General features: G+C 39.7%; 5 protein-coding genes, 1 long non-coding RNA gene and 1 pseudogene across 21 annotated transcripts; 3 read left to right on the top strand and 4 right to left on the bottom strand.

Annotated features, from left to right (window-relative positions):
- Window positions 1–36,604: 36,604 nt before the first annotated feature.
- Window positions 36,605–37,133, bottom strand: LOC137223051 (60S ribosome subunit biogenesis protein NIP7 homolog pseudogene; annotated as a pseudogene).
- Window positions 37,134–68,419: 31,286 nt separating this feature from the next.
- Window positions 68,420–69,063, bottom strand: LOC137223269 (tubulin alpha chain-like). The gene is given in 2 exon segments (XM_067734752.1): window positions 68,420–68,775; window positions 68,778–69,063. Coding segments are annotated over 2 exon segments (417 nt in total). The 3' UTR covers window positions 68,420–68,644.
- A 42,016-nt stretch (window positions 69,064–111,079) lies between these two features.
- On the top strand, window positions 111,080–243,272 carry NFKB1 (nuclear factor kappa B subunit 1). 4 transcript variants are annotated; one of them, XM_067736852.1, is made up of 24 exons: window positions 111,080–111,184; window positions 144,440–144,485; window positions 148,951–149,026; window positions 153,208–153,245; window positions 157,475–157,573; window positions 186,200–186,348; window positions 197,132–197,295; window positions 199,106–199,264; window positions 200,581–200,685; window positions 208,975–209,066; window positions 211,359–211,497; window positions 217,426–217,569; window positions 218,851–218,940; window positions 220,663–220,815; window positions 221,992–222,133; window positions 225,742–225,856; window positions 232,691–232,892; window positions 233,337–233,506; window positions 233,844–233,946; window positions 236,601–236,725; window positions 238,070–238,136; window positions 238,431–238,603; window positions 239,356–239,536; window positions 242,299–243,272. In XM_067736852.1, the coding sequence occupies exons 2-24, from the start codon at window positions 144,447–144,449 to the stop codon at window positions 242,454–242,456; spliced, it is 2,883 nt and encodes a 960-aa protein (XP_067592953.1). In that variant the 5' UTR covers window positions 111,080–111,184; window positions 144,440–144,446; the 3' UTR covers window positions 242,457–243,272. The 4 variants fall into 4 exon arrangements, with proteins under 4 accessions (XP_067592953.1, XP_067592951.1, XP_067592952.1 ...); XM_067736850.1 differs by having other exon boundaries at window positions 153,205–153,245; XM_067736851.1 differs by lacking the exon at window positions 111,080–111,184 and adding an exon at window positions 121,406–121,537.
- Window positions 238,599–388,334, bottom strand: MANBA (mannosidase beta). 3 transcript variants are annotated; one of them, XR_010943172.1, is made up of 23 exons: window positions 388,060–388,334; window positions 380,552–380,646; window positions 378,456–378,561; window positions 377,485–377,655; window positions 375,281–375,404; window positions 365,340–365,515; window positions 364,352–364,462; window positions 343,465–343,616; window positions 334,025–334,142; window positions 332,337–332,423; window positions 329,043–329,210; window positions 314,695–314,913; window positions 307,927–308,091; window positions 291,156–291,300; window positions 280,259–280,401; window positions 279,159–279,416; window positions 275,650–276,199; window positions 248,730–248,851; window positions 248,358–248,504; window positions 248,085–248,264; window positions 247,314–247,374; window positions 241,239–241,306; window positions 238,599–239,359 (listed from the first exon to the last, which is right to left on the bottom strand). XR_010943172.1 is itself a non-coding variant. In XM_067736853.1 (17 exons), exons 1-17 carry the CDS (start codon window positions 388,234–388,236, stop codon window positions 275,975–275,977), a joined length of 2,640 nt encoding a protein of 879 aa, XP_067592954.1. In that variant the 5' UTR covers window positions 388,237–388,334; the 3' UTR covers window positions 274,900–275,974. The 3 variants fall into 3 exon arrangements, 1 of the variants encoding a protein (XP_067592954.1); XR_010943171.1 differs by lacking the exons at window positions 238,599–239,359; window positions 241,239–241,306; window positions 247,314–247,374; ... (1 more) ...; window positions 248,358–248,504; window positions 248,730–248,851 and adding exons at window positions 253,250–254,308; window positions 258,897–258,997; XM_067736853.1 differs by lacking the exons at window positions 238,599–239,359; window positions 241,239–241,306; window positions 247,314–247,374; ... (1 more) ...; window positions 248,358–248,504; window positions 248,730–248,851 and having other exon boundaries at window positions 274,900–276,199.
- Window positions 388,335–404,094: 15,760 nt separating this feature from the next.
- On the bottom strand, window positions 404,095–474,580 carry UBE2D3 (ubiquitin conjugating enzyme E2 D3). Of its 11 annotated transcripts, none has more exons than XM_067736841.1 (9): window positions 474,406–474,579; window positions 431,337–431,491; window positions 417,727–417,790; window positions 417,607–417,638; window positions 412,398–412,475; window positions 411,112–411,217; window positions 408,667–408,760; window positions 408,177–408,226; window positions 404,095–406,665 (listed from the first exon to the last, which is right to left on the bottom strand). In XM_067736841.1, the coding sequence occupies exons 2-8, from the start codon at window positions 431,358–431,360 to the stop codon at window positions 408,178–408,180; spliced, it is 447 nt and encodes a 148-aa protein (XP_067592942.1). In that variant the 5' UTR covers window positions 431,361–431,491; window positions 474,406–474,579; the 3' UTR covers window positions 404,095–406,665; window position 408,177. The 11 variants fall into 11 exon arrangements, with proteins under 11 accessions (XP_067592942.1, XP_067592938.1, XP_067592939.1 ...); XM_067736837.1 differs by lacking the exon at window positions 474,406–474,579 and adding an exon at window positions 432,788–432,908; XM_067736838.1 differs by lacking the exon at window positions 474,406–474,579 and adding an exon at window positions 432,578–432,723.
- On the top strand, window positions 433,008–436,916 carry LOC137223991 (uncharacterized). Its single transcript, XR_010943169.1, has 3 exons — window positions 433,008–433,654; window positions 434,203–434,256; window positions 434,802–436,916. It is a non-coding gene; the product is annotated as an uncharacterized lncRNA (long non-coding RNA).
- Window positions 474,581–474,692: 112 nt separating the features above from the next.
- Window positions 474,693–485,832, top strand: CISD2 (CDGSH iron sulfur domain 2). The gene is made up of 3 exons (XM_067736848.1): window positions 474,693–474,893; window positions 483,483–483,697; window positions 485,341–485,832. Exons 1-3 carry the CDS (start codon window positions 474,791–474,793, stop codon window positions 485,428–485,430), a joined length of 408 nt encoding a protein of 135 aa, XP_067592949.1. The 5' UTR covers window positions 474,693–474,790; the 3' UTR covers window positions 485,431–485,832.
- Window positions 485,833–517,461: the final 31,629 nt, after the last annotated feature.

Below are 517,461 nucleotides of genomic sequence, written 5' to 3'. Positions count from 1 at the left end.
CTCATCTATGAAAAAAAAATTGGGATAGAAGCACAAATATTCATTCCAGCCTTTTCATTTCTAAATGTCTAATCTAGAAGTCATCTATCAGAACAAAACATGAAACACCTAGAAGATAAATAAAAGTTCAATTCTCCACTTGAAAGGGCATTTAACATCAAATGTTATTTTTCTAATCTCTTTCAAATTTTTCTAAGTCCAAATCTTTTTGTACTATTGCAAATAAGGAGCAAATTGGCCACTTTTAAACTTTTCCATGCATTCATTTTCCTCTGGAAGGACTAAACAGTAAACCTAGGAAATGGTATGTCTTTTCCTTTCTTCCCCTTTTCTCTTTCTCTCTCTCCCAGTCCTAAAGCCATCAGGGGGAAGCATAGCATACTAAATAGTGTCTGTGTGGTGGGCAGTCACAGTGGCCCAAAGAAGGGTGTTGGAACCTGAACAAGGGAAGAAGGTATCCAAGTGGGAGGGAAATTTAGCGTGAGCTGTTAGAGCCCAAGCAGGGTGACGAAGGTGTCAAGATTGAGGGAGGAAACTTTGGAAATCAGAGGATGCATCCCTAATGAGGTAAGAGTATATTCATGCACCCTAGCACAGAATGTCAGCACCCAAGTATGATGAGTGAAGCTTCCTTCCTAGTACAGTTTGTCAGAGCCCAAGCTGGAAAGGAGGGCATCTACACAAAGCAGTGCCCTGATGTGGGGTGTCAAGAGTCAGAGCAAAGATTGGAGGGCATCCTTGGGTCAGAGGAGAGAAAGAGAAGCAGCCGATTGTGAAGTCAGAGGCTGGGTGCGTGAGGAGGGCCTTGGTGCTTGACTGTGGCCCTGCACAGAATGTCTGAGATGGACAGGGTGCGGGGGCAGACCCTGCCAAGCAGCAACACGAGGTACCAGGGTCTGTGCAGTGAGGAGGGCAGCCTGACCTGGGGTGTGTGCTAGTATGATTTATAATGAGAAAAAGATATTTGGTCTTCATCTCTGTTTCTGGCACAGAGCTCCTAAAACCCTTGGAATTTCCTAAGTGATGCAAGTGTTAAAGGTGACTTTTGGACCCCCACCTAAGGATGGGGCTGGTTGCCAAGGAAACCAACCATGTGATAAGAAGTTTAGAACTTTCAATCCCACCCTCTTGACCCTCTGGGGAGAGGAGAGCAGCTGGAGGTTGAATCAATCGCTAATAGTCAATGGTTTAATCAATCATGCCTATGTAATGAAGCCTTCATAAAAACCCAAAAGGACTGGGTTGGGAGAGAGTACAGGTTGGTGAACACGTGGAGATTCATGGAGAGTGGTGTGTTCAGAGAGGAAAGAAGCTCCACCCCCTTTCCCCAAACCTTACCCCTTGTATCTCTTCCATCTGGCTATTCCTGAGTTATTTTTTTATAATAAACTGGGGATGGAGGAAGTAAAACATTTCTCTTGAGTTCTCTGCATCATTGGAATCTCAGATCTATAGACAGTTTATTAGAAGCACGAGTGGCAACCTGGACTTTGTGACTGACATGGGTGGGGGGACCGTCTTGCAGGAATGAGCCCTTAAACTGTGAGCTCTGACTCTATCTCCAGGCAGATAGTGTTAGCACTGAGTTGAATTGTAGGACACCCAGCTGGTATCTGAGAATGGCTTGGGTGTGTGTGGAAACCCATCCCCCAAATTGAAATTTGGAATTTCAGGATTATAGAAGGAGGACCCAAGGAGGAGAAGGAGGGAGTCAGGAGGGAAGGAGATGGCATCAGAAATAGAAGATTAGTCATGTATAAAGGGATCCATTAAATAAGTAAATATATTAAAGATAATAGTAGCCAGTTTTTTCACTGTCAGAAAAGGGAGTTGCAAACATCAAGAGGGAGAAAACTAGAATGAGCCCATGACTAGGTGTTGGAGATACCAGTGTTAGTTCATGGTTTTCAGTATATAAACAAATGAAAATAGATATTGCTGTAAATAACCCCTAGCTCTGTCCACCAGGAAGGGCAGGAAATGGTGATGCCCTAATAGCAATAAGCATATACAGGGCCCTGAGCTTGGCTTCTAAGAACTATTCTCCACTAGTAGGGAATCAGAGCTCCTTAGAAAAAGGGTTGGTTCCAGGACTGAGCAGGCCAAGACCAAGATGAACCTGGAATCTGCTGCTGTGCCTAAAAACAAGGAAGTGGTCAAAAAATGTAGGAAATACATGTAAAGTATTCCAAGATAATGGAGCATCAGAGCAGCAACTTACACTCAAATGGTTTGCAGGGGAAAGGTCTTTGTACTGTGCTTGTAACTTTTCTGTAAGCTTGTAATTGCATCAAATCTTTAAAAATAAAATATTGAGTATGAATAAGGAAAGGAGAATGTTCCTGCAACAAATTACACAGAAATTAATACTAAAATTTTGCTAAAATCCCAACTTGATAATATTCCGTAAAATTAATTGACTCATTCAAGACATATTTTTGGCACCTGTGTCATAGTCCGTAATGTTCGGGAAAACAAAAATGAAAACATGCATTTTGTTTTACCTTTAAGAAGCCTGTAGTTCAAGTTAGACAGAAGGGAGATAATTGCTATTACAGAGATTTTAAAGGTTGCGGTGGAGAGAGATTAGAGAACTTATGTCTGCAGAAGATGCTGAGCAAATAATTCACAGAGCAATAACCCTTGAGCTTGAAAGACAAGTAGAAGTTTGACAGAAAGACAGGAGTAAGCACATTCCAGGACAAAGAAGTGCAAAGTAAAAAGCCTGAGAGACCTGAAAAGCAAGGAGAGCTACAAAGGATTTTTGGAACTGCAGAGTCTGGAGCAGGAACACAAGGTTCCAATGGGTCAAAGAGGTCCTCCCCTAGTGATGCTCCAAAACTTTCCTGCTGATCATCTGTGGTTAAAATTCTCCTCAGCGAATTTAAACCTCCTTTTTCCCCGTATGACGAGTATCAAATAATATTCATTCATTATTATTACAAACATGCCACACATAAAATTCCCAAATGGCAGCAAGATAATGACTCTATCCAGATTGTATGACTCTTCAGCCACCAATGCTACAAACAATGTAGGTAGGAATCAGATTTCTGCAAGTCTCTGAATTTAACTCTTAGTCTATAAACTGTGGATGAAAGTCATATCTGCTCAATCTATGTCACTGAATAACTGTGAAAACCTGATATGGTAAGGTGTGTGAAAACTCTTTATAAACTGTAAAACAGAATGTCGGTATTATTATAAGCTTTTTAAAATGGTAAGGTAATGTGACCTGTGTAATCAGCCTAGTGAACTGCTTTTGGAAAATGGACAAAAACAACCCAGAACCTTGGAACAAAGACTACTTTATATCTAACTAAATTCTTGAGGTTTTTTCCAGGAAATTAAAGTGCTAATCAGAAATGGAAAGAACCATAGATATCATTGATGCTAATCTGGTCATTTTTGAGTGAGGAAAGGAAAACTCAGGAGCGTTGAGTGACATGGGTAAGTAACACTGGGCCTAAATCTGCCTCTTTCCATTTTACCACCAAAAGTAAACACCTGTCAATGTTTGGAGAGCATTACGCATGTGACTTTAATTTAATTGAGTAAATGAAACTGAAAATTATAGCAGCCTACATTCTTCCTAGCTCTTCTTCCTCATAATGGACCAATATCCCTGCTATTGGTCTTTTGTTCCCATTCAGCTCGGCTCACTCACCATGACCTCACCATGTTTTCTGTGCTTTATAATACCTATAATACCATACAATTTTTTAAAGATATTCTTAGAATTTTTGGAAAATGTTATGCACGCTCACGGGAAGATGTTGAATAAATTAATGAAAAAAAGTAGAAGCAGAATATGTTGTAAAACAATATAAACAACATATGTGTGTGTGTGTGTTTGTACTTACAATATCAAATGTCTGGGGGTTTATGCACCAAGCTGTTTACAACGTCTTCCTCCTAAAGAGTAGGTTTGGGGAGCAGGGATTCCGACGGAAGAATAATACCTTTCTGTGGAGGGAAGAATGAGAAAAATGTATCTTCTTTTTCTTTTTTTTTTTTTTTTTTAGTGTATCTTCTTTATACACTTCTATGGAGTTTGGATTTCTCAAAAGGTATGTCTTACTTTAAAAGAATAAAAAAATGTCGAGGGCTTCCCTGGTGGCGCAGTGGTTGAGAGTCCGCCTGCCGATGCAGGGGACACAGGTTCGTGTCCCGGTCCGGGAAGATCCCACATGCCGCGGTGCGGCTGGGCCCGTGAGCTATGGCCGCTGAGCCTGCGCCTCCGGAGCCTGTGCTCCGCAACGGGAGAGGCCCCAACAGTGAGAGGCCCGCGTACCGCAAAAAAAAAAAAAAAGTCGAAATGTAGATGGTGTTAGAACTCTAGGCAGCCTCTAAAGTGGACACTCGTTAGAATCAAGGTGCTTCCATGAGCCCAGGGAGGAGAGCCCTGAGCGGCACGGAGATGCCCTGCTGTGGGGTTGACGTGCTTTTTCATCACAGAAAGCTAACAAAAATAGCATGGGTTTATAAAAATAGCCCTGAAAGGCATCCAACTCCTTTCACTCTGTGAATCCGGAACAGCCCCAAGTCTTTGATGGCGGATGGGGTCAGCTGAACCATAGGCATGAATAATTCTCCTTGGAATGAGGGCTTCGCATATCTCAACTCTCCCAACACTTGAGGGTCAGAGGCCCAAAGCTGGAGTGAAATGGAGCTGCTAGGAAATTGCATCATGTGAGAACAGTTAAGAATTTTGTTTTCAAGATAAGATCTTAGTACAAAGCCTAGCCTCCGGCAAATTTATGAAATGAAACTGTGGTAAGGAACTGTTTTCTCCTCTGACTTCTCAACCTCTTAACACCTGGACCCACGTCCTCTTCCCTTGCCTTCCCTTCCTGCAAATCTTTTATTTTCCACTCACATTAAATATCTCCATTCACATTAAAATACAAAAGATTAAGAATTAAAAAGTGATAACGGACCCAGGCACTATTTGCAATATTTTTATGCCAATGTTATCACTGGCATAAAGCAGTGATAGTTCACAAAGCATTTTTAACTTAAGAGTTTAAATGAGACTATTGGAAGTAAAAAAGCAAACAGAGCGAGTGTTCTCTCTACGGTGCATGTGTGCCGTATGAGGAGCTTAAATCTACCTAAGAATCCTTTTGACCGGCTTCACTTCTAGTCTTTTCCCTGAGGCTCATTCATCCCACATTCTTGCTGCAGAAGAACTCTCACAATATGAAGCATTCATCTATGACTCTTGTTTGAAAGATGTGTGTGATCTCTAAGCGTGGCACCATAGACTAACCAACCCAAGGTCCGGCAGCGCAGTAGTGGGGAAAGAACAATGGAATAAGAATCAGAAGACTTGAGTTCTCATTTTAACGGAAACGGCGTGCACAGTTTTGTAGTCTGTGTAGTTTGAGTCCCTTAGCTCTTTGTATACCTCACAGGGTTGTTTTGATAGTTCATTGAGATAAACAAATTAAAGTATTTTATAATCTACAAAGCCAAGGAAGACTAAAATTTCAAACTAGCCAAACCAGATTGAGATATCCTCTTGAGCACGGTTGACAGCACTGTGACAACTTGTCTGTCTGACACATGTAACAACATCAAACAGGCCAGGCAGCTCATCCTCTCTAGACTGGAAAATTACTGGTCTGTAGGGCCACAGCATGGTCCAGAGAGCTCATTTTCAAAAACACTGCTTTTTTTTTTTTTAACTTGGATGGAATTTGTCATTTAATCATAAAACTTTAATGTTTTCTAGTTTGATTTCTTATTCTGATGCCTTTGTTTGGTACATTTCAGAAGGACGAAAATTATTCTTGGCATACGCAAATGAAAAATCAAGCTTTGGTACCTGCAGCTTTACACTTAAATATGAGCCATTCTTATGGGAAAGTCTTAACATGGATAAATGTACTTGGAATAAAAATGTACACAAATGTAAAGTAAAAGCAGGATAGATGTTACAGGGAAAGATATTAATTCGAAAACACAGGAAACAATGTTCAAAAAAAATATCTTAATATCCTAGAAACTGCAGGGAAATGTTCCGCTTGTATTTGTGAAAGAAGAAATATTCCTCAGACATAAAATCTGATGCTGCTGAGAAAATGATGGATTTACTAATGTCCAGGATTTTTATGTTCCAGGCACAATCTCTAGAAATGCTTCATTTGGTACATGTGTATTTCTTAAAGTCTATGGACAACTAATAGATCTTGGGTGTCTTCTAGAAACCCAGCCTAATTCTTAATTCAAGTTACCCAAAACATGTTTGTTCTCACAAGTGAAAAATCTATTTTCCACTGCAGTTTGGAAACTAAATTAGATATGAAAAAAATTCGTGTTAAAAGAAGCCTAAATATTTGCTCAAACAAAAACACTGTGAGTCTTTTTAAGGTTGATACAGGAATAAGTAATAAGGAGGAATAAGTAGTTGCTTTATTCCAAACTCCCAGGACTATCGCCTAGATTTCTCTCATCTAAAAAAAAGAAAAGAATTGGTATAATGGAGTTAATTCCGGGAAAATACAGAGTTCAGATGGATTTTTTTTCATTTCTTTATTATCTATCATTTATGAATTTGAGGGAAGGAAAAAGAAAGAAGGAGGGTAGAAGGAAATGTTCTATAATGGTATGAATTTGATAATATGTTTCATATACTGAATTAAGTTCATATTTCCTTTGACATTTCCCAGTTAGTTTTATTATTAAAAATGAAATTATGTCTCCAAACTGTAATTTCCAAACTAGCTTGAGGGTTTATTATATATTTGAGCTCTCACTCTCCCACTGTAGTTGTTCTTTAAATACAGTTTTCATTGTTTTAAATGTCATGAAGAAACGTTGCTGATAAAGTCATAATATTTTTAAGTGATGTTGAATTCATTTTTGTAAGAAATAAAATAAAGATGCATAAAGAAAAGAATTTAATGAACAAAATCATCAACATGATCATCTCCGGATGGTTGTAATATGAAATTTTTATAATTTTTTATATTTTCTAAATCTTCTGAAAAATGATTTCACAATTAAGTTTTACTATTAATTTTAAACTAGCAACAACAATAAAATTAAAAGTTAGAGAGTTAAGTAGAATGAGGATATAAACAGCTTTTCATTAAAAAAGCCATTAAAAATTTCCACTGAATATCACGCCTGTGGGATTTCCTTTAATTTGAGGAAAGAACCCTGCTTTCTCCTTGTCTATGTGGTTAATTACAGACTCACGGCAAGAACAAGAATTGAGTCAGCAAACTCAATATGTAGTAGGGAAAAAAGTCCCCCAACGCCAGAATTTTTATACTCCATGAAACTTTCCAACTGCAATTATACCCTCCTACATAAAAGGTAGACTAAAACTTTAAAATCCAAAGGATTAAGATACAATAAATGGTCCAATGCATTCTGGGTAGCTACCACTTTGCAAGTTTTCATCTAAAACATTGCATAGGACTAATATTTTAGAGATTTTTACTCTAAAATATTACTAAATAAATACTAAAACAACTAAATAAAACTAAAAATTTAATCTAAAGTAACTAAAATAGGAACAAGTAACTTCTCAAGTTGTTTCTTACTTAATCCACTGAAAGTTAATACAAAGCAAGTTTTTGCCAATGTTACATTTAAATTTTCAATCTTTGTAATGCAAAATTATTTCTATTAGGCCCTTGCCTATTTTATTCTTCACCATTTTGTGATTCTAGGATATGAATTTTTAAAGAAGGCATAGAATGATCTTGGAAGAAACTTGGAGCCAAAATAAATTTGTCTTTCAGAAAGTTCAGACAGAAAGTTGAAGCTCAAAGTTGTACCCTAGTGTCCTTTCTGCTCTCTTATCTTGAGAGAGGTAATGCTCTGTTTTGGCCATCTCTGGAGAGTGAGATAAGCAAAGTGACTGGGATTAGAAAAGAAGGAGGTGTGCACAGCATTACCATCAGCATACTCTGCGCCTGGCTGCGCCATAGGTTTAAGAACTAAAGAATGGGGCTGGGAGTCACCACAGATCAGATCATATCAAAACACTTTCTAGAGTAGATTCAAAGATGCCTGGGATTTAAGATAATTAGAGAACATTTATATCACTGTCATTTTTTTTACTCATCTATGACTCCGCTGACACTATAGAATTCAATATTTATAACTGTAGCTCCAGTGCCATCAACAAAACTAATATCTGTGATTACTCTCTCCAATCCACAGTGAGTATGAAGACATGATCTCTCCGGGACAATGTGGTCTATGCAGTAGGTCTGGGGAAAGTCTACAGTGAAGATAACAGCATTCTTACTCTATCATCCAGATTAATGTGTAGTTGTTTAAATGCCATCATTTTCTTACAGATGTTATTTTCCTTATATAACCTTGGCTTGAATTTTAATTCTAGTGTGTGAACATTTGGAACATTAATTCATTGCCTTAATCAGACAAGAACGCTTCACATATAGTTTATATTCTTAAATATTAGGAGTGACTATAAATCAAAGGTAGGTTAAATACAGAAAAGTAAACTGGTTTTTAAGTATTGACTCAAATGAAACAAGAGCTAACACTAAAAATCATAAACAGTATACATTTTAAATTTGTAATCTTCTTTTGATATAAATACTGATAAGGATGGTAAAGACCACTAACTACTAACAATGGATCTATGTTTGAGAACCTAAAACAGAAAGAGAATGCCTCCTGGACTGGGCTTCTGGCCAAGAAGCCAGGTTAAAGTACAAAGAGGCTTCGGTGTTTGATCAGCCCATGAAATCGGTTATGAGGCCCCTAAGTGTGCTTGTTCACACTGCATTTCTACTTGCAACTCTTTTACAGCTGTTAACATGGGTTTGGTTTATTTCGTTTCATTTGTTTTTTGTGTTGGGGGATTCTTCTAATGGCTGGATTCTTCTAATGGTTTTCTCAGCCTGGATTCTTCTAACGGCTAATTATTATCCAAAATACATGACAAACAAGCAATATAGAGTTCCCTAAAAGTTTTAAATGACAAAAGACGTGGTTTGGTTTGCTTTTAGGTCTCTTGGTCCTGTTACTGCTAACACAAAACTGATTATTGATTAACAGTGATATTAATAAAATGATTTAGTTTTGGGTAAATATTCACTAATTGATTTTTTTTTTTTTTTTTTTTTTTTTTTTGCTGTACGCGGGCCTCTCACTGTTGTGGCCTCTCCCGTTGTGGAGCACAGGCTCCGAACGCGCAGGCTCAGCGGCCGTGGCTCACAGGCCCAGCCGCTCCGCGGCACGTGGGATCTTCCCGGACCGGGGCACGAACCCGTGTTCCCTGCATCGGCAGGCGGACTCTCAACCACTGCGCCACCAGGGAAGCCCTCACTAATTATCTTTAATCTATATCCCATATTTTATTCTATTAAAAATCTATATTTTAATCTATTGAATTTTTTAAACTATTCTTCTGAACTTTGTACTGATTACATTTCAAACTTCAAAGGACCTACTGACAATGTGCTCTTAGATAACCTCTGAACTACTATGGAAACATATTTAATACTTTAAACCTTTATGGTATATAGAAAAAGTTCTTTTGCCAGAAAATTCCTTTGTCAAATGTTGTGAGGATTAAAGTAAATAATATATGTAAAGTATCTAGCAGAAAGACATAAGAATGTGTGGGTCTGTGTGCGTTTGTCTCAAGCACTGCACTGTACTTTCACATGGCCCACAGTTCCCTAAAACAATACTAACTGTGATTATTATATTGATCCGAAGTTCAAGTCAGAAACATTTGTTTCTTTTTCACTGCAAAAATACAAACACTCAGAAAAGAAATTTCTTTTCCCACCAACAGATCTACAGTCCACCCTTACCTGAATCCCTAAGCTCTGCCTTCTCTTCTGTTAGAGCCAATGAACTTCCCATCCATTTTTCCAAGACCAGTCCTCCACTGGTACAATGGTTCCCATCCTCTCTTGCTTACTCAAGGTCTTTGTTCCCACAATTATACCTTCTCTCTCCTACAATATCATCAGTTTTTCCCTTGGTACTACATCATTCCCAAGAAAAAAAACATTATCTCTTATGTCTGAAAAGTTCCTTTCCCACTATGTACCTCTTGAGCTATCACTCTATTTGATGTAGGTTGAATTGTGTTCCTCAAAAGAAGATACGTTAAAGTCCTAATCCTCAGTAACTCAGAACATGACCTTGTTTGGAAATAAGATCACTGCAGATGAAATTAGCTGGAGTTGGGTGGGCCCTGATGCAATATTATTGGCATCCTTATAAGAAGATAGACACTTGAAGACACAGAGAAGAGCACCTTGGGATGATGAAGGCTGATATTGGAGCTATGCAACAGGAAGCCAAGGAATGTCAGAGATTACCCACAAACCACCAGAAGCTAGGAATACGCAAGAAAAGTTTCCCCTAAGGGTTTCAGAGGGAGTATAGCCCTGCCAACAACTTGTTTTCAGACTTCTAGCTTCCAGAACTGCACATGAGACAATAAATTTCTGTTGTTCTAAGCCATCGAATTTGTGGTACTTTGTTACAGCAGCCCTAGAAACTAATACATCATTTCCACTTCATACTAAATTATTCCCAATGAGCAGAAAACATTATCTTATCACTTAAAAATTCCCTTGACCCTAAAACTCCCTTAAACTAGCATCCTATTCCTTTGCTTCCTTTTTATAGCAAATATTTTTAAGAGTTACTTTTAATTGCTGTCCTCACTTGCACCCCCCCCCACATTTTCTAACCCACTTATTCTGGTCAGGATCCCCACCTCTTCCACCACTCCTCAAAACCGCTTTTGTCAAAGTAACTTATTGTACTTTGTTTTTCTTCAAAACAAATAATATTGTATGTTTATTTCTTAATTTCGCTATTGTCTATCTGCCTCACTGGACTCTAAGTTCCAAAAGGACAGGGAATTGATGTATTTTTTCACTACTATGCTCCAGGCCCTGGCACTCAGTAGGTTCTTAGTGAAATTTTGTGGAACAGTGCAATGCATTTGCTTTTAGATTATTAATTACATGTGATACATAAAATTTCCTCTTGGATTTAAAGCACTCTTTATTTATGGATGCAATAAATTTTGCAAGTATTTTGTAATAACTTTTCAAGAATTTGAAGGTTACTAATAAAAAGGGTTTTTATGTTTTGCAAGCATATGTTACCACTAATATTTTGCCCTAAGGTAAACTGTTATGTCTTTATTTTATATTATAACTTCCAAAGCTATTAGCAGATATTAATCTTCATATTCATCCTATGTATTAAGGAAAGGAGTTTTTTTAACTTTTATCTTACAGATTTGGAAATTAAATGACTTAAGAACCAAAAGGCTGTCCTGTGACATCTAAGTGGGCAAACGATAAAATGCAAACTTGGATAAAAGCTTTTCACTATCAAATCAGTTTAATTTCCACTAAAATCCCTCATTACTAACCCCACCTTATAATTTCATTGTCATTTAAGATTATTATCTTAAATATATTATAATTATATTAAATTATTATCTTAATTATATTAAATGAGAAAAATAACTTCCTCCTGGATATTAAGGCAATTTATAGAGAGGAATATGAAATCAGAGATATTATGCAAACAAATGCGATTAATAAAGATTCCTTGCTCAGTTCAATGCTCTGAAGAGAAGCAGAAGTTTTGCACAATGAACTGAGTTAGAACCGAAAATTAAGGAGCGCTGTTAAACGTATTCATAAAATGCATTATCTAAAGTGTGAACAGGACTATCATCACATTAGTCCATGATGTGATAGTTCACAGTAATCAACCATCTATATCCACATAAACTTATCTTTCCATTTCTCCACTACCCTCCTTATCAGTAGTAAAGAGTAGCTCTACAGCAAGATAAGGCAGCACATTAAACATACTGAAACTTTGCTAACTGCAGACATCAGGGCTACATTGTTTCACTTCCTATCAAGGCCTCCCTAGAAGAAGAGCACTATGTATTTTATTCAAGCTATTTTTTGGACTAGAGTAATATAACAATACCATTTAATCATCCATGTATACACACAATAACAAAAATTCTATGACACTGTGTATCATATTTGTGTTAAAGTCATCTCTGACAAAATACATCTACTTTCTGATTTCATGAAGAAAATGGACTCCAGAAATTTCAAGACTGAAAGTGATACTAGATTGAACAACATAAAAATATTTATAAAAATACATTTGCATGCTATTTTATGAAATCTTACTTCAACTCTTTGTTTAACTCAAACTATCTTCTCTCCCCCAAAACTCAGCCTTCATAACCACTCCTTACTTTCCAGTCATTTTTCCCATCACTTACTCCTTCCACCCTGGACAAAGAGGAGAGGTGTCCCTACACTTATCTAAGGCCAGTCCTGTAACTGAGCTATGAATCCTTTTCTCTTCCTCCACCTCAGGCATGACTTACCTCTCTCTCTTCCACCCACAGCCCTTTCCTCCCTGGTCGTTCTTCCCAGTAGTAGTACTCAAACCCAGCCCCCTACTCCACGCTCCACTGGAGCCACCGCACTATTTCACTCTTCTCTCAGCCAAAGTTTTGCAACTTCTTTTCAATGATCAACCCACGGGCTCAGCAACCTCCTGGTTTCCCTCCTCTATGTCTCTCAGCAGCCTTTGGCATTGGCTGCCTACTCTCTTCTTGAAACAATCCGGCCCTGTCCTTCATGAAGCCACAATCTCCTGGTTTCCTCCTACTTTTCTAAACTCCTTTCCAATCTGTTCTGTTAGTGTTAAAGGTTAGTCCTGTTAGTGTTAATCCTGTTACCTGATGGTTTCCCTCCAAACCCTGTTCAAGGCCCTTTTTTTCTCATTCATATTTCTTGAAGAAGCTTATCTATTCCCCTCGTGTGGATTACTACCTGTTATGGGCTGAACTGTGTCCCATCAAAATCCATATGTTGAAGCCCTAACCCCCAGTACCTCAGAATGAGACTTCATTTGGAGCTAGGGTCTTTAAAGAGGTAATTAAATTAAAATGAAATCACTGAGGTGGGCCTAATCCAATATATAACTGCTGTTGTTATAAGAAGAGGAGATTCGGGCCCAGATAGACACAGAGGAAAGACCAGGTGATGACACAGGGAGAAGACGGCCAAAGAGAGAAGCCTCACAAGAAATCACCTCTCTCAACATTGTGGTCTTGGACTTCTAGCTTCCAGAACTCTGAGAAAATAATTCCTGTTGTTTCAGCCCCTCAGTCTGGGGAACTTTGCTTTGGCAGCCCTAGCAAACTAATACACGACCTGTGATTAGGCTATGGCTCCGCAACTCACCACTGTGGTGTCAGGTCTAATCACTAAATCACATCCCACTGCCTACTGGGTCTCACCACACGGACGTCTCAAAAACATTTCAAGAATTTTACATATGCCAGTGCATCTAGTTGCCTGAATCAAAAACATGGTCACTGTAGTAGACCCTACTTGAGCCCCATGTCAAATCCCCGCAGCCCATCTCTAACTCCAGTTTCACCTCAAGTAGTTCTCTCAGATTTTCTGCCTCAGGGTTTTCTCCAGAGTTCTAAGAACTTGCTCAGCAGCTAGGAGTTAACGTCCCTGGAGGCAACAAACCAAAGAGACAGGAGGGAATAAAGAACCCGTATGCAGTCTTCCAGAGAGACCCTTCTGAGAGATTTCACTATGGTTCCTCAGAAGATCCCCTAGAAGACTGTGCTCCAGTTTCTGCAGCAATAAAGAGTTCAGTAGGGCACACTTGATTGGCTTTCCTCCTTCACAGAACTGGCTTTTCTCCTTTCCTGACTCACTCTCTCCATTTTCTCAGTCTTACTTCCTGGGATTGCCTCTAAAATAAACTTCCTGAACCCCAGTCCTTGTCTCAGACTTGCATGTAAGGGGATCCCGCACTAAGACTGTCAATGTCATTCCCTTAGCTTTCTCCTTTATCCATTTTATCTGGCCATCAGTTATTAAGTTCTGGTGATTCTACCATGGCTTTCAAATTAATCTACTCTCTCCAAGCCCACTGCCTTTACCCTGGGTTCAAGCCACCATCAACTATGACCTGGATAATACTACCATCTCTAACTAATCTCTTTGCCTTGCGAATTGCCCCTCACCAAATTGTTCTCCACAGGGAAGTCAGTGTGTGCTTTCTAAATGGACTATTTGATCCTACTTACTCATAAAAACCTTCAAATAGTTCCCATTGTCTCTAGCATCATGTCCTTAACATGATTTGCAAGGTCTTTTAGACCTAGTTTTCCTCCCCAATCTCGTCTCTCACTTTTCACTTAGACTAGTCCGATTAAGCTGTTTTAAGGTCTCTGACCAGCCATGCGATCTCTCACCTCAGGGCCTTTGCACACGCGGCTCCTGCCTCTTGAAATGTCCTTCTCCACTCCTCGTCACCACTACCACTCATCTTTACCCTTCCTAGTTTAGCTGGCACTTACCCTCAAAAACCTCTGATGTTAATTGTTTGATTAGGGGCCTCTCCTATGTGTTCCTAAAACATATTATGCTATATTTTAATTGCCTGTTTATTTGTTCAGGTCATACAATCAATATACTTTTTATTTATTTATTTATTTATTTATTTATTTTGCGGTACGCGGGCCTCTCACTGTTGTGGCCTCTCCCGTTGCGGAGCGCAGGCTCAGCAGCCATGGCTCACGGGCCCAGCCGCTCCGCGGCATGTGGGATCTCCCCGGACCGGGGCTCGAACCTGTATCCCCTGCATCGGCAGGCAGACTCTCAACCACTGCGCCACCAGGGAAGCCCTACTTTTTGAGAGTTTTTATTCCCCACCGTGTCTAAAGAACTTCACATATTTTAGGTATTCAATAAATATTGGTAAAATAAATGAATTAATGAATACAAGTAAAATTGTTAAATAGTGTTACTAAAGATTTTTAATAACAAAAAGACTGGCAAACAAGTTTTCAAATCATATAGAAAGTGTTGAAGCAAACCAGAAGGAAGATTAATAAATAGACTCTATAAAAATCTAGGACAAAAATGCCATCTTCAGAAATCTTTGATACCATTACTGCTGTAACCATGGATACATGCCTACTCAGACTCTTTTAATCTATTACTTAGAAAGCAATTTTAAATGTTTGTAATACAAAGCAGCCATTTTCAAATGGAAAATTAAGTCAATCCCATAAATTAGTAAATTTTTAAATGACTTTTAATTACACAGCTTTAATGTAAGACCTCACCCAATGAAACAATGAGGTGCTAAACAGAATTAGCCTCTCAGTAAGGCTGAGAAGTAAAATCTGTTCCAGGCCTTTGACTCCATGATTTCTCCTCTTGCTGCTTCCACCTCAAGTCCTTGCTCTGAAATCAGAAGCCGCCTATGTCTGTTCACTGCCCTGCCCCTTGCTAAATCTAAGAATATTGCCAGGATATCCTGGTGAACTGCCCTTTCCAGCTATCAACTATCTAAACAACGTGTAATCACTGCCAATCCACGCCTCTTGGTCTTGTTGGACAAGTAAATGCCAACACTTGAGAACATCAGTAAGAATCTCCAATCAGCTAAAATGGAGAGGTTGGTTTCCTGGACAATCTACAGGAATATGTGTAACCTCACCAATCACTCTGGGTAAGTGGTTCCCATCCAGGAAGTATCAAGAAGCACTTCCTAGCTGAGACTCTATCATCAGGGCATCACTGCAACCAAGAGTTGCTTCCAGCATAATCCAGGTAGAGTTGCTCTGCTCAAGACAAAGCTTTATTCCTTACCAGTCTCTTAACAATAATGTTTAACTGTTCTCAAGAGAAGAGATAGGGCATCACTGAAAAACACTCATTTGTAGATATATTGTCATCACTAACTATATGAAAAAGCCACTATAGTAAACCATTCCTTAAAAACACTATATTTGAGACTGCACAATTATTTTGATCCTCAATTTAGGAGGCAATAACTTTCACCAAAACCAAGTGCTGGGTTGATTCTAAGGAGTAGTTAACGAAATCATACAAATTTCAAAAACACAATTCTTTCATTTATTCAACGAAAGTTTTTTTTTAGAGTGCCTTTTATGTGCCTGCCAGACACTCTTCTATGTACTGAAGGATTGCCTGTAAACAAAACAGACTAAAACCCTTATCTTCTTAGAGTTCATATTTTACTAGGAGAAGAATGAACATATAGTTCATTTTTAAAAACACTTATCATATAATGAGTCACTGTGTAGTTATTAAATATCATATTCCTCAAAAATAAAATTTAAAGATTTGAAAATATGTACACATAATGTTACGTGGGAAAAAACTAAGATACAAAACCATATATGCTATATATAGTAACATACATAATGTATATGTATGATACCAAAGTTTTTAAAGAATTAATAGAAGCATATGTAGACATAGATATAGGTTCTAGATATAGCTAGATATAGATTTAGGTTAAAAAAAGAGTATGGATATACACTAACAGTTACTAGTGTTATCTTTGGCATGAGATTACCAATAATACTTTTCTTTTTTATATTTCTTGTACTTTCTAAAATCTCATATTGAATACTCTTTTAATAGTAGCAAATGAATATAACATTATGTATTTTTAAATGCAAAAATTAGGCTAAGATGAAACTTTATTCATAATTGTCAAAAGTTGGAGGCAGCCAAGATGTCCTTCAGAATGGATAAACAAACTGTGGTCCATCCAGACAATGGAATATTATCCAATAATAAAGAGAAATGAGCTATCAAGCCATAAAAGTCATGGAAAAATATTAAAGCATACTGATAAGTGAAAGAGGCCCCAATCTGAAAAGTCTACATGTTATATGATTCCAACTACACAATATTCTGGAAAGTGGAAAATAGTCTGGAGACAGTGAAAAAAGATCAGTGGTTGCCAGTGGCTCAGGTAGAGGGAAGGATGAATAGGCAGAGCACAGAGGATTTTTAGGGCAGTGAAACTGTACTGTATGATACTATAATGGTGGATACATGTCACTATATATTGTCAAAACCCATAGAATTTGCAACACAAGTAGTGAACCCTAATGTAAACTATGGACTTTAGCTAATAATAATGTATCAATATTGACTCATCTATTATAAGAAATGCACCCCACTAATGTAAGATGTTAATGATAGAGGAAACTGGGGGAATGGGAGGGGATTTATAGAAACTCTCTGTATTTTCCATTCATTCTTCTGTAAAACTAAAACTACTTTAAAATAAATCTATTAATTTTTTTAAGCAATGGGCTATAATGAACTCCATCTTTGACCTTCCAGTGTACAAAACACTGTACAAAATTGTGGCTCCCAGACCTTGGAACTTCAGAGACCAGTACAATTTCCCCGAGAGTCAGAAAGAAAGAGTTTTCCACTTTCTTTTGCCAAGTAAGCATATTAAATCTATATGTGTGTGTGCACATATGTGTGTGCACATACACACACATTCACTCTTTCCACAATAGCCCTTAAAAAGGAGGGACATTTTATCACCCAGAATGTAAAAGCATAATCTTAAAGTAAGAAAAATTCCATTAAATGCAATAAACTTGGTCTTATGAAAAACCCACTCCATTTTGCGACTTTTCTCATTTCACCATGCCCTTGTGAACGCCTGCCCCACATGGGTTGGGAATCCCTGGTCTATGGCCCAATGTTTTACCCAACTGCAATCCAGGAATGGGGAGGGATGTGCTATAATAATCAAGACTCTTCTGCCTGGACTTCCTGAGGATGGAGCGTCCATCTCCTGAAGTCAGCCATTCTCGAGCCATTGGCTGGTCCCATGTTCCACGCTGCTCTTTGTTATTTATCGTGATTGTGAAATCATGTGAAATGTTCAAATGCTAATGTCTTGAAGACAGTGAATTAGTCTTCCAAGGTGGTCATTTGACTTGTTCATGCCCTTAAAGTTCTCACATCTCTTCCTGTGAAACAGAACTAAGAGTGTATGTTCACAGAACAAATCTCCCGATAAAACCTTTAGAATACGGTTCACTGCAGAATCAATGAAGTGATGATAGCATAGTGCCAGAGGAGGCAGGTGTCATGACTCCCCAATGATCTCAAGTAGGTACTCACTGCTCCTCGACAAGAAGAGGCTCAGAGCTTCTAGATCCATCCCATGGTCCACTGCTGCCTCTGCAGGCTCTCATCTCTGCCCCAGGCCAGTAGCGTCACAAGGTGTGGCTTAGCTAGAATTTCCCTCTATCTCTGGGAGTAGAGAGTGAGGAGCATCTGCATTGAGGGGTAGGGGTCACATCCATGTGTTAGTTCTGAGTTATTTTACACTATTACCAGAAATGGCAAAGTTTTCCTCAGGGCATGACATCCAGGGAGATTCCTGATCCCACCATCCAGCCAAATTCTCTTGCTTCTAGTGTAGGGCAAGTGGGAACTCCTGGAATAATGCAAGGCTTTAATATCAAAGTCACACACAACCTTCCCCTCCTCTTCAGTCTCAAGGAGGTGAGGACAGATCCACTTGCTTCCTCTCACGCAACAGAGATTGCGCTAGGCTTCTCCTCAGCACCTGAGTGATTGTTATTGTGGGAAGAATGCAGTGTGGCCATACCTGTTCATCTGACTCCTTCTCTATAAGCTGACAAAGAGAAAATGGATGATCTCATCTGGTTATTCCAGTTCCACAGACTTGACTCCGAATTAAGGAGAACGTTTCAGTTACAAATTTTTGAGGATTGAGTTGCAAATAATACTTCATGCCTCTATTAAATAAGAGAAAATCGATCTTTCTTTTAAGGGTATTGGTCCGTTCAGAGAAAAGTAGTCTCATGCAACTGGTAAAAGAGATCAGATGGGCTACGATACAATTTAATGCAGCCATTGTGCCCTATTTAGATTATTTGACTTCACTCACTGACTACTGTTTGTGCTTCATTAACACCTCAGGTTTGAGCGTGAAATTGCCATATTCTACATACTGACAAAGTGACCTGGTACAAAATAACCCTGCAGTGTTAATAAATAACCCCTCAGCCCAGACAAAATCATGGAGGTGCAGAACATACCAACACATTGAAATTCCAGCTGTCAACCTGGGACTCTCACAACAAACTAGAAAGAGTCCTTCTCCGCACCCACTAATTTAGGCATGTGCCCTAAGCCACTCTTCTGATATGATCTTTTTTTTTCAATCTTTAGAATCACCAGGAAAACACCAGCTGCCTGAACTCTTCTGTCCTCCTAACAATACCACTGATGAGCTTTGAGCCAGTTTTCTTAATTCCCTCTGCATTGACTTGTTTGGACAGATAATTCTAGTGGGACTGAGTTTTGGCAACAAAAGATAGAAGACCCAGACTAGGCACCTTGCCTAAACCTGAGGACCTGAGTCACTTTTATTATGGGCCATTGTCACACCTTGCTTAAAGAAAGGTAAACCCCACACTCTCCTGCCTTTCCTCTTCTGGTCCAAACCACTCCCTTTCCAGTCTTCCACCTTCCAGAAATACTGGTTAATATCTTATCTACAGAGTTAAGAAATGATGCATTACTGTCCTTTTTGCCAGTCCTGGCTTAACCTCCTTTCCAGATTCTTTTTTCTTCATTCAGAGAATGAACTACTAAGGTCTTATCTTAGCAATAAATATCAATTTTATTTTGTACTTATTGTGGTACCCTCTAGGTAAAATGGTAAAGGTAAGATTTCTTTCTCAGAAATCTCTCTCACCTTTGGTCCCTTTCAGGCACACATTTCAGGCTTCTATGTTTCCTCTATTCTTTCCTCTAATATAACTGACTTTCCAGAAAAATTAATAAATCATTCACTCTAAGATATAAGGCTGGCAATATTTAGCTCCTTTCCAAAGATGTTTGCTTTAACAGAGAACCAAAAATCTCAACTTCCAATTCTAGAAATGCAACATCCATAAGAGGGTTTAGGAAAAGATACCTTTAAATCATACCCCTTAGGACATAGTGTTCAAATTGGTCATAACAGCCCATTTTGTGGGTTAATACCAATTTATTTTTTTATACAATAAAAGAGAAGTAAATAGAAATATCAAGGCAAGAATCATTTAGACTAAAGGTAAATATTTCTTAGGAGTTTCATTTCTGTTTTACATATGTATGTGTAACATATGTATGTGTACTTACATATGAAACATATAAAGGCATTTTTTATGATGTTCATTATCAAAAAGTTTGAACTAACATGTCTGACTTACACCTTTAACTGGTGCTTCTGAAACTATCAGTGGCATAGAACCAATATTTTTAAATTTCCAGTCTGTCTCAGACCAATACTTTTAAAAAATACAATAAAAATAAATAACTAGCAGAATGATATCAACACACAAAATTAATCTGTTAAATTTCTGTCATATTTCTTAAACGTTTTCTCTCAATTGCTGTACTTATTTCATAATTGACTAGGTAAGAAACAGTTTGCGGGCTGGGGCTGGTCTATGGCCCACACTTTGGGTAACAATGCTTTAGGATATATGTTCCTCAAGGATGGGGGCATGTTTTGTTCACCTTTATACCTCCTCAGGTAGCACAGAGTGGCCACAGCTAGCACAGATTGATTGCTGATTAAGTTGGGTCAATCAACCTACTCACAGATGGCAGCTTCAGCAATACGTAGTTCAAACAACCAGGATTCAGAACTCAGGCATAGAAACTGGCTAAAATCAGCTTATCCTAATCAGTAATCTACGGCGTCGGGGTGGGGGGTGGGGGGGGGCCTTGGTTCATAATGGTACTCTTAATTATTCCTCTACATTAAATAGTAACTATGCTGTTTTCCATTTCACCAGTTTATACCTTAACCCCATTAAGAGAATGACATCACTTACAAAATAAATAACATAATCAAAACAAAGCCAGAGTTAGAGACAGAACCATTTTAGCTCTGAAATGAGCAACAACTTCAGTGTTAAACTTTGATACACAATTCATAGATTATTTACAGAAAGTACTTCCTAGTGTTGCTTAAGCATAGTCCTATTTTTAAGGGGGAGGGGAATTTGAAAAATATTTTTTAAAGTTCCCTTCCCTGAAATACAAGCAATTATGCAAGTTTCTACTAGAAGTCCTTATAAGGTAGAGAATGAGAGATATCTGAGAAATGAAGTCTAAAACTGGGCTAGGGCGCCACTGGAGATTTCATAATACCTTTTAATTATTGCACAGGACATATAGAATAATGATTTTAAATCTCAACAGACCCATCGGCTAGCCTAAAGAGAGGACATCGGCTGAAAAAGCCCCGGGGACAGGATTTTCCAGACTTAGGTGTGTTCCCAATTCTATCTGAGGCTTGAAAAAAAATATGCAGATTTACTTAATTGCCTTTTCACCTCTGGAGAGTAAACAAAGATACCTTATGGTTGTCCCTCTTTAAAGACATGGAGCAGTGGTGTGCTGAGTGCAGAGGAGTCACCCAACCTGAACGGGAGCCACAGACACTGTGCCCAGATTAGGGCTACGATCCCATGTCCCAAAATGTCTGACCTCCAAAGGACAACCTTTTCATGGAAGTGTGGCCCTTCTCTTTTATTTTTTGGAGGCGAAGTTATTCTACTTCCTGCATGAAAGAAATAAAGTGAGATTATATAAGTCAGATCAACTTTAGATCTTCCCATATTAACTCTTAACCAGGTACTTCTATGATTCCTAACTTTCCTTCGTCCTGCAATAGAATACTTTTGTGAGTAAGAATGTGTGAAGTAAGTAAAATGGCTACTTAAAATTTTTTATATAAATATAAGAACAGAAACTTCCATACAGGTGGTGATTGAATGCAGTGTGTTATGTCATAGTACAAACAAACAGTGGTAATTTGTCTTGCTTTACAGAAAACTTTCTGTGTAGCAAATGAGGAGTGCTAGTTGTATTAGCCAAAATACAATTATTCATCAACATTTTTATTGTGCCAGTTGTTTCTCCTGTCACACACACACATGCACACACACACAATTACATTCACACAATATAAAACTTGACAAAACAGTCATTCCTTTCGAATGCTAGCACAATTGCTAGCATTCCAGGTAAGAGAATTTTTCAAAATCTTTTTCCAACTCCCTCACCCTATACATCTATAAAACTAATCACTCACGTTCAGAGGATGCTATGAAACCAATTCCAATTTTTTACATAAAAACAGGTGAGTAAAGAACACTAATCACAAATGTATCCTGCCTTTCCTATATAAATCGTACTACTAGGTAGCCCAACAGTAGGTGAAAGAGTCATCTCTAATAAAAGTATTTCAGCTAATAATTGAAAACCAAATGATAGAATTAGAGCATTACCCTTTTAGTGACCCCCAATGAATGATTTGAGGCAATGAGTGTCAATGTCTGCTAACATCAGAAAAACACTCAGACATATGGGTCCATGGAATTAATCTGAGTCTGACCAAGCTCCTGGATCCAGCTGCTAATGTTCAGGAAATATGTAGGATAAAACAGCGTGTTGAACTTCACCATGAGGATGTGATCGACAAAGTCCAGACTGCGAAACACTTTAGTGAAATGGTCGAGGTTCTTCCACAAACTGTAAGGCAGAGACTAGAATGGAGGATAAGCCCATAGATCAAAAGAGACATACAAGATATCGAGTTTTTAATAGGCAAAATCAACTGTAGTATCAAATGATGCATACTTAAGTGATAAAATCACAAAGAAGAAAGTGATTACCTTTGGAAAGAGGGGCAGGTCTGTGGGACAGGTCACCTGGAGGGGCTTCTGGAATGACTGGCAAAACTCTATATTTTGGCCTGAGTGGTAGTTAAGTGTTCAGTTTATAAAAATTCAGAGCTATATAATTCCTTTGTGTGGTTTTTCTGGATCTGCTTTTATTTTGTAATAAAAAAGAAAAAGTATATAAGCCTTCTGATGGGAAGAAAAAAAAAACTAATACAGCTTTATTTGACACCTCCTCATTCACTTGGAAAATGGCACAGAGGCTCACAGGAATATCTTCCCTGCGTGATTTACGAGGATTACCATCTCTAAAATGAAGGACTCTTTGCCGTAAGTAGGACTTGAGTTTTAAATTCCTTACATATTTCCAAAGTACACAGCTGAGACTGGCCCTGTGGTTAGTTATCACATTCTGAGTCTGATATCAGCTTTACTAACAATTAAAAATCATACAAATATTTTACAGAAATTCTGTGTGAAACCTGCACCTAGGTTCTGGCTATCAGCTGTGAATATTCTGGCTTCCCAGCTTCTATTCCTGAATTCTTACAATCCTCTCCACATTACAACCAATATGGTCATTTTTTAAAACTAAATGAGAATGGTATGAGCACTTAAGGAAGAGGTCTGCTAGTGTCTTGTAAAGCAAAACACACGTGGTCTGAGACACATCAATTCCATTTCCAGGGATTTGCACAAGAGAAATGAAAGTACAGTCAGCCCTCCATACCCATGGCGGTGGGACCTGCAGGTGCAGAGGACTGACTGTTCTACACCATTGTACATAAGGGTCTTGAGAATTTGCGGATTTTGGAATCCACAGGGGTCCTAGATCCAATCTCCTGGGATATGAAGGGACAGCTGTATATGATTATAAAAACATTTGTACATGAATTCTCTTCACAACTTTATTCATAATTGTTAAACACTGCAGACAGTCCAAATGTCCATCATAAACGGTGCTATGTTTATATAATAGAATATGACTCCAAAATAAAAAGGAATAAGTTACTGATACATGTAATCACATGGGTGAATTTTATAGAGTGTCTTGAATGAAAAGACACTTCACACAAAAGAGCACATACTGCACGAATATATTTATGGGAACTTCTACAACAGGCTACTTTAATCTATGGTGGGAAAAAATGCATATAATAGTTTTCTCTGGAACAGTGGGTATGAATATTAATTGGAAAAGAGCACAAGGTTTCTGGTGTGATGGTAAAGGTTTATATTTCAATAGGGATTTGAGTTGCACAGGCAGAAGTATTTGTCGAAGTCAGCAATTTATGCATTTCGTTTTATGTAAAATTTTCATTAAAATAAAAAGAACTAAAAACTCTGTCATCTGGGTAGATTTCCTTTGTCTTCTATTGCTAACTGATTTAATTGTGCCTAATGTTCTTTTGCAGTAAAAAGGCTGAGAAGTTCTTCAACATTGTGTTCAATACTGCATGTAATCCTACCTTTTTGCAAGATTTGGCATTTCACTTTGCAATTGACTTTCCTTTTATCCTGGCATCCAAAAATCAGTCAGGGGCTGATAGAGAAGGCACTCTGTAAGCTTCATAATGTCTAGTGGTGTTAAAGGGAAGGGATGCGTAAGTGGAGATTAATTTTGTAAGTAGAAGTTCATTAGTAAACGTTTTCGTGTTATGAGGACTTTTGCTTCTCTACGCACATAACTGTACTTTGGGGACTCCTTTAATGGAAACTTGGAGAGCAAGTAAGGACTCCCTACATGCTTATCTCAAGCTCCTTCAGTGAGTGTTATTAAGACTAATTGATCCACTTGGCAGAATGTTGAACTGTGACTCTACTTGAGTAACAAAAGTGTTAACCTCCTTTAATACACGTGTCTTTTATTATCAAATAATTGAAACTCTTTACTCAAAGTCTACTGATTTACATGTTAATCTCATGTAAAAAACACCTTTACAGAAACTTCTAGAAAAATGTTTGACCAAATATCTGGGTATAGTGCCTTAGCCAAGTTGACACATAAAATTAACCATCATCACTAGCACATGAAATTTAGTAAAATTTAGTACTGTTTGGAGGATCAAAGGAACTTAACTTGATAGGTAAACTTCTGTAGAAATCCACCTCCTATAATTGTGTGATCTTGGACACCAGGTTACTGATTTCTTTTTTTTTTTTTAATGTGGACCATTTTTAGTCTTTATTGAATTTGTTACAATATTGCTTCTGTTTTATGTTTTGGTTTTTTGGCCACAAGGCATGTGGGATCTTAGCTCCCCGACCAGGGATCGAACCCGCACCCCCTGCATTGGAAGGCGAAGTCTCAACCACTGGACCGCCAGGGAAGTCCCAGGTTACTGATTTCTTAACCTCCAAAAATAGGAATAAAATTTGCTCAGCTTAGTGGGATTATTGTGAGCATTAAATGAGTTAATTAATAATGTCTAACATATCATAGGTGCTGAATAAATATTATCATTAATTTACTTAAAATATATTAAGCTTTCTTTATATTTTATAATTGAGATATTAAACAATAGTTGTCTAAATGGGAAGGAAATTGGAAAAAGAAGGTATATATGTATACATATGGCTTGCTGTACAGCAGAAACTGACACAGCAGTGTAAAGTAACTATACTCCAATAACTATACTCCGTGCCCCGGTCTGGGAAGATCCTACGTGCTGCGGAGCGGCTGGGCCCGTGAGCCATGGCCACTGAGCCTGCGCGTCCGGAGCCTGTGTTCCGCAATGGGAGCGGTCACAACAGTGAGAGGCCCGCGTACCGCAAAAAAAAAAAATGATAAATTCTGTTGAAAAATGACGTGGTTTACACTGGTGATCTATGTGGTTAAGTAATAATCTTTACCACTTAGGAACTTCAAATAGGTGAAATTGGGGTTATTTAACTAAGCAAAGAGACTGGTTTTCTTCCTGATAGACCAGGCACTCAACAAATACTTCTCATTCCTTTCTCCTATATCAAAGTATTAAGGAATAAACTTCCTGACATCAATTGAACAGAAAATAAATCTAGCTATGCTTTTTACTGCTTCACAGATTTAGAAATTAAGATTTTAAGGAGAACATATTACTCTTTTGGTTTCAAGTAAGAGAAGCCCAATTCAAATTGCCTTAGACAAACAAAAGAATTTACTAGACCACACAACAGTGAAGTTCAGGGATGCAATATGGTTTCACGCACAAATTGATCCAGGGTTTAAGGACGTCCTCAGGAAACTCTTCATGTCTGGGCTACATTAATAGTCAGACTTTTCCTAAACTGTAATCAAGCCCATCTTTGGGCTGTATTTGCCCACAGCAATGTCAGGTTTACCTCCTACCAGTCTAACAGTCCCAGCAGAGACTAAGACTCCTTCTTGATGGCTCCACAGATGCCCCAGGGACTCATATTAGCCAGTCGTGAGTCCATGACCAACCCTGGAGCCAGAGAGTAGAGTTGGTCCCACACTTGGTGATGGCTGAGGGTGAACTAAGAGTGACAATGGGATGTCTCCCAAAAGGAAGAAATGGTATATTGAGGAGGGAAAAGTAACAAATCTCCACTGTAATATGGGAATTCAATTTGATACTTTAAAAAATAAACCATTTTCTAATGCACCAGAAAGACCCAGTGAAGACAGAACCTTCCAGGGACTCAGATATCTTGACTTCTTGTTCAGACTGTGGCTTCTGATTAATTATGTGACCTTTCCAAGCAACTTATCCTCTCTGGATATCTATTGCATATATGTGAAATGAGAGAATGTGATCACCCAGGTCTTTGGCTTCTAAATATCACTCTATGTTAAATGGAACCAAGGCACTTGGAATTAGTGCCTAATTCCAGGACTTGAATAGGGAGAGAACAAGATGAACCTAGAACATGTCCAAAAAATGATAGTGACATGTCAAACAAACTCAGTAACCGATTTGAAAGAGCTCTTACTTGCCGAATCTGGAGCAATTTGAGTATCAAAATAAGTAATAATAGTAAAAAGTTATAACCCATTTGATAAAATAAGGATCCAAGGGACCATGACTATAAATAAATATATGAATAAATAAATGGGCGAAAAGAAAGTTCTTCCTTAGCATAGAATGCCATCTAATAAGTGTAGAATGAACGATGAAATTAGAAAAATCACAAGTTGTCAATCATCATGGTAATAATAAATTTACACAAATATTATCAATAGATGCTAAAATTGATGGGTGAAGGTGGGATAAGAAACAAGGTTTTACCTGATCTCAAGGTGTCTCCCCACAAGTATTTATTAATTAAAATGAAAAAGCAACATTACAATAGAAAACCCAGGCAGACACATCTTGATAAAGTGATCTATGTTAGCTCCATCAGTAAAGGGACAATTAGCCATGGTGTGTCACCTGATAGGATACAATGAGAATTACTTGCAACAGAATTACTGTTTTGGGGACTTCCCTGGTGGTCCAGTGGTAAAGAATCTGCTTTACAATGCAGGGGACACGGGTTTGATCCCTGGTCAGGGAACTAAGATCCCACATGCCGCAGGGCAACTAAGCCCACGCGCCACAACTACTGAGCTTGTGTGCCTCAACTAGAAAGCCTGCGAGCCACAAACTACAGAGCCCAAGCGCTCTGGAGCCTGCGTGCCACAACTAGAGAAGAGAAAACCCACACACCACAGCTAGAGAGAAGCCTACACGCTGAAATGAAGATCCCGTGTGCTGCAACTAAGACTCGACACAGACAAAAATAAATAATAAATAAATCTTCAAAAGAAAAAAAGAATTACTGTTTTGCCTTGTTTACATACACAATGTTTCTATACACGAGTAGTATCAATTACAAATTTGTCCAAGTTATCATTGAGCATTTTAGAGGTAAAAAGATAAATTAATGAGTAACATTTTCATATGAATTTTTCTTATTTTAAAATTAATATGTGGTTATTACAGAAAATTAAGAAAATACAGATAAGCATAAAGGAGAAAATAAGGATCACCAAATCTGTCTCTACCCCCATTCCCATACCCCAGAACCTTAAATTGGAAGTTGCAACTAGAAGACCCAAGGTATCAAATATATCAGATATAAAATTGAGTTATGAGACAGACCACCAAGATGCAAATTTCAAAGGAAATATTCAAGAATTACATATACAACACTTGGCCTCTTTCCTGGATCAGAAAGAGTAGAAGTTGAGAGAAATGTGTGAGGAAGCTTCCTTTGGGGAGAGCTTCTCAGGCAAGAGGCCATAGTGAGTCCAGGAGCCAAGGTCCAGAGCCCTGGACCTGCATCAGTCACTATATCTTCAGGCACATTGAAAGCCCACAAGTAATTATGATCCATAATTAGTTCCCAACACCAAATCCCTGGATTTAGTACCTTCTTCAGTTGAACAGCATGTCTGGGCCAGACTACAAAATGGTAACAACCTCACAGTGACAGCTAATCAGACACTCACTATTTCATGAGTTCAGCTTCTGTAATGTTTAGTCCCCATGGAGGTAAATCATGTATTGTCTGGTATGGGATTTTGCTTTTGTTTGTTGTGCTTTATTTGGTTTGGTTTTTGTTTTTGTAGTGTGTGATGTGGGGAAAAGAGAAACATGTTAAGCCAAACTTCTTTCCCGGATTCAGCAGGACTGACAGACCTCTGACAAAACTCTGAGCTGGGGTCCACACTGGTGTGCTGGCCTGCAGCAGGGAAATGTGTGTGATACTTTGTGCTTCACATAACTCAAGTGTCACTCTGACTATCTTTGTCTGCTCATGCACTATTTTTTCCATCCTGTAAAAAGGGGAATTGAAATAGTCTCCTGCAAGAACCAAAGAAAGCAGCAAGAGTCTTTACTGAAATCTTTTCCGGGAAGGTTCAGCTTCCAGTTCACTCCGCAGTGTAAATTCCTGGCATATATTTGCAGTACATTTAACTACTCAACACCTAAACCAGGGTTTATTACCTGCCTTGCTTTTCTTTAACTATTGATTACTTTTTCTTTCTAGTTTGAAACTATAGTTCAAAGTTCTCTTCAAAGAGAATATCAGTCAGCACACCACCTCAGAATTATCAGAGCTAGACTATTAGGTAGGTATGGTCAAAGACCTTTCAGAGATTAGATGCCCATCAACATTATTGGGTTGCTAAGTCACCCCACTGACCCTGAGGAATCTTGCTTTATTACCATTTCCCTACAAAGTATGCCCTTTCTTCAAATCAAAAATCTTGCCACATCAATAAGACTATGGCCTCCTAGTCCAAGGACTATGGTCCTTATGATGAAACTTTCATCTCACAGCAGCCTATTGAGGCCTTGTCCTGCAACACTCAGCTTATTTTGAACTCCCCAATAAAGAGGCTTTTCACATCAGCCACTTTCTGCCTCTCTTTGAATCCAACAAAAGAAGCCCTTGGCTTGCCCCTTTATATACTGGACATGGTGCCACAGTTTCCATTCTACATATGTTTCTTCCCCTAACCCCCCAATTTTTAGGCCTCCCGTTATATCTATGCCCAAAGTACAATAAAAAATAGAAACTTATTGCCCCTTAAATAAATGAAAACAAAATGATCCAGAGCTGAGCATCGTTTTCAAGATTGATTAATCGTTGGGGGTACTGCACCAACACGTGTATTTTATTAAGAACACCCCCATCTCATATATGCGTACACACACACACACACACACACATCTTGAAGATGGAAGTAATTTTGATAAGGGCAGGGTTTTGGCACTTGAAGTTAAGGGAAAGGGAACTAACATTTGAAAAATACCTACAGTGTGCCAACTTTACAAATGGCATGCTACTCTTGAATCCTCATTCCAGCACTAGGAGACAGCGCAGCATTATCAAGCCCAGGACAGTGGAACAAGAACAGGCTGTCAAGTCCTATAAGTCTGCTTTGAATCTTTACACCCTTTCCAACAGTTTGTAACCCAGTCACGACTACAGTACTTTGCCCTTAGCTACCTGTCAATTCATTTCTCTGGAGTCTCTCAAACCACTTCTACATTACCTATATTTTAAATTTATCACTGGATATGGATACGGATAAACATTGTCCATTGAACAAAATATCACTCTAATAAAAAGAATGAATCTGTATTCCACAGCTGGGTAGGGCAGGGAGAGAAAACCTCTAAGTCACTACTGGGCATTACAGATCATCCGTGAATAAAATAGCATTTACTGAAAGCGTTAGGATAAAAAAACTTTTCTGTCCTTTCATAAATTAGTTCGTTCTTCTCATTAGATGTTTCCTTTTTTTTTTCCTTCAACCATTTCAGTTTTGAGAAATGTAAAAGATGTTTAGTAAAAATGCCTGGACCATTTTCAGAACTTGCGCAAGTCTCAAAATATTTAGTTTATTCGGTGTGTGGAGCTTCCACTATTGCTTAATTGCCAGACCCTTTTCAAATTCCTCAGAGATCTGCAAATCTGAAACCAATCAGAGATGGTTAATTTATTTTGTTCAGTCCCAAGTGCCCCCCCCCAAATTTTTTTTCCTTCTTGGAACATTCAAGCTCTCCTGTAATCTAGACCAGGTCGACACAATAATCAACACCCAACACACACATGCTTGACGGTCATCCATGGCCTGCCCACCTGCTTTACCAGATGGGCCTTCTGCTTCCTCCTCTAGTTCCCAGAAATCTGTGCATTAACTGTGACATCTGTCTCCTCAAAATACAAAAAGCACCACTTGTAAAAGATAATAGAAGCCTGACTTAACTTAGTGGGAAATTAACGTAAAAGATTTATCAATTTTAGAGCTAGATCCCAATTTGGGAACAGCTGTGGCAATTAAAACACAAAGATTGGCACAAATGCCGCTTGTCCTCACTGTTCTCAATACTCCTACCTCTCCCTCTCCCTCTCCACCACTCCTCTCTTCCCTCCCTTGTACCCACAGACCCTGCACTTCATGCCCATGCAGAGGAAGCAACCAAATCTGAAGTATCAGATCGACTCGTAGAGCACTGAGGCTCATGGATGTAAAATGCTCAAGGTCAAATATGTAGGTAGTTACAGAATCAAGATTTAAACCCTGATCAGTCTACCTTCAAATCTTATGCTCTTTCCATACCACATTGATAAGAAGTGGGCCGAGAAGGAAGGAAGGGACAGGAAGTCTGCTCTGTGTCTGGACACACTTAGGACCGTATCGTCCCAAGTTAGTGCTGGTTACTTACAAGACTCCAGAAAATTACCTATGCTCTTTTTATATTCTACCTGTATTAGATTTGGACCCTGGGGTGTTAAAAACTTCACCCATCCACCAGTCAACAATTATGATAAAGAAAAATAATGGCTCACACTGGAGGTGATAATTTAGTCTGGGTCTTAAGAATGAGTCAACATTTATCAGGCAGTTGCGGAAAGGACATTTCAGACATAGCACCTTCAGTTGGTAAAGCACTTTCTGAATATTATTGCATTTAATACCGCGAAGAGGAAAAGGAAAAAATCCCATTCTGAGATAGGTGGGACTGTTATTCTTATCTCCATTTTAAAGATTAGGAAACTGAGGACCAGGTAGGCTGAATTGTCACATTTCACATTCTCACAACACACTCAGGCAGTAGTGTACGTGGAAGACATCGGAGAGAAAAACTCTTTTTTGTAGTGTTAAAAATGACTGAAGAAAATTTAGGTGATACAAACAAACTTTAACATTTCATGAAGCAGGCAGTCTCCATTCCCAAGGGTCCAGAGAACTGCAAAATGGAGCAGAAGGCAAGAAAGTTTTATAGGATAAAGAAGAAGGAACAAGGCAGAGAAAAATAGAAAATGAATAAGAAATGAGGAAATAAGTGTAGAGCCCAGAGTTGGCTTGGCGTTTGGGGATTGGCTGGCTGGATATACCGTGTTTCCGGTCAAACAGAGGGTTTACAGGGACATGAAAGTTTTCTAGGTTTCAATGTGCTGACTTGGCACCCCAGGCAGGAGCAGTTCCATCTTGAGCCTAAAAATTTATTTCGACAATGAGGTCCTATGGGTGGACGTCTTAACTTGGTTAACTTATACGTACTGGTGTCCTTATAAGAAGAGAGAGAGACACCAGGGTTGCAAAGCACAGAGAAAAGGCCATATAAAGACTCAGCAAGAATGCAGCCATCTACAAGCCAGGAAGAGAGGTCTCACCAGAAACCAACCCTGACAGCATCTTGATCTTGGACTCCCAGCCTCTATAAATGTGAGCAAATAAATTTCTGTTGTTTAAGCCACCCAGTCTACAGTATTTAGTTGCGGCAGCCCTAGAAGACTAAAACCCTGTCTAACAGTAACCAAAGCTAGCCTAGGATATGGAGCATCAGATCAATTACAGATACGTGATCCAAGGAGAAACCAGAGAAACTTCCCAATGGAAAGTAAATGTTTCCATAAACTATGGAAACAAATAACATTTGGGCAAAAGTCTTCTCTTGTAGTCAGCTTGTATATTTATGTTTGAGGAGGAAAGAGAAAATTCTTAACACTTCCTTGGGGAGGATGTTTTTAGAAAATTTGAAATATTTCCCAGCATAAAATTGCATAACATGCCAACTCAAAAACATCTCCAGGGACTTCCCTGGCGGCGCAGTGGTTAAGAATCTGCCTGCCAATGCAGGGAACACGGGTTCAAGCCCTGGTCCGGGAAGATCCCACATGCCGCAGAGCAACTAAGCCCGTGTGCCACAACTACCGAGCCTACACTCTAGAGCCCGCAAACTACTGAGCCCATGCACCTAGAGCCCATGCTCTGCAACAAAGAGAAGCCACTGCAATGAGAAGCCCACACATCATAACGAAGAGTAGCCCCTGCTCGCCGCAACTAGAGAAAGCCCGCACGTAGCAACAAAGATCCAACACAGACAAAAAAAAAAAAAAAAAAAAATCTCTAGTACAATAAAAAACAAAAGTGATATTCAACCAAATGCATCGTGCAGATGAGATTCAGGCACAGAAATGGAGAAGTTGGTTTAGAGTTAAAGCTAAACTGCTATTATCTCCCAAGAGGCAGATTATATCTCCCATGTTTTTCAACTTTTGGAAAGTAGTGTACCAGGTTTCTAGGATCCTCTTCTTCTCAGGAGTGAGACCAGCCTGGGAAGTGTTCTAACTCTATTCTGACTCCTGACTGGCAAGAACCAAGAGGGAGGGCCCAAAACCATATAGGATATCACCTTTGGTACAACCATCAGTGGCAACGTCCTAAGCAGCAGAGCCAACAACTGTTCCTTATTACACCTTCATCATCATATGTGCCAACACTTGCACCAGGCACCCAAAGAACTTTGGTCAAGCAACACCAATCATCTATCTGACTTTTCCTCCCTTCCAGTAGGCTAATCTTTGCTGCTTCTCCTCCTTATTCACTGATTCCACAATCTTTGTTGACTGTTTTTCTCCTTTCTCAAATATTTGTTTAACTTCTGTTCATTTGCCTCTCTTACAGCCTCCAAAAAATTGGGTCTCCAGCCCATCTTCTCTCCCTCTTCAGATTCAGATCAAAGTCTCCAGCTGCCTCCCGAACATCTTCACTTGAATAGCCAAGTATCCAAAACAAAACCTGGTGTTCCCTTACATACCAAATCTGCTCCTCTTCCCTCTTTTTCCGTCTTAGACTCATGATCTTACCATCCATCAAGTGTTCTAATGAGTTGCCAGGTGGTCTTGATTCCACCTTAAAGCCCGATTGCAGAATTAACCTCTGTCCCCTCTTTTGATCTCTTCGCTCAGGCGCTCACACGTTCTCATCTAGGCTAATACAGTAATCTCCTAACTGGTCTTCCTGCTACTTGTCTTTTTTCCACTCTTGCAACCATCCTGCTGGGCTTATCGTCTTAAAGAACAACAAATATAATTTTGTCATGATCCTGCTTCTAAATATTTGCTGACTCTCCCTTTCCTACAGGATTAAATCAAAATTTAACCAGAAGGGCCATTCAAGACCTTTCCCAATATGACCCCAACCTACTTCTCTAGCTTCAATCTCTGATATGCCTCACTACACCCTCAAATGAATTTCTCTTTAACTCCCAAATTGACCATGCCCTTCCTGTTTTTTATGTGTTATGCCCTCTGCATGAAATGTCTGGCCTTCCCCTACTCTATCTCTACCCCAACCTGGAAAACTTCTATTTTTTTCATTAGAAAATAATAATAATAATAGATCAAATCGCACCTGGTTAGAAAGGTTTCCTTGAGTTTCTCCGGGTCTAACCCACCCCACATTTGACTAGCCCAGACTCCTAATTCCAAGAGTCTAGGAGGCATCCTACTAGAAGTAAGCTCCTTGCAACAGACAGGAACTCTAACTGGCTGGCCACTGTATCCCCAGCATCTAACATTTTGCCCAGCATGGAATACTGTTCAACTTATATATTTTAGTGAATGAATCTCTTACCTTCAGCCTTTAGAGCACAGAGACCATAAAAACAGGGCTGAGACAAAGTATTGCAGGGAGGAGGAATATTAGGACAAAAGACAAATATCCAAGTCAGTCATAAAAGCAAAAATTCTAGGCAGAGGGAAAAACCAGGTTTGAAGTCTATCAAAGTGACATCCTAGTAGGCCAGATAGGAGAGAAGGTTCAAAGGCTCAGGTGTGGACAGAGATGGAGCGGTTATAGGTGCTAATCCACTGTGAACACCCAGGCAGGTAGATCTTCTCCCTCTGAGATCACATGGTTCATTTACAAGTAATGTCTTATGTTGCAATTTATCTGTTCATGTGCCTGAAACACCCACCAGACTGTGTGTTCTTTGAAGGCAGCCACCCTACCTTATTTTTTTTTTTTTGTGGTATGCGGGCCTCTCACTGTTGTGGCCTCTCCCGTTGCGGAGCACAGGCTCCAGACACACAGGCTCAGCGGCCATGGCTCACGGGCCCAGCTGCTCCGCGGCACATGGGATCTTCCCGGACCGGGGCACGAACCCATGTCCCTTGCATTGGCAGGCAGACTCTCAACCACTGCGCCACCAGGGAAGCCCCACCCTACCTTAATCATTGTTATATCTGGGCACCTAGTACCACGGCCACCACTTAGTCATGGTTTTACTATAAATTTTTGCTGCACTATAAAACCTTAGGTATAATAAATGACTGTGCAGGGCCTGAGTTTCACTGTTGGAACCACTAATGAAGGCAAACTTGGAGACGGAAAATCCAATAGTATTATTGTGTTGGGTGAGATCATGAAGTCACACATGACACCTGAGAAGCTTGCTTTTCTCAGCTCTATTTTTAGGGCCATGACCCTAAACTTTGTGACCCAGGCCTATTTCTACCTCACTCTCAGGAAAGTTTGCACCTTTAGAAGAGCTGATTAACAGCTTAAGCTAAATAAAGTATCTAATAAAGAATTCTTGCCATGATTTAGTCAAGGTCTTCTCCGACAGGCTGACCTTGACACTTATAATCTCTATTGCAGTCTATTGGTCTTGCCTGGTTAGACTCAGAATACAGTCAGGCCTATTTTTAAAACAGCAACTTTTAAAGGAGCAAAACAAATGATCAGCCTATTAGCTTTTCCATATTCTACTTTGATATAATGCGAATATGAGCTTCTTAGATAAATATTTCACAGGAAAACTCTTTGGGAGTGGCCACAAATTCTGTACCCATCATCCCATCAAGAGGTAAGCACATGTGCCCATCCCCTGGATCTCACTGGGCTTGTGACTCTGTCCACCAATAGAGTACAGAAGAGGCAATACCATATGATTTCTTTCTCTTTTTTTTTTGGTAATTGAAAAATGCTTTATTTTCAGAGATGTCATCTTTGGAATTTAAAATAAGCAGTACATTCACTAAAGAAATTGTTTTACAATACAGGTAGTTTAAAAACTTTTTGTCTGTGATATGTTTTTTATTAAAAAATATTTTAATAATTCTAAAAAATAATTTTGGAAAGTATGGGGAAAAGATGGAAGAGCTGAATTATTTCAGGATCTCTGATTAGTGCTTTTTGTCCAGCCCAGTCAGATAAGTAAAGATTTATAAGAATATGAAAAATATATATATATATAATATATAAAACTGAATCACTTTGCTCTACACCTGAAACTTACACAGTATTGTAAATCAACTGCACTTCAATTTAAATTCTTTTAATTAAAAAAACAAAAGATTTGTAAGAGAAATTATGTTTTAGGAAATCAAGGTGATAAAAATAACATTCAGCCCGGGATTATACCATTCAAGAAAAAGAAAGATTGAGAAAACCGCTTGTAAAAGTCAAGATGATCTAATCAAATTCTGTTCATATGATCCTACTCTTAGTTGCAGAAATACTTAGTATAAGCATTATAAAAATAATTCTTACCACTTATTCAACACTTATCATTTGCCAGGCACAGTGCTAGGTGCTTTAAAGTCATGATTTCTAATTCTAAAAACTTTTTTTAGGAAGATGGTTAAGTTGTTTTTTTAAACAGAAGAAGGAAATGAAAATTATTAAAGTTTAATGACTCACCTAAGGCCATACAGCTGGTAGATGTGAGAACTGGTGTTTGAATCCAAGTTTTTCTTCCACACCCACAGCACCTACCATATAGAAAATCAGCAGAATAAACTTATCTTACTATTTTATCCAAATTTCATTTGTAAAATCCCAGACATGGCCTACTACTCTGCTATGGCAATATCTATCTTTCATTGTATTAATAAATATTTAAGAAAATCCATCATGTTCTTATCATGTGTTTGGAAAACAGTGTGATCACAGATAACAATAATAAGATATTCTTTTTCTCCATTCCAACAATTTAGACTGTTACTCAAAACAAGAAGCCCTCTGATTCAAACAGAAAACACAGTATTCTATTTAGCCACAATCACAACGATCTGAAACTCCATTATTGAGCCATTTCTGCATTATAAGAATGTAGCCTACATTTCTCCATGATAGAGAGAATATTAAACTAAGAAGTCCCTGAAGAGGTCACAGTTGACAAAATTCAACATGACGGTGGAGCCTAAACAGACAAAGGAACCAAAGCTAGGCCCTTCCACACAGCCCTAAGTCCTCGTGATGACTTTGTTTTAAATCAATGTCTCTTCGTGCCACACATATTCCCCAGTGCTTGCCTGATGAAATACCGCAATCGCCACGGGGTCTACTTTCCTGAAGTCTTGTGTAGACTTTGCTGCCACCCCAAAGCCCAAAGGGATGTCTGTCATGGAGTACACCATGTCTCCCTGGTACTGAGAAGTATTTTCAATGATTCGACCTAGTCCAGATTTCAGCACATGGTTAGCATACAAGAAGGGCTGCTCTGCTCCAGGCTTTATCCACACTTTATACTTGGCATAGGGTTTTAGGTAATCCAGAGCTGTGATGTACAACCAAAACTTGTGGGTCTGAGTGAATTTTCCGAAGCACGTTCCCAAAGATACCTGCTTGTCACCGATGATATTGGCAGTCAACTTCAAGATCTTCTCACTCACGTAATACAGCCAGTCGTTGTGCAGCCTGAAACAGCAGGTGTCATCGGGCTTGTCGACCAGCAGCTGAAGATTTTGCTATCATCTCAAACATTACACGGGTCTCCTCTTCAGTCAGAGGCCGCATTTCCCAGCTCGGTTGGAACACGGGGTCCTCATGCCTCAGTCACCGGAAACAGAAGGTCAGCCCCCAGCCGCTTCTTGGCAGCTTCAAACCCCGCCTCTCTAGCCGTTTTCCAGTCGTTCCCCACGCTAACACTCTGTAGCCTGGAGGACCATCGGGGAAAGAAAGCCGGCCTAGCGAGAACCATAGAGACCGGAAGTGCACCCAGGATGCTTCCCATCCGAGATTCGGAACTGGTTCCCTGGGTGAGGAGGAGGGGAAGAGATGCTATTGCTGAGAAGATGGCGGCGAGGGCCACAGTCGCGTCTCAGCTACGGCCTCAGCCACAGTGACGGCCACCACCGCTGCTCTTGGGGAGGTAGAGGATGAAGGGCACCTGGCGTCGCTGTTCCGAGACCGCTTCCCAGAGGCCCAGTGGCGGGAGCAGCCTGACGTGGGCCGCTACCTCAGGGAGTTGAGCTGCTTGGGGCTGCAACGCGAGCCGGAGCACCTGGCCAAGGAGCGAGCGCAGCTTGCCATGTGATTTCTAAGTTGAGGTCATAAAGAGCCGTGGAGCTTCTGCTCTGCTCATCCTTGATACCACCTGAGCCACCACAGAAGTCTGACTACCCTGAGACCACCGTGCCGTAGCGGCACACACAGACACAACACCAACAATCTCAACTGAGCCGGTTCTTCAGCCACCTCCACCTAGGAGAGATGTGTGCAGAAGCTGTCCTAGAATTACATCTCCAGCCCCAGTCAGTAAAGTCATCCGCAGCCATCTGAGTCATACTAGCTGAGCTCCCAGAGCCATCTGTGTTGCGCTCTTTGATGTTTCTTAACACACCTCATTTCATAACCCAAGATGTTACAGCAACCGCTTGGTATCCAGAAGGAAACACAGAGTCCAAGGCCAGATCCGTGGAGAGAATGGAGCAGCTGAATTCAAGACCCATGGAATTTAATATGTACCAGTCAGTTTGTGAATGAACGAGCATGTAGAAATGTGCGAAAGGATATACACCAGGTTGGTGGCAGGGAAAGGAGGTGAGAAAACATATTAAAAATCATTCATTTTTTTCTTTGTTTATCTTTATTCTATTTCACTCTCACTAAACTCATATTATTTTTGCAATTTTTAAAGAGAAGTTAAAGGGAAAATGTTATTTTTTTAAAGCCTTAGAACATGCCAACTTTCTTTTTCCTTCCTCCATACCCCCAGCCTCCCACGGTGATGTCTGTTGATCTACTCCTAGAATTCTCTATGCTATATAGCACATGAGTTAAATTAGAAATGTTAATAAAGGAGGTGTGAGGTCATTGGTAGAGAAAAGGAGCCATTTTGTGTGACCGAGTATGATATATATACAAGTTCAGTCACTGAGAGCACCTCTAAAACGTAAAGTTTTGGTGCATGGTAGTAAGTGGAAATTCAGAAGGCCTCTGAGTACTTATTTTAATTATCCACCTTTCTTGGCAGTTGTGTGGAAAATTGTGACATTTACAGTTTGTTAACTCGTCGACAAATACCCAGTTAACAGCAGTTTTATTAAGAGTGTTAGAAATTGAAAGAAACCAAGCTCAATATTATAACCCGAGTATAATTCCCCTTGGGGGTGGGGGGACTAAAAAGAGAAATATTCTGTGGTAGTACTGGGCTCAATACACAATATTCCTAACATGTAATAGAATGAGTTCATTTAAGGTCAATTATCTGTAAACTCAAATTCATATTTCTGGCAGATGTCCTCCAAGGTTTAACTGGTTTATGTCCAACAATTCTAAACAGCATTTCAATCATTTTTATTAGTATGGGGTACATTTCACAAGTCATTTTCCCCAGAAGGATGACTAGAAAGCTGTCAAACTTAGACATTTCACAAATGGATTTCTGAAATTTTTCTATGGGTAATTCTGCTTTGAAAATTTTCCAGGCTAAAATTGTCCAAGCCATGGTCTAGAGCATAGAACTTTGGAACTTTGTTTATTGATTTGCCCTTATCCTGGAGCAGACTCAGAATTGTTTTCTGAGAAAAATCTTCATACTGTCTACAGTCATCCCAGACCTCCTCTATTCAGAGGTAGACCAGTTCCAACTCAAGACAAAGTCTAAGTTAGGCATCTTAATTTTCATCAGGTGACATTCACTTGTATGTCTTTGCTCAGTTGATTTTTAAAATATATACTTTTTGAAGTATATGAGTTTTAAAAATACATGTATTTCAATTAGTAAAACCAAATAATTATTCCAAAACATTCGTCAAATAATCAGTTGTCCATCACTGGCCAACTTTTATCAAAAGTCAAAGTGCAAGATAAGTGAAGTAAGTCAGAAAGAGAAAGACAAATACCATGTGATATCACTTATATGTGAATCTAAAATATGACACAAATGAACCTATTTACAAAGCAGAAACAGACTCACAGACAAAGAGAACAGACTTCTGGTTGCCAAGGGGGAGGGCGGTGGGGAGGGATAGACTGGGGGTTTGGGGTTAGTAGATGCAAATTATTACATATAGAATGGATGGACAAGAGGGTCCTACTGTATAGCACAGGAAACTGTATTCAACATCATGGGATAAACCATAATGGAAAAGAATATAAATATACACACACACACACACACACACACACACACACACACACATATGAATAACTGAGTCTCTTTGCTCTGCACCAGAAATTAACACAACATTGTAAATCAACTATACTTCAATTTTTGAAAAAGTCAAAGTGCAAGAAATAATATTCATGAAGGACTAATTAAAGGGCATAAAGTTCACCCAGCCTAATAAATAGTTTTGATATTTACGCCTGGACCAATCTAGACATTAAGAAAGCTTATTTCATAGTTCTGGTTTTTTGTACTACCTACTTACAGAGAATTGCATTTACTGCATTGTGCTTTGGCCTTAGGCTCTCAATTTACATTGAAGGATACTATAGGCAACAGCTATACAAAACTAGTTGTTTTGATCTTAAGAATATTGTTGATAATATTTCCACTCTATGACTCTATGTCCTATTCTTAAGGATGCCATGTCCTACTCTTAAGCATCCAAAATACTAAATTTGAGGAGAAAATTTTCTCAAATTTCATAACCAGAAAAATGTTAGCTTATTTAGTTTTAGCTACATTTATTAATATTTTTGTTACTATTACTATGCTACTATTATTATTACTGATATTGTTAAGACAGTATTTCTTTTTATGTGATAATATTGTCCTTTTAGCTTTGGCTTATCAGAAGTTTAGAACTAAGTATAAATATGTAGTTGTCTTTGAAGAGTTGTGTGGGACCTTGTGGCATATATTTATGTGTATTAACTTTTTTCTTTAGTTGTATCTCAACATTCTAAATTTCTTTCCCCTGTAAATAAGTGTCTTTAATTTTCATGTTATGATATGTGTGCAATCCAGTAAAATATCTCAAATCTTTTTTGAAAGGAAGTAGGTTATAATTTAATAAATAATCATAATCCTGTGATAAGAAATCTTTCTAAGTATATGTGTGGTAGGTAGGATTTGCTAAGAAGCAGAATAGAGACAGCTGGTAAAGAACTGCTGGGTTGTTCATAATAGAAATCCCTGAAGGTATCACATATTTTTAAATAAATGAAAAATTACTACAAGCCATGATCTGATTTATATAAAAACAATAATATAAGATCTTAAAAGGAAGCCATCTTGCTCAGAATTGTTAAGCTTCATTAGCAGAAATGTGACAAAGAAACATTAATCCTAAATGAGTTTCTAAGCTATAAAAAGTAGAAATGGAGATGTATAGTCAAATTGCAAATTTCATTCACACTGTAGTGTATCTCAGTTATTTTGCCTCAATTTAAAATGGTCATGTTTCCCAGTGCCACTGAAGATGATACAACCAGATGGAAAGATATTCTGTGCTCATAAATTGGAAAAATGAATATTGTTAAAATGACCATACTACCCAAGGCAATGTACAGATTCAGTGCAAGCCCTATCAAAACACCAATGGCATTTTTTACAGAACTAGGACATATAATCCTAAAAATTGTATGATAACACAGAAGACCCCAAAGATTAAAAACAATCTTGAGAAAGAAGAACAAAGCTGAAGGTATCATGCTCCTTGATTCTAAACTATACTGCAGAGTTACAGTTATCAAAAACAGCATGGTACTGGCACAAAAACAGACATAGATCAATGAAATGGAATAGAGGGTCCAGAAATGAACACATTTACATGGTCAATTAGTCTACAACAAAGGAGGCAAGACTATACAATGGGGAAAAGACTACCTCTTCAGTAAATCGTGTTGGGAAAACTGGACAACTACATGCAAAAAAATCAAACTGGGCTACTTTCTCATACCATATATAAAAATTAATTCAAAATGTTTTAAAGACCTAAATGTAGGGACTTCGCTCGTGGCACAGTGGTTAAGAAGCTGCCTGCCAGTGGAGGGGACACGGGTTCAATCCCTGGTCCAGGAAGATCCCACATGCCACAGAGTAACGAAGCCCATGTGCCACAACTACTGAGCCTGGGCTCTAGAGCCCATGCGCCACAACTACTGAAGCCCGTGTGCCTAGAGCCCGTGCTCCGCAACAAGAAAAGCCACTGCAATGAGAAGCCTGCACACCGCAACAAAGAGTAGCCCCCACTCTCCGCAACTAGAGAAAGCCTGTGCACAGCAACGAAGACCCAATGCAACCAAAAATAAATAAATGAAATTGATTCTTAAAAAAAAAAAAAAGACCTAAATGTAAGACCTGGAATCATGAAACTCCTAGAAGAAAACAGAGGCAGAACACTCTTTGACATAAATTGTACCAGTATATTTTTTTAATGTCTCCTCAGGCAAGAGAAACAAAAGCAAAAATAAACAAATGCTACCTCATCAAACTTAAAAGCTTTTGCACAGCAAAGAAGACCATAAACAAAATGAAAAGGCAGCCAACTGAATGAGAGAAAATATTTGCAAATCATATTTTTGATAAGGGGTTAGTATCCAAAACATACAAAGAACTCACACAACAACAACAAAAAGTAAACCAGATTTTAAAATGCGCAGAGGACCTGAACAGGCATTTTTCCAAAGAAGACATACAGATAGCCAACAGACACACAAAAAGATGCTCATCACTAATCATCAGAGAAATGCAAATCAAAACTACTGAGAGATGTCACTTCACGCCTGTCAGAATCAAAGGGACAAGAAATAAGTGTTGGTGAGGATGTGGAGAAAAGGAAACCCTTGTGCATTACTGGTGGGAATGTAGATTGGTACAGCCGCTATGGAAAACATTATGGAGGTTCATCAAAAAACTGAAAATAGAACTACCATATGATCCAGCAATTCCACTCCTGGGCATTTTCCCAAAGAAAACAAAAACAGTAGCTCAGAAAGATATATGCACCCTTATGTTCATTGCAGCATTATTTACAATAACCAAGGTATGGAGGCAACCAAAGTGTCCATCTATAGATGAATGGATTAAAAAGATGTGAATGTTGCTCAGTCATGAAAAGAATGAAATTTTGCCATTTGCAACAACATGGATGGACCAGGAGGATATTATGCTTAGTAAGTCAAAGGAAGAAAAATACTATATGATTTCACTTATATGTGGAATCTAAAAAATGAAACAAATGAACAAACATAACAAAAGAGACTCAAAGAGAACAGAGCACAAACAGGTGGCTGCCAGAGGGGAGGGGGGTGGTGGGATGAGTGAAATAAGTGAGGGAAATTAAGAGGTACAAACTTCGAGTTACAAAATAAATGAGTCACAAGGGTGAAACGTACAGCAAGGGTAATGTAGTCAATAATAAACGTAATAACTTTGTATGGTGCCAGATGGTAACTAGACTTATGATGATCATTTGGAGTGTATAAAAATATTGAATCACTACCTTGTACACCTGAAACTAATATAATAAGTCAATTAAACTTCAATTTAAAATATTAATAAAATCCAGGAAATGGGGGGGAAAAGGTTTTTTCTACCTTGGAGACTCTATCATAAAAATAAAACCACCAAAAACCACCAAAATCTGTACATGATTTCAATTGTCTAAAAGTGATGCTCAAGCAATCTTCTGAAATTTTAGAAGAAAACAATGGAAAGGAAAATAAGAGACAACAAATGCTTCTTATATTTTAAGAATAATACACTATCAACTTTTAACAATACTAAATTAATACTGAGATGGCAAATATTATGAGTTTTTTTTAACCACGTTGATTTTAAAAGCCATTTAACTTTCTGTTAATAACAAAATGACATAGAATGATACAAGGTATGAACTGGAACTTCAGAAAACCATAATCATGTAGAAGTGGAAGTACTTATGACTAGGTTGCTGAAAACAATTTTAAGAGTGAAATCCTCCTCAGAAAATAAATGACACTTAGAAAAACTAGTAAAGCTTTAAGAAATGTATCATGTCACATCTCCTTAAACTAGATGTAATGGATTTTTAATGCTTTGAGTATCAGTTGGTTCTCATATCTTATTCAGTGAAAGAAATATTTTTAAATTTCCATTAACAAGACACTCCATATTACAATATTCTATAATCTTCTGATCCCAAAGTTTAATAAGAATTTAAAATTAGAGGGAAAAACAATTAAGTGCCTGGGAAGGAGCCCATTATATGATATCATACTGGCCAAGATCATTAAGCTTAGGCAGCTATTTATGCCTTATCCTGGATTAACCTCTGGAGTGGTGTGCTAGCACATCACAGCTGCATTCTATCTAAGCCTTTCAATCACTTAAACACAGATTATCTTATTTGATCCTCATAATAACCCTGTTAGATAATTAAGGTAAAGATTAGTATCCCCATTTTTCAGATGGGAAAACTGATATATGTGGTAGTTAAATCTCCGGAATCCAAATTAAAGGAGTGATTTAAGCAATCGAGTTAAAGCAGAAGAATACATATAACAATATTTATTGAGCAGCCTTCATGGTTACAGTTTTTCTGCTTTTCTGTTGGAGCTAAAAGGCAGCCTAAAATCTTAGCCAAAAGGTGAAAAGTAATTTGCTGCCTGTAAAGTTTAGCTCCCTATCTAGTAAGAGATAATAGAAAAACCTGCTTTTCTTCACCTATAAAATAATGTTGAACTACTTGATCAGAGGTTATGACCTGTCAGGATAATGAACAGATTTAGGACAAATTTCATCTGACCTGCAGAATCTTGGCTCACAGAAAATCTTACATTAAAAAAGTCAAAGATTTCCAGCTTCTCTTGAAATCAGAAAACTTGGCTGCCTTTGACCCACATTGTGCATGGTAGCAATCAAATGGAGTTAAGTCCAGGTTTTCCCCTTTCGCCAAAGCATGTACTTTTCAATTTCCCATGACCGGTACCACTCCCTATTACTTACACTGAAGATGCTTCTTTTACCTGCATTGTTGCTTGAGTCCTGTAGATATTTGACTTGGTGACCTCTGTTTAAAATCACCCATTTTAGCTCATCCATCAATTCATTCGTTTTATTCAAAAAGCATTTACTAAGCAAAGCTTATACATGCAATATTATACAAGGTACTTAGAAGGAAAAGGTAACTAAAACAGCCCAGGAGCACCATGATCTCATTTGGTGGGGACACATACCATAAACAGATTATTACTACACAGATGCCTTGGGACTCAGTCTTTGGGTCTATTCTCCTCTGTCTTTGTTCATTCCCCTGGTACTCTCACTCAGTCTCATGACGTTTTAAGTACCATCTCTACGCTGATGTACATCTCAGTCTGGCCCTGAATTCCAGTCTCATCTAGCTGAATGTCTAATCAATAACTTCACTCAGAAATCTAACTGTCATTCAAACTCCAAATGTCCAAAACCAGATCATGATGTTAGCCCATAAAGCCTCAGTCTTTCCTGTCTCAAAGAATGACAATCCCATTTTTCTAGTTGCTGTGGCCAAAACCTTGAAGTCATCTTCATTTCTTTTCCTTCTCATCCTTTCTGTCAGCAAATCATGTTAGCCCAGGGAAGGAGGCCTTCAAGTCTCATGAAGTGACACCTGAGGATGAATAGGACTTAGCTGGTTGAAAAAGAAAGTGAAGTACATTCCAGAAAGAGGAGACAACATGAGCACAGGCATACAAGTGAGAAATAAAAGGACATCTAGGAGGAACACCAAGTAATTCAGTGTAACTGAAGGGTAACTTATGGGAAGGGAGAGGCTGGAGATGGTTGTAGAGAGGTAGGTAGGGTTTGGATCATGGGAGGCCTCATATCCCATTTATCCTGTCACCACACAATGCTGTGTCATCAAAGCATTTTAGGCAGGTAGGACACTGATACATAAAGCCAGATGATCGGGACCTGAACTGAAGTAGCAATAATTTCCACTTAAATTCGGTAGGATTGAAGATTGGTCCAATGTAGGAGAGCAAAGGAAACAATGAAGATGACTCCCTAACATGGCCCCTGAATGTAGAATACAGGAGAAATGGATCAGGGAAAGAAGATAATAATTCAGTGTCAGAAATGTTGAGCTTGACAGCCCATGGAGCATCCACAGAAATGACTTAATGAGTTATCTGAAGCTTCGGAGATCTAGGCTGGAAATGTGAGCTTGAAAATCATCAGCAAATAAATAGGAGTTAAAACCATGACAACTACCTACTAACTGTGTCTCCTTAGTCTGTAAAATGGGGATTATCGCACCTACTTTATACAACTGTTTTGAAAGTAACGAGAATTATTATACTTGCATATGGTTAGGACTTCGTGTATATTAGTTGTTTAAAAACTAAATTAATTGCTAAGATTACCTTGGAAAACCATGTAGAATGGTGGTTACTAACCTTTTGGAGAGACATGAATGCCTTTGAGAAAGCTTTCTCACTAAAAAGTTACACATAACCAAACACCCCAAATTCTGCACACCATTTCAGGAGGTCTGTGGACCCCTAAAGAACCCTAGGCTTAAAAATTCTTGATGCAGAGTTAGAAGAGAGAAAATTTGAGAATCAAACAAAGGAAAATCAACATTTCAGGAATGATCAGGTTAAGAAAAGACCAAGAAGGGATTACAAAAAAGCTACAAAGAGAACATAGGATGGTTTCAAGAAGAAGGCTGTGATAAATTCTCTCAGATTTGGCAAATAGGTCCAATTAGAGTTAAAATGATCACTGGCAACTTTAACAAATCACAAGGCTAGTGGTGGGAGAAGAAACAAGAATTTAGTAAGTTGAGTGAAATGAGGGCGAAAAGTGGAGAAAACTTCTGGACAAAGAAGGGAGGGACAGGAGACCTTTAAGATGGCGGAGGAGTAAGACGTGGAGATCACCTTCCTCCCCAAATACATCAGAAACACATCTACACGTGGAACAACTCCTACAGAACACCTACTGAATGCTGGCAGAAGACCTCATGGGTAGGGCAAAAGAAAAAAGAAAAAACAGAGACAAAAGAATAGGGACGGGACCTGCACCAGTGGGAGGGAGCTGTGAGGGAGGAAAGGTCTCCACACACTAGGAAGCCCCTTCGCGGGCGGAGACTGCGGGTGGCGAAGGGGGAAAGCTTCGGAGCCACGGAGGAGAGCACAGCAACAGGGGTGTGGCGGGCGAAGCGGAGAGATTCCCCGCACGGAGGGTCGGTGCCGACCAGCACTCACCAGTCCGAGAGGCTTGTCTGCTCCCCCGCCGGGGCGGGCGGAGTCTGGGAGCTGAGGCTCGGGCTTCGGAGGCCGGATCCCAGGGAGAGGACTGGGGTTGGCGGCGTGAACACAGCCTGAAGGGGCTAGTGCGCCACGGCTAGCCGGGAGGGACTCCGGGAAAAAGTCTGGACCTGCCGAAGAGGCAAGAGACTTTTTCTTGCCTCTGTTTCCTGGTGCGGGAGGAGAGGGGATTAAGAGCGCCGCTTAAAGGAGCTCCAGAGACTGGCGCGAACCGCAGCTATCAGCGCGGACCCCAGAGACGGGCATGAGACGCTAAGGCTGCTGCTGCCGCCACCAAGAAGCCTGTGTGCGAGCACAGGTCACTCTCCACACCTCCCCTCCCGGGAGCCTGTGCAGCCGCCACTGCCAGGGTCCCGTGATCCAGGGACACCTTCCGCCGGAGAACGCACGGCGCGCCTCAGGCTGGTGCAACGTCACGCCAACCTCTGCCGCCGCTGGCTCGCACCACACTCCGTGCCCCTCCCTCCCCCCCCAGCCTGAGTGAGCCAGAGCCCCCGAAGCAGCTGCTCCTTTAACCCGTCCTGTCTGAGCGAAGAACAGACGCCCTCCAGCGACCTACGCGCAGAGGCGGGGCCAATCCAAAGCTGAGCCACGGGGAGCTGTGAGAACAAAGAAGAGAAAGGGAAATTTATGCCAGCAGCGTAAGGAGCAGCTGATTAAATCTCCACAATCAACTTGATGTACCCTGCATCTGTGGAATACATGAATAGACAACGAATCATCCCAAACTGAGGAGGTGGACTTTAGGAGCAACTATATATATATATATATATATATATATATATATATATACTTTTTTCCCCCCCTTTTTCTCTTTTTGTGAGTGTGTATGTATACGCTTCTGTGTGTGATTTTGTCTGTGTAGCTTTCTTTTTCCCATTTGTCCTAGGGATATGTCTGGCCGTTTTTTTATTTTTTGGGCTTTTTTTATTACTTAAAAAATTTTTTTCTTCATATTTTTTATTTTAATAACTTTATTTTATTTTGTTTATCTTCTGCTTTCTTTCTTTTTTTCCTCCATTTCTTTCTGAGCCGTGTGGAGAGCAGGCTTTCGGTGCTCCATCCAGACATCAAGGCTGTGCCACTGAGGTGGGAGAGCCAAGTTCAGGACACTGGTCCACAAGAGACCTCCCAGCTCCACGTAATATCAAATGGTGAAAATCTCCCAGAGATCTCCAGCTCAACGCCAAGACCCAGCTCCACTCAACAACCAGCAAGCTACGGTGCTGGACACCCTATGCCAAACAACTAGCAAGACAGGAACACAACCCCATCCATTAGCACAGAGGCTGCCTAAAATCATAATAAGGCCACAGACACCCCAAAACACACCACCAGATGTGGACCTGCTCACCAGAAAGACAAGATCCAGCCTCATCCACTAGAACACAGGCACTAGTCCCCTCCACCAGGAGGCCTACACAACCCACTGAACCAACCTTAGCCACTGGGGACAGACACCAAAACAACAGGAACTACGAACCTTCGGCCTGCAAAAAGGAGACCCTAAACACAGTAAGTTAAGCAAAATGAGAAGACAGAGAAACACACAGCAGATGAAGGAGCAAGGTAAAAACCCACCAGACCTAAAAAATGAAGAGGAAATAGGCACTCTACCTGAAAAAGAATTCAGAACAATGATAGTAAAGGTGATCCAAAATCTTGGAAATAGAATGGAAAAAATACAAGAAACGTTTAACAAGGACCTAGAAGAACTAAGAGGCAAACAAACAGTGATGAACAACACAATACATGAAATTAAAAATTCTCTAGAAGGAATCAATATCAGAATAACTGAGGCAGAAGAACGGATAAGTGACCTGGAAGATAAAATAGTGGAAATAACTACTGCAGAGCAGAATAAAGAAAAAAGAATTGAGGACAGTCTCAGAGACCTCTGGAACAACATTAAATGCACCAACATTCAAATTATAGGGGTCCCAGAAGAAAAAGAGAAAAAGAAACGGACTGAGAAAATATTTGAAGAGATTACAGTTGAAAAAATTCCCTAATATGGTGAAGGAAATAGTTAAGTCCAGGAAGCACAGAGAGTCCCATACAGGATAAATCCAAGGAGAAACACACCAAGACACATATTAATCAAACTATCAAAAATAAAATACATAAAAAAATAAATAATAAATAAATAAAATACATAGAACAAATGTTAAAAGCAGCAAGGGAAAAACAACAAATAACACATAAGGGAATCCCCATAAGGTTAACAGCTGATCTTTCAACAGAAACTCTGCAAGCCAGAAGGGAGTGGCAGGACATATTTAAAGTGATGAAGGAGAAAAACCTACAACCAAGATTACCCAGCAAGGCTCTCATTCAGATTTTATGGAGAAATTAAAAGCTTTACAGACAAGCAAAAGCTAAGAGAATTCAGCACCACAAAACCGGCTTTACAACAAATGCTAAAGGAACTTCTCTAGGCAGGAAACACAAGAGAAGGAAAAGGCCTATAGTAACAAACCCAAAACAATTAAGAAAATGGTCATAGGAACATACATATCGATAATTACCTTAAATGTGAATGGATTAAACGCTCCAACCAAAACACATAGACTAGCTGAATGGGTACAAAAACAAGACCCGTATATATGCTGTCTACAAGAGACCCACTTCAGACACAGACCTACTAGAGAATGGACTTGAGGATATGGGGAGGAGGAAGGATAAGCTGGGACGAAATGAGAGAGTGGCATGGACATATATACACTACCAAATATAAAATAGATAGCTAGTGGGAAGCAGCCGCATAGCACAGTGAAATCAGCTCGGTGCTTTGTGACCACCTAGAGGGGTGGGATAGGGAGGGTCGGAGGGAGACGCAAGAGGGAGGCGATATGGGGATATATGTATATGTATAGCTGATTCACTTTGACGTAAAGCAGAACTAACACACACAGAAAAAAAGAAAGGGAGGGAAAAGACGGAATGCAAGGTAAAGGGGAATTTCAGGTCACAAAAGGGTAGTTTTCTATTGTTGTTGTTTGTAGTGTCTGTTTTGTTTTTTGTTTCTGAGAATTTTTTATTATTATTTTGGTGGGTTTTTTTTGTTTTTCTTTCTGAAGGAAGAGAAAGACTTTAGGTTTGTGATGGGCCCAGGATCAGAGCCAATAGAAAGATTAAGGTGGAAGATGGGGAACAGTGTGGGAATGATTAAAGAAGCAATGTTCACCCAATGGAGATGGGGAAGGAAAAAGAGACTGAGGGCTCCAGGAGAGGGTTTAGTATTGGGCAGGAAGAGTACGTTGTCCTCAGTGTATGAAGAAAGGAAGAAGGGAGACGCTTTACATACTAGTAAGTGTGGGGTAGGGCTGACAATTGACAGATGATCACAACTTTCTCAGTTAAGTAACAGACAAGGCTTGGAGAACACTGTGAATTAAATGTTGAGGAGAATGATGGTGATTTAGAATAGAGACCAAAAGGGATGAAAAAGAAATCTAATCAAACAAGTAAAAAGCTCTTGCTCTGTGATAAGCTATGAGAACTCATTTCTTGTAAGCCTTTAAAATCTTAATAATCATTATTACCAGAACATACCGAAAATGTATGTTGGCAGTTAGTCTTCCTGTTTCACTAGCAACAGTATTTAGATGAGGTCATTGTAATTATATCTTTACCTGTAATATATTAGACTTACAGAATTGCAAAAGCAATAGTAGACCTTATGGATGTATGTTATATCTATATGATGGATAGATACATGAATACATATATGTTACATGATACTAAGTACCAAAATTTTATTTGATGATTTCATGTGCTTGAGATACAATGTTTATTTTAACCAGGTGTTACGTTTTCAAACATTGATTTGTTTTATCCTTCTCTTCCTTGTGTAACCATGAAGAAATCTTATTAGACTAATTTCTTCAAGAATCTGCCTATTATAGGAAATGGAATTAATTTCATTTCCCATTGCTACAACTACCAAATTTGATGGCATAAAAATAATAATAATAATATGGGAAGTACGCTCACATAATAAATTACAAAAATTTTCGTGGTAGAATTCTTGATTTTTCTGCATCCAAGCTGTGTGTCACTTTATAATGAATCATCATCTCAGGCAGATGTTCTTGTTAAGAGGTAAATTTTTCCCACTAGATTTAATGCTTAAAACAAGTTATCCCCACACCCGGCAACACACTTTCTAAATACAAAGAGCCCTTGTTATCAAATAGTTTCATTTAAGTTGTTTTTCTTTCTTCTTTTGGATTATCTGGGAAATTTCTTTCATATTTTCATTTAATATTTGCACAAATGTTTTAAACCTCTCTTCCTGTGTTGAAATTGGTTTGTACTACATTTGTACGGCTAAAAGGGGAGAACAGAGAGGAAAAGAAAATCTAGTCTGAACTATTTAAAGCCTTAAATCTTCGAAAATCAAAAATCAAATCTGGAGACTTCCCTGGCGGTCCAGTGGTTAAGACTTCACCTTCCAGTGCAGAGGGTGCAGGTTCGATCCCTGGTTGGGGAGCTAAGATCCCACATTCCTCGTGGCCAAAAAACCAAAAAACGTAAAACAGAAGCAATGTTGTAACAAAAATTCAATGAAGACTTAAAAAATGGTCCACATCAAAAAAAACCTTTAAAAAAGTTATATCTGAAGATATTCAGGTTTCTCATCACTTATAAGGGTTTAGTTCCAAAGATATGCCAGATTTTCTTAGAAAATATAACACTGATAATCTGAAAAAGAAGGCAATGTATTTGTCACATTTAACCAACTCTTATGAACAGAGATAGAACAACTAGTCCATAAATTGGAAGTTGTACCTTTAATGTACTTGTCCATAGTGCCACCAAGTGGTTCTATCAATTTTAAAAAATACTTCTAAGCAGAGTAATTCAGTTATTCTAGGAGTTAGACACTAGATGGCAGTAGATTTCCCTTTAAAGAGGCTTTGAGAACATTGATGAAGAGTTAGAAATGGTTTACTCTCATTCGAGGGCAATTATTCATCCATTAAAAAAAAAATTAGAATAGCTATAACCTACTCCAAAAGAAAGGAAAATATACTGCAGGGTTGGGTTTTTTTTTTTACAATATTCTGTGCAACCTAGGTTGATCACATTAAAAAATGACCACTTTCTTTTTTTAAATTACAATTTTATTGAGATAAATTCACAGAGCATAAAAGTCTTCCTTTAAAGTGTATAATTCAGTGTTTTTAGTATATTCACATAGATGCGCCACCGTCACATGACCTAATTCCAGAGTCTATGGACCACTACACAAAGAAACCTCATATCCATTTGCAGTCAATTCTTATCCCCTCCTCTCCCTAATTCCTGGCAACCATGAATCTACTTTCCATATGTATTTCCCTATTCTGGAAATTTCAAATAAATGTAATTGTACAATCGTGTTCTTTGGTAACTGGCTTCTTTAACTTAACATAATGTTTTCAAAGTTCATCCATGATGTAGCATTTATTAGTACTTCATTTTCATTGTCAAATAATATTCCATTGTATGGCTATGCCACTTCATTTATCCATTCATCAGCTGAGGGACATTTGGGTTGTACAGTATCTTCTTTTGTACCATTATGAATAGTGCTGTCATGAATATCCTTGTAAAAGTTGATTTGCAAGTGTATGCTCTAATTTCTCTTGGGTTTATACCTAGGAGTAGAATTGCTGGGTCATGTAGTAAAGCTATGCTTAACATTTTGAGGAACTGCCAAACTTTCCCAAGGTGGCTGCATCATTTTACATCTAATTAACAATTTTGAAGGTTCTGATTTCTCTGCTTCCTCCATAATGCTTCATCCTTTTCTCCTTCTGTTCCTCAGACTGGCTATCACAATGACTTATCTCCAAGTTTGCCAATTCTTTATTTTGGACAGCTCAAATCATTTCAGTTATGGTAGTTTTCAACTCCAGACATTTTTTTGCTTTTTTTTTTAAAAAAAAAATTAATTAATTTATTTATTTTTGTCTGCATTGGGTCTTCATTGCTGTGCACAGGCTTTCTCTAGTTGTGGCGAGCAGGGGCTACTCTTTGTTGCAGTGCACAGGCTTTTCATTGCGGTGGCTTCTCTTGTTGCAGAGCACGGGCTCTAGGCGCGCGGACTTCAGTAGTTGTGGCTCATGGGCTCTAGAGCGCAGGCTCAGTAGTTGTGGCACGCGGGCTTAGTTGCTCCACGACATGTGGGATCTTCCCGGACCAGGGCTCAATACCTGTGTCCCCTGCATTGGCAGGCGTATTCTTAACCACTGCACCACAAGGGAAGGCCCTGCTTGTTTTTTTAAAATAACTTTTATCTCTTTACTGATATTCTTTATTTGTGAGACGTTCTCATACTTTCCGTTTATTCTTTTAGGTGTAGTTTTTTTAGTTCTTTAGACATATTTATAATATCTGCTTTAAAGTATTTAGTTAATTTCTATATACTTTCTTGTATTTTAATCATTTCATTCTCAAAAAGAGGCAAAATATTAAAATAACTGTTTGTTTCCTATATTAATATGCCCAGCCTAGTCAACAGAATCTCACTAATTTTTTCTCTGCTTCTACTTATGATTGGCACACACACACAAATCTTTATATATAGTCACTAATTAACAAAACTTTACTAAGTCAAGATTTAGAGGCAGAAAACCAATGAGAAATTTGTGCAGCTCACTTATGTTCATTTATATACTGCCTTGACAAGTAAAAAAAGAAATGGGGGCTGGAAAGGGGCATGGAACCCTGTGATTATCACTCCATTTCCCTTCCATCCTGCTTCTGAGGCTAAGAATTCTTCCTAATTTCTCCTGCCAATCAGAAAGAAACACTATGCCACCTTGGAACACAGCCCCAAGATGCATGGTTTAGGAGGTTTCCCTAGTTGAAAACAGTAAGTGCCACATAATGCATAGGAATCCAACACAGCTGTAGCTTTTTGTATAGAAATTTTTCTTCTCATTAATATACATAAAATACAGATCTTCCTAAACTGTCAAAGGATTGTCACACAAAGAAAGGATAGCAGGCACCTGAAGCCCCATCTCTAGTTGACAGATTAATTTCTCCTTAGGGATCTTACTTCTGACAACAACTAGGTTGGTTTAAGATGAGGAAAAATGGAGTGACCTTTCACATTTAACCTCCTGGCCTATTTTTGGACACAGAGCCTTTCTTTAATGCCAACAAGTAAAACTACAAAAGGGCTAACATATTAAACAAGACTTGACTAAATAAAAAGAAATAACTAAAGGGAGCTTGATGGAAACAAAATTATACTAGCTCCATCAGGGTAAATAGGTGAAAATATTTAACTAATCCCTTGGTTTTTGAATAGTCAACAGGAGGAAATTAAACGAAACCATCATTATCCCTTCCCCGCCCTTATTTTAATTCTCCAGTAGAAAAGACTAGAGCTTGGTAATCTTGGGGCCTGAAGAAATCCTAATGGATTCCCTTGGAGATAGCATTGGGGGGTGGAGTGTAGCAAGGAACTGACCTTTTTGTGTTTTGGAACTAAAAAGAAATAGAACTGATCCTCACTAATAACCCTCCCCTAACCCACCCACCCCCCAAAAAAGTCAGGCCTTTATTTGGAAGGTGTATCAGGTAATTAGGCTAAATTGCTCAAAAAGAATGCTGCCACTCTGGGTAGAAAGAAAAATTGGCTGAGCCCTGGTAGGTGAGTCCCCCGAGAGCAAGAGGGAGGGCCAGGCTGCATGTTCCCACAGAACCCCCGCACAGTTGGAGACCAAGACCCCACCCAGACGTAGCCCCCCAGATGTGGCAGAGCCTCACATATAGCACATGCTGCGGGAGCCTGGGCCCTGTTATTGGGCCTTGGAGGTCTCAGCAGGGTATCTGTCACTGAGTTAAGCACAAGAGAGGAAATCACAGGTAGAGCCTCCCCACTTTGAATGTACCGTAGGACCAGGCAATGAAAAGGGATTGCGACAACAGTGCAGATTGAAACTGCAGCCTTCCCTGAATTTCCAGACTGAATAAAGCCCAGGATTCCTATGCAATGCAAAGCATGTCCTGACAAGTTATTAATATCGATTTTCTTGTCCACACTCAGAAATGGAGGGATGAACCAGATAGAAAGTGGGAAAATACAGCATTTTTAAATACCAAGTGGGGGACTTCCCTGGCGGTCCAGTGGTTAAGAATATATGCATGTCCAGTGCAGCGGGCGTGGGTTCGATCCCTGGTCAGGGAACTAAGATCCCACATGCCACAGGGCAATAAATAAATAAATAACCAAGTGGAAGCAGAGCAAAGTCAATCCTCTACATAGATTATAAAGCTTGCAAACTATGATGTGCACTTCTGAAGCCTGGCTTGACCTAGATTCCAGGGTCTGAGTGCCTGTGCACTGTCTCAAAACCCGCCACCTACAAGCACAGACCAGTGTCTCCTAATTTATTTAGACTAAGAGATGAAGACCTAGAAGAGGAGGAGAATCCTTTCCTCCAACCAATATCAGTCCAGTTCCAGTCTGAAAACCTCCTCTACCCAGAGGGACTGACCTCAGTGATTACCACCTCTTTGACAGGAGATCAAGTTCACCCACAGCGTGTGGCCTGCCAGCCTCCACAAAACCTCACAATAAAACAGACTAACCACCTGTGTTCACCTTTATTCACACAGAAGACATATAAAACCAATATGCAAATGTGTGCTTTGTTACATTAGAAAATCACATTGGTACTGTGTAACACGGCATGTTGATGACAAAATGTCTTTCTTTTCAGATGAACACTTCTGTTCCTAATCTTTAGTTCATCTGACAGTGATGTTGAGGAACAGTGATGGAAAGAGGAAATAAAGTTTCTGTCCCCCTCTCCAGCACTATTAAAAACTGTGTTTACGGGTTTCTTAATTTCTCAACACAGTTTCACAAAGTGCTCTTTTTTCAGATCTTGGAATCAATACTTCTTGAATTTAACACAGAAACACAGGCAAGTATCCTGGAAATACAACAGCTCCAGATGACTGACTAAGCCTTGGAAGCTTATGACAAAGCACTTTGATCTCCCCATGCGTGCCAGGGCCTTCCCAGAGAGTGGCCTTCCCACAAATTGAGTTTGGTTACTATTTCCTTTGGGTAATTTGAACACTGCACTATAAAAGATGCCCTGTTCTCATAAGAGGCAGGTCCTAAAGCCTTTTGTATACGTGGGAAGTGATTTATTACTTCTGTGAGTTCTGGCTTAATTTTAACAATTATTTTGTTCACCTATATAAAATGTCAAATGTCACCTATCTGCTTAATCAGCATTTCAGGAAGTAAAAAGCCATTGCCTGTGTCAGAAAGACTGACCTGATGAAATATCTTGGAGAAATTCCTCAGTACTAATTAAAATAATACACATTGTTACACGGTGCGATTATTTTCCAGAAAACAGCTGACATATACGCACTATGCTTGGCAAAAATCCTGGCGAATTTCGCAAGAATGTTTATTCCAGAATGAGATCATCTTTAAAAAAAAGAAAAAGAAACAGACCGACAGACGGACAGACAGAGGGAGTGGGGAGGAAAGGATGGAAGGAAGGAAGAGAGGAAGGAGGAAGATTTCTTAATAATCAAGAGAGGATTTTAGATTTTAAAGTTGCCTTTTCACATTCTGACTAGATACCTACCTAATTCTATAATAAAACCTTATTACAGAAAGGGCATTTTAGCACAAGTAAACTTTATTAACAGCTTGAAAAATCTGTAAAGTAGTTCAAAGAGTTTTCAATATATCATTTATTTTACTTTATTTTATTTATTTTTAATTGAAGTATAGTTGATTTACAATATTATATTAGTTTCAGGAGTACAACATAATGATTCAATATTTTTACAGATTATACTCCATTTAAAGGTATTATAAAATACTGACAATATTCCCTGTGCTATACATTACATTCTTGTATCTTATTTATTTTATACATAGTATAAAATAGTAGTTTTTACCACTTAATCCCATACCTTGCCCCTTCCCCATCTCTCTCCCCACTGTTAACTACTAGTTTGTTCTCTGTGTCTATGAAATTGTTTCTGTTTTGTTGTTAATTCATTTGCTTTCTAATATGTCATTTATTTTAAACTCAAAATACAATTGTTTGCTATTTATATTTAAACGAATATTTTTAAAGCTTTAACAATCTCAGGAAGCATAACATGAAATCATGAAAATAATTACCTATAGAACAAATGGTCTGGGAGGTGAAATATTTCATTTTTACCAGAGAGATTCATTAATTTAAAATATTCTAAGCTCAAATTCACCTTGAAGAATCATAGCATTGTATTTTTTTCAGATTTTAATAATTTCTACGGTTAACATAAGTGACTTTAAGGAAAATTAATCAAGATGAAGCTATATTCAAAAGGTTCATGGAAGGGAAAACATAGAGTGAACATTTGCAAATAAAGACAAGCATTATGGAAATGCAGAGTCATGATTTACTCATTCCAATTTTGCAGATGGCTAGAATACATCTGTGAATCATTTGCTTAGCCTTCAGACTGACCACATACACCAACACGGCCACTCACACACTCAGAAAGAACTGGGCATTGTCAAGTTTGGAGGAAGCCAGTGCTGACATGTTGATCCCTTATCTGGAAAGAAGGAATTATAAAGTTATCTTTCTATCAGACTTAATTTACTCTTGATTTCTGAATCTTACTAAAAGGCAAGGAGGATGAATTTTTTTTCCTTCCCTTTTGATTCAGTCTAGAATTTTGACTGAAAAAGAAATTTTTTTAAATTCTTGCCATTAGTCTAGGAGGGAAGGTTTATTTCGGGATTAAAATTTATTAGCAGCTAATGGTTTGGCTTAATGAAAATATTGGGACTTGGGGTTCTAAAGGGAAAGAATTTGTAGCTTGCTTCAAAATTTACTGTGGTCCCTCATAATATCATTATTAACATATATCCTTTTTGTTTATCTGCATTGTTTTTCTGAATGTTGGCTTGTAGAGAACTATGTTTGAATAGCACTTGATACTTCATGAGTTTCTTGCCAACAGTACAGTTATATAGTGAAAATCCCATATAATGGCTTCACAGTTTGATTTGGAAGATCATATATAATTTTAAGATTTCATGTAAAGATTGCTTTAAATTCTCATTCAACAGGCCATGTGCAAGAAATTCAGAGAGAATGATGAATAGCTAGATAAAATCGTGGGCTTCCTGAATTTCCCACTTTATAGATTCTCTTTCAGAAAGCTTTTAAATTGACAGGAAAGAGTTAATACTGTCCCTATAAGGGAACTTAGTAGGTTATGAAATAAACTTTTCTTTTGTGAGTTTCTACTCAATAGGATCATAATTGCTCATGGGAACTCTCTTTTAGGACTAAGTAAAATAAAATATTATCAACATCATGGCATTTTCTCTTTGCCATATTTTCATTTTACATAGAAATTTTGCCGTTACCAAAAAACAAGCAGAAAAAAATCTTTCCATTACATTACAGTTTAAATCAATCAATTGTAACTAGACCTTTATTAATCTTTTAGCTCTATTATAGTTAAAAATAAAAAAATGGTCTGTGAAAATGTACTTTTCATGGAATAGTTTTAAATAATGTGAATTCTTCCTTCTGTGAGGAGGAGCACGCCACAGGAATAGAACGAAGGATAGAACTGTTTCCTCCAATATTACTCCCTTGTAGGGAGAAAAGGAGAGGGGTCTGCTCCACAATAAGAAGGTGAGCAGTGGTGCAGAAGCCATGGTTTCTGCCATGAGGTCTAAGGAGCAGAGGAAGCCACTGAAGAGAAGAATGGAGCAAAGAATGGAGAAGCTGCACCCTTAGGCTCCTGCTGACTCAGTTTCTTTTGGAAGTCTGGCGGATAAAGCACCTATACAAAGCAGATAACAGTGCCTTGTTAATGTTGGCCACTATTTATTTATTAATGCCAGCATGCTATTTCAAAGATTATGTTTTAAAATTTATTTAAAACAACCCCCTACTAATAAATATTTAGCCTGTTTTCAATTCTCTACTCTAGCAAAGATGGATAGACAGAGTTAAAGAAAAATTATCTGACACTTGTTAAAGCAAGGAAAAATTTATCCAAGAATGTTGCAGTAGGGAAGACATACTGTGCTCAACTCTGAAAACAATAAGGTCAAGTGGGGATTTATGGCCAAGAAGCAGGGTGAGGGGTCAATGGATGGAAAAATTGCTAAGAGGAGACTTCAAGGGTAGGGGGATTCTTGCTAAACTCATCTCACGGATTTTTCCCTAAAGGCAGATCAAGGACTTATACATCAAAGGTGAGGAATACGGAACTTGATCAGATATCAAGAATGATTAGATATCAAGGGTGAGGGGATTCTTGCTAAACTAGGCTATGCAGGCCCAGCGAGGACAGGACAGACATGGAAGGCCAAGGTCAAAGCCTAGTTGAAAAGAGGGCTCAGAGGAGCCTGACTAAAGTTTGATCAAAAAGAGTATTTGGCAGGGGAATTTTTTTTTTTTTTTTTTTTTTTTGTGCGGTACGCGGGCCTCTCACTGTTGTGGCCTCTCCCGTTGCGGAGCACAGGCTCCGGACGCGCAGGCTCAGCGGCCATGGCTCACGGACCCAGCCGCTCCGCGGCATGTGGGATCTTCCCTGACCGGGGCACGAACCCGTGTCCCCTGCATCGGCAGGTGGACTCTCAACCACTGCGCCACCAGGGAAGCCCCAGGGGAATTTTTTGATTAAAACAAATTCCCAATAATGGACTTCAGTCAAAATGCATGAATTTTTTTATGGTTCTTGTTACACAGTATCAATGGCTCTTTGAAAAAATTGAACCCACTTACAACACAACTACATGAGTGTTCAAGTTTCTCAAATTTTTTAACAGCGTTTTCTTTTGACCAATTCTTAATATGTGTAATTATCTAAAATCCTTCAGTCATCCTGAAAAACAAATACCTATGCACAATCATCTAATTTTGTGTTTTATTACCAAAATTGAATGTTTTCCTTGTTAAACCTGCCTTTTTGGGATTGTGGCTGGCATCTCTACAACAGAGGTCATACTTGTACTTTCAAGTGTGTACTTTCTTTCTGAAGTACACACTGGAATTTATTGCAGATGAGATGGTTTCTACTTTCTAATCACTTGTTGCATTAAAAACTAGACCACTGCTACACGAAAAAAGAATTAGCCTCCTAGTATCAGTATCTGTATGACTTTTTTTCTCTCTGAGTCAAGGAACAAGTTAACTTCTCAGCCACAGTCCACTGTTCATGGGAGTTTTCTGCCCACTTATTGAACCGTTCACTAGGTATTTACCTGGTCATTTTCTTCACTGAGCTCCCTTCCCACATGCCTTATATATAATCAACTTGAAGCAGCACAGAAGATTCAGGTTTAATAAGAGAGTTCTTAGTATCTTTGTGAGACATAATGTCTTTGAATCTTCTCTGTTAGAAAATACAAACAGATGGGAAGAGTAATGACAATGCACTCTACCCTACCCAGACGAATCCAGCATACCACTAGAGGGTTCCACAGCGAAGTTCTGCAGTGTGGGAAAATAATATATCCTGTTCTTTTACTGAAATACCTCTGCATTATCTCCTTACAACTGAGAACTACTGACTGGTACAAAGAGCAGGTAGTTCATCATAAAAGTTAATGACATTAGCTAACATTTATTGAACCTTGTCACTATACCAGTCTCTGTTTTATTTTTTTTTTAACTTTTTTTTTTACATCTTTATTGGAGTATAATTGCTTTAAAATGTTGTGTTAGTTTCTGCTGTATAACAAAGTGAATCAGCTATATGTATACATATATCCCCATATCCCCTCCCTCTTTAGCCTCCCTCCCACCCTCCCTATCCTACCCCTCTAGGTGGTCACAGAGCATTGAGCTGATCTCCCAGTCTCTCTTTTAAGTCCTTTTCATGTGTTTAAATTCAATGAGTTTACTGCAATTCAAAATTAAATCAATTAATGATCTCTAAATCTATGAAGTGAGGATCATTAGTGTCCCACTGTACAAATATGGAAAATGAGGAACCAAGAGGTTTAAAATATTGCCCAAGGTCACATAACAAGTAAGAGGCAGAATTGAGATTCAAGCCCCGGCCTGTGTGATTCCAGACGCCAATCTCTTGGATGTCTAACTCAAGGATAATAGATAAGAAAGCCAAATTTTCCTCAATGCCATGTTAGGAATATATGTCCACTGACTTATTTAAACATTTAAAAGCACATTCATATATTCATCCAAATTGGTTTAGGTACTTCCTTTAGTTTAGAATCCAATGTCTAAAACTTTTTATTTAGACTAAACGCTAAAAATCTTAATTCCTTAAGCTTCAATGGTATCTTAGGATTTGTTTTAAAATTCAGTCAGGGACTTCCCTGGTGGCACAGTGGTTAAGAATCCGCCTGCCAATGCAGGGGACACGGGTTCGAGCCCTGGTCCAGGAAGATCCCGTATGCCGTGGAGCAACTAAGCTCGTGTGCCACAACTACTGAGCCTGCGATCTAGAGCCTGCATGCCACAACTACTGAAGCCCATGCACCTAGAGCCCGTGCTCGGCAACAAGAGAAGCCACCGCGATGAGAAGCCCTCGCACTGCAATGAAGAGTAGCCCCTGCTCACCACAACTAGAGAAAGCCCATGAGCAGCAACGAAGACCCAACGCAGCCAAAAATAAAAATAAATAAGTAAATAAAAATTAATTAATTTAAAAAAATTCAGTCATATGTTTTATAATTCTTAGATGTCAGGCAAATCCATTGTCAGTTTTGTTTTCCTAGATTGAAGCACCCTCGTCTCCTAATATGCACTCACACAGCAGTTCTGCCATCCCTTTTCTATGTAATCCTTGGACTTTCCCCAACATCTTTACATATTTTTCTTAAAGTATATTGACTAGAGCCACAAAGAATATTACAGGTTTATACCTAAAAGGGCTTTGTTGAAATGCAGGGGAGTTTTGTTTTTACTGTGCCTCTTATGATGAACCTTTTTGGCAATGGGAATACCTATTAGGTCTTTTTGGAAATCCCTGTCTCCAGGGTCATAATGAAATATCTAGAATTGTGGTGTAGTGGAAAGAACCCTAGCCTATAGGTAGGCAACTCACATCCAACTCCCTGCTTTGGTAATTTACAGAAGTGCAATTAAGGGGTAAGTAGGTACAGTTGACCCTCAATGCAGGGAGTTAGGGGTGCTGACCCACCACGCCATCAGAAATTGATGAATAATTTATAGCCTGCCCTGCCCTCCCTATCCTCTGTTCAACCATCTCCGTGGTTCCACATCAGCAGATTCAATCAACGTCAGATTGTGTAGTGCTGTGTATTTATTGTTGAAAAAAATATGTGTCTAAGTGGACCCACGCTGTTAAAACCCATGTTGTCCAAGGGTGAGCTGTATTATAATCTCAACTTCCTCACTCACAAAATGGGACAATTGATGAGCAACTTTATTTTGGTGGTTAAGAGCACAGATATTGGAGCCAAACCACCTGGTTCAAAACCTAGATTGGTTCTCTATGAGCGTGACCTTGGGCAACTTACTTCACCCTTCTGTTGTCTGAGTTTTCTCATAAGGAAATGAAAAGTATAACAGTAATACCTACTTTCAAGTATCAAATGGTTATCACAAACATCAGATGAGAGAATAAATGTAAAGAACTTTGATCCTAGAACATTGTCTAGGCTAATATATGCTAGTTACTGTTGCATCCGAAGGATATCGTAAGGATTAATTGAGAAAATATGAATGGGTAGTGCCTGAACTGTTAGCAAGCACCTAGACACTACTTCATTCTTGCCCTCACTTGTATTGAGCACTTACTAGGTGCAAGGCATCATATGAGGCCGAGGCACACAGACCAGCAAAAAAATCAAGTCACTGTCCTTACTAATCATGTTCCATGAGAAAATGAAACAATAAACTAGTAAATAAATATATCACAAAATGAAAACAAACATTTATTGGACACCTGCTGTGTGCTGGCCCTCTTCTAAGCCAGGGAAGTATACGCTTTAAAGACCAATTGCTGCCCTCAAGGAGCTCTCAATCTAGGATAGCAAAGAGCAGGTTCTTTCCATTAAACTAGAGCTCAAACCTAGCACTTAACTTTTTTTTTAACATATTTATTGGAGTATAATTGCTTTACAATGGTGTGTTAGTTTCTGCTTTACAACAAAATGAATCAGTTATACATATACATATGTTCCCATATCTCTTCCCTCTTGCGTCTCCCTCCCTCCCACCCTCCCTATCCCACCCCTCCAGGCGGCCACAAAGCACCGAGCTGATCTCCCTGTGCTATGTGGCTGCTTCCCACTAGCTATCTACCTTACGTTTGGTAGTGTATATATGTCCATGCCTCTCTCTTGCTTTGTCACAGCTCACCCTTCCCCCTCCCAATATCCTCAAGTCCATTCTCCAGTAGGTCTGTGTCTCTATTCCTGTCTTACCCCTAGGTTCTTCATGACATTTTTTTTTCTTAAATTCCATATATATGTGTTAGCATACGGTATTTGTCTCTCTCTTTCTGACTTACTTCACTCTCTATGACAGACTCTAGGTCTATCCACCTCATTACAAATAGCTCAATTTCGTTTCTTTTTATGGCTGAGTAATATTCCATTGTATATATGTGCCACATCTTCTTTATCCATTCATCCGATGATGGACACTTAGGTTGTTTCCATCTCTGGGCTATTGTAAAGAGAGCTGCAATGAACATTTTGGTACATGACTCTTTTTGAATTATAGTTTTCTCAGGGTATATGCCCAGTAGTGGGATTGCTGGGTCGTATGGTAGTTCTATTTGTAGTTTTTTAAGGAACCTCCATACTGTTCTCCATAGTGGCTGTATCAATTTACATTCCCACCAACAGTGTAGGAGGGTTCCCTTTTCTCCACACCCTCTCCAGCATTTATTGTTTGTAGATTTTTTGATGATGGCCATTCTGACTGGTGTGCGATGATATCTCATTGTAGTTTTGATTTGCATTTCTCTAATGATTAATGATGTTGAGCATTCTTTCATGTGTTTGTTGGCAATCTGTATATCTTCTTTGGAGAAATGTCTATTTAGGTCTTCTGCCCATTTTTGCATTGGGTTGTTTGTTTTTTTGTCATTAAGCTGCATGAGCTGCTTATAAATTTTGGAGATTAATCCTTCGTCAGTTGCTTCATTTGCAAATATTTTCTCCCATTCTGAGGGTTGTCTCTTGGTCTTGTTTATGGTTTCCTTTGCTGTGCAAAAGCTTTTAAGTTTCATTAGGTCCCATTTGTTTATTTTTGTTTCCATTACTCTAGGAGGTGGATCAAAAAGGATCTTGCTGTGATTTATGTCATAGAGTGTTCTGCCTATGTTTTCCTCTAAGAGTTTGATAGTTTCTGGCCTTACATTTAGGTCTTTAATCCAGTTTGAGTTTATTTTTGTGTATGGTGTTAGGGAGTGATCTAATCTCATACTTTTACATGTACCTGTCCAGTTTTCCCAGCACCACTTATTGAAGAGGCTGTCCTTTCTCCACTGTACATTCCTGCCTCCTTTATCAAAGATAAAGTGACCATATGTAGCACTTAACTTTAAAAAAAAAAGTGATCCAGAGGTTTGAGGAGACCCATGATGTCACAGGACTTGAGTCTGTCTGACTTCACAAAGTCCCAGGCCCAGGCTCTTTCTAGGATCCTATACAAACTGCTAATAAACAGATCTTTTTTCTTTTTTTTTTTTTGGCTGCCCAGTGCGGCTTGTGGCATCTTAGTTCCCAGACCAAACCCAGGCCCATGGCAATGAAAGCACAGAGTCTTAACCACTGGACCACCAGGGAATTCCCCAAACAGATCATTTCTACAAAGAGTGATTCCCACCACGATGAGACCTGCACATGGACCTCTTCTCAAACAAAGGATGGCCTCACCCCAAAGCATACCTGCAGCTGGCACTGGCCCAGGCTGCTTTGTATGCTGAAATTGACTCTGAAACTACACACTTAAGCATCTCATTAAATTGAAAAGTAAAACAACCACTATTGTAACTACTTTTCTATACTGAAAATCTTAATAACTTTAAGCAAGCTAAAAACGGCCAAAGTTGTCTTCTAATAAAAACTAAGCTGTTGAGTTAATTAAGTGAAAAGCAAATAACAAATTAACAAGTAAGTTATCCAACCCCGTCTATAAATTCATACATGGGCAATCTTAGAAAAACAACAACAACAACAACTTTAAATTAAAGACCTGACTTGTAATAGTTAGTTTCTCCTTCAGGAGCTGTTACAAATATTTTGTGGCAGGAAGTCTTCCCTTAAATCCCTGCCGGTCTGCAGCACACTGAACCAACATTCTTTTAAAAGAAGAAAACTGTGTAAGTAGCTCTATCTAAATAGCCAACCATCAGTTCATTAAGTTAAAATTTTCAATCAGATGGCCCTAGAAGGGAGTTTCCCTTATAGAAAGCCCCCCCCGATTCACAGTTCAGGAGAAGGACTTCACACAGTTTCTAAGCTTGAGCAAAGCTTAGAAAAGAAAGAGGGAAACAAAGATGTGAAAACTTATTTTGCATAAGACTCAATTAGAAAGCAGTGCAAAGTCTAGTCATAGAATAATTTTATTTAGGAAAGCAGAAATCTATGGAAGAAAATGGATTCTATCGCTACATGGAAATAATAATGGCAACTAAAATGCTTTGAAACAGTGCTTCTCAGACTCTAATGTACATCTCAGTCACCTGGGAATCTTGTTTAAATGCAGATTCTGATTCCTCCGGTCTGGGGTGGAGTCTGATATTCAGCATTTCTCACAAGCTCCTTGGTGATTCCCTCCGTGCTAATCTCTGAAGCACACTTCAACCAGCAGCATGTACAGAGTATGAATCTGCTTATTGTAAAGGCCATATCCGCTGTTAAGTTTAAACAGAATCTCATAAATTAATCTGAAGAATTCAGGCACTTGTACAAATAAAAAGGCTAGGCATTAATCATTTATTCAATCAGCATTGTTGAGCTTTTTATGTCCTAGGCCTTTTGGTAGGTCCTAGGCATTCAACAGTAACTAAATCAAGTGCCTTTCAAACAATATATTTTCAGCAGATGGACCGCAGAAGCAGATATAAGCATCCAGCCATCCGCACTAAGCAAGACATTAAAGAAACAGCAAAACTGGAAAATAATGCCACTTTTCTCACTAAATGTTTCGTTTGGGAAAAAATGTGTTTGGAATATATAGTTATTTTACATAAATATGTTATTTATGTTATCGTGTAATGGGTTCATTTTTTAAATAAATAAATATATTTTTAAAATTGTAAGCGTCTTTGATAAATCTGCTTTTGACTGTTCCCCCGAAATAACAATAGGAACATGGATTAAAATGACCTTTCATAATTCACAAATCAAAACGAATCCATCATGGTCCTTGTGTTAACTTTTCCTTGACATAATATTTTTAGGAATCCTGCCAATCAGGTTATTTAGATATCAGATGTTGAAAATAATTGGCAGTTTAATCCCATGAACTAGCATTGTTCTGTTTTGTATGAACTAGTCATAAAAATTTAAAGGTTTTTGTATGCATGGCACAGTTTACTAGCAATAACATTATTACAAGCATTAGTGGATCATATCCATCAAAATTAAAGCAAATATGTATTGTTATGTGGCAAGAAAGTTTTCACCTAATTTTGGGTTAATATGCTCAAATGCTCCAGGGTAAAGTCCTGGCCTCTACCTCAAACTTCTATGTATAGTATAAACAGTAGGAAGGCTTGTACTCATCAAAGATTTTACCGTTTTTTCATGAGCATCAAGTATTGTCCCTGCTGCATGTTAAATGGCAAAATAGAATCACCAAGTAGGTTTTCAAATTCTATCAGGTTGAACGTAGTAGAAGAGATGACCTACCCAAGCTCTTTCTGTTCTCTCACAAGCAGCCAAAACTGGATGGCTCTAAGCACTAAGAGAATGAATGTGTAAAGAGCCATGTCTGAGGAGGGGAGTGGCAAATAGCATGGGAACCAAGGGCAAGCCTTTGCTTACCAGGTTTCACCTCTTCAAAAGCTGCCAGGAGGTGGCAGCATTGGTTACAGCTGGTTGGATTGCATGAATTAAAGCATAATATCTCAGAGGGAACCTATTCCACTGCATTAGATTGGAAGGGGCAGGGTGGTGACAAGGATAAGGTGGCAGCGGTCTGTTTAGATTGAACAGGCATTGGGACAGGACGATAACGTAATTTTGTACTTGAAAGTGAAACAAACCCGGTGTCATGGGGTGTTTTTTTTTTTAAATGCAGTATAGTTGGTTTACAATGTTGAAGGTGTACAGCAAAGTGATTCGGTTATACATCTACATCTACATATATATATATATATATATATATATATATATATATATATATATATATACTTTTTTAGATTCTTTACCATTATAGGTTATTACAATTATTGAATATGGTTCCCTGTGCTATACAATAGGTCCTTGTTGTTTATCTAGTTTATATATACTAGTGTGTATCTGTTAATCCCAAATTCCTAATTTATCCCTCCCCCCTACACTTTCCCTTTGGTAACCATAAGTTTGTTTTCTATGACTGTGAGTCTATTTCCGTTTTGTAAGTAAGTTCATTTGTATCATTTTTTAGATTCCACATATAAGTGATGTCATATGATATTTGTCTTTCACAGGGTGTTCTTTAGCAAAAATCTTGGCTGGTGGGAATAAACAGGAGTTAGTGCAATTTTCAAAGGACAGGAAGAGGGACCCAGGGAGAGAATAGATTTCAACTGAAAGACATATGACTAAAGTGTAGTCCCAGTACTGTCTCCATGAACAATTTGCTTCACACATTATATCTGTGGAGGATTTGTCATGGTGCCAAAGTACAGACTACAAAAACTCAGCAAATATTCATTTCCTTTTCCTAATCTATTCTCACTACTGCAGGAGATTTGTCCCAGGATACTGTTCCTTCACCAACCCTTAGGAGCTCTATTTTTGTTTCTCATACTTTTCCCATAGGAAAATCATTACAAATATAATAGCCATGAATGTCTGGCAAATAGTAGCAGACAAATCTGGCAGACAGATAGTCAGAAATGAAGTGCTTCTTTCTGAGCAAGGTTTCAGGCCAACAATAATTCTACAGAATAATCACAATTATAACCATCATAAATGTGATTATTCTAGTTGCCACAGCTCCACATCGATGCTCAGTTTTAAAGGCTTCCCTTCTTATCGTTAATTGGCCTCTTAAACTATGCTTTATGCAGAAAAGTATTCACCATATGTATCATTGCTTTCATCTATAAACAGAGTAACGTAGAAAAAAGAAATTCTTTCTTAGCTTAAAAAAGTGACCTGTGTTTATCTTGTTGAGATACACTCTTAAGACTTGAGAATATGTTAGATTAAAGGCCTTACTATTTTTCTTTCCCTACAAAATTCTACCTTATCATCAATGTGTAATATTTTTATTCTAATAAAACAGACATCAAAACTTTAAAGACTAAAATTTATTCTGGGGTAATGTCTCCCTTTTTTTGCAACTTGTGAATCCTTCATCTAGAGTGAACTAAAGATGAACAAACAAGTGAATCATGCATGGTTTGGAATGACTCAAAATTCTAAAGAATAGACAGGTTAATTCTTTTTTTTTTTTTTTTTCATTTAAGACAGGGAATACTTTACTCAAACCTATCAGAGAAATGGATAGCTTGGGTCTATAACAAAGTGTCGTGTTTTAAAGCATAGGTCAATGATTGTACACGAGAGTATACACTGCTACATACAAATTAACTGATCAGACCACAGCTTTTCAATGTTTAAAACAGAATAAGCTTCCCTGTAAAAGCAGCACCTTTGTGACATTTTAACTTTAGTATTCCTCTCCTTCTTCCTCTCCCTCTCCTTCAACAGAATCCACACCAACCTCCTCATCATCCTTCTCAAGGGCAGCCACGTCCTCACGGGCCTCAGAAAACTCTCCTTCCTCCATGCCCTCACCACGTACCAGTGAAGAAAAGCACGCTTGGCATACATCGGGTCAAACGTGTGGTCCAGGCAAGCCCAGGCCTCAGCGATGGCTGTGATGTTGCTCAGCATGCACACAGCTCACTGTACTTTGGCCAGGTCTCCACCAGGTACCACAGTGGAAAGCTGGTAATTAATGCCAACTTTGAAGCCAGTGGGGCACCAGTCCACAAACTGGATGGTATGCTTGGTCTTGATGGTGGCAATGGCAGCACTGACATCTTTGGGAACCACATTACCACGGTACAACAGACAGCAAGCCATGTATTTACAGGTGAATTCCTATATATTATTATATATATAATGTTAGACAGGTTAATTCTTATATATTATTTCCCAGAACAAATATGTTCAAGTTTGTGACCCAAGCTGTTTTTATTTATTTATTTGTTTATTTATTTATTTATTTTTGTCTTGGTTGGGTCTTTGTTGCTGCACACAGGCTTTCTCCAGTTGCAGCGAGCGGGGGCTACTCTTCGTTGCAGTGCATGGGCTTCTCACTGCAGTGGCTTCTCTTGTTGCAAAGCATAGGCTCTAGGTGCTTGGGCTTCAGTAGTTGTGGCTCGCGAGCTCTAGAGCGCAGTCTCAGTAGTTGTGGCACACGGGCTTAGTTGCTCCGTGGCATGTGGGATCTTCCCGGACCAGGGATCGAACCCGTGTCCCCTGTATTGGCAGGCGGATTCTTAACCACTGTGCCACCACGGAAGTCCCCCCAAACTGTTCTATAAAAATCCACCAAATTCTACTTAACACTAAGGTTTCAAAAGGGAACTTTTGAGCTAGAGGGGATATGTAGAGATAATGTAATCCAACATTTTTACACACAGATGAGACGTTTAAAAAACTGTAATCAAGAATATTTATATTTTTAAATTTTAAGAATGTTATTTTGAAATAGTCATGACTATGTATATATGAAATTAAAGTATTCGGTTTTGAAGCCTTCCTTCTTTTTAGAAAAAAACACTTTACTGCTAATCATGTAAACTATGAATTGCAAGCAGCCATATGTTTCATTACACGAAACGGCTGTTTCATGAGATTCTATCTAGCTCAGCCTGGCATATACTTAACAATAACAAGCTTAAAAAGAGATAATACTAACATCTATGTACCTGTGTAGTTTGAAAAGAGGATAAAATGCTTAGAGTGACACAAATATTTGGAAAAGCAAGAAGAAAAGAAATGAAGATAGAATAATACATTTTTTGTGGCAACATGAAATGCAAACAAAACCCTCCTTTGTCACTTATTAGAAATTAGAATACCAATTCTAGATATTAGAATATTCAATATTAGAAATGCCAATGGCATTTTTCGCAGAACTGGAACAAATAATTCTAAAATTTGTATGGAAACACAAAAGACCCCAAATAGCCAAAACAATCTTGAGAAAGAACAACAAAGCTAGAGGTATCATTCTCCCTGATTTCAAACTATACTACATCAATGTGGTACTGGCACAAAACCAGACACATGGATCAATGGAACAGAATAGAGAGCCCAGAAATGAACCCACATTTATATGGACAACTAACCCATGACAAAGGAGGCAAGAATGTACAGTGGGGAAAAGACAGCCTCTTCAGTAAATGGTATTGGGAAAACTGGGCAGCTACACACAAGAAAATCAAACTGGACTACTTTCTCACACTATATACAAAAATAAACCAAAGTGGATTAAAAACTTAAATGTAAGACTTGAAACCATAAAACTCCTATAGGAAAACATAAGAAGTATGCTCTTTGACATCAGTCTTCGCAATGTTTTTTTGGCTCTGTATCCCCAGGCAATGGAAAAAAAACAAAAATAAACAAATGAGACCACATCAAACTAAAAAGCTTTTTCGCAGTGAAGGAAACCATCACCAAAATGAAAAGGCAGCCTGCTGAATGGAAGAAGATATTTGCAAATGACACATCTGATAAGAAGTTAATATCCAAAATATAGGAAGACCTCATACAACTCAATATGAAAAAAACAAACAGTCTGATTAAAATATGGGCACAGACCTGAACAGAACTTTCTCCAAAGAAGACATACAGATGGCCAACCGACACATGAAAAGATGCTCAACATCAATAATCATCAGAGAAATGCAAATCAAAACTACACTGGGGGCTTCCCTGGTGGCGCAGTGGTTGAAAGTCTGCCTGCCTATGCAGGGGACACAGGTTCGTGCCCCAGTCCAGGAAGATACCAAATGCCGCAGAGCGAACGGGCCTGTGATCCATGGCCACTGAACCTGCGCGTCCAGAGCCTGTGCTTCGCAATGGGAGAGGCCACAACAGTGAGAGGCCCGTGTACCGCAAAAAAAAAAAAAAAACTACACTGAGTCCCTCCACCGGTGCCCTGCTCCCTCCTGGAAGGCCTAGGGGGAGAGCTGTCCCATCCCCTGCACCCAGAATGGAGCCTGCGTTTCCACAGAGCTGGAACTCCTGGCTCAGGGTCTCTTCCCTCCACCGTCACTGAACTGCCCCGGAGGCTGAGGGAAGGATGGCCTCACTGAGGCTGCTGGCTATGGAGGGGCCCCACCAGCTGAAGCCGTGACAGTCCTGGGGACCGTGGGCAGGCCGTGTGGATGAAAGGCTCTTGGTGCTCCAGCCAGGTGTCAGGGCTGTGCCTCTGAGGTGGGAGAGCCAAGTTCAGGACACTGGTCCACAAGAGACCTCGCAGCTCCACGAAATATAAAATGGCGAAAAACTCCCAGAGATCTCCAGCTCAACGCCAAACCCAGCTCCACTCAATGACAGCAAGCTACAGTGCTGGAGACCCTATGCCAAACAATTAGCAAGACAGGAGCACAACCCCATCTATTGGCACAGAGGCTGCCTAAAATCATGATAAGGCCACAGACACCCCAAAACACACCACCAGATGTGGACCTGCCCACCAGAAAGACAAGATCCAACCTCATCCACCAAAACACAGGCGCTAGTACCCTCCACCAGGAAGCCTACACAACCACTGAACCCACCTTAGCCACTGGGGACAGACACCCAAAAACAATGGGAACTATGAACCTGCAGCCTGCAAAAAGGAGACCCCGAACAGTAAGTTAAGCAAAATGAGAAGACAGAAAAACACACAGCAGATGAAGAAGCAAAGCAAAAACCCACCACACCTAACAAATGAAGAGGAAATAGGCAGTCTACCTGAAAAAGAATTCAGAATAATGATAGTAAAGATGATCCAAAATATTGGAAATAGAATAGAGAAAATACAAGAAACGATTAACAAGAAACTAGAGAGCTAAAGAGCAAACAAACAATGATGATAACACAAAAAATGAAATTAAAAATTCTCTACAAGGGATCAATAGCAGAATAACTGAGGCAGAAGAACAGATAAGTGACCTGGAAGATAAAATAGTGGAAATAACTACTGCAGAGCAGAATAAACAAAAAAGAATGAAAAGAATTGAGGACAGTCTCAGAGACCTCTGGGACAACATTAAACGCACCAACATTCGAATTATAGGGGTCCCAGAAGAAGACGAGAAAAAGAAAGGGACTGAGAAAATATTTGAAGAGATTATATTTGAAATTTTCCCTAATATGGGAAAGGGAATAGTTAGTCAAGTCCAGGAAGCACAGAGAGTCCCATACAGGATAAATCCAAGGAGAAACACACCAAGACACATACTAATCAAACTATCAAAAATTAAATACAGGGCTTCCCTGGGGGCACAGTGCTTGAGAGTCCGCCTGCCAATGCAGGGGACATGGGTTCTTGCCCTGGTCTGGGAGGATCCCACATGCCGCGGACAGGCTGGGCCCGTGAGCCATGGCCGCTGAGCCTGCGCGTCCGGAGCCTGTGCTCCACAACGGGAGAGGCCACAACAGTGAGAGGCCCGCATACCACACACACACAAAAAAATTACATACAATGGAAAAATATTAAAAGCAGCAAGGGAAAAACAACAAATAACATACAAGGGAATCCCCATAAGGTTAACAGCTGATCTTTCAGCGGAAACTCTGCAAGCCAGAAGGCAGTGGCAGGACATATTTAAAGTGATGAAGGAGAAAAACCTACAACCAAGATTACCCAGCAAGGATCTCATTCAGTTTTGATGGAGAAAATAAAACCTTTACAGACAAGCAAAAGCTAAGAGAATTCAGCACCACAAAACCAGCTTTACAACAAATGCTAAAGGAACTTCTCTAGGCAGGAAACACAAGAGAAGGAAAAGGCCTACAATAACAAACCCAGAACAGTTAAGAAAATGGTCATAGGAACATACATATCGATAATTACCTTAAATGTGAATGGATTAAATGCTCCAACCAAAACACATACACCAGCTGAATGGATACAAAAACAAGACCCATATATATGCTGTCTACAAGAGACCCACTTCAGCCCTAGGGACACATACAGACTGAAAGTGAGGGGAAGGAAAAAGATATTCCATGCAAATGGAAAGCAAAAGAAAGCTGGAGTAGCAATTCTCATATCAGACAAAATAGACTTTAAAATAAAGACTATTACAAGAGACAAAGAAGGACACTACATAATGATCAAGGGATCGATCCAAGAAGAAGATATAACAATTGTAAATATTTATGCACCCAACATAGGAGCACCTCAATACATAAGGCAAATGCTAACAGCCATAAAAGGGGAAATCAACAGTAACACAATAATAGTAGGGGACTTTAACACCCCACTTTCACCAATGGACAGATCATCCAAAATGAAAGTAAATAAGGAAACACAAGCTTTAAATAATACACTAAACAAGATGGACTTAATTGATATTTATAGGACATTCCATCCAAAAACAACAGAATACACATTCTTCTCAAGTGCTCATGGAACATTCTCCAGGATACATCATATCTTGGGTCACAAATCAAGCCTTGCTAAATTTAAGAAAATTGAAATCATATCAAGTATCTTTTCCAACCATAACGCTATGAGACTAGATATAAATTACAGGAAAAAATCTGTAAAAAATACAAATACATGGAGGCTAAACAATACACTACTTAATAACCAAGAGATCACTGAAGAAATCAAAGAGGAAATCAAAAAATACCCAGAAACAAATGACAATGAAAACACGATGACCCAAAACCTATGGGATGCAGCAAAAGCAGTTCTAAGAGGGAAGTTTATAGCAATACAATCCTACCTTAAGAAACAAGAAACATCTCAAATAAACAACCTAACCTTACACCTAGAGCAATTAGAGAAAGAAGAACAAAAACACCCAAAATTAGCAGAAGGAAAGAAATCAGAAAGAGCAGATCAGAAATAAATGAAAAAGAAATGAAAGAAACAATAACAAAGATTAATAAAACTAAAAGTTGGTTTTTTGAGAAGATAAACAAAATTGATAAACCATTAGCCAGACTTATCAAGAAAAAAAGCGAGAAGACTCAAATCAACAGAATTAGAGATGAAAAAGGAGAAGTAACAACTGACACTGCAGAAATACAAAGGATCATGAGAGGTTATTACAAGCAATTCTATGCCAATAAAATGGACACCCTGGAAGAAATGGACAAATTCTTACAAATGCACAACCTTCTAAGACTGAACCAGGAAGAAATAGAAAGTATGAAGAGTCCCATTACAAGCACTGAAATTGAAACTGTGATCAAAAATCTTCCAACAGGGCTTCCCTGGTGGCGCAGTGGTTGAGAGTCCACCCGCCGATGCAGGGGACACGGGTTCATGCCCTGGTCCGGGAAGATCCCACATGCTGTGGAGCGGCTGGGCCCGTGAGCCATGGCCGCTGAGCCTGCGCATCCAGAGCCTGTGCTCCGCAACGGGAGAGGCCACAACAGTGAGAGGCCCACGTACTGCAAAAAAAAAAAAAAAAAAAAAAAATCTTCCAACAAACAAAAGCCCAGAACCAAAGGGATTCACAGGCGAATTCTATCAAACATTTAGAGAAGTGCTAACACCTATCCTTCTCAAACTCTTCCAAAATATATCAGAGGGAGAAACACTCCCAAACTCATTCTACGAGGACAGCATCACCCTGATACCAAAACGAGACAGAGATATCACAAAGAAAGAAAACTACAGGCCAATATCACTGAGGAACATAGAGGCAAAAATCCTCAACAAAATACTAGCAAACAGAATCCAACAGCACATTAAACGGATCATACACCATGATCAAGTGGGGTTTATTCCAGGAATGCAAGGATTCTTCAATATACGCAAATCAATCAACGTGATACACCATATTAACAAATTGAAGGAGAAAAACCATATGATCATCTAAATAGATGCAGAGAAAGCTTTTGACAAATTCAACACCCATTTATGATAAAACCCCCCAGAAAGTAGGCATGGAGGGAACTTTCCTTAACAAAATAAAGGCCATATATGACAAACCCACAGCCAACATCGTCCTCAATGGTGAAAAACTGAAATCATTTCCAATAAGATCAGGAACAAGATAAGGTTGCCCACTCTCACCACTATTATTCAACAAAGTTTTGGAAGTCCTAGCCACAGCAATCAGAGAAAAAAAGAAATAAAAGGAATCCAAATCAGAAAAGAAGAAGTAAAGGTGTCACTGTTTGCAGATGACATGACATTATACATAGAGAATCGTTAAGATGCCACCAGAAAACTACTAGAACTAATCAATGAGTTTCGTAAAGTAGCAGGGTACAAAATTAATGCACAGAAATCTCTAACATTCCTATACACTATTGATGAAAAATCTGAAAGTAAAACTAAGGAAACACTCCCATTTACCATTGCAAAAAAAAGAATAAAATATCTAGGAATAAACCTACCTAAGGAGACAAAAGACCTGTATGCAGAAGATCATAAGACACTGATGAAAGAAATTAAAGATGGTACAAATAGATGGAGAGATATACCATGTTCTTGGATTGGAAGAATCAACATTGTGAAAATGACTGTACTACCCAAAGCAATCTACAGATTCAATGCAATCGCTATCAAACTACCACTGGTATTTTTCACAGAGCTAGAACAAAAAATTTCACAATTTGTATGGAAACACAAAACACCCCGAATAGCCAAAGCAATCTTGAGGAAGAAAAATGGAGCTGGAAGAATCAGGCTCCTGCCCTTCAGACTAGACTACAAAGCTACAGTAATCAAGACAGTATGGTGCTGGCACAAAAACAGAAATATACATTAATGAAACAGGATAGAAAGCCCAGACATAAACCCACGCTCATATGGTCACCTTATCTTTGATAAAGGAGGCAAGAATGTACAGTGGAGAAAAGACAGCCTCTTCAATAAGTGGTGCTGGGAAAACTGGACAGCTACATATAAAAGTATGAAATTAGAACACTCCCTAACACCATACACAAAAATAAACTCTAAATGGATTAAAGACCTAAATGTAAGGCCAGACACTATCAAAATCTTAGAGGAAAACATAGGCAGAACACTCTATGACATAAATCACAGCATGATCCTTTTTGACCCACCCCCTAGAGAAATGGAAATAAAAACAAAAATAAACAAATGGGACCTAATGAAACTTAAAAGCTTTTGCACAGCAAAGGAAACCATAAACAAGACCAAAAGACAACCCTCAGAATGGGAGAAAATATTTGCAAATGAAGCAACTGACAAAGGATTAATTTCCAAAATTTATAAGCAGCTCATGCAGCTCAATAACAAAAAACAAACAACCCAATCCAAAAATGGGCAGAAGACCTAAATAGATATTTTTCCAAAGAAGATATACAGATTGCCAACAAACACATGAAAGAATGCTCAACATCATTAATCATTAGAGAAATGCAAATCAAAACTACAATGAGATATCATCGCACACCAGTCAGAATGGCCATCATCAAAAAATCTACAAACAATAAATGCTGGAGAGGGTGTGGAGAAGAGGGAACCCTCCTACACTGTTGGTGGGAATGTAAATTGATACAGCCACTATGGAAAACAGTATGGAGGGTCCTTAAAAAATTAAAAATAGAACTACCGGGCTTCCCTGGTGGCGCAGTGGTTGAGCGTCCGCCTGCCGATGCAGGGGACGTGGGTTCGTGCCCCGGTCTGGGAGGATCCCACGTGCCGCGGAGCGGCTGGGCCCGTGAGCCATGGCCGCTGGGCCTGTGCGTCCGGAGCCTGTGCTCCGCGGCGGGAGAGGTCGCGACGGTGAGAGGTCCGCGTACCGCAAAAAAAAAAAAAAAAAAAAAAAATAGAACTACCATATGATCCAGCAATTACAATCCTGGGTATTTATCCAAAGGAAACAAAAACACTAATTAGAAAAGATATATGCACTCCTATGTTTATTGCAGCATTACTTACAATAGCCAATATATGGGAACAGACTAAGTGCCCATCGATAGATGAATGGATAACGGAGATACGGTATGTATTTATATACAATGAAATATTACTCAGCCGTAAAAGAGAATGAAATCTTGCCACTGCGACAACATGGATGGACCTAGAGGGTATTATGCAAAGTGAAATAAGTCAGACAAATAAAGACAAATGCCATATGATTTCACTTACATGTGGAATCTAAAAATCAAAACAAATGAATAAACATAACGAGAACAAACAAAAACAGTCATAGATACAGAGAACAAGCATGTGGTCTCCAGGGGTGGGGGAAGAAGAGTGATATAAGTGAGGGAGATTAAGAGATGCAAACTTCCAGTTACAAAATAAATGAGTCACGGGTATAAAATGTACAATGTGGGGAATATATTCAATAATAATGTAATATCTTTTTATGGTGACCCATGATAACTAGACTTACAGTGGTGATCATTTTGTGATATATAGAAATAGCAAATCACTGTGTTGTGTACCAGGAGGTAACATAGTGTTGTAGTTCAATTATACTTCAAAAACCAACCAACCAACCAACTCATAGAAAAAGAGATCAGATTTGTGATGACCAGAGGAGGGCGTGGGGCGATGGGGGATGGGGTGAAGGCAGTCAAAGGTATTGATACAAACTCCCAGTTATAAGGTAAATAAGCACTAGGGATATAAGGGACAACATGACAAGTATAATGAACACTGCTCTATGTTACATATGAAAGTTGTTAAGAGAGTTAAGTCCTAAGAGTTCTCATCACAAGAAAATTTTTTTCTTTTATTTTGTATCTATATGAGAGGATGGATGTTTACTAAACTTATCATGGTCATCATTTCATGATGTATGTAAATCAAATCATTATACTGTACAGCTGAATCTTATCCAGTGCTGTATGTCAATTATATCTCAATAAAACTAGAGGGAAAAAAGAAATGAGAGGGAGAAAAGTACTTCTGTATTTTGTGGGTCACCAGAAGGAAATTAAAGACAGAATTTTTCAGGACTTTAGGAGTTTCAATTTGCCTAATATGCTTCTTCCCAACTTTCCATTAACATACCCATGAATATAGTTGATTTTGTTTATAAACTCAAAATAGTTCTGTAAATGCAGAAGATCTTATGCCAAATTTGGGGTGGAATTTTTTTTCACTAAAGATAGTGTCAAGGGAGATGGTTGCACTAGATATCAAACTCTCCCACCCTCTGAACTAAAACCAAACAGTCCTGAAGCAGATGGAGATGGGTACCTCAACTCACCTTCTGTTTCATACTTCAGCTGACTTCACCTCTTTTCAAAACGTAGTAGCAGAACACATGCACATTCCCCAAATCCATAAACACAGAGTTGTCTGACACCTTCCACCACACTCTAGACCACAAGTGAGGGAGTGGACCCCAAAGTGAGATACAAAAATACATATATTTAAGACAAAATGTATTTTTACGTTTCAAGATATAATTTCTGTAAAAGGGCAATTAGCATTTTCAAATTATCAGTTTTCTTTTCTCTTTCTCTTTTGAGATACAGAAAAGCCTTTCACCTTAGCCTTTCCTAAGGAACTGTTTTCCTGGGTTACAAAAAAAAATGCAAAAAGAAAGACTGTAGTAATATCAAGTTTCATACCAACATAGAATTTTGTGGTAAGACAATAAATATCTTTGTAAGTCAGTTAGATCATAAGATTTTACATCAAAAAAAGCAAAAGTTCTGAGCCTGGGGAAAAAGGAGGAGAAAGAAAGCCAAAAAGAGCAAGATTATATTAGAAATATTATTTTAATAAATTGTAATATTTTTGTAATATGTAATATATTATTGTTGTAACTAAATTGAATGCAAAAGCAAGAAGAACCCTGGGGAAAAAAAGAATGAAAAAGCAAAAAGAACCCTGGAAATCAAAACTGTTATATTTCTAAAGATAAAAATAAATATTAAACTAGCTCTATGAGCCCCAGTTACATGAAAAGACTGAATTTGTGGTTGGGGGACTGGAGTTGTAGAAGTGAAGTTCTGCTTCCCAAGCTTCTTTGACCACATCCCACAAGTGTTAATACGAAGTGTAGTGAGTTTAAATTTTAGTCACAAACTCAAATATATCAGAAATCCAACCTACTTTATATTTCCACAAATCAAACCCCATTCCACCAGGAGCCAGGTTGTTTATTGTAGCACCAAGGTGAGAGACAGGGCATCTGCTCTTCATTGTCAACCATCCACATGGGTACCAGCTGAGACATCCATCATCCAATCTGGTCCTCAGGGCTTGACTGTCATCAGTCCAAACAAGATGACACTGAGATGTGACACCACCCTAAGGTGAGGGTGCTGTGCTCACTTTCTATGATCCCTGTCGTTCTGGACTCACGAGTCAGTCTTTCCTTCTCTAGGCAGATGCCATTTCCCAGAGCTCTGCTTATGAGGCAAGATCCAAGGGCCCTGTACAGAGCTCCAATGGTGATGGCTCCTCCACTTGTGCTTACTGTCTTTCCAACTTTAGAAATATTTTTCTGTCCTCTGAGTGTAGTAGGAGAAAATATCTTACCATCAGTGCTCAAACATTTTCTCTATACCTTAATATTTCCCTAAAGTTTTTCAAAGACAAATTACAGAACCATAAGAAAAAATTATTTCTTTCTACCCTGAGTCAAGGAATGCAGAGTGGCCTAGATGTTTGAATATTGAACCAATGAAGGAGAATGAAAGGAAGTACGGGTCAGAAGGAGGAACTGTGTCTAAAATCATATCCCCTTAGTACTAACATTTTTATTTTTTGTTAACTTTAGATTCTTCTTTTATCCCATAGTTATTGGGGAAAGATTTCTAATTTCCATAAGGACCACTGTATTTCCTTAATCTTTTAAAATTAATTTCTAGGATGGCTACTTTTTAGAGATTGTGTTCTTTAGAAGTTATGTTCTGAGGAATAAAGTGAGGTTGTTTTTCAACTAGAAATTCTTTATTTTTAAAGATGTACAGTCCAACTCATTTCCAGAGATTATGCACTATTAATCCATTATTAATTATATTATTCAAATTCTCTGAAACCTTATTATTGTTTCCTGCTTGAACTATGTTGTTGAGGACATTTTCATTGCAAATAACAGAAACCCAAGTCAAACTAGCATAATTCATTAAAAGAACTTGTGAGCTAATATAACTGGGATTTCTAAAATACAAACTTCTTCAGCAAAGGCTGGGTCTAGGGGTTGAAATGATGGAATTGGTACTGTCTTTCTTCATCCCTTAGCTTTGCTTGCCTGTTTTCATTTCTCAGGCAGGCCCTATCCACATGGCAACAAGATAGTGCCTGGGAATCCAGGCTGATTGGTCTTTGCATGCTGTAATCACAGGAATAGACTGCTCTTTCTCCCAGCGTCATGTCAAGTCAAAATAAAGGACTCTGATCCAGCTTAGGTAAGTTACCCACTTAGGCCCAATCCTTGGGTCACACAGATAAGCCACTCTGATCCGTCAGTTTAGGTCACACGCCATCTCAGCTGGAATTTCACAGAGGCAGATCTGAGTCAAGAACTGCTTTGAGAGCAATTTATTAAGGACATGCTTCAGGAGAAAAGAGTAAGAGAGTGGGGAAAGCTGTATGGGAAGGGGAAGAAGCCTCCAATTCCCAAAGCCTAGTAAGGGAGCTCAAGATAAATTACACCTCCAAGCTTGGAGGTGTAATTATCCAATAAAGGAGCCAGGGTCTGGAGAGATTGGAGGCCATGAAATGTCCAGACACTTTCAGCTCTCCATGTGGACAAGGCAGCACCAGTGCCCACAGGCCCATCTCTGAAGGGCTAAGGTGTAAAGCCTTAACAACTAAAGTCACAAAAGCTGGGGAAGGACTCACAGAACTGGTAAAAAGGGAGCCAAAGGAATCTGAGTGGGGCATCAAGCATCTGCTAAATATTCCCAGTCCTGTGATAGCCAAGAAACAGCATCTTGACTGACCCCGCCAAAAGGGTCTGACCAGTGTGGGGAGGCCAGTTCCCAAAGGAAATGACATGGGGCAGACAAAGTAAGTGACCAGTCTCCCTTACAAAGCCTGAGATAATGTTAAATTTTCCTGCAACTATAGTATTTTTGTACATTGCTTTTTCTCCTAATAAATTTTGACTATGTATGTTGATGCTGTTTTAGTCAGCACATAAAGGGTTATGATTGTTATAAATTGGTTGTGCAGTATAGTGTACATGATAAAAACGACCTTCTTTTTAACCTTTTAATATTTTGACCCTTGATAGCTACATTGTCTAAAATTATTAATTCCATCTCGTTTTTCAACTCGCCTTATAAATCTTTGTCCATCCTCTTATTAAAATCTGTGCTTTGTTTTAGAAATACCCTTTGAGAATAGCATAGAGATACTGTTTTCATATTCCTTATTTAGCAAACTTTATAACGCATTTAAGTTTATTATCAGAATTGATATATTTCATATAACATTTCACACTATCTTGGGTTGTGCTTTTTCTTTTCAGGCTTTTATGCCACTTCCTCTTTTTTCTGTCATTTGCTGATTGGGTTGATTTTATCTTCTACAATTAGAAGATTTCAATCCTGTTGTAAGTTCTATTTATTCACTATCTAAAAGTCCTTGTTTTCCATTCTTTACTCACTTTCACATAAATTTTTTTTTATTAGCTATTTTTTTAACTTTCTCTGAGTTCACATTCTTCTAACTGACAGTTTTTATTCATATTATCTGGACATTTAGACTCACATTGTGATTTATTTTTATATGTAAGTTTTACATTATTCTTTTTTAAGAACAATTTCTGACATTTGCATTCATTTTTTAATCACCAAACATACAACAATTATATAAACTTAGCGTGATGGTTTATTATATGTGTCAACTTGACTGGATAACAGGGTGCCCACATATTTAGTTAAACATTATTCTGGGTGGATTTGTGAGGGTGTTTCTGGATAAAATTAACATTTGAATCAGTAGACTGAGTAAAGCAGGGTATCCTCACCAATGCAGATAAGCCTCATCCAATCCACTGAAGGCCCGAACAGAGCAAAAAGATTAAGGGAAAATTCACTCTATCTGACTGTCTTCAAACGGGGATCAGTCTTCTCCTGCCTTAGGACTCAGCCATGAACTGTGATTTACACCATCAGCCCTCCTGTTTCTCAGGCCTTCAGCCTCAGACTGGAACTATACCATGGCTTTCCAGGGACTCCAGCTCTGACTGCAGGTCTTGGGACTTCTCAGCCTTCAAAACTGCGTGAGCCAATTCCTCATTATACATCTATATGTATATATATGTATATATACTACTGGCTTTTCCCCCCCTTTGGAGAATTCTAATACACCTAGTTGTATGTTTGAATTATTTCAATGCACACTCTAAGTCTTTTTATAGCATAACAACACGTTTTAAGATTTTGATTAAATTCATAGTCATCTGAAATATGTCAAGTATTTTTTTTAAATAAAAAGCATGTGGATGGTGTGTTTTCTTAGCCATTATATATTTTTAAGTGTCCTCATATTGGCTCTGCAGATAAAAACTTAAGTGGATGAGAATTCTTGAGGCACGGTTTTATCCCTTTAAATTTCTGTAGAAAATATTACATTGTAAACTGATATTTACTACTATGAAAGAAAATTCTCAAGTCTGCCAACTTTTGTTTTATTGGTAACATGTTTTATTTCAAAATGATTATAGTAAAGATTTAAAGATTATTTTTCTTTATCCTTAACTTTGAAATTTTTACCATGCTTCTCTCTCTGCTAATGTTCTTTGCAACATGGTAAGTATTTTAAACCAACGTAGCACAGCGTTAGGGTTTCTTTTTTCTGTTCAGAAAAGTGTTGGTTGGTTGGTTTTTTTCTCATTTTTAGCCTTTGATTTTCGCTTCTGATTTCTTACTCTGAAAACCTATAATTTAAAATGTGGATCATTGTTCTCTATCCTTTATACCTACCATCTTCTCCTCTATATTTTCTATTCTTCTCTTACATTCTGGAAAAATTTTTTCAAGTAATTCTGCCAAATCACTGATTAAATTTTCTGTTAAATCAAGTCTGCCTTTTCTAACTGCACTGTTGCTTTTAATTCCATTGGATTTTTCATTTCCTTGACAATTTCCTATCATAGGCAGCTGATTTTATCTCCAGCATGTTTCTCTAGCACATTTCATGCTGCTATCTCTTCAGGCTAATTTGTATTCTCTTCTTCAGTTTTATGTTGCTGTTTCATAAAAACTATCTTTCCTGGCATTTTAATGACTCTATCAAAAATTTTTCCAGAACATTCTCTGGGTTCTAGTAGTAAATCATTTTGAAAATATGCAATATTTCTGAATCTTCGGGGGAAAAAATGGCTTCTTATTGTCTTTATTTTCTTCTTAAAAGCACATCTTAATTCTTTTTTCTTTTCCCTCTCTAATTCCATTGAACAAGGAAATTTTCTACCCTGGTAATTAAAAATGCCAACTGTCAGAGTCCTACTTGTTCATAGTCCTACCTCAGTCTCTTCTTTGGGGTTAAGAGAATTCCCCTCTTGTGCTATTTCTGGGAAACTACTTGATATGCAAATGTACTATTTTTATTTTCTTATTTTATGAGTTTGAGTGGGACTACCTTCAGACTACCAATTTCATTGACCCTCTAATCCCATGGAATATACATAATCCACAGCCCACTGCTCTTCCAATATCTACCCTAACTACAGTCATTTCCTTTCAGGATTACATTTCTCTGTATACAACGAACCACTATTTTTCTCACTACTCCTCGGCCTATAACAATCACCAGAACTCCATATATCCTGTCTTGTTGTTTCTAAATGGATATGTAAATGTTGCAGTTTCAAATTGGTTATATAAAGACAGGTACCAATGGAACAGGAAGGAGGCTGGGAGCAGGGTAGGAACAAGGCTCTGAATGCTTCAAAGACAATGCCTGGGTCATGGAGAAACACTCCTGCCCACCTTTTATCTATTGATACATAACATAAGTGGAGCAAATGGTAGGTTTCTCCAACTACTTTCAAGACAGTAAGTTTATTCCAGTTCAAGGGAAAAAGAATAAAAAACAAACAAAACAAAACCACCCACTTGGCCATGAATTCTGAGCATGACTAAGTTGTGACTGTTCTTTGAATAACCTAAAAAAAGCTGTCAGTTTTAGTTTTCATTGTTATGAGTTTTCATCCTTTTTCTGGGCCTTCTTAAATATTTTTGTCAGGAATTGAGAGAATTACTGAAACAGTACCTGCTAGCAAGATGTCATTTAAATTTAAAACCCTAGTTCAAAATTTAAAGCACTTCTGAAAAATTAATTTACTGTATTTCTTTTTCTTCTTCTTATCATTATTATTGTTGTTTTTGTTGAGGAACAATTTTAATAGCTACCACTTATTGAATGTTATTATCAGGCAGACACCATGGTGGGCACTTTATATAAGCACTTCCTAGGTCTCATGACACCATAAGATAATTACTACTAATCTCACTTTTGGTAAAGAAATTGAAATTCATTGAGTTTAAGTAACTTGCCCCAATCATACTGTTAACAACTTGTAGCAAAAAGTTTCATAATCAGATGGCTTTGACTCCAAGCTCGATCCTCTTTCTTTCATCATGATGCCTTATCTAGCAAAGGATCCTATGGTTATATGAACACGGCCACCACGACAATTGGACTTTTCCTGCACGTAAATTTTACTATAACAAGCATTTTTACAGTTGGCCCACACAAATTGCCAACGAATCTCACTAGTAATATGTATGGGAGAAAAAGAGAAAGCAATTGATAGTAAACCAATTCAGGTAAATCAACACAAAGTTTTTGATCTGGCATTAGTGGCTGCATAGAGAAATGCTTGATCAAAGTCTGTGATGCTGGTTCTGATGGTAGAGATAGTATTTTTCAATGCATCACGTCATTAAATGAGTTATTTCCTGTATTCAGCTTCCTTCCTTCGGCAGGATTTAAGCTTGTTCAGAAAAAGATGCTAATTGTTTGAGGGAGTGCAGCTTACTATTCGCGTCCTTTCGGTTAAAGCCTGGATTTAGAGTTACTGGAAATAAATTATTGAGTCATCTCAATAAAACTGTAAAATAGATTATTCTGTAAAATAACTGTTTTTAAAAGAAGCCTTTCCCTTGTTGCGCAGTGGTTAAGAATCCGCCTGCCAATGCAGGGGACACGGGTTCGAGCCCTGGTCCAGGAAGATCCCACATGCCGTGGAGCAACTAAGCCCGTGCGCCACAACTACTGAGGCTGTGTTCTAGAGCCCATGTGCTACAACTACTGAAGCCTGTGCACCTAGAGCCCGTGCTCGGCAACAAGAGAAGCCACCGCGATGAGAAGCCCACACACCACGATGAAGAGCAGCCCCCGCTCGCCGCAGCTAGAGAACACCCGCACGCAGCAACGAAGACCCAATGCAGCCAAAAATAAAATAAATAAAAAATAAATATATATATTTTTAAATCCCCCTTCATTATCCATTAAAAAAAAGAAGAAGCCTTTAAACTCTTTAGCGCTTCTTTGTTATTAAAATCTAAACTCTAAAGGACCTCTAAAGTTTTGTTGTAAAACTTTGAATTCCAACTTCATATACATCATTTGTGCTCTGTAAGAGTTAGGCTAGAAATAAATATTCCACTTAAAATGAGTATAAGCATATGTTGTTCTGAGTCACAGTTGCTTACAATATGGTAGGTCTTTAGAGATAAAGGGATCTGAACTTGTTAAAGCCTCTCATTTTACCCATGGCAAAACTGTAATCCAAAGGAGTCAAATAGATACATCAGGAATAAAATAGAGATATCATTACAGACCCTGAAGACATAGAAAGGTAATAAGGAAACAACTCTACATACATAAATTTGACAACTTAGATTAACTCCTCAAAAAATGCAAATTACCACAATTCACCTACTATGAAATAGTTTGAATAGCCATATCATTATTAACGACATTGAATTCATAATTTTAAAACTTCAAAAGAGAAATCACCAAGCCCAGAGAATTTCTCTGGAGAACTCTACCAAAGGTGAAAGAACAATTAATATCAATTCTACACATTTTTTTTCCAGAAAATAGAAGAGAAAGGAATACTTTTTCTTTTTACACTCATGTAATTCAACTTTTTTAAAAAAAATTTTTATTGTGGTAAAAGTCACATAATATAAAACATATGATTTTAACTATATTTAACTGTACAGTTCAGAGGCACTAAGTACATTCACATTTTTGTGCAACTCTCACCATCAACCATTTCTTGAATTTTTCACCTTCTAAACTGAAACTCTGTCCCCTTTATATACTAACTCCCCATTCCCCCCCTTCCCCCCTCCCCACCCCCCAGCCCCCGGCAACTACCAATGTACTTTCTGACTCTGTGAATTTGACTGTTCTAGGTACCTCATATAAGTGGAATCAAACAGTATTTGTCTGCACCTACTGTATACTGGAATGCATTTTTAAGGTTAACTTAATATATGTCCTGCAAACACATTGTACCTCTTTTTTTTCCCCCTGTGCTCTACAGAAGGCACTCACTAGCCATCTACTTCATACATAGTAGTGTACATACATCAATCCCAATCTCCCGATCCATCCCACCCCCCTCCACCCTTGGTGTCCATACATTTGTTCTCTACGTCTGTGTCTCTACTTCTGCTTTGTAAATAGGTTCATCTGTAGCATTTTTTCTAAATTCCACATATATGCATTAATATACGATAATTGTTTTTCTCTTCCTGACTTACTTCACTCTGTATGACAGTCTCTAGGTCCATCCAAGTCTCTGTGAATGGCACAATTTCATTCCTTTTTATGGCTGAGTAATATTCCACTGCATATATGTACCACATCTTCTTTATCCATTTGTCTGTCAATGGGCATTTAGGTTGCTTCCATGACCTAATTGTTGTAAATATTGCTGCAGTGAACATTGAGATGTATGTGTCTTTTTGAATTATGGTTTTATCTGAGTATATGCACAGTAATGGGATTGATGGGTCATATGGTAATTCTATTATTAGTATTTTAAGGAACCTCCATACTGTTCTCTGAAGTGACTGTATCAATTTACATTCCCACCAACAGTGCAAGAGGGTTCCCTTCTCTCCACGCCCTCTCCAGCAATTGTTGTTTGTAGATTTTCTGATAATGCTTATTCTACCAGGTGTGAGGTGATACCTCATTGTAGTTTTGATTTGCATTTCTCTACTAATTAGTGATGTTGAGCAGCTTTGCCTGTGCCTCTTGGCCATCTATATGTCTTCTTTGGAGAAATGTCTCTTTAGGTCTTCTACCCATTTTTTGATTGGGTTATTTGCTTTTTTAATATTGAGCTGCATGAGCTGTTTATATATTTAGATTAATCCTTTGTCCATTGATTAGTTTGCAAAAATTTTCTCCCATGCTGAGGGTTGACTTTTCATCTTGTTTATAGTTTCCTTTGCTGTGCAAAAGCTTTTAAGTTTCATTAGGTCTCATTTCTTTATTTTTGTTTTTATTTCTATTACTCTAAGAGGTGAGTCAAAAAAGATCTTGCTGTGATTTATATCAAAGAGTGTTCTTCCTATGTTTTCCTCTAAGAGTTTTATACTGTCAGGTCTTACATTTAGGTCTTTGATCCATTTTGAGTTTATTTTTGTGTTTGGTGTTAGAGAGCATTCTAATTTCATTCTTTTACATGTAGCTGTCTAGTTTTCCCAACACCACTTATTGAAGAGACTGTCTTTTCTCCAATGTGTATTCTTGCCTCCTTTGTCCTAGATTAGGTGACCATAGGTGCATGGGTTTATCTCAGGGCTTTCTATCCTGTTCCATTGATCTGTATTTCTGTTTTTGTACCAGTACCCTACTGTCTTGATTACTGTAGCTTGTAGTATAGTCTGAAGTCAGGGAGCCTGATTCCTCCAGCTCCATTTTTCTTTCTCAATATTGCTTTGGCTATTTGGATCTTTTGTGTTTTCATACAAATTGTAAAATTTTTTGTTCTAGTTCTGTGAAAAATGCCATTTGTTGTTTGATAGGGATTGCACTGAATCTGTAGATTGCTTTGGGTAGTATAGTCATTTTCACAATATTGATTCTTCCAATCCAAGAACATGGTATATCTCTTGATCTGTTTGTGCCATCCTTGATTTCTTTCATCAGTGTCTTATAGTTTTCTGAGTACAGGTCTTTTTGCCTCCTTCGGTAGGTTTACTCCTAGGTATTTTATTCTTTTTGTTGCAGTGGTGAATGGGATTGTTTCCTTAATTTCTCTTTCTGATCTTTCATTGTTAGTGTATACTAATGCAAGAGATTTCTGTGCATTAGTTTTGTATCCTGCAACTTTACCAATTTCATTGATTAGCTCTAGGAGTTTTCTGGTGGCATCTTTAGGATTCTCTATGTATAGTATCATGTCATCTGCAAACAGTGACAGTTTTACTTCTTCTTTTCCAATTTAGATTTCTTTTATTTCTTTTTCTTCTCTGATTGCCATGGCTAGGACTTCCAAAACTATGTTGAATAAGAGTGGTGAGGGTAGACATCCTTGTCTTGTTCCTGATCTTAGAGGAAATGCTTTCAGTTTTTCACCATTGAGAATGATGTTTGCTGTGGGTTTGTCATATATGGCCTTTACTATGTTGAGGTAAGTTCCCTCTATGACTACTTTCTGTAGAGTTTTTATCATAAATGGGTGTTGAAATTTGTCAAAAGCTTTTTCTGCATCTATTGAGATGATCATATGGTTTTTATTCTTTAATTTGTTAATATTGTGTATCACACTGATTTATCTGTGGATATTGAAGAATCCATGCATCCCTGGGATAAATCCCCCTTGATCATAGTGTATGAACCTTTTAATGTGTTGTTGGATTCTGTTTGCTAGTATTTTGTTGAGGATTTTTGCATCTGTGTTTATTAGTGATATTGGCCTGTAATTTTCTGTTTTTTGTGATATCTTTGTCTGATTCTGGTATCAGGGTGATGGTGGACTCATAGAAAGAGTTTGGGAGTGTTTCTTCCTCTGCAATTTTTTGGAAGAGTTTGAGAACGACGGGTGTTAGCTCTTCTCTGAATGTTTGATAGTATTCCCCTGTTCCAGGGAGGAATCTGGACTTCCACACAGAGACTTTCCTCTCAGAGTTCACATCCAGCTCAGAAAAGGCCAGGAACGGCTCTCCAACATGTAGAAGAAGGGAAGAATGAGCTGTATTTTAAATACCTTGACAACTCCTCTATGCTGAAAATAGAGATCCATGCAGCTTCACTCTCCCCACTCTTCTCCTCCCCGACACAGGTGTGTCAGGCACCATTTATGTGGCACTATTTCGCCCAAAACTGCTCTAAGCGGCAACCACTTCCCCTACCCAGATTCCTTATCCCTGTCTCTCTTTATTCCTGTTTTTTTTTTTGCATTCTTTCAAACAAAGAACTATATTTTTTTAAAGAAGTTTGCTATTTGCCATTTAATTCTTGTATGCATGTATAATGTATTTGTTGGATTGTATGAGAGTCTATAAATTGTGAGTGGTCAAATCTATCAGTTGGTCATATTTCTCCTACCTCTCAGTGCTTTTTAAACATAGAAAATTCTTCTGTATCCTTAGTAATAATAAACAGTCATGTATATAAAAAAAAAAAAAGAATTTGCCTGTGAAGCCATCTGGTCCTGGACTTTTGTTTGTTGGAAGATTTTTTTGTTTTTGTTTTTTTTGGCTGCGTTGGGTCTTTGTTGCTGCACATGGGCTTTCTCTAGTTGCAGCCAGCGGGAGCTACTCTTCATTGCGGTGTGTGGGCTTCTTATAGCAGTGGTTTCTCTTGTTACAGAGCATGGGGCTCTAGGTGCACGGGCTTCTGTAGTTGTGGCTTGCGGGCTCTAGAGCCCAGGCTCAGTAGTTGTGTCTCACGGGCTTAGTTGCTCTGTGGCATGTGGGATCTTCCCGGACCAGGGATCGAATCCATGTCCCCTACATTGGCAGGTGGATTCCCAGCCACTGCACCACAAGGGAAGTCCATATTGGAAGATTTTAAATCACAGTTTTAACTTAATTGTTTGTGATTGGTCTGTTCATATTTTCTATTTCTTCCCAGTTCAGTCTTGGAAGGTTGTATCTTTCTAAGAATTTGTCCATTTCTTCCAGGTTGTTCATTTTATTGGCATAGAGTTGCTTATAGTCTCTTATGATCCTTTGTATTTCTGCAGTGTCAGTTGTAATTCCTCTTTTTTCTTTTTGAATTTTATTGAATTGAGTCTTCTCCCTTTTTTTCTTGTTGAGTCTGGCTAAAGGTTTATCAGTTTTGTTTATCTTCTCAGAGAACCAGCTTTTAGTTTCATTGATCTTTTCTACTGTTTTCTTTGTTCCTATTTCATTTATTTCTGCTCTGATCTTTATGATTTCTTTCCTTCTACTAACTTTGGGTTTTGCTTGTTCTTCTTTCTCTAGTTGCTTTAGGTGTAAGGTTAGGCTGTTTATTTGAGATTTTTCTTGTTTCCCAGGTGAGATTGTATTGCTATAAACTTTCCTCTCAGAACTGCCTTCTCTGCATCCCATAGGTTTTGGGTTGTAGTGTTTTTGTTATCATTTGTTTCTATTTGATTTCCTCTTTGATTTCTTCAGTGATCTCTTGGTTATTTAGTAGCATATTGTTTAGCCTCCATGTCTTTGAGTATTTTTACAGTTTTTTTTCCTGTAATTTATTTCTAATCTCATAGTGTTGTGGTTGGGAAAGATGTTTGATACGATTTCAATTTTCTTAACTTTACCAAGGCTTGATTTGTGTCCCAAGATGTGATCTATCCCAGAGAATGTTCCATGTGCACTTGAGAAGAAAGTGTATTCTGCTGCTTTCAGATGGAATGTCCTATAAATATCAGTTAAGTCTGACTGGTCTAATGTGTCATTTAAAGCCTGGGTTTCCATATTAATTTTCTGTCTGGATGATCTGTCCATTGGTGTAAGTGGGGTGTTAAAGTCCTCCACTATTATTGTGCTACTGTCAGTTTTCCCCATTTTTTTTTTTTTTTTTTTATGTGGTACGTGGGCCTCTCACTGTTGTGGCCTCTCCCATCGCAGAGCACAGGCTCTGGACGCACGCAGGCTCAGCGGCCATGGCTCACGGGCCCAGCCACTCTGCGGCATGTGGGATCTTCCCAGACCGGGTCATGAACCCGTGTCCCCTGCATCGGCAGGCAGACTCTCAACCACTGCACCACCAGGGAAGCCCAGTTTCTCCTTTTATGGCTGTTAGCATTTCCCTTATATGTTGAGGTGTTCCTACATTGGGTGCATAAATGTTTATAAATGTTATATCTTCTTCTTGGATTGCTCCCTTTATCATTATGTAGTGTCCTTCCTTGTCTCTTGCAACATTCTTTATTTTAAAGTCTATTTTATCTGACATGAGTATTGCTACTCCAGCTTTCTTTTGATTTCTATTCACATGGAATATCTTTTTCCACCCTTCACTTTCAGTCTGTATGTATCCCTAGGTGTGAAGTGGGTCTATTGTAGACAGCATATATAAAGGTCTTGTTTTTGTATCCATTTAGCCAGTCTGTGTCTTTTGGTTGGAGCACTTAATCCATTTACATTTAAGGTAGTTACTGATACAGTATGTTCCTATTACCATTTTCTTTATTGTTTTGGGTTTGTTTTTGTAGGTCTTTTTCTTCTCTTGTGTTTCCTGCCTAGAGAAGTTCCTTTAGCATTTGTTGTAGTGCTGGTTTGGTGGTGCTGAATTGTCTTAGCTTTTGCTTGCCTGTTAAGCTTTTGATTTCTCCATCAAATCTGAATGAGATCCTTGCTGGGTAGAGTAATCCTGGTTGTAGGTTTTTCCCTTTCATCACTTTAAGTGTATTCTGCCACTCCCTTGTGGCCTGAAGAGTTTCTGCTGAAAAATCAGCTGATAACATTATGGAGATTCCCTTGTATGTTATTTGTTGCTTTTCTCTTGCTGTTTTTAATATTTTTTCTTTGAATTTAATTTTTGTTAGTTTGATTAATATGTGTCTTGGTGTGTTTCTCTTTGGGCTTTTCATGTATGGGACTCTCTGAGCTTCCTGCAAGTGGGTGGCTATTTCTTTTCCCTTGTTAGGGAAGTTTTCAACTGTAATCTCTTCAAATATTTTTTCAGACCCTTTCTCTTTCTCTTCTTCTTCTGGGAATGTTGGTGCATTTACTGTTGTTCCAGAGGTCTCTGAGACTGTCCTCATTTCTTTTCGTTCTTTTTTCTTTATTCTTCTCCTCAGCAGTTATTTCCACGATTCTATTTTCCAACACACTTATTCGTTCTTCTGCCTCAGTTATTCTGCTATTGACTCCTTCTAGTGTATTTTTCATTTCACTTATTGTGTTGTTCATCACTGTTTGTTTGTTCTTTAGTTATTCTAGGTCCTTGTTAAACAGTTCTTGTATTTTTTCGATCCATGTCTCCATTCTATTTCCGAGATTTTGGATCATCCTTACTCTCATTACTCTGAGTTCTTTTTCAGGTAGATTGCATATTTCCTCTTCATTTATTTGCTCTCTTAGGTTGTTACCTTGCTCCTTCATCTGTAACATATTTCTCTGTCATCTCATTTTTGTTGGTGGGTGGGCCTGTGTTCCTGTCTTCCTGGTTGTTTGGCCTGAGGCATCCAGCACTGGAGTTTGCAGGCAGTTGGGTGGAGCTGGGTCTTGGTGGCAAGATGAGGACCTCCAGGAGACCTCACACCAATTAATATTCCCTGAGACCTGAAGTTCTCTGTTAGTGCAGCAGCTTGGACTCAGCACTCCCACCACTGGAGCTCAGACCCAACCGCTGGCCTGTGAGGAGATGAGAACTCCACATCCTCTTACTCCGCCACTTTGACTCTACCCCCCCGCTCCCTGAGAAAGGAATACTTTGTAATCCATTTTATGAAGCTAGTATTACCCTGGTACTAAAACCAGACAAAGACAGTACAAAAAGGGAAAACTATTTTTTATGAATATAGACGTGAAAATTTTACCAAAAAATTCAGCAATATCTAAAAAGAGTTATATATCATCACCAAGTGGTTTTTATTCCTAGGATCCAAATCTGCTTCAATATTTAAAAATCAATCAATGTAATCCACCATATAAAAGGCTAAATAAGAAAAATCACATGAATATCAATTGATACAGTGAAAGCATTTGGCAAAATTCAACACCCATTAATGGTTTTTTAAAAACTCTCAGGAAAATAGGAGTAGAGAGAACTTCTTCACCTTGATCAAGAGCATCAATAAGAAACCTACAACTACTATTATACCTGAGGAAAGATTGACTGCTTTCCTCCTAATATTGGGAGCAAGGCAAAGATCCCACTCTCAGCACTATTATTCAACATAGTGCTTCAAGTTCTAGGTGCTGCAGTAAAGTTAGAAAACAAATAAAAGGCAGGACAAAAAGGAAGAAATAAAACTGTCCCTATTTGCAGGTGGCAGGATTGTTTACATAGAGAATTCAAATGAATCTTCAGAGAACTCCAAGCACTAATAAATGGGTTTAGCAAAGTCACAGGATACAAGATATACTTTAAAAAATCATTATATATGTATGTATATATACACACACACACACACACACACACACACACACACACACACACTAGCAACGAACACATGGGCACTGAATTTAAAAATATAATACCTTTTACAATCACTCAAAAAACTGAAATACTTAGGTGTAAATCTAATAAAACACATAAAGGGCATATATGCCTAATATTACAAAATGCTGATGAAGGAAATCAAAGAAAAGCTAATAAATGGAGAGATACGTCATGCTCATGGATTGGAAGACATAGTAAATATGTCAATTCTCCCAAAATTAATATACAAGCTTAATGCAATTCCTATCAAAATGTCAGCAAAACTTTTAGTTGGTAAAAACAAAATTATCCTAAAATATAATGGAAAGACAAGGAACTAAAATAGCAAAAATAAAAGAACAAAAATAATCTAAAAATATATATGGAAAGGCAAAGGAATTAGAATAGTTAAAGCAATTTTGAAAAAGAACAACAAAGTAGGGGAACCAGTCTACACAATTTCAAGACATTTTATAGCTAAAGCAATTTAGATTGTGAGTTGTTGGCAGCAGGATAAACATACTAATCCATGGAACAGAGTAGAGAACCCAGAAATAAACTCACAGAAATATGTCCAGCTGATTTTTGACAAAGGTGCACAAGCAATTCAATAGAGGAAAGATAGCCTTTTCAATAAATGGTGTTGGAACAATTAGACATCCATAAGCAAAAAAAACGAACCTAGTCTTAAGTTTAAAATTAACTCAAAATGGATCATGGACTTAAATGTAAAATGTAAACTAGAAACTTTCTTTAAACATAGGAGAAAATCTTTTGCAATCTAAGACTAGGCAAAGAGGTCTTAGACTTGACACCAAAAGCATAGTCTATGAAAGGAAAATATAATATATTGGACTTCATTAGAATTTAAAACTTTCACTCTGTAAAAGACTCAGTTAAGAGGATGAAAATATCAAGCTACTGTCTGGAAGAATATATTTTCAAACCACACAGGCAACAAAGGACGAGTGTCTAGAATATATAAAGAACTCTCAAAACTCTAAGTAAACAAATAAACAAATTAGAAAATGGACAAAAACATGAGCAGAAACTCAACTGAAGAGGGTAAACAGATGGCAAGTAAGTATATGTTGAAAATATGTTCAAATTCATTAGCCCTTAAAAAATGTATAAACTAAAACCACAATGAAATAACACAATACACCTATAAAAATAGCTAAAATTAAAAATAGTGACAACACCAAATGTTGGTGAGGGTGTGAAGAAATTGGATCACTCAGGTATTACTGGTTGGAATGTAAAATGTACAGCCACTCTGGAAAGCAGTTGAGCAGTTTCTTAAAAAATTAAACATGCAACTACCAGATGACCTAGTAATTACATTTATGAGCATTTATCCCAGAGAAATAAAAATTTATATTTACACAAATACTCAAACAAGAATGTTTATAGAAGCTTTATTTGCAATAACCAAAAAGTAAAAACAGTGTCTTTCAATGGGTAAACAAACTGGAACATCCATGCTATGGAATACTACTCAGCAATATAAAGGAATGAACTACTGATACATACACACAACCACCTGATACTCAGGAAATATGCTGAGTAGAAAAAAAATAATTCCAAAAGGTTACATACTGTGTGATTTCATTTATATAACATCCTTCATATAACAAGTTATAGAAATGGAGAACAGATTAGTAGTTGCCAGGGGTTAAGAAGAGATGGAGGAAGGAGAGAAGTGAATATGGCTTTTAAAGAGTGATATGAGGAATTCTGTGGTGATGGAAATGTTCTATATCTTGACTGTATCAATGTCAATATCCTAGCTACAGTATATTACCATTGGGAGAAACCAGTTTAAAAAGTACACAAGAGGACTTCCCTGGTGGCGCAATGGTTAAGAATCCGAGTGCCAATGCAGACGACATGGGTTTGAGCCCTGGACAGGGAAGATCACACATGCCGCAGAGCAACAAATCTCATGCACCACAACTACTGAGCCCCTGTGCCACAGCCACTGAGTCCACATGCCTAGAGCTGGTGCTCCACAGCATGAGAAGCCTGCACACTGCAAAAACGTATCTCTCTAGTTGCTCGCACTCGCCGCAACTAGAGAGAGCCCGCACACAGCAACAAAGACCCAACACAGCCAAAAATATATTAATTAATTAATTAATTAATTTTTAAAAAGACCTATGTGCAAACACATAGCTAAAAAAAAAAGTACACAAGATCGCCATGTATTCTTTTTCACAACTCTATGTGAATCTAGTTTTCTCAAAATAGAAAGTATAATTTTTAAAAGAAAGATAATGATTATAAATTCGACAACTTAGGTTAAATGGCAAAATCTTTGCAAGACACCAACTACCGAAGAGTAATAAATAACCTGAAGAATTCTCTATCAATTAAAGAAATTGAATATGTAGTTTAAAACCTTTTTTTTCTTTTTTGAATTTTATTTTATTTATTTTTTTATACAGCTGGTTCTTATTAGTTATCTATTTTATGCATATTAGTGTATATATGTCAATCCCAATCTCCCACTTCATCGCATCACTACCCCCACTTGCCACTATCCCCCCTTAGTATCCATACATTTGTTCTCTACATCTGTGTCTCTATTTCTGCCTTGCAAACCAGTTCATCTGTACCATTTTTCTAGATTCCACATATATGCATTAATATATGAATTTGTTTTTCTCTTTCTGGCTTACTTCACTCTGTATGACAGTCTACAGATCCATCCACGTCTCTACAAATGACCCAGTTTCGTTCCTTTTTATGGCTGAGTAATATTCCATTGTATATATGTACCACACCTTCTTTATCCATTCACCTGTCGATGGGCATTTAGGTTACTTCCATGAACTGGCTATTGTAAATAGTGCTGCAATGAACATTAGGGTGCATGTGTCTTTTTGAATTATGGTTTTCTCTGGGTACATGCCCCATAGGGGGATTTCTGGTTCATATGGTAGTTCCATTTTTAGTTTTTTAAGGAACCTCCATACTGTTCTCCATAGTGGCTGTATCAATTGGCATTCCGACCAACAGTGCAAGAGGGTTCCCTTTTCTTCACACCCTCTCCAGCATTTGTTGTTTGTACATTTTCTGATGATGACGATGCCCATTCTAACCAGTGTGAGATGATAACTCGTTCTAGTTTTGATTTGTATTTCTCTAATAATTAGGGATGTGGAGCAGCTTTTCATGTTCCTCTTAGCCATCTGTATGTCTTCTTTGGAGAAATGTCTATTTAGGTCTTCTGCCCATTTTTTGATTGGGTTGTTTGTTTTTTTAATACTGAGCTACATGAGCTGTTTATATATTTAGGAGATTAATCCTTTGTCCATTGATTTGTTTGCAAATATTTTCTCCCATGCTGAGGGTTGTCTTTTCGTCTTGTTTATAGTTTCCTTTGCTGTGCAAAAGCTTTTAAATTTCATTAGGTCCCATTTCTTTATTTTTGTTTTTATTTCCATTACTCTAGAAGGTGGATCAAAAAAGATCTTGCTGTGATTTATGTCAGAGTGTTCTTCTATGTTTTCCTCTAAGAGTTTTATAGTGTCCAGTCTTACATTTAGGTCTTTCATCCATTTTGAGTTTACTTTTGTGTGTGGTGTTAGAGAGTGTTCTAACTTCATTCTTTTACATGTAACTGTCCAGTTTTCCCAGCACCACTTATTGAAGAGACTGTCTTTTCTCCATTGTATATCCTTTGTCATAGATTAGTTGACTATAGGTGTGTGGGTTTATCTCTGGGCTTTCTATCTTGTTCCATTGATCTATGTTTCTGTTTTTGTGCCAGTACCATATTGTCTTGATTACTGTAGCTTTGTAGTATAGTCTGAAGTCAGGGAGTCTGATTCTTCCAGCTCCGTTTTTTTCCCTCAAGACTGCTTTGGCTATTTGGGGTCTTTTGTGTCTCCATACAAATTTTAAGATTTTCTGTTCTAGTTCCGTAAAAAAATGCCATTGATAATTTGATAAGGATTGCATTGAATCTGTAGATTGCTTTGGGTAGTATAGTCATTTTCACAACATTGATTCTTCCAATCCAAGAACATGGTATATCTCTCCATCTGTTGGTATCATCTTTAATTTCTTTCATCAGTGTCTTATAGTTTTCTGCATACAGGTCTTTAGTCTCCCTAGGTAGGTTTATTCCTAGCTATTTAGTGTATAGGAATTGTACAGGAATGCAAGAGATTTCTGTGCATTAATTTTGTATCCTGCTACCTTACCAGATTCATTCATTAGCTCTAGTAGTTTTCTGGTGGCATTTTTAGGATTCTCTATGTATAGTATCATGTCATCTGCAAACTGTGACAGTTTTACTTCTTCTTTTCCAATTTGTATTCCTTTTATTACTTTTTCTTCTCTGATTGCCGTGGTAAGACTTCCAAAATTATGTTGAATAATATTGGTCAGAGTGGACATCCTTGTCTTGTTCCTGATCTTAGAGGAAATGCTTTCAGTTTTTCACCATTGAGAATGATGTTTGCTGTGGGTTTGTCATATATGCCCTTTATTATGTTGAGGTAGCTTCCCTCTGTGCCCACTTTATGGAGAGTTTTTCTCATAAATGGGTGTTGAATTTTTTCAAAAGCTTTTTCTGCATCTATTGAGATGATCATATGGTTTTTATTCTTCAATTTGTTAATATGGTGTATCACGTTGATTGATTTGCACATATTGAAGATTCCTTGCATGCCTGGGATAAATCGCCCTTGATCATGGTGTATGATCCTTTTAATGTGTTGTTGGATTCTGTCTGCTAGTATTTTGTTGAGGATTTTTGCTTCTATATCCATCAGTGATATTTGTCTGTTGTTTTCTTTTTTTGTAGTATCTTTGTCAGGTTTTGGTATCAGAGTGATAGTAGCCTCGTAGAATGAGTTTGGGTGTGTTCCTTCCTCTGCAATTTTCTGGAAGAGTTTGAGCAACATGGGTGTTAGCTCTTCTCTAAATGTTTGATAGAATTCCCCTGTGAAGCCATCTGGTCCTGGACTTTTGTTTGCTGGACGATTTTTAATCACAGTTTCAATTTCATTACTTGTGATTTGTCTGTTCATATTTTCTATTTCTTCCTGGTTCAGTCTTGGAAGTTTATACCTTTCTAAGAATTTGTCCATTTCTTCCAGGGTGTCCATTTTATTGGCATAGAGTTGCTTGTAGTAGTCTCTTAGGATGCTCTGTATTTCTGCAGTGTCTGTTATAACTTCTCCTTTTTTGTTTCTAATTTTATTGATTTGAGTCCGCTCCCTCTTTTTCTTCATGAGTCTGGCTAAAGGTTTATCAATTTTGTTTATCTTCTCAAAGAACTAGCTTTTAGTAGTATTGATCTTTTTTATTGTTTTCTTTGTTTCTATTTCATTTATTTCTGCTCTGATCTTTATGATTTCTTTCCTTCTAGTAACTTTGGGTTTTGTTTGTTCTTCTTTCTCTAGTTCCTTTAGGTGTAAGGTTAAATTGTTCATTTGAGATTTTTCTTGTTTCTTGAGGTAGGATTGTATTGCTATAAACTTCCCTCTTAGAACTGCTTTTGCTGCCTCCCATAGGTTTTGGATCATCGTGTTTTCATTGTCATTTGTCTCTAGGTATTTTTTGATTTCCTCTTTGATGTCTTCAGTGATCCCTTGCTTATTTAGTAATGTATTGTTTAGCCTCAATGTGTTGTGGGGTTTTTTTGTTTTTTTTCCTGTAATTGATTTCTAATCTCATAGTGTTGTGGTCGGAAAAGATGCTTGATATGATTTCAATTTTCTTAAATTTACTGAGGCTTGATTTGTGACCCAAGATATGATCTATCCTGGAGAATGTTCCATGAACAGGTGAGAAGAAAGTGTAATCTGCTGTTTTCAGATGGAATGTCCTATAAATATCAATTAAATCTATCTGGTCTATTGTGTCATTTAAAGCTTGTGTTTCCTTATTAATTTTCTGCCTGGATGATCTGTCCATTGGTGTAAGTGAGGTGCTAAAGTCCCCCACTATTATTGTGTTACTGTCGATTTCCTCTTTTATAGCTGTTAACATTTGCTTTATGTATTGAGGTGCTCCTATTTTGGGTGCATAGATATTCATAATTGTTATATCTTCTTCTTGGATTGATCCTTGATCATTATGTAGTGTCCTTCCTTGTCTCTTGTAACATTCTTTATTTTAAAGTGTATTTTATCTGATATGGGTACTGCTACTCCAGCTTTCTTTTGATTTCCATTTGCATGGAATATCATTTTCCATCCCTTCACTTTCAGTCTGTATGTGTCCCTAGGGCTGAAGTGGGTCTCTTGTAGACAGCATATATATGGGTCTTGTTTTTGTATCCATTTAGCGAGCCTGTGTCTTTTGGTTGGAGCATTTAATCCATTCACATTTAAAGTAATTATTGATATGTATGTTCCTATGACCATCTTCTTAATTGTTCTGGGTTTGTTTTTGTAGGTCCTTTTCTTCTCTTTTGTTTCCCACTTAGAGAAGTTCCTTTAGCATTTGTTGTAGAGCTGGTTTGGTGGTGCTGAATTCTCTTAGCTTTTGCTTGTCTGTAAAGCTTTTGATTTCTCCATTGAATCTGAATGAGATCCTTGCTGGGTAGAGTAATCTTGGTTGTAGATTCTTCCCTTTCATCACTGTAAATATATCGTGCCACTCCCTTCTGGCTTGTAGAGTTTCTGCTGAGAAATCAGCTGTTAACCTTATGGGAGTTCCCTTGTATGTTATTTGTTTTTTTTCTCTTGTTGCTTTTAATAATTTTTCTTTGCCTTTAATTTTTGTCAATTTGATTACCATGTGTCTTGGCTTGTTTCTTCTTGGGTTTATCCTGCCTGAGACTCTCTACACTTCCTAGACTTGGGTGGCTATTTCCTTTCCCACGTTAGGGAAGTTTTTGACTATAATCTCTTCAAATATTTTCTTGGGTCCTTTCCCTCTCTCTTCTCCTTCTGGGACCCCTATAACGTGAATCTTGGTGCATTTAATATTGTCTTAGAGTTCTCTTAGGCTGTCTTTATTTCTTTTCATTCTTTTCTCTTTATTCTTTTCCATGGCAGTGAATTCCACCATTCTGCCTTCCAGGTCACTTATCTGTTCTTCTGCCTCAGTTATTGTGCTATTGATTCCTTCTAGTGTATTTTTCATTTCAGTTATTGTATTGTTCATCTCTGTTTGTTTGTTCTTTAATTCTTCTAGGTGTTTGTTAAATATTTCTTGCATCTTCTTGATCTTTGCCTCCTTTTCTTTTTCTAAGCTCCTGGATCATCTTCACTATCATTTGGAATTCTTTTTCTGGAATGTTGGCTATCTCCACTTCATTTAGTTGTTTTTCTGGGGTTTTATCTTGTTCTGTAGCTAGTACATAGTCCTCTGCCTTTTCATTTTGTCTGTCTTTCTGTGGATGTGGTTTTCGTTCCACAGACTGCAGGATTATAGTTCTTCCTGCTTCTGCTGTGTGCCTTCTGCTGGATGAGGCTATCTAAGAGGCTTGTGCAAGCTTCCTGATGGGAGGGACTGGTGGTGGGTAGAATTGGGTGTTACTCTTTTGAACAGAGCTCAGTAAAACTTTAATCCGCTTGTCTGCTAATGGGTGGGGTTGAGTTTCCTCCCTGTTTGGCCTGAGGCAACCCAGCATTGGAGTCTAGAGGCTCTTTGGTGGGGCTAATTGTGGACTCCAGGATGGCTCATGCCAAGGAGTACTTCCCAGAACTTCTGCTGCCAGTGTCATTGTCCCTGCAGTGAGCCCCAGGTGCCCCCCACCTCTGCAGGAGACCCTCCAACACTAGCAGGTAGATCTCGTTCATTCTTCTATAGGGTCACTGCTCCTTCCCCCTGGGTCCTGATGCACACACTACTTTGTGTGTGCCCTCCAAGAGTGGAGTCTCTGTTTCCCGCAGTCCTGTCGAAGTCCTGCAATCAAATCCTGCTACCCTTCGAAGTCTGATTCTCTTGGAATTCCTCCTCCCATTGCCAGGCCCCCAGGTTGGGAAGCCTGATGTGGGGCTCAGACCCTTCACTCCAGTGGGTGGAATCCTGTGGTATAATTTTTCTCCAGCTTGTAAGTCACCCACCCAACAGTTATGGGATTTGATTTTATTGTGAATGCGCCCCTCCTACCATCTCATTGCAGCTTCTCCTTTGTCTTTGGATGTGGGGTATCTTTTTTGTTGAGTTCCAGTGCCTTACTGTCGATGATTGTTCAGCAGTTAGTTGTGATTCCAGTGCTCTTGCAAGAGGGAGTGAGCACACATCCTTCTACTCTGCCATCTTGAACCAATCTCTAAAATCTTCTTAAAAGAGAACTCCAGATCCAGAAGGCTTGACTGATAAAGTCAATTAAGCATTTTTTTTAAAGCACCAATTCTACACAAACTCGCAAAAAAGAGGAGGGGTTGTTTACCAACTCACTCTAAACTGATATCATTACCCTGAGGCCAAAACCAGACAAGAAGACACTATAAGATAAGAAGACTACAGACCAATATCTCTAATGAGCATAGATGCAAACATTCTATACAAAATTTTAGCAAATTGAATTCAACAATATATAAAAAAGATGATATATAATAAGTGAAATTTATCCCAGGAATGCAGGGCTCATTTAACATTCAAAAATCAATCTATGTATTTCAATATATTAATAAGCTAAAATACAAAAACCATATGACCATCTCAATTGATGCAGAAAAAGCATTTGATAAAATCAGATACTTATTCATGATATAAAAACAAAATCTCTGCAAAGTTGGAATAGAAGAGAACTTTCTTAAGGTGTATTAGAGGACATCTACAAAACACACAGCAAACATCATAGTTAATAGTGAAAGACCAGATGTTTTTCCCTTAAAATCAGGAAAAAACAATGATGTCTGCCCTCACCACTTCTGTTCAACCCTCTACTGGTGATTCTAGCCCGTGCAATCAGGCAAGAACAGTAAATAAAAGGCATGCAGGTTTAAAGAAAAAAGTAAAACTATTTTTATTCACGGAGGACATGACAACCTACATAGAAAAACAATGAATCGATTAAAAAAAACTACTAGAGCTAAAAAGTAAGTTTAACAAGTAGCAGAATAGAAGATCAATAAATAAAAACTCAATTGTATTTCTATATACTAATAATGAAAAATTGAAATTAAACATTAAAATTTATTAAATCCTGTCCCATTTAACTAGCATTAAAAATATAAATACTTAGGGATAACTCTGACCAAAAATGTTAAAGTCCTGAACACTGAAAACTATAAAACACTGGTGAGAGATATTAAGGACTGTCTAAATAAATGAAGATGTATACCTTATTTATGGGACAGAAAACTCGTTATTATTAAGATGCCAATTCTCTCCAAATTGACCTGTAGATTTAATGTAATCCAGAATCCTAGAGTACTTATTCTAGAAATTGACAAGCTGCTTCTAAAATTCATACCAAAATGCAAAGAACCTAGAATAGCCAAAAGAACTTTGAAAAAGTAGAAGAAAATCAGAAGGCTAACCCTACCTCAGTTCACGATTTATTATAAAGCTATAGTAATTCAAAAATTTTAAGTGTGCTATTATCATAGAGTTAGAAAAAAGATCGATGGGGAAAAAAAATAGAGTCCAGAAGTAGACTCACACACATAGAGACAATTGATTTTTGAGAAGCTGTAAAGGCAGTTCAGTGGAGAAAGTAGTCTTTTCAATAAATAATCCTGGAAAAATTGGATATACATATTTTTTCAAATCAAGATGTATCATAGATATAAATTTAAAGCCTCAAACTATGAAAGCTCTAGAAGAAAACATAGGAAAAAATCTTTGTAAGTCTAAATTAAGCAGAGATTTCTTGAATACAACACTGAAACCGCAATACAGTAAATAAATAAATAAATAAGACTTCACCAAAATTATAAGCTTCTGTTCTTCAAAAGAGGATGAAAGTTAAGCTTCACAAACTAGAAGGAAATTACAACAAATTCAAAATTCAATAATAAAAAGCAACACACTGAAAATGGACAAAATATTTGAACATACATTACATCAAATGAAAAATAGCATATGATAAGATTAACATTATCATTAGACATTAGGATAATGCGAAGTAAATCACGAGATAACCACCACACATATCATTTAGAATGATTAAAATTAAAAAGACTGTTTATACCAAGTGTTGCAAGACTATGATTAAGGGACTTCCCTGGTGGCACAGTGGTTACGAATCAGCTTCCCAGGGACTTCCCTGGTGGCGCAGTGGTTAGCAATCCACCTGCCAACGCAGGGGACACAGGTTCAATCCCTGGTCCGGGAAGATCCCACATGCCACGGAGCAACTAAGCCCGTGCACCACAACTACTGAGCCTGCACCCTAGAGCCTGCAAGCCACAACTACTGAAGCCTGCATGCCACAACTACTGAAGCCCACACGCTCAGAACCCATGATTCACAACAAGAGAAGCCACTGCAATGAGAAGCCTGCGCACCGCAAGGAAGAGTAGCCCCTGATCGCCACAACAAGAGAAAGCCCACACGCAGCAACGAAGACCAACACAGCTAAAATTTTTTAAATTAATTAATTCATTCATTCATTTTAAAAAAGAATATGATTGAACTAGAAGTCTCATAAGCTGATGGGAAGATAAAATAATGTAACCTGTTTGGGAGAACAGATGGCAGTTTCTTAAAATGTTATACATATGCCAAACATATGCTCCAGCCATTTCACTCCTGGTATTTACCCATGAGTAAAGAAAGTATATATCTGGGCTTCCCTGGTGGCGCAGTGGTTGAGAGTCCTCCTGCTGATGCAGGGGTCGCGGGTTCATGCCCCGGTTTGGGAAGATCCCACATGCCCGCGGAGCGGCTGGGCCCGTAGGCCATGGCCACTGAGCCAGCGCGTCCGGTGCCTGTGCTCCGCAGCGGGAGAGGCCACGACAATGAGAGGCCCGCGTACCGCAAAAAAAAAAAAAAAAAAGTGGAAAAAGAAAGTATATATCTATACACACAGTTATACACAAATATTTTAGCAACTTTATTTGTATAGCACCAAACTGGAAACAACCCAAATGTCCATGAGCAGAGGAATGAATAAGTAAGTCATGGTATATCCATACAACAAAATCCTACTCAACTATAAAAAGAAATGAACTTTTGATACACACTACAACATGGATAAATCTCAAGAAAATCATGCTGAATGAAAGAAACCAGATTTTAAAATGTGTACATGCTGAATTATCCCATGTACATAAAACTCTAGGAAATGCAAACAAATCTATAGTGGTAGAAAGTAGTGATTGCTTAGAGATGGCGGGAGTTGGGAATGAAGGACTACAGAAGGTCATTGAAGAAACGTTTGGGAGTGATGCATACGGTCCCTATCTTGGTAGTGGTGATGACTGCATAGTGTATACATATGTCAAAATTTATCAAGTTGTATACTTTAAATATATGTGGTTTATCATACATCAATTATAAATCAATAAAGCTATTAAAAAAAGAAATGTTTGTGTTACCCAATTCTGGCCAATGAAAATTAAAGAAAAATTTGCTGAACGCTTCTGAGAAAATTCTTTGATCTTAAAGAGCCATAAGAAGATCTTTCTCTTTCTCTCTCCCCCTCCCCATCCCCACCTCAATGTCTCAATGTGAAAAAGAAAGTATGTTGTCCATGTTATAGGTGGAAGCCATCTTTTGACCAAGAAGAAAGTCAGCATGAGGAAATTGCTAACACAGAGACAGAAAAGCGGAAACAAATGCCTCTGAGAGGAATAGAGCCAAAATCGTGATTGTGTTAAATCTGAAGTCCTCCTTATCTAAGGATTTTCAACTACATGACCTAATAATATTCCATAGTAGGTAAATCATTTTTCATTAGGATTCTATAATTGCAGTGAAAAACATCCTAACTAAGACAAGCATATTCTTATTTGAGAACCATATTAACAATTTACAATATGTGACCAGATGGAATTCTATTCTTGGTATTTAATTAAATTACATATTTTTTAATAATCCTCAATCTATATATATCTACTGCGTGTAAGGCTTATAGGTCCTACAATATAGGAGATATCAGATGTTTATACCCTCCCATCATATGTGTTTCCTCCTTTTGATAACAGCACTCTAATTTTCCCTTAGCAAACCACCTCTCTGGCACTCTTAGTTCAAGTCTTTCAGATGAGACAGATCCTCCTTGTCGCTAACAGTAGACATGTGATTCAAAAGGCATTGTGAGAAAGATGGGCAACTGAGCCCAAGTCCCCAAACTTCCCCTCTCAACCCCCTCTCTCAACTACTTCTCCAAACAAGAAAAAAGTTGGAGCAGGTAAGTGGAAGCACCTGCATAGGGTCCTTGAGGTTTCAGGCTCCAGGGTCTCTGACAGGAAAGGCACTCTCGTTCTCCTGTTTTGAGCATGCATAAAGCAAAGTTCCCAGTTTCAGGGTTCCCAGTGAAAGACTGTACTGGGAAACCTATGAATCCCTTTAGGAAAGAGCTACATGTACTTGTTTACGTGTGTGTTTGTTTGCTTGCTTTTGCAAGGGTTGAATTAATCCAGCTAGTGACAAATAATGTGGAGGAGACTTTCACCCATGAGATGAGTTGCTCCTAGCCCCTGAGGCTAGGAAAGAGTCCTGGCTTTTACCCAGGGAGATCTGGGAGAAGAGAGGCTTACTTCCAAGCTTCAGCTAGATGTTGACAGATTGCCAGTTGGTTCAGCACCAGCCCACAAGAGTGGAAACTTTCCGGCTTGTAGATTTGCCACTGTACAAGAGACCCTAATCACTTGACCTGTAATTATAGGTTAGTGCATGCAGAGCCTGAGGTCTGAGCAGGAAATGGAAAATAAGATCTTGCCTTAGTGATACCAGCAAGCCAGAGGAAAAAAACCAAGATAACACTTCAAACAGGTGTTTCATTGAAATACAACTGTTGGAAGAGTCAGATGAAAACTTTTTTAAGTAATAAATTATTCAACAAGATATAATTAAAAGTTCAAAGATTAACAGTTAAATATATGATAGATGCCATAACGAGAGGGGAAAAAATCATTTAAAAATATGTAATAACTGCATGTGTTTCTCATATTGTTCTGTTCCAGACTGAAGTAACTAAAGTGAAATAAGTGATGGAAATAACATTGATATGCTGGCTAACATATTTTCAAAATTAACACATTGCTGATGTTGCATGAAAGTCAGGAATTCCCAAACCTGAAGGCAGGAGGGAACAGCCGAGGAACTGCCTGTCTAGTCCTTGTCACCGTGTAAAAAGAGACTAAATTGTCTCCTGAGAATTCATAACCACTCTCACTGTATGTGGTGGGTGGTCAAGAACACTTGAGTAGGAAATTTAATTTAAAGTATTACCAAGTTAATAATGCACCCAGAGTACAGGCAAAAAGAAACAAATATTCTTTGGAGTACTCAGCTTCAACTCAAACTTCAAAGAATTTCTAAAAATAAAGCTTCAAGAAATACAATTTATTATTGAAAACTCAGGTGATGTATTTAACAGCATATGAGATGTAATTGAACAGAGAATTTGTGAACTCAAAGAAAAAATTAAAGAAATTAACCAGAATTCAATCTGAAGAGATAAAGAGATATTAAGAGCTATAGAAGTTAGAGTAATAAGATCTTACACATGCCTAATTAAAATTCCAGAAGAAGAGACTAGAGAAAATGGGGGAGAGACAATGTTGCAAAAAATAATGGACTCAGAATTTTCCAGAATTACTGAAAGATATTAAATCCTGAGGTCCAGGAAGCCCTATTTAAAAAACAAAAAGAAACAACAAAATCCAAGTGGGGCATATAAAAGTAAACCACATCTACATTCACCACAAGGAAATTGGAAAAGAAAGAAAGAAAGAAATCAGAAAAGATCCAGCCTGACTTCTTAAAAAGCAACACTGAACATTAAAGACAGTGGAATAAAATCTTCAATGTGCAAAGAGAAAGTAACTCCTAATCTAAGTTACATATTCAATGAAACAGCATCTTAAGACACTGACAAAATACAGATACTTACAATCAAATGATACTAAAGGAAATTCTGAACTATAAGATTTGCTACTTGAATATAGCCAGATGGCACAATGAGAAAAAGAGTGACTCGAATTGACAGTGGTACTTAGATATAATTGTACCTCTATTCCAGAGATTGAAGGACTAGTGTTGCTATTTTATAAGGTGACATTTTAGCAGAGACTTGAAAGAAGTGAGGGAGTGAACCATGTGGATATTCCAAGGGTGTTCCAAGCATGGAAAACGGTATGTGCATAACCTCTGGGGCAGCGGGTGAGTCTGCTTGAGGTGTAAATGGAGCAGGAAGGCAACCTTTCCTGGAACAGCGAGAGTAACCAGCAGAGTGGCAGGAGATGAAATCAGAGTCAGCAGACAGCCAAACTAGGAAGGGCCTTTTTTTTTTTAATATCTTTATTGGAGTATAACTGATTTACAATGGTGTGTTTGTTTCTGCTTTATAACAACGTGAATCAGTTATACATATACATATGTTCCCATATCTCTTCCCTCTTGCGTCTCCCTCCCTCCCACCCTCCCTATCCCACCCCTCTAGGTGGTCACAAAGCACTGAGCTGATATCCCTGTGCTATGTGGCTGCTTCCCACTAGCTATCTACCATACATTTGGTAGTGTATATATGCCCATGCCACTCTCTCACTTTGTCACAGCTTACGCTTCCCCCTCCCCATATCCTCAAGTCCATGCTCTAGTAGGTCTGTGTCTTTATTCCCATCTTACCCCTAGGTTCTTTTTTCTTTCTTTCTTTTTTTTTTTTTCTTTGTGGTACGCCAGCCTCTCACTGTTGTGGCCTGTCCCGTTGCGGAGCACAGGCTCCGGACGCGCAGGCTCAGCGGCCATGGCTCACGGGCCCAGCCACTCTGCAGCATGTGGGATCTTCCCAGACCGGGGCACGAACCCATGTCCCCTGCATCGGCAGGCGGACTCTCAACCACTGTGCCACCAGGGAAGCCTACCCCTAGGTTCTTCATGACCTTTTTTTTTTCTTTCTTAGATTCCATATATATGTGTTAGTATACGGTATTTGTTTTTCTCTTTCTGACTTACTTCACTCTGTATGACAGACTCTAGGTCCATCCACCTCACTACAAATAACTCAATTTTGTTTCTTTTTATGGCTGAGTAATATTCCATTGTATATATGTGCCACATCTTCTTTATCCATTCATCTGTTGATGGACACTTAGGTTGCTTCCATGTCCTGGCTATTATAAATAGAGCTGCAATGAACTTTTTGGTACATGACTCTTTTTGAATTATGGTTTTCTCAGGGTATATGCCCAGTAGTGGGATTGCTGGGTCGTATGGTAGTTCTATTTGTAGTTTTTTAAGGAACCTCCATACTGTTCTCCATAGTGGCTGTATCAATTTACATTCCCACCAACAGTGCAAGAGTGTTCCCTCTTCTCCACACCCTCTCCAGCATTTATCATTTCTAGATTTTTTGATGATGGCCATTTTGACCAGTGTGAGATGATATCTCATTGTAGTTTTGATTTGCATTTCTCTAATGATTAATGATGTTGAGCATTCTTTCATGTGTTTGTTGGCAATCTGTATATCTTCTTTGGAAAAATGTCTATTTAGATCTTCTGCCCATTTTTGGATTGGGTTGTTTTTTTGTTATTGAGCTGCATGAGCTGCTTGTAAATTTTGGAGATTAATTCTTTGTCAGTTGCTTCATTTGCAAATATTTTCTCCCATTCTGAGGGTTGTCTTTTGGTCTTGTTTATGGTTTCCTTTGCTGTGCAAAAGCTTTTAAGTTTCATTAGGTCCCATTTGTTTATTTTTGTTTTTATTTCCATTGTTCTAGAAGGTGGGTCAAAAAGGATCTTGCTGTGATTTATGTCATAGAGTGTTCTGCCTATGTTTTCCTCTAAGAGTTTGATAGTGGAAGGGCCTTTTTTGATCACTGTAAGGACTTTGGTATTTGTGCTGAGTGATCAGAAAGACACTGGAAGATTTTCAACTGAGTTGTGACTTGATCTAAGCAGGTAAATAAAATGCTTTAGAAATAATTTAGGTTCAAATCAACAAAAATTGTTCTTCCATGGACAAATGTTATCTGGTACTTAGAAGGCTTTCTGCTGATCCAGTTTGATATAAGAATAGAATTTATATATTTATTTTTGAAGTCTGAATAATTTATTTGATTCCTTCTCAAGACCCTGACAGCACCTGGGTCCTGGGTTCTGAGGGATCACAAAGGGGCCCTTGAGAAGGGCAGGAAAATGGCAAAGGCATGAAGAAGGCATATTTCAACAACTTAAACAAATTTTTTTATAAGTTTGTTTTCTGTGTCTGTGAGTCTTTCTGTTAGGATGAGCATTTTTTAATTTTTATTTTATTTATTTTTGGCTGTGTTGGGTCTTCGTTGCTGTGCACAAGCTTCCTCTAGTTGCAGCGGGTGGGGGCTACTCTTCCTGGTGGTGTGACAACTTCTCATTTCGGTGTCCACATTGCAGTGTCTTCTCTTGTTGCCTAGCACCGGCTCTAGGCCCGTGGGCTCCAGTAGTTGCAGCACGTGGGCTCAGTATTTGTGGCCCACGGGCTTAGTTGCTAAGCCGCATGTGGGATCTTCCCAGACCAGGGATCCAACCTGTGTCCCCTGCACTGGCAGGCATTTTCTTAACCACTGTGTCACCAGGGAAGTCCGAACTTTAAACTTCTGCCAAACCTCCAGAACTTGATTCAAAAATATATTCTCTTTCCCAGGGACAGGAGGCATTTAAAGGCTACTTGTGTAATGCTCAGTATGTAACCTAATTAAGAACACTAGAGAGTACCTCCAAACTGGAGGGCAATGTCTACAGAGCAGACTCCCACATCACTTTGAACATCGACGGCCCTGGCTTACTCAGGCCCGTCTTGTTGCCAGCCTTTGAAATCAGAGGCCTGTGACAGGAGGCAAGTAAAGAAGAGAAGAAAACACACTGGATGGTCCTGGGGCCGATTCTCCATTATGACCCTCACCAGGATGTAGCACCTGGACTTAATGCCGGCTTCTAACACTTCCAGGGGTAGATGTTCTGGGTACTCTCTCCCGTGGCTCTACTGACTGACTCTCATTCTCTTTGTCGTCGAGACTGAAGGGTAGACTCACACAGTTCGTGGGCAGCCTTTAAATCAGGCCAAAAATTGTCCAGGTAATTGAGCTGGAAATACCTTGAAGGAAATCACAAACACTCCTTCTGTTTCACTTCCATACTGCTGAATCGCCTCTTCATCTTCTGTCACCATAACGACTGGCATCCTGTCCTGGCAGTGGTGACAGTACCAAGCGGCTGCACTGTAGATGCTCCTGTTCTGCCGCTTCTCCATGGACTCCCCGCTTTCCTGAGAGAGAGAGCAGGACTGCTGGAATTCATTAGCGAAGAGAGCGCAATCATGACGCGCATCCTTCAGGAGATTTCGCAATTTGTTACACTGTCTCCGGCCTCTTTGATGCTGCACAGCTTGACAAGCCGTTTGCTTGACAATAATTCCCTTCAATTCAGGAGACTCAAGGATCTCGAGGTAATCCTGAACGACTTTCCAATCTGGGATCATGGAATGAGTCACGTCGCGAGACAAGAGTTTCCCATCGTTGAGGCAGACGGCGGGCTGCGGGCGGAGCGGGCCGCTGCAGGGCACGCGGGGCCGCAGGTAATGCTCCCGCACGGTCCGCAGAGTCCGGCCCTGGAAGGGTCTCAGGAGCAGCACCGTCTCCCGCTTCTGCAGCATGCTGGCGGCGCTCCCCGGGCAGAGCTCCGGGCCCCGCGAGGCCGCCGGCAGCGGGCGGCCGGGAAGCTGCGGGCGCGGCGCGGCGCGGCGCGGCGCAGCGCGGGCGGAGGCGAGGCCGAGGCCGAGGCTTCGGGCCCGCCCCCTCGGCCTGGTCTCCGCGGTACTCGCGGCCGGCCGGCCCTCCTGGCTGCGGCCTGAGCGATCCCCGCTCCACCAAGAATAGAATTTGAAATGGAGTAAATAGCACCCACGTCCTATTCGGTAGACTCTCTTCCCTGTTTACGACTTGCTTCTAACAGGCTTTTAAAAGGACCTGGATGGCTGAGTGTTTAAGGCCACACTCTGTGGCAAGGATAGCCGTGTGTTCTCTGTAGCACTTCCATCCTATGAAGATGTTTCCAGGCATTATACCATGCTTAGGCCCTACAGCCTCTGTCCCTGTCAGGGTGGATTAGCTACGCAATGAGCCTGCATGTACCACTAGAAACTGACCAGTTAAGTTCTTTTAAAATAGTGGTTATTTCGTATTTGCATTTTGTTCTGGATACTCTGTACTTGCTCCTGCAGATCCACTCTGCATCTCTCTCCATCCTGCTTTGTGCCTCTGGCTTCCAATGGGGTCCTCTTAATGGGGAACACTGCAGACGTGCATGCTGGAGGGAGAGATTAGGTAATGTATTCTACTGGCTCCCTGCTTGCCATGTGGTGACTTGTCCATGGCTCGTTTCTCTAGTGAAGTACCCCGCTCTTTTCTAAAACTTCACCTATAGCTACAAGCTCTTCCTTGGTTCCAGGCACCACTCCCCTTCCTTGCCCTTTCAGGCCTAGGAGTGGTAAAGCTTCCCTGTTCTTGTTATCTCTAGGATGCTTTGCCATCCCTCATTGGTTTCCCTTAACTCTGCTCCCACCCCTGAAAATAATTCCTTCATCAAAGTCTTGTTAATGACTTGTTGATGGTGCCATCTGTTTTCTGTCCACACAGATCGCTCTACAGAGTAAGTTCAACTAGTTATATTTATCAACTTTGCTTTTCTTTTTATGTACTTTACTTTTTTATTTATTTTGAAATTTTCACATATTTTTTAATTTAAAATTAATCAAACACTGACTCAACAACCATTTACTCGTATCATACAATTCAATACAACAAGCTAAATCAATTGCAGTGGCCCAGGAACTAGAGAAGCAAATAAGAGGAGGATCTTAGGCAACTTTGGCGTTCAGAAAAGACTCCACTGAGAAGGTGAATAGGACTTGGCGCCTCACCGTAGGGCAGCCCCTTTCTCCTCAAGAACTGTGGGTCTCACTGCACTACAGCCTCAGGACCACCAGGGTTAGTTGCTCACACAGTCTCACTGCAAACTTTCTTCAGGGCTCCCCTACTTCAGCAGATCTAATGACATCTGCCTGCAGCCATGTGGGGTGTGGGCACGTACACACGCACACTCAGAAAAGGTTATCTGTTAAAACTATGTAAGTGCTGTTGAAACAATTTCTTTACATGAAATGAGTGTAATTCTAAAGCATCCTGAATCTGAAGTTTTTAAAAAATTGTTGAAACAGTGAAATCGTCAACAGAGAAGTAGCATTGTTTGAATTTGCAATTCAGTAAGTCCTGACACTTTATTTTTTAGTCTTGCTACCAATATGATGAATGGAGATCTATTATAATGGGTATTATTATGATGATGTCTTTCAGGTTTCTGTAAAAGCTTGTCAGGATATATGTATGCAAAGGCACACTTATCCTATTAAAGATATATATATATATCTTTATATATATAAAGATATATGTATATATCAATATATAAGTATCAGACCATCACTTATGAATAGCTTTGACAGCCAGATATAGAACCTTTCAGAAGACAGAAACCCCCCCCATAAAAACAAGTAATTGGCAGCTGTCTCAAATCAACCAGTCTGATTTCACTCAAACCAATTTTGTTGGCTTCAAGTAGCCTGACCAATCATCCTGGTTAACTGGGGACTGAGGGTTTCCTGGACGAAGAGCTTTCTGTGCTAAAACCAAGACGGTACTGGGAAAACTGGGGTGAGTTGTTCCTCTAGCTCCATGTCTCGTGCAGATCAGTAGAAGATATTTCTGTTGTGGCCTGAATTGTGTCCCCTGACCCGCCCCACCCACAATTTATATGTTTAAGTCTTAACCTCCAGTTGCTCAGAATGTGACTGTGTTTGGAGATAGCCTTTCAAGAGCTAAGTTAAAATGAGGTCGTTGGAGTGGACCCTGATCCAATATGACTGGTGTCCTTACAAAAAGGAGAGATTAGAACACAGACATTCTGAGGGACCCATGTGAAGACACAGGGAAAAGACAGTTACCCATAAAACAAGGAGGGAGGACTCAGAAAGAAACAATGCAGCTGACACCTTATTCTTGGATTTGTAGCCTCCAGAATCATGAGAAGAATTCATTTCTATTGTTTAAGGAACCCAGCCTGTGGTATTGTTGGTATGGCAGTGCTAACAACAACAACAAAATACATTCTCTCTTTTTTTTTTTTTATTTTTCAGCCCCCAGTACGCGGGGCTCTCACTGTTGTGGCCTCTCCCGTTGCGGAGCACAGGCTCCGGACGCGCAGGCTCAGCGGCCATGGCTCACGGGCCCAGCCGCTCCGTGGCATGTGGGATCTTCCTGGACCGGGGCATGAACCCGCGTCCCCTGCCTCGGCAGGCAGACTCTCAACCACTGCGCCACCAGGGAAGCCCTCTAATAGTTATTTTTGATTGTGTGCATTTCAGCTGATGAGCCTAATCTCTTTCTGCGAGCTTCTCTTTCCGCGTCCTCCTCGCTGCTCACACAGAAAGACCTGTCCCCTGCAATTCCTTCACCTAGACTGTGACCTCCACACATCCCACTTCCCTTCTGGCACCTTGCTCCTTCATGAATTTTCTTTCTTTTATTAAGTCTATAACTCATTAAACTATTTCCCAACCCTTCCAAACTTCCTTTAAGCCTGGAACTCCATAAATGTTAGATAAATGAAGAATGACACTAATTTCTCTCTCCTTCCTGCTTCTCACTCCAAACTCTTTTACATTTATTGCCTTCCTGTCTCCATTTCCCACTCACTTGCCAGCCCCTTGTCATGTGGTTCCTGGCTCCCATCATTATATTGAAACTGCTCTATGAAGTAACATAGGACTGGAGCTACTGGTATCAGTGGCATTTTGAGAATTTATAGTAAAGTCGCCTTTTCTTCTGAACAGAGTGAGCAGGGTGAACAGAGTGCAAAGTGGTTTCTTTCCTTAGCTGCACACCCATCCCCTGAAGCCATGCTTGGGCTTTCATAATTCCCCAATTCAACTGTTTCTTCTCTTTCTGACCTTTTAGGAACTGTCTGCAGTATTTGACACTGTTGAGCACTCTCTGACCCTTGAAACTTTCTCTTCTCTGGTTTTCCAACGTTTCTTCCTACCTTTCAATCGCACCTGAGCAGTCTTTAAGCATCTCTCTCTTTCTCTCCCCTCCCCTGCTACACACACACACACCAATTCCAGAAATAGTTACTCATCAAATTTCTGTTCTTGGTTCTCTTCTCTTCCAACTCTTTGGTCACTAATGTTTTAGAAACACTCTCATGACAACCACCGCATCTTTGCAGTTACCTCTTGATCTAGATCACCAATCCTATGTCTCTCAGAGCATCAGGCTTGAATTTCCAACTGAACATTAATCACTTCCACGTGATCTCCTTGAGCCTATCATGATTAACATGATGAAAACTGAATTCATCATATTTCCACAGATTCTTTCTCAGTTATGATGTTACCATTCTAAGTACCCAGACTAGAAAACTCAGAGCCCTCTCTCACTCTTCCTCTCTCTCGAACTGCATGTATTATTGGTAAGCAGGTCCTATTGACCCTATCTTCTAAAATCTCTTACATCCTTCTCCTTTTCATTACACTGGATAAATAGTTTAGTGTAGTGATTAAGAGCATGGACAGCGGAGGCAAATCAAGTGGGTTCAGATCCTGATTCCCCTGCTACTTGCTAGTTATGAAATCTTAGGAAAATTATTTGACTTTTCGTCTATAAAAATGGAGATAATGACAACCTATTTGATATGATTGTCTGAGAGTTGAATAAGTTAATACATGTGTAACAGTTATTAATTTTGTGCTCACCCAACCTATTTCTTCTTCCGAAACACCCAGCAAAGCTGTGTTTCCTGGGTCCCTTGCATCTGAGCGGGGCCATGGAATGTGAGCAGAAGTGTTGTGTCACTTTCAGTCAAAGGGAGTTGAAGGAAGACATACATCTTCTATGCTCTCTCTCTTCCTTTGCTGAGGCAACACTGGAAGCAACACATAATGATGGTGAAGTTGTATTCTGGAGGGATTCTGAATGGCTGAGTTACTACCTGGAGGAGAGCTGCCCCTGTGTGCCACCACCCAGGAGCTTCTGCAGTGAATTTTGGGTGAGAGAGAAGGAAACTTTTAAACTTTTATTGTGTTGGATCACTGAAATTTAAGTTTTTAGAAAAGAGCAGCTAGTCTTATTTATCCCAAACATCATGTAAATACACTGGAAACTGTGCCACAAGTAATAAGTATTTGATAAATGACAGAGATTATTATTCTACTGCTACTATATTGAGTCCAAATCATCCTTCACTTAGATTATGAGAAGATAACATAAAATGTCAACTCTTTCTAGCCTGAGTAGTTCATTTATTTAAGATACATTGTGCCATAAAAGTTTTGTTTTGCCCAGTTATATTGTTGGTAAATATCAAATGATTATTGTATAGAAGCAGCAAAAGACTACTATTTTGTGATTCCCATAAAGAGGAAAACAGATACTCTATTCCTTTCTTTACTGCCTCAAAAAAAGGATAAATGATGCCAGGACTTCTACACCCTCACCTAACACAAACTTTAACTTTCCTTCCACCACCTGCATCTTAGCCTCCTGAAAGTTGACTTGGGTCCAAATCCTGGCTCTCCCACACCTTCTTCTTCCTGAGTCTCTTCGTGTATAGGATATATTTTTATGGCCCATTCTTTGGTGAAACAATGTGTATAACATTTTAAGTGAAAGAATAATCTTTTAAAACATTTCTTTATTATGTATTGAACATATTTTAAGTGCAGTGAATGTGCTTTAGAGAGGTGATATTAGACCCAAAAAAATGTTGACAAGTGGGTGTCTGGGAAAAACTCTAATTTTTTTAACGTTAATTATTACAACATACAATTCCACTTCCGAAGTCTTTTTGTTACAAACTGTGTTTTAAACCCAGACCTTATGTCTTTAAGTCTCACTTTCCCTCATTCGTTTTCTTTCTCCTGGTCAATTCACCATCATATCTTATCCACCATGCGTGGCATCCATTAAGGGCCATCTTCATCAAGTTGTTCCTCTGAGAAACAGCAGTACTACTAATAATAACCGACATAAATATGAGTTTTCTGAACATCTGGCAACTTGGTCAGTGCTTCACACACCTTATCTCATTTGGCCCTTACAATACCACTATGAGGTGGGGCGTAATTATCATCCTATCTTACAGGTGAGAAAAAGGAGGCTTGAAACAATTATATCTAGGGTCACACAGCTACTCAGGGAAGAACAAGAGTGAATTATTTTCTGCAAAGGGCACAATCGGATACTGGCTTCAAATTTGAAGGTAGCACCTGATTCCATAGCTCGAGAGCTTAACCACCAGGCAATACTGCAAGCACCATTATATCTCTCCCTACCTATGCCTAAGTATTTGACTATACCTCCATGAAAGCATTTACTGTACTCTGCCTAGCACTATAATTACAAGCACTTCTTTGAGTTTTGCGAACTCTTTGATGGCAGTGATGGTAGTGCATAAATATCATTTGAGCTGATAGAAAAGATGCTAGTATCTCTAAGACCAGTGACATTCTTCTTTGAAATTTCTTGTCTCCATTTCAGTGTGTCTCCATTGTCAAGGGAATACAATTCTGGATTCTCTATACAGTCTTAAGAGGAAGATGATTTCTTTGCACTCTCCTGTTGGTTTTACTCTTGGTGATATAATCCACTATACAAATCACTTTTGTCCTGGCTATTACATAAGAGGTCATTCTTCCCAGCTTTATCTCCTTTTTCTTTTGTACCCACTTTTATAGGCTAATGGAGTGCTTTTCCAATAAGACCTGCTAACTGCGCAAGCACAAGATAGAACATGACAAGTACTTTAATAGAGGTGTAATGCAACACTTTGCTATCAGTAGGGAGAGATGCCACAAGGATGAGTGTCTGCCCCAGTGGTCAACAGTGTGAGCATTTTATGTCACTTAAGCCTATGAGGAAATTAATTTCAAGTCCTTTTTCTTAGAATAACTATTTACATTTGCATAGGCCTTTTACATTCTTTATCTCCCCTTTGTCTCTAGAGCTTCGTGAGGTAGAGTTGTCATAATGTAAAATACATGTTATTATTGTATATATACATGTAACAACACATATGTTGTTACATGTATATTATATAGCCATGTCTTAGTTTGTTAATTTGGGCTGCTATAACAAAATACCACAGACTGGGTGGCTGATAAACAACAGAAATTTATTTCTCACAGTTCTGGAGGTTGAAAGTCTGAGATCAGAGTGCCAGCATGGTCTGGTGAGGGCCCTCTTCCCAGATGCAGACTTTTTGCTGTGCCCTCACGTGGCAGAAGGGAGGAGCTAGCTCTCTGGAGTCTCTTTTATAAAGACACTTATCCAAATTATGAGGGCTCTGCCCTCATGACCTATTCAGCTCCTAAAGGACCACCCTCGTAACACCATCACTTCAGGGATTAGGATTTAAAAATATGACTTTGAGGGGGACGCAAACATTCAGACCGTAGCAACACAACATATATAATGTAAAGCATTATATAAAGCTAGTATACAGCTTATTATATAATATACACTATAATGTTATGCTTATTGTATAGGTGACAAAACTGAAGTTCATATAAACTTGGCAAAAGTTACACAGATAATTCAAGGCAAAGCCAGGACTCTAAGTCAAGTATGATTTCAAGTCTAGTGAAGTCTTTCCATTTCATCTTGGCTCCCACAGCCAAGAGCTGTGACCTGGGTGTTTCTAAGCATGTTGAGCAAGTTGTGCCCTTTACAGAAATACAGTTCACTCCTGTTCTATCCCCAATATAGGTCTTAGAGTTTGTAAGGCTCAGATATATGAGTCTGTATTTTTGAATACTCTTTACACACTATATAACTTCTCATTGTTGACGTGTACACTATATAGATCTCAACCTCAGAATTCTCTTGACGCCAACATTTCCAATACGCAGCTTTATGAGAAGAGAAATTCATGTGATTTCAAAGATTTAGTGACAAATACAACACATCTTGCCCTTTCCACAATCTTGATGACTGAAATTCCACAGGCATTTTTTCTGTTGTGTTCTGATAGTGGCAAATGCCCTCTGACACCTGAGGGTAGGTGAATTTGTAAGAAACATTCCTGAAAGCAGGTATGTATACGTATAGGGTGTAGAAAAAGTATTGGGAAACAAAGCGGGAGTACAGGAAGGATAACTGGTGAGCCAAAAAGAGTAGATGGAGGGCTTTTATAGTTTTGTCTACTGTAGTGCATTGAATTGTGTCCCCCAAAATGATATGTTCAAGTCCTTACCCCAGATACCTATGAACATGACCTTATTTGGAAATAGGTTCTTTACAGATGTAGTCAAGCTAAGATGAGATCATACTGGATTATGGTGGGCTCTAAATCCAAAGACTCCTGTCCTTAAAATGGAGAAAGGAGAGGGGGATTTGGATACAGAGACACAGAGGAGACACAGGAAGGAAGGCCGCGTGAAGACACAGGCAGAAATTGGAGCGATGCAGCTAAAGCCAAGGAACATCAAGGATTGCCAGGAGTCACCAGAAGCTAGGAGGAGGCAAGGAAGGAGTCTTCCCTAGAACCCTCAGAGGGAGCCTGGCCCTGCCAACAACTTGATCTCTGACTTCTGGCGTCCAGAACTGTTAAGAGAATAAATTCCGGTTGTTTTAAGCCACCCAGTTTGTGGTAATTTCTAGCAGCAGCCCTAGAAAACTAAAACAGCTGCGTAATAGACCACCCCCTCTGCCCACCTCAATTTTAAGTTCAATGTACGGGATAATTTTGAATTTGAAATTTAATCCTTTTAAGTAATTAACACTCTTCAATTTTTGTTCCCATAATATGTCACACTGACTCTTCTCTTCTAACAATACTGTCTATTGATTCTTTCAGCAATGGGCTACCAGCCCATGCAGAATGAACTGTGTGAATGTTCACACTTACCCCATAAGGAAAAAGAAGACTATTCCCCTAACACTTTGTTATTTCAAGACAGAGGCAGAAATCACTTCTTATAAACTATATATTAATCTACTAAAAACACAATATTGGCACAATTTCTAATAATGTCCCATAAATAATAACACAGGGTTTCTAAAAAGTCATTGTCTTCAGTCTTTGTAAATCCCCTGAATTCCAGCTGTTTAACCAGCCCCTGGGAGCTAAATGAAATGGCTTGAAGGAAGATTGTTGGTTGCTCCCAAGGTCACTGCAGAGATTCACCCCAGACCGAAACAAATGGATCTCGACTCCTCTGCTGAAAACTCCACCAAGAGGATTCTTATAACCCGAGGAGGGAGGGGGCATGGCAAGGAGTGGGCACGAAGGGAATATTGCTACGGGCAATCTAATGCCATAGCAACCCTGCCTGGTGAATCGGTGATTCCTGATGTTTTAAAGTTCAATTTAAACAGTTATCACTGAATTCAGTAGTGAGATAATTAGCACTAAAATATCTATTTCAGCTCTGGTTTCTTGTTTGGGGAACTAATCTACCCCAAGGTATTCCCTGCCCCGCCTAGCACAGTGCCTGGCATGTAAAGAAGCTCAAATGCTAGTGACTGGTGATCTGCGGGTTCTAGCAGCGGTCTCTCCAGAAGAAAACAAATTCCCACCTGCTGGGTCAGTATTTCTTTCCGAGCTGTGAACCAAAACCATTGCTACCAGCATTCTCATAAAGGCCTGACAATGCCCTGTAAATGAAAGTTCTGAAGAACTGTCAAAACCAGATTTGAGACCTCACCCCAAACCGGTAGACGTTCAGACTTCCCTGGACAGAAGTCAGTTATGCTACAGACATTCCAATTTAATCTGTAAAGAGATTTGAGAGTAACTGAGAGCACTTAAATGCAATATACAGATGAGACTTATTTTTACACACAGCATGCCTGGCTCCATGCCGACCCATCATCCCCTCTGGATGCTTGGGCCTGTCCTTCGGGGCTCTGGACCCGCTGACTCTCACAGCCTCACGGCCGACGCCTCCGCGCCGCCGGTTTCCCATCAAGAGTCGGCTCCGCGGGCGCTTCCAGGGGGCGTCTCCGTCCGCCGCTGCCCTCGGGGCTCCCGGAGCGGCGGCGGCGGACCGGGCGCCCCGCGGGGGACGCCGGCGTCCAGGGCGCCGAACGTGCCCCCTTCGCCTGCGCCCCGCAGCGGCTCCGAGGGGTGGGTGCGGAGCTGGCCGGCGAGGCCGGGCCGGGGGCGCAAGGCACCCCCCCACCAGGCGTGCGGGCTTCCCCCACCCCCGGCGGCGACCCCACCTCCCGCCCCCGCGGCGTGCGCGCGTGTGTCCGTCTGTCTGTCTTCTCTCTCGACGTCAGTGGGAATTTCCAGCCAGGAAGTGAGAGAGTGAGCGAGAGAGAAAGAGAGAGAAGTGCACCAGCGAGCCGGGGCAGGAAGAGGAGGTTTCGCCACCGGAGCGGCCCGGCGACGCGCCGACAGCTTCCCCTGCTCTTCCCGTCGGTCGGGCCTCTCGCCGCCGCCCTCCGCCAGCGTCCCGTTGCCAGCCTCACTCGAGAGCCCGGGGCAGCCCAGGCCGGAGTCGCCGCGGCCGGGAAGGCGGCGACGCCGTGGTCCCGCAGCCGCGCGCCCGGCGTTACCTCCGCCCGCGCTGCGGCCATGGCGCGGCGCTGACTGGCCCGGCGAGACCGCGCGCCCGCCCGGACCCGATCCGACCCGCTCCGGCTCCGGCCGGCCGCCGCCTCTTCCTTCCTCGGCCCCCAGGCCCGCGCCGCCCCGGAGCGGGAGCCACAGGCGCAAGGAGGCCGAGCGCGGACCCGCCAGCAGGGTAAGCCAGACTCGGGCAAGCGGGGGCCCCGCCGGCGAAGTGCGGCCCGACTCCCGCCACCCACCCGCCCCGCACCCCGTCCGGCCCCGCTCGGACTTCCTCATTCCTGCGCTAACCGCTCGGCTAGACCGGAGGACGAGGTTGACAGTAGCGGAGAGGCGCATGGGCTCTGCGCGAGGGGGGAAAGGCACCTCCGGACTAAGCACGGGCCGGTCGGCCGGAGGGCCGCGGCTGCCCTCCCGGGCCGTTCTTTCTCCCCCTTCCCTCCGCCGGGCGGGAACGCGGCGCGGAGGGGAACTCGCGCAAACTTATTTTATCCCCATCTCCCCTTCCTCTGCCGGGGGGTCGGGGCTTGAGGGATGAGGGGCGCTTGGGCGCGGAGGAGTGAGGGGAAGGTGGTTGGTGCAGTGCAGAAGCAGATTTCACCTAAGGGCGTTCCACGAAATGAAAGCAGAAGTGCATGTCAGTCCTCTGGGCTGGGAAAGCCCTCCCCAGCTCCCCAAGATTGAACTGGACAGCCTTATTCCTGGTCTCCTACCTCCAGAAGAAACCCCCCACTTCACACACACACACACACGCACACACACACACACACCCCAACCAGGACAGGATATGCTCACCTACTATAGGACCTGTACCTTAGTTTTCAAAAGATAAGGAGGGCCTGGTACTGATCCTACAGGGCCTGCCTGGCGTTTGAGAGCGAAATTACCCACTTAGAACACTTTTTAGACACCCTGATTATGTAAAACAGTTGGACAGCTGTACCATGTGTTGTGCATGACCTCTTAAACAAAAATGATATAAACAAAGCCTATCGTGACATTTTAAAATAATAAATTTAAAAAATATATGAGCTTCCATATGCATTTTTGATAAAGTAGTCAAAATATCATCTTCTGCTTCTTCAGAACTTGTTGGTAGACGTGCTGTTCTGAGCAGAGAGATGACTGCTGTAGAAAGTGTATCTGGAAATGCAGGGTAGTTTAACCAATAGAGTAAATATTCATCTTATGCTCTTCTGGTGTGTAGGTTGAACAGGAATCACATTATCAGGAGTGGTGTGTAAGAGTCAATGGCTACATAAAATTTCTCATTAATTTACTGTAGTAAATTAGGAAATTTGTACAAAGATTGGTTGATTGCTTGGCTTTGATTATCAAGATTTAAGCGGTTTTCATGGACTTTGCTAAGTCGGGTTTTTCAGTATTGCAGGTAACTAAATAACTATATTTAACTTAAAGATTTTGTTATAAAGCCCATAATCTGAGAGAATGACTGTATTACTAAACCATTTAATGGCTCTGGCATAGAAATGTTCTTCTACAGACTGGTGATCTTTGGTAAACACTAAAGCTTAGGATCAAGATGTTCAGTGCTTATTTTTCTAGCAAAATACCTCAATTGAATACACCTGAGTAGTTTAAATTGCATTCCTGTTGCTAAAACTTTAAATGGGAATCTGATTAAAATAAAGCCCTCAGCTGAAGCATGCTGTTTTCCTGATTTTAATGTTGTGCTTTCTAGAGATGAATCCTTTTACTGTTTGAGGCACTAAAGAAGTTATGTAAATAACTTAAAGCAGAGTATTTTTTTGAGCTTCTGCACTTGAGAAGACAGGAAATAAAAAGATTAATTTATCATGTAATTAAATTGCTAAAGTGAGAAGAGCACGTATGATCAATGGAAACATGAGCTCTCCTGAACTTACTCATCCACATTGATACCTGCAACTCCTCAAAGCCCTCTGGAGTTTATTTAGATAAAATGTCTTCCTGGGCCACAGCCTACTGGACTGAAATACTGCTTGCCGTGAATAGAAAACCACTTCTAACCTTGTTTGAAAGACTTTTTAAAGAAAGTTCTATATAATCCAATTAGGGATTGGTGGTGATTTGAAAATCTGTTTGTTTTGAACTGTCAATTTTATCTTGTGTTCTGCAGTTGGCATTCACATGGGCTGAGTAAACGCCCGGTTTTCAAACCCCGTTAGTAAATACTGGAGTATATGTACAAAAATAGTTGTTCCCCTTTGTAAGCGCTCCTTTGATCTTTGCACTTCCTTCTTCTACCTTTTAAACAGTATCATCTGTAATGACTGACTTGCACTTGGTAAAAGTTCAATTAGTCTGAAATAGACAGAATTTTAGATTTAGAGATCACAGCCCTCACATTTCTCTTGTCACTTTCCTTGGAACAAATTGACACTAGTTGAGAAACTAATATTTACGCAGGCTGTTTTTACCACTGCTTTCAGACTTCCAGATAATTGATGAAGTAAGTGACTACCTGGACTTTCAGGGATTGCTCACTGTGGTAGATGGAAGGTCTTTATAAGGAATTGGCAGCCACAGGAATCTTGGACTATCATTCAATCAGCAAGCCCTTATTTTTTACCTAATTTATGAGAGGTATTCCCCTGTTCAGAAGAGGTGAAAGTTCTGGCTTCTGGGGGAAGTGGTTACTTCATAACCTTCAATTAGTTTGAACTTGGGAGAAATAAGAACAGTAGTTGACATTTTAAAACAATAAATTAAAAAAATGATATCTGCGTTTCTATATAGATTTTTAATAAAGTAGTCAAAATATCTTTTTCTTTTTTAGAACCTATTAGTAGAAGTGCTGTTCTGAGCATAGAAATGACTGCAGCAGAAAATGTATCTGGAAATGCAGAGTAGTTTAACCAATAAGAATAGATATTCAGGTTCTGCTCTTCTAGTCTACAGATTGAACAGCAATCACATTAACAGGAGTGGATATATAGGAATCAATGGCTATGCAAAATTTCTCATTAATTTCCCTTACTTTTAGTAGGAAGGTTGTTTCGTTTGGCTGATTGGTTTTCTGTTTATAATATGAATCATACAAGGTGGCATGATTGTTTTATGTTTTAAGAAGAGAAGGAGGAGGAGAAGGAACAGAATTTTCGTGCTGGGGGCCACTTTTAGATGTGCTGCTCCTACATCTACATTTATGTCTGATCAGAGTTAATTGACAGCTGCTTCTTGGTGACCAGCAAACCATACTGAAGCAATTGACCCTGCTTTCTGAGAATGACTTCTCATTTGCTCTCTTGTATCTCCCATAAATACTGAATTCCCCTACAGTGTTCTTGGAGGTGAGCAGGTAAATCATGAGAAGCGTACATACCCCTTTGAGTTGACCCTGTCACTGCTTAGGAGACCTTAAGGGTTTTAAAGATAGAGGCATTCATTCATCTTCAGAGAGGAAAGTTGGGACTTGTGACATAGTTTAGCAAATCAGTTTGGCTCCTTGAGCATTTTTCTTTAATCAAAAAAGATTAATATTTGCAACCAGATAATCTGGTAGAGTTAATAATTAGGGTAATATTACCAAGACACTTATCTTTGCAATATTTCATTAATGAGTATCCAGTGCTTCACTGTTAGATGAAGAAGTAGCATTCTTTTCTCAATGATGACTTTGTTTCATACCTTTGGTCTCTGTTGTTTTAGAGAGGGTTCCTGGGTGCAAATTAATACGCTTTCATATTTTCAGGTGAGGCTGGTAGACCTACCCTTGAATATCAGCTAATAGTTTAGAAACTAAGTTGTGAAATGAAATCTCACTGCTTCACTATAAAAAATTTAAACCCTAACAGTTTTACACAAAAGTGATATAAAGTGTGATTTGTTAAAGAGTATAGACTCTTCAAGAGTGCAGATTATGGATGAAAATATTTGTTAAACTTACAATATTAATCATGAAAATATTGTATTTAAACATTTTATCATCGCATTTTAAAATTTAAAAAGAAATCAATTCATTGTTATTCTTTTATATTTTTTGCAGTAATAGATTTAATTATCAGTAGTACAAGTTTCATCTGCTTTGATTTGTTGCCTGTTTTTGAAATTAGAATAATGAAACGGATGGCTTAATTCCCTATTACAAATTGGCTTATTACTGTTCATTTACATTTCACCATTAGGCCAAAAATCTTATAACCAGCTTTTATTCTGACCCATACTTTTGACAGATATTAATGAATTTAATCTATAGGTGATTTCTTTAAGCTGTGAAAAAAATTCTGGCTGATGGAGCCTGACTGATGCTGCAAGCACTGCTTTGTAATCCAAAGATTGTTAAAGCCTATCTCAATGAATCAATCAAAAAGTAAAACCAAAATATTTTATGACATCCGGAATAAAATACTTATGACCTATAAAAAATTGGGGGGAAAAGGTTATAGCTGGAAAACCTCAGGAACCAGCAGGCAACATTTACTATACTTTCTGCCTTCATACTGTAATGATTTTGCAACACTGTAAAACCTGGGGCCTCATCACAGGAGGGTTTTGTTCATTATTTCTCATTTGTAGCATTTTCAGAAAATTTTCCTTGGAACTCTGAATCTAACCATTTATTCTCTGTGGACACAATTTATGAAATGAAATATACCATCTACACTAGAAAAAGGTACAATGCCAACACTCCCAGGCCTGGTATTATACCTTCAGGGAGAGTCAGAACCATTTTACTGAAAACTCCTAACTTCAGTCCACTCAGCTTTGGACTTAATTAATTCTGGTTCTGACCCTGACCTCTCTTCAAATCACTTAACAAACACACATTCAAGTTTTAAAAATTAATTTTAAAAGTTGTTTACAAATACATATATGTATAATCATTTTTGTTGTTGCCAACAAACTGAGGAAGAAAATAAATGTTTACTTATATAACAAGTACATTGTAAAGCTGTCATTGTTGAAAAGTAACCTGAAAAGTGAATAGCAGCAGTGTTTGTTAGTTAGAATAATAAAATAATCCAAGTACTCTGCATATAGCTTCCCTGTGAGAAGATTTGGAGAGAACAGATAAATTTTGCTGTGTTCCATTACATAATCAGCTCAGTCTATAGCTTCTGGGCATAAACGAAAACACAGAGCTCTAATGTTGTCCCAGTCTTCACTGTGTGAATCAAAAAATGTATGGACCATTCAAACATTTCATACTGGAAAATAAAGCTTTGGATTTTTCTTAGATTTAAGCCTTTTGATATATGAGGCTCACTAGCATTTGTACATGAGATTTTCTTTTTTTGCTAACTTGAATTAAAAAACTACAAAACCTACATAAAGTTAAGCACACCTCTATAGGGAGAGCTTAATTAACATTAAATAAATAACTTGATTGCTATAATGAATTTTGTTTGTCAAAATAGTTATTTTACAAAATTATCATTTTTATTATTTATTGTGTGGTTTTACTAAACATATCACAGTATATTTCAGTGTCAGGGCATACGTATCCTTCATTTTTATCTCCAGAAATCAATTCTACTAATATTAAGCTTGGAAAAAGAAAAATTAAAAGTGATGACAAATTCCTTAATCAATCTACCTCTTCATCGGTTCTGGGTTCAAGCCTGCAATTCATTTAAATAGTGAAAATAAATTGCTTAATTGTCCTAGAAAATATGCCTTCCAAGACAAGAATTTTAGGAATGGAGAGAATGACTATTTTTTTTTTTTTTTTAGTGTTTTAACATGAATCCCTGACTTATGTTTTATTGATGTTTGAAGAACTTTATCTACCAGTTCTTAACTTAGGTATAGGTTTATTTTCTAAGATATAACCATTTATTGGTGTTTGATCATTAAGACTTGATTTATAAAGTGTATTTTTCTTTTAAATGGGGGCTAGGTGTGGTTGTGAGGTCAGAGGAAAAGAATCCCTAAAAAGTTACAGCATCTAGTATAATGCTCTCTGAATAATATAAGCACCTGTATGATTTATAAAATTACAGACAATGTGGAAGGATGGAAGGAGTATGAATGGCTGTTCATATAGAGGACATTTAAAGTAGAAAGGAAGAAACATGAAGGTAAAGAATAAAAGTTAAAGTTAATGTTGAAAACTGTGGCCAAAACAAAGGATAATGAAAGTATAGATAAAGTTTTAGTGGAGAGTTCTCTATAAAATCAGATCTTGAACTTTATTTTTGACTTAAATGTGGAAAAGAAAAATAATCTAGAAAGTAAATCAGAATTCCAGAGAAAAGGATAAATTCTGTATATCATGGATGAGAAGAGGAGGGTCATAATGAAAAGAGTGAGAGGTTGTCCTTGAATAGAACTGTTTTGTAGACATTTCACTGTGGCTTATCCTACTTTTTCTTTTTTTTAACTTTTTATCTTTTTAAAAAAATTAATTAATTTATTTATTTTGGCTGTGTTGGGTCTTCATTTCTGTGCGAGGGCTTTCTCTGGTTGCAGCGAGCGGGGGCTACTCTTCATCGCGGTGCGCGGGCCTCTCACTGTCGCGGGCTCTCCTGTTGCGGAGCACAAGTTCCAGACGCGCAGGCTTAGTAGCTGTGGCCCACGGGCCCAGCTGCTCAGCAGCATGTGGGATCTTCCCAGACCAGGGCTCGAACCCGTGTCCCCTGCATTGGCAGGCAGATTCTCAACCACTGCGCCACCAGGGAAGCCCTATCCTACTTTTGATTAATTGAAATCAATAGTCATTTCCCCCACATTCTTAAGTCAGTTGTGTTAAGCAGACCTCAGTACACTTGGGAAATTATAAAATCAAAAGCGTGGTATCTGATAACAGTTAAATACACTTCCTTGCTCTCTTGCTATATCATAGCATTTATTTGATATAATGTCTTTATGGTTTCTCCATGTGTTTACCCAGTTTCCCGTTTTAGACATTTAACTAAATTTAACAAGCACACCTTGGAAGATTTTAATACTTCCTATTTTAAAACATTGCCTTAACAGTCATTTACTTTGAAGTGCTTTTTTATGATGGGCAGGGAAAGTATCCTATTTCTCTTGAAAAGTCTACCATAATAGCCAAATAGGAATTAATCCAAGTTGAAATAGATGGATGACTGGAGAGGGGGGGCAGTTTTGCTGTACGTACTAAATATGTGTTAAACTGAAAACAATAATTTTATTGCTGAGGCACTTAAGTATCATTACATGGATGTCCCCGTCAGTATGCCAATATCAAATTTATCATCATTCCCACCCACCAAATTGCTCCTCCCAGCACATTTAGGGGATACAGTTGTTAGCCCACTGTGGTCCATTCAGTAGGTTTCCCATGCCAGAAATCTAGAAACCCATTCTTCATGCATACTCACTTATCTCCTCCAGTCCATCACCAAATTCTATCAATTCAGCCTCCTCTCATCTCCAGCATTCATCCCCCTCTCATCTCCAGCATTCATCCCTTCCTCACTGAATTTCCAGCTTTCATGTTTTTCATTTGCTCCTGATGCATAATCTCCTGCTTCTATTCCATCCTTCATTCCAGCATAAAAGTCAGCTTTCTGAAGTGAAGATCTGCTCATATCACGATCTTTATATTTCTGAAATGTCTCCATTGTCGTTACAAGCTGATTCCTGCACACCTCACCCCCACCCTTGCTCCTCACCCATCCCCTATTTCTCAAGTCATCCATATCAATTTTCAGTTCCTATCTGCCCTATTTTCTCACTTTGAATGCCTCTGCATATGCATTCCCTGTGTGAGGAGTGTGCTCTCCTTCCTAGCCATTGTGCTGACTACTCAGCCTTCAGGCATGGTGTCCACATCACCATTTCTCCGTCCCTCCTCTATCCATTCTCCCTGACCTCCCCGTAAAGATTTATGTGCTCCCAGTCCATGGGCTCTTGACTTCTTATGCTTTCTAGACAGAAAATATCTTGAGGGGAGGAATTTTATCTTATTTTTATCAGCACAGCACCCAGTAAGTTTGCCAAATGAATAAGTAAATAACTAGACAAAATATTGATAGACTGCTATTGATTAAGCTGTGTGACTCTGGGCAAGTTAATTAACTTCTCTGGGTCTCATTTTCTCTCTTAAAAAAAATGAGACAGACTAAATGAGCATCTCCCTCTAAAATTATTTGTTTCTTTGATATAATAGTGTTATTTGGAAGACTCCAGATTTTCTTGCCATGTTGAGATAGGTCAACTTAAGGAAAATTCATGTAAGAAAGTACAAAGACAGTTCTTGATTATCAATATGATAAGATGAGGAACTGTCCATTTTTGGATTATGAGTTATCATTTATGGTCCCAGTCTAGCTTCTTTCTGACGTCAGGTGTTTCTGGGGTTGCATCTTTTCTTAATTAATTATTCTCTACTATGAACTCATGTTCATACCTCCGAAGCAGTTTAAGGCACACATGATACAGAAATTGAATATAAAATTCAGTATTTTGATTGTAAATTGCTTCAAGGTCTCACTGATTATAACTATATTTGGAGGAAGAAGATAGGGAAGTGGTAGTCTTATGAGCTGAATCCTCATCTGTCATAGCAAGAACACAATGTCTAAATTGATCAATTAAGAAAAAAGATATAAACATAGTATTTAAGGATATGAAAAGAACCCCCAGGAAAACCAAAAAGAGAAAGTTAAGAGTGTTAAAAAGTTGATCACTCGGAAAAGCAGGATTGGAGTTGGGAGGTGGTGTGGGGAACCTTTGCTTTTTATATAAGCTGTTCTACTTTTGCATAGTAGGATTTTTTTTTAACCGTTAATCTATTTGAATACATGTTGAGTCCTTCCTATGTGCCAGGTTCTAGACACTGGGAATACAGTGCTGAACAAGACAGAAATCCACAATTTCATGGAGCTTATTAGATCATTTAATGTTTTCAGTTTAAAATATTTTTTTCTTATATTAGCCTTTTTAAAATTGAAGAATCACATAACCAAAAAAGGACACAAATCGTGAGATTATGGCTTTAATGAATTATCTCAAAGTGAACACACTTAACATTAAATAGAACGTAACCAGCACACCAAAAGCCCCCTTTCTGCCCCTTCTTAGTCAAGATTCCTACCCTTCAGTCTCATTTAAAAGGTTTCACTAATGACTCTTGGATTACGTAAATGTTGGTTCCGTGACTCATATTTGTCCGCGTAACAATCAAGAGTTGACTGAATGAATTCATTACTTCAAGGTGCTAATAATGAGCTTTACACAAGTAGGCACTAACTCTCCTCTTGTTAAAAGCCCTAAGGGCAGCTTATCTCAGATTTTCCTCACCGAACAAAATATGTAAGTGAAAATATTTAAAAATTAAATTTTGACATTAATTTGTCATTTATGAGTTTGAGTAGATATTTTGCTTATTGCCGAGCAGTTAAGATCAGTGACAAAGAGACACGGGAGAAAGAAGTATTCAGACCTTACCAGACATAGAGGAGAGGGTGGTTCACCCTTTTTCCTTCTCACTTTATATTGGGTTGGCCAAAAGTTTCATTCGTTTTTTTCTGTAAGATGGCTCTAGTAGCACTTAGTTATCTTTATTTTCATTTGAAACCATTTTGTTAGATTGTATGTGACAGCTGTCATATCAGCGTGCATGTAAAAAAAGACATCAAAATTGGTGACTTTTTTTTTTAATTTATTTATTTTTGGCTGCATTGCGTCTTCGTTGCTGCGCGCGGGCTTCTCATTGTGGTGGCTTCTCTTGTTGTGGAGCACAGGCTCTAGAACACAGGCTCAGCAGTTGTGGCACACGGGCTTAGTTGCTCCACTGCATGTGGGATCTTCCCAGACCAGGGCTCGAACCCGTGTACCCTGTATTGGCAGGCGGATTCTTAACCACTGCGCCTCCAAGGAAGCCCCAAATTGGTGAATTTTTGTGTAGCCATTTTAATATTGAAGATGGAAAGAAAAAAGCAACATTTTCGGCCTGTTATGCTTTATTATTTCAAGAAAGGTAAAAATGCAATTGAAACAAAAAAAAGATTCGTGAAGTATATGGAGAAGGTGCTGTGACTGATCGAACATGTCAAAAGTGGTTTGCGAAGTTTCGTGCTGGACAATGCTCTGTGGTCGGGTAGACCAGTTGAAGTTGATAGCGATCAAATCGAGACATTAATCGAGAACAATCAACGTTATACCACGCGGAAGATAGCTGACCTACTCAAAATATCCAAATCAAGTGTTGAAAATCATTTGCACCAGCTTGGTTATGTTAATCGCTTTGATGTTTGGGTTCCACGTAAGGTAAGTGGAAAAAAACCTCTTGACCATATTTCCGCATGCGATTCTCTTCTTAAACGTAATGAAAACGTTCCATTTTTAAAACAAATTGTGATGGGCGATGACAAGTCTATACTGTACAATAATGTGGAATGGAAGAGGTCGTGGGGCAAATGAAATGAACACCACCAACCACACCAAAGGCAGGTCTTCATCCAGAGAAGGTGAAGTTGTGTATATGGTGGGATTGGAAGGGAGTCCTCTATTATGAGCCCCTTCTGGAAAACCAAACGATTAATTCCAACAAGTACTGCTCCCAGTTAGACCAACTGAAAGCAGCACTTGACAAAAAAGCATCTGGAATTAGTCAACAGAAAACACACAATCTTCCATCAGGATAACGCAAGACTGCATGTTTCTTTGATGACCAGGCAAAAACTGTTACAGCGTGGCCGGGAAGTTCTGATTCATCGCCGTATTCACCAGACATTACACCTTCGGATTTCCATTTATTTCGGTCTTTACAAAATTCTCTTAATGGAAAAAATTTCAATTCCCTGGAAGACTGTAAAAGGCACAGGATCAGTTCTTTGCTCAGAAAGAGAAAAAGTTTTGGGAAGATGGAATTATGAAGCTGCCTGAAAAATGACAGAAGATAATGGAACAAAAGGGTGAATACATTGCTTGGTAAAGTTCTTGGTGCAAATGAAAAATGTGTCTTATTTTACTTAAAAACCGAAGGCACTTTTTGGCCAACCCAATACATTGACATCTGCATATATTGAAGGGTTTATCTATAGGCATGGTCATTGTGAAAAGGCCTTCATATCTAGATTAAGGACTGAACGGTCCTCTGTATAAGGCCTAATTTTGATGCTTGCAAATTATTATTTATGTGTGTGTGTAATCGGAAGCTTGTTGTGATTCTTTCTTAAAGGAAACCATTTTCTCCCTCCAGGCCAGTTGTCACCACATACGTAGAACCAAGTATTGCTGGTCCACATGATGAATCCTTTTCTCTTAAAACATAAAGGATATATTTTTATTGATATTGTAGAATTAGTAAAAATGAAAATCCGTACTAAAGTCATCATATTCAGATTTAAGAGAATGTGATCAGTTTCTCTATGTTTGATCAAAAGAATATTAATCTCTTGGGAAATCCCTGCTGTCCAGTAGTTAGGGCTCCGCGCTTCCATTGCAAGGGGCACGGGTTTGATCCCTGGTGGGGGAACTAAGATCCTGCATGCCATGCAGCACGGCCCAAAAAAAAAAAAAAAAAGGAATATTAATCTCTAATTCATAATCCACGAGGTCTCCTCCTCCTCAATCTGAAAATACAAATACTCCAAATTGGTCCTCAAGACAAAGGTCAGACATGAAATTAAAATTTGGTCATACTCTTTTTTTATTACGACTTTATTTTTTTAGAGCAGTTTAAGGTTCACAGCAAAATTGAGGGGAAAGTACAGAGATTTACCGTATACTCCCTCCCCGACACATGCATAGTCTCCCCCGTTATCAGTGTTCCCCGACCGCAACAGTGTGTTTGCTGCAATGGATGAACTGACATTGACACATCATAATCACCCAAAATCCAGAGTTTACACTGCAGTTCATTCTTGGTGGTGTGCATTCTGTGGGTTTAGACAAATGTATAATTACATGTATCCATCGTTATGGTTATCATACAAGAGTATATTTAACTGCCCTAAAAGGCCTCTGTGCTGTGCGTATTCATACATCCTCCCCCACCATCGTACTCTAGTTTTAGGGAGGAAGAAATCTGTAGAAGTAGAAATGTGGAAGCAAAAAGTTCAGAACAAGGTCCAGTAAGTCAAATCCCTTTTGAATGCCACCTTAGTGAAAGACCTCAAACTTTGAGTAGGTGTATTGAATTGGTTTTTATATGGAAATGGAAGGCAGCAATCTCCCCACGAGTGACATCAGTTCTAACATGTAAAGCTTTAGCCAATTTACTATAAATCTTTAGAGAACTTTTATAGATATGCAAATTTATATTCACCAGATTTTATCCTACTGTAGTGTAAACAAAAAGAAATGTTACTTAGAATGGAATCTGCCATTTGATATACATGACAATTATAATATGGTTAGAAAATGTCCAAAATATTTTTTGATCCTATAAATTTCAATCATCTGTGATTAAGAAAACACCACAGGCAAAGATTTGTTTCTTATAGAAAGCATTAGAATGCATCCTAATCACTTCTCTTAAAAAATCCTTGCCCCCCATGGTTACAATGGACAAGGTACAGCAAGAATTTAGATGCTTCTTTCATACAGGGTAATGAAGTTATATTTACTATGTTTGTTGATTCTAAAGGCACACACCCAGTTTAACACATGACTTAATCATATATGTTTGAGGATTTTCTAGGTGTCTTTCTAGTCTTGGTTTTTAATTTCATTGTGTTTGGGTAATATATTTTATATGTTTTCACTTCTTTGAAATTTATTGAGACTTGTTTTGTGGTCCAACATATAGTCTATCTTGGTGAGTGTTCCATGTGCACTTGAAAAGAATGTGTAGTCTGCAATCACTGGTGGAATGTTCTGTATATGCACTTAGGTTAATTTGGCTGATGGTGTTGTTCCTTAATTTTCTGTGAAAATTACTGATGTTCTCTTGATTTGCTTTTATCAGTTATGGAGAGAAGAGTGTTAAAAGTCTTAACTATAGTTGTGGCTATTTCTGCTTCCTTTAGTTCTGCCACTTTTTACTTCATGCATCTTGAAGCTCTGTTAACATATACATACACATTACGATCATTATTTCTCCATGATGATTTGACCCTTCATTCTTATGAAATGTTCCCGTTTGCCCCTGGTAATCGTTCTTCTCTTGAAGTGTACTGTATATGATATTTTAGTATAGCCTGCTTTCTTATATTTAGTATTTCCATGGTGTAACTGGTATAACTTCCCATCTTTATACTTTGAGACTATCTCAGTCTTTAATATTAAAGTGTAATTCTCATGAAAAGCATATACCTGAGTCTTGCTTTTGTGTCCAGTCTGACCATCTCTACTTTTTTATAGGTGACTTTAGTCTATTTCTATTTCATGTAATTACTGATATGGTTGGGTTTAAGCCTACTATCTTGGTAATTGTTATCCATTTGTGCCCTCTGTTCTTTATTCATTTTTTCCTCCTTTCCTGCCATCTGTTGAATAAACCAAGTTTACTTTTTAAATTCCATTTTATGTCCTTCGTCAGCTACTTTTTTAAGTGGTTGCTCTAGGGATTATAATATGCATCCTTGAGTCTACCATGAATTAATACCGTAACATGTCATATATAGTGTGAGAATTCGATAGTGTTTTACTTCCATTTGTCCTCTTCCCTTCCTCTGTGTTGTTATTGTTACACAGTTTACTTCTGCATAGGTTATAAACCCCAAAATTTATTGTAATGTTTCTCTTGAATAACAAACAAGAAAAAAGTCTTATACTTACCCACATATTCATCACCTCTGGTGTTTATTATTCTTACATGTAGGTCCAAGTTTCTATCTAGTATCATTTCCCTTCAGCGTGGAGAACTTTCTTTAACATATCTTTTAGCAGACCTGCTGACTACACATTCTCTCAGCTCTTGTCTATTTGAAAAATGTCCATTTCACTTTTTATTTTTAAAGGATATTTTTGCTGAATATAGAATTGTTCACTGATTCAGTTTTTTCCATTCAGCACTTGCATCATTGTTTCTGATGAGAAGTCAGCTATCATACTTATCATTGTTTCCCCTTGTCCCTGGGTGCTTTTAGGATTTTTTTCTTTTTCTTATTAGTTTTTCACAGTATGGCTGTAATATGGCTAACTGTGGTTTTGTTTGTGTTTATCCAGCATGGGGTTCTTTGAGATTCTTGGGTCATGGGTTGATTTTTTTTTTTAATCAAGTTTGGAAAATTCTCCACCATTATTTCTTCAAATATTTTTTCTCTCTTCTCCCTCTTTCTGGGATTCTAAATTATACATGTGTTAAGACCACTTCATGTTGTCTCATAAGTCACTGAAGGTGTCTTAATTTCTTTATGCCTTTTTCTCTGTGCTTCACTTGAATAGTTTTTATTGGCCATTATTCAAGTTTATTGATCCTTTCTTCCCCATTGCTCAATATGTTAATAAGTACACCTAGTGAAATTTCATTTCAGTCTAGAATTTTCCATTGGTTATTTTTCTTTTTTAATAGTTTTCTTTTCTCTGCTGAGATCTCCTATCTGTTTATCCCTTATATCCATATTTCCTTTTACATTCGTGAACATGTTACTATTGGCAGTTTTAAAGGTACTGGCTGCTCATTTCATCATTTGTGTCATATTTCTTCTTCTGAGTCACATTTTTCTACTTCTTTGCATGTTTTGTCATTTTGTGTTGCACATTGTGAATACCCCATTGTAGAGAGTATGGATCTTTGTTTTCTGTTAAAGACTGTTGAATTTTGTGGTAACGGGCAATAAATTTATTGGTGGATCACCTGGTTTTATTAAGATGAGTTTAGAGTAGCCCTTATTCTAGGGTATATCCTTTACTCCCATTGCATGGTCTTCTGAGGTCACAACTGAATGTTAAGATTGTTAAGTGACGTCTCTTCACCCTAGATGATTAGAACTTCAGTGTCTCTCAGAAGTTCTGGGAACTTCTGGAATCTCAGTTCAGCTTATCATTGTTCCCCCTTGTCCCTGGATCTGGATCCCCAGCAGCTATTTTCTAGTAGGCTCTGCAGAATCTTGTCCTGCACTAGCACAGTTTTATATTTGGCCAGTGCCCGGAAGTGACCCCTCTGGAGATTTATGAGCCTCTTTCTCTGTGTATCTCTCCTTTCTGATACTCTCCCCTGTGAGATTGCTGCTCTCTATTTGGGCTCTACGTCCTTGTGTCATAGTTTGGAACGTGCCCTCAGTCAAAAAGTGAGTTTGGAACACACCTCAAGTATTTCCATTCTCTTATGGTATACAGCCTTATACTGTCTCTTGTCCAGTGTCTTAAATTATTGCTTCAAGTATTTTGTATAGCTTTACATTTGAGTATGGCAATGGGGCAAGTTCAATAATTGTTAGTGTCATGACTGAAACCAAAAGTCCACATTTGAACAAATCTGGAATTGCACTGTTTCTTAACATTAATGCAAAGGTAATTTTTTTAAAGTACTTATTTACGAATTTCGTGATTCAAAGAAGTAAAACTCTATTATATTTAGGCATCTATATCCAGTTAAAAAGATGATAAATATATAAAGTTAAATTGCAGTAGAACAGTATGTTGTTCAGTGTGCAGTCATCGATACACAGAAGTATTATAGCCCTTATGTGGACTATAAAGCTGCAGGTTACAGAGGAAATATAGGGTTTCTTGGCAAATGTTGGATTTCAGTAGAGGCTTGAGGACTGGGTAATATTTAAGTAGGAAAGGTGGCATTTTAGGATGCAGGGCATACTGTGAACAAATACACAAGATGCAAATGAGCAAGGCATTTTTGAATGATCAGTCTGCCTGTTGTAGAAGGTTTTGGTTAGGATGTAGTATTAGGTCATAGTGGAAAGCCCTCAGCCACTCAGCATATTATATGATAAGCATCACCTATTAAGCATTAAGAGCCTATTAAGGTGATGCTTATAGTACAATATGGTGAACGGTTGAGGGCTTTCGACTTGGTCTTGTAAGTAATGTGGCAATAATGTGAAAGAGGCTTAAGGAAGAAGAAATACCACAGTAAAGGAGAACAGTATGGAGGCTATCATTGTTATTCAGAGGTAAGGCAATGAATGTTTAACTAGGGTGTAACAGTGAAAGGAAAGTGCAAAGGAGGGGCAGATACAAGAAATAATACAAAGAAAAAAATCAACAGAAATTGATTATTGACTGGATGGGTGTGAAATAAGCAGAGGGAAAAGGAGAAAATGTTGAAGTTTTGGCTCTGAGTACAGGAGAGAATGATATATTGGCAAAACCTGGAAAGTCAGGAATGGGGCCCATTGCCATAGGAGTGATGAATTTGGTGTTAGATAGTAGGGAGTTGAAAGGATTAAAAACATTATTGTTTTATAATGGTATCACTGCTTAAAGCTAGCAGCAATTCATTAATATTTATATTTTGAAGGTTTTAACAGTGCTAATTTTATTTCTGTTTATACCATGGTGGTTTTGCCTCTTGTCCTTCTTTCTTTTGTTCCGCTGGAAACTGAATAGGCCAATAAAGTAAAAATGAGTACAAAGAGTGTTCTAAATAGGACCCTAACAAAGAAAGTGTAATTATTGAATCACCAAGATGTCTAACACATTCCCCACATACCTGCCATTTCCCATGACACTTACCGTGTTGCATTGTTTTTGCCTGTCTTCCTACTTACTAAACTGTTGCATTAGTTAGCTTTTGGCTACATAAAAAAATCACCACAAAGCTAACTAAGAAACAAACATTTGTTATTTCTCCCAGTTGGGGAGGCTGTCTAGGTCATCTGGTCTCGCCTGGCTCTGGGGATCTCTGAAGTCTTTCGGCTGCTTAGCTGGTGCTGTGTGGTCCAGGGGACCCTCTGCTAGGACTTCCCCTCACTGCACCATGTGGCCTCTCATCCTCCAGTGGGCTGGCCCAGGCTTATTCACATGGCAGCTGTGTTCCAAGAGAACAGAATGGTTGGTCATTGCAAGGCCTCTTGAAGTCTGCATTTAAAACTCACCCTTCTACCTCACTGTGTTAGTCAGAGTAAGTTACAGCCCTGCCGAGATTCAAGGGATGGAGAAATAGATTTTTCCTCTTGTCAGGTGGAGTTGCAAAGAATTTTTGGCCATTGCTTTCAGTCTGCCACAACTGTTAGCTCTGTGAGTACAGGTACTGCTTCACTCTTGTGTACTTTGGTATCTTTGGTAACTGACACATAGTAGTTTCAATATTTTTTTTAATGAATGACTAAATTAATGAAAGCATTCAAGGAGCATTTCAATATACCTTAATTTTAAATATGTACTACGTACTTTTATCATACCATTAGTGAGTGTGGTGTTTTCTGTGGGCAGCTTTCAGAGAGAATCTCTTTATTCTCTTTCTATCCTTTGAACTTGATCAATGGAGACATCTAAAACAAAACAAAACGAAAAGCAACTACCACTTGCATTAACATTGTTTCGTATTTTTAACTTCACATTTGGTTGTCTCAGGAAGGACTCCCTTAAGTTTTGTGTACTGTCACAGTGCTGTTCTGCTTTTCAGGGTGTGCTATGGGTAGACTACCTCCAGCCTGAACATTCAGGAGACCTAGAGCAAAGATGCTGTATTAAAATAAAGTTGTGAGTCCAGAAGGAAAATCAATTCTGCCTCTTAGACAAGTGATATTCGAATCATAGTCCGTGGAGTCAGAGCAGCCAGCATTACTCTTATCAACCTGAGCGAATGGCTGCTTCTCTCTAAACCTCAGTGTTCTCAGGAATATTGTGAGAATTAACTGAAATATATGAAGCACTATCTCTAATTCCTTACTCATGGGAGGTAGTCAGTAAAGTTTAGTTCTTTCTCCATGTGAACCAGCATACTATCATGACACTGTGGCATGCAACTGGGTTTCTCATCCTTGGCACTAATGACATTTGGGGTCGGATATTTCTTTACTGTGAGGGGCCATCCTGTGCATTATAGGATGTTTAGCAGCATTTCTGTTCTCTACGCACTAGATGCCAGTAGGACCACCTGCGGGTTGTGACAGATGAAAATGTCTCCAGACATTGCCAAATGTCCCTGGAGGCAAAATGCAAACATTTTATTCAGCAGTGATAAGGGTTAGGATAGGGAGGGAATGTGGCAGTGTATCAGTAAATGTGTAGGACGGGGAAGAAAAATACTTGATTCTTCTCAGAGTGCCTATACTCTTACTGCCTATTATTCCCGTAATTTATTATAAACATAATGTTTGGAAGAAAAATACTTGATTCTTCTCAGAGTGCCTATACTCTTACTGCCTATTATTCCCGTAATTTATTATAAACATAATGTTTGGAAGAAAAATACTTGATTCTTCTCAGAGTGCCTATACTCTTACTGCCTATTATTCCCGTAATTTATTATAAACATAATGTTTACGGTGCTACCTAATAAAATGGCTAACACTTGCTATGTATCCCTAACTGTGCTAGTAAGCTTTGCATGCCGTAATAGTTGAATGTTGTTAGATTGGTATTCCATTGTAAACAGGGACCTTATCTTATACCAGCTCCAAGCACAATGCATTTGTACTTATTAGGTAGCTATTCTATGTGTTAATTGGTCATATTGTACCCAACTCAAAAAATAGGGAGCTGAGGGCTCCCCTGGTGGCGCAGTGGTTGGGAGTCCACCTGCCGATGCAGGGGACACGGGTTCGTGCCCCGGTCCGGGAGGATCCCACATGCCGCGGAGCGGCTGGGCCCGTGAGCCGTGGCCGCTGAGCCTGAGCGTCCGGACCCTGTGCTTCGCAACGGGAGAGGCCACAGCACTGAGAGGCCCGCGTACCAAAAAAAAAAAAATAGGGAGCTGAAAATGGATGGAGGAGTGGAAAAACATAGAAAATGAGTTTATACAAATCTAAACATGGTAGGACACAAATATTCATTCTTTTTCAAAAACTTTAAAAAATCAGCTCTTCTGAGAAAAGTAACTAAATCACCATTAACTTTACTTTTCTTTCATCACTAAGTCAGTATATCATCAGAAAGATGTAAATAAATAGCCACTTTAACGTTAATTTTTTTTTCTATTTATTACGAAGAGGATTCCAGTAGTGCTTAGAAGTTTTTGATTCATTCATACTTTATGTTTTCTTCACTGTATATCATTAACCGTTAAAGATGTCAGAGTTAAACTTTAAATTCAGGACAGTGTTTGATTTTCTCTTTTTTTTCTATTAAAAAATATATTTCCAATTACATAATTAAGTTAGAAAATTAAAACAGAAATTTATAACTTAGGGAGTAAAAGTCCCTGGATGTGAATTATTATTTTTAGCAGTTACATAACATATAACTATGAATGTAGCATAATTATAATTAAATAATCTCCTATCAAAGGACTTTTAGACTCTTTCCAGTTTTTTGCTGCAGTGAATATTCTTGTACTTATTTTTTTGCACACTTGCTCATGTAATTCTTTAGTACAAATTCCTGGAAGTGGAATTGCAGAGTCAATAGACACTCTTTATTTGAATGTTTTATATTATATGTAGTACACATACAATGTTTCACATATGTAGTGCATAAACCTTACAGCATGTTTCCTCCAAAAAATTCCTCTGTGGAAAGAAACTCCAGTATATTCTTTCTTTTTATTTATTATCCAACAGAGAGATGGTAATAAGTCACTCTTTTTCTTGTAATTTCATCCAAGATGAGGTACTAAAATTACACCTAAGTGATGTCCATTGTGGCTGAAAATAAACTTGAAAATGGAGACACTTGATCTCTCTGATTCCCAACTCTATTCTCTAGATGGTACCTAAAATTCTGTTTTTCAAACTGCAGGTCGTGACCCATTAGTGGCTCATGAAATCATTTTAATGGATTTTAATGGTAGTTGTTTTTTTTAATGAAATCTAATAGAATATATTTTCTTACAGTGGGCCCTGATCAAAAAGTGTGAATATATCTGATCCTAGAAAATTTCCCCAGTTACAAGGAGGGGAGCGCCACCAATTCTACCCTTAATCGTCCAACCCTGTGGCCTTGGTTTTGCTGCCCTCACTAAGAACCACTTATGCTGGCCTTTGATGTCAGTGGTGGAATTGTCACAGACGTGTGGAAAATAATCCATTAGGCGTTTCATGCAGAACTCATCATATATTCAGAACTTAGCCAGTTACAACATTATGTCTTTCATGTGAGAAATACAAACAATTCGCTCAGGGAGATATTTTAGTTATTGCTAGCTAGCTGTATGAATTTTCATGGTGTGAACATTTTTCTGGAAGCCTCACTGTTGGGGGAGAGAGATGGCAGAGCTTAGGCCCATCTTCTCACCAGTCAACCCAGTGTCTCCCGTTCTGTTTCAAGGTCCTTCCTCAAAAGCACAGAACTGTGTGCAAAGGGAAAGTGAGGGGAAGGGCTGGGGGAGCAAGGGGGCAGTAGAGGCTTTCCCTGGTCTTTCCTAATCCTTCAGTTCCAAAGGCTTAGTTGGTATTTCAAAATTTTGAAATAAAACCTGCTCTTACAATTAATGCAAATATTATGGTGATTCATCCTTTCCAAATAATTCTTGGTTTCGTTTGACATTTTATTTTTAAATCATGAATTAACATTGACATCACTCTCAGCCTGCTGTTACCTCAGCTCTTCACAGTGAACTCTGTCTGACAGAAGCTGTAAAAGTTCAGATTTTAACCGTCACCCAGTGTCTCTTGGGCTGCTGTTAGGCTTTTAAAACCATGATCTTTGGGCACTCAGTCGTGCATAAATCACGGGGAGGATATTGGAGGGAGGACTGTATTTAATTTGATGTTTTGTCCTGTGCTTACGATTTAGAGATCTTCATTGAGGTGTGCTGTACAGTGGTGATCATGATAATAACCCTGCATCAGTTCTAATAAAGTAGATTTAGTTGAGTCTTTAAAATTAGGGTCAGGGCCACCTTACATTCAATCAAAGTTCAGGAAACCATCCACAGGTTTAAATATATACATAAAATCAGTGTAATAGAGGTTCTGAACAGGTTCTGTCAGTTTAACAAGTCAGCAGTCTCCCTTTGCCTTTAAAGACTGTGGGCTAAGATTGAGAGGATTCAAATGATCAACCCACATTAAAGGCAAAAACAAAATGGTCTTAATATTTTTCTTGGAAGCTTTTTGGGCTTCTGTGTTCTAAGAATAAGAATTTTTCACATGGAATGTTGTAACTAGTGTTAACACTGTATTTCAGTGTAACACTATTTACTGGTATCCTTCATATAAGTGAAAATTATGCTAATGATTCTTTAATATGGATATATACTTAAGTCCGTATAAAACTCCAAGTTTACAGAAAGAGTTATGATTTAGATGATTTGTTCTGTGAATAAGTATTTATTAGCTAACTAACATATTCCGAGCACAACAAAATTCTATTCCTTTCAAAGGTCCATCCCTTATCAAAGTCTTTCATTTGCAGATGAGGAAACAGAGGCCACAGTGGGTTAGTTATATATCCAAAGTCACACACTCAGCAGTGGAAGAACTCTTGAATTTCTAATGATTTAATTCTTCTTCACTAAAAGGTCTGTTTTCCTTTTTTTTTTTTAGCTGTTTGTCTTAACTACAGCTGTTTGTAAATCTTCAATCAATAGTTTCTTGTTTTAGACGAATATTTTCTTGCAAATCTGCATGGCATTCTTGTTCTGTAGAACTCAGAGCCGCTCTTTTCCCTTTTGTTGAAATTCAGCACTACTCTGCATTCCACTAGGAGCCCTCCGATGCTCTTTCCCTCCTCCCCAGTCACAGAGGGCACTAGCAGGAGAGGATTTCATTGGAAACCGGAATCCTCTTTGGAGGACTTTGGAATGTTAAATGATATATTCATTAGAGTGAGGGCTAAACTGTTCTAACAAAGAGACCCAACAGTACACCCGGTTAAAGAACACAGTCTTTGATTTCTTTCTCACATCACCATCAGTCTTAGCTGCCATTCATCATCATGTAAGTGCCAGGTCTTCATGCCTAGGTTTTAATCCAGTGGGACAGAGAAGAAACAAAAACACGGAGGAAGGATGTCAAGGGCCTTAAGTCCAGACCTGGAAATGGCACACAATAAATAGTTCTGACATTCCACTGGCAAGCGTTTCTTCTAATGACCATCCCTAACCCCACAGGAGTGTGGGTGGGGTATACTCTGGCTGAGTGTGTTTCCAGTTACAACTCTATTACTGTGGAAAAGGAGAGAACAGATTTTGGTGGACAGCTAACACTTTGGGACAGGCCCAGACTCAAGTGCCGTTGAATGCTTTATAGACTTCATGAGAAAAAAAGAAAGAGAAAAATTGGCTTCAAATCTTTCAGCTCTGTTTTTTTTTTATCTTCTAGGTTTTCAGGCAATATGTCTAAACTTTGATCTAAGTAAATTTAACTAGAGTTGTCCTATACATATTTAAAATAATGATAAGGATATTTCGTAAGCAAATCCAAAATGATATGTGATTTTAGATACTGTTTTTATCTGGTCATGTGGCTCTTAATTTTTGTCAAGGCCTCTGGGTAACAGAAGATTGCTAGGGCCTGTGATGTTTTAGTATCTGGCTGGGGTTGAGTAAATCTGAGACTGTAGCCTTGATAATAAGGGCTCTTATTTTTGTGCCTTTTGCTTGCATGTTTAATGTTACAGTGTTTCTGGACCACTCTGACAGAGGAAGTGGCCTGCAGCAGCGGAGTGCTCTAGGGGACAGAGCACGGCACACTGTAGCCGTCCTACCCTGTGCTATGCAAAGCACTGATCAGGCCCTCTCACAGCAAAATGACCCCCTCTGAGCTTCTCAACTCAAGTGGCACGTAGAAAGTGGGGAGATAGTTCTAGGACTATCACAGAATTCATGAAGGGTTGGAAAATAACCTATACAAAGAGCTAAGTGAATCTTTGAAGTCTAGATGGTGACAAAAAGAAATGGCCTCTAAGAAATCTAATGGCATGATTTTTATACAGAGGATGAAGACTAGTTGTACCAAACTCCAGGACAGTACTGTGAGGTTGACATCAGTGTTGTGGGTTAGATGTGAGTGGTAATTCCTTGATTACGCAATATTTCTACTGTTAGATTTAGATTCCAAAGAGGAACTACACCATATCCCCCTCCTAAGGTCTTTAAAAAAGGGTTATACTTGGTCTTACTGGAATAAAGCAGTTTACTCCTGCATTGTGGAATTTTTAAGGTTCCTTCCAGTTTTACAGTTCAGTTTTGTATTCTTTTGATGTACAGCTCCAGAATGGCAGAAGACGACCCATATTTGGGAGGGCATGAACAAGTAAGTATTTTAATAATCTCACTAATAATTTTTTGTAAATGTATTCATATTTTAAAATATACAGAGGCAACAATAGTAACTATCAGGGAAACTCTAAAAGTGGTAAAAAATGTCTTTTAAATTGTTTTTCCTTTCCCTCTATGTAAGGTCTGAGAGGACATGTCATGTAAAATGAGTAACTTAAACCCTGCTGTCACATATTGTTGCATAAAAGTTATATATGCTTCAGATCAAATGATAACTACTTGTATTAGTTTCTTAGGGCTGCTGTAACAAATTACAACAAACTGGGTAGCTTAAAACAACAGAGATATATTCTCTCTCAGTTCTGGAGCCTAGAAGTCCAAAATCAAGATGATGACAGGGTTAGTTACTTCTGGAAGATCTGAAGGAGAACCTCTTCTGTGGTTCTCCCCTGGCTTCTGGTGGTTACTGGCAGTCCTTGGCATTCCTTGGCTTGTAGCTTCGTCACTCCAGCACATTGGCCTTCTTCCCTTTGTCTCCTCTGTGTCTCTGTATCCAAACCTCCTCTATTCTCTTGTAAAAGTACCAGGCATTGGATCGAGGGCCCATTCTTTAGTATGACCTCATCTTAACTTGATTACATCTGCAAAGACCCTATTTTTAAGTAAAGTCACATTCAGAGGTATTAGGAGTTAGGACTTGAACATACCATTTTGGGGGAGAAGACAAAGTATTTATTGAAAACTCACCTAATGAGGCAGATTGGTGTAGTAAAAAGGACTTAGAATTCAAAGATCTTAACCAAGTGCTGGCTGCTCTTAAAACTTGAGGAATTACTTAGCACCCCCCTCCCCTCTTCACTCACAGGGATCTTTAAAAGACTTAATGGGCAATGAATGTGCTTTGGGAATGTAAAACTGTTCATTATAATTATATTTGCAATTATAAAGGGATACCAGTGTCCTTTTTTTTTCCTCCTAACTTTGTACTTGAAAATTTTCAATTTCAAGCCTGTAGAAATATTGGATAGTCCAACAAATCTTCGTTGGTTGGTAATATTTTGCCCTATACATATATATGTATATTTATATATATAGAAAGAAAGAGATTTATTTATATAATGTATATATATTTAATGAACCATTTGCAAGCAATTTTCAGACTCTAGGGTAATTAAATATTAAGTGTATTTAAAATACTGATATTTATTCATTCATGAGCTGTTCATTGAGGCATTACTATGTACCAGAACATTGGCTAAGGAGGGGTACAAAAATGTGACACATTTCAGGCAGCTGCCATTCTAATAGGAGGGACAGAGACATGAATAGTTTCCACATGGTGATAAATGCTGTAGTTGTAGTCTGCACGGTATGGGACAGAAATGTCCAGGAGGATCACTCCGTGCTGCCTGGGAAGAAGAGGAGGGTTAGGCAGACTTTCCAAAAGAAGTCTATGTAAGCTGAGATTTGAAAGATGTAATTTGCTAGGTTAGACAAAGAGAGGGAACACTAGGTGCCAGGACACCCTGGTCCGCATTTTGTAATCATTTCACACTTAAACTTTAGCCACCTAAAACATGTATTTCCCAAATTTATGCATGCAAAGAATCAGAAACCAAAAGCGAAATATTGGGTTGGCCAAAAAGTTCGTTCGGGTTTTTTGTAACATCTTATGGAAAACCCAAACCAACTTTTTGGCCAACCCAATACTTTTTTTTTTTTTTTTTTTTTTGCGGTACGCGGGCCTCTCACTGTTGTGGCCTCTCCCGTTGCGGAGCACAGGCTCCGGACGCGCAGGCTCAGCGACCATGACCCAGGGGCCCAGCCGCTCCACGGCATGTGGGATCCTCCCGGACCGGGACACGAACCCGTGTCCCCTGCATCGGCAGGCGGACTCTCAACCACTGCGCCACCAGGGAAGCCCCAACCCAATACTTTCAAAGGGATTTAGTATTACTTCTTTAAATAAAATAGACTTATATAGCATTCGTTACTCTTGATAATGTTCTGATTGGTTTAGAAAGAATGAGTATGCATTGCTTTTCACATTAAGATACTTCTTTTGAATTTTATTGTACAAATGATGATATAGGATAAATCTAAGACCATTTGCTTTGATTGAAGCATGTAAAACATTTGGCTACTCATATTATAAAAAACCTGTGTTTTACCTTTCGCTTTTAATATGCTATCTCTAACAATTAAAGGCAAACTCTAACCAGCATTAGGGTTGGTCAGCTTAGTTTTAAACCATGCTTTCCTGTCTATATGCAGGAAATCCTAACAGCAAGAGATGGTCCTTTATGCCACACAAGAGTAAAACCTGCTGAAAACATTCATTTCGAAAGCTTTTCTTAAGTGGGCGTTTTTGTGATCATCAGCAACAGAAGTTGGGCATGTTCTGATGTTTCCATTTTTGAAGGGAGAGGTCCTTGAAGTTTATTTGTTTGTTTCCTTGTCTCAAGATTAATGGTATATATTTCCTGAAATGTGCATGTCCTCAGTGTTTTAATGTATTCTGGAATTCACTCCCCACCGCTGACCTAATGCACAGTGCAAGCTGCAGCACACAACACAGCTTCCCTCTTCTTGTCTGAAGTGGGGCATGTGTCTCTCCTAAGATCAGAGTTTTGGCCCTCTAACCACTCGTTTTAGCCACCTGCAGGACCATAGGAAATATTTTTTTCTGCTAGGTCATCTTTTCTGCTCTGGGACTGATGAATTCTCTCTGTAAGGTGGGGCCCATTTTTATAATAACATGTTTTTTCATTCCTTTATTTCCTTTTTAGCAAATGGTGAATTGTGTAGATGAACTTCACTCTGAAGCACTGAAGTGGAGTACATTTATTGTTCCTCAATTGAAAATTTGCATACCTCACAACTGGATCTGAAGCCTTCTTTATTTAAACACTGCATTTCTTAGTCTTGATTTAACTAGGCATACAGATTCTTAGGTACCCAAGAATGTCCAATAATATGCTAGTAAAGAAAAGAAGTAAAATATTTGTGTTTTTTAAAAAAATGTCAGCTCCAGCATATTTACTAACTAGCGTATCATAAAACAATGAAACATGTTTGGTTTCTGTGCTGTCCACAGATGACTTACTTAGGTTGAAATAAATGCCAAACTCAGAAATATGAATTTTAAATCCTGAGTGAACTAAGTGGGAAGAAAGTGTTTCTCTTGGGATAAGTAATTATTAGTAACTTATTGTTAGATTATAATTCAATCAAAATATATTGTTTGCCCACTGTATTAGTTTTCTGGTGCTACTGTAACAAATTACCACAAGTTCAGTAGCTTAAAAAATACAAATTTAGGGCTTCCCTGGTGGCGCAGTGGTTGAGAGTCCTCCTGCCAATGCAGGGGACGTGGGTTCGTGCCCCGGTCCGGGAAGATCCCACATGCCGCGGAGCGGCTGGGCCCGTGAGCCATGGCCGCTGGGCCTGCGCGTCCGGAGCCTGTGCTCCGCAACGGGAGAGGCCACAGCAGTGAGAGGCCCGCGTACCGCAAAAAAAAAAAAAAATTATTCTCTTACAGTCTGGAGGTCAGAAGTCTATAATCAAGGTGTTGGCAGGGCTGCATTCCTTCCGAAAGCTTTCCTTACCTTTTTGAACTTCTGGAGGCTGTTTGCATTTCTTGGCTTGCGACCCCTTCCATCATTCCACCTTCCTGCTTCCATTGTTGCATCTCCTACAGTTCACTTTGATCTCCTGCATCCCTCCTATAGGGCCTACCTGGATAATTCAGGATAATCTCCCCATCTGTATATTCTTACCCTAATAACATGTACGAAATCCCTTTTGCTATATGAGATAGCATTCACAGGTTCTGGGGATTGGGATGTGGATGTCCATGGAGGAGCCATTATTCAGCCTGCCACACCCACTAAATTCCAGGTATTTTGTGTTGTGCTAGGTAAATAAAGGTGGAAAAAAAAAAGTGAGGGAGCTCAGTGCTCAGTTATTTGCTCTTTGGACTAAGTTGTATTTTCAGTTTTTCTGTAAGTTGTTCTAGGGCTGCTACCTAATTCTTTCAGGCCTTGAATTTGGATGGCTAGAGGAGGAGTTTATTTATCATCATAAAAGAAATACGGATTTCTAGGATTATCTTCTCATGCTTATATTTCTAAGAGAGTATAAGCTTTAAATCATAAATTCAACAAATATTTAAGCATCCACTCTGATAAATGTACACTGAGTCCTGCAGATATACCAGTAAGCAAGCTACACCATGTCCTTACCTCTGTGGACTTTACAGCTAGGTCATTCTCCTGAAATCCCTTTGTCACATAGCCCCCTGTAAAGTTCCGTACATATGAGAACTTAGCTAGGTCTCCTGAGTGTATTTTTTAGATTCTGATTTGAAGTGTTTTCGGGTTTTTGGTTTTGGCTTTAGTTTTTGTTCCTGTAGTTAAGTTTTAGGTGTTTCAAGTTCGAATTTTTAATACAATGTTGGAAAAATAATGACTGAAATATCTAAATTTTCCTTTTTATAGATGTTTCATTTGGATCCTTTGAATCATACAATATTTAATCCAGAATTATTTCCACCAGAGATGCCACTGCCAACAGGTAAGAAAATTCCTCATCTCTGTTGCCCTGTCATTTTGCTTTTGCTTTCTTTAAATTCAGGATTTTCTGTACATTCTTTTAGAAAGTCAGTGAGGTACTTGGAAAGGAAATGGTGATTTATGTTTTAAAAACCAATCTTTTGGGACTTCCCTGGTGGCGCAGTGGTTAAGAATCTGCCTGCCAGTGCAGGGGACACGGGTTTGAGCCCTGGTCCAGGAAGATCCCACATGCCGCGGAGCAACTAGGCCTGTGCGCCACAACTACTGAGCCTGTGTTCTGGAGCCCGTGAGCCACAACTACTGAGCCAGTGAGCCACAGCTACTGAAGCCCACGCGCCTAGAGCCCGTGCTCCACAACAAGAGAAGCCACCGAAATGAGAAGCCCTTGCACCGCAACAAAGAGCAGCCCTCACTCGCTGCAACTAGAGAAGGCCCGCATGTAGCAACGAAGACCCAATGCAGCCAAAAATAAAAATAATATAAAAAAAAAATAAATTTATAAAAAAAAAAATCTTTCAGTATACTTTTTTGGACTGTGTTTGCACAAACATGTTTGACCCCAGTTACCCATTGTATAACTGACAGTTGTTGCTGATATCTGCTAGCACAGCTCAAAAGGAATTTCTTTACTCCATGTAGGATTTTTCCTTTCACCCAATCTTGTTATCTCTGGTGTCTTTATAACTCCTGTTTCCTTTGTCCCAGGCAAACATGAGGCAGTCTCAACTCCTCAGATCTATTCCAAAAACACTTTTGAGTACCTATTGTGTGCCAGCCAGTATACCAGACACTGGGAACATAAATTGTACAAAAATAATAAAAGTCATCTCAGTAGAAAAATCATCTTTTTAAAAAGCTTTTTGCTTTATGTTCTGACCAGTTGGATAAACTCATGAGGATCATCCTTCCTCCTAACATGACTCTATTAATTATCCCCATCAACAAATTGTTTAATCTCATATGGCCGATTAAAAAAAGTCAACTCAGTCTCTGTTTTTATTTATTGATTCTTACGTAAGCTTGTTGTGATAGCTCTTTTTATGTGCTCCTCACTTCACCGGGGGACTCGCCAGATGTTCACAAGCTATGTGAGTCAATTTTGGAAGTTGTATGTAACAGAGAGTTGTGCGATCACTGAAGTGGGCATCAGCTATTCTATTTACCATGGATTTGCTTGTCCTCAATGGGAGACTTTATCCAATTTGTATCATCGTCATTTAAAATTAGTGGTGTTACTCTGGCACTTTTCATTTTTTAGATCAGATGTTTTTCTGCATTTTTATATCTATTATTTCTAGAAGTTCATGGGAAGGGAAAAAAGTAAATCTGCTGTACCTTCACCTTCATTAGCTTCACGAAGTGTGCTGCTGAGCCCTTTCTCTCTTTACCCCACAAAACATATTTTGTAGGCTACTGTACCTGAGATCTCCTCAAGTGCTGTCCAGTATAAGCTCTAGGTCAGCTTCCTGTGAACAAGTAAATGTCTTGGTAGCTTCTGTGTTTCCTGTGAACTTCTTATTCTGAGGATCAAAGTCTTTTTCTTGGTACTGATACTTTATTGAAAACATGAAAGGTTCTGACCTCAGGAAGCATATTCCATTTAATGCCTTGTAGATGCCAAACGATATCCTGATGCAGACGCTTTCTTAGTGTTTTTATTTCATCAAGTTTATGGCGATAGAAATAAGATGATCAAAAGAACTATCTCAGTAAATATTCTGTAGTCAGAGCTTCATGTTGTAGGAATTATTTAGCCCATAACATTAGAAAAACTTTTATAATTATACCTCAAAATCATATTTTCCAGTTATTACCTCATCATTTTTATTGTCACATACTTTCCCTCTGCATTGCAGTGGCATAGTTCAGTTTTTATAAACCAAGATGTATGGATGTTTTATTCACATTTTAGAGGGATAGAGAGGTAATATAAACCAGTACTAATTTGTAATTTTCATGTAGACTGTTTTATATTTCTTGAAATCTAAAACTGTTAGTAGTTTTGCTACTTGTGGAAAACTATCGGATATGGCACGACTGCTAGGTCTATAACATTATGCTGTAGGATGTCAGTTCATGGCATAGAAATGCGGCCAAGGAAAATTGGCATTAAAACAAATATATGCACATCAAATCTAATTTTCTAGTTGATTTAATGTTTGAGTGTGTTCCCTGAAAGAGAAAAAATGGCCCCATTTCACTAATAAAATTCCCAAACCTTAAAATTTCACATATTTAAAGGAAATTAAATCATACAGCAAAAATAATAGCAAAACTTCAAGTATTTTTAGAAGAGTTAATAAGAAATGAGAGACTTGAAGTTTGGTGTAAATGTGTTCCAGCTCCTCTATATCTTCCATGGCATCCAAATGTTGCCTTCTTTTTTTTAACTGAAGTATTGTTGATTTACAGTGTTGTGTTAATTTCTGCTGTACAGCAAAGTGATTCAGTTACGCATATGTATACTTTTTTATATTCTTTTCCATTATGGTTTATCACAGGATATTGAATATAGTTCCCTGTGCTATTCATATACAGTAGGACCTTGCTGTCAAATGTTGCTTTCTTAAAGACTTCTCTTCTTCATAAGTTCATTTAGCTTTCTAGAGGGAATGTTAATGAATAGATTTATTATATTGTTGTACAGGCTTTATATTAGCAGTGTGAAAATATTTCCTTTTCTAATCAGTTTTATCTCCTTATCAGAAATTAAATTCTAGCCATTTTTTGGAATTTTAAAATTCTAACAGTTTCTTTTCTAAAAGTAGTTAAATACATCTAGGAATTAATTTCATACAGACAAGAGAAGATAAGTTACCTAAATTATACTACATTGGTCAGTCCCTACCCTTTTTTCTTGTGTATGTTTCAGTTCAAATTCAGTCATTTTTCAACTGACTTCCTTGTAAATTTCTTGAATAATAACAGGAAATAATTATACCTTAGTTTCCTACAGTTTTCTAGCCTTATCCTGACTGATCATAATACTGAAAAGGTAAAAATAAATCCTCTCTCAAGTTAAAGTTTATTTTTAATTTCAACCTGAAAGTTTAGCTTTCTTAATAAATATACTTATCTAAAATAAGTCTTGAACTTCTGTCCTAGAGACAGTGAAGGTTGAAATGGACACCAAAGCATTCTAGAATTTTTTTAGTACCATTTTAATTTACATTCAAACAAGTGAGAAACACCATGAGCCTTTATGTATTGCAGAGCTATGGATTATTTTACTGTTGACATAAAAACCAGCTGGGAAGCTTAGGGACTTTCTCATATTGAACAAATTTGAATTTATACTGTCAGAGCTTCTGATTTTCCTTTGAGTTTCCAAACTCAGGTATAGCAGGCTATGGATTAAGCTTCTAGTATTCTTTGTTTTTATAACAATTAATTGGTATGCACCTATCTAAATTATTTTCAGAATTTTATAAAATGCTTGTTTTAGAACAGAGTTTATATGAGAGCACAGTATTCAAAAGTTGTATACAAACATCAAAAGCTGTGAGTTAATAAGAATCTACCATGTCTGAGAGACCAAATTAAATTTGGGAGGGAGGAGGAACAAGCTAGCCAGTTAAGGAATGAGGGCAGTACTTATGGATTCTGAGTATTGGAAAGGAACCAAAAACTTAGTGTAAGGAAAAGCGGATAGCCTGAGATTGTTATCTGTGTGTTTCACGTGTAGGCACTAGCTCAGTCTCTTGTAATTTCACATTAAGCACATTCTCTTTGAAGAATGGAAATCAGTGTCTAATGATATGACGGCAAAAGAAAATTTCATAGTGCCCAGGAAGTGGTTGCTGCTTTTAACTGGTATTTGTGTCATTTAAAAAATGCTTTGTTAGTGGACATGATTGTGAAGGCTGTTGACGCCTTAATCCTTGCCAGACATCATGCCTTTTGTCGGGTTGTGCAATGCGCCATCACCATTCAACAAGACGTTTATATAGTGTGGTTCTCTCTGACGGTGTAAAACTGTTGTTTAAATAAGGATAAATTTAATATTCAAACAAGGAAGATATATCCTTGTGGAATTTTAGCTAAAACATTTATTTGAAGCCTATATTTAAAAACATAATTTCAGTTTTTTACTTCTTTTATATGTATATATTTTTCTTTTTACCAAATTTGAGAAGCCTCACAGTTTCTTTTGGTTTCTGTTTGTTGTTTTGTTTTTAGCAGATGGCCCATACCTTCAAATATTAGAGCAACCTAAACAGGTAAGAAGATGAAAGGGGTGGGACTTTCTCTTTAATTGTTAGATCCGTAAGTCTAATATTAATATCTCAAGCACCAAATAAAATAATAAATGAATTTTACAAAGGAAGTACCTTATCTAGAAGATCAACAACCTGACAAATTATATGACAACTTTATTCATCCACTTTACATTTCTCTTAGTCATTCTTCACACTCTCCTGAGCCTCAGTATGTAGTTCTGTAAAACTTAATTAGAGATCCTTGATATCCCACGATCTCTACTAACTTTGCTTACCAGCCACTCCTAGGAGAGGCATAGGTTATCTCCACTCATTTTCATTTATAAGGGAATACACATGCATGCAGTTCATGTACGCTGAGTTATGTCCATCAACATGTCCCTGCACATGCAGTACTTCTTAGCCTTCCTCCTTCCTTTGGAGCTCCAGCCTTCTCTGTTCTGTCTTTGAAACATGTAACCTAAGATACTAAAGGTACCAGTAGGGTGTAGAGAAAGTATTAGAATGGACGGTTGAGTTCTCTCTGGTGTTAGCTTTGGACTCAGTCTCTTTGTAGTCAGGAGAGGAGCATTTTATTTTATCAGGCTCTTCTTCTTACTACTAGATTCTATAGAGGATACCTGGCTTGAAGTGGCCTCCTCACCATGCCCCCATGGGTGAATAGTTATTAGAAATTGTATGGGACCAGTGCTATCAAAGAGGAGGGAAGAGGATCTCTAATATTTGCCTATAGGAGATTTCAGTCATTGAGGGATGGAAATAATGGTATAGTCTTCTGCAAAATGAGGACAAAGTCGGTAAATCTCCAAATGGATGTGCTTATTAGCACATCTTTGTGAGACTGAGGATGAGTGTACCTGCTCTCTTGAGTTATATCATCCAATACCTTTCCTAAATGTTTTTAGTAGCTCAGGCAAGTAAGTGTAACACTTAACAAATGCTAACTGGGTCGAGAACTTAAATAAAGCATGGTTGTGGTTACTCTAATCGTGGCCTTATATATGTATTTGGATTTTGGTCAAGATGTAAAGGATGTAAATATCTTAACTATGACCGAATAGACTATCCTTACGAGGTTGAACTTGGGTTAACGTTTTTGGTGTGGGGACAGGAATGCCACGTGAGACTTGAGGCCGTTGTTTTAGTCGCTTGCAGGTGGCACACCCTGACCCCACAGGCTGCTGACATGACTTTGTTTTACCTCCGTGTCCAATTCCATAGTGGTGAATTCCCACAGGAGGCCACTGACTCTCTCAAAGACCCTCCCAGTGGAAGGTTATCCCTTAACATTCTAGGCAGTAGTCTGGCCTCCCTGGAAAATTTTCTGAGTCTGTGAAACTGAGAAATCAACTAAACTTTATTTGCATACTAGGTAAAATGTGTTTTTCAAATATCCATTTTCATAAGCATAGCGCTACAATAAGAATTTTTAAATGCAGTTTCTTACTATGGGTCCAGTAGTCACAAGGAAAAATTGATACTTATGATTTATTTGAAGGGTGGGTTACATAAGTCCAAAATTCAAAATTTAATTCGCTATTTGTGGATGTGTAAAAGCTTATCTGAGTAAATCAGTGTGTTTGCTTACCAAACTGATAATATTTTGATGTCTGACTCCAGTGAAAGTAAGAAGATTGTATTTAAGTCAGACTTTCTGACCGGATGGTTATAGCCTTGCCTTTGAGGTTGATGACTCATTTTAAGCAAATGGAGTTACTGAGATGAATGGCTGTGGATTGGCAAACCTTTAATCTCAAAAATTTAGAATCTGAAATGCATCCAGACTATGCATTTGAAGACATCCTAGCTTCCTTAAAAAAAAAAAAAAAAACAGTAATAAATTTCTATCCTCAAGTTAGAAATTCCTTTGCATGGAAGTTTAATACTCTTATCCAACCATGAATAATGTCTATTGTTTTTTAAATGATAAGCAAGCTATTAAGACATGTCTCTTTACTCATATTCTATTTGAAACCACTTCCAGTAAGATATAAAAGTATATGTATAAGTACTTATTTTTCCAATTGTCCTGAAGGAATTTTGTGATTAAAGATAATGAATTAATTTATTAAGTTTAAAAAATAAAATCTAGAAAAATGTTCTTTTGTCTTTGGGGTCTCTGCCACAGTTTTCCCCAGCTCTGACAGAGATGAGTCACAGCATAGACTACTAATTTTTAGCGTATCCAGTTCTGTTGCATATTATTAAGTGCTAATTATCTAATATTATTTAAAAACTGAACTTGTATTTAAATTGATTAACAGTCAGGTAAATCCCTATTTTATGGCTAGTCAATTCTGGAGGCTGTTACACACGCTGTTGCTTTTTCATGCTTTTAGAAATTTCACTTAATTATTAAAAATAAGTCAACTTGGGCTTCCCTGGTGGCGCAGTGGTTGAGAGTCCGCCTGCCGATGCAGGGGACACGGGTTCGTGCCCCGGTCTGGGAAGATCCCACATGCCGCGGAACGGCCCGTGAGCCATGGCCGCTGAGCCTGCGCGTCTGGAGCCTGTGCTCCGCAACGGGAGAGGCCACAACAGTAAGAGGCCCGCGTACCGGAAAAAAAATAAAAGAAGTCAACAGGCTTTGTCTATAAAAGGTATAGGTCTGAATTTGTAACTTTTTTTTTAGTTTGAATTTTGTGAGAAGCAAAACAGAGGATAATTGCCTCCAAATGACTAACCTCAAAAAGCTTCCCAGGTGTTTAGGTTTGGGATCTCCCGAGGAGCCATTTGCAAGAGTTGTTTTAGGTGCCACTTTGATGAGTTGATCATACACACCAGACCCATGTGTGACTTGAAGCAGTTTCCCCGACTAAGGAATTTACTTCAGGCCTTATTTGTCCCATTAAATATGCTTTAGACTGATCCTCTTTGGAAATTAGAAAATTCTCACAGAATTTAGAAACAATTTCAGGTGCTTTCATTAGTTCAGGGTACCAGGACCTCTCAGACTGCTTTTCAAGACCCTGTGAGGCATAGTGAAATGCAGTGCAATCTAAGGAGGGCAGAAATTTTACATTGGTCTGTGAGCTCGAAGCTGTCAAAACCTTCGTGTTTGCTGGGCTCCACTGTCCAGTGTGCAAGGGAGAAAGCCCTCACCACCAAGTAGTGGGTGTTCGAAGCTTCTGATGCCTAGGGATCCAGTAGTGTTTATATGAAGTCAACCCCACAATAACATAAATGAAAGGTGAGGATGTTCCTTAAAGTGCATTAACATATTCTTTTCACTGAAGGGTGAATTTGAAAATAGGAAAACCATCTGGTCAAGTGACTGTATAATTAAAACTACTAACACTACCACAAATTGTTTGACATCGTTATAAAGTTGAGTCTTTCAGGGAAAATGTTGAAAGCTCCCTTAATATGATGATGAGAGCCATTCTCATAAGTGCTCTTGTTTTATTCTTCATATACAAATATGCACAGTTATAATTTTTAGCTTTGCAAGTCATAAAATGTTAGAACTGGAATAGATCTTGAGTATGGTCTAGTCTAACCTTATTTGTATAGATAAAAAAACATAGAACTTAGGTGTTTATCAGCCCACATAGTAAAGGCTTCTAGCTAATTCTTAATCGATTTACTATGTCTATAAAGTTCTTGAGTTAATATATAAAGGGACTATCTAGTTTTGGATTTATTCATGTCAGTTAACATGTCCAGCTGGAGCTGATAATAGCGATAATCTTAAAACTCTTCTCTTCTGAGCTGTTGAGAGTTGCTGACCAGATGTGAGGTCTAGCGTAGGGTGTGTTCTACAACGCTGATGCGATATATTTAACAAGACATTTCTGTATGCCCTCCTGGACCAGCTGTCATCGGAGTCGATAAAGGAATTCCTTCAAGAGTCAGAGAAGCTTAACTTTGAGTCATATGGCCCATTTCAGAGCTTGGCAGCAGCAATTCGAGATGAGGAAGCTGATGCAAACAAGCTGTAGCATGTCGAGTCTAAGGCTTAAACTCTGCAGCAGGTTACTGTCCACATAGCACAGCAGGAGAGGTTCCGCAGGGCCAGGGACCTGGCTTTTAAGCCACAGCTCAGTGCACAAGTATCAATTACCATCAATGTTTGTAATAAGGTTATGGGAAAAGTGGTTCTCATCTACATCTTTCACAGTTTATGTTTTTCCTTTAATACACCAAGCATTTGAAATTTGTATAACTTTGTCCCAATAATTTTTCGTAAGTATTTCTCAAACTTGTTCACCTTGTGTTTACCTTTGCAGAGAGGATTTCGTTTCCGTTATGTGTGTGAAGGCCCCTCCCATGGCGGACTCCCTGGTGCATCTAGTGAAAAGAACAAGAAGTCCTATCCTCAGGTCAAAGTAAGTTCGTGGTATCTTTCCATGTGAATTCTGGAAGATTTGATGTCCTAGGAGCAAAAGAAAGGAACCATTTAAATATAACTACCATTTGCCTCTGTGCCTAAGCTGAAGTGTTCACGTGATTATTATAATATTTAAATAGAAATGTCTCTTAGCAATAGAGGTGACAGATTTTAAAACTGTTAATATTTCCATTTAGTCTCAACAAATTGTCTCAACATTAACTAACAGAACTTTTATTATTTCTTGATAATCTTAAAGGGTTTTTTAGTTGTATACTTCCTAAAACTGTAATAAGTCTTTGAGAGAGTGCTTGATTTCAGCTCTTTGGAGTTTTAGTGAAAAACAAACCTCAGTTGAAAAACAAAACTTCAGTGCCTGAATTCAGATCCAGGCTCTGTGCCTTTGCCTGGGTTATCCAACACTACTAAACCTCAGTACCTGAATGTGCAAAATGCAGACATGTTAATGGTCTCTACTTCATAAAGTCTCTAGAGATTGAACGAGAAAATGTATCTAAGTGGTCCACAGAGAGCCTGGCAATACCATAGGGCCTCTGCTTGAGCAACTGCGCGTCCACATGTGGTGGTGCTTGGAATGTAGTACTTCATGACATGCTGTGGTGGGCTTGGCCGAGCCTTTTCTATACCTTCAGGTTCTTTTTCTCTCTTTTTATTTAATTGGGAATATCTTCCGCTGAGGTAATTTGAGTTTTTTATTTTCATAATGTGATGTCTTGTTTCATAGACTGATTGCTATCAGTTTTGCACATAAACCAGTCCATAATTGCAATTTCATAATTTATAAACATTTTCATTTGTTCAGTGATTCAAGGCTTTGGCAAAGGTTATCAACTCAGTTTCCACTAAGGTGTGAGTGCCTCTTAGGATATAACATTCTTTTGGCCTCAGTCTTCTTATTGGCTTGGTGTTGTGAGTAGGTGAAGGGCAGCAAGACAGACCTCCAGTAAAATCGTGATGTCAAGGAAATTTGTCTTTGGTTTTCAGCCTTGCATTTTATACCCTCCCTCTCCTCATATCCCACTTCTAGGTCCAGCCCTTTCTATTTTCTTATCCCGGATCTAAAACAAAATCCTGTGATTCTTTACCTCTTGAGAATATTATGTAGTATTGGTCCTACCAATTGTATTAGCATTTTAAGTCTCCTGTCCGAGCTCTCCTGTGGAATGAAAGATGTTTTTCCTGTTAAGGGTCATTAGGCAGGGTAAATATGATGTGTTTAGCCACAGTCTTATGGTCTCAAGTCCTTTAGAATCTGAATGAGGAAAGAGGCTCAGCAGTAAAACAAGGGAATTAGTATTTATTAAGCACCAAAGATTTGCGAAGTGCTTTACGTACATTATGTCCTCTATCCTCAAACAACCCTGTTAGGTAGAAAGTGTAAAGCCTGTGAGGAAACTGAGGTTCTTAGAGAGGAGCCTTGCTGTCCTCAAAGGACCCATGGCTCATCATCCTACAGCAGGCTCTTGCTTATTGAACTCTTATATGGAACGTGTGCATTTGGGGTGCTGGGGGCCGGGACCCAGGGGACAGGACACAGGAGGACAATGGTGAGATAAGGCGCAGAGAATTACAACTCTGGACAACATGGGAGAGGAGCTCAGATACTAGGGAGTCAGATCCAGCACTTATCTTTTTAACACCTGTGTCTGTGTGTCCTGTATATAAATATTGTATGTGTCTATACATGTGTACTTGTAATAAGGATAGTTGAAAGATACATGTTATCTGCATTGACACTGATTATAATTACTGAAGAATTAGCATTAAGAGAAAAACTGGGAGTTTTTTTCTAGACTGTCTCTGTACAAAAAAATATAAATTACAGTATTTTCAAGAACTGCTTACTCCTATTGCTCCAGTCTTCTGTGGCTAAGTGACAGTTCTTGATACTAAAAACTACATGACATTAGCTTTGTTATAAATTTGTTACCGAATAAAAAAACTATATATCCATTTATGCTCAGTCTTCATACATCCTTCTCATGTAGTGGTTGTTGCCTCACATTTACAAAATAGAAATAAAACAACCTAATGGACATTAGATGTTCTTCTCAACTCATAGTTTCTGTATCAAGGCGTTTAATACTTAGTGGGAAATCTAGATACATAAACAACTAATAATAAAGGAAGTCAAAATGTAAATGTGTAAGATTAGTTGTTATTGAACTTCAGCTACAGCTTCACTGTTTCACCGAATTATATTTTTATTCACTAATTCAACATATATTTATTAAGCATTTAATCCAGTTGTAAGAAAATGAAGAATAGTTTAGAGAGTCTATTACAAACTGTCATTGTTCTCTTAGCCTGTCATCATTCACTCAGAGTTTAAATGACTCTGCTCTTTGTAATGGTTAAAGGAAGTAATTTTATTTATCTTTGAAGCTCTTAATCAAAAGGATGGGGAGGAGGGAAAGAGTCAATCATGAGGCAATTTTCCCAGAGCTCTTCCAATATCACTTTTTTTTTTTTTTTTTTGCGGTACGCGGGCCTCTCACTGTTGTGCCCTCTCCCGTTGTGGAGCACAGGCACCGGACGCGCAGGCTCAGCGGCCATGGCCCATGGGCCCAGCCGCTCCACGGCATGTGGGATCTTCCCGGACCAGGGCACGAACCCGTGTCCCCTGCATCGGCAGGCGGACTCTCAACCACTGCGCCACCAGGGAAGCCCCCAATATCACTTTTAATATATAGTGTTTTTCACAGAGGATAGTTGAGGGTGACCTTTTGGTTTACAAATGGATTTTTAAATCTCTCTTGCCTGTAAAATTTAGGCAGAGGAAGGAATTGCTCTCAGTGTGTATCTTTACCAGGAGGATCTTCACAACTGTACATGTATCTGGCAGTAGTTCAGTAAGCACGCACTACTTGTGAGGCTGCAAGACAAGCGGTGGGATAGATACAACTAGCCAGGGATTTGGGTGAGAAAACTTTATACTTTGGAGGGTTTTCCTGTTCATTGTAGGATACTTAGCAGCATCCCTAACTTATACCCACTAGATGCAGTAGCATCCTTACAGTTGTGACAACCAAAATGTGTCTCCAGACATTCCCATGTGTCCTGGCGGGGCAAAAGTGCCTGCTCGAGAACCACTGCTCTAGGTGCAGTGTCTAATCAACCTTAACCTTTCTCCTTTGCATACTTTTCTGCTATATAAAGCTATAGTGCATAGGTTATATAGAATTGCCTGAGTATATTATTTTGCAAACGTGTGTACTTTTCCTGATTATTAGATACTTATTTTCGAGTTGATGATCATGGCGACTCTATAATTTCTTATAGAATCTCTGAGTTAGTGTGCCTGGATATTAAGGAGAAAGATAGAAAAGAGAAGAAAAAACATATCCTAAACATTCCATATTCTATGATAACTGCATACCTAAAAGTTAACATAGGAGTTCTGTTGGTTCTCCGTTATAAACTGTTACAGAAGAGAAAGTGAAAGTGGAGATGGATTCAGTCAAGGCTGTAAACCTGCATAGCCACTGGGTATGAGCAACAGAGGCATCTATGGAGTGGTCCTCGTTCCCCCTTACAGTAGAGGGAGGTGTAATAGCCAGTGCCCCACGCTCTCACCGAATTCCATTTCCACAGGAACTTCAGAGGGAGAGCATTTACATTTACTGGAAGGAAATGATATTTCTGAAATTTACGTATGCTCCATATTTATTAAAGGACATTTGTTCAGACTTAAGAGTAAAATGTTCCAGGCTCTGTCTTTTCCTCACCTACAGCCTCTTACCCTCCTCTCCCTCCTCTGGCCTCACTCATTCTCTTCTCATCCTGCCTCTGGGAGAGCGCACCATGCGCCCCGGAGCGGCCCCTGGAAGGCTAGTGGTTCAGCATGCGCTTGGTCACACACAGGCAGCAGCAAAGTGTTGAGAGCCAGCCCCAAAGCTGTAGGGGCTGGCTGTGGTTTGGGGGCTGCAGACCTCTAGCTGGGCTTTATAGAGCTTGTAAACATATAACCCTGCTTGGGTTTCTCTCGTGCTGATTGTCCAAATGTGATACCTCAAGTTTAAATCGTTTTAAAACCAACTCTAAGAGCCTACCCCAGTTCTCCTTTTGCTACTGGAGTTTTGTCCTATGCTTAATACCCTATTTCTGATAAGCTGGATGTATGCTAGGTTTAGACACACTCTTACAATATTGAGATTATTTCTAGAATTAGGACTGTTGAACCATCTGGTGTTCTGCATGTTTCTTTCATGTCAAAGAATCCATTAGCTTTCACGGGTCTTGCCGTGGAAGTCTTCACATTCTTTTTAAAAAATTGTTTTAATTATAAAATATTTCATGTGTACGGGACATTTAAAAATTGATGTAAAGAACACCATATACCACCACCTGATTTAACAGGTACAGTCATCCCTCAGTATCCTGGGGGATTGTTTCTGAGATCCCCGCAGATACCAGAATTCATGGATGCTCAAGTCCCTTGTATAAAATGGGGCAGTCTTTGCATATAACCTTTGCACAACCCTTCTGTATACTTTAACTCATCTCCAGATTACTTTTAACACCTAGTACAATGTAAGTGCCATATAAATAGTTGCCGGTGCGCAGCAAATTTAAGTTTTACTTTTTGGAACTTTCTGGAATTGAAAAAATATATTTTCCATCTGTGGCTGGTTGAATCACTGATGTGGAACCTGAGGATACAGAGGGCCAACTGTATCAGCATTTTACCATATTTGCTTCTGATCTCTTTCTAAAATAAAAGATACAACTAAAGCCCCACCCATTGTTCACTTTTTTCTTCTTCTTCATAGGTAAACCACTGCTCTGAATTTTCAATCTGTGATATATTTAATATTTTTACTATACAAGTATGATTCCATGAATACCGGCATTTTCAAGAACATTAATTTTTACTGGTTTCAACTCCAATTTTCTATTATACATGATGGCTTTTTTTCAGGGCAAATAAGAGTTAAAATTGGGCTAAAACACTTGAAGATTAGTGTTCACTTTGATTCTATTGATTCCTTTTTATCATCTAGATAAAATTTCTTCATTCCTAATGTAGAGTTTATTCTGACTCCTACAGGAAAAAGTAATAATATTCAAAAATCTAGGGAAGGTAAATATGTAGCCTAATTCTTACATCTTGCCCTTTTTAAAGAAAAGCTTTCCTGTTGTCCAGCATTTAATAATCTATTATACTGTCCTACAAAGTTTCCCTTTAAAGTTTCCTCAGTTCTAATTTCATCGTGGATCTCCTAATGGGAGAGGCTGGCAGAAAAGCACAAGTACCTTCCTCGAGGCGAAGCTTGTCCCTGCCTGTTTTTGACTCAGTAAGGAGTGCCAGGGAAGGCTCATTTCCCTCTTTCCCGAAAGTTAATCATGAGATTTTTGTATTAGTCAAACTACCTTCCTCTTCACAGAGGTGGAAGGGTGCCCAAGAGGAACAGCCCCATGCGGCTTCAGAAACCCTCACCGATTCTCTTCCAGAGTGGCCAGAAAGCACGCATCCTCAGCTGCTGTGACATCCTCCCGCGTGGCCCACTCCGTGCCAACCAGAAAGCTGTCAGTGACCTTGACTCTAAAATACAAATAGCTGACCAGTTGGTATTCTTATTTTCTCTTTAGTTATAAATACCAAATGCAATGGACTACAACTTGAAACACAGCTGATGTAGTGTAACTATTTTTAATTAGATGTTTTCTGAAAGCTGATTCTCACATATGTTTTCTTTCCTTAGTGTTTTATATTGAACAGAAGGTGTGTGTTGAAATGTTTGGGTCAACAACAGCTTTTTTATTGTCCCCACCCCCCACAATTGGGTTGCTTTTTTCCTTTCTTAAGTCTCCACTCTTGGTGCCTTCTCACTTAAAAATCCTAAATGTTAAGTTTCTGTCAAGGTCAAATAAAGACTGGCTGATCTGCTGTGGCATTTAGGGATATCACATATCCTTGTGTAATCTCCCTTTCCTTTGTATGGACTTGTCTGGTTTGGGAGGTTTGCCATTTTAAGGATCTAGTTATAATACTAGTTTTGGGTAATTTAATCTGATTCAGTTAACTAAAAGCAGGGAAGAAGATCACCAATAATCAATTAGGCGTGCACATGAAACCTACTTCATAGCATTTTAAAAATTTTTTATCAATACCCCTAAGCTGTTCACAATTTGCATATGTTAAAAAGGGAAAATAACCACATCCCCTAAATCCAGAGCTCTGCGCTATGTTGAAGAGAAGGGCTTTGTAACCTGGATCCCTTTTACCGGTTTCAGAGGGATTTTGGACTTCTAAATCTATATGCAGAATTTTATGTGTATACATATTTCTGGGGGGATAAGTATAACTTTTTATCGGATTTTCAAAGGGAAGGACTCAAACATGGTTAAGAACCAGTGCTGCAGGGTACCTGTCACTTCAGCTTTCTAACAGCAGCTGATTTTAAAAACTGCTAATAAAAAGCAGCTAATAAAAAAAGATATAAAAAGCAGCTAATAAAAAAGATATATAAAATGCCTTAAAAATTTTTGTAATTTTTAATTTTATATTTCCATTTTTTTAAAATCCATTTTCAGTGAGTTGAAATAATTAAGGTTGCTCAACACAAGGCCCAGGAAAACCTCCCTTCACTTTGGGTTTAGGGTGGAAAGGTGGGGAGACTTAGTATCAAAAAGGCAAGTAGGCTTCACTGCATTTTCTTCCTTGCTCTTCCATAGGCATGCTGATTAAATATGAAGTTAACCATTAGTAGTTGAAGCCAAAAGAGAGAAAATTTATTTAACATATATTCATTGGGTACTATGTGTCAGGTCCTGCTCTTGGCAAGCAGACAAAACTCCTTTCCTTGTGTAACTGCAATCTAGACTTCTAGATATTTTTCTTTCACGTAGTTCAGAAGTTTTTCATTTGGCCCCTAGAACCAAATATTACCTTACAGAATGTTTTTAAAAACAGCCCTCTAAATTTACTGTATGTATTCATAGTCTGCATTATGAACTAGAGAAAGCTACTCATGAGAGGAGACTTCTAGCATGGATCATAGCTGTGAAATGTAACCCTCAGAAATTATTAGGAGAACCATAGGCTTCTTGAATTTACAGATTGTCTGAATTTTAAGCTTCATTTTTGTCCATCCTGGCTTGGCGACCTTCCTCTCTTGGCTATTCCCATTTTTCTTCCATCTGTTTTTCCTTAAATACATGATTGTTCCTGGGACTATTATTTAATCAGAAGCAAATCTCTGATGGCTTCTTTTAACCCCAGTAGTCTCAGTTTGAAGATGATATAGCCTTTCCTCATTCCATTCAGGAATTCGGGTCTCATAAAGTCACATACTGGTTATTCTTCTTGATAAGGTAATAATATACAGGAGAACTGATTTCAGATGCATGCAGCAGCGAGCGGTAGCTGGAAGCAAGATCTTAGTTCCCGGACCAGAAGTCCTAACCACTAGACCACAGGGGTCAGTGGCTAGGGCCTGGATCCCTACTTCTTGCCTGCCTTGTCAGGAAGGAATTCAGGCGAGGAGGCAGAAGGTAAAGAGAAAAGTAAAAAGTTTGTTGGGAGAACAAAGTACGTGCAGAAAGACGCACGGGCGAACTCAGAGAGAGAGTCACGCCTTTGGGAAGTTTAAATTCTTTATAAAGGGGCAGTTTTCTGGGTCTTTGTCTTCCTTCTGGCCAATCATCTTGTTTTGTCCCCCCCTGGCTAATTTGTCTCAGGACCCTCCCCTTAGGGGTGCAGGCACCTCTAAGCCAAGATGGATCCCGACGTGAAGGTATCTGGGAGAAGCAAGAGTCACCGTGGCCTGGAGTTGTCCCCTGACTTTTGACCCCCAAGGAGCCTTTCTGCACATGTGTAGTGTCTCCCTTGCTCCAGGGAGGGGGGAAGCAGAGATCCCCTGATCCTTTACTCAAACAAGGTTTTGCCCCTCTCTGTTCCTGCCATGACTGTTATCTTAAGGTGTCCACAGAAGACAAAGCCTGGCTATTTACCCCATCTCTGTCATTGCTTCCATTTCGGAGAGCAAACCAGGAGGCTGACTGTAAATGCCTAACCTGGAGCCCACCTACCTCTTGTCTCAGGAAATGCAAACAGGAGGCTAGATTTAAGTGTCTGGCTTGAAGCCCACTTTTTTCCTGCCTCAGTAGTACGGCCTCCAAAGGTGCAACACCTCCTCCACAGGCAAGCTGTTTTTCCACTTGTCAGCAGATCTAGAGCTGAGGCTGTAAACTACTCTGCGGTCTCAGTCTCCTCTCCCCACCCTCCAGGTAGATTCCAGACCAGAATCCTCTAGTCTCCATTCACCTCTCTGAACTCTCATGAAGGTGGACTGGAAGGTACAAGCAGACTTTCCCACACAATGCCTCTCACCTTTAGGTCGCCATCCACCCAACAGAACAGTTACAAGGATGGCTTGCTGTGCTTATTTATATCATCTCATTTAGCCATCGCAGCCCACTGAAATAGGTTCTATGATCCTGATTTGATAAATGAGGAAACCGAAGTCCAGAGAAGTTAAGAAGCTTACCCTGGGTCTCCCAGTCTTTCAGGGATGGAGCCCAAGATTTCAGTTCAGGCAGTGTCATTTAAGAGTGCACACTCTTAACCACCATGGGATACTGTTAAATTATTGTAACATAAAGGGTCTGTCTCTACTTTGGGGGTTCTTTAAATCGATGGTTCTCAACCACGGATGTGCATCAGAATCACCCAAGAATATTTTAACTGCAGAGGTGCCAGGGGCCCACTCCACACATGCTAAGTCACAGTGGGTCTTTCAGTGTGATAATTCTTTGATAATTTCTAAGGACTCATGTCATACAATGGCAAGATATAACAGGAGAATGAATAGGTAAATCATGGTGTAACCATGGAATAGAATATTATGCTACTGTTTAATTCTGAAGACTGTACAGCATGGAAAATGCTTATGACCTAATGTTAAGAAAAAAAGCAGGATTTCAAATTTAAAATATAATCACTGAAGTGATTTAACTCAGTGAATGAGTTAAAATCAAGATTAGAGATGGAAGAATTACCAAATTTAAAAATAGATCTGAAGTAATTTCCTGGAATGTAGCACAGAGAGAAGGAAAACTTGAACGAAAGGGTGAGATACAGGTTACAAGAGAAAGAGTAACAGGGGTCTATGTTGAAGTCCTGGAAGGAGATAATAAAGCTACAGATTTCTGGTTCTGCGCTTAGAGGTTCTAGTCTAGGGTGAGGTCCAGGTGGCTTGTGGACCACACTTTTAGATTTTAAAACATTGGCTCTGAAGGCAGTTAGTTCATGGCTGAAATGATGTTGATTCCTAGCTTTGCCACTTACTGGCAGTGTTACTTAACTTGGCCAAGGCTCAGTTTCTTCATTTGTAAAGTTAAGATAGATAATACCTGCTTCATAGGATATAAGTTGAGTTGTTCGGTGCATGGCACACAGTAAGCACTTAAAAATGGTAGTTGCTTCTATTTTTGTATTCCAAAATACACTAATTTGAGTATTGAATGGCAGTTTTATTGATTGGTTTATGGAATCATGGAGCTACACAAAAGCGTCACCAGTCTACTAATTTATTTTCGGCACAACTTCGCTAATTAGTACTGCTTCCACTCTATTTACACCATGTCCTTCCTTCTATCTGGGGTTATTAAGGTAGGAGATGGAAAACATGCCATGTCAAAAGCTTACTGTTAGGGCTTCCCTGGTGGCTCAGTGGTTGAGGGTCCGCCTGCCGATGCAGGGGACACGGGTTCGTGCCCCGGTCCGGGAGGATCCCGCATGCCGCAGAGTGGCTGGGCCGTGAGCCATGGCCGCTGAGCCTGCGCGTCCAGAGCCTGTGCTCCGCAAAAGCACAGGGAGAGGCTGCAACAGTGAGAGGCCCGCGTACCGCCAAAAAAAAAAAAAAAAAAAAGCTTACTGTTAGATGTAACACATGATTTCTTATAAAATCTTATAGGTAGCAAGAGGCCAGAAAGGAATCTATTAAATTCTTTTTAAACTCCTTAACTGTGTTCCCTTAGGCATTATGCATATGATAATTTGCACAAGTATTGTATTACTTTCCTAGGGCTGCCATAACAAATTACCATGAATTAGGTTGTTTAAAGCAACAGAAATTTATTCTCTCACAGTCCTGGAAGCAGAAGTCCAAAATCAAGTTGTCGGCAGGGCCATGCTCCCTCTGAAGGCTCTAGGGAAGAATCCTTCCTTGCCTCTTTCTAGCTTCTGGTGGTTGCTGGCAGTCCTTGACATTCTTTGGCTTGTAGCTGTGCCACTCCAATTTCTGCCTCTGTCTCCAAAGACTGTCTTCCCTCTGCCTTTCTGTGTCTAAATGTCCCTTTCTCTTATAAAGACACCAGTCATTGGGTTTAGGGCCCACCATAATCCAGTCTGACTTCATCTTAATTAATTACATCTGCAAAGACCCCATTTCCAAGTAAGACCACATTCTGAGGTTCTGGGTAGACATGAATTTTGGGGGGGACAATATTCAACCCATTATAATTGTATTATGGTATTAAGCTTATAAACCAGTGGTTCTGAAAGTCTGTGACAATGACCATTTTAGCCCCATTACGCACTGGGAAGGATATTGACACGTATCCATGGCATCTCTTATATATCATTATTATATACTTAGGGAATAGTAGAAAATCTTTCAGGTTGGAAAGTTTGCCAGTATTTTGAATAATTTATTTCATAAAGTAATTCCTGTGACATTTCTCCATTGAGTAGATGGTGGGCCTTAAATACAGTGGTGTGCCACTGTAAATTGCACAATCTCGAGTAAAATCCAGCTTTTACTTTCAAGTATGGTATTTTGCTCACTAAACCACAGCCCTATTTAACTTCTATAGGACAGATGTCTCCACTTTAGCAACTTAGTGGGTTTACTCAGATCCCGCTAAGTTCCTTACATGAAGCAATTTATTGGTATTAGATGTTCAGCACCTGGAATAATATGTGGTATTGGGTTGGCCAGAAAGTTCATGGTGTAGTAGGTAACCAGTAATTATTTGTACAGTGGTCAACGTGCAGGAGATGCTAGAATTATCTTCCCCAAATGAGCACTAGTACTATCATGATGTAGCTAAAGAAGAGACAGATAACATGACATAATAGTAATAGGTTTTTATTGGAAACAGAGAGTCTCTAGCACGCCGTCACAGCTCTCCTCCCCCTGCTGCTCCGTCTTGTTCCTCGCGTCTCAGCAGCCTTCTTTTCCTTTTCCTCCCCTGCTCACCTGACTACGAATCAGGTGACCCAAGTCCTAGTCAATGAGTTGGGACACTATTATTTAGACCCTAGGTATGTCACCAAACTTTTCCAGGTTGAAATAGGCTTTTTCTGCCTCAGTTTCTTCTATCTGTTGGAATCTTTCCACGTCAAGTGAGAGAAAAACCAACTAAAACTAAGCAAAAAATGGGAACTTATTTGATTAGAAAGCTGAAAAGTCCAAAGGAAAAGCTAGCTAGCTTCAAACTCCACTGCATTCGGAGCTGACACTATCATTTGGCTTCTCTCTGCCTCTCAGCTCTGACTTCTCTTATGTAGGCTCCCGTCTTCAGCTCCGGAAGGTGGCCCCTGCAGCAGCCTCAGGCTCATCTGTTAGGGCACCAAGTCCTGTAGCAACAAGTCTGCTTTCCTGGAAGCTGAAATCGGTTAAAGGGGTCGCAGATTGAGGGTTCTGGGCCCTCAGTGGTCTGCGCTGTTTCACAGCCCATTCCTGGAGGTGTAACACTGGGGACAGGGAGTGGAAGACAAAGTGATTACGTTAACAGCCATTCCCAGGCTCCACTCCTGGAGCTGGAAGTGGGGTTAGCTGCACCTCAAACATGCAGACCGAATGGGGGAGGTGGATCTCCAAGAGAAAAATATGAGTACTGGTAAAATTCAAAGAGGGAGCAGAAATAACAAATATCCATTAATTTCTCCACCCATGAGCAAATTAAGACTTCTCAACCCCCTTCATTACTGAAATTGTGTGATCTTGTGTACTCCCTCGTTAATTAGCCTGTGTGCCATTCCCATTGTTTTATTTTTTAAGTAAGAACTAGTTTTTTATTTATTTAAAAGTGTGACAAAGAAATTCATAGAAATGCAAATAATACAAAGACATATATAGTGAAAAGTAAATTTCCCTTCTATCTAAGATCCCGCTCCTCCCCAGAGAGAAGCACTGTTATGAATGTGTATAAGCACATGTGTATCCAGATACATATAAACTGTAGAGCATATTCATTTATACACACACACATATTCTGTTAATCTATAAAACACTCTGCCCCTTGCCTTTTTCACTTAATGAACTTAATGAACATTCCTCAGCAGCTTATAGACCTCTAGGGAAGTGATATAGCAAAATAATTAGTAGCAGACTCTAGAGCACATTACCCTGGGTTCAAATCCATCTCTGCTCCTTATTAGTTGTTTAACCTTGAAGCAGTTGGTTCACCTCTCTGCGTCTGTAAAAGGGGAAGGAAAACAGTCCCTACCTCCCAGAGTTGTTGGGAAGATTCAAATGAGTTAGTATATGTCAAGAGCAGTGCCCAGCACATGGTAAGTGCTCTGAGAATGCCAGCTTTGGGTGTCTACCGTATTCTTTGTAAGGCATTTCATTGATCATATGTAGCTTCTCACTGCCGCTTTTGTACACATACCATCTTTCATAGCATCTGAATCCAGCTACTTTGTTTTGTCAAAGACAAGCTCAAAAAGCCCACCCTGATAATCCTACTTGATCCTTAATGACAAAATGTATTTTGTCATTAAGTTGCCTTTTAATAGCCATGAAGGTTTTTTCTATAAATGTTCTTTATGAATTGTGGGGATGTTTTATCCTGAATTTATTTTTAGCTCTTTGGAATGTCATTTCAGCTCCTTGTCACAGAATTTATTTCCTATGTAGTTTTCTGACATATTTATCAGTGTAATAACTCCTTCAGAAAGTCTGCTCTGAATTGCCCTCATTTCCCCAACCGAGTAAGTTGACCTCTGAGTGTCCCTCCTTAATAGGCCCATGCTATCTTTGCCTGCGCTTATCACTGTTCCTCATGTTATTTCAGTTACCCACTTACGTGCCTGTCTCCCCGTCTCTAGACTTTGTTTCTTGAGGACAGGCACCATGTCTTACTCTTCATGATATTCTTCTGCTGGGAGATGTCCAAAAAATATCTGCTGAATTAAACTGAATTCTTTTTCATTCTTTGGGCACTCGATTGTTGCTCACCAATTAGAAGCTTAACTAGAAATGGAAACTTAAATAGAAAGTTAGCTTGTTTAGTCAATAAGGGTTTAGTTAAAACTTGACCCAGAAGAGTTTCTCTTTCTCCATTGCCTCCCTCTTAGAGCTTTATGTAACATAGATATCCTGATGGCTCCAAATTCTTTTCTGTAGCCTAGACTTCTACTCTGAAATCTAGGCTCCAGGCTTAGCCACTTGATTGACATCATTTGGTTGTCTGGTAGACTTAACAAACTGAATTCCGAACCTTCCCTACCAATCTGCTCCTCCTAATATCTTCCCTTTCTCAGGAAATGGCAGCTTCATCCTTCCAGCTCAGGCCAGAAACCTTGGAGTTATCCTGAACTCCTCTCTTTCTCTCATACCCCACATCTAAACCATTGGGTCATCCTGTTGGCTGTGCCTTCAAAACTTATCCAGAATCTAGTCACTTGTCACCACTGCTGCCACCCTGGTACATGCCACCATCCTTAACATCTTTTTCCAATGGTTTTAGCTTCCATGGATGATTCTGTCCTGAATCAATTATGATCAGTAGTTGATGATTATAAATTTGTGATTTTCTGTTTCTGTTACTCCTTTTATTTTTGTTAGTTGATATTCTCTGTTTAAAAAAAAACACTCTCGGGCTTCCCTGGTGGCGCAGTGGTTGAGAGTCCTCCTGCCAATGCAGGGGACATGGGTTCGTGCCCCGGTCCAGGAAGACCCCACGTGCCGTGGAGCGGCTGGACCCGTGAGCCATGGCCGCTGAGCCTGTGTGTCCGGAGCCTGTGCTCCGCAACGGGAGAGGCCACAGCAGTGAGAGGCCCGCAAAAAAAAAAAAAAAAATATATATATATATATATTTTAATCAGTGTCTTCAATGGAGGCTGTATCACATTTGCAATGACATAAAGTGATAGATAATAAATAATTTAAGTTCAAGTTAATTTTGAAAAGCTGGGGCAAAGGGCTAAATTCTTTTTTTAATGTAAAATTTGTGTATTACTTTTGGGTTTTAAAATTCAGAAATATACTTCAACATCCATATCTTCATCAGAACCAAGGGCTAAATTCTTAAGCGATGATATTTAAAAGAGTTGAATGCATCCAGAAAACAAAATACTACAAGTACAGGGTAGGAGGGATATGCATGCAAAGAGTTCTAGAAGTTTTAGTTAATAATGGACTTAACATGAGCTAACAGTGTGATGTGACAACCAAACAGGTAATTCCACATTGGGCTCCCTTAATAGAAGTAGTGTATAAGAGCAGACGGTGGTCTCACTCTCACACCAGGAAAACTGTGTACAGTGCTGGGCACCCTGTTCGTAGAGAAATAGAAACTTGAGTGTGTGTTCAAACCAGAATAGTGACAGAACTCGAACCTTCCTCAAAGGGTCATTGAGCATGAGAATATTTATAGCCTGGAGAATTTGGTTGTCTTCAAATATTTGGATGGCTGTCATAGGAAAGAAGGGTGAGGTGTGTCCTGCCGTCAAAAGAAGATGAAATAAAAAGCACTGAGTGGAAGCCCCAGGAGGCAGAGGTTTCAGTTGTCACTGAGAGTCAGAGCTGCCTGAGGATGGAATGTATAGCCTCAGGATGAAGTTCATCGTCACTGGACTGGTTCAAAAAATAAACTGGAAGACTGCAGGGCAGGGAAGGTAACTTGTGTTAAGATCCTTTGCGATAAGTAAATTCTTTTTTTTTTTATGCCTTTAAAAAGATTTTTTACTTAGTAAGTTGTACCTTCGTAATAAGGGAAAATCAAGATTTGGTTATAGGGCAGTTATAATTTTTCTGGCGAATTCCTAAAACTAATAGAAATTAATAGCTTGCAGAACATTTTATCCAAGCATCAAAGTGTATGATTTATTTCTAATACTTTGTTTTAGTCTGTATAGGCTGAACAGTATAAAGTTATCACATTGTAGGGTTTTTTGCAGGTTTAAAGCACTGCTGTTTTTCCAGATTACTGGCTGATGTTATCCTAGACCATGTTAGAAATTTTGGTGTTTCTCCCTTCCTCCTTTTGCTTACATAATAGTATGTAGATGGTACAATATGTTGGTTAACCTCAGTCTGACACTTAGATCATGTTTTCTCTTTTGCCCTATCAGTGTCTGGGATGTAAATTAACCAGTAAAGTGGCAACAAGAAATCAGACAAAGAAAATTTCCCATTTCTTTCTACTCACTTGTAATTCTCCTAATTTTGTAGGGGTTTTCCACAGGAAATCACAGAAGAATAGTTGAAATGCTTTACCTTATGTACTTTCCTTCTGAAGAAAGGAACAGTTAATTGTCTTCTTCCCAGAGTGGTCCAAATTCTTGTACAGGCAGCTGTGTTTACTATAGTACAAATTAAATTCTACGTTAAGTGATATCTGTAAGTACTTTCAGTCATTAAAAGCCAAAGTATTTAATTACTTCTCTAACCAGTGGATTTCAGTGAAGGTGATAGGATGGGTTTTCTAAGCCAGAAAAATATATCATGAGGACGATTGTATGCCTTTAAACAGAAAGAAATCAATGACATTTAATCCCAAGTAAATTTGAATATCACAGAGTCAGAAGATACTCTTAATTATATCAAATTAGGTTTTCATCAAACACAATGTGTTGAGAGACTTTAAAACTATTTTAAAAGGATGTTTAAAACTTATATTAATAATTTCTATTTTCAAAGAATAAATAAATCCAAAACCTAAAGTTTTTATTTTGCACATACTTCAGTCATACCTTACATGGGATCTAATCCTCCTAGTTACTTTTATGTAGTTTGTAAAGATTTAAAAAAAAAAGCTTCGTAGATTAAAAGTTTTCATTCTGTCTTTGGTTTGCTTGTATGTTTCTCTCCCACCCCCCTACTTGTATAATGGAAGCATTTTTGACATATCCCCAGAAAAGTTGGTTCTTTATTATCAGGATTTAACTTACCCAGGGCAGGACCCTTCTTGGATTTACTGAAAATAAACACTTTGGTTATTCAATTTCAGTTTTAATGAGAAAAGTTGAAATCTTTGCCTAACATAAAGGTTTTTCTTTGTCTCTAAATTTTGATTTTCCATGCTATCAGAAGCCCCATTACAACAGGTAATTTGAGTGTTGATTGTATGTTTTCTCAGTTTGTAATTGTGTTAAATGTATTTAAAATGTTCACAATTTTAAAAATAAGTTTACTGTTAGGATCCTTCCAACTCAGAAATTCTGTGATTTTAAACTGTTTTTTTTTTTAGTTTGAAAATGTGATCTTTGGGGTGTTGTCCTGTGTGTCATATATATATATATATATATATATATATGACTAGGAATCATAGAATTTCAGAGCTGGAAGACATATAGTTGTTATCTAGTGATTCTACACATGAAGAATTCGGAAGCCCAAAGAGATTAGGGGCCTAACACAAGATCGTAGCGGTAACTGGCACCTGGAACTCTGGCCGCTTACTGGAGCACTGAAAATCTGCTCTAAAAATTAACCCACATTATCTGAAAATGTGCAGACTTCAGGAGAGTGTTCCTCTACAAATTTAAGAATGTTGAGGCATTTATATTAAGCACAATTTATTTAAATCCTATAAACTGTGCTCTCATCCCTGTTGTTTTCTCCAAACTTGGAATCACACTTGAAAATAAATTACAACTTGGGGTAGGTTAAAGTGTCTTGATTTCACACTCCTGGGGTATTTTTCAGTAATTTAGAAGTGTAAACTGACTCTGTGAAGTTAGGCCTGTTTTCAAGTGGGAGGGTGCCCGCGCATCTCTGGGGTGCTTGTGGGGAAAGCCCTCCTTGTGTAGCTGCCCTGGCAGAGTCTAGCTGGGATGATGAATGTGAGATCACCTCTCCAGATTACATGGGGCTTGGCGGCCAAGGCAGCGCTTCTAGTCCTCCCAGTCTCACTTCTATTTTATCTGGAACCAGCCCTTGATGACTGTCTTCCGCCCATCCGTCCACCTTGGCCAAACTCCAGCACCATGGGGAGATTGTATGTCAGGGTTAAGTTCTCCCTGAGAATTTGAATTTATAAAAATTAAAGATGTTTTAGCACCTCTACAGCCAGTCTGTCTGTAAGCGGAAGTTATTTTCTCAGCGGAAAAGCCTAAGGGAGTACAAGTGCTTCAAAAACTCCTCTTAGAAATAAAAATGGTGCCAGGGTTAGGTCTTCCTAAATGAGATTTCAAGCCAAGGAGTCAGTAGAATTTCACAAGTTAATTGGCTTCATGCACTCACCTTCTGCTAGGACTTTTCAGAAACTTCTCAGGGTAATCCCTCATAGTTATAGTAGAGAGAGAGAGATGAACCGCGTCACGTGACTGTAACCCTTCGACAGATCTTAAGGCAAGATGGCCTGATGGGCCCTGCTGTCAGCATTCTTTCCTAATAGTGCCTGGGAGCTGTTAACTACTTGGCTGCTCGCTCCTTCCTCAGCGTAGCCTGGAGCCAATGATTTATTCAGTCATTAGTTCTTTGAACAGCTCTTAATTAAATACTACTGGTTCCATCCTGAGGGTTGGGGAAATAGAAAGAATTAAATAATGCCTTGGTATCTGAAATATGATATTGTTTGTTTTATTCACCACTGTAGAACCAGCACCTATAGCTGCCAGGTAGGAATTGCAGAATAAAGTAGTACTTTTCAGATGAAAGAGTGAATGACCTAATGGCCCTAAGGTAAAAGATCCTGCTAGCTGGGGTGGGCAGAGACGACTTCGAGGCAGAGAGCATTTGGGGCTGGATCTTGAGAGGTAGCAATTTGAAAGCATGGATCTAACTAGAGAAAATAGCACAAGCAGAAAAGTCAGCAGCAACGGCTCAAAAATAGAAATCTCTGAGGTTGGATAGGAAAAGTGAATAATTCTGCTGGAATGAAGAGTACATGAAAGAGAAAGGTGGGAATGAGGCTAGAGAGGTATGATAGGGCCAAATCGTGCAAGCCTCAGGAATTTAGACCACATTTTGTAGAAAGTGGGTGGATTATATAAGTTTTAATATAGGAATGATACGCTATAATGAGCATTGTGCTTTAGGAATATAAATCTGGTAGCAATCTGCTGAGGGATTAGAAGGGAAAAGCACAGGGACACCAAGTGGGAAGAATTGCAGTGATTCCTCATGAGTTAAACTCTGGTTCAGGCTGAGGTAGATAAACTAGGGGAGTGAGAATAGAGGGAAGGGACAGGTGCCAGAGATTTTGGGGAGTGCCACCTGGCTGAATCAGTTAATTCAGCAATTGATTACATGTAGAGGACAACAGAGGAATCCCAGATGATAGGAGAATTTTGGTGCAGTTGCTTAGAAGGTGGTGGTTTCACTTACTAGGAGGTGGAGTATGTTTCAGAGGAAGGCCATTCATGGGCCTTCAGTCGTGGGCAAATTTAGTTATAAGTTATGGACAGGAAGATGCCCTGCAAGCAGCTGGAAACGTTACAGATTCTTAAAAGGAAGGTAAGCACATGAGACTTAATTGAGGAGTCGTCCTGCATGGACTAGATAATTAAATCCAGGAGACTGCATAAAAGTGTCAAGAGAGTGATTATGGTAATGGTTAGAGATAGACCAAGGACTGATCTCTGGCAGGACTTCTTTTGAGGAGGAAGAGTGCTTTAGCAGAACTGTCTAGTGAAGTGGGAGGGGACCATTTTGAGGAGGGAACGTAACATATCCTAGGCTACAGAGAGGTTAAGTGGGATGAAGAATAAGAAATGGCTGGTCAGTTTGGAAATATGGAGTAAGTCATGACCTTGAAGCACTTATTTCTTTGGGACATAGAGGGATTAGTTAATTTGCAAAGGTACTACAGATTAAGTTGGAGTTTCACCATTGGTGATTAGAGCTTTTCTTGCATACTTGATAAGGAAAAAAAGAGAATGGCACTCAAGCAGGTATAAGTGCCTTTTAAGAATGTTTCTTACTGAATTATAGAGAAAATCAAATGAAAGAATGGTTCTGTATTTCTTACTGTAGTGCCCGGCTCATAGGTTTCAATAAATGCTAACCTGTACAGTTGTTATCATCATTATCAGAGAAAGAGTTTTTCCAGATAAGCGAGAAGAGTGTACGTGATTTGTGGATAAAGGGGAAGCGTCCTTTGGAGAGGGAGGGAGGAGAGTAATTTGAGGAGATCTGGAATAAGTCTGACAGTAAGTGCAAAAACAGAGTGGTTGGACCTAGAAAAGGGAACAGAGCTACATTTCTCTGAATTGGCAGCGGATTGTAAAGTAATAGGGATGTTTTGAGCCTGGGTGACAGTTAGGAGAAGAGAGGTTGAAGAGCCTGGCATGCAATGCATTTTCACCTTCTCATTACAGTCAGAGGAAATCTCAACTGCAGATATCTGCTTAAAACATGAAGAGACAAAACAGAATCACTGTCATCTCTTCTGCCCCTGCTATGAATCAAGCACTGTATTAGACAGTTTAAATTGCCTCCTGTAATCCTTGTGAAAATTCAGACATTATGTATTTGCATTCACATTTTACAGATGAGAAAACACATCAGAAAGGCTGAGTAACTTGCCCAGGATGGCACAGCTAGTAATGGGAGGAGCCAGGATTCAGAGCCGGGTCCATCTGACTCCAGAGCCTGTGCTCTTTATTGAAAGGGAGCCCAGTAGTTTGAGATCTTGGAGGTGTAGGCCTGCACTGCTTTATGGTAAGGTCCTGTGGAGTGGTTATTCATGTCAGTCACCAGAGTGAATATCAAAGAAGGGCCCTCTCATTTGGGGAGTACATGACTGTGAAACTGGGGTGAACCAGAAATGTGAATTCTTGATCCCTGAGGGCAATAGTAAGGCAAGGAATAGAGAAAATGTTTTGAGTCAAGTCCCTAGCCTCTTCAGTACAGCAGGAGAATGCCTTATGGGTAACAGCCATTGGGGTGGAAAGGGGGAAGTCCAAGGGGGTGTCTTGGACTTCGGGAGCACTGTTACCTTGATTTTCCAACAAGATGATTCAAGAGTCACCTTCCCTTCACTTTCCCACAGCTGCCTGAGTTCCTGACCCTCAGCAGTTAGATTCCTCTAACCATACTGCAGGTCCAGATAGAACCCACACCAAGATGCCCTTCAATCAACTTACGCTAATGTTCTGCTCTGGTGTAAATAATCACATTCTAATTTAAATAGCCTATTGAGAGGCTGCACTAGGATCTAGCCTTTTTTTTTTTTGAAAAGACAAAATAACAAAAGAATATAATTTCTTAATTTCCATCCCTACCTAACACAGCTCTTTATATTTTAATAAATCGCCTTCCTAGCTGACATTTTAGTCACCTTATTTAATCATGCATTTGCTACAGGATTAATTATTGAATGCCCACAGTATAACAAACATTATTGCAGGCATTTGGGATATGACAGGGAAGAAACCATTGTCCCCACTCTTACAGAGCCTTTGTTCTAATGGGGAAGTTAGGCAATAATCAAAATAAGTAAGATATGTAGTATATTAAATGGTAACTAACGCAGGGAGAAAAAGCAGGGGAAAGCAGCAAGGAATTCAGGGATGGGAGTGTTAAAATTTTAGATAGGGTGTAGGGTAACCCATGAAAGCTCCCCTGAGAAAATGGCATTTCTGCAAATCCTGAAGGGAGGTAAAAGAACATGCAGGTATCCAGGGAAAGAGTGTTCTAGGCAGGAGCTCTCAGGTAGGAGCTGAGCTGGCAAGGAGGCTGATGTGGCTCCAGAAGGAGTAAGAAACAAGATCAAAGAGGAAGTGGGGTCAGAGGGCCCAGGGCCTGTGTGCTGTTGTAAAGACTTTGGCTTTTAAGATGGAAAGCCATTAGAGGGTCTGAGGGTTTTTTTTAACTTCTTACCATGGAAAACTGTAATCATATATACCCAGAACACTACAGTGAGTCCCCTTGACGACTCATTCATCTACAACAGCTTTCACTTTTGGAGGACTTTGAGTAGAGGAGTGTCCACACTTGGCATGACATGACTTGAACGGGATCACCTAGGAGAACAGGCCATGGGGAAGTGGGGGAGGCATAGGAAACTAATCATGGCAGCTTGAAACCAGGGAGTAGCAGTAGAGACGGTAAGAAGTGGTTAGTTTGGGGATATCTTTTAAAGGTCTGACTAAATACTATATATTTTATGCTTTGTTCAAAAAAAAGAATTTGAGAATGCACGTAGTGCAGCAATGAGGGTAAAGAGATGTAGAAAAGAAATTCAGTAGAAAAGAATACTACTGTTTTATTTTCTATTTAAGAATAAACCAGGTTTAGGGGCTTCCCTGGTGGCGCAGTGGTTAAGAATCCACCTGCCAATGCAGGGGACACGGGTTCGAGCCCTGGTCCAGGAAGATCCCACGTGCCACGGAGCAACTAAGCCCGTGCACCACAACTAGTGAGCCCTCGCGCCACAACTGCTGAAGCCCGCGTGCCTAGAACCCGTGCTCCGCAACAAGAGAAGCCACTGCAATAAAAAAGAGCCCGTGCACCGCAACGAAGAGTAGCCCCCGCTCACCGCAACTAGAGAAAGCACGCGCATAGCAATGAAGACCCAATGCAACCAAAAATAAATAAATAAATTTATTTTAAAAAATAAATTTATTTTTAAAAATAAATAAATAAATTTATTTTTTTAATAAATTTATTTTTAAAAAAATAAATAAAAGAATAAACCAGGTTTATAAGCCAGGTTCCAAAAAAACTGGCCTATAAATGAACATTTGCAACACAGTTCATCCATAAGTTACATATTATTTTGTAACCATGAACAATTGGGCCATGCAAAGGGTAAACATTTATTTTTAATATATTAATGAGATAATGACACCTATTGAGGTGCAAGTCCGCAGAGTTAGCAATAGTGTGTTACTTGATTTTCTGAAAAAAGTATGATTTATAAGTGGCTATATTTGATGTAATGAAACTGAAAATTCAAATAAAACAAAAACCAGGGGTCAAAGTATGACAAAAAACTCAAAACTTGCAAAGTGGAGTTTTACATAGATAGTGATTTTATTCCACTTCTCTACATAGTTGATGAAGCCCTCTTTGTCTATTTTGTTGTGTTTAATGGGCCAGTTTGCCCTTCCAATCCCAGACAAACATCTGAGCCACGTGTGCTGTTGGTCAAATAAGTAGAGCAATAAAAAAGATGAAAGAATGTGAATGAATCAACGCAAATCCAGGAGCACTACTGGAAAAACAACCATGTTATCAACAGTGAGTGGGCCAAAGAGGATATTTTCATGTCATCCCATCTTACAAGAACACTGCACCTACATTCAGAAGACTCAGGATGAATTCCAGCATCCTCCAGATCTTGACTGTCTCACCTTGGGTTATGTCATTTGTTAATCTGTCTGAACTGTTTTCTTATCTGCAAAATGGGGATGATAGTGCCAAGTCTGTCTGCTTCACAGGGTCTTTGGGAAATCGAGGTGGGAAACAGCCCCTTTTTATAAAAGAGAAGGAAAGAAACTGGTGCTTCCATAGTACGTGCCATGTGCCAGACACTGTGTGGTTCTCACAACAGCCCTCTGAGGTCCCATTATTGTCCCATTTTGTAGGTATAGAGCGTGCAGCTCAGAGAGGTTATTTATCTTGTGTAAGCCCACAGAGCTGGAAGAAGAAAGAGCTGGGATTTGGTCCCAGATTGGATTAGCTTGAAGTCTGCTGCCTTAAAAAGAAGGAACTAACTTTACCAAGCATCTTCCTACCCTATGCCAGAAACTATTAGATATGGTTCTGTACTATCTTGCTTGATGAAGGTTATTCAGTACTTCCTGTGTACTCAACAAATAATAAAGAATAAAGAACAGTAAAGTCTCTTTTGCGTCACTGAGAGGAGGTATGTTATGAAAATCATGTTCTTTTCTTTCCTTCTCCAGCTCCTCCTCTCCCTCCCCCCTTCCCTTGTCCTCCTCCTCCTCCTTGTTCTTCATTTTGTAGTATGACTTGCACCGCAACAGAGGAGAATCAATGCACAGTTTAATAATGTCTGTGGCATGATTTTGTTTGTAAAGAAGCCTTACAGGGGGACAAGTGCACTTCTGCCACCTCACACCTTTCATGAGACCTTCTTCCCCACAACACCCACCAACAAAACCAAACAAACAGGTTTTTCAGGGATAACTGTCACGAACACTGTGCTAGGCAAAGGAGAGCTATGAAACACTGTGCACACTGGACATATACAGAAGAAAAAGTGATTAAGCCAAGTGGTAGCCAGTGTACTGGAGAATGTGAACGGGCTTTGGAGGTGGACAGATCCAAGTTCAAAGGGCTGCCCAATCACTCCAGTTACAGGAATGATGGCAGTTTAATTCATCGTAATGTGCCTCACTTCCCTTGGCTGTGGGATTGGGTGGCACTACTGATCCCACAGGGCTGATGTGAAGATGGGCCAAGTTAACAAGTCCCCTTCCCTTCCATAAAAACAGAAAGTGAGGGCTTCCCTGGTGGCACAGTGGTCGAGAGTCCGCCTGCCGATGCAGGGGACACGGGTTCGTGCCCCAGTCCGGGAGGATCCCACATGCTGTGGAGCGGCTGGGCCCGTGAGCCATGGCCGCTGAGCTTGCGCGTCCGGAGCCTGTGCTCCGCGGCGGGAAAGGCCACAACAGTGAGAGGCCCGTGTACTGCAAAAAAAAAAAAAAAAAAAACCAGAAAGTGAGGAAGTATAGCTAGATGTGCTCTGGGAGTTGAACAAGCAAGAGAGGTAAGACAGTAACCCTTCAGTTGCCAGTTGGTTTTACCATCTTCTTGCTGCAATGAACTCTGCATAATTTTCCTGCCCTCTTCCTATCACATTCCCCAAAAAAGGGACAGTGGTGGAGTTTTGTGGGCTACAGTGGTGAAGGGAGTGTCATGGAAGATTCAGATTTAGGTTGTACCCTTGAAGAATGGATGGTTCTACACAGGGAAGAGAAGGAAGGGACACCCTCAGGTGGTAGGAACCACGGGAAGGAAATCCTGAAAGGTGGTAGTAAGTACGACTGAGGAGATGATGAGTCGGACTCTCACCACAGAGCTTTCAGTTTGTGCTGCTCTCCCTGCCAGCAATACTCTTCTCAACCCCTACCCACCCCGTTGTCCCTTGTTACATTCTTACTCTTCTTTGAGAGCTCAGTCCTCATTACTCCCTCAAGGAGCTTTCTCTGACTTCCTGACCAGGTCAAATCCCTATTCTGCATGTCCTGTGTAAGTGCTTCATAGTTATGCACTTACGTTTATTTGTGATATTTTTGAGTAGTATTGGTCCTACTCTTTAATTCCCGTAAGAACAGGAGTTATGTCTGTTTTCTACTCAGCTGTGTATCCCTCCATTCCCTGACCTACTGCAGTGCATGGGACATAGAAGGGACTTAATAAGTACTCACTGAATAAATGGATACATTTTGGTTGTCGGTGAGGTAATAGCCTGGATAGGAGAGAGGGTTTATATTTGAGATTGCTAATCCTGTCAGGTGCCAAGCACTTAACTCATTTAATCCTTAAAAACAATCCTATGAAAGCAAATGTATTATTACTTTCATTTTAAAGGTGGAGAAGCTGATGTCCAGTGATGTTAACCATCCTTCCCTGCTGGCCCAGCTATTAAGTGACAACAGAGGGGCTTGAACGCAGCAGCCTGGCATCAGAGCTCTTGAATTTAACCACATTCCTCTGCTGCTTTAGCAGTAGAGGTCAAAGTTAGATACACAAGTAAAGTTAGGGTAGATTTCTGTTTGAAAAGTGTGGATTTTCCCCTCCTCTTCTTCAGGTATCATCATCATCACTTCATGAGGAAAAACTCAGCAGAAAAGAACGACTTCATGTGTCACGTCTCATATTCATGTTGACTCTACATTCTGCCAAAGTGATCTGTCCAAATTATTAACTCAGCAAGTAAAGTGGACCTTTCAAAATCTGATTCTTAGAAAATTCTAGGTTACTTCTCTTAATCAGCTTTAAAGAACCAGTATGCACTTTTCCAGAGCATGACAGAGTTAGTTGCTTTAAATAAAAGGAGGTGATTTGACTAAGTTTGGTATTATCTGAGATACCTGGCTTCTGTTTCTTACTCAAAAGGCAGATCTAGCCTGTGGTCATCAGTAGGTATTGAGTCATAAAGGTCCTGGAAGAAAGGCTTCATTTCATCAAGGAAGCCAAGGAAACCTGAGCACCTCCAAGAATGATAGGTATTACTACAATAACATAATTATTACTAAAATAAATAAATAAATAACAAAGCCCAGTAAAATAAATGTGTCACTCTGGAAAAAAATCTTACCCTAGGAATAGAAGTGGCCTGAATTGGTCATTTATTCCAGCCACCTGCCTTTAAACGGGATTTATAAACATTCACCTCAGGGCAGTTGTATTATTTAAAGGTCTCTAGGTAGAGGAATGTATTACAGTAATAAGATCGTGGTTAACACTGTGTATTGCTGTTATTTACTGGGCAGTGGTCTTCAAGACTTTCCATGCGTTAATGTCTTTAATCCTCATCACAAACCTGTGAGGTCCTGTTATCATCCCCATCTTACAGATGAGCTGAACACTGCCCAAGGTCACAGAAGTAGTAAACGGTGGAACTGTCTTCAAACCTAGCTAGTCTGTCTGTCAAGTCCATGCTCTCCCTGTGTCCCTTGGTAGCTAATTGTCACCTTTGTCTCCTTGGCTCTAAGTGATAGCTTAACTTGTATTTAAGCCAATAGTGTTTATTAAAAGCTTGCTATGCTCAGACTCTTTAAAAAATAACCCACCCTTTCTGGCAGACACAGTTGCTTTCTATAAACTTAATTTTCAAGGGAAGCACTATGCAAAGAAGTAAAAGGGAGGCTGAATAAAAATAATCTGATTCTCCGTAGAACAAATGAATTTCTGAGTCAGTTGCAAATAGCTCTCCGTCATTGTGGCATTTTATGAAGTATTCCCTCCCCTAAGGTAGAATTCCACTGTCTTCATTAGCCATAGAGCCTGAAAATAGAAAATAGTATTTTTTTGTGTGTCCCCATGCCTCAGCTTTCTTCCTTCAGTCAGTATTTTGGAAAGTCCACAAAACCCAGGGGCCTCCCTGTCGTTGCCCTGTGGCCTATGTGAAAAACCAGATGATGCCATGCTGACTTGAGCTCTTTCAAATGGATCAAACAGCACATTAGTCATTGGCACATTTTTCAGGCCCTTTACCTCAGAGACTACCCAGTTCCTCATTCTTGCCACCCTTCGATCATGAAGTAATAGCAAGAAAAAGATGTGAGTACTTTTTGAGGAGACCTCCCACCTCTTTCCTTCAGTGCCTGTGACTGATTCCGTCATAGTGGTAACGTTGAAGGGTCCAGATATCCAAAGGGATTGGGCTTTAATGGATGGATTCCTTCTGGTGTCCTGCTTAAGTGGAAAGCCTACCTGATTTCACCCAAGTGAAGCATTTCGTCATGCCTTACACTGTTGCATTCCTATGCTCAGTGCACTTAAAAGTGAAATGACATGGTCTGTTTCATGCTCTTTCACTGTTTATTTACTGTCAAAGAAGTCCCTGTGAAATATGTCATCATAACGAAGGCTGATTTCAGATGTTGACACCAAGACACAGAACTGACATCAGCAATCCAGGGAGTATGTAGGGACAACAGCCAACTTTGGAGCAAACCCAGAACTTTTCATTCCCTGTCCTACCCTGAAGGGCAAAGGCTTTCTACCTGTTATAAAAGGGAAAGCACTAAGTTCATAATTGGTTTTATGCCCAGGGGGCTTTTTAAGTGTTTAATCTATTTAAGAAATTATTTATTTGTGCTCTGAGGTGGTCAGAAGCTAATTTAATCCTAAGCATTCTTTGCGATTAGCTTGCTCTGCAAGGACTGGAGGACATTCCCGCAGGTGGCCCTGCTCCTTGGGAAGGGGTGTTAGTGGGTTGGGAAGCAAACTTTTGCAGCGGTTCTGAGCCTGGGTTCAGGCAGAGAGGCCCTAAGGTTTCCAGTGGAGCTACACTGTGGACAGAGGGGAGTCTGTCCTTTGTTCAGGAGAGGAAACTTCTCTCCCCCGAAAGCCTCTGGGGAATAATCCCAGTTCTGATCAACTTTTCCTCAACTCTTAGAGTGGGAGATTGGATTGGGGAAAAAAATCCATACTGAAAAAATGCTAACAAAATCATGCCTCAATGGAATATAAATTCATTTGATGGTATTTATAGTAGAAGTAGATTGATGGAAAGGAATTCTGTTTCCAAGCAATTTTACTGGCAAGCGTAGGTTCTTCCTCAAGTATATCTCAGAAAGACATCCATCAAGGATCCATCGCTACATGAGATCTCTATCTACTTTCTCTTTCTTCTGAGCTAAGGGTTGCTTGTGCAGATTGAAATATTTCTAACGATTGTATAGTTGGGAGGTCCTGGATTTAGGTCATATACTTCCTTAAAAAGAGACAATATGAGCTAAGGAGTTAGGGTGACGTGGAGTTAGGTTAGCCCTGAAAGTGCTGCACCCCAGGAAACCCCCTCAGTCCCGGGCAAACGAGGATAGCCGGCCACCCTTTGAGGAGAGACAGTGCATTTCCAACAGTTTGGCTGAATTTATCACAGCTTTCTGACTTATAATATTCAGGAAGTTTAAAAATAAAGCCATTGGTCTTTTCTGTGAGTATGGTTTTAGTGTTGGGGCTTTCTCAAGGAAGGAATCTGTGGTCTCCTATAGAGGGCTGGAGAACCAACTAGAGGAGAAAGGGTGTCCAAGCTCTCTTTACTTAAAATGTCATTATCTCCTTGCAGTTTTCTTTTTATTGCTATTGTCATCATTTTAAAGGTATAACAATAAAAACTATAAGTTACTTTAAATGGAAAAATCTTCTAAAACAAGAGCTAAACAGGTGTCAGATCTAAGGGTTTGCACTTAGGTAGTACACTTATTTGAATTAAAGAAACAGATCACTGCAGGCCAATTCCATGGGCTTGGGCATCCATGGCCAAGCTTCATAGCCAGGTCCCTGGGCAAGACTCTCTCTCCTGCCTAATCTCATGGCAGAGAGTTAGGACGGACTCTTTCTGGTCACCTCTTTCCTTCTCTTGGTTTCCATCAATCAATCAACCCCAATACCCTTCTCACTGATCTTTTACCCAGCTTTTATGACCAAAAATGCAATGAAGGTGCAGCTGAAACTGTGTTCTTGGTTAGTAGCAAGGGGATACAGCATCCTCCAAGATGTGCTCTTCCTTCCAATGTTAACAATACGTGCTGTATTTTAAATGGTCTGCTTCCTGCAGAATATGTTTCACACCCAAAACAACCGCCATTAGCATTTTAATTTATTTCCATCTCATCATTTGTTCACATATTTTTCAAAACCGAGCTGTGGTCGTATATGTACAGATATGCTTAATTTTATATCACACTTTTTATACTTAACTGGCGTGTCTTAAGCATTTTCCCATGTTGTAATATAGTCAGATGTGCTAACTTTGAAATGTGCTTCTTATATAGGTCTGCAACTATGTGGGACCTGCAAAGGTTATTGTTCAGTTGGTCACAAATGGAAAAAACATCCACCTGCATGCACACAGCCTGGTGGGAAAACACTGTGAGGATGGCATCTGCACTGTAACTGCTGGACCCAAGGACATGGTGGTCGGGTAAGTGAGGGTGTATGATGTGGTGGAAGGGAGGTGCACATCAAACATGGCAGCCAGGGAACAGGCCCTTTTTATTAAGGGTCTTTCCAAGACCCTCAGAGAGCCCCAGAAAATGAAAATTTGAGCTCTCACTTGGACTCCGAGGACTCCAAAGAGTAAGGTGCCCACTTGTCTGGATTTCCCTGATACAACCCACTTTGTACCTGTTGTCCTGGCCTAATTATTTATAGCACTCCCTTTCACTCTCAAAAGTGGCCCAGTTTGGATGATAAATTATGCAGTCACTTGACCTATGAGACATGTGTGCCACTTTTAGCAATGTTTTCCTTCTGGAAATAAGGATAAGGACAAATTAGAAGAAAACTGGCTATAGCAGAAATCAACACTTTATGGATGATATCATACCTTTGGTGATTCCCTTAATGAACTACTGATTCTCGATTTACAGTGTGAACATGTTGAGCATGAAGTGGATAGGTAAATATTATTTCAGTTCTGTGTTGCTTAGAAAGTGTGCACAGAAATGATAAGGGCTTAATTTCCCAAACATACAGACAGCTCATTCAACTCAACATCAAAATAACAAACAACCAGATTAAAAAATGGGCAGAGGACCTGAATAGACACTTCTCCAAAGAGGACTTGCAGGTGGCCAACAGGCATATGAAAAGATTCTTGATCTCGCTGAGTGTCAGGGATGCAGATCAATACCACAGTGAGATGCCACCTCACACCTGTCAGAATGGCTGTCATCAAAGAGAACACAAAGAACAAATGTTGGTGAGGGTGTGGAGAAAAGGGAACTCTCAAACACTGTTTGTGGGGATGTAAATTGGTGCAGCCACTGTGGAAAACAGTATGGAGGTTTCTCAAAAAACTAAAACTAGAACTACCATATGACAGAGCAATTCCACTCTTGGGTATATATCCAAAAAACCCAAAACACTAATTCAAAAAGGTACATGCACCCCAGTGTTCATAGCAGCATTATTTATAATTGCCAAAATATGGAAGCACCCTAAGTGTCTATCAACAGATGAATGAATAAAGAAGATGTGGTATATGTATATATATATGATGAAGATGTGTGTATATACATATACACAATAGAATACTACTCAGCCATAAAAAAGGATGAAATATTGCAGCAACATGGATGGACCTGGAAGGTATTATGCTAAGTGAAGTAAGTCAGACAAAGACAAATACTGTATGATATCACTCATGTATGGAATCTAAAAAATAAACTAGTAAGTATAACAAAAAGGAAACAGATCCACAGATAATAGAGAACAAATGAGTGGGGAGAGGGGGAAGGGGGGAGGGGCAATATAGGAGTAGGGGATTAAGACGTACAAACTACTAGGTATAAAATAAGCTACAAGGATATATTGTACAAATGGGGAATACAGCCAATATTTTATAATAACTAAAGAGTATAACCTTTAAAATTTTTGAATCACTATATTGTACACCTGTAACATATAATATTGTACAGCAACCATACTTCAATTTTTTTTTAAAGTGTGTACAACCAAGGATTATAAATTTGTCTTGGCATTCATTAGACTTGAAATGTAAATACAAAGAGACATATTCATTTAAGGGTTGGTCAGAGAGATAAAACAAGCCATTTTTAATGAATGAAGTATTATAGAAATAAATTCAATTCAAAAGAAATTTTTAATTAAATTTGTCTAATTTTCAGGAATATCTTTCAGGGCTTCCTAATACTGGTTTAAATAGTTTACAGTAAAATCCCAGTTAATCTAGACTGTTCACTCAAAAGAAAGGAATTGTTTAAATCAACTATAATTAAGCTGATGGTAACATTTCAGACTTTGAATTCTGATCAGGTTTCAAGTTGGCTGTTATTGGGGAGGTTGAACTTTCATGTTCCTTGGTATTTCTTTGTTTGACTGTTAAAATTTTCAAGTGTGAAAAACCTAGAGAGCTTTCTTTTAAGTCACTAAAATCTGATTCTTTTGATGTCAGAGAAAAAAAAAAACTCTAGATTGGAGGAAGAAGCCTAAATTGATTTGAAAAATTCAACTATGCTTTAAATGACCTTATTTCAACATCCTCTTGAAAGGCTGGCCTGTTTCCTCTTGTGTGTCACAGTTGGTCATCGTTTGTTTTGGAATACCCTTACAGTTCCTGACTGACCTATGAGAGCTTTGAAATGCAGGGTAATTGTCAAAGAGTTTCGGCCTAATTGATCACGTAGTGTCTCTGCAGATTTACTCGAGTAGGCTACTGTCAGTACGAAGTGTATATTCTCTTTGGTCCTGTTTAATGTGTGTGATAATCATATCCTTCAGAGGAAATTATACATGAAGTTTCCCTACTAACAATATTTGTTATTATAAACATTCCAGTATGGTATCTGTAATTTGGTGTTTCTGTGGTTTGCCTTAGTAGTCTTTGAGGATTTGGGGAGGAACTAATGGTTATTTAATTTGGGACCTACAGCAGGAGTAAAAGTAAATTCCTTGTCTCCAAGGAAAGTGAGGAAATCTGTTACTCTCTTTTAGTGCTGGCATGAGGGGTTCGGTAGTTGGAATTCATTCATTCATTCATTCGTTCAACAGTTTGAGCATCTAAACTTGTACATGTGATCATCAAGATGTCTGGTCATAGCTCTGTGGGGTTTTCTAATACTATGCAGTTTCACCAAGAAATGTAAGCAAGAGGATGCCACCTAAGAGTTACAGTAGACTCAGTAGCCTCTCCCATTCAGAGTGCTCTGTGAAACCTTGGTACTCCTTTTATAATTCGATTTTTAACTGAGAAACTTTTGCGTACAGTGTTTCCCCAAATGCAGTATTTCCTTCACGATTTCATTTGTCTCTCTTATTTTTTTTTAAGTTTCTAATGCCAGAACCTGTTGCATTTTAGTAGAAAGAGTCTCATGCTGGGGGTCTGGAAACCAGAATTCTGTTTCCAGTTCTGTCACTCACAACAGTAGGACTGGGGGCAATTTGCATGACTTCTTGGGGACTTTAATTTCTTCCCTTATAAAATCTGAATGTTAGGCTACAGAATCTACCTCCAGGCCCTTTACGTCCAAATTCTACACTGAACTAACATTAGCTAATACTATGAAATAACATGAGCCAACTTGCCTCATGTGTATTTACAGGATATCAACGATTATTCTTATTTAGTTCTAACTTGTAGGTAAGAATAGCATATAGAGAAATTTAGGAAGATAGCCAGAGTTATTCCTTAGACTTGTCAATACTAGAAACAGAACCATGATAAGCAGTTTTCAGTACAGTTTAGGTTAAGAGTATAAATTCATAAGCTGGGCATCAATCCAACACATCAAAAAAGATAAATGGAGGGACTTCCCTGGTGGTCCAGTGGTTAAGACTCTGCGCTCCCAATGCAGGGGCCACGCATTCGATCCCTGGTTGGGGAGCTAAGATGGTGCATGCCGGACTTGGTGTGGCCAAAAAGAAAAAAAAAAAAGGTATATGGAAAATGACATTGAGAAGATAAATAACTTCTAAATGATCAAAACCAAAAGAATGACCTTTCTTTGGAGTGTTTCTCTTCACTTTACTCTCAGCATGAGTTCTCAGTAAAATTTAATTTATATTTTCGAAGATATTTTCTTATCTATATTAAACTATTCATGTTTTAGATAACTAAGTCATGATTGTAAGTTTGATTGGTTTAATTTGAGGGGCTTGTCCTTTTAACTTCTTTTAGTTAGCTTTAATTTTGACTTTTTATTTCCTACTCACTTATTTAGTTAGTCCTTCGTGCCTGTCCTCATAAAAATAATCTTTGGTGTTTTATTTTCTATCCTGAATATCAGCAGTTTGTTTCAACAGCATTTTAGTTCTCTGAAATTTGCATTCAATGGAAACTGTTACTTGACTTTGCTTTAAGCCACCTTCCTCACCAATAATCACCACACCCTCTGCTTGCTTCCTGGCAGCCCTGATTTAGAGAGATGTGAAGTTTTTCTTTTTTTTAAACTAGTATTTCCCGCATATACCAATGGTAAGCACTCGAAGTAGATATAGAAATATAAAAATGCAAAACAGAAGCAAGTCTTCCCTCAATGAACTAATGCAGATCATATTAAACTGCTATTTTTGTAGATGCAAGAACAGTTAGCTACTGGCAGTTTCATATGGTTCAACCTTAATGCACAGAAAAGGAGCTGTTTGGAGAAAATGGACAAGGTCTGGACTGAGATTGGAAGTATCCAACTTCCAAACCTAGGGTGTGTATTGTGAGTCAAGGGCTGCTTTTAAATCTCAGGCTAGCCGTGAAGTCAATATTTGAGTCTGGAGGTGAAGAAAGGCCAGATGGAGGAGGCACTTTAGAATCCCAGCCCAAGGACCTGGGGATTTGAACCTAGCCAAAGGGCAGAGGCAGTTCCCAGACGATCATAATGATGGCAGCATCTGGCACAGTGTAGAGGTTTTCAAACCTGGCTGCTAATTAAAGTCACCTTTGGTCACTTTGTAAAAATACTGATGCCAGGCCCTACTTCCAGAGATCCTGATCTCATTGCCCTGTCTCATCGTGTAGAGCAGTGGTTCACAGACTTCAGGGGCCATCAGAATCACCTGGAGGGCTGGTTAAAACATGGATGGCTGAGCGCCACCCTCAGCGTTTCTGATTCAGTAGGGTTGGGATAAGGCCCACGAATTTGCATTTTAATAAATTCTTGGGTGATACTGATGCTGCTCGTCTGGAGAGTATACTTTGAAAACCACTGATGTGTAAGAATATGGCATTTTGAGTAAGAAACAGGACTGTAGTCCCAGTCCCGTTACTAACCCATTATTAACTGTGATAACCTGTCTTTCTAAAAATTTTTGAAATTAATTTAAATACTGTAACAGTCACCCTTTAAAGTATACAGTTCTGTGAGTTTTGATAAATACTCATATAATCACCACAATTAAGGCGTAGAATAGTTTTATTCCCTCCCTCCATCCCCCATCCTGAAAATCCCTGTGTGACCCTTTGGAGTCAGGTTCCCCCCCAACTCCAGGCACTGGCAACCTCTGATCTGTTCTACCCCCATAGTTTTGCCTTTTCCAGAATGATATGCAGATGCAATCCTACAATATGTAGCCTTTTTGGGTCTGACTTGTTTCACTTAGCATAATGTATTTCAGATTCCTCCAGATTGCTGAGTCTGTCAGTAGTTTATTCCTTTTAGTTAATAAGTACTGTTGCATTGTTGCATTGTGTTGATATATCACAGTTTATCCACCTGTTGAAGCACATCTGGTTTGTTTCCAGTTTTTCAGAACAAAGCCACCTTTTGTGTGAACATAAGTTTTCATTTTTCTTGGCTTGGGTAAATACTGAGGAGTGGAATTGTAGGGATGTGTGCTAAGAGTATGTTTATCTTGATAAGAAACTGCCAAATCGTTGGACTTCCCTGGTGGTCCGGTGGTTAAGACTACTCCAGGCTTCCACTGCAGTGGGAACGGATTCGATCCCTGGTCAGGGAAGTTCCACGTGCCGCATGGTGTGGCAAAAAAAAAAAAAAAGAAAAAGAAACTGCCAAGTTGTTTTCCAAAGTGGCTGCACCATTTTGCATTCTCACATGTTAACATTTATGATCCTTGTTTTTTTCTGTTTTTTATCCTAATAATGTCTGCTCTCATTTTTCTTTTGCACTTTATTATAGAAATTTCCAAACATATACAAAAGTAGAAAGAATAGCATAGTGAGCCTTCGTTGTATCCATCACCCACCTTCAACAATTAATTATTATGTGGCCAGTCTTGATTTAAATGTACTCCTGCCTAGGTAACTTTGTTACTGATATCTGATTTAGTTCCATTGTGGTAAGAGAATATTTGGTATCATTTGATTCCTTTTAAATATATTGAGGCTTGTTTTATGGAGGGAATATGGTCTGTCTTTTTTTTAAGTCAGTCCTTTTTTTAAAAAAATTATTTATTTATTTATTTTTGACTGTGTTGGGTCTTCGTTTCAGTGCGAGGGCTTTCTCTAGTTGCGGCAAGCGGGGGACACTCTTCATCGCGGTGCACGGGCCTCTCACTATCACGGCCTCTCTTTTTGCAGAGCACAGGCTCCAGACGCACAGGCTCAGTAGTTGTGGCTCATGGGCCTAGTTGCTCCGCGGCATGTGGGATCTTCCCAGACCAGGGCTCGAACCCGTGTCCCCTGCACTGGCAGGCAGATTCTCAACCACTGTGCCACCAGGGAAGCCCTGGTCTGTCTTGGTAAATGTTCCTGGTGCACTTCAAAAAGAATGTTTAGTCTGATCAGATTGAACGCATGTTCTGTAAATGTCAGTTGGGTAAGGTTGTTTGTTCAAAGCTTTTCTCTCCTTACTAATTTTCTCTCTACTTGTTCTATTAATTATTGAGAGAAGATTATTGAAATCTGACAGTATTCATAAATACATCTATTTCTCTTTTCAGTTCTATAAGATTTTGCTTCTTGTATTGTGAAGCTCTTTTATTAGATGCATAAAAATTTAGGATTCTTATGTCCTCTTAATTGATCCCTTTATCATTATGAAATGACCTTCTTTTTTATTCCTGGTAATATTCTTTGCTCTGGAATTTACCTTGACTGAAACTAATATAGTTACTTCAGCTTTCTTTTGAATAATGTTAGCTTGGAACATTTTTTCCCCCATCCTCTTAGTTTTAACCTTTTTGTGTGTTTATATTCAAAGTAAATATGCACTGCATATAGTTGGGTCTTACTTTGTATTCCGTCTCACATACTCTGTCTTTTAGTGGGGTGTTTAGGTGACTTTTATTTAATATGATTACTGATATGGCTGTGTTTAAATCTGCCCTCTTGCTGTTTGTTTTCTGCTTGTCATATCTATTCTTCATTCCCCCTTCCCCTGCCTTCTTTTAGATTAATTGATTATTTGTCATTTCATTTATCTCCTTTTAGATTTATACCTCTTTGTATTTTTTAGCCATTGTTTTAGGTTTATACTATACATCTTTAACTTATCATAGTCTACATTCAAGTAGCATTATACCTCTCTATGTATAGCATGTTAACAGTATATTTTCATTTCCCCTCTCTTGACCTTTGTGCTATTATGTCATATATTTTACATCTGCATATGTTGTAAATCCCACCGTATATTGTTTTTTATTTTTGCTTTAAATCATCAGTTATCTTTTAAAGAAACTTTTAAATAAGGGAAAGAAAGTATTTTATACTTACCCATGTGTTGACGTCCTTTAATTTTTCTTATACCACTGGTGTGCTGCTGATAAATTCTTTCAGTTGTACATCTTAAAGTCTTTATTTTGTTTTTGTTTTTCAAAGATATTTTTGAGGAGTATAGAAATACAGGTTGACACAGTTTTTCTTTCATGTCCTTAAAATATGCTGCTTCACTGTCTTCTGGCTTGCCTTGTTTCCAAAAAGAAGTCTCCTGTCATTCTTACCTTTATTCCTCTGTACATAGTGTGTCAGTTTTTTTCTCTGTCAGCTTTTCAGATTTTCTCTTCATCGCTAGTTTTCAGCAGTTTGATTATGATAAGCTTTAGTGTTGTATTCTTCATGTTTCTTGTGCTTTGTGGTTCACTGAGATTCTTGGATCTCTGGGTTTATAGTTTTTATTAAATTTTAAAACTTTTCGGCCATTATTTTTTAAAATATTTTTTCCATCCACTCCTCTCTTTTCTCTTCTGAAACATCAACCTCATGTGTATTTGGCCATTTGAAATTATGCCACAGCTCATTAATGATCTCTTCTTTTTAAAATTTTTTTCATCTTTTCAGTTTCATTTCAGATAGTTTTTTTACTGTGTCCTCAAGTTCACTAATTTTTGTCTGTACTGTCTAATATGTTCTTAATCCCATCTGGTGTGTTTTTCTTCTCAGACGTTGTAGTTTTCATCTCTATGGGTTTTGAGGCGGGGGTCTTTTTTATATCTTCCATGCCTCTCCTTCGCATACTAATGCTTTCTTCTCGACTATATGGAGTATATCTCTCATAGCTTTTCCATGTACTTACCTACAAATTCTGTTTTCTGTCTCATTTCTTTTCTGGATCTGTTTCTATTGAATGATTTTTTTCCTCGTTATATTTTCCTGTTTCTTTGTATGCCTGGTAATTTTTGATTGGATGGTAGACATTTTGAATTTTGGATTGTGGGTAGTTGGATTTTTTATTTTCTATGCATCTAAATATTTTTGAGCATTGGGATGAAGTTAAGTTTGGGAATAGCTTGATCCTTTCTAGACTTACTATTAAGCCTTTTTAGGGAGACCAGAGCAGCCTTCAGTCTAGGGTTAACTTGATGCCATTACAAAGGCAATACCTTTCTGACTGTACACCCTAACACTTCGTGTATCACAAGCTTTCTTGAACTATTCTAGCCCTGTGTGTGCTCCAGGGGCTGTTCTGCCTGTGCTTCTGATTGTTCTTTTCCCAGCCTTGGGTCATTTCCTCACACACATGCTCTGAGTGTCTCTCGGTATGTGGTTCTTTCTTCTCAGGTATCGGCCTGTGAATTCTACCCTTGTTGACCTCCTTTGTCTCCTAAACTCAGGGAGGTCAGCAGGCCCTGTTTGGGCTCCCCCTTCCTTACTGCAGCCTGGAAGCTCGCTCTAGATATTAAGGCAGCATAATTTTAGAATTCACCTTATTTGTTTTCCTTTTCTTAAGGCTCACTGTCCTATGCCACCTATTGTTCAGTGTCTGAAAACTATTTTTTCATATGTTTTTTGTTGTTTAAAATGCGAGGTTCAATCGGTCTGTGTTGCTCTATCATTACCTAAGGTAGAAGACTGACTTCTGTATTGTTTCATTTATTTCCAGAGTAAATCCATTATTCACATAATGAAAAATACAGATGATAACTTTTCACAGAGATTAAATTAGATAATATACATGAAAAGCACTTTCTAGGTGGTAAAGTGCTGCACACGTGTTTATCATTGCTGTTACCTAGAAGATCAGCCTCGTTTTCCTGTAGTTATAGGTGGTGTCTGTATAGGAGTAAAGCCTAAAAGGCCAAAATACGGAGGTGTTGTTTCTGAAAATCCCCCTGTGCCTCCATGCATACCAATGTGTCATACTGCGTGTTTTTCTGTGCTGGATTAATTCATGCATTTATTTATCCAGTAGACATTTATTAAGCACCCAGGTCTCTAGTCACTGGATATCTCTGCTCTCAAGGGGCTTATATTCTGTATTTTCTTTTCGGTGTCTGCCTCCGCTGTCCTACTTTTTTTCATCACTGTCTGTACACCTGTATCATTTCATCTCTGGGCCTCTGTATGAGTGCTCATCTCATTCAGCCTTCACCTCCTATGTTTTCTTTCCCTAGTTTATCTAGTTTTCCAACATTATCTTCTTCTTTATTTCATTTGATCCAATTATCATAATATTTCTATCTTTCCTCTAATATTCCTGCTAATATTTTTTTTTCTTTCTGAGTAAAAGCCAGAGGAAAAGAAGAGTCCTTACAAAAGCTTACAAGGCTTTAAAAGAACGGTGCCCCACTTATCTCTTTGAACTCCTTACTTACTTCTGACCCCTTGTTCATCTCACTCCAGCCACACTGGCCTGTTTGCCATTGTTGTCTTGGGGACACCAGGCATGATCCTACCTCAGGGTCTTTGTACTTGCTGTTCCTTCCACCTCAAATGTTCTTTTCCCATATATCCATGTCTCACCCCCTACTTCCTTCAAGTCTTTGTTCAGTTGACATCTTTTCAGTGAGGCCCTGTCTGGCCTCTTCCTATTTTTAAGTGCCGTGCCTTCTACTACTGCCTTTCCTCTTCCCCATTCCTACTTTATTTTTCTTGGTAACACTTTTTACCTTTTAAATTATAAAATTTACTTGTTTGTTTCCTCTCTGTTGTTGCACTAGCATATAAACTCCATGAAGGTAGGGATTCCTTTACTGTTGACAGAAGCACCCAGGACGCTGCCTGGTACTAAGGAGCAAAATAAATATTTGTTGACCGAATGAGTCTCCTTGGTAAAGTGCTGTTTTGTTTGTTTGTTGTATTACATTTATTGAATACACTTCTTTGTTTCATGTACTTTATTTTAAAACATGAATGGCTGGAGCAGTTTATATATTTAAAGATCCCTTTAATTGCTTTAATTAGCATATTAACATATTTTGTTTTATGGATATGTAGGCTTCACAATATAAAAAGTTATCCATCCTTGATTGAAGGTATACCTCAAGACTGAGTACATGTAGAGTTGGACATTCTAGTGGTCATAAATAATTCCAACCTTAGAGACAGCCCAGGAGGAGATGGGACTCCTGGTAGACATTAAATCCCGTCTAGAAACCCAGGGATGAGCCAAAAGAAAAAAAATCTTCTAAATATAGTATTTTGCATATTCTTTTTTAAAAAGTTAGAAAAGTTAGTATATTTGGAACTAAAATTTCTTTTCATACAACTCTCCTAGAAAAATACTTTAAAATGAGTCTAGGTAAAACTTTCTTATTAAGATATGTATACCCCACTCCCTTATTCATAATTTGCAAGTCTAGTAAGCTTTGAAAACGAAAAGATTTTTCTAATTTTACCACAGACTGATTTGGTGGCAAAACCCAGCCTGACATGATGTGCAGCTGGTTATAGTCTTTATTATTCCATTTGGTGAGTCTGCTTTGTATGTTTCACTGCAGAAATAGTAATGTGTTTGAGGGCCAGTGATTGAGGGCCTGTGCATTTTTTCTCAATCCATAGCTAAGGTAAAACAGGACTCTCTAGTCATTGACTGCCTAATTCTGGTTTGTCGTTGCTGTTACTGTTTTTTCTCCAGCTTTGCAAACCTGGGTATACTTCACGTGACAAAGAAAAAAGTATTTGAAACACTGGAAGCACGAATGACAGATGCATGTATAAGGGGCTATAACCCCGGACTTTTGGTGCATCCTGATCTTGCCTATTTACAAGCAGAAGGGGGAGGAGACCGGCAGCTCACAGGTGAGTATCACTCTCCCAGCCTTGCTCCTTTGAGAGCTCTGGCTCTCCTTGTCCTGTGTGTAGACCATGTGCTCATCTTATGCCCCAGGTTTCTCCTTCTCCTGGTCCATACCCCAAGCTGCTGTCACCCTTTCCCTGCTCAGAAACCTTTGATGGCATCCTGCTACTTCTAGAATAAAATCTGTACCCCCATAGCCTGGCATACAAAGCCGGGCCTCAGCCCCCTTTCCAGCTTTATCGGAGGTCCCACCTGTACCCACCTCTCCCCATCACCGCCCCCTGAACACTGATGCATACTCATACCTTTGTATGTGTCTTCCTCTACCTAAAACACCCCCCCCTTCCCTTTTCAACCTGTCAGGACCAATTCAGAATTCAAGACATGGTTCAAAGAACACCTGCTCTGTTATACCTCCCCCAGCTCACCTTATTATAAGGAATCTTTCTTTCTTTGGGCTCTTCAGGCTTATTGTAAGCTATCCTCTTTATCATAAAAATGCTATGATTGTATGTTTTCCTGCCTTCACTTATATTTTTTTCTTTCAACCCTAATCCTTGTTCCACCACATAGGCCATTTCTGCTTTTATGTGTTGTCCTTTCGTCTGGCCATCCTGTCACCAGCTCATACTCAGGCAGTCCAGAGACAATCATTTTCCCATTAGCCATGTTCTGTCTTCTGCTATTCATCCTCAAAACCTTCACATCATCTTTGAGTCCTCCTTTTCACCTCTGCTGCATCTCCAGTTCGTGGTCCAGCTGTTCTGTGCTCTCTGGGGTTCCCCTCCTCACTCCATTTTTTGATGCTCTGTCTCTGTCCCTCCCCACTTCTAATCTAGTTTACACCCTGTGGCCAGATGGATCTTACTGAAGCCTGCAGGTCACCACTACTCAGTGTCTCCCTGTTGCGTCCGGAATCCAAATTCCCTACCCTGGCATTTTAGGCCTCCCAAGAGCTAGCCCCAATCTGCATTTTCGACTTTGTTTCCCACTACATCCCTTCTTGTCAAACTGAACTACACCATAGAAGCACAATTTCTCACTTTCTCTCTTTGGCACATTCTTTCCATTCCTGCTCTTTCCTCTTCCTGGGATGCCTTTTTTCATTCTCCTCCTAAGTTCAAGTTCTACCATCCTTTCAAGATTTAGAGCAATGCCTCTTCTGCTTCAAAGCCTCTGGATTCTCCCCTCCTTTGAAGTTTCATATCACTTCAACTGTAGCTCTTTTATAGTACTTATCACTTGAATTATCACCTCTTATGATATTGTAAGTTAAGTACGATTATGTCCATCAGTATGAAAGCTCCATCAGGAGGGAAGGCGCCCAGTGCAGTGGAGTCATTTGGCTCCTTAGAAACACTTGCTGAGCTGTACTTGCTTAGTGCCAGGTACTGTGCCGGGCACTGTGGGATGAATACAGTCCCTGTGCCCAGAGAGCTTTTGGAATACTTAATTTTCACATTCCTCCAGACGAGTGAGGCATGGTCAGGCTACTGCATTCCATTCCATCACATCCTTTGTGTCTTGGGACAGGGCAGGGGAAGATAGGAGAGAGGCAGTTTGACACACGCAGGACAGTTTTTACTGTGATCCAGAGAAAATGCAGGCCCTTTTTTGATGCCTTTACGTTTGGATGACAGAAATAGATAATTCTTAAAATTGTATTAGCAATATGAAGAATTTCAAAGAAAAAAAATAGACTTTTATTTTAAGTTGATGTTCTTTATTTGAGCTTTATAAAAGCATCCTATCTAAAACGTTCACGCTTTACTCTTTCCCTGGGCATGAATGCCCCATGTTGTCTGGTCCTAGATCGGGAAAAGGAGATCATCCGCCAGGCAGCTCTTCAGCAGACAAAGGAGATGGACCTCAGCGTGGTGCGGCTTATGTTTACAGCCTTCCTTCCAGACAGCACCGGCAGCTTCACGAGGCGCCTGGAACCCGTGGTATCGGACGCCATCTATGATAGCAGTGAGTACCTGACTTCTGACAGGAGGCAGCTTGCTGTAAAGTCAAGAACAGACTTCCAGCCCGGCCCCGGCAGTTACTGACTAGCTCTGATTCCTGGGGCAAGTAACTTAATCACTTGGAGCCTCATATTTCTCATCTTACAAAATGAGAATACTGAAATTCAGCTTAAAACTTGATGTTGAGATTAAAAGTGAAATACTGTGAGGTGCTCGATAAATCTTCCTCAGATCACCGTTGTAGTCTTCTACGTGCAATGCCAAATCTCTTATTATTTATGAATTCCTTACTACGAGGATATATTGTTGGTGCTCTTAGATGAGAAGAGTATCTCAGTTGGGGCTCTGAAGAGAAGTTAGTAAAAGACACCTCTTATCCATTTTCATTCTTGCATGTTATAGCTTTATCAAGTTGGGAACATCAGGTTAACTAAGTGAGCAGTACAGATATTTCGTAGCTTCAAAATTCTATTTCAGTCTGTAGTTCCTGGAGTTTTTGAAAGAGTTTTACAGTGGTCTTCAGCATTTACCATGCAAATTTCTAATTTGGTATGCATGGGATTTATTAAACAGATATTTCCAAAAAGTCTACAAGGGCAGTATTTAGGCTCCTTGAAAGGTTATAGAGTTTGGTCTAAGTAGAGAACGCCATGCCCCAAGTACAACAACTAACTGATTTCTCTAATTTAAACATGTTTGAAGGGAAGTGAAAGCTTTATAAACTGATGTAGACTCGCATACCAAAGATCACTTTAAAATGCAGCTGTTGGAGCCAAAAAAAAAAAGGGAAGCCTTATACTATTACCACACAAAACTTTTACCCCTTAACCACACAGAATTCTAATTTCGTTTGGGGAAAAGAAATATAACATCTTCATTTTTCTTTTCTGTAGAATAAAAATTAATAAATAGTTTTAGAAAACTGCTTCTCCTAAATTTCTAGGACTCTTGTAAATGGTATCATGGACATAAGTTTGGGGTTAAAGTCTTGACCTTATTGAAATTCCACACATCCATTAGCTTGGAACTTCCTGAAACATCAGAAAATTTCTTTCTCTTTCTCTATTAATCTCTCTTACTGTGTTAGTGGGAGAAACAAATACTGCTCCTTTGTGTCTCATCTGTTTTGGTGATAATGAATGAGCCATGCCCAAGAAGAGCTCTGAGGGTTTCAGAAGGCATTTTTGTTTTATTTATATCCTTGTTAAAGCAGTATGAGTGAAAGCATCTATTTAAACTTTCTTTAAGGTCCCTCATAGGAGGTTAGCATGTGAAGCTGAGGATAACTAATGAAGTTTGTTGTTTTTCTCCTGTGGACAGAAGCCCCCAATGCCTCCAACTTGAAAATAGTAAGGATGGACAGGACAGCTGGATGCGTAACTGGAGGGGAAGAGATTTATCTTCTCTGTGACAAGGTTCAGAAAGGTAAATATATGCTCTGATCTCCAGATGTGAAGTATAATTCTGAGTGTGTTTCTGAGTCACTTTTTGTCAGTGGGCCCAGTAATATCCCTCCTTGCCATAGAACTCCTTTTAAAAATTTATACATTTCCCCTCTTCCAAATTTAAGTTGTCCATGTTATTTTGTTAACCCAACTAATTCATTTTAAAATTTTCAACAGAAGTAAAGATAAATAAGAAAACAGTGACCATCGGAATCAGTGATGTTTCAGGGTTTTTATACTTTGAATTTTGGTATCTGAACTTTAAATAAATGAGTAATAGCCCATGCTTCACACACACACACACACACACACAGAATAAATGTTTTACATAGTGTAAAATTGTTTTTTGTTTATCTTACCATGCTTCATTGCAACACAGAGAGCTTCTCTGGATATCTTCACATGACACTATGATGTCATTTAAGAAAAAGAAAGAGAATAAGGACTATAGGGAAATTCTCAGAGCATATTCCTCTCATAATTTTCACTTTCAGAAAGGTTCTTGGCATTTATCTCTCACTAAATATAGCGCAAGATTGATAAGTCAGCAAAAGCTGAAGGAGATTGTGTTATTTTCTCAAGTTTCACTCATTTTTTAAATAAAATGATAGAAGGTATAGTATAATAAAGATACACTCACTTCCACGACGGCAGCAGCAGGACACGTGGCAAGAATCACGGCTTGCACGTGGCCCCAGGCAGTCTCGTCTTTCTGCAGCTTGTAGATCCTCAGGTGTAGGAGCTGTTTCAAGCGCACAGCCTTGAGAGAGTAAGGTGTTCTTGAGACCACCTGTACCAAACCTGTGACCGAACCCAGCGAAGACCTCTATATAAATGTTCAAGATTCCGGCAGTGCATGCGAAGACCTACTCTTTCAGCCACAGGCTGCTGGAGACAGCCTCGTAGACAAAGTGCTCCCGAGTCAGCCTGTTCTAGCTGAGCAGCTACTGAAGACCCTCGTGATCAGACTTCATAATGGAGACCGCCACATTCACTGCTGCGCGGCTCACAGCGTCTTGGTGCTCCGGCCGAGTGTCAAGCCTGAGCCTCTGAGGTGGGAGAGCTGACTCCAGCACATTGGACCACCAGAGACCTCCCGGCCCCATGTAATATCAATCGGCGAGGGCTCTCCCAGAGACCTCTGTCTCACCGCTAAGACCCAGCTCCACTCAACGACCAGCAAGCTCCACTCAACGACCAGCAAGCTCCAGTGCTGGATGCCCAATGCCAATCAACCAGCAAGAAAGGAACACAACCCCATCCATTATCAGAGAGGCTGCCTGAAATCATACTAAGTTCACAGACACCCCCAAACACACCACTGGACGTGGTCCTGCCCACCAGAAAGACAAGATCCAGCCTCATCCACTAGAACACAGGCACCAGTCGCCTCCACCAGGAAGCCTATGCAAGCCACTGAACCAACCTCACTCACTGGGGGAAGACACCAAAAACAATGGAAACTACGAACCTGCAGCCTGTGAAAAGGAGACCCCAAACACAGTAAGTTAAACAAAATGAGAAGACAGAGGAATAGGGAGCAGATGAAGGAGCAAGGTAAAAACCCACCAGACCAAACAAATGAAGAGGACGTAGGCAGTCTACCTGAAAAAGAATTCAGAGTAATGATAGTAAAAATGATCTAAAATCTTGGAAATAGAATAGAGAAAATGCAAGAAACATTTAACAAGGACCTAGAAGAACTAAAGAGCAAACAAACGATGAACAACACAATACATGAAATTAAAAATTCTCTAGAAGGAATCAATATCAGAATAACTGAGGCAGAAGAACGGATAAGTGACCTGGAAGATAAAATAGTGGAAATAACTACTGTAGAGCAGAATAAAGAAAAAAGAATGAAAAGAATTGAGGACAGCCTCAGAGACCTGGGACAACGTTAAATGCACCAACATTCAAATTATAGGAGTTCCAGAAGAAAAAGAGAAAAAGAAAGGGACTGAGAAAATATTTGAAGAGATTATAGTTGAAAACTTCCCTAACATGGGAAAGGAAATAGCCACGCAAGTCCAGGAAGTGCAGAGAGTCACATACAGGATAAATCCAAGGAGAAACATGCCAAGACACATTAAACAAACTGTCAAAAATACAAAGAAAAAATATTAAAAGCAGCAAGGGAAAAGAAAGAAATAACATACAAGGGAATCCCCATAAGGTTAACAGCTGATCTTTCAGCAGAAACTCTGCAAGCCAGAAGGGGTGGCAGGACATATTGAAAGTGATGAAAGGGAAAAACTTACAACCAAGATTGCTCTACCCAGCAAGGATCTCATTCAGATTCAGTGAAGACATTAAAACCTTTACAGATAAGCAAAAGTTAAGAGAATTCAGCACCACCAAACCAGCTTTACAACAAATGCTAAAGGAACTTCTCTAGGCAGGAAACACAAGAAAGGAAAACAGCTATAAAAATAAACCCAAAACAATTTAGAAAATGGTAATAGGAACATACATATTGATAATTACTTTAAATGTGAATGGATTAAATGCTCCAACCAAAAGACAGGCTTGGGCTTCCCCTGGTGGCGCAGTGGTTGAGAGTCCGCCTGCCAGTGCAGGGGACACGGGTTCATGCCCTGGTCTGGGAAGATCCCACATGCTGCGGAGTGGCTGGGCCCGTGGGCCATGGCCGCTGAGCCTGCGCGTCTGGAGCCTGTGCTCCACAACGGGAGAGGCCACAACAGTGAGAGGCCCGCATACCGCCAAAAAAAAAAAAAAAGACACAGGTTTGCTAAATGGATACAAAAACAAGACCCATATATATGCTGTCTACAAGAGACCCACTTCAGAACTAGGGACACATACAAGCTGAAAGTGAGGGGATGGAAAAAGATATTCCATGCAAATGGAAATCAAAACAAAGCTGGAGTAGCAGTTCTCATATCAGACAAAATAGACTTTAAAACAAGAGACAAAGAAGGGAACTACATAATGATCAAGGGATCCATCCAAAAAGAAGATATAACAGTTGTAAATATTTATGCACCCAACATAGGAGCACCTCAATAACATAAGGCAAATGCTAATATCCATAAAAGGGGAAATCAGCAGTAACACAATAATGGTTGGGGACTTTAACACCCCACTTTCAGCAATGGACAGATCATCCAAAATGAAAATAAACAAGGAAACACAAGCTTTAAAGGACACGTTAAACAAGATGGACTTAATTGATATTTATAGGACATTCCATCCAAAAACAACAGAATACACTTTCTTCTCAAGTGCTCATGGAACATTCTCCAGGAGAGATCATATCTTGGGTCACAAATCAAGCATTGGTAAACTTAAGAAAAATGAAATTGTATCAAGTATCATTTCCAACCACAACGCTGTGAGACTAGATATCAATTACAGGAAAAAATCTCTAAAAATCTCTAAAACACATAGAGGCTAAACAATACTCTACTAAATAACCAAGAGATTACTGAAGAAATCAAAGAGAAATCAGAAAATACCTAGAAACAAATGGCAATGAAAACACGATGACCCAAAACCTATGGGATGCAGCAAAAGCAGTTCTAAGAGGGAAGTTTATAGCAATACAATCCTACCTCAAGAAACAAGAAACATCTCAAATAAACAACCTAACCTTACACCTAAAGCAATTAGAGAAAGAAGAACCGAAAAAACACGAAGTTAGCAGAGGGAAAGAAATCATAAAGATCAGATCAGAAATAAATGAAGAAGAAATGAAGGAAACAGTAGCAAAGATCTATAAAACTAAAAGCTGGTTCTTTGGGACAGTAAACAAAATTGATAAACCATTAGCCAGACTCATCAAGAAAAAAAGGGAGAAGACTCAGATCAACAGAATTAGAAGTGAAAAAGGAGAAGTAACAACAGACACTGCAGAAATACAAAGGATCATGAGAGATTACTCCAAGCAACTATATGACAATAAAATGGACAGTCTGGAAGAAATGGACAAATTCTTAGAAAAGCACAACCTTCCAAGACTGAACCAGGAAGAAATAGAAAATATAAACAGACCAATCACAAGCACTGAAATTGAAACTGTGATTTAAAATCTTCCAACAGACAAAAGTCCAGGACCAGATGGCTTCACAGGTGAATTCTATCAAACATTTAGAGAAGAGCTAACACCCATCCTTCTCAAACTCTTTCAGAAAATTGCAGAGGAAGGAACACTCCCAAACTCATTTTACGAGGCCACCATCACCCTGATACCAAAACCGGACAAAGATGTCGCAATTAAAGAAAACTACAGGCCAATATCACTGATGAACATAGATGTAAAAATCCTCAACAAAATACTACCAAACAGAATCCAACAGCACATTAAAAGGATCATACACCACGATCAAGTGGGGTTTGTCCCAGGAATGCAAGGATTCTTCAATATACAGAAATCAATCAATGTGATACACCATATTAACAAATTGAAAGATAAAAACCATATGATTATCTCAATAGATTCAGAAAAAGCTTTTGACAAAATTCAACACCTATTTATGATAAAAACCCTCCAGAAAGTAGGCATAGAGGGAACTTACCTCAACATAATGAAGGCCATATATGACAAATCCACAGCCAACATCATTTTCCACGGTGAAAAACTGAAACCATTTCCACTAAGATCAGGAGCAAGGCAAGGTTGCCCACTCTCACTGCTGTTATTCAACACAGTTTTGGAAGTTTTAGCCACAGCAGTCAGAGAAGAAAAAGAAATGAATTCAAATTGGAAAAGAAGAAGTAGAACCATCACTGTTTGCAGAGGACATAATACTATACATAGAGGATCCTGAAGATGCTACCAGAAAACTACTAGAGCTAATGAATGAATTTGGTAAAGTAGCTGGTTACAAAATTAATGCACAGAAATCTCTTGCATTCCTATACACTAATGATGAAAATCTGAAAGAGAAATCAAGGAAACATTCCCATTTACCACTGCAACAAAAAGAATAAAATACCTAGGAATAAACCTACCTAAGAAGACAAAAGACCTGTATGCAGAAAACTATAAGACACTAATGAAAGAAATTAAAGATGACAAACAGATGGAGAGATATACCATGTTCTTGGATTGGAAGAATGAACATTGTGAAAATAACTATACTACCCAAAGCAATCTACAGATTCAGTGCAATCCGTATCAAACTACCAATGGTATTTTTCACAGAACTAGAACAAAAAAATTCACAATTTGTATGGAAACACAGAAGATCCCAAATAGCCAAAGCAATCTTGAGAAAGAAAAACGGAGCTGGAGGAATCAGGCTCCCTGACTTCAGACTATACTACAAAGCTACAGTAATCAAGACAGTATGGTAGTGTCACAAAAATAGAAATATAGATCAGTGGAACAGGATAGCAAGCCCAGAGATAAACCCACACACATATAGTCACCTTATCTTTGATAAAGGAAGCAAGAATATACAATGGAGAAAAGACAGCCTCTTCAATAAGTGGTGCTGGGGAAACTGGACAGCTACATGTAAAAGAATGAAATTAGAATACTCCCTAACACCGTATACAACAACAAACTCAAAACGGATTAAGACCTAAATGTAAGGCCAGACATTATAAAGCGGGAAACATAGGCAGAACACTCTTTGACATAAATCACAACAAGATCCTTTTTGACCCACCTCCTAGAGAAATGGAAATAAAAACAAAAATAAACAAATGGGACGTAATGAAACTTACAAGCTTTTTCACAGCAAAGGAAACCATAAACAAGATGAAAAGACAACCCTCAGAATGGGAGAAAATATTTGCAAACGGAGCAACTGGGAAAGGATTAATCTCCAAAATCTACAAGCAGCTCATGCAGCTCAATATCAAAAAAATAAACAGCCCAATCCAAAAATGGGCAGAAGACCTAAAAAGACATTTCTGCAAAGAAGATATACAGATTGCCAAGAAACACATGAAAGGATGCTCAACATCACTTACCATCAGAGAAATGCAGATCAAAACTACAATGAGGTATCACCTCACACTGGTCAGAATGGCCGTCATCAAAAAATCTACAAATAATAAATGCTGGAGAGAGTGTGGAGAAAAGGGAACCCTCTTACACTGTTGGTGGGAATGTAAATTGATACAGCCACTATGGAGAACAATATGGAGGTTCCTTAAAAACTACAAATAGAACTACCATATGACCCAGCAGTCCCACTACTGGGCAAATACCTTGAGGAAACCATAATTCGAAAAGAGTCATGTACCACAATGTTCATTGCAGCACTATTTACAGTAGCCAGGACATGGAAGCAACCTAAGTGTCCATCAACAGATGAATGGATAAAGGAGATGTGGCACATATATACAATACAATATTACTCAGCCATAAAAAGAAATGAAATTGAACTATTTGTAGTGAGGTGGTTGGACCTAGAATCTGTCATTCAGAGTGAAGTAAGTCAGAAAGAGAAAAACAAACACCATATGCTAACACATATATATGGAATCTAAAAAAAAGAAAAAAATACTGGTTCTCATGGACCTAGGGGCAGGACAAGAATAAAGACACAGATGTAGACAATGGACTTGAGGACACGGGGAGGGGGAAGGGTAAGCTGGGACGAAGTGAGAGTGTGTCATGGACATATATACACTACCATATGTAAAATAGATAGCTAGTGGGAAGCAGCTGCATAGCACAGGGAGATCACCTTGGTGCTTTGTGACCACCTAGAGGGGTGGGGTAGGAAGAGTGGGAGGGAGATGCAAGAGGGAGGGGATTTGGGGATATATGTATACGTATAGCTGATTCACTTTGTTATACAGCAGAAACTAACACACCATTGTAAAGCAATTATACTCCAATAAAGATGTTAAAAAATAATAATGCAAAAAATATAATATTTCACTTTCACATTTTTCAATAAAAATAATGTAGTTTCTTCACTAAAAAGAAAAGAAAGAAAGATATACTCACTACAAGAATGAGCATTTTCAAAGTAAGCAACTGCATAGCTGGAAATGTAGCCCCTATTAAAAGAACTATGGCTTAAAACAAAGAAAATTCTCCTTTGAGGCTAAATGCTCTGAGATTAAAAAGTCAGAAAAAATGAGATAAGATTTTAAGGTAAAGGTATGAATATATATCTGTATCCCAAAAATGTTTACACTTTCTCTGCAGGTTTTGGTGTCAGTATTCTTTCAACCCATTGTATCCAAGTAATATGCATTTCTAGATTTCTGGTTGTGCATACTGTGAGTAAACACAATCTGAGTACCTTTATTTGTAAATGTGACTCTTAATCATTATCATTACATTGGAATGGCTTATTAAGAGAAGTCTTGAACCTAGCTTAAAGAATCTGAATAACTAGGTCCAGGGTAGTCCTACCTGAAGGCAGAGGTATTAACCAGTATATAGTATGTCTTATCCAACCCTAATATTCCTAAAATTCTATGTAAATAGAAATATAAATTTAGTTTTTGTAAGTCAACAGTGTACACCTTCCTATGAAATAGGAAGTGAAGCCAGGGAGATGCCAACCTGAGTTATATTGTCATATTTCTGCAGGAGTAGAACCCATGACTGAAGTGTGAAATTTAGATGTTCTAACTTAACCCGAAGGGACTAGACCAACATGATATATTTAGCAGTTTCTTAATATGGACTAATAAAATATTATAGGGAGGTAGCATAGTAGAATGTGTAAGAGCCTGAAACTTCACTGGGTTCAAATCCTGGCCTCTTCATTTACTAGCTTTTCAACCTTAGATAAGTTACTTAACCTCTCTGACCTCCAGTTTCTCTTCTGCAGAACGAGGATATTAATAGTAGACCTGCATCACAAAGTTGTTGTGAGGATTAAATCAGCTAATATATACATATAAAATCACTCAGAACAGTGTCTGCCATATAGTAAACTTTATATTAGTTAAATATTATTATGTGAATCTGTATCAAGTGAACCACCTTTTGGGATTCTGATATTCCTCACTATCCTTCGTGTTTCTCAGGAGTGAATTGGTTTAGGGATGAAGAAGTGGAAAAGACTGAGTAAGAGAAAACTCAGATTGAATAGGTAAATCTAGTACTCTGTCATTGTAAATGAATCTTGGGGCCCATTACTATGGTAACTAATAGAAAATTTTCACTAAAAATTTTAAATAATTCAAAAGTGTATTTTATATTAATTACTTTTGAAAAAGGTTAAGTACGTAGTATTTATAGGTAGAATCTTGAACAAGCTTTATTTTTCATGTTTTTGAATATTATTATACTATGTGAAATTATACATCTGGACGTGACTGTTTGCAGATGATATCCAGATTCGATTTTACGAGGAGGAGGAAAATGGTGGAATCTGGGAAGGATTCGGAGATTTTTCCCCCACAGATGTTCATAGACAAGTAAGTGGATGATGATGGCGATGAAGATGATTCTACATTTTCTGCCTTATTGAAATTCACTAGTTTCCATATATAAAACAAGGAAAAATCATAAATATTTATTTAACTTTCATAAAAGAGCACTGTGTCTTGCAGGTGTTCCAGAAAAGTTACCTACCATAGAGTTATGGGCAAGGCTGTATTAGACCTTGCAAGGCATTTCATTTGGGTGTCTGATCAGCTAGCCACAAGGCAGTGGCCCTTAGGTCCTTTAGTAGAAATGTTTTAAGTGTTGTATTCATCTGTTCAGGCTTCCATAACAAAATATCATAGACTGGGTGGATGAAACAACAGAAATTTGTAGCTCATGGTTCTGGAGACCAGAAGTCCCAGGTCAAGGTCTGACAGTGTCAGTTCCTTGTGAGGGCTCTCTTCCTGGCTTGCAGACAGGCACCTTCTTGTTGTGTCCTAACAGGGCAGAGAGAGAGTAAGCTCTCTGCTCTTCTTTAAAAAACAGTAATCCTGTCCAATCAGGGCCTTGCCCTTATGACCTCATTTAACCTTAATTCTTCCTGTAAAAGCTCTATCTCCAAATACAGCCACACTGTTAGGGCTTCAACATACGAATTTTGGGGGAACACAATTAGTCCATAACAATGTTCTACCAGTGTAATATGCGGAGACCTGTTAAAAGGGTATTCTAATGAAAAGTGTTGAAAGGAGGAGTCTTCTAGTTGAGGCTGATGTCATCATGATAAATCAAGATCTCCTGGTGACAATTGAGTATACGACTAAGAGATGAAAATGCTGAATCCTCATCTTAATGATTACACTGAACGATTGAGGAATACAGTTTTCACAAAAAGTTGGAAACAATCCAAATGTCTATCAGTAAGTGGCCAGTTAAATAAATTATGGTGTATCTATGTGATGGAATATTGTGCAGTTATTAAAAAGAATGAGTACTCTATGGACTAATATGGAAGAGTCTCAAAGATACAACATTAAAATTTTTTAAAAGGTAAATATAAAGCAAAGTGTATATAAAAAAGATTCTATGTTTATGTTTACATACGCATAAAGAAACTCTGGAAGAATACAACAGAACAGGGAGGGACAGGAATGGCAAGGAGAATTTTCAGTGTACACCATTGTATACCTTTTTATATTTACGAAGCTTGATCCATGTGAATACATTACATAGTCAAAAAATCCAGCTAAAACATCTTTGAGGCGGGGTGTTAAATGCTGACACTGCGTGGCTGCTCAAAGCAGCGGGCCCCTCAGCACCGGTGATTCGGCCCCAAGCGTAGTTCAATGAAAAAAATACGTTTTGTTACAAACGCATTAAAGCTATAAGGTGAGATCACATTTTGATAGCATAATACTTTTATTATTGCTCGGTTCTTATTTTATCATTTCTATCATGATTTTCTTTTAAATTTTTTGTCTAGGAGTCCATTTTTAAGTTTCCAAACATTTAAAAGATGTTTGGTTGATGATTTCAACATTATATTGTGGTCATAGAAGGTGGTCTTAGATATAAGTTCTTTGAAATTTTTTTGTCTTTCTCTGTGACTCTATGATCAGTTTTTTAAAAATGTTCCATGTGTACTTGAAAATAATTATATCCTTTCTTTTTTGTTTGGTGGAAGGTTCTGTATATAACTGTTAGCTTGAACTTATTAATTTTGTGGATCAAGTAAAAAAAAAATCCAGCTAAAAACTGTGAAAATGCCTGACTATTCTGGCACTGCCAGATATCAGTGAGGAGGCTGTCTTATGGGTGTTACCGAATGCCCTGTGTATGCCTAGAGCCTTGGCCATCCTCACCTCACAATACACTGACCCTGTCATGATGTCTCTCTTACAGGGTTTAGTTTTTTGTCTTCATTGGCTGGCAGGCAGGCTGGTAGTAGTACCACCTTCCTCACTCTCTCTTTCCACGACTAGCCTTTCTGATATTGCTGTAAATAATCTTGGAGGATTTTAAGGCTAATTTGGAAAAGGAGAAGATGTATGCAACGTATTTTATTCACGTGATTATTTATACTGAAAGACATTGGAAATTTTAGACGAGTGAACTAATGAAGTTTTGCAATACATTGGCATAATCTTATATTTCAGTTTCACATTGGCAATTTAGTAAAAATGTATGGGTATAGAATTCTAAGGTTGTAAATTTCTCTAAGGTGTTATATACTTTTTAGTACCTTGTGTCTAAACGTTGGGCATAAAGAATGTGTTTAATAGTAGCGTTGCTGGAAAAGAAGTGTAGTCCTACTCCAACATTTGGATCTTTGTATCCTGCAGTTTGCCATCGTCTTCAAAACTCCAAAGTATAAAGATGTCAACATTACAAAACCAGCCTCTGTGTTCGTCCAGCTTCGGAGGAAATCTGATTTGGAAACCAGTGAACCGAAACCTTTTCTCTACTATCCTGAAATTAAAGGTAACTTGGTTGTTTAAACACTTGTGCTTGTTGCAACAAGAGGATGGTCTGATTAGAAAAGATCAGGTAGTCTCCTCCTTTGAACAGCTTCCTAGTAACTGGTTTCTGGGTCCATGGTGCTTCTTTTTAGAGAAGAAAGAAGTAATATATGATTTGGGGGTCATAGAATTAAGTCTAGCCTTTTAAAATAATGTTATTTCATTGAGTTTTATATGAGATTTAGACATTTGAAAATTCTCTTTGAATTTGAGAATCTATCATTTATTGACTACCTCAGGGTTCAGGTAGTTGAGATGAAAAGATAAGGCTTGTTGTGTAGGAGAATCAGCCACTCTGTCAACTGGCCTCAGGCACCATGCACTGCAGAGCTATAAAAATGAATAAGGCAGCATTCTCTTCCTCACAAAGGACACACCGAGAAGGGGAGATCATAAGTCTCCTTCAGCTGTTACAGTGAGGTGTCCACAAAAACGTAGAAGAATGCAAGGAGAACGAACCTTAGATTCTGAAGAAGCCACCAAGAAGAAGGCTTCTTCAAGGTCCTGAAAATTGGCGATGTATTTCAGTAGTTGAGTGTGCAACAGAGAAGGAAAGGGTTTCCTAGACTTAGGAAACGTGAGGAGCTAAAACAGCTAGTGTTTATTCAGGGAGAAGTGAGCATTATGAGCACTGAGATGCACTCCTGGAGGCCACAGCAGGTGAGGAAGGCCGGGGCCAGGCTCTGTGGGGCTGTGATTGGCACCTAAAGAGTTTTGCATTGACTCTGGAAAGGGGAATGACCAGGCCAGTTTGGATTTGGAATGATGCCTCTGATTCTCTCTGTAGACACTGAAGAGACTATCTGGGCAGCAGACAGTGAGTCAGAGGAGGAATGCAAGAATCCAAGTGAGCAATGGTGAAGTTAGTGAAGGTCTTAATGCAGTGGAGTGAAAGGAGAAGGTGGATTCAGGAGGCAGTGCAGGGATGGTGTCAAGAGGACCCAGGTGCTGGTTGGGGTAGGGGGTGAAAAGAGAAAATCAGGAGTCCTGGACGGTTCTAGGAATCCCAGCCTGGGAAGGCTGTGATGTGGTTGAACTGATGAAGAGTCAAAGGAGCAAAAGTAGATCTGGGTGGGCAAAGACAGAGTTCAGTTTAAAGCATGCTGCATTTTAGGTCCCTGTGGCAGATTCCTAACAGGCCATTCAAAAGGCAGGACTGGAACTCCAGAGAGGGCAGGGTGGGAAATTCACACTGAGACTCCTCTCGGAATGAGGGTAACAGGCCTCAAAGGTTATTTGTTAACCTGGAGTCTACTCACCCCTATGGGGCTCCATGGCTAGAAGTGTACTTTAAAACAATTAGTTTTTTTTGTAATCCTATTTTGAATTTTACATACTAAAAACTGTGATTCTAAGAAGAGATCCGTAGACTTCACTAGACTGCAAAAGAGGCCGTGGCACAAACATAATTAGAAACCCCTGGACTAGAGGGAAGTGAGACTGGGGAGGGACAGGGCGCCCAGGTCCTGGCTGAGGCTGGAACCCACAAAGGTGCCGCAGCAACGATCCACATGGCTGCTAATCCTGTGATAGCAACATGGGATGGGGGATCTTTGAGGAGGGCTTTCTTTTCCTAGAAATCATGTGGCAGCAGCATTTAGAAAACGGGTCTGTGATTTCTTGCTTCTTCTCTGAGCTTGTGGCCCCTCCACTGATGGGTCAGATGTACAGTGCATTCCGTTACTGGTGCTTTGAAAACACTGTCAGCAGAGGATCCTTTTTTTTCTCTCCACGTGACATTTCGTGCGAAATCCCAGTATATAAACCGGAGAGGCTTGAAGTGGAGGTGGCAAGTCCGCCCACTTGGCTCGTCCAGGAAGGAGGCTTACCTCTCCGCACTTCCCTCCCTGCCCAGGAACCGCCTGAGGGCTTCCGAACGGGCCTTCGGCGTGAAGTTTGAAAATCCCTGCTTTGGATTAAGCACCCTTCTTTAAAAGTAGACCCAGAAGAGAAACAGAGCAAAATTGTTTTGCAGTTTCTGAGGGGAAAAAAAAAAAAAAAAAGATTTCTTCTCCTAAAATGCGTGTTCAAAATAATGTCAATTTTTCTAACACAGAGAATCAGATAAAAAAAAGGAAACCCAGATTACCTACACATGTGTAAGCCTAGAAATACTCAAAGCTGAGCTTGGTTTCTAGGCTGCCTGTGTCCCTTTCCCAGTGGTATTGGTGCCTGAAAAGAGTCTGATACAGCAGGGACACGTTCAGACTATTACTTTCTTTGCTACCCTCTTATGGTAGGAGCTATCCAGGGCTGGAATTAGAGAATGGGGTCTCCTGAAAGTTCAAAATCTCACCTTTATGCATCAGGCACTTACCTTCCAGGTTGTCATTGACTAAAAGCTCCATCTATAAGAACAGTATAGAAAACCATCTGGAAAAATAAGAGTTTGTAGTTGAGCTCCACAGAAGGAATGGCCAACATGTATTGTGGTTGAGTTGTTGTGAGACTAGAACAATTTTATTGAAGATAACAAATTACCTTAGTCTAGAGAACCTTCTGGATTATAAAATCCCAAGTTGAAATAATCACGAGGACAAATGATTGCACCAGGCCTGTGTGACTGGCCAGAAAAGTAGCAGGCCATTTAGCATCCGAGTCGCTATGTGAAGATCAATCTAAACTATACAACCCAAGGAATCATTGTGCTCCTTTCTCAGAAGTCCTTGAATATACCTTCCACTGCCCCCAGCCCCTGCAGTCACTCCTGAACTCATTGCTTCATTTTATATTCTTCACTTATTTTTATCAATATGTAAAATTATCTTACCTATTAATTTATGTGTATATTGTCTTCTTCCTACCTGTGTTCTTTAGGTCACAGATTTGGTCTTTCATATTTATTGCTACATCTCGGACAACGTAGGTCACATAGTAGATGCTTGTTAAATATCTGAGAGCTAAGTTATTGTTTGACCAACCAAGTTGCCATCCTCACCCGAAAGACTAGTAACTTGTTGGGTGCCACCAGTTAAGACATTAGACAAAGAAATAGATCATATTCCTCTTGTTGTACAGAATCATGCAGCCCCGAACTCTGCATCCTTTATGGTCATTGACGTTGTGTCTCATAAAAACGTCATGGAGATGGTGGGTCCAGGAAGACAATCAAAATAATCAGGAGAGGGATGGTTGGCAAGGGAAGAAGAGGGTTGAGGAACTGTTATACAAAAGCAAAGAAAGACCATAATGACTTTTCAGTCTGAAAAGATGGAGATTAGGGAGAAACAGAATCATAATCTGTAGATTATGAAAGGTATGGTCAGGATAAATGCCGGCGTGTTTACTGGCAAACTACAACCCAGAAAGTGGGAATGAGATACTTTTAAGGCACATGCACAGCATAAGGTGGTAGAGGCTAAAAGTTTTATCGACATTTGTGAACTAAGCTGTTATCTTAAATCATCAGTTATTAAAGGAAGCAAAGATATGTTGGAGTGTTTCCCCCGAAATGGTGACCTAATATAATGGAATGCTTATTAGACCTTGTATCTGTTCGTCACTGAGCCCTGACCTCATACAAGTCCCTCAACATCCTAGCTTCGGTTTCCTCTTCTGTAAAAGTAGAACTTGTAGTGAGTGACCACTTAGGTCCCTTTTAGAATAGGTTGATGTTTCATAGTACATCCCATGGTCCACTGTCAAAAGCAGACCACAAGGGTAAGTAAACCCAGGGTGAAAATCCCCATGTTCAATTCCATGGCAAGCAAAACAAATGAAACCTCTATTTAAAAAAAAAAAGCTTGTCACATGGAATTTTCTATATCAGTTTCTTGTTATTAACATCTTAATGGCTGTAGGATAGTTAATATTTTTAAATTGAGTCTTAAAAATTCCCATTTTACAATGAAATATAACCAGTGAATGTCCCTGTTTTATAAGTCAAAAGGAGTACCTAGCAAATACCAAATGATCTCTTTGCTAGAAGGCGTGTCAGTAGATAACATTTATTTCTAAAGGTGAATATGTTGTCTGCCTTGCTCTTGTATTTCATATTTCTGATGAACTAATATCCCATGTGAGATCAACAGTTTATAGGATGAGTAATAATTGTGACTTAGTTATGATACAACTGATGGAGAAACTTTATCTGTCCAAAACCTTTGATAAGGAAATTGCTCAAGTTTCTCCACTTCGAGGTCACCCTTTCTGGTGGAAGCATGTTTTCTTCAGAGTTGACCCATGCTGGCTTTTTTCTTCCTAGCGAGTCTGGACAGGATCCGTTTTTAAAAGATTATTTTTTAAGGGTACTTTGCTACCCTACTTTCCCCTGCTTATCTTTCAACTGCACTTAGATGATCACGAGATAATCAGTACACAACAGCATTCTTTCTAGCCCTGAGATGACTGAAATGACGACAGAATTAGAAATAAGTGAAGATCTTTCTGAACATAAACAGTGACCAGAACTGATGTGAAGAATCAGAAATAGGACAGTTGTCAAGTATTGGGCTGCTGATTGAAAAAAAGAATACCATATTGACTGTTGATTTAATTTAAACAAAAACCAAAAACTTCTTTCAGTGCTTTATTTCAGAAGAGAGAAGGGAGAAAAAATATATAGGGTGGGAAAATCAGAGAAGGGAAAGAAAGGGAAACAGAAAGAAGAAACAAGAAAGGAACAATAGACCACAAAGGCAGTGGCAGAACTCACAGGGGCAGTGGAGCTGGTGAGAAGCAAAAGAAAAACAGAGCAACCACATGAGGAATGAGGGGGGAAAGTCTCAATAGTATCTAGACTTGGCCAATCAAAAATCTCAGAGGGCATCACTGTATTTTAGTCAAGTAGTGGTCTTAGACTTGCATGAGTCTTAGACTCTCGAGTTACCAATGACTACAGATCCATCTTTTATTGTCTTTCTGGGATGCACGCGTTTTTATTATTGTGGTGACCACCAAGGAACAGCCTCCAACACCTTATGTCTGCACTGTCTCTGCCTCTCACTTTGACTCTTTATTTTATCCTATGCACCAGCGACAGATGAATCTTTCTAAAATACCACCATATGCATGGCATTCCCCAGTTCAAAAACGTTCCATGGCTCTCCTGCCTGTAAATTAAATCCCTTAGGTTCATAATCCAGGTGCTTGGCAATGTGGTCCCAATCAGCCCCATTTCTCAAGAATTCCTCATACTAAACTTTCACTTCAGCTAAGCTGATCCACTGCTGTTCTCATAAGCACGCAGTGCACATTGGTTCCTTCGTTACTTTCCCTCTACATCCCCTTCCCAGAACATCCTCCCTTTGCCCTCTCCTGATATAGAGTTGATTCTGGGAAGCCTTTTCCTGAATTTTCCAGCCCACAGAGACTCCCTAGAAGTCCTTCCTTGAACTCCTGGAACCCTAGTTGGCACCATGAATTTAACATATAGCATTTTAGTGCTTCGTCTCTAAGTCTTTCCCCTACAACCTTAAAATTATATTGGAGGGTTCTTGACAGCAAAGACATGATGTCATACTTCTCTTTATCCTCAGCACTTAGGTCATTGTAGACGCATAATAAATGTTAGCTGATTAGTAACAGTTGTTTTGTATGACCAAGTGAAAATGCTCAGTAATGCTGTTCTCATTCAGTATTTGCAGTCTCTTCATCTTTGATGGGCAGTCTAGTCTCTCACTAACTTGAATGACAGGGGGGACTTAAGAAACAGTGGCAGAGAGAATTTGGGTGTGTACTGTTCTGTGGTCCCTCTGAGGCTGGCTCTTGGTCTTTGTGCTTATTGGAATAAATATAATGCTTCTTGACATTTGGCGTCTCTTCCTCCTTGGGTGCTTTCTATTTCCCTTTAAGATGTTTAAAAATACCATCAGAATCAGTATTCTCTCTGTGGCTAGTAGTGGAGCTGAATCAATCTTTTCTCCTCTGGTTTCTCTTCCTTTAAATACAGATAAAGAGGAAGTGCAGAGGAAACGGCAGAAGCTCATGCCCAATTTCTCAGATAGTTTCGGTGGCGGCAGTGGGGCGGGAGCTGGAGGTGGAGGCATGTTCGGCAGCAGCGGTGGAGGCGGTGGTGCTGGAAGTACCGGCCCAGGTACGAACCAAGCCTGTTCTTTCACATCTGAAAGGGCAGATTTTCTTCTCCTAGATTTCCTTGTCTATGGGTTGAGTGTTGTGACATTACTGAACATGATATATTACATGACTTAAAATTTCCCAGCAAACTTTTTTCCAAAGAAATGCATGTTCATCTTATAATATGTAGATAGATTAATACCAAAAACTGTAAGAAGGAAAAAAGTCACGAAGGCCAGTTACCCAAAGGATACCTCTTAACATTTTGGTATATTCCCCCCTCCTTTTTTTTTTGTTTTTTGGTACAGTTGTCTTGGTATTCTTTGGAAACATTGGAAAGGTTTCATATTATATTTGCACTATGTTGTAGATACATAAAATCCTGCCATCAAAGATTAACTATTGTTTTTTGGCAGGTACATACATTATAATACATATTTATACATTTCTCCAAGCACAGCTGTGATCCTTATTTTGCATAGAGTTTTAATCCATTTACTCGTATGACCTATTTATTATCACGATTGTGTATAGAGTCATGTATGCTGCTTTTTCCTAACGGTTTAACATAAGCATTTCCCGATGGTAATAGAAATTTTACATAAGCATCATTTTTAAGCATCATTTTAATGACTTGTAATAATTCATCAAATGAACAAACCGTAGTATAACTTACTTGAAGATTATTTCCTGTTTCTTATCTAAAACGTTTGCACTGAACTCCTCTATCCACATTGCTTTTCTTTTATTCCAGATAATTTTTGTAAATTAGATTCTCTGAAGTGAAATTACTACGTCAGAGAGTACGACAACTAACACTCACTGCTTCCCAGAGTTTTACCAGCTTGTGCTTCCAGCAGAAACGCATGAGAGTAACCAGTGGGGGCATGTTTCTCTTGAGGAGCCAGTATATGTTTCTGTATTTTGTTTTGTTCAGTTTTTCCCTCCAGGGGTTACTTGACTGTCTTCTGTGTCAGCAAGTCTGAGTCTGGGTGGCAGCCACTCACCGTTAGCCTCTCCCCTCCATGCAGGAGTGGGAGACTTTCTCCAGCATGAGCTCCTCCACGCTGCCCAGAGCCTGGGGTCTGCCTGGGTTGCCAAAAATGTAACCTGGCCAGAGTCGAATTCTGATCGTCCCAGCGCCCCCAGTGATGTGCCTTATCACTAAGTCTCAACAGAAGGACCGTGTCGGGCACACCAAAGCCTGTTCTCACCAGAGGGAGGGACAGTAATGTTTGCTGAGTTTCTTTTTATTTAAAAAATCATCATGAGGTTTCATTTGTTTTGCTTGCCATTTCAGGGTATGGCTTCCCACACTATGGATTTCCTACATATGGTGGAATTACCTTCCACCCTGGAACCACTAAATCTAATGCTGGGATGAAGCATGGTAAGTAACACTTTTCTTTTTTTTTTAGTACTGAGAAAAGAACGAAAAAAATTATTTAAAAATTAATTAAAGCCAAAACGTTTTTTTTAAATCATTACTCACCACAACATTATCTTGAAAAAAAATTGATGAATGCCAGTAAATTAAGAAGATACTTCTTTTCCAAAAAATTATTATTTCCTATGGAGAGTATAGATTCTATTCCTGATACTATATTTAAATTTATACATTTACTTTGTACGTGGCATGAACAGGGGAAAGAAAAGAACATTAAATAGGGATATGGAGAGACTTGACTATTCAAACATAAAAAAGTCACCAAACTTAGCTGTTTTCTCTCTTTTTTCTTAAATACTACACTTTTGAAGACACTTAGAGGTTTATAGGGATGGTCTTTTCTCATCAAATGTATCCCCCTGGGGGCTTCCCTGGTGGCACAGTGGTTAAGAATCACCTGCCAATGCAGGGGACACGGGTTCAAGCCCTGGTCCGGGAAGATCCCACAGGCTGCAGAGCAGCTAAGCCCGTGCGCCACAACTACTGAGCCTGCGCTCTAGAGCACGTGAGCCACAACTGCTGAGCCCACGTGCCACTACTGCTGAAGCCCACGTGCCTAGAGCCCATGCTCCGCAACAAGAGAAGCCACCACAATGAGAAGCCCACGCACCACAATGAGTAGCCCCTGCTTGCCACAACTAGAGAAAGCCCGCGCACAACAACGAAGACCCAGTGCAGCCAAAAATAAATTAATAAATAAATTTACAACAACAAAAAAATGTATCCCCTAATTAGCAGTTGTCACATCATGTGTTCATACTTCTGTTACATGTCCATTTTAGTGTACTCATTGAAGAAATAATACAACAAGGTCTTCTCATGTATTTCAACACCTGTTTTACGTCAGGTGCTTTTACATGTTTTAACTGTAATCTTTATGATTCCTCTGTAAGGAAAATATTAGTGTCTTCATTTTACAGACAGAGCACACCAAGGTTCAGAAATGATCATTCACTCACTGAAGGTACCTATCTGTTCGTGGCAGAACCAGGATTTGAACCAGGTCTGCCTGTAAAATCTCCGTGTTCTCATAGTAGCTGTCAGGTAGCATAGTAGGACCTGAAAGATTGTGATCAGAAACAGTGCACTGGATAGCTCCCACACCAAAGAATATGAATTGAGATCACATCTTCACAACCTGCTTGAGCATTAGGGAAAAAAATAGCTGCTCTGTTTTCAAGAACTTCAAAAATTCCACTTCCTTGCAATTCCTAGAAGAGCTTTATTTCATTTTTCTCCTTTACAGATAAACAGAATGAGGTGTACATTTTTAGAAATGTAAAAAAAAATTTTTTTAAGGTCTTAAATAAGTTTTCAGCACAAGAAAAAAGAATTTGTAACTATATATGCTGATGGACGTTAACTGGACTTACTGTGGTGATCATTGTGCAGTGTGTACAAGGACTGAGTCATTATATTGCACACCTGAAATTATTACAGTGTTATACCTCAATTTAAAAAAAGTTTTTTGCAAGTGACTTTAAAATAGCTCCAAAACGTGTTACTTATGACCATTTTAAAAGGAATTTTAAATTGTTGTTTTTCTTTTCCCTTTGCAGTAACCCTGCCTCCTACCTTTATCTGACCTTTGCTGAAACAGTGAATTATAACTTAATTAATAGATTTTACTGAGGAAAAAAAGCTGAATTTTTGCTTTTATCTTAGGAACCATAGACACCTCATCTAAAAATGACCCTGAAGGTTATGACAGGCAGGCAGCAGAGACCACCAAGCAAGATAAAGAGTCCTGCAAGCGGGGCACTGAGGCTGATCTGGCGTACTCAGTAGGAGTAAAGGAGGAGAAGCACAGCTCCCAGGGTGAGTGAGCACACAGAGGACTGCACTGTACTGCTTGGTGAGGGCGTGGGTCAGTTCTAGGTGGACAACCTATTTCCAGAAGACAGGTTTATTTTCTGTTGACCTCAAGGCGACACATCAACATCTAGTTCAGCGTGCTCTTCAGAGCCCTGTGTGCCTTTTGAAAAGCATGTGCCAGGTTATTTTATTCACACTGGGATTTCCACTTTCCCAGTGTTATATATGAATATAAAGTACATAAATTTACATGTGCTTCTCCAGTCGTGGTCATGCAGTTTTAGGGTATCACGAGAGATAACCTAAATCATTTCCACCACAGATAAGAGAGAGCAGTTTGCATAACTTTGACAGTCTCCCTTCTCTCGACTGTCATACTGAAGTGGAATTTCGCCTGAAAATAAGGACTTTTCCCTTTATCCTGATGCCTTCTTTGAAGAATTAGGATTAGGAGGGACAGTGCATATTTGGAACCAGAACCCATTAGAGTATGTGTCATGGGTCTAGGTCATCCTAGATTATGCCTGGAAGACTTTTTCTGTAAGAGAAAGATAGTAAATATGTACAGTTGTGGGCTACATATGGTTTCTATTGCATATTCTTTTTTTAACACCCCTTCAAAAATGTACCAACCATGCTTAGCTAGGGGGCCGTATAAAAGCAGGCCACACACTGGATTTGACCTGCAAGCCACAGTTTTCCTCCTGTTGACCTTCAGGAAGCAAAGTTTACAAAAACACCAATGGCTCTTGGAGAGTCTGTATCTCTGCGGCAGAGACTGATTTTTGACACTTTTTGCCTAACAAGAGAGTCGTTCAAGACTCCCATGAAGGATTATTTCACCAAGAGATTATTTACAATTGTGGCAAAACCCAGTTAACATTATTTGGAGATTGATTGTTCCCCTTAAGATAACAGAAACTTCTGAATTTCTTTTCCCCGAACAGACTGTAGACAGATTTTTTTGAGGTCAGCCTCTATATTTGTCAGTGAGCCAATGTCCAGCTGTGCTTTTTCTAGTGAGCACAACCCAGAAGCCCCAAAAGGAGCATTTTCCACTAAGTCGATGTGTCTCAGGGTATCAGAGCACTGATGCCGACAGTCGTGGCCTCAAGCATGGCATTCCTGTAGAGCAAGTCGAGTGAAACTCAACTGTGATCGTGATCCACTGCCTTGCAGATAACCTCTTTCTGGAGAAGGCTGTGCAGCTTGCCAAGCAGCATGCCAATGCCCTTTTTGACTATGCAGTGACAGGAGATGTGAAGATGCTGCTGGCTGTCCAGCGCCATCTCACTGCAGTGCAGGACGAGAATGGGGACAGGTAAGTCAGAACTTTTGCAAACAAGGGTTGTTTTAAAGGGGCGAAGAGAGAAAAGTATTGTATGCATGCTGGCTAGAAATGAGAAGACTTGATCAAAGTTATTGGGTCCTGCAACTGAAACACCCTCTCAAGGAAAATAATGTGTCAGTAAGGTTGAGTGGCACAGTGGCACAATCTCCTTCTCCTGTCCTGTGGCTGTCACCTCTTGGGCTCTAAAATAGCAAGGATACTCATCTAAGAGTACAGCACTCTGGGCGAGAAAACTAAGATGGGTGTGGGGAATGGTACTTTTTTTTTTTTTTTAACATCTTGACTGAAGTATAATTGCTTTACAATGGTGTGTTAGTTTCTGCTGTATAACAAAGTGAAACAACTATACATATACATATATCCCCATATCCCCTCCCTCTTGCATGTCCCTTCCCTCCCACCCTCCCTATCCCACCCCTCTAGGTGGTCACAAAGCACTGAGCTGACCTCCCTGTGCTATGCAGCTGCTTCCCACTAGCTATCTGTTTTACGTTTGGTAGTGTATATAGGGAATGGTACTTTTTGAAAAGCCCTGCTTGATTTGTTGGAATACGATTTAGAATCATATTTAATAAACAAGCACTTATTTATTGGAATAGGAATATTTGCTTTATTTATTCGAATAATATAATAAAATTTGGTCTTACCAAATCCCTAAAGCGCTTGTTATCCCCGCTGCATATTTGTCATGATAATATTTTCAAGGAAAAGCCCAGTAGAGACAGCACAACAGCAGCAACAAAACCATTAGGAGGCCGTTGTCATGCTCTCCCAGTTACTGGTTCCTCTTCTGCTGCCTCTGTTGACGGTCACCAGGCTGTGACGGAATCCGACTCCTGTGACTGCTCTAACCCGCATTGTGTGGGAGTCTAACATTCCAAGCACCGTGCTTCCCATTCCTGCTGTTACTGAGCTTGTATTTGCAAAGACACCTGGCTTCTTTCTAAAACGGTTCTCCTAGTCCTTTCATTGAGACTTCTAAAATGATCTCAAAAGCCTATAAAAATAACGAGTGACAGCAGCCCTCAAATCCAAGTCAAGTGCTTTATCTAAAACCTTCCCAAAATAGTGTCAGCAATGAGAAATCCTTCTCTGTGGAAGAGCTCTTGGGCGCTGTGTTTTAAACCTCAGTTTAAACACTGAACCAAATGCTTTAGGAAAGTGCCAGCCTCAGGGTTTCAGACAGAGACCTTTGTTCTCATTCCTTGCAGCTTAACCAAGGATGTGGTGTAACCACTGGCCTCGTTAATACAGTACGAGAGGAACCAGTACAGCCTTCTTTGTGTAAAGTCATGAACAGCAGAATGTTTTTTACAGGGTTAAATAATCCATTTAGCATTCAATAGCATATAATCACAAGAGAAAGCAGTTAACCAAGACAGGACAGTAGCATTTCAGGTGACTTTTTTAGGGACCTGCTGATGAGCCTAAGAAAGACGAGCATAGGTAAGTTAGAAAGGGACTGCTGGTGTTCGAAGGGAGGATTGTGGAAAGGGACACAGGCACATGCATTCAGGTGAGGGCACTGAGGGGAAGGTATAGACGTGTGTAAGGACCTGGATGCATGTGGAGAGGCTGGGGAGGTGGCTTTCCCTGCCCAAGCAGGAGATGAACCCTTAGAGTCCCCGCCCTGGACCCCAAACATACTCACGCAAGCAGGCCTGCGAGGCTTGTCGCAGCTGGAGGCCAGAGGGGTGAGACCTGGGGAGACCAAGGAGTCCTCGTAAGAATATAGACAAGGGATAGCTTTTGGCCTCACAGCTCAGCCCCTTGTTTTCACTGAGTTTATCGTATTCAGCTAATAATCTGAATCCTGTGGCCGTTAGTCATCACAGAAAATACAATGAAGAAAAAAAATAAAAAAGCTTCTGGTACTGGGGAAATTCCCACGAGGGTGTGAAAATCTATGGGGGAGGGGGAATGTGCTTCTGCTACAAAGTGCTGAGCTGCACATGGAAATTTTTAGGCAGTTTTTGAAGTACGACCTTTTTCTTGGTACATGTGCATCATGTCTGCGTCAGACTTTGGGCCCTTTTCAGCAGTCTTCTTCCAGCCCTACGGTTCAAAAGACAGGACTGAAACCCTGAAATCATTCATTTAAAAAATCTCTCAAATAACGAAGTCGCACTTTAGTTTTTCAGGCTCTCCTGAGTCAATGTTAATCCCAAGTAATATACACTTGCTATTTCCAAGAAGGTGGCCTGAATAAAATGACACCTAATATCTTTAGAGAAAAGCCAGCCTGTGCCTCAAATCCCGTATGTACTGCCTCCCTGGGATCCTCAGAGTGCTCTGCATCATAACCTGTCCATACTTCGGAGGGTTCATCCTCCTGCATGTGCATCTGCAACTCTACAGAGCAGTGCCCATGTGCCCCTGAAGCAGGAGAGCTTAAGGGATTAAGAGATGGCTTTGGGGCAAGACAGTCCTGGACTTAATATACGACCTGGATTGAGTTCTATTATACCCGTAAGTCTCACTTTCATCACCTGAAAAATAAGGATAATATCACCTACCTCATAAGATTGTTGTTGTGATTAGTCAGATACTGTATGTCAAGTGCTTGGTGTGGTCTGGTATTAGAAGCTCTAAACAAATAGTAGCCACTTTTTATTGTTGAGTCGTTTCCAATTAATTTTAAGTTTTCTTAACAATTAAAAAAATTTGTTCCTAGGAGTGATGATTGGCACCTGCCAATATTTTCAGCCTCATTAGTGTTCGCCCTAAGTTTGTTCAGTCGTCCTTATTTTAGTGCCTAAACTGTGTGCCAGGGCTATAAGGCTGACCCAGAGGGAACCAGCCTCTGAGAGGATCACAGGCCAGAGAGGAGGATGTATAGCAAACTGCAGTCGCTCAACCAAGCAGTAAACTTGAGGGGAGGCAGCTTGCTCTGCCTAGGAAGTTGAGGAAGTCTTCTCCAAGGATGTAAGGTTTGCACTGGCATATGCAGGATAAAGAGGTGCCGCTGAGGCAGAGAAGAGGAGCAAAACCACTGCAGGCAGAGGGACTGACTCGGTGGAGAGATACAGTTACATTGTTCCTTCAGAAGTTTGCGTCTAGAGTCTTCTCCCCATAGTTAAGAGCCTGACTCCATTCTCCCCTCTTGGGATCTAGGAAGATCTTAAAAAGCCACCACACTGTATTCGGGAGGAGGTGGCAGAGCTACGGGAGATACCTACACTCTTCTGAACAGATCCTAGTGCAGCCATTTTACACACGTCACCTGTGTGTCGGGGTAAGTCAGGGAAAAGTCAGAGGAGCAAGTGCAAGGCACAGAGGCAGAGCTGGGATTTGAACATAGGTTTCTGTGTCTCGAAGCCCGGGTTCCTTTACACCTCAAGGGTCCAAACTGAATGTCCCCAGAGACCAGAGAGCAGGCAGGTACTGGAAATGAGTAGGCAGTAAAGCCTCCCCACCTTGGATACAAGATGTTTCATAGATTCGAGACACCTGGGGGCCAAAGAAAACTAGGTATGAGAGCCAGATACAGTCTGGGAGTCTAATCCTACCTTGGGAATCTTTTTTTTTTTTTTCCATGAACAGTCTAGTTGATGATTGCCACTATATTTTTGTTCCAGTGTCTTACACTTAGCAATCATCCACCTTCATGCTCAGCTTGTGAGAGATCTGCTAGAAGTCACATCTGGCTTGATTTCTGAAGAAATTATCAACATGAGAAATGATCTCTACCAGGTAAGCAGAAATATCGAGGAGACAACTGTATAAAAATCCATCGTTTGTACATGTGTGCGTGCGCGCGTGTTTCTTAACAGTAGCATATAACGTTAACAGTTAATAAAACAAAATGTCTCTGAAGGTAATATCTTAAAAGCCCATTACATGGGAATGTTCTTTTATGAATTAGGATCCTTTGATCTGTGGGTGCAATAGCAGTCACCCCACAATGAAATTCAGCATCCTGCTGGGGGACTGCAAACTTTAAACTTCAGAAATCTGCCAAAGCAGTCGATCCAGCATAGAATAAATATGTCACATCTGTCAAGAAAAAATGCAATTGAAGAAAAGTTAAGTTTGAAAAGCTAGTGATTTACAAGAATTTTGAAGTCTGCTAAACATGTTGACAGCATCTAGATTAAATGCATATCAAATGAAGGGTGCTGAATCACAATACAGAAAGGTAAAAAGGTTGCTTGAGAAGGAAGAAGGGTCTTGCAGAAACAGAAAGCTCAAGGTGAAGAAAACAGGGGACACCAAAGGGATTTGCCCAAATCAGGTTTACACAGAAATTAGGTGGGTTCAAAAGCAGCTTCGGGACCTCTGTTACAGAGGTCTTCAAATATTTCAGATAGGGGAGTTGACTGGAGACTCAGTGAGGCTGCCTGTTGGGCACATGCAGATTTCAGGTGAGGAAAGGAGATTAAAACTGTTGGACAGAACCAAAGCCTGGATGCTGGGTGTAGGGAGCCGGCAGACCTGGACCAACCTGTCTGGCTAAGGGACCAAACAAGCAGGACGTGAGCAGGGTTCCGCTCTCCAGAGCTGCTCCCTCCTCCCTCCCGGGGCACTCTCTCTTCCTGCTGCCTTTCCCCGGCCCCCTCAGTCTTCTCTACAGACTCCTGGTCTTGCCGCCTTCTCGGCTTTCCTGTTTTCTCCTTCTCTTCACACGAACCAGAGTGACTTCCCAAACTTCCTTGGCCTCTGTGGTATGCTCGGATGCCTGAGTCGAGCACATCCCTTACTCTAAAAATACAGACAGCCATCATGCGTAATTATTTACACAGTAAAGGTGTCTGTTCCAGTTCTCAACTTTTTAAAGCAGGTGATGTGAATCATTTTTATTTCCTCAAAGCAGAAGTCCTGAAATGTTTACATGTATCTCTCGATAGATTTTTATCTGTGGACAGGTGTTTCCCGATAAGGGAAAGTAATGGATGTAAGGCGTTAGGCTTCTTCTTTGGCTGTCATGCTTAAGATCAAAGGAAAAATGAAGTTGGGGATTCTTCACTGACTCATAAAATAACTAGGATAAGGTCTAATTTTAGACATATATTTAAAGGATAGCTTCTTCAGATTTTCATACCATTTTGGGTGTTGCTGGTATTTGGAAAGTCATTTGGCCCTTAGAGCTTGACTCTCGCAGGCTTTTGGACTGATTGTCCCTTTTCACCATCCCAAGTGTACAAATAAAACTAGAAATGGGATGTTGTCACCTCTCAGTCCTCCTTTCGAAGGCAGCTTAACTTCACTGCCTGGAGGTCAGATTGAAGGAATTGCTTGTTTTTCTGTTTATAAATAGGACCTGCAAAGGACACCGCACAACAGGATATTAGTAGTTGTGATGTATTATGTGCCAAACTCCTTACTGTATCATTTGGGTACATATATTGAGACTCTCCAGTGTGCTGGAGACAAAAACTCTCAAACCACCACCTTTGACACTTGTGTGCCTTCTGATTTGGGGAGTCTCAGGAGAATGCAGGTCCGTTTTCCCCACCTTACGTTGTTCTCATTGATGGGCAAGGATTCGGGATCCCCCTGGTTTGCCTTTTAGGTCTTACACACACACGCAATGGCAACTTTTATTTGAGAACTAGAAACCCACTAAGATTTAGACTTTCATTTATCTGTTGTAAACGTTTCCTCTTAGCTATTCGTGATGGGAAATTAGTTCCCTAAGTAATGTGGATTATTTGGCAATTGTCTTAAACATTCTCCCAGAATACCTTTCACTAATCTTAGTACATTTCTGTGGCCATCTGTCACGATCAAATCTCTCTGCCACCCACCCTCTAGAGAAAGACACACTCAAAATAATCCAAGTGCATAGGGTTAAGATTTTTCTGAAAATACTTCTGAAACCTGTTCCCTTTAAACCCTCTTTTCCTCTCCCATTTCCCTCCCCACAACATAAACAACAACTCCAGTGTGTGTGATATCAACTGTTTTATTTGCATATGTTCCTGTAAAACATTAGTGGGGTTTTTGCGCATGTATTGTTTAATGTTTCTAATTATTATAAATATAATATGTATTCATAGTTTTTAAAATAGTACATAAGGATATACATTAGAGAATCAAGGTTACCCTCCCTGGCAGCATATACGTCTCCCAGCCCCACTCCCAAATATAACTATTGTGTTTATAAGTATTTTCCCAGGTATTGGTTACATAAAAATATATATAACTTTAAATAGACAGATATTTTAGTATATCCTTACACACAGTCCACATTATATTATACATACTGCTCCTGATTTGCATAAACCTTTTTCTTAAATTTTAAATACAATTACAGATTTATAGGTGGTTACCAAAAAAAAAAAAGTGTACCAGGAGTCCCACGTACCCTTCACCCAGTTTCCCCAGTGGTAACTTCTTGCATAACTCTTGTCCAGTATCAAAGCCAGGAAATTGACCTTGATAGAATCCACAGATCTCATCTGGGTTTCATCAGTTTTACACACACTCATTTGTGTGTGTCCATATAGTTCTTCATGCACGTATTTTTTTTTTTTTTTTGCATTCTGCGGGCCTCTCACTGTTGTGGCCTCTCCCATTGTGGAGCACAGGCTCCGGACGCGCAGGCTCAGCGGCCATGGCTCACGGGCCCAGCCGCTCCGCGGCATGTGGGATCCTCCCGGACTGGGGCACGAACCCGCGTCCCCTGCATCAGCAGGCGGACTCTCAACCACTGCGCCACCACGGAAGCCCCATGCACGTATTTTTTAATTGCATAAGTGGCTTTGTGCTACATGTCACTATATTTCTGCCTTCACTGCTTATGCGATTTATCCACGCACCTGTGTGTACAGCTAGTTCCTTGTTTCTACTCCTGAAGAGGATCCCATAGTTTACATCTTCCACCTGTTATGTACCTGTTCCCCGACAGTGGACACTGAACCAGCTTCTCTCTTCCTACCTGCACAGACAGTACTTCAGTGAAGAGTCTCACCCATGTGCCCTTGTGGATTTGTGTCAGATACACAGACAGGAGTGGGATTGCTGAGGCATTTGTGTACTTGGCTCTGCAGAGTGTCTGCATAAGCCCATATGCCAGCAGGCATGGCATGAAAAGTTCCTGGATTCCTACATTGTGTAACTGCTTAAGATATAATCCTGGGGTTTAAGATCTAAAGCCTAAAATGTCATAGAAAACCTTCATGGGATCATAGGAAAAAAAACTTAAAAAAATTTTTTTTACTCATGGTAAGAGATTTTGTATGATATGAAACTTATATTGAAACTACAGATAATTTTAAATCTCTGAATGGTATCATGTGATTTCAGATCTTTTTTCCAGTATCGTTCTCTTTCCTTTTCCCATCTCCCCAAATAACATATCTGATTATAAACACAGCTTTTATTTACTTATTTATTTTTTGAGAGGAAGGCTCTTGGCTATAATGTCTAAAGTTCTGAGGACATGATTCATTTCAAGCCAGGATATAGTTCTAAGGGATGAAAAAAATAAGGGTGAGAGTGGAAATTTAGAAAAAAAATCCGTTTCTGTTATATTAAATAATCACTGTAGCAGCTTCCCTGGTGGTGCAGTGGTTAAGAATCCGCCTGCCAATGCAGGGGACACAGGTTCGATCCCTGGTCTGGGAAGATCCCACACGCCGCGGAGCAACTAAGCCCGTGCGCCACAACTACAAGCCTAAGCTCTAGAGCCCGCGAGCCACAACTACCAAGCCCGTGTGCCACAACTACTGGAGCCCGCGCACCTAGAGCCCATGCTCCGCAACAAGAGAAGCCACTGCAATGAGAAGCCCGCGCACCACAACGAAGAGTAGACCCCACTCGCCGCAACTAAAGAAAGCCCGCACGCAGCAACAAAGCCCAACACAGCCAAAAATTAATTAATTATAAAAAAAATAATCACTGTAATGAGACTTAGGCAGCACAAGCATCTTTCATCCTGTTTACATGTGCCATGCCCCGGCCAGGATGTCGGTGGCCCACCTGTTGTCACTGCTACAGCCACTAACTGCTTACTGAGAAGGAAAGTTTAGGCAAATTGTCACTAGACAGGCTGGATTTCACAGGCTTCTGTGAAATAGACTGACTTGTATAAAAATACACTGCTGTTCTGTGTCAGTGGCCTCAGTTCTTTGAAAGATACTTCCATGATTGTGTCTGTCTTAACTGATTTTGAAAACACACAGTTTTCAAAACATCTCATTTGCATTCACTGAGGTACTGCTTCGTGGGCAGCGTAATCAAATGGACTGTTTACACACTTATTAGGTGTCAGCAACTCAGCTTGTTTGTCCATCCGAGCCCTCTTAGTGAGAGGTAGTTCTCTGGTCCTAGTATGACTTTGAGAATCCTCTAAAATGGGAGTGGCAGAGTTCTATCCATTGGTCTCATGGAGCCAGTCCACGGAACAGTAGTTTTTAATTTAGCACATTTTTTTTCCATGTCAGTATAGAATGACAGCACCTTTGTTAATTGGTTTCTATCGGGCAGTTTATTTAAACTTCTTCAGTAAAACCATAGCCTTGATTTGATTTGTTAACATGATTTTTCAGCTGAAGGTAGACTCCTAGAAATTCAAGAAAACTAAATTTACTAACAGATGAGTTAACATATCAACAATCACTTGGCTGTAGTGAGAAACAAGAAAGCTATTAAGAATTGTAAATATAAAAAATAATCTTGATAATTGAACGACTAAATGTTAGTCCAGTATATATATTGGATTGACCAAAAGGTTCCTTCGGTTTTTTCCATAAGACGGCTCTCACAGCACTTGGTTGTCTTTAGCTTCATTCAAAACAATTTTGTTAGATTGTATGTGACAGCTGTCATATCAGCGTGCATTTAAAAAAAGACTTACCAAAATTGGTGATTTTTTTGTGTAGCCATTTTAATATTGAAGATGGAAGGAAAACATTTTCGGCCTGTTATGCTTTATTATTTCAAGAAAGGTAAAAATGCAACTGAAACACGAAAAGATTTGTGCAGTGTATGGAGAAGGTGCTGTGACTGATTGAACGTGTCAGAAGTGGTTTGCGAAGTTTCGTGCTGGAGATTTCTCGCTGGACGATGCTCTGCGGTCTGGTAGACCAGTTGAAGTTGATAGCAATCAAATCGAGACATTAATTGAGAACGATCACCATTATACCACTAGGGAGATAGCCGACATACTCAGAATATCCAAATCAAGCTTTGAAAATCATGTGCACCAGCTGGGTTACGTCAGTCACTTTGATGTTTCAGTTCCATGTTAAGCGGGGAAAAAACCTTCTTGACCCTATTTCTGCATGCGATTCTCTACTTAAACGTAACAAAAACGTTCCATTTTTAAAACAAATTGTGACAGGTGATGAAAATTGGATGAAAATTGGAATGTGGAAAATCCATTCCACATTCCAATAATGTGGAATGGAAGAGATCGTGGGGCAAGTGAAATGAACACCACCAACCACACCAAAGGCCAGTCTTCATCCAGAGAAGGTGATGTGTATATGGTGAAATTGGAAGGGAGTCCTCTGTTATGAGCTCCTTCTGGAAAACCAAACGATTAATTCCAACAAGTACTGCTCCCAATTAGACTAACTGAAAGCAGCACTCGACTAAAAGCGTCCAGAATTAGTCAACAGAAAACGCATAATCTTCCATCAGGATAACACAAGACCGCATGTTTCTTTGATAACAGGCAAAAACTGTTACAGCGTGGCCGGGAAGTTCTGATTCATCCGCCGTATTCACCAGACATTACACCTTCAGATTTCATTTCGGTCTTTACAAAATTCTCTTAATGGAAAAAATTTCAGTTACCTGGAAGACTGTAAAAGGATAACGCAAGACTGCATGTTTCTTTGATGACCAGGCAAAAACTGTTACAGCGTGGCCGGGAAGTTCTGATTCATCCGCCGTATTCACCAGACATTACACCTTCAGATTTCATTTCGGTCTTTACAAAATTCTCTTAATGGAAAAAATTTCAGTTACCTGGAAGACTGTAAAAGGCACCTGGAACAGTTCTTTGTGCAAAAAGATAAAAAAGTTTTGGGAAGATAGGGTTTCCCTGGTGGCGCAGCGGTTGAGAGCACGTCTGCCAATGCAGGGGACGTGGGTTTGCGCCCCGGTCCGGGAAGATCCCACATGCCGCGGAGCAGCTGGGCCTGTGAGCCATGGCCACTGAGCCTGCGCATCCAGAGCCTGTGCTCCGCAACGGGAGAGGCCACAACAGTGAGAGGCCCGCGTACTGCAAAAAAAAAAAAAAAAGTTTTGGGAAGATGGAATTATGAAGTTGCCTGAAAAATGGCAGAAGGTAGTGGAACAAAAGGGTGAATACGTTGTTCAATAAAGTTCTTGGCGAAAATGAAAAATGTGTCTTTGGTTTTTACTTTAAAAACCAAAGGCACTTTTTTGGCCATCCCAATACTTCATTAGCATATGATGTGGAACAGAGAGTAACTCATTTGCAAAGGTGAGAAGTTAATCTGGGAATGAGAAATGGCCCCTCAGTATGACTCCACCTATTGCAGTCACAGCTCATAAGCCTGTGGGTTACAAGTATGCCGCTGACCAGTGTCATCTCCTGCCTATTCTCGCCAGACACCCTTGCACTTGGCAGTGATCACCAGGCAGGAGGCTGTGGTGGAGGACTTGCTGAGGGCCGGGGCCGACCTCACCCTTCTGGACCGCTCGGGTAACTCTGCTTTGCACCTGGCTGCCAAAGGAGGACACGATGAAATTCTCAGCATTTTACTCAAGCACAAGAAGGCAGCACAACTTATCAACCACCCCAACGGGGAAGGTAAGAGACAGTCACACATCGTGGTGTAACCCTCTCTGTCTGCTTTCTACACAAAAAGTAGCTCTCTGGTAAATGTGTGTTATTTGATTGGCACCCCAAAGTGCTTTCCTTAATCACTTAGAATTCATCATCTCTTATGGAAATTTCCATTGCTGGCTGTAGCTAATTCCTTTAAAGATGATTTGGAATAGGCAGTCAGTAGGAGGAAAAAGCAAAGGCCTGAGCAAACACCAGTCTTGGTATGTAGAAAGCATCCGTTATTCGGAGAATGTTTATATGCTCTCAGTGTCTCCTGAGAACGTGAAAGGAGTCTGGGTTTACATGCAGAATAACTGACTTACAGCACCTGTAAAGACTGTCTGAAGGAGAGATTCTGTTGGCACTCAACATGCTGACCCCCGACAGCCTTCCCTCCCCGTGACCGTGCCTGTGCTTGGGCTGCAGGTCTGAACGCCATTCACGAGGCCATGATGAGCAACAGCTTGCCGTGTCTGCTGCTGCTCGTGGGCGCCGGGGCTGACGTCAACGCTCAGGAGCGGAAGTCGGGGCGCACGGCGCTGCATCTGGCCGTGGAGCACGACAACATCTCCTTGGCTGGCTGCCTGCTCCTGGAGGTGAAGGATGCGCTTACCTGCCTTTGCATTCAATTCCCAAAGGGGATTGGGGGAAATCTTTTCGAAGAATGATGTCGCGAACAGGTTATCTCCCTACATTCTGCTCCACCTTTGTAACATCTACTCTATCTACTCGACGCTTCAGAATAGCAGCTCAGGCTCTCCCGGCATCCCTTGCCTGGTTATTTCTAACTGGGGATTTCTTCAATGGCAGAGCCTGCCCAAAATAGCAACAGGGCTGGTAATATGACCCGGGGAGCCATGCAGACAGGGGGAGGCGGGGACAAAAGGGCGAGAGAACCTTGGACTAACCGTTTTCTGTGTGGGGGGATTTTAGGGTGATGCCCATGTAGACAGCACCACCTATGACGGAACTACACCCCTGCACATAGCAGCTGGGAGAGGGTCCACGAGGCTGGCAGCTCTTCTCAAGGCAGCAGGTAAGGGAGCCTGGCGGTCGGTGATGGAAAATGTCATCAGGAATGCAAACCCAGCCTCAGTAGAGCAGCCACGCCACCTTCTTAAGCCACAGACCCGCTGCAGAAAGGCACAAGTAAATAAAAGTTCTCTGGCAAATCACATTCAACTGCCGTAGAGGCACTGTTTGGACTAGTAGTCCCGGGCTTCGTGCTGACAGTCACGTTAGTTTTTACTCTCCAGTTCACCTGTTTGTTTTGGATGTGGGTTGTCTTCATTGACTCCCATGACAAGAGCTCTTAACGTTGAATCGAATTCCTTGTAGAACTCGGAGCAGTATCCACCTCAGGTCATGTCACAAGTCCTCAGAAGGAAAAGTTTATTGGTATAAGAAATGATTTAAAGACTTCCTTTTGCAAGAAAGGTCCCTGAGAAGCCAGAGTAATAGGAAGAAACAAGTGGGCGGTGTGTTGAGTACTGTCATGTACCAGGCACTAAACATCGCTAGCTGCTGTTGGGCTGTTGGGCTATAGGCACTCCACACGCACTGTCTCATTTAGTCTTACTTAATCCACAATAACCCTTTGAGACAAAGCCCATTATTAGCCCCATTTTATAGCCAAGGAAACAGACTAGAGAGACTTCTGCATCCCGGTCCCAGGGCCCCAGTAAGGGGCAGAGCTGTGAGTCACACCTCGTCACCCTGAACTTCCAGACTCCATTCTCTCTGCTGTGTTTCTGTCCCCTGTTTTGCTCAAGGATTTGAAGGTGTTATTCCAATTCAATCCTCTCTTCCTGTGAAATACAGAAAAATTTATTCCTGCTCATCCTTGAATCTCTACTGCCTTGTGTATTGTATTTAGAACCTCAAAAAATGTTTAATGGAATTGGTATCTCAAGCCTGTCCTGGCCTATGTGATTTACCTCAGAGGTTATTAAATTTTTTTTAGAAAATAAATGCTTCACAAATTCAAGAAAAGAGAAGATTAAATACCTTCTAAAAAAAACTGAGGCCAGAAAAATATGAGAACCTTTTCTTTGGCAGCACTACATTTTTCTGACATCACATCCCGAATAAGCAGCAGCCTTTTCTTTCCTCCTTTGTCAAGTTGACGTTCCCATGAACAAGAGACGATGATTGCAGTGTGGATGAATAGTGTGGGGAGTCACTGGTTATAATTAAGAAATGCCTTCAGACGAGAAGCTCTGACCCTTCCAAGAATGCTTTCTCTCTAATTCTCAGTATCCCATGAAAGGAGTAGCAAGTAGCAGTTTCTCCAGTATATAAATGAAGAAACTCAGAAGAAAAACCTAGTCCTGGGCTTCCCTGATGGCGCAGTGGTTGAGACTCCGCCTGCCAATGCAGGGGACACGGGTTCGAGCCCTGGTCCAGGAAGATCCCACGTGCTGGGGAGCAACTAAGCCCACGCCACAACTACTGAGCCTGTGCTCTAGAGCCCGCTAAGCCACAACTACTGAAGCCTGTGCACCTAGAGCCTAGGCTCCGCAATAAGAGAAGCCACCGCAATGAGAAGCCCGCGCACCACAACGAAGAGGGGCCCCTGCTCACTGCAACTAGAGAAAGCCCACGCGCAGCAGCGAAGACCCAACGCAGACAAAAATAAACAAAATTTAAAAACAAAATTTAAAAACAAAAACAAAATCCTAGTCCTGAGCTCAGAGTCATGAAGAAGATCACTTAAGGAACAGACCTAGTTAAGCTTCTCCATCTTGGGTCCTGCAAATTGTTCATCCTAGTTTCTCTACTGTTTCCGTGGTTGGGTGACACTTACTGCCCCAGAGATCAGGCTGCAGCTGGGAGAACAGAGTAAGAAGTGGCATGCAGATCCTCTCATTATTATTATTATTATCTCTATTATTATTTATTATCCCCTATTATTGAAGTTGTCAAGAGTCAAACGTCCCCCCAGCAAGACTAAAACAAGGTCCTCTTTCCAAAAGGGGAGCGTGCTGAACTTCCTACTGTTCATCAGGCAGCAATAAAATAGTCTCTCTAAGCCTTTGAGAAGTTAACTCTAGCCTTAATTTTTGAGTTACTTCAGGTGTTTCTCGCTGCTGGCTAAGGAACAGACCAGATTTTCCAAGACTGGCCCTAACTTTTTCAACAACTCCACATCCTACCAGAAGGTTTTCTTGGCATTTTGCGTTTAAGGATCAGTGCCGTACCCAGGAGTAAAGCGGAACAGGTTGGCACTAGACAGCAGCAGCTTTGCTCTTTTGAGCCAGCAGGTGAAGAGGTTGAGAAACGTGCGGCGCTGGGCATCAATTTGAACATTTAGGACCTTAATCCCGAGCGTGCACCCTGGTCCCTGTAAACTGCTGCCGTCGGTCCTCAGGTTAAAGATGCATCGTTCACTTGAAAACTGTCCTATAGCGTCAAATGTGTGAGTCAGCGTGTTCCAGGTCTTTTGTTTTTGAAAGTGTCCTTGGCCATATGGGGTATCTGCAGTCACCTTTACAGTCAAGATGCATTAGAACTTATTTAAATTTAAATTTTTAAGTTTAAAAGCAGGTTTCTGGATATTTCAGTAGAAAATGTGTTTTATATGCTTATAAATAAACATGTTTTATCTGTTTATAGACTCTGACCCCTGCAGGCAGTTAGAAGTTGACAAGATGTGGGTTTACCTAACGCTGTGTTAACTTGACTTCGCAGGAGCAGATCCCCTGGTGGAGAACTTTGAGCCTCTGTACGACCTGGATGACTCTTGGGACGAGGATGGAGAGGATGAAGGAGTCCTGCCAGGAACCACTCCTCTGGATATGGCCACCAGCTGGCAGGTGAGTGCGGCTCTGCCCGTGTGCTCGCTGCTCCTGAGGGAGCTCCAGGTCCAGGGACGTCAGAGCAGGTGGCCTTCCTCGGTCTTTACTCCCCAAAGCACATGCCTGTTATTTTTTAAGAAAGTCTGCTTGTCAAGAGCTGTATTTATCTTGAAAAGCCTATCTGTGAAAGATCTAGGTCAGCAGAGTTCTGAGTGTAAAAGTATATGGCTAATCAGATCAGAGTTAGATGAGAGAAACACAAAATTCACGTTACAGGTTACCCACTCTGAACTTACACCACAGTCGTTCCCATCTCAGTTTCTGAAGCCAGGATAACTGTTACGGTTGGCTTGAACTTCGGTAAGTGATTTCTGAACATAAAAAGAAATGGGGATTCTTCTGAGGATCTGCACAAATGTAAACAAAGTAAACAGCCTTAAAGCTTTCCTCGGAACTCTGCTGACCTGAGATCTGAAGGCGAAAGCAGTTACTGGGTCTTTTGGGCGTCGGGAGGGGAGCCAGAGGGAGGAGGTGGGCGGCCCAGCTGAATATTAACCCTTCGCAGGGCCAGGTGCCGCTCCCTGTCCAAAACTGCCCGCTTGCCCCTCGCGGGCCGCGTGGGTTGAGCTGAGTGACCCTGGCGGAGAGACCACACGGCTCTCTTTACGTTGAACGCCTGGTTTTCCCAGAAGCCTCACCACAGAACACAAAGATAACCCACTTCAGTGACCCCATGTGGTCCTCGCCCAGGTCAGCCAGCCACCGAGTGACTGCAGAGAGCGCAGAACAGCCCCCAGAGCTATGCAGTTTTGGTTTTTTCCTCCCTTTTAACCTAAGACTTTTCTGGCCCCGCAGTTAAAACGTGGATGGTGCCAGGAGGCTGACCCCAAGCCCTGTGAGCGTTTGTACACCTCAGTTTGGGCACGTTCGTAAAACTCGCTCTCAGAAGCCTTTTCACTAGGGAGGAGGGGCAGCCGCAGAGCCCAGCTTCACAGCTCAGCGTGAGCTCAGCCCCCTCCCTAGCTCTCAGGGAACATCGCTGACCCACACGTGGCTGACTGGGTGGCCTAGACTGCCTCTGCCCCTCAGCAGGGCCGTGGCCTTGGCTCTGTGTGAGGCTGGGTTGGGTCTTGCTCCCCACCTCAGGCGGCTCCCGTGGAGCACAGCCTCCCAGGCCCAGAGCCCCCCAGAGGGCACGCGTATTCCCGGGCGATGGTACTGACCCCTCTTCCCATTCCTCCGTCTTTGGGGTCCTGGCCCCTCCCGAGGAGGACACGCCGAGTCCTTTATATTACAGAGAAGCAGATTTCCCTCATGGTCCCTGTAACGTGCAACATCTCCCCGTGCTTTTCCTCCCAACAGGTATTTGACATATTAAATGGGAAACCCTATGAGCCAGAGTTTACATCTGACGATTTACTGGCACAAGGTGAGTTGTGGGAGAAGCGAGTTCTTTGAGCCAGTGTCATCTCCAGCTTGTCACTGAAGGGGGGGGGGAGTCAGGGTGTGCTTTGAAAGGCACAGGGGCTTCTCTCAGAATCAGGAGACCCTGGAGGGGCGCCACGGAGAAGGTCCGGCTGTAAATTACGACAGCGTGGGCTGCTGCCGACTTCCACGTGAAGGAACGTGACTGCTTCCCCGGGGCGGGAGGGTGAGCGGTGTGGCAGTGATCCATCCCTCCGGAGCGTCTCTGGTCGGTTAGGACGGTCTTTATTCTCTTCAGGAGACATGAAACAGCTGACTGAAGATGCGAAGTTGCAGCTCTACAAGTTGCTAGAAATTCCTGATCCAGACAAAAACTGGGCTACTCTGGCACAGAAATTAGGTTTGGGGATACTAAATAATGCCTTCCGGCTGAGTCCTGCTCCTTCCAGAACTCTCATGGACAACTACGAGGTAACACGTCGTCTTACATCTTTGGCTACGTTTATTTGACTTTGCTCTGTCAACACCATTGGCCGGAGCATAATCCCTTTCCTTCTCCCTTAACTCTGAGGTAGAAAATCAGTCATTACCCGTGTCCTGGGAGGGTTGACCCAGGAGAGCAGGAAACCCACCTTGGCTGTTTTCAGACACCTTGAGACTTGCTGCAGAAATGCTACTTAGAGTGTCAGGATGGTCACAGAACTTTGATCTCGCTGAACAAAGACGAAAGACTGTAATCAACCTTCATGCCTTGCCCTCCCCAAGAACATGCCTTGATCGCATGTCAGCACATGGAACCAGTGACGTGACTCCTTTCGGAGCCATTACCTGGTGATGCTTTCCTTTCTAAAACGAAAAGGTAGAAAAACACGGGGTGAAATTACTTTCTGTGGCAAAGTTCATCATCAGCTCGTTTCTCAGTGGTTTCCAGAGCTTCAGGGATATGGGGTAGACTTCACTCTGGGTAGAGTTTTACTGCCTCAGCACCTTCTCTGCTTACTATAAAGTGCTTCTCCGTGATTTCCTGAGTGGTCTTTGAGCTGAAACAGGAAACTTGATTCAAAGACCGCGTATCTTTGAGTTGCTCTCTGCCCTGAGAGCAACCTCCCAGGCTGCCGGCTATCTCGGGGGAAGGGGCGTGCTGTCGTGTTCACAGCCTGCCTGCTTGTCCCTGCACAGCTTTGAATGCAGAGACATCCTCTTTCTTCATTTCTGTCTCGCAGGTCTCTGGGGGGACAATAAAAGAGCTGGTGGAGGCCCTGAGGCAGATGGGCTACACCGAAGCCATTGAAGTGATCCAAGCAGCCTACTGCACGTCGGGCAGTGCGGCCACCAGCCCGGTGGAGGCTGCCCCCCAGGCCCACTCGCTGCCCTTCTCGCCTGCTTCCACAGGGCAGCAAATAGGTAAAGAAAAAGGATTGAAAAAGCGGTCGAGACATTTCCCCGCCCTGCCAGGCTGGCGCCTTCAGCCTCTGGGGCTGTGGTCTGTCCTCCCCACCACCACCTCCCGGACACGCCGTCCGCTACATCCGTCTCCCTCGGGGACCATAGGTTGTACTGTCTTCCCCTCCGGACGCTACCATTCAGGGGAGGGGCTGTCCCCACAACAGCCACATGGGCACCCGAGTCGCTCAGGTTCACGGTAAATACCAAAACAGCAGGCTGCAGGCGGTGAAGGCCAGCATTACTTCTCTCACTGCTTAAATTTACGAAAGAGAGAGAAACGTCCAGACCCGGGTCGGTGGAGGCAGGACTAGCGCCCCAGGCTGTGGACTGACGCTGCGATGTTTCCCACCGCTGCCCAGGCTCCCCTCCTGTGGTCCTGTCTCTCCTCCCTTCAGCCTCCCCCCGCGTCCACAACGCTGCCCCGTCACCCCACCTAGAACGCGTGCCCTAATGGACTCCCAGCGCCACAGTCCTCCATTTCCCTTCAAATGTATTCTCCCGCCCTAACAACCATTTCTCTCATGCTCTCTCCTCCTACGCTGCCCACACCCCTTCCCACTCCTCACTCATCCCGTGTCCTCGCCTCACTCCACCGAGAACAGAGAAACCACTAGACTTCTCTCATCTTTGCACCATCAGACCTCCAGCCCGCCTGGGCCCGCCTCTTGCCCAGCCAGGTCCTGCTCCTCTAACCCTCGCTTTGCTCTCATGCCTTAGCATTTTCTCCCTCCCGACTAGATCCCCTCGCAAGCGTGCTGTAGTTTCTCTCATCTTTCTTTTCAAAAGAAGACGGAAACAAACATCCCCTTGATTCCCCCATCCCCTTTAGCCGCAGCCCGATTTCTCTGTTCTCCTACCCAGCCAGGCTTCCCGGAAGAACTCTGTAGCGTTCTTCTCTCCACCTCCTCTCCTCTCTCCTCGACACCCTGTGCCTGCACCAGGCCCCTCTCACCACGAGGACCGGCGTCTGCTCACATCTGGTCGCCATCCGCTCGCAGCGCGCATCCCGGGGGACCGCTCTTCAGACAGCCTCCCCTCCGGGCTCTCCCCTGGCACGCTCACCTCCACACTCACCTTTTAAAGTTGCAGCCTCCAGAGCCCCATCCTAGGTGCTCCTTACTTGTCCTCACCTGCCCAGGACTCTTGATACCCACTCACAGCCAGGCTCGGCGCTGGCCACGGAGGTCACAAGCACTGCTATCCTCCAAGAGGTTGCGACTGCGTGTGAACGCTCGCTGGCCCCGACCGCCCCCACCCAGCCCACCTCCATCTCTTGCCTTGATGCCTGCCGCAGCTCCTAGTCAGTCTCCCTGTTTCCAATCTCTCCGCCCGCCTTCAGGCCATTCCCTACACAGCAGGTAGTGTGATTCTTTTTAAAAATGACGTTCCTCCCTCCCCTTCATTCAGCCATTCAACAGATCTCTACTGAGCACATCTGGCATGCCCACTCAGCAGTGTTGCAGGCGTTGAAGATGGGTCAGTGAGCAGCAAAGACAGTGTCCCTGCTTTATCTGCTCTCTCTTTCAAACATCGCTTTCGCCTGTGCTTCCTCCTGCCCCCCTGCCCTGCCGCGTGTTCCTTCTGCCACCCCAGATCACTAGTCCGATCCAGGCTCAGGGTCTTTGAGCTTTCTCGTCCCCTTCCCCGCAAAGGTCCTTACCTGGCGGGCTCCTTCTTGCCGTTCAGTTTCAGCACTGGTGTCACCTTGCTGGGGTGGGAGGGCCCTTCCTAGGGGAGTGAGGACAGGTGTTGTGCACGCTTTAGAAAGGAATAGCGTATCCACCAGAAAACCACCCACATCTCCTGTCATATGACCTGACGCTCCGTCTGCACAAACAAAGAAGTAGGTAAATACTTATATTTTAAAAAGCCTTAAGCCCTCAATTTGTAGTTATTTTTAAAATACCTCACAGTTCCTAGCACATAACAGAAACCCATAAAGATTGATGGGTTGAATAAATCAATGACAATAGCCATGCCCCTGCCATTAAGGTCTTAACGTTTTAACACTGGAATTTAATATACAAGAAGATAGCTTTTTGATTCGCGTACGGTAGACTTCTGTTTCCTTGGTCACTCTCTCCCTATAGGAAATAATTCACATTGCTCAGATCCCTCAAGACACTTCTCAAAGGAGAATCTGACCTAATTGCCCAGTAGAGGCTCATTTTCATCAAAATCACTCACTTTTTTGGCTACCAAAACATTTTTGAGGCAATGTATAGTGTCTAATAGCATACGAGGCCCAGAGGGAGATCTCATTTTTATTTCCTACTTCTGTCACCAATTTATTTTGCCTACGTTCAGCAATTTCCCCAGCTATAAAATAGGTAATACAGTGGGTGGAAAAAATACACCTAATTTCTAAGAAAAAAAAAAAAAAGGTACACTTTGAGTCTAGAGAATTCAGAAAGGATTCTGATAAACATGAGGCTAGATTATAAGAAAGAGGTGAAAACACCTGGCTAACTTTGACATTTTCACACTTTTTATAAAGCTCAGTGTTTTCTGTCCCCACCCCCCCACCCCCCCAATTCCCCCCCCGCCCCGCGCCGTGAACAGTAGCAACACCTGGGGCGGCGTAGGTGGGCCCGTGGTGACTGGTGGAGGGGAACAGGCAGAATTCTGCAGCCCACGAGCCTTCCAGATACACACGGGAGCCCAGCGGGGATGGCCGTGTTCCCCGTGCACCCCCGTGAGTCCGTGCTTTCTCCCCCCAGACGAGTTCCGGGACGACAGCGTCTGTGACAGCGGCGTAGAGACATCCTTCTGCAAACTCAGCTTCACAGAGTCTCTGACCAGCGGCAGCTCCTTGCTAACTATTAACAAAGTGCCCCACGATTACGGGCAGGAAGGACCTCTAGAAGGCAAAATTTAGCCTGCTGGCAGCTTCCAACACCGAGTAAACCAAAGCTCTGAAATTCCACCGCGTTGTCCAGAGGAAGGAAGTGCATCCGAAGTGCTCCGAGGAATACCGGCCTGCTTGGATCGCGCTGGGTGTAATTCAAGGCCTTAAATGTGGATTTCTTCTTTGGTTCTGAAATGAATTTTAGTTCAATTGACTTAGCGATAGCGTCTACGATCACAGCCCGCGGCTGGGCTGACGCCTCTTCGGGAGTGCGGTAGCTTGTTGAGCTTTACCAGCTGCTTTCTGTTCTCATTGCTGCTGTCCCTCTGCTGCTTCCCCACTGTCATTAAAAGTTGTCACAGTCCCTACTGGGTGTTCCTTCTGGCCGTCCATAGCACAGTTGTGCATTCAGATTAAGGATTATGAATTTTAAAGTGAGAGTTATTTGGTGTGTGATTTTAAAAAAAAAAAAAAAAAAAAGGCTCATTAGGACTTCCCTGGCTGTCCTGTGGTTAGGACTCGGTGCTTCCACTGCAGGAGGCCCGGGTTCGATCCCTGGTTGGGGAACTAAGATCCCGCAAGCTTGAGTGGCTGGAAAAAAAAAAAAAAAAAAAAAAGCTCACTGCTTTTCCTAATGTGGTTCTCTCTGTGATTTGAAAAAAGAATATGTACATGTCAGTATTTAAACATGGTTACAATCAGTCCTGAAAATGGTATTTCCCCCCTTTGGCTGCATTTTGCTATTGTAAATATGTTTTTTAGATCAAATACTTTAAAGGAAAAAATGTTGGATTTATAAATGCTATTTTTTATTTTACTTTTATAATAAAAGGAAAAGTAAATTGATGAGCTCATCTTGTTTGATCTCTACAAATATTTTTCTAAGATTATTCCTTATAATCACGGGATCATTCCATAGCCTAGTTCTCACATTCACAGTTCCCTCGAGAATCAATTTTTTGATCCAGAAATGAGCAAAAAAAAAAATATTTCAACCTGAGATGAAAGCTTTGGGTTTGTCAAATCCTTGCCAGGCTCATTTCATTTAGGCTCTGTCACTTCATCTTCCTCCATCATCTCATGCAAAACTGTTTCCTCTTCAACCCTCAATGTGTTCCCAATGCCTCTGCGATGCATAAAGTATTGAAAAGCCTTCCAGCACGAAGCTTTACTGAACTCTTCACTCAAGAGGTTGAAAATAAGGGAGAGGAGAAATGAAAAGTGTTTGAATGAGGTGCTGTGGAACCCAGATCCTTCTTCCACAAAGGACTTGTCAGCCCAGCTGCTGGGGGCACACTAAACCAGTCCTTCATTGTCATTTCAACAGTCTTCACCAGCTATAGATTCCATCTCAAGAAACCACTTTCTTTGCTCATCCATAAGTAACTCTTCATCCCTTTAAGATTTATTATGCGGTTGCAGCACTTGAGTCACATCTTCAGGCTCCACCTCTAATTCTACTTACTGTTTCCACCACATCTGCAGTTCATTCCTCCACTGAAATCTTGGCCCCCTCCAAGTCGTCCAGGAGGACTGGAATCAACTTCTTCCAGACTCCTGTAGGAATGTGGATACTTTGACCTCTTCCCATGAATCATGAATATTCTTCATGGCATCTAGAATGGTGAATCCTTTCCAAAAGGTTTTCAATTGAATTTGCCCAGATCCAGCAGAGGAATTTCTACCTATAGCCTTACAAAGTGTATTTCTTAAATGATAAGACTTGAAAGTGGAAATTACTCCTTGATCCACGGCTGCAGAATGGATGTTGTGTTAGGAGGCATGAAAACGTCATTAATCTTGTTGTGCATCTCCATCAGAGCTCTCAGGTAACCAGGTGCGTTGTCAATGAGCAGTCCTATTTTGAAAGAAATCTCTTTTTCTGAGCAGTAGGTCTCAACAGTGGGCTTAAAATAGTCAGCAAACCATGTTGTAAACAGATGTGCTGTCATCCAGGCTTTGTTCTTCCATTTATGGAGCACAGGCAGAGTAGATTTAGTGTACTTCTTAAGGGCTCTAGGGTTTTTGGAATTGTTAAGTGAGCACTGGTTTCAACTTAAAGCCACCCGGTACATTAGCCCCTAACAACAGAATCAGCCTGTCCTCTGAAGCCAGGCATTGACTTCTGCTCTCTAGCTATGAAAGTCCTGGATGGCATCTTCTTCCAATAGGAGGCTGTTTCATCAGCATTGAAAGTTTGGTGTGTGGTGTGGCCACCTCGTTCAGTTATCTTCGATCTTCTGGATAACCTGCTGCGGCTTCTACATCAGCACCTGCTGCTTCACCTTGCTCTCTGATGTTATGGAGACGCCTGCCTTTCTTCAACCTCTTGAGCCAACCTCTGCCAGCTTCAGACATTTCTTCTGCAGCTTCCTCACCTTCCTCAATCTTTACAGAACTGAACAAACGGAGGGCCTTGCTCTGGAACAGGCTTTGGCTTAAGGGAATGTTGTAGCTGGTTTGATCTTCTATCAGCAATAAGGCTCTTTTGCTTTCTTACCTTTGGTGTGTTCACTGGAGGAGCACGTTTCATTCCCTTCAAGAACGGAAGGGAATTGGCTTGGCTAACTGCTGCGAGAGGCCTCGTTTTCAGCCTTTCTTGCCTTTCGACATACCTTCCTGAGCTTGTTCGTTTCTAGCTTTTGATTTAAAGGGAGAGACGTGCAACTTTTTCCTTTCACTTGAACACTTAGAGGACTTTGTAGGGTTATTAACTGGCCTGCTTTCAATATTGTCGTGTCTCAGGGAATAGAGAGGCCCGAGGAGAAGGAGAGAGACAGGGAACGGCCATTCGGTGGAGCGGTCAGAACACACACATCATTTATCGGTTAGGCTCACCGTCTTCTATGGGCATGGTTTGTGACACCTCAAGACAATTACAATAGTAACATCAGAGATCACAGATCACCATAACAAATACAATAATAATGAAAAATTCGAAATATTTCAAGAATTACCAAATTGTGACACAGAGACACGAAGTGAGCAAATACTGTTGTAAAAAATGGCGCTGGTTAACACAGGGTTACCACAAACCTTCAATTGATAAAAAAATCAAAACAAAAACCCCCTGCAATATCTGCAAAGCGCAATAAAGAAAAACGCAATCAAACGAGGAATGCCTGTATTCCAGTTTTCGAAAGTTCTACGTTTAAAGTAAAAACAGTAGCTTGAGTCTCCATGATTCTCCAACAGCAAACCCACGCCTCCATTCCTCCGCCAGTTTCATTCCTCTGTGAGAAACAGCTATTTTCCAGGCGGCCACGACGAGGCCTCCAGTCTTACGGTATCGTGCGGACACTCCTCCTCCTGAGGGGAGGGGCCTACGTTCCTTCCCTGTACATCTAGCCGGGTGTGTGACAAGGGGAGAAGTGATGCTAAGGGATTTCCAAGGTTAGGTAAGAAAATGCAATACAACTTCAGTCCCCCTGGGTCGAGTCTCTCCCTCCTGGAACCCAGTCACCAGGCATGCTCTGAGGGAGCCAGTGGCCACGTGGAGAAGCCACGTGTAGGTGTTCAACCAACAGCCTTCACCAAGGTCACAGCCAACGCCGGCGTCAACCGGCAGATGTGTGAGGGAGTGAAGCTTTGAGAGGATTCCAGCCAGAGTCACACCTGACTAGCCTTCACGCTGCCTCAGCTGACACGCGGAGGCCTGCCGCAGTGGCAGATTCAGGAGTAAATGAAACAATGGCTGATGTTTTCAGTCTTAGGTGTGGGCTGGCTTGTTACCATCTCCAGGTCTCTAGCCCAACAATTCCCACACCAGGAGGTCACTTTAAAGAGACGCTGATGGCAGCAGGAACAACGAAGCAACTCATGCCCAGACTAAAAATAACATTCCCCTACTTTAATAAGAAGCCCTGCTTCTGTTCCAGAAACTTCCTCTCTCTCCTCCCAGATTGCAGCGCTGGCCTGAGCCTCTGCATGGTGCTCAGACAAAAAGGCTACCAACGCTGTCTGTGCCTCTGAGGAAGGAGTGTTTTTCATTTTGGACCAGCAGATGGGGAAAAATACCAGAAGGAATGCAGGAGGCAGGTGGAAAGCTACAATGGGCCTGAAATAAACCTTCCCAGGAAGCTGTCTCTCGGCAGGAAGCCATTTAAAAATAGCTTCCTGGACTTCCCAGGTGGTGCAGTGGTTAAGAATCCACCCGCCAATGCAGGGGACACGGGTTCAAGCCCTGGCCCGGGAAGATCCCACATGCCGCGGAGCAACTAAGCACGTGCGCCACAACTACTGAGCCTGTGCTCTAGAGCCCGTAAGCCACAACTACTGAGCCCGCGTGTCACAACTACTGAGCCCACATGCCACAACTACTGAAGCCTGCGCACCTAGAGCCCGTGCTCTGCAACAAGAGAAGGCACTGCAATGAGAAGCCTGCGCACCTCAATGAAGAGTAGCCCCCACTCGCCACAACCAGAGAAAGCCCACGCGCAGCAACAAAGACCCAATGCAGCCAAAAATAAAAATAAATAAATAAATAAAATAAAAATAGCTCCCTTAGAACCTTCGTCATCTTTTGAGCTTTCTCTACCCTGCAAGCATAACCTAGACTTCTTCAGGATCAGCAGTCTTTCTTTTTTGGCTGTAGGAAGCCAGCCTGCTACTCATTTAACCACCGGAGTCCCCTGCAGTAGTTGGATGTGGCGAGGATATTCCCAGCACCATCTCGGAGGGCAGCCCCACAAACCCACAAACCGGACCCTCTGCATCTTAGCAGGAGAAAAGAGGGGAAGGAGTCAGGCAGATTTGAGCATTTGTTATTTGCCAGCCCCTTTGCTTTAATGAATTCTAGTGATAATTCTCATGACATCCCCATGGGGTACATATTTAACCCCAATTTTACAATGAGGAAACAGATAATCTGAATATTAACTAACTCACCCCAGATTCAAATCCAGGTGTGTCTGATTCCACAGGTTATTCTTTAGCCATACCTGAAGTCCTGTATGTAAGAGAGAAAGAAAAAAATCCATACAAATCTGTATAAGGATGATGGAGTCATAATGTACCCCAGGCAAAATGCAAAGTGAACCCAGAGTATCACTAAAAAGATATGTTGCTTAAATGTTCACATGACTTGATTTTCCCTGTAATAACAGGCTAAGATGCTTAACTATAAATTATTCATAGACTGGAGGTCTCTAGTTGCATCTCTTTCTCCTCCTTATTTTGTGTTTTGGGGGGAATTTTCTTTCTGATTGTGCTTCCGCAGGTAATGGACTTCTGCACAGAAGTCCAGAGAAGATGGAACTAAAATTCTTTTATTTTCTTAAGGATCACAGAACTTAGGGCTAGACAGTATCTTAAAGATCATCTAAATAAATCATCCAAATTGCCATCTTTTTTTAAACACCTACGACGTGAAAACATCTCCTCCCTATAATCCTCAGTATAGCTGCTGCTTTGTTTCACCACCAATCCCACAGACTGCAAGTTCCTGTCCATGGGTTTTCTAGGTTCGTCGCTTGGGTTTGGGGTTGAGGGAAGTGCTGAGGAGGGGCGTGAAATTAAATGGATAGCATTCTCCGTTATTATAGATTCCCCTGTGTCTGTAATAGCCTGCTTCCATTACCCTGGACAAGTGACTAGGTCCACAAATTGTTAGTTTCTTAGAATAAGAGGGAGGAAGGGGCTGAGACAGCATTTTCTCACCTCCAGCAATTAGCTTTTCCATGTTGATACCTCTCTCCAAAATGATTATTTCATTAAGATATCACAACAACCCTCAAGGAACGAAGATGTGTATTCGGTCTAGATTTCTCGAGCATCTGTCACCTGCCAGGCTCTACAGTGAGTGGTGACTCATTATCCCATATAACTTGTGCAAAAACTCTGTGAAGTAAGAACTTTGTTGCAATTTTACAGATGAGGAGACTGAGGCACACATAAAGCATTTAAACCACAGGATCTCCTGTCTCCACTCACGTGTTTCAATAAACCACACTTGCAGTAGGGGACAGGGGTGAGTAGGGCGTCTCTCTTCCACATAGTCATGAAGGGATCCAGGCTGACAGTGATTCTCCCGCCAACCCTTGGCTCCTAAGGCCTTGCTGGGGGTGATGGTCCGGTCAGCTGGAAGGGAGAGCACGGAGAAGTACGTGTGGGGGTTTAGAATGGGCTCCTTCCTCCCTCACACTGCACTGGAAAAAAACTTTAGTCCCATGGCCACACCAAGAGCTGGGAGGCTACCTACGTGGGTGATGTGATTTTGTTCCCAGTATCAGGTTCCCAGTATCAGGAGGGGGGTTGCTTTTGGCAAACAGGTCCCAGTTTCTGGCACAAATCAAAATTCCTTACCTAAAGGATGGAGATTGAACCTGAAGTTCCTTCGAGTTCCAACTTGTGTGCAAACATCCACTCCCTCTGAAAGTCACCTGCAATCATGGTAAATGGCCGTGACCAAGGGCAAAGTCATTTCCCTGGATTAAGAAGGAAAGAAGCATTGGAAGGACTGTCACAGGTTCTCTTACGGAAATCCTCAGAGATGACCAAGGGTATTAGATCAGGTAGGATGAGGGGAGGGACAGCTACCGCAGCAACGTCTTGTTATCCCTGCTCTGACTCAGGAGGACTCCCGCTCTCCAGCCTCCATGGTCTGTAGTCCCTTAAGTGCCGTGCAAGAGCCCTTGGGCATGTGGATGCTAAAGCTGAAGGTCTTCAAGGGGCCGTGGTGCTTGGGATCCCACCCAAAGGAGAGGGACAAGCAAGTTCATCTTTCTTGCAGTCTGCAGAGAACTGGCAGAAGACTAGCAGATGAAACTGAATTCTAGCAATCCCATCTCCCAGGCTTCCTTCTTGGGACTCAGGAAGCAGAGTTGGTGCTGAAGATGGTGAGATGAAACCTTGAATACGATGGCATCAGCTCAGGGAGGGTGACGAGTTGATGCCGGATACCAGATAACCATGTTGCTAGGTCTATTCTCTGGCCAGAGAGAGATTTTTTTCTCTCCAAACCTGTTTTACAGTTTTCCTTCCCTTTCCTAAGGCAAGAATGCACAACTGAAGTTATTTTTGCTTCAAAAATTTTAAATGAAGGGCTTCCCTGGTGGCGTAGTGGTTGAGCCTGCCAATGCAGGGGACACGGGTTCGTGCCCCGGTCCGGGAGGATCCCACATGCCGCGGAGCGGCTGGGCCCATGAGCCATGGCCGCTGAGCCTGCTCGTCCAGAGCCTGTGCTCCGCAACGGGAGAGGCCACAGCAGTGAGAGGCCCACGTACCGCAAAAAAAAAAAAAAAAAAAATTTTAAATGAGAAACTTCATGCCATGATTTTTTTTCTTTTGCAGGACAACCAGTTTGTCACTTTGTTCAAACGTAAATGTTCTCTTTTGCTTTTGAAATAAACTTCCTTTCGTAATTTTGAAAAAATATAAAAACAAAACTTGTAAACACGAATTCTGTCTTTTACAAGATATTTTCAAATATTTATTCTCATAACAATCTGAGAGGTAAAAAGCAGGCAGGGGGAGTAATTCCTGCCATTTTCCACAGAAACAAAAAGATGCTGAGGTGCCTGGAGGTCCCCAGTCTAGTGTAAGGGGCTGGACTCAGCCATCAGTGCTCACACTGTGCTCCTGGGCCTCTCTCCACAGGCAATCACGGACCGCACGGCTGCTCTGAAAGGCAAGGTGGCGTAGACGTGCCCAAGAGGGGTAGGCGAAGCTGCCCAGGTGCCGGCACTGAAGGCTGGTACACCAGTGGGAAACGGGCATCCCATCAACAAAGGACTCGGCGGCTTCAGTACGTGAGGCACTCACGCTAGTCTCTGCAAATGAACCCCAGAGGGGCCGCGAGAGCCATGCTGGTTTTCTCTCCCTACCCAGCCTCCTTCAGCCTCACTCTCCTTCTTTGGCTCTGGAGCCCTCAGAAGCTTCATCTCAACACCCTGCCTGGTTCTGCCCATTTCCTTGTGTCCCTTCCATCCCACCAAAATTCAAGCCAGGGCATCCGAAATGCTCCCCAAGGGGCACCGTGTTCATGCGGAATCCTGTCTCATAGCCTGGCCCAGAGAGCCCAAAGGATCAGCAGTCACATCCCTGTGAAGACCCCCCGCAGCTCCACAGGCGGGTACCACCACCGGAGCAGGGCCGCCCCAAAGAAACATTCCCGTCTCCTTCCTAAGTACCACCCCCTGCACCCCTTCCATCGCCGCCTGGGCCCCAGCACCAGGGGTGACTTTACCTCTCCCACAGACGGGGCCATACATGCTCAGGAAGTATTTATGTGCTCATGGACGACTGGGCAAGTCAGCCTGATGCCAAAGCAGCCCTTAGCCGTCGTCTCCTTCCCAGTGTTGATCTGGGAAGGTCAGAGTCACCATCTGGCCCCGACTGCTTTCCTCCCTCACCAAAAGCACGTCTTGAATGATGATCAACATATGCACACAGCAAATGCACCAGAGACCGTTCGTTTTCGTTCTGGAAGGCAAAGAGACTCCAGGTTTAAAGCTTCAAGAAAGAATGTGTGGCCAGCGAGTCACCCACAGGGCCACCGCCTTATACAGAAGAGGCCATGCTGGACCAGGAAAGACCCTCCATCGCTCCCTCCATCACCAGAAGTTTGGGCCTTTCTGCAAACCATGCCGTAACTCACGGTTTCAGTAACTCACGGTTTCAGTCCTTCTCGCTCGTCACCGTGGCTTTTAAGAGATCATCTGACTTCTCCCCCATCAATCAGCTATGCTGGAGGCTTTGTGCCAAGTTTTCATAGCTCCGTAGCAGTTAAATTGGGATTAAAAATCATTTAGATGCCCTTTTGCCCAGGTAGCAACAATGAAGGGAAACGAAATAAACTGGAAGGCAGACAGCAGAAAGAGTCTCTCTGCAGGTCTGACCCTTGGGATCATCAGGCTCACGGGTGCCCTGCCTCTGAGCCCTGGAGCTTAAACAAAGCTGCTGCCTTCCTTCCTCCCTCTCTCCCTCCTCCCCGCTTTCTCCCTCTATCCATCCCTCTTTCTTTCTCTCCTTCTCTCTCCCCGTCTCTTTCTTTCAAGAAAGACTCCAGAATTCCAGGACACTGGCATCCAGCTCTCTGAAGCCCGGACAGGGGACGGGGGTGGAGGGTGGGGGGCGGTCCCCACAAGCTCTTCCTTAGACTCCCCTCCCTGCTTTACTCTGGGGGAGCTTCTGGGAAACCAGTGCCCTGGCCCAGGGTCCCCTCCAGCCACCACCAGCCTCACTTCCTGTGCACAAGAGGCCTCTGCTGGAAGAAGCAGAACTCTGCACCATCACCGAACAGCTGGCATGCCTCTTGTTACTCAAATTTTTGCGTCAGTAAAATTGGAAGGAGGCTCACCAAAAGCAAGAAATTTAGAAATTCTTCGGCTTACCGCCTGAAAATTTCTCCTCCAACTCAGGTCACAGAAGACTGACGATTCTTTTCCTTTGGTAGAGAAAACTGAAATCATTCTGTTTCTTTTGGCAAGGAAAATGTAAGACCCCTAGGCCTGATCGTCCCAGCCACAGCCAACTGCATTCTGTGAGGAATTACCATCATAAGCCAGCATTTACAACTCACTTACCCGTCCTGGGCATTGTACAGCCTTTATTTTACGTAATCCTCACAATTCTATGAGACGGTAATTCCTATTAACCTCATCTTAAAGATGAGGAAACTGAGGCTTAGAAGTTAAGTGATGTGTCCAAGTTCAGTACGTGTTAGAGCCAGACTTGCATACTGGAGGTTTAATATCAGAGCAAGAGCCTGTACTGCCCTCTCCAAGGTCTGGCTATGTCTCACCTGCAAGCCCTGCCTTTATCCACAAGAATACTTCTGATTACAAAATCAGAACACCTGACTATGAGTGTATTAAACAAATAGAGGCTTTCTTTTAAAAATATCATTGTGGAGGCTTCCCTGGTGGCACAGTGGTTGAGTCCGCCTGCCGATGCAGGGGACACGGGTTCGTGCCCCGGTCCGGGAGGATCCCACATGCTGCAGAGCGGCTGGGCCCGTGAGCCATGGCTGCTGAGCCTGCGCATCCAGAGCCTGTGCTCCACAACGGGAGAGGCCACGGCAGTGAGAGGCCCGCGTACCGCAAAAAAAAAAAAAAAAAAAATCATTGTAAGAAGATCGGAGATAGATCTAGATTTTACATGGAATCTTGCCTTTTAAAAACGTTAATAAGTAATACAACTTTTAAAAACACTGCGTGGGCCTACAAAATCATCTGCTGGCCAAATATGACTTGTGTATGACCTGAACCACACTTTCTGCAATCGTACTTTCAAAATGACCAGGCAGGGGACTTCCCTGGTGGCGCAGTGGTTAAGAATCCGCCTGCCAGTGCAGGGGACGCACGTTCAATCCCTGGTCCGGGAAGATCCCACATGCCGCAGAGCAACTAAGCCCGTGCACCACAACTACTGAGCCTGTGCTCTAGAGTCTGCAAGCCACAACTACTGAGCCCGCGTGCCACAACTACTGAAGCCCACATGCCTAGAGCCCATGCTCCACAACATGAGAAGCCACCACAATGAGAAGCATGTGCTCAGTATTGAAGAGTAGCCCCTGCTCGCCACAACTAGAGAAAGCCCGCATGCAGCAATGAAGACCCAATGCAGCCAAAAATAAAATAAATTAGATACATTAAAAAAAAAATGACCAGGCAGAGTGATGAGCTGACAGCTCTGAGACAGAATCAAGGTCCTTACCTCTCCCCTTCCAGGAGCCACTGCTGCCCCCTCACTCCTATGGGCTCCCCTGGATGATGCTGTTTCCCACCCTCATCCAATGCCCTGAGCAAGTGCCGTTCTGCCCACCTCCCTAGGCTTTCCTTGATGACTTAACACAGAGGTAATGATTATGATCATAACATTTACTGAATACGTATTGTATGCTAACATTTACTGAATACGTATTGTATGCTATCAATATCTATGCATCAACCCATTTAGTCCTCACAGTTAACATATGAGGTATGATTATTATTATCCCACGTGTACAGGAAGACCCAGTAACTTATATGCAATGTCAAACAGCCTACTAATGGTAGATCTGGAACTCAAACCTATGTATGTGTGATTTCAAAGCCCATACCTTTAACTGTTGTAGGATGCTTTTGGTTATAAACTCAGAATACCTGACTACAACTGGATTAAACAAATAGGCCTTATTTTTTATAAGACCAGAGTGAGATGATTACAAGGCTAGTTCAGTAGTTCAACATCTCTGACATCCTCCTATTCAACACTGTTTCCTCAAGGTCACAAAAAGGCTGCAGCAGCTTCAAGTATCAGGCCTCACACAACAGCCTCTTAACTTTGGCAACAGCATAGGGTTCCTCCTCAAGTCTCTCTCTTATTAGGCAGGAAAACCTTCCCTCAGAACCCCACATTAAGTATCACCTCATGTTTCATTTGTCAGAATTCAGTCACATGCCTAACCCTAGACCAATCACTGGCAAAGGAGAATAGGATTAGTATAACCAACTATGATTCAGTCCCTGGGGCTGGACGCATAGCCACTTCTATTAGCAGAGAACAGGAGGAAATAGCTGTAGGATGGCCTGCCAATGATGTCTGTTCCAACTACAGGGAACATGTGAATTGTCTCCCAGGATCCAGTAAATTTTACAAAAGCTGTAATAAGTAACATTACAGAATAAGAACAAAGGGTTGTTCCCACATACATTATGAGACAGGAATGAGTACCAGTTCTCAACCAGAAATTTCCATGATCCCAACACCCCATTTCCCCAGATTTCTAGGCCATTCTGGTGTTGCTGTCATCCTTTGTACTCACTCACTGCATACACAGCACAACACGGCACAAGCTGGTGCTCAATAAATCCCGTGCAAAGGCTGAGACCTGACCTAAGGAGTTCAGCTGCATCACTGTTGCATACTTTCTTTTCATGGCAGGATTCAGTAACCTCTGTCTAAAGAAAATGAGAGACAGTTATAAAACATGACACAGTGATGTGATGCCCGTATTTCTGCAAAGCCTGTTCACTGTTTGGCCCCTATTTGAGGGCAGAGATGTCATGGCAGGTTAGTCCCCTTCAGCTTACTGATCACAAGCTCAGAGCCCAGCCTAGCTGACCAGCTGGTCTTGTGCTTTTCCTTCCTCGTGTATTAATTACAGTGACAGCCTTTTAAGACTCCTTTCTCAACTGACATTTCTTTCATTTATTTTTTTATCATAAACTTTCAAAAAAACTTTCCTGAAGTGTTGAACAAGATGGCCTTATCCTACGTTGCTCCCCCAGAGAATATTCTTCTGTCTCAACTCTGTGTCACTTTAGGAATGCTTGGGAAATATATCTCTCTCTCCTGTACTCCAGTTCACTTTCATTCCAATAGCGAACAAAATCTTCCTGTTTATTTTCCGAAGTCAAGTAAGAGGAAAAATGAGAAGAGTTTTAGTGAATGTGATTGAGAATATTACCATTTTTGCTGTTTTCTTGATTCTAAACTGGGAAGATGTAATCCTGCGAGCTGACCTCCTTCCATCTCACTCTGGAATGTGCTTTGCAGCCACACAGCAGAAGGACCGGATACTGGTCTTCCCATTCTATTAATGTTTGCATAACCACTAACAGAAAAGTCTTCTCAGAAATCCAAAGCCAAGAGTGACTACATCCAATTCTATGCCAGCAAACGCGGCAAAATAAATCCACTAAAATGGCAGAAATTATTAACCTCAGTGCCACATACAAACTGTGAAAGAACGTTTTGGATGTAACTATGCTCTTACAGAAATAATGTATATACAACACATTTCTCTCCTTTTATAAATTGTTGTCAGCATATATTTATGTCCATTCATTAATTTATTCTTCCTTTATAAATTCAGAAGTTTCTGACATCTCCCCTCTACATACACACTTTAAAAAAAATTCTTAGGGCTTCCCTGGTGGCGTAGTGGTTGAGAGTCCGCCTGCCGATGCAGGGGATACGGGTTCATGCCCCGGTCCGGGAAGATCCCACATGCCGCGGAGCAGCTGGGCCCGTGAGCCATGGCCGCTGAGCCTGCGCGTCTGGAGCCTGTGCTCCGCAGCGGGAGAGACCACAACAGTGAGAGGCCCGCGTACCGCAAAAAAAAAAAAAAAATTCTTAAAAGACATTTGCCTTGAGGAGGGGAATTAAGATGGAGGACATAGAGCTTCCCCACCCCCCAATCCCCGCACAGACAGAGCAAAAATACACCCACTTGTGGAACAATTCTCACAGAACACTAACTGGGAACTGGCAGAAGAAATCCTATACACCCAAAGCTGCTAGAAAGATCTCCATGTAACTGGGTCGGGCGGGAAAAAAGCATCAGGCCGGGACCTGTACTCCTGGGAGAGATCTGTAAGGAAACAAGGTTCGCATGGGTGGACCCTCGCCCAGAGGAGTGAACCGGTTGACTCACAATCTGGGCATCCCAGTCCTGGGGTCCTGCAAGGAGGAGACAAGACCCCTTGCCTATCAGGAAATCTGCTGGGACAGACAGAAGGGCTGGAGAAGCCTAGACTTTACTCGCGAGGAGTGTGAACGCCTGCAGGCATGCTAACAGGGCAGAAAAAGCCTTGACCTGGCAGCTGCCGCCTCAGCACACTTCCCAATGAAGGGTCCTGCCCACTCCTGTCCACTCTCAGGCCTGCTGTGAGATCTGGGCAAAGATTCAGTCTAGCTACACAGAGACAGACTGGGGCGCCTGGGGAGTGACCTAGGTAGAGCCACCGAGACCACTGTCAGCACTTGCTCTGGGCTGGCGGTTCAGCCGTGGCAGACATCGTCAGCACGCGCACCGGGCGGCACCACAAGAACGCGCAGCATCTGAGCTCTGAATCTTGGGCAGACAGGCCCAGGAAACGTGCAGGCGCAGGCAGCGGCTGTTTCCCAGAGAGAGCGCCCTGGCTCCCCCCGCTTCACACCATGGCTTAGCACCAGACCTGGGGCACACAGATCCAGGGATAAGCCACCTCAGGTCCTGCAGGCACAACGCCCCGACCCCAAGTCCCAGCCCACTCCACACCACAGCCTAGCACTAGATCTGGGACAAACACAACAGAGAAAGAGACGTGGCCCTGGGTTGCTTCTAAGCGGAACCGTGGATGCCTACACAGGTGGCACAAGCTTCACCTTTGGGGCAGGGCACACACTCAAGGGCAAGGGAACCTGATCAAACCCAACCCTCAGGGCTTCTACGCCAACAACTGGGCAGCAGACCCTGCCACTGACAGGGTGGTGACAGCCACAGGGGAAAGAGGAAGCCCCACCTCACATCCAGCACAGGCTCTAGACATTACAACACCAACCACTCCCCCTTAGTCTAGGGGAAAACAGCCAGCACACTCTTAGGAAAGGAGTGGCTGGCATCCACACCAAAACCAGTCCTTGCACCAAAAACACTGAACACAGAGAATACACAGGACACTCCCACATAAAAACACCCCTTTAGAGACTTCCTCTGGTGGCCCAATAGTTAAGAATCCGCCTGCCAACGCAGGGGACACAGGTTCAAGCCCTGGTCCGGGAAGATCCCACATGCCACGGAGCAACTAAGCCCGTGCGCCACAGCTACTGAGCCTGTGCTCTAGAGCCCACAAGCCACAACTACCGAGCCCATGTGCCACAACTACAGAAGCCCGCACACCTAGAGCCCGTGCTCCACAACAAGAGAAGCCACTGCAATGAGAAGCCTGCGCACCGCAACGGAGAGTAACCCCCGCTCGCCGCAACTAGAGAAAGCCTGTACACAGCAATGAAGACCCAACGCAGCCAAAAGCTAATAAATAAGTAAAATTAAAAGAAAAAAACACCCCTTTAAGGCCACAGTAGATAACTTTCTCTGTCTCTGTGAATTTAGGAGAAACAGTTAAGTAAAATGAAAAGGCAGAGGAGCTACTCCCAATTAAAAGAACAAGAGAAATCCCCTGAAAGAACAAATAATGAAACAGACTTCACCAGTCCACTAGATCCTGAGTTCAAAAAGGAGCTTTAAAAAAATGCTAAAGGGATTCAGGAAGATTACCGATAGAAATGCAGATCACTGTAACGAAGAATTAGAAACTATAAAGATGAACCAGTCAAAAATAGATGATTCGGGAAGAGATATGGGAACATACGTATAACTGATTCACTTTGTTATAAAGCAGAAACTAACATACCATTGTAAAGCAATTATACTCCAATAAAGATGTTAAAAAGAAAAAAATTAAAGAAAAAATAGATGATTCAACTGCTGAGATATAAACCAATCTACAAGCAATGAATAGCAGACTAAATGACACAGAAGAACAAATAAGTCATCTGGAAGATGGAATAATGGAAATCACACAATCGTAACAGCAGCAGCAGACAGACAATTTTTTAAAAAAATGAAAGTTACATACGAGATCTACGGGATAATATGAAGTGTGCCAACCTATGCACAATAGGGGTTGCAGAAGGAGGAGAGAGAGAAGGGCATCAAAAATGTATTTTGTTTGTTTGTTTTATGCTTTAGTTACTGAAGCCTTACAAGGTTATGTAGAGAGGTACCATCTTCAGTACCAAAAATAGACAAGAAAATGCTATCGATACTGGTGTACTGTAATGTGAATCTATATTGGTGAACAGAACTTTTTGTTCCCCTTATTAAAACCGCAGCGTCCTTTTCTCATTTGTAGCTTCCTGCATCACCCCAAACAATAATAATTATATATGTATATATGTATATGTACATATGTATATGTACACACACACATATATAAAGAATGACGTTGATAATGTGATCATGGAGACATTATCTTCACAAAAATGATGAAAATATAAAATTCTGTTTTCTTTTCTATGTCAACCCTAAGTATCCCAAATCCCCTTCATTTATAAGTGTTTGGTTTTTCTCTCCCCTCGAGGATACAGGTCATGTTTCCAGCCCCAGGTGGTATTCCACAGCTTCACCAACTTTATGAGAAGTCTTGTGCCTGCCCTCAAATATGACGGATGCACATGCTGGGTAAAATTATGTTTAAAAACGCCACTCCTGAGACTGTTGTTACAGAAAGTCGAGCTAGTTTAAATAAGATAGCACCCGTTTCACTATGAGGATTAGCAGTGCAGTGACTGACGGTTCAGATGGTCGGAGGACAGAGAAAGAGACTGATGGATAAAGTGTATCTCGAAGGAAATCACGTTCGATGTTAGATTGTCTGGCTTTTACATTTTAATTACTTCTTACAGAAGACTGCATTAAAAAACTTTGTACTTCTACGTAGCGATTTATCCATTCAGACCTTTTCTTTTCTTTTTTTTTTTTTTTTTTTGCGGTAAGCGGGCCTCTCACTTGTGGCCTCTCCCGTTGCGGAGCACAGGCTCCGGATGCGCAGGCTCAGCAGCCATGGCTCACGGGCCCAGCCGCTCCGCGGCATGTGGGATCTTCCCGAACCAGGGCACGAACCCGCATCCCTTGCATCGGCAGGCGGACTCTCAACCACTGCGCCACCAGGGAAGCCCAGACCTTTTCTTTTAGAACAAGAAGTTTACATAAAATCCTACCTTCTAAGGACTGAGAAAGTGCCGGCTGCAGTTATCATGAAGAAATCCTCTGGCTGACTTCACAGAGCTTGAGTGTGATCCTGTAGTCTTGTTTCCAGTTCCTGAGTCACCACAGTGATGTTCGTTATTAAGATTGTTTGCGGGAAACCGGGCTATTTTCCACAGTGGTTAAGCAATGTCTACACATCCCTTAAATATTCCTCTCTTCCTTGGGATAAATGTTAGCATTCAGAAGAAATCTTCTCATTTATGATTTGGAAAATTTCACGAGTGTAATCAACTGTACATTTAAGCAATAATTAACAAATATTTTTGGCATAAAAATTACGTTATAATGTTCTAACTTGTTTTATAAGTTTGAATAATGTTTTTGCCCCTTAATTGATTTTGCATTTGTGGATTTGATAATCAGACTGACAGTAGCAAATCTGATATCACTTAAATAGGTATACATTGCTCGTCTGTTTAATGAAGTAGTTAACATATTTAAAATATATAACACAAAAATTTTAGCATCCTCAACTTTTCCCAGAACTATGGCTTTAAGCACTTTTCGTATAAACGCGTATTGTTGATTAAAGGTGACGAATCCTAACCATCTTTTATTCGTTGAACTGGTGCTATGTTCCATCAAGAGCAATAAAATTTTCCCCAAATGTCAAAAAAAAAATGTATTTGAATAAATTATGGCTGAAAACTTCCCAAACCTAAAGAAGGAAACAGATATCCAGGTACAGGAAGCACAGAGGGTCCCAAACAAGATGAACCCAAATGGACAACACCAAGACATACCATGATGCAAATGGCAAAAGTTAAAGGTGAAGAGAGGATTCTAAAGGCAGCAAGAGAAAAACAGAGTCAGTTACAAGGGAAGCCCCATAAGGCTGTAGCCAATTTCCCTGCAGAAAATTTGCAGGCTAGAAGGGAGTGGCATGATATATTCAAAGTCCTGAAAGGGAAAAGCCTGCAACCTAGGATACTCTACCCAGCAAGATTATCATTTACAATAGGGGAGAGAAAGAATTTCTCAGAAATGCAAAAACTATAAGAATACAGCAATTTCCTCTTAGATTTCTTCAATGATCTCTTGGTTATTTAGTAGCGTATTGTTTAGCCTCCATGTGTTTGTGTTTTTTACAGTCTTTTCCCCTGTAATTAATTTCTAATCTCATAGAGTTGTGGTCGGAAAACATGCTTGATACAATTTCAATTTTCTTAAATTTACTGAGGCTTGATTTGTGACCCAAGATGTGATCTATCCTGGAGAATGTTCCATGTGCACTTGAGAAGAAAGTGTATTCTGCTGCTTTCGGGTGGAATGTTCTATAAATATCAATTAAGGCTATCCGGTCTATTGTGTCATTTAAAGCTTGTGTTTCCTTATTTATTTTCTGTCTGGATGATCTGTCCATTGGTGTAAGTGGGGTGTTAAAGTCCCCCACTATTATTGTGTTACTGTCAATTTCCCCTTTTATGGCTGTTAGCATTTGCCTTATATATTGAGGTGTTCCTATGTTGGGTGCATAAATATTTACAACTGTTATATCTTCTTTTTGGTTTGATCCCTTGATCGTTATGTAGTGTCCTTCTTTGCAGCTTGTAACAGACTTTATTTTAAAGTCTATTTTATCTGATATGAGTATTGCTACTCCAGTTTTCTTTTGATTTCCATTTGCATGGAACACCTTTTTCCATGCCCTCACTCTCAGTCTGTATATGCCTCTCGGTCTGAAGTGGGTCTCTTGTAGACAGTATATATATGGGTCTTGTTTTTGTATCCATCCAGCCAGTCTGTGTCTTTTGGTTGGAGCACTTAATCCATTTACACTTAAGGTGATTATCCATATGTATGTTCTTATTACCATTTTCTTTATTGTTTTGGGTTTGTTTTTGTAGGTCTTTTTCTTCTCTTGTGTTTCCCACCTAGAGAAGTTCCTTTAGCATTTGTTGCAGAACTGGTTTGGTGGTGCTGAATTCTCTTAGCTTTTGTTCGTCTATAAAGCTTTTGATTTCTCCGTCAAATCTGAATGAGATCCTTGCTGGGTAGAATAACCTTGGTTGTAGGTTTTTCCCTTTCATCACTTTAAATATGTCCTGCTAGTCCCTTGTGGCCTGCAGAGTTTCTGCTGAATAATCAGGTGATAACCTTATGGGGATTCCTGTGTATGTTATTTTTTGCTTTTCCCTTGTTGCTTTTAATATTTTTTCTTTCAATTTAATTTTTGTTACTTTGAATAATATGTGTCTTGGCATGTTTCTCCTTAGGTTTATCCTGTGTGGAACTCTCTGCGCCTCCTGGACTTGGGTGGCTATTTCCTTTCCCACGTTAGGGAAGTTTTCAACTATGATCTCTTCAAATATATTCTCAGACCCTTCCTCTTTCTCTTCTTCTTCTGGGACCCCTAAAATTTGAATGTTGGTGCATTTAATGTTGTCCCAAAGGTCTCTGAGACTGTCTTCACTTCTTTTCATTCTTTTTTCTTTATTCTGCTCCATGGCAGCTACTTCCACCATGCCATCTTCCAGCTCACTTAACCATTGTTCTGTCTCAGTTATTCTGTTATTGATTCCTTCTAGTGTATTTTTCATTTCAGTTATTGTGTTGTTCATCACTGTTGGTTTGTTCTTTAGTTATTCTAGGTCCTTGTTAAATGTTTCTTGTATTTTCTCAATCCATGCCTCCATTCTATTTCCAATATTTTGGATCACCTTTATTATCATTACTCTGAATTCTTTTTCAGGTAGGTTGCCCATTTCCTCTTCGTTTATTTGGTCTTACAGATTTTAACCTTGCTCCTTCATCTGTAGCACTCTTTTTGTCATCTCATTTTTTTTGATTAGTAGGGCTGTATTCCTGACTTGCTTGTTGTTTAGCATGAGGCGTCCAGCACTGGAGTTTGCAGGCAGCTGGGGGGAGCCAGGTCTTGGTGCCAAGATGAGGACCTCCGGGAGACCTCACACTGATTAATATTCCCTGGGACCTGAAGTTCTCTGTTAAGCCAGCAGCTTAGACTCAGTGCTCCTAACACAGCAGCTCAGGCCCGACCCCTGGACTGGGAACCAAGACCTGCAAGCCACACAGTGTGCAAAACAAAACAAAAACAAAAACACCAAAACACCATAAAAGCAACTAACAGAAAAGAGCATAACAATAACAAAGAATGAAAACTAAAATAAAATTAGAAAAATAAAAAATATATTAGAAAAAAATAACAATAAAAATGAAACAACAAAAACAGAACCATAACAGCAAAACAAAAATAAAATAAAGAAAATTAAAACATAAATAAAAATTTAAAATTCCCTGGTGCCTTCTCTATCAGTGTCCTTGCCCCCACAGGGAGCTACAGCCTACCCCCGCCTCCCCAGTAGGCCTCCAAGACCTCTAGGTAGGTCTCTGGACCCGCTGCATCAGCCCCACCTCTGCATGTGTTCCTCTCACCAGCTGTCCCATAACACACATGCCCGTGCAGGCCAGCTGGGGCGCAGGCCTCCACAGGCATAACCGCAGAGGTCAGCATAGCCAGAGGAGGCATTGGAGGAGGCTGGTGCTCAGCCTGCCTTGGACCCACACGGCCAGAAGAGACTTCTGCGGAGGTGGGCCTCAGGCCCAGGACCCATGTGGCCGGCATAGGTCTTGGGGTGGGGCTCAGGCCCAGGACCCCCACGGCCAGAAGAGGCCTTGGGGGGTGGGGGTCAAATGACAAGGAAAACACGATGACCCAAAACGTATGGGATGCAGCAAAGCAGTCCTAAGAAGAAAGTTTACAGCAATTTAATCCTACCTCAAGAAAGAAGAAAAATCTCAAATAAACAACCTACCCTAACACCTAAAGCAACTAAAGAAAGAACAACGAACAAAACCCAAAGTTAGTAGAAGGAAAGAAATCAGAAAAATCACTTATTAGTGAAATAGAAATGAAGAAAACAACAGTAAAAATCAATGAAACTAAAAGTTAGTTCTTTGAGAAGATAAACAAGACTCATCAAGAAAAAAATGGGAAAGGACTCAAATCAATAAAATTAGAAATAAAAAAGGAGAAATTACAACTGACACTGCAGAAATACAAAGGATTATAAGAGACTACTACAAGCAACCATATGGCAATAAAATGGACAACCTGGAAGAAAGGCACAAATTCCTAGAAGGGTACAACCTTCCAAGACTGAACTGGGAAGAAATAGAAAATATAAACAGACCAATCACAAGTAATGAAATTGAAACTGCAATTAAAAATCTTCCAACAGGGACTTTCGTGGTGGTGCAGTGGTTAAGAATCCGCCTGCCAATGCAGGGGACATGGGTTCGAGCCCTGGTCCGGGAATGCCGCAGAGCAGCTAAGCCCGCAAGCCACAACTACTGAGCCCGCATGCCACAACTACTGAAGCCCGCATGCCTAGAGCCCATACTCCAAAACAAGGGAAGCCACTGCAATGAGAAGACCGTGCACCACAACAAAGAGTAGCCCCCACTCACCGCAACTAGAGAAAGCCCATGCTCAGCAACAAAGACCCAACACAGACAAAAATAAATAAATAAATTTATTTAAAAAAAAATCTTCCAACAAACAACAGTCCAGGACCAGATGGCTTCAAAGGCAAATTCTTTCAAACATTTAGAGAAGACTTAACACATCCTTCTCAAACTCTTCCAAAAAACTGCAGAGGAAGGAACACTCCCAAGCTCATTCTATGAGGCCACCATCACCCTGATACTAAAACCAGACAAAGATGTCACAAAAAAAGAAAATTACAGACCAATAATACTGATGGATATGGATGCAAAAATCCTCAACAAAATACTAGCAAACAGAATCCAACAACACATTAAAAAGATCATACACCATGATCAAGTGGGGTTTATCCCAGGAATGCAAGGATTCTTCAATATATGAAAATCAATCAATGTGAAACACCATATTAATTAATTAAAGAATAAAAACCATATGATCACCTCAATAGATACAGAAAAAGCTTGTGACAAAATTCAACATGCATTTATGATAAAAACTCTCCAGAAAGTGGGAATAGAGGGAACATACCTCAACATAATAAAGGCCATATACGACAAACTCACAGCAAATATCATTCTCAATGGTGAAGAACTGAAAGCATTTCCTCTAAGATCAGGAACAAGACAAGGATGTCTACTCTCGCCACTTTCATTCAACATAGTTTTGGAAGTCCTAGCTATGGCAATCAGAGAAGAAAAAGAAATAAAAGGAATACAAACTGGAAAAGAAGTAAAACTGTCACTGTTTGCAGATGACATGAAACTATACATAGAGAATCCTAAAAATGCCACCAGAAAACTACTAGACTTAATCAATGAATGTGGTAAAGTTGCAGGATACAAAATTAATGCACAGAAATCTCTTGTATTCCTATACCCTAACAATGAAAGATCAGAAAGAGAAATTAAGGAAACAATACCATTCACCACTGCAACAAAAAGAATAAAATACCTAGGAATAAACCTACCTAAGGAGACAAAACACCTGTACTCAGAAAACTATAAGACACTGATGAAAGAAATCAAAGATGGCACAAACACATGGAGAGATATACCATGTTCTTGGATTGGAAGAATCAATATTGTGAAAATGACTATACTACCCAAAGCAATCTACAGATTCACTTCAATCCCTATCAAATTACCAATGGCATTTTTCAGAGAACTAGAACAAAAAATTTTACAATTTGTATGGAAACACAAAAGACCCCCAATAGCCAAAGCAATTTGGAAAAGAAAAATTCAACACCAGCTGGTTGAATCAGCTGGAGGAATCAGGCTCCCTGACTCCAGACTATACTACAAAGCTACAGTAATCAAGACAGTATGGTACTGACACGAAAACAGAACAGATAAGTGGAACAGGAGAGAAAGCCCAGAGGTAAACCCATGTACCTATGGTCAACTAATCTATAACAAAGGAGGCAAGAATATATAATGGAGAAAAGACAGTCTCTTCAAAAAGTGGTGCTGGGAAAACTGGACAGCTACATGTAAAAGAAAGAAATTAGAACATAACACCATACACAAAAATAAACTCAAAATGTATTAAAGACCTAACAGTAAGACCGGACACTATAAATCTCTTAGAGGGAAACATAGGCAGAACACTCTATGACATAAATCACAGCAAGATCTTTTTTGACTCACCTCCTACAGTAATGAAAATAAAAACAAAAATAAACAAATGGGACCTAATGAAATTTAAAAGCTTTTCCACAGCAAAGAAAACCATAAACAAGATGAAAAGACGATCCTCAGAATGGGAGAAAATAATTGCATACGAAGCAACTGACATGGGATAAATCTCCAAAATATAAAAACAACTCATGCAGCTCAATATCAAAAAAACAAACAACCCAATCAAACAAATGGGTGGAAGACCTAAACAGACATTTCTCCAAAGAAGACATACAGATAGCCAAGAAGCACATGAAAAGATGCTCAATATCACTAATTATTAGAAAAATGCAGATCAAAACTACAATGAGGTATCACCTCACACCGGTCTGAACGGCCATCATCAAAAAATCTGCAAACAATAAATGCTAGAGAGGGTGTGGAGAAAAGGGAACCCTCTTGCACTGTTGGTGGGAATGTAAATTGATACAGCCACTATGGAGAACAGCATGGAGTTTCCTTGAAAAACTAAAAATAGAACTACCATATGACCCAGCAATCCCACTACTGGGCATATACCCTGATAAGACCATAATTCAAAAAGACACATGCACCCCAATGTTCATTGCAGCACTATTTACAACAGCCAGGACAGGAAGCAACCTAAATGTCCATCAATAGAGGACTGGATAAAGACGATGTGGTACATATATACAACAGAACATTAGCCATTAAAATTAACGAAATTGGGTCATTTGTATAGACATGGATGGACCTAGAGTCTGTGATACAGAGTGAAGCAAGTCAGTAAGAAAAACAAATATCATGTATTAATGCATATATGTGGAATCTAGAAAAATGGTACAGATGAACCCATTTGAAGGGCAAGAATAGAGATGCAGATGTAGAGAACGGACATGTGGACACGGTGAGGGGGATAAATTGGGAGATTGGCATTGATATATGTACACTGCCATGTGTAAAATAGATAGTTCATGGGAACCTGATGTATAGCACAGGAGCTCAGTTTGGTGCTCTGTAGTGACCTAGATGGGTGGGATGGGGGTGGGGTGGGAGGGAAGTCCAAAAGGGAGAGGATATGTGTATACATATAGCTGATTCACTTCACTGTAGCAGAAACTAACACAACAGTGTAAAGCAACTATACTAAAATAAAGTAAAATAAAATAGCAATACTAAACCAACCCTGAAAGAAATATTGAAAGGTCTTCCCTAAATAGAAAAGAAGCAAAAATCTATAGGAAAGGGAAAATCACAATAGGAAAGGCAAATATATAAAAGGGTTGAAGATCATTTAAATAAGCCTGTACTTGGATTTAAAAAAATCAAAGAACTGTAAAGGTGATTATAATTACAATTAACAGTAAAAGTATAAGAATGAAGATGTAAATAGGACACCAAAATCACAAAATGTGAGGGAGGGGTGGATAAAAATATAGATCTTTTAGAATGCCTTTGAACTTGTATGACTATCATTTTAAAGCAAATAGATAGGGACTTCCTTGGTGGTTCAGTAGTAAAGAATCCACCTTACGATGCAGGGGATGTGGGTTCGATCCCTGGTCAGGGAACTAAGATCCCACATGTCACGGGGCAACTAATCCTGGGCGCCACAACTACTGAGCTCACGCGCCTCAATGATAGAGGCCGCATGCCACAAACTACAGAGCCCATGTGCTCTGGAACCCACACACAACTACAGAGCCCACATGCCCTAGAGCCTGTGCGCCACAACTAGAGAAGAGAAAACCCACACTCTACAACTAGACAGAAGACCGTGCGCCACAATGAAAGATCCCGCATGCCTCAACAAAGATCCTGTGCGCCACAACTAAGGCCCAACACAGCCAAAAATAAAAATAAAAATAAATTTTTTTAAAAAATAAATTAATTTAAAAAAATAAAGCAAATAGATATAGTTATGGGTCAACATACTTGAACATGGTAACCACAAGTCAAAAACGTACAATAGATTCACAAAAACCAAAAAGAAAGTTACTCAAGCATACTTTGAAAGAAAATCGTCAACTACAAAAGGAAAAACGAAAAAGAAGAAACAAAGAAAAAAATGGTTCTGAAGAACATAGGGGCAGGACAGGAATAAAGACGCAGGTGTAGAGAATGGACTTGAGGACATGGGGAGGGGGAAGGGTAAGCTGGTACAAAGTGAGAGAGTGGCATGGACTTATATATACTACCAAATGTAAAATAGATAGCTAGTGGGAAGCAGCCGCATAGCACAAGGAGATCAGCTTGGTGCTTTGTGACCACCTAGAGGGGTGGGATGGGGAGGGTGGGAGGGAGACAGAAGAGGGAGGGGATATGGGGATATATTTATACGTATAGCTGACTCACTTTGTTATAAAGCAGAAACTAACACACCACTGTAAAGCAATTATACGCCAATAAAGACGTTAAAAAAAAAAACAAAGAACTACAAAAACAACTGGAAAACAGGATTAAAATGTCAATAAGCACATACTTATCAATAATTATTTCAAATGTCAATAGATTAAATGCTCCAATCAAAAGACACACAGTGGCAGACTAGATAAAAAAAACAAAAACCTACAATATACTGCCTACAAGAAACTCACTTCAGGGTAAAAGACACACACGGATTGAAAGTGAAGGGATGGAAAAAGAGATTTCATGCAAATGGAAACAACAAGAAAGCAGGGTCACAATAGACTTTAAAACAATGGCCATAAAGAAAGACAAAGAAGGGCATTATATAATGATATAGGGATCAATACAAGAAGAGGATAGTACACGCATTAACATATATGCACCCAATATAGAAGCACCTAAATACAGAAAGCAAATACTAACAGACATAAAGGAAGAAATTGACAGTAATATAATAATACTAGAAGACTTTAACACCTCACCGACATCAATGGACAGATCATCCAGACAGAAAATCAATAAGGCAACAGAGGTCCTAAATGACACACCAGACCAATTGGGCTTAATTGATATCTACAGGATAGTACATCCAAAAAAAAAAAAAAACCCAGAACACATATTCTTTTCAAGCCCATATGGAACAGTCTCTAGGACAGACCACATACTAGGTCACAAAACAATCCACAAGTTTAGAGGACAGAAATTATTTCAAGCATCTTTTCGGCCCACAAGAGTATGAAACTAGAAATCAACCACAGAAAGAAAAATGGGAAAAGAATGAACACACAAAAACTAAACAACATGCTACTAAAAACCAATGGGTCAATGATGAACTGAAAGAAGAAATCAGAAACACCTAAAGACAAATAAAAATGAAAACACAGGGCTTCCCTGGTGGCACAGTGATTAAGAATCCGCCTGCCAAGACAGGGGACATGGGTTCGAGCCCTGGTCCAGGAAGATTCCACATGCCACAGAGCAACTAAGCCTGTGCACCACAACTACTGAGCCTGAGCTCTAGAGCCCACAAGTCACAACTACTGAGCCCACACGCCACAACTACGGAAGCCCATGCACCTAGAGCCCGTGCTCCACAACAAGAGAAGCCACTGCAATAAGTAACCCGCACACTGCAATGAAGAGTAGCCCCCACTCGCTGCAACTAGAGAAATCCTGCATGCAGCAACAAAGACCCAACACAGCCAAAAATGAAAATAAATTAAAATAAATAAATTTATTAAAAAAAATGAAAACACAACCATATAAAATCTATGAGATGCAGCAAAAGCAATGCTAAGAGGGAACAGCGATATAGGCCTTCCTCAAGAAACAAGAAAAATCTCAAATAAGCAGCCTAACCTACCAGCTAACAGAATTAGAAAAAGGACAAACAAAACCCAAAGTCAGCAGAAGGAAGAAAATAATAAAGATCAGAGAGGAAATAAATAAAATACAGATTAAAAACAATAGGAAAGATCAATAAAACCAAGAGCTGGTTTTTTGAAAAGATAAACTAAATCAGCAAACCTCTATCTAGGCTCACCAAGAAGAAAAGAGAGAGGACCCAAATAAAATAAGAAATGAAAGAGGAGAAATAACTGATACCACAGAAATACAAAAAATCATAAGAGAATATTATGAACAACAAATTATATGCCAACAAATTGAACAACCTAGAAGAAATGGACAAGGTTCCAGAAACATACAGCCTGCCAAAACTGAGTCAAAAAGAAACAGATAATTTGAACAGACCGATCACTAGAAGTGAAATAGACTCTGTAATTTAAAAAAACAAACAAACAAAAACCAAAAAATAAACAAACAAAAAAACTCCCTCCAAACAAAAGTCCAGGACCAGACAGCTTCACTGGGATATTCTACCAAACATATAAAGAAAAACTTATACCTATCCTGCTCAAACTGTTTCAGAGATTTGAAGAGGAGGGAACACTCCCAAATTCATTCTATGAAGCTACCATTGCCATGATACCAAAACCAAAGACATTACAAAAAAGAAAATTACAGCCAATATCTTTGATGAATATAGATGCAAAAATCCTCCACAAACTATTAGGAAACTGAATCCAACAATACATAAAAAGGATCATACACCACTATCAAGTTGGATTCATTCCAGGGTCACAGGGATGGTTCAACATATGCAAATCAATGTGATATACCACATTAACAAGCGACAAAAATCATATGATCATCTCAATAGACATAGAAAAAGCATTTGACAAAATTCAACATCCATTCATGATAAAAACTCTCATCAAAGTGGATATAGAGGGAACAAATCTCAACATAATAAAAGCCATTTACAATAACCTCAGAGCCAACATAATACTTAACAGTGAAAAGCTGAAAACCTTCCCATTAACTTCAGGAACAAGATAAGGATACCTACTCTCACCACTACTATTCAAAAAAATATTGGAAGTCCTAGCCGCAGCAATCAGACAAGAAATAAAAGGCTTCCAAATTGGAAGGGAAGAGGTAATAAAACTGTCACTATTTGTAGATGACATGACACTCTATATAGAGAACCTTAAAGTCGCCACACAAAAACTATTAGAACTAATAAATGAATTCATCAAGGTAGCAGGATACAAGATTAACATACAGAAATCTGTTGGATGTCTTTACACTAATAATGTAATATTAGAAACAGAAAGTAAAAAAGAAATCCCATTTAATATTGTGTCAAAAAAATACCTAGGAATAAACTTAATCAAGGAAGTGAAAGACCTATACACTGAAAACTAGAAAACACTGATAAAGAAAACTGATGGTGATTTAAAGAAATGGAAAGATAACCCATGCTCTTGGATTGGAAAAACGTAATACTGTTAAAATGGCATCATACTACCCAAAGCAATCTAAACTTTAATGCAATCACTATCAAAATACCCATGACATTTTTCACAGAACTAGAACAAATAATCCTAAAATTTATATGGAACCACAAGAGACCCTGAATTGCCAAAGCAATCCTGAAGAAAAAAATAAAGCTGGAGACATAACCCTTCTAGACTTCAGACTGTACCACAAAGCGACAGAAATCACAGTAATCAAAGCAGCATGTATTTGGCACAAAAACAGACAAACAGCTCAATGGGACAGAATAGAGAGCCCAGAAATAAACCCACGCACCTACGGCCAGCTAATCTACATCAAAGGGAGCAATGATAGTCAATGGAGAAAAGACAACCTCTTCAAAAAGTGGTATTGGAGAGCTGGACAGCTACATGTAAAGCCATTAAACTAGAACAGTCCCTCACACCATATACAAAAATAAACTCACAATGGTTTAAAGACCTAAATATAAGACAGGACACCATAAAAATCCTCGAAGAGAACATGGACAAAATCTTCTCTAACGTAATTCATAGTAATCTTTTCTTAGCTCAATCTCCCAAGGCAAAAGAAATAAAAGCAAAAATAAACAAATTCAACCTAGTCAAACTTAAAAGCTCTTGCACAGTAAAGGAAACCATCAACAAAATGAAAAAACAACCCACGTACTGGGAGAAAATAGTTGCAAACAATATGACCAATAACTAGTTAATTGAGGGTGGGATAGGGAGGGTGGGAGGGAGACACAAGAGGGAAGAGATATGGGAACATATGTATATGTATAACTGATTCACTTTGTTATAAAGCAGAAACTAACACACCATTGTAAAGCAATTATACTCCAATAAAGATGTTAAAAAAAAGAAGTTAATATACAAAGTATATAAACAGTCCATGCAACTTAATACCAAAAAACAAACAACCTAATCAAAAAGACATACAGATGGCCAAAGTCACATGAAAGGATGCTCCACATCACTAATTGTTAGAGAAATGCAAATCAAAACTACAGTGAGGTATCACCTCACACCAGTCAAAATGGCTATCACTAAAAAGTCTATAAATAACAAATGCTGGAGAGGGTGTGGAGAAAAGGGAACCCTCCTACACTGTTTGTGGGAATGTAAGTTGGTGCAGCCACTATGGAGGTTCCTTAAAAGACTAAAAATAGAGTTACCATATGATCCAACAATTCCACTCCTGGGCATATGTCTGGAGAAAACTCTAATTCGAAAAGATACACGCACCCCAATGTTCACAGCAGCACTATGTACAATAGTCGAGACATGGAAGCAACCTAATGTTCACTGACAGATGAATGGATAAAGAAGTTGTGGTATGTATATGTGTATGTGTATGCGTGTGTGTGTGTGTGTGTGTGTGTGTGTGTGTGTGTGTGTGTGGAATATTACTCGACCATAAAAAAGAATGAAATAACGCCATTTGCAGCAACATGGATGGGCCTAGAGATTATCATACTAAGTCAAGTAAGTCAGACAGAGAAAGACAAATGCCTTATGATATCACTTATATGTGGGATCCAAAATATGATACAAATGAACTTATTTACAAAACAGAAACAGACTCACAGATGTAGAAAACAAACTTATAGTTACCAAAGGGGAAAGAAGGTGGGAGAGGGATAAATTAGGAGCTTGGGACTAGCAGATACAAACTACTATATATAAAATAGATAAACAACAAGGTCCTAATGTATACCAGCTGGTATACTGAATCACATTGCTGTATACCACACACTAACACAACATTAAAAATCAACTATAATTCAATTAAAAATTTTTAATTAAAAAATAAAAAGTGAAAAAAAAATTGAAGTGGATCTCTTGTCTATAGTACTAAAAAAAAAGATGTGTTATATACATATATACAATGGAATATTACTCAGCCTTAAAAAATGAAATATTGGGACTTCCTTGGTGGTCCAGTGGTTAAGAATCTGTCTTGCAATGCAGGGGACGCTGGTTCAATCCCTGGTCGGGAAACTAAGATCCCACACGCCGCAGGGCAACTAAACCCACGTGCCGCAACTACCGAGCCCACATGCTCTGGAGCCCACACACCACAACTAGAGAGCCCGCATGCCGCAACTACTGAGCCCACGCACTCGAGTCCACGCACCACAACTAGAGAGAAGCCTGCACACCACAACGAAGAGCCCGTGTGCCTCAACGAAGGATCCCACATGCTGCAACTAAGACCCGATGCAGCCAAAAAATAAATAAATAAATAATTTTAAAAATGAAATATTGCCATTTACAGCGACATGGATGAACCTAGAGAATATCACACTTAGTGAAGCAAGTCAGAAAAAGACAAATATTATATGCTATTACCTACATGTGGAATCTAAAAAAATAATGCAAATGAATCTATATACAAAACAGGAAGGACTTCCCTGGTGGTCCAGTGGTTAAGACTTTGCCTTCCAATGCAGGGGGTGCGGGTTCGATCCTTGGTTGGGGAGCTAAGATCCCACATGCCTTGCGACCAAAAAAACCAAAACATAAAAAAACAGAATATTGTAACAAATTCAATAAAGACTTTAAAAATGGTCCACATCAAAAATTATTTAAAAAAACAAACAAACAAACAAAAAACAGGAACAGACTCACAGACAGAGAAAACAAACATGGTTACCAAAGAGGAGGAGAGAGGAGGGCAAAGTAGGAGTATGGGATTAACAAATACACACTACTATATGTAAAACAGATAAACAAGAAGGATTTACTGTATAGCACAAGGAATTATACTCAATATACTGTAATAACCTATAGTGGTAAATAATCTGAAAATACATATATATAAGTGAATCATCTTGCGGTACACCTGAAACTAATGCAATATTGTATTAGCTATACTTCAATTTTAAAAAAAGAAAGAAAAAAGGCATCTGCCTTTATTTGCTTCATTTTTACCCTTGCTTCATGTACTGAGTGATAATGATGTTATAAAAGTATGACTAGGGCTTCCCTGGTGGCACAGTGGTTGAGAGTCCGCCTGCCGATGCAGGGGACACGGGTTCGTGCCCCAGTCCAGGAAGGATCCCACGTGCCGCGGAGCGGCTGGGCCCGTGAGCCATGGCCGCTGAGCCTGCGTGTCCGGAGCCTGTGCTCCGCAAGGGGAGAGGCCACAACAGTGAGAGGCCGGCATACCACAAAAAATAAAAAAGTATGACTAGCATTTATTTTGTTCCAGACCCTATTTGTTTAATCTTTACCACTACCTTTGAAGGTTAGAGATTACTATCTCCATTTTACAGATGAGAAAACTAAAATCTAGAAGATCAAGTGGTTGCCCAAGGTCACACAGCCAATAAGCCTCAGAACTTGGATTCTGACTCAGGTCAGTGTGGGTGGGAGCCCTGCCCTCTCTAGACAAGAGGGTCACACCCCAGAATGGCGCCTCCATTTACAGAGCCTTCACTAAGTGTCAGTACTGGGCCGAGCCCTTGAACCACATTTTTAATTTATTCTTCAAAGCACACTTACAGGGACTTCCCTGGTGGTGCGGTGGTTAAGAATCCGCCTGCCAGTGCAGGGGACACGGGTTCAATCCCTGGTCCAGGAAGATCCCACATGCTGCGGAGCAACAAAACCTGTGCGCTACTGAGCCTGTGCTCTAGAGCTTGCGAACCACAACTACTGAGCCCACGTGCCACAACTACTGAGGCCCACGTGCCTAGAGCCTGTGCTCCACAACAAGAGAGGCCACCACAACGAGAAGCTCGCACACCACAATGAAGAGTAGTCCCCGCTCGCCGCAACTAGAGAAAGCCCGCGTGCAGCAATGAAGAGCAAATGCAGCCAAAAATAAATTATTTTTAAAAACCCACACTTACAAGGTGAGCGTAATTATTCCCACTGTACCACAAGAAAACGGAACGTAGAAGTTAAATAACTACATTAAGGTTACAGAGCTAGTAAGGGCAGAATTGCAACGTATTGGGTCGTTACAGAATTAGGGAAAAACCCAAACAAACTTTTTGGGTTTGGCCAACCCAGTAAATTTGGCCCATCAACTTCAAAGCCCACATCACAGGGTACCTAGCACAGAAAAATGCTCTAGTGAATGGAGAGATGTGTCCTCCCTGTCCCCCAGCAACAGTGACAAGAAAGTGATATAATATTTATCAGGTAAGAATCTTCTGGGTTACATCCCTAAGTCACAGCCTTTCATAAGCCTGTTATATATATTTTGAAATAACACATAAAATGAGGGAACTCATAGATACTGAAGGAGAGGCCTGGGTTGGCTGCATTTATTTCTTTTTAGTCTCTGAACCATGGCCAAAAGCTTCTCAGGTTTAAAACCAAAACTATTATCTATTTAGTCTTGATTCTAAAGCCAAACTCTCACTGCCAGTCCACTCTATAACCAATTACCTGATTCTTCTTAGAGAAGACCCTTCAAATATCCTGGATTAGATTCTTCAAACTCTTCAAGTTTATCAAATAGACTAAAAACTTGACCAGAGCTAAATGGAAATTAATGCTCAGCAGGGTACTGGGCAAAACTGAGTGTTCATAGAATGAGGAAATAAGCCACAAATGAAACACCAAGTTGTCAATGCAATTTATACAACTTTAAAATTTTAACATAATTTCAAACTTACAGAAAAGTCGCAAAAGCAGAAAAAAATTCCTACACACCTTTACCCACATTGGCTACTTCTTAACACTTTGCCCTCTTTGCTTCATTAACAGTGTGATTTTATAAACATGATAGTGCAGAATAAAATGATTTCATAGCAATTATAATGAATCAATGTTTTTTAAGATGGTTCAAACTCAAGTGAAAGGGAACACCACTTTGCTGCCAGGATCACCAAGTACAAATCTAACCACAGCCTTGAATTGGAAAGCTCACTGGATTCAACCAAACCTGAAGCCCGTACATAACGATGGGTGACCTATGTCAGGACACCCGGAAGTTTCCAAAGTGACCATGGTGATGTCCATTTCAATACGAGCTTTTTTTCCAAAGAATCACTCCAATGGCCTTTCAAAAAATAAATTATTATTGTTAAAACAATATTTTTAAAAAAACGTTGCAAATGGGAAAAGGACTCCTACCCAAAAAGTAACCGAATGACAAAAATCAACCCCCCAAGTTTTCCGGCAATAGCAACCAATATGGCTACCGCTCAGAACTCTCTTTCTGTTGTGACATTTGAATCTCCATTTCCTCTGGAAATAACAACAAAGCAGTTTCATTCCGATTATTTGGTATTTCTCAAAGCTAACCACGAGAGCCTACATGACCTCACGACCTTCCACATTTGATTCCACAGATACCGCAATAATCACGTACCTGTGATTCCCTTAAAGGGCTGCACGTAGACAGACCTCCTTTCGGGGCTTGGAGAGGCAGTTGGGTTATAACTGGTTCATGTGGTGCAAAAGCTGTGGGGGAATGGGCTAAAACCACAGTCCTGGTGCGGACTGGACGGCACCTAGGCACAGCATTGTTGGAGGAGGACATCACCTGAGTACACAGCCTTCCCTGGGAGAATGCACTAGTACAAGCTCTTCACCAAGTGGTTATGCAGACACCTGACAGCAAGCAGACGCGTTTCCTGGCCTCTTCAACTTGTTTCTGGTTGCCTTCAGCTCCTGCCAATACAGCCTGGATTCCCTCAGTAAATATCCGCCAGTGAAATCACATGAAAAGATCGCTCCAATTCACTCTCATTGGTGGGTTTCCAAGGGTAGAAGAATACAGTCCGTGTCTCCTCAGTCATGAGAAAACCATTGTCACTGAATCTCCCTGGGATGCTTCCTACATCCAACCAAACAAAGGGAGCAACAGCTGAGGTTTTCAGATGAAAAACAAATGTGTCCCCTTGCTGAGAGATGGTGGCCTGAAAGAAAAAGATAAATGAAGTGAAGGACGAGGGCAGAGCTCTCTATTCTATATACAGCGCCTATCAGAACATCGATGTGGCTAACAAGGAGTGCATTTCCTACAACTTTGGTCCTGCAGCTGCTAAAGTCATACATTCCATGCACTGTGTCAGATGCTAAAAACTATGTGGAAATGTATTGAGGGCTGTGGAAAATTACCAAATTGTAATCTCAAACCAGGCGGGGAGGGGGGGAATATGTAGTCTCCAATTATTAAGGAGAATATTTCACACGAATCTCAAGGCTTTGTAGCTTTTACAGCTTTATACCTTTTTCTCAGGGTCTCATCAAGAGAGACACATTTCTGCACCAGGGCTGGGTGTTTTAAATGACTTTCTCAGAATCTGTGTGGAGCTGGCTGCAGAGCACAGCCATGGGGCTCACCTTCTAGTCTTCTGAGGAGATCCTGCAATCTAGGCAGCAGCCGGCCGGGCATCTCCAAAAGCTCTACCACTAGAGCTCTCCCTCTTTTATTGCATCGTCAGTAAAGTCACATTATTAGCACTTTTTTTTTATTCAGCTCAAATTAATTTGCTTTTCATATTACTCTGGACAGATTTACTAACGTTCATTCTTAGGTAGCTATCACATTGTACTTATTTAGAATTTTTCAAGTATTCGTTTTATTTAATCTGAACCATCTAAATGAAATTATTTATTTTCCTATTCATTTGGATATAAGTCCATCCAACTTTGAAATATTTGAAAAAATCTTCGTAATGTGAATTCTCAGCTTTGTAATCTGACCCTTAACTTTCTTACTTTAATTTTTTTTCCTTCTTTTTTTAAATTCATTTTTATTGGAGTATAGTTGCTTTACATTAGCACTTTTAACATCCCACACGATATCAGCAAAGGAGAGCACAGTTTAAGTCTTGTCATTCATTAGCCTCTTAGCACAGGCAGAGAGAGAGGCAGAGATGCTTCCTGGAGGCTGGGGGTTTGTGAACCTCTCTCACTGTGAGTACACAGTTGAGTGGGACCTGGTATTCAAGCCGTGCATCTGTCATGAAACATGACTCTTCCACATGCATACCTGCCACGCCGTAGGTTTGACATTATAGGTTATGTGTGACATAAAGAATTTCCAAGGGCGATTTTTACTATATATAACTTAGCCTGAGACAGCATGCAGGGTTCTGAGTTATTAACAAGAAACTCTACTTTGGTAGAAGCAAAAGAGAAACAAAATGTATTAGGTAGCTCTCAGAGGGTCAGAGATGCAGGCTTGAAGTTAGATGTCAAATTCCCAAATCATTCCACCCACCTATTCTGATGAAGACCCTAAAGCAGTTGCAGGCACACAGTTTACATGGCTGGCCCTGGCTGCCACCAAGCCTGCAGGGAAGCCTCAGCTACTCTGTCCCAAGGCCAAGGCCAGAAGGGACACTGGCACCTGCTCACTCTCGTTGTTGCCTTCTTCTGATCGGAAACCTCATCTCTGCATATCTGACTGCAGAGCCCAGAGCTCAAGCTTGTATTCTGGCTTCAGGGACACAGGGAGGAAAACTCAGTCCCCAGCATCCCCGAGGATAGTACATCCAAGCGCCTGGCCTACATTAAGCCTACAATAACGTTAGCTATCATTACTATTATTATTGCTATTATATCCCTTTAGGATAGGCAAAGTCTCATTGAAATCCAACTGAGGTAGGGCAAAGGAAGAAGTCCTACCTCTCCCCCAGCCCAGTTATCTCAAAGTAATGGAGGCCCAGATGAGGAAAGAAAGATTTTGAAATCCTGTCTAGAGACTGCAGATTTGTCTACTACATAGTTTTGTGCTTTTTTTCTGGAAAGAAGCTATGTAAATGTATGTCATTTCCTTCATAGTTGCCCTATATCAGTTGTGACAGATAGATTTCATTATGGGACTATTTCATTATTAATTGGGAAGGAAGCTATGCTTTCATTTCAAGGACTGAGTTTTGATATGATTTCCAAAGCAAATGTAAAAAATCCTCTCACTTAAGTCTTTTCAATGAAATCTAAAACAAACTTAAAATTGATTAAAAATAGAGAATGAAAATATTTTTCGAGAAAGTTTCAATCACTACATGGAGAGGGGGAAAGGGAAGGAAAGGTTTTCAATCAACTAGACAGATTCCAAATTTCCTAGCTACACAATTTTTTTTTTTTTTTTTGCGGTACGTGTGCCTCTCACTGTTGTGGCCTCTCCCGTTGCGGAGCACAGGCTCCGGATGCGCAGGCTCAGCGGCCATGGCTCACGGGCCCAGCTGCTCTGCGGCATGTGGGATCTTCCCGGACCGGGGCACGAACCCGTGTCCCCTGCATCGGCAGGCAGACTCTCAACCACTGCGCCACCAGGGAAGCCCTAGCTACACAATTTTTATAACAACACATCCTATCCTGATCATCTCTTTTTTTCCCTTGGCAGTGATAAAGAGATTTGGTGACTGAGCAACATGGAAGCAATAAATCAGAGAGTAGAGTGAAAATGTTTTAAATGAATAGACTCTCCTTAAAAATGCAAAATTAAGAGTGCTTCTACCGGCTCCATTGTTTGCTGGCCATGGACTTTATAAACACGTTACTCAGTCCCTCCAAACAGGTTTGCTCACTTGTATATGCAGATGATAATAGTTCACGGTTGATGCAGTAAAGCCCCCAGGACAGACAGAGCCTGGAACCTACAGGAGGAGCAGTCAGTGGTGATGACTCCTGCTGCCTCACCCTCCACTGCACCAGCCTGACTAGGGAGATGTGATGGGACAGCAGGAGTGGCAGGAACCTTAAGCTTTGACAAATACAAATAATAAAAATTATTTGCTCTTTGCTTCCAGTGGGAAGGGGCCAATCTTCCCCGGGTCCCAGGTAAGCTCAGTACCAAGGAGAAATTTTGCAAAAAAGCAGGACAGTTCCACAAAGCCACGGTGACCCCAGACCAGTGGTGCTTACAGTGATATTTGCCTTGTGGAGCCCCTTGGCCTCCTTTGGTGAGGACAGGAAGTGATAGTTGGTTGGGCTCAAGAGCTCCCTGGCAGTTGACAGGTAAAAGGAAACCACACAGCTTTGTCGTGTACAATTTGTACATCCTCTTAATAATTCAGCTACTGGCTTATCATAGAGAAGAGCAGACTCCCCTGCTTTCATCACAAAAGGCTTCGTCGTCTCAGAGCACACGGGCTCCAGGGAACTCCATGTGTGGACTCTCACCTGGGGAGAAACAAGACAGAAAAAAACCAAACATTCTTAGTTACTATTTTTTTTAGAGAATAATAGGAGTAATAATAGATGAAAGTCAGAATAGCAGAACTGGTTAAGAGACTGTGAAACTTGGGTTTAACCATAGCCCCACCAAGTACTTGTCATGTAACCAAGAAGTTAACTTCTCAAAGTATCCATTTCTTCAAACGTAAAATGAGAATAATAACAGCACTAACTCCACAGGCTGTTGTGAGAATTAAGCAATTTATGGAAGGCACAGGACCTGGCGCGTTATGGTTAATTCATAGACTTGACTTGTTCTCAATGTCCTCCTAACTGTAGCCATCCAAGACTTCTTTGAGTTTCTATCCTTTCTTTTACCTAAAATTGTTTTAAATACAAGTTCATTTTTCCACATATATATTCTGAATAATTTTACTGATTTCCACTTTAACATACTGTTTTAAATGAGTTCTTTTGGTAAAGTCTAGCCTATTTCCAGCTTCTCATGATTATAAATAACCTTAGATTTAACTGGCATCTTACAGTTTACAATGCAGTCATCTAATGACTGTATTCGCTATCCATAGAAATCCTTTAAGAAGGCAGGCTGGTGTCATTTTACAGATGAGGAAACTGAACCAAGACATTAAGGTCATAGAATAAATAGAATTTTTCCCTGAATATAGGTTTTCCAATTCCGAGAACAGCTCATTTTCTGCTGCAAGCACTAGAGACATTTTGATACAAATTAATTTCTTTTTTTTTCCAAAAAAGAATAGAACCAAATAACTAAAGAAATCTAAAATTCGCCCTCTACCACAGAGAGAAAAAAACTCCAAGCAACTTACAGTGAGCATCATCTTGTGGTCTGAATGAAGGTCTGACACACCGTAGATGAAAAACACATCTTCATTCTCAAATCCCACCGGCAACAGCGGAGCGAAGAAATGACGAGCAAAATAATGAAGCATTTTCCACTTTCCTCCATACTCTAAAAGTAATCAGTTGGGTTAGGAAACAAGGGTCAAGCAGTCGGAGTCATCATCCACAGGGTCCAGCTGTGTAACCTGTCATAACTCAGGGCACTGAGCATTGAAGGGAGAGCGGACAGTGGAGGGAACCCATGTTTGTTGAGGGCAAGTAGCATTTTTGGACACCACCTCATGTCAGCCTCAAATCTGAGCGAGGCAGCCATGAACATCGCACTTTTCAAATGAGGAAATGGAGCTCAAGCAGTTAAGTCAAACATGCCACGGGCAGTATTTTGAGCCCAGACCTGATTCCTAGCTAGCACTTTCTCATATGCAATTCTGCTTCCAGAAGCTCAGTGTACCGATGTTCCTTTTCCCTACATACACATGAAAAAGGGAGTCAGTAGCATTGGCAGTGAACATCTGTTACAAATATTCATTTCGCTAGTATTACTTAGCAAAAATACTATTACAGAGGCTGGCCAAGATGGTGGAGTAGGAAGACCCTGAGCTCACCTCCTCTCATGAGCACACCAAAATCACAACTATTTACAGAGCAATTATTTATGAGAAAGACCAAAATCTCACAGAAAAGATCATCTACCACTAAAGGTATAAAGAAGGAACCACAACAAGATGGGTAGGAGAGGCAGAGTTGCACATAGTCAAGACCCACACCCCAGGAGTGGGTGACCCACAAATGTAAGAATAATTACAACTGCAGAGGTACTCCTCAAGGAACGAGGGGTCTGAGCCCCATATTGGGCTCCCCAGCCCGGGGATCCTGCCCCAGGAAGACAAGCCCCCAGCCCCAACAATGTTTGGCTTTGAAGGCCTGCAGGGATTAAATTCAGGAGTCCCAGAGGGCTGGGGGAAATAGAGACTCCCCTCTTAAAGGGCTCACACGAAATCTCACACACTCCAGGAACCAGGGCAGAAGCAGTCATTTGAAAGGAGCCTGTCAGACTCATTTGCTGATCTTGGAGAGTCTGCCAAAGAGGCAGCAAGCAACTGGAGCTCACCCTGGAGACACAGACACTGGCAAGCGCCATTTTGGAATTCTCCCTCCAGCTGATTGGCACCAGGACCCAGCCTCACCCACCAGTCTGTTCACACCAGTACTGGAATGCCTCAGGCCAAGCAATTAGCTGGACAACCACCAGCAGACAGGCTGCCTTAAGACCTCCTGAGCCCGAGGCACCTCAGGACATGGTCCTGTCCACCAGAGGGCCCAGGACCCAGTGCCATACAACAGTGTGCAAGCTCTAGCCTCAGGACCCCCAGGGCCTGGCAGCTACAAACCCTGGGACCCAGCCCCAGCCACCAGCCAGCCAGCACTAGTCCCAGAACATCCTGGGCCTTGGCTTCACCCAACAACAATTCAAAATCAGCTCTGGGACACTGGGCCCTGCAGCCAGAGACCCTAGGAGTCAGCTCTGCCCACCAGTGGGCCAGCACTAGCCCCAGGACCCAGATTCACCTACTGGCTGCAGGATCCCCTGGACACCAACTCTACCCACCAATGGGAAGACACCAGCCCCAGGACCACTGCAGCCCTACAGCCTACCTTGTTGGACACAGCCAACACAGCAGATTGGCACCAGCCCCAGGACTCCCGGGCCTGGGCCCCACCCACCAGCAGACCAACACCAGCTCTGAGAAACCTTGGATGCCTCAGCCAGCTGCCCTGGGATCCAGCCCCACTCACCAATGGGCCAGCACCAGCTTCGGAATACCCCAGAACCTGCAGCCAGCCATATCAGGAACTGGCCCCACCCACCATCAGGCCAACACTAGATCCAGGAACCCCAGTCCTGTAAGCACCCACCCCAGAACCTGGCTCTGCCCACAAGTGAACCAGCAGTAGCCCTGGGACCCTCCAGGGTTCTGCAACCAGCAGCCTCATGACCCAGCCCCACCAACCAGTGGCTGGCAGGGTCCACACAAGGCAGGGCCTGGAAACCAATTGGGCCAAAGGCCAGCCATGCCTACTAGACCAACGACATCAGTAAGCCCACCACACAGAAGGACCCATGCACCCCACATAGGGGGCACCCCTAAAGCGTATAGCTCTGATGACCAGAGGGGAGTGAGCTGCTGGGACGCACAGTGTACCTCTTACAAAAGGCCACTTCTCCAAGATCAGGAAACATTACCAACCTACCAGATACATAGAAATAAAAAAAGAGCAAGTTAGGCAAACTGAGGCAACAGAGGAACATGTTCCAAACAAAGGAAGAAGATAAAACCCCAGATGAAGAACTAAGTGAAGTGGAGATAGGCAATCTACCTAAGAAAGAATTCAGGGTGATGATCATAAAGATGATCAAAGAATGCAGGAGAAGAATGGAGGAACACAGTGAGAAGTTTAACAAAGAGTTAGAAGATATAAAGAACTAGACAGAGATGAAAACTACAACAATTAAAATGAAAAGTACACTAAAAGAAATCAACAGTAGATGAAATGATACAGAGGAATGGATCAGGGAGATGGAAGACAGAGTAGTGGTAATCACTGAAGCTGAACAGAAAAAAGAATAAAAAGAAAAGAGAACAGTTTAAGAGACCTCTGGTACAAAATCAAGTGCACTAATATTCACATTATAGGGTCTCAGAAGGAGAAGAGAGAGAGAAAGGGGCAGAGAACATATTTGAGGACACAGTCGGCTGAAAACTTCCCTAATCTGGGAAAAGAAACAGACATGCAGGTCCTGGAACACAAACAAGATCAACCCAAAGAGGTCCACACCAAGATACACTGAATTAAAATGGCAAAAGTTAAAGAAAGAATATTGAAAAGGGAAAAGCAACAAGTTACATACCAAGGAACTCCCATAACGCCATCAGTGGACTTTTCAGCAGCTCTGCAGGCCAGATGGGAGTGGCAGAATAAATGTAAAGTGATGAAGGGAAAATCTACAAACAAGAATACTCTACTCAGCAAGACTTCCATTCAGATTTGATGGAGAAATCAAAAGTTTTACAGACAAGCAAAATCTAAGAGTTGGGCACCACCAAACCAGCTTCACAAGAAATGGTAAAGGTATTTCTCTAAGTGAAAAAGAAAAGGCTACAAATAGAAACATGAAAATTATGAAAGGAAAAAGCTCATTTGTAAAGGCAAATATTAGGTAGTAAATCAACCATGTACAAAGCTAGCAGGAAGGTTAAAAGACAAAAATCATCTATATCCACAGTAATTAGTTAAGGGATACACAAAACAAAAAGATGTAAAATATATCAAAAACAATAATCAGGACTTCCCTGGTGGTCCAGTGGTTGGGACTTCACCTTCCAATGCGGGAGGTGTGGATTCGATCCCTGGTCAGGGAGCTGAGATCCCACATGACTTGCAGCCAAAAAGACGAAACATAAAACAGAAGCAATATTGTGGCAAATTTAATAAAGAGTTTAAAAAAAACAACAATAGGGCTTCCCTGGTGGCGCAGTGGTTGAGAGTCCGCCTGCCGATGCAGGGGACACGGGTTCGTGCCCCGGTCCAGGAAGATCCCACATGCCGCGGAGCGGCTGGGCCCATGAGCCATGGCCGCTGAGCCTGCGCGTCCGGAGCCTGTGCTCTGCAATGGGTGAGAGGCCCGTGTACCGCAAAAAAAAAAAAAAAAAAAAACAATAATCATGGCGAGGGTGGGGGAGTAAAAATGTAGGGTTGTTAAAATGTGTTTGAAATTAAGAGATCAGAGACTTAAAATAATCATATATATTACATTACATTATATTATATATAGATTGCTATATATAAGCCTCATGGTAACCACAAACCAAAAATCTACAATAGATAAACACCAAAAAAGAGAAGGGAATCCAAACATAACTAAAGATAGTCATCAAATCAAAAGGGGAGAGAAGAAGACAGGAACAAAAAAAAGAACTACAAAAAACAACCCCCAAACAATTAACAAAATGGGAGTATATACCTAACAATAATTAAATGTAAATAGACTAAATGCTCCAATCAAAAGGTACAGAGTGGCTGAATGGATATAAAAACAAGACCCATACATATGCTACCTATAAGAGACTCATTTCGGATCTAAAGATACACACAGACTGAAAGTGAGGGGATGAAAAAAGGTATTCCAAGCAAATGGAAATCAAAAGAAGTTGGGATAGCACTATTTATATCGGACAAAAGAGACTTTAAAACAACGACTGCTACAAGAGACAAAGAAGGACATTACATAATGACCAAGGGATCAATCTTATATAACAATTGTAAATAGCTATGCACCCAATATAGAAGTGCTATATACATAAAGCAAATATTAACAGACACAAAGGGAGAAATTGACAGTAACACAGTATGAGTAGGGGAATTTAATACCCCACGTATATCAATAGACAGATTATCAAGACAGAAAATCAATAAGGAAACACTGGCCTTTAGTGACACATTAGACCAAATGAACTTAATAGATATTTAGAACATTCCATCCAAAGCAGCAGAATACACATTTGATTCAAGTGTAAATGGAACATTTTCTAGCACAGATCACATGATATGCCACAAAACAAGATTCAATAAATTTAAGAAAATTGAAATCATATCAAGCACCTTTTCCAACCACAACCCTATGAGACTAGAAATCAACCACAAGAAAAGAACTGCAAAAAACACAAAGATGTGGAGGCTAAATAATATTTTGCTAAACAACCAATGGGTCACCAAAGACAAAGAAGAATCAAAAAATACTTGGAAACAAATGAAAACAAAAACAGAAAGATCCAAAAATCTATTGGAGGCAGCAAAAGCAGTTCTAAGTGGAAAGACTACAGTGATACATGCTTACCTCAGAAAACAAGAAAAATTGCAAATAAACAACCTAACCCTACACCTAAAGGAACTTAGAAAAAGAACAGCAAACAAAACCCAAAGTTGGTAGAAGGAAAGAAATAATAAAGATCAGAGCAGAAATAAACAAAATAGAGACATAGAAAAAATAGAAAAAGATCACTGAAAACAAGAGCTGGTTCTTTGAAAAGATAAACAAAACTGAAAAAACTTTAGCCAGACTTACCACAAAAGAAAGAGAGAGGGCTCAAATCAATAAAATAAAAAATGAAACCAGAGACAATACAACTAATACCAAAGAAGTACAAAGAATCATAAAAGACTACCATGAACAACTACACACCAACAAATTGGACAAGCTAGAAGAAATGGATAAATTCCTAGAAACATATAACCTTCCAAGACTGAATCATGAAGAAATAAAAAATCTTGTTTTTTATTTCAGACCAATTACTAGTAAGGAGACTGAATCAGTAATCAAATACCTCCCAAAAGGGCTTCCCTGGTAGTGCAGTGGTTAAGAATCCACCTGCCAAAGCAGGGGACACAGGTTCGAGCCCTGGTCCAGGAAGATCCACATGCCGTGAAGCAACTAAGCCCATGGGCCACAACTACTGAGCCTGCGCCCTAGAGCTCGTGAGCCACAACTACTGAACCCGCGTGCCACAACTACTGAAGCCCGTGCACCTAGAGCCCATGCTCCACAAGAGAAGCCACTGCAATGAGAACCCTACACACCTCAACAAAAAGTAGCTCCCACTCGCCGCAACTAGAGAAAGCCCGTGCACAGCCAAAAATAAATAATTTTTTTAAAAAAATTAACAAAAAAACCTCCCGAAAAACAAAAGTCCAGGACCAGATGGCTTCACTGACAAATTCTACTAAACCTTCAAAGAAAAATTAATACCAATCCTCCTCAAACTTTTCCAGAAAATGGAAGAGTAAGGAAGCTTCTGAACTCATTCCATGTGGCCAGCATCAACCTGATTCCAAAACCAGGCAAAAACCATATGATCATCTCAATGAATGCAGAAATAGCTTTTGACAAAATTCAACATCCATTTATGTTTTACCATAAATGGATGGGTATGGAGGGAACATACCTCAACATAATAAAGGCCATATATGATAAGCCCACAGCTCACATCATACTCAACAGTGAAAAACTGAAAGCACTTCCTCTAAGATCAGGAACAAGACAAAGATGTCCACTCTCCCAGTTTTATTCAACATAGTATTGGAAGTCGTAACCACAGCAATCAGACCAAAAAAATGAAATAAAAAGAATACAAACTGGAAAGGAAGAAGGAAAACTGTCACTGTTGGCAGATGACATGATACTATACTTAGAAAATCCTCCTGCAGTATAAAAAAACAAACAAACAAAAAAACAACTACTACTAAACTTTCTTTGGGTTATTTGTATGGAAATATGTTAATATAAATGTTTCAGGCATTACATGAAAAAAAAAAGAAAGAAAATCCTAAAGACAGCACCAAAATTACTATAGCTCATCAATGAATTTGGTAAAGTCAAAGGGTACAGGATTAATATACAGAAATTTGTTGCATTTCTATACACTAACAACAAACTATAAGAGAGGAATTAAGTATACAATCCCATTTACCATCACATCAAAAAGAATAAAATACCTAGGAATAAATCTAACTAAGGAGGGAAAATACCTGTACATGGAAAACTATAAGACACTGATGAAAGAAACTGGAGACAACACAAACAAATGTAAACAGATACTGTGTTCATAGGACTAACATTGTTAGAATGACCATACTACTCAAGGCAATCTACAGATTCAGTGCAATCCATATCAAAATACTAATGGCATATTTCACAGAACTAGAACAAATAATTCTAAAATTTGTATGGAAACACAAAAGACCCCAAATAGTGAAAACAATCTTGAGAAAGAAGAATAGTGCTATAGGTATCATGCGCCCAGACTTCAGACTGTACTACAAAGCTAGCCATCAAAACAGTATGGTACTGGCACAAAAACGGACACATATATCAATAGAACAGAATAGTGAGCCCAGAAATAAACCCACACACTTATGGTCAATTACTCCACAACAAAGGAGGCAAGAATATACAGTGGAGAAAAGACACACTCTTCAATGAATGGTACTGGGAAAACTGGACAGCTACATGTAAAAGAATGAAATTAGAACATTTTCTCACACCAGTTACAAAAATAAACTCAAACTGGATTAAGGACCTAAATGTAAGACCAGAAACCATAAAATTCCTAGAGGAAAACATAGGCAAAATACTGACATAAATTGTAGCAATATTTTTTTGGCTCTGTCTCCTCAGGCAAAAGAAACAAAAGCAAAAATAAACAAATGGATCTAATTAATCTTAAAAGCTTCTGCACAGCAAAAGAAACCATAAACACAATGAAAAGACAGCCTACTGATTGGGAGAAAATATTTGCAAATGATACGACCGATAAGAGGTTAATATACAAAAATATATAAACAGCTCATACAACTCAATACAGAAAAAACAAACAACCCAATCAAAAAATGGGGAGGAGGGCTTCCCTGGTGGCACAGTGGTTGAGAGTTCGCCTGCTGATGCAGGTGACACGGATTCGTGCCCTGGTCCGGGAGGATCCCGCATGCCGCGGAGCGGCTGGGCCTGTGAGCCATGGCCGCTGAGTCTGCGTGTCCGGAGCCTGTGCTCTGCAATGGGAGAGGCCACAACAGTGAGAGGCCTGCGTACCGCAAAAAAAAAAAAAAAAAATGGGGAGGAAACCTGAATAGACATTTTTCGAAATAAGACATACAGATGACCAACAGGCATATGAAAATATACTCAATGTTGTTGATCATCAGGAATGCAAATCAAAACCACAATGAGGTATCACCTCACATCTGTCAGAATGACTATATTCAAAACGACCACAAAGAGTAACTGTTGGCAAGGATGTGGAGAAAAAGGGAACCCTCCTACAGTGTTGGTGGTAATGTAAATTGATGCGGCCACTATAGAAAACAGGATGGAGGTGCCTCAAAAAAAAAGCTAAAAATAGAACTATAAGACCTGGCAATTCCACTCCTGGGTATATATCCAAAGAAAATAAAAACACTAATTCGAAAAGATACATGCACCCCAATGTTCACTGCAGCATTATTTACAAGAGCAAAGATGTGGAAGCAACCTAAGTGTCAATCAACAGATGAATGGATAAAGAAGATGTGGTATATATATATATTTATATATATATATATGCAATGGAATATTAATTGCCCATAAAAGTATGAAATTTTGCCATTTGCAACACATGGATGGACTTGGGGGGTATTATGCTTAGTGAAATAAGTCAGACAGAGAAAGACAAATACTCTATATGTTATCATTTATATGTGTAGTCTAAAAAATGAAACAAATGGATGAATAGAACAGAACAGAAACAGACTCACAGATATAGAGAACTATTGGTTACTCGTGGGGAGAGGGAAGGAGCAAAGTGCAACATAGGGACAGCAGATTAAGAAGTACAAAGGACTATGTATAAAATAAATAAGCTACAAGGCTATACTGTAGAGCACAGGGAATATAGCCAATATTCTATAATAACTTGCAATGGAGTATAATCTATAAAATTTTGAATCACTATATTGTACGCCTGAAACTAATATTGTAGATCAACTATACCTCAATAAAAATAGATAAATAATAAATTAAATTAAATATTTTTTTAAAAAAATAAACTTACTTAGAACTCAAAGTCTCCTTTTCCCATAGGCACAAAATCCTCTGAGTGAAACAAAGCAACCACAATCACAAATACGGCTGGTAAGTTCAGACTGGGGGGAACACCCAAACACATGACGATTAATGACAATTCCTCAAATACAATTAGGAGCTATCAAGAACCTGCAGAATCCGGTGCCCTGTTGGCATCTCTGGTATGCTAAACCCACAAACCAAAAAACATTTCAACATGCCTCTATTTCAGAAAGAAGATCCTTCTCCACAAAACACTGCATCACCAGACAGCTTCAGAGAAAGGTATGCAGTGAGAGGGAGAGAGAGAGAGAGCAGGGGGTGAGAGAGTAAGATGAGGGAAAGCGGGTGGGAGAGAGGGGAAGAGAGAATGGGGGAGCACTTCTAGAATTCACCCGTGCAAGCTGTTGAGATGAAGGAACACGGTTTTGAGGTTCAGCTAGAACTAATTTCTTTAGGTTTTGCAAAAGTTCAACTCTCCAGCACTTCAATTCCAACTCTTAGTATTTCCCCTTAAAAATAACAATGAGAGGGCTTCCCCGGTGGCGCAGTGGTTGAGAGTCCGCCTGCCGATGCAGGGCACGCGGGTTCGTGCCTGGGTCCGGGAAGATCCCACATGCTGCAGAGCGGCTGGGCCCGTGAGCCATGGCCGCTGAGCCTGCGCGTCCGGAGCCTGTGCTCCGCAACGGGAGAGGCCGCAACAGTGAGAGGCCCGCGTACCGCAAAAACAAAAATAAATAAATAACAATGAGAGGGGAAGGGTGGAGAGGCCTTTCCAATTAGATCTATGAAATGAACTAGAACTTATATTTGGAAAGTTTTCTGATAAATGGAAAATGGCTTGGACCTGAGATAACTTACGCACTCTCACGTGTGGCATCCATTACAGGAGAAAGACTTCAAATGCGTGGTTGCAGCAATCAAGGCCACAAACAAAAGACATTCAAGAGAACAGCAGTTGGAGCAAAAGGTCTCAGTGATACATACCTTAGTTCCTAAACGGTGACACCCCCAGGAGGTGGTGACCCTCTCCTCGAATGCACTGTCCTCCCAGAGTTTAGAAGGCAGACAAATTCTTACGCTGCCATCATACTCTGAACTCCTTTCCGAAGAACGTAGGGTCATTTACGGGAAGAGTTACAAAGCCTGGGCTCTCCCATTTCTTGAACCGAGCTCAGCTTCAGAAGACCACCGCCGCATCCGCAGACAGGAAGCAGGGTCAGGCTCCAAGTGTCTCTGAACAACATCTCTTTCTCCGGTTTAAGCGTCCCAGAAAGGCTATTCCCCTAGCGTCTACCCCCTGACTCTCATTAAATACTCTTTTCTCTGGTTGGTGTAGATAAAGAGTTTGATCAGGAAAACCTGATCAAGACTGCCGTTCCCTGCAGAGGTGATGAGCACTGATTCAAAGCACGTGGGGAAGGAACTCTGTGATCTGCATTCTCAGCTTGGTTAAGAGCCTCACCCAGCAAAATGGCCTCCTTACTTTATGGCCTTGCCTCATTTTTGACCCCAAACTTTTGTTCATATCATTAACTGAACTTGGCTTCAAATCACCTCTTAGTGAAGGCCAACATTCATTATTACGCCTTAATTCTTTTTAATGCACCAAAATAGATGAAATAATTCAAACTGCAAGTACCATGTCAGCCATCTCACCTGTTCCTCGTTGAACAGACAGGGTCACCTGATAACCCTTCTTACGTGGATTTCTCACTCAATTCCCTTTCCCCCAAGAGATCAACAGGGCAAAAGAAAGATGACCTGACAGACTTGAAGGGGAGTCAGGAAAGGGACATTTTAACACTCAGCTGGGCCAAACTTTCCTGTGGTTGGATTCTCCTAAACAGAAGAAGGGGTGCTTATGTCAATCTCCTTTTGCCCTGGAAAGTCCTCTTAAGTAAATTCAAAATTCTAAGCAACAATCAGAAGACACATGGCTGAGATCTTCATGCATGAATCTTTCCCTTCCTTCGCCTGCTTTTGCGACTGCACAGCTCAGAACTCGTAGTAAGGTGGCCTCTAAGGCTCCTGGAAAGACTGTGAAGGTGGGAGAGGAGGCCGCAGCTCCGAGGCCAGCGGCTGGACAGCCTCCTCTCCCTGGAGTCCTGCTTGGGTTCATCTGACCCTTCCAGCTCTGTGCTCTCTCAGTGCCTCTCCCCACAGGTATGGCTTTCTCTCACTCCCACAAAGAACACTGAAACACTTACCTAGAGAAGACCAGGAAGGAGCCTGCCAGATGTCATTCAACTGCCAATAAAGCACCCCCATGGTGTGCCCTTCTCCATGCACTATCTCGCTGCGACTGCGGCGGTAGAATTCAGTTTCTGTTTTGACACACTGGGCCTGCATCACCTGATTCAGGGGAAAACATTACAACACAGGTGTTTTTCAAATGAACTTATCTGCAAAACAGAAACAGACTCACAGATATAGAGAACAGACTTGTGGTTGCCAAGGGGCAGGGGGCGGGTTGAACTGGGAGTTTGGGACTAGCAGATGCAAACTACTATATATAGAATAAACAACAAGGCCCTACTGTATAGCACAGGGAACTATATTCTCTATCTTGTAATAAACCATAATGGAAAATATGAGAAAGAATATATATATATGTATAACTGAATCATGTTGCTGTACACCAGAAACTTACAACATTGTAAATCAACTACACTTCAACCTTAAAAAAACGGTTATTCAAAAAAAGAAGCTCAGTCCATTGCAAGATTTAAAAAAACACAGGTGTTTTTGCTTGAGGTAGGCTGTCTAGATCTGAGAAAATTATAGGCTTGAATAAATTTGGGAATTTCACTACCATTATATATACCATCATTATACTAGATCTGGAACCAACCCCTTAATATGAGAAGCTGTTGTCTATAGCAGCTGGGTTTGGGGAGAAGCTTGGTATTGGGCTTAACAATGGGTAATCAGGTAATCGTGGAAACAGGATGGTGTAAAAGGTTCTTTGCCAATGACAGTGGAGGCAATGATGGAAAACAAAGACTGTGATTCCAGAGCAAATGCTATATGCAGTCAAACACTAAGTTTTGGGCAGTGATGGGTTTTACTAACACTTTCGTGGCTATTAAGAAAATAGTTTATTAGAAAAAAATTCTATAGAAAAAGAACTATATTATGACTCTGATACTGTCAAATCCCTAACCCGTTTCTTCTAGTCAAGCAATTGTTTTTTATATGATGCCTTTTGATAATGTAAAACTTCTTATGAATGCAATTCCTTCGTTATAGCAGAACAGATGGTAAACTGCAACAAAGAGACAAGTAAATTTAGTTCTTATTTAAGAGGCATGAAAAAACTTCATGCAAGACCCTTAATTACTTAATTACCAAGGAGAACCTGGAGAGGCAGTCAGAGCTGCAAGGATTCCCCAGTCAGAGGAAAGGACGGCCTTAGAGTAGGGTCTGGATTTTCACAGAGGAGGAAAAAGAGGGATGCATATATGGCCTCTAGAAGACCAAGTTCAGATGCCTTCCTAAAACACTAGAAAAGCTCCAATGAAGCGAGACCTCTAGATCGAGGAGAGCTGGCTAGTGAGGAAGTCGCAGATGAAGTTACAACTTACATGAGGCACAGCTGTCAAACTCCAGAAGGGCAAAGGAGAAGAAATCACGGCCGTTCAATAAAAATTTAATAAACACTTACAGTGTGTGTTGCATGCTGGTAATGGTAAGCCCCACCCCCAGCAAAAAAGAGACAGCCCACCCTTGTGGAGCATATTGGCTTGTGTAGAAGACAGGCCTTAACCAAAGAATCACACAAATATATGGAAACTTTAAACAGTAATGAGAGCTAAGAAAGAGAGGTGTGTGATGTTAGGAGCCTGGATAGGAGGGAAAATGGGTCTAGCTGAGGAGGGAGATTGACCTCGAAGTACAGGAAAGAGAAAAAGAGAGAGGGCAGAACACCGCAGCCAGAGAGGACACATGTGGTGAAAGGAGAATGCACAGCAAAGAACTGAAAGAAGGCCAAGGCAGCCTGAACTCAGAAAGCCGGGAGCAATGGCAGCAAGGCTGGTGGGGATGCAGAGGCCAGACCTGGGAAGGTTTGGGATGTATCCTAAAGGCAACTGGAAGTCACAGGAAGCTTTTAAGCTAAAGGGTGAAGTGACCAGACTTGCATTTGCAACAGGCGCCTCTGACCACTGAAAGGAGTCAGGGGACTAGAGGGCATTCGGGGAGACCATTTAGAAATCTATTATAATCTTCTAGGCAAGAGATGATGTTAGCTGTGAGCAGGTAAAGAAATGCCCTTTCCATTCAGGAACCAGACCACTGGGAGCACAGCCGTAGTAACAGGCAGATAACACTCTAAAGAAAGTAAGAATCTCACGAACAGAGTGGCAAGGGTGCCAAGCTCAAAATGACCACAGGATACTCTCTGAATATATTAGTCTAGCACTAAGTCAAGGAGTGAAATACGAAAAATAGGCCTAAGACCTATGATCTTTAACAGTCAAGTTAATCTGCAGTTATGAGATAGGCTGGGACCTGGGACCCCTTACCAGAGTGCTTGCACCTGGACAAACGTCTCCTCAAGCAACAGAACGCAAAGAAACTATACAGGACTAAAACCAACTGCACACACGCACAGTGGGAGCAAATTATGAACAATAAGATACAAAAAGGCCACAAACCAACTGCCATTTCTGAGGTGTCAGCAGCAAAAGCAGGGTACTGCGCGTGATTCCTGCACGCAGCACCACCAAGGGGCGCGCAGACCACCTAAACTACACCTCCCAGCCAAGCCAGCAGTCCACCTCCAGCCTCACCCCCTTTAAGGAGCCAGGGAACCAACGGCACCTGTTACTTGTTTTCGCTCCCTCATGCTGCAGCACGAGTCCTGATAAAGTCTTGCCTGAAATTCTCCTCTGGCCTCTTATCAATTTCTATGGATTAAGAGTCCAAGGACCCGGGTGAGTAACAATTAGACTCAGGATCTCTAATCAAGTTCCTTCTAAAAATACCAATCTCGTCTGAACTAAAGAAGAAAGAGGATTTATCAACTTCTAGGCCTGGATACCTAGGCATAGAGAAATCAAGTCCCTTGATTAAGCGTTCACATGTTTGTCGAGTTATTGTACAAAATCAGTGTTGTGGAGCGATTTCTAGAAAGTTCAGTGAACATAAAGCAGCCAATTGAAATCTTAGTAGAAACAGATCTGAGGGTAGCACCAATTATCAACGCATGCCCATTAGAGATTTAACCTCACATCAGCATGGGAAGTAACCTTTGTATTTGTTTTTAAAATTTGATAATATCTGAACTTATTTAAATCACCTCAGCCCCCAAATAACGTCCCCACCAACCAAGCTAAAATTGGCCCATGGGCACAAAATCAAGCCAGCCACAGTCCCTACCCTGCAGCACACACACCCGAGGCACTGAACAACAAGAAGTCTCTGTTCTCATCCTGAGATTCCTGAAAAATCGGCGAAGTCTTTATGGACGGTGTGTAAAGGGATCACAGGAGGAGAGGATGAGGAAGCCCTCATCACACCAATAAGGAACACACGGGGAGAGGTATTCTGATCACCAGACACTCCAGAGGTGCTAGCCCAGCCCTGACAGGCCAAGCACGGGCATCAAATGGCGACCACCATGGACACTCCACTTTGGGTGTCGGCCAACAATTCTGGAACTTCCAGGATCTGAAGTATCTCCAAAGCCTGGGCCATTCCTGATACACCAAGGAAGCCAAAGGACCTGCAATATTCTGCTATGGGACTTGGTTCAGCGTGGACCCACAAGTAGAATGGAGGGAGGGGCGTCACTCAAGAAGTTTGGGACTGGAACCTGTTTCCTTGGATCCAGATTTATAAAACAGGGTGAATAGGAGAAAAGTACAAATCGTAATTTTGAGGTGGGGAACAAAACACCAGTGTATACCAGAGTAGGAAATTAAGTCATCTCTTTCAGGCAAAAACAAAAACTTCTAGGACAAAGCCATATCTATTGAAACAGTCATGCTTGTGCTCAGTTGGATCTAATCCAAAGGACAATTAGATATTTTACTGATGGGCTTGGTAGAGGTGACCTGCATTTTCTTCACGGTGAATTTAAGCTTCTTTTCAGGGGGAAAACGTCTGATGAGTGGCAAATTTTTTACAACGCTCCAAATTCCTGCCTGATCTTTGTTAACATATACTGTAACTCATATACGTTTATAATTTTGTATTCTGACTTAATTTTCTGTACTCTGACTTAATTTTCACATGTGTACATTTCCATGTGATGCCCTGGCATTTTCTATATATCTCTGTGCTCTAAATGGTTCCACAGTTATACCATAGTTTGATGAATCATTCTCCAATAATTTTTCAGCATTTGAATGGTTTGCAGATTTTTTCTTTAAATACAAGAGCAAAGAACATTTTATGTCCAAATTAATTTCTTTGCCTCTTCTGTTGTCTCTTTTGATAATAATATATGACACATTTTAAAGTCCTTGTTGCATGTTGCTATATTAGGTTCCAGTCAAGAGGCTGCCATAAACTGCTAGCCTCCAGGCAGAACTCAGCCCCACGCAGGTTTTAATTGGCACAGAGCGGGTACTTTTTGTTTCTTCTTGTTGTCGTTTAATGTCTTAAGTCAGGGCCTGTATGCTCCATTTTGCCACAATCCCCAATATTCAGACTCTCATCCATTTAAATTACCCGCCTCGTCCCTACAAACATTTGAGTTTTCAGTCCCTGAACTATTTCAATTCTCAGAACTACCTGCAAAAAATATTTAAAATATTTATTTCTGTATATCTATTCTAACAATTTCCCAGCTGTAATTTTTTTTTTTTTGTGGTACATGGGCCTCTCACTGCTGTGGCCTCTCCTGTTGCAGAGCACAGGCTCCAGACGCACAGGCTCAGCGGCCATGGCTCACGGGCCTAGCCGCTCCACGGCATGTGGGATCCTCCCGGACCGGGGCACGAACCCGCGTCCCCTGCATCGGCAGGCGGATTCTCAAGCACTGCGCCACCAGGGAAGCCCTCCTAGCTGTAATTTGCCTTTTCTGGTTTAACAGGTAAACATTAGCAATCCTTTTAAACTTAAAAAATTTTTTAAGGCAAGCAGGACTCCTAAGCCTTGCTAGGAATGAAAGGAAAAGAGCACTAGGCAAGCTCTAGCTAGTAGCCTATCACACCTGAATTTAGTGTGAAAGTGATAACCAAGGCTCTTCAGCGCTCCGGGTTCTGGCACGTGCACCACGCAGTACCCTCCACAGGCAGATGGTGCCACGCCTATAACATGGATCTAGGTTTATCCAAACCAGTGGGTGCTAGTTAGGGCTAAGGAATGGCACCTCTGTTCATAAAAATGCAGAAGCCCACTATCCATCTTAAAGGGAAAATGTACAGTCCTACTTCCCTGGGGAAAAAAAAATCTCTGCAGCTGCCTCTTTCCCTTTAAAAACTGTACCTGTATTTATAGATTCATGCATCTTTTCCTAAAGAAAGCAATCTTTCTATATGAGAAGGATAAATGCTTAGTCATTTCCTAGGTTACTCAGTCCCACTGTTAGCAGACAAATCTAATTTTAGTTCCAAAATATGCCTGTTTTCAGCAGCTTGCTTGATTACACTTATGAAATCAGTCCCCTTAGAGAAACATGGTATGGGAAAAAGAAATTGGACCAGGACACCAAGACCTAGGTTCCAATTCTAGCTCTGCCACTGTGATGAAGGTTGCTGTCTACAAACACCCATTCTCCCCTTCCTCCAGAGTGATAAGAGTTGTAGCTGGGCTACATGCTCAGAACCACACCCTCTACCCTTGGAACTAGGAGAAGCCATGTGATAAGTTCTCCTGATACGATGGTATTTATATACTTTATTTACTTAAAATTATCCTGACAATAAGAACCTTCCAATAAAGCCATTTTTTAACTGGATATAATTCATACTATACAATTCACTCCTTTACAATTTATAATTCACTGGTTTTTAGTGTAGTCACAGGTTGTGCAACTCACCACTACCTCATTCCAGAATGTTTTCATCATCAGCCTCTAAAATCTGAACTGGTTCGTCTGTCCCTGCTCATTCTTCTCTCTCCTCTGCTTCTGGAAGCCACTCATCTACATTGTCTCTACGGATTTGCCTAGTCTGGACATTTCACATAAGTGGAATAATACAATGTATAGCCTTTTGTGACTGGCTTCCTTCAGTTAGCCTAAAGTTTTCAAGGTTCACCCATGTTGTATTATGTACCAGTATTTCAAACCTTTTTATTCTGCTGAATACATTTCATTGTATAGATATGCCACATTTTGTTTATCCACTTATTGGCTGATAAACATTTGGATTGTTTTAACTTTTTGGCTATTATGAACATTTATACACAACTTTTTGTGTGAACATGTTTTCAATTTTCTTGGCTATACACCTAAGAGTAGAATTTCTGTGTCCTATGGTAACTGTTTAACTTTTTAAGAAACTGACAAACTTTTCCACAGTAGCTGTACCATTTTACATTCCCACCAGCAACATCTGAGGTTTCTAACTTCTCCACATCCTTACTGTGACGGTTAACTTTATGTGTGAACTTGACTGGGTTAAGGGATGCCTACACGGCTGGTAAACACTATTTCTGGGTGTGTCTGTGGGGATGTTTTTGGTGATTCAATAGACTGAGTAAAGAAGGTCCGTCCTCACCAGTGTGTGAGCATCATCAAGTTGGTTGATGGCCTGAATCAAACAAAAGGGGAGGAAGGGTGAATTCTCTCTCTCTTCTTGAGCTGGGACACAGCTTCTTTTACCCTCCGACACTGGAGCTCCTGGTTCTTGGGCCCTGGAACTCTGGGACTTACACCAATGGCCCCTCAGTTCTCAGGCCTCAAGACTCAAACTGAATTATACCACCGGCTTTCCTGGTTCTCCTTCTTGCAGATGGCAGACTGTAGGATTTCTCGGCCTCTGTAATCATTTCAGCCAATTCCTATAACAACTTTCCTCTTTTATATGTCTACATATATCATATTGGTTCTGCTTCTCTGGAGAATCCTGACCAATACACTTACCAATACTTGTTATTTTCTTTTTTTTTTTTAATTCTAGATATCCTAGTGGACATGAGTGGTATCTCATGTGGTTTTGATTTGCACTTCCCTAGTGACTAATAATGTGCATCTTTTCATGTACCTATTGGTCATTTTCTTTGGAGAAATGTCTCTTCAAATCTTTTGCCCATTTGTAAATTAGGTTGTCTTCATTATTGAGTTGTAAGCGTTCTTAATATATTCTGGACATTAGATCCTTATTAGACATATGACTCGCAAATTTTTTCTCCCATCCTGTGGGTTATCTTTTCACTTTTGTGATAGTGTCCTTTGACACACAAAAGTTTTTAATTTTGAGGAAGTCCAATTTATTTTTTTCTTCGGTTGCTTGTGCTTTGGTGTCATGTCTAAGAAACTGTTACCTAATCAAACTTCACAAAGATTTACACCTATGTTTTCTTCTAAGAGTTTCATACATTTGGATCTTTAATCCATTTTAATTTTTGTATACGGTGTGAGGTAGAGGTCCAAATTCATTCTCCGACATGTGTACATTCAGTTATTCTAGCACGATTTGTTCAAAACACTATTCTTTCTCCATTTTATTGTCTTGGCACCCTTGTAGAAAATCAATTGACCATAGATGTATGTGTTTATTTCTGGACTCTCAAGTCTTTTTAATCAATCTGTATGTCTGTCCTTATGCCAGTACCACACTGCCTTGATTACTATAGCTTTGTAGTAAGTTTTAAAAGCAGGAAGTGTTTTAAACTTGTTCTTCTTTTTCAAGATTGTTTTGACTATTCTTAGTGCCTTGCATTTCTATATAAATTTTAGGATCACTTTGCCCATTTCTCCAAAGATGGTAGTAGGAATTTTGATAGGAGCTGTGTTGAATCTGTAGATCAATTTGGGGAGTTCTGCTACCTGCGATCTGACACAATATTAAGTCTTCCAATCCATGAACACAGAATGTCTTTCCATTTCCTTAATTTCCATCAGTAATGTTTTGTAGTTTTCAGTGTGCAAGTCTTATGTCTCTTTAGTTTAAATATGTTCCAAAGTATTATATACTTTCTGATATTATTGTTCACTTAAGTTCATTTTCAAACTTTTTATTGCTTAAAATACAACTGATATTTGTATATTGATCCTATATCAATAGGACTTTAGCAAAGTTGCTAAATTCTTAGTTCTAATAGGTTTCTAGGTAGATTTTTTATGGTTTTCTATATATAAGATCATTCATCAGCAGATATCGTTTTACTTCTTTCTTTCCAATCTGGATGCCTTTTATTTCATTTTCTTGCCTAATTGTGCTGACTAGAATCTCCAGTACAATGCTGAATAGAAGTGACAAGAGCAGGCATCCTTGTCTTGTTCCTGATCTTAGGGGGAAAACTCTCTTTCTTTCACTATTAAATATCATATTAGCTATGGGTTCTTCACAGATGCTCTTTTTCAGGTCAAGGAAGCTCCTTTCTATTCCTAGTTTGTTGAATTTTCTTATCATGAAAGGGTGTTGGATTTGGGCTAGTGATTTTTCTTCATCTATTGAGATTATCATGTAGTTGTTTTTCCTTTATTCTATTAATATGGTGTATTACATTGATTGACATTCATATGTTGAACCAGCCCTGCATTCCTGAGACAAATCCCACTTGACTGTGATAATATAAACCTTTTTATATGCTGCTGGATTTGGATTATTATTTCGCTGAAGACTTCCTTCTGTCTATATTCATAAGGGATATTGGTCTGTAGTGTACTTTTCTTGATATGTCTTTGTCCAGTTTTAGTATCAGGATAACAATGCCTTCACAGAATGAGTTAAGAAGTGATTTTACCTCTTCTATTTTTTTGAAGAGTTTGTGAAGGGTTGTGTTAATTCTTCCTTAAATGTTTTTTAGAATTCACTAGTGAAGCCATCTTTGAGGGAAGTTTTTGAATTACTAACTCAATCTCTTTAGTTGTTAAAGGCCTATTCATATTGTCTATTTCTTCTTGAGTCAGGTTTCATAGTTTGTGTCTTTCTAGGAATTTGTCCATTTCATTTAGGATATATCACTTGTCACAGAATTGTTTACAGCATTCCCTTATCACCCTTTTTATTTCTGTAAGGTCAATAGTAATGTTCCCTCTTTCATTCCTGATTTAGTAAATTGAGTCTCCTCTCTTATTTTCTTGGCCAAGCTAGCTAAATGTTTTTCAATTTTGTTGATCTTTTCGAAGAATTAACTTTTGGCTTTGTTCATATTCTCTATTGTGCCAAATTTCTGAAGTCTTCTTTACTTAACTGTTAAAAATGGATGTTATAATTCAACCAACCACCTCAGTAGTTATAGAATTTCCCTTATCTCAATTGCGAAGAGATTTAATATTATAGTTTTAAAAGCAGAAACCTGCTCCGTTCATTGCCCTGAGAACTTGGGAAAAATACTTAACCTTTCTGAGCCTCTGTTTCCTCATGTCTAAAATGGAAACAGTAACAGAGATGTCTAGAGATGTTAGATTACATGAGAAGGTATACAAGGCACCTTCCTGCCCCAGGGCCGGGTGTCTGAGTAGACACGCAAAGAATGCTAATTGTCTGTTTGACTGTTAAATTACGTGAAGCATATAAACATAATACACTAGTGTATAATATACGATGTTACTAATCTTACCTTCATTCCCCTCCTTTACCCACCCTACCCCCAACTTACAAGCTCAGCATGGCCTGGATCCCCATCACATCTCAGTGCTGTTTACCAAACAAGACACTGTTCCAGGGTAGCAGGTGTCATCAACACCTGAGCCTACAGCAGAGCCTGCTTTTTTTTTCTTAGTTCTTATGATCAAGTAACTTGCAACATGGGTAGATAAAATGGATCCCTAAAGACTCTGAGTCTCTCAAGGACATCCCAAACTTCTAGCCCTCATTACATGCTCAACAAATATGTGAAGAATAAATGAAAGCACTAGAGGGGGCTATAAGCTAAGGGGTTAGTAACGACTGTCCGTAGCCCAGCTTCCTCTCTAGGACGCTGGCAACAGATTTGTTAGTGTAGACAGTCCTCAAACTAAGCAGCGAGGTCTTTGTGACACAGCTGAAGAGACTGTGCTTACAGACCTACTAGAGAATGGACTTGAGGATATGGGGAGGGGGAAGGGTAAGCTGTGACAAAGCGAGAGAGAGGATATACACTACCAAACGTAAGGTAGATAGCTAGTGGGAAGCAGCCGCATAGCACAGGGAGATCAGCTCGGTGCTTTGTGACCGCCTGGAGGGGTGGGATAGGGAGGGTGGGAGGGAGGGAGACGCAAGAGGGAAGAGATATGGGGACATATGTATATGTATAACTGATTCACTTTGTTATAAAGCAGAAACTAACACACCATTGTAAAGCAATTATACTCCAATAAAGAAGTAAAAAAAAAAAAAAAGAGCGTGCCTAGGTATGTAGGTTATTTGGAATACAATACAACAGGTTAAAGTAGGAGAATGAAAGGTGGGGCAAGATTATTTTGGAATATTAGAAGAATTAAAGAGGTAAGAGCCTAAGTGATACCTTTGTGGTTGTAAGATAAAGAGAAGCTAGGGAAGGATCTAAATGTAAAGAAACTTACTGCACAGCTTTCTCTGCCAAGATTTTTCTGAAAGTTGCACACAAAATAAATTGCTTAACAGAATGTCTTAAAAAGTGGCACACAGGCAAGTTCTTCAGAACAGTATGACAGATTATGAGAACAAGATCAGGGGCTGGGAGTGGGAACAGAGAAAATGGACCAAAGAAAGGTTTTACTTCTTATACACAGGTGAAAGATGATTGTTCTAATATCAAAGTAGTAAGGGGAAGAAAACTTGTTACCCTAACATTTCCTGTCTGTACTCAGTCAGGAAAGTCCAACACGGAAAACAAACAACAAAAGAAATCATAATTCTGATTTCTTTCATCTCAGATCCCATCTAGTATATCAAGAAGTCCCAAGATAGAATCAACAAGGACAAGTCCAATTCCCAGCCAATGCCTGATAGGACGCTCATGCTTAAAGGATCAGACAAAAGCCGTCACCAACAAAAACCGCCAATAAATAATCCCACTTCTACACCAGCTCCTGACTGTGTACCTCTGATGCTCATGAGTTCAGAAAGAACAATTATTTCTGTTAGTTCTTTGAATGCGGTTTGGGGAAGTAGAATAAAGTAATGGTAGGGCTTCCCTGGTGGCGCAGTGGTTGAGAGTCTGCCTGCCGATGCAGGGAACGCGGGTTCGTGCCCCGGTCCGGGAGGATCCCACATGCCGCGGAGCGGCTGGGCCCGTGAGCCATGGCCGCTGAGCCTGCGCGTCCGGAGCCTGTGTTCCGCAACGGGAGAGGCCACAACAGTGAGAGGCCCACGTACCGCAAAAAAAAAAAAAAAAAAAAAAAAGTAACGGTAATAAAACGAACAGCCGGGAGGAGAAAAGCCAGCAGGAAAAACAACAGCTGAAAAGGTTCACACATGCACACGTGTGTGCAAATAAGGATCATCCTATTTCATGTATCAAAACTGAGACACTTTTATAGAATATTGGCTACAAAAAACTAATAAGGATGAACTGCAACACTTTAAAAGGAACAGATATCAACAGAATCCTTAAACTTGTATTCTGTGAGGTAAGTTTATAAATTACATATTACATAGGAAAAACTTCCTGAATTGATAATATTATAGTTGAAAATTTTAAATTCTCATCAGTTTATCACCTTCCAAAAAAAGAGTCTTTTAGCTGACAGTTTTCTGTTTCAACTTCCATCCAGGGTTTTGTGTTTTCATACAGGAGAAAACTGATGAGAGTGAGCGTGAGTTTGTATAAAAACTGGTACATTCTCAGAGGCTAAGATGCAAAAATTAAAATGTGATGTTTAACACATTACTGCAGATCATATGATTGGGAATAGGCTCTTACCTTCTCTCTCAGAACTTGAAACAAGTTTAGCAAAAATATCACACAAATAAGCAGTGGTTCTCAAATAGTCTTAATGTGTGTGTATTCACAGGTTCATGAAATATAATAAAAATATAAAAATAATTTAATATTAATTTCATTTAACTTTAATGAATTTTCCCCAACTCTAATATTAAAAACATTAAAAGAACTTAAATATTAATGGCAAAAGTTACTGGTTTCCCTATCTATTAAAAATTTTTGTTTTATTTTTACATATCTAGCATTTACAACTAAAGTACATTTTTATAAGAACTGGCATCTTGATGTATATGGGTCTGAAATGATACTTCATCTTTGATTTTTAATTTGAATTAATAAGACCATGATAGGTTTTTTTTTTTTAATTTTACTTTTAAACCATTTTAGTGTGCTATTATATCTGTTCTAGTACTCTGAGTCACTTTGGTTTTAAAAACTACCTATTTATTTATGGTACCATGTCAAGAATTTCTTAATGTTAAAAAATACTGTATGTATGTGACGACGTAACAAACCAGAACAGTTCCTAGATCGGGGAGGGTTAGCATTTACTAAGAGGGCAAGAAGAATTGAACTTTGTACTTCAAAAGGAGATTTTGGTTTTATGAGGTGCTGGTCATATAAGTTGTTTATTTTTATTTCATCAAAGCCTGGCAGGTGTTTGCATTCCAATTTACCTTACAGGGAAGCTTCTTTTCTAAACATTAGTTTTTAAAATGGGTGATGAATTAATTCCACAGGAAATGACATTATAAACATTAGTTTTCCTTTGAGATAAAATAATACAAGCCAAACTTTCTGAAGTTAAGGGTGATGCATAATATTACAATTTGTTGTATGTTGTGTTTGTAAAGGTTCCCTAAAGTATTAAAATTCAGGCAATTTGTGTAAATTGCAAAAGCAGAAACTGTGATGTTTGCTTAGTAGTATGTTGTGTTAGAATTCTTTTTTGAGGTGTATGTTATACACATAGCAAACTATTATTCAGACTTGCTCATCCTGTATTTTTTAAATAGGAGATACAGCATCCCAAGTCATTTTTAGTTCAGTTAGCCTACAAAGACTTCATCTCTCTCCCCAAATTCTCTCTTTCAAGCCTTCTTTGTCATCTACGTGCAGTTAAGGTGGAAATGTTTACAGACTTTAGTTTGTAAACTAAAAGTGAACTTAATTTCCATTGTGCCCTTACATCCACCATTGGCAGTAGCCAAAGCTAGCTTTATAGTCTAACAGGAGAGACCATGTTCTGCCATGATGAACCGTGGTGCTGCCAGTGGAGTTTTTTCCCCTTTTGATGGTTTTACTTAAGCTACTAAATGGATATACACAAGCAGTTGAGTTTACACTAAAACTATGAAATGGTATTTCCCGTCTATGTCCGTGCCTCTTCAAACTTGGATGTGTGGGTTTTTTTAATCATTTTTCACTTCCTTGTCAACCTCTTATAGTGTTCTAATGATGAGAGGGATTCAAATAAAACTAAATACCTTTGAATATCCCTTCCCCTCTCACACACTGAAGGCTGTGGAGGAACTAGACTATTTCCTGTTGCCAAGACATGCTTAGACACCAGAGTTTTCTTTACTCGGTGGCATGCTACCCCCGGCCTCACCCACACCACCTAATTTAAGAGGGTCCCGACCTCAACCTCTACTGAGACGTAAAGGTAAACTCTCCTCCCTCCAGGTTTTTTGAGCAGTTTTTTGGCATTTCACCAGTAGCCCTCCTTTTTACATGTGCTGTTGTAAACTTCTTAAGGACAGGGATGACGTCTTGGTGATTTTTGTGCTTCCACCTCAACCCTGGCAGCTAGCCCACTGTCTGGAACAAATCAGGTGTTTAATGTCTGTCAAACTAAATGGAATAAAGGGTTTCTACTAGCAACAGCATTTCTCACGCCTCAGTTGTGTAAGCTGGTTGTTTGTGTTTGGTTTCCTCTGTAAATATGTATGTTTATCACCCACCCAATAATTTAAATTATTTTTTTAAGTTTTGTTTTCTTTCCTTCAGATACTACCCCATGGCCAATTAGCTCTAGAAAATGTAGTTGCCGCCAATGAAATGATTATCCCAAACTCTGCCCCTGGTTATACTTCGCCAAACTGAAATTTGAATTTTCTCAATAAATTGGTCATGTCTGAAAAAATATATAAATTGTAAACATTAAGATAAAAATACTATCCAAGATTCAGGTCAATATTTTCTTTAAAAGTTAAACATAAATTTATCATATAGGGCTTCCCTGGTGGCACAGTGGTTGAGAGTCCGCCTGCTGATGCAGGGGACACGGGTTCGTGCCCCTGTCTGGGAAGATCCCACATGCTGCGGAGCGGCCCGTGAGCTACGGCCGCTGAGCCTGCGCGTCCGGAGCCTGTGCTCCGCAACGGGAGAGGCCACAGCAGTGAGAGGCCTGCGTACCGCAAAAAAAAAAAAACAAAAAAAATTTATCATATAGCTCAGCAATTTCACTCATATATTTCTACTCAAGAGGAATGAAAATATAGGTACAAAGACGTGTATGCAAATATTCATAGCAGTGTTATTCATAATAGTCAAAAACTGGAAATAATCCAAATGTCCATCAACTGATGAATAGATAAGTAAAACATGATATAGCCACACAACAGAATATTACTTAGCAAGAAAGAGAAATGAAGCACAGATATATGGCTATAACATGGAAGAACTTCAAAAACATTATGCTTGGTGAAAGAAGCCACATACCAAAGATCACATATTATATGATTCCAGTTATATGAAATGTTGAGACAAGTAAAATCTATAGAAACAGAAAGCAAATTAATGTTTGCCTGGGACTGAAAGTGAGAAAGGAGAGTGATTACAAATGGGCAAGAGGGGGGACTTCCCTGGTGGCGCAGTGGTTAAGAATCCGCCTGCCAATGCAGGGGACACAGGCTCGAACCCTGGTCCGGGAAGATCCCACATGCCACAGAGCAACTAAGCCCGTGCACCACAACTACTGAGCCTGTGCACCACAACTACAGATCCTGTGTGCCACAACTAATAAAGCCCATCTGCCTAGAGCCCGTGCTCCGCAACAAGAGAAGCCACCGCAATGAGAAGCCTGTGCACTGCAATGAAGAGTAGCCCCCGCTCGCCGTAACTAGAGAAAGCCCGTGCGCAGCAATGAAGACCCAATGCAGCCAAAAATTTAAACATTAATAAATAAATAAATAAATTTATTTTTAAAAAATGGGCAAGAGGGATCTTTTTGGAGTGTCAGAAGTGATCGAAAGTTGTATTATGGTGATGGTCGCATGACTCAATAAATATACTAAAAATCACTTGATTGTACACTTAAAACAAGTGAATTTTATGGCATGTCAATTATATGTCAGTAGAGCTGCTTAAAAATAATCTACTAAGGTACACAATATAATATGAACAGATCTTAAGTGTACAACTCAGTGAATTTTAACATATGTATACACCCATGTAACCAGTACCCAGATCAAGATACAAAACTTTTTTAGCAGGCCAGAGCTTCCTTGTACCCTTTCCTAATCAGAATGCACCATCTTCCTCCACAAGAGTGGTTACCATTAACTTGTTCTATATCATCTGGATTCATTTTGTCTATAGTGAAACTACAATGTTTCTTTTGCTCAACATAATGTCTACAATATTCTTCAAGGCTGAAGCTGATAGCAGTGGTTCATTCTTTTTTATTGTTGTGGAGTATTCCATTGTATAAATATTCCACAATTTGTTTGTAAATTCTTCTGTTAAAGAACATTTAGGTTGTTACCAGTTTGGGGCTATTATGAGTAAAGCTGCAATGAACATTATTTTAGATGTCTGTTGGCAGACGTATGCACTCCTTTTTCTTGGGTACCTAGCTAAGAGTAGAAATGCTGATTCATGAAGAAAGCAAATGTTTAACTTGGGTAGAAACTGCCATAAGATTTTCCAAACTGTTTAAACAAATTTCCACTCCTACTAACAATGTCTAAAAGTCCCAGCTGTCCCACCTCCTCACCAATAGTTGGTATTGTCAATCTTTCTAATTTTAGCCATTCTGCTAAAATTACATTGTGTACATAGTGTGTAGGAGTATCCCGGCATGGCTAATTTGCATTTCCTGGATTAAGAATGAAATTGAGCATATTTGCATAAACTTCCTGACCATCTGGTTATCTTCTCTGATGAAGTGCCTGTTCAAGGTTTTTGTCCATTTTTTAACAGGTTATCTGTCTTTTTTCTTATTGCTTTATAGAAGTTCTTTATTCTAAATACAAATCTTTTGTCAGACATATGTACTACAAATACTGTTCCCCAATCTGTGGCTTGCATTTTCTCTCTCTTAATGGTGCCTTTGATATACAAAAGTCCATAATTTTAATGAAGTCCAATTTATCATTATTTTCTTTCATAGTCTGTATTTTTTATGTTCTGTTTAAGAAATCATCTGTGTATGCCAAGGTCATGAAGCTATTCTCCTATGTTTTCTCCTAGAAACTTTATTGTATTACCTTTCCCAATTGAGTGTGTGATCACTAATCAAATTAATTTTTGTATATGGAGTCACAGTTCATTTATTTCCCATAAAGATACCCACTTGATATAGTACTGTTTATTGATAAGACTATCTTTTCCCACAGGATTGCAGTGGCATTGTGACCATAAATCAGGTGACTATATCATACATGAGTCTGTTTCTGGACTCCATTGTGTTCCATTGTCCCATTTTTTCCTTGGCAAATGCTACTGACTTAATTACTGAACCTTGATAGTAATCTTGAGCTAGGGAAGATTTTAATGCACAATTTGTTGTAGAACTTTGTGAGCTGTCCTTGTAAGAGAGACAAATGCCAAAAATTAACTATTTCAAGTCCTATATGTCATCAAATACCCATTCTGAAGCAGATAATTTTTTTTAATCAGCAAAATGAAAACCTGAATATTTTTCACCACAAAAGGCTTATAAAATCTACAGGATCTCTTTATGTTAACTGCAGGTAGCTGTTGAAGCCCAGAATAAAAATGGCTTACCTGAGTAAGGTAAATAGTGTCTTTGAACTTGCGTAATTGATCTGCACTTTGGGGGAGTTTGAAATGAAGCTCAGCCTGGTGAAGCATTTTATAGTTACCATCTGTGAAATGTTGTCTATGATGTGCAAATTTGCTTTCATAAGACCAGTCCTCTTTAGATGAAACCTTTCAAGTAAAGAATAAGAGGTTCAGATTGGGAAGTTAGGAGTGAAACTACTTTTCTCCATACTCCTGACAAACTTGAAAAGTACTACACACTGGAAAAGAGCTCGACGTTTGTTGTGACTCTAATTTCACACGTTTTTGCCATCATACTTGTTATTAGTGAAAGACTAGCCTTATTCAAACCTAGAAAGTTACATTTTGGTATTGCCATCAAAAGTCTTGTCTCATCAAAACATTTTTCTTGGGGCTTCCCTGGTGGCGCAGTGGTTAAGAATCCACCTGCCAATGCAGGGCACACAGGTTCGAGCCCTGGTCTGGGAAGATCCCACATGCTGTGGAACAACTAAGCCCATGCACCACAACTACTGAGCCTGCGCTCTAGAGCCTGCGAGCCACAACTATTGAAGCCCACGTGCCTAGAGCCTGTGCTCCGCAACAAGAGACGCCACTGCAATGGGAAGCCTGCGCACCGAAATGAAGAGGAATTCCCCCTCACCGCAACTAGAGAAAGCCCGTGCACAGTGAGGATCCAACGCAGCCAAATATAAATAAATAATTTTTTTAAAAAAAACCATTTTTCTTGTTTTTTTAAATATTTGTTATGTGCATTTTAAAAGGTCATTTTATCGAAGTAAATAAACTGTCAAAACTGAATAATGAACTGAAATCAACATTCTTTTAAAACTGTCAGTTCTTTAACAGTAATAAAATATCACTAGTAAAATGGTAAATGCTTAGCACTTGCTCATTTGCTTCTCAGTGATTACTAAATATATTTGATATATACACATGTTTAATTTTGATATAGTTGAAGATACAAACCAAACAATGATACTTCTTTCCCCTAATAATAAATCTTTTTTTTTTTAACTTACAGAATCTTTCTTTTCCTTTGAGAAGCTATCATCAGGTCAAGTAAAAAACAAAAATAAATAAATAAATAAACACAAATACCACACAGGTTAGTAGTGTACCTTCTACAGGAGAAAAAAAAAGCAATAATTCTGGCTTCTAGGCCCTATGATTTAATGAACTGTTAGCATTTGACAAAGATATAAGACAATTGCTGGCTACATCTGAAAATATCAGAGTTTTAATATCAGACACTTTGAAAAAACATATTCCACTCCACCCTCAAAAAACCATGAAAATTAGGAAGCTTAATAATCCCTGTTCATAAAATATGACTTAGAATTCTCAGTAATCATGCAATGCACAGACCAATCACCTTAAAAGGAAAAAGTTATTCTTTAGGAATTGATTTATACCAAAATATAAGCAACATACATTAGCCATATTTAATGTGGTAGTTTTTCCAAATTGTATTTAGTTTTCGAAAATGTTACCACCAGACAGTTTAGAGAACACCAATTACTTCTATTATTTATTTGAAACAGAGGTGTACTATTTACAGTCATCTTGTACACATTTGAGATGCGCAAACCTTTAGCAATAGTCTTCCCTTCTTTCCACGCTTCTTCCTTTTCAAAATCTGAAACACATCTCCTGGCCAGTCAGCCCTGTGGCTGCTAATAATTTGAATGTATCCCATAATCATAAAGCTGATCTGTTATGTGGGAAGCTTTCTACCTTCTGATAGCTGTGGTTTGAAATTCTTGTAAATTTCAGCTATAACAATGTTACCAGAGGAATTAAAAAGTGTCAGATAATGGGGCTTGCCTGGTGGCGCAGTGGTTGAGAGTCCGCCTGCCGATGCAGGGAACATGGGTTCATGCCCCCGGGCCAGGAAGATCCCACATGCTGCGGAGCGGCTAGGCCTGTGAGCCATGGCTGCTGAGCCTGCGCGTCCGGAGCCTGTTGCTCCGCAACGGGAGAGGCCACAACAGTGAGAGGCCCATGTACAGCAAAAAAAAGAAAGTGTCAGATAAGGCTCTAATTGCTTTAAGAATATTAACTCATTTAATCATCATAACAACCCCATGAGTGGGTACTATTATCACCCTATTTTACAGATGAGAAAACCAGGCACAGAAAGGTTAAGTAATTTGCCCAAGATCCAAAGCTAATTAGTGCAGTCTAGCTTCGTATAAACCATGTGACTAGCATTGCCTATATTAATAGTAACAATAGCTTACATTTTATGGGCTCATCACTACGTGTCAAGAACTGTGCTAAGTGTTTCAATGTATTAATTAACTTAATGTTTACACACCATCACATGCACACATGCATACCTGCATGTGCACACATGTACACAAATACTCCTTGAAGTATCTACTACTATTAACCCCAATTTACAGATGAGAACACTGAAATTCAAAAAGAATGAATAATCTTTTCAAGGCAGTATAGCTAGTGTGTGGAAGTTCTAGTATTCAAATCCTGATCTGTTCATTCCAAAACCCAATCTTTCTATTGCTGTATATTGATGATCACCTGTTGAAAATATGATTATTTTACGAAGAAGTAATGTATCCCAACCAGAGAAAGACATTTTAATATATTTGCTGAATGCATGAAAAAAAAAATGAAGATTTTACGTAAAGGTTTTCTTTTCCCAACACCTACTCAAATTCTCCACTAAGCAATGTAGTTCGAAAAGAGGCAACAATCAAATCAAGGGTTCATAATAAACAGGACTTATCTTTATCTTTCCCTATTTTAAAATATAGTGTTTAGCATCTTTGAATGTCATCGGGCATTTCACAAAAACATGGGAATTCCATTATTTTCGAGAGGTGAATAGAAATGCTTATAGATTTTTTTAAAAAAGGTTTAGCAATTCCTAACACTCATCTTCCTGAAATGTAGTGAAAAGAAAATAGATCAATTCTGGAGTCAGACAATAAGCCTGAATACAGATATGCTACTTACAATCTAGGGACATTGACTGAACTCTCACTATATATATATCAATATATATTGATTTCCCTCTGGGCCTCAGGGCTGGATTATTGTTAAATGATGTACCTGGTACAGAAATCTGCTCAGTAAATATTTTTGCTTCTTTCATTCCTTCTTTTCCATTCTCAGCACTTGTTCCTACCTGAGTCAGGATACTGAACTGCATCTTCTTTCACTTTGAAACAACAGTGTTCCCAAAAGATTGGGTCCACAATATGGGAGTAATAAAAAAACAAGGGGTAGAACTAAGGTTATGGCATTACTTATTAAAGTTAAAAATACAATATAACTTCAATGTAGAAGAACAGTTGTGTTCAGGTGGTGAGATTGAGGAAGATTTTTAAATTCTCTTAAAACTTTTTTTGTGGTTACTTCACACAAGTGATGCAGAAGGGGGAAAACTACACGATTATTTCAATAGATGAAGAAAAAGCATTTGACAAAAATCCAACACCCTTTTATGATACAAGCAGGCAACAAACTAGGAATAAAAGGGCATCTATGAAAAACCTACAGTTAATATCATACTAAATGATAAAAAGGCTTTTTCCCTAAAAACAGGAATCTCCCTGAGAAAAGGAGTGAGAAAAGGTTATCTGTTCTCACCACTTCTATACTGTACTGGAGGTTCTAACCAGGGCAATTAGGCAAGAAAAGTAAACAAAAGGCATCTAGATTGGAAAGGAAAAAGTAAAGTTACCTCTATCTGCAGATGACATGCTCTTATACATAAAGAATTCACACACACATAACCCAAAAAACAAAAAACCATTAGAGCTAATAAATGAGTTCTACAAGGTTGCAGAATATAAGTTCAATATACAAAAATCAATTGTATATTTAGACACTACAATAAACAATCTGAAAATAAAATTAAGAAAATAATTCCATTTACAATAGCACCAAAAAATATTTAGGAATAAATTTAACCAAAGAAGTATATGACTTATACACTGAAAACTACAAAATAGTATGAAAGAAATTAAAGATGACATCACATGTTCATGAATCAGAAGACTTAATATTGTTAAGATGGCAATTCTTTGCAAACTGATCTACAGATTCAACACAATCCCCATCAAAATCCCAGCTGACTTTTTTTTTTCCAGCTGACTTTTTTTTTTCCAGCTGACTTTTTTACAGAAACTAGCAAGGTGATCCTAAAATTCATACGGAAATGCAAGGCACCCAAAACAGTCAAAACAATCTTGGAAAGAGGAACAAGGTTGGAGAACTGACACATCCAGCTTTCAAAACTTACTACAACAGTATAATAATGATGACAGTGGATACTAATATAAAATAGACATACACAATGGAACAGAACTGAGAATCCAGAAATAAACATTAACATTTATGGTCAATTGATTTTTGACAAAAGGGTCAAGAGAATTCAATTAGGGAAAGAATAATGTTTTCAGAAATGGTGTTGGGACAATTGGCTGTCCAAAACTGGACATCTACCTCACACCATACAAAATAATTAACTCAAAATAGACCATGTAAGAGCTAAAACTAAAAGACAGCACAGGAGTAAACGTTTGTGATCTTAAGTTAGGCAATGGCTTCTTAGACACAACACCAAAGCACAAGCAATAAAAGAGAAGATTGATAAGTAGGGCTTCAAAATTTTAAATTTTGTGCTTTTGGGACTTCCCTGGTGGCACAGCAGTTAAGACTCCATGCTCTCAATGCAGGGGGCCCAGGTTTGATCCCTGGTCGGGAAACTAGATCCCACATGCATGCCACAACTAAGAGTTTGCATGCCACAAATAAGGAGCCCACGTGCCACACCAAGGAGTCCGCCTGCCGCAACTAAGGAGCCCACATGCCGCAACTAAGACCCGACGCAACCAAATAAATAAATAAATAAATAAAATTTTGTGCTTTAAATGACACTATCGAGTAAGTAAAAAGACAACCCACTAATAGGGAGAAAATGTTTGCAAATCATATCGCTATTTAAAAAAATACCACCTATATCATGGACATATAGATGATATGTTTTTTGTAAGCTCTGACAACAAACTCTTACAACCCGATAATAAAAAGACAATCCAATTAAAAAGTAGGCAAAGGATTTTTGCCTACTTTTTATTTCTCCAGATATTTTTCCAAGGAAGATATATAAAGAGCCAACAAGCACATAAAAAGATATTCAACATGATCAGCCATCAAATAAATACAAATTTCCTGTAAATGTAAATTTCCAGGAAATGTAAAAAAAAAAACAAAAATGGGGAATAACAAGTGTTGACGAGGATGTGGAGAAATTGAAACCCTTGTGCATTGCTGGTGGGAATGTAAAATGGTGCAGCCACTATGGAAAACAGTTTGGCAATTCCTTGGAATATTAAATATTAAACATAGAGTTACCATACGACACAGCAATTGCACTCCTAGGTATATACTTAATAGAATGGAAAACATATGTTCACACAAAAACAGGTACACAGATGTTAACAGCAGCATTATTCATAAGAGCCAAAAATGGGGAATAACACAAATGTATATCCACTGAAGAACGCATAAACAAAATGTGCTTTATCCATTCAATGGAATATTATTCAGCAATATAAAAGAAAGACATACTAGTTCATGATACAACATGGATGACTTTTGAGAACTTTATGCTGGGTGAAAGAAGCCATTCTCAAAAGATCACATATGTTATGATCCCAATTATAAGAAATGTACAGGACAGGCAAAAATACAGACACACAGAGCAGATTAGTGGTGCCTAGATCTGGGATGGGAGGGACAGAGAGAGCGGGGAGTGACTGCTAATACAGAGGGTACAGTTTCTTTGAGGTGATGTAAATATTCTAAAATTAGATCATGGTGATGGCTGCACAACTCTGTGAATATACTGAAAACCATTAAACTGTACACATTACATGAGTACATTGTATGGCCAGTGAGTTATGTCTCAATAAAGCTGTTAAAAAAAAAAAAAACACAAGTCTGAAACAATCCATCTACAAAACGGAATCTTTAGGAATAGAGAAAGTGAAGTGTCACACTGAAAATCAAATACACCAACATGAAGAAAACGGAAGAGGAGGAAGAAGGGGGAGAAAATAACACGATAACACGATAACACGATAACATCAGACAAAGGTTTATTTATCACATTCATTTCTCTTATTGTAGCAAACTATCCAGTTCTGAATATCTGTAAGTAATAAAACAGTTGCAGGACACATAGAAAGTAGTAAGTGAGAGTAATTTTCACATGTGATAATAACTCAGCCTTCAGTAATCACCGGCTTCCATTTAATTTTTGAATACTCTTGACGGAACATAATTAAAAGCAATATAGAAAAGTTATAATCCCCCAAATGATGACTACAAGAGTTTAGTACCCCAAAGGTTAAGGATAAAAAGTTCTTTTGTTTTTTTTGGTACGCGGGCCTCTCACTGTTGTGGCCTCTCCCGTTGCGGAGCACAGGCTCCGGACGCGCAGGCTCAGCGGCCATGGCTCACGGGCCCAGCCGCTCCGCGGCACGTGGGATCTTCCCGGACCAGGGCACGAACCCGTGTCCCCTGCATCGGTAGGCGGACTCTCGACCACTGCGCCACCAGGGAAGCCCTAAAAAGTTCTTTTCTATTACTTCTTCCTACACTTCCATTTAAATAAGAAGTAGGTTTCATTTGACTTTCTGAACCACTGTTAAGGAAGTGACATACACCCATGGCCTACCATTCTGAATCACTGGGAAATCAAAGATGGCTTACCTTCTCTAATGTACTGAAGGAAGGCCAGGACTGATATCCATATTCAGATACAAATCGAGCTTTGGGGAAAATTTTCCAATTCCAGCAATCACCAACATAGTCATAAAAATGTACGTCACCATAATTCGGGTCATATGGGTTTTCAGAGAGCCAGCCTTCTGCAGTGGATTTAGCCCCATTTGTAGGACTGGATGTGATAAAAGGACGAGTCTGGTCTCCCTGAGTTCAGAAATAAAATGGTTTAAAAGGTAAGTTTTTCACCCAGTACAGATCACTTACTTCTTTAAAAGTACTATCAAGTTCCAGAAATGCCAAGTAGCTGATAGAAAAATAACAGAGCCACTTACCTTCTTCTGCATTTGACAACCACCAGCAGCCTTCTGCTCTTTGCCAATCCTTCATAGCCTTTCATAATGAACTGTAGCTTATTCCTCACAGCAGCTGTTCCTAATTTTTTCAATCATGTCTTAACCTATACTTGACCTTCTACCATCGTGGGTAGTATACTGTCTGGTGCTGAATTTCTCAACCTTGGCACTAGTGACATTTGGGGCCTGATAACTTTTGGTTTTGTGTGTGTACGATGGGAGTGGGGGAGGTCCTATACATTCTAAGATATTGAGCAGCATACCTGGCTTCTACCTACTAGATGCCAGTAATACCTACCCACCTGCCACGCCACCCCACAAAAAAAAGTCTACAGACATTGCCAAATGTCCCCTTGTACCTTGGGAACAAAATCACTTCCACCTGAGAAACAAAGGTCTAATGGTTTAGAATGGGCTATGGAGTCAGAGGGACATGAGTTTGAATCTCAAATTAGAACCTTATTGTTTTGGGACAGGTCTAAGCCTCAGTAGTCTTATCTGTAAAATGGAGATAATAATGGTACCTCCTTCACTGGGCTATTGTAAATGGTAAAAAAAAAAAAAAAAAAAAAAATGTGTGGAAGAGATGGCTAAGTGTCCATCAAAATTCATGTTCCCATTTCTGTCCCTAGAAAGTGGCTTGCTAACTATTTGCATCTCTGTGCAGCCACATTCTCATCCTCTTCCCCAGTCTGCAGGCAAAGGCCTAAGAGATGGTGGAGCTGGAAGATGGAAAGAGCCTGGGTCTCTAAAAGGAGGAGAGCTGCCTGCCCATCAGGAGCAGCCATTGTGTAGTGTTACTGAGTAAGAAAGAAACTTTTACTATGTAAACCACTGAAACTCTGTGGTTTCTTTGTTACAGTAGCCAATATATAATTACTTAATCTAGTGTCTAGCACACAGGGAGAACTCAAAATGTTTTCATTATTATTATCTCAATTAATGAACTTACTTCCTATTTCAGTGACAAGAACCATTCATTTAGCAAGTATCTGTCAAGTGTTTATTGTGGGTCAGGTTTTTCAGCACCGCTGAGAGAGACAGAGGGAGAGATACAGAATCTATGGCATCAACCAGTATTAACGCATCAAATCTCTTTTGAGCATTTACTATGCACCAGGCATACAGTTTCTTCTATACACTGGAGGTTCAGCAGGGAACAAGACAGACATGCCGACTGACCTCTTAAAAGAGTAGACTGAAATCTAGTGGTGGAAGCAGATGCTGAGCAAGTAATTGTAAGTGTGATGAATGTTTTAAAGGATAAGTACGGGGCTCTTTGGAAATACAAAACATGTAGAAGGCCAATAAGGTCTCTCTGAGAAATAGATTTTCAGAAAATAATTTTCTCAGCTTTTCCCCATTAGGTCACACTTTTTCTTGGTATAACCACCCATTTTTTTCTCTTCTCATTCCTTTTCTGTCATAGGGGGGAAAAACCTTATTCTTTTCCTTTGCCAGAGTCTCTGTCTGTCCTCTGGTCATCTTTCGATTTCACTTTAAAATTAAAGCCAATAAATTATCCTCCACTCTTAGAAATCTCTCCACTGTCCTTTTCCCTTAGCTTAAGGGCTCCCCGCATCCTAATTTTAAAAAAGTCCCTCGAACCCTTGGAGCCCATCAGGTTTCTTTACCACCCATTCCTTCCTCAGCCCCTAACACTCAATTCCTGATCATTCCACTCCACTAAAATTGTTTTTGGTTTTGTTTTTTCATAAACTACCCATGGACTTCTACTTCCCAAATAAAGCAAGAATCCCCACACTCTTCCCTCTCTGGTGAGCAATAAATGACCTGTTTACCACCCACAATTTCTGAAGTTCTCCCCACCCGTGACTGCTTGTTCACTACTCTTTCACATTCTGGTTTCTCCAAACCTTTCTGATAATTCCTTCTCCAGCTCCCTTCTCCATTCTTAGATGGACGTCACTCTCTTCAGCCTCTCCTGTTCTACACCTTCTCCCAAGGCTGTCCCTCTCACCAATGTTCTGATTACTCCCGGACTGCTTCACCTTCACATTTCTATCTCCAATAACCAGCTCCACATTTCTACCTGGCTTGTCCTGCCCACATCTCAAATCCAATCTTTCAAAGCAGAATTCCTTATTGACTTATCCCAAACTTATGTGACTATGCTTCGTACCTTCATTAAAGGTACCCAAGTAGGAATCATCTTCAATTTCTCCCTCTGTCTCTCTCACCTCCCACACTCAGTTGCTCTGAATCAAATTTTTTTCCATCACCTCATTTCAAGCCCCACTACCTATGACCTATATGACCTTGAGCAATTAATCTTTCTAACCCTCCCATGTCTTCATCTCTAAAATAAAGATTATATTTCTCACATGCCAGGGTGCTTGTAAAAATTAAGTAAATCCTACAAAGCACCTATATCATTAATATGTTAGTATATTATAATAATCATATTACTTAATACAATAATTAGTCTATCAATGCCTGCCATATAATATTCCTAATAACTTGGAATTTTTGGTTATTATATCTGTTTTCCTTGCCTAGAATCTCTCATCTCCCTAATTCTTTGCAGGTAATAATACCAGCAAGAACATGGGTCAGATAAAATTCTTCCCCTCCCCCAAAATGTTCACTAGCTTCCCACTGTCTACTGAATGAAACCCAACTCCATAACATGATTCAAAGTCTTTTTAAGATTTGTTTCCAAACTGCCTTTTCTGTCTTTGACTCTCCACACCAATCCATGAGTCCCTTGCTTCAGGCACTGGGCACTGCTGCTGCTTCCTATATATATACTTGCTTTCACCTCTTTTCACCTTTACTGACATTGTTTTCATGGCCTAAAATACCTACAGAACAATCCTTTGCCTCAAATTCTATTCCGCCTTTAAGGCTTGAATGTCACCTTTTAATTAAAAGCCTTCCCAGATCCTTCCAGTTAAAATGAATGGCTCTTCCACATACTTTGGAACTACATTTTTCATAGCACTTCTTTCACTCTGCCCTGTAGAGCTGGTATTTCTTTCCACGTTACCTCCTGGGAGCAGACTATAAGCTCCGTGAGGATAACAGTTTCCCCATAGCATCAGGAATGAGGCTTTGCTCCTAGTAATACTCAACAAATTTTGGTTGAATTTTAAAATATTGAAAAACATGGTAAGATTATGGGTAATCAAATTTTAAACAATATTCTATTATAATGGCTTTGAAGTAGGAGAAGGCTGATCAACTGGCCTTAATCAATCAAGCTTGATTGGTTTCCCTCCATTATTCCAGATTCTTGAATAATTTGGTGAGTTGAGCCAGTCAGTAAAATTACTAATGAGTCTCTGCCTAAAAATGTCCACCCATGATGATGCACTATGATTCCTTTCCATTTTTGTATCATTTCCACTTGAGGCCTGATTTTTAGTCTCAAATCTCACAGATGATTTCTTCCTAGATCATGACCTTAAATGCTTATTTGGACAAAGAGATATGTAAGATAAACCAGGAGACTGACTATTTTTAGAAAGCATGAAGTGCAAAAGAAAACTGTTCATTTCATTTAGTGTGTGGATAGATCAATTTATGGTCCTTTTCCTTAAATGCCTTATGCTTTGATATAAATAAAAACAATATGATCATATAGCACTTAATCCTGTCCATCTTGAAAAAAACTGGCAAACATCAATTACTGCCCACAAAATCATTTTAAAAAACATAGATTCCCTTGGGAAATTCCCTGGCAGTCCAGTGGTTAAGACCCAGTGCTTCCACTGCTGTGGACCCCGGTTTGATCCCTCGTTGGGGAACTAAGATCCTGCAAGCTGCGTGATGCAGCAAAATAAATAAATAAAGCAGTTGTCCTCGTTCAAGATGGCAACGCAACATAATTATCTTAAAAAAAAAAAAAGATAGTTTTTAAATTAATTAATTAAAATTTAAAAAAATAAAAAACATAGATCCTTTATAAGAAAGCCATCACATTTCCATTTCAAAGATGGATAAGAAGTGATATACAGAAACTAATTTTTTATAAGTTCAAAAATGTAGTGTTAAAATTAGAGATTAAAGTTTGAAAGTATCTGAAGACCTATCTTGTTGAGTGAAACCAACAAGGATGATAATGATGATTAGCATTAAGTAAAAGTCTACTATGTGCCAGAGTCTGTGTAATGCACCTTCCATCCTTTATCTCACTTAATGCAAATAACATCTCTTAAGAGCTGTTAACCCTTGGCAAAATGGAGGTTAAGTAATTTGCCCAAGATTATATACAGAGTAAGTGGCCCAGCCAGGATTTGGAGTCATGAGCTCTTAACCACTAAGCTATGAAACAAAAATCCTCAGATATTAAAATCCAGTTCCTAAATCAATCAGATATGAAAAACATAATACCAATAAAGTGAGTAACCAGATTATAAGTGTTCTGTAAATATTAATTAAAGCTTATACCATCACATTTTGTGAATAAAAAAATTTTTCATGACACATGACTTAGCATAACAGATAAGCAAAAAATTTGAACCTATGTTTTTCATAAATTCTCACTGAAGTTTCCTCACATAAATGGAATAATGCCATCATCTGGGTACATTTGAGTGCCAAAATCACATACCATTCTTTTTAAAATATCTCTCTTCAAATTGCTTCAAGGATATACTTCAAATATTTAAAACATCTAATTACAGATACAAAATTATAAAGATAATTAGATTATTAAATCACATGTTAAACATTAAAGTTTCTAAAAAGTCAGATCTTTTGAAGCCATTACCACAAAAACAAACATGATGCTTCCTCTTCCTGCAAAAGAAATCCAGTTTATATTAAAATAAAGTATGTATTCATGTAGTAAATACAAGTATAATATGCCTATTAAACAAATAGTGGTGGAAAGAGAACTACCATAAAGGAAGGGCTCTAAGGTGAAGTTGGCAACAAGCTCTTTCCTAACCCTTTGCCTCTATATCACATGCCAAGATATTCATATATGATATATATCAAATTTTACTTTAGCATGTACAATTATAGAATTTTAGAAGTAGTATGTCACTCAGACTAAAACTGAAGGAATGGAAAAGGATATTCCATGCAACTGGAACCCCAAAGAAAGCTGGTGTAGCTAAACTTATATCAGACAAATAGACTTTAAAATGAAGACTGTAGGGCTTCCCTGGTGGCGCGGTGGTTGAGAGTCCGCCTGCCGATGCAGGGGACACGGGTTCGTGCCCCGGTCTGGGAAGATCGCACGTGCCTCAGAGCGGCTGGGCCCATGAGCCATGGCCCATAGGAGACTGAACCAGACCTACCTGCTAGTGTTGGAGGGTCACCTGCAGAGGCAGGGGGTGGCTGTGGCTCACTACAGGGACAAGGACACTAGCAGCAGAAGTTCTAGGAAGTACTCCCTGGCGTGAGCCCTCCCGGAGTCCACCATTACCCCACTAAAGAGCCTGTAGGTGTCAGTGCTGGGTCGCCTCAGGTCAACCAACCAACAGGGAGGAAACCAGCCCCACCCATCAGCAGAAAAGCGGGTTAAAGTTTTACTGAACTCTGCCCACCAGGACAACACCCAACTCTATCTACCACCAGTCCCTCCCATCAGGAAGCTTGCACAAGCGTCTTAGATAGCCTCATCCACCAGAGGGCAGACAGCAGAAGCAAGAAGAACTACAGTTCTGCAGCCTGTGGAACATAAACCACATTCACAGAAAGACAGACAAGATGAAAAGGCAGAAGGCTATGTACCAGATAAAGGAACAAGATAAAACCCCAGAAAAACAACTAAATGAAGTGAAGATAGGCAACCTTGCAGAAAAAGCATTCAGAAAAATGATAGTGAAGATGATCCAGGACCTCAGAAAAAGAATGGAGGCAAAGATCGAGAAGATGCAAGAAATGTTTCACAAGGACTTTGAAGAATTAAAGAACAAACACCTAGAAGAACTAAAGGACAAAACAGAGATGAACAACACAATAACTGAAATGAAAAATATACTAGAAGGAATCAATAGCAGAATAACTGAGGCAGAAGAATGGATAAGTGACTTGGAAGACAGAACGGTGGAATTCACTGCTGTGGAAAAGAATAAAGACAAAAGAATGAAAAGAAATGAAGACAGCCTAAGAGACTTCTGGGACAACATTTAACACACCAACATTCACATTATAGGGGTTCCAGAAGAAGAAGAGAGACAGAAAAGGACCTGAGAAAATATTTGAAAAGATTATAGTTGAAAACTTCCCTAACGTGGGAAAGGAAATAGCCACCCAAGTCCAGGAAGCACAGAGAGTCCCAGCAGGATAAACCCAAGGAGAAACATGCCGAGACACATAGTAATCAAATTGACAAAAATTGAAGACAAAGAAAAATTATTGAAAGCAACAAGGGGAAAATGATAAATAATGTACAAGGGAACTCCCATAAGGTTAAAAGCTGATTTCTCAGCAGAAACTCTACAAGTCAGAAGGGAGTGGCACCATATATTTACAGTGATGAAAGGGAAGAACCTATAACCAAGATTACTCTACCCAGCAAGGATCTCAGAATTGATGGAGAAATCAAAAGCTTTACAGACAAGCAAAAGCTAAGAGAATTCAGCACCACCAAACCAGCTCAAAAGCAAATGCTAAAGGAACTTCTCTAAGTGGGAAACACAAGAGAATAAAAGGGCCTACAAAAACAAACCCAAAAAATTGAGAAAATGATAATAGGAACACACATATCATTAATTACCTTAAATGTGAATGGATTAAAAGCTCCAAGCAAAAGACATAGGATTGCTGAATGGATACAAACACAAGACCCATATATATGCTGTCTAAAAGACATCCACTTCAGACCTAGGGACACATTCAGACTGAAAGTGGGGGATGGAAAAAGATATTCCATGCAAATGGAAATCAAAAGAAAGCTGGAGTAGCAATCCTCGTATCATATAAAAGACTTTAAAATAAAGAATGTTACAAGAAACAGGGAAGGACAGTACATATTGATCAAGGGATCAATCCAAGAAGAAGATATAACAATTATAAATATCTATGCACCCAACATAGGAGCACCTCAATACATAAGGCAAATGATAACAGTTGTAAAAGAGGAAATCAACAGTAACACAATAATAGTGGGGGACTTTAACACCCCATTCATACCAATGGACAGATCATCAAGACAGAAAATTAATAAGGAAACACAAACTTTAAATGACACAATAGACCAGACAGATTTGATATTTATAGGACATTCCATCCAAAAACAGCAGATTACACTTTCGTCTCAAATGCACATGGAACATTCTCCAGGATAGATCACATCTTGGGTCACAAATCAAGCCTCAGTAAATTTAAGAAAATTGAAATCACATCAAGCATCTTTTCTGACCACAATTCTAGGAGATTAGAAATAAATTACAGGGAAAAAAACATAAAGCACACAAACACATGGAGGCTAAACAATATGTTACTAAATAATCAAGAGGTCACTGAAGAAATCAAAGAGAAAATCAAAAAATACCTAGAGACAAATGACGACAAAATCATGACGATCCAAAAGCTATGAGATGCAGCAAAAGTAGTTCTAAGAGGGAAGTTTATAGCAATACAATCCTACCTCAAGAAACAAGAAAAATCTCAAATAAACAATCTAACCTCATATATAAAGGAACTAGAGAAAAAAGAATAAACAAAACCCAAAGTTAGTAGAAGGAAAGAAAACATTATGATCAGAGTAGAAATAAATGAAATGGAAACAAAGAAAACAATAGCAAAGATCAATAAAACTAAAAGCTGGTTCTCTGAGAGGATAAACAAAATTGATAAACCTTTAGCCAGATTCATCAAGAAAAAGAGGGAGAAGACTCACATCAATAAAATTAGAAATGAAAAAGGAGAAGTTACAATGGACACCACAGAAATACAAAGTGTCATAAAAGAATAGTACAAGGAACTCTATGCCAATAAAATGGACAACCTGGAAGAAATGGACAAATTCTTAGAAGGATGTAACCTTCCAAGACTGAACCATGAAGAAATAGAAAATAAGAAAAGACCAATCACAAGTAATGAAATTGAAACTGTGATTAAAAATCTTCCAACAAACAAAAGTCCAGGACCAGATGGCTTCACAGGTGAATTCTATCAAACATTTAGAGAAGAGCTAACACCCATCTTTCTCAAACTCTTCCAAAAAACTGCAGAGGAAGGAACACTCCCAAACTCATTCTATGAGGCCACCATCACCCTGATACCAAAACCAGACAAAGATACTACAAGAAAAGAAAATTACAGACCAATATCACTGACGGATACAGATGCAAAAATCCTCAACAAAATACTAGCAAACAGAATCCAACAACACATTAAAAGGATCACACACCATGATCAAGTGGGATTTATCCCAGGGATGCAAGGATTCTTCAACATATGCAAATCAATCAGTGTGATACACCATATTAACAAATTGAAGAATAAAAACCATATGATCATCTCAATAGATGCAGAAAAAGCTTTTGACAAAATTCAACACCCATTTATGATAAAAACTCTCCAGAAAGTGGGCATAGAGGGAAGCTACCTCAACATAATAAAGGCGATATATGACAAACCCACAGCAAACATCATTCTCAGTTGTGAAAAGCTGAAAGCATTTCCTCTAAGATCAGGAACAAGACAAGGATGTCCACTCTCACCACTATTATTCAATAACGTTTTGGAAGTCCTAGCCATGGCAATCAGAGAGGAAAAAGAAATAAAAGGAATACAAACTGGAAAAGAAGAAGTAAAACTGTCACTGTTTGCAGATGACATGATACTATACATAGGGAATCCTAAAGATGCCACCAGAAAACTACTAGAGTTAATCAATGAATTTGGTAAAGTTGCAGGATACAAAATTAATGCACAGAAATCTCCTGCATTCCTATACACTAACAACAAAAGATCAGAAAGGGAAATTAAGGAAACAATCCCATTCACCATTGCAACAAACAGAATAAAATACCTAGCAATAAACCTACATAAGGAGGTAAAGACCTGTACTCAGAAAACTATAAGACACTTACGAAAGAAATCAAAGATGGCACAAACAGATGGAGAGATATACCATGTTCTAGGATTGGAAGAATCAATATTGTGAAAATGACTACACTACCCAAAGCAATCTACAGATTCAATGCAATCCCTATCAAATTACCAATGGCATTTTTCACAGAACTAGAACAAAAAATTTTACAATTTGTATGGAGATACAAAAGACCCCGAATAGCCAAAGCAATCTTGAGAAAGAAAAATGGAGCTAGAGGAATCAGACTCCCTGACTTCAGACTATACTACAAAGCTACAGTAATCAAGACAATATGGTACTGGCACACAAACAGAAATATAATCAATGGAAATGGATAGAAAGCCCAGAGATAAACCCATGAATCTATGGTCAACTCATCTATGACAAATGAGGCAAGGATATACAATGGAGAAAAGACAGTCTCTTCAATAAGTGGTGCTGGGAACACTGGACAGCTATATGTAAAAGAATGAAGTTAGAACACCCCCTAACACCATACACAAAAATAAACTCAAAATGGATGAAAGACCTAAATGTAAGACCGGACACTATAAAACTCTTAGAGGAAAACATAGGAAGAACACTCTATGACATAAATCACAGCAAGATCTTTTTTGACCCACCTCCTAGAGTAATGGAAATAAAAACAGAAATAAACAAATGGGACCTAATGCAGCTTAAAAGCTTTTGCACAGCAAAGGAAACCAAAAACAAGATGAAAAGACAACCCTCAGAATGGGAGAAAATATTCGCAAACGAATCAACGGACAAAGGATTAATCTCCAAAATATATAAACAGCTCATGCAGCTCAATATTAAAGAAACAAACAACCCAATCCAAAACTGGGCAGAAGACCTAACTTGACATTTCTCCAAAGAAGACATACAGATGGCCAAGAAGCACATGAAAAGCTGCTCAACATCACTAATTATTAGAGAAATGCAGATCAAAACTACAATGAGGTATCACCTCACACCAGTTAGAATGGGCATCATCAGAAAATCTACAAACAACAAATGCTGGAGAGGGTGTGGAGAAAAGGGAACCCTCTTGCACTGCTGGGAATGTAAATTGATACAGCCACTATGGAGAACAGTATAGGAGTTCCTTAAAACCTACAAATAGAATTACTGTTTGATCCAGAAATCCTAGGCACATATCCAGACACAGCTATAATTCAAAAAGACACATGCAACCCTATAGCCAAGACATGGAAACAACCTAAACGTCCATCAACAGATAAATGGATAAAGAAGATGTGGTATAGATATACAATGGAATACTACTCAGCCATAAAAAAGAATGAAATAATGCCATTTGCAGCAACATGGACACAACCAGAGATTATCATACTAAGTGAAGTAAGTCAGAAAGCGAAAGACAAATACCATTATGTTATCACTTAAATGTAGTATCTAATACAAATGAACCTATCTACAAAACAGAAACAGAATCAAGGACGTAGAGAACAGACTTGTGGTTGCCAAGGGGAAGGGGGTGGGGGAGGGGTGGACTGGGAGTTTGAGGTTAGCAGATGCAAACTATTATACATAGGATGGATAAACAACAAGGTCCTACTGTATAGCACAGGGAACTACATTCAACATCCTATGATAAACCATAAAGGAAAAAATATTTTAAAAAGAATGTGTATATGTGTATAACTGAATCACTTTGCTGTAGAGCAGAAATTAATACAACATTGTAAATCAGCTATACTTCAATAAAAAAATAAATTAAAATAAAATCTATGCCCCGCAAAGGCACTAGGCCCAGACTGTTACATGGGTGAATTTGTCTCAATAAAACAAATAATCTCTATTTTATTCCTAGATATTAAAAAGGAAAAGGCCCCTAACTCATTCTGCGAGGTGAGCACAAACACATACACACCAAATGCTACAAGCTGGGTTCTATGGGCCAAATCTTTCTTGCCAATTATGTTTAGATAGCATTTTTTAATGCTGAATATAAATGTTATGAGACCCAACATCCATTCTCCTATTACCACAGTCCCCTCTTCTCTCTTTGTGAACCTCATCTACTCCACTTGACTCAACTTTTTAAAACAAATTTGGCTCCTCTAGGCATTTGAGTTTACAATTCTTACCACATACCAATTTCACTTGTGAATATGAAATTTTAAATTCTACCAAAATCTTAGCAAATCAAATCTAGCAGAGCAAAAGAACAAGGCATTATAACTAAACAGAGCTTATATTACAACTAGCTTACCATTAGAAAATTAATTCACAGTAGTCAGTATATTAATATATTAAAGAACCAAAAAATGGGGGAAAAAAGAAGTGGTATATCAATGAATCATTTAATACAGAGATTCTCAGCCTTTGGGGATCCATGGATGGGCTCCAAAGAGGCCATGACAACTTGCAATTCTAAGCACAATATTGGTGTACGGGTGGCGAGTTTCACAGACGCATTAATTCTCAAAGAAGTCCACAATTCATGAATCCTTTCATATGTTGCAGCATTATAATAGACTACTCTGAATTAAAAAGATATTGCTGAAGGCCACGCTAAAAACAGGACAGAAGAATATACAATATCAATATTCATACTGATCCATTTTTAAGACAGATTCTTAAATTCGACTTCATTAAAAAGCATGACAGGCATACAATTGTTACTACAAATTGAAGGTTTCTGGTAACCCTGCATCAAGCAAGTCTATCAGTGCCATTTCCAACAGCATTTGCTCATTCTGTGTCTGTGTCACATTTTGGTAATTTATGCAGTAATTCAAATTTTTAACTATTATACTTGTTATGGTGATCTGTAATCAGTGATCTTTGATATTATTATTGTAATTGTTTTGTGGCACCACAAAGCCATCCATACAAGATGGCAAACGTAATCCATACGTGTTGTGTGTGTTCTGACTGCTCCACTAACCAACCATTCCCCCATCTCCCTCCCTCCAGACCTCCCTGTTCCCTGAGACACACAGTATGGAAAGTAGGCCAATTTTGTGTTCAAGTGAAAGGAAGAGTACGGGTCTCTCATTTAAAGCAAAAGCTAGAAATGATTAAGCTTAGCGAGGAAGGCACGTCAAAACCCAAGACAGGCCCAAAGCTAGGCCTCTTTCACCAGGTAGTTAGCCAAGTTGTGAATGCAAAGGAAAAATTCTTGAAGAAAACAGAAAGTGTTACTCCAGTGAACACATGAATGATAAGAAAGCAAAACAGCCTTATTGCTGATATGGAGAAGTTCTGGATAGAAGATCAAAACAGCCACGGACTCTCTTAAGCCAAAGCCTATTCCAGAGCAGGGCCCTAACTCTCTTCAATTCTATGAAGGCTGAGAGAGGTGAGGAAGCTGCAGAAGAAATGTTCGAAGCCAGCAGAGGTTGGTTCATGGGAGTTAAGGAAAGAAGCCGTCTCCATAACATCAAAGAGCAAAGTGAAGTAGCAAGTGCTGACGTATAATAGAAGCTGCAGCAAGTTATCTAGAAGATCTAGCTAAGATAATTTAAAAAGGGGGCTACGCCAAACAACAGACTTTCAACGTATGAAACAGCCTTCTATTGGAAGAAGACACCATCTAGGGCTTTCACAGCTAAGGAGAAATGAATGCCTGGCTTCAAAGCTTCACAGGACAAGCTGACTCTCTTGTTAAGGGCTATTGTACTTGGCTTTAAGTTGCTCATTTAGCAATATGCTGATTTACCATTCTGAAAATCTGAGGACCCTGAAAGATGATGCTCAGTCTACTCTGCCTATCTCTATCAACGGCACAACAAAGTCTATATGACAGCACAGCTGTTTACAACATTGTTTGCTGAATATTTTAAAACCACTGCTGAGACCTATTGCTCAGAAAAAAAAGATTTCTTTCAAAATATGACTGCTCATTGGCAACACACCTGGTCAACCCAAGAGCTCTGATGGAGATGCACAACAAGATTAATGACGTTTTCATGCCCCCTAACACAACATCCATTCTGCAGCCGTGGATCAAGGAGTAATTTTGACTTTCAAGTGTTATTATTTAAGAAATACACTTTGTAAGGCTATAGCTAGAAATTCCTCTACAGGATCTGGGCAAATTCAACTGAAAACCTTTTGGAAAGGATTCACCATTCTAGATGCCATGAAGAACATTCATGATTCATGGGAAGAGGTCAAAGTATCAACATGCACAGGAGTTTGGAAGAAGTTGATTCCAGCCCTCATGGATGACTTGAGGGGTTCAAGACTCCAGTGGAGGAAGAAACAACAGGTGTGGTGGAAATAGCAAGAGAACGAGAATTAAAAGTGGAGCCTGAAGATGTGACAGAATTGCTTCAATCTCATGATAAAACCTGAACAGATAAGGAGTTGCTTTCTACAGTTGAGCAAACAAAGGGGTTTCTTGAGATGGAATCTACTCCTGGTGAAGATGCTGTAAAGACTGCTGAAATGGTAACAAAGAATTGAGAACATCACATAAATTTAGTTGATAAAGCAATGGCAGAGTTTCAGAGAATTGACTCCAGTTTTGAAAGAAGTTTTACTGTGGGTAAAATGCTATCAAACAGCCTTGCATGCTACAGAAAAACAGCTCCTAAAAGGAAGAGTCGATCGATGTGGCAAACTTGGTTGCTGTCTCATTTTGAGAAATTCCCATGGCCACCCCAGCCCTCAGCAGCCACCACCCTGATCAGTCGGCAGCATCAACATCGAGGCACAGCCCTCCAGCAGCAAAGAAATTATGACTCGCTGAAGGCTCAGATAATGATTAGCCATTTTTACCAATGAAGTATTTTTTAAATTAAGGTATGTACATTGTTTTTTAAGACATAATGCTATTGTACACTTAATAGACTACAGTATAGTGTAAACGTAGCTTTTCTATGCACTGGGAAACCAAAAATTCATGTGACTAGCTTTATCGCAATATTCTCTCTATTGTGGTATCTGGAACCGATCCTGCAACATCTCCAAGGTATGTCTGAACTTACTTCGAAGACAATCCTTCGGATGTTTTTCACATACAGTGTCACATAATCATCGATGTAGGTGGACAGGTTGCTGGACTGTATACCATACCAATTCAACATCAAAGCTGCTTCATTTTCATTATTTCCACTCCATGTGATGACGGAGGGATGAGATTTCAGTCTCCTGACCTAAAATTGAAGAAAACAAAATAATTTTCAAATGCTCAACATAAGAGAGCTCAGAGCTGTAATTACTCATAAAGTTACAGCCATTGTCTTTCTGCACATGTATTTTTACGTGCCAGGAACTCATCAGAAAATGAGCAGTAATGTTACATGTGGGAAGACATTTTAAGAAATCACTGAGATTCTTTTTATCTAGATTTTATAAACATTGAGAAAATAGGGTTCCTCTTCTCGCCATATAACTAAAGAAACTGTAATCCCTTTCATTAAAAGAGAAAAATAAATCAACCTCATCGTTATCTGACTTGCCACAAAAAGGTTCTAAGAAATACAAAAGGCAGGAGAAGTTACGTTACAGGGCTTAGCTTCTCAAGAGCAAGTTGGAGTTTTCTGTGAAGAAAGAAATGAGGCAGAACAAACACTACCGCTGAGAGAGGAACTGAAGTTCCCACACAGTTTCCACCAAGATCAGAAAACCAGGACAGTTAGAGAGGGTTTTACAAAGCAAGTGAGTACCAGAGACACTCTGAAAGTTAAGGACAAATATATGGAATATTCTAAAGGAAAAAAGATTAGGACATCAAGAGGCTGTCCCCTGAAATAACTATCAATGTCCTGTCTTAGGAAATCAACTGGACTTCCCTGGTGGCACAGTGGTTAAGAATCCGCCTGCCAATGCAGGGGACACGGGTTCAAGCCCTGGTCCGGGAAGATCCCACATGCTGCAGAGCAACTGGGCCCGTGCGACAAAATTACCGAGCCTGTGCTCTACAGCCCGCAAGCCACAACTACAAGTAAGTCACTGAATATATCTAAACATAGAAGAAGAAATTAGGGAATCTGAATATCCTGCCTGCCTTAAGAGTTGAGGTCTGAGTGAACTGGGCTCACTGCCCGCCCTACATAAACGTGAAAGGATCCAGTTCTTCTGACACACTGGAAGATGTAGCCCAGCAGAAGAAGGCAATTAAAGCTCTTTGCCAACAACAGAGTGAGTCAACAGTCAAGGGAAATTCTTTTCAAACATGTTTCAGCAATATAACCTCATTGGTATTTATAGCTTCTCTTGCACTGTAATGGACGATTACGTGATGGATCCCAGCTGATGTTCTCTCCGTGGTCTCCATTCAATATGCCAAGTAACCCATACATGAAGTAGAGACGCAGTAAGAATATCTTAAAGAGATATATCTCATTAAAAAAATTAAAGTCTTGTGTTTTTTCTTAACCAGTCTTATAAACAGTATTTCCTTATTTGCCTCTGTATATGCCCACGTAAGTGAGGGCTGTGACCAACTGTGACAGGCATGTTTATGGTACTGATGAAAACACAAATACAGATACTGAAGAGACAAAAAGCTTCAGTGACTCTGTGCTACACACACCCTTCGAACTGACCTAGAATTTTCCGGTGAGCTTTACTTTAAAATTTTAATTAACTCTGCAATTAAAAAGTTCTCCTCTTTAAAATATATAAAAGAACTGAAAACACATAGATATCATATTTTACTTGTGTGACAGAAAATTAAAAATAAAACTGACATGTTTACAACCTACATAACTATAATTAATATTTTAAAAGTTATTCATTCATCCATCCATCTATACATCTGATGAATAAAACAGCCAGATCATGGGGACATACAGGGAGGAACATGCCCTAGGCCTCAGGGATATTATAATTTTGATGCAGTGACAAAATATCGAAAACGTAATTTCAAGTGTGATGTATGTCACAAAGGGAAAATGACCTAATCTAGACTTGCAGACATAGAAAGCTTCTTCCCAGAGAGTCATGCCCAAGGTGAGACGGGCCAGAAAAACACGAGCGAGGTGGTCCACAGGAGAGGGTAATAGAGAAGGCGCTCCGGGGCACAGAGAGTACGGGGAAAACGGCGCTTGATGAGGCTGGAGAGGGAGGCTGAGACAGGATAGTGCATGGTGAGGACCTTTAATTTTATCTGGAGGGCTCTGAGCAAGGGATGATTCAATGTTCATTCTCTAAACTTCAGAAAACTACAGAAAACAAATTATGACATGGTGAACTATTATAAGGCAATCACACTTATAACACACAATCCAGCCAAAGAAAGAAAACTTTACCAAGCACCCCAGAAGCCCTCATGTACCCCTTCCTAATCGTAGCCCCTCCTTCCTTCCAAAAGTAACCACTATCTTGAATGTTATAATAATCTTTTTTTTTCATTTCTTTTGTGTTTTCACACAAAAATACATTCACAGACACTCTAATTACGAACTCGTGGATTTTAACATACTTGATGGATTTCAATCCACTGACATTCTTATCCTTATTGAATTTCAAGTTGTCCCACTTTTGGTTGGTCAGAGTCTCATCAAAGTTCTTTTAACGTATCTTTGATAGTTTCCTTGTTATTGGTATGCCAAAATATTTCAGGACCATCTAGTATACTTCCTGTCCCAGACTTGGTATCAGCCATTTCTCTAAGAACCCTTCTCTTAGTGGGATTATTTCAATATAAGAATGCTCAATATGACTAGGTTGTTCACTGTTTCTAGGTCTTTTCAGTGGACAGAGCTAGGATACAATCACTTCTTTGCATTCATAGATCTATAAATATAAAAGTGCTTATATGTGGAATGTAAAAGAAATCAAGGAGTCAAGAATCACTTAAAATTTTTGACCTGAGAAATTCAAAGACTGGCATCGCCATTTATCGAGGTGGGGAAAACTGCAAGAAAAGCAAGTCTGGGGAAGGTAATATAAGTTTGGTTTGGACATGTTACATTTGAGATTCCTATTAGACCTCCAAGTAGAGGCACCAAGTAGGCAGCTGGATAATAAGAACGAGGAATTCAGCAGATGAGTCAGGGCCAGGAATAAATCTGACAGTCATCAGCCAATAGGAAGAGTTAAAGTCATGAGACTGGGTGGAATCGCCTAGGTAGTCAATTACCTGACTGATTTTTTTCATGGGATTTAGTAAAGAGAACAACAAAAAGAAACAAGGAGAAGAAACTAAACACAACACTGTAAATCAACTATATTTCAATAAAATTTTTTTTAAAAAGAAGAAACAAGGAGAGGTTTAACAAAAGGCAGAACTAAAACTTAAGCCTTTACTTCTACTTGAAATGGTAATAACATACCTGGTAAGAAACTTCTGCTCTCACTGAATCCATGAAATCCTGATCAGTTGGGTAAAGTGCACAGGCAAACATAAAATCCTGCCATACCTATCAAATCAAATAAAAGGCAATATAGCACTTCCATAGATTTTACTGCCCAGAAAGAAATTCTTCATTCTGAACTTTGGGCATTATCTTTCATGCAAATGAAAAATCAACTTAGCCCAATGAGTGTGATCATTTGAGCATCACAAAGCATGAGGTACTGGGAAAGGCACTCACAGACTCTCTGGAACTGTAGGGAAACCTGAGAAGAGAAAATGTTAGGTAGGCAGAAAAGAAAAAGAAGAAAAGGGAATTCAAATAATGAAACAGTGCTTGTGCTGAGGGGAATATGAAATTCAGTAAGAAGCTTTCTCCCAACCCCTTCTCACTCCTGATTCACTCTGATTTTCACCAGGAATTTGGTACTGAGTGATGGCCCAGACTGTTAAGAAACGTATTTTGTTTATAAAGGAATTAACTTCATGGCCAAAAGGATTACTACATGGACAGTTTAGAAATGAAACCACTTAAGTGCATTGCTAGGGAGGCCATTACGACGCAGTAGTTGGCCTGACTCAGAACTTCAGTTCCACCATATACCCACTGTGTGAGTTTGGGCTAGTTAACTTCTCCACATGTCAGTTTTCCTACCTGTAAAATGGGGATAGAGAACAACAGTAACTACCTCATAGAGTGGGCATGAAGCTAAAATAAAATAATAGCTGCAGAGCACTGAGAACAATGTCTGGAATATTACAGCATATTGTCACATCATCATGACCATGAGCATTGTCAATATTATTAAAATTACTACTCTGCTATGAAGTGCTTTATATTTTAGAACTGTAATACTAGAACTAAAAGACTATATTTCCTTTGCTTAACCCTCACCAATGCAAACTATGTTCAGAGTACTTAATGACAATATTAAGCACAGCTATTAAAATTTAATTTTATCATTTTTCTTCTCTCTAGGTCTTGTTAGATCTCCTTAAAGTTAAAACTTTTTAATACTTTATTTTCTTTTTTATGCTTACCCTCCTATCACAAAGAAAATTACAAAGAAAATATAGATATATGCTTAGATATAGCCAATATGCAGAATGTCTATCATTTAAAATAATTATGATATTCACTATCAACTATGGCTCAGGGTTTGCGAGATGCCATTTATTCCTTTGCAGAAAAGTGGAACATCATTCCTCACTCTGAGAAAAGAAGGAATGGGCTATGATATCACTTATACGTGGGATCTAAAATATGACACAAATGAATTTATTTATGACACAGAAACACAGACATAGAAAACAAACTTATGATTATCAAAGGGGAAGGAGCTGGGGAAGGATAAATTAGGAGTTTGGGATTAGCAGATACAAACTACTATATATAAAATAGATAAACAACAAGGTCCTACTGTGTAGCATAGGAACTATATTCAATATCCTGTAATAAACCATAAAGGAAAAGAATATGCATATATATGTATAACTGAATCACTTCACTGTACACCTGAAACTAGCATAACATTGTAAATCAACTACACTTCAATGAAAAAAAAAACACAAAGGAATAGGCAATATCACCCACTCAGAACACTGGAGGTCAAACTGAGGATACAGTAACAAATCAACAAAGAAAATAATGAGCTGTCAATTACTCACCATTATTCCTAGTTCATCACAGAGTTCATAGAATTCATCCTGCTCATAAATTCCTCCTCCCCAAACCCGGAGAGCATTCATGTTAGCATCCACAACAGACTGCAACAGGAGCCGTAATCTACAGAAGAAGTTTTAAAAACAAATGCCAATTTGAAACCTTGGGGATGTTAAAAAAAAAAAAAAAAAGATAAAAAAACCACATTGTGGTTGATAAACACATTTCAAATAGCTGTTAGAAGGACACATTTTTAAATAATGATGGTTTGGATACAACGCTAAGTGAAGAAAGTGAGACAAAATTATATACACATTAACTGTGACCACATTAAATAAACAAACCTACAGAAAAATTACGGGTGAAATCTTTTCTCTGCCTTCCAAATTTCAGTCATGCTATTACACTATTTTTAAAACTAAATTTTTGTTTGTTTTCTTTTTGTTTTTTCTATATGTATTTTTTAATATCTTTATTGGAATATAATTGCTTCACAATGTTGTGTTAGTTTCTGTTGTACAACAAAGTGAATCAGTATACATATATCCCCATATCCCCTCCCTCTTGAGCCTCCCTCCCACCCTCCCTATCCCACCCCTCTAGGCCAACACAAAGCATTGAGCTGATTTCCCGGTGCTATGCAGCTGCTTCCCACTAGCTATTTTACACTTGGTAGTGTATATATGTCAATGCTACTCTTCCACTTCATCCCAGCTTCCCCTTCACCCCCTGTGTCCTCAAATCAGTTCTCTACATCTGCGTCTTTATTCCTGCCCTGCCACTAGGTTCATCAGTACCGTTTCTTTAGATTCCATATATGTGCATTAGCATACAGTATTTGTTTTTCTCTTTCTGAATTACTTCACTCTGTATGACAGACTCTAGGTCCATCCACCTTATTACAAATAACTCAATTTCGTTCCTTTTTATGGCTGAGTAATATTCCATTGTATATATGTGCCACATCTTCTTTATCCATTCATCTGTCGATGGACACTTAGGTTGCTTCCATGTCCTGGCTATTGTAAACAGAGCTGCAGTGAATATTGTGGTACACGACTCTTTTTGAATTATGCTTTTCTCAGGGTATGTGCTCAGTAGTGTGATTGCTGGGTCATATGGTAGTTCTATTTGTAGTTTTTTAAGGAACCTCCATACTGTTTTCCATAGTGGCTGTAACAATTTACATTCCCACCAACAGTGCAAGAGGGTTCCCTTTTCTCCACACCATCTCCAGCATTTATCATTTGTAGATTTTTTGATGATGGCCATTCTGACTGGTGTGAGGTGATACCTCATTGTAGTTTTGATTTGCATTTCTCTAATGATCAGGAATGTTGAGCATGCTTCCATATGTTTGTTGGCAATCTGTATGTCTTCTTTGGAGAAATGTCTATTTAGGTCTTCTGCCCATTTTTGGATTGTGTTGTTTCCTTTTTTGATATTGAGCTGCATGAGCTGCTTGTAAATTTTGGAGATTAATCCTTGTCAGTTGCTTAATTTGCAAATATTTTCTCCCATTCTGAGGGTTGTCTTTTCGTGTTGTTCATGGTTTCCTTTGTTGTGCAAAAGCTTTTAAGTTTCATTACGTCCCATTTGTTTACTTTTGTTTTTATTTCCATTTCTCTAGGAGGTGGGTCAACAAGGATCTTGCTGTGATTTATGTCACAGAGTGTTCTGCCTATGTTTTCCTCTAAGAGTTTTACAGTGTCTGGCCTTACATTTAGGTCTTTAATCCATTTTGAGTTTATTTTTGTGTATGGTGTTAGGAAGTGTTCTAGTTTCATTTTTTACATGTCCAGTTTTCCCAGCATCAATTGTTGAAGAGACTGTCTTTTCTCCATTGTATATTCTTGCCTCCTTTGTCAAAGATAAGGTGACCATATGTGCGTGGGTTTATCTCTGGTCTTTCTACCCATTTCCATTGATATATATTTCTGTTTTTGTGCCAGTACCATACTGTCTTGATTACTGTAGCTTTGTAGTATAGTCTGAAGTCAGGGAGCCTGATTCCTCCAGCTCCGTTTTTCTTTCTCAAGATTGCTTTGGCTATTCGGGGTCTTATGTGTTTCCATACAAACTGTAAAATTTTTTGTCCTAGTTCTATGAAAAATACCATTGGTAATCTGATAGGGATTGCACTGAATAGAACTACCATATGACCCAGCAATCCCACTACTGGGCATATATCCTGAGAAAACCATAATTCAAAAAGATACATGTACCACAATGTTCATTGCAGCACTATTTACAATTGCCAGGACATGGAAGCAACCTAAATGCCCATAACAGATGAATGGATAAAGAAGATGTGGCACATATGTACAATGGAATGTTATTTTCTGCATCTATTGAGATGATCATATAGTTTTTATCCTTCAGTTTGTTAATATGGTGTATCACATTGACTGATTTGCATATGTTGAAGAATCCTTGCATTCCTGGGATAAACCCCACGTGATCATGGTGTATCATCCTTTTAATGGGTTGTTGGATTCTGTTTGCTAGTATTTTGTTGAGGATTTTTGCATCTATGTTCATCAGTGATACTGGCCTGTAATTTTCTTTCCTTGCGACATCTTTGTCTGGTTTTGGTATCAGGGTGATGTTGGCCTCATAGAATGAGTTTGGGAGTGTTCCTCCCTCTGCTATATTTTGGAAGAGTTTGAGGATAGGTGTTAGCTCTTCTCTAAATGTTTGACAGAATTTGCCTGTGAAGCCATCTAGCCCTGGGCTTTTATTTGTTGGAATATCGTTAATCACAGTTTCAATTTCATTACTTGTGATTGGTCTGTTCATGTTTTCTATTTCTTCCTGTTTCAGTCTTCGAAGGTTGTCCTTTTCTAAGAATTTGTCCATTTAATCCAGGTTGTCCATTTTATTGGCATAGAGTTGGTTGTAGTAGTCTATAACACTTTGTATTTCGGCAGTGTCAGTTGTTACTTCTCCTTTTTCATTTCTAACTCTGTTGATTTGAGCCTTCTCCCTTTTTTTCCTGATGAGTCTGGCTAATGGTTTATCAATTTTGTTTATCTTCTCAAAGAACCAGCTTTTAGTTTTACTGATATTTGTTATTGTGTCCTTCATTTCTTTTTCCTTTATTTCTGATCTGATCTTTATGATTTCTTTCCTTCTGCTAACTTTGGGGTTTTTTTGTTTTTCTCTAATTGCTTTAGGTATAAGGTTAGGTTGTTTATTTCAGATTTTTCTTATTTCTTGAGGTAGGATTGTATTGCTATAAACTTCCCTCTTAGAACTGCCTTTGCTGCATCCCATAGGTTTTGGGTCATCGTGTTTTCATTATCATTTGCTTCTAGGTACTTTTGATTTCCTCTTTGATTTCTTTAGTGATCTCTTGGTTATTTAGTAGCGTATTGTTTAGCCTCCATGCGTTTGTATTTTTTATAGTTCTTTTCCTGTCATTGATATCTAGTCTCATAATGTTGTGGTCAGAAAAGATTCTTGATATGATTTCAATTTTCTTAAATTTACTGAGGCTTGAGTTGTGACCCAAAATGTGATCTATCCTGCAGAATGTTCCGTGTGCAGTTGAGAAGAAAGTGTATTCTGTTGTTTTTGGATGGAATGTCCCATAAATAGCAATTAAGTCCATCTGGTCTAATGTGTTATTTAAAGCTTGTGTTTCCTTGTTTATTTTCACTTTGGATGATCTGTCCATTGGTGTAAGTGGGGTGTTAAAGTCACCCTACTATTACTGTGTTATTGTTGATTTCCCCTTTTATGGCTGTTAGCATTTGCCTTATGTATTGAGGTGCTCCTATGTTGGATGCATAGATATTTACAATTGTTATATCTTCTTCTTGGATTGATCCCTTGATCATATAGTGTCCTTCGTTGTCTCTTATAGTAGTTTTTATTTTAAAGTCTTTTTTGTCTGATATGAGTATTGCTACTCCAGCTTTCTTTTAATTCCCATTTGCATGTAATGTCTTTTTCCATCCCCTCACTTTCAGTCTGTATGTGTCCCTAGGTCTGAAGTTGGTCTCTAGTAGACAGCATATATACGGATCTTGTTTTCATATCCATTCAGCCAGTCTGTGTCTTTTCGTTGGGGCATTTAATCCATCTACATTTAAGGTAATTATTGATATGCATATTCCTATTACCATTTTCGTAATTGTTTTGGGTTTGTTTTTGTAGGTCTTTTCCTTCTCTTGTGTTTCCTGCCTAGAGAAGTTCCTTTAGCATTTGTTGTAAAGCTGGTTGGTGATGCTGAATTCTCTTAACTTTTGCTTGTCTGTAAAGCTTTTGATTTCTATGTCAAATCTGAATGAGATCCTTGCTGGGTAGAGTAATCTTGGTTGTAGGTTTTTCCCTTTCATCACTTTAAATATATCTTGCCACTCCCTTCTGGCCTGTAGAGTTTCTGCTGAAAGATTAGCTGTTAACCTTATGGGGATTCCCTTGTATATTATTTGTTGCTTTTCCCTTGCTGATTTTAATATTTTTTGTGTTTAATTTTTGTTTCATTCATATGTGTCTCAGCGTGTTTCTCCTTGGGTTTATCCTGTACACGACTCTCTGCATTTCCTGGACTTGACTGTTTCCTTTCCCACGTTGGGGAAGTTTTTAACTATAATTTCTTCAAATATTTTCTCAGACCCTTTCTTTTTTTCTTCTTCTTCTGGGACACCTTTAATTCGAACGTTGGTGTGTTTAATGTTGTCCCAGAGGTCTCTGAGACTGTCCTCCATTCCTTTCATTCTTTTTTCTTTATTCTGCTCTGTGGCAGTTATTTCCACCATTCTATCTTCCAGCTCACTTATCCGTTCTTCTGCCTCAGTTATTCTGCTATTGATTCCTTCTAGAGTATTTTTTTTTTTTTTTTGCGGTATGTGAGCCTCTCACTGTTGTGGCCTCTCCTGTTGTGGAGCACAGGTTCTGGACGTGCAGGCTCAACGGCCATGGCTCACGGGCCTAGCCGCTCCACGGCATGTGGACACAAACCCATGTCCCCTGCATCGGCAGGCAGACTCTCAACCACTGCACCACCAGGGAAGCCCTAGAGTATTTTTAATTTCAGTTATTGTGCTGTTCATTACTGTTTGTTTGCTCTTTAGATCTTCTAGGTCCTTGTTAAATATTTCTTGTATTTTGTCTATTATATTTCCAAGATTTCGAATTATCTTTACTATCATTACTCTGAATTCTTTTTCAGGTACTTTGCCTATTTCCTCCTCATTTATTTGGTCTTGTGGGTTTTTATCTTGCTCCTTTGCCTGTAAGATATTTCTCTGTCTTCTCATTTTGTGTAATTTACAGTATTTGAGGTCTCCTTTCCCTCGGCTGCAGGGTCGTAGGTCCTCTTGCTTCTGTTCTCTGCCCGGTGGTGGGGTTGGTCCAGTGTCTTGTGCAGGCTTCCTGATGGGAGGGACTGGTGCCTGCGTTCTGGTGGGTGAAGCTGAGTCTTTTCCCTCTGGTGAGTAGGGCCGTGTCAGGTGGTATGCTTTGGGGTGTCTGTGAGCTTAGTATGGCTTTAGGTAGTCTGTGTGCTGATGGGTGCATTTGTGTTCCTGTCTTGTTGTTTGTTGTGAGGCGTCCAGCACTGGGAGCTGCTGGCAGTTGGGTGAAGCTGGGTCTTGGATTCAGATAGAGGCCTCCGTGAGAGCTCTCCGAGATTAATCTTCCCTGGGGCTGGGAATTCTCTACTGGTCCAGCATCCTGGACTCAGTGTTCCCACTCCAGAGCCTCAGGCCCGACTTCTGGTCGAGGGACCAACACCCTGCAAGTCGCTTGTCCCGGCAATAAAGGGGTTTAAAAAAAAAAAGAAAACAAAGTCTAACAAAACCCCAGACAAATAGTAAAAAGTAAAATCAAACAAATAGAAACAGAAACAAGGAAATGCTCACACACAAAAGAAGCAAAAACAGAACCAAGTAAAGCAAATAGCAAGCGAATAACCAGACAAACAAAAGAACCCAAGACAAAATCAAGCAATTAAGAAGAAAGCCGACAAAAACCCAAAACCAAAAAACAAAACCACAGCAGAGTGCCAACCGAAGAATGAAGCAAGGAAACAAAACTGAAAAAAATGACATTTTAAAGAAGAAAAAGAAGAGAAAGAGAAAGGGGAAAGAAGACAGAACAGAAAAGCAACATAGAAACAGAAATCTAAAAAAGTAATAATAAAGTAGAAAATATATTTAAAAAAAAAAGACAAACAAAACCCCAGAGAAATGTTAAAAACAAAACCAAACAAACAGAAACAAGGAAATACACACACACATAAAAGAAACAAAAACAGAGGCAAATAAAACAAAAAGCAAGAGAACAACCAGACAAATAGAACTCAAAAATGAAATCAACTAGGATTAATACTAACAGAAACACATAACCTAAAAACAAAACCAAAGCAGTGTGCCCACTGAAGAATAAAGCAAGGAAATAGAACAAACTGATAACAATGATTTAAAAATAATAATAATAAAATAAAAAGGGAAAAAACACAGAACAGAAAAGCAAAATAGAAATGGAAATATTAAAAAAAAACTGAAGAAAAAGAGGAAGAAAAAAATTAGGGAAAAGAACACAGAACAACAGAAAAGCAAAGTAAAAATAGAAATGTATAAAAAAAAATATGTTATAAAACACAGAGATCCCAAAAGACTAAATAAAAAAAAAAAAACTAAAACAAGAACAAACAAAAAAAGAAAGAAAAAGAAACCAAAGGAAAAATAAAAAAAGAAGCCAGAACCAACAACAGAATGAATCAAAACATAATAAAATTAATAGTAATAATTATGTTTCCCTGGGGTATCTGCTGTGAAGGTCCTTGCACACTCAGTGAGCCACAGTCCCCCTCCGCCTCCCCAGGAGCCCCTCCTCTGCCTCTGGGCTGGTCTCCAGAACTGCTGTGGGCCCTGTGGGGACCCCTCTGACTCTGATGTGGCCCACTTCCTGCGTGTGCTGCCCCCAAAGTCCACAGCTGCCAGAGCTGGACCGTTTTCATTTGTGGGAACACTCATTGTCTACTCAGATGTTCCATAGACACAGGGTCTTCCTAGCTGACCATGGGGATTTAATCTGCAGCTTGTACAGCTGATGGAAATATTTTCCATCCTCTTCCTTAGTCACCCCATCCCTGGGTTCTGCTTTGGTTTTATCCCCACCTCTGCGTGTGGTCCACCCACAGGAGTCCGGTCCTGAGGCTGCCTTGGAGCTCTTGGGTCTGGCCCTGTGAGAACCGGGTGTAGAGGTGGTATGACTGCTTGGATCACGGGAGCCCCAGTGGCACCAAATGCACAGGGGAGCCGGCAGCCATGGGTGCAAGAGATATGGCCCTAGTGAGGGCCTTTTCCAGGGCCCAGCATAAGGCATGTGAGGGCCAGCCCTGGCTGGGGTTTTTCTGGCACCCAGCCTAAGGCATGTAAGAGCCAGCCCTGAGAGGGTGGTTGTTTATTTTTTTAATTGCCCTGCAGCCAGCACGTGAGGGCCAGCTCTGAGGGGGCTTTTTTATGTCTCACAACCAGCACAAAAGAGCCAGCCCTGAGCAGGCTTCTTTTATTGTCGTCAGCAGGCGTCGACATGTGGGGAGAGAGAGGTTACAATAGTGGCTCCTCCCCCTGCGTGGGACTCAGCAGTAGTGCCCTGCTTCCATGGCAGTGCAGTCTTCCTCCATAGGCATTCCCTGCTGCGGACTTCTTCCCTCCCGTCCTCTCAGTCCGTCTCCCCACAACCAACAGCAGTTCTCGCTCTGGGCCTGTTCTCCAATCCCCACACACCAGCTCCCAGCCCCCTTGCACACCTGTGAACACACATCCCAGTGCGGGGCACATAGGGCCGAGGTACGGACCGTCTGTGTAGTTCTCACTCTGTTCCGTCTGCCACAGATCAGCAGCTTCAATCTCTTCCGACAGCGTCAAATGCTTCCATTCTGTCCCAGTGGATTTCCCCATCGGAGAGGGGGTATCCCCATTACAGAGGGGGTTTCTCCGCATTCGGGAATCTCTCCTCTGCTTCAGCTCCCCCTCCCAAGGGTGCAGGTCCCATTCCGCTTCCTCTCCTCCTCTTTCTCCCTTCCTTTTTTCCATCCTACCCAGTTATGCAGGGATCTTTATAGTCCTTTACATTGTCCAAGGTCTTCTGCTAGTTTTCAACTAACGTTCAGTGAGAATTGTTGCATCTGTAGATGTATTCCTGATGCATCCATGGAGAGAGATGAACTCCACGTCTACCTACTCCTCCGCCATCTTGAATCCTCCTAAATTTTTGTCTTAAAGTTACTCCTGTAGAAAAATACTGTAAACCTTGGAAAGTATGTGCTTATTTTATATAACCATTTCAAACTATATGATAAAAATCAAATTTTGAATATTAGTATTTAGCTCTCTCTCATTCCTTTTTACAATTCCTCCAGTCCAGTATTCCTTTATCTAGTAAACTTCCTTTCTGCGTTTCCAATTTCTATTGACATCACCCGCAGGTAAGTACAGAAATTTGCAGCCACGTTGAGAGTATGTACCCTCCATTTCCAGAACAGCATTCAGAAAGGAAGGAGAAAGGCCAATAACAGGATGACCACACACTCAGAGCACTGTGCTCCCAGCAAAGCCACCTATGGGCAGGTTTACTAATTGACCCAACTGTGCTGTACAGCCACTGCCAACCTGCCAGGAGTGGAAAGGAGCATTTGAAAAGGAGAAGAGTCAGCAAATTATCTGTGTTATGTTTGGAGAATGATTGCATTTTCATATGAAATTCAAAACATTATACACATTTTGAAGTAAAAGGATATTACTACAACTTTTGGCAAAATTAGAGTTTACTTACCAGCCACATCTACATTCTAAACATAAGATATACGTCAATGCATGTTTGTACATTTAAATAAGTTAAATGTGTTTATTTTCACTTCACAAAGCTTATTTTCACTGTTACAAAGATAGTAGTTTATAAACCTAATCAGGAAATACTTTCTTGTTAAATTCTATTCTCAAAGCTTCAGAAAAACACTTTGAATTTTTAAATTTCTTTAGTTCTCTTTATTAAGGTAAAATTGAAAGAATGTGCAAATACCTTAGCATGAAAAGGTAAATATGGGTTCCTATTTCTTTTTAAGTGTGCAAAAAAAAAAAGGCATTCTTCAAAAAAAAAAAAGAAAAAAATCCAAATTTAATCATATTTTTCCCCCAAAGGGGCTAACTATCCAAAATGTGCATTAGTCATTTTCTTGTTCCTCTAGAAAAAATCTATAAACGTTGGATGATTTCAGCAGTCTCAAATAGTTTAGCTGTAAGACTACCTATAGCTCATGAGAATGAAATAAATGATTTTAAAATCCTTTCTAAAATTTCCATCATCCTAGAATTATATATTACCTCTTGGTTCCTTCCACTGGAACTAAAAAAAGTTAAAATGAGTAGCTCTTAAGCTCTGTGGGACTGATAATATGAAGAGGAACAAGAAATAAAAGATGATAACTTACAAGGCAGAGGTTACTCGATCCTGGAATGAATCTGGGGGAATCCAATTCGAGCCTTTCAGAAATATTGGAAGTCCATTAATTTTGAAGTAGAAACTCAGACCACGGGATCCTTTTATGGGCTCTTCTATGAGTTCCACTGTCCTAAAATAAACCTGTTATTAACAGAATTAAATAATGAATATGAAATTTAAAACATAAGCATATGACAAAACCAAACTGTATTGTTTACTATAGCCTTAAAAAAATAAGTAAAAGAGTTTTTTTTTTTTTTTGCGGTATGCGGGCCTCTCACTGCTGTGGCCTCTCCCTCTGCGGAGCACAGGCTCCGGACGCGCAGGCTCAGTGGCCATGGCTCACGGGCCCAGCTGCTCCGCGGCATGTGGGATCCTCCCAGACCAGGGCATGAACCCCTGTCCCCTGCATCGGCAGGCGGACCCTCAACCACTGTGCCACCAGGGAAGCCCCCAAAAGAGATTTTTTTTAAAGTAAACTTCTGAGCAGTTTACAGGAACATAAATTAGTGTTAATTTTCTATCTGCTATGAAGTACTTAATATGGAAGTGCACATTTTAGAAAAAATATATATAAAGAAATTATTGCCAGGTCCTGTTATTTCTCTTTGAAAAGAAAAATACAGAAACCATTGAAGAGTGAAATATACTGTAGCCTTCCCCAAGATGTAGGCATTTGCAATTATGTCAAAAGAAATATATTTGAGATAACACTTCAAAATTAAAATAAAAACTGATACTATTTCACAAAAGTGGGGAAAATATGTCACCAGTTAATCTGATGCATCTTTGAAAAACACATTCTCATTTCAGTGTTATTAAAATGTGCCAAAACATGAATTTTAGAATCAAAGAAATACAATACAAGGTATTTCATAATCTAACAACTTTCCAGTTTTGATAGCACATTATTATAAAGTCATTTTGCTTAATGGGCAATTTAATCCTAACTAATTATCACATCAAACTCAATGTCTGAGACAGCACTGGTATGGAGACTGGAGATGTAAGTGGTGCTCCAACTGGAAGAAAAGATGGAAGCACACAGTCCAGTGTTATCCTTGCTATGTGAGAAGAAGCTGAGACCTTTGTCCCTGTGACAGTCCAGCCAGGTTTCCCTACAGTTAAGAAGTGAGCAGCAAGACCCTAGATAGCAAAGATTGACATTCTTATCCAAATCTTCATTCTTTCCAGCCATAAACTGGATCAAGTACTGAGAGACACATTTCTATACCAACAAAGCCCTGTCTTTAAACCAAGATTATGCATTTCTTCTCTAGTTAAAAATAATTAATAAATCAACTTATTTCATGTAATAAAAGGTCCACCATTCTTCCACTTTCTGACTCTTGCCCTAATTAATATGACATGACAAAAGATATCAGAGTTAACTTTATGAGAAGCCACGGAACAAGGCCTGGATGAGGAGGATCTTGACATGGAATTACTACACCTGTTTTAGGATGCAAAAAAATAATGGTTACTGCCAGAGGTAACTTTTTTTTTTTTTTGCGGTACACGGGCCTCTCACTGTTGTGGCCTCTCCAGTTGTGGACCACAGGCTCCGGAAGTGCAGGCTCAGCGGCCATGGCTCACAGGCCCAGCCACTCCGCGGCATGTGGGATCTTCCCGGACCGGGGTACGAACCCGTGTCCCCTGCATCAGCAGGTGGACCCTCAACCACTGCACCACCAGGGAAGCCCCAGAGGTAACTTTTAAAACATCTTGATGGTAGATTCAAACATCTAGAACAGCAGTTCTTTAAATGTGGCCAGGGGACCATATGAGATCCCTGGGAACCTTTCAAGGGGGTTCCTGAGTTCAAAATTATTTTCACAGTAAAGCTAAAACATCATTTGCCTTTTCACTCTTACTCTCTTTTGAGTGTACAGTGGAATTTTCCAGAAGCTATGTGATGTGTAATGACATGGTCATTCTGACAGCTAATGGAATGTGTGCTTGTGTATTCTGGTGTGTTCTACTTCTCTAGCAGAGGTTGAGGGTATGAAGAGGTACATTTCCAGAGATTAACTCAATTTGTTCTCAGTACTACTGTGCTCTTACTAGCTGCTGCTGGTTATTCCTGCTATAATCTCTGTAGCCTCATTACTGTTCAATAAATTCTTATTTTGAATCTCAAAGTTTTCCTTGCAACTTACACAGAAACACAAAAGGACTAGGTACTTTTGTTAACTGTTTCATGTAATATTCTTAAGTTTTCAAATAAAAACAAATTTTAATTGAGACTCATTTAAACAATATTTTATCTCATTCTAAAAGAAAACTTACTTTTAATATGCTTTTCCCTAATTTTTGTCTTAAATTGTTGTCTTAAAATGGGATTAGAAGACTAACATTCTCACCTACAACCACACTGTCTACATTTAAAAGTGCTGAAAAAAATGAAACTGACATATCAGAGAGTCTTCTGACTCAAGGAAGGGAGGAATCTACTCCAAAGAAACTGGGTGAAATGATAAATAAGAAATGAGATTGTGATGAAAGCCATACTGCCCTCCACTTTGTAGATGTTAATAATTTATCTTATTGTATCTTATGCAATGGAACACTTAAAAATAATATTTATGGTGCCAGTTACGTTGTAGTATCATTTTGAGACCAATCATTCTAAGTATAAAGAAAAAGGAACTGAATATTTTAAACTCAGACGGATAAACTCTTCAAAAGGCTAACATTCTTTATTACGTTGTAATACATTGTTTTACATCGTATTATAATGTTTTAAAAACTAGCAATGACAAAAAGCACTAGAGTATCTCGTAGGGTTGGTTTTCACACTGCATTTGCTGGAGAAGCACACATATTAGCTGAGAGAGTTTTACAATGGGTAACACTGCTGGTGCCATGGCAAAAATCAAGGCAGTGCCTCCAAACTGTGCTAGTAGCCACTGTATCCTTCACTTTCATGCATTATTGGAGGGGGAGCGGGTGGGGGCAGTTTCACTTCAGGATGTCCTTGATAAAGCAATAAAAATTATTAATTCTATTAAACCCCAACCTTGAGTACACATCACTGTACTAGACTGTATGATGAAATAGGAACTATGAATAAAGCATCACGCATGATGGATGTCTTAAGGAAAAGTATCTGGGCCACAGTTTGAGTTGTAAGCTGAATTAGCCATCTGGTTTATAAAACCTGGTTCTTTTAACTTGAAAGAACTTCCAGACAAACTATGGTTATTCAGACTTGGTGACTTGGTAGACATTTTCTTGAAAATGACTGAAGTGAGTCTTGTCAGTTCAAGGCAAGTAACAGTTAAAAATTAGGATTTAGTAAAACTTGTATACACAACCATGAGCTTGACAGCTTCCCAAAAGTCATCAATGGTAATGTTAACAAATTTGAATGTGATTTATATACTAAAATGGTTTAACATTTGAAAACATTTAAAAATCTCTAGACGCCAACATTTTTCAAATAACCAATGCATTATATTACAATAACATATATGGATAAAAAATCCATTATGGGAAGCAAGAAGAACTACAATCCTTCAGCCTGTGGAACAAAAACCACATTCACAGAAAGACAGACAAGATGAAAAGGCACAGGACTATGTACCAGAAAAAGGAACAAGATAAAACGCCAGAAAAACAACTAAGTGAACTGGAGATAGGCAACCTTCCAGAAAAAGAATTCAGAATAATGATAGTGAAGATGATCCAGGACCTCGGAAGAAGAATGGAGGCAAAGATCGAGAAGATGCAAGAAATGCTTAACAAAGACCTAGAAGAATTAAAGAACAAACAAACAGAGATGAACAATACAATAACTGAAATGAAACCTACACCAGAAGGAATCAATAGCAGAATAACTGAGGCAGAAGAATGGATAAGAGACCTGGAAGACAGAATGGTGGAATTCACTGCTGTGGAACCGAATAAAGAAAAAAGAATGAAAAGAAATGAAGACAGCCTAAGAGACCTCTGGGACAACATTAAACACAACAACATTCACATTATAGGGGTCCCAGATGTAGAAGAGAGAGAGAAAGGACCAGAGAAAATATTTGAAGAGACTATAGTCGAAAACTTCCCTAACATGGGAAAGGAAATAGCCACCCAAGTCCAGGAAGCGTAGCGAGTCCCATACAGGATAAACCCAAGGAGAAACACGCCAAGACACATAGTAATCAAATTGACAAAAATTAAAGACAAAGAAAAATTATTGAAAGCAACAAGGGAAAAACAACAAGTAACATACAAGGGAACTCCCATAAGGTTAACAGCTGATTTCTCAGCAGAAACTCTACAAGCCAGAAGGGAGTGGCATGATATACTTAAAGTGATAAAAGGGAAGAACCTACAACCAAGATTACTCTACCCAGCAAGGATCTCATTCAGATTTGATGGAGAAATCAAAAGCTTTACAGACAAGCAAAAGCTAAGAGAATTCAGCACCACCAAACCAGCACTACAACAAATGCTAAAGGAACTTCTCTAAGTGGGAAACACAAGAGAAGAAAAGGACCTACAAAAACAAACCCAAAACAATTAAGAAAATGGTCACAAGATCATACATATCGATAATTACCTTAAACGTGAATGGATTAAATGCTCCAACCAAAAGACACATGCTTGCTGAATGGATACAAAAACAAGACCCATATATAGCTGTCTACAAGAGACCCACGTAAGACCTAGGGACACAAACAGACTGAAAGTGAGGGGATGGAAAAAGATATTCCATGCAAATGGAAATCAAAGAAAGCTGCAGTAGCAATACTCATATCAGATAAAATAGACTTTAAAATAAAGAATGTTACAAGAGACAAGGAAGGACACTACATGATGATCAAGGGTTCAATGCAAGAAGAAGATATAACAATTATAAATATATATGCACCCAACACAGAAGCACCTCAATACATAAGGCAACTGCTAACAGCTATAAAAGAGGAAATCGACAGTAACACAATAATAATGGGGGACTTTAACACCTCACTTACGCCAATGGACAGATCATCCAAAATGAAAATACATAAGGAAACAGAAGATTTAAATGACACAATACACCAGATAGATTTAATTGATATTTATAGGACATTCCATCCAAAAACAGCAGATTACACTTTCTTCTCAAGTGCACATGGAACATTCTACCGGAGAGATCACATCTTGGGTCACAAATCAAGCCTCAGTAAATTTAAGAAAATTGAAATCATATCAAGCATCTTTTCTGATCACAATGCTATGAGATTAGAAATGAATTACAGGGAAAAAAACGTAAAAAACACAAACACATGGAGGCTAAACAATACACTACTAAATAACCAAGAGATCATGAAGAAATGAAAGAGGAAATCAAAAAATACCTAGAGACAAATGACAATGAAAACATGATGATCCAAAACCTATGGGATGCAGCAAAAGCAGTTCTAAGAGGGAAGTTTATAGCTATACAAGCCTACTTCAAGAAACAAGAAAAATCTCAAGTAAACAATCTAACCTTACACCTAAAGGAACTAGAGACAGAAGAACAAACAAAACCCAAAGTTAGCAGAAGGAAAGAAATCATAAAGATCAGAGCAGAAAAAAATGAAATAGAAACAAAGAAAACAATAGCAAAGATCAATAAAACTAAATGCTAGTTCTTTGAGGAGATAAACAAAATTGATAAACCATTAGCCAGACTCACCAAGAAAAAGAGGGAGAGGACTCAAATCAATAAAATTAGATATGAAAAAGGAGAAGTTAGAACAGACACCTCAGAAATACAAAGCATCCTAAGAGACTACTACAAGCAACTCTATGCCAATAAAATGGACAACCTGGAAGAAATGGACAAATTCTTAGAAAGGTATAACCTTCCAAGACTGAACCAGGAAGAAATAGAAAATATGAACAGACCAATCACAAGTAATGAAATTGAAACTGTGATTAAAAATCATCCAGCAAACAAAAGTCTAGGACCATATGGCTTCACAGGGGAATTCTATCAAACATTTAGAAAAGAGCTAACACCCATCTTTCTCAAACTCTTCCAAAAAACTGCAGAGGAAGGAACACTCCCAAACTCATTCTATGAGGCCACCATCACCCTGATACCAAAACCAGACAAAGATACTAAATAAAAGAAAATTACAGACCAATATTACTGATGGATATAGATGCAAAAATCCTCAAGAAATACTAGCAAACAGAATCCAACAACACATTAAAAGGATCACACACCATGATCAAGTGGGATTTAACCCAGGGATGCAAGGATTCTTCAACATACGCAAATCAATCAGTGTGATACACCATATTAACAAATTGAAGAATAAAAACCATATGATCATCTCAATAGATGCAGAAAAAGCTTTTGACAAAATTCAACACCCATTTATGATAAAAACTCTCCATAAAGTGGGCATAGAGGGAAGCTACCTCAACATAATAAAGGCCATATATGACAAACCCACAGCAAACATCATTCTCAATGGTGAAAAACTGAAAGCATTTCCTCTAAGATCAGGAACAAGACAAGGATGTCCACTCTCACCACTATTATTCAACATAGCTTTGGAAGTCCTAGCCACGGCAATCAGAGAAGAAAAAGAAATAAAAGGAATACAAATTGGAAAAGAAGAAGTAAAACTGTCACTGTTTGCAGATGACATGATACTATACATAGAGAATCCTAAAAATGCCACCAGAAGACTACTAGAGCTAATCAGTGAATTTGGTAAAGTTGCAGGATACAAAATTAATGCACAGAAATCTCTTGCATTCCTATACAGTAATGATGAAAAATCTGAAAGAGAAATTATGGAAACACTCCCATTTACCACTGGAACAAAAAGAATAAAATACCTAGGAATAAACCTACCTGGGGAAAAAAAAAAAAAACCTATGTAGGGAAACAAAAGACCTGTATGCAGAAAACTATAAGACAATGATGAGAGAAATTAAAGATACCAACAGATGGAGAGATATACCATGTTCTTGGATTGGAAGAATCAATATTGTGAAAATGACTATACTGCCCAATGCAATCTACAGATTCAACGCAATCCCTATCAAATTACCAATGGCATTTTTTATGGAACTAGAACAAATCATCTTAAAATTTGTATGGAGACACAAAAGACCCCGAATAGCCAAAGCAGTCTTGAGGGGAAAAAAAACAGAGCTGGAGGAATCAGACTCCCTGACTTCAGTCTACATTACAAAGCTACAGTAATCAAGACAATATGGTACTGGCACAAAAACAGAAACATAGATCATTGGAACAAGATAGAAAGCCCAGAGATAAACCCACGCACCTATGGTCAACTAATCTATGACAGAGGAGGCAAAGATATACAGTGGAGAAAAGACAGTCTTTCAATAAGTGGTGCTGGGAAAACTGGACAGCTACACGTAAAAGAATGAACTTAGAACACTCCCTAACACCATACACAAAAATAAACTCAAAATGCATTCGAGACCTAAATGTAAGACCAGACACTATAAAACTCTTAGAGGAAAACATAGGAAGAATGCTCTTTGACATAAATCACTGCAAGATCTTTTTTGATCCACCTCCTAGAGTAATGGAAATAAAAAGAAAAATAAACAAACGGGACCTAATGAAACGTCAAAGCTTTTGCACAGCAAAGGAAACCAAAAACAAGACGAAAAGACAACCCTCAGAATGGGAGAAAATATTCGCACACGAATCAACGGACAAAGGATTAATCTCCAAAATATATAAACAGCTCCTGCAGCTCAATATTAAATAAACAAACAACCCAATCCAAAAATGCGCAGAAGATCTAACTAGACATTTCTCCAAAGATGACATACAGATGGCCAAGAAGCACATGAAAAGCTGTTCAACATCACTAATTATTAGAGAAATGCAAATCAAAACTACAATGAGGTATCACCTCACACCCGTTAGAATGGGCATCATCAGAAAATGTACAAACAACAAATGCTGGAGAGGGTGTGGAGAAAAGGGAACCCTCTTGCACTGTTGGTGGGAATGTAAATTGATACAGCCACTATGGAGAACAGTATGGAGGTTCCTTAAAAAACTAAAAACAGAATTACCATATGATCCAGCAATCCCACTACTGGGCATATACCCAGAGAAAACCATAATTCAAAAAGACATATACACCCCAATGTTCACTGCAACACTATTTACAATAGCCAGGTCATGGAAGCAACCTAAATGCCCATCGACAGACAAATGGATAAAGAAGTTGTGGTAGGGCTTCCCTGGTGGTGCAGTGGTTGAGAGTCCACCTGCCGATGCAGGGGACGCGGGTTCGTGCCCCGGTCCAGGAAGATCCCACATGCCGTGAAGCAGCTGGGCCCGTGAGCCATGGTCACTGAGCCTGTGCGTCTGGAGCCTGTGCTCCGCAACGGGAGAGGCCACAACAGTGAGAGGCCCACGTACCGCAAAAAAAAAAAAAAGTTGTGGTACATATATACAATGGAATACTACTCAGCCATATAAAGGAACGAAACTGGGTCTTTTTTTTTTTTTTTTTTTTTTTTTGGTACGTGGGCATCTCACTGTTGTGGCCTCTCCTGTTGCAGAGCACAGACTCCGGACGCACAGGCTCAGCGACCATGGCTCACGGGCCCAGCCACTCCGCTCATGTGGGATCTTCCCAGACCGGGGCACGAACCCGTGTCCCGTGCATCAGCAGGCAGACTCTCAACCACTGCGCCACCTGGGAAGCCCATGGGTCATTTTTTGAGATGTGGATGGATCTGAAGACTGTCATACAGAGTGAAGTAAGTCAGAAAGAGAAAAACAAATATCATATATTAACGCATGTATATGGAACCTAGAAAAATGGTACTGATGAACCAGTTTGCAGGGCAGAAGCTGAGACACAGATGTAGAGGAGAAACGTGTGGACACCAAGGGGGGAAAACCGCAGTGGGGTGGGGATGGTGGGGTGCTGAATTGGGCAATTGGGATTGACATGTATACACTGATGTGTATGAAATTGATGACTAATAAGAACCTGCAGTATAAAAAAACAAACAAACAAACAAAAGAAAACAACTAAACTTTCTTTGGGTTATTTGTATGGAAATATGTTAATATAAATGTTTCAGACATTACATGAAATTTCTAAAAATCTTATATGTTCTGGTATAATGTTATAAGTCATAATTCTAGTTATTACTTTAAAATGTATATCTCAGAAATAACTAAATTTCCTTGTTAATTGCATTATTATGAACTTTCATCAAATCTTTAACCGTGGTCATTTTTAAGTCTTTTGTCATTTACAGACAGTTCTGGGTGTACTCTGATGCTTTCACAAAAATGTTCCTATAAAAGGGTTTCATCTTCAAGGAATTCATGGAAAAGACTCTGACAAGTACAGGTTTCTGGTAACTGACTATACTGCTGAACTGAATGAATAAGCATTTTCAGAACTCTAATGGAAAACTGATGAACTCATAAAAGTGCTAACAAAAGATCAAGATGAAAAAAAATTAATTACATGCAACTGAGTGAACTGATGAGGATGATTATAATTTTTGTGAGTTTCTGTTTGAATAAAAAAAAAATCCCACAAGGACTCAGAGGCAAAAAATACACAAATCAATTTTCACTGCAAAGTAAAGGAGCTGTTACAATGGAGGATTACTGGACTGAATGTCAATATTATGACATTGTATGAGTGTGTTTCGTGTTTGGTAATTGCAATCACTGTTGCTTTTGCTGTGGTCATCCATTTACAATGCTTGCTGTCATTTTATTTATCTCTTGTAAAAATAAAATACAGTGTGTGTGGAAAAAAAATCCATTATGAAGAGAATGGTCTCATACCATACACAAAAATAGACTCAAAATGGCTTACATACTTAACTATAAGACATGACACCATTAAACTCCTAGAAGAGAACATAGGCAAAACATTCTCTGACATAAATCATACCAATGTTTTCTTAGGTCAGTCTCCCAAGGCAATAGAAATAAAAGCAAAAATAAACAAATGGGACCTAATCAAACTTACAGGCTTCTGCACAGCAAAGGAAACCATAAACAAAATAAGAAGACAACCTATGGACTGGGAGAAAATATTTGCAAATGATGCAACTGACAAGGGATTAATCTCCAAAATTCACAAACAGCTCGTGTGGCTCAATATCAGAAAAAACAAATAACCCCATCTAAAGATAGGCAGAAGATATATATAGACATTTCCCAAAGAAGACATACTGATGGCCAACAGGAACGTGAAAAGATACTCAGCATTACTAATTATTAGAGAAATGCAAATCAAAACTGCAAGATACCACCTCACACCAGTCAGAATGGCCATTATTAAAAAGTCTACAAATAACAAATGTTAGAGAGGGTGTGGAGAAAAGGGAACCCTCCTGTACTGCTGGTGGGAATGTAAATTGGTGCAGCCACTATGGAAAACAGTATGGCGTTTCCTCAAAAAACTGAAAATAGAGTTGCCATATGATACAGCAATCCCACTCCTAGGCATATATCCAGACAAAACTATAATTCAAAAAGACACATGCACCCTTATATTCATAACAGCACTATTCACAATAGTCAAGACATGGAAACAATCTAGATGTCCATCGACAGAAGAATGGATAAAGAAGATGTGGTACATGTATACAATGGAATACTACTCGGCCATAAAAAAGAACAAAATAATTTGTGGCATTTGCCCATTTGTGGCAACATGGATGGACCTAGAGATTATCATATTAAGTGAAATAAGTCAAAAAGAGAAAGACAAATACCATATGATATCACTTACATGTGGAATCTAAAATGTAATAGAAATGAACTTATCTATGAAACAGAAGCAGACTCAACCAGATAGAGTGGTTGCCAAGCAGAGGGGGAAGGGATGGAGTGGAATTTGGGGTTAGCAGATGCAAACGACTATATATAGAATGGATAAATAACAAGGTCATACTGTATAGTACAGGGAACTATATTCAATATCCTGTGATAAACTATAATGGAAAAGAATATTAAAAAAGAATATATATATATATGTATAACTGAATCACTTTGCCATACAGCAGAAATTAACACAACATTGTAAATTAACTATATGCTTCAATTTAAAAAAATAAAAATCCATTACGAGTGCAAGATATACCAATAGATTTTAATGCAACAGAGTATAAACAGCTCATCAAAATGGTTTTAGGCTCCACATTGCAACTAACCTTTAAGAAACTACCACTTGTTAAGTTCTAGTGCAGTACCAAAAAATACCTACAATTACCTGAAAAGGCTATTAAGATACTCCTCTCTTTTCCAACTATGTTATCTGTGTGAGGCCAGAATTTCTTCATATATTTCAACAAAAACAATATATTGCAAATTAATTGAAAGTAGAAGAAAATGAGAATCCAGCTGTCTACTAATAAGCAAGACATTAGACATGTAAAACAATCATTATTCTCACTAAATTTTTTTATTCTATAAATATACTTACTTTTAATAAAACGACATATATTAACATGTCATGGGTTTAGTATTGTGAGTTGAAATGAATAAATAAAGATTTAAACCTCTGCTTTAATATTTACCCACAAACAAAAGCACTTTAGGGTCCTCAATAATTTTTAAGAATATGAAGCAGTTGAGTCCAAAAAATTTTGAGAATCACTAATCGAGAAAAGAGAAGTCACTTATTTCTTTATATCCATTAATGCTACAAATAGTATTAATGATAAAACACATCCTCTAACATAGTTTTTCATTTCTGTGCAAATTTTCTCATGAAAAGACAGCTATCCCTATCTCCCAGTTCCTACAATAACAATTTTATGACCCCAGTCAAAGTAAACCCTAACCCACCTGACAGCGACTCCGAGGTGAAGCAGTAATTACCAGGCACGTTTCCCTCTGCACATTCTTTGAGAGGTTAAAGGCTGGTCTGTCTATGATTAGTGTCAGTAAAACCATGTCCTCTGGCAATATTGACAGGTAACATAAAAGCCTTCTTCTACAGCAAGTGATTTTACCTCAGAGAAAATAATGGGCTCTGAGAAAGGTTTCTTGAAAAGACCCCTGAGTAACACATTTAGACCAGAGTGAATATACTATCTCCCTACAAAATCAAAAATATTTTAAACAGCTCAACAAAGTAAGTTACTTTCTAAAAGTAGAAGAGGGTCTAAATATCTAAGAACCTAAATGTGTAAGTCAAGCAGTTTGAATTTAAAAAATTTTTCATTTCCAAACTTTTCTATCTAATGTTGAAGGTTCTATTAGCAAGTCACTAAATTACTTTTTAAATTAGCTTCATGATCTCATTTTTAAAATAGAAGGATTAACTTTAAAAGTACAGGATAGCTGAACACATTTTTTTAGACAAGAGTTAGGAATATCTTAACTAAAGGGCTTAAGAGGTTTGTGACTAATAAGTAAATACCATATACTTCTCAAATTTCTTTCTCTGGCAGACCAGACAGATGATGATGTAATGAAGCATTGATTCATAAACTGAGTATTACTTCTCAGCTGTCTATAGTCAAATACTTAAAAAGCTGTCATAGTATCACTACATTTTCAAAAGAATAAGTTTCTTCTTTTTTAAAAAAAATAACTTATTTCTAAACATTGGCAAGTGTTAACTGAAATATTTTTCAAATAATTTTCATGCATTTCCAAAGTACACTTTCTAAAACAATTTCATCTCTACTGTCATGCATTTTTAGTGACAACCAACCCCACATTTCTGTCTGCTCTGAAAGTCCTCTAACATGCAGAAATACTGAGAAAACTGGTGCTGGATCTCCACAAAGAGCTCTCCTCAAACAGACCTGCACAAGAACATGCCAGAGTGGCTCTCCTTGTTGTGACCTAGAAGTCTGCAGACAGCAGCACAACCAGAAGTTAACAGATTAAAGTTCACGTCAGCATAGTTACCTGATTGATATCTTTGTAGCCAGATGTATATTTCGTGTATCTGACACTAGATAGGATCACTTTTTAACATACCCCTCTTCTATATGACAAAACTATTTTCAGTAATAATAATGAAATAAAATGAATAATGATGGTGGCCAGAAAAAATGCAGACACTGAAAGGTCTCTTGTATTTAACTCCATATGAATAATCACACCGTTTTTTAAGTAAAATAAATGTTAGAGTATAAAAAAGGAAGAAGTACTGGATTCATGAATTTGATTATATTAATTTTTTTAAAAAAGAAACTAACATCTACATATTGGTTTGTTATAGTAATGGATAATATTTGCTAATTTGAGCCTTAACTTCTAAAAATGTCAAGAACCTTGTCAAGGGCTTCCCTGGTGGCGCAGTGGTTGAGAGTCCGCCTGCCGATGCAGGGGACACGGGTTCGTGCCCCGGTCCGGGAAGATCCCACATGCCGCGGAGCGGCTGGGCCTGTGAGCCATGGTCACTGAGCCTGCGCGTCCGGAGCCTGTGCTCCGCAACGGGAGAGGCCACAACAATGAGAGGCCCGTATAGCCAGATTTGTCAATCTATCCTTGAATAATTGATGGAAAAACACATTTTATTAATTTTAATTTAGAAATGTTCTTTCAAATAAAGCCAAAGATATACAATATTTTGGGAAGGTATTAGATAAAAAGATAAGTCTGCCAGAGATTCATAAAAATTCCTCTTCACATTAAATTCCAAAAAAAGCTTAAGTATCCATGTCCATTTCCTTGAGATCAATTCAAACTGCTTACAAATGCCCCTGGGTTCAAAATTTTTCCACTTCTCAAGTATTTCTTCTGCAAAATCAGAGAAAATGGCTGAATGATAGTGAACACAGATATATGATCCATTGCTTTAGAGCAAATCTCCAGCTCTTGGTGAAAACGGTTGGTATAATTCAACATTGCTATTTTGATTTCTTCAGGCAACGTAAGATCAGCATCTCCCGTTGTTTCTCCCGGCACTCTTCTTCAAATTTTTATTCTTTTTTTTTCTATGTAAATGTCCATTTCCTTACAGTTTGTTTTTGAAAAATGAATAGCCTTCAAAATTTCTGTGCACTTATCTTCAAAGACGAGTTTTAAAAGCTTGGAATTTCACTGTACATTGCTCAAAGCATATATATTTGTACCTGATTAACCTCATCTAAAATTCTACACTAAGGAGAGGGGAAAAAAAAAAAGATAATTCAGACGAGAAAACCCACACTAGCAGAGAACAAAATCTGAGCTGATTCACACATGTCCACATTTGCTTTGGCTCACACAGGACTTCAAAGTTGAGATTAGCTTTTCAAAATTTAGCTTTATGGTGCCCTAGCTTCATAATGAGCATTCCTTTTGTCTAGGAAAGACTTTCTGCAGCTTTTTCCAATGATGAGGTGAGATTAAAAAGAATGAATAAAATTTTTCCAAACTTCCAGAAAATGTCACACATGAAGAAATGTTTCCAAAACAGCAAATTCTGCAAGGTTCAAAGAATGATTTTCAGGAGGCAGAAAAAATATATAGGATTAATCTCTTTGATTTTTGTATAAACTCCACTGTGAATACTGGCCACATACGCAGTACTCCTATAGAGCTGACCACAACAGAGGTTTAGAAAACCTCTAAACCTTTAGAAACAACCTCCTGTTGTTTCAAGATATCTTCTGTGAGTACGGAGGCAGTCTTTCCAGAAATAAAAGAATGACTTCTGTATTTCAATTGTACCACCTTCTCTACAGACCTATATGATTAAGTCACACAGTTGATCTCTGTATGAAGCATCTGGAGTGCTATCAAAAAGATTTCCAAGGTACTTTGGGGTTTTTTAATATCTGCCGCTACTAAAGCATATCACTGATGTCATGTTTTACTTTGATTCTTTAGTTTTAAAACAATTATCAAGTAAAAGAAGAATAAATTTCAACTCTGAAGGTATTAAAATTAGTAAAAGATTTCATATATGAACCCAAATATGCACTTACCAAGCAAAATATTGCATATTAACACATCATAGTTAACACTTTTCTCTATTTCAAGTTTTTTTAAATAACAAGTTTTTTAGAGCAGTTTAGGGTTCATAGCAAAAGTGAGCGGAAGGTACAAAGATTACCCCCTGACCCTACACATGAATATCCACCCCCATCATCAACATCCCCCACCACAGTGGTACATTTGTTACAATCGATGAACCTATATTGACACCTCATAATCATCCTAAGTCCATAGTTTACCTTAGGGTTCACTCACAGTGTTGCACATTCTATGAGTTTGGACAAATACATAACAGCAAGTATCCACCACTATGGTATTAGAGTAGTTTCACTGTCCTAAAAATCCTCTGTGCTCTGCCTATTCATCACTCCCTCTTCCTCCCGACCCTCGGCAACTACTGATCTTTTAAATTTCTCCGTAGTTTTGTCTTTTCCAGAATATCACATACTTGGAATCATTTACAGATTGGCTTCTTTCACTTAGTGATATGCATTTAAGGTTCCTCCATGTCTCTTCATGGCTTGATAGCTCATTTCTTTTCAGTGCTGAGTAATATTCTATTGTCTGGATAGACCACAGTTTATTACTTTATCTACTTAAGGACACCTTGGTTGCTTCCAAGTTTTGGCAATTAGAAATAAAGCTGCTATAAACATTGATGTGCAAGTTTTTGTGTGGACATAAGTTTCCAACTTCTTTGGGTAAATACTGAGCAGCTTGATTCCTGGATCATATGGTAAGAGTATGTTTAGTTTTGTAAGAAACTACTAAACTATCTTCCGAAGTGACTGACTGTACCATTGGACACGCCCACCAGCAATGAATGACAGCTGCTGTTGCTCTACATCCTCACCAGCATTTGGAATTGTCAGTGTTCCAAAGTCTGTCCATTCTTATAGATGGTAGTGTCATCGCATTGTTGTTTTAATTTGTATTTCCCTGACGACATACGATGTGGGGTATCTTTCCACATGCTTATTTGCTATCTGTATCTCTTCTCTGGTGAGATGTCTGTTAAATGTTTGACCCATTTTTTAATTGGGTTATCTGTTTTCTTATTGTTGAGTTTTAAGAGTTCTTTACGTATTTTGTTTAACAGATGTGTCTCTTGCAAATATTTTCTCCCATCCGTGACTTGTCTTCTCATTCTCTTAACGTTGTCTTTGGCAAAGCAGAAGTCTTTAACTTTAATAAAATCCAGCTTATCAATTATTTCTTTCCATTTAAAATTTTAAACATAAAAATAAGAACTCCAAGAGGTCACAATGAAGTAACTCAGGTTAAGTTTCTTCTTTTTTATAACTACTGCGCTACTGTTTCTAATCTACTTTTAAATGCAAGAATATGTAATAAGACAGGGACTAGGGACATGAAGTGTGCCCAAAACAAGTTTAAACAATTCCAAACTGTTATGAACATACTTTCAAAATGACTGTATGAAGCTAAGTCCCCATGAGCCTGGGGACAACCATATAAAAGTTCTCCAAATTCACTTCCATGTAGAATATAATATTTATTAGAGGGTTAATAATAAAAATATGCTACATTGAAGCCTACACATATGGTATTAAAACTCAAGTACAATTGCACACATGGGTAAAACAGACCAACAAAAGATTTTGGGGGGAGGAATATTTTATCACTGATGTTGCACAGAATTGCCAGAACATACTACTAATAAAAGACAGGCCACCTGTCGTCTACACACAATGCAACCACTTGCTGCCTACACCCAATGCTAACTGCTCCCATAGCCCACTCTGGGTAAGCCACTGCCTGTAGCCATTTTGGAAATGTTTAACTTTGACAGGGAGAAAGATAAAAGAAAGGTGTACTGAGTTGAGCAGTGTTTCCTCAAAATACATGTCATTCAGAAACTCAGAATGTGACCTTATTTGGAAATACGGTCTTTGAACATGCAGTTAGTTAAGTTAAAATGAGGTCATACCAAATTAGGGTGGGCCCCAATCCAGTGGCTAGTATCCTTATAAGAAAAGCAGAGGGACTTCCCTGGTGGTGCAGTGGTTAAGAATCTGCCTGTCAATGCAGGGGACACAGTGCAATCGCTGGTCCGGGAAGATCCCACATGCCACGGAGTAACTAAGCCCATGAGCCACAACTACTGAGCCTGCGCTCTAGAGCCCGCGAGTCACAACTACTGAAGCCCGCGTGCCTAGAGCCCGTGCTCCGCAACAAGAGAAGCCACCGTAGTGAGAAGCCCACGCACTACAACGAAGAGTAGCCCCCGCTCACCGCAACTAGAGAAAAGCCCACGCTCAGCAACGAAGACCCAATGCAGCCAAATATAAATAAATTAAATTAAATTATCAAAAAGAAGGAATGATTGATTTATTGATCTGAAGGGGTGATAATGAGATACAGCTAACTGAGAAAAAGAAAAGAAAAGAAAAGCAGAGGCACACACAGGGAAAAGGCCATATGACGACAGAGGCAGAGATTGGAGTGATGCACCCACAAGCCAAGAAATGCCAAGGACCAGCAGTAACTACCAGAAGCCAGAGGAGACAAGGAAGGATCCTCCCCTGAAAACTTCAGAAGGAACATGGCCCTACCAAAACCTTGATTTTGGACTTCCAGCCTTCAAAGTTGTGAGAAAATAAATTATTTTTATCTTAAGCTACTCATTTGTTATGGCTGTCCTAGGAAACCTGGGAAATACAGAAGGAAACACACTTCACATCTCTGTGGACCCTCAGTATGGATCAAAAGTACAGAAGTGGTCAGAAATACACCTTGATTATTCTGAATTCCATATTTTTTGGCTATGTGCTTTTAAGGTCTTGAGAGAGCCAAGAGTAGCACTTTGAAAGAGGAAGTGGCACTGGGACCTCCCTTTGAAAGAGGAAGTGGCACTGGGACCTCTTTCTGCCCAGTGCATATTGCAAAGATGAAACTGGGAACTCAAGAAACAAAGAACAAAGTGAAGTTTTTAAAAAACAAAACAGTAAAGGAAATCTCCGTTATTTTTCTAATTGTAATAGCTAGGGGCAATCTTTTACCTCTTCTGGCTTGGGAACTGTGCAATATAATTTCTGATTGTGGAATACATATGATTACGTTTTTTTCTTTCCCTACAGTAATTTAATTGGAGAATCTTGATGCCAGGTCAAATATAAACAGCAACTACCTTCTCTTGCTTTCAGCAAAAAGATTTACCTTATATGGGGAATACTTGGAAGAGTCTTACAAAGTAAGTTGTGCTAAAGTGAAATATCAACTAAGTGATTTCCTAGTTTTCCAGAAAGGTAAACCATAACAGTCATTCCAAAATATTTATTATGCCTTTAACACACATACTACCTAGGCAATTCAATACAATCAATTAGTAGAATACAAATATTCAATTAGAGCAGAAAATGGCAAAAACAGTCATGGGGAGGAGTTTCTTTTTTATTCTATTTACCCAGAGTAGCCTCTCCCACTACCATTTAGACACAAAACTTTCTTTTGTGTTAAAAAATCAAGTTGGTTTCCTAAACTGATAAAGCCAACTCTCCCAGACTCACATTCTAAGGTCCCTCTTGAAATAACTTGCTTGACAGACTTTATAATATCCCAACATTTGCTTTTATTTTTTAATTAATTTTTTTTTTTTTTTTTTTTTTTTTTGCGGTACGCGGGCCTCTCACTGTTGTGGCCTCTCCCGTTGCGGAGCACAGGCTCCGGACGCGCAGGCTCAGCGGCCATGGCTCACGGGCGCAGCCGCTCTGCGGCATGTGGGATCTTCCCGGACCAGGGCACGAACCCGTGTCCCCTGCATCGGCAGGCGGACTCTCAACCACTGCGCCACCAGGGAAGCCCTAATTTATTTATTTTTGAAGTACTCATTAATTATCTCCCCTCATACTTAAACCATTTGCTCCGAAGTTACTCCTTTTAACAACACCAACAAAAATCTCAGTCATCAAGATATTCTTTCCCGTCCAAAAGAAATAGAGTCAGCACTTTCCCTTCCCCACAGCACCTGCATTCTTTTTGTGACCCAGTACATCTCTGCCTGCATGGGCTGCAACCAAAATCTGTAACTTCCCCAAGGCGTTCCGTCGGAGACTGTGCTGTCGTCTTCTGACGTGCCCAGTAAACAAAAGATTAAAACGCATACGTCTAACGTCGATGGAAGACAGGCAAGAAAGATATAAACCTAGCAATATGGATTTCAGTGAGATACTTTAAAAACAGAAATATTTTTGCATAAAGCAAGCCCAGGATAACAATGAAACCATCAGGAAACATGAGCAGTAAAGAGCAGATAGGGAGAGGCCAGTGATGAAGGAAGAATTCCCCTCTGACACAGTACCGAGTGTTAGCGAACATGGGAGCGTGCAGAGTAAAGGTGAAATACAAACACTTTGGAAAACAATTTAGCAACCTCTGTAAAAGCTGAACCCATGCCTACCCTATGATCCAGCAATCCCACTCCAGCAGGAATGCTGTTGGGGGCATATGTGCTCCGAGTGTCATACGATAAAGTTCATAGCAGCATTATCCGGGAAAGCCAAAACTGGAAACTACCCAAATTCAACAGCAGAATGTGTAATACAATGAAATAGTACAAAGCAATGTAAGTAAACAAACTGCAGCTACACACCACAACATATCTAAATGTCACAGATATAATGTTGAGCCAAGTTAGCCAGTCATAAAAGAATATAAACTATGTGGTTCTATGTACATAACATTTAAAAACAGGCAAAAAATAGAATATAGTGTTATAAGTCAGGACAGTGGATCTTCGGGAAGGAAAGGGGGCAGTGATTGGGGAAGCTCGCACAGAGTGGGGAAGCTCTGAGGTGCTAGTAATGTTCCTGTTTCTGGATCAGGATGACAGTCACGTGAGTTCATTTTCTGATCATTCGTTAAGTGTTCCATTTATGTTCTGGTTTTTTTCTCTTGTGTGTTATACTACACAATAAATAAATAAAAAGAAACCCCAGTCTGACACATTCCCACTAACCAAAGGCTGGAAGGAAATCAAACTGAGAGATTCCCGCCAGGAAACAGATACTGACGGCACATAGCAGTCGAATTTCTTGCTTGCTGAAACACTGGCAGGTCTGAAAACATTAAGAAATTCGGGACTGCCAAGAAACTGAATTCCCTGGAAGACCTACCCTGGATGGAAACAAAGGTGAATTAGGTATCAGCTCTCTTACCAAATTTGGCAATAACCTATACTTTTAATCTAAATTTCAAAAGCAAACATTGATTCCTGAAACTTGCAAAACAGCTCAAATTTTTAAAGCATACTGGTTTCCTCTTTTGAGCAATCATGGAAGTGCAGGGAGGCACAAGAGATCATTCAATCCAACCTCTACCATCCCAGTCAAGTGGACAAATAGACAAACACTCTTTAGAGTTCCCACTGCCAATGAATTCTGAGATGTTCCTCAGTTACCTGTTCTAGAATAAACAACCTCGACTAGGGCATAGCCTCTCCTGAGAGTAACCTTGATCTTATATGCTCCACTTCAAGCTCTCGTCCTGCCCCACACCTAAATGAAAAAATACCATAGGGCTTCCCTGGTGGCGCAGTGGTTGAGAGTCCGCCTGCCGATGCTAGGGGATGCAGGTTCGTGCCCCGGTCCGGGAAGATCCCACATGCCGCGGAGCGGCTGGGCCCGTGAGCCATGGCGGCTGAGCCTGCGCGTCTGGAGCCCGTGCTCCGCAACGGGAGAAGTCACAACAGTGAGAGGCCCGCATACCGCAAAAAAAAAAAAACACACAGTAGGAGAATATTTATAAATAAAATAATGTGCAAAGTCTGGTCCGTTAAAAAATATAAATATACACATACCAGAAGCTTTTGAATGAATATAACTATTACTACTAATTATCTCTGAGTGGTGGGGTTGCAGAAGCTTTGTTGGTTTCTTCTTTTCCTACAAAGATCTGTATTGCTATTTTAACAAGAAATATACTTTTTTTTCACAAATATCTTAAAGTATTTGCTTACCTTAGCTGATTTTTCAAAACTTAAGCCTCCATCCAGCTTAAAAAGAACTGTCATGTTGTACCCAGTCTGGTTTCCATGTCCATGAGGCCACCAAGTTTCTATAGTAACACTCTTTAAAAAAATAATATATCAGTCTAAGTAATCTGTGGCATATTTTCAGCAAAATAATATAGTAATTCAGAGCATCACATCAATTTCTCATAGACGAGCACAGAGCAATATAAATCTCTCTCCTTGTATTATGCCAAATTATACCAATCCATAGATAATATTTAAAAATCAACATGATAGGAGTTTAGCATGGATTAATATACCAGAAGGGAAGGGAAATAACAAAATAACATGGGCATTCAGAAAAACAGCTCTTCCCATTGCAACACTCAGCTAACATGCATTCTACATTCTTAACATTTAGAATTGGACTTTGAGGTTAACTCTTCTTTCAAGCCCAGAACTAGAAAAGCGTTTTGAGTTCTTACTTTATCTGAACAGTTACTGAATGCTGATTTGCTCTATCCTTTTCAGCTCACAATTGTCAATTAGAGGAATAAGAAAAGGTAAAATCCAGTTCACTCCTACTTACGAAAGATCGTAAGTTTAGAATTAGAATTCTGTATGTAGAATAAGTACCAATATTCAAAATAGTTTACAAATACCAAAAATAATCACAGCATTGAAGTATGATGCTTAGAATGTATTTTGGATTTAGGATACTCCAAATACTGCAAAAAAGTTAAAATATAACACACCTGACTTTTTGAGAGGAGAGGATGCCAAATTAATCATGTAACCTCCGTTTTCTTAATCTTAAAATTTGGGAAAATCATTCCTTAGCTTGCACACACACAAAATGTATAACCAATTAAAAGTAAAGAAAAAAATGGAAAAAGTACACTTTTCTTTAATACTCAGGTCCTTTTTTCTAAGCATTTCTTTTGAACAACACTGCTTTTCATCTTAGTGCTTCTCGGGAAGTACCATCATTCACCTTGTCAATTTTCACAAAGAGTTTAACAATCCTTTCCCCATGCTGAAGTTCAACGCTGTTTGTCTGTTGTATTTTTAATTCAGGGATGGCTATAATCGCTTGACCCAAAACTGGCTTTGAACTGATAACATCAAAAGAAGACTCTATTTCAAGATTCCACTCCTGGATATTATTATCTAAGGTACAAAGAGAAAAAGAAAAAATACATATATATTATGTAGGATTCACTGAAAAAAAGGCCAACGCAGCTTCTAAACTATAAGTGCTCCACAAATGCAATCCTGATCAAAAGTTCAGTGAAAATTCTCTTTTAATGTTTAGAGTTTAATCCTTAATTCTGAAGAAGAATAACCAAAATTATATTTTTATATATACTTCTACTCTAAAAATGTTACAATCATAAGTCACAAAAACTTTATAAATACGGCACAAATAGAAAATTACAAATGAAAAGATAACATAAATCTTCCAAGATTTATCAGTCTTGATTTATCAAACATACTTGCTTGTTCCTTTTTATAAAGTAAAAATACTGAGGGTTTTTAAGCCATATAATAAGTTAGAAACTTAGGTGTATTCGAATTAATCCAATGTGGAAAAAATAAAGATGCATTTTAAATGTAATTATTTATCCAATAAATGTATACTGAGAACCATCTAAGTGCCATGTTCTTTGCTAAGTGATGGAACTTAAACAGTCACCAGGGTAAATAAACATGGCCCCTGCCCTCATGAGCTAAGGGTCTAATGGGATGTGGACAAGTACAAACGTGTGATAATACTAGGATAGGAGAATTAAAGGTTGTTTAGAAAAATATTCATATTCCCTTTACCACATTTTTATTGTTCTTATTGTTCTATAAGGTAAATTCCACTACTATCATCATTTTATAAATGAGAAAACTGAGACAGAGAAATTAAGTAACTTGCCCAAGATCACACAGCTAGTAAGTGGCAGATGTGAACCAAGACAGTCTAAAACTAGAGACCTCGAAAACATTTAACCTCTAAATTCTGCCAACTCAATCCACATAATTTCCCCCAAACCACATCTTAGTGGTGCTCAGGAGTTTTACAGTGGGCAGAGGATCTTATTATATAGGAGAACATTTAACAATGTCAAGCTATGCTAGACATCAAATATGTCCTTTGGCTGAGTCTTTGACCAAAACAGCACAGATTCACAAAACTGGTGAACTAGAAGTATGCTGACAGATCACCTGGTCTACTTTCTGATGTGTTTGATTCCCTCTAGACCACAGGCTAGCAAACTATGGTCCTTGGGCCAAATCTGGACCACCTCCTATTTTTATAAATTAAATTTTATTGGAACACAGCTGCTATGGACTGAATTGTATCATTCCCCCCAAAATCCATATGTTGAAGCCCTAACCCCTAATGTGATTCTATCTGGAGAGAGGGTTTTTTTAGGAGGTAATTAGGTTAAATGAGTTCATAAGGGTGGGGTCCTATTCTGATAGGACAGTAGGCTTATAAGAAGAGGAAGAGATCCATTTCTTTCTTTCTCTCGCTCTCTCCCCGCACACCCCCTCAGCCCCCAACCACGTGAGAACACAACTAGAAAGTTGGCCATCTACAAGCCAGGAAGCAGGCCCTCAACACAAAGCAAATCAGCCGGCACCTTCATCTTGGACTTCCCAGCTTCCAGCACTGTAAGAAGTCAATTTCTGTGGCTGAAGCCGACCAGTCTTTGGTATTTCGTCATGGCAGCCCAGCAGGCCAGACAGCAGCCATGCCCACATTTTACGTATTGTCTTCAGTCGCCTTCATGCTACAAAGGCAGAGTTGAGTAACTGCAACAAAGGCCATATGGCCCCAAAAGCGAAAATGCTCACTAGCTGACCCTTTACAGAAAAAGTTTGCTGATCTCTACCTTAATATATTTCCCCTGAAAGGCCATTCTAATCTGTCTTTAATATCTTTAATATAATGACAAAAACCTCTGCCTCCCTTTCTGCTAGCCTTGACTATTGGAAAGTCGTCCTCTACACTGATGTGAAATCCACTTTTCTTTCATTTCCACCTAGAGATTTTAGTTCTGCCCTCTAGGCCTCTCCTACCAACCAATAACCACCAAGTTCAAGCACGCTCCCTGGGACTTCCCTGGCGGTCCAGTGGTTAAGATTCCACCTTCCAATGCAGGTGGTACGGGTTTGATCCCTGGTCAGGGAACTAAGATCCCACATGCCGTGCAGCATAGCCAAAATTTTTTTTAAAAAGGCAGGCTCCTTGGCCGTTTCCTATCACTTCTTCAGCAGAGAATCAGCTGCTTGTAAGGGCCTCCAGAAGGAAGACAAACAGAGTAATTCCCAAAGGTTACTGGCAAAATTGTCCAGTTTCTATTGCTTCTAACATGGAAGGTTCTAAAGTAAATCGGCACCCCTCTGGAGCTCATCCTGTTAACTCCCTCGGGTGCCACTAAATGAAAACACTAAAGCTGAGGAATTAAAAACCCAACATGAGGATTTACAAGCCTATCGTGTCATTACCAAATACCCTACAACAACATATTCTGCACTCTTTTCTTCTTCCAAATGAAGTACAACCCTTCCTTCCAGGAGGAGAATTCCATGGAGAATTTCAGTAGTTTAGGTTCACAGAGCATACTGAGAGTCTTAAATAATAATTTTCCTGGTATTACCTGGTCACTTCTTTTCACTGGCTAATTTTAAAATGTATAATCTTATTTCTAGTTAAGGAGAGCGCCCCCTTATAAATCAAGATCCATTTCTAGAATGGAGCTTCCCAGCATATCTCTTCCAGCACTAACAAGTTATCCTTTCCTAAAGAATACCTATCACCCCCAGCTCTCCTGAAGTGGAATGCAAGATCATTTCAAAAATGGACAAAGTACCGGGGATGGGATAAGAAAGAAGAAAGTTTACTAAATGACTTAAAATCCCCTCCCAGGTCTCCCTCTCAATGACACCAAGTTTTGCATCCTTCCTCACCCTGACTAATCAACCCTGGGCCCAAACAGGACAGGAACTCCTTATCAAAACAGGGTGGAGAGCAAGCTGATGAGTTCTCTCTAAAACTTGAGGCCTTCCCTGGCCTGGAGCCTCAGCGATGTCCTAGCTGATGCCCTGCTCCCTGCAGAAGACACTACAGTCTATAGTTTGTTCCATTTAACCTCAACCAGGTGGGCAACCCAGGGCATGGCAGAGAATGTGGTTCTGGCCATTGACTCATTTTCAGATTCTTCCAAAGCTGATTCAGTGAGGTTTCTTCAAAAACAAACAAACAAATCACCATGAGTCTGACTCGGATGGGAATTTGTAGAAAGGGTAACCAGCCTCACAGCCCAGATGAACGTGTGCTGCTTCTTCATGCAAACAATCTTCAGGACAACTCCAATTTGTGTAGATGTGGCCAATACATTTAACCTTTTCTTCTGTTTTAAATTTATTTGGCTGTGTTGGGTCTTTGTTGCGGCACACGGGATCTTCGTCGCAATGTGCTGGATCTTTTGTTGCGGCATGCGGGGTTCTCTCTAGTTGTGGCATGCAGGCTCTACAGCACGCGGGCTCGGTAGTTGCAGCACAGGGGCTTAGTTGCCCCGTGGCATGTGGGATCCCTACCAGGGATCAAACCCACATCCCCTGCATTGGAAGGTGGATTCTTAACCACTGGACCACCAGGGAAGTCCCAGTACATTAACTTTTAAAACCTTCTAAAATGTGCCAGCTCCTTTTATAGTCCCATATAGTCCACTTCTTTGTCAAGATGTGGTCAGGATAAAAATTAAAAAAAAAAAAAAAACAGCTTTATTTGGTTGTCTAAGAGAAAAAAAAAAAGTATAGGAAGACATGGAGGTAGAAAAATAAGAAGACGGATGAATTACATTAATTCAAGTGTGTCCATAACTACAGAAAGAGTTACTCTCAAACTACACCTTAAGCCTTGCTTTAACTGATTGTAATTAAGCCTCAAATATCAGTACCTTCATTTAATCATATATCTAGCTTCAAAAAAAACTGGTTCTTCCACACTTATACCCTCACTAGGCTGTAATGAGTGCTGTAATTTACAAACACAAGGAAAGAACTGTAGAATGTTAGAGGCAAAAGAAACTTGGCCGTCTCCTAGTTACTTTGCAGTTGTGGTATTTGAGGCCTTGACTGCAGAACTAGCTCAAAGCTCCCGAGCCAGTGGACAGGACAAGGGCCCAGGTTTCCTAACTCCAGTGCTCTCTACCTTCCACTCATCTCCCACAGAGGCGCCTATCAAAAAGAAAGACACTAGCAGGCACGCACAGATTGAAATTTGCATATGAATAATGAGGAAGACCAAAAGCAAAGGTGCTTTTTGTCCTTCAGAATCCTAAGTCCTAATAGCAAATACGTATAATGTGAAACAAAGCATTTGAAGGGACTGTAACCATAAAATATTAGCCTCTTAATATGAGCGTCTTTCTAAAAAAGAAAAAACACTGAAATCTACAAACATAAAGAATGTGTCTGACCTTCCACTAAATGCATAATTACATGGTGCCACAGTTCCTCCATTTGTCAAAACACTATCTTTGTAACCTAAACTACCTGACAAAGGCACGACAACAGTTATGTGAGCATTTCTGCCAAACAGTGGAAATATATTTCTTGAATAATTACTGTCTGTGAAACTTGACAGGCACTATAAATTATACCCCAATCACAAACAGCAAAGATGTTGAATCTACTTAAAGAAACAAAATATACCCGAAGGTCACAGTTAAGAATACAGGATGGGGCTTCCCTGGTGGCGCAGTGGTTGAGAGTCCGCCTGCCGATGCAGTGGACGCGGGTTCGTGCCCCGGTCCGGGAAGATCCCACATGCCGCGGAGCGGCTGGGCCCGTGAGCCATGGCCGCCGGGCCTGCGCGTCCGGAGCCTGTGCTCCGCAACAGGGGAGGCCACAGCAGTGAGAGGCCCGCGTACCGCAAAAAAAAAAAAAGAATACAGGATGGCATTTGGAAGGGCTAAGAACCAGCAGGGACATGCAAGCACACTCAGGTCAGCATGGGATGGATCTGCAAACATTGGTGGACGGCTCATGTAAGATGTAAAAGATGCTTCCTCTCACTGGGGGGCAAGCTATTCAAACATGGCTGCCCTGATTAGCCCTACTGAGCGCCTCCCAGCTCCGCCTCCTACCTGCTCGCTTCATCTTGCATCTTTCATAGGTGATGCAAAGCTGCAATGAAGAGATAGCCTTGTGCATCTGAAGGAACAGCAATGACAACGAGCCACAGAATGCTGAAATTCAAACATAGGATACATCCCCATGCTCCTGCCAGAATTAGAGGACAGACTACAGTAGCTGCTTTTCAAAGAGCTAACAGCTTGCATTAGCCAGAAAAGCAGGCTTATAGTTAGTTACAACAGCTGTTTTCCCCTTCTTTCCCAAGCAGCAAGATCTCCTTGCCTATTCAGCAGGACAAAATCCTCAAAGATGAAATCAAAACAAAACAGACACAAAGCAAAATCCCGCCACCCCCCCCCCCCACCAAACAACATAAATTGGTAAGTTCTAGAGAAAAAAAAAAATCGACTTACACAACAAGGCAGCTACTCAGAGATCATTCAAGCAACCTACCTACCCATAAATATATTTTCGAGGGTGAATACCATCATTTTATGGGTAATGAAAAAGTGATTCAAAATGAATGTAAGAAAAAAGTGAATGCATGCTTGCATTCAAAAAGGAATGCAATAAACAAGGCACTGAGCAAGACTGACAAATCTTTGCTACGTTGTAATATTATATTCTCTATATTAAGCTGTAAGCAAAGGGCAGCAATGACCTTCAATAAAGGCCACTGTTGGGCAGGCTAGGGTCTAGCTAGGAGCTAGGCCCACTCTTCCAACTCAAAGCCTATGTCTTCAAGAATGAAGAGACGGGGTGCTTTAGGCTAAGGCCGCAAGTAAATGTGGATACGGTCGGGAAGGCAGCATCTCTGAGGAACGGAATTGCCCAAGCACAGGTCAAAGACCCACAGCTCACCTCAGCTCAACAGGAAGATATACATGTTGAAAAACATCTCTATTTTATTTCTTTCTAACTGCGGTAACAGAAGATTACACAATGCAGTGTTTCATCAGAACATACTTATTATATATTTGGACTTAATATGTCTATGTAACCTTAAGAAAAGTTCATGAAACTAGACAACCATCCCTCCCTAACAAATTTTAGGGCCTAATATGAACAATTTACATTAGATTACAAATATGAAAGACTTAGCATGGAGATGATCAATAAATGAATATATGTCTAGCTCTCTCTCTCACACACACACACACAGACATTCAAATAAATATTTTCTAATGACGTTTTAGAGAAAGTCACATCAATAAGTTGGTATCTCTCAAAACCCAGATAAATGACAAGAGCCTAAGACATAATGAGAGTAACTCTTGTTTCCCTTTGACCTCAGTATTTTTTCCAAATATAAATTTGCTTTTATTACCTTAAATATTAAGAATATGTGAAAATCATTTAGGAAGCTGAGGTTAGGGCAAAATCAAACAAATGACCAAAGGATATTCAAAAGTATAAAAGTTTAGAAACCACTATGCTAAGGATTAAGAATGCAGAAAAGAAAATATATATATATATATACATAAAGCAAATTAATTCACAAAAATTTCAAGTTAGTTTTTAAAAGTCTAACAGCCTTTTTTCTGTCATATTTTATACAATTAAACTGGGGAACTATGGTTGGTCATTTGGTCCTTAGGGTTAAACTCACTAATTTTAAATTAAGAAATAAATTAAACATTTGGAAAAGCAAAAAGGTTATTTTCTTCTAGCCTCAATAGGCAGAAAGCAGAAAGTGCTACAAAGTCAAAGTAGTTTAGCCTTTCATAATAAGCTGGCTGAAATTACTAGATACTAGATTAGTTTAACTGCTTTCTTCCCTTATTATAGAGACAATATAGGCTCAATATAAAAATTTAGAAGAATAAAATACAAACTATCTGTAGTACTATTATACAGAGATTAGCCACTGCTTGCATTAGTTTTGACTAACCTCATTTCACACTTAAATTTTAAAAATGAATACAGTATTTGATTTTAAATAAAAATTACATGTATCTACTTTTGATTATGAACTAATCCTTTTAAAAAATGTTTAGTAACTCTCAATGCCTGCCTCAAACTGTGTACCAAATAAATGCAAAAAGTATCCAGAATATATTAGTTTATTCTCTATTATTTTCAACTTCTAAGTTTCTATTGATTTCAGTAATGATTGCTATCTTCCAAATGCAAACTGAAAAAAAAAATTCTGAAAAAATCCTAAAGGAAGTTCCTCTCCTAATGCTTTCATAAGTTTATGCTTCAATTTTCTCTATTACATCAAGTAACCAAACTGAAATCTATAAAATTAATCAAAAATATAAGAATTACTGCTTAATATGCACAGGACACATCTTCTGAACAGGAAAGATATTCTTCCCTATGTTAAGTACAAAATATATTGTAGTCATAAAACATCAAAAATGTAGTTGATATGGATAACTGATTACACCGAGTCTAAATTAAATTTTAAGCATCACTTGAATTGATTTAATTCAAATAAAATTCGCTCAGTCACTAATGGTGAATAAACTGAACCCTAATGACTCATACTCAGGAAGAAATGTTTAGCTTCATATTCAAAATTTTAAATTAAACTAGAGCAGTGTTATTCAAATTTTTTCAGATATCAGGATACCTGGAACTCACAGCACTTTTTGCTAACCACCTAAAACACTGATTAAACTTCAAAACTATTAAATAAATAACTTTTGGCAAAACCAGACCCCTTCTTACAGTAGGTTTTATTATATACACCTGAGAAAAATTACGGGTGGGGATGGGGGGGAGTGAACCATTATGTATTTGATTTCATAGCAAGGCTCAATTCGGGTTGAGCCTCTGAAGAAAAGTTTGAGAAACACTAAACTAGAAAGCTCTAAACAGCCACATTTATATGTGCAATTTACATTAGATCTTCCAATGCCTTTTAAGCATTTAAAAATGCCAGCAGCGGGCTTCCCTGGTGGCGCAGTGGTTGAGAATCTGCCTGCCAATGCAGGGGACACGGGTTCGAGCCCTGGTCTGGGAAGATCTCACATGCCGCGGAGCAACTAGGCCCGTGAGCCACACGACTGAGCCTGCGCGTCTGGAGCCTGTGCTCCGCAACAAGAGAGGCCGCGATAGTAAGAGGCACAGGCACCGCGATGAAGAGTGGCCCCTGCTTGCCGCAGCTAGAGAAAGCCCTCGCACAGAAACGAAGACCCAACACAGCCAAAAATAAATAAATAAATTTATATAAAAAAAAAAATGCCAGCAGCACCTAGTAACTTCCTCAATTATCAACCGTCTCTGATATGCTTTTGTCTTCTGCCTTTAGAAAACACAGATCTGGCTCTATCGAAGAGCAATCTAGGGTCACCAGGGCCCTAAAGACAACAGAACTCTTGTATGGACACACCACATACTTGCTTACAGACTTCATCTAGTTAGGCCTGCAAGGAACTGGACTGAGCATCATGAGTTATCATTTAAAATCCCATTTGCCTCCACCTTCGCCCTGATTTCCCTAACTTCTCAAATCCTTTGATCTCTGGTTTTCTGAACTACTGGGGCTGCCATCCCAAAGACTATGACACAATCTAGTTTGGCTTGATAATTGTTTATATCTCCCCTCCCCACCTCAACCAACTTGCAGGGATGAGTAAACACATTATACTTCTTTTCTATGCCAAATACACACAGTGCTGGGCAAAGAACTCAACAAATATTTGACCAGTTTTTAACCAATTCATTGACATCTGTGAGATTTCTGAGGTTTTCTTTAATGCTCCTTTCAACTGAAAAAGTAGTATTCTTTACCATATAAGAGCTTCTTTAATGCCTTGTCTGTCTTCCAGTTTATTTTCAACTCTTAACAAGGCTGGTATGTCATGGCCTTCAGAGGAGAAAATGTGCAGTGACAGAAAGTCAGCCCAATGATTTAAGCAAACCAAGAACTCAGCACCATGGAGTCTTGAGAGTGACTACAGGGGCAGCAAAAAGGAGTGCAAGCCAGCAGCCCAAATTCTTTTAAGAAACAGCTTGGGAGAACAGAGCTTCCTTCCTTCCCTCCCTTCCTCTTTCCTTTCTTTTCTTTCTTTCATTCCTCCTCTCAGTTTTTATTTTTCAGAATATGTTAAAAGGTAGGTACCCACCTACTTAACTGCTTTATACAGTAAATTTGCATGACAGGGACTTCCTTGGTGGCGCAGTGGTTAAGAATCCGCCTGCCAATGCAGGGGACACGGGTTCATGCCCTGGTCCAGGGAGATCCCACATGCCGCGGAGCAACTAAGCCCGTGCGCCACAACTACTGAAGCCTGCGCGCCTAGAGCCCGTGCTCCGAAACAAGAGAAGCCACGGCAATGAGAAGCCGGCGCACCACAACATAGAGCAGCCCCTGCTTGCCACAACTAGAGAAAGCCCGCGCACAGCAACAAAGACCCAACACAGCCAAAAATAAATAAATTAATTAATTTTTTAAAAATTTTCATGACAAATCAGTTTGTACATATTTTTCACTTTTCTAAATTTAATGTGCCATAATTTTTTTTTTTAAATAAGTCTCTGAAAAGTACAGTTGTCCCTCGGTATCCACAGCAGATTGCTTCCAGGACCTGCTGGAGATACCAAAATCTACTGATGCCCCAAGTCAGCCCTCCACATCCACAGTTCTGAATCGATGGATTCGACAGACCTCGGATCATGTAGTACTGTAGTATTTGTTGAAAAAAATCCACACATAAGTGGACCTGCACAGTTCAAACCCATGTTGTTCAAGGGCCAACTGTATATATATTCAAATTATAAACCCAATTTTTATAACATAGAGGAGGCTCAAAAAAGAAAAACAAGAAATCACAGCTCTTAGCTTACCATATATGGGGGTAAATGTGAAGTAGTTCAGATGACAAATATTATAGGCTTCAATTCTAACATCTTTCCAGATGCCCTGGGTAGGAAAGGAAGGCCCCCAGTCCCAACTAAAGGAACACTGTGCCTGCAATTTTAAGGGAAAAAAAGAAGATCGATTCTAATTACCATGAAACTTAAACATTATGAAAACCTTTTTCTTTTAAAATATTATGTACATGTGTACTAGTTTGCTAGGGCTGCCGTAACAAAATACCAAAAACTGGGTGACTTAAACAATAGAAATTAACTTTCGCATAGCTCTGGAGGCTGGGAAGTCCAAGATCAAGGTGTTGGCAGGTTTGGTTTCCTGGGCTTACAGATGGCCACCTTCTCACTGTGCCCTCACATAGCCTTTTGTATACACACACACAAACACACACACACATGCCCCTAGTGTCTCCCTCTGTTGTCCAAATTTCCTCTTATAAAGACATCAACCATACTGGATCAGCAGTAATCTTAACGGTCTCATTTAACTGAATCACCTCTTTAAAGACCTCATCTCCAAATAGAGTGACATTTTGACCTTAGTGAGGGTTAGGACTTTAATATACAAATTTGGGGGGCACAGAATTAAGTCCATAATAGCGTGTGTGTGTCCCATATACAGCATCTAAAATGACCCAAAATGATCCTCTCCTGGTATTCAGGTCCTTGTGTAATCCCCTCCCCTTGAGTACAGATTAGACCTAATGAATCACTTCTAACCAACAGAATACAACAGCAGTGAGAGCACGTCCAAAATTAGGTTATAAAAGAGTGCACCTTCTGTTTTGGGTGCTCTGTCAGCTCTCTCTTGGCCAAGGGGGAAGTCAGCTGCCATGCTGTAAGGCAGCTCTGTAGAGAGGCCCACATGAGTGAGCCTGGAAGCCCATCTGAGGCCTGCCAATAACCAAACCACATGGGTGAGCTGAGGTAGGCCTCATCCAGGCTTAAGGTGACTGCAGCCCTGGTCCACAGCTTGCCAGTAACCTCATGAGTGACCTTGAGCCAGAGGTACCCAGCTAGGCCACACCTGCATTCCTGACTGACAGAAACTGTGATAATAAATGTTGTTTTAAGCTGATAAGTTTTGGTATAATTGTTACACAGCAATAGATAACTAAAAAAATAATCTATCAACCTAGGAAACATAGTTAAATTTGGCAGAAATGTTCTAAGACCGTAAAATCTAATTATGTACATTTACTCTTCAAAAGCATATTACACTGAAGCAACACAATAGTTACTCTTTAAATTTCTCCCAAATATCTCTGCACCCACTATTATATTTAAATGTAATAACTATAAAGAATGAAGAAACATATTGAAAGATAAAGATACAACAGTTTAAGAAACTCTAACTAGAGTTTCTTGCCAACTCCTATTTCCTCCAGTATGAATTCAGAAATCCTGGTTTCTGAACTTACAGCCCAAAACCAATCAGTTCAACCGGGGCACAGTTGCAGAAGGCTAGTAATAAGAATCACTCATAAACATGAACCCTACAGTCTGGTGAAAAGTTTGATAAACCCAGGTGGTTTTTTAAAAAAATTGTAAAGGGGGAATTCCCTGGTGGTTCACTGGTTAGGACTCCACGCTTCCACTGCAGGGGGCATGGGTTCAATCCCTGGTCAGGGAATTAAGATCCCTGCAAGCATCGTGGCACAGTCAAAAAAAAAAAAAAAAAAATTGTAAAGGTACATTATCAGTCACCTATCTTTCTTCTTTTTCCAACGTTATCTAAGTTCTGAAGCACTCCTCAAGAAGGAAACCTAGAAAGACAAGCTCTCTACAAAAATTTTGTAATTTTTGTTTCTTATTTCTTTTTCTTTTTTTTTTTTTTGCGGTACGCGGGCCTCTCACTGTTGTGGCCTCTCCCGCTGCGGGGCACAGGCTCCGGATGCACAGGCTCAGCGGCCATGGCTCACAGGCCCAGCCGCTCTGCAGCATGTGGGATGCTCCCGGACCAGGGCATGAACCCACATCCCCTGCATTGGCAGGCGGACCCCCAACCACTGCGCCACCAGGGAAGCCCTGGTTCTTATTTCTAATTTTTAAATTCCACTGAGGGGGCAGGAAAGAGATGCCCAACTTCTGAAATACAACTGGAGTCTTCAAACAAGCATTTCATATGCCCTCATCCCATCCTCAAAGCTAAAGCCCCTCCATTGCGAGACTGGTACCTTGCGAATAAAGTTGACATGGCATTCGCCATCCTGCACACGCGGAGGGCAGTTGGGGGGCACGCTGTAGTGAGTGTGAACTTTACTCCTCTGGTCCGCATATATCACTGGTGACTGGAAATGCACCTCAAGGATGTTTACTGCCTGGACCACACGTGTAATATCAAAGCTCTAAATTAAAGGGAAAGAACAAATGTGAAAGTAGCCTCCTGTGTAAAATTTTAGATAGAGGCAGAATGCATGAAAGATGCATAAAATAATTGACATCTTTAGGTTTAGCCTTTTGGCAGGAGAAAGCGCTTCTCCAAAATAGTATAACTTCGTTGCCTACTTTTAGTTATAACTGATCACATTCTCCTACGCAAACATAGATTTCTAGGTTTTCTCCTGCTATTTTTACTGACAGATGATGGTTCTAGGCAAACAGCGCAAGCAGAGACTATCTTTAGCCCTGGAATGTCTGCTCTGGCTATTCACACATGGCTTTGAATTGCCAAGGATTTCCTAGACACTTCGTGATAACCTGACTCTCCGCTATGCATAGTATGTATTTCTAAGTCATAAGTTATTTTCGTTTTGATAAGTCTACCCTTAAAAGGGAAGGGAGATCAGGATACAATCTCTTAAGGTAACTGTTCCAGAAAGGAAGGAACATTTTCTTTTAAAATGGTTTGTCAACTGTCATTTCCCATGAAACTCTGGATTACCAAATTAACAGAGAAGGGAACAGCATTTGTCAAACATTGCCTATGTGCCAAAAACTAATACTGATCACTTTATATAATTAGCTCATTATATCCTCACAATAGTTCCATACGGTTTGAGTGTCTTCATCATTCTACAAATATGGCAACTGAGAGATAAAGTAACTTACCCAGTGCATCCAAGGACCTGTACTTGCCACTCATGATAACAATGAACCCAAATACCTACAAGTGGTTCTTTTTAACCTGATGTCATTATGTACTTACATAGCTTCTGAACATGTTGTCTGTTTCGCCAACAGGAATATTATTGAGCAGGACTACTGTAACTGTATCGACGCCTTCAAAAACCAACTTTACTTTACGCCATTTGCTAAAAAAAGAAGATTTTTAAAACAAGATGTATAGAACATTAACTTAGATAATTAGCCTTTTTTTATTAGTTAAGAATGAAAGGAATAAATATTTCACAGAAAATATACATTGTTAGAAGGGAGTTTGCAATGAAATTTTCAGAAATATTGCTTTAATACATTTTTATGTTGAGTGATCCAGTTTAACTTTCTTCAAAATATTTCAATCACCATAAAATCATGAGCATGACTTCTAATTTCCATGCATTGACTTGTTTCCTAGAACTTCACAAATTCTTATAAGAACCAAGTTAAATAATAGACATAAAACATTGTCACAAACTATTATATTTACTAACACTAAGAGAACGCATTAACCAAGGAACAAGTATCTATGAGTAAACATTATGTGCCCAGCACTCTGCTAAGCCTTACAGGGAACTAAAACAGTCTCTGAATTTAAGGAATCTGCAATCTGATTAGCACTGAAGCCTAAAACACAGGAAACAAAGAGAAAGCTTTCAATCTCTCCTACTTTGTGGTACAGTCTTGTTGGATAGACTACAAGTGCTATCAGAGTTTATGTCATAAGGAAAGACTTCAAGAAGGAGACAAGAGTTTAAAGAAGAACAAAATAAATAAAATGTATACCCATACAATAAAATAGCACTCAGCAATAAAAAGAAATGAAGTACTGGTGAACATGACAACACGGATGAGCTTGAAAACATTATTATGCTAAGTGAAAGAAGCCAGTCACAAAGGACCACATATTATATAATTCCATCTCTTTGAGATTTCCACAAGAAACAAATCCACAGAAATAAAAAATAAATTAGTGGTTGCCTAGGGCTGAGAGAGGGATGGGGGATGGAGGTGCAGGAAGTGGTGCACGATTGGCAACAGTAAGCAGCATATTCACAGACAAGCAGAGAAAATTAAACTTGATCTGCCAATCGAAAGGAAGACACCATCATTCTTAAGCAAGAATGTCATGGTAAAATCAAAATTCGGGAAAGATGAATCATGTTTCTGCATACAAAAGACTGGAGAATAATAAAGGCCTAGGCAAAGGCGGAAACTTAGAAATGAGGAGGCAGGGGCTGAATCAAGAGAAATGATAGGCAAAAATTAACAGGACTCAGAAACAGACCGAATACAGGGAGATGAAGAAAATATATGATGAGCCAAAAACTCCTTGGGCACAGAAGATTGGGAAGAAGGTATTACAGTAAGAGAAATAACGAGGTTGCTAGAATATAAAGCAAGCTTTCAGTGGGAAAGTCAATTGGTTAAATTTCGGATATGTTGAGTTCAAGGTGAAAGAGGACCCCCTATTAGAGATATTTTAAGTATTATCTGGAAATAAGAGCCTGGAACACAGTAACTCCATGATAGTGAGCACTATTTTCTGGCTTTATTTCTTTTTTAAGAAGCTAGTAAATAATTACCCAAAAAAAGGTCATATTAAAGGGACAAAAGGGTTTTTTGTTTTTAATTTAGCAATAATGGTGGTAGATACAACTGGGTTACATTCTGCTACATAGAACATTACTGAAAACTATACCATGGTTTTCCTCGTGGCCTCACGACATAATCTAAGGCCAATGCCTTAGTTGCAGTGGCTGGTTAACGCTACACCAAACAAAGGATGTATCTCTGATCCTACTTGACAATATTGTAAATATAGACACTCTATGGATTACTGGGAGGGCAGGAAAAGGAAAGGCAGATAAGAGAACTGACTAGGTCGAGGTGACTCCATTATAACCACTGGAAAAATGATTGAATAAGACATAATTTTGTGACTAATGATCAGTGGCACCACCCTCATACACAAATCAAAACATAAATCATATATATTCACTTTTATAGTACAGGCTTTAGTCTGACAATGTTCGGATAGGCAACCTAAAGAAACAAAAGATTATCGCAGACAGAAAAAGAACAAAAGTTCAAATAATAATAATAAATGGATAGATATAAATATAGATAGACACACATAAGTACCTCAGGTCAAAAGGGATTTTAAATTTCTTGATATAGGTCCAGTTATCCAAGGCGATCCATCGGTAGTTAAGGTTATTAAATCTGTAATAAGGATCCTGTTGATAAAAATTATGGTAGGTGATTAAAAATGCAAAAATAATTAATTAAATAAACACGAAATACACTATCAATGATAGCTATTTATTACCTAAAAATTAATGAACTCTTGGCTTAAGAGTGCAAGCATTTCGTATGCCGACACATCCCATCCTCAAAGCTAAAGCTCCATCTGTTTAAGAGTCCATTACCTTTCAAACAAAGTTGCCATGGCGTGAGCATACTAAAAATACTAAAAATAATTTTAAACGGAAAAAAAAAAGCCCAACACAATCAAAATACCTGAAATGAAAGAGCTCTGAGATACAACTATTACATAGTTTCATTATGAAAGAACATGTGTGGAGATGAAGATTGGCTTCCTCTGTTAAAACCAAGCACAGAACCTGCAAGGTATCAGCAGAGAATGAACGGCAGCACTTCTTATGGTGCACAGCCATCAGACACTCACCGCCCTCTGGTTCTCACTGTGCGTTTTGCTGCCACTATCCCAGCTGGCCTCAAGAGGAACACTTCTCCTCTACTGCCCAAAGATGAGCAAAACTCCCACTCCTTGGATTTACTCAGCATTTACAAAGTTATTTTTCACTCAGCTTTACTAAGTGAACACAGAAAGGATCTCTGCAGAGAATATACAGGCAGCATAGATACCGTCAAACTTACAGACTTCAGGTTTCCTATATTAGCCTAGACTAGGTCAGCAAACTACAACCCATAGGCCTAATGCAGCTCACTGCCTGTTTTTGTATGGCCAGTGAGCTAAGAATGGACAGGTGTCGATAAAGAAAGTTTTACTGGAGCACAGCCAGGCCCATTCCTTTATAAATTACATACGGCAGTTTTCATGCTACAATAGCAGAGTTGAGTAGACACGACAGAGACCAAATGACCCATGCAGCCTAAAATAGTATCTGGCCCTCTGCCCTAGACAACTGGCCTGCTGGGTGTTCACAGATGCTCTTCCATCTCAGGGTCCAGCCCCAAGTCCTCCCTTCCATAATCCTTACCTCTTTCTTCTCCTACTCATTTTCTACCCTTTACCTCTCAGATGAGGGCTCCCAGGCAGGAGGTGGAACAGAAAATGGTAAGAGAAGTTTCTCAGTTCTAATGTCTGTGAACAACACCACGGCTACATAGAGGGACACAGCACAGGCTCAGAGGGCTTCTCCTTTCCAACTGGGACAGGTCCAAGGGGATTGCCTCAGGAACTGCAACTCCACGTTGAGAGGGAAAAGCCAACTTTGTCTCAGTTCCACAGAGGTAAGGGCTGGCCACTGGCAACAACCAGCTGAGCACTTGCCCAGAGAACAAATCCGCAAGGGGCGCTATAACACCACGGGGTGCGTATCAAAATGGAGAGAAAGGCATCAGCGAGAAACGGCTCCTGCCTGGAAGAAATAATTTTGATAAGATACGAAGAGGGTGGGGGGACTTCCCTGGTGGCCCAGTGGTTAAGAAGCCACCTGCCAATGCAGGGGACAAGGGTTCGAGCCCTGGTCCGGGAAGATCCCACATGCCGCGAAGCAACTAAGCCCGTGCACCACAACTACTGAGCCCGCGTCACACAACTACTGAAGCCCGCGCACCTAGAGCCCGTGCTCCGCAACAAGAGAAGCCACCGCGATGAGAAGCCCGCGCACCGCAACGAAGAGTAGCCCCCGCTCGCCGCAGCTAGAGAAAGCCTGCGCGCAAAAACGAAGGCCCAACGCAGCCAAAAAAAAAAAAGATACCAAAGGGGCAGTCAGTGGTTGACGAGATTTAATAACAACCAATAGGGCTTCCCTGGTGGCGCAGTGGTTGAGAGTCTGCCTGCCGATGCAGGGGACATGGGTTCGTGCCCCGGTCCGGGAAGATCCCACATGCCGCGGAGCAGCTGGGCCCGTGAGCCATGGCCGCTGAGCCTGCGCGTCCGGAGCCTGTGCTCCGCAACGGGAGAGGCCACAACAGTGAGATGCCCGCGTACCGAAATAATAATAACAACCAATAATCACCAAACTGACTTTTAAGGTCTGGTTAATGGTGAGCTTTTGTTCTGCTAAATGGGGTGTGCCAGGCCCAGCCCACTTGCTTCCTTTTCTTCTCTTCCCCACATGCAGGACTCAGCCTCTCCAATGAACTAATATGGAGTAAATATTTAAGGACACGGGTTTGAAGAGGCACCTAGTTATTAACCTGCCCATGTGTCTCCACCCAGCCCTATTTATAACTCTACACTGTGGACTTAATCCAATATATTTAAAAATATCATGACAAGAAAGGTGTGAAGGCTGATGCAGTTGCAAGACGTTAACCTGCGGAGCCTCAGGGCTGGGTGATGATCAGGCTTGTGGGGCACAAGACTCCTTCCTATCCCCCGGCTCCTTGAAGGAAGCTGCATGTCAAGCTCCAGAGGGTAATCTTCTCAGATAAATTTTTTCTAAACAAACAGAATTTAGAAGTTAAATATTTTCTCTTACTTAAAAGAAGCCAATCTGAAAAGGCTACAGACTGTATGATTCCAACTATATGATGCTCTGGAAAAGGCAAAACTATGGAGACAGTAAAAGGATCAGAGGGTACCAGGGATTAAGGAGGAAAGAAGGATGAATAGGCAGAGAACAAAGGATCTCTAGGGCAGTGAAACTACTCTGAATGATACTATGATGGTGGCTGCATATCATTATACATTTGTCAAAATCCATAGAATGTACAACACTAAGAATGAGCTGTAACATAAACTATGGACTTCTGGTGATAATGATGTGTCACTGTAAGGTTCACTGATGGTAACAAATATACCACTCTGGTAGGGGGTGTTGATAGCGGGGCAGCTGGGCATGTGTGGAGACATATAGGAACTGTCTGTATTTTCCATTCAATTTTGTTATGAACCTAAAATTGCTCCAAAACAATAAAATTTATTTTAAAAAATTGCTCTAAGGGCAAATGCCTACCTCCCTAAATTAAAAGTTGCAGAGACTCAGATTACATTTATAATAACTACTGCAAATGCTAAGCAACCAACTTAATTTGGTTCCAGAGTGGTCTGATCCCCTTTGCTCATATTAAAATTCTGAGTCCTATTTAAAGCAAATAGGACTACGTTCAGCATTATGTCTGACGACTAAGGACCCATGTAAGTGACTGAGTTCATAAGCAAACCCATGAACCCTAAAGACAGTAACAGTATCACTTGTTGACCATTTACTTTATATCAGCCTCCAAGATAGCCACTCATTCACTCTTATCTTCATAACAAAGATGTGCTGTAAATACCATTCTATAGAGGAAGAAACTAATGCTCCAAAAGGTGCAGTGTCTTTCCTGAGGTCCCATGATGAAGCAGAAGTACATCCAGGCATGAAACAAACTCAGTCCGACACCAAGGTCTACATTTTTTCAACTGTGCTTCAGTGCCTCACGCCATATTTACCTACTTTTCTGTGTGTGTGTGTGTGGTACGCAGGCCTCTCACTGCTGTGGCCACTCCCGTTGCAGAGCACAGGCTCCGGACGCGCAGGCTCAGCGGCCATGGCTCACGGGCCCAGCCACTCCGCGGCATGTGGGATCTTCCTGGACCGGGGCACGAACCCGCGTCCCCTGCATCGGCAGGTGGAGTCTCAACCACTGCGCCACCAGGGAAGCCCCTACCTACACTTTTATACCAGATGATCATTGCATCTCGTACCTACCATTTTTAGTAGTGTATGTGTATATTTACAATATATTTTCTTCTATTTTTAAGTGTATATTTTGAGTGAGAAAAACTTTATAAAGGAGTCTATGCAGTTATTAAAAATTTTTCTAGATCTATATTTATAGACATTTATAGATACAGAGAGATGTTCTATAGATACAGAGAGATGTTCATCATATATTTTAAATGAAGAAGTAGCTTACAAAACCATCTCAGGGACTGACTTCATCTTTATATTATTATATTTGTTTGTATATACTTAGAAAAGTCTGGAAAGATATATATGAAAATTTTTACCTCTGCTTAATAGTATGCTTTTTATTAGCTTTTTCCTTCTTTATATTTCTCTGCATCAATATTTGTACAGTAAGTATTAAGCATTTATTATTCTTTTTAAAAGAATTTTAAAAGAGAATAAGAAAATTCAGTATATAAGAATTTTGTGCATGATAAAAGTAATGTTTTGTATCAGTGGACAACAGAGAAATTGTTCAAATCATTTGATATAGAAAACTGTTTAACCATTTGAAAAAACTCAAATGGATCAAAATTTTAAATACAAAAGAGGAATTATAATAATACTAAAAGGAGGAAATATAGGTAAATATTTATTTAATTGGGAGAGAGGAAATTACTTCCAAAGCATAATACCAAAGACAGAAACAATCATAAAAGAAAAAAAGCTTAAAAGATTTCAACATATAAAACTTTAAAACATGTATATGACAAAATATATCATTAATAAATGGGAAATTTTTGAAAATATATAACAACAGGCCTAACAAATCTATATTTTAAAAGATGAATAGTCAATAGAAAAATAGATAAAAAACAGGAATAAGTAAGCCCAAATCACCAATAAGCATGAAATAAACATATAAAAGGTGTTTAGGGCTTCCCTGGTGGCGCAGTGGTTGAGAGTCCGCCTGCCGATGCAGGGGACACGGATTCGTGTCCCGGTCCGGGAAGATCCCACATGCCGCGGAGCGGCTGGGCCCATGAGCCATGGCCGCTGAGCCTGTGCTTCCGGAGCCTGTGCTCCACAACAGGAGAGGCCACAACAGCTAGAGGCCCGCATACCGCCAAAAAAAAAGGCGTTTAACCTCACTAGAAAGTAAATTGTTTCTATTTTTATTTTTTAAAATAATATCCAAATCTAGCACTTAAAACAAGTACTCCAATAAAGTCATGATGGGAGTGTAAAACTGGTACAATTTTTATGGAGAACAACTTAGAAGTACATAGCAAAAGACTAAAAAAATGTATACTCTTTTGAATCAACAATTCCACTTTTAAAAATTTGTCCAACAGAATAAGGATGTACACTAACTAAAATGTAGCTAAAAATATCTTCCCATCATTGCAGAATAAAATCCAAAAGTTATTCCCAATGGCCTACAAGCCCTGCATGATCTGCCCCAGATGGCTACTTTGAAATCATCCACCTGCCCCCCAGGTCACAGGGCTACAGCCACCTGGCCTGCTTACTATTCCTGGAACTCATCAAGCATGTTCCTGCCTCAAGGGCTCTCCCCTCCTCACTGCCATCTTTTCTTCCTTTTTGCTGGGAATTCGCTTCCGCTTAAAACTGAACTCATCAAAAGATCTTTATCAAAATGGCTATCTTTAACCACCTTTTCTAAAATAGAATCTTTCCCAACAAGCCTTCGCTCTCTCTTCCTTTAACGTGCTTTATTTTTCTTCAGTGTACCCGCTGTCACTGTATTATCTATTAATCTGTTTATTGTCTATCTCCTCCACTAGAATGTCTATTGGGACAAAGACTTTGTTTTCTTCACCACTTGATTCCAAGCACCTGGAATAATGCCTGCCACATTGGAGGTACTGAATAAATATTTACGAGATAATTAGGTGAATGACTTCAGCAAGATATGTTTCAAGTTCTCATGTAAACACTGTATTTGGACCAGTGTCTGCTCTAAACTATAAAATATTTCCTAGGTCAACACCAAAAAGGGATGGTATAATAAAGCAGGTAGTATAACATCATATTACTCCATAATGATACTTGATCATTATTGTCAATAGGCCTGGAGTTCCCCAATCCCCAAAAGCGCCCCATCTCTCATCCCACTACCATTTAAGAACTACATCTACCTTTACTGAAACTTAAACTTTTCCTTAGAATTTATTAACAGATTTAACAGACATTGTAAATTGTTTCCACGAGGAAAAGTCAGTTATTTCCTTCTGTGAGCACATCATTCACATTAACGAGTAACCAAACATTGTTTCTTGATACGTAGCCCTATAACGAATGTGAAACAGTAATCTGATTTACTACAGCCACTAATGATTTCCCATTGCCTTACTTTAATCAGGATAATGAGGCAAGGAGAAACCCTGCAAAAGAAACACAGGCATTTTCAAAGCATGGGTAAGTGAAGCCTTGGGGTAACCAAGGTCACCTGTGGTCCATGTCATAAGTAGTTTGTTAACTAAAAATAGTTCAAATACTTAAGTCTGAGGATTCTTTACTTAAAAAATAAACAGACCATGGTCAGTGTCATTTACATTTGCTTCCTTTCTGATACACATTTTTGAAAAAAGGCTAATTGTACCAGATCAGAAATTTTGCATAACCCTAGTTGACTGTCCTGTCATTTAAGTAAACTTCGAATTATATTCCTGACAGTCAACTCCAGTGCTTTAAAAACACATGATTTGTCAATGTGTCACACAGGCTAAGTGTCACACAGTACAGAAGGCTATGTAGTCAGGCCAGGCTGGGTTATAACTCCATTTCTGCCACTCTTAGTTGCTGTGTGATCTTGGGAAAATTATCTAACTTCTCTGGGCTCCATAATTCATTCATCCATAAAATGAAGATAAGAAGACTTACTCTTTAGAGTTGTTATGCGGATTGGGACAATGCATGCAAACCACGTATTAAGTACATCTTGTCCCAAGCAAAGCCATTAAAGATGTGCAGCAGATGGAAGGAAAAAGCAGTGGGAGGTGGCAGTCTGTTTGCAAACCTCTAACCACAGGCGGCCAAACAGGAAAACGTCCTCCACCAGAAGTCTAGAAATTGAAGCATCTATTGGGACACACACATCACATCACATCACACGCCCTGAGAGGAAACAGCATCTTTCTTCATATCCCAATCAGCATTAAAAATTATTTAGCCTGTACGCTAGCACTGACAATCCTACCCTTACACTTGCAGGTCTCATTCTCCTCAGCTTATGTGCTGCTGCATCAATTCCAAATCTGACTCCCTGGTGCCTAAAAGCGAAAATGAAAAACTGAGGCATTAATGAATACAGTTAACCCTTACTAGGCGAAAGACTATTGTCCTCTGCAGTGTTCGGGTAGTTGAAACAATAATCCCCCTCTTTAGGCTTTGTCAGTGACAACACGTCCTTTCTAATCTACGCTTCACTGGAGAACTATGGCAATAACACCCCCAGTAGAACTGTCTGGACCTCCGCTTTCCTGAGTTGCTGCTGTCCCAGCGTGGGCGTGGGTCAGCCTCCATCTAGCCCGGACCCCAGCGGTGATCTTCGCCAAGAGTAGATACATTGCCTCGGAGTCCCCATCCCCACCCCCTCACCACCACCACCCCTAGACCACAAGACGCAAAGGGGAAGTTAGTGCCAAACGGAGGAGAACAGCCCCGAGCTCGGGGACTGCCAGGCCGTTCCTGGGCCCCTCTCACCACGAGGGGGACGCGGGCGCAGGCTCCCGGCGGGGAGGCCGCACACAGTACCTGGATAAGCCTCTGGTGGAACAAGGCGCTGTGCACGCAACCGGGAACCTCCGCGGGCAACTCCAGCGAGCCGTTCCCGCTGCGGATCCTCCAGCTTCCCCGCAAGCTGACGCTGACCACCATGGCAGCGGAGCCCGCACCGCACAACGCAAGCAGCAGGAGCAGGCGGAGGAGCATGCCGGTGGCCGGTACCTCACCCACCCACGGGGGTAGAAGCCCCGCGCTTCGGAGAGCCGCGGAAGTTACCCTCTGTTCGGGAGGAGCCCGGGCTCTAGCTCTCCCCGCCCCGGGGCCCGCCCCCAGCTCCCGGCCACGCCCCCGCCTCTCGGCCACACCCCCGGGTCAGCTGAGCTGAAAGGACTTCAGTTGCTCCCCAGGCTCCGCAGGCTAGCTGGGAGCGCGGATATCGTGCCAACTGGCCGAAGCTCGGCGCCGCGAGTGTCGGAGCCGCCACCTCGTGCATGGTTCCGGGCTCGGACCGCTGCGGTCTGGGTCCTCCTCGGCTCTTATTCCAGCTGCTCCGGCGTCTGAACGGGAGGCGAGAACCGTGCACGCTAATTGGGACACACCAATCTCTGGACGCAAAGTGGCGCACAGCCTCGGGGAGCTCAGGGACAGACAGTAGTGTGCGGAAACTACAGCAAGAGAGGCTCCTCACTGCTTCAGAGAACCGAAAACCAAGACACCCCATCACTTCAGTTCCCCCCAGTTTCCCCACACTCTCATCAGTGCTGCAGGTGTCTGCCCGGCGCGAGTAACGCCCACCTCCGGCAGCTCTGCAGGTTTGTCTTAGAACAGTCTGCCCTTCAAACAATAAATAAGTACTAAAGTACCTAATTCGTACGGTTGTTGTGAGAGCTGAGAAAATCCGTGTACAGTGTGCAACATAAGGCCCGGCCCAGAGAAAACACAGCACTTTGGCCTGATGTTAGTGGACTACGACCTTCTGTTTTATAAAGCTCTGCAGAGGAGGTTCCTGAGATTCCGGAAACCTGCATTAATGCGCAGGCAAATTTAAAATCCTCTGCCGCTCACTAGCTGTGGGACTTGGGCAAGCCACAAACTCTCTAATACCCCCGTTCCCAGAACTCAAAATTGGAGACAGTACTCCTTTTTTGGGTTGTGATAAGCATAAAATGAGTTAACATACTTGGCTGTTCCTAACAATGCCTAGGTACCCAAGAAATACCACAGGTTTATTTCAAGTCTCATAGTGGCGCAGTCTACTTGAGTCCCATTTTTGCAATAGGATGTAACTGCGATCTGGGAAGTTAAGAGGGAATTTCGCATTGCATAAAATAGACTAACGTATGACTGTGTTGATGTTATCTACCTTATTTCTGTATTTAAGCAGAAGTCTTTGAAGAGAAGTCCTCCCCCCATTAAATCCGAGCTTTGTTTTGCCTTAGAATGGCCCTGGAATTGCCTGAATCTGTAGACACTGGACAATATTTTGTTTTTTCAGAGTCAGCATTTTTCACAAGCCTAGCTAGCATCTTGGCTTTAGGGACATTTGGATTATTCAGCCCAAGCCTCTGGCTTTAAAGCTGAGGGAACAGGGTCCAAAGAAGTCAGGTGACTTGCCTGTCAGACAGTGGCAGACAGGACCCAAACTCTCCTTTCCAGGCCCATAGACTCCTTGCAGTAGAGCCCATTGATATTAAGGCGGAAAGGCTCTGGCTGGTTCAAAGTTTTCCTCACTCCAGGAGCATTTTACTTTTGATAGGAACGGAGCTCTCAATTCAAATTATATTCCCTGATTCATGGCATTAAATGGCCAGCCCTAGTCTGTTCAAAACTGATAACAAGACTTACGGCAGCAAGAGTGGCAAAGAGTTTTTGTTTGTTTGTTTGTTTTTTCATAAATCCCAGAGATCCCATTAAGTCAAAGGAAAATTCATTCCTGTGAATATGTTTGGATATACTCTGTTGTTCTATTAAGAAATATTATAGGGAATCTATTTTTTAAAAAAAACAAGAATAGAGACTTATCATTCCTCCTTTCATTCCAAGACACAAGTATGACATCATTTGAATTACTTCACTTTGAAAACATACATTGGTCCAAACCCATAGAATGTACAACACCATGAGTGAACTGTAATATAAGCTACAGACTTTGGGTGGTAATGATGGTAGGTTCATCGATGATAACAAATGTACCATTCTAGTGGGGGGATGTTGATAATGGGGGAGTCTGTGCATGTGTTGGGGCAGGGAGTGTATGGGACATCTGTATTTTCTATTCAGTTTTGCTGTTAATCTAAAGTTGTTCCAAAAAATAAAAATTATATATATATATATATATATATATATATATATATATACACACACACACATATACATGTATGTATGTATATTCATGGGTCAAAGAAATAAAAGACTTCCAGTTACTGTTTTGTCATGTCAGGAGCTTGCAAGTCATCACTCCATCCTAAAAACAAGTAAAAAGCTGAACAAACTGAAAATCAACAGCTTTTGTTAGATCTGTCAGAGAATTCAGGTGAAAGGGCAAACTGCTGCCCCCCAAATTGGAGAAAAAGACAGGTGGATAGAGAGAATCACAACTTAACCAAAGCAGAAACCCATGAGTAGAAAGCTCTGCGAAAACCAGTACTAGGGAAGGAAAATCTAAACTCTAATTTCTGGGACTTCCCTGGCGGCCTAGTGGTTAAGACTCTGCATTTCCACTGCAAGAGGCACAGGTTTGATCCCTGGTTGGGGACCGCATGCTGCAAGGCCAAAAAAAAAACCCCACACAAAATAAAAACAAACAAAAAACCTCTAATTGTTGAGTGGCTGGAGGCTCAGTGTGGACAAATTTGAGAGTTTAAAAACTCCACAGGGGACTTCCCCGGTGGTCCAGTGGTAAAGAATCCGCCTTACAATGCAGGGGACTCGGGTTCCAACCCTCGTCAGGGAACTAAGATCCCATATGCCGCGGAGCAACTACTGAGCTCGTGCACCTCAACTAGAGAGAAGTCCCGGCGCCGCAATGAAAAAGATCCCGCATGCCTCCACGAAGATGCCGCGTGTCGCAACTAAGACCCGACGCAGGCAAAAATAAAAATAAATAAATAAGTAATAAGTAAATCTTAAAACAAACAAAAACTCCACCGGAATTCAGTCTTAGTGGGTCTCCCACAGCTTTGTGTTTTGTTTCCAGAAGATCTACCAGCTCTCACATTGAAGATTTGCGAGCAATTCCCTCATGCTTCCAACAGAGGGACGGGGATAAGGAACCATTTTGAAATACATGATAGCATTCTCAAGAACTACCCTCAAGAGAAACGATTTTATCAGAGCCTAACCTGGGAGAAGGGAAGTTCCTCCTAGCCTTCTTGCCTTACCTAAGGGGCTAAAAAAAAAAAGCATTTATTAAATTCACAGCCCAGGACACAAGTTCACTAAAAGGCTAAGGCCTAATCATAAGACTATAGACAGCTTCCCCTCTCCTCATACCTTCCCACTATATCACTAAAGGCCTCTTTGCCACTGTTCATTTCACTGCACACATCACGTATGGCTTTCAACAAAAAATTACAAGGCAAAAAGAGATAGAGCAAGCCCTAGAACCAGACTCAGATATAGCAGGGATGTTGGATTACCAGGACAAGAATTTAAAATATTAGGCCAGCACTGGTCTAATACCAACACCAGACAAAGACATTACAGTAAAAGAGAACTATAGACCAATATCTCTCATGAACATAAATGGAAAACTCCATAACAAAACAGTAGCAAATTGAATCCAAAAATATATATATTAAAAAAAAAATATATATATATATATATATATATATATATATGAATCATGACCAAGTGGGATTTATTCTGGGTATGCAAGGCTGGTTCAACATTCAATCAATTAATGTAATTCATCACAACAATAGGTTAAAAAATAAAAATCACATTATCATATCAATAGACACAGAAAAAACACTTGACAAAGTCCAGTACCCGTTCATGATAAAAACTCCACACACTAGGAATAGAGGGGAACTTCCTCACCTTAGTAAAGAACACAAAGAACTACACCTAACATTACACTAAATGGTGAGAAACTAAAAGTTTTTCTGCTAAGATCAGGAATAAGGCAAGGAGGTCTCCTCTTGTCACCCCTTTTCAACATCGTATTGGAAGCCCTAACTAATGTAGTAAGAAAAGAAAAGGAAATAAATAGTATACAGTTTAGGAAGACATAAAACTATCTTTGTTTGCAGATGACATGATTGCCTATGTATAAAATCAACAACAACATCAACAAAACACTGGAAATAATAAGCAATTTATAGCAAGGTTACAGGATACAAGGTTAGTATACAAAAGTCTATCATTTTCCTATATACCAGCAATGAACAATTAGAATTTGAAATTAAAAACATAATGCTATTTACATTAGCACCCCCCAAAATAAAATACTTAAGTATAAATATAACAAAAATGTTTAAAATCTACATGAGGAAAACTACAATACTCTGATGAAAGTAATCAAAGAAGAACTAAATAAATGGAGAGATGCTCCATGTTCATGGATAGAAACACTCAGTATTGTCAAGATGTCAGTTCTTCCCAACTTGATCTATAGAGTCAATGCAATCCCAATCAAAATCCCAGCCAGTTATTTTGTGGATTTTAACAAACAGATTCTAAAGTTTATAGGAGAGGCAAAAGATCCAGAATAACCAACACAATATTGAAGAAGAGCAAAGTTGGAGGATTAATGCTACCCTATCAGGAACTAAGCTGAGCTGGAAGAGAGATCTGAGCTGTCAGGAGTCAGAGCAGCCAATTAACGCAACAAGGAGCCAAACTGAAAGTAACAGTGAAGACTTCAACCCCTTACAGTGATAGTATAAGCAAGAGGCTAAAACTGGAGAAGACGCCAACTCTCCCCTGTTTCATTGCCCAATAAAATGGCACACCAGTCATGGGTCAGGTGGATCAGCACAGATGTGTGTGTTGTCTCACGTTGAGAGAGTCCTGAACAAAAGGCTCTGGCTGTTTTATGGGCCCTGGGGTAGGGGAGGAGAATGAGGAGGAAGGGCTAGGAATGGAAAATTGCTGGGTACTGAGTTTGAGTAGGAATAAATGTATTCAGGGTTTCCCACTTCTCCTCTCCAATAAGGAGATCTCAGTGCAGTCACCCGAAGATGACCTTTGCCCAAGGCCTCAGATAAAGAGAACAAGGAATGAAGTCAATGAAACTAGGAATGTAAATATGTGAAGAGCATGAACAGCCAGAGGGGCAATAATAGGTCCTTCACTGCAACTCCCTTTAGAGATTATAATACTTAGACTGTATACCAAGTCTGATTGGGGAGGACAGCTTTACCTCGTGAAGCCTTTCAGGTAAAGTCTTTGTAATTGCCTATGGTCAGGCCTGAAAAACCACACTTATATCATATGACCCAACAGATCTAACAGTGCTGGAGATATCCATGGAGTGTCTATGGAGCTTTGGGCAAGCTCTAATAGAAGACTCACAGTGTACCCTTATACTCTGGAGCAAGGCTATGTGCTTCACCATAGAGAACTGCTCTGTTGGAAAAATAGGTCCTACTGTACTACTGGGTCTTAGCAGAGACCAAACCTCTGACCGTGGTACACCAAGGGACTATGCAGCCTGAATTGAGGGTCTGCAAATCAACCAAGCCATAAAGCTGGGCAGAGGCTGCAATGTTCCACAGTGGATAGAAAGTGATACATCCAGACTCAAACAGAAGTCCAAGAAAATTACATGAATTGGTAGTCTAGCCTTCCATGTCACCGTCTCTTCTGCACTGATGACGACACTGATGACCTCAAGGGGAGTTCCTCCTGCCTGATTGACAGAGGCCTGATTCATACCTGGGCTGGTGCAATATGTATTGGAACTGGCCATAAAAGGACTGCTGCCACATTACAGCCCCACTTAGGAGTGGCCCTGAATGACATTGGTGAAGGGAAATGTTCCCAGTGCACAGACTTGTGAGATATATGTTTGTTTTTCACTTCATGTGACAGGAGAGGTGGTTTGAGGCACAGTTATATATTGACACCTGGGCAGAGCCCAAAATCTTACTTGGTGGTCAGGGCCTTAAAAGAAATAAAACTAGAAGATAGGTGACATGGAGGTCTGGGTAGATAATATGCGGACGGACTGTAGGAGTGGGCACAACACATGCTGTTTCTTTGTAACTCACATTAATGTTCACAAGAGAACATGTACAGAGGAAGCTCTTGACAGCCAAGTACACAGAAAGACAGTCCTATGAATTTTAGCTGGCCTCTCTATGCACCATCCCAGTACTTGACATTGGGCACATGAAGAGAGTGGCCATGGTAGCAGGGATGAAGGCTATGCATGGACCCAACATGGGCTTTCTCTCACCAAGGATATCTTCCTACCTCTGCTGATTGCCCAACAACCCAGCAGCAGAGACTGATGCTGAGCCCTAGATAAAGGTACCATTCCTTACGAGGACCAGACAGCCACCTGTTGGCACATTGATTACATTGGACACCTTCCTCCTTGATTAGGGCATCAAATTGATATACTGAAATTAATAGATTCTGAATATGTTCTGCCTTCCCGGACTGCAGTGTCTCCACTAGCACCATCTGAGAGTTGATAGAATTCTTCATCTCTTAAAATGGTATCGCTACCAGTGTCTTAGAAAACAGATCCACTTGATGTAAAAGGAGATGTGAAGATGGGCAGGTGGGCTCATGACCTTGACAAACACTTATTTTACCAAGTACCCTATCACAGGAGCAGCCAACCTCCTCTCAAAAACAACAACAACAAAAAACAACAGAAAACAACACAACAAAAAACCCAAACCAGTGGAATGGCCTGTGGAAAACTCAGCTTAAGGACAGCACCTTGCGGGGCTGGAGCACTTTCCCACGGGATGTGGTATATGCACTGAACTATGGTCAGCATGTGGTGCTATATCTCCCCAAATTAGAATTCACAGGTATAAAAACCAGGATATAAAACAGGAGTAGCCTCCCTCATCATCAGTCTCAGTGACTCACTAAGGGAATTTATGTTTCCTGTTCCTGAAACGGTTGATGCTGTTAGGTCAGAAGTCTTGGATCCAGAGTTGGGGAAGGTACAGTGTTCCACCCATTTGGAAGTTGTGACTAATACTGTGGAGTCACTCTGGGTTTCTTATTCTAGTGGACAAGCAGGTAAAGAATGAGCTAATATACTGACTGGGGTAATGAACTGATTACCAGATGAAGCTAGGGTTGCTACAACTCAGTGAAAAGCAGGGAGGATTATGTTTGGAACCTAGGAGAGGCATTGGAACATCTCTTACTACTTCCATGCCCAGTGTTAACTATCAGTGGGAAATTACAGTAACCATAACCCAACAGAGACAAGACAAGCCACCATGGCAAGATCCTCAGTAGCCCCAGCACCCAGGCTTAAACCAATCACTCCCTTGGTGATTCTGGCTTCTATTGTCACTTCTAATCTCAGATGAAGCACCATGCTGCAGAACATGCGATCAGGCTTCCCCAGCAACTGCCCAAAGTTGTTTTTCCCAATTCCTCTGTCTTAATTCTTTTTTCCTACACTCTCACTATTCTGGGACTGTACCTCACAAAAATTAATTAATTAATTAAAAATTAGCAATTAAGCTTTGCCTCAGTCACTGTTTGCTAGGGGACTCAGGCAAAGACAACACTTTCTCTCAATTTATGTTCATTAGGCTACTCAATCATTCTAGGGCTGTGCAATAAAAATTAGACATCCAGAGCAGTTCGATAGAATTATGTAATACTCATACGTAATTCAAAAAAATCTAGTAGTCACATTTTAAAAAGTAAAAAGAAACAGGTGAAATTAATTTTAATAACACATTTTATTTAAACCAATATATTCAAAATACTATTTTAACATGTATTCAATATAATTACTGAGATATTTTACACTCTTTTTTCATACTAAGACTTCAAAATCTATTGTAAATTTTATACTTACAGCACACCTCACTTTTTTTTTTCTTTTATTTTTGCGGTACGCGGGCCTCTCACTGTTGTGGCCTCTTCCGCCGCAGAGCACAGGCTCCGGATGCGCAGGCCCAGGGGCCACGGCCCACGGGCCCAGCTGCTCTGCTGCATGTGGGATCCTCCCGGACCGGGGCATGAACCCACGTCCCCTGCACTGGCAGGCGGACTCTCAACCACTGCGCCACCAGGGAAGCCCCTCACTTTTGATCTGTATTCAATTTCATAAATTTTGCAGTGAAAACAATTCACATACCCAATTTGTTCTGAAATATTGGAAGATAATTCTCTGATATTTCTGAACATCTTGTGAGCAGAGGCACTGGATTCTTCTGTTCCAGATGATCTTTTAATAAAGGATGTTTGCATATACATCAGCTTTGGAAGAACAGCCATGTTCTAACCTGTGTAGTTAGGCAGAGAGAAAATTATTTCTTCTTCTGCCTTTTTGTTCTACTTAGGCCCTCAATGGATTGGATGATGCCGATTCACAGCAGGGAGGACGATCTGATTTACTTAGTCTACAGATTCAAATGCTGATCACTTTTGAAAAGACCCTCACCAAATCACCCAGAAATAATGTTTAACCAGTTCTCTGGGCATCCTGTGGTCCAGTCAAGTTGACACAGAAAATTAACCATCACAGTGCACAGTTCAGTGAGTTTTGGCAAACTTATATACTTGTGTAATCACACCCCCATTAAGATACAGAATATTTAATCCTAGAAAGTTCTCTTGTGCTTCTCTCCAAATTCCTCCCATTCCAGGTAATCACTGTTCTGCTTTCTAGCATCATGGTTTAATTTTGTCTCTCGGATGTCATGCAAATAGAATCATACACTATGGTTTTTTTTTACTTCTTTTGTTCAACAGTGTTTTTCAAATTTATCCATGTCATTCATCCTTATTCTTGAAAGATATTTTCCTTGGTATAGAATTCTAGGGTGATAGCTATTTCTTCTCAGTGTATTGAAGTTAATATTCCACTGTCTTCTGTTTCCGTTGCTACTGAGAAATCTTTCATTTTTGCTCTTCCATCAATCAACCTATTGACTTTTTTTTTTCTTTTCTTTTTGCAGGTAATCTACTTTATTTGCAGAGGAAGTAACAGCTCTGTACGGACCCCTGGACTACAGGTGGGCTGCACACATGCTGTTCAGGTGTGTAATCCTCCAGGCCACAAGAAACTGTGTGCAGGCCATGCAGGAACTTTGGTTTCCATGTCAAGGGGGCTGCAAAAAGATTATCTCAAGGGGGGCTGCAAAAAGATTATCTCAAGGGGGGCTGCAAAAAGATTATCACCTGGCCAAGGCTGCAAGGTCACAGATGGATTGTGTTCTGGGCCTGTGGACATTTACTAAGTGTCTTCAAACCCACCCCAGCCAACCCCCAGCGCATACCAGGAACAGCTGGAGAGCCTCTTTTTTCCTGCACTATCCCTCCAGTGCCTTCTACTGAGAAAGCTTAATATTGTGTTCGTTTTAAAGGGAAATCTTAAAGGAATTCAGTTGTTTATCACAGAGGATATATATATATATATATATATATATATATATATATATTTCTTTCCTCTCCCGTTTCGAAGCACAGGCTCCGGACGCGCAGGCTCAGCGGCCATAGCTCACAGGTCTAGCCGCTCCGCAGCATGTGGGATCTTCCCGGACCGGGGCACGAACCCGTGTCCCCTGCATCAGCAGGCGGACTCTCAACCACTGCACCACCAGGGAAGCCCCACAGAGGATATATTTATTGAAATGTGCATTTAGGGCCTAGAGGCAATAAATTGAACTCAAGCTCCAATTAGACATGTTAGACTGATTCACATCTCACTCCATGTTTCTTAGACTCTTTACATCTCTTTGTGCTACATTCAGAATTTCTTCATAACTTCCACTGCTCTAATTCTTTATTCATCTATGTCTGTTGGGATATTAAACCTGTCTTCTGAGTTTAAATTTCAGTTATTCTATTTTTTTTTAATTTCTGGAAGTACTGCTTTTGGTTAATTTTCAATCTGTCATTTTTTATAGTCTCTTGTTCTTTATTCATATTTGAAACTTTTATTTCTGGCATAATGATTAAGAGGTAAGACTCTGGAATTTCATTACCTGGATTTATATCCCAACCTCTGCCATTAACTGAGTAACCTTGGGTAAGTCACTTATCGTCTTTGTTCCTCAGTTTCCTCATCAGTAAAGCAGAAACAGTCATGTAAGTATATGTCTGTTAATTAAGTATATGTTTGTTGATAATAATGTAAGTGTAAGTAATAAGTATATGTTTGTTATGAGAATTAAGAGTTAAGAATTCAGAATTCAGAACAGTTCTTGGCACCTAAAAATGATTACCTAAGTGTCGGCTACTGCCTTTTGTGGCTGAGTTTTTGGATAGGAAATTCATATAACATGAAATTAACCATTTAAAAATGTACCATTTACTGACATTCAGTGTGTTCACAATGTTGTGCAACCATCACCTCTATCTACTCCCAAGGTATTTTTATCACTCACAAGGGAGACCTCATACCTGCTAAGCAGTCACTACTCATTCTTTTCTCCCCCGCACCCAGTCCCTGGCACATACCAATCTGCCTTTTGTCTCTCTAGATTTGACTATTCTGGATATTCATAGCAATGGAAGCATACAATATGTTTCCTTTTACGTCTGGCTTCTTTCACTTAATATAATGTTTTCAAGATTCATCTACATTGTAGCATGTATCAGTACTACATTCCTTTTTATGGCTGAATAATATGCCATTGTATGGATCTATCACATTTTGTTTATTCATTCATCCATTGTTTCCATCTTTGACTATTGTGAGTAATGCTATGGATATTCATGTACAAATATGTGTTTGAACATGTTTTTAATTCTTTTGTGTATATATCTAGGAATGTAATTGCTGAGTCATATGGCAATTCTGTGTTTAATTTTTTGAGGAGTTACCAAACTGCTTTCCATAGAAGCTGGATCTTCTTACATTCCTACCAGCAATGTACAATGGCTCTAGATTCTCCAAATCCTCACACTTATTTTCCATTTTTTAAAATTATAGCTATCCTATCAAGTGTGAAGTGGTATCTTATCTTGATTTGCATAGTAATGATGTTGAGCATCTTTTTCACGTTTGGTGGCCACTTGTACATCTTTTTTTTTTTTTTTGAGAAACGTCTTTTCAAATCTTTTGCCCATTTTTAAATTGGGTTTCTTTTTTTTTGTTTTTTAAGGATTCTTTATATATTCTGGATATTAGACCCTTACCAGATATGTGATTTGCAAATACTTTCTGCTTTTAGGTTGTCTTTTCACTTTGATACACAGAAGTTTACAATTTTGAGGAAGTCCTTTATCTATTTTTTCTTTCATTGCTTGTGCTTTTGGTATCATATCTAAGAATTTATTGCCAAATCCAAAGTCATGAAAATTTACTCCTCTTTTCTTCTAAGAGTTTTGTAGTTTTAGATCTTCCATTAAGGACTTTGATCCATTTTGAGTTGTTTTGTATATAATGTGAGGTAGCGGCCCAAATTCATTTTTTTTTTTTTTTTGCATGTTAATATCCAGTTGTCTCAGCATCATTTGTTGAAGAGACTGTTCATTCCCCATTGAGTGGTCTTGGCACCCTGTTGACCATAATACGTATATGAGCTTACTTCTGGACTCTCAATTATATTCCATTGGACTATAAATTTATCTTTATGCTAGTACCATACTGGTTTGATGACTGTAGCTTTGTAGTAAATTTTGAAATCAGAAAGTATGAGTCCTCTTTGTTCTTCTTCAAGATTGTTTTTTTGTGCTCCTTTGCAATTCTGTATGAATTTTTGTATCTCCCATTTCTGCAAAAACAATCATTGGGATTTTCATAGGGTTTGCATTCAATCTGTAGATTGCTTTGGGGATCACTGCCATCTTAACGATAATAAATCTAATTCATGAACACAGGGTGTCGTCCCATTTATTTAGGACTTTTCAGAAATACCTTGTAGTTTTCAGTATACAAGTTTTGCCACTTCCTTGGTTAAATTTATTCTTATTTCTTTTTGATGCTATTATAAATGGAATTGTTTTTTTAGTTTCATTTTAGGATTCTTCATTGCTTATAGAAATACAACTGAGGGAGTTCCCTAGTGGCCTAATGGTTAGGATTCCAGGCTTTCACTGCCATGGCCCGGGTTCAATCCCTGATCAGGGAACTGAGATCCTGCAAGCTGTGTGGTCAAAAAAACCCCAAAAACTGATGTGTTGATTTTTGTATCCTGCAATTTTGCTGAATTATTAGCTCTAATAATTTATATTCTATATCACATCCGCTGCCAATGTAGTTTTACTTCCTCCTTTCCAATTTGGATGACCTGATGTTTTTTAATGTCTGAAATTTTTGCAAGTCAATTCCTACTCATGGCACTATGTTGCTTTGTACTTTTATTTTCCTTTCTGATTTTTAACTGTGAGCTATTATTGAGTCCCTGCAGAGTATTTGTTTGCTTCCGCCAGCACTGGGTTGCTCTGACTTGGAACTTTAAAAAATAAACCTTCTGCTTGGGTTTTCTCAGACTACCTATGTAGTAAGATTTAAGGCTACAAATCTTCACAAAGGTCAAACTATTATTACATATTCTGAGAGAATACTCTCCTGCCACAGAGCATCAAGATTCAAGATATGCAAACTCCTCATCGTATGTATTAAGGATGGGTTTATCCTGTTTGAACACCACTCTTTGGATGCATTCTGGGCTTTGCAAAGGTCATGAAAATACATTTCATTGGTTCTTCAAGTGTGTTCAAGATGAAAGCTAGTTTCTGATTATAGTCAGCTTCCTTTTTGGGTTCCTGTTTTAATTTGGTTTTGGCTTGAGAGTACTTTCTTTCTCGACAGATTTTTTTTAAAAACACTTTTTAGAAGTGTTTTTTCCCACCATGTTTAGTTGCTTTTTCACAGGAGAGATGGTCAGTGTAATCATCTATACTGAAATGTCCATCCACTCACTGAGGTGGCCTTTAAGTCAGTCAAGGTTCCATTAATTATTTTTCTATAGTATACTGAAGTTTTTGGTTTTTGTACTTTTGGAGTTAAAGAAAAACAAGGAATACTTTTGGCAAAGCCTAATATTTAGCTCATAGTCATCTATTAAATATCTGACCACCTAACAATGTGCCAGGCAGTCACCTAAGTCATGTAGGGGAACAAAACAAAAATCCTGTTCTTACAGAGCTTACATTCTGGGGTGAGGTTGGGGAGGTAACAGTAAATATTACATTTAAGGTGGGTATTACAGAGTATGCCACAGTGCACTCTATAGTGGCAGTGCTGTGCTGGTATTTTATATAGAATAGTTGAGAAAAAAACAGATGGGTTGACATTTGAACAGAGACTTAACAGGGAAGAAAGGGCTGTACTTTTATCTTTGATAATTCCAGGTAAAGGGAAGAACAAGGGAAACATCTTGAGGTAAGAAAAAGCCCGCTGTGTTCAAGCCTCAGCAGAGGCCTGTGTGACGGAGCTGAGGAAGTTGGTGGGGAAGAGTGATTAGGGAAGAAGTTAATGTGGTGGGAAAAGTCATTCCAGCCTGTAAATTGCTTTTAGGATTTTGGCTTTTGCTCTGAATGAGGTGAGAAACCATTAGGTTTGGAGCAAAGCGATAACACGATCAGATATGGTTTAAAAGGAATATGGTGGCTGCTGAGTGTGGGATAGATTACTGCAAAGTAAAAAGCAGGGACACTACTCAGGTTATTGCAAGAATCCAAGAGATGATGTAGATTTAGACCACTGTGACAGCAGTGAATATGGTGAATAGGTAGATTCTGAAAAAAAAAAAAAATTAGGTAGAACTGACAGAATTGCTGTTTAATTTGGAAGTGTGAGAAATCAAGGTTAATGCCTAGGTTTTGGGCCAGCGCAACTAAAATGTTTGTACTTACTGAGGACAAGAAGAGGTAGGGGCGTGTGTCTGCATGTAGAAATCAAGTCAGTCATCCTTTAGACAGCCAGATGGGATGATGAATAGGAAGTTCCTGAACAGGAAGTTCAGGAGAAATGGCTGGTAGGTCAACATATCACAATGGTTAACTGTGTTCTTAAGCAACTAGGGCATGAAAGTACTTCATTGTTTGGCCTTACTTGACAATACTCAAATTTGATATGGTAAACAAGGAATCGAGGTTACATAGAGGCTCAGACAATAGTAAGAATGAAAAGTAGTTATTTCATAAAACCATTTTCTACAATACAGAAAAAAATTAAGAGGGCTCTTAAAATTTTTTAAATACATAATTTCATCCAGAAAGTGTACAACTTGGGAAGAGATTATCGACAACGGAATGTTAAAACAACATATTCCATGTAAAAAAGCAACTATCAGGAACACTGTGTACCAGAGTTATTCATTAAAAAATTCTTTAAAATGAGGCAAAGGAACTAGTAGTTTAACAGAGTATCAGGAAAGAATGCAAAATATTGGTTAATTACTGGGGACCTGAAAAAAAAAACACTCGGCTAACTGCAATCTTCCTAGTCTTCCTAGAACTTTTTGACCTTTCAACACAAGTTCTTCCATAACTTTTATTTTGAAGGGGGAGGGGCTGTCATGTCTTAAATTTCTGGTCCAAATACCCTTACTGTTTTATTTTTCTGTTATATTGGGAGAGTAGAAAGTTTTAATAGCTACCTTAGGGTATGTTCAGTATCTTCTAAATTCAATGAAGACTGCTAACACCCTTCACATGACATCTTACGTTTTCAAACCACCTCCCACAGCCCCCCAAAAGTTGCTTAGGCCACAGAATGAGACCAGGGCTCAAATCCTTGTTCAGCTAGGTTATCTAGCCAACACTTAGCAGGAAAACTCTTGCACCTGGTTACTCATTTTAACTACTACTTGGCTACTGGCTGAATTATGCATACCCAGAATAAAGTTACGTCTTAGTTATAAATTTGAATGTCACTGGGTTAGACTGTTACTCAAATTAGTTCACTGTAGGATGTTAATAAATCTTATTAAGTAAACATGTAAATCAACCCACAGTATTAAAAGTACTATGAATTTGTCATTGTTAGAAATGTAATACTTGGGCATACAATGTAACAAGTTCTCTTACAGCCATGAAACATCAAGAGTAAAATGAGTAAAATCATCATAGGGTCGGAAGTATCACTGCCATAGTCTACTACAAGGGAGAACTAGGAACAGCCTTCACCTGGATGGTTTTTCAAAACAGGCCACTGGGTACCATTCCATAGTTTCTCAATCAGTGGCCTGGAGTGGGGTCTGATAACTTTCGTTTTAGAGAACTTCCCAAATGATACTGATTATTGCTGGTCTTGGGGTCACGTTTTGAGAATCACTGTCCTAAATTCTTTACAGACCATTGTTTTTGTTATAACTGTAAGAAATTCAAAAATAGAACTCACACACAGTATTAAGTTAAAGTGTGGATTTCATGTTAGCTGGAATTACCGAGTTAAGACCAGAGTGTCTTTAAACACAGACTTTAATGGTAACAATCCTTTAAGCTCTATTAACCTTAGCTATTACAAGTGTTATGCAGATGTCACTATTAGACAATATTTAGTGACTTGCACTGGGTTCCTCATAAAATAGAGACAAATTCACTTAAAACTGTAATCAACAATCATTTAACAGTTTTGTTATGCCGACACAAAACATGGCTAATTTGAGTCACTTTCAAAATCACTAACACAGCATGATCAGTATCTGAAGTATGTCAACTAAGCCATTTAAAAAAAAAAAAAAAGTGAGTGTTTCACTACCCCTGAGACCACCAGTTAACTGTGGTTCATACTTTAAAAAATTGTGAGTACACCCACACAAGAAAGCAGAGTAGTAAGTTATTTTTTTCTTTTAAATCTGATTATCACATTGCAAACCTGCCCAGGAACAAAAATGAGTCACTTAAAATATAATTTATCATTAACAGCTCAACTGGACTATAATCCCCATAGGTTAAGAGAAACTTAAGTATTTAAAATCTGAGTTATGCATTAAAAGACATAGGAAACAGGAAGAACCAAAATCAATTTTTAATCTAACGATCACTTCAGTCCTATACATGGCACTAGTAATATATATGGGGGGGGGGAGGACAAATTCTTGGATTCTTTTGAAGGTTTCATTGCAGATGATCTCAAGTCCAGTGTTCATACATTCAAAAATGTTGGTTTTCCAGGTACTTTACTGTTCTCTTAAACCTGGAGAAGCCTTTATGGCTTATTCCCTTAGAAGTGACATATGAAATATAGAAAGCATCAAGTCAAAGATACAGAGAACTGGACACATCTACTAATCATTATGACAATAGTTTAAGGAAGTCATCTCTATAAACACTTAAGGGCTGTCTATGGCTAAAAAGGTCAATTTGAAAGCCAATTAGGAATCCAGAAGCTCTGACAAGTATGTTTTATTCGTGGTTGGCTTTTAAGAAATGATATGCCTACTATAAAAGCTGTTATTTTGAGGGAATCTCAGTATTTATTCTAAAAATAGAGCCAAAAAAAGTTTCTTACCTTGTGGAGAGGTATGTTACTAATTTCTCATTTGTACTTTGAATCCAACAGTTTTAACAGTATGACATCTACCCTTGAGTTGTTTTTAAAGCAAAAGATAAAACGAAAAATTCACTCATTGGAAAATTGTATAACTGGATTGATATTTCTCAATGAAATGCTTATTACAGAATTAACAAAGCCAAAACATCTTCGGAAGGCATGCATTTCACTTTCAGTTTAGAGAAGAACCTTAAGTCAATAAATCATGTCCAAACTACATATTAAAATGTTTATAAAAATCAAGCTTTAACATTTATTTTATATCTAACTTTCCACATCTGTGCACAGACAAGGAATAAGATTGCACATAAGTGTAAGCAGTGCAAAAATGTGGAAGTGGAAAAGTCACAGATGTGCTAGAAATTGAATACAGGACTGTAAGAAAGCAATGGACAAATCAAAATAACTAGGAAAAAGTAATAAAACTATAGGGTCAGAATTAGGAAGGGTGAAGAATGATAATGCCCTTGTTACTACAGAAGTTAAATAAGTGGCACAGATAGCACTTGTCAAACAAAAAATAATCCAATAGCATTGACTTTTATTCATTCATGTTAAGTCACCTGAAATGATATCTGTTGCATTTAAATGCTCATTAATGTAAATGGCTGAACAAATTCATTTTAATGGATACTCACTCCATTAAAAAAAAAAAAACCTCAATATCCCACATAGTTAAGTCACTTCAACATAGCCTTATGACAACTCCCACACCAAAACAGTACTTTATTTTGTAAATTTTGACCCATTATTACTCCCATGTTATGGTTTTTTCAGCTGTCAAGTGTACAACGTGAAGAAAAAATTTAGTTAGATAGGGGTTGCACCTGGAAAATAAATTTCTTAAACTCCATATACACGTTTCAAAACTGCTGGGTCCCAAGTCCATCAATGAACTCCCGGGCTGCCAGTATCATGTGCAGCATACTAAAGCTACACTATCTGAATAGCTTATTAATTCTGCATAAATCAGGTCAATCAATGTGTCAACCTGTAACAGACTGCACACTTTTAACTGAACATGGCAAAATATTCACTCTCTAGAACTTTACATCATCATTTGATGTCAAACAATGAAGCAAATCCCAACAGTATATACAAAAAACAGCTTTGCATTTACAAAAGATTGTTTCCCATACTGATTAATCCAGGCAGCTAACTCATTGGTTTATGCAACTTTATTGAAGAAAAATAAATCAATTACTAGCAGAGCTATTAGTTGATCACTCATCCATTGACAACTTGCATCATTTATTCAGTGCTATATTAAACAGTGTATTGGAAGATAGATTAACTAATAGCTCCAAGCCTCCTAACAATTTAAATGAAAATTACAAAATGTTTGAGACCCTATTTTGGAATACAAAGGGTGTTTGACTTCCAATTTCCATTCTCTGTAGAACAAGAACAGGTCATTCCTTTATTGACATGCATAAAATACATCACATTTTCTGTTCTGCTGATGCTATAAATTCAATACCAATTCTCCAGCCACATCAGTTATGAGCATAAAGTATATCATGTAACCTCAAATCTCTAACAGTGGAAGGCTTACACAAGAATGGATGCTGCTAGAATAATGCTGCTTCCCTTGATGTGGCAACTGAGCATCCATCTCCCTCCCCCTCTGATGATTCTTCAGCATGTTAGAGCAGTGAGGAATGGTTTTAGTCTCATAACCAAGTTAGAGTGAAGACATTGGCCACATAATACACATGCTCCATTTTTTTAAAAAATTCTGAATCTTGGGCAACTGTTCTCTTGTAACTACTTTACAGTTTCTAAAAGCAGTTATTGTCCAAAGCTGGAAGAACTTAAGTCTTCTCAGATGAGCATGTGAATGAATGGAGGGAGGTAAACGAAAAATAAAATTAAAAAAGATGAGGTCTGATAGGGGAGCAGCCGGATAAGAAAATCAAAAAAGGAACAGTAATTTAAAGTTTATTCCAGCTATAATGCAGGTTATTCTGACTTTAAGGTAGCATCACATGGCATACTTCTGAGTCCATTCCCGAGATATTCTGTTGTACCTGTAAATAAAAAAGATGTTATTTAAAAAGTTAAAATAATTTTTAATACTTAAAAGGGAAGGAAAGAATCTATTTTACCTCTAGACTCACCAGGGAGTCACCTTTAATGGCTATGATTAGAATAAAGCCAACAAGGAAGAAAAAGCACTGATACTCAAAGCAATGTAGGAAACGAGAACTTTATGCTTCAATACAATGTCCTAATACACTGAAAGTAGTATTTTAATAAACACATAGAATGGCTAACAAAAATCAAAGACCTTTTCTGTCTCCTACCACTGAGCTAATGTTCTATTAGAAACTCTACAACTAGTATCCATTCCAACAAATTTTAACATTTAAAATTTTTTTTACAATTCATCAGAACAGCAGATTCTGTACATCTATAGCAATTTCCATTAAAGCCAGACCAAACAATGAACTAAAATATTTTTATCTGAATCCTAGACTTTGAAAAGTTACTTGACCCTGGATATTACCAAAAGAGAAAATGCCTTTGAGACTTCGGCACAGGCAGAAAAGTAAGACGCTGGGTAAGGTGATGAAAGAGCAGTAACTTTCAAGACGAGGTGGGTGTCATGTGTTAATCAAAACCACGTGTTACTTTTAAAGTGTGGTGATTGGCGCTAACAAGCCCCACTTGAGACCTGATGAATGAGACTCTGGAGTACAACTGGGGGCATCTTTGTTTTAAAAGACCAATAGATAATTCATACCTGAGCAAGGTTATTTATTACTGAGGAAGATCACTAATACTGATAAAATGCTATCAATTTCTCCTTGTATTACAACCATGCCACAGGCCACTTACCCGAACAAATAATGAAGTGATAACTTTAAGAAACAAATATATAAAAGGGCATAGGAGAACTTTTGATTTATATTTACAGTTTGACCTCTATAAAACATTAACTTCATTTCAAACTGAGAACTAAACATAATTCAACCATTTTTCTAACTTTAACATATAAAAATTCTTTGCTCCAATTCATGGTTACTTCATTTAAGGATACCTCTTGTAAAGCCAGCACTTTAAAACAAAGGTTTTTATTTAGCATACGGGGAGCCACAAAGTATAGCTGACACTAATGCATGCTTGTCAGTAATGAACATTTAGTATAGATGGTGAGGCTTAAAAGTGTTTCTCCCTTACATTGTTACCTCTTGGCAAAATTTTAACCAAGTTACCACATTCCATATAGTACTGAAGTTTAAAATATACCAATTTTAAAGTTAAAATTTAAATACTATAGTAGTTTGAAAAAGAAACTAAAATTTTCTTTTCTTACTGGTGCTAGATAACTGGTTTGCCATGCAAAAATACTTTCAAGCAATAATGACTATTGGGTATACTTTCACGCTAAACAGAGATCAAGCAGTTAAATGTACAGTTTTCAGAAAACTGCCACATCTGTTACCTTTTGTTAGTTAATACAGTGCCTTAACGCATGCAGCACTCAAGTGCTGGCAGTACCATGAATAAGCGCACCATAGAGTGCAGATCCTCTTACCCTACAACATAGCGTATTTCTCTGTCCACTCTCTTGCTAACCTATTGTACCTAATTGAACAAGTATACTTAGCATTAATTATAACATACAAAAGTTATAATGGTAAAGTTGTACATACATAAAGAATTCAATATATAAAAAATTTAGACCAAATTTTTACAACAGTACCGATATTTTTTTTCAAAAACATAATTGGGGTGAAGAAAAAATACCTTTCTTCCTCAAAACAAAGTGACAAAACGTTGAACATGTTAGAAAAATAAAACATTTTAGATGGGCTATTTATTGCTACATAAACCAAAACCTAGTAATTAAAAAAAAAAAAATCACATTTCAGTAACTGGTTTTCTGCACATTTCAAGTATCATCTTACCAGAAATAAGCATCAAGTCTTCTTGGCGTTGCCCTGACGACTTACAGCAAAGTATAAGCCTAACTCATTAAGAAAAGCCACTTTTTATACTGTTTTCTTAAACTAGTACATACTTACTTATCTCTGTCTGTTTTATAGATCCGTGCAATCTCTGGCACTAGGGGGTCATCTGGGTTTGGATCACATAGCAGTGAACAAATGGATAAAAGAACTGGAAGAAAACAAATGCCTGTTACCCATCATCAGGAATTTGGATAAATACAAGTATTTAAAAACATGTATTATAAACCTCAATCTTCAAAAGATTTTTATTGGTTTATATCTTAATCTCCGTAAGACAAAGCTTTACGGAGATTCTGCTTTATAGGAGACAAGTTCCTGGTAGGTAAGAAATACTAAAATAGATCTTTGCTGGCATCAAGGTTACTGATTAGCTATAAAAATCTGCCAAAATCAGGGGTTCTAAGACAGTCAAATGATGCCATATTAGTTTGTATTACTTTTTTTTTTTTTTTTTTGCCGTGCTGCAAGCCATGTGGGATCTTAGTTCCCCAACCAGGGATCGAACCTGTGCCCCCTGTGGAAGAGTTCTAACCACTGGACCACCAGGGAATTCCCTGTATTACTTTTTAAAATAAAGTGGTATAAGAATTTAAGTAACTGGAGTTTCTTGGTACTCTGCAGGGTGGGGGGACCTTGAATAAAAATATCTGGGGAACATCTGTGCAGTATTATTCTTAGCTGTTTGCCATGATAAAAAAATCCACTTTCTGTCCTGCTCTCGAGGGAGTTTCACAGAAATTCACAACTGCCCCCACTGACTGTATGTTTTGTCTTCCTGAATTTATAAGGTAGAGACCATATCACAAAAGTACTGGTTAAATTTAACAACGTCAAGATCTATTACTAAGTGGGCCTTCAACTCTAGCTCTTACCCTGTCCTGTTCAAAATATCAACTTAAAAGATGCCAAGCATCATGGAACATGTACCTAATTCCTTCTAAATGTCTGTTATGTGCCAGACACTGTGCAAGGTTTTTATAAAAGTTTAAGATATAAAAGCTTAAAGTGGTCAAAAAACAACATTATTATCGCACATATAATTTTAAACCCAAGTGCGGGGGCAGATATAAAACTAAACCCACGTTTATAGAAAAAGTATTCAGTATTACAGTGCATTCCCAACAATGGTTAAAAAAATAACCTGGAACCTAGTATTAAAGCTTTCTTAATACCAGATATCTGGTGTTAAGAGAGCCTGATCTGAAAAGAAACTTGAATGTATCCAAGAGGGTGAGAAATAGGCCTAAAATTATGCCTCACTTAAAAGAATTACAGCAGCATTCACCCAAATTGTTTTTCTTTCTCCCCGCAAAAAGTATTTCCTATCAAATAAAATTTTGGGAACACTACAAAGTCCCTTTAAGGAGATTCAAAAGCACTGTACAAGCATATGAAAGGCTTTATGATGTCCTGCCTTAAGAAACAAATGAACAGGGGCTTCCCTGGTGGCGCAGTGGTTGAGAGTCCGCCTGCTGATGCAGGGGACACGGGTTCGTGCCCCGGTCTGGGAAGATCCCACATGCCGCGGAGCGGCTAGGCCTGTGAGCCATGGCCGCTAAGCCTGCGAGTCCGGAGCCTGTGCTCCGCAACGGGAGAGGCCACAACAGTGAGAGGCCCGCGTACTGCCAAAAAAAAACCCAAAACCAAAAAACAACAACAAATGAACAAACAAAACCAGTTTCACTTTGCATTTACCATACTCATAAAAATAAAACTTTTGGTAAAACACAATTAACTATTTCAAGAAGCAATAATAAGTACTCAGCCAGAAATTGAGAATGCTTCGAGTCAGCTGCTATCCTCAAATATCTGAAATAATGTCATAATTAGCAACATTAAAAACTAATTTTGTGTACTAAGGAATGCCAATACCCCAAAACTGAAAATTACTAAAAGGCAGACTTCCTTCCCATTAAGTAGTTTTGTGTTAGATGATTTTATTTGTGGGGTAAAAGCGACATAAAAGCCACCAGAGTCATTCAAAGAGTAAGAGATGGAGAGACACTCCATCTCCATCTGGGATATTTACATGGAGACTGGACAACCTATTAAAGATGTCACATAATGGATCCCTATTAAAGCAGAAGAGCAGAATTTATCTACAGACCTTCCCAAGACTATACATTTTAGACTATTATTAGGTAGGAACAACCTACCATGATCACAAAACACCTAACTAAAGGTTTTTAAAAAAGGGTTTTTTATCTAAAAAATAATAAACACAGGAAAGCAAAATCACAATTTTTCTGTGAGAAAGCTCAAGTTTCAAAAGCTCTATTAACTTTTGGTATATCATTTTAGCTAAAATTTAGGTGACGAGTGAATGAGATGTGCAGGTGGCTTGGGACTGAAAAATACTGTAGAAATCAATTTGTTCCTTTCCCCACCTTTATCAAAAAGCTGTCATTATAAAAATACTCAGAAAAGTAGGCTCAAAAATGAAATTCCTTTAACTATTAGAAAATCAGCCTCTCAAGACTTTCTCTAAAACTATTTTACCTTTAGAAATAGTTAAAGCAGGAGACCACTGTGATCTTAGAATATCGAGACAAATGCTGCCATTACTGTTAATATTTGGATGATAAATTCTTGTTGTAAATGCAACCTAAAAATAAAAACAAAAACAAAAAAAACTTTAGATATTTTTCCCAAATAAAAACAAGCACCCTAAACTTTGGCAGAAGACTTTAGCAAGACTCAAAATACTGTTAAAATTCTAAAAAATCAAATAGCTAAAACCTAATTAATACACCTAAAAGGACCAAATATTACAGAAACTGGTTCCTATATTCTGACCAAGATCCCTCACGGGCTCTCCTATTTTTAATTAAAATGGAAAATACAACTTTGGGGCAAAAATTTTATTGTCAATGATATGGTGGGCTGTTCTGAAGGTTAACTTTTGGCCCTACCATATCATGAGTATCAAAGAGCCATTTGAAGGGTATTTAACATTCACTTAAAAATAAGAAACTTCCAGATGTAAACCAAAACACCCAGGCCAGCTCATTTAAGGCATCGAGTTACAAAGGTATGTATTTGAGCCTCCATTTCCACTGTACATAAAAAACACAAATTTGAATATCACAAAGGCATTTCATCTAAAATAACTGTCATATGCACCTATAATTGTGAAGATAGTTTTAGTGAAGTGCCAATGTTCTATATATATTATCTTCCATAGTTATTCATACAGATTGAGTTTATCTCAATGGCTCAAAAAGTTAAGGACCACATGCTTTTAATACCTATAAACCGGTCACCCCAGTGCATTAAGCAACTCTTGAGTTTTGATAAATTTACTGTTACGTGTGCAAGCTCAAAGCCCAAAATGTATTACAGTCTGTCTAAACCCCAATACAAATACGGTATAATTTTTAGCAACATGTGAAAATGCATACTGAAGTTGGATATTTGGAAGCCTAGTATTATAAGACACTAGGGTAATAATCCAAATCTGACAAGCACAATAAAGGGGAAAATAAAAAAAGCTTTCACATGGTATATTTGAGGCTTGCAACATTAAGGATACGGCAATTCTCACCTCAACTTACAAAGTTCAAATCCAGATTCAGCTGCTCTTTTAACTAAAGGTTAAGAGTCAGCATTCAACATCAGTGATTCAACTCAATATATACATTCAGCCTCAATTATTCTTATTCACTATACATTCATATCAATTTAACCTTGACTTACACAGAACCCTAATTTCTAAGAATTAGAAATTCTTATTTTTGGAATAGAACACAAATCTATACTCACAAATTTGGAGGGGAAATACTTGCCTTAGGTGGTTTGAAGGGGTAGTCTGTAGGAAAATGAATTGTCAAAAAGAATACACCACCTTGATATGGGCTGTCATTCTGTGAAAAGAAAAATATGCTTAACTCTATTTTAAATGTTACTGCTAGATAATTCATGTAACATTTCTATTTTCTAAGCATTTCTCTAATATGAAGCAAAATTACCTATTTACACTGCAAGAGTCTAAATTATCCCACAATGAAGTCCGTATTAATGAAAAATCACAATATTTACTATAGAACAATGAACCCTACTTTACTTAGATCCTACTTTATGAAAGTTAAAGAAATTTAGAAAAAATAACCCAGAAACACAAGGTTCTAGACCCCAATTCTCACAAAGTATACTTAGCAATAAAAGTCTACATAATAATGTACCAAGTTATAATTTGAAAATATAAGTTTACATTTATTTGTAGAATATTTCTTCTAATGATAGTCATATATACACAAATGGCTTTGTACCTCAACAGGCTATTCTGGTTACTGGCAAACCAAAAAGTTAGGTCTTGTAGGTAACATAACAACTCCCTTCAGTAGGACAAGTAGAACAGAAACAGAATATGTTTTTAAAGAAAGTTTAGTTCCCAACTGGCTCCTCAAAATTCTCATTTAAAAACCATGAAGTCTTGGGACTTGCCTGGTGGCACAGTGTTTAAGAATCTGCCTGCCAATGCAGGGAACACGGGTTCGAGCCCTGGTCCAGGAAGATCCCACATGCCGCGGAGCAACTAAGTCCCTGCGCCACAACTACTGAAGCCCACGCGCTTAAGAGCCAAGTGCTCCGCAACAAGAGGAGCCACCACAATGAGAAGCCCGCGCACCGCAATGAAGAGTAGCCCCCGCTCGCCGCAACTAGAGAAACCCCGCACACAACAACGAAGACCCAATGCAGCCAAAAAAAAAAAAAAAAATTAATTAAAAAATAAAAACCATGAAGTTTTTTCTTCAAAAGCACAATACTGAGTTCTCTACAGCCAATCAATACACAGGATTACTAGATTTGGAAAACTGTGGAATGTTTGTTTGGTCCATTTCAACAGAAAATACAGAATTTTAAGCTATAGCACTACTTTTTCTCCTTAGCTGTCCTGCCCACTTTGAGTATGAAGAACTCCTCAGTAAGTAAATATTATACAATGTTAGTATGAAGTAACATTTGGGAGAAACTTGCGAGTATTTTACATTTATTAACCAATAAAAGGAAAAAGACGTTGTTCCCATTTTATGAGTTGAGTAAAATAGGACTTGAAATAACTTAGTGAAGTATACAATTGGTACATGATAGAAACAGGATTTAAACTCAGGTCTTCTGAAAACCACTGCTTGACTCGGATCAAAGAATGATGACAAAAGATGGTGATCCAGTCAAGGATTTTAAGGTCAAATTTTTTTTAAAAGAAGAGATTGCATAATTGTCTCTGGATATGCAAAGAGCCAACCGGAAGACGTGTTTGAAAATTTGCAGTAATTGAGTTATTACCAACACCTATTCCCCTCCATTTGAGTGAGGATGTATACAGCACTAATATGAGCCTTTTTATATGCCCACTCTGTGAGGCAAATAACCTTCACAGGTCTGACGCTGTAAGTTCATTTAATCCCCAGACCTCTGTAAAATAATTAAACATTAGTTGAATTACTTTAACTCCGCCGTTCTATTTACTAAGTATATGTAAGGGACACAGAACAATTTCTTATCTTGATGAGCTTACAGTCTGGTAAAGGGAGATACAGTGAAATGTTATAGCTATTATGAAAAATGAACGAGGGTGGGCTTCGCTGGTGTCGCAGTGGTTGAGAGTCTGCCTGCCGATGCAGGGGACACGGGTTTGTGCCACGGTCTGAGGATCCCACATGCCGCGGAGCGGCTGGGCCCGTGAGCCATGGCTGCCGAGCCTGCGCGTCCGGAGCCTGTGCTCCGCAACGGGAGAGGCCACGATAGTAAGAGGCCCGCAGACCGCAAAAGAGTAAGGTACTAAAGAGGAGTTTTCACATATTATTAGCCTTTGCAGGAAAAACATAATAAACAACATAAATTGAAAAATTCACCCTTATGTAACAATAAAACAATACCCACTGCTTTAGTTCAAGATCTTACTTCAGATGGACCAAATATTTTACTTCAGATTGTTTTTGTATCTGATTCTGCTCAGGCTGCCAACAGTTACATTATTCACAGATACGGTACTTTCTTCTATGGCTATGTATCATAGATTAGATGGAAGTTAATGTGGTTCTCAAAATAATTTCAACAATGTCTTTCTGCCAGCTCCGTTTACAATTCAAAAAAGTCAGGCACATAAATATCAGAAACAATATGTAAGGAAGTTAGTTTCTCCTCACTGCATCAATTCTTCATGGAAATTTCCCTTAACATAGCACAAAATAACCAACAAAAGTTTAAAAACCACATAACAAGCAACACTGCCACCTTCTTTCAACCGTTTGTTTTTATTGGCATTTGTGCTTCCGCAGTATCTTGCCTTCGGAAAGAATAAGCTAGCACGTAGTTTTTAAGAACCAAGCATTTTTGTTCAACCATCAAGATTTCCTTACTATAATCCATCAAAATCCAATAGTAACTCTGTCATGAAACCTCAATTAGACGATCCACACCTTAGAGGGTCAGAAATCTTTAGTTCTGTGACACTGCCATCACTTTGACCCAAGAAGCACTCCAAAGCAATAGTAATTTTGTTAACGTTTATTCTTCCAGCAAATCTGCGATTTATGGATTGTTATGCCACCACTAGCCCTACTGTTTTGGGTCACATCTGCATGCCACTTAGGGTAGGCATACTAACAAAATAATATTACCTAATCAAACTGTGACGTTCTGTCATAAAGATGCAGTCAAAAGCCAAAACAGCATGGTTGTTTCATTGATACACTTCATAGTAAGGATAATGATTAACCATTTACAAGCTGGCATCTAAACTTAGGTGCTTACTTACAAAACGTGCAGTTAAAACCTGCATTTTGGGTGAGTTTTTATAACTTTTGACTCACTCCTGAAATTACCCAACAGTGAAAATTAACCTCCTCAGAAATCAAGTACATTTCAGAGACTAATGTTACTAAAGCAGAACTATGCTGTTATGGTATAAATATATTTTTTGCTCTTGTTAATCGGGAATATTTAAATAGTTCTGAAAATCAAATATTTGTTTTCAAAAGCAGAAAACTGCTATTCCTTTATATTAAAAGGTTGCTGAAAAAATTAGCAAAGCATAGCCATAATCTGAAATACATATAAATAAAAAATGTTTCCTGAAAATAAAAGCAAATTAACAGCTGAAAAATTCTTCAGGATAAGCAATCTTCTATTTTGTGGAAAATTACTAACAAACTCCTCAATTATGCTTCACTTTGATTTACTATAGGTGCATTCCTTACCTTTTGGAAAGGAATAAATAAAATAACGAAGTCTCAAAAGTCAAGCAGAAAAACATTACACTGATTTAAAAGAGTTGGTTTATTATGCACACCATCCAATTTTAAGTCTTAACTACCAACTCTTTTGTGCTTTATTAGTATAGACAACTAATTTTTATAATGAAACTATCTTAAAGCACTCTGAATCAAAGATGAGCTTTATTTGGTATAGATATGACAAGGCATTTTACTGAATTCCTTGCTTTGAAAATTGGTGATCTATAATGGGAAAATTCTAGAAGTTGCAACTCTAAGTGCCTAAGTGGACCTGGTAGAAATTGTGGCAGACACACATTTCCTGAAGAAAGGAGGCAGCTGCTACTCCACCCCACACTTGTAGAAGGAGGGTCTAGTGAGAGGGTTTTTATGTTAAGATTATCAACATGTAAAACACTGTGTGGGCCAGGACCTCCCTGGCGGTCAAGTGGTTAAGACTCCACGCTTCCGCTGCAGGGGGCACGGGTTTGGTCCCTGGTCAGGGCCAAAAAAAAAAAACTTTGTATGGGCCAAACTGGGTAAGCCATGAGTTACTTAACTATATGTATTTAAGGGGGGGGTGGGGCGGGGGCTGGGCGGGAATCACAATTTTGTCACCAATTAGACAAAAGCAAGCACTTAAAACAATAAAAATAGACCTTGAGGTAACTGGAAACAACCCTGACTCTGTAGTTTTTTCATTAGGATCTCAATCACAGACACATCTCAAATTGTTAAACTAAATATCCCCCCTCTATGTGATTTACAATCAGAACTGCTGAATAAACACTTACTAAACCAACCCACCCACTGGCTAGCTTTTTTTTCCAAGGGCATTTCTTCTTTTAGAATTATAAATATCTACTTACTGACCATTATCTCACCTAGTACATTACTGCCAGTTATGTTGAGATTAAAATACCGAAAGGGGGAAGAAAGCAGAAAATTCAGTAACACACACACACACACACACCCCTCAGAACAGAAATTTAGGTGCCTTCCACGTCAAAAAAAAATGTTAAGTATTGTTCAAGATACAGTCTTACCCCAGGATGTTTTACTGTGCTCTAATTCTGTGAAACTCTTAGATGGTATCCATAATTCTGAATATTCAATTATCCAGCACATACAGTTTCTTATCTACCCAGGATAGAAAGGAATTTTGCTGTATTCAAAATATCACTTTCTAAGGACTTCCCTAACGGTGCAGTGGTTAAGACTCCACACTCCCAACGCGGGAGGCGCGGGTTCAATCCCTGGTCAGGGAACTAAGATCCCACACGCCGCATGGCATGGCCAAAATAAAATAAAACAAAGTATCACTATCTACCTAAAAATATTCAAATTTTACATGAAACTGAAGTTCTATAAAAACTCAAATATCAAAATAATACAATTAAGCTAGATTTTAGGCAGCTACAAGAAGAGAGTAAGATCTTTGAGTAATATCATGGTACAGCCAGAAAACTAATGGGCTATAAGTCAGGAAGCTCTGTGACAATACTTTACATTGCTATGAAAGAAAATTAGAATGGAAGAGGTATTTGATAGGTCATAGAAAAGCTATACATACTCTAGAACCTGAACACAGGGACAGACACTTACAGTATACTTAACTAATGACCAATTGTTTCTTTCAAAATCAGTGCAACAACTATGGCATATCTCAAATAAAATTACAATGTAATAAAATAAAGCTAAAGGCTTAATTAAAAATTACTAACTACATCAATGCTGGATTTTCATTAAAAGCAAAAACTTAATTCTCAGTACTTACAGGTCCCATAATTGTGGCTTGCCAATGAAACACTAGAAAAAGAAAACACTCTTGTTATTATCTAAAAATACACAAGCTTTTTTGAAACTAACCATAAAAATCAACTTGAAAATTACTTACTATCATCCCCAACTGGACCTGCAGAACATTGTGCTGGAGGGTCACGGGCCAAATCACTAAGTTCCTACACCAAGACAGAAAATGCTGGATCATGTAACCATAATAGAAAACACAAGCAAGTAAAGACAGTCGTCTGCTTCCAGTTATTTTTACACTATTCTTTAAGGGACATATAATCACAACTTACATCAACAATACATTCTATTAGGAAAGAAAACATAAGTAACCCCAGTCCAGTTTCTGGGACACACTAGGCACAGTTATTTTATGGACACATACCAAGACAATCATCTCGGCTAGGGGTTCATAAAAGCACACACACACATCGCTATGAAGTTTTACTGCAGGCATACACCTCGTTTTCCCATGCTTCACGGATACGCGATTTGGGGGGGGGTTGTTTTGTTAAAACAAATGGAAGGTCTGCGGCTACCTGTGCCATCTTCCTAACAGCACCTGCTCACTTTGTGTCTTTGTATCCTATTTTGATAATTTCTGTAATATTTCAAACCCTCTACCAGTAAAGAAAGATTACAACTTGCTGAAGATCCAGACGATGTTTTTTTAGTAATAAAGTATTTTTAAATTAAGGTACATTTTTAAAGACATAATGTTATTGAACACTTAATAGACTACAGTAGTGTAAACGTTAACTTTTATACGCACTGGGGAAGAAATAAATGTGACTTGCTTTATTGTGATATTTGCTTTATTTGGGTGGTCTGGAACCAAACCCTCAATATCTTTGAGGTGTGCCTGTACATGAACAAAAGCTGTCCTCTTACAAAATGAAAAAGTTGTAATCAGACACTTTCCTAGGTTAAGAACTTAGGGCAGTTATCAACATTCATGTTATTTGCTGAGCTTTCAGACCATCTCAGAGGCTCTGTCTTAAATACTGTCTGCTGTCTTAAATACTCTTTTTCTGAACCACACTACCCAGTGACCACATTTTCTCCTTAAAAAATCTCTCATGGGGCTAGGTAAGTACCCCGTTTGGTTTGATCTCCTTATTCCTCAATTCAACCTTATCTTTTACTTAACATTGAGTATATCTCTGGAAAAACCTTCCTCTCCAGGTAGAAAAGCACTGTGCTTTTTTTGCTAAGAAGCAAAACAAGCAGTATCCACAATTCCATTTGACCTTATATTTCCAACATAAGTGTAATTTAGCCCTTCCATGACTTGTGCATAACCCATATGGGTAATCTAGTAAGAAAACAGAGTTGCTTCTTTACAAGTTTAAAAAAATTAATGATACAGCTTTATCTCTATACACCTATATATAAATTCCTACAGTACAGGGATTTATAGACCTTTGAGATAATAATGGACTTCTAAGAAAAAGGCAGGGAATACACTGCAGGAAGACAGATCAAATATTTGCCTTTACTATGGGCAAAATAATGCACTTCAGAAAACAGCCAATTGTTCAGGAATATCAGTCTAGATTCACTCCATTAAAAAAAAAAAGATCAATGCAGAACTGTCCTTGAGGGGTAATCATTTTACAATATACATATATCAAATTATTATGTTGCACATCTATTACGTTATATCTCAAAAACAAAACTGGGACAAAGGAGTGCCTTGATATACACTTTGCCAATTTGCTTCTGAATCTCAAACTATGACTGCTTATAAGGTTATGAAGGCAGCCAGGGAATCCCAGGAGTCACAATCTTAAGATGACTGGAAGATCAGATCAGACTTTTATGCTTGCCCATGTAAATATACCTCATTTGTTCAACATATTTAAAGAAAGGGGGAAAATTCATTCCAGAAACTTAGATTCTGATCAGTACTAATTACAGAAGCTCTTATCTCGGAGTTAAGCAACTAGTTGAAAGAAACTGAAACTATGTACAGCTTTAGCTTAGAACTGAATCATAGTTTTTTGAGCAAAAAAAATATACTGGCAGCTTGAACTAATCAACTATCCAAATGACTTTTTCATAGGCCAGATCAACTCTCATAAAGCATTTATTTGCATTCCATGATCAGCCACTTTATTATAATGGCAAGCTACTTCAATACCATCTCAAGGTATATACTTTATTGCAGATAAGGATTGAGCATAGTCTAACTGATATGAAGAGAACTTTCTTCCATGTTCCAAAACTTATTTAACAAGTTCTGTTGTTTAAATGATCCACCAAAAAAAGATAAACCAGAAGCTAACTTATGCAGGCTAACTTCCTCTGCCGGAACATAAGGGTCCAAAGAAGTCTATTTTAAGATTAAAAACTTACCTGTTCCAAACCACCCTCTCCCCTTTCCTACACAACAATAAAGACGTGAATTTTCAAAAATGCTACTAAAACCAAACACAAACTTGCGCATACAATTCAAATGCTCAAATATAGCATCATGAAATGAGGACAATGAATATGCACCTCCCTCAATATGGATCATCAGTCTGGAGTCTCACTTTTAATCCAATTTAGACCCACTATTTCCTAGGCTTATTTCCGCATCTCTAAAACACAATAGAAATGCCTGTTGTTACAGAACTTTTGAAAGAATGAATAAGATAAAGTACTTCAGCACACTATCTGGCATATAATGTATTAGGTGCTCAGCAAGTGGAACACCCACCTTGAAGGCAAGATTTCCTAGACAGGCACTCAAATCACTTGTTTACTAAACAAAAGCAAAACTGCTTTATAAATAGGGTACTTATTATAGCCTTAGCTTATTTAAATCTTTTGCCTGTGTGATGAATTTTTATGCTTAGTTGTCTATAACATACTCTTCTAACAATTATATGGCTCATGCTATGATATATGTTAATAATACAAGGTCAGCAATTCGAGGGCTATTTGTGGATAGGCTTTTAAAGAAACCATGTTATTGAGTTGTATGAAATTACTAATACTTGACCATTTCTGAACTGCAATTTCATATGGTTCTACCTAAAACTGTCAGGTAAGCATGTGAACTCAAATATTACTAAAATGAGTTTCTTACACGGATCTACCCCAAATTTATGTAGTTTTCTGTACTTACACACTTTTACATTATGTTAATGATAAGAAAAATATCTAGCATTTTTAAATTAAAAAGTAATTTAATGATGGGTGGTCTAACAAAATACCCAAGTGATGCTGAAACAACATAAACTTCAGGAATCTATAAAGCTGACCTAGAATATATCAACATCCTACTTCGAAGTTGCACATTTTATGAAAAATCTAAGAAAACATTTTTTAACGAGTCTTCCTGCACATGGACATCTCTGAATCACTCAGCCTCTATATGCTGACATTTTCACTCCTTTACAGTGAATGTACAATTTCAGAGAGCACTGAATTTAAGCTCTTCACTCCCATAACTTCAGGCTCTTATTCCCCTCAGATAATTTCTAAATGCCTTATTTTCCAACTTCCCCGTGACTAAGACACCTCTTAAGTAATACTCAAAGATGTAATATTCGGCCAAGTATGTACCAAAATCGACTTTAAAATCAACATTAAAAAATGACCTAAAGTAATTTTAAGAATCAAAATATCTTTTAAATCATATACCAGCACTTACCTCAAAGATGCCAACTAATTCTCATGACATTATTATGTCCATAGCAGAAGCAAGTAAGATATAAGAATATCTTAGCAGTGAAAATATATGAGAAAAAGCATAATAAGTCATCTCAGATGCTCTTCCATGCACCACTGTCTACTCAAACCCTCTTCTCCTACTTTCCTGGAAATGCTTTTCTCATACTCCACAGGTATGACTGTAGTGTTGGGGTGACTGTCAGCCACCATTAACCAACTACTCAGAAAGGGTAATCAGAGAATTTTGTTCCATCTATCCCTACCCAAGATTTTCAAATTGAAGCTGGAAAGGACACTTTTTCCTTCTCTCATCAGGAGCTGTAAGGATGTGACCCAGAGCTACTGGCAGGCATATGCCCTGAAATTACATGGTGAGTCCAAAGAAAAAGAGGCCACATTGGGCAGCATAGATAAAGAACTAACTTGGCATACAGACACACAATTTCAGTTCCTGAGGTTGTAGCTTGCTCTAATTCCTACAGTTACTGCTTTGATTGTTAACCACCCCAGTTTTCTTCAAGGGGCGGGGGCAGCAAACACAGAGTAAGGAGAGATCCACTCTAAGCAGAGTGCTACCTGGGCCCCATTACCAATTATACACATTTTAATCCACGAAATGTGTTGCTTTTATCTTGCTGTAAAACATGTAAGAAATATAAATGAAGCAAAGTCTCAAAAGGAAACTAGAGGAAGCAGGGAGAAATCATGTGGCTTACCTAGTAAAAAGTTAAACTTTCAATAATAGGAACTAAAGATTAACTTAAATCCATTTCTAAAATAAAAAGTGTAATATCAGCTCAAGTTACACCCAACAAAGCATTTATTCATTTATATGAAGACTACCTTTTTTGGTGTCAAGTATGTTAGGTCTGAAAATACCAAGATAGAAAAGATAGAACATGAATGCCTCCCCCAACAGACTGAGCTAAAAAAAAGCGCAGACATAATACAAAACCAAAAAATTATATTTCAAACAACCTGAGTGCTTAAAGTAAAGGCATTCAACTGCTTTGTGAATCCTGAAAAGGTTATCACTAACCTTGCCTGGGTTTAAAACAGTGACATTTGAACTGGGTCTTGATGGAAGGATAAGCATTCAAGGTAGAGAAACTAATTCAAAACCAGGGGTGTGAAAGAAAACAGGCTGTAAAAACTTGCTTGTAGTTTGGTATACCAGAGACACAACAGGGTACCGGTAAGGGAGTAGCAGATGTGGCTAGAAAGGTTAATCAGGGCTGGATCTTTTGAGAGTCTTGAATATTATGGCAAAGACTATTCCACAGCCAATGGGAAGTCACTGATTTTTAAGCAGGAATAGTTTTTAAGTGGGAGTAAGACAAATGAGATTTGGATTTTTTTGATGTACTAGCAGTAGTACACTAGGAGTGACTGACTTTTTAAATTATTAATCCTAAAAGCAGTCATGTATCTGTGTACCTAGCTTGACATTACATTTTTACTATACCTCTTTCAGATTTTAAGTTTTGCAGATATAACAGAAGATCTCTCCTGTACTCCCCAGATGCCCTTCCCTTTCCCTGACAGGTTAAGACTATCCTAAATTTGGTTTCTGCCATTTCTCCACCTTTTCATTCACTACTACACATGTATATAGCATTGTTTGTGACAAGGTCAAGGACTTCTAAGAACCTGATGAACTACTGACCCTCTATCCCTCAAATACACATGCCCACACAAAATTTTACTTAATTTATGGGATGTCAAAGACCCTCCTCACCCTCCAAATTGTAGGAATACCTACTACAAAGGATGTATGAGTAGATAACTACATTAGGAAACTATAGCAGTAATTCAGGTGAGAGAACATAAACTAAGTCACTGGGGATGAAAAATATCTTAAAACACTGATCACTTTACCCTTACAACCACCTTATGGAAATAGGTCTCATCTCCATTTTACATTAGTGTTGCCCCCCCACGGCCGCCTTAAGAGGGGAAAGGAAAGACTGAGTTCAGATACAGGACATGCTGCGCTTCAGGATGGGCAGGAAAGCAAAGTAGTGTATCTACTAGATAACCTGAAAAATAGGTCCAGGGATACATTTAAGGCTGCTTTCTCAAGAGTGTCCTTGCATCAAAGATGTATTTAAGTTAAAGAAATTTGATATGGTACTTGGCAAACTGGAGAAAAAAAATTTCAATCACACCAACCCAACTCTTCATCAAGACCACTGAAATAAAATAGTTGGCAGGGGAGTTTGGCACACACTAGCTAAATGCTCCACTCACCTTGAAAAGACACTGGATCAAGGACATATAATACAGGGTACGATGCTAAAAACTGTACTCTCCGTGAAAAAAAAAAACCCACCAAAGTTAGACACTTCTCTGCCACGGTGTACTCTTTTGGGGAAATATTCTCCTTTCGGGATCATCTTTCTCTGAATTGCTTCTCCTGAAACCTCCTGAACACCTGGCTAGTGTGAGAATCCAGGCTTTCTCCCACTGGGAAATACGTTTCTCCCTTCCCTTTAAAAGCCTAAATAGACCGATAGGAAAAGGAGTCAATCAAATTTCTCTTACAGGCAACCAACAGGTATAGCTTAAGCCAGTGAGTGTTCTCATCTGGAGGTACATGATTAAACATTAATGAGTCTGACCATTCATTATGTGGGACTCAAAACAGAAAGCCTACAGTTTGTTTTGAGGAAGATCTTTGCTTCTATCATCATGGGACACAGTATCTTTGACAACTGACTGTTGGAGATAAAACATGAAAAGGCTGAGAGAGACACTGGCCAAGAACAGAAGTCTAAACATACTGCTAAATATTTGGTTTTTGTTTCTCTAGTCTCTCTACATCTTCCTCACTCGATATGAAATGACCAACCACAGACTACAAAGAACAGGAAACCAAGGTATTGAACAGATTAGAGGCTCTGAGAGATGTTAGGGAAGTATAAGAAATGGTCACTGCCTCCAAAAGGCTTATAAACTGGAAATACAAGAACTATTTATGAATAACTATAGAGCAGCCATGAGTAGATGAGCCTTCAGTAAGATTTAAGACTTCCGGTAACTATTATTTACACATTCTGCTAAACATTCTTTCAATGACAGCCATTACTTATACATTAGATCAACATAACCAAAGTCAGCATTTATGAAAACAAAATTTGTTTAATCAGTTCTGCTACTGAAGTGTAACTCCCTGTATAACCTTTTCTAGTTTGTCCAGTTCCATCACTCTCCCAAGGGCTGGCCAAAATTTAACCCAGATGACTACTGTGGTAAGGTCAAGTACAGTAGTTAATTACGATATTAAGTACAATAATTACCACAATGTTCCACGATCATGTTATCCCAATCTCTGCCATCCATCTTGCATCATCACACAAAGTCATAATAATAGCAGTATGGATACATTTTCTATCATCACTTTTGGGAAAACTTGAAGTCCATCCCATTACTGCAAGTTAATTTCTTGTATTTTATTCAAGAGTCCATTTCTTTCAAAACTTTTACTTGACTTCAAGATTTGTATGAGCATGGGAATCAACACTATGAAGACAGCCCTTGGGACTTCCCTGGTGGCACAGTGGTTAAGAATCTGCCTGCAATGCAGGGGACATGGGTTTGATCCCTGGTCCGGCAATATCCCACATGCCGCAGAGCAACTGAGTCCACGTGCCACAACTACTGAAGCCCACGTGTCCTAGAGCCCGTGCTCGACAACAAGAGAAGCCACCGCAAGAAGTCCGCGCGCTGCAATGAAGAGTAGCCCCCGCTCCCTGCAACTAGAGAAAGCCCGCGCACAGCAACCAAGACCCAACACAGCGCCCCCGCCCCCCCAAAAAGGACAGCCCTTGCCTCATAAACCTATACTGAGCAACATAAAATACTATCTTGGGAGCTGGATGAGATGAGGGCATGAGGTAGGAAGGAGAGTAAGTGCCTTTAAGAAATTCTGAAATAAGAATCACCCTCAAAGAACCTTTACGACCTAGCAATATAAAGGTATATATCTTGACCAATGATAGAGGTCAAAACGCAATAGTAATTACCCAATGAGGCAGACAATAATTGCTCTAGTTCTTATAAAGATCAAGTTTGCTATGAAGTAAACAAAAAGTTTTTAAACTTCAATGTTGTGAAATTTATTTTACATACCGCACGTGGATACAAATATCAAGGAAGGAAACAAGTATCTCAGAAATGCATGGTTACCGGAAGTCATTTCAAAAGAAGGAAGCTTGGCAAAAAGATTTTGGGATCTGAACAATTTCATATGTGGACGTAAGAATGGGAAGGAATAGTCCCCTTAAAAATCATTTTAGTTTGGAATTTGTGATTTCTTCTAAGAAATCCTGAAAGTTTCTTTTACATTAAAGATTAAGAGGGTAGGGCTTCCCAGGTGGCGCAGTGGTTGAGAGTCCGTCTGCCGATGCAGGGGACACGGGTTCGTGCCCTGCTCCGGGAAGATCCCACATGGCGCGCAGCGGCTGGGCCCGTGGGCCATGGCTGCTGGGCCTGCGTGTCCGGAGACTGTGCTCCGCAACGGGAGAGGCCACAACAGTGAGAGGCCCGTGTACCGCAAAAAAAAAAAAAAAAAAAAAAAAAAAGATTAAGAGGGTAAGTGCTGCATACCATGTCTCATTACATCACTAACAAGAAATTAACTTCCTGTTTAGCTATAATTATGAGACAAGTATGCCTGTTCATTCAGACAAGGTACAAAGAATAGCTTGAATGAATAATACTGTAATTTTCTTTCTTTAGATCACCATTAAAAATAAGTCACTTCAGATTACTCAAAGCTGTTCTTTTGTAAGCAGTATCTCTAAATGGGCAAAGACAAAGAGCCAAATTTAGTTCCTAAGCTTTGATCCATGAAAGCAAATAAGGCATTTTATAGATATGAAAAACAAAAATTAACAGCAGTCCAGTGGTTGAAGACATTCAATTATACATTAGCCAGGAAACTGTAACAAGGCTAGGATTAATATGAGGTATTCCATCCTGAAAATGAACAAGTAACCAAGAAGTAGTGAATCACAACTAAGACCCAAAAGGTTAAATACAACAAATTTAACTAAGAAAAGCTGGCTGGAAGTCTCTGAATGATACAACATTATGTTCAAAGTATAGTTGGAGATAAAAATCCGATGTTTGGGCAAAGTATAAAATACTCATTTGAACTTTTCCCCTCCCCACGTAACAGGATCGAGGGTACCATTTTGAGACTAAATCTCATCTAACAACATAGACCAACAAATGATATACTCACTAAACATACCCATTTTTCATTACACTATACAATTTTGAAATAAGATCATTGTTATGGTAGCAAAACTAGCTCAAGAGCACAAAATTTCCAGTGAAATAAAAATCATTTAATTTTGTTAACACTAATTTGTCTTGGAAAGGGAATTAGTTATAAAAAACACACTAAACAGTGAAAAAAATATATATAACTATATATATATAATATCGTACGGAAAGGCATTTAAATAAACCTATCTTTAATAATGGGTGAATCTGACATTGGAATAACGATTCCCCTTATTTTAAATAAATGCTTCCCTTACTTGATTTATAATAATTTTGAAAAGCTGTATAGAGTGACAAATACAAATTTATGTGTTTACATGCTCGTTTCCTTCACTCAAAGAAGACATCCTCATGGGTAGTAACAGGCTTCCCTATATTTTGTCCCCTGAGACTAGACTACTGTGCCAAACAGTAAGACCTCAATAAGTATTGATTAAATGATTATCCCTTATGTCTGAGGTTCTTAACCAGAGGGAGGCTTCAGAATCACCTAGGGGACATTTCAAAATTATGCCTGTTCCCAGAGAAATGGTTCAGTAAGTCTGGCAAGACCCCATGTACCTATATTCTTTTAAAAGCTGTTAAACATTCTGATATATAAATGTAACCCATGTCAAAACCCACATACACCAAAATCTAGTAGAATGCAAAAGCTAATCTAGGATTTGAGAATTCAATCTGAAACATTCTAATCTCAATACTAGGAATTTGGTGTCTTCTTTAATAAACGGATTATAGTGAAATGCTTTGTAAAATCCTCAAGAATTGACTGTTATCATAGATAACAAAGGACACCTGAACGCACAGAGTTAACATACAATATGATAGAGATATCCAGTGATAGTTTTTCCCCAGTGTTAGCAAGAGTATTCAACTTTCCACTTGTATGATAACTACTAGAATTAACATTGACGGTGATCACGATGAAACCAAAGCATAGTGTCAACATCACCCTTATTCAAATAAAAAACTGAGGTCATTACATGATCAGCATTTCTCAGTCAACAAACGCCCTACAAACCAAGTTAGCTGGCTAAAGACAAGCCTTGAGACATGATGCATACAGCCTATACGCTTACTGGAAAGAAGTTTATGATGCCCCCAGTGATTAGTCAGCACATAGTAGTTCCCTTAGTCCTTGAAGATACTAACCGAAAAGAAATTCACTACTTTCAAAACTTATGTTAGCTAAAATCTAAACTCATAAATTAGCTATAACCTAAGAATAAAGTTCAATCCCAATTATTTAAATGTGAAGTGGGAGGAGAGAGCTTATTTCAGGAAGCAAGATTAAATTTAGGAATTGAAATTGTTCAAAATAGCAGACAGCATGGAGTTTAAGAGCTCGAGTTCTTGAGGTAGACTATCGGATTTGAATCTCAGTCCCTTACCAGCCATCTGACCACAGACAAGTAACTCACTCTATACCTGTTTCCTCACGTATAAAATGGAATGGTAAGAGCATCCATCTCATGTGGTTGTTGTGAGAATTAAATAAGTAGATACTCATAAAGGGCTTAGAAACAGTGTTCAATACAGAGCAGATGCTAAGTCTAGCTGTTAGGAGAATGATGCATACAAAAGAAAACTTTTACAATACCAAAACCCTAAAAAGATGACATGACAACGTAGTGGTTAAGAGCACACACTGCAGAGCCCAAATTGCCTAGGTCCTAATCCCAACTCTGCCATGATATGAGGACCCCCTTTTTTTTTTAAACCTCTCTGTGCCTTAGGTTTCTAATTTTAGAATGGAGATATTAATTATACCTACTTCCTTGGGGGTGTCATAAGAGTTAATTCAAGTGCTTCAAACAGTTCTGACACATTGCAAACACTCAAAGCATGAGCTATTCTTTCAGGTTTGGTTCATATTACATTTTATGTAAAGTTCTCTTTAAACATCCCCAAAATACATGCACTGTGGTCATTCTGTTTGATCAGAGTAGTAAAACTGCCTCTGGCTCCCAAACACCACCAACCAACTAGGGAGTTCACATATTTTATTCTTGTTGACAGCCTTATAAGACCACAGCTTGTCCAAATAAAGAATACAAGGGGGGGAAAAAAAAAGAATAGGGCTGTTTGATCAGGCTGCTTGGTCTAAGAAATATTCAAAAAAACTACAACATAAGCTTTAGAAAGAAAACAAATTTAAAAGCTTAATCAAATGAACTGCTATTGATTAAAAATATTCCAACAATAAGCATTCCAATAAAATGATCAGTGAGGAACAGATATATCTTAACATTCAGAATCTGGGGAGCTGCAGACAAGAATAAATTAAAAATAAAAGAGAGGTGCCTAAAATAAAGAGCATCTCCCATCAGAGTTGTCCACTTGCTAAAACTGTTTGAATCTGGGACTTTTTTTTTTTTAAAGTTTGACCATATGATTCTGACAGTGACAGCTGAAGACCAAACCACATGCACAACAAAACTTTTCTACAGGTTGAATCAAAAATGTCCCACATCAACACTGTTTTTTTCCAGTTTGGAGAGTGTTACGTCAAGTTTCTGTATTACACAGATCTTCAAAGTATTTACAAAAGGAGACAATCTGGTATTGATGAAGAGTACTAGACTCGTAAAGTTCTTTAATAAAAGCTCTTGAAAATTAAAGTTGCAGTAATAAATTGAGTGCCTTGTGCTAGGGGCCTGTTTAAAGCCACACATTAACTTATTTAATCCTTAAGAAAAATCTTGGACTCTTAAATTTGTTTTGCTCACTGCTGCAACCCTAGTGTCTAGAATAGTGCCTGGTACACACGAAACACTCAATTATTTATAGGTCATACACAACAAATATTCATTTTATAGAGGCACACAAGTAAATTTGCCGAGCCCTAGAATTCTAACTGGAGCATTTCTGCCCCGAAGTTCACACTCCTAACCATTATACTGCCTCTCTAGAGCTTTTAAATCATTAAAGTGGTGTCACAGCAGCTGGGTATCACCTGTAAAAGAAAAAAAATCAATGAGACCTTCCTTTAAAGTGTTCTGTTCCACGTGCATAAAAATCTATGGATTTTAAATTATTCCACATCTTAGTGGCCCGAATTAATTCCTATAGATAAAAGGTTTTGATTTGTACTGAATACTACGTTCAACTATATTGCAAAATATAACTATGCTTCTCCAGTGTGTTGCTGGCCTTCAAAGTGGTCATAGAAAGAGATGTTTAATAATCCTTTGTACTTTAAGCCTTAACTCCTAAACTCCTCTCTTTTTCCATGGTCTCAAAAATACAAAGACTGAAGTTTGTATTTCACATAAGCCCCCAGAGACAATGCAGTGATGGCCTAAATCAAAATTTACCATTTCAACATCAATACTTTGAATCTAAACTTTCATCATTCATAAGATACCAGTTTTGCCAAATAAGTTCCAAAGTCACACGTTAAATAAATGTAAAATTAAGCAGCATCAGGTCTATTTTTAGTAAAGCCAAGTCCTTGCCATTCCGTCCATGTAAACTATTTAAAAAGCAACCTATCAAAACCAAAGTTTGTAATCCACAACCTCCTCTATTTCCTAGTTTTAGTAAGGCTGAATTTATTCCATGGCATTTTTTTCAAGTTAGCTGTAAATACTCCACCCTCCTCGATTGTGCAAGAACCAAACACATCACACACAAGTTACAAAAAAGGGAAATACAGTCTGAGAGTCTGAATATAGATAAGTCTCGAGCAGAAGATCTTAGGGCAGTGTACAACCTGATGTAAAAGTTAACATTTAACAAAGAATATTATTTCATATTATTACGAAAGGAGATGCCGGAAAGAGCCTGAACCACTTAAAGCAGCCGCCATCTTAAAATGCGGGATAGAAGTTAGAGCAAGAAAATGAGACTAAACCACCGGAGGTGGAGGTTCCGCTCACCCACCGAGCCTCGAAAAACCCTATTTTTTCCAACACGGATCCACAGTGTACCATCAAACCTCGTTTTAAATAGCTTAACAATTTCCCCGGAGGCTGCTATGAAACGGACTGAGGCAGACATAGGTACACCTACCCTCCTCTCGCTGCCACCACACTCTCCCCCCCTCCCCCGCCAAAGCAAAACGGAGCTTCCAGAAGGGCTTTCCATCAGTTCCCGGCGCGCCTCATGATGAACAGTTTCGGGTGAAAAGCCGCAACTACAAAACACAGAAAGCGGCAACACTGTGTCAGCCCACCTCCTCCCAGCCCCACTTACTCCTGTGCAAGCTGCCCAGAGTCGAGCAGTTTCTGGCCAGGCCCATTCACTACTCTTCAGCCGGTGAGACTTCTACCCCGACCCCTTAATCCCGTTCGGGACTCGCCGCATTTCTTAGGTCTTCTCTCCTCTGAGCTTCCCCCGTCTCTTCTTCCAGAAGGCCTGGAGCCTTGATCTTACAACTAAAATAAGTTTCCAAGCCCCGAGAATAGGAAGCGCCGTGACATTTGCGGGAGCGTCTCCCGGCAATTCCGAAGAGGGACTAAACTCTTCTTCTCGAAGAATCGAGGCGCCTGCAATCACCACTCTCCCTCATCGCTAATTTGCACCGATTCCATTGAAACACGCTCAAGATAACACCTCACTTGCCGCAAGTGCTCTGTTCCTGAGTTTTCCCCCTCGCTTCTTCTTAAAGTACAGCCGCGTTCCCCATCCCCCAATGGACGAAGTGACCCAAGGAAGAGTCTTTCCGAAATTATACGCCCCCCCCAATGCCAAGGCTCTCCCTCCCGGCTGGGCCTTCCTTTTCTCTCACGCCCCCATTCCCTCCGCCCCATGGGTTACCTTATTAATCCGTTTCAGCGCCATAGTCTGTGCTTTTCGTCTGGCTCCTCACTATCTCGGTGTGTGTTCAAAGTTCCGGCCAAAACTCTTGATTATCCCGGCGGCTGGGAAGGATTGTCTCTTGGTCTCACACCGGCTCTGCCAGACACAGGCGCCTTTTGCAAAAACGGAGCAGATCAGCACTCGCACAGGCCCCGCAGAGACCCTGACGAGTCCAAGTCCCTCAAAAACGGTCGCGATCCGGGGTGGGTGGGGCGGCAGAGCCACCGACAGCCTCTATGCCGAGCTTCGGCCCGAAGAGGGGGCGAGGGTGCCGGGAAGAGCGGAGGGGTGGCTCCAACTGTGACTTCCCGGCCTCTCGAAAGGAAGAGACCCGGGTGGGAAAGGAAGAGGCGTAGGAGAAAGGGGTGGGTGCGGGGCAGGGTCCGGGGCCCAGCAGAGGAGGAGCCGGGGCCTAGTCGGCGCTACGCCGGCGTCACTAGGGCAAAGAAAGGCAAGGGGGGAGGGGAGAACAGGAGACTCCGGACTGACGCCCGGCTTCTTTCGGCCGCTGCTCAAAAGTGCGGCCGGGGAGGGGAAGGAAATAAATCAGAGGCTGGATGTGTACCGCTGTCCCCGCAGCTAGAGCTATGCTGTGTCGGCCCTGACGCCACCATACACTCCGCCTTCCAGCGCGCTCCCGCGCGCTCCCGCCCGCCCAGCCACCGCCACCACGCGCCCGAGCTGCCCCTGAGGCTCCGGCTTAGGTGCGAGGACGCGCCCATTCCCCCTCCCCCTTAAACGGGAGAGGCCCCGGCGTCCCCAGCCTTCCCACCCTACCCCACCCAACAGGCTGGTCACTCAAGCCACCGAGGGCCTGTATTTCCCTCCTTACCCGGCCGGCCACTGGGCCGGCCTCCCTTCCCTTCCCCTAGCCGTCCACACCCACGCGTACAGAGGGGCCGGGGCCTCCCTCAAGCTGCGGCCTCGGCCTCCTCCCCGCGCGGCAGCTGGTGCCTCCCCGGCCCTACGGGGCTCACGCGCACGACACAGCCACAAGATGTCCGCTCTGACGGAACTACTGCCAGCTGCCACGCTCCGCCCCTCCCCCCTCCTCCTGCCTCTTCACCGCCGCGTATCAGTCCGCCAACGCCGCCGTCGCGAGCGCGGCGCGAATCTAAGGGCGAAAGAGGACGGCTTGCTCCCCAGGTCCTGGGCCGAGCGTATCTGTGCCAACCCCCTTCTCCTTTTCGGAACAGCACCTTCTTACTAAACAGATCGGAGGTTGGACTGGGAGGGCGGGGGCCGGAGGCAGGTCATGGGCTGGGGGGAAGGGTAGACGAGCGGCGGAAACCCTTAGACTCAGAGAAGCATCGAGAACCGGAAGGAGACCATGGGAGGAAGGTAATGGAAGCGGCAGCTGCGCGGTCGAGCCCCATGCCCCTCCCGACAGCGTCCCCCAATTTCCTCACTTGGTATTGAGGAGGCGAATCTCGCGAGAATCTCGTGGCTGGCTAACAGGAGCTGTAGCGCTGCAATGACTTAAGGGCAGTTTTGTGCCCTCTTCCTGATAGGGTCCCGCCCCCAAATCCACAAATTCTCGCGAGATGCAATGGGGCACCGGATCGACCTGGGGCGGGCCGTGGCCGGGAAGCACCGCCCCTGAATGCTTATATTGGTGGGAGGGAGAGAAAATGGAGTTTCCCGCACTGGTAAGAGCGCGAGCCGACACATCCCTCTGTCAGGCGCTCAGTCAGGAATGTGCTGTGGGAGGTACTATGGGTTAATTACCGGATACCTTTAGTCTACGTTGACTCGGGCTTTTGAAGTTTCCGGTGCAGCAGGTGAGCGATATTGGCTCGCCTGCCGGCCTGGGCTGGTTAACCTGTGGGAGGAGTCGCCCCTCAAAATGGGAACAGTTATTTCAAATAGAACCGGGCAGGCAGCTGATCAGCGCTCCCACGTGCGGAATCCTAGTGCTATTCTGACCCTAGGGCCTAGAGGGTCAGCCCTGAGAACAGAGTGACCATTGACTAGACCCCAGAATTAGAGCAGCCTAGAAATCAAGCTCAACTGTGAATTGATTAGGAGGGAGGGTAGGGAGATTGGGACGGGCTGTTTACTTGCCTCTGTAATCAACGATCACCATCGCTAAGGTTTAGGTATGGGAGTAGGTTTAATACCTTTTTCTTCTGTTGCTGTGTTTCAATTCCTAGAGCCAGAAAGTTGCAAAACTCATTCAAGAAATAAGAGTTTGGGGTCCGAAAAACTCAGTACTTACTGAAATATCCAGGGAGAGAAATACGGGGTTTTATTCTGCCGGTGAAAAGGATGGAGAGGTGATTTTGCTTTCTGGTATATCATACTTAGGGCACAGGGTAGTAAGATTAATTTTATAGGGCATTGGAAAGTAAGAACTGACCTGCTTATGGTTTTCTAACGTTCCTTAATGACCCCACTTAAGAGAGTAGAGATCTTTAAGAATTAAATGGAAATATAAATTTGTTTTTTAAATATACTTGACTTTTAAGGGAAAGCAGGAAGCTATTTCCTCCTACTATAAAATATTACTTAATAAAAACTTATTAAGCCTGTGGTAAATTTGTATTATTCAAGTGACCATAACAGCATCACTACAGCAATTAGTGGAACAGTTCTTCTCAAACTAGTATCTTGGAATCACCTAGGATGTGTTCGAAATGCTGATTTTGATTTAGTAGGCCAGGGGTGGCGCCTGAGATTCTGTAATTCTAACAAGATACAGATTACTCAGAGGACCACCCTGTGAGTACCAGAGCACCAAAGTGCTCACCTCATGGCCTGCTGGACACCTCTGCCCCCTCCTTTTTTCCTAAATAAGCTTCCTTTTGTTCTCTCTTTTAACCAGTCTAATACAGTAGAAACACAGGATTAGACAATTGGAGTGAAAGAAGAAATGCAGGTTTGAGTTCTTGTTCCATTGCTTCCCATTTGTGTGATATCGGTGTGGTTACCTAGTTTCTTAAACACTAAAGTAGGTATAATAATAGCTGTCCTTTCTCAGGGTTATCATATGCTTCAGATGTCATAATGCATGTAAACGGGCACTGTAGACTACAGTACTGTATAAATGTAAGTTATTAGTCAGTCAAACATTAGCTGGCCATAGTGTGAAACAAATCTATAAGAATAATAATAAATATAAGTAATATTTATGGAACATTTATAATGTACCAGGTACAGTGCTTATTAACCTCTTTTCACAAATAAAGAAATTGATGCACAGAGAGATTAAGTTACTGTCCCACGGTCACAAAGCTGATAAATAGCAGAAGTAGAATTTGAACCCATGCAGTTAATATCAGAGTATTTATTGAATGGAGTATTTATTGTCTCTTAATTTAGAAAGTGGGAGGGTAGGATGTTTTAGATTTCTACTTTCAATACTATCCGAAGCTAATTTTATTTGACTTATTTCTCCCTCTATTTGTTTTGCTCTTTCAAAAGCCAAGTATAAGAATGGTAGGAGGGCTTCCCTGGTGGCGCAGTGGTTGAGAGTCTGCCTGCCGATGCAGGGGATGCGGGTTCGTGCCCCGGTCCGGGAAGATCCCGCATGCCGCGGAGCGGCTGGGCCCGTGAGCCATGGCCACTGAGCCTGCGCGTCCGGAGCCTGTGCTCCGCAACGGGAGAGGCCACAGCAGTGAAAGGCCCACGTACCGCAAAAAAAAAAAAAAGGTAGGAAACATTCCTACCTACTCAGAGGGAACTCACAAAATCCAGGAGGTCCATGAAGAAAAGCCCTAGAGAAGCTAATTTGTACTACCCTAATCTAAACAAGCTTTGGTATGAAAATATAATGGACCACATCAATGCTCTGAATTAACAGAGCACAGAAGAGTGAGACAAATTTGAGGTCAGCGTTCTTAACTGTTTTTGAGCCACAAACCACATTAGCAGGCTGATGAAGCCATGGACTCTTCTCAGAATTATGCTTTTAAATGTATAAAATAAAATTCATAGCATTACAAAAGAAAAAAAATTGAAACAAGCTCAAAATATTCAAGAAAAACAAACTTTTGATATAGGAATATATGGGCTTTATTAACACTGTAAGATCTAGTGTTGGGTCTAATAAAGACCAAATTTTTGAAATAATGATGAACATAAAATTTCCAGAGTTTGCAACAGTTGTAATGTGATATAAAGGATCTGTGATTCCTATTGGAGATACAGACATAGGTGCAGCTCTTTGGTGCTTTCAGTCATAATTGAAGGAAATGCTAATTTTCAGTTAGAGATTAGTAAAAATAAAGATGTAATTTTTTTTTTCCCATTCAATTTCACACACCCCCTGAATTCTATTCATGGACTTAATGTTAAAAAACCTTAGGTGGAATCAAGTAGGCATATTACTGTTGGTAAGCTTTGGATTGTGACATTTTAACATGGAAATATAATTGATATTCATAATAATAGTGATTTATTAAGAAAAAGTTTACCACTAGTATACTGTTGTTAAGAAGGCATGGAAGTGTGTAATAGGGTAGGAAATAAATTTATCCCATTTGTTGATTTCTTTTTTTTTTTGGATACCTATAAAGGTACCCTATAATAAACTACTACCCCCAACATCTAAAAAAAAAAAAGGTACCCTATAGAAAATTTACCTATCCAGAGTGATTCATTTCCCAAGCATTTTGGATAACTTAGGTTTTACTGTATCACTCTTACTTATTCGTAAATGCCTTTACAAATAAGACATGCTGGAAGAATTACAAAATGAAAATAATAACCAAAGATGAAAGAAATTAAAATACTGTGTATTTAAAATTCTAAATAACAAGTGTTAATAATTGTTATTTGATGTACTGTGTGCTGGGCCCTTTAATCCCCATTACACAGATGAAACATTCAAGGTCTTACAATTACTAAGTAGTACAGCCAGGATTTAAACCTAGGCAGTCTGACCTCAAAGCTCTCACTCTTTTTTTTTAATTGAAATATAGTTGAAAAGCTCTCACTCTTTACTAAGGTGTTTATTTTTTTTACCCTTCGACTGTTAGCCGACTTTAATTTGCCCACTAGTATAACAAATACATATTCACTGCCTCAAAATATTTTCACCCAGTGTCTAAAAGGAATTAAAAAAAATTTTATTGAAGTGTAGTTGATTTACAATGTTATGTTATAAAAGGAATTTTCTAAATTCTTCCTTTGCTGTGGTATTGCTTATATCCAACACTACCTTTAAAATAAGTGGGCTAGGGCTTCCCTGGTGGCGCAGTGGTTGAGCGTCCGCCTGCCGATGCAGGGAACACGGGTTCGTGCCCCGGTCTGGGAAGATCCCACATGCCGCGGAGCGGCTGGGCCCGTGAGCCATGGCCGCTGAGCCTGCGCGTCCGGAGCCTGTGCTCCGCAACGGGAGAGGCCACAACAGTGAGAGGCCTGCGTACCAAAAAAAAAAAAAAAAAAGTGGGCTACCAGTTGGGTCTAGAAAATAGTTTGTTTTACAGAAATTTTTGTTGTAATGGAATTTTGCTTAGAAGATGAAGAAATCCACTCATGCCTTTTCCTGCCCTACAAACATACTTTCATATCTGAAATTAAACATTTGTTTTATAATGGTGCTACTGTATTTTTTATATTGACCACTGTCAGGGTTGTATGGAAGAAATTATTGCATGTAAATAAATCCTAATATATGAAGTTCTAGATTATCTATGCTTAATGGAGGCAAGTGATTATGAAATCCCAAATTTATTTTTATTTGGCACTGAAGTGAATTTATTGGTTGACTATGCTTTCTATTTGTTTGTATTTACACTAGCATACTTACATTTCTACTCAGTTTTGCTAAGGTTAAAATTAAAACGACCATGGCCTAGAAGTATTTTGATGTTTTAAGAGGCAGTTTAGGATCAGCTCAAACTTTAAAACACTATTCACATGTCTGGTATTATAGAGAACTCACTTTACAGTTGCATTTGACCTATTTGAATTACGATGATAGCAACGTCCCCATCTGAAAAAAAGAAAGGAAAATAATCATTTTTTTATATAGCAGTGTGCAGTATGCTAAAAAAGACTATGGTTTTATATATTGAAAGAAACATTCAGAAGTTAAAAAGGTGCAAAAATGTTGAAGAAATAGCTAAACCAGTCCCTTCCTTCTTAATGAATATTGTATTGAAGTCTTTCTAATTATGGTAGGTCAGATTTTCTTGCATGAAGTGGCATAAAACTGAAGAATATAAAGAATGAAGAAAATTAGCATAAAAGTGGCAATGGAATAACTAATCCAAATTATGAAGTCCTAATATTATATGAATGCATCAGTGAAGCTACATTATTGTAATGTGAGTACAGGGGTTAATTAAAACGTACTTGTGAATAAACATTGTTAGCGTAGACTAGTACATATACTTACGTTATTAATATTACGGCTATATTTTTAGATCTTTGTCACAGAATTTTTTCTTCTTATTGAAGTATAGTTGATTTACAGTGTTGTGTTAGTTTCTGGTGTACAGCAAAGTGATTCAGTTATACATCTATATACACACTCCTTTTCATTACGGTTTATTTCAGGATATTGAATATAGTTCCCTGTGCTGTACGGTAGGAACTTGTTCTTTATCTATTTCGTATATAGTAGTCTGTCTGCTAATCCCAAACTCCTAATTTATCCCTCCCCCACCACCTTTCCCCTTTGGTAACCATAAGTTTGTTTTCTGTGTCTGTGTTTCTGTTTTGTAAATAACTTCATTTGCGTCATATTTTAGATTCTACATATAAGTGATATCATATGGTATTTGTCTTTCTCTTTCTTACTTCACTTAGTATGATAATCTCTGGGTCCATCCATGTTGCTTCAAATGGCATTATTTCATTCTTTTTAATGGCTGAGTAGTATTCCATTGTGTGTATATACCACATCTTCTTTATCCATTCATCTGTCGATGGACATTTAGGTTGCTTCCATATATTGGCTATTGTAAATACTGCTGCTGTGAACACTGGGGTGTATGTATCTTTTCAAATTATAGTTTTCCCTGGGTATATGCACAGTAGTGGGATTGCTGGATCATATGGCAGCTCTACTTTAGCTTTTTAAGGAACCTCCATACTGTTTTCCAGTGGCTGCACCAATTTACATTCCCACCAACAGTGTAGGAGGGTTCCCCTTTTCTCCACACCCTCTCCAGCATTTGCTATTTGTAGACTTTTTAATGATGGCCATTATGACTTACGTTGTTACAGAATTTTATAACTTGCTAAGGACACTGGCTCTAACACAGTTTATGCCATTTTATTAACTTAATTACATTATAAATGCTACGGTCCAGATTTAATATAAAACTATGAATATACAAAATGCATGTTTACAAATTCACTTGGAATAGGAAATATGGAACCCAACTCAACCAAACATTTTTCATATTATTTGCATAAAAATCAAATTAGTTGGGCTTCCCTGGTGGCGCAGTGGTTGAGAGTCCGCCTGCCGATGTAGGGGACACGGGTTCGTGCCCCCGTCCGGGAAGATCCCACATGCCGCAGAGCAGCTAGGCCCGTGAGCCATGGCCGCTGAGCCTGTGCGTCCGGAGCCTGTGCTCCGCAACGGGAGAGGCCACAACAGTGAGAGGCCCGTGTACTGCAAAAATAAAAGAAAAAAAAAATCAAATTAGTCTCTATACCTTACCACTTCAGAATTTCATTTTAATGATCAAGACAAGTGAGTGTGGTTTAGGAAACTACTTTATTTCATACTGAGAACACCATTTTGACCTTGAGGTGGTTTTTGGCACATAATGAACCACGCCCAAATGTTAAAGCTAAAAATAAATTTGAGCATTTTCAATGTAAAAACTTGTATACATGAATGTTCAGAGTATTATTCATAATAGCCAAAAAGTAGAAACAACCCAAATGTCCATCAGCTAATAAATGGATAAATAAAATGTGGTATATCCATATGATGGAATAGTATTGGTTAATAAGAAAGAACAAAACACTGATACTGCTGCAACATGTATCTTGAAGCTTGAAAATATTCTGCTAAGTGAAAAAAGCCAGACACAAAAGGCCACGTACTGTATGATTCCATTCATATGAAATGACTAGTAGATTACTGGTTACCCGCGACTAGGGGCAGGGAAAATGGGGAGTGACTGCTAATGAGTATGTGGTCTTTTTGGGGGGAAGGTGATGAAATGTTCTTAAGTTGGATAAAGGTGTTGATTACACAACTCTGTGAATATTCTAAAATCCACTTAACTGTACACTTTAAAAGAGTGAATTTGATGGTATGTGAATTATCGCAATGTAGATTTTTTAAAAATAAATTTATTTCATTTTTGGCTGCGTTGGGTCTTCGTTGCTGCGCGTGGGCTCCCTCCAGTTGCGGTGAGCGGGGGGGCCACTCTCTGCCACGGTGCGCGGACCTCTCATGGCGGCGGCCCCGGCCCCCTCCCTCTCCCCCTCCTTCCCTCCTCCCCCTTCCCCCCACCCCCCGGGGGCGCATGGGCTCCGTAATTGTGGCACACGGGCCCAGCCGCTCCGCGGCGTGTGGGATCCTCCTGGACCAGGGGTCGAAACCCTGTCCCCTGCATTGGGAGGTGGACCCTCAACCACTGGGCCACCAGGGAAGCCCTAGATTTAAAAAAACTAATGAATTAGAATTAAAATGTGAGATCAGCCTGGAAACTTACTACTAAATATTTTCAATATCTCATACTTTTCTGGTTACTGATGATAAGATGGCATCCTTTTTTTTTTCATCCTTTTAAAATGTAAAAAATTTACATCCAGCAAGGTTTTTCCTTCAGTACAAACAACAATGTAATTTAGATTTGGTTTTAACATAATAAGCATTTGCTGTCAGTTAGTCTTAAATTTGGAGATATTTTCATCAATGTTATTTGCTTTGTAAAACATAGTGATTAAAATTAATTTTAAACAGCATTATATTGGGACTTCCCTGGCAGTCCAGTGGTTAAGACTCCATGCTCCCAAAGCAGGGGACGAGGGTTCCATTCCTGGTTGGGGAACTAAGATCCGCACCCTGCATGCCACGTGGCTGGGCCAAAAAAAAAGCATTATATTTTATTGAAAATTAAAGTTCATGATTATGATCAGAAATAGAATACATCTGATTTTGGCATACTCTAAATATAGAAAAATTTCTTTAAAATTTCCAATAAAAATCAAGTAGTTTGAAAATTGGGGGTAGATCATCTATATAAGGAATTTGAGGGTTAGGTGCTGTCAAATGACAAAACTAAAACAATTTAGTAATGAGTTTGATGCCCTTTATTCAAGGGAAAACAATCTGTGGATTGAGGTTGTACAGTGTCTCATAATCAGTGCAACACTCTTTCCCTTCCCCAGGGATTTTGGGCAAGCGTGAGTTTTAGAGCCTTAGAAGCTTCAGTGCCAAAACAGGGCATGACTGCCTAGGAGGTCGGGGATTTCCTTGTAAGGCCAGCAGGTCCTGTTTTCTAGGGTCAGGTGAGCTAGTTAATAGTTAAGCTGAGTTGGAGGATTGTGATTGGTATATGTTAGATTTCCTTGACAGGTGTGTCATGTAATTGCAGGCTGACGTAGATTTAGATTTGTGGTGTGGGCTGAGCCACTGGGTTGGCCTCTATTTTTTGGGTCCCGAAATATGAATTAACTTTAAAAGTACTTAACTAAAAGTAAGGAATTCAAATTAAAATTACTTACCAACAATAATTATAATCTTTCTTGTTTCAGTAACAATCTAAAAAGTCTAAAGTAAACAGAGGTGTGGTGTGATTTAGACCAGAAATGATCATTATTTTACCCATATTGAATTTGATTATTTAAATGTAGGTGAGAATTCTTTAGTAAGATAGTGATGATAAATTTAAAATTCTTCTATTAGAGAATTTTAAGTTAGGTGTGATTATAGGAATGTTGTACACAGTGGTTCTAAAGAATCAGATCTATATAGTATCTAAGTGGCTTAATGGAGCAACTTATGTGAGGCTTTTAGTTTTTAATACTATCTAGTACCTGTTGATTTTTTTCATTGCAAGAAGTACTGATTTTAGCACATGGCACATAAGAAAGAATGAAACTTACTAAGAAACATTCCACTACATCTAAAAAAAATTTTAAGAATTTGGCTCATTTGGTGTTGAAGAAGTGTGACAGTTTCAGCGATATCCCATCATCAAAACATATTAAATCTCAAAGTTAATGATTAAGTGAATGGGCTTTATTATATATACCCAGTAAGAACAGTATGATACGGATTCCGCATCTTATAAAAAGACCTATTCAAAATAGAACCCTGGGTGCTACAATACTTGAAATTCAATTCTCCAACAGTAATTTAGACAAAAAGGCCAAGAGTTGATGTAAGTAGATATTTGCAGATTTGTGTGAATTTAGCTTTGTCTTGTTTTCCTTCTTTCTATTCTGCACTAATGGAGAGAAAGGGAAGATTACCCTGGAGCATTTTAGGGGTAGGGCTAAATGCGTACCCCTGGCTCAGACAGGGCTGTAAGTAGGGACAAAAGGCAAGGTAAGGACATTGGAGACTAGATGGAGAGGTGTGCAGAAATAAGTGGGAAGGAAAATGTCAAAGGTGGACTGTCCTTGGGGGAACTGGAAGTGAAGAGGAATCCTTTTTTTCTTCCTCTTTACTCAACTACTACAAGGTCTCCTACTTTAGAGAACAGAATTCAGGGTACCACCCTTATGGTGGTTCAGTTTTACATAACTTAGTTGCCTTTTTTGTACTTGCTGGCTTAAAATCTAGTCACTGTAACATGTTCATATATATAATAGTTCATTTTGCCTTCTGAAAAACTTCCTTATTTACAGTTTAAAAAAACGTGTATTTACATTATGGGACTGCTTTTGATGTAAGTTAAGGAAAGTTATACAGTGTGTCAGTCAACAATATTTAGGTCTGACTAGGCTAAGCGGTGTCTTCAGGTTTAGGCCGAAGGATGTTAATGTAGTAGAGATCTGTTGATATAATCACTCCCATCTTTTTAAGTGTTCATTTTTAAAAAAATATTGAATGCTTAGTATGTGCTAGGCACTGAGCTAGATGCTGAAGATACATAGATGAAAGTCAGATGTCACCTTGAGGAAAAATTTTTAACTGGGGAGACCATTAAGTATCAGACAGTCACCATAGAGTGTGTTCAGTGACATAAATGCATACATAGAGTAATATTAATGTGCCCAGTTCACCAGTGGGGGGGGGGGGTTATCTGCAAAAGGGAGTTGTATTTAAACAAATGAAAAAAAGGGCATACCAGGAAAAAGAAAAGGGAGAAATGCTCCTAGGCAGAACAACATGCACAGTTTCAGAGAACTTGACCAGGTAAGTTTTAGAAATAACAAGTTTCCAAAACTTACTTTGGAAAGTAAGTTTCCAAGGTACTTTGGAACTTTAGAAGGTACTTTGGCTGTAGTAGTAGTAGTAGTAGTAGTAGTAGTGGTGGTGGTGGTGGTGGTGGTGGTGGTGGTGGTGGGGTGTGTGTGTGTAGGGGGTGGGGGGGATGAATGAGAAAAGAGACAAAATATTGAAAGACAAGGCTGGATATCTTGAGGGCCTTATTAACAAGCCATGTTAATGAGCTCAGATTTTATTCTGAAGGGTATGGGATGAGCGAATTGAATTTTTAGCATAAAGTCATGATCAGATTTTAATCATGAAAAGATAACTATGATAGCAATGTGGAAGATGTAACAGAAGTGTATGTAGAGGTAAAGAGACCACTTGAGATGCTACTGAAATAATCTGGATGAGTTGTGATTGTGAGAAAGACCTAAAATAGTTGCAGTAATTGCACTAAAGACCCATAATACAGGAGGTATATTTAGTGTATTTAATGGGTAGAGCTGACCTTAAGAAAAAAAATTTTTTGAGGCTACCCCTCCAGTTATTTATCAGAATGTTATAATAAAATCATATATATGCACACAGACACACACACACACACAACATGACGATAAACTATAATAAAATTGCAAAAAAATAAAGCAAAATATACTTATAAACTTGGTATAAACTCCTTAAGCTCTTAACTCTTAAAGAACTATGAAACTAAAGTTTATATATTAAATGTGGAAAAATGTAAACTAATAAAATTAATATCTGTGTGCTACTTGATTTTTATTTTATTTTTTACAAATTGCCTCTTGAAACAAATACAGAGCTGACTACTGCAGTTTAGGTACTTTTAAATTTGGCACGTCTATACTAACTGCTGTGTTCCATATGTAATGACCAGCCTTCTCTACAGAACCTTTAGGAGACCTTTGTTCATTCTTTCACTGATGTCATTTAGCTTTCACATGGCCAGAAATAAGCAATTGTTATCTATTTCTGTTCTCATTTGCCTAAGACAAAGTACTGTTACATGGTGCCAACAAGGTCATCAACCTAAACACAACACAGGCTCTGGAATCACATGGCAGTGCTTAGTTGTAAGTGGGAATCAAGGTGATCTGGACTATATTAATTACTATAGATTAATGAAATAAATCAACATGAGGAAAAATATCTGGTAAAGAATTCAAAGATTCTAGTTTGAGAAACACTGATGTAGAGGTTATAAAAATCCTTTGTCATATACCTAAAGTTGAATTTGTTGAGTCTGACCTTGTGACTCCTCCATTGATTCCGACTTTACGCATCCAAAAAATATTTGACCACCTACTGAAAATATCAAGCGTCAAATGGTATAGTAGGTTCAAATATACTAGGGATTAGAAATTTGTCAACTAAGATTTGTTATTGAGTCATCTGTCACTGAGTGAAGTGGTTTTGACAGTTTAAGTAGGTCCAGGAGTGAATGGAAAGAGAAAAAAATGGAGAGCTTGGCTATGATAAGAAATTAGAAGGTAGGGTATTAGCTTAAAGGAACTCAACGGAGATACTTTTTTTTAGAATGGGAGAGATTTGAGTATGTTTATAGTCTAGCAGGAGTCATGACAGAGATGAGATACAGAATAGAGATATCAATCAATGGAGCCAGTTTCTTCACAAGATGTGACTGTAGGTCAAAAAGTATTTGATTTTGTACAAGGGGTAAACTTACCAGGGACTAGAGGGAAGATTAGAATGGGTAAAAATGAAGATAAATTCTAGGTGGGAGGAGGCAGGAGGTTGACCATTAATACTCAATGTTCTCACCTTTCTTAGTAAAATAGGAAGGAGTGCTATGGATGACAATGAGTTGGGCATGAGAAAAGGAAGTAAATGTGGAATCACTGAAGAGGGAAGCTGAAGAACTAACTAAAGAAAGGAAAGAAAGTCCTTGTTAAGGGCCTAAGGTAGAAGATCATGAATTTGTCAGGGCAATTTTCCATGTGGTTGTATACTTGTTTTCCCTTAGCCTTAAGAACTTTTCACATGTGTGTTTAATGCCCATAGGATTTGTTACTACATGCTTACAGGCTTGTATTGCTAATCAATGTGTGAATATATTTATGTGTGTGTATGTGTGTGTGTATATATATATATATATATATAAAAATCAGTGCTTTTAAAAAATGGTATACTTTAGTACCTTATGTTGGTACTTTTTTTAAAGTGTAAGATCAACAGCTCTTCTCAAAACTTAATGTTCCCATCTCAAGAAACTCAAATGACAGAGTAAAAGTTTTTATGCCAAATGAGAAAGACAGGGAGTGTGGAAAGAAGTGAGAGGCATTTTACATTTAATTATGATTCATCTAGCAGATATTTATTGAGCACCTACTGTGCATCAAGCTCTGAGCTTGGCTTGTGGATAAAATTTACATAGTTTTCATACTTTGTTTTTTCCCCAGGAGTCCTTAAGTCTGTAAAACTAAGAAGTTGCCTGGGTTGGAAGCTGAAGCCTTGCCCACTCAGATTCTTTATCACTTTCCTTCCATCTCCAATCCCCACTTCCACTCAGGATACCTCAGATGGTTCTGTGGGTACCCCTAGTGTTCATTAAACACAGTCTGAAAAACCAAAGGTCTAATGAATATTAATACTGAAGCCTTGTTATAAGAATAATAGTCACATGTAAAACAAATAATATGAAATTTATTAGGGATAAATGTAAAGACAGGCACTCAGATGAAGAGAATCTGGCCTAACAGCAGGCATGTGCTAAAGACAACAGCAGTGTGCTTAGGGTTGCCCAAAGAACCTATACAGTTTTACCCTGAAAGATGGAACTGAGTTATCCAGAACAAAGCAGTTACCTTTTACTCATTTCTCCTGGTCATACCACAGTAGATTTTGTTTTTTAAATAGCTTTATTGAAATATAATTGACATACAATAAATTGCACATAAAGTATACAATTTGATAAGTTGACATACGTATATACCCATGAAACTATCACCAAAATCAAGATAATGAATGTATCCATCACCACAAGTGTCCTTGTGCTCCTTTGTAAACTTTCTCTTGTTCCTATCCCTCTCTCCCCTCATCCACAGGAAACCACTGATGTGTTTTCTGCCACCATTGATTAGTTAGTATTTTCTAGAATTTTATTTAAAAAGAATCATACAGTATGCCCTATTTTCTTGTCTGGCTTTTTTCACTCAGTGTAATTGTTTTGAGATTTACCTATGTTGTGTCTCTTAATAGTTCATTTTTTTAAAATTGCTGAGTAGTATTTTGTTTTATGGATATGCCACAATTTCTTCATCCATTCACATGTCAGTGGACATTGGGATTGTTTGCAGTTTCTATTATGAATACAGCTGCTGTGAACATTGTTGTATGACTGTATGGACATAACGCTTTCATTTCTCGAGTAAATAGCTAGAAGTGGAATGGCTGGATCATATAGTAGGCATATGTTTAACTTTTTAAGAAACTGCCAAACTCTTTTCCCAGGTGGTCGTACCTTTTTACATTCCTACCAGCTGTGTATGAGAGTTCCAGTTCCTCCTGACTTCTTATGATTAGTCTTCAGTCGTAGCCATTCTAATAGGAATGTAGTAGTATCTCATTGTCCTTTTAGTTTGCATTTCCCTAGTGACTAATGATGTTCAGCATCCTTTTTTTTTTCATTTTTCTTTTCAGCATCCTTTCACGTGCTGCTTTGCCATCCATGTATCTTCTTTGAAGAAATGTCTGTCTATATATTTTTTATCGGTGAATAATGACAGTTTTATTTATTTCTAATTTTTATGCCTTTTCCCTTTGCTTTTTTTTTAAAAATAGATCTTTATTGGAGTATAATTGCTTCACAATACTGTGTTAGATGCTGTTGTACACCAAAGCGAATCAGCCATATGCACACATATGTCCCCATATCCCCTCCCTCTTGAGCCTCCTTCTCATCCTCCCTATCCCACCCCTCTAGGTCATTGCAAAGCACCGAGGTGATCTCCCTGTGCTATGCTGTCTATATTTTTTTGCCCATTCCTTGTTGGGTTCCCTTTGTCACTATTTATTTACAGGCAACACAGATTAAACATGTACAGCAGCCTTAAATGATTTTAAAAGTAAAGTCATAACAAGGTAATATATACATGGAGGAATATGAAAAAGGCATGAAGGACTTTACTTTGTGAGATGGTGGAATTTAAGGGTTGACTATATGAATCCGAGTATTTGTTTTTTATCATTAGCTAGCAGAACCACCTCAACTCATATTGCTTATTCCTTGTTACTTCCACAACTAAGAGTGTAGGCCATAGTATGCTAGAGCTGGCTTATGCTGCCTTATGAGTGCCAATTTTAAAATTTTTAGGAATTTTGCAAGCTGACTGTTAAACATAGCCTTTATTAGAAAATAATTGTATAAACTGAAAGTTACAGTAAGATCCAATATAGGACTTAATAATAAATACTTGAAACTCATTTCCTAGTTATTTTGCTGTTTTATTATTATCCACGTTTTTATGAGTATGTCTATTGTGTCCACATGGTGGAAGTATTATTATTTGACAGTATACGCCTCTTTCCAACTCTGTGTTCAGTGATGTCCTGTAGTAGCTTCAAGTGGGTCACAGTGGGAGTATTTACCCCAGAGAAATTTGCAAACATTACAATCAGAACTTTCCCCCCTCCTGGAGGGAGTTGTTAAATTTACCGGCATACCAGTAAAGACAAAGCCCTTTGAACTACACTAACTTACTGTCCATGATGAATAATTGAAGCTTCAGTTACACAGAGAATTCACCTTTGTGAAACACTTAATTCCTCAAGAACAGATCAATATTTCTGCTACAGAATGAAGGTTATAACACCTGTTTTCCTTGCTGCTCAGTTTTTTTCTTACTTCCAAGTTCCCTAAGGTTGAGAATGCCAAAGTCTAAGTACTGGATAAGGGAGGGTGCTAATACATTATTTTTGTGATCCCAAATTTAAAAATACATAAAGTACTTTTTTGGAGTAGAACTAGAAAGGATGTTAAATACAGAAAATTGTAATGGGCAAAAAAGTAGGAAAGGCAAACAGCTCTATATAACCAAATTTCTATTCATGTAGGAATAAGGGAAACTAGACTAAAATGAGAAGGAGCAAACCATGATACAAGAGGAAGTACAAACTTAAAAAAGATGCTGGATGTTATTGGGAATTTAAAGTTACCCATTTGGTAACACAGTACAGCAGTCTAGAGATAATCAAACTGGGGGGGACAAACTATTAGTCCAAAAGATAAAGTGACTGATACGGTTGAGTGTCCATTACAATTAATTTTTTTAAAGTACTAGGAGAAGGGGGATGGGATAACTTGGGAGATTGGGGTTGACATATACACACTACTATACATAAAACAGGTAACTAATAAGGACCTACTGTATAGCACAGGGAACTCTACTCAGCACTCTGTAATGGCCTATATGGGGAAGGAATCTAGAAAAGAGTGGATATACGTAAATGTATAACTGATTCAGTTTGCTGTACACCTGAAACTAACAACACTGTAAATCAACGATACTCCAATTAAAAAAAAGTACAAGGAGAAATGAAGAATTTCAGAAGGAATAGAAACCATCTTAAATTTCAGGATCTAAATGAAAGGCATATACATTTAAAATATAAAACAGGGCTTCCCTGGTGGCACAGTGGTTGAGAGTCCGCCTGCCGATGCAGGGGACACGGGTTCGTGCCCCGGTCTGGGAGGATCCCACATGCCACGGAGCGGCTAGGCCCGTGAGCCATGGCCGCTGAGCCTGTGCTCTGCAATGGGAGAGGCCACAACAGTGAGAGGCCAGCGTACCACAAAAAAAAAAACAAAAAACATGCATATGACTTTCAATAAGACATTTTTTTATGTCTCACATGGAATTCATATAGAAGTTAAAGAAAATGTTTGCCTGGATTATGGTAAAGGTACTACGACCTTAAGGTACTGGTAGTGACAACTTTTTAGAGTAATGTACATAAAGAGTAACAGTTTGGTATTAGAGGGACCAAACAAATAATCCTTAAACCAGTCAATGTCCTGTATAATAATTTTACCAATAAACTGGACAAAAATTTTATCAAATTAATCAGTAGGTACAAACGTTTTGTTTTGTTTTGTTTTTAAATGAGGAGGTAATATAAATTCCCAAGGAGATAACTTCCTTCTCTCTCTAGGAACTTAAATTTTTATGAAGGAGATTGAATGAAATGATCTCATATGAAAAATACCTAATAATATATGAAACTAACAAATGTAACAGAGAACCACCTGATGAACATTTCCACAATTAAAATTAAGTGAATCATTATTTTCTTACTAACTTTTTCCTTATTTCCAAAATCAACTCCTCTTCTGACCTATTTAGATGAATATATTTTCTAGTGTCCAAGATTCAATATCAGAGTAATATTTTTTCTTTCACCCTTACCAGTCTCTACTGTGGGCCTTCAAATACATATTTAGACCTTATATTTTATAACATACAGTTTAAAATATTTTCATCATTGTATTTGCATAACCACTCTGAGTTAAGCAGAAGTTATTAACATTTCATCATTCTGTTGAAGAGCCTACAAGGTGACTGGCATGTGAACAGGAAGCAGAATAAGAGGTTAAATGACTTGCCCAAGTTGACAGGACCAGTAATTACAAGTCCTGTGATTCTAATGTCAACATTCTTTTATCTACAGACTAAATATATGTACAACTACTACCTGTGTGTTTTGATGGAGAGGGGGTAGGGAGCACCGGGTAAAATTTTTGACATTAAATAAAAAGAGTCCTTGCAACCTAAGTGTCCATCAGTGGATGAATGGATAAAGGAGATGTGTTACATATATATACATTGGAATACTACTCAGCCACAAAAAGAATGAAATCTTGCCATTTGCAACAACATGGTTTGGACTTGGAGGGTACTACTCAGTGAAATAAGTTAGAGAAAGACAAATACTGTATGATTTCACTCATATGTGGAATCTAAAAAATTAAACTAGTGAATATAACAAAAAAGAAACAGACTCACAGGTATAGAGAACAAACTAGTGGTTACCAGAGGGGAGAGAAGTAGGGCGAGGGGTAAGATAGGAGCAGGGGATTAAGAGGTACAAATGACTATGTATAAAATAAGCTACAAGGATGTATTGTACAGCACAGGGCATATAGCCAATATTTTATAATAACTATAAATTGAATATAACCTTTAAAAATTGTGAATCACTATGTTGTACACCTGAAACTGATATAATATTGTACATCAGCTATACCTCAGTTTAAAAAAAAAAGAGTCCTCTTCAGTTCCACTTCTGGTAACGAAGAACTAGATGGTTTTGATCATGCTTCTGCTGAGAACAACTAGAAAAGCTGAGCCAAAACAAAAAAAATACATCTGTTTAAAGGCACTGGAAAGCTACCAAAATGGTGAGGATTTCAGGGCCAAGTTCTAGTAGATGAAGACAGGTTGGAGATGCTTGTAGCATCTCTGCTGGAGGCATCTGTCTCTTCCAAAAGCAGCTAAGAAGGTGAACAGAGCTTTTTCAAGTTCACAGGCCTAGGTGTGGGTGGAAAGGGAGAAAAACTAGAGTTGGGCTCACCAAGAAAGAGATAAACACCTCAGTCTTACTGTTGAGATTCTAATGTGCTGTACCCTAGGAGTCAGAGTGAACTGAAAATAGATTGGAACTGGCAGGGACTGAATCATCTCAGGTCCCAACTGGATTGTAGTGATCTGAGGGTACTAATGGCCCTAGCTGCCTAACTGAAGTAAAAGAAATCCTCTCTAAAAGAAAGTAATGCTATCCAGAGCGTCAAAATATCTATACAATATTTTATAATATTGTATCCTGCACACAGAAAACCATAATCAGCTGTATGAGACGATATGACAAGACAGAGAAGCAACCACAGAAACAGGACCCACAGGGATTATGAAATGAAGACTTCAAAATACTACGATTAGGGAATTCCCTGGCAGTCCAGTGGTTAGGGCTCGGCATTTTCACTGCAGTGGCTCGGGTTCAATCCCTGGTCAGGGAACTGAGATTCCACAAGCCACGTGGCGTGGCTAAAAGAAAAAAAACATATATACTATGATTAATATGTTTAGGAACTTAAAATATAGGACTAAGAATGATTGTAGAGAATGGAAACAAAACCAAATGGAATTCTATTATTGAAAGATATAACAAATTAAAAACCCAGTGAATGCATTTAATAGCCAATTACACAGAGCTGAAGACAAAATTGGAGAATTGGAAGAAAATTCAGAAGAAAATATGCACACAGATTAACAAAGAGATTAAAGGATGAAAAATGGAAAAAATTTAAAAAGTAGAAGAGATAGAGTAAAAAAGTCTAACGTAGGTTTAATTTTTTTTTTTTTTAATTTTTGGCTGCATTGGGTCTTCGTTGCTGCATGCAGGCTTTTTCTAGTTGCGGCGAGCAGGGGCTACTCTTCGTTGTGGTGCATGGGCTTCCCATTGCGGTGGCTTCTCTTGTTGCAGAGCATGGGCTCTAGGCGCATGGGCTTCAGTAGTTGTGGTGCACAGGCTTAGCTGCTCCACGGCATGTGGGATCCTCCCGAACCAGAGCTCAAACCCGTGTCCCCTGCATTGACAGGTGGATTCTTAACCACTGCGCCACCAGGGAAGTCCCAAATGTAGGTATAATTAAGACCCAGAAGGAAAAGCATGAGAGACTGTAACAAAGTGATACTGGAAGAGATGTCTCAAACAAAAAGCATCATGCCTCAGATTCAAGAAGCACTATAAACCTTAAGGAAAAGGCAAAGAAAACAATACCTAAGCACTTCATATTAAAACTGCTGAAAACCAGAGAGAGGAAATGTTGAGCATCCATAGGTAAGAAACAAAGTATTCTATCAAATGAATGACAATAAGACAGCTGCTTTGCAACCAAATGGTGCTATCTTCAGAGTAAAATAAAATAAAATGTTGCCAACTTAGAATTCATACTCAGATAATATAACTTTCAAAAGTTAAGACAATATAAAGGTATTTTCAAACAAACAGAAAATGAGAATTTGTCACCAGCATCTCTGCCTTGGAGGAAAGAGCAGCCTTCGAGCAGAGAGAAATGATCTCAGATGGAAGCTCTGAAAGGGATGAAGAACAATGAAAAAGAAAATACATGGGTAAATCTCAATGAATATTAATTTTACAAAACAATGCTGATATACTGTGGTGTTAAAAACATACAGATTTAAAACATTAACACCACATAAATTGAGAGGAGAGGATAAAGTGGTCTAAGGTGTTCACACTGTCTTGGAAGTGGATAAAGTACTAGTATATACTAGACTTTTAGATGTCCAGTATGCACATTCTAATTTCTAGAGTAATTAATTAAAGAATAGTAAAAGAACATATAGCTAAGAAGCCAATCAAAAGGAAAAGGTGGAATAAAAAAACCTGATCTATCCCAAAGGATAAAGAAAGTAGAGAAAAAAGAGTGAAGAACAGGGGAGACAAGAAACAGTAGGATAGCAGCTTTAAAGCCCGATGTATCAGTAATTACATTAAGTGTAAATTGATTACCCCAATTAAAAGTCAAGACTGTTGCCTTGGATTTATAAAGATACACCTTTAACCTGTTTTCAAGAGACAACCCTTAAATATTAGAATGCAGAAAGTTTAAAGTGAAAAAATATGCAAAAACGAACAAAGACTGTGGCTATGCTAATATCGAAGTAGATTTTAGGCAAGAAGCAATACAAGGATAAAAAACTCATGTGTCAAGAGTCCTAACAGGAAACAAATGATACACTCAAGGGACTTCCCTGGTGGCACAGTGGTTAAGACTCCACGCTCCCAATGCAGGAGGGCGGGGTTCTATCTCTGGTCAGGGGACTAGATCCCGCATGCATGCCGCAACTAAGAGTTCGCATGCCACAACTAAGGAGCCTGCCTGCCACAACTAAGACCCGGCACAACCAAATAAAATAAATTTTAAAAAAATGACGCACTCAAGATCATTTAAGGAAGCTGTTTTGTTTCTTTTTTTTAAAGAGAGGGACTAATTACAAATTTGTGTATAGGATATGAGAATTACAAGGATAGTTCTGTAACCCAGGGCTAACAGCAGGAGAACTATACCTCCCTTAATCTCCAAGAGACAGAAGAAGTTAAGCAGTCTCGAAGGAGAGAGAACTGTGAAGAGTTCATCGTGAGAGAGGCAATGACCTTTGGTCAAGGTACACATCCAGTTCAAGGCAACCTCTAATGGCAGGAGCCAGGAGGAATATAAATGCTCATCTCACTCTTTTCCACCACAGTCTCCTTCCATCAGCTACAATGTGATCATGGGGTGTCAATTCAGTCATACTCTCATCGGAAGCCAAAAACATTATCCACCCCAGAATTTTTCATACTTGGTAGGGGAGAAAAGAAACAAGTAACAAAACATAATCATAGTTTCATAAAACCTGTGTTTTAGCTGGTCATGAGGACTAGGTTCATAAGCATAGCTGCTTTCTTTCACCACCCATTCTAGGTTTCTCCCACTCAGCTTGCACCTAAATTGAATGGAGTTCTTTACCACGTGTGGCGACCCAAACATTCATTCGTATAAGATGAATCTTAGTGGAGGTCCTTTTTGGGTTACTCTAGTTTTCTTATTGGACTATCAGCCAAGAAAATACTAAGAAGCAATCTTGGTGAATATCATACATTCCATATATAGTCCTACTTACTCCACTGTGTAGCAGCAATCCAATTTCCCCCTGTTAAAAGGAATCTTTCACCCTTGGCAGTAGTGATCCCCTCCCTCCTTTCTCTGTTGATTAGTGATAGAAAAAGCCCAAACCTGCCAGCAAGCACTGTCCACTTCTAATTCACTGAAACCATGTTTCCTAGGAAGCATTCCTCCCTTGAGTACTAAAACCTCCAAAACCACTAAGTCTGAAGTTTCAGGGACCAAAAAATTCCTCAAGTGGTTTATTAGGCATAATAAAAGAACCCAACACAAATGCATACGTATGTACACCCAAAGACATACACAACAATGTTCACAGCAGCTCTCCTCCTAGTAGCCCAAAAATGGAAACATCGGGGCTTCCCTGGTGGCGCAGTGGTTGAGAGTCCGCCTGCCGATGCAGGGGACACGGGTTCGTGCCCCGGTCCAGGAAGATCCCACATGCCGCGGAGCGGCTGGGCCCGTGAGCCACGGCCGCTGAGCCTGCCTGTCTGGAGCCTGTGCTCCACAACGGAAGAGGCCACAACAGTGAGAGGCCCGCGTAACGCAAAAAAAAAAAAAAAAAAAAAAAAAAAAAAAGGAAACATCTCTGATGTTTATCAACAGTAAAATGGATAAATAAATGTGGTATATTTATAAAGTAGAATACTGTATAGCAATGAAAATGAATGAACAACTGCTCCAGGTAACAACATGGATGAATCTCACGTTAAATAAAAGAAGCCAGACACTAAAGAATACATTATTCAATTTATATAAAAGTTAACCACTGTCATGTATTCAATTTATATAAAGGTTAACCACTGTCAAACCTAATCTTTGGTGTTAGAATTCAGGATGATGATTACCTTTGGGAAGGAAGAAGAGCAATGACTAAGGGACATAGTTATTGATGTGGGTGGTGATTACATAGTTATCTTCACTTTGTGGCAAGTCATGCTGAACAATTATATTTGTGAATTTTTCTATATGTTATGCATCCTTTTAAAAAAATTCATATAACTGCCATCTTGTGTATAATGTATAATTTCTCTGGATGCTTTTAAGTGTTTTTCTGAATTAGTTTTATCAGTTTGACTGTAACATGCATAGGTGTGACTTTCATTGCAATTTTTCTGCTTGTGATTTACTGAGCTTTTGTGGATTTGTAGTTTTATGCTTTTCACCAAGTTTGGAAAACATGCCACCAGTTGTTTGTTTGTTTGTTTTTTACAAAATCAGTCATACTGAAAATAGAGGGACTACTCTCATCTCCACTCTGCATACATTTTGGGAAAGGTGGCACCAGATACTGATTACTGATTTTAAGCATATACTCAATTCTTTAGGTCAGCATCCCCAATTTGCAGGTTATTGTATCCCAGCTGGCCTCATAAATGGAACCAGCTTTCCAATTTGTTCTCTCCAAGTTTTTGTCTAGCCAGTCAACTCATAAGCTGCTGACAACAAACCAGTGTATACCCTTACCTCAGGCCATGTCTCCTAAAATTCTTCCCTATGGAAGGATTTCCCTTTACTATTCTGGGTCAGGGCCACTAATGAGTGGTGGTGGTGTGTAGTGACCACTCACATCCAGCTATTGCCAGCTCACTGCAGATTCTTCCATGAACAAACAGGACCCATGCTTTTTTCTCTTCCATTAATTGGTCAGAAAGAACTCCTCATGAAGCCAATTTATATGGGTTTGGGGGGAAGTGCTGAAGGAGTAGAGTCAGGGACTATAGGAGTCTGAGTCACCTGCTCATTTAGTTTAATTGTAGCCATGTCCCAGTCTCATAGGGAGTAGACTGCTTCTGTGCTCATCCAGTTGTATGGTTCGGTGAATCAGATAACACCAGTTCATGATGGGTGGTTTTATTATTCACATGGTCACTTGATGTCCCATGATCAGGTGTTCCGTCTCTACCAGGTAGCAGGAGCAAATCAGGAGGTGCTTTTCAAAGAAACAAAACAAAATGTTGTTGGCTGAGGCAGATACATCCTTACTCCAAAACCAAAGGGTTTATGTTGTAATTCCCCTATTGGAACTTACCCAAGGCTTCATTTAACATCTCTAACACATGAACTTCCAATACCATTGGATCTGCCCAATCATAAGGCCCAACTGGCAAGACAGTTTGCTCTGGGCCCCACTCAAAACATGTAGTCTTATAGTTATCTGGAAACAGATAAGAGCAGGTCACCCTAATATACTTTATTTTGTTGCCTCCAGAACCCCAAAAGGCCTGCTACACATTTTTTCCTTCTTCTTTGTTATAATGGTAGAAAACACAACTACCTGTCATTTATTTGAATGGATATCCTAACATGTCCTAGGCCACTGCACCCCTAGAAACTCGGTGCAGGTCCTGGAAGTTTTGCAGGGTTTATCTTGCATCTTCTGGCAGGCATATGTCTTATCAAATCATGCAGAATGCTTGCTACTAGGTTCTAGCCTGCTCACTAGGTTCATTTAACATAATTTCATTGCTGTAATAGACCAGTGTGATAGTCTATGGTACAATGATATGGTCAAGGTCCCTCCATACCATAGAGACAACAGGAAAGCTGACACAGCCCTGACACAAGACAGGGTGTACTGTTGTCCCTGCCAGTTAAACGCAATCTGCTTTTGGCTTTCTTTCCTGACTGGAATCGGGTGGGGGTGGGGCAGAGCGCGTTTCCAGATCCGTACCTGTGTACCAGGTCGCAGTCTGTACTAACTTCCTCCAGTGCAGGTACCACACCTGGATAGCTGCAGTTGGCACCCCACCTGATTAAGCTTTGCAACAATCCACTGTCATTTCTCACTACCCATCTGGTTACCACACAGGGAATTTAAATGGGAATCTGGTACGAATCACCATGCCCGCATGGGGGCACTAACTTCTGTACTGCTTTTCTTTTACTGTCTTGGGAGGGAGTGGTAACAAGCAATTCTGAACTTCTATGTAGTCCTTCCTACCATAATGCTCAATCTATTGGTCAGAAAACCAAAATGAAGATTGCTTCAATTATTAAAATATATTTATTCTTACTACACATCTGGGGCTGGAGAAATAACCAGTGTGGGTCTCTCTGGGCTCACTGTTAGCTAGACTCTGGCCAGGACTCCATCTGTCACTTGACTTTCTTAGGCCCCCTATTTAACCAATAAATAGCCACCAGAGAAGGATTAGGGCAGTGATTCCCTAACTTGCTCACTGGAATTACCTGGGGAGCTTTAAAAATACAAGTGCCTGGGTCTCACCCACAGAACTTATATGAGTTAATTGGCTTGGGGTGTGCCCTTGGCTTTAGAATTCTAAGGTCTTCTTATGTGCAGACAAGTTTGGAAACCAGTGGGTTAGGGGAAGATTCATGGTTATACCACTGTGGCTGCATTGCAGGTTCCTCCGCTAAAGGACCAAATCTCTCCCGATCATCAGGAAGTACCAATTTAACTGTAATAACACAAGTTAGTCTACATCTCAGAATTTTTCCACCTAAATATGTCAAGCAGCACCTTAATAGGTTAATCTATTTTATTTCCAGGGACCTCAAGATCATTTAGTATCCATTACTACTTTTCCCTGTGGGTCAAAACACTCTTGTTCACATTTTCGTTTTTGGCTTATTATGGTAATTGTGCCCACCTTGTCTCTGACGGTTGTACGCTATCATATGATCTCTACCACTTTAGACTTCTTTATTCCCACTGAGATCAGGAAACTCAATTCTACCACAGCTTTCATCACCATCATTTTTGCAAACAAAGGAGAACCACTTCAGAGCTCTTTGGGAATGCTGGTGCTCCCATCACCAATGCTTTTTTTTTTTTCCGTACGCGGGCCTCTCACTGTCTTGGGCTCTCCCGTTGCGGAGCACAGGCTCCGGACGCGCAGGCTCAGCGGCCATGGCTCACGGGCCCAGCCGCTCCGCGGCATCTGGGACCTTCCCAGACCAGGGCACGAACCCGCGTCCCCTGCATCGGCTGGCGGACTCTCAACCACTGTGCCACCAGGGAAGCCCCACCAATGCATTTTTTAATGACTTGGTGAAAGTTGAGGATGGCTAAGGAGCCACTGTACTCCTTCCTCTATGGTATGCCAGGGGATTTCTGATATTCTGAAATTATTATTTCAAATTTTATTTGTAGGCCGTTTATTTTTATTTTTTATTTTGGGAGCCATTTATTATTTGTAGGCAGTTACTGAGTCCAAGGCTCATCCTAGCAAACTATTAATGCCAACATATTAAATCTTAATTCTCAGGTAAGTTTGCCTTGATTAAACCTTATGTCTACTTTCCCTCGGTGTAACACCCTTAGAACCCACTTCTATATATACTCCCTAGGTTCCTGCTGGTCAAAACGACAAGGTCTTAAACTCCTCTGTAGGTAGTCTCTTGCCAGAGCAGGATGCATACTTCCCTGATGGGGAGGCTATGTTGGGATGGAACTGGGAGGTGGTGAGGGTAAATTCTGAGGACAATAGGAATCAACTTATAAGAGAGCTGCCCCAAATGTAGTCACTGAAAGCCTCTATGCAGAGGAGGCTGGTTTCCTCTGAGAGCAAAGGAAGTTCAGGGGAATATGAATGTTCAGAGTTCTCAGCTTCTTTCTTGTCTGCCCAACTATCCCCATTCTGTGTCTCAGGGCCCACTCCTTTCCATCAATGCTAACCTTAGTGTAAGAAAACTGGAAGAACTGAGCATTTAATTAGTACTACGAATCTACCTTATCTGCCCACTGATTACAGAAGATGAAGGACTCCTTCAAAGCTACAGTGGAGGAGTTCTGATCCCCTACAAGCATTCTTAACTATATATTAATAGTTTTCATATTTTTCTTTTTCCTATGTACAATGTGTTTAGGACCATAAGAGAAGCCTGGTGGGTTCAGAATCTTTATAATTACTATGATTACCATGGTGATACTTTCTCTCCCCTCCCCTCCATCTTCACTCCATCCCATGCTATTAATGGTCATCACAACAGTACTGTAAGCCATGGATTATAACCTGTGGTCCTTGTACCTATAGCAATGAGGTTATCCTTGTGATTGATTTTACATGTGTGTGTATGTGTGCATATAAGCCAATCCCAGAAGCCCATTGTGAGGATCCATTTCCTGTGATAACTCCTGGTACCAATTAATCTATCAATTAGGGTTATAAAAAGAAATAGAAAGCACACTCAAAATAAGAAAGGAAAAGATTGGTAAAATATATTAAACTTAAGAACTTTTTTCCAAAAGATGCTATTAAGGAAATGAAAAGACAAACCATGTTATGGGGAAGGATATTTGGTGCACATATATTTGACCAAGAACTCATATCCAGAGTACATAAAGAAGTCCTAAAGTTCAATAAGGAAAAGAATGACAACCCAACAGAAATATGGATAAGTGACTTGAACAAGCACTTAAAAAAAAGAGGATCCCCAAATGGCAAATAATGTAAGATGGTGTTCAAGCTCAATAGACATCAGGTAAATGCAAATTAATGCCAAATGAGATACCACTACACACCTATCAGAATGGCTTAAAAAAAAAAACAAAACTGACAATACTAAGTGTTGCCTAGGGTGTGGAGAACATGAAACTTTCATATACTGCTGGGGAGGATATAAAAAACATAAACTTTGGAAAACTGTCATTCTTTACAGTTTGAATCTACCTCAATGACCAAGGAATTTTAACCCTATGTACTCTCTCAATAGAAATGTCTGCCCACGTACACCAAGTGACATATGAAACAATGCTTGTGGTACCATTATTTGTTAGTAGCCCCAAAGTAGAAAAAACCCAAATAGCTACAACAGAATGGATATATTTATTTTATCCACATAATGGAATATAGCAATGAATATGAACAAACTACTTCTACAAACAACAGATGAATCTTACAAATATAATGGTGAAATGCATATTTAATCTCTCATGTATGATTCAAAACCAGGCAAAACTAATCTATGGTTAGAAATTAGAATGAGTGGTTACATTTGGGGAGGACGGGCAGGATTGTTACTGGGAGGTCACATAAGAGGTTTCCATGTAACTGGTGATATTCTATTTCCTGGGTGATGGATAGAGGAATATTTTTACTTTATGATAGATACTTCATTTATTTCTGCAGTATGCTGTATTTCAGTTTTTTAAAAGGGTGGTCCCAATAAGATTAGGAACTACTGGTTATGCCTACTTGCCCTTCTCCATCAATTCAAACACTTCTTCCTTCAACGCCCAGTTCAGATTCCACAACTTACTTGAAGCCCAACAACTTCAGCTAGACTTATCTTTCTGCTTGGTTTTCATTACATTTCCTGGGAGACAGTAAAATACAGTAGAAGTGGTACAGGCTAAGGGGCTTGGGCTTTAATCTGTAAGGCAATAATAAGCAAGAGAGTGATGTGGTCATATTTGTATCTGCTCACCATGAATTTAACTCATTATAACAGTACTTATTTACATTTCTTTGAATATGCAGACAAACAAAAATTTACATACACATATAAGTGTAAAAATGTCATGTTAGACTGTTACAATATTTGCTCCCAATGAATCATGCCTCCTTTGTTTATGCCTTTTTGCAATGTGCCTTTGCCACCTTAACTAACAAAAGGTAGTTTATTTCCCCATTTCTTGAATCTAGGCTAGCCTTGGGACTTGTTTTGACCACAGAATGCAGAAGCTGTGACTCTGTGCAACTTCTTTGGATGAGGTTTAGAAAGGCTTTACAGTTCCTTTTTCACCTTTTGGAACACTGCCCTGGGCCACTATGCTGTGAATAAGTCTGGGATGAAAGACCATGTGAAGGGAGCCATGTGAATGAGCCCAGAGAAAACCAACAGAAAAACTTTCTAGCCAAAACACAGCATGGTGAGAAATAATAAATCATTATTGTCTTAAGCCATTAAATTTTGTGGTTGATTTGTAATGCAGGAATAATCTAGTCTATTATGGCAGAGACTGCTATTGTCTCTCAGTGTCCCTTCTTCTCCCTCATCCTTTAGTATTAGAACCCCCAAGTTTTGGCTTGGTACATTGCTACACAGGCAAGGACTATATTTCCTAGCTTCCCTTGGAGGTCTGGCCATGTGACTACATTTTGGCCCATGGGCTATAAGTGGAAATGATGGCTGCAAATTCTGTGACATGCCCTTAAAAAGAAGAGGTATACTGTTTTTCCATTTCCCATTCCCAGATACATCTTGGCAGGAGCTGGAACAACCACCTTAGGCCATGAAATAGAAGCCGCATATTGAGTATAGCTGATTAACAAGCCTGGATCCCTAACACCTGAGGCTGCTGTATCAATCTTGAACTGATTATTTCTGGACTGTTATGGAACAGAAAAAAAAAACCTTCCATCTTATTTAAGTCATTATTATTTCGGCCTTAAAGCAACCAAACCTATATCCCAAGTAATATGTATTTTCCATTATTCCCCCCATATAGTTATATACAAATACTCATGTGTGTATATATACATCTACAAATATAAATATTTTGAGTGTAAACAGGCACAAACACAAATATGCAAACCATTTATGTGTGTTGACGATTATGTTTTATAGACTGGGATCATATTATACACACTTTTCTTCATCTTGTTTTTTTCTCATTTAAGCAGTAGTGTTGGATTGGCCAAAAAGCTCCTTCAGCTTTTAAGTAAAAATAAGACACATTTTTCATTTTTACCAAGAACTTTATTGAACAACGTATTCACCGTTTTGTTCCACTAACTTCTGCCATTTTTCAGGCAACTTCATAATTCCATCTTCCCAAAACTTTTTATGTTTTTGAGCAAAGAACTGTTCCATAGGCCTTTTACAGTCTTCCAGGGAATTGAAATTTTTTCCATTAGGAGAATTTTGTAAAGACCGAAATAAATGGAAATCCGAAGGTGCAATGTCTGGTGAATATGGCGGATGAATCAGAACTTCCCAGCCAAGCTGGAACAGTTTTTGCCTGGTCATCAAAGAAACATGCGGTCTTGCTGATGGAAGGTTATGCGTTTTCTGTTGACTAATTCTGGACGCTTTTCGTCAAGTGCTGCTTTCAGTTGGTCTAACTGGAGGCTGTACTTGTTGGAATTAATCGTTTGGTTTTCCAGAAGGAGCTCATAATAGAAGACTACCTTTCAATCCCACCATATACACACATCATCTTCTCTGGATGAAGACCCGCCTTTGGTGTGGTTCATTTCACTTGCCCCACGATCTCTTCCATTCCACATTATTGTACAGTATCCACTTTTCATCACCCATCACAATTTGTTTTAAAAACGGAACATTTTTGTAATGTTTCAGTGGAGAATCACATGCGGAAATACGGTCAAGAAGATTTTTTTCACTTAACTTATGTGGAACCCAAACATCAAAGCGATTAACATAACCAAGCTGGTGCACATGATTTTCAACGCTTGATTTGGATATTTTGAGTATGTCGGCTATTTCCCTCTAGCAATATCGTTGACTGTTCTCAATTAATGTCTAGATTTGATTGCTATCAACTTCAACTGATGTACCCAACCATGGAGCATCATCCAGTGAGAAATCTCCAGCACAAAAGTTCGCAAACCACTTTTGACATGTTCGATCAGTCCCAGCACCTTCTCCATACACTGCACAAATCTTTTTTTGCATTTCAGTTGCATTTTTACCTTTCTTGAAATAATAAAGCATAATATGCTGAAAATGTTGTTTTCTTCCATCTTCAATATTAAAATGGCTACATAAAAATTCATCAATTTTGGGACTTGCCTGGTGGCACAGTGGTTAAGACTCTGCATTTTTGGGACTTGCCTGGTGGCACAGTGGTTAAGACTCTGCATTCCCAATGCAGGGGACTGGAGTTCAATCCCTGGTCAGGGAACCAGATCCCACATGCATGCTGCAACTAAGAGTTCACATGCCACAACTAAGGAGCCCACCTGCCACAACTAAGGACCTGGCGAGCTGCAACTAAGAAGCCTGCCTGCTGCAACTAAGGAGCCCACGTGCTGCAACTAAGGAGCCCACCACAACTAAGACCCAGTGCAACCAAATATTTTTTAAAAATTCACCAATTTTGATAAGTTTTTTTAAATGCACACTGATATGACAGCTGTCACATACAATCTAACAAAATTGTTTTGAATGAAGTTAAAGACAACTAAGCGCTATTAGAGCTGTCTTACAGAAAAAATCGAATCAACTTTTTGGCTAACCCAATATCTTGTGGAAATCACAATTCAACTCATACTGCTTTAATTTATTCCTTTCCATAAGATACAAAAACTGTAATTAATTCAACCATTTTCCTATTAATGAGCTTTCATTTTGTTACTTGTTTTTTGATACTATGGATGATACTACAGTGAATATTCTCACAGATAGACCCTTACGTAGTATTTTATACCTATAGGACAGATTCGCAAGAATGATGTAGCTAGGACAAAAGATATTTGTAGTTTAAAACATTTTAACACAGGTTGCCAGACTGTTTTGCAAATAGGTTGAAAAAGTTCACATTTATACCAGCAATGTATAATACCCTTTTAGTTGGATCCCTACTGGCAACAGGTGCTATTGGTCATTTAACATTTTGCCCATTCTGAAAAGATGTCTCACTTCACTTGTAACAGGAGAAATGCATAATACTACACTAAGATTAAACATTTTCACTTATCAGTCCCAAGTCCAAAAGTTTGATAACATACTCTAATGACAATGCTGTGGGGTCACTCTTCCATGTTGTTTATATAACACAGGGAAATCTGGCAATATCTATCAAAATCCCACACACATTACATACCCTTTGATCCAGCAATCTTATTTCTGTGAAATCTTGAACATGTGAGACAAAATTATAAACAGTATTATTCATTACTACACTGTTTTCAAAAGCAAAAGACTGAAATCAATGCAAATATCCATCATAAGGGCTAGTAAAATAAATTCTGGTATTCTTGTAGTGAAATACAATGCAGCTGTTAAAGGATAAGAACTCTCATTATGGAGCTACTTACATAACTCTGAGTTGTGGAACACAGTGCATTATTATAACCTTTGCTTTTTTTCTTTTTTTTAAGGAGAATAAAATAAACTCATATTTGTATAAAAAAAGCTCTGGGAAATACTTGAGAAACTAATCAAAGTGGTTGTGAGACGAGTGGTGTTGGCATGGGAAATGGGTGGATGGCAGATATGTGGGGGAAACTTCAACTCAAAACATAAATACCTATCCACCTATCTAGATACACAAACACACATTACATTTGAATGAATTGCTCCTCAAAAGGAAAAGAAAAAGAAAAATAGTTCCAGTAGAGTGAATTCCCCAGTTTCCTTTATGTGATTTTTGTCAAGTCAATTTAACTATCTGATCCTCTTTCTTCAACTGTAAAACAGGGATAAGATCTGTTTCACAATGCTTTGGTGAGCACTAGATTAGCTCTGTCACTTAATAAACTGACACTTAATAAATGTTAGTTGAATTTTAAAAAAAAGGTTTGCCAATCTGTTACATAGGCCTAATTGGCATCTCATTATTTTAGTTTGCAGTTTCCTGATTTCTTCTCTTGTTTCTTTTTTTTTTTTTTTTTTTTTGGCGGTACGCGGGCCTCTCACTGTTGTGGCCTCTCCCATTGTGGAGCACAGGCTCCGGATGCGCAGGCCCAGCAGCCATGGCTCACGGGCCCAGCCGCTCCGCGGCATGTGGGATCATCCCGGACCGGGGCACAAACCCGCGTCCCCCGCATCAGCAGGCGGACTCTCAACCACTGCACCACCAGGGAAGCCCATGATTTCTTCTGATTTTGAGCATCTTTTCACATTTGGATTTACCATTTGCTGAGTTCGTATTCTTTGCCCACCCATTTTTCTATAGAATTGCTTGCTCCCTTTTTTTTTAAAATATCTTTTTTTTTTTGGAATTTACAAAGTGGTCCCATACTGTGTATATCTTTTCTTTTCTTTTTTTGGCTGCATTGGGTCTTTGTTGCTGCACACGGGCTTTCTCTAGTTGTGGCGAGAGGAGGCTACTCTTCGTTGTGTGTGGGCTTCTCATGCGGTGGCTTATCTTGTTGCGGAGCACGGGCTTCAGTAGTTGCAGCATACGGGCTCAGTAGTTGCAGCACGTGGGCCCTAGAGCATGCCGGCTCAGTAGTTGTGGCTTGCGGGCTCTAGAGCACAGGCACAGTAGTTGTGGCACACGGGCTTAGTTGCTCCGCGGCATGTGGGATTTTACTGGACCAGGGGTCAAACCTGTGTGCCCTGCATTGGCAGGCGGATTCTTAACCTCTGAGCCACCAGGGAAGTCCCTGCTTGTTCCCTTGATGTGAATTTCTAAGAGCTCTTTTAATATTACAGATGTTAAACTTCACTGTACATATTTTTCTAAATGTATTATATACCTATTAACTTTAAATATGTTTATATTTTTGCATACAAGTTATTTCTTACACTGATAAATGTCTCTTTTAGAAGAACGTGTATTCTGCTGTTGTTGGGTTAAGTATTCTATAAATGTCAATTAGATCCAGTTGACTGATGGTACTACAGAGTTCAACTATATCCTCACAGATTTTCTGCCTGCTAGATCTATTGATTACTGAAAGAGGGGTGATGAAGTCTCCAGCTATAATAGTGGATTCGTTTATTTCTCCTTGAAGTTCTGTCAGTTTTTGCCTTAGCTGTCTTAAGGCTCTGTTGTTAGACATACACACATTAAAGGTTGCTGCATCTTTTTGGAGCATTGGCTTCTTTATCATTATGTAATGACCTTTCCTATCACTGATAATTTTCCTTGTTCTGAAGTCCGTTTTGTCTGCATATAGCAACTACACTTTCCTTTGATGAGCATTAGCATAGTAGATCTTTCTCCATTCTTTTACTTTTAACCTATTTGTGTCTTTATATTTAAAGTGGGTTTCTTATGTACGGTTCCTGAGAAAATAGAGCTCTAGTAAGGGATGCTGGCTTCCTCCCTCCAAATTAACCCTGGGTAGGTACAGAAAGGAAGTAAGGGCTTGAGGAATAAAATCAAAAACTGTGAAGAAACCCTAGTTAGGGTCAGAAGTTTTTAAGTATTGTTCCTGCCACTCCCCCACTGATCATCCCACTTTGGGACAATCAGTTCCAGACAACTGATTACTACACAAATCATCAGCAACAGATCAGGCTTCCCGGCATAGAACAATGTCTGTTAAAGTGAGCTGCTGATGAAAAAGCGTGTGGGCTGACCAGATATTCTAGAGCGGTGGACAGTCACTCCACCATTCCTTCCCCAAACCTCTAGGGTTTTGGTGGATTACAACAGCCTTCTGCTGTTGAATTACGAATTTCAAGGCAAATCTTTACTAAAGGAGTTGTCCAGTGAAACAGGAACCAACAGAGATAGAGCACTATACTCTTCTGTGGTGCCTGGAGCCTTCCGCTCTCTATTCCTTCAACTTGTGGGAAGGGGTAAAACTAGGGTCTACCCTTTTGCTTATCCTCCACATCCATTATGAGAGAGAGCAGTAGAGAACATGAGCCTGTGAACCAAAATATCTAGACACCTGAGGAGTATGATCACCATATGACACAACAAATTAAACAACATATACCAACTGAAACAGAATTATAGGAACAGATATTTAATTTTAAAAAACAATTCAAATTTGATAGTTTAAAAACAATCCAATTATTCATTCAAAAGATTTTTATTGTGCACCTATGAACTGTCAGGCACTGAGGATTCATCAGTGAACAAGACAGGCAAAAATCTTTGTGTACTTTCTAGTGGTGCAAAGTGGCCTGGGGCACAGAGACAAAAACATACAAACACCTAAATATCTAACTAACCATTAAACCATTTTAGAAGGTAATAATTGCTTATAAAAATAAAGCAGGTAAAGCAGATTGCAACTGCTTAAAAGGGTGAATAAAAATTGTGACCCTAATTTTAAAACGAAACTGAGCCTAAGACAGGAGTCAAGAAGATGCTGAGTGGGAGGTTACTAATGTGTGAAGAAGGAACAAGAAATCATAAAACGGTCATAAGAGAATATTAGGTATAAAAATATGAGTTTATGGGCTTCCCTTGTGGTGCAGTGGTTGAGAGTCCGCCTGCCGATGCAGGGGACACAGGTTCGTGCCCCGGTCCGGGAAGATCCCACATGCCGCGGAGCGGCTGGGCCCATGAGCCATGGCCGCTGAGCCTGCTCGTCCAGAGCCTGTGCTCCGCAACGGGAGAGGCCACAACAGTGAGAGGCCCGCGTACCGCAAAAAATAAATAAATAAATAATTTAAAATTATAAAATAATATTGTACATGGTAAGAAATTTAAATAAAAGTAGAAAGTTAAAGACCTCATTAACTCTTCCTTTCCATAGAAATAATCATTTTTCTGTGTCTCCTTCCAGAAATGTCCTATGCATAATCAAATGTGTGAATGTGTATAGTTTTAAAAATCTATAAATAGGATTTTATACAAATTTTCTGCAACTTGCTTTTTTTCACATATATGGATCTACTTTAGAGATACAGGTTTTGAAGGACAGTAAAAATCTCATTTAAAAGGCAAAATTATAGTGATAATAAAAAGATCAGTGGTTGCCAGGGGTGTGGGATGGGAGGGGTAGGGATGAATAGGTAGAACGCAGGGCATTTTTAGGGCAATTAAACTATTCTGTTATAACACAACGTTAGATACGTGAAACTATGCATTTGTCAAAACCTACAGAACTGTATGACACAAAGAGTGAACCCTAAAATGTAAACTATGGACTTTAATAGTAATGAATCAATATTGGTTTATCAACTGTAACAAATGTGCCACACTAATGCGAGACATAAATAATAGGAGAAACTGGGTGTGTACGTGTATGTGAAGTGTCATATGGAAATTCTCTGTATTTTCTGCCCAATTTTTCTACAAACCTAGAACTGCTCTAAAAAATAAAGTCTATTAAAAAAAAAAACCAAAAAACCTTCATTTAGGAAAACTATTTTTAAAGCTTTGCATAGAGTATTTTAGAGTTGGAGGCTCAAAGTCAAATATTGGGCAGGTTGTTGCTACGGTCCAGGCATAAAATGATTAGTGCTAGGCTTCCCTGGTGGCGCAGTGGTTAAGAATCTGCCTGCCAATGCAGGGGACACAGGTTCAAGCCCTGGTCTGGGAAGATCCCACATGCTGCGGAGCAACTAAGCCCGTGCGCCACAACTACTGAGCCTGTGCTCTAGAGCCTGCCAGCCACAACTACTGAGTCCGTGAGCCACATCTACTGAAGCCTGCGCACCTAGAGCCTGTGCTCCACAACAAGAGAAGCCACCGCAATAAGAAGCCCCCACACGGCAACTAAGAGTAGCCCCGACTTGCCGCAACTAGAGAAAGCCTGTGCGCAGCAACAAAGACCCAATGCAATCAAAAATAAAAAATTGTAAATAAAATAAATTTTAAAAAATGATTAGTGCTAAGGTAGCAAATGAAATTAGTTTGAACTATTAGATTTGCTAATACCTAAGAAAATTGCACCTCAGAAAATCTTAAGTGGAATTTAAAGTTTCTGATTTAAAGAAGTAATATGTCAAAAATAGTATGTTAACCAGGAGTAGGAAAAAAAAATGCTTAAGAATTAAGTGGACAAAAGAGAGATGTGGCTGAAAAGATGCGAATAGCCATAAATGACATGTTAAACATTTTTTAAGTTAACATGACATGGAGGAACCAGGAAATTATCCATCTAATATACTTGGTGTGGCTTATGTACTTAAACTGTTTACTTCCAGATTTTTACAACCTACATATTTTCTAAACATAACAGTCATTAACAAGATATATTGGGTGCACTCAATCTGAATAGTGTTATTCTATATAAAATGCAGCTATCTTTGAGTTTATAAGCTCAAAGGCAAATATAAATTCAAAAGTTAGATAATATAAAGCAACATATTATTAAACGCACAGTGGTATCACAAAGCATATCAGATTCCTGTTTTCTTTAGTTCCTAGTTCATCAGCACTTGGAGTAGGCTAGTTCCATAAACTCCTGAGGTAAATAAGATTCTACCTTATTTTTTTAATGATTATATATCAAGATTACAGTAAGCGTGGAATTTCTAAGACAAAAAAGGTGGCTTCCGAAAAAGAAAAAGAAGCTTCAAAGATCTACATAGAATTAAGCTCTTTATTATGTATGTATACATAAATTTTGTATCTATTTACTTTTTAACTATAATCTTTTTCTAGTCAGTGACTACAAAAGTGGCATCTCAATACACACTCATAGAAATTACAGAATAGAAAGGTTTTTTCCAAGTTCACTCTATTCTACCAAGTGTCTCTAGGAATTTTCTATTAGGCAATTCTATATACTGCTTGTTTTTAGCACCACAAGCATTATGGAAGAAGACTTTTAAATAGTTTTACCATTTGTTATTAATTTAAAGATACCAAATTTGTTTCTCTAGTTTTGCTTTTATTTCCAGTTTGCTGCATTTCCTCTTAACACTGTGGGTAAGGTGGGCAGTTAAAATGTGGTTCCTCAAAAACAAAAGGGAAGTATAATATAAGAACACCAAAATCAAAATCCTCTTTTTAAAAAAGTTTTGTTTATCCCTTTAAAAATGTCTGAACACATAAACTGACAGATTTAATAGAAATCCTTTTTAAAAATTTGCTTAGTTTCTCACATAATAATCATTAATTTAACCCCAAACTTAAATCATTAATTTGAGCCCAGGAGGGTAAGTCTCCTCTCAATTTGTTCAAACATATTAGGTGTTCCATTAATTTCATCTTATTGTTTCAATCTATCAACCTCCAATTCCTTTTACCTCTCTCTTACTTTGGGCTTCTTATTTGCTTGATTACATGTCCTACTTCTTCTTGGTTTAATCCACACGTAGGTGGTATCCATCCCCCATTAGTTTCTTGAAAAAGGATGAATGAACTGTATATTTGAGAGACTTCAGGATTGAAAATAACTTTATTCTAGCCTTATATTTGATTGACAGCGTGACTTATACAGAATTCTAAATTAGAAGTAATTTTCCTTCAGAATTTTGAAGCATTGCTCCATTACCCTTTCGCTTCCAGAGTTGTTATTAAGTCCAACACATTCACCTCTGTATGCACCATATGAAACCTCTATCAACTTTTTTCTATCAACTTGTACAATTTACTCTTTGTCTCTCTACTCGTTATCTTCGTAGAGTAGGGAAAGGGGAGGTGGGAGATACATAGGAAATGAGCTCCAGAAATCAGCACGGGTCCTCTTAAGCATTTTATACTTATAGCAATCTTAATTAGGTCCCCAAGAGCCACATGTGATTAGCACTGGCATACTGCACTATCATACAGACTGTGCAGCCCTAGAGCAACCACTGTAAGAAACAAAACGAGGTTCAGCGACAATAAAAGAGGTGTGTTGGGCCTTCCCTAGTGGCACAGTGGTTAAGAATCCGCCTGCCAATGCAGGGGATACGGGTTCAAGCCCTGGTCTGGGAAGATCCCACATGCTGCAGAGCAACTAAGCCCGTGCACCACAACTACTGTGCCTGCGCTCTAGAGCCCGTGAACCACAACTACTGAGTCTGCGTGCCACAACTACTGAAGCCCGCGCTCTGCAACAAGAGAAGCACCGCAATGAGAAGACTGTGCACTGCAACAAAGAGCAGCCTCTGCTCACCGCACCTAGAGAAAGCCCACGCGCAGCAACTAAGACCAAACGCAGCCAAAAAAAAGAAAGAAAAAAAAAACATGTGTTGATAGCAATGTAAAAATAATAATTATGACGAAGATAAAAGCTAACACTACTGTGCATGTCTATGTGCCAGGTACTGTTTTAGTTGCTTCATATATGTTAATCACTGAATTAGTATATACAATACAACCTTAAGAAGTAGGTATTGTCTTCATTCTTATAGGTTATATATTTTACCCTGGCACAGCCAGAATTCTAGTCTAAACAGTCTAGCTCCAGAATCTTGTGGTCTTAACTATTATGCTATATTGCCTTCCAGTAGCAGATGGTAGTCATTTTTTGTTGTTTATTATACTACTTTTAAATATCTTTTCTTGACAAAATAAAGTTGGCAAACCCATGTTGATTTCCTCAATTAAAAAATTTATTGGTTGGTGAAATGTGAAAGCCTGGAAATCACCAGTTTGTAGGGCCAGTAGAGAACAAGAAAATGAAAATCTGAGAGAAGGTAACTGATGGAGCAAGGTCTTGGAGGATGAGTTCTAGAACATAGGGAGGAGTTAAATTTAAAGGACAGGGCAGACACTAAGTACAGGAGGAATTATAGTCACATTTAGAGATGATGGGGAAGAAAGATTCTCTAGTAACTAAAAATCAAGGTTATCTGAGCCCAAAACAAGCCTGATAGTATCAATTAGAAGGCTTAAAAATAATATAGAATGGTGAAGAATTAGAGCAACTTTTGTGAGGAATGGGAAAAAATAAAGCCGGGATTGGACGGACAGACTAGAAAAATAGAGATGGTTTCAACACTAAATATCTTGAAGAAGTCGAGAAATAAGGTTAGTGGGAGTAAAGGAGTGGACGATGTATAAACAAATAAATGAGGTTGTGGTTAGAAGGTAGGATTTCTGAATTTAAGATCTCAAAGCCAGAGGTAATGCTCATTCACTGCCAACGATGAAGACGATACTGCTGATAATAACCATTCATTAAGCACACTAAAAAAATTAATTACATATAGTCATAACAACCATTACTATCAGCATATTACAGAGAAGAAACTGAGGCCCTAATGAATTTTCAATTAACACTCAAGTTTTTTATAGAACTTAACAAGATGATGCTGAAATTCATATATAGTAGGAAAGGGCCTGTCATTCCCTAGAAAATTTTGAAGAAAATAGATGAATATTAACTATTGTTAATACCCTACTGGCTATTAACACTTATTATAAAACAGCAGCAATTATGATAGTGTGGTCACGTTATAGAGGTCCTACAAATTGACCAATGGAAAATAATAAACAATCCATGGATGTGTGGAAAACTGATTTGAAATCAATGACTTTACAAACCATAAAAGAAAAGTTATACTATTCAATAAATGCTGCTAGAACAATTAATTTTTCATATATAAAATAAATAAAATAAATTAGATCTCTACCTCATGCACAAAAATAGGTTGATTAAAAAAAGAATAAAACATGAAGAATAAAAGTTTAAAACTTTTAGCAAAAAGATAAATGAATATCTTTGTGATTTTGAGGTAGGAGAGGCTTTTTTTTTTTTTTTTTTTTTTTTTTTTGCGGTACGCGGGCCTCTCACCGCTGTGGCCTCTCCCGTCGCGGAGCACAGGCTCCGGACGCGCAGGCTCAGCGGCCATGGCTCACAGGCGCAGCCGCTCCGCGGCATGTGGGATCTTCCCGGACCGGGGCATGAACCCGCGTCCCCTGCATTGGCAGGCGGACTCTCAACCACTGCGCCACCAGGGAAGCCCTAGGAGAGGATTTCTTAAACCAGACACCCAAAGCACAAAATATAAAGGAAAAGATGAATAAATGTGACTACATTCAAACTAAATTTCAGTGTAAGAAAAGACACCACAAACAAAGGCCAAAGAAAAGGCACAGACTGGAAGATGAGAGGCAACAATATAACCAACAATGTTATTAATAATCATAAAACATAAATCAATGAAAAAGATGAGTATAGCAATAGAAAAATGGGCAAAGATGCCCAGAGATGTCCAGGAGGCATTTGGGATTAGTACTAGAGACATCTGGGCTGGAAACAGAGATTTGGGATACATCAACTTATTGATCATATTTGAATTCACGGACTAGATGAGTTTATAAAAGGAAAGCATGTAAAGAAATTAGAGATCTGGGCCTAGCTAGGACATAAAGCAGGCAGAGGATTACCAATCCTCACTCAAGTTCTTAACACTAAATAACTTCTTTAAACTTATCCACATATTATTTTGTCTTGCCTTTTCTGACCATAACTTTGTCTTTTAAAGATGGGGTCTAAACACAAGAAACAAACACTTATAATAAAACCAGATTTTGTTGGACACTACATCAGAAGGTGGTCAGATAAGCCTGCCACTTCTGTTTAGAGCAATATTACCTTCAGCTCCTGTGTTTCATGTATTGCCAAGAAGGCAGGACTGTAGAAATGAAATGCAAATTAAAAATTAAAACAAAACAGGATTTAAAATTTAAAGTAAAGGGAATGTAAGAAAATATTCCCAAAGTGCACAATAAGGATTTTTTTTAATTGGTGGGGTTAGGAACTATCTCCTTTTAGTCATTAGCATAGCTCATTTAATGCATCAGAAATAGGTAATGTGTGCCTACACATCTTTAAATTTTAAGACAAAAAAGATGAAAGACAAGAAGAAAAATGCTTCGTCCATACAGACTTCTGCTCATCCCATTCCTTCTACTTAGAAATAGCAAACCAGGTATCCACTGCTCAAGGGAAGCCAGTCACAAAAAAACAACTACATGCAGTATAATTCCTTTTATATGATATTCAAGAACATGCAAAGCAAGACAGAATAGTGGTGGTGGTGTTGGTGGTGGTAAGAAGATGTGGTTAGCAGGGACATAAAGAAGCTCTATGGGGTGTCTGGTATTCTGTATATGTGGATCTGGGTGTTGGTCACATCAATTTATACATTTGGCACTTGAGCATTTTACTATGTTCTGTCTTTTAACTGAGGTATGTATTTTTTATTCCTATAAAGAAAAACTTCTTAGAGACCTTAAGAATCTCACTGAACACAGCTTGTTTCGCTCTTGTCAAGATAACAAAACCTCTAATTAAGAAACAAATATTTAGTGGCCTTCTCTCAACTTGTCTTCCCCTAATGGCCCCACTCCCTCAACCCACCCCTACCTCAGCCATCTCCCCAACAGAACAGGCTCAAGGACAAGGACGTCTGAGATGAACATTTTCAGCATCAACAAGCTCCAGGGTCCTTCTTCCACCAAACCAAAAGTAAGCTCCTAAGAGGAAATTGAAAGGAAACTCGAATGTAAACACCAACCTTTAACCATCACTTTGTGAATCATCTTCTACACTATCCTAGCTCATGAACATGAACCTGTATCTAAACATCTTTGTAGAAATTTCCATTGTAATTTTACTTTGACAATTTTGACCAGGGTAAAATGATAGAAAATAGGCTTATCTAGATTTCAATTAACCCTCTTGCTGATGGTTATTTTTTTTAGTGAAGGACAGTAACAAATATTAAATGTAAACAGTCCAGAGAATGCTTTTAAAAATAACCTTCCCTTTCTCACTTTAGCATGAAACACCAAGGAAAAAATAAAAGATAAAACCTATATATTACAGCTGGTTGTTACAATGAGTCATACAAAATGCAATATTGGACCTTGCGCAGTTCATTGTTTTATGTTGCTGGTCAAGCGGGGTTCAGAACGGTAATGAGACAGGGTATTGAGATACAAATTACTTCGGATATCTTACTTCAGCAAAAACATGAAACAAAGTCATGTCAAGTAAGATGCTTCCAGGGACTAAAGCTATCGCCTTTCCTCTTCTTTTTTTTTTTTTTTTTTTGAGCTACCTCCTTTCGCTCTCTTTTTTTTCTAAACAACAATTAAAGTTCTTCACGGATACCTTAGTTTGTAGCAGAAGCCCTGCAACATGAAATAAAGGAAACCCTAAGCCTTTATGTTCTTTTACCACTTTCCCAGTTTTAGGTAACCGAAAAAAGAACAGATCTTTAGAAGGAACTGAAGATTATCTAAGGAAGGACTCTAACGGGTCTCGTCTGAATGGCAAATACTTCAAGGTCTCGGAGCAGGATTATACCAAATGGCCAAGGGGAAGAGCTTTAAGCAGTTCCTAGTTTAGCGAAAGTATTTTAACTTCTTTAAAACAACAACAACAACAACAACAAAAAGACTTGTAGAGGGAAGAGAGCGAAATTAGGCGCCGCGGCGGGTAGAGGAGAAGGGTGCTCTGAAGAGAATTTGCAGTTCTGGGGCCGCGGCTGGGAAGAGGCCGAGACGAGACGGGCCGAGGTAAAAAGAGACGCCAGGAGAAACTCACTTTTGAAAGGCACTTCCCGGTTACAAAGCACTCTCTTGTGCTTTACCTCCTCCGACACAGTATCCTTTCTGCGGACCTCCAGCGTCTACAGACGTAAAAGGCCCACCGCAAGAGCCCTCTCCAGCATCGAGATTTCGAGGCGGGCCTCGATACCCGTCAGTCCCCGCGGCCGCCCGCGCCCCCTCGGCATCCCCCGGGCGCGCGCACGTCACCCGCCCGCTGCCAATCGGCGCCGGGCAGGTCGCCTCTCCTCGCGTGCCCGCAACCCCGCCCCGCCCGGTCCGGGCTGTAAGCGCCAGCCGGCCGCTTCCGCTCTCGGCGCAGGCGCGGCAGCTCGGCCGGAGAGCGGCGGGGGTCGGGCGAGGAGCGGACGGCGCTGGCCAGGATGGTGTTGGAGAGCGTGGCCCGCATTGTGAAGGTGCAGCTCCCCGCGTATCTTAAGCGGCTCCCAGTCCCCGAGAGCATTACCGGGTTCGCCCAGCTCACAGGTAATCTTTGCCTTCACCCAGTCCCCATCCTTGTAAGCTTCCCAAGGCGGAGGGTGGGGGCGGGCATCTAAAAACCCTCGGGCCGAGGGGCGGGGCGGAGCTTGGCGGATGGCTCGTGACCCGGTGAGTCTGCGCCCCGAGGGAGGTGGGCGTGCGCCGGCGCTGCTGCCTGGGAGCGTGTGTGAGGCCACCTCTCGGTACTTGGCGGCCCGGGGTGCTTATCCTCGTGGCTGTAGCCAGTATCTTTACGTGGCGAGAGACCAGGTTTTTGCAGAGAAGGTGCTGAGTTGGGAACGGGCCCATCTCTTTCATCTCCATCGCTCCCTGCAGTGTGCCTGTTTAAAGCAGGGTAAGTCATCGTTATCTAAGGCACTGTGTATCAGACTGTCCCAGCTCTTGGCTGGGTTTTACCCACATCGTGTGGGTGTGACTGTGTGGGAGAGAAACACAGACATGCACATAATATGTATTGCTGTTTTATTTAGCAACAAAATTAGAAAATAAACTCCAATCCTATAGGAGAGAGTTGACCTATCATGGGGTCATTTGAGGTCACCTCCATTACTACGGGCCTGGAGGCAATTTAGTTTCCTGGAGTTGACAGAAAGATACCTTTGCTAGTATGATGGACCAAAAATTAGAAAATGAAATTTAATGAATATATGTAACATCCTGTACTTAAGTTCCCTCCTTTACAAAATAGAACCCAGAACTCGGGATTTCACATCTAAAGGATGAAAATTTCCAGAATGCAGTCAACACTTGCAAGATTTTGTTGGGTTCTGAGCTTTACAATGTAAGTTGGGATATTGGTGAACCAGACACAGGGACTGATTAGGATGATGAGGGGGGGGAAAAAACATATTAATAAAGCAAACATTGAATTCATATGTCCTGACTACCAGGCTATGTAAGCATGAATTAAGATAATTGTGAGGTAAATAGGGCTGCTTAGCTTGGAGCAGTCTGGAGATCTATGGTAGCTGACTTAAAATACAGTATTTGGAAGGCTGACCAGCGGAAGAAAAATAAGATTTATTCTGTGTAGACCAAAAGACAACTAGGGCCAAATTAGTGATAGTTATTTGAACATGGATTTTAGCTCCATGTTCAAGAAATTTTTTTTCTTTAATTAGAGAATACTTTACCAAACAAATGGTGCTTTGAGAGCTATCTCCTCTCAGAGATTAAAAAAAAAAAAAAGCAGTGTCTGGAGGTGGATAGATTAAAATGTGATAAACTAGATGACTGTTCTAAATCTAGAGATTCTTTGCATAATGGTCATAGACATTTGCTCTTGACAAATGGATTGTGAGATTTTTAACACTTTTACATGTTAAGGGGTTTGATAGAAAGCATGTAATTGAATAGAAAGAGTGGTAACTGAGTAATAAACATTAAAAAGAAATATCTAAACATAGGAACAACATAAAAGTAACAAAATGAAAAAACTTTCAAATCATGTGTTTGTAAACATCAGAGTCTTCTGTTGATTTTACTAGTTTATTCTGATAGATTGCAGCAATTATGTAAAATTTTGCCTTTTTCTCCCCTTATCATTTCTTTTATTGAAGTACTTTACATATTTTAATGTATTCCTTATCTTGTTGTAATAACTACGTATGTATATAATCTTATTATAGATTAGCATCACAGTAGGCCTAACCATTCCCCTGCAGCTGGAAATTTGGAATGTTTTTATATATATTTTTTATTCATAATGTTCAGTGGTAAGTAGCTCTGTACCAATTGTTATTTTTTTCCTTCTTTGAATTATACCCTTGAATATATTCACTAAATGGTAATACCAGGTCAAAAGGATATGATCATTTTGTGACATTTGTTCCCAGTTGCCAACTTACCTTAAATATTTGCATTAATTAACAGCTGAGTTTTTAATAGTCAAGAAAGAAAAAAGTCCCCTTGCTCCCACCTCAGTCCAGTTAAACCTGCATTATGTGTGTTGATTCTGATTGTAGCAGGTTTTGTATTCATTTCAATTTTCTGTAAACAGAGTATAGTTGAAGCAGATTGGAAAGTACGATATTTGATTTAGCGATTAGAAGATTTTCAAACCTTTTTTTTTTTCTTCTCAGGGATTCCTACTGTCTTTCTTCTCAGGGATTCCTAATTCCTTAAAGGCATTAAGGAAACTCAACCTAAACCTTTTCCCTCTTGAATCAATAATTTATAGTAGTTTCTTCTTTAAAGCTGTTAAATAGTTAATGTGAAGACCAATTCTCAGCAATAATGACAACTCTGATAAATATCTTTATAGTGCGTATTTAACTTAAGTCCCATTACGATGGGACAATTTAGTTCTCATTGTAATGTCCATTTATTTAGGAAACGTTAACATATTTGTAATAACTACTTTATGACAAAAATGAGATAGTCCGTTTGGCACTGGATAATGAGAATATAACACTTGCAGAATCTGTTTGGGAGCACTATGAAAGAAAAATTGCAATGACCAATTTCCTCTCTGGGTCTCGCTTCCTGATTAGATGGTAATAGCTAATGACATTTGGCTCTCTTGAATGAACTTCTTGTAGAATCCATCTTAGACTTTTTTTTTTTTGCTGAAATTAAAACCTGGAAGGTAACTTTTCAATATAATTGTTTAAAATGTCTACCGGACCAAAAATATTTTCATTTTCTATCTATGACAATTAGAGCAAAAAAAAAGTTTCAATTCTCATTATTGTTGCCTGTTTTTCCTTCCCTGTTTAGACCCAGTGGTTTTTTAAAAGCAATGGACTCTCTCATGATGACTCTGCGTTCTTAGTAAACACTTGAAGATCCTTAATTACTATACAGTATTTATAGATAGCCCTTATCTATCAGAAATGCCTTATCTATCTTTGTTTAGGTTACATTGTTAAGAGTGAGGCTTTTAAGGTAAATTAGTGTAATTCTGCCCTTTGGAAGTATAATGTACTCAAATACATTGACTTTTAAAAAAGCTTTCCCTGTCATATAAACTTTTAAAATAGAATAACAAAACTTCCCATTCAAAAGTCAGAAAAGTTTATATCTAGATTTAAAAGCTAGCTATGAAACTTTGAATATAGTAGTTCTACCCCACTTAAACTAGGTAGCTGCTTTGAAACGTAATGGTTTTGCTCCTAAAGACAAAGCAATGAATCCTAAGACTATAATAATATTTTTCCCAGAGTAACACAAACATGTCAGAGCTGACCCTTCAAGGGCATTAGCTCTAGAAAGGGCCAATTTTGAGCAAAGAATTTAAGAAATGGAACAGAGTTGAAAGCATGTTCATAGCAGCCTTATTTATGATAATCCCAAACTGTAAGCAACCTAAGTACCTAGAAACAGGAGAGTGGATAAAGGAATTATGGTATATTCATAGAGTGGAATACTGATTAGTAATAACAAGAAACAAATTAATCACTGGATGAATCTCAAAAATTTTATATTGAGTGGAAAAAACCTTCGGGTATAGGAATCAGTGGTGGGGAGATAGACTAGAAGGGGACAGGAGAATACTTTCTGGGGTGATGAAAATATTTTACATATTTTTACACATTTTCAGTGGAGGCTACAAGGGTATATTTAATTGTCACAGCTCAGAGCTAAACACCTGAGATCTGTTTATTGTATGTAAATTTACCTCAATTGTTTTTTTAAACAAATAGAACAAAAGGTGAGTTTTCTTAATAAGAAAGGGTAATAAATCATTAAGTTCAAACTAAAAGAGTTGCATTTATTAACATGTAAATAATAAAGGTTATTTCTGAAAGATTGAAGAATTTTATTTTAGAAAACTTTTATTTTTGAGAATTTGGGAATATATTTACATAGTTACTGTAAGTTGTAAAAGTTTTTTCCCCTTTTCCTAGGTAGACCAACTGTATTTAAAAGTCAGTGTAATTAAAGATTATACTAGCCTTTGTGGAGAACAATTTTGATGTCATTAAAACATTTTCTTCCATGTAACCACTCTGCAATTTAGAATTCCTCAAGTCATCAAGTATTTATTGAGCACTTACTATGGGCCAGGCAGTGCTCTAAATACTGGGACACTGTTGTATTTATAGTCATGAGTGGAAAAAAGATTTTAAAATTGATTATTAATTTCATTTTATTGGCCCTTTGGTCCTGAATAGTGTATATTAGGTTTTAAGTGGTAATAGTAATGCCATCCATTAAAAATATTTTACTTTCATCTTTCTTTGGTTCAGAAATGAAGTCATTTCTATGTTTTACCCATAATGATACATAAAAAAAATGTTATGAAATTATCAGCAGTCAAATTGCCAGTATTATTTTTATAGTATCATTATATGCAACCTTTTTAAAAAGGAAAAAAAATACAGCAAAATAGAAATACAACAAAATGTTACCAACTCTTGAATGGTGGGATTAAAAGTTATTTTGTTTTTTACAACTTTTCTAAATTTTCAAATTTTGTAAAATAAATGCTATTTCTGATAATCCTAAAACAATTTAAAAGTGTACTGTACAAAATATACATTATACCTAACAGTTAGTAGGTAATAGATTTCCCTTCACAGTACCTAATATATCTTCAGTAGCTCAATATATATCAAACAGGTTCATAGGAAATAGCCAATCTTAAAGGTTGTTTTTTTAATTTCTTGTTTGATTTTTCTGTATTTAATATTTATTCATCAAAAATCAGCCTTAATAAATGTACTTAAAATGATTTAATTGAGCTTTACAGACTGTATAATTTTCCTTTATTATCTTTTCTGTAGTTAAATTGAAGTTTATCATCTTTAAAAAGTAGATTTTATTAAACAAGACTGTTGTATAAATTGTTGTAGGAAATAATAGTACCTTTCATCACTGTGTTACTATAGAGTAGTGTTTTACCAAGGAATTAAGTGTGGAAGGACAATGTTTTCTGAAGTAGATTTTAAAACAGTATTAATACCATTTATTCCCTGAGATTTGTGGGTTAAGCTAGGAAATGCTAAACTTAAGAATCTAAGTTAATGTTTTCATCTTTACATTCTCATTCATTTACTTTTTTACTTTGAGTCACTTAACCTCTCGTGACTTTTTAATTTTGTAGTATACATAATAATACTTAATGTTATTCTACATTCAAAAAACATGTATTGAATAAGTACTGTTTCAAGATACTATACTGGATGTTGGGGCCAATAACAATCTAAGATATTTATTGCCTGATCTAGAAAATAAGTATAAATAAATAATTACAGTACAATATGGTGAGTGAGAAGGGGACTGACATTTATGCTCTACATTCATTAAGTCACTCATTTAACATTTATGAGGTATCTACTTTGCGCCAGGAAGAGTAGTACACAGCTCCTTTTCCTACAGGCTCATGGAAGAATCAACTTTATAAACAGATAACAGTAGTATGATAAAAGAAACTTCGGAAAAGGGGCTTGGAAGCAAAGGAGGGAGTGATTAATTTTGCTTTGGGAAATGAAGAAAGATTTCTGGAGGAGGCATATTTGACCCCTGTTTTAAATGGTCCACATGAGTCAGGCCACAGATAGAAAGACATGGCAGACAGAAGGAATTCCTTATGCAAAGGACACAGGAAGCCTGTCACTGGGTAATAAGTAGCTTTGGCTGGCTTCAAGTACATGAGGGATGGGATATTTGTGGGAATTGAAACTGTCAAAGTAGCCTTGCCATGTTATAGAGATGGTACTTTATAGGAACACTGGTCTATAGCAGCACTATCCAGAAGCCTTTCTGTGATGATAGAAATGTTCTCTGCTGTCAAATATGGTAACCACTAGCCACATGTAGCCCTTGAGCTGCTGAAATGTGACTGGTATGTCTTAGAAACTGACTTCTGAATTTTACTTAATTTATTTAAATAGCCACATGTGTATTAAGTGTGTTTTTTATTTTCTATATTTTATGATACTCGGACAACTTGGGGGCCATGCTGGCCAGGGAGAACTTGCCCCCTCCAAGGACTGGCTAATGCCAGGAGATAGTAAACTACTTGCCTGTGAGCATACTTTTCATATGCAAACCAACCAATCCAAAGCCTACACTCCAACCACTTCCTTTATCTAACTCTCACTTACCAAGCCAGTATTTCCCCTGCCCTAAATCACCCAGGGCCAGATATGAGACAACTAGGGACCACCCCTATAGCCCAGAGCCCACTGAAATTATTCAAGCCAGCCAGTCCTAAATGTTTACTCTGCCCTACCTTGCCTTTTCTGTAGAAACCACACTAAAAGCTTGTGCCCTTTTACCTTCTGCCTGTGACCAAGCCTCGTACTTCCCCATGTGGTCCTGGGTGGCACGGTGTGCCCCCTCCTCTTGGGAATTGTAAGTAAACTTTTCTTTCAACGCAATTGTCTCCATGTCTGTCATCTTACCATACCTGAGTAAAACAGAATCCTGGGTACAAATCAAAACAGTGTGGCTAGTGGTTACTGTATTGGACAGCACAGATCTGTAGGTAGACCCCTCCCCCACAAGAAACAGTTCTTTGTCATTTCCAGAACTTTAATTCATTCAAAAGATTTATGTGGGGCTTCGCTGGTGGCGCAGTGGTTGGGAGTCCGCCTGCCGTTGCAGGGGACACGGGTTTGTGCGCCGGTCCGGGAGGATCCCACATGCCGCGGAGCGGCTGGGCCCGTGAGCCATGGCCGCTGAGCCTGCGCGTCCGGAGCCTGTGCTCCGCAACGGGAGAGGCCACAGCAGTGAGAGGCCCGCGTACCGCACAAAAAAAAAAAAAAGATTTCTGTGGAGTCTTTCCACTCTTGTTATGAGAATAGAACAGCCAGCTTGACTGGCAGGATCTTACCGTTACAGAATTTCATTCTGGTGACTAAAAGATTATATCCCCGAAAATTTCTACTATATGACATTGTCAGGTTTAGTTAGCAAAAGATTTTTTTCAGGGGAGTTGCTCCAATCTCCATAATCTTAATAAAAACTACCATTTATTGTGTATCCTCTCTGTGCCAGGCACTCTTACAGGTGCTATTCATACGTAAATAGGTTGATTCATCCACAACTCATAACAAACCTTTGGCGTGGTGTTGTATCAAAAATAATTTCATTTTGGAAGAGTTAATATTAAGCCAGTCTTTGAGTAGATTTACTGAGAGAAGAACAGATAAAAGTTTAGATCTGGGGGCTTCCGTGGTGGCGCAGTGGTTGAGAGTCCGCCTGCCGATGCAGGGGACACGGGTTCGTGCCCTGGTCAGGGAAGATCCCACGTGCTGCGGAGCGGCTGGGCCTGTGAGCCATGGCCGCTGAGCCTGCGCGTCCAGAGCCTGTGCTCCGCAACGGGAGAGGCTACAACAGTGAGAGGCCCGCGTACTGCAAAAAAAAAAAACAAAAAACAAAACGTTTAGATCTGTTGAATTTCATTCATAGTGATTGAGAACAGACTTTGCACTTACTGTCCTGGACTAAACCTGCTTAAGCTACAGTTTATGCACATGAAAAATGGGAATAATAATGGTGCCTACCAAATAAAGTTGTTTAAACTAACACAGTGTTAAACAAGGTAATACAGTTGCACTCTTAGCATAGTCTGTTCATTTATCATTAATATTTATTAGTATGCCTTAGCACATGACCTTCAATTTTTCTTTTTCTCCACTAAGCTATTTCTACATAGTGTTTATTAGCAAGATATCAGGTTAGCATTCAGTGAAGGATGACAGGTGATAACTCTTTAAAGGCAAAGGATTCCCTGCAGAGCCCAGCAGAGGCAGGGTACTAGCCAACATTTGATAAATGCATGCTGAGACAGTTATCTTGGCTTCCTGGTGTGTTTGTCTCCACAGGCATAGGAGAAACATATCATTTATAAGTGATATAAATTTCATTTATATCACTTATATTCCCTATCCCCCTAAGACAGTGCTGAGTACTACAGAAGGCTTTCATGAACACTTAAAGAATAAGATGTATCTAATGAGAATATTCAGGATGTGAAAATTTCGACTAGCTCCTTAAAATAGCTTTTACACAACATTTAGGTATTTCTTTAGGAATCACTATGCCTTACCAAAAAATGTAAATTAAAGCATTGAAGATGTGTTCTTTCTGAAATTATAAATCAGTGGTAAGCTATTACGGGATATTCTGTTGTATGATTTTAGACATGGTGGAAATGTTTTCTAAACCTATAAAATATATCACATTGAATTTAGTTTATAATTATGGTGATCATAATTCCTGAAATAAAACTAAACACAAATATACTTAGGATAATTATAAGATATTTGGTAGAGGACCCATTTCTGAAAATGTTGTTTTCCAGTTTCAAAAGTCTCAAGTCAACCCACAAATAAAATAAGGTGGTCCTAGGTATAGGTGCCTTATTCACAGTTTTACAGATAAGTTTGATAGTTAAGAAATTAAAGTGAGAAGTGAAGAATAGATAAAGAATAAGCTCAAAGATGAGACATGCTGTTTAAGTTCTTTTTTTTTTAATTTTTATTTTTTGTTTTTACAGTAGGTCCTTGTTGGTCATCTGTTTTAAACATGGCAGTGTACATGTCAATCCCAATCTCCCAATCCATCCCTATTTGAGTTCTATTACAGGAGCACGCAGACTTTAACAAATCTGTACATGTTTAGTTTCAGAATGGCTTCGGTTATTGCCTTTCCTTGGTGTACTTGCACTACTTGGCTACCTTGCGGTTCGTCCATTTCTCCCGAAGAAAAAGCAACAGAAGGATAGCTTGATTAATCTTAAAATACAAAAGGAAAATCCCAAAGTGGTGAATGAGATAAACATTGAAGATTTGTGTCTTACTAAAGCAGCTTATTGTAGGTGTTGGCGTTCTAAGACGGTAAGATGTCCATTTACGTGTCCACTAAAATTTTGTGCAGTTAAAATGGTTTTGCTTCTTAAATCCCCAGTTTTGTGGTCCTGTGAGATTAGGGATTTTTTCATAGTATTCAGCACTGAAAGTCTACTCTAAATTAAAGGTCGCGTCTTAATGATCACTGTATTTCCTACATTAGAAAAGTTAGACCAGCACAGAAACTTGGTTGGGCAAATTACTTAATCTTTATTACTCTGATCGTCAGGTGTTTTAAAATCTGATAATATATCAATATCACAGAAATTTTTGAGGATTTAGTGAGACGATGTATGTACAGTGCCTTGTATGTAGTATGAGTTAGTAAATGGTAAGTATAATTACGGATGATTTTTAATGTGGAAATTAAAAGTGAGTTTGATGGATGCAACTAGAGATTATCTTACTAAGTGAAGTAAGTCAGACAGAGAAATACAGATATTGATACAGTATGATATTACTTATATGTGGAATCTAAAGTATGACACAAATGAACCTATCAATGAAGCAGAAACAGAATCACAGACATAGAGAACAGACTGGTGCTTGCCAGTGGGGAAGGGGTTGGGGGAGGGGTTGAGTGGGAGGTTGGGGTCAGCAGATGCAAACTAGTATATATAGGATGGCTAAACAACAAGGTCCTACTGTACAGCACAGAGAACTATTCAATATCCTATGGTAAACCATAATGGAAAAGAATATTTTTTAAGAAAAGAATGTATGTATGTGTATAACTGAATCACTTTGCTGTACAGTAGTAATTAACACAACATTGTAAAGCAACTATACTTCAATTAAAAATAATAAACCAAAAAAAGGAGTAGTTTGGAGTGATAAATTATAAGTAGTTGATGAGATCTAGTTTGATCGTAGGCTATTTGAGGCTTTAAATACAATAATGCTCATCATCGCATCCTTTGTAATAACAAAATCTTAGAAACAGTCTAGATATCTGATAATAGAGGAATGGTTAACGTATGGTATAATACAAGTGATGGGATATTAGGAAGCTATGAAAAGCCATGTTTTTAAAAGAATATTTAATAACATGGGAGCATGATGTAATATAAGCTAGAAAAGTGTATTACAGTATGATCTCAATTTTGCTTAAAAAAAATGAGTACACAGTAAATACAGAGGAAAAAATATACCAGAATGTTAATTATTGTTACCTATGAGTAAGTTTTTAAAAATATTTTTAAAGTATTTTTAAGTGTTACAGTGTGCATGAGTTTTATAGTAAGAAAACGTTATGAAATCATTTATTTTGAATTTAAATTACATCCTTTTAAAATTTAAAATAAGTAATGAGGTGAGCTCAGATTTAGAGCTTTATAGAAAATAAGAGCTTATTTTGATGTCCTTTTATAACTACTGTATTGACTTGTTTGGAATCATCCAAAGCTTTTTATTTAAAATCTACCAAATAATTAAATACTTAAATTTGTTAGATTTGCTGTAGTATTGGAATGTAGTTAGGTTAGATAGAGAATATATCTGTTACTCAGGAAAGCTATCTGATGTGTTTCTCCCCCCAAAGTAATGGCCTTTTCTTTATAAGAGCATGTCACAAATATTTCTATTTATTGAATCATTTAAAGAATAACACTTGTAATTTTTTTCCTTTTTAGTTTCCTGCCTGTGATGGTTCACATAATAAACACAATGAATTGACAGGAGATAATGTGGGTCCGCTAATACTGAAGAAGAAGGAAGTATAATAGTAATGAATTAGAATGGAATTCAATTGTGTGCTGTAAAAACTTATAACAGTATTTTTCCATTCTTTGTTTATAGAAGATCTTTCAAATGGTGGTCTTAATTATTGCTACTGGTTGAATAATTATTTCTGCCAATTTATTTTCTTGTTACACTACTGTTTATATTTGATACTTTGTATATTCAAACAGTCATTTATATAAAAATTAAATTGTGCAACCCTTTCATTCTGACTTCAAAGAATTAATGTATCTTCCTACAATAAAACCAACATGTTTAAATTTTAATTGAGAAAGCTTTTGACAGTGAGTCCAAAGCTGTTTGTTTGAATGTCAATATTTTCAAAAGAAACTGTACTTTAAAAATTTCTCTCTATATTATTAAATATATTATTTTTTAGTGCTCTTCTGTTTTGATCATTTGAAGTGATTTTTCCCCTTTTGGCCTTCTGTATTCCATGCTTTTTAGATCAAAAAGAAAACTATTGCTGTCAAGAATTGCTTGAGTTTTCAAAGAGAAACTCTTTACTTTATAAATATTGTTCTCTATAAATATGAATATCCCAATTTCAGAAAAGACAGGAACTGGGTATAAAAAGTTTCAACAAGAAACGATTATTTACATTATAAAAGACTTGTTTACTTTATAAAAGACTTGTTTGTGTCTGTTTACATGTGTTGTGTGTATGTCTGACTCAGTGACAGGGTGGGGTGGCAAGAACACTTACAGCTAAACCTCGTGAGCTGCTGCAATTTGAAGGTCAATTAAAAATAAAGTAAATCTGAATTTATCTTAAGATGATAACAGTTCAGTGTTCAAAACTGAGTCTATATGAACATTTTTCTCTTTATTCCAGTGTATACCAATCAAACATAAAATACAGAAGGCTTGCAAAATAAACTTACTGGAGAATCTTTAAAACTTGTAATTTTTTAGCCTAAGAGTCTATTTAATTTCATATTGCAATTCTTATATTAATAGCTATCCTTAAGTCTGTCTATTAAAGCTACAGTCCAGTCAGTTCACTGTGCTTGCTTTATATATGAAGAAGGTTTGGGAGGCAGACATTTAATTCTTCCAGTGATCATCAAAGCTAATAGTTGCTGAGCACTTACATGGAACAGACACTGCTCTAAGCATGGTACGTGGATGTTTGGTTTATTACATGTATCAAAGCTTCTATTATGTGATCCTGGTTTTCTTGAGAACAACAGCAGGAATTTTAAAGGTAGGGTTAGAAATGTAGGTGTGGTTTTGAGAAATTTTACAAAGTGTATGTACAAAATTGTTGCTCTTTCCTCACCTGCGAGTAGGGAGAAATGTAACAGTGCTCTCACTTTGGCTCTGGGTATTTTCTCCCTAAGACCTTTTCTTCAACACCCTTAAGGGGCTTCAATTATTTTTCCACAGTTGATCACAAGACTTGAAAAAAATCCTCCTCACCAGAAGTTTGGATATCCTGGTCTGTGGTCATGAAATGCTTTTCTTAAAAAGCATTCACTGCAAATCAGAGCAACATGGCTTTGTACATGTTCTAGTGGTTCCCATTCTTAGATTTTACAGAAGGTAAAATTTTCCCCAAATGTGGAGACTAAAGTGACATTATCAATGTTAAAATTATTAAGTAAGAACATTTAAAAAGTTGAAAACTATCTGATAAAAGGTAATTTTAACATCCCAAAGGTAAGAAGGTTATACTCGCGAATAAAGTTTTTTTCTCCCCACATTTTCAATTGTTAAAATTTGTTAAAGAGTTGTACCCAAGTACAACTTGGGTACAACATGTGTACCCACATGTGCAACTTCTTCAGAAGCATGGGGCTGGTAGCAAGCTGGTATTTTAACTACCCCTTTATGTAACCATTATTACTAGTTGCCCTCACTTCCTTTTGTAAATTCACAGAATTCCATCACATGTGCCTTAAAAAATTGACATCTAATTGAAATCTAACTGCATCTGAATTGATACAACAGAAGATAACTTAGCTCTAGAAATACATATCTTGGGTCTCTAGAACCTTTAAGAAACAGCTGTATTGTTACAGTGTCACGTTATGATCATTTTGAGGACTGCTACACCTGACCCAGGGAACTACTCAGCTCCCTGAGTAGTTTACTTTACTCAGACGTGAGCACCACCATTACGTAAGTAGGTTTTCAAAACTGTTGAGCAGGCTTGAGGTATGAGTGACTCATTCATATCGGTACTTAAGCAGGTCGTATTATGGTAAGCATGTGACAATTCAGCTTTGAGTTCAGTGCCTCACATGATGATTCATTAAATTACATTTGTCTTTTGTAATCTAATTTGTTAATAAGTTTATGGGAAGCTAATTAAGCCAGCTGCTAATCTATATAGTTCTGTCTTCCTTATTGTGATCCCACAGTCTTCCATTGGAAACGTGCTATTAGACTCTTCCTCTGCAAAGAGAGTTTTAAAATTTTTAACAGGGTTCTTAAATTATGATGAATATTTTATTTACTACTTACCAGAAACATCTAATTGCAATTTACATATTTAGAATTCAGTTGTGGAGTATCACCAATCTGGAGAAGACCAGGAGACCTGTTACTAACACGTACTTTACTGAGAAGTGAGGGCGCTCAGGTCCCCATCTTCAGCGTGTACGTGTTCTTATTTCACACCTGATTCTAATAAGTTTCGTTATCTGACTTCTGCTCCTGAACAAATCATAAGTATTGACAGTGTCCTGCTGGAAGCAGGTAAACAAAATGTGATAGCTGACAGCAGGGGAGGGAACCAAAAAATAAATGTACTGTGAACATTAAAAGGATAGCAGCTTGAGACAACTTTATATATAGGGTCCTGCACACCACAGGCCCTGAGAGCATCACTGTTAGCAAATTATACAAGTGACATTTAATGATGAATTTGAATCGAGTAGGTTATGGTAAGTAAGAAGGCAGAATTATGTGTTGCATTTGGTGATAACCAATTTCCTCTTCAAATAGTTAAAAGCTGAGTGCTTAAAGTGGTTTATCCAGGTGGAAAGTTTATGCAGAAAATACCTTGAATCGTTCCTTGATTATTTGGAGGCTTTATCATAGGAAGTTTTTCATTCAGTTGAAACATTTTTCAAGTTTAATGACTAACTCACTACCTAGTTTAGTTAAAGTATGAGGAAAACTAAAGGAACAGTGATTTAAACCACGTAAATCAAGTTAGATGACCTCCTCCACCTTAGGGAGGATTACAAATCATGTGTAAAAATCATTCAGCCCCAGTTCCGTGACTGCCCCACTGCCTTGCTGGCCGTGCAGTCCCTTTGCACCAGAGGTGGAATTGTAAAAGGCTCTCAGAGCTGTTGTTTTGTTTTAGCTATGCTGCATCACCTGATATCCTTTAGTCATAGTAATCTTTTGCTGGAAGCTCACTTTATCATGTTCAGAGAGTCATCTGTTATCTTTTGCAGGAATCCAGTTTAGTAAAGTCATGTAGCAAGCATAATTTTTATATAAAATGTAGACTTCATATTATTAGCAATTGCATTGTGCAATTTTCTATTAGTTACGGTGGGAGTTTTTTGTTTGTTTTTTGGGGTTTTTTTGGCCACGTGACATACAGGATCTTGGTTCAACCAGGGATTGAGCCCATGCCCCCTGCAGTGGAAGCGTGGAGTCCTAACCACTTGCCTGCCAGGGAATTCCATTTATGGTCTTGCAGGACACTGAAAATCTGTTCAGAAAGGCAAATCTGTGTCATTCGGTCAGAGATGACATCACTTTCTAAGTTTCCTTTGGTTTTAATGCTTGATTCTTTGCTTACAAGAAGTATATCTGGGGCTTCCCTGGTGGTGCAGTGGTTGAGAGTCCGCCTGCCGATGCAGGGGACACGGGTTCGTGCCCCGGTCCGGGAAGATCCCACATGCGGCGGAGCGGCTGGGCCCGTGAACCATGGCCGCTAAGCCTGCGCGTCCGGAGCCTGTTGCTCCGCAACGGGAGAGGCCACAACAGTGAGAGGCCCGCGTACGGCAAAAAAAAAAAAAAAAAAAAAAAAAGTATATCTGTTACTCCATTCTCTTAGAACACTGTTCTAAAATAGATCAGCCACAATATTTACAAATTACTGATGTCTATTATAAGGCTGTAATTTTCCAAAGTAATATAGAAAGGGGAAAAAGGTAGTAAATTGCATAATTACAGAGATGAACCCTGTAATAGAAAATAAAAATGTCAGCAAGCAATTCACTAAATTTTCAAATTTCCTGTAATTTTCCATTAGTATCCATCATAAATTCCTCTACATTATCATACTATAGATATGAATCAATAACATCCATTCAATAAATTTAAGATAGAAGTACAGAGTCTTCAACTGTGTTGAATGCTGCCAAGAAGCAGCACTCATGAAAATGAATGAAATAAGATGAACTAGAAAGATGTTCATTTTAAAATTCTGCATGCAACCGTGTAGCAGCATGGGTTGCTGCTACAAAGAAAAAGAATCCGCCTGCCAGTGCAGGGGACACGGGTTTGATCCCAGGTCCAGGGAAGATCACCCATGCCACGGAGTAACTAAGCCCGTGTGCCACAACTACTGAGCCTGTGCTCTAGAGCCCGAGAGCCACAACTACTGAAGTCCACGCACCTAGAGAGCCACAACTACTGAAGCCCATGTGCCTAGAGCCTGTGCTCCACAACAAGAGAAGCCACTGCAATGAGAAGCCCCAGCACCACAACGAAGAGTAGCCCCCCGCTCGCTGCAACTAGAGAAAGCCCGCGTGCAGCAACGAAGACCCAACGCAGCCAAAAAAAAAAGCACAAAACCCCCAAAAACCTGATAAAGAAACACAAGACAAAAGAAAAAAACCACAGACCAATCTCCTCTATACATACAGATGAAAAATTTTTTTAAAAGGTTAATACCTATGGCAAAAAGGATTGTATTCCAGGAATTCAAGAGTGTTTTGATTTCAGTAAATCTATTAACACAATTACCCAAATAAATTAAAGAAGAGAAAACATGATCATATCAATAGATGCTAAAAGGCTTATTACTAAGATTCGGTAGCTATTCCTAATGAAGATTCTTGAGTAAAACAGAAATGGAAGGAAACTACTTAAACACAATGAAGATTATTTATGAAAAGCCTATAGGTATTTAAAAATCATAAGCTGTTTCAATTAAAATCAGGAACTAACAGGAATAGCTACTGTCATTAAAGATTATCTTGGAGGATGCAGTGACTATTGATATGATTATATGCCTAGGAAACCACGGAGATTAGGAAAAACAATTAAAGAGGGATTTTTAGTAAGGTATTTGGAAACGATGAATATACAAAATTTAATGGCAATAAACACTTTGAAATGCTAATGGAAGAAATATTTCATTCACAATAGCAACAAAAAAAAGGGGGAATAAAGTTACACAGAAAGGTATAAGATCTATGAGAAAAAAAAACCTACAAAAATGTTACTAAAACATATGTATGTGTATAACTGATTCACTTTGTTATAAAGCAGAAACTAACACACCATTGTAAAGCAATTATACCCCAATAAAGATGTTAAAAAAAAAGTTACTAAAAACAATTGAACAAAATTTAAACGTATGAAAAAATACTATTGTAAATATAAATCTCTTAAAATTAATAAATTCAATAAAACTCACATTAGAATCACAAGAGTATTTTAAAATTGGATTAAACTATATTAAGATTCATTTAGAGTCAGAAAATTCTACAAAAACAAACAAACAAAAAGAAAGGAACTTTACTCACCAGATATCAGCATATACTATAGTCATTGGAATCAAGTCAGTTAATAAGATAAGAAAAACAACTGCATTAAATAAGAATAAACAAGACTGATAGAAAAGAATTGAGATGAAAGTTTACTGTATGACAAATATGGTGTTTTAGTTCAAAGAGAAAACAAAATTGGACTCCCAATTTTCACTAAGGGCTTTAATGTGGCATAAAATTATTTTTTAAATGATCATTGGGAATTCCCTGGCTGTCTAGTGGTTAGGACTCAAGGCTCTCACTGCCGGCGCCCTGGGTTCAATCCCTGGTCAGGGAACTAAGATCCCACAAGCCGCACGGCACAGCCAAAAAAAATTTATTTACTTTTTACTTTAGAAAGAGAGAGTTGGGGGGTGGGGGGAAAGAAAACAAGAGACTAAATACAGGGAAAACCTGTATTAACAATTTTTTGTGACAAAAGAGTTAAAGTCAAATATCAATTATACGTAATAAATATGGAGGAAATTGCAATGGAGGTTACAAAGAGTTAATGTCTATACTACTGTGTATTATATAATATGAAATGATAACATTTACTATAGAGCACTTACAAATGGGCAAGAAAAACGCAAACAAAAACATGGGCAAACATAAAGACATAAACATAGAAGAGTAAATCCAAACGACCAAGATGTAGAAAATTATGCTCAAACTCACTAGTAATCAGGGCAATACAAATAAAGCTCTAGAAGATTGTCAGTTTTTACCCCATTAGATAGATGGTCACATATAAAGAAGAGCAATACCTATCACTGGTGGGAATTTTGCAGGAGGGACAAGGTACTCCCATACATTGGTGGCAAAAAGTACAGATTGTTACAGTCTTTTGGGAAAAAATATATTCTTTGTCACAATAATCCTATAGAAATAAAATCAGTATGTATGTCCACATATACATATTTTTTTTTATTGATCTTAATGGAAAATATTGATCTTAATGGAAAATACACATTAGAGCTGTATTAGTTGACTATATTTCTATGCCATAGTGATGGGATATATATACTCTTATTTTGAGTGTTGTGTGTGTATGTATATATGTTTGCATATGATTTTATGAGCATGAAGAAAAATGGGAATGATATATTCTAATGGGGATGACATCATTTGTCTAGAGAGGATAGATAGAGTAAAGATGGGAATTTGGGTGGGAAGGGGAAGAGGAGAGAGAAAAGAGTAAGCAAACAGAAAAAAATACTAAATTCCATGTACGGCATCCCATTTTCAGATTATATAAATTAAACATTTGTACACACAAGAAAAAAGTTTAAAACATTAAATGGATTTGATATCATGACGGTCATTTGATGACCTTACCCAGAGCATTTTTAGATAAGTGGAAGCAAAGAATAAAGTAAAATTCTTATTAGAACAGTTTGAGTAATAAATAAATAGTAAGATAGCAGACGACTATAAACTGAAACTTTACCAAATAATACCAATAAAAAAGTAAAATATAATAAACGATGAGCAAAAAAAGGGGTATAAGGCAAAGGTGGCCTCTGTATATTGGCCCATGGGTTGTTTATTTCTTTACAGCAGGCTGAGACCCATGAGCGCAAAAGCCCACTGACACCAAACCAAAATTTACCCATCCACTTGTTTTAAACATAGTCCAAACAAACAGAGTTTTAGAAATTTAGAGCTTGCCTGCTTTATATACCCTGTGAAACTGTGCCCCAAATCTGCTTGCCACAGGTAATATAAGCCTTGGGCTATAAAGACTCTAAGCTGCTGCTGCCCTTTGGAATTCTCTAACCCAGAGACTTCTGCCATGCTGCTGAGTGACATCATACATAAGCCCCCTAGACATAATACCTCTGTCTCTGATGTCTCTTTCCAGCGGTACCCTTGCCCTCCTCTCCTCGATGGTGGCCTCATGCCTTAAGCCTCTGTATGCTGCTAGGGACTTTCCCAAATTGCAAACCTTTAGAAGTAGAACCAAAATAGAGCTTGTGTGCTCTACTGCCACCTCATGGCCATAAATTTTTCTTTGATCGGCCCTGAAATGCTCAAACTCACCCCACTTATACTACATAATAATAAAAGTAAAAATTCATCAGGAAGGTACACCAGTGCTAAAATTGTAGATGCCTAATATATCCTCAGAATAAATAAAGCCAAAATGAATAGGATTACAAAGAGTAATTGACAAATGCACAAACATAGTGAGAGATGTTAACACGTCATTTTCAGTAACTGACTAAAGGGACATAAAATTAGTAAGACTATATAAATTACATAGAACTATAGTCAACAATTAAAGAATTTCTTTTTTTTCCAAGCATACTTGAAATATTTACAAAAATCTAAAATACTTTTAGGCCTAAAAGTATCAAACTTTTAAACATATAGAGACTACAAAGTACTACTGTTACAAATCAATAACAAAAGCTTATTCAAAAGAGATTTAAAATTTTTAGAAATTAAAAACATACTTCCAAATAATTCATGAAACCAAGAAGTAATTATAATAAAAATTAGAACATATTTAAAATTGGATGAAGATGAAAAGATTACAGACCAATAGATATGTAATAGCTGAAGCAGTACCTAGAGGGAAACTTACCAGAAGCAATTCACATTCACGGGAAGGACAACAGCCTACACTTACAGTCTATCCAAAGTCTATATTGGCTCTTCTACTGTATGTCATAATATAGTCCAAAGAAACCTGGACCGTCTGGACATTCTGTAGAACATCACATATGTTTGTTATATTGATTAGTAAAAACAGACTAAGAAGTAGTAAGTGTGTTGGACATCTGGGACACAGGCATCCCCGAGAATAAGAGAAAACCCTTTGAAGATTAAGGGACCTACCACATCAGTGAAGGTTTTAGGGGGGTCCAGTAGTCTGGGGTAGGTTTAAAATAAAGTACAAATTATTGCATGTCACATTCCCACCATGAAGAAGGACGTACAATACTTCACAGGCCTCTTTGGGCTTTGGAGGCAGCATATTCCATAGTTAGGAATACTGCTGTGACACATACGCTGAGTGACACAGAGGCTGCCAGCTTTGACAGGAGCTTACAGCAGGAAAGTACTCTGCCATGGGTTCAGGCTGCAATACAAGCAACCCTACCATTTGGGCTATACAGCCCAGCAGACTCTGATATTGGAAGTGTTTGCAGTGAGAAAAGAGACCATGTGGAGTTTATGGCAAACCTCATTAGGAAAATTACAACATAGATCTTTGGGGTTCTCTAGCAAGGCCATGCTATCTGCTGATAATTATATACTCTTACTAGTTCCAGGCATGCTACTGGATCCACCCGACAATGGGCATTAAGTGACCATGTGGCTAGAACGTCCCATCACGAGCTTGGCTTTTTTAGACCTATCAAGGCATAAGGACAAGCTGGCCTAGTAGCAATCCATGATAAGCTGAAAGCAGCACATCAAGAATTGGGCACGAAAAGCACTACAGGACACAAGCAAGCAGTATGAGTATGTGGCCCAGGACCCCGTTTCATCAAAAACTGTTGCAATATTTTCTCTCCATCAGCTTGCAACTATGGTTGTATAGGCATTCCCAAGTTGCTCAAGGAGGAAAAAGGCTAAATTTGGTCCATTGAAAGGTCATCTCAAGATGTGGATGCAAGCCAAAAATGGATCACTGCCTACTTTAGCTCTGGAAATATAGCAATAAGATGAAATTCTCCTAGTATGCAGAACTTTGGACTGTCCACCTTGTCATTCATTTTGCATGGAAAGAGAAGTGGCCCAAGGTAAGAATGTATCCAGATTCATGGTCAAATGACTTGGCTGGTAGGTTAGAGGTTGGAACGAAAAAGTTCGGAAGATTGGAGACAAAGACATCTGGGAAAGAGGCATAGGGAAGGACCTGTGGGAATACAGTAGACAAAAAAATATGAAGATTTTATATTACATGTTAACTCCCACAGAGGGTATCTACCAACGATCAAGTAGAGGAAATGATTCAGCCAGTTGATGTGAGCCAGCTTCTTCCAACCTTAGTACTGGTACAATTGGTGCATAAATATAATGACAGGGATGGAGGCTATACAGAAGTCCAAACAGCAGAAGTTCCCACTGAACAAGGCTGATCTAGCCATGCTGCTGCTGAATGCCCGAACTGCCAGCAACGGAAAACAACACTGATACCTCAGTACGGCACCATCCTTCAAGGAGATCATATAGTCATACAGTGACAAGTTGAATACATCAGATCTCTTCCATACAGGAAGGAGAACAATTAATCTTGACCGGAACTGACACTCATTCTGAATATGGATTTGTCTTTCCTTCTCACATGGCCTCAACCTGCACCACTACTCAAGGGCTTACAGAATGTTTGATCCACCAACATGGAATCCTGTACATCACTGCATTGGATCAAGAAAGGCTCTTTACAGCACAGCAGTTGCAGCAGTGGACATGTGACAATGTGATTCAGTGATCTCATCATAAATCACAAACATCATAACAACTAGAGGCTGCCAAACAGAGTGAAAAAGCCTTTAGAAGCCCTTCAAAGATACAAGGGTGGGTCACCAGCATATATATGGTGGGTCACCATATCTCCAGTAGAAAAAAGATCAATGGAGAAAGAATCAGTGACATATTTACCATCAGTTCCAGTGATCTTCTTGGAAATTTTTTCTTCTTATCTCTGCACGTCAATGCTGTTATAAAATGGAAGCAGAAAGGAATATGCTCGACACCCAAGTGATCCACTGGGAGATCTCTAGGTAAAATCGTGTTCCATTTTAATGGCTCGATTTAAGTAGATAAGTGTAGTAGCCATGGCTGAGCATGGCATTCTACATTCACTTGAAAAGGAATGGAGACCTGGGCTCAGACAACTCAGGAGTGATGATCTGGGTCGCTCTACCAGGTAGTGACCAGGACCAGCCAAGGTGCTAGCTAAGGGTGAGAGGAATGTAGAAGAGACAGTACGTACCTGGATAGCAGAGAAGGGAGATGATGGATTGAGGGTGCAGGACCAGCTGCAGAACTAGGGGCTATATAGTTCATTCAGTGAACATTTCTTTTATAAATTTCTCCAGCAGAAGAACCGATTAGAATTCTGGAGGAGCTTTTCCTAGATAGAGTGAAATTATGTAAAGCAACAGATTCAAATGATACAGGGGGTGGACAGTAATATGTTCTGTGGTGTGTAGCCAGTATTCCTCTTTCAGGACTGAGGCAGTCATTCCCCTGAGGGCTCTGAGTGTTTTCTGTTGGGGGTTTACAACCAAAGCCCTCTGTAGGGAGTGCCCTCAGATAAAAGAAACTCTGTAGTCCAAATTACACTCCCTCCCTGAGGGCAGTACATATCCAATGACTACTTGATTGGAATTCATATTAATCGTTGCCAACAGAATTTTAAGTGATATGCTGTTAGTGAAAGAAAAATAAAACTTGAGATGAGCTGATGAGAGCTTGAGAATGGAGGCTGTTGGTGAGAGGACATCATGATGATGTGGTCAGTGAGGGCCATTGAAATTCAGAGTGTTATTTGGGCAGAAGGCAACTGAGAGAGGTTGATATGAGGCCCAGACTGGGGCACTGGGCAGTAACAAAGTATCTGGGCTTCAGTTTTCTCATCTAGAAGAGGAAGGAGTCAGACTAAATTGTCATCAGGTGTCTTCCAGCTCCTGTATTCTGTAATTCTAAAGTCCTCTGCAGAACATACAAACAGCACTGAGGGACAATACTTCAAATCTGTGACTGACTTACTAATGGAAAATGATTCTTTAATACAATGATACAGGTGGTTATCCATAACCTAGAGATTCCTACATTCCTACATTCCTACATTCCTACATTTACAATTCAATTTACAATTGAATTGTAAATTTCAATTGGCAATAACTCATATGAAGAAGCACAGCAAAATATTCAGTTTTTATTAAAAATAATATGACCTTAACAACAATGCTCTTGCCAGTGGAGTATAATGTATAAATTAATGCAGTAGCAAGTAAAACAAAGCAGTGAGTATAACAAAAAAGTAACAGACTCACACACATAGAGCACAAACTAGTGGTTACCAGTGGGGAAAGGGAAGAAGGGAGGGGGGATATAGGATTAAGAGGTGTAAACTACTATATATAAAATAAATGAGCTACAAGGATATATTGTACAGCGCAGGGAATATAGCCAATATTTTATAATAATTATAAATGGAGTATAATCTACAAAATTTTGAATCGCTATGTTGTATACCTGAAACTAATATAATATTGTAAATCAACTACGCATCAAGTAAAAAAAATAAGAATTTCTGGAAAAACTATACTCCAAAGAAAAGAAAATGTAATGTCTGCTAAAAACTTAATTTAATTTTTGTTCCATTTCTTTAAGACACTAAAGCTAGGGGCTTCCCTGGTGGCACAGTGGTTGAGAATCTGCCTGCCAATGCAGGGGACATGGGTTCAAGCCCTGGTCTGGGAAGATCCCACATGCCGTGGAGCAACTAGGCCCATGAGCCACAACTACTGAGCCTGTGCGTCTGGAGCTTGTGCTCCACAACAAGAGAGGCCCGCGCACCATGATGAAGAGTGGCCCCCGCTCGCCACAACTAGAGAAAGCCCACGCACAGAAACGAAGACCCAACACAGCCAAAAATAAATAAATAAAATTAAAAAAAAAAAAAAAGACATTAAAGCTAACACCCTATCCAAGGGCTGTGTGTAGGAATTTAGGGTAGCTACCCTTGGCAAGGACACTGCTCATGCCTCCAGGAACTGTTTGACAAAGAACCGTTTCCCCCACAGGCCTGTGTGCAAGTAGGAGCAGCCCTGTCTTTTGTCTCAGAGCCTTGCCCACCAGGTATCCAACCATCGTATTAATGGGAGCCTGCATGGCCAGTGCTCTGAGCCCTCACATGTCAAACTGTCTGGCCTCTAGGAAAAACGCTTTCATGTCCTGGGTCCCATATGTGCCCTAAGGAGACCACCAGGCACCAGAGGGATTGACTGAGAGAAGACCCCTGCACTGGAGCTTTGGGACTGGACTGCGGCATTCTACAGTGCCTTGAACTGGGGACAGAGGGAAGCAGACATCTTTGTTGCAAAAGAAACCAAATTGCGACATTGAAGGTCTTCATTACTCAGGGAAAATTGAGATTAAAAAAAAATTTATGAAGTGAAGCCATTTAAAAAGATGGAAATAAATGAATGTTTGTGACTTTATATTTAAAAAGAAATGACAAATTATGAAATAGTTTGTTTTAGCTTATGTTTAGAATAGGCTGTGAAGGCAACTCTTTTTAAATTCTTTGAACAAACAAAGAATAAATCAAATGTTGATTTAGCAGGCATAATTTTCTGAATAGATTGTCTAATAGTGTGATATAACATCCTTGATTTCACTTTTGACCTTCATAGCACAATCATGAAGAGGACGTTTTTGCAAAAAAAAATACGATAAAGCTACTAAAATTAAAATATTCTGGTATTAGTAGATAAACAAATAAATCAGTGGAATAGAATAAAACTCCAGAAATAGACTCAAGTATATATGGAAATTTAATATATGATAAACAAAAGATACCTCAAGTCACAGGGAGAAAAGGCTATTTTAATAAATGGTACTTATTATGGGTGAATTGTGTCCCCCCAAAAACATATGTTAAATCCTAACCCCCAGTACCTCAGAATGTGACCTTATTTGGAAATACGGTTATGGCAGATGTAATTAGTTCAGGTGAGGCCATACTGGAGTAGGCTGCGCTCCTCATGCAATATGACTAGCTTCCTGATAAGAAGGGGAAATTTGGACACAGAGACACACACAAAGGGAGGATGATACAAAGACATACGGGGAGAATGCCATGTGAAGACAGAGGCAGAGATTGGAATGATGTACCTATAAGCCAAGGAATATCTGGGACTACAGTGAGCTGGAAGAGGCAAGGAAGGATTCTCCCCTGGAGGCTTTGGAGGGAACAGGACTCTGTTGACACCTTGGTTTTGGACTTCTAGTCTCCAGAACTGCGAGAGAATAAGTTTCTGTTGTTGCGAGCTACCCAGTCTGTGGTACTTTGTTTTGGCAGCTCTACCAAACTAGTACAGTATCAGATAACTAGATAACTATTTGCAAAAATTTAACATTGAATTCATACCTCACCTCGTATATCAGGGTAAATTAGAAATGTGTCAGATGGGCTTCCCTGGTGGTGCAGTGGTTAAGAATTTGTCTGCCAATGCAGGGGACACGGGTTCAAGCCCTGGTCCAGGAAGATCCCACATGCCATGGAGCAACTAAGCCCATGCGCCACAACTACTGAACCCGCGTGCCACAACTACTGAAGCCCGCACGCCTAGAGCCCATGCTCTGCAACAAGAGAAGACACCGCAATGAGAAGCCCACGCACTGCAACGAAGAGTAGCCCCTGCTCGCTGCAACTAGAGAAAGCCCGCGTGCAACAACGAAGACTCAATGCAGCCAAAAATAAAATAAATAAATTTATATATTAAAAAAAGAGAAATGCATCAGAGAAGTAAAAGGCAAAAGTAAAACTATACAAGTGCTGGGGAGAAAATGAGTGAAGTCCTTCCTAACTATGAACTGATATCTAGATGCATGAAGGAAAAGATTCATATATTCAACAGTATGAAAAGAAAACTCTTTTGCTTAACAGAAAAAGCACTGCTAGCAAAAGAAAAAACAAAAGAAAAACTGGAGAAAATATTTGTAATTTATATCACAGACAAGTGGCTATTCTCTCCTACATAAAGATCTTTTCAAAATAGAAAAGAGAGGGACTTCCCTGGCAGTCCAGTGGTTAGGACTTTGCCTTCCAATGCAGGGGGTGCAGATTCGATCCCTGCTTGGGGAGCTAAGATCCCACATGCCTCTTGGCCAAAACACCAAAACATTAAAAAAACAAGCAAACAAACAAAAAACCCAGAAGCAATATTGTAACAAATTCAATAAAGACTCCAAAAATGGGGTCCACATTAAAAAAACTTTAAAAAATGTAGAATAAAATAGAAAAGAGAAATACCCAAAATCTGATGAATGGACATAGGACATGGACAGATAGTTTACTGAAAAAGAAAGGCAAACAGCCTTTAAACCTATGGAAAGATGCCCACTCATTAATCAGAGAAACTTCAAGTTACAATGAAATACCATCTGTCATTTATCGGATTGGCAAAAATCCCAAAGTTTGACAATAAATGCTCTTGGTGCGACCCTAGAAAAGAATGCCCAAGTGTGCACGTGCACACCGACCCCCTCCCCCTCCCACAAGCGCTTGTTTTCATTCATTGTGGGATTATTTATAACAGCAAAAGACTGGAAAGAATTTGCATCAGTAGAGGACTGCTTAAACTAATTATGACAGAGCCACAATGAAGCACCATTCAGTGGTAAATAGAAATGAGGATAATTTCGACGTACTGACATGGGACAGAAAAGTGTATATAGTATGCTGCCATTTGTGTAATTAGAGGGGGATATATTTCAAGGATAAATACCTATTTGTTTATATTTGCTAAAAGAAATACTGGAAGAAGAAACCAAAAACTAAATAAATGAAGTGGGATGGAATTCTTAAGGGACAGGAAAAGAAGCAAGAGTTCTCCAGAAATGCCTTTCATACAGTCTTGACTTTTAAATCATATAAATGTTTTACATATTCCAAAATTATACTTAAACTTTGTTTAAAAGGAAATCTTAGAATGGGAAGCAAATGGAAATAAATGAATCTAACTGTATATCAGTATATATATATTTTAGTAATTACATCAAGAATTACATCAAGTGATTTTAAAATTTAGTACTCTTAGTGGATATCTTTGGCGAGATATAGTCCAAGAACAAAAAGAACTGCAAAATATTTTAAACTTAATTCAGTAGTTTATTATAAGTAATAATACTGCTATTGTTATTTTGAAATCTTTTTAACATAAGATAAAGCTAATTAATATGATGTTAATATTATCAGGAATCAAGATATTCAGTGTAAGAGAAAAAAGATAAGTTAGGCAAAAGCCCTATAAAGAAACATTTGAATTAGAAATATCAGTTTGACCTCATATCTTTTATTGCTTTATTTTTTTTATGATGAAAAACTGTGATGACTTAGAAAACTTTATTTACTTAACATATCTAGTTATCTTATGGAACCTATGTCCTATAATTGCATTCTTTTATATAACATTCACTTTTTCTCCTTATTAATTGTCACTGAAGGGATTTTGACTAAATATAATCAGTGCATGAACTATATTCTAAAATCAACGATAATACTAAAAACAGCACTGTTTTTATTCTACAATACCTATTGAAAGTACAATGATTTCTAAAACATGCATTCCTTAGCAATGTTTACTGCAGAGGTCTCGATGCAATGATACTCCAGTAAGAGTATAGAGTAATAGAGTAATAGAGTATAGGACAAACGTCTTTGTCCTCCAGAGTTTGGTTTCAAAGATACCCATCCTCATGGAAAGGTACCAGTGTCTTTTGGAGAATACTTGATTCCAAGTCTGGAGTAGGGAAAATGCAATATGAATCTGGACAGCTTGTTATGCCTGAGAGGAAGAAAGCATTCAAACATTATTGCACCATGTCCAAAGAGTGCAGAAACAAGTGTGAAGGGACCCAAGGGCCAAATGTGGGACAATTTGAAAATCAAAAAATAAATAATGATGGGCTGAAACACACTGTGTATTAAAAAGTCATGAGTTGACATGAAAAGAATACAGGAGACTTCTGGCTCTGGTGATGATGATATAGCAGCTAGTATCAAACAATCATCAGCCACAATCATAAAACCTGGACATACATCCTTCAGGTTACTTCCCGGCAGCTATCCCACAGACTTAGAACCATGCTGCGTACATCCTCTTAGCCAGTTTGCTCAACTAAGACCAAGTCGTTGCTAGACTGCTCAGGGTGCCAGACCTCGTCCATTCCAAAATACGTCCGATGTTATCCGTCTGGTTGCTCCCATTTAGTATTATGGTCCCACAAGCCACGTCAACAGAGTGTTGCTAACACATCGACACACAGTTGAGTCCACAACTGCAGCAGCTGCTGCTGTAGCTATTTCTGCTGTCTGTATTCTTCCAAAGTACAAATATGCTGTGAGAGTTTACAGTCCTCACCATCTTTATGCACAGCCACAAGTTACTATGCGGCAGCCTGCTGTTCATGTACAAGGTCAGGAGGCTTTGACTGCTTCCATGTTGGCATTTGCCCCTCCCCAAGTGCAAAATCAAATTTGGGCGAACTCATCTTTCCTTATTTAAGACATGCACCCTAGTCTTGCTGGTAAAAATCACGGGGATGTTGTTGGAAGCTGATAATTCAGAACTTCCTCCTATGCTTGAATCTCCAGAGTCTCTCTCTGCGCTAAGGTTGATGAAGCTGTCACTGTACTACAAGCCACCACGTTAAAGAGGCTGCCCAGGAAGCAGTTAACAGTGCCACTGGGGTTCCAACTGTTTAAAATTGATCAGGGACCATGAAAAGATACTTGTGCTTCACCACAGAAAAATGTCTAAACATCAAAAACTTAATATAGAAAAATTGCAAAATATAAAACAAATTTTAAAAGGAAAGAGAACTTTGAACCTTATGTACTGAGCAAATGCCAGGTCTAACAAACATAGTACTAGTCCTAGATTACTTACTGGTTTACAAACACACACAGCAAAAGGGAAAGAAATTAGCAAAATATAAAAACAAATGAATGTTTTATAGACCCTGGGGAAAATAATTTTCAGCAAAGTACAAAAATTTTAAGCATTCCTTTAATTTTATAATTCTTTACTGTGAAATAGCTCAGAATGTCACTTCTGTTTTCTTGTCTTTTCTTTTTTTTTTTTTTTGCAGTACGCGGCCCTCTCACTGTTGTGGCCTCTCCCGTTGTGGGGCACAGGCTTCGGACGCGCAGGCTCAGCGGCCATGGCTCACGGGCCCAGCCGCTCTGCGGCATGTGGGATCTTCCCGGACCGGGGCACGAACCCATATCCCCTGCCTTGGCGGGCAGACTCTCAACCACTGTGCCACCAGGGAAGCCCGTCACTTCTGTTTTAAATAACAGAATCGATAATGGGGCAAGGAAATGCAATTTGGATTAAAAAAATTCTTGCTTTAATAAAAATTCCTTAAACAGCAAAAAAATTAATGAATAAACAAAGATACACTTTATAAATTTATAAGGAACAATATTCTTGTATTTATGTGCTTAAATACTATGAACACTTGAATATTGTACACATGGTTAACTGGATGCAACTTTTAAATGACTTTAATAAAGTTAATTTTCATAAAAAGTTTTTCTAAATAGAAAATTTTAAATTCAAATTACATATGGACACCTGCAAGACTATGTTAAAAAGTAAAATGTTTTGGTCTAATGAACATATAAAACACATCTAATAAAAAAATGAGTTTTCTCCTTAATTAAAAATATGTCCTCATTCTGAAAATGATTTATTGTGTCTTTATCTTTTATTAAGACCAAATTTCTATTTTAAAATCTTATTTTCTTGTAAATATAAATTACTGTCTTATGAATATAAATATATTTTTACTTCCTTATTTGTAAAAATGATATGTCCTCATGATTTAAACATTAGTCAAAACACTGGTACAATTTAAACTTTAAAAATTTTAGTACTAGAATTAAAATAGTTGAAAATGAGGCATAGGGGTCATAAGTGTGCTAAGTTGTAAAAGTATAGAAGATGCTACTAGAACAGTAGCTATTTTATCTTGTCCCAAAATTATCTGGGTGTGTTTCAACTTTTGGCAGTTTTAGTGATATATTTTGTGCAAGGTCTCAGTCTTAGTAGGAATAGATACATATTTTTGGTTGCCTTAAATTACAGTTGCTTCACTTTGTAAATTTATGCATAAATTTCATATTCTGTGCTGTTTTAATACCTTGCTTATATAGGTGAGGAAGGAGAGAGACCAAAGTAATGTTTAGTCCCTGTATTTGGCTTTTGCCAAAGAAATCTGAACAATTTCTAAGAGGCCTTTCACTGAGGCTATTTAAGAAGATTTTACATGACCCTTCTAATTTTAAAATAAAGAACCTTGAAAGTCAACTGAAACTGCATTTTGCTTGTGATGGGTTCTATATATAGCAGATTTCATCAGCCAGAATTGAAAGGTGATTCTGTTTTACTAAGGAAAAGAAAATCTCATGTGGACAATAGTCTACTAATCTTTCATTTCTGCAGGCCGACTTCAGTTCCTACATTGTGTTATACTAATCGCAAAATCATAGTTTATTTCCATTTGTGATTTAGTTTTATGTCTGTAAATAAATATTACAAAGTTTCATTTAAAAACTATTAAAGCAGGGTTCCCCTGGTGGCGCAGTGGTTGAGAGTCCGCCTGCCGATGCAGGGGACGTGGGTTTGTGCCCCAGCCTGGGAGGATCCCACATGCCGCGGAGCTGCTGGGCCCGTGAGCCATGGCCGCTGGGCCTGCGTGTCCGGAACCTGTGCCCCGCAACGTGAGAGGCCCGCGTACCGCAAAAAACTATTAAAGCAGACTGTCATGTTAAAGGTATTGCAGAAAAAATATAAGTCTAACTTTGGTTCTTTTATTTAACATATTATTAATTCAGATAGTCACTGTAGTGTGCTGTCCAGAGTACTTTTCAACATGTTACTCTGTTGGGCTGCTGGCTTTCCAAGGTCCTCAGTGAAAGTCCCGCCCTCGCCAGCTGTGTGTCTTCAGGGTAGTCATACCTCCGCCTTTTCCCTGACGTCAGGGTGGTGAGGTAGCAGATGGAAGCACCTCTGTGCTCAGAGGTGGGTGAATCTAATTTCCCCATCTCCTCCCTCCTCAAATTTTTGCCTTAGGTATCAGCAGCATCCACGTCATCTCGGAGCTCATCACATATACAGAATCTCGACTCCCCCCAGACTCACTAAGGCAGACTGTGCATTTTAATAACATTCCAAGATGATGTGTAGGCATGCGAGAGTCTTAGAGTCACAAACCTCGATAAACTGCTTGGAGGAAGTTGTCTGAGTTCTTTGTCCCTTCAATTTAGTCCTAAATATTGCTATTAAAAAGATGTCCACTAGAGGTCACCAGACTCAAGTGATTAATTGATTTGCCACCCATTTGCTTGGAAAAAGAAAAAAATGTCAGGACCAGGGCTGGGAGTTACCTCAAAGAGTCAAATCCTCCTGCACCTCCATCTCCCCCAAAACAGGAACTTTCTGCCCACCTCCTCAAAGGCAAGTTTAATCAGAAATCTGCATTTGCAAAAGGTGCACCATCAGAGGTCAGAGCACTGATCTTCAGGTGAAATCCGTGCAGTAGGGGCCAGCCTCACGTCATGGGGGAGCCAAGGGTGGGGTGCTGAGTGCTTGTGCTGCCCCCACTGCCACAGGGTGACCTCAGGCAAGTGGCTTCTCCTCTCAGCCCATGTCTCCATCCATAAAGTGTAGGCAGTCGGACCATGAGATTCCCAGGGTCCCCTGAGCTTGGATGCTGTGGGTCTCTTCCTGTTGCAGCTTTCTGTCTTGTGCCCCAAAATTTGCCAAGGAAATAGAACCAATCTCCAAGCTCCCGTCTCCACCCATAAGTTGTCTTCCCGGCTCTCAAGGCCATGGGTGACCAGGCACTGGGCCTGGAATTCAGGGTGTCTGACAGGCCTGGAGTTTTAAGGCACCCAGAGGCAAAGGCACATTTGTCTCTGCTGTGGTAGAGTGGGTTCTGAGTGTGGGGAGAGATGTGTAAGATGATGGAGGGACAGAGCTGGAGGCCCCAATCCAAGCATTTCAGAGATGGGGAAACTGAGGTCCAGCGAAGAATGTGACTCTATCCCAGGTCCCTAGGGCCCTGAGTCAGTGACAGAGCTGGGACTGGGATTCAGGAATTGCTGGTGGAGAGGACAGAGGAGGATGCTTCTTTTCGTGGCTCAGAACGGCCTAGAGAGAGGCCGGCAAGCGTGTCTGTCTTTCTGGTCTCCTGTCCATAAATGTAAGTACTTCTTTTGGTTTATGTTTAGATGTTTAGTTACTCAAATATGTCCTAGTCCACCCAGGAAAACCCCTACGAGGGTGTGTGTAGTCCTGTCTGGCCCACAGCAGGAAGGTGACAAAGATTTTTTAGGTGACCTAAGAAAGGCATTGTGTTTGGCAGGAAAGGGAATTAACTACAGTTTAGGCTACTTACTGGTGCCAAGTTTTGTGCAAATCACTTTACATGGGGTTAGTGACCTTGTGCACTACTCACAAAAACCTTTGAAGGCAGGTATTACGCCCATGTTACAGATGGGGAAACTGAGGCTAGGAGAAGGAAAGATACTTGCCCAAGGCCAGACGGCTAGCTGAGGTTCATCAGTGTGTTGGTTAAGATGCTAGTTGCTGTAACAAATAATCCCCAGATCTCAGTAGCTTAACCAGTAGAAGGTAGTTTTTGTTCTTCAACAGTGCAATCTGGTGATCCTGGTTGGTGGGCTGCCTTCTTCCACGTGGTGACTCAGGGACCCAGGCTTCTTCCAGCCTGTGGCTTCAGTCTTTCCAGGGCCTCACAGACCTCCCTCCTGGCTGGCAGTTGGAGGATGAGTGTGTAGAGAAGGCACAAGCTTCTTTACATCCACAGCCCAGAAGGGACATCATTTCTCACGCATTCCATTGGTGAGAAGTAGTCACATGACCACATACAGAGCAAGGGGTGCTGGGAAAGGTAGTCCCCAGCTGAGTAGCTGCACTATGGAAAGAGGGGTACACATTTTTGGAGGACAGTTCATTGTCTCTGCCACAGTGTGACACCAAAGGTCATGCCCCTTCACCCAGGGCACCATGCATCCATGCATTGGACTGAAGGAGCATGGGTGGGCACCACCCTCTGGGTGTGACCAGCACTGCAGTCTTGGTTGTGATAATAAATCCTGCAGCATTGGGATTGGAAAGGCTCCTAGAGTCTTTTTTTTGGCTCTGCTGTGCATCTTGTGGGATTTTAGTTCCCCGACCAGGAATTGAACCCAGGCCCTCGGCAGTGAGAGTGTGGGGTCCTAACCACTGGACCACCAGGGAATTGCCAAGGCTCTTAGATTCTGCTCATCTATCTGAAGCCCCTCAGCAAAGTCCATGGCAAGACAGTGATGCAGCCTTTGCTGGGCGTGGCACAAACACCCAGTGAGCCGGAGCTCACCTGCTGATGAGACAGCTGCCTGTAACCAATGTTCCTGGAGTGATGCTGACCTCTCCCCTCAGGCTGACCTGAGGCCTTACTGTCAAGCCCAGTGGGTCAGCGAAATAAGGAAATATAGGGGCGTGCTGGCCCTTCTCAGTCACGACTAGTCCTTCCTCCTTCTGAGTTGAAATCTTCCTCCCTGTCTCTTCCCCCATGTCCTGCCCTCTGGAATATCCCAGAACATATATGCTCACCCTCCCTCAGGAGACACTGGTCATCTGGTTAATTAATTGATTGATTGGTTCATTCATTCAACAAATACCATGGACTGGTTGCCAGGGATAATGGGTGTACTGCGTTGAATAGCATCATCCCCAAATTTATGCCCACTTGGAACCTCAGAATGAGACTTTTTTGGAAATAGGGTCTTTGCAGATGTAATCAAGTTAAGTTGAGGTCATCCTGGAAGACGATGGGCCCTAATCCAATGATTTACAATCTCTTAGAAGAAGGGAGAAATTTGGGCACAGACACAGAGAGGAAAACACCACGTGAAGACACAGACAGCCCGGGAGAAGGCCACGTGGTGACAGAGGCAGGGACTGGGTGACGCCATCACGAGTCACGGGCACCAGGGACTGCCAGCCACCACCAGAAGCAGAGGTGGCGTCCGGGAACGGATCCTCCCACTGAGCCCCCAGGAAGTAACCACCCCAGCTGACACCTTGATTTTGGACTTCTGACCTCCATAACTGTGAGAGAAGAAACTTCTATGTTTGAAGTGCCCCCCACTCACTTTGAGGCACTTTGTTAAGGCAGATACAGTCGAGTGACTGAAACAAGCATGGCTCCTACTGTCAATCTACTTACAGGCTAGTAAAGAAGAGAGATTAAAAAATACAGTTCACAAACAAATAGGGGACACTTAGAAGGGCCTGCACCAGGGTCAGTAATGCGTGGGGTTGGCGGGACAAGCATGCTGTGGATAGAGCGGTCTGGGAGGAAGGAGGGCACGGGGCAGCTGCATGAGGAGTGCGTCAGGGAGCGATTGTGGGTGGAGGGAATAGCATGGGCAAAGGCCCTGAGGTGGGAAGAGCTTGACACCCTCGAAGAACAGAAGGGAGGCCAGTGTGGCTGAGTAGGTGGGAACAGGGGAGACAGCTGTGAACTCAGGTGGGGCAGCGTCACTTAGGGAGGCCAGGGAAAGGAGCGAGTTTTTTCTTCTGTGTGCATCGGGACATCTTTGGAGGGTTTTTAAGCAGGAGAATGATAGGATCAAATTGATGTCATTTTGACTGCTGTGTGGAGGATTGGAAAACATTCACTCACTCACTCATTCACTCAATGACTAATAATACAAGTAAAAACCCAGAGCCATGGCCAGGCTTGCAGATGGAATGCAATGGCCAAGAGAGTGCCCTGGGGTGGTCAAGGCGGTCAGAGGATCCCACACTGGTAAGACGAGCTACAAGCAGAGACCCGCTGAGCCAGGAGAGGGGTAGGGGATGGTGCCCCCAGCAGCGGGCACAGCAGCGCAAAGCCTCCACAGCACACTCCTGCTTCCACAAGCTGTATCTTCACCAGGCTGGATGTGATGGTTCCTGCAATTTTTCTCATAATATCCTTCAAATGTTGTAATAAATTCCTGATAACGATGCTCTCAGCTTGCTATCCAAGAGCTCAGTTGTTCTGCAGGCCTTACCAATCATGTTTATCATCACAAGGTTTCATAAACACTTTATAATTCGCAGAGCCCTTTTGCAGTTCTGTCCAACACACCCTCCCATGGCCCAAGGTGTGGGGAGGAGGCAGATGTTCAGATCGATCTTATTTCACCTCCAGAGAGGTCTAATTCCATCCGCTCATGCAGGATAACCGCCTGCAAGCTCCAGAGACAGGGATAGATAAAGACCCCCACCCAGGGGCAATAATGTGATGGTTCGATGGTCACTGAGTGATAACAGCCAGATACACCAGGGAGCCGTGGTCCTTTGAAGACTATAAAATCTGGTAGGCTGGTAAAGAGCTGGCTCTGGCAATGTGGACTCGGGTCCAGAGGCCCCAGCCAGGAGGGAAAGACAAGATTTGGTCCCCCGGCTCGCTGGCCTTGAGCAAGTCTCTTAAGCTTTCTGAGCCTCAGCTACAAAAGAGGGATGTCGTTTGAGTCTCACAAGAGGCCCAGGAGGGAAGCTCTGAGTGGTTGAGAGCAAGTCAGGCTGCTGGGTGTTAAGTCCTGCCTCTGCCACCAGGACCTGCATGACCCTGGACATGTTACTTAAGGACTCTGTTTCCCTAACCATAAAATGGGGGGAAAGATAGCATCCGCCTTACATGGTTGTTGAGAGGATCAAATGACATAATACATAGTAGCGCTCAGTGAACGCTAACGAGCACTATCCTGGCTTAGAGATGAGGAAGAGAGGTAAAGTCCCTAAACGTTACTCAGGTGTTTTCCTGCTGTATTTCCTTGTTGATGATGATGATGATGGTGATGAAAGTGGTGGTGGTAATCATGATGGTGGTGGTGGTGGTGGTGATGATGGAGATGGTGGTGGTGGTGGTGATGATGGAGTTGGTGGTGGTGGTGAGATGATGATGGTGGTGGTGGTGGTGGGATGATGGTGGTGATGGTGGTGGTGGTGGTGATGATGGAGATGGTGGTGGTGGTGGTGATGGTAGTGTTCGTGGTGATGATGGTGATGATGGCGGTGGTGGTGGTAACAGCAAATGGGTTAGTGTGGGCTGGAATAGTTATTTCCTCAGCGCTAGGATCTATTGTTGCCGGGGATGCCTGGAGCCTCTGGGGGCCAGTGAGCACCCACAGGAGAAGCCTTGCTCTAATCTGCACAAGTGCCATTTTCTCTGTGAGCTGTGACTCGACAAAGGCTGAGAAGCCCTATTTAATTTGATGCTGTTCATATCATTCTGTCCTCTATTTGTTGCTTAGTAACACTGACTCCCTCTGCTTCCTACTTTTTTTTCTCTAAAGACAAAGTCTTCCCACTTGCCCTTTTCATTCAGTTCAACAGATTCTTTTAAAAGTTCCCTGGACAGTTGGTGAAGGAGAAGATCAGAGCCTCGATCCTAACTACTGTCTCCTTAGATGAAATATTTTCCCATTTTGACAAGTGCCTTTGAGGACTGTGTGATGAGGAAAGAGCCCTGACTGGGAGCCAAGGACTTGAAACTGAGTTCTGATTCTGCCACCACCTCAGCCTGTGACATTGGGCTGGTCACTTAACTTCCTGGGGGGTTCCCATGTTGCGGTAGATTAAAATGGCTGCAAATTCTTCATCACCCATCATGCTGAATGTGGGCTGGCTCCCCTGTGACTTATTTTGAATGAGAGCTTGTGAACTTCTGGTGGAAATGGATGCTAATTTCTGGGGCTGGGTCTCCAGGGATGTGCAGCTTCTGCTTTTGCCCCCACCTTGGAGCCTCTCTCGTGTAAGCCAGCTGCCATGTACGAGTCTGACTGCCCTCAACCACCATGCCAGGAGGAAGCCCAAGCAGCCGCCTGGAGAGACAGAGGCCATGTGGAGGAGCCCAAGGTCCACTTTATGTGAGTGAAGCCTTCTTGGACCTTCCAGCCCTGCTCAGCCACCAGCAGAATGCCACCAAATGAAGGACCCCAGCTGATGCCACCCACAGCAAAAGAACCACCCGGCTGACTCCTGCCCAAATTCCTGGTCCAGAATCAAGGGCAAGTAAAGTGGTTGTGTTAAGCCACTGGGTTTGGGCATAGTTTCTTACCTAGCAATAGATAACTGATTCTCATGAACTATGTCTTCTTCCTCCCCAGGGGACCACTTTGGGACAACAGGTGTGAGGGAGGGGTTGCTATTTCTTTGCCGATTGGGTGATCTCCAAACTCTTCCCAGGTCCTACACGACCCGCCCTCTCCAGCCTCCCTGGCAGCTGCTCCCCACCACCTTTGCTCTCATCAGCCCAAACTTCTGCCTGGACCCACCTGCTGTGTCACTTCTCCAGGCCTTTGCATTCAGCCTGCCTTCTTCCCGGAAGGCCCTTTCCCTCCTCTTCCTACAGCAAACCTCTGTTCCTTCTTTGGGATCTAGCTCAAACGTTACCCTTTCTCCAGCTGCCCCCAGGCTACCTCTGGACTCTAAGGCCCTCACGAAGATGTCTGAGCCTTATTCTGAAAATAACTGCTGCTTTTGGTAGGGCACATCCTGGGCCCCAGCGTCTCTCCAGGCAGAAGGTACATGCTGACATCCGGCCAGACCGTCCTCCCCTAGGCTCAGGGAACCAAGGTGTTATGTACTCGAGGATGGCAGCTTGTGGTCCCTGTATTAGGGCAGCACAAAGGCAACCTGAACTGTGGATAACAAGTGATACCATATTTTCTCCAGGAAAAAAAATTCAATTCAGTAAATTCATGCAGCATTTCATGTACCACGAAGTAACAGTCTCAAGGCAACAGCCAAGAGAATCCCTTGTACCCAGGCTCCTTCTCCTTTCTTGTTCCAGGAGATCGTTCGCAAGTCACAGAGCAAGTTGCAGCCAGAGTCTGACAGTTTCCATTGTATCAAAAACTTGGGGGAAACAATTATCTGTGATCACAGTAAGCCTTCTGGGTAATTTATATTTCTAACGATTATCAAAAACAATATCTCTTTTGCTAAACTGTCCAAATTGCTCCCACAAATATCAAAAGTGCTTTTTCCCCCCAGCTTTCCCTGCTAGTCTCCGCGTCAACACCTATCTGTGGTATTCTGATCGCTGCTGCTAAGTGGGTGTCTGGAAAGTTTTAGGGAGGATTTTGAACTGGGTAATGTTCAGCTCCTCTTGACATTACCTAAGTGCTTTATGCCTAAGTTTTCTTCTATTGTTTCCTGCTAAAATGAGCGAGAAGTTGTCTCCCACCAGCTCTGGCTTTTGTCAAGATGACAGCGGGGACTTGGACTGAAAGCTTGTCACTTCAGAAGGGAGGGAGGAAAAGCCGCAGCCCCATGTGAAGGCACGGGAGGAAGTTGGGAGCCCACAGCCTGGGGGTGTTTGTTTAAAAGGGGTCTTTAGTGACACGTTTTATCTTCCTCGGAGCCACCTGAACCCCTGCCCAGGTGAGCTTGTTGGGTTTCAGACATGGGGGCTGTGGGTCGTGTGGCACTGTAGCAGGGATTGGGGACAATCGGACCAAAGAGGTGTCACAGCATGACCTTGGGCAGGTCCCTCAACTTCCCAGAGCCTCTGATTCCCTGTCCATAACCTGGGGACAATAGCTACCTCCCAGGGTCCTCGTGTGGATTTAATGAACCACCAGGTGTAGTGACCATCTGTAAGGAGGGGTGATGATTTGTAAGGGGGTGATGTGAGGGAACCAGGATCCACTGGTCACACTGTGCACTGGCCCTGTGCTGCCACTTCCCCACAGGTTAGTTCACAGACCTTCCCAACAACCCGTGGGGTACAGTGGTATCCTGAGTTGATGCTCAGAGAGGCCTGTGAGTCTCCTGTGCCAGACTTACCTAATGACCCTCCATGCTCAGTTCTCTGATGTAAGGTCAGTACCTCTTGGGAGCAGACATGACGTCCTTCAGTAGGTGATGGACGGATAAACTGGTACATCCTCACCATGGAATACTATTCAGTGCTGAAAAGAGATGCACTATCAGGGCATGAAAAGACATGGAGGGAACTTAAACGCATACTACTAAGTGAACGAAGCCAATCTTATAAAGGCTCCATACCACGTGATTCCAATTATATGACATTCTGGAAAAGGCAAAACTTTGGAGACAGTAAAAAGATCAGTAGTTTCTGGGGCCAGTGCGGGGAGGGATGAATAGGATTTTTAAGGGAGTGAAACCCTTCTGTACGATACTATAATGGTGGATGCATGTCATCATGCACTTGTCAACCCCCATAAAATGTACAACACCAAGAGTGACCCCTCATGTAAACTATGGACTTTAAGTGATAATGATGTGATAATGTAGGTTCATTGATTATAACAAGTGTACCACTCTGGCGGGGGACATTGATAGTGGAGGAGGCTCTGGGTGTTGGGGAGTAGGGGGTATATATTAGAAATATCTGTACTTTCTGCTCAATTTTACTATGAACCTAAAACTGCCCTGGTGGCGCAGTGGTTGAGAGTCCGCCTGCCAATGCAGGGGACGTGGGTTCATGACCCGGTCCGGGAAGATCCCACATGCCGTGGAGAGGCTGGGCCCATGAGCTATGGCCGCAGAGCCTGCATGTCTGGAGCCTGTGCTCTGCAACGGGAGAGGCCACAACAGTGAGAGGCCCGCGTACCACCAAAAAAAAAAAAAAAGAAATAAAGTCTACTTTTTAGAAAGAAGAAAAACCAAAAAAAAGGATAAAGTCGGCACCTCCTCCAGGGAGACTTCCCTGACTACTGTAGCCGGTGGCAATTTCTTCCCGTGCTGGGAATCTGCAGGCCAGCACAGCTTCTGCCCAGTTACCTCATTCCTTTTCTCTAACAGGTGGCTGGTGTTTCCAACATCTGAACCAAACCAGCCCATAAGGCCCTCCAGGGCAGGGACGGGGGATGTGCCTCAGAACCTTCCACCTCTTGCCAAAGAACCCAGGGAGGAAATGCGTAGTAGGTTCCCGGCAAATATGGCAGCTGCTGTGGGGTCCAGACCTGGTGGCACAGAGCCCTGTGGCTTGTTGACCAAACCATCAGCAGCCTCTGAGCTGCCCTCAGCGACGCCATGACCAGGCCCCCATTTTGGTGGCTTTCATGGTCACTCCTCTCCACCAATCCCAGGGCAGCAGGCTGAGCCCCTTTCTTAGGTGAGGGACCCGAGGCTGGGGGAGGAGGTGCCCCTCACCTGGTGCTGCAGTGACTGTGATGGTTAAGTTTATGTGCCGACTTGACTGGACCAAGGGGTGTGCAGAGAGCTGGTAAAGCCTCATTTCTGAGTGTGTGTGTGAGAGCGCTTGAGTAAGGACTAAGGCAGATCACCCTCCCCGGTGTGGGCGGGCATCCTCAATCTGTTCGGGGCCTGAATAGAACAAAAAGGCGGACAAAGGGTGAATCCACGCAACTTCAGCTGGGCCGTCCCTCTTCTCCTGCCCTTGGCATCGGCTCAGGCCTTCTGACTTAGATTGGAACTACCACCAGCCTTCCTGGGCCTCCAGCTTTACAGACGGCAGATTGCGGGACTTCTCAGCCTCCGTAATTACATGAGAATACCTTGTAATACATTTCTTTCTAGATATCCACATATGTCCTCTAGGTTCTGTTCTTCTGGAGAACCCGCCTATTGACCTAGTGGGGTGATGAGGACACAGAGGTGGGGGTTCTGGGATGTGCTTCTCCTCTGTGAGGGCATTTGTCCTTCTTCTGCTCTAAAGTTGCCTTGGCATCCTCAAGCTCTTTTTTCCAGTATGAAACTTCTCGATGTACTTGGTGACTCATCAGAAGGCCCCTAAGTGGCATTCATTCTGCTTTCAGAGATGAGTAAATCACGACTCAGACTCATGGGGGCTCAGAACTACCCGGCAACAATGCAGTGTGTGGGGGGTGTGCATGCGGGGTGGGTGGAGGTTCAGGCCGGCGTGGGTAGGTGGGGCTGCGGGGGCCCTGATGTAGCACCCAGCCCTGGTGACACAGAGCCACGTGACCAGTGCCAAGCCCTCTGGCCGCTTCTGCTGCAATTTTAAGAATTCTTCAGAGTGGACCGTGAGCTCAGGTGTATAAAGGAACATAGGAAAGGAGGGAGGGGGAGGGGGGATGGTCAGAGAAATGGGGGATAGAGGGAGCAGGGTTTGGGAGCCCTGCTCCCAAAGGCTCTGCCACCGACCAGCTCTGTGATGTGTGATCTTGGGGAGCCACCACCTCCTTGGAGACGGAGGGGGGCCACCTGGTTGGTCATGGTGTCAGGAAGACCCATGGAGATGTAACACCAAAGAGAGTTTCCTGTCTTGGAGGTGGTCAAGGGCAGGTGGGATAGCCTCCAGCAGGGAGGCTGGGAAGGGGTCTGTGGGAGCACAGGCGGAACGTGCTCCAGACCTTGCTAAATGCTGAATGCAGCTCTTCTGCTCCCAGCTATCCAGGACTCCCCATAAATCCAAACTTCTGGCTCTGTTGGCCTGGGCAGGATGGGCTCTCCAGGTGGTTCTAATACTCGTGCAGCCTGGGTTGGGAACCTGCAGCCCAGAGCAGGGCTCCTCTGACTTTACTATCTACATGAATCACAGGAGTAGCTCTTTGAAATGAAGACTCTTAACTCAGGAGGTCTGAGGTGAGATGGGTTTCTGCATCTCTAACAGTCACCCAGGTGAAGATCACACTCGCAATCACTCGCCTTTACAGTCATGGGTCTTAAATTTCCCTGCGCATCAGAATCCCCGGGGAACCTGTTAAAATGTGGATACATGGGTGATCCTGGGGTCTCACAGTCCTAGATGTCCAATGTGTGGCTGACATACCCCACGTGCTGTTCTGATCTCGCTAGCTCAGTAGGTTACACACTCAGGACCTAGGTCGCTGAGTCTGCGGAACGCTCGGCCTGGTCGTTCAAGGGCAATTTCCCAACTCTCAATACTGCTTGTTTATCATCCTGGGACCCACAAGAGGGTGATTTGGCCTCTTGATTCCTTGATTTTGATGAGTATATGTTGGAATGCCAAGGGGTTGGTTCAGTACTCCGGTTATGTTTATCCAAGGCTGCCCTTGCAAGGGTTGGAATTTCCATGCCTCACCTAAGCTCATCTGCAGGACTGCAGTGGACACCAGATGACAGCAAGACTACAGTCCCAACACAACATTAGGATTATATTAATCTCCTGTGGCTTCTGTAAAAAAATTGCCACAAACTCAGTGGCTTAAAACAACAGTTCTGGAGCCAGAAGTCTGAAATCAGTATCATTGGGCTGAAATCAAGAAGAATCCACTTCCTGCCCTCTTCCAGCATAGAGGCTGCTGGCATTCCTTGGCTTGTGGCTGCATTACTCCGATCTTCAAGGCCAGCATCTTCCGGTCTCTCTTTGCTCCATCTTCACATCACCTTCTCTATGTGTGTGTCGAACCTCTCTCTGCCTCTCTCCTTTAGGGATACTTGTGACAGTCTTTAAGGTCCACCTGGAAAATCCAGGGTAATCACCCCATTTCATGTAATTACATCACATGTCAGTTAGACATTTTTTTCCAAACGAGGTAACATTCACAGGGTCCGGGAGGTAGGACCTGTTATCTAGGGGACCATTTTTGGCCTAATACACTGATGGTCTGAAAAAGGCCCCAACTCTGCTGTTCTTCAGATGAAAACTCACGAACGTCCTTCCTCACTTTTCTCTGTACGCTTGGCATGTAGCCCAGTGCCTGAAACTGGTAGGCATTGGGCTACATGCCAAGCGTACAGAGAAAAGTGAGGAAGGATGTTTGCTGAGTAAATTGAAATGGACTTTAAATAGGAAAGAAGTGGGCAAGCACATGAACACAGAATCTGAGAACGGGGAGGCATCAGAGGACTGCAGATGGGACACTAGGACTGAAGTGTGGGAGGCATTTTTAGATATCCCATTAAAGGGTCTGGATACTGTCCTTATGAAGCCATTCATTCCTTCATCCATTCATTCATTCAGTACTCAACAGCAAAGCACAGGGTTCGACTTCGTGGGGGAGTGAAGACAGGCCTCCTAGAGAGATGGCATTGAATTAGGACAAGAGCTGTGTTTTAATAAGTTCTCTTAGTATTTCCAAGTTGTTGCCCTATGAGTTTGGGTGCCATATCAGTCAGGGTTCTCTAGAGAAACAGAACCAATAGGGGATATCTCTATCTCGATCTCTATCTCTATCTATCCCTATCTCTATCTCTATCTATATATCTATACCTATATCTAGAGAGAGATTTATTTTAAGGAACTGGCTCATGTCATCATGGGGGTTGGCAAGTCCAAAATCTGCAGGGCAGGCTGGAAACCCAGGGAAAGGTTGATGTTGCAACTTAAATCTGAAGGTCATCTGCTGGCAGAGTTCCCTCTTCCTCAGAGGACCTCAGTCATCACCTCTTAAGGCCTTCATCTGATTGAGTGAGACCCACCCACGTTATAGAGGGTCATCTGCTTTACTCAAAGTCTACTGGTATAAATGTTACTCTTGTCTAAAAAATATCTTCACAGCAACATCTAGACTGGTGTTTGGCCAAATCTTGGCCTTGACAAATTGACACA

This window comes from Pseudorca crassidens, chromosome 4, assembly GCF_039906515.1.
Source record: "Pseudorca crassidens isolate mPseCra1 chromosome 4, mPseCra1.hap1, whole genome shotgun sequence".
NCBI lineage: Eukaryota > Metazoa > Chordata > Mammalia > Artiodactyla > Delphinidae > Pseudorca > Pseudorca crassidens.
The sequence above is the reverse complement of the archived record's forward strand: the minus strand, read 5'-3'. Positions and strand labels throughout refer to the sequence as shown.

Coding starts and splice junctions, on each gene's coding strand:
- NFKB1 (XM_067736850.1), top strand. CDS start 144,447: ATGGCAGAAGACGACCCATATTTGGGAGGGCATGAACAA. Junction 157,574..186,199: donor AGTCCTATCCTCAGGTCAAA/GTAAGTTCGTGG, acceptor CTTCTTATATAG/GTCTGCAACTATGTGGGACC. Junction 225,857..232,690: donor TGAGAAATGATCTCTACCAG/GTAAGCAGAAAT, acceptor TATTCTCGCCAG/ACACCCTTGCACTTGGCAGT.
- CISD2 (XM_067736848.1), top strand. CDS start 474,791: ATGGTGTTGGAGAGCGTGGCCCGCATTGTGAAGGTGCAGCTCCCCGCG. Junction 474,894..483,482: donor CGGGTTCGCCCAGCTCACAG/GTAATCTTTGCC, acceptor GTACATGTTTAG/TTTCAGAATGGCTTCGGTTA. Junction 483,698..485,340: donor GGTGTTGGCGTTCTAAGACG/GTAAGATGTCCA, acceptor TTTCCTTTTTAG/TTTCCTGCCTGTGATGGTTC.
- UBE2D3 (XM_067736841.1), bottom strand. CDS start 431,360: ATGGCGCTGAAACGGATTAATAAG. Junction 411,218..412,397: donor ACCCCTTCAAACCACCTAAG/GCAAGTATTTCC, acceptor TTTTATTTTTAG/GTTGCATTTACAACAAGAAT. Junction 408,227..408,666: donor TATAAAACAGACAGAGATAA/GTAAGTATGTAC, acceptor TTGTTCAATTAG/GTACAATAGGTTAGCAAGAG.
- MANBA (XM_067736853.1), bottom strand. CDS start 388,236: ATGCTCCTCCGCCTGCTCCTGCTGCTTGCGTTGTGCGGTGCGGGCTCC. Junction 334,143..343,464: donor GATCGAGTAACCTCTGCCTT/GTAAGTTATCAT, acceptor CTTCTTCTGTAG/ATTACGGCTCCTGTTGCAGT. Junction 291,301..307,926: donor ACACTATTTACCTTACTCAG/GTAAGCCATTTT, acceptor CCCCTGAATCAG/GTGATGCAGGCCCAGTGTGT.